At 44.0% G+C, this 576,716-nt stretch overlaps 10 protein-coding genes and 2 long non-coding RNA genes across 14 annotated transcripts; 8 read left to right on the forward strand and 4 right to left on the reverse strand.

The window, feature by feature from the left end:
• Positions 1–1,812: 1,812 nt before the first annotated feature.
• LNP1 (leukemia NUP98 fusion partner 1) lies at positions 1,813–53,036 on the reverse strand. Its single transcript, XM_069945758.1, has 5 exons — positions 52,676–53,036; positions 37,650–37,910; positions 28,110–28,154; positions 9,083–9,175; positions 1,813–2,051 (listed from the first exon to the last, which is right to left on the reverse strand). The coding sequence occupies exons 1-5, from the start codon at positions 52,832–52,834 to the stop codon at positions 1,944–1,946; spliced, it is 666 nt and encodes a 221-aa protein (XP_069801859.1). The 5' UTR covers positions 52,835–53,036; the 3' UTR covers positions 1,813–1,943.
• A 38,366-nt stretch (positions 53,037–91,402) lies between these two features.
• TOMM70 (translocase of outer mitochondrial membrane 70) lies at positions 91,403–114,876 on the forward strand. Of its 2 annotated transcripts, XR_011358934.1 has the most exons (13): positions 91,403–91,704; positions 98,952–99,125; positions 100,254–100,380; positions 101,405–101,514; positions 103,923–104,071; positions 104,753–104,960; positions 105,795–105,929; positions 106,017–106,124; positions 106,694–106,810; positions 108,217–108,314; positions 110,406–110,528; positions 110,612–111,316; positions 112,272–114,876. XR_011358934.1 is itself a non-coding variant. In XM_069946170.1 (12 exons), exons 1-12 carry the CDS (start codon positions 91,477–91,479, stop codon positions 110,763–110,765), a joined length of 1,731 nt encoding a protein of 576 aa, XP_069802271.1. In that variant the 5' UTR covers positions 91,403–91,476; the 3' UTR covers positions 110,766–114,876. The 2 variants fall into 2 exon arrangements, 1 of the variants encoding a protein (XP_069802271.1); XM_069946170.1 differs by having other exon boundaries at positions 110,612–114,876.
• A 1,886-nt stretch (positions 114,877–116,762) lies between these two features.
• NIT2 (nitrilase family member 2) lies at positions 116,763–135,512 on the reverse strand. The gene is made up of 10 exons (XM_069946171.1): positions 135,423–135,512; positions 130,751–130,869; positions 129,275–129,395; positions 128,888–128,976; positions 127,264–127,357; positions 125,911–125,985; positions 123,804–123,882; positions 122,078–122,176; positions 120,309–120,364; positions 116,763–117,458 (listed from the first exon to the last, which is right to left on the reverse strand). The coding sequence occupies exons 1-10, from the start codon at positions 135,445–135,447 to the stop codon at positions 117,370–117,372; spliced, it is 846 nt and encodes a 281-aa protein (XP_069802272.1). The 5' UTR covers positions 135,448–135,512; the 3' UTR covers positions 116,763–117,369.
• A 3,679-nt stretch (positions 135,513–139,191) lies between these two features.
• On the reverse strand, positions 139,192–175,608 carry TBC1D23 (TBC1 domain family member 23). 2 transcript variants are annotated; one of them, XM_069944743.1, is made up of 19 exons: positions 175,452–175,608; positions 162,634–162,745; positions 161,473–161,578; positions 158,858–159,062; positions 158,471–158,594; positions 157,159–157,283; positions 157,020–157,066; positions 155,927–156,030; positions 155,699–155,815; positions 154,496–154,588; positions 154,240–154,410; positions 153,640–153,682; positions 152,298–152,407; positions 149,808–149,950; positions 147,480–147,524; positions 144,255–144,343; positions 142,829–142,964; positions 142,207–142,401; positions 139,192–140,134 (listed from the first exon to the last, which is right to left on the reverse strand). In XM_069944743.1, the coding sequence occupies exons 1-19, from the start codon at positions 175,541–175,543 to the stop codon at positions 140,053–140,055; spliced, it is 2,139 nt and encodes a 712-aa protein (XP_069800844.1). In that variant the 5' UTR covers positions 175,544–175,608; the 3' UTR covers positions 139,192–140,052. The 2 variants fall into 2 exon arrangements, with proteins under 2 accessions (XP_069800844.1, XP_069800845.1); XM_069944744.1 differs by lacking the exon at positions 147,480–147,524.
• Positions 175,609–189,230: 13,622 nt separating this feature from the next.
• On the forward strand, positions 189,231–470,667 carry CMSS1 (cms1 ribosomal small subunit homolog). The gene is made up of 10 exons (XM_069946127.1): positions 189,231–189,376; positions 442,001–442,101; positions 446,382–446,453; positions 451,924–452,053; positions 466,274–466,333; positions 466,490–466,592; positions 467,853–467,913; positions 468,988–469,075; positions 469,469–469,557; positions 470,459–470,667. The coding sequence occupies exons 1-10, from the start codon at positions 189,316–189,318 to the stop codon at positions 470,540–470,542; spliced, it is 849 nt and encodes a 282-aa protein (XP_069802228.1). The 5' UTR covers positions 189,231–189,315; the 3' UTR covers positions 470,543–470,667.
• FILIP1L (filamin A interacting protein 1 like) lies at positions 215,525–318,181 on the reverse strand. The gene is made up of 5 exons (XM_069946126.1): positions 318,158–318,181; positions 316,720–316,993; positions 314,721–314,894; positions 302,306–302,484; positions 215,525–218,600 (listed from the first exon to the last, which is right to left on the reverse strand). Exons 1-5 carry the CDS (start codon positions 318,172–318,174, stop codon positions 215,834–215,836), a joined length of 3,411 nt encoding a protein of 1,136 aa, XP_069802227.1. The 5' UTR covers positions 318,175–318,181; the 3' UTR covers positions 215,525–215,833.
• On the forward strand, positions 413,853–418,621 carry LOC138768089 (uncharacterized). The gene is made up of 4 exons (XR_011358931.1): positions 413,853–413,997; positions 415,087–415,320; positions 415,758–415,876; positions 418,109–418,621. It is a non-coding gene; the product is annotated as an uncharacterized lncRNA (long non-coding RNA).
• Positions 470,668–488,837: 18,170 nt separating the features above from the next.
• LOC138767594 (cell cycle control protein 50C-like) lies at positions 488,838–504,338 on the forward strand. Its single transcript, XM_069945197.1, has 7 exons — positions 488,838–489,154; positions 490,413–490,529; positions 494,409–494,519; positions 500,834–500,930; positions 502,167–502,310; positions 502,395–502,616; positions 503,817–504,338. Exons 1-7 carry the CDS (start codon positions 488,948–488,950, stop codon positions 504,005–504,007), a joined length of 1,089 nt encoding a protein of 362 aa, XP_069801298.1. The 5' UTR covers positions 488,838–488,947; the 3' UTR covers positions 504,008–504,338.
• A 5,017-nt stretch (positions 504,339–509,355) lies between these two features.
• On the forward strand, positions 509,356–514,994 carry LOC138767792 (zona pellucida sperm-binding protein 4-like). Its single transcript, XM_069945567.1, has 9 exons — positions 509,356–509,851; positions 512,576–512,697; positions 513,037–513,133; positions 513,212–513,367; positions 513,435–513,622; positions 513,773–513,870; positions 514,182–514,309; positions 514,400–514,589; positions 514,785–514,994. The coding sequence occupies exons 1-9, from the start codon at positions 509,680–509,682 to the stop codon at positions 514,978–514,980; spliced, it is 1,347 nt and encodes a 448-aa protein (XP_069801668.1). The 5' UTR covers positions 509,356–509,679; the 3' UTR covers positions 514,981–514,994.
• Positions 514,995–514,997: 3 nt separating this feature from the next.
• LOC138767793 (uncharacterized) lies at positions 514,998–517,540 on the forward strand. Its single transcript, XR_011358852.1, has 3 exons — positions 514,998–515,074; positions 515,154–515,249; positions 517,443–517,540. It is a non-coding gene; the product is annotated as an uncharacterized lncRNA (long non-coding RNA).
• An 11,771-nt stretch (positions 517,541–529,311) lies between these two features.
• On the forward strand, positions 529,312–543,685 carry LOC138767429 (uncharacterized). Its single transcript, XM_069944932.1, has 8 exons — positions 529,312–529,315; positions 530,904–531,025; positions 531,742–531,841; positions 534,354–534,458; positions 534,714–534,817; positions 540,436–541,023; positions 542,449–543,030; positions 543,647–543,685. Exons 1-8 carry the CDS (start codon positions 529,312–529,314, stop codon positions 543,683–543,685), a joined length of 1,644 nt encoding a protein of 547 aa, XP_069801033.1.
• A 1,508-nt stretch (positions 543,686–545,193) lies between these two features.
• LOC138767901 (tropomyosin Tod p 1.0102-like) lies at positions 545,194–557,180 on the forward strand. Its single transcript, XM_069945768.1, has 7 exons — positions 545,194–545,268; positions 545,575–545,693; positions 549,972–550,061; positions 550,158–550,384; positions 551,268–551,340; positions 554,195–554,257; positions 556,722–557,180. Exons 1-7 carry the CDS (start codon positions 545,256–545,258, stop codon positions 556,902–556,904), a joined length of 768 nt encoding a protein of 255 aa, XP_069801869.1. The 5' UTR covers positions 545,194–545,255; the 3' UTR covers positions 556,905–557,180.
• Positions 557,181–576,716: the final 19,536 nt, after the last annotated feature.

The raw sequence follows: 576,716 nt of genomic DNA on the forward strand, positions 1-576,716 counted from the left end.
TTTTTGCAAAAAATGGATGAAAAAAACGGATTGCAAAAATGCAGTGTGAACCTAGCCTTATCTGAGCATGCTTAGCGTCGTCCCTGTATCCTTATATTTCTTTATTACTATATCCGGTTTATCTGATCTCTGACCCCTGACTTCTCTTTGGATTGTGATTTCGTACCCGTACGACTATTACTTGTGGTTTGTCTAGTCCTTGTTTTTTGTTTCACCTTTGACACAGGTTAGGGATCGTCGCCCAGTTGTCCACAACCTCCTAGGGCTATCTTGTGGCCAGTAGACAGGGACAGCTAACCCTATCCAAGCACAGTCTATATTTTCATAAAATAGTTATAGGTGCTGAGCTTGGGCACCTTCACTGGTCAAAAGTCTTTATGCATGAGATGGTTGTCACTATCTCACACATATTAGGGCCACCATGGAGCTAACACTACCCAGCACAATACCAACCAGGCACTCAAGTGTCCCCAATCCAACACATTAACCCACAGTGTCTATTTGACCTTATGGTCCTTCCACATTAATATGACACTACGTACAGAAATCTGAAGGTGATATGATGAATATTCTATATTTCCTCCTCAGGCATATAAACTTATTTTACACAGACTACACAGAAGTCAATACCTTCAGTAGGTATAGGTGTGCCACAACACATCAGTCCTGACAATCTCTTAAAAACTACAAGAGGTACAAGGGGAACGCCAAAGGGGTATTGTAATTTGGGCCCTATTTCGACCCCCAATCTTTAAAATGGGCACTGTTATGAAAACAAACTTTTAACGCGTCAGAAAGACTCAGTACCTCATGTTTACTTACTTGTTTATTTGCTACTGCTCTGGATAGTACCTGACATGGACAGAGGTGGCAGCAGAGAGCAGAGCATAGAGTAACTGCAAACAGCCTTGGCGGACTCAACATGGCTGTGTAATACATAGTTCCCTGTGGAGAGAATGAGCAACTAATCACAATTTGTCCAGATGGGAAAACTCCTTTAAGCCTTTCACATTCTTCTTTGTCTACTCTGATTTTCATTAAGGAAAAATGGCAAGTCTTTCAATCAACTATGTTTCAGATGGTTTTCACAGAGACTCTTGGAACAACTCTTTTCTGCACCATTGGCTACAAGTTCCTAACTTTCCCTTTATTGTAAAAACTTTGAAATTGACAAAATTTGCCAAACTGGAAAGAATATCCCTTCCTTACAGTATAAGCTGATAAGTACTGGAAGACTTGAGATTTTTTTTAAATAAAAGTAAATTACAAATCTGTGGCACCAGTTGATTTGAAAGATTTTTTTTTTTTTTTGCTGAACTACCCCTTTAAATAGTTTCTGTTGTTGTTTTGTGCTTGCAAGAACATACGCATCATGTTGTTATTTACACTATGTCTATGTGCATCCAAAATTAAAAATGAAATAAGTTATTAGATTCATATTCTCTATGCCTACAGCTTCACCGCAGGGCTGTGTGTTTCCATAGTTAAATGATTCATATTTTGCTAGAAAGAAGTAGAAGACAGATTGAAAGTAATAGGTGGCAGCATCAGACTACACAGGGTTGTTTGTAGTCTGTTACCATGGAGACAAGAGCTGCAGACACAAAGCGATAAAAACATTTCAACTAGAACTGTTTAAAAATTTTCTCTATGTTCCATTTTAGACACTTTTGGGAGTAAACACCATGAAAGCCCTTACTTTTAAAGTCTCTTTTGAATGATTATTCTTACTGATTATATATTACAGATAAACAACACAGTCTATACCGCGTATACCAAATAAGTACCTTTATTTACAATGCAGCCGTATAATAAAAACTAAAGCAAAAAAATAGGTTTCTATCTTAAAAAAAGTCAGTGTGCTGTACATCTGTCGGGGGTTCTGCCACTTCTGGTATTGTCAGGATCCTTCCACCTGTAGGGGAGAGAGTTACAACTGTTCTTCATGGAACTTTCATCCGGGAAGAAGATAAGAAAAAAGACTTGGATGTGATGACCTGCACTCGACACGTGGGGCACGTCTGCTTCTTGCACAGCCATTTTTCTATACACTGCAGAAGGAAACAGGACGATGTTAATCCCAATGTAACTGAGACACTCAGGGCCGTATTACACAGCCAGATGACTTAGTGTAAGCAAGCGCCAATCTGTTAGATCCGAGCCCATATACGGCCCAATAATTGTGCAGCAAGGGCTGTATCTATCTATCGATCGATCTATCTATTTATCTATCTATCTGTCTATCTCGTTAGCGATGTCTGTGCAGCCCTTCTAAAATAGTAAACTAAAAATACCTCTCTGTGCTCCCTGATGTTACGCTAGCTTTGGCCCACTCCCGGCAGTGTCTGAGATGACAGGCTGCTCAGCCAATCACTGGCCGCAGCACTGTCCTGGTGAATGGCTTAGCGGCTGTCACTTCAGACACGGCAGGGAGCGGGCCTAAGCTACATCAGGGAGCACAGAGAGGTATTTATAGTTTATTTTTTTACACAGTCATTGGCCGTTGGCCGTACATCACTATTACACATAGTGATGAGCGGTCGGCAGCCGATGATTTTAGGTCAGGACCAGCAGAAGATCGTTCTCTTTATTACAGTAAGGCTGGGTTCACACTGTGTTTTTTTCATCTGTTTTTTTCATCCGTTTTTTGAAAAAAAAAACGGATGAAAAACAGATTGCAAAAATGGATGCAATTGTGTGCATCCGTTTTGATCCGTTTTTCCATTGACTTCCATTATAAAAAAAAAACGTTTTGACGGACACAAAAACGTTGCTGACACTAGTTTTTTGTCCGTTAAAAAAAAACGGATCCGTTAAACATATGCTAAAAACGCAGTGTGAACTCAGCCTAAGCTATGATCTGCCTAATCGGGCTATTGCTCCATGTAATAGGGCCTTTACCCAGCCTGTGCCATTTACAATACTGGGGTCTTGAGAGAGCCCAGTGAACTATCTCAGGCTCCAATAATAGCATATCAACATCTATGGCAGTCTAATGACCAGTACAAGTTATGGGGGAATCCCATCCTGCAATGGAACAACAGAATCAGGATGTTTTCACACAGTATTTTTGCTCAGTATTTCGGTCAGTATTTTGCAACCAAAACCAGGAGTGGATTAAAAACACAGAAAGGCTTTGTTCACGCACTGCTAAAATTGAGTGGATGGATGTTACTTCAAAACAATGGCCATTGTTTTAAAATAACCAAGGTTCCCTAACCTGATATAAGGCATGAACTGGAATGTCAATTGAGAGCCAGAGCTTCTCGCCCATCACCAACTTCTAACCCAGTGGATACAGGATCCCATGAAGGCTGTTACGGATGCAAAAAGGGATCAACTCCATATTGACTCCTTATTTTGTATGTATGTATCAATATGTACCTGTGATGCTGCATTGTATTTGGAAAACAATAGAAAGTCTTAGCACAGATATGGGGAACCTTCGGCCCTCCAGATGTTGCAAAACTACAATTCCCATCATGCCTGGACAGCCGATGGCTGATGGATCTGGAGAGGTGACGGTTCCCCATCCCTGTGTTAGCATAATCTTTGATAAGCAATTAATTCTGCTGCAGTCAGTACCTGTGAGCAGACTTTGTTGGGGTTCTAGACCTAGGCCATGTTCACACGGTGTATTACACCAGCTGTTCTGTGACCCCGCCATGTCACAGAACGGCCAGTGTCAGTGAAGATCAGCGATGATCTACATTTGTGCTGAATTGGGATGCGGGCGTATCCGTACGCACCCTCATCCTAATTCACCATAGCCGACAATGGAGAGTGCGGCCAGAGACACGCTCTCCATTGTGTGACCTGTCAGACTTGTGCGGCCACTATTCAATGAATAGCGACCGTACAAAACTGACATGTCAGTATTCCGTGTAGCCACTAGGGATCCGGGCCAAAGTGTATACAATGGGGGAGCTTTATCAAACATGGTGTAAAGTGAAACTGGCTCAGTTGCCCCTAGCAACCAATCAGATTCCACCTTTCATTCCTCACAGACTCTTTGGAAAATTAAAGATGGTGGCTGATTGGTTGCTAGGGGCAACTGAGCCACTTTCACTTTACACCATGTCCAAAAAAAGTTTTACTCATCTGAGGTACGATGCGTGGAGTCCCTGGAAGCCTGGCGCAGAGCGAATCAGCCACGGATAGTAGTCCGATAGATGATGGGAGTCGTGGTGTTAGATTGTTAGACACTTTTAATAATATGACGTAAAAACCATACGTTTCGAGGGTGGCCCTCTTCATCAGATTATTACAAACATAGATCCTTCTCAGGGCTTTATAATCAGGACCCACAGGTGCTTCAAAGTTCCCTGGGTCAAGCAGTCATTGGATACATTGTTAACACTGCCTATTACCTCTAAACCTCCTCAAACTAACATAAAACACATGCATAGAAAAGCTAAAATAGAATTATATCAAAATTACAACAATATAATAAAAATACAATAAACTCTTTAAAAGCATCTTTTTTTATTTTTTATTTGTTTATAAGAAGTGGGATTTAATTCTCCCCTGTTTGAGCAGCATCTACCTGTGGTGCAGCGGTAAGTGTTGGGTTTGCTGTGCTCTCAGACCTGGGTTCAAGTCGTAGCAGAGAGGGATAGATTTTTAGATAATGCTTAAAATGAAGATAATAAGATAAATTAAAATGACAATCCAGTGTGACCTTATAGTATCTACCTAAAACATATATGTCTATATATATATAATTTTTTTTTTTTTACATAATGACTTTGCTAAATGTACACTATAGAGATAAGATATTATAAGATGTGGGAAAGAAAAATGAGATGTGGGAAAGAAAAGTAGCAAGAAAGCAAGTGGACCCTAGGAGGTGAGAATATAAAGGATTACTAGATGTTTGTTCTCAAGGATAGTAGAACTTTTCATACATTCTGCATGTAGGTGTGGCTTCTCTCCTGTGTGAATTCACAAATGCATGGTGAAATGCATGGTTTTTGCTGAAATAAAGGTATCTTCCAATATTCTTATCACATAGAGATGGTCTAGTATGGAATACAATATTGTGTTTTCTACTAATCTATCATTTCAGTAACTTCGTTAAGGCCATTCGTTGCAGCGTGTTTAAGCGGTAAATCCAATACATTTCTTTCCTTACCAGATTACTAAATCTGTTGTTCATATATTCTGGTACATGGTCAATCGGGTAGATCTTCAATTGACTAAAATCACACTCATGTTCCTCAAGGAAATGCTTGAATACCCCGTGTTTTAAAAAAACCCTCTTTACATTTAATCTATGACCATTTAGTCTTAAATGTAACGGTTGTGTCGTACGCCCTACATATTGATATGTGCAAGGGCATTCGATCACTTAAATTACGTGACTGGAGGTACATGTAAAATGATTTTTAATGGGAAACTTTTTTCCATCTCTGCTGTTGAATTCGGTGATTCCAACTTTTAACGATTGGCAGCATAGACATCTCTTTTTGCCACATTTGTAAATCCCTTTAGGTAGGGGGATTGATTCCGATGCTCCTTTAGTATGTTTCCTCAAACGACTGGGGGCCAATAACCCTTTGAGATTCGGTGCTCTCCGATAGATGATCCTGGGCTGTTCAGGTATGCTATCCTTAAGGGTCTAATTTCAAAATGTGCCAATGTTTTTTTAGAACTTTGCTTAATTTATTATGGTCCGTACTATAGGTCGTGATAAAGCTCGTAGATGGCCTTATTTCGCCATCCCGCACCATTCTTTTTTCTTCTAGGCAGTCTTCCTGGGTGAGAGCTGCGGCTCTTTCTTGAGCATCTTCAATCAGTTTGTTAGGAAAGCCTTTAGATTGGAATCTCTTTGAAATTATAGCCGCTTGTTCCTGATACTTATTGTCAAGGGTGCAGTTCTTTCTTATTCTCCGGAATTGCCCAAACGGAATGTTAACTTTCCACTTCTTGGAGTGACTACTGTTAAAAGGGAGATAGCTTTTCGAATCAACCGGCTTGAAATATGTCGCTGTAAGAAATTGTTGTTGGTCATGATAAATTAATAGATCCAAGAATTCAATTTGTACTTGTGAGTGGTGTGGTACCAATTTTATTCCCTATTCATTCTTATTTATGTCTTCTACAAATTCCTCAATTTCTTCCTTGTTGCCCCTCCACAGAAGGAACAAATCGTCAATATAACGTTTATATAATTTAACGTTTTTCTGATATAGCGCATGAGTTCTAATGAATTTTTCTTCAAAGATTCCCATAAAAAGGTTCGCATATGCGGGCGCCACTCTGGTCCCCATTGCTGTCCCACATATTTGATGGTACGTTGTCCCATTGTACTCGAAAAAATTGTTTTCCAAAATGTATTGTAAGCAACACATCAGGAAATTCCTTTGTTCTTCAGGTATCTTAGTGTCTCGTTGTAAAAAAGTTTCTGTACATTCTAGTCCTATGTTGTGTTTAATATTTGTATACAATGCGGACACATCCATGGTTAGCATTGTGGTGTCAGAGGACCAAGTTTCTGCTTTTAGCAGGTTGATTAGAGAATCTGAATTTTTGAGGTATGAATCCAAGTTTGACACATATTCTTGTAAAAATAAATCAAGATAGTGTGATATATTACATAAGGCGCCATTTATGCCCGAAATGATTGGCCTCCCCGGTGGTTTCTCCTCATTCTTGTGAATTTTCGGTAGATGATAGTAAAAAGGTTTGGATGGATTTCTTACTAATAAGAATTTTTTCTCCTCTTTGGTGATTATTCTTTGGGCACATGCGTCCTCCAGGAGCTTTTTTACTTTGAACTGGAGATCAGAAAATGGGTCAGATGATATGACTTTGTAATATTTCTCATCTTGTAAATTCCTGAGTGCTTCCATATTGTGATCTTTATAATTTTGCAATACAACCCCCCCCCCCCCCCTTTATCTGCAGGTCTTATAATAAGATCATCATTAGAGCGTAGATTTTTAAGGGCGCGGTGTTCTTCTCTACTTAGTCTACCTTCTTTTTGGGTGCATTTCTCCGGCATCATACGATGCAGATCCTCGGAGACAGCATCATAGAATGTTTTTATGGATGGTCCTTGGCTGTCCACAGGATAGAATTTGGATTTTGTTTTTAAAGTAGGATGTTTGCCGATTGGTACATTGTCCTGTTCTTGAATGTTCACTTTAGTTTTATACTGATTGGAAGGGAGAGCAAAGTGCCTCTGTAAAGTCAAATTTCTTGTAAATTTGTGTAAGTCCAAATGTATGAAAAGTTCTACTATCCTTGAGAACAAACATCTAGTAATCCTTTATATTCTCACCTCCTAGGGTCCACTTGCTTTCTTGTTACTTTTCTTTCCCACATCTCATTTTTCTTTCCCACATCTTATAATATCTTATCTCTATAGTGAACATTTAGCAAAGTCATTATGTAAAATAAAAAAATAAAAAAATATATACATATATATAGACATATATGTTTTAGGTAGATACTGTAAGGTCACACTGGATTGTCATTTTAATTTATCTTATTAACTTCATTTTAAGCATTATCTAAAAATCTATCCCTCTCTGCTACGACTTGAACCCAGGTCTGAGAGCACAGCAAACCCAACACTTACCGCTGCACCACAGGTAGATGCTGCTCAAACAGGGGAGAATTAAATCCCACTTCTTATAAACAAATAAAAAAGATGCTTTTAAAGAGTTTATTATATTTTTATTATATTGTTGTAATTTTGATATAATTCTATTTTAGCTTTTCTATGCATGTGTTTTATGTTAGTTTGAGGAGATTTAGAGGTAATAGGCAGTGTTAACAATGTATTCAATGACTGCTTGCCCCAGGGAACTTTGAAGCACCTGTGGGTCCTGATCAGGGCCGATTCTGGGGTTTCTGCCGCCTGAGGCAAACCTCAGGCGGCCGCCCCGAGTGATGGCCGGCATCCCCCCCGCAACCCCCCCCCCCGCAGCCAGCCGCTCACCTGTCCCACGCCGCAGCCCGCCCGCGCTCTCCACATCCCGTCAGGTCCCGCGACGTCACCCTGCAGCTGTCACGGACCTCCAGGCTGTGGTGAGTGAGTGGGGTGATCGGGTCGCGCAGGGCGGCCCCGTGCGACCCGATCACCCCAGCGCGTCGCCCACCCCGGGCACTCACCACAGCCTGGAGGTCCGTGACAGCTGCAGGGTGACATCGCGGGACCTGACGGGATGTGGAGCGCGGGCGACGGGACAGGTGAGCGGCCGCTGTCATTTTTGTTAAGTGATACTTAACAAAAATGACAGCAGGGGGGACATAATGCCGCCCCTTTGCCGGACCGCAAAATCTGCCGCCTGAGGGGGAAGGCTCATTCCGCCTCATGGCAGAAGCGGGCCTGGTCCTGATTATAAAGCCCTGAGAAGGATCTATGTTTGTAATAATCTGATGAAGAGGGCCACCCTCGAAACGTATGGTTTTTACGTCATATTATTAAAGGTGTCTAATAATCTAATACCACGACTCCCATCATCTATCGGACTACTATCCGTGGCTGATTCGCTCTGTGCCAGGCTTCCAGGGACTCCACGCATCGTACCTCAGATGAGTGAAACTTTCTTGGACCTTCTCACCGAATTTACGGACCCTCGGATGGGCAGCGGGCATTAAGTTGGTTCAGCTAAAGCTTCAGGTGGTGTCGGGCTCGTAGCGTGACCGCCAAAGGTGAGCAACACCATATCTGAATTAATTGGACACAATATGCTACAGTAATACACTATGGGCGCCGGGCGCTGTTTTCTTCTATTTCCAGTACTTTACACCATGTTTGATATATCTCCCTCTTTGTGTATACACTCCGGCCAGGATTCCCTCTGAAGGCCGTGCATGCAAGTTTTGTATTAATCACGGCCATTATTGCATGTCGGCAACAACAGCTTTGATTAATACAAAACTTACGTTATGTGAATAGGGCCTTACAGCACATCTCATTTCCTTACCCCTGCAACATTGGTATAGTAGGCAGATATAAATATATCACTAGTGTTACCAATGTGTGCCGATCCTAGATCTATATGGAAGAATGATTCCGTAGAGTACAATGATTAGGGAATTGATAATTATACGTTGACCATCTCAGTACCTCCTTATGGAATCTATGGGAGCAGTGCAGCTCCCAGATGCTGTCAGTGTGAAGGTCGTCATGGCAGATAACACATGGGTCCTCATCTTCATCCTTCAGAGGAAAACAAATCATTACGGTTATAATTACCATACACAATCTGCTTCTGCTCCACAAGGTCATGGACAAACAAAACAGGGATGACACAGGACAGCCTGAGGTTACAATGGTCTACTGCTGGATGGCCGCCAAGTCTGAAATTAGTGCTGCCCAGTGTGAAAGCATTAACCCTTTCATTAAGGTGTTGTGCTTAGTGGACGCTCAGACCCATTTATACGCCTCAGGTTTCAATGGAGTTTTAATTTATTTTTTATTTTTTTACTATTTTATGTGGTTATGCTTAGCTATCCTTATATTGGCCTTCTTTGCATTGAGTAAGGCCTAATTCACACGTCCCGCAAAGTTGAAGATCCGCAACTAAGGATCAGCATATTGTCCATTGTTTCTATTGGGCTATTCACACAGTCCGTTCTATTGCGGATTCGTAATCCGTACTGCAAAAGAAAATGGGACATGTCCTTGTGCGGATTATGATTGCGATACGGATTACCAATAGAAGTCTATGGGATCCGTGTTTTTTACATAGATTTTTACAGAGATTTGTCAAACTGGTGTAAAGTAGAATTGTCTTAGTTGCCCCTAGCAACCAGTCAGATTCCACCTTTCATTTCTTACAGACTCTTTGGAAAATGAAAGGTGGAATCTGATTGGTTGCTAGGGGCAGCTGAGCCAGTTCTACTTTACACCAGTTTGGTAAATCTCCCCCAGTGAGTAAAACGGTATTCGGTCTTTAGATGCACCAGATTTACCGATCCGCACTGATTATTTGAAGTCTGTCCATCTAAGTTTGCACTGTCTAAGAATTAGGCAGTTTTAGTAAATCTGAGCCACCGCGATTAAAGGAGAAGTCCGACCAAAATTATTTTTAAAGTATTGTATTGTCCCCCCAAAAGTTATATAAATCCCCAATATACATTTATTACGGGAAATGCTTATAAAGTGCTTTTTTCCCTGCACTTACTACTGCATCAAGGCTTCACTTCCTGGATAACATGTTGATGTCACTTCCTGGATAACATGGTGATGTCACTTCCTGGATAACATGATGATGTCACGACCCGACTCCCAGAGCTGTGTGGGCTGTGGCTGCTGGAGAAGATGATAGCAGGGGGACACTGAGGGACACAGGGCACTGGAGGGACACTGAGCATCCTCCTGCCATCATCCTCTCCAGCAGCCACAGCCCGCACAGCTCTGGAAGTCGGGACGTGAAATGACCATGTTATCCAGGAAGTGACATCACCATGTTATCCAGGAAGTGACATCAACATGTTATCCAGGAAGTGACATTACCATGTTATCCAGGAAGTGACATCACCATGTTATCCAGGAGGTGAAGCCTTGATGCAGTAGTAAGTGCAGGGAAAAAAACACTTTATAAGCGATTCCCGTAATAACTGTATATTGGTGATTTTTATAACTTTAGGGAGCCAATGTAATACTTGAATAAAAATTTTCACCAGACTTCTCTTTTAAGACCGTTTCTGTTAAGTTGTGACTTAACAGAATGTGGGTGTGGCTTAAAAGGAGACATAAGCTTTATTAGGACCAAATGTGCCAAATTATTTGCATAAAAGCCAACTAAAAGTGACAATGACGGCTGCAAATAATATTCGTGAACATTATTTGCATCAGTCTTTTGGCTATAAAATGATGGTCGTTCAGAAAGACAGTCATCATTTTCCCATTCATCAAGATGAAGCGGCTTTTCAAATAGTTCTAATTATACCGGCTGCAAAGATGTATAAAGTAAAGTGAATTTTTTCCGGACATTTTATAAAAAGTCAGTTTAAGGCTATGTTCCCGCAATGTACATTTTTAAATTGTGGGAACATAGCCTCAAAAGCCCTGATTTGTATAAACTATTGACAAAACCCTCAAAAATCCACCAAAGCACTACAAAAAATTAACATACAATATAATTGCATAAAAAGAACAAAAAAAGCTTAAAACTGTGAGGCTGATTTAGCTTGTAAACCAAGCATTACTGTGAACCTTGCTATATGTGAGCAACCGGTGCATAACGGTGAATGTGACTGTTAGACGATGGCAAACAAAAGCATGCAAACATAAAACTGTTAGCTGCAGGTATACATAGAAAACAGCAGGACATAATGGAGGATTCACACGGCGTCAAGGATTCCAAACATGGTAGTCACTGTATTGGTCATTGCCTGTGGTGGTTTGCAAGGAGTCACCTGAAATACAGCACAAAAATCCTGGGGCTACCCTAGCATATAATGACATGAGGAATCACATTTTTTCAGCTAATATATTGTTAATCTAAAGGGGAGCTATCAGCCGGTTAGGCGATGGATGGAATTATAATGGAGCCCTATGCAACGTCCGGTACAAAGATTACCATAACCACCATAGGAGCCCATTATATTTCTGTTGACTGCTACTTTAGCAGTGAGACGGAGATGAAGTGGCAGAGTGCCCGCTGCTGCACACGTCTGCCCCTTCATTCTATTGATTGGATTATCCAGTAGAATACAGCTGGTTGCAATGCTGCACTCTTCAGCCTACTGTAAAGGGACCCTACTAATATAAAAAAAGACTGTCTTGAATATACCATGGCATACACTCATGGAGAAGACAGTCATATGATTGACGGACACATTGAGCCGTGACTCTCTGTACTGGCTGGGACTTCATGTGTTTAGTCTCTTTTTTTCAACTAGCAAAAGACTTAAAAACTTTAGGAGACTGGACCTGGATTTCTGGTAAGCATAGCTGTTATATAGCAGCCTTCATGAGACTGGACCTGGATACAGGTAAGTATAGCTGATATATATAGCAGCCTTCATGAGACTGGACCTGGATACAGGTAAGTATAGCTGATATATAGCAGCCTTTAGGAGACTGGACCTGGATACAGTAAATATAGCGGTAATATAGCTGCCTTCAGGAGACTGGACCTGGATTACTGGTAAGTATAGCTGTTATATAGCAGCCTTGGACCTTAATACAGTAAGAGTAGCTGTTATATAGCTTCCTTCAGAAGACTGGACCTGGATTTCTGGTAAGTGCAGCTGTTATATAGCTGTCATTAGGAGACTGGACCTGGATTTCTGGTAAGTATAGCTGTTATATAGCTGCCTTCAGGAAACTGTACATGGATACAGTAAGTATAGCTGTTATATGGCTCCCTTCAGGAGACTGGACTTGGATACAGACAGTATAGATGTTATATAGCTGCCTTCAGGAGACTGGACCTGGATACAGTAAGTATAGCTGTTATATAGCAGCCTTCAGGAGATTAGACCTGGATTTCTGGTAAGTATAGCTTTGTTTTACAGCATGATAATAATAATAATGATGATGAATGTATATTGCAAACATGCTTTATATAACATCTACTGTTGACTTAGACTTTGCAAGTTATAACCACATGTGCACTTTAAGTCCTGGAAACAATCACAGTTCCATACTGTAAACATAATTATCACCCTAGACTATATATATATAGTAGGGACATACAGTGCCTATATAATAAAACCTGAATAATATTACCCCCAGGGCCTTAAAAGGTCACTATACAAACAATCAATGTTTCAGTCCCTACAAGAGACTTCCCAGAGCAATTGCCTCTTTTCCCACGACATGATCTGGGCCTGACTGTCCTCTTTACATTACACAGTGTACTCAGGTTCTGACAGTATAAATACAGCAGTACTACCACTGTATAATTCCTCCTAGCTGTGTGAGCACATGGAAATGAATTGTTCACATGAGTAAACAGCTCTCTCCGCTGACCGAATAATGAGAACCCCAGCGACATTATGTGTACAATCAATAGACCTTAACCCTTTACGCTTCCCTAGTCAGAAAGGTTGGCAGTAGACTTAAAGTAATAGCGGATATAGCATTATATCATTTATTTATGTTCTGTTTCAAGCTAGACAATGTTTGGAAGAATTCTGGTGCATTACTAGGTCCAAACTACATTATTCAGAAAAAACTCCAATGTGTCTGCCTTGTCTTACAATCGGGAAATATGGATATGAGCAAAAAATGTTGGGAATAGGAAAAATAAGATGCTTGGGCCCTGTTTACACTGAGGATGATGGACCCATTACTAGATAGTAGTCCAGGGAAGTTATAAGAACGTATAATCACCGTATAACAAGGTTTTTGCGACCAGCGCTCCACAGCAATAGTAGGATTAAAGTTATACTTAAGACTTAAGATATATCAGTGATCCTCTTAAAACCCACAAAATAAAGAGTTGTGAGAACACTAAGCTCTCCCGGATTTATATAGCTTATTCTACTTTAAGGTGATCATATAATGTTAACATCTCTGATAGGCCCAAATGCTTAGAATCTGTGAGACGTCTATAAGCTATAACATGCACTGTGAGACGTCTATAAGCTATAACATGCACTGCGAGACGTCTATAAGCTATAACACACACTGCGAGACCTCTATAAGCTATAACATGCACTGTGAGACGTCTATAAGCTATAACACGCACTGCGAGACGTCTATAAGCTATAACACACACTGCGAGACCTCTATAAGCTATAACATGCACTGTGAGACGTCTATAAGCTATAACACGCACTGCGAGACCTCTATAAGCTATAACACGCACTGTGAGACGTCTATAAGCTATAACACACACTGCGAGACCTCTATAAGCTATAACATGCACTGTGAGACGTCTATAAGCTATAACACGCACTGCGAGACGTCTATAAGCTATAACACGCACTGCGAGACGTCTATAAGCTATAACACACACTGCGAGACGTCTATAAGCTATAACATGCACTGTGAGACGTCTATAAGCTATAACACGCACTGCGAGACGTCTATAAGCTATAACATGCACTGTGAGACCTCTATAAGCTATAACACACACTGCGAGACCTCTATAAGCTATAACATGCACTGTGAGACGTCTATAAGCTATAACATGCACTGTGAGACCTCTATAAGCTATAACACACACTGCGAGACCTCTATAAGCTATAACATGCACTGTGAGACGTCTATAAGCTATAACACGCACTGCGAGACGTCTAAGCTATAACACGCACTGCGAGACGTCTATAAGCTATAACACGCACTGCGAGACGTCTATAAGCTATAACATGCACTGCGAGACCTCTATAAGCTATAACATGCACTGTGAGACCTCTATAAGCTATAACATGCACTGTGAGACGTTTATAAGCTATAACATGCACTGTGAGACCTCTATAAGCTATAACATGCACTGCGAGACCTCTATAAGCTATAACATGCACTGTGAGACGTTTATAAGCTATAACATGCACTGTGAGACCTCTATAAGCTATAACATGCACTGCGAGACGTCTATAAGCTATAACATGCACTGTGAGACCTCTATAAGCTATAACACGCACTGCCAGACCTCTATAAGCTATAACACGCACTGCGAGACGTCTATAAGCTATAACACGCACTGCGAGACGTCTATAAGCTATAACACGCACTGCGAGACGTCTATAAGCTATAACACGCACTGCGAGACCTCTATAAGCTATAACATGCACTGCGAGACGTCTATAAGCTATAACATGCACTGTGAGACGTCTATAAGCTATAACATGCACTGCGAGACCTCTATAAGCTATAACATGCACTGTGAGACGTTTATAAGCTATAACACGCACTGCGAGACGTCTATAAGCTATAACACGCACTGCGAGACCTCTATAAGCTATAACATGCACTGTGAGACGTCTATAAGCTATAACATGCACTGCGAGACGTCTATAAGCTATAACATGCACTGCGAGACGTCTATAAGCTATAACATGCACTGTGAGACCTCTATAAGCTATAACACGCACTGCCAGACGTCTATAAGCTATAACACGCACTGCGAGACGTCTATAAGCTATAACACGCACTGCGAGACGTCTATAAGCTATAACACGCACTGCGAGACGTCTATAAGCTATAACACGCACTGCCAGACGTCTATAAGCTATAACACGCACTGCGAGACGTCTATAAGCTATAACATGCACTGTGAGACGTCTATAAGCTATAACATGCACTGCGAGACGTCTAAGCTATAACACGCACTGCGAGACGTCTATAAGCTATAACACGCACTGCGAGACGTCTATAAGCTATAACACGCACTGCAAGACCTCTATAAGCTATAACACGCACTGCGAGACGTCTATAAGCTATAACATGCACTGCGAGACGTCTAAGCTATAACATGCACTGTGAGACGTCTATAAGCTATAACACGCACTGCGAGACGTCTATAAGCTATAACACGCACTGCAAGACCTCTATAAGCTATAACATGCACTGTGAGACGTCTATAAGCTATAACATGCACTGTGAGACGTCTATAAGCTATAACATGCACTGTGAGACTTCTATAAGCTATAACATGCACTGCGAGACGTCTATAAGCTATAACATGCACTGTGAGACGTCTATAAGCTATAACATGCACTGCGAGACGTCTATAAGATATAACATGCACTGTGAGGCTTCTATTGTTATACTTTTGTGACACTGAATGATTATTTATCATTAAAGGGGCATTCCAATGTAAGGTAAAACAAGAAGGTGGTTGCTCAGTACTACAGTTCCCAGAATGCATTGCTTTCCTTAGCTGGTCACCACAGGCCTCCCACAATATTCTTCTAGTTCTCTGCCCAGAGCTGATGCTGAACATTGTTCTACACAAGACTCTCTCACCATACAGCAAGTCTGCAAAAGCTGCTGCATTCACTACCTGCTCTTCTGCTTGTGGCATTGATCAGCAAAAGGCAAACTGATATCAAAGAGAGTGTTTTATACAATTTTCCTGCATTACCCCCACAGGAGAAATGAAAGGAGTTATCCAGTGCTTCAAAAACATGTCCACTTTCTTCCAGAGACAGCACCGCTATTGTCTCCAAGTCAGGTGGGGTTTGCACTTAAAGGGGTACTCTGGGCTGGGTTTATTTTTATTGTATAGCCGGGGAAGGGGTGCATATAGAGGCCGCCGGTCACTTACCTCCCCGGTTCCAGCGCCGGTTCCCGGATTGGGCTGTTCTGAGCTGCGGCTGGAGACGGGACGTCTCAAGGCAGCTCAGCCATTCTGTGGCCGAGGCGGGACCCCGCTACGACCGCTGAATAGCTGAGATGTCACGTCTTAAGCCGCAGCCCATACCAGGAAGCGGCAGCAGCACAAGAGAATGGGGCACCGCGATCCGGGACCCAGCGCTGGAACCAAGGATGTAAGTAACCAGCAGCCTGTATATACACCCCTTCCCCGGCCATACAATAAAAAAATAACCCCAGCCCGGAGTACCTCTTTAAGCTCCATTCACTTCAATGGAACTGAGTTATGGTGCGTTTACGCAGAGAGATTTATCTGACAGATTTGTGAAGTCAAAGCCAGGAACTTTAAACAAGGAACAGGTTATAAAGGAAAGACTGAGATTTCTTCTCTTTTCAAATCCATTCCTGGGTTTGGCATCCAAAATCTGACAGATAAATCTGTCTGTGTAAACGCACCAATAGGGTCCATTTACAGGGAAAGATTATCTGACAGATTATCTGCCAAAGATTTGAAGCCAAAGCCAGGAACAGCCTATAAACAGAGATCAGGTCATAAAGGAAAGCCTGAGATTTCTCCTCTTTTCAAATCTATTCCCGGCTTTGGCTTCAAATCTTTGGCAGATAATCTTTCTGTGTAAATGGACCCTTACAAAACCTGCACCCAAACTGGAAACAAGAGCGCTGCTGTCTCCGGAAGAAAGTGGCCATGTTTTTCTAACCCTGGATAACCCCTTTAACCACAGTATCCATTCAAATTGATGGGTTTCACACTCTTTGCCAGAATCCAGCATATGCCCCATTTAGTAACAGCGGACGTGTACAATTGTGTATACACTGTGAGGTGACAAAGCAAAAAAACAATACACAGTAACACGCAACTGATAGTATAACAATAATACATACAAACATAGAAACAAACATAGTGGATAATAACATAGGGTAAAGATAATCCTGCCCATAGGGAGCTCACAATCTGGACATATACACTGAAGGATAAGACGTAATATTATCATCTGAAAGTTAGGTAGAAGTCCAGAAACCTGAGGCTGGAGGTGTATCAGGTGCAGATCCGTGTGATCAGGATTCTCCAGGGAGCCATGAAGACAACAGGATGAGAGAGGAGTGCAGAGTCATTAGAATTAGAGTGCTTGTTAGTCAGGAGGACAGACAGGACTGCACAATATAGCAGGTAACATCTAACAGCTGACTGGCAGATTTACTCTCTTCAAGCTCTGTACATGAGAAAGTACTTCTCAGCCTGAGATCTACAGGTCAGTGTGGTATAAAGCCTGGGAGATGTGGAGAACCAAGCTCTGCAGCCAAAGGAGCTGTCACACGATAGATAGATAGATAGATAGATAGATAGATAGATAGATAGATAGATAGATAGATAGATAGATAGATAGATAGATTAATAGATAGATTAATAGATACAAAGGTACTTCCACGGCACTCCAATTGTGTTAAAAAAATAAACTAATTTATTTCATGCACCAAAGTGGTGCAGCACAGCAAACACAATTTGCTGTGCTGCACCACTTTGTTGCCATATTAAAGGCAACTAGACTATATGTACGAGAAGTTAGCAAAAGTAAAAGGAAGAAGAATCCATTGTGGTTTACTAGAGAGGTTAAGGCCATTGTAAAGGGAAAAAGGGCAGCGTATAGGAAGTATAAGGAGACTGGGAATGAAGCTGACAGAGAGATGTATAAAAGTATACAGAAGGAGGCAAAGCAGATTATAAATGCTGCTAAAGCCTCAAAAGAAGAAGAAATGGCAAAATCTGTTACTGCGGGGAATAAAACCTTCTTCAGATATATAAGTGACAGGAAGAAGAAGAATGGCTGCAGCATTACTAAAATAAGGAATGGGGAGAATACGTCTATTGATGGAGATAAGGCGGTCGCTGACTATTTGAATAGTTACTTCTGCTCAGTGTTTTCAGAAGGAGGCCTTCACAATCACAGGATGGCTGGACACAGCATTGCCTCCAGCTATATGGGTTCGGCTCCAGTATTTTCAGAGGCTGAAGTTGCAGAGGAACTTTCCCATTTAAAGTTAAATAAGGCAATGGGTCCAGATGGCGTCCATCCCAGGGTTCTTAAAGAACTCGGATCTGTGATTGCTGCCCGCCTGACAGATCTGAATAACCAATCCCTGCTAACAGGAGATGTCCCCGATGATTGGAGAACGGCCAATGTTATACCAATCCACAAGAAGGGGAGTAGAGAAGAGCCCAGTAACTACAGGCCAGTGAGCCTGACATCTGTAGTAGTGAAAATGATGGAAACTCTTCTAAAAAAGAAGATAATGGATCACCTAAGAATCAACAATTTGATGGATCCAAACCAGCATGGCTTTACTGAGGGCCGATCATGTCAGACTAATCTCATTGATTTCTTTGATTATGCCACAAAAGTGCTGGATGAAGGTGGTGCCGTGGATATCGCCTATCTGGACTTCAGCAAAGCTTTTGATACAGTTCCCCATAAAGAGCTGATAGAGAAGTTGGAGAAAATTGGACTTAACCCCTGGATATTTCAGTGGATTTGTGGTTGGCTGAAGGATAGATATCAGAGGGTTGTTGTTAATGATGAATATTCCGAGCAGAGATTGGTTACAAGTGGTGTGCCACAAGGGTCTGTTCTGGGTCCTATTCTTTTTAATATGTTTGTAAGTGACATAGGAGAAGGGTTGGTAGGTAAAGTTTGTCTGTTTGCTGACGACACAAAAGTGTCCAATAGGGTTGATATTCCTGGAGGTGTCAGTAATCTGGAAAACGATTTAGCTTTGCTAGATAAGTGGTCCAAACAGTGGAAATTGAAGTTCAACGTTTCCAAATGTAAAATAATGCACTTGGGGAGGAGGAATCCTCTATCCGAGTATCACATCGGCAGTACTGTGTTGGAAAAGACTTCAGAAGAGAAAGATTTAGGGGTAGTGATTTCTGACAACCTTAGGGTCCTATTCCACAGGCCGAGGAGGGCCCGATCAACGATGTAAACAAGCGGCGATCTGCTAGATCGCCGCTCGTTTACTGGGCCTATTCCACGGCCTGATGATCGTTGAGCGAGGGCTGCAAGGACATCGTTACTGATGTCCTTGCAGCATCATACATTACCTGTCCAGGCTTCTTCTCTGCGCTGACTTCATCCCCGGGTCCCGCGCTCTATCTTCAAAATGGCCAGTCAGCTGACAGGCCACACTCAGCCAATCACAGGCTGCGGCGGTCCCGGCCTGTGATTGGCTGAACGCTCCGTCAGCTGACCGGCCATTCTGAAGATAGAGCGCGCGGGACCCGGGGATGAAGACAACGCGGAGAAGAAGCCTGGACAGGTAATGAATACTGCTGCTTGTCAAATCGTCGGTCGCCCGCCGCGCACCGCTATTCAACCGTAGTGATGCGCAGTGGGGGAACAATGATTTTAGGTCTGGCCCTAAATGAACGATCAGCCGATGACACGATCATAGGCTGATCGTTCTCTCTATTTCACCGAACGATAATCGGCCGAATCGGGCTAAATGGGGCCGATCCGGACGATTATCGTTACTGTGGAATAGGGCCCTTAAAATGAGTCACCAGTGCAACCAGGCAGTGGGGAAAGCAAATCGTATGCTGGGCTGTATAGCTAGAGGTATAACCAGTAGGAAGAAGGAGATTGTGATCCCGCTGTATAGAACTCTGGTGAGGCCACATCTGGAATACTGTGTCCAGTTCTGGAGACCTCACCTAAAAAAGGACATTGATAAAATAGAACGGGTCCAAAGACGGCTACAAAAATGGTGGAGGGTGTGAGGCATAAACCATATCAGGAAAGACTTAAAGATTTGAATCTGTATAGTCTGGAGGAAAGAAGGGAAAGGGGGGACATGATTGAAACCTTTAGGTATGTTAAAGGAATAAATAAGGTTCAAGAGGGGAGTGTTTTTAGGAAAAACTAAAACTAGTAAAACTAAGCTCAAGAACAAGAGGACACAGTGAGAGGTTAGTTGGGGGAAAGATCAGAAGCAATGTGAGAAAATATTATTTTACTGAAAGAGTAGTAGATACCTGGAACAAACTTCCAGCAGAGGGGGTTGGTAAATCTACAATAACAGATTTAAACACGCCTGGGATAAACATATATCTATCCTAAGGTAATAAGAAAGAAAATACTAAAAGGGCAGACTAGATGGACCCAGTGGTCTTTTTCTGCTGACAATCCTCTATGCTTCTATGCATCAAATAAAATAGTTTCTTTTTTAACACAATTGGAGTGCCATGGAAGTACCTTCGCATCTACATAGAGCCTGTGGTCACGGCGATCTGCTGGCACCCCCTGCATTATCGTGCTGCTGACAAGATAGATAGATAGATAGATAGATAGATAGGAGATAGATAGATAGATAGATAGATAGATAGATAGATAGATAGATAGATAGATAAATAGATAGATAGGAGATAGATGCTGGGTGCATGGATGATAGATACAAAAGTCTACAATAGAATAAAATTTAAAAATATATAAAAAATAAAGTTGGGGTGGCAACGATATGAAGACTTAGGGCCATATTACACCGAGCGATAATCAGCTAATACATAGCTTTAATAAAGTTATATTACTTTGTAATATATAAATGGGCTCACGCGGAGTAAAACTTTCGGACGCAGAATCCTGCCAGCCTTCGGGTCATACTGGAAGTCTATGGGAGCCTCGTGCGCCTCCTCTCTCTACGTGGAAGAATGATCTGCAGAATTCGACCAGTTTTACTCTGTGTGACCGGAGCCTTAGGGTTATTATAGAATGTTATTATTAAAAACGAAAATATTTCCAGTTATGGCCAAACAGCTATGAAAAGAACCAATTCTGGTTGTATAATGAAATGTAGAGAAGGAAGTGGGAGAGGTGAAGTTATGTATTGTATGTATGTAATGTATACACCAGATAACATAGGTTGGCTATAAACCAGAATCTCTATAGATCCGGCAACCTTTGTCCTCTGTAGTCAGGAGTGAAGCGGTCAATAAACAGCGACACCAGGTTTCCTTGGAAAGGTTTATTGTTGGTTTATTTAGAATACAGAGACATAGATGTGAGGCACAGCGTCAATGTGGACAGCATATAGTAATATATGACACAAAGCATTGATCTCCATACTGTGAAGGCTACTGGAAAACAGTACAAGTTCTCTGCTAGACACATATATACTGTATGGCAACTGTGGTGTGAACCATCACCAATATTACATTTATGGGAAGAATTTACAAAGACAGGCATTTCTTTATATATACAAATTATATATATATATATATATATATATATATATATATATATATATATATATATGCTAAATGGTCATACAGAAGTATATAAAACTACAATATACTGGATACTGGATCCCTTAGTTGTCACGAAATGAATAATTATAATACAATGAATGTGTTGGGAACTCACCCCAGATTACCAGGATTACCAATGCTTCCATTAAAATGATTTTCACCGATTTCATAAACGATACAACCCAGGACCCTTATCTTCTGACCTACTATACTTTCTTATATTTACAGTCTTTGAATTCTTCAGTCTCCTATTTCCAATACTGCACATTCTCCATATAACAAGTCTCATAATCAACAAATGTAGAACAGGGTTAGGCAACCTCCCATCATGCCTGCACAGTAGTAGCTTTAGCTTTGGCTGTCCAGGCATGATGGGAGTTGTAGTTTTGCAACAGCTGGAGAGCCAAGGTTCCCTACCTCTGATGTAGCAGCTCCGACCACCCACAGGACAAGTTACTGTATTATTTTAACAAACTGAATGCTGACAATTTTTTTTTTACTTTTTACTCAATGGCTCAGAAAGTTTGTTGTAGGATCAATCTTCACGCCACACTGACAGGGGCACATGCAGGATTTTTAAGTGGCTCGTCCAAGTGCCGAAATTCTTTGTAAGTCTATCAGGTGCCAACATGTTGAAAGTTGTGATGGGCTGTAACAGATCCTAATACAGAGTTCTGTCTGATAAAATTCAGTGCACAAACTGCTAGGGACTCTGTATTCCCTGTATAAGGACGGTTTCACACATAATGGAATCGCAGGGGATGTCATGTTGCGAGTTCACAGCGACATTTGCGGTGATTCCTGTACTTTCAATAAGATTACATACTCGCTGCGAAATTTTCATTTTGCTGCAAGTATGTAAACGCCGTCCTCCTTAAGGGTATGTCCACACTATGGAATCCCAGCGGATCACCCGCCGTGGATACCACTGCTCGCCCCTGCTTGTAGCCACGCACAGCTCCCGCTATGTTCATACACAGTATTTTTGCTCAGTATTTTGGACCTCATATTGGAACCAAAACAAGGAGTGGATTGAAAACACAGAAAGGATCTGTTCACACACTGTTGAAATTTAGTGGATGGCCGTCATTTAATGGCAAATAATTGGCTTTATTTTAAAACAACGGCCCTTGTTATGAAATAACGGCCATTTTTTGTCATAAAATGACGGCCATCCACTAAATTTCAACAGTGTGTGAAGATAGCCTGTCTGTATTTTCAATCCACTCCTGGTTTTGTTTGCAATATGAGGATTAAAATACTAAGCAAAAATACTGTGTGTGAACCCAGCCATAGGCTTCATTCTATGGTTTGGCAGATCCCGCTGTCCGTCTGAAGATTGACAGGTTTCATTCTTCGGGCAGACAGCGGAATCTTCCAGACCATAGAATGAAGCCTATGGGACCAGCGGAGATGCGCAAAGCTACGAGCGGGAGCGAGCTACGGAATCCGCGACAGATGATCATCCCAGATTCCGTATTGTGGACCAGTACCTCTCTAGTGGCTCCCGGCATCCTGACATCCCGCTTAGCCAATTAGTACACTGTCCTGTCGCAGCCACTGATTGGCTTAGAGGGACTCCAGGATGCCGGGAGTCACAAGAGAAGGGGGGTGGCATTTACATACTCGCAGCGGGCAAACATGGCAACTTTCTTCCAGAGACAGCACCGCTCTTGTCTCCAGTTTGGGTGCAGATTTTGAAACTCAGTTCCGCTGAAGTGAATGGAGATTAATTGCAAACCACACCTGACCCAAGAGCAGTGCTGTCTCTGGGAGAAAGTGGCCATGTTTTTCCAAAGCTAAATAACCCTTTTAGGGTGCTTTCACACACACCGTATCCACGGCGGATCCGCAGCGGATTTTACAGTACGGATTTAATGCTGTGTTCATTCCTTTAGTCAAATCCGCTGTGGATCCGGTAGGTGTGAAGACACCCTTAAGGAGGTCATCCAGAATTAAAAATAAAGAAGCAGAACCACACCTGCGCCCCGGTTGTGTGGGGTGTTACAAGTCTGGTCTATTCACTTGAAGGGAACTAAGCTACAATGCTACAAACTGAGGACAAGAGTGGTGCTGTTTCTGGAAGAAACCAGATATGCTGATCTATTCCTGGATATTCCCTTTGGGCTATGTTCACACACCGACTTTTGTTGGTCGCTTGACAGCCATCTTTTAGGAGAGCCATCCCTTTGAGTCCCAGTAAGGCCAGGTTCACACTGGGTTCTTGCAGTCCATTTAGCAGATCTTTTTTTAAATGGTTACTTATAAACGGTCAACCATGTTTTTGTGTACGCTAAAAAACCTGATCCGTTTCTCTTTCTTTTTTATATAATGGAAGTTAATAATAATACGCATCCAAATGGATGCACACAATTGCATCCATTTTTGCATCTGTTTCTTTGCCATATTAGCTGCTGTATGTCCTGCAGGAAATGTTGTTTAATTTTCAGTCTGACACAGTGCTCTCTGCTGACATCTCTGGCCGACACAGGAACTGCCCAGGGCAGGAGAGGTTTTCTATGGGGATTCATATACTGTATAACCGAGGCAGAACTCCTGTCTCGGCCAGAGGTGGCAGCAGAGAGCAGACTGCAAATAAAACAACATTTCCTGCAGGACATACAGCAGCTTATAAGTATGGGAAGACTTGAGATTTTTTTGTAGAAGTAAATTACAAATCTATATAACTTTCTGATATCAGTTGATTTGAAAGAAAAAGAGTTTTGCTGGACAACCCCTTAAGTGTATCCACAATATTCTTTAGTTTTACTACCATCGTGAAAATAACAATTCTTTTCTACCCACAACATGCTTTGATGTCACATTGCACATACATTGTTCTATTATAACCTTACATATAATACACAGTACAATCCTGTAGACTGAACCTGTATCCATTGGAATTCTACTTAACAAACCAGTTACTACCGAAAGATCCAGCGATTGTTAAAGGGGTACTCAAGCCAAGCTTACTTTGTACGCAGCTCTGTAACCAGAAGTGTGAGGTCACGGCACAGCTGTGTTCCAGCGCTGTCATTCTGTGCCGTGACGTCAGAGGGTGTCTGTTGTTCCAGACTATGCCGCCCTCCTCTTCAGACACAGCGATGTGCCGTACTCTTGTGATAAGCGAGAGTATGGCTCTACTGTATCGGCTGTACTCTCGCTTGTCGCAGGAGTATGGCACAGCACTGTCTGAAGAGGAGGGCGGCACAGCCTGGAACCACAGACACCCTCTGCAGCTGATGTCACTGCACAGAATGGCGGTGCTGGAATCCAGCTGTACCCTGACCTTACACTTCTGGTGACAGAACTGCGTACAAAGTAAGCTTGGCTGGAGTACCCCTTTAATGCCTGATGTCTGCTGGATAATCAGGCCATGTTATAGACTCCTTAAACGAGCACCTATCTACTTGATTGGTGCTCAAATAAGACACATCTCTGATCTTAAAGGAGGAGTCTGAACAGGGAGATTTTTTTCAAAAATGTCGGGGAGGGGGAAAAAAAAAAATAACATACGCTACATGGCTCCATCGCTGGTGTCCGCTTACCGCAGCTCGAGTCCCCCAGTCCTAGCCACTCCCAGGTCTGGGAGAAGGGATGTGACGGTCCAGGCCCACTCGCCAGTCAGTGGAAGAGGCAGGACCCCGTTACAGCCACTGACTGGCTGAGCAGGTCCCCTCTCAAACCAGGGTGCAGCCAGGGACTGGGAAACCAGAGTGGCAGTATGTGAGCACCAGCGCTGGAGTCGGGGAGGTAAGTATGTATGTTTTTTTTTTTTTTAATTCTGCCCCTTCCCCGACACTTTTGAAAATAATGTCCATGCTCAGACTTCTCCTTTAAATGACTACCCATAGCGTTATAAACATCAAGGTTATAAAGTCAATACTGTACGACTACAGCGATTCTACAGGGGACGGCCCATAAAACGCAGAATTAGCTGTATACAGACATAAAACAGACATTCACAGAAAATCTAAACATAAAGCAAATTTCTGACATAAATTACATTTTTACAGTCAATTTTGATACATTTTGCGTATGAAAAAGTAATAATAGGATTTGGCACGGAGAGATTATCATTGAGAGTCCCTTGTACAGGGCTATACATGGTATAAGACATTATATAATAGTAGGATAAGGAAGATGTCCTTTACTATTATAGTACATCATAAATCTTGCACATTTAGCTAATGTAGACAGACACAATAGTATACAGAGACACGCCAGGGGTGATTGTTATAGCCAATGACCATCTATGAGAATTGCTGGAAAGAGATTACTGCTGAAAAGACATTGGTGGCATATCCAGTGACAATGAAGAGAAACCTCCTATACTACCATTGTTACTATGCCAGTGATTCTCAGTAATTGAAATGTTTAAAGGGGTCGTTCACTAAAAATATTTTTCTTTCAAATCAACTGGTGCCAGAAAGTGCCAGAGATTTGTAATTTACTTCTATTTAAAAAATCTTCAGTTTTTCAGCACTTATCAGCTGCTTTATGTCCTGCAGGAAGTGGTGTATTTTTTCCAGTCTGGAGAGCAGGAGAGGTTTTCTATGGGGATTTGCTACTGCTCTGGACAGTTCCTGACATGGACAGAGGTGGCGGCAGAGAGCATTGTGTCAGACTGGAAAGAATACACCACTTCCTGCAGGACATACAGCAGCTGATAAATACTGGAAGACAAGATTTTTTTTATTTTAAAGAAGTAAATTACAAATCTCTGGCACCAGTCGATTTGAAAGATTTGTTGGGTTAAACTACCCCTTTAAACAATGAAAAGGACATTTCAACAAAATACAAAAATGTGAGTTGAGTCTACTGGGATTATTTCCATATTCTAAATTACATTCAAAGAATAAAATGTGGGAACCAAAAGAAAACTGTATATATGTACAACTACTTACATAAACTGAGTCACTGTACCTTTATGCTGAAATGTCGAGAACTCTCTACACAGCCCTCTAATACCCCATTCTGTGAGTAGATGGTAGAACTCAAAGACCTTATTCACACTATGGCAGACTAAGATCTGCCACTACTCTGGTAGAACAAAAATAATAATTTTCTCATAACGAAAAAAGTATGATTGAGGTCTAAAAGTTCCATCTGAAGATGCAATAACACCTTAAAGGGGTATTCCCATCTCAGCTTGTCATCCCCTATCCATAGGATAAGAAGCTGTTTGCTGGCGGTCCAACGACTGGGACCCCCACTGATCCCGATCCCGAGAGCCACACGATAATATTGTCGTTGTTAGGAGTTGCCAGTAGGAGCTTGCTTCATACTGTTTTACTGTTGAGTTTAAATAGGCATTAACACTTTCAACAAAGATGCCTCTATCTCTCCTTTTCTGATTCCCCCCCCCCCCACACACACACTCCCTCACACTCCTACAGCTGCTCATAGAAGTCTATGACAAGGAGAGAGGCTAGAGAGAGACAGCCTATTGCTAATAATATACTGCTCTCCAGTTTTGGATTCATAGCTTACACTGCTCAGTATTGCTCTATAATGTCCTCCATGCTGCTGCTGCTTCTGAGGGTGTATTATAGAAATAGAGGAAAGCAGGGTCCTCTTCTGTGTGTGCAGTGTATGTGGCACATCATAGAGGCTAGGCCCCAACAACTTGGAGATGAAAAACTAGTGAAAAAAAACATATAAAAGTCATATAATGGCTAGAAATAGTGCTGCTTCCCACGTACACACACAGCAGCTTATCCTAAAAAGTCACCTGAAAATGCAATAATATTTTAAGGTATATTTCACAGCCAGTATGTTTTAAGTTTATTATGTCTATGCATGGGAAAACTAAGTTTAAAGGGCGATTTTTTTTTCTTTCAAATCAACTGGTTTTAGAAAGTTATACAGATTTGTAATTTACTTCTATTTACAATTCTCCAGTCTTCCAGTCTGTATCAGCTGCTGTATGTCCTGTAGGAAGAGGTGTATTTTTTCCAGTCTGACACAGTGCTCTCTGCTGCCACCTCTGTCCATGTCAGGAACTGTCCAGAGCTGTAGCAAATCCCCGTAGAAAACCTCTCCTGCTCTGGACAGTTCCTGACATGGACAGAGGTGGCAGCAGAGAGCACTGTGTCAGACTGGAAAGAATACGCCACTTTCTGCAGGGTATACAGCATAAGTACTGGACGACTGGAGATTTTTTAATAGAAGTAAATTACAAATCTGTATAACTTTCTGAAACCAACTGATTTGAAAATATATATATATATTTTTTTTTTTTGCTTAAGTATCCCTTTAAATCAATATGAATATAGAAATTAAAGAGCAAAAACAATTAGAATATAAGAAAAAAATTGTGTTCATGGGTGTGCATTCATGCTGTTCTGTGTGACACAATACATTACAGTAATAGTACAATCTGTCTATTAGATCCATTGTGGTAACGTTTCATCCCATTGACAATCACTGTATAATATCCCAATGTGCTGGACTCTAAGAAGCACTGTCACTTTTTTTTTCTTTGAAATGAAAGTATGTTTTTTCTTTACGGGATTGGTGGGGAACTCGGAATGGATGGACGGCATCATCCCCTACCTTCTCTATGCAGGATAAATTCCTCCTGGGTATTGAATGCTCTCCCTAGAAAGAAACATATGATGAGTAAAAAAAAACCTGAAATAGTGAATACATAATATAAGCAAATAATAAAAGCTTTCACAAAACGTAAAGGAGAAGTCCGGTGAAAACTTTTATTAAAGTATTGTATTGCCCCCCCAAAAGTTATACAAATCCCCAATATAGACTTATTACAGGAAATGCTTATAAAGTGCTTTTTCCCTGCACTTACTACTGCATCAAGGCTTAACTTCCTGGATAAACATGGTGATGTCACTTCCTGGATAACATGGTGATGTCACTTCCTGGATAACATGGTGATGTCACTTCCTGGATAACATGGTGATGTCACTTCTTGGATAACATGGTGATGTCACTTCCTGGATAACATGGTGATGTCACTACCCGACTCCTAGAGCTGCGCAGGCTGTGGCTGATGGAGACGATGATGTCAGAGGGATACTCAGTGTCCCTCAGTGCCCTGTGTCCATCCGTGTCCCCCTGCCATCATCCTCTCCAGCAGCCACAGCCCGCACAGCTCCAGGAAGTGACATCACCATGTTATCCAGGAAGTAACATCACCGTGTTATCCAGGAAGTGACATCACCATGTTATCCAGGAAGTGACATCACCATGTTATCCAGGAAGTGACATCAGCATGTTATCCAGAAAGTGACATCACCATGTTTATCCAGGAAGTGACATCACCATGTTATCCAGGAAGTGACATCACCATGTTATCCAGGAAGTGACATCACCATGTTATCCAGGAAGTGACATCAGCATGTTATCCAGGAAGTGACATCACCATGTTTATCCAGGAAGTGACATCACCATGTTATCAAGGAAGTGACATCACCATGTTATCCAGGAAGTGACATCACCATGTTATCCAGGAAGTGACATCACCATGTTATCCAGGAAGTGACATCACCATGTTATCCAGGAAGTGACATCAGCATGTTATCCAGGAAGTGACATCACCATGTTATCCAGGAAGTGACATCACCATGTTATCCAGGAAGTGACATCACCATGTTATCCAGGAAGTGACATCAGCATGTTATCCAGGAAGTGACATCACCATGTTTATCCAGGAAGTGACATCACCATGTTATCAAGGAAGTGACATCACCATGTTATCCAGGAAGTGACATCACCATGTTATCCAGGAAGTGACATCACCATGTTATCCAGGAAGTGACATCACCATGTTATCCAGGAAGTGAAGCCTTGATGCAGTAGTAAGTGCAGGGAAAAAAGCACTTTATAAGCATATCCTGTAATAAGTGTATATTGGGGATTTGTATAACTTTTGGGAGGCAATACAATACTTAAATAGAAATTTTCACCGGACTTTTAAATCCCTCCCTTTAGGTGATATCTTATTTTTAACCATCCCTTAGATATGCCTGATATTTAGGGAAAAGCAAAGGTCCAGTACGACACAATAATTGTAAAATACTTAAAGAATTCCAGCGATTTGAAAAATTACACAACCGGCAGGGGGGAACATAATAAACAACCTCTACTAACCTCTCCCTAAGCCCACGTCACAGGCTCCAGGATCCCTGCTGGAAGGCATTTCCCCCACAGTTCCAATGACGTCATGACTCGGGGTGGAAAATGCCTGATTGGCTGTGGGATTGCCCGCTCAGCCAATCAGTGACTGCAGTGGTGTCCCGCCCCAGTCACTGACTGGCTGAGCAGGCTGCCCATCAACTGTGTCACGATGTTGGCTGTGCAGGAGATCCCAGAACCTGGCGGAGGTCCCAGAGCGGCAATCCAGTGCTGCAACAACACGGAGAGAGGTGAGTTGTGATTGTTTATCATGTTCCCCCCGTCCCTGCCAGATAAAATGTCGCTGGATTTCTCCTTTAATGTTTCTTCACCTGACACGTTCCACTCCCCATCCCCAATACCCATCAACACTCAGGCATGCAACATGTGTTATAAATGGAGAGAGGGGGGTATGATGCAGCTAGAATCCTCTGGTGTAGAGAAAAGTTGCTGAAAGTTTGGGTTTGCAGAAACCGGAACAATCAACATTTACATCCTGCTGTCTGGAAAAGGTGTAGGAAGCCCAAGGACGGCTTAGAAAACAAGGATACAGCCTATGGTGGATAAAGTCCTCAGCCTCCATCCCCCTTCTCCAGTTAGCGGGATTCAACTTTCTGCAAGTTCACTTACCTCTAATGTGGTGGCAGCTTATCTCCACAAGAACAAAAAGATGGGGCAGTTAAAATCCAAAATGCCAAACACTTTTCTACCCCATCACCTTAATCATGGCAAATTGCCATGACTAAGGGACTATGTCTCGAAACGTGTCGGCGTTGTTTTTTATGTACACTGTACAACGTTTAAGGATGTGAAATAACGAGATAAGTCTTAAAGATTCCAGGAGCTGTGGATTTCCTTCATTAGATGATTACCTTTACCAGTACCAATACAATTATATTAGGAAATGATGGTATAGGTTATTTCCTAACATTCATGGAAAAGTACATGACATACAATGTAGGAAATGTTATAAATTAATGTTTGCAATTCTGAAACACTGAAATTTCTAAACGAGTTACGACAGCGCCCACTTGTGTCCACTATATGAATAGCAGCTTAGGTACGGCAGTATATACACTAATGCAGTAGGCACAGTTACCTATTAATTCGGATTGATTGGTGGTTTCTCTCCTGCAATAATTTTAATGTTAATCTATTGTATTAGCATCTCTAATATAGAGCATACAGTTTGCCTTTTTAATCTCGCTGCCACAGATTTGTAGCCAGGAAGGAATTATCCCCCTGGAATTTGCCTCATAAGGGTCTTCTTCTGGATGAACACACTTGAGTTTTAGGTCCTGCAGCTCTGCCAGCTGCAATGTCATTCCCCCAGATGAGTGACTGTCCTCTCAGCCAATCAGTGACTGGGGCGGTACACTGCCTTAGTCAATGATTGGCTGAGCGGGCAATCACTCAGCCGAGCTGTGATGTTGCTGTAGAAAGAGCTCAGTACGTGACGTACCTGGTTTCCAGCAGAAGATGACAGCCGGCTGGTGTGAACGGGACCCAGAAGCGGCACAACGGAGGCACGGGGACAGGTAAGTTCACTTGTTAATAATTTTCTCACACCCCTCCTACTTGCCTGCTGATTTTAGGGTGCATGGGACTTCCTCTTTAAACCTGATGAACTCTTGTCTTTTTTCAGGCTTATCAATTAGGAAAGGCTGCATTCTCACGTTCTGTGTTCCGCACGGAAAACGGACGTGGAATGCCTCTTTTCAAACCCATTCCTGGCTTTGGCTGAAAAGATCTATAAGATTATCTGTCAGACATCTTATAGTGTAATAGGGCCCTAAGCCTCCCAGCATTACAAAGTTGCAGATAAAGCTTGCCAGGGACTTGTTTACATCTCAGAAGGGAGGCGGAAGGAGGGGGAGACAGAGAGAGAGGCTCACACACAGATTTTTGTGGTTTCAGCAGAAAGCAGCAGCTGAGAACTGGGGGAAGGAGACTGAATAGATAATAACAAGTATGGTAGGAATTGTTAGTCTCACCATGGGCAGCAACATATCAAAAGTTATGTTTGACTGGATACCCCTTTAAGCATTTGTAAAGATGCTTGTTAAGATATTCTTGAAAAATTTAATAAAATAAGAGTAACCCTAAAAAGAGGCAAGTCCAGCGTATTCATACTAAACACAAAAATGGTAAGTGAGGCTCCCCTCTATCCAGTGACTTTTAAATCTAGATCCAAGCCATCACAGTGATGAATCTATGACCACTATACAAGCCGTTTCCAAACACGGACAGGAAACTTTAAAAAGTGACACTGTCACCCCCTTTGTGCATTCTGACATCTCTAGATAGGTTTAAAGGGTAAATTTAGCATTTTTCATACCATATTTTATATCATATGTCATGGTGTTTGTTCAAGTAAAAAGTGTCCTTTTATCAACGGCAGATTGTATCAAGTGGGCGTGGCCTCATGGCACTTGCACAAATTAGCCCCACCCACAACAGCACAGTTGGCCCCGCCTCCTTGACACCCATTGGTTGGCCGTCGTAAAGGGGGTGTGGTCTAGACCTTTCGGCCAGCCTGGTCCAATGGCCGGCGAGGGGGCGGGGCCAACTGTGTCGTTGTATGCGGGGCTAAGTGGCGCTAATGCCACAAGGCCACGCCCACTTAATACAATCTGCTGTTGATAAAAGGTCACTTTTTACTTGAACAAACACCATGACGTATGATATAAAATAAGGTATGAAAAACGCTAAATTTACCCTTTACACCTGTGTAGAGATGTCAGAATACACAAAGGGGGTGACAGTGTCACTTTAAGGACAGAGCCTGAAATGGCCTTAAGGACAGAGACAAATTTTATGAATATGACCAGTGTCACTTTAGTCTTTAATAACCTCGGAGTGCTTTTACCTATCCGGCTGATTCTGAGATTGTTTTCTTGTGACATATTGTATTTTACATTATAGTGTAAAAAATTTAATATTTAATTTTCACGCCACATTGTTCCACATTTGTGCCCGTCACCAGTGGGGTCCATATGCTCACTACACCCCTTGATACATTCCCTGAGGGGTGTAGTTTCCATAATGGGGTCACTTGTGGGGGGGGGGGGTTTAACTGTCTTGGCAACACAGAGGCCTTTTAAATTCAACATGGCCCTCAAAATCCATTCCAGCCAAATCCAGCCTCAAAAACCAAATGGCGCTCCTTCCCTGCGGAGGCTTACCCTGCACCCGCATGGCGCTTTATGTCCACATGTGGGGTATTTCCGTACTCAGGGGAAATTGCTCTACACATTTTGTGTTTTTTTAAAATCTTTTAACCCCTTGTGAAAATGAAAAAATCAAGACAAGATCAATAATTTAGTGTAAAAATTAAAATTTTTTTACACTAAATGTTGGTCTAGCCTTGATTTTTTCCGTTTCCACAAGGGGTTAATAAAGAAAATGAATGCAAAACCTGTAGGGTAATTTCCCCTGAGTACGAAAATACCCCACATCTGGACATAATGTGCCATATGGGCACAGGGCAAGCCACCAAAGGGACAGAGTGCCATTTAGAGGCTGGAATGGAGGATGGAGGCCATGTCGCAATTACAAAGCTCCTGTGCTGCCAGGACAGTAGAAACCCCCGACAAGTGACCCCATTCTGGAAACTACACCCCATAAGGAATCTAACGAGGGGTCCAGTGAGCATATGGACCCCACTGGTGAAGGGCACATATGTAGAACATGGGCCGTTAAAATAAAAAATACAATTTTTTTCATTTTTACGGAACAAATGTGTCCATCACCAGGGGGCCATATCCCCGCTGCCCCCCTTGTTAGATTCCTTATGGGGTGTAGTTTCCAGAATGGGTCACTTGTGGGGGGTTTCTACTGTCCTGGCCGCGCAGAGGCTTTGTAAATGCATCATGGAATCCTCTAATGGGAATGGCGACCATATCTATTTAGCTGGGGAAAAGGGACAATTCTAATTTATTTGGGGGTATTAGGCCAATTATTAGTTTATAAGGTTGAAAATGACAGGTGTCCATCAAATTCAACCTGTGTTGATCCAGAGGAAGGCAAAAAACCCTCGTAAGGCAGACAACAGTAGCCTCATCACAGGGGAAAAATTCCTTCCCGACTCCATATTGGCGATCAGAATAATCCCCGGATCAACGTGACCCCTGAAATAGGAATAAGGGACAGAATTTAGATAATGTAGAACCCCAATGACGTGTGGTGCGCCTTGAAGCGATCCTGTATGCAGAGGCCGGGGCGATCAGGACAGGTGTCACACTGGAAAATGGTGTCCTTCCTGATCCCCCTGTTACGCCACACTCTGCACTTCTTCTGGGGTCTCCTGTTCTCCAGTGTGGGGGACGTCACCTGGAAAATGTTTCCCTGGTGCGATACGGGGTCCTTCATATCCAGAAGCGCTGGGTCCGCTCGATGGCTGCTAAATATTAGGGCCCTATTACTGCTTCTGATATGTTCGGATCGTGCCGCAATCTACAGTAGCTCAGGCAGCGAGGGACCGGAAGAGGGGGTGCTGGTATAAACGTTATTCCCGTACAGGTGGTAACCTTTATCCAGCAGTGGGAAGATCAGTTCCCGAACGATCTTCCCACTAACTCGGAGGATGGGGGGGCATCTGGGGTCTGGATTCGGGTGTGCCTTCCCTCATACACTGTAAGGGTACGTGCACACTGCGGAATGGCGAAGGATAACCCTTTGTGCATTCCGCAGCTGGCACGTGTCTCCGCTCATGTCACACTCCATTCTATGTACAGGCTGATTCCGCCCTCTGTCCAAAGAATAAACGTGTTCATTCTTTGGACGGATGATGGAATCCGCACATGCATAGAATGGAGTCTATGACATGGGCGGAGACACGCGCCCGCATCAGTCCGCCGGCAGGTGCCAGCTGCGGAATGCACAAAGGGTTATCCTTCACCATTCCGCAGTGTGCATGTACCCCAAGTCTGTAAGTGTACCCTGAGGTACTCTCACAGAGTTTGTAGAATTTCACGCCATACCGTCATCTGTTATTGGGACTGTACTGGCGGAAAAGACGTGTCTGGGGGGCAGTGTACGCTACGCTACCCCCAGACACGTCACTGGATGATGAGGATGAATGGAGGAAAGAAGGATCCCCCCAATCATCCCCACTGGGGGCCATCTTTATACGGGGACTAGTATATGGGGTATGTAAATGTGTAGTGGTGTAGTGTAAAACTTTATTTCGTGTAGTGTGGTGTAATGTAGTGTTTTTTTATTTATTTATTTTTTTACAGTAAGAAAAAATATGCACAAGCCAAAAAGACAGAAATGGCTGCACATCTCACCCATGGCTGACACGAAAGCTTATTCAGCTACATTTAAAACCAACATAAGAAGGTCCGGAGGGCCCTTTGGGGTCTGGTCCTGTGACAATGGGGTTGCAGGGCCATTCCATGGCCCCCCTTCTCTGCTTGCACATGTTTTGCGGGGATTGTGGTCGCTGACCGGCACAGTGATGTTTTTTGGTTAGGGACTCATGTGTATCAGAAGACCTGCACGTGGTCTTTCGTGTCAGCCATGGGTGCGATGTGCAGCCATTTCTGTCTTTTTGGCTTGTGAGTAAGAAAAAAATATACCTACGCCAAGAAAGGAGCTGCTGATAAATGCCGCACTTATGTGCGGCACTTATCAGCAGACAGTGGCGGTAGGATATAGGGGGGAAAAATGCCCCTATTCCAAAAAGGAGGAGTTGCTGATCAGCTCTCAGCAGCGATAGGGCACATAAAAAGAAAAAAAAAATGTAATTCACTGATTAGCCGCTAGGGGGCAGTAGAGCGACGCTGCCGAAGACTTCCGAAGCCCGAAGAGCCGAACATTTCCGAAGATTTCCGAAGTTAGACTATGCTGGACCCGACTGAACCCGGAAGCGACGCGACCAAGACGCGAGGACGCCGCGGACCGCCGAACGCTGCTCCGGACGCCCAGATCTGGTGAGTATAGTGCACCTACACTATACACACCTGTTCTGAACCCCTCAGCTACCTAGCCCCCGGGGACGGCAATCGTGGGGGTGGCATCGGCGCCATCTTTTCCCCGGACACTTATGGCGAATAGTGCTGTCTCGGACAGCACCAATCGCCATTGCTTTCCGGGTCACCGATGAACCGGAAAGCTGCATTTAGCTGCTATATGCTGATCTGTGTTGATCAGCATATAGCAGCGAACGTCGGCACGGGGGGGGGGGGGGGGGTGTTAATCACGCCCCGTGCCGACAAGCAGGGATGGCCATCTTCCCCGATCGCTGTGTGTGAACATCGGGGAAACATCGGGCGTAAATGTACGTCCATTTGCATTAAAGCCCACCCTGCGGGGGCGTACATTTACGCCTGATGTCGTTAAGGGGTTAAAGGATGCTATAATACATTAGTCTCTACTCACATCATCAGCAAAAAGTCACCCAATTCCAAGATTAGGCAATACTCCCTTCAAAGGGTACCCCAAAGAGTAATTTTTTATTACATTGCTTTAATAAAATTATATTACTTCATAATATAATTAAAGTGACTCCGTACCCACAATCTGTCCCCCCCAAACCACTTGTATCTTCGGATAGCTGCTTTTAATCCAAGATCTGTCCTGCGGTCCGTTCGACAGGTGATGCAGTTATTGTCCTAAAAAACAACTTTTAAACTTGCAGCCCTGTGCCAAACTGGTGTGGCCTAGATTGTGTATGCATTAGGCTGGCACAGCCCCTCCATCCCTCCACCCCCCCCCCCCTCCTTATCACTAGGAATGCTCCAGGCAGATTGTCTCCTATTCATCGCCTGTGAGAACACTGCACATGTGTTGGATCGTTAAGGCACCTGTGCAGTTTTCACCGCAGAGGAATAGGAAAAATCCTGCCAGTGGCATTCCTAATGATGAGGAGGACACAGATATTGTTGGCCACAGCTGTTTGGCACAGGGCTTCAAGTTTAAAAGTAGATTTTTAGGACAATAACTGCATCATCTGCCGAACGGATTCCAGGACAGATCTTGGATTTAAAGCAGCTATCCGAAGGTACAAGTAGTTTGGAGGGGACAGATTATGGGTACAGAGTCGCTTTAATATCCAGGCATGATGGGAAATGTAGTTTGGAAAAACTGGAGAGCCACTGGTTCCCCATCCCTATACTGGTGCATATAAAGATAGAAACATAGAAGATTGTTGGCAGAAAAAGACCTAGACTAGGCCTTATCTAGTCTGCCCTTATATTACTAAGGTGTATGCTGGACTTTTGTAACATTTGGATTACCTGGGAACTCTGCCTCTGTTTGGATGGTTGTTCCACTTTAACTTGGAGTCCATTGTAAGACCTAGAGACCCATTATGGCGGACTTTGCCTGGAAAGGTCACGACTAGTCAGACACTGTGTAATGAAAGGTTATGGTAGTGACTATTTTTCTTAACACTACACTGCATAGCTGGTTATTGTATGCTGCTATGTGGGTACTCTAAGATCCAAAAAGTATTGTATGCTGCTATGTGGGTCCTCGAAGATCCAAGAAGTATTGTATGCTGCTATGTGGGTGCTTGAAGATCCCAGAAGTTGAGTCCTACATGGGACATGGTGAAGGAATTAGACAAGGGACTCACTGAAAGCCATCACCAAAAGCAACCATAGATACAATCTAAGGCTATGTTCACACATCATATGGACAATGGCCATTGTTTGGTGCTCCAAAACAACGGCCATTGTAATAAGTGTAAAACAACTGTGTCGTTGCATTGAAATCAATGTACAACGTCCGGAAATACTTGGCATGTTAATTACTGCATGGGCCGTATCAAACAACAGCCGTTGTTCACTACACTGTGTGAACAATGACTGTCGTTTGGATGGACTTCAATGCAACACATTTCATCATGAAAAGAATGGCCTTCATTTTAATTGAAAACAACTGCCTTTCTTTTCGTAAAATGTACGTTGTGTGAACATGGCCTAATTCTTTCATAAAGTCATACGTACTTACCAGAGAAGTGGAGCGCTTGGTCCGGAAGCGTAGCTGCTTATCGAACGATTCGGAGAATTCTTGTATAGAATTTGAGCGTTTTTTCTGTCCCTTGCTCTCAGGCACTGAGGCTTCTACTGAGAATATTTTGCTTAACTTGGAGTGGTTGTTGCTTTTGGTGTCTTTATCCCCATGAGGTTCTTTGCATCCCTTCAAATATACAGGAGATGGTGCCTTGGGAGCCGAATGGAACCTGGCCACATGCATGGCAGAGAGCTGGGCCTGGAAAAAGAGAATGGAAATTCAGCAACCATAAAGAGGAAATGGTATCACCTGTACATGGTATTACCTATATAGGAGGATTACCTATGGTGAAAGCCCCCAGTCTGTTAGGTGCCACTAGCTGGGATGGGGAACCTTCAGCCCTCTAGGTGTTGCAAAACTACAATACCCATCATGTCTGGACAGCCTTCGGCCCTTGACCTAACAACTGTCTCACAGATAGAAACATGAATTGAGACTGACAGATTCACTTTAACCTCAACCACTGATACACCTTTTTATGGTGGTCCGGCAGAGCTGAGCCTGCGCTATTAACAGTGCATACACCTGAATGCAATTACTGGGAGCAGACTTCAGTATTTTCAGTATTGATCATGCACACACAGCCCTGACAGGTACTGGACCTGTCAGGGCTCTGATCTGCACCTCCGTAGCAAAGAGCAGGCCAATCGGTTGCTAGGGCTGCCAAAGGGTAATACTTACTTCTGTGGCAACCTCTGCAGATTAAGTTTGCCTCAAACTTAGGCTGCTTTCACACATTCCGTGTTCTGCACAAAACACGGACGTGGAATGCCTGTAACAGACTTCTCCCCCCACAGAACGTGTGAATGGAGCCTTAATCAGCAGAGCACCAATCTGACTGATCATTGCTATGCAAAAGCATAGCATTGATCAGTATGCGCAATTCAAAAATTTCATATAATAGTCCGCTAGGGGGGCTTAAAAAGTGTAAATAAAATAGCTATAGATGAAAAAATGACGAGGTTATAGAAGTCAGAATCAGAGATGAGTGAATGTGCCGAGGTTCGGGTTCGTATGAACCTGAACTCTCGGATTCTGATTCCTGCTGTCTGCCCGCTGCGTGAAGAGGGTGGATAAAGCCGGAGGACCGCCTGGAAAACTGAAATACAGCCATAGCCATAGGCTGTATCCCAGTTTTCCAGGCGGTCCTCTGGCTTTATCCACCCTCTTCACGCAGCGGGCAGACAGCAGGAATCAGAATCCGAGAGTTCAGGTTCATACGAACCCAAACCTCAGCAGGTTCGCTCATCTCTAGTCAGAATATGGCGATTCAAAACCATCTTATTTTCTAAAATGTTTTATTCATTTTTAGTAAAGTTAGTAAAAAAAAACACAAAAAGTATATAAACCACTGTCGCTGTAATCGTACTGACCTACAGAATCGTACTGACCAACAATGTGGGAGCAAAATTCCTTAATAGGTGCAGAATTACAGGTATTTTTCAGAGCGTCTTATGATAAAATAAAGATCATTAAAAAGGTCTATTTGCCCTCAAAAAGTATGGCTCATTACATTGGAAAATGGTTCTTTGAATATGAGGAGCTACAAATGTGCAAAACATTTTATACCAGGGAAAGGGTTAACAATCCAAACTGACAGCATTAGAAATCTGTGTCCAGGTATAGAACCCAGAGACAGGACAGCACTGCGGCCAGTGATTGGCTGAGCGAGCTGTCCATCTCGGAAGTTGAGGTGGGATCATTCAGCCAGGGAACAAAGATGATGTAAGACAACACTTGGGGAACGCGGACAGGTAAGAGTAACCTTATGTTTGTTATGTTCTGCATCTGGGCAGCAACATATTAAAAGTAAGGCATCAGAGAACTCCTTAAAATGGAACCTATCACCGTGAAAATTCAGTTCAGTGCACGGGAATCATGTTATAGAGCAAAGGATTAAAGATGCCAGAAAGTGTAATTTACTTCTGTTAAAAAAAAATCTCCAGTCTTCTAATACTTATCAGCTGCTGTATGTCCTGCAGTGTTTTCTTTCCAGTCTAAAGAGCAGGAGGTTTATTTATGGGGATTTCAACTGCTCAGGGCAGTTCCTGTTTAGGACAGAGGAGGCATCAGAGAGCAAAGAATACACAACTTTCTGCATGGCATACAGCAGTTGATGAGTACTGGACTACTGGAGATTGTTTTAATAGAAGTAAATTACAAATCTCTGGCACTTTCTGCCACCTGTTTGTGGTGCACTACCGGTCACTTGCCAGATGGTGAAGTGTGACGCCACTACTGTGGTGGTTGGTCGGGATATGGCTCAGCCAGATGTTATGCTGTTGTGACGCCAGTGCCGGTTAAGCACACAGGTATGGTGGCACATCTGCTTTTATTATAGGGAGGCTGGCTATATCCTTTTCCCTGTGGTTGGTGACCTGCCGGGCTGTGAGAGGGTCCCTTGGGCGCTTATCTCGGTGGTCCGGAGTGGAGTTGTGACCCACCTGGACTATTGGTACCGCCACCCACAGAAAAGGGAGATGGCCCAAGGAGAATACCATAAATAAACTCTTCTTTACTGCAGGAATACTTGGTACAGTGGTATACAATAGACTTCTGACTTGATAATATACTTTTGACTTAACTGACAAGACTTGTGCTGAGAGCGTGAGAGGTAGAATAGCCGTGCTGGCTTAGTTGCGTGCTGAGAAGTAAAGAAAGTTCAGAGAAGTAGAGAGGAGGATGTAGGGAGTCCCAACCCAATGTAGTACTGTGCTCTGCCGAAACGTTAGAAATAGAATAAGAATACTTGAGAGTAGAGAGAATACTTGTACCCAGGGCCGGCGTCAGCACCCGGCTGACTAGGGCAAGTGCCGGGGCTCACAGCTCCTCTGGGGGCCCACTCCCGTCTGTTACTACATTTTTTTTCTGTTAGTAAAACAAAAAAGTGTAGTAACAGAGGGGACTGGGCCCCTAGAGGCCGCATGTGACAGTTAGGGGCCCGCCGATACATACTGGGGTCCCCATGGCACATCACGTCTTCCTTCCAGGGCCGGCTGGAGGTGTAAAGTACCTTTGATGAGGTCATGCCCATGTGACCAGTCTCTTGTTTGAGATAGGCTATCTTCCTCTGCTGGGATTTCTATGGGGCAAGGAGAAAGACCTGTGATGATGTCACAGGTCATGTGATCGGACACCTGATAGAGGTTAGAAAGGTAGGCTGTGTAACCTAATAGTGTTCTAGTTGTTTTGGGTATACAGGTCCTGCAGTGAGATGTCTATCTATCTATCTATCTATCTATCTATCTATCTATCTATCTATCTATCCATTATATATATATATATATATATATATATATATATATATATATATACACAGTATATATATATATATATATATATATATATATATATATATATATATCACTGCAGGACCTGTATTAAGGAGAACTAGAGGTCTCAGTTGTTCATGTGTTATATATGTATATAATATGAACAGCTGGGGCTTGTAGTTCCAGGGCCATTTTAAGCATTGTGCAAGCTGGACCTTAGGGTAAATTCACAAGGGTGGATCCGCAGCGGACTAATGGTGCGTTTACACAGGCAGATTTATCTGACAGATTTTGGAAGCCAAAGCCAGGAATGGATTTGAAAAGAGCAGAAATCTCAGTCTTTCCTTTTTGACCTGTTCCCTGTTTATAGTCTGTTCCTGGTTTTGGCTTCAAAGATCTGTCAGATAAATCTGCCTGTGTAAATGCACCATTAAAGCTGCAAATTCGCCACTAAAACCGCTGCAGATCCTTCCCCTGTGAATTCCAATGTGATAACATACTCGCAGCAGGATTGTAATCCCGCTGCCAGTATATAAGTCCCAGCCCCATTAACCCCCACCACCCCGGGTTTTACATTACCTGCACCGCTATCCGGCCGCATCTGAAGCTCCCAGAGGTCCCCCACAGCCAATCAGTGGCTGCGGCTGGGCAACACACTGATTGGCTGGGCGGCAGAGCAGGACCCCGTGCAGCCAAAGCCAGGTATTGTATGGAGACAGCGGTGCGGGAGCCAAAGGGGTTAAGGGAGCGGCTGCATTACATACACACAGCCGTCTTTCAGACCACTGCGAGTATGTAGTGATAGGGGCCTTCCAGGACCTCGCATCGTAGCAGAAACTCGCAGCAAGTTTTCTGCTGCGAGTCGGTATGTGTGAAGGTACCCTTACTCAGCAGTGATAGTTACCCCCATCCTGTCACTGGGTCTGACTCCTCCAGAGTCCTGACTACCGCAGAGATCAGGAGAAACAGGAGGAGAAAGATATGCAGCAGCCGCATGTTTCTTCTGCTGCAAATCTTTCCTCGCCTGTATCTCCATGATTTGCTCCTCCAAGGGGCCCGCCGAGGCTCTGTCGCCCAAGGGCCCACAAAAACCTGGAGCCGGCTCTGCTTGTACCCGTGTTTTGACTTCCTTGTCTTTGCACCACCTGTTGCCCCCCAGTCCTATGAGGGTGACACAAGCCCCAGATCTTGTTACCTGAGTTGAGCAGAGTGGTCAGAGTTTTCTGGTTACACCCGCGCTGCGAGATAGAGTATGTGGGCTCTAGCAACTTTGCTTTAGGGTGCCTTCACACCTACCGGATTCCCCCATCAGCCCACCCCCAGCCCGTCGCCGAGAGCATACAGTACCTGCTCGGCGGCGCGGCTGCAGTGAGGCTGCCGGCTCCGGTCCCGCTCAGATCAGCTGAGCGGGACCGGAGCCAGGAGCATCACTGCAGCCGCGCCGCCGAGCAGGTAATGTATGCTCGCGGTGGCGGGCCGGAGATGGGCTGATGGGGGGATGTGGCCGGGATGTAGGGGCTGCGGGCACCAGGGAGTTAAAGCACATACTCACAGCGGGATGTCAATCCCGCTGCGAATATGTGCTATCATTAGGGTGAATTGATACCGGATCCGCAGCGGTTCTCGCTTCGAATCTGCAGAAGTGAGATCCGCTGTGGATCCGGTAGGTGTGAAGGCACCCTTATTCAGATCAGTCCCTCTTTCTTCAGGATACTGTCCTGCACCTTTAGACTTGTTCACGGTGTGGGCTGGGATGATGCCTGACTTTGTACTCTCTGATAGTGTGAAGACGTGCTGTTTTCAAGAAAAGAGTGTCCGTATGTAATACCTGCTGTGAGTGGGTGAGAAGAGAGTGCAAGAGAAGAAGGAGAAAAGAGATAGGTAGAGCAGAGGAAAGAGCTCTCATTGGTGCACAAATCACAAACAATAACCCCTTGAGTACTACAGCTGTGCAATACTTAAACATGCAATATACACATAGCAACATCTAGTGGCAAAACTTAGGTGTTACTTCATCACCACTTTTACTTAGAGTACAGGCTTTTGCAAGGGGTGTATACACCAACTTGTGGGACACCACAAGTTGATTTGAAAGATAAAAAGCTTTTGCTGACCTACCCCTTTAATGTGCTACAACTGACTGCTAAATCTGTATTCTTGATCCCATATGATTATTCACCGCTATAACCAGTGATTGGCTGAGCAAATATTTCCAGCATGTCAAAGAGAGAAAAAGAGGTGCCGTTTAGCCAGTGTTGGGAACACCTGGAATGGTGGCGACGGCAGATCAGCCAGGTTGAGCCTATACCGTAATATTTTTTGAGGGTGGACAGCATTTTTTTATTCTCATACAGCTCATTCCAGCTGATCTCTGCCAGTAGGATGGGAGCTACAAATCCGTCTCTACTTCATGAGCTTCGGCAGTAAATGTGTTTTCTCAATGTTATTTGGATTATTCTGTACAATCTATGCGGCAATACCTGCCCTCTGACTTGTAAATCCAAAACTGCCCATTGTCTGTACAATAAATGAAAAGTTTTCTAAAACTAGACCTGAGCAAACCTGCTTGGCAGAGTGACAGAATGAAACATAGAGCGGACATGAAAACATAGGCCTGGTATAAAACTGTACGGATCAATGAATAATTAGATGAGTGGATAAATCAATGAGCAGAAACATCATAACACAGCAAATTTAATTAAAGGGGTACTCTGGCGGAAATCTTTTTCTTTCAAACCAGCCTCTCCTACTCTGGACAGTTCCTGACATGGACAGAGGTGGCAGCAGAGAGCAATGTGTCACACTGGAAAGAAAATACAATTTCCTGCAGGACATACAGCAGCTAATAAGACTGGAGATTTTTAAATAGAAGTGAATTACAAATCTGTAAAACATTCTGAAACCAGATGATTTAAAAGAAAAAGATTTTTGCCGGAGTACCCCTTTAACTACTGTGTCAGTGGTGATATAAAGACTACTAGAACATACTGGTGCTTTAACTAGTTAAGGAACTTGCACTACTAAAGATTGATCACAATTTTGAGGTGTGTTGCTTTAAAATCCCTGTTTTTTCCATAAGTATAAAGGGTCAGACTAATGCTACGTTTACACGAAACGATTATCGGGCGAATTTTCGCAATAACGATCGAATTCAAACGATAATCGTACGTGTAAAAGCGGCGAACGATCGAAAAATCGTTCATTTTGATCTTATAACATGTTCATAAATCGTCGTTCGCCGATCGCAAAAAATTCGCCGATCGTTCCGTGTAAACAGTTGTCGCACGATAGTCCGGCCGCTCGCAGCCCCGCCCGCCGCCCGGCTTCCTGCTCATCTGCAGCCCGGCCCCACGGTCAACCGCAGCCCCCTGCGCCACTCCGGTCGCCACCCCCGCTCTGATCGCCCCCCGCCGCTCCGATCGCCACCCCCGCCGCCCCGATCGCCACCCCCGCCGCTCCGATCGCCACCCCCACCTGCCGCGGCTCCGATCGCCTCCCCCCCCTGGCTCATCTCTTCAGCCAATCAATGCAAGGCAGCACTGATTGGCTGAAGGGGAGCCAAGGCAAGGCAAGGCTGAAGATGGGACCCGGGGATGTCGGAAGACCTGCTGCGCGGAACAAGTAACGTATGCTCTTTGCCGCGGCGGTGGGGGCGATCGGAGCGGCGGGGGGGGGGGGGGGGCCATCGGAGTGGCGGCCTGGGGGCAATCGGAGCGGCGGCCGGGGGGGCGATCGGAGCGGCGGGGGTGGCGATCGGGGCGGCGCAGCGGGCTGCAGGTTGAGCGGGCGGGCCGGGCTGCGGGCGTGCGATCGCAAAACGATTTTTCCGTACGATATATCGTACCGTCTAAACGCTGATCGTTATAAAAAAAAAAACGTTACTTCGAAATCGTTAATCGTACGATTGGGCCAATAATCGCCTCGTGTAAACTTAGCATAATGGTGCGTTTACACAGACAGATTTATCTGACAGATTTTTTAAGCCAAAACCAGGAACAGACTATGAACAGGCCATATAGGAAAGATTGTGATTTCTCCTCTTTTCAAATCCATTCCTGGCTTTGGCTTCCATTTGGCTTCCCATTTACACAGAAAGATTATCTGACAGATTATCTGCCAAAGATTTGGGTTGCTAGAAGTTTGTACTTGCACCCTGTTGCTGCTAAAAGAACAAGAGGCGCCCTTCATATAATTTTTTGTTGATGTTTTCAGTTCTTTATCAGATCTCAGTGCCAAACTGATTGACCTGGAAGAAATTGCTGACAAAACTGATGCAAGGAAGCAGTTTGAGCTTTAGCTTTGGCTGTCCAGGGATGATGGGAGTTGTAGTTTTGCAACAGCTGGAATAATCAATGTTCCCTACCCCTGCTATATTTATTTTTGCTGCTGCCTCTGTCCGTAAAAGGAACTGTGCAGAGCAATAGCAAATCCCTATAAAAACTGAAATAAAACATCACTTTCTGCAGGACATACAGCAGCTGGTAAGTACCGGAAGACAAGATTTTTTTAATAGAAGTAAATTACAAATCTCTGGCACCAGTAAATATGAAAGAAAACATTTATTGATGGACTAACCCTTTAATGTGGAGCATGACCTATGTAAATCTGGAAGGTTTATCACAGGACAAAACCTGTCAAAAAAACAAGGGTTTGCTTAGCAAATCTGTCGGTTGTCGGTTATAAAGGGCACAAACATGACGTTTTGGAACAAAAATGATGGGTTTGTCAGGTTTTGGGACAATTGCACAATTTGCTGCTGGGAATACCTTAGTAAATCAGCCCCATTGTCTTGGATCTGAAGGTTATACTCCAGGATCCCAGGAGATAACAATTGAGGATATGTTCGTGTGGTGACCTCCCGCGGTGGTGTGGAGGAGGTACGGCCGGTCACTTGCTAGGTGGTAAAGTGTGACGAAATGTCGTGATTCCAGTGCCAGTTGGGCACACAGGTATGGGGGCATACCCGTTTTTGGTTGAAAGGGCCAGTTACACCTTTTTCCCCTGTGGACAGTGTCCTGCCTGGTTGATAGGGGGTCCCTTGGGCTATTGTCACGGTGGTCCGGAAAGTAATGGTGACCCACCCGGACTATTGGCACTGCCACCCACAGAAAAAGGGATTGACCCAAGGAGTGTGTGTGTCCTGTGTTGGTTCTTGACAAGGAACCACAGAGTCTCTTTATTATAAATAATATCTTTTCTCCAAAGTTACTTGTATGCAGAAGCTCATACAGCTTTGCATTGACACAAGATTTCACACTTAATAAGACACTTGAGAATGTAGGATGTAGTACAGACATGAATACTTGAAGAGAGAGAATACTTGTGCCCGTGTTTTGAGTCCTTGGTCTTCGCAACCACCTATTGCCCTTTCAGTGTCGGGGGACCCGTTATAGTGCGTGACACAAGCCCCAGACCTTGTTACCTGGGATGAACGGAATGATGTGGGTTCCCTGCTGACACCCACACTGCGAGATAGAGTTCATAGGCTTCTAGCAACATACAAACACACAATAACCCTTACAGTACTACAGCTGTGCAGCAACTAAGTACATATACTTATAATAGCGACATCTTGTGGCGAAACTTTAACACTACTACATCACCACTTACTTACAAAAAGTACAGGCTTTTGCGAAGGGTGTAACTAGTAGCAACACCCGTAGACACCACACCACCTGTGGACACCACATTCGGCCTATGAATCCTTCAAAGTGGGCAGCACTGGTTGTCAGCTCTTATACCAATACATAAGTCACATGTAAACGCATTCAATCCAGCTATATAACTCCCTATATACCTTCAGCCTTGTAACTTTGTATTCCGTACATTCTCTGCAGGGTTATTTTACCCATAAAACAATAGCCTGATATTAATCTGATAAATTGCATTCTCTTACTTTTAAACCCCAAGTACAATGAATAGAAAGCAAGAAGCGAAGTATGAACGGAGATCCTATTGGTGCTGTAAGTGGAGCACCACAAGATTTACAGATTATCCTCTTTACAGATGACACTAAACTCGAGACGAGCGATAGAAATGCAGGATGTAATATTTGTTCCGATGGATTTAGAACACTGGGACATGGCGTCCAGTCATAATATCTCAGTGATATAGAAGCTTAATAGCACGCACAGGCAGAATGCTTTAGATTAGGGAAGTGCTGCCTGATAATAGTGTCACGTCTTACCGGAATGTAACAAATGCAAATTTTGGATTGTGTATTGTGTATCTGGGTAATTATTACAGTATCATGGACACTAATCCCTTAAACTTCTCCGCTTAATCAAAGCAACGTGAAACCGACTGATCACTTGGACACCATTATGTCTATTGTAAATGATATTCACATGAAAGAGAACGCTCTTATATATATATATATATATATATATATATATGTATATATATATATATATATATATATATATATATATAGTACATATACACACACTGCGGTTAGCTTAGGCTGGGTTCACACTAGGTTTATTTCATCCATTTTTGCAAAAAATTACATTGCATTTTTGTGCATCCATTTTGATCCCTTATTTTCATTTACCATAATAGTCGACCACATTTTTGTGTACGTTAAAAAAAGGAATGTGTTTTTAACCTTTTTTTTTTTCTAATAATGGAAGCCAATGGAAAAACAGATCAAAACGGATGAACACAAATGCAGCTGTTTTTCCATCTGTTTTATCTACCTTTTTTTTTGCAGAAACTGATGAAAAAAAATGTAGTGTGAGCGCAGCCTTAGGCTATGTTCACACATTTTATCTTTTGTATTAATCACGGCCGTTGTTGCAAACTGCAACAACGGTCATCTCGTGATTAATGCAAAAGATAGATTGCCATAGAAGTCGGAGGGAATCCTGGCCAGAGTGTATACACATGGGGGGGACTTATAAAGACCGGCATACAAGTACGCCAGTCTTATATTAGGCCCCGCCCCTTTTCCCCAGCAGGCGCACGTCTCTTAGTAAATCCGGCTGGACCCACTAACTTGCGCCCAGCAGGTGTAGATTTGGATCATGATTAAAGGAGGCGCTGGAGGAGGCCACACCTCCTTCCCGCCTTTTCACGCCCCCCCCCCAGCTCCCCCAGCCCCAGCCCGCCGGGAAGAAGGGGCGAATCTGCACCTTCTCCCTGGCGTACGCTTAGGGCATACGTTTCATAAATGTCCTCCATAGTACACACTCCGCCTGGGATTCCAACTGGCCGCACGGAAAACTGACATGTCAGTTCACACAATGGGGAGTGCAGCTCCAGCCACACACTCCATTGTGTGCTATAGTGAATTGGGATGTGGGCGAACAAGAATGCACCTGCATCCAAATTCAGCACAGATGAACTTCATCTGGCCGATACGGTAGTACTGGTCGGGATGATCTTCACTGACACCGGTCGTTCTTTGACACGGCTGGGTCACAGAACGGCCGGTGTCATACCATGGTAAAGCTAAGTAAATAAAGTTAAATCTAGTCTAGACAATGCTTTGTGAGCTAAATACATAAAGACTCCAGGTTGTTTAGCTCAGAGTATTGCCTATGGCTTCTGTAGTCATTATGCCATTCTCTTCACTATCTACCAGTTGGATACCTATCAATGTGAATACAAAAGTGACATCTTGTTACGTATACGCTATTCCCAATACAATCAATACGTGTGATCACAGCTATTTTGGCCGCCCAGAGCTCCTCCGGTTGGCCCAGACACTGGACCCAATAGGGGGCATCAATAGTCCAGAACGTCCAAATCCTATCAGGATCTCATTGTGGAGCCACTCGCTTACTACCAGGGCCTACATTTTATTAGTTGTTCCAAAAATATTTTATATCATTAATATATTGTCAATAATAATTATATCAATATATTGTTATTATTAATTATATTTTCTATATAAATAGAATCATTTCTATTTATCATTTCTTCTGGTGTATCCCAGCCAAACACTGGCAGATATGTATACAGTATACAGATAGGGGCGGGATATATCACACAGAGACAGAGGAGCAGTTACCCATAGCAACCAGATATCAGCTTTCATTGTAATAAAGGCCTATGAATAATGAAAGTAAGAATCTGATTGGTTGCTATGATGCCCCCTCCTTCTTGTTTGACAAACTTCACGCATAGTGTGGATATTGATGGAGAAAGTCATTAAAGGGGTGGTCCAATTTTTCCTACTAGATATTTCCTCCCTTGATGTCCACTGTCCACAGCAATGTAGTCACCCATTTATTGGGGAATCAAGTGACCGGTGACATCATGACTCTTCATAAATTTCCATATATCAGTATAGGGATGCCAATGGAGGCAGTGATGCAGCAGGCCCAGTCACTTTAATGGCGTAAATGTAGTTGGCTAGTTTCCATATTTAGGCCACTTCCTTAAAGGGGAAATCTTTTTCTTTCAAATCAATTAGTTTCCGAAAGTTATACAGATTTGTAATTTTCTTCTGTTTAAAAATTTCCAGTCTTTTTAGTACTTATCAGCTGCTGTATGTCCTGCAGGAAGTGATGGTATGAACATGTCAGGCTACTGAATAGTACATAGGCGAACAAGAAATTAAACAAAAGCCTGCAAAATTTCAGGAGTAGAAAAACTGGCCTTTTACAGTTTTCTATGTTAAAGAAACTCTGTCAGTAGTTTTCTGCTGTCCTATCTCAGGGTAGCATAAACTAGTGACAGGGAAGCTGAACAGAATGATGTATCACTTACATTGTTCCGTGCAGCTGATCCAGAGAGATCCTCCTGAATAACCTGGACAATAAGTAGTCCTCTCCATTATGTGCATGAGCCCAGTAGTCCTGGATATTCATGTGAAGCAGAGAACTCCGCCCACCAGCTGCTGATTGGCAGCTATCTATCCATGCTATGTATAGGCAGTGAACTGTCAATCAGCAGCTGGAGGATGGGGGAGGGGTGTGGCAAGAATCCTATTCTCCTGCATATTAGGAGAACGGCTGAACAGAAAGATGTAAATGATACACTGATCTGTTCAGCATTTCTGCTTATGCTGCCCTCATTGAAGGCGACATAAACCTAGTGGCAGATTGCCTTTAAAGTTGAATAGACCATGTCACCTCCAAAACTACCCCTAAACTAAAGTATAGTAAATGACATAGAAGATATTGATTCTTTTAAAAAATGTTTCCCTCTTTCTACTCACTTGCATGTCCCCACGGCAAACAAGGCCTGCTGATGCATACAGAGGACTACTTTAACTTGGGAAATAATGAACTCCCTAAACTGAGGGCTTATAGCAGGGGAACAGGGTAGAAAGATTTTAAAAAATGCTGATTTTTAAGGGTAGCTTCACACACAACGTATCCACAGATTTCGCTGCAATGCCCATTTACTCCAATGGTCTGACATACTCACAGCGGGGTGATGAGTATGTCAAACACATCGCCATTAACCACCACGGCGCAGGAAGATACTTTACCAGGTCCCTGCTCCTGCCTGCATCAGGGCCTCCCGGCGTCTCTCCCAGCGGTCAGCCAATCAGAGTTCTGCGGCAGGGCAGCGCACTAATTGGCAGCCCATTGAAGTGAATGGGCAAGTATCCGCAACAGATTTCACAGCGAATTTGCAGCAAGAAATCTGCTGCAGATACGTTGTGTGTGAAGCTACACTTAGAATAAACATCTGTCAAGCTATTTGCTAGTTACTAGTTTAGAGGGGTTCAGAAGTGACAGTCACTTTAAACAAAAGATTCAGTTTTTGCGAAAATTATTGGGTGACTGTGCCAATAATATGACCAATAAAACCAAAAACGAAATCTCTTAATTTCCGGCATCAACAAAATATATCAGTAACCTCATAAATACTGCAGGACAAAAAATGTTATAACTGACTTTTTTATGTTACAGGTTTATTTGGCATCCTAAGAAATGTATGATCTTTACATGTAGATTGGACTTCTTTTGCAATAGAAAAAAAAAAAAAAATATATATATATATATATATATATAGATACTTTCTCAACTAACACAGTTGTACAAGTTGTATATTTTTATTAATAGTAATTTAGCAAGTTTGCCTTCTTTTCCTTATATGCCGCTCTTTCCTCCCATTGTTGACAGCTCATTGTCTAGGTTATCGACCACCAGTCTACTCTAAAACAGTGGTCTGGCCAGGGCCGTATTTACCACTAGGCACCCGTGGTCCGGTGCCTAGGGCAGCACCTTGCAGGGGGGCAGCACCAGGGAGCAGGGGAAGGAAAAAAACATTTTTATTTTTTTTTTATTTTTTTAGTCTACAACCTCTGGTTCAGACTTGCCAGTAAATCTGGTGTCTTTTCCAGGGGGGTGGGGGGTATGGTGGTATTGGTCAGGTCTGGTAAGGCCAATCGGTGTGTGAAGATGGGGCGTCTTCAGGTTTAGTGCCTAGGGCAGCAGCAGTTGTTAATACGGCCCTGGGTCTGGCTGGTGAATATATAGCTATAATGTAGATGTATAGTGATGCAGTGGACACACTATATAATATGTATACTATATCTATTTATACACCCACCAGACCACTGCTTTTAGAGCAGAGTGGTGATCTGTAACTTAGAAAACGATCTGTCAACAATAGGAGATAAAGAGCAGCATATCAGGAGGAAAGTTAGATAAATGAATGTATATGCAAAAATATTTAGCTTGGCAAGTCCTATAAGTATAATTATATTAGTTGAGATGAGAAAAACCCTTTATTGTGCGTTCACACCTACAGGATCTGCAGCTGATTTTCTGCAGCAGATTTCATTTAAATAACTGAACACAGCATTAAATCTGCTGCAGATCCTGTAGGTGTGAACGCACCCTTAAGGTATATTGTTGATACAGTGGTACCTCGGTTCTCGAACTTAATTGGTTCCGGAAGGCAGTTTGAGAACCAAGCAGTTTGAGCAGTGTCTTCCCATAGGAAATAATGTAAATGTGATTAATTAGTTCCAGCAGCCACCAATAATTACCTACAATACTCATTTATTACACTGATAAGTGCTCAGTATAATTACTACAGTACATTACAGAGCAGCACTATATACTGTACAGGACATTAAACATAAGAAATGTTCATCAGAACCAGCAATTATAGTACAGTAGTCACCAACTCCTCACCCATCCTTTACTGTATAGCGTCCCCCCCATCCAAGCACTGTAATGTATGGGAGATGGTGGTGCACTGCCTGTACTACTACTGCACTGTATATGCACTCCAGCAGTCTTATACAGCACTGTACTGTATGTGAAGCCTCACCACTGCTTAACTCGCCAGGTACAACCCACCATCCACGCTCGCAAAAACGCTCGAAAAATGTTCGAAAACCGAGCAAAGTTTGGATTCCAAACACTACTTCAGGGTAAATTTTAGTTCGAATACCAAGCAGTTCGAGTTCCAAAGCGTTCGAAAACCGAGGTATTACTGTATATATCAAGATCAGCTTCATGGCTTATAAAAAAAAATAATATTATAAGGTGAATGTTAAAGCTTATACAAACCTTTGATGGCATGGTGCCACCTTTTCTCGTTATAGTTATTTATTCTTAAAAATTAATGTTCTATATTTTCCCCTGAATTTGATTATTTTGTCTATTTTCAAATATAATATCAATCCAAAAAAAATAAAAAATTTACAAATATTGTATGAATGTGACCCTCTTCTCACTACTCGTTCTGATTTCCTTATGGCTGATAAAAGTTACATACCGGGCAAGGAAGAGATGCTCTCCTCTCGGACAGTGCACGGGATTGCCTTTTCCTATGGCTCCTGAGGTCCTTCTCACTCTCTTCGACCCCACTATGCCCCCAGAAACTGCTCATCCATTTGGCAAAGTGAATGTCATCATCGTCTTCCTCGTATTCCATGGAAGAAAGGCCCAGGTCTGGGATTCTCCCACCGGTGTAGTGAAAAGCCAGGACAAGTTGTTGAGTGTTCCTGTCAACTACTGAGCGGCTATAGCTAGTGAAAGGTTTAGATCACTCCAAGCCGCCCCCCTCTTAAGCTGACTTTAAGGAAGGGAGGGAAAGAAAAAACAACAAAGCAGCAGTTCAAGCCACGGTTTTTATATAAGCCAATCCCTTGTAATCTATTTATCAGAGGGGAAGGGAGAGGTCTTTTAATCTTTCCATTACATTGATTCCAAACTCACACAGCCTAAAGGGTGCTAAATGCAAGTAGCACTGGGTCTGTCCAGCTCCCCTGCTGCCCATTGCATCTAGCTGTCAATAGCTGTCAGGTCTGGCAGACAAGAACATGCCTTCTAGGTACAGTATGTGCTATGATTTCAATAAGGCAGCAGCTATGAAAATTGGAATGGACATATCGACAATTGCCAGAAACTGGCAGAGTTGTTATGGAGGTTTAACAGGCGCTGATGATGTCTCGATCAGGGGGGCGGCTATTACGGGAGCTGAATGTAACACAGGCTGCAGAGAGACTCACAGAGGCCTTTACCCTGCTCAATAATAATAATAATAATCCCTGAATGCAAAAATGTAAAGAAGAACATATTACATGGCTTCCTGAGGGCAATCTTACAACAGACGAGCATAGTACAATTAACAGAGGTGGCTGTATTATTATTGAATAGGCTGTGAAAATTAAATTAGACAAGAAGTAAAAGCTACAACTTTTTATATGTTTTTAAAGTGTCACTGTTGTTACAAAAAACTTTGGACATGTGATAAAGATATGCCAAAAGTTCTGATCGGTCCAGGTCTGAGTGTTCATATCTGTACCGATCAGGAGAAGACCGCGCTGCAGCACATCCTTTTCCCCCAGTTAGAAAAACAAAACAGGGCTCCATAGAGCTCCATTATAGGTCTCTTTTTTTACTCTTTTTTTTTTTTTTTTTTGGGAGAGTGGACGTGCTGTAGTGCGTCCTCTCCTGGCTTGTTCTCCTGATTAGTACAGGTGTGAACACTCAGACCTGGCCCAATCAAAACTTTTGACATATCTCTATGACATGTTAAAAGTTTTTTGTAACAACAGTGACACTTAAAATGTGTCTTTGCATTGTTGCACTTTTTCCATTTACTTAAAAGCCCTAGTACACATAGCGAACGTGAAAACTGTAGTAGCTGTAGTTATATGGGCGCCAAACGTTCTTCGGGACCCACTCAGCATGTTATATCTGCAAACAGAAATGCAAAAAATCAGCGAACTACCACACGTTGAAAGAGAACGATTAACATCTTTTTGTTCGTCGTTTGATCACTGGGTATAATTACACGGGCAGATAATCGCTCATTTTTGGTCGTTATAGCCACTTTTTAAACGATAATTGCTCCATGCAATAGGATCTTTAGTCTATGGGTTTCAGCCATAATAGGTGCAAGTGATGTTTAGCTTAATAAGGCAGCATTTAGTCCTGGACCTCTGAGCTATCATAAAAATCTCAATTGACATTTCTTTAACGCTGGAAGCTAACTGGCGTAAATTTCATCACCTCATGTATCCTACACATTTTAGGAAGTAACTAAGAGGGAAATTTATCAAACATGGTGTAAAGTGAAACTGGCTCAGTTGCCCCTAGCAACCAATCAGATTCCACCTTTCATTCCTCACAGACTCTTTGGAAAATGAAAGGTGGAATCTGATTGGTTGCTAGGGGCAACTGAGCCAGTTTCACTTTACACCATGTTTGATAAGTCTCCCCCTAAAAAACTCTTAGGTTAACTCTGCACCAACCACATCAGATCTTAGGGTCCTGTTAGACTAAGTGAATTTTAACGATTACCAATTAACGATAAATGGTCACATACAATCGCTTTTTGGAACGACCTGAAATCATTCGCCATAAACCAAAAAACAATAGTCGTTAGTTTTGACTGTTATCACGATCGCTTACTCCTACTGATCCCAGCAAAAAAACAAACAATGAGTACATTAACAGGACTATTAGCGAACGATTAGCAGTGATTTTATGGACAACTTAAAAAAATGACACTTGAGTGTTTTCAATCGTTGCCTGTATACACATGGAATGAATATTGTTTAAATTCGAACAATATAACGATTTTTCGCATGATAATCGTCCCGTGTAATAGGGCCCATAGGGTACTATTACACGGAACTATATTCGGCCGAATCGGCCTTGTTCAGCCGATTATCGTTCCGTGTCAGCAGCACAAAGATCAGCTGATGATCGTTGATATAGGTTCTGACCTATAATTGTCGCCCCCAAAAACCGCGCACTGCTACGTGTAATAGCCGATCTAGCAGATCCACAGTTTGTTCACAGTTCTGCCCAAAAAGAGCAAGATCTACAGAAAAGGAGGTTATTGGCAGGTTTATTGGTGCACACAGTAGTACACAAGAGATGTGTTAGGAGTATGATCTGTATTCATAACTATATTTCATGCTAGAAGTTTACACCCATAGTAAAGAATCACAGAGAGACCTAGTAGCTCATTAATCCTATGAAGGACTGCAGCCCGCTTTCTAACATTCATTCTTATTGTTATTATAACTATAAAAATGACAAAGATTACATGACTGGAGCGGAATTAACAAGGAAGCGTGATCACAGGAATATTAAACATCTGGTCTGAAGCCTGACGCTCTAGAACTGCTGCCTGTGAACTATACTCAGGAAAACCTTCTGAAGTATACGCTGAATGTAAGGCCTGGCATACAATTACATAACTTCAGCATAGACTGAAATTCTAGCAAAAATGCATAATAGGAAGAAATTGTATTGAGGACATATCATGCTTTCCAATACAGTAAGGGCCCTATTCCACGGGACGATTATGGTTCCGATTAAGTAAGTCTTTCGAATCTAAACAATAATCGTTTATTTGAATAGCAGTTAACGATTAACGACCGAACGAGAAATTGTTGATCGTTTAATAAGACCTGGACCTATTTTTATCGTTGCTCGTTCGCAAATTGTTCACATTGAATAACATGTTGTTCGGTTGTTAGCAGTAGTGACGAACGCAATAGCGACGACAAGACAACCGCAAGAACGATCATAAGTAACAATTATCGTTCCATGTAAATGGGTGAATGATTTCAGGTCTTTCGCAATAGCGGTCATTTGGATCGTTTATCGTTAACGATTATGCCAATGATAAATTAGGCGGAATTATGCGGGAAGATCCTGCTTTTCTCAGTGTGTCATTGCCCGTCTATGGGAGAGTGCGTGCTTCTCCGCTGCGTGCTTCTTCACTGTCACTTCCTAGAGCGGAGAGCGGCAGCAGCGGGCGCTCTCCCAAGGACAGGATATGACACACTGACAGGCGGTGTAACTTTCCTCTTAATTTACTCAGTGTGAACATACTCTTAAAGGAGAAGTCTGGGGATTTTAAAAATCCGACAGGGGTAGGGGGGGAATTTGATAACATATAGGCACTTACCTATCCCTGTACCCATGGTGAGCAGCAGGAATGGGAGCCACACCAGAAGTCTTTCCTCCCATTTGCGATGACGTCACGACTCTGGGGGAAAATGCCTGTCCCAGCTGAAGGACTGGCTGCCCAATCAGTGACTGGAACTGCGTCCCATCCCAGTCTTTGATTGGCTGAGTGAACACTCGAGATCCTGGAGCCCAGCGGGGGTCCCGAGGCCGGTCCGCCACTCACTGCGGACATGTAGAGAGGTAAGTTTATACTTCCCCCCCCCCTGCCAGATTTTCAAAATCCCCGGACTTCTTCTTTAACAAAAAGTATACTAATGGAAAACCCTCCCAAATATAATATTAAGACCTGCCCTATATTGTATAGGTCCCCTTCATGTCAACAAAACAGCTGTGACCTGGCAAGACATGGACTCCACAATGCCTCAGAAGCTGCCCTTCAAGTAGTTAGCGGACGATCCTTCAAGTCCTGTTAATTGTGAATTGGACGTTCCATTGTTTTTATCCAGCACATCCTACAGGTTTGCATAACCAACCCTGCCGGGTTTTTTTTTGTTGAATTTGGCTGGAGTTCACCTTCAGTTCCTACATTTCCAAGCGGAACATTGCCTAAAGCATTGTACTGTCTCCACTAGCTTGTCTTCCTTCCACAGTACATCCTGGTGCCATTTCCCAGCTGAGCAATGCACACACCAGGTGACCACTTCACACCAGGCCACTTTCCATGGTCCAGTTCTGATGCTCACATGCCCATTGTAGACGTATTTACCAGTTTCCAAGGGTCAACATCTGAGTTTCTAGTGCTCCTAATGGTGCTCCAGACTGAGGATTACACTGCTAACAGTACAGGAAGGTGCTGAGGAGGACATAAAGAGACATACCTTCCTTCTCGATGCCCCATACGCAATGATGACATATACGCAGGTTAGATTTGTCTAACCTGCTGATAGTTTCCCTTTAAGAATAAGTGATGGGGCAAAATGAAGTTTTAAAATGTACTAAAACTATTAAAGAAATGTACATTTATGCAAAATGTTGTTGTAACGTATCCCAGCCATGAAGCATAAAAAAAGGTAAGGGTGATATTCTGTTACTTTTTGTAAAATGATTCACCTACAGGCAATGATGATACATGTCACTTATAAGGCAAATTGTGCTATACAATAATGGTAACAGGAACATATAAGAAACATAGTACAAAAAAAGTCGAAAGGCCACATGCTATAACACCATATACACATATACTGAGATCAGTCGGGTTTGAGCTGTAGGTTACATGTGACTCAGGGTCACCATTCTGCCTTTGTACAGCCTGACAACCAGCTGGAATTCTATCACATAGAGAGTGCCGCATAAACTGGGAGAGATAAGCTTGTTGGCACTTCTAATGTCTCACTGGAATGCAAGGGCCAATATCAGTGTGTGTGACTGCCTGTGTGAATACAACACAAGGCAAGCTTAAAATAAAACTGTATATGATCATGGAGAAACCTTTATAACACTGCATGAGCTAAAAAGACAATGCACGGTACTGTACATAATGGAGGGGTCTAGATAGTTTTCTAGCTGTATGTCCTGCAGGAAGTATTGTATTCTTTACAGTCTGGACAGCAGGAGAGGTTTTCTATGAGCATTTGCTACTGCTCTGGACAGTTCCTGACATGGACAAAGGGGGCAGCAGAGAGCACTGTGTCAGACTGGAGAAAAGACACCACTTTCTGCAGGACATACAGCAGCTGATAAATAACGGATAGCTGGAGATTTAAAAAAAATAAATAAACTACAAATCTCTGGCACTTCCTACACCAGTTGATTTGACTTTTTTTTTCGCAGAACAACCCCTTTAAGTCATGCTGGTCTTTAGTTTACAGATGTGGTAACATTCAGGTCATGTACCTTGTAGTTGTTCCTGAATACGCCGATGCTGTTTGATTCCTGTGACACTGGAGTTTGGGCTTCAGACATGTTCTGCTTATTCTGTCTGACAGGCTATTTCGGTATGATACTTTCTAACCCAAGTCTAAGAAGCATTTTATAAATGGGGAAAGTACATACAATGTAGCAGCTTATCTTTTTTTGTAACATGTCAATCTGAAAATACAAAATACTTCATTGTAAATTTTAATAATTGTACATGTAAAATTCATAACAATGTTTTGGTGATTCGATAACCTAGAGGAGTGTAGTACATGTGAAGTGAATAAACCTAAAGGGAACCAATCAGCCGTAAACTATTCATCTGGGCGGTGTCTGAGCTGTGACTAGTCATGGCTTTCTGCCTGTCAGCGCACTCTTCGGGGGTGATGCACCGGCAAAGAGGCCCGTTAGAGGCATTCAATCCTGTAGAGCCTGCTGACAGGCAGGGAGCCATAACTAGTCACAGCTCAGACACTGCCCAGATGACTAGTTCACTGCTTTCCCCTTGCCTTATGTACAGGAATAAGCAGCGTTTTACCAGGACATAAAACTACGGTGCCAGCAACCCCTGACATGATAGGAGACCCTTCAACAAGGGCTGTGCAGTGTCCCTGGGGGCCAAATCGGCACAAATGTACTGATTGGTTCCCTTTAAAGTTAATCTGTTAGGCTAGGTTCACACTATGTTTTTGAAAAAACGGATGCGTTTGTGTGCATCCGTTTTTCCATTGACTTCCATTTTTAAAAAAAAACAAAAAAAAAAACGGATCCATTATTTTTAACGTACGTAAAAACATAGCTGACCTTATTTTTGTGTATTTTTTTTTTTAAAAAAGGGTGCGTTTTGAAAAAATGGATTGCAAAAACATAGTGTGAATCTAGCCTAACCAGGCAATCTCCTCTGTGACAATTGCATCTAAACATGCACTGTATGCAAATTAAGAAGCTTCTCCTCCTGATTCGGTGAGATGTACGGCACAGTCACAGCCATTGCCAATCAGGAGAGTTACTATCACTTGCACTTAAAGACAGGGGCGTAACTAGAAATGTCCTTACAGAAAACTTTTGATAGCCCCCCCCCCCCCCCCCGACTAGTCACTAAACCGTCAAGTGTAGTCATAACTACATAACCGCAAATGGTGGTCAGAAGTCCTTGCAGTAAAAGGGACATTTGCAAAACCCGGGAGGTCAGCTCGGGCACCGGGTGCTGCAAATGATGACGGCTCAGGGGGCCCAGTGTATTGCAGGAGCAGGCCATGGGGCCCCCTGATGCGGCGGGCCCCATAGCAGTCGCTGTGGCTGCTATAGTGGTAGTTACACCACTGCTTAAAGATTAAGTCATTGAAAATACCTTTTGACATGTCATCATTGATCACAGTGGTCTCACTGCTCTGGTTATAGCAGAGACCTGCATAATGATGGGTCAGGAGAATATCCTACAACTACAGAGCTATAATGGATGTCCCAGTGGCCAACCCCATTAATCATTTTCAGATCAGGTATTTTAGATAGGAACTGTATGAGTAAATATTAAAAACTTTGTAATATATCTTATCAGACAAAAATGCTTCCTTCTCCTGTTATCAAGTACCTTTTATTTGAATCCTTTCTACTCTAAAAACAAAATCAGGTTAGTACTGTTTTGTGGCTAGCTCAGGGATTGTGTTACAAGCAAAGCAAGGTGGGGGAGTGCTTGAAAAACATTGAGACAGCTAAAAGACAGCTATGTACATAAGAGATCTTATCCCAAGGCTTTATACATAGTGCAAACTGCTCAATACTGTGTTATCAGGGCTTCCATGCCGCTACTTTTTAGACTGTGCAGTATCTCCGCTTCTTGGTTTCTGGAAGATTTGGGAACTGAATCACAACCACCTGATCTGAACTCTGTAGAAGAAGATCTTTAGTTGGGATTAAAGGACGGCAGCTACAGCATACAAGTGCGAGAATGTAGGTGGACTGGAGGCCACTGCCTATAAAGGATCGACTAATTCCTCAGGAAAGCGGCCAGAAAGCGGTGCCTGTTCATATATAACATTTGTAGCAGGTGACAACTACTAAATATTACAGTACATATACATTTCATGAAGGGGTGAGAAATCCTGAGGATGCAACAGTCAATAAAGGATGCATTGAGATTTGTAAATTGTTCTTGTGTGTTTTTTTTTGTTTGTTTGTTTGTTTGTTGTAAACTTTACAAATAAACCTAATTTTCAGGGGTTTAATAATCCTAAATGCACCGGTATGTGAAAACACCAAAGTAGGAGGAATTGTATATAAACCAAAAGTCAGCTAATACCCGTCATACAGTCAGCTTATACCCATCATACAGTCAGCTAATACCCGTCATACAGTCAGCTTATACCCGTCATACAGTCAGCTAATACCCGTCATACAGTCAGCTAATACCCGTCATACAGTCAGCTTATACCTGCCATACAGTCAGCTAATACCCGTCATACAGTCAGCTTATACCCGTCATACAGTCAGCTAATACCCGTCATACAGTCAGCTAATACCCGTCATACAGTCAGCTAATACCCGTCATACAGTCAGCTAATACCCGTCATACAGTCAGCTTATACCCGTCATACAGTCAGCTAATACCCGTCATACAGTCAGCTAATACCCGTCATACAGTCAGCTTATACCCGCCATACAGTCAGCTAATACCCGTCATACAGTCAGCTAATACCCGTCATACAGTCAGCTAATACCCGTCATACAGTCAGCTTATACCTGCCATACAGTCAGCTAATACTAGTCATACAGTCAGCTAATACTAGTCATACAGTCAGCTAATACCAGTCATACAGTCAGCTTATACCCGTCATACAGTCAGCTTATACCCGTCATACAGTCAGCTTATACCCGTCATACAGTCAGCTTATACCTGCCATACAGTCAGCTAATACCAGTCATACAGTCAGCTTATACCCGCCATACAGTCAGCTAATACCCGTCATACAGTCAGCTTATACCCGTCATACAGTCAGTTTATACCCATCATACAGTCAGCTTATACCCATCATACAGTCAGCTTATACCCGTCATACAGTCAGTTTATACCCGTCATACAGTCAGCTTATACCCGTCATACAGTCGGCTTATACCCGTCATACAGTCGGCTTATACCTGCCATATAGTCGGCTTATACCTGTCATACAGTCGGCTTATACCTGTCATACAGTCAGCTGATACCTGTCATACAGTCAGCTTATACCTGTCATACAGTCAGCTGATACCTGTCATACAGTCAGCTTATACCTGTCATACAGTCGGCTAAGACCCGTCATACAGTCGGCTTATACCTGTCATACAGTCGGCTTATACCTGTCATACAGTCGGCTGATACCTGTCATACAGTCAAATACATAGAACAAGTAAAGTGCAAATGCAGCCAACTACAATGAAAAGACTCGCCATATGGTCAAATACATAACACAAAAAATGCGAATGTAAGTGTCACAAATTGCTCCGGACGTAGGTAGGGAACAGAACGAGACAGTGAGCCCTAACCACTAGAACCCACCTTCTGACCCTACCTACTTGCCTCAACGGCCCTAAACGGCCGTGGACAACCACGGTGTCAGTCCCTGTCCTACACCAGGTGATACACAAAACAAGACAGACGAAACAAACACAATATTGCAAAGTCTACGGTCCGGGTCAGCAACGGCGGTCAGCGAGGTACAAAAACGTAAGGCAGAAGAAGAGTCAGAGACAGGCAAGGAGGTCAGGGCAGGCAGAAGACAAAGCAGGTTGGGAGATCAAGCAATAGGTCAGGCAACAGAAGTAACAGAACCAGGAGAGATGAAGCGCTTAGCTGAGTAACACTCAATAGCCAGCAGGGAAATGAAGAGCCTGCTGCTTTTTATCTGGAATCAGGGACTGGGTCCAGCACTTGATTGGATCAGCCCTGATCCCAGCACCCAGCTCAGCTGGACAGGTCTTTAGAAGGAGTAACCCCCGCACTGCCAGAGTGTAACAGGCAATGCGGGTGTGGCTGGGAAACTAAGACAGCATTCAGACAGAACTGCAAACAAAAAACAACCAGAGGCTCAGCGCTTCCTCGGTCGCCCAGCACGGACCGAGGAGCACAAAGTCACATTCCTGACAGTACCCCTCCTCTTGTGCACAGTTTAGAATAAATACCTTCGGCCGAAGGGTTTACGGACTCTGACGCATGTACAGAAGAATATCTGGGATTAAAGCCATAATTACAATAAAATGGCGACATCTTGAGTGACTGATTTTCACGATTATTTAGAGCAAATTCCGCTAAGGATAGAAACTCTCTCCATTATTTTGGCTCCCTGCAACAAAACACCTCAAAAATTGTTCCAGAGATTGGTTCACCCTTTCTGTCTGCCCATTAGATTGTGGGTGAAAAGCCGACGAAAAGGATAATGAGATGCCCAGCCAACCACAAAATTCTCTCCAAAATCTGGAGACAAATTGTACCTTCCTGTCAAAACTACATTTTCTGGAACACCATGCAAACGTAAGATATGGTTTATGAACAATGTAGCCAAGGTACGAGCATTAGGGAGCTTATGCAGGGGAATAAGGTGACACATCTTAGAAAATCTGTCAACAACCACCCAAATGACTGTTTTACCCTTAGAGGGTGGCAAATCGGTAATAAAATCCATAGAAATATGAGTCCAAGGTCTGGTAGGCACCGGAAGGGGATGGAGGAGACCTTCAGGTAGTCTACGCAGAACCTTGGATCTGGCGCAAGTTTCACAGGCGTCGACAAATGATTTGACATCTCTTGCCCATGAAGGCCACCAATAATTGCCGTGAGAGTAAGTACTTAGTACCTGCAATTCCCGGGTGACCAGCCAACACAGAATTATGAATCTCCTCCAAAACCTTAAGGCGAAGGTTTGGAGGAACAAACAGTTTAGACTCAGGAGTGTTCCGGGGAGCCAGAGACTGAGATTCCGCAATCCGAGCTGCCAGATCGGGTTGCAAAGTGGCCACCACCACCCCGGGTGACAGGATGGTCTCTGGTTGCTCCCTGGCAACCGTGTCGATGTCAAAGCTGCGCGATAAGGCGTCAGCTTTAACATTTTTAGACCCAGGTCGAAAAAAAATTTCAAAATTAAATCGTGTAAAGAACAAAGCCCATCTGGCCTGACGAGGAGTGAGACGTTTTGGCTTTATCCAGATATATCAGATTCTTATGATCTGTTAACACCTTAATTCTATGTTTAGCCCCTTTCAGAAAATGTCTCCATTCATCAAAGGCTAATTTAATGGCCAGAAGTTCCCTGTTACCTATGTCATAGTTGCTTTCGGCTTTGGAAAACTTCCTAGAAAAGTAGGCTATGGGTCTGAGGTTGGTGAGGGTCTCTGAATCTTGTGAGAGAACTGCTCCTACCCCAACCTCAGATGCGTCAACTTCAATGACAAAGGGTTGTTCAAAGTCAGGCTGAGTTAACACAGGAGCTTCCGCAAAACACCTCTTAAGCTTGTCAAATGCCAGGATAGCCTCAGGACTCCAATTAACCAGGTCTGCCCCCTTTTTGGTTAGATTAGTTAATGGTTTAGCAATAACAGAAAAACCCTTGATGAACTTTCTATAGTAATTGTCGAATCCCAGGAACCTTTGTAGGGCCTTAAGGCTACTGGGTCGCTCCCAATTTTCAATGGCTGTCACTTTAAGGGGATCCATACAAAATGAGTTGGAGGTGATCTTATACCCTAAGAATGAGACCTCTTGGCGCAGAGGTGATTTTGCCTAAGCAATTCTAACACAGTACGAACATGCTGAACATGAGAGCACCAATCAGGAGAAAATATCAAAATATCATCTAGATATACCACCAAAAAGGGCCACCAAAGGGCATAACGAGGTATTCGAAATGTCCCTCAGGAGTATTAAAGGCAGTCTTCCACTCGTCTCCCTCCTTTACTCTTAGTAGGTTGTATGCTCCCCGCAAATCAATCTTAGAGAACCATTTGGCTCCCACAATTTGGTTAAACAAGTCTGGAATGAGAGGCAGAGGGTGTTGATTTTTCACGGTGATCTTATTCAATTCTCGATAATCAATACAGGGGCGTAGACCACCATCTTTTTTACCCACAAAAAAGAATCCCGCCCCATGGGAGAAGAGGAGGGACGGATGTGACCTTTACGCAAGCTATCCTTGATATAATCTCGCATAGCCTCTCTTTCCGGACAGGACAAATTAAATATTCTACCCTTAGGGTACTTAGACCCTGGTATCAAGTCAATAGTGCAATCATAGGGACGATGGGATCCATCCACCGATCTCTCATCAAACACATCAGCATAATCAAGCAGAAACTCCGGAATCTCCCCATCATCAGAAGAACATTCAGCAAGCGACAAAGAAATACAATGAGGAGCACACTCTGGTCCCCATCAAACCAGTTCCCTGTTGGGCCAGTCAAACACGGGGTTATGCTGGTCCAACCAGGGTAACCCCAGAATAATATCAGCAGACAAATTTTCCCTAAGCAAAAAGTCAAGCTTTTCAAAATGTCCTGTCCCCCTTAAATTTCTCAGGGAGCTGCACTGGGGGTTCAGGAGCCTGCGGGGGGGGGTCAGACACATCTGCCTGGGCAAGGACTCTTGTTCCTCCACACGCTCAGCAAGGGTCTGAACCAATGTATTCAGACCCTGCATCTGGGTCACCAGGGTGTTCATAGGGTCCATGATGCAGGTGACCCAAAAATCTTCTTTTTGGGCTGGCTATTCTGTCACAAATTGCGCCGGACGTAGGTAGGGAACAGAACGAGACAGTGAGCCCTAACCACTAGAACCCACCTTCTGACCCTACCTACTTGCCTCAACGGCCCTAAACGGCCGTGGACAACCACGGTGTCAGTCCCTGTCCTACACCAGGTGATACACAAAACAAGACAGACGAAACAAACACAATAATGCAAAGTCTACGGTCCGGGTCAGCAACGGCGGTCAGCGAGGTACAAATACGTAAGGCAGAAGAAGAGACAGGCAAGGAGGTCAGGGCAGGCAGCAGACAAAGCAGGTTGGAAGATCAAGCAATAGGTCACAATAGGTCAGGCAACAGAAGTAACAGAACCAGGAGAGCTGAAGCGCTTAGCTGAGTAACACTCAATAGCCAGCAGGGAAATGAAGAGCCTGCGGCTTTTTTATCTGGAATCAGGGACTGGGTCCAGCACTTGATTGGATCAGCCCTGATCCCAGCACCCAGATCAGCTGGACAGGTCTTATAAGGAGTAACCCCTGCACTGCCAGAGTGTAACAGGCAATGCGGGTGTGGCTGGGAAACTAAGACAGCATTCAGACAGAACTGCAAACAAAAAACAACCAGAGGCTCAGCGCTTGACCCGGGTATTGCAGATTACGGGTAGGGAATAATATCTTAACCACACCTCCCCTCCTCCCCCTTCTAGCCCCTTTAAATAAAACACCAAACACCATGTAGAATTGGAATAATGGCCACAGCAGCCTATTTATTAAATAACAGGGATATCAAATATATATATACCAACTCTGTAATAAACATATTACCTATAAACTTCAATAACAACCCATTATCATAACCATAACACTGATATCCCGAGGAGGTCACAGATGGCCCATAAATGGCAGTACAGTTAGAATAATGATCCCCAGTCGCTACGCACCGACTCAGGGTTGACAAATCTGTCACGTACTGCCCATCACCCTATCATCCCACCCAAGTAGTAACCACATTCCGTACTCCCACTAGCTGCCAGCTAGACACGTGGATTCCCCATTCCTCCACAGGGCCTCCTGATAACCCCCTCAGTCCGAGCCATCGATGACCCCCCCCTCCGCCAGCTGCCGCGACGAGTGCTACATCGCGAACCCCAGGCCAACCACCCACCGGCCAAGTATCAATAAGGGCGGGCGGGCGGGCGTCTCAGGTCCTGTAGCTTCAGAAGACTGGTAAGTTTCTTTCTCCTCACTTCCAACTCCTACCTAGCCCCCTCCTTCCCCACGCTATTCCCACCCCCCCCCATTGGCTCTCACCTAGCAACCCCCTTATTTCACTATACCCTGAACTCAAGGTAACCTCTCTCCTGCTCTCCCCCCCACCCTTGGCACTGTTAACCCCTTACTGCCCACCCAGTCATGTACGGGCTGCCACTATGCTACGCTGTTTCGCCCTCCCTTTCTCGGTCGCCCAGCACGGACCGAGGAGCGCAAAGTCACATTCCTGACAGTAAGAGCTTATTTGTGTGGCCCTCATCCCCCATAATGCATGTACTCAGCTCTCACACTCCTTCCAGAATACTTATTTTTCTTCTGATTTTTGCACCATTTTGCTTTTTTTTAATCTATTGTCCTCAATTGGCCTTAATTTTAATCTTTGATGAATTACTAAAGATGACATTAGTCAGTATTAGTGTTGACATGTCCAGCACAATGTTCTAAATGTCTAGATATATTTCTAAATATCGGCTTCAGCGTAGTTAGTACCATTTAGTAGTCTAATGTGGAATATATATATATATATATATATATATATATATATATATATATTGGATAAGCTGCCGATTTTCCACATTTTCCCACCTACAAAGAATGGAGAGATGTGTAATTTTTATGGTAGGCACACTTCGCCTGTGAAAGACAGAAACTATAAAAATCCAGAAAATAACATTGTATGATTTCTAAATAATTATTTTGCATGTTATTACATGAAACGCAGTGGTTTGCATTAACCCCTTAACGACATCGGGCGTAAACTTACGCCCTCGCGCCCTGGTACTTGGCGCATCAGGGCGTAAGTTTACGCCCGATGTTTCCCCGATCGCTGCGTGTTCACACACAGCGGTCGGGGAAGATGGCCTGCTATAAATCATAGCAGGCCATCTTAGCTTCACGGCACGGGGGGTGGTTAACACCCCCCGTGCTTACGATCGCCGCTATAGGCTGATCAATTCAGATCAGCCAATAGCGGCGATCGGAACCTTTCCGGGTCATCGGCGACCCGATGACCCGGAAAAAAAATGGCGGTCGGTGCTGTCCGAGGACGGCACCGACCGCCATTACTGTAAAAAGTAATGGTGATCGCCGTGCCACCGGCCCGATCGCCGTGAACGGCCGGCCGGCCGTTCACGGCGATCGGGCCGGTGGCACGGCGATCAGAGTCCCACAAAATAGTAAATACCTGCCCTGGACCCCTCAGCTAGGTAGCCGAGGGGTCCAGAGCAGGTATTTGTACATTACTCACCTGTCCCGGGCTCCTGATCGGCGTCTTCCGGGTTCGCGGCGTTCTCGTCTTCGTTCGGGTCTTCGGCTTCTTCCGTGACGTCACGTTCGGCTTCTCTCGGCTATTTTCGGCTCCAGCGTCGGCTCTTTCCGTATTTTGCGCTCTGCTGCCCTCTAGCGGCTGATATGTGTAATACACTTATCAGCAGCTACAGGGATGTTCAGAATATAGAATTTTTTTTTTTTTTTTTTTTCAAATTTTTTTTTTCCTATTTTCCGCACCCTATCGCCGCTGAGTGTTGATCAGCATCGCACGAAAGTGCGCTGCTAATCAGCAACTCCTCCTTTTTGGCGTAGGGTGTTTTTTTTCTATATCCTACTGCCACGGTCTGCTTATAAGTGCCGGACATAAGTGCGGCATTTATCAGCAACTCCTTTGTTGGCGTAGGTTTTTTTTTTATACTTACTGTAAAAAAACACGTAAAAAACACTACATTACACCACACTACATTGAATAAAGTTTGACACTACACCACTATATACCCCATATACCAATCCCCGTATAAAGACGGCCCCCAGGGTGTTTTCGGCGTCAGAGGGATACGTTATTATTGCCTCCGACACCGAAACAGCCAGTAAGGATGAATGGGGGGATCCTTCTTTCCTCCATTCATCCTCATCATCCAGTGACGTGTCTGGGGGTAGCGTAGCGTACGCTGCCCCCCAGACACGTCTTTTCCGCCAGTACCGTCCCAATAAGAGATGACGGTATGGAGTGAAATTCTACAAACTCTGTGAGCGTACCTCAGGGTGCACTTACAGATCCAGGGTACGTGCACACTGCGGATTGGCGAAGGATAACCCTTTGTGCATTCCGCAGCTTGCACCCGCCGGCGGACTGATGGAGGCGCATGTCTCTACCCATGTCATAGACTCCATTCTATGCACGGGCGGAATCCGTCGTCCATCCAAAGAATGAACACATTGGACGGAGAGCGGAATCCGCCCGTGCATAGAATGGAGTCTATGACACGTGTGGAGACGTGCGCCTGCATCAGTCCGCCGGTGGGTGCCAGCTGTGGAATGCACGAAGGGTTATCTGTTGCGATTCCGCAGTGTGCACGTACCCTTAGAGTGTATGTAGGAAGGGACACCCGAATCTAGCCCCCAGATGCCCCCTCCCCTCCCCCCCCATCCTCGGAGTTAGTGGGAAGATCGTCCGGGAACTGATCCTCCCACTGCTGGATAAAGGTTACCACCTGTACGGGGATAACTTTTATACCAGCACCCCCTCTTCCGGTCCCTCGCTGCCCGAGCTAATGTAGCTTGCGGCACGATCCGAACATATCAGAAGTAGTAATAGTGCCCTAATATTTAGCAGCCATGGAGCGGACCCAGCGCTTCTGGATATGAAGGACCCCCGATCGCACCAGGACAACATTTTCCAGGTGACGTCCCCCACACTGGAGAAAGGGAGACCCCAGAAGAAGTGCAGAGTGTGGGGTAACAGGGGGATCAGGAAGGACACCATTTTCCAGTGTGACACCTGTCCTGATCACCCCGGCCTCTGCATACTGGATCTCTCCAAGGCGCACCACACGTCACTGGGGTTCTACATTATTTAAATTCTGTCCCTTATTCCTATTTCAGGGGTCACGTTGGTCCAGGGATTATTCTGATCGCCATTATGGAGTCGGGAAGGAATTTTTTCCCTGTGATGAGGCTACTGTCGTCTGCCTTACGAGGGTTTTTTTTTGCCTTCCTCTGGATCAACACAGGTTGAATTTGATGGACACCTGTCATTTCCAACCTTATAAACTAATAATTGGCCTAATACCCCCAAATAAATTAGAATTGTCCCTTTTCCCCAGCTAAATAGGTATGGCCGCCATTCCCATTAGAGGCGTGCCATGATGCAATTACAAAGCCTCTGTGCGGCCAGGACAGTAGAAACCCCCCACAAGTGACCCCATTCTGGAAACTACACCCCATAAGGAATCTAAGAAGGGGGGCATGGGGATATGGCCCCCTGGTGACGGCCACATTTGGGACGTGAAAATGAAAAAAATTGTATTTTTTATTTTCTCGGCACATGTTCTACGTAAGTGCCCGTCACCAGTGGGGTCCATATGCTCACTGCACCCCTTGTTAGATTCCTTATGGGGTGTAGTTTCCAGAATGGGGTCACTTGTCGGGGGTTTCTACTGTCCTGGCAGCACAGGAGCTTTGTAATTGCGACATGGCCTCCATCCTCCATTCCAGCCTCTAAATGGCGCTCTGTCCCTTTGGTGACTTGCCCTGTGCCCATATGGCACATTATGCCCACATGTGGGGTATTTTCGTACTCAGGGGACACTACCCTACACGTTTTGTGTTCATTTTCTTTTTTAACCCCTTGTGGAAATGGAAAAAAATCAAGGCTAGACCAACATTTAGTGTAATTTTTGTAAAATTTTTACTCTAAATCATTAATCTTGTCATGTTTTTTCATTTTCACAAGGGGCTAAAAGATAAAAAAAAACATTTAATGTGTAGAGCAATTTCCCCTGAGTACGGAAATACCCCACATGTGGACATAAAGCGCCATGCGGGTGCAGGGTAAGCCTCCAAAGGGAAGGAGCGCCATTTGGCTTTTGAAGGCTGGATTTGGATGGAATGGATTTCGAGGGGGCCATGTTGCATTTAAAAGGCCCCTGTGTTGCCAAGACAGTTGAAACCCCCCACAAGTGACCCCATTATGGAAACTGCACCCCTCAAGGAATGTAACAAGGGGTGTAGTGAGCATATGGACCCCACTGGTGACGGACACAAATGTGGAACAATGTGGCGTGAAAATGAAATATTACATTTTTTACACTATAATGTTGGTTTAGCCTTGAATATATCATTTTCACAAGGGGTTAAAAGAGGAGAAAAAAAACAGAATGTGTAGCGCAATTTCCCCCGAGTCCGTAAATACCCCACATGTGGACATAAAGCACCATGCGGGTGCAGGGTAAGCCTCCGAAGGGAAGGAGCACCATTTCGTTTTTGAAGGCTGGATTTGGATGGAATGGATTTTGAGGGGCCATGTTGCATTCAAAAGGCCTCTGTGTTGCCAAGACAGTTGAAACCCCCCACAAGTGACCCCATTATGGAAACTACACCCCTCAAGGAATGTAACAAGGGGTGTAGTGAGCATATGGACCCCACTGGTGACGGGCACAAATGTGGAACAATGTGGCGTGAAAATGAAATATTACATTTTTTACACTATAATGTTGGTTTAGCCTTGAATTTATCATTTTCACAAGGGGTTAAAAGAGAAAAAAACACACAATATGTGTAGAGCAATTTCCCCCGAGTCCGTAAATACCCCACATGTGGACATAAAGCGCCATGTGGGCGCAGGGCAAGCCTCCGAAGGGAAGGAGCGCCATTTGGATTTTGGAGGTTGGATTTGGCTAGAATGGATGATGAACGCCATGTCGCATTTACAGAGCCCTCGTGCTGCCAAAACACTGGAAACCCCCCACAAGTGACCCCATTCTGGAAACTACACCCCTCAAGGAATCTAACAAGGGGTGCAGTGAGGATATGGACCCCTTGATGACGGGCACATTTGTGCCATGAAAGTGAAAAAATGAAATTTTTCCCTTTCACGTCACATTGTTCCACATTTGTGCCCGTCACCAGTGGGGTCCATATGCTCACTGCACCCCTTGTTAGATTCCTTGAGGGGTGTAGTTTCCAGAATGGAATCACTTGTGGGGGGTTTCCAGTGTCTTGGCAGCACGAGGGCTCTGTAAATGCGACATGGCCCTTGAAATCCTTTTCAGTGAAATTCAGCTTCCAAAAGCCAATTGGCGCTCCTTCCCTTTGGAGGCTCGTCCTGCGCCCCCTTGGCACTCTATCGCCACATGTGGGGTATTTCTGTACTCGGGAGAAACTGCGCTACACATTTTTTGTCTTTTTTTGCCTCTTATCCCTTTAAGAAAATGAAAAATTGAAGGCTAGAACAACGTTTTAGTGTAAAAAATAAATTTTTCTTTTTTCACGCCATATTGTTCGGAAAATCTGTGAAGCACCTGTGGGGTCCAGATGCTCACCGCACCCCTTGTTACATTCCTTGAGGGGTGTAGTTTTCTAAATGGTGTCCCTTTAGGGGTGTTTTTTAGGTTTTGGCACCCCAGAGCCTCTGCCAACCTGAAGTGGTACAGTCAAAAATGACCAAATATAACGGAGGCGTTGAAATTCACTAGGCGCTCCCTTATATCTGAGGCTTGTGGTTGCGTCAAATAGCGCAATAGGGCCACATATGGGGTATTTCTATAAACTGCAGAAACGGGGCAATAATTATTTGGGTGCATTTCTCTGGTAATAGGTTTATAATTATGAAAAATATTGGATTACAATAAAATCTCTGCACAGAAAATTAAAATTTTCAAATTCCTTACACACTTAGCTTTTATTTCTGTGACTCCCCTAAAGGGTTAAAACACTTTCTGGATGTGCTTTTGCAGAGTTTGGGGGGTGCAGTTTCTGAAATGGGGTGCTTTGTGGGGCTTTCTAACATACAGGCCCCTCAAATACACTTTAAACCTGAACAGGTCCCTAAAAATATCTGATTTTGAAATTTTACTGAAAATTTGGAAATTTGCTGCTAATGTTTTAAGCTTCCTATCGTCTAAAAAAAATGAAAGATAGTTTAATAAATGCCGCCAACATAAAGTAGACATGTTGCTAATGCTATTTAATATATAATTTATGTGGTATAACCACTTTCTGTATACGCAAAAAAGTTTCAAAGTTGGAAAAATGCATTTTTTCACATTTTTTCACATTATTTGGGTTTTTTTCATAAAGATTTGTTATGAGTATCGACTCCAATTTACCAGAAATGTAAAGTACAATATGTCACGAGAAAACAATCTCAGAATCAGCCGGATAGGTAAAAGCATCCCGAAGTTATTAATGACTAAAGTGACACTGGTCATATTCATAAAATTTGTCTCTGTCATTAAGGCCATTTCAGGCTCTGTCCTTAAGGGGTTAAATTAGAATATCAACAAAAAGGTTTTGTTTTTTTCAGTACTTCAATTCAAAAAGTGACCTCATATATTCTATAGAGTCATTACATACAGAGTGAACTTTTTCAAGCGTTTATTTCTGTTAAAGTTGATGATTATGGATTACAGCCAAGAAAAACCCAAAAGTCAGTATTTCATAAAATTAGAATAATTAACCCAAAACACCTGCAGTGGCTTCCTAAGTGTTATAAAAGGTCTCTTAGTCTGGTTCAGTATGCAACACAATCATGGGGAAGACTGCTGACAGATGTCCAGAAGGCAGTCATTCACACACTCCACAAGGAGGGTAAGCCACAAAAGTTCATTGCTAAAGAAGCTGGCTGTTCTCAGAGTGCTGTATCAAAGCATATTAATGGAAAGTTGAGTAGAAGGAAAAAGTGTGGTAGAAAAAAGTGCACAAGCAACCGGGAGAACCGCAGTCTTAACAGGATTGTAACCAAAATGCCATTCAAAAATTTGGGAGAGAATCACAAAGAGTGGACTGCTGCTGGAGTCAGTGCTTCAAAAGCCACCACATACAGACGTCTGCAGGACATGGGCTGTATTTCATTTGGAAATCTCGGTCCCAGAGTCTGGAGGAAGAGTGGAGAGGCACAATCCAAGCTGCTGAAGGTCTAGTGTGAAGTTTCCACAATCAGTGATGGTTTGGGGAGCCATGTCATCTGCTGGTGTAGGTTCACTGGGTTTCATCAACACCAAAGTCAACACTGCCGTCTACCAGGAAATTTTCGAGCACTTCATGCTTCCCTGTGCTGAAAAGATTTTTGGAGAGAGAATTGTCATCTTCCAGCAGGATTTGGCACCTGTCCACACGGCCAAAAGTACCAATCCCTGGTTTACTAACCACAGCATCACTGGGCTTGATTGGCCAGCAAACTCGCCAGACCTTAACCCCATAGAGAATATATGGGGTATTGTCAAGAGGAAGACACCAGTGCCAACAATGCAGACGAGCTGAAGGCCGCTATCAAAGCAACCTGGGCTTCACTAACCCCTCTGCAGTGCCATCAGCTGATCGCCTCCATGCCGCATTGATGCCGTCATTCATGCATAAGGTGCCCCGACCAAGTATTGAGGGCATTTACTGTACAGACTTTTCATTTGGTCGACATTTCTGTGTTAAAAACATTTTTTTTTAGTTGGTTTTATACAATATTCTAATTTTCTGAAATACTGACTTTTGGGTTTTTCTTGGCTGTAATCCATAATCATTAACTTTAACAGAAATAAACATTTGAAAAAGTTCACTCTGTATGTAATGACTAGACTATATGAGGTCACTTTTTGAATTGAATTACTAAAAAAAAATAACTTTTTCTTGATATTCTAATTTATTGCAAACCACTGTAAGTATTTGATACAGAAAAACTGAATATTTGGTGCAGAAACCTTTGTTTGCAGTTACATGGGGTTCTTGACCAGGTTTGCAGACACTGCAGCAGGGATTGTGTCCCACTCCTCCATACACGTCCTCTCCAGATCATTCAGGTTTTCAGGTTGTCACACTGTCACTGACTGCTCCCTCCAAATTCTCTTGGGTTCAGGTGTGGAGGCTGAGACTCCAGGACCATGGAATGCTTCTTATGGTCACTGTCATAGTAGAAGACCCAGCCACAACCCATCTTCAATGCTCTTAGGCTGGGTTCACCTTGCGTTGTTGCAATCCTCCCCCCCCCCCACCCCCACCACCTTGTTATGCAAAAAATCAGATGAAAAAACATATGCATTTCTATGCAACTATTTTTCTATTGACTTTCATTATAAAAAAAAAGGATCAAAACGCATCCTTTTTTATTGCACACATAAACGTGATTAATCATGTTTTTGTGTACGCTAAAAAAAGTGTATCTGGTTTTTTTTTTTACAATGAAAGCCAATGGAAAAAGGGATCAAAACAAATGCACACAAAGGCATCTGTTTTTTGCATGAAATGGATAAAAAAAATGATTGCAAAAACGCAGTGTGAACCCAGCCTAACTGAGGGAGAGAGATTGTTAGCCAAAATCTTGCGATACATGGTCCTATTCATCCTCCCTTCAACTCAGTGCAGTTGTCCTTTCCCCTTTGCAAAAAAGCACCCCCAAAGTATGATGTTTTTACCCCCATGCCTGATGGTTGCGACTTTGTTCTTGGAATTATACTTATCTTTCTTTTTCCTCCAAACACGGCGAGTGGAGTTAATGTCACTGGTAAACTTCACACTAGCCTGGACATGTGTTGGTCCTGGCCAAAGTGGGGAGATTTGGGTGACATTGATTGAGTGTTTGGACAGGTGTTTTTATACAGGTAATAAGTTCAAACAATAAAATGAATGCACATAATGCGTGCGGAGTAGGAGGAGCTTTTTAAAGGAAAACTAAAAGGTCTGTGAGAGCCAGAATTCTTGCTGATTGGTAGATGATCAGATACTTATTTTATGAAATAAAATGCAAATTAATTATTCAAAAATCATACAATGTGATTTTCTGGATTTTTTTTAAATAGATTCACACCTCTCCGTTCTTTGTAGGTGGGAAAATGTACCAAATCTGCAGTGTATCTAACACTTATTTTCCCCACTATAGGTGACTATTCGGGGTTTTGCCTAATGTTCTTGGGGCTCTATCTCTATTCATCACAGCAGACTGTTGTCTCGGTGTATGTTTCCCTCCAGTGATATTTCTGGAGCTAATAGACTTGGAGCAGCTGATCATCATGATGTGATCGCCCGGGCAGCCTTTATGTAAGGAAGGGTTGTTCGGCTATGACCTTCATGCCACAACAATGCTTTAATACCAAAGAGATGAATTTTCATTTCCTTCATCCTGCGATGCATGTATGGCAGATGGAACAAGACATAACAATAGCCAGAGATTTCATAAGAAGATGTAATCCCATCAATACACAAAGTCCTCGGTTTATATCCTGAACAGAAGCTAATCTCACATCTCATCAGAACTGGAACACCGATAATACAGCAAAGCACAATAAAACTCATCCTGACTGAAATGAGGCAGACGGGATTATGTATAAAGTAATAGGTGATACATAGGAAGCTTCCATCAATATATGTAATTCCATGCACCATATTATCATAGGGAGAAACTCACATAAGGAAGAGGTTTAGCGTTACATTACTATTCCAGGTTATTAGTCAGTTATAGTTGCCACTAATAATCCACATATAGAGATGAGCCTGGAAAACTGAATGCAGTCCTGGGGAATTGCTCCCAGGACTACATCAATCTTTTCCAGTGTAACTGTCATGTAAATGTCACTTTTCAGAAATCAGTAAATATCAATAGTACAAGCGATTTGAAGAAACTCTGTAATAGGTTTTACTAAGCAAAAGAGCCTCTTTCTGTACTCAAGAAGCTGTTTTCCTACCCCCCCCCCCCCCCTCACTTCAGGAGAAGCAGGATTTCTGTGTCTATTATGCTCTATGAAGGGGTGAGGGGGATGAGTGAGCACGGAGAGGAGAAAAGGCAGCCCTGCACAGCACATCATCCTCTCTTACCAAACTCCCAGAGAAGCACTGACCTTTCTGAGCTATGAATCCAGCATTTTATGTGCCCAGACAGTCTCTAAACTGTACAGCTGCTTATCTGCTCTTCCTGCTCACTCATCCCCCTCCCCCCATAGCTTATAATGGACATAGAATAACCCGTCGTCACGTTGCTTCTCTGTAATGTAGACGATTAACTCATCTCCACCCACATGGATGCTGTTTGGTTTAAAGGATAAATGTGCTTTTCTGTAGCTACATACATTCCAATTCTTATTTCAATTCATTCATTACATTCCAATACTTATCTGGACTAGATTTCAGTTGCTCACAGATTTATATTGAGACGAACACTTCATAAATTCCGCAATGCAGGATGGTGGATTATTTAAAACCAGCCTTTGAGGCACCGGTCTTAATAAATCCCCACCTTGCATTATCCTTATTATTTCAAATCAACTGATGCCAAAAAGTGCCAGAGATTTGTATTTTACTTCTATAAAAAAAAATCTCAAGTCTTTCAGTACTTATCAGCTACTGCTCTGGACAGTTCCTGACATGGACAGAAGTGGCAGCAGAGAGCACTGTGTCAGAAAGAATACACCACTTCCTGCAGGACATGCAGCAGCTGATAAGTACTGGAAGAATTGAGATTTTTTTTTTTTTTTAATAGAAGTAAATTACAAATCTCTGGCACTCCCAGACAATAGTTAATTTAAAAAATTTGTTTTATTCATTTATTTATTTATTTATTTAACATGTTTAAGAATAAACCATAAGATGTACAATGAATCACAGAAGTATTTGTAATTAGAGATGAGCGAACCTCCGGCTGTATCCACCCTCTTCACAGAGCGGGCAGACAGCGGGAACCAGACGCCGAGAGTTTAGGTTCATACGAACTCGAACCTCGGCAGGTTCGCTCATCTCTATTTGTAATGCACACAGATTTAAAAAGAAAGAAACATGACATAATACATTGGTACATGTGATCAAAAGAGACATGACGTGATGGGCAGACACATTAAGGGAACCCTAATACTCGTGGAGCACCCATTATCTAGATTAAAGCGACTCTGTACCCACAATCTGACCCCCCAAAACCACTTGTACCTTCGGATAGCTGCATTTAATCCATGATCTGTCCTGGGGTCCATTCGGCAGGTGATGCAGTTATTGTTTTAAAAAAAACTACTTTTAAATTTGCAGCCCTGTGTCAAATTGGCGTGGCCTAGAGTGTCTATGCCCTAGGCTTGCACTGCCTCTCTGTCCCTCTCTGTGAAGAGGGTGTGGATGAGGGACGGAGGGGTGTCACAATCCTAGGGTACAGACACTTTAGGCAATGACAATTTGACACAGGACTGCAAGTTCAGAAGTTGTTTTTTAGAACAATAACTGCATCACCTGCCGAACGGACCCCAAGACAGATCTTGGATTAAAAGCAGCTATCCGAAGGTACAAGCGGGGGGGGGGGGAGGAGGAATTGTGGGTACAGAGTGGCTTTAAACTCTAATACACCAATATCACAATCCACATGCACTCATGCATCCATATGGGAGCTCCCCCTCATCCCATTTAGGAACTCACAGGTCTGGAAGGTACCTGACGGGATATGGAGAGTGCACACTGACTGCACATACATCCTCCTCTGTTCCCTCCTAAAACCTGAGTGTTAGAGGCTGCCAGGAAAGGGTTAAAAGTTTCTGCGAGGCTGTAACTCCTGCCCACACCCCTCTCCCCTTACAGGCCCAACTCCTGGGTGTTTCTATGAGATCTGTGAGATTTTCATTTTAGTTACTGGTCACATACAACATTATCCATTGTATCCCTATTTCACGGGGCGATGCTGTCAGCGCTCATTTGCTCCTTGTTCCCCGTTCGCTGCCGCCGCTATTGTGTCGGCAGTGAGCGGGTCAGTGCGTGAGGGGCCGGGCCAGTGGCGGATTAAATGTACCCTGGGCCCTGGGCTGTCCACCCAACCTGGGCCCCCCCCCCCAGTCAATCTGCCCACATTATGATCCGCTACTGCCCCACCCCCCACGCTGTCCCCAAAAACACTGCCTGCCTCCCCTCCCTGCTGACCCCAATAAACATAATGTTTGGTCCCTTGCTGCTACCCCCAGTAAGCATTGCCCACCCCACTTCCGCTGCCCCCAATAAACATATTGCCAACTCACCCTGATGTTGCGCCCCCCCCCCCCCCCCCCCCAAGGTGACAGCAGCACAGAGGATGTCAGGAGAGGAGGGGGCTGATCTTATAGGGGAGGTCACAGCAGCACAGAGGATGTCAGGAGAGGAGGGTGCTGATCTTATAGGGGAGGTCAAAGCAGCACAGAGGAGTTCAGGAGAGGAGGGTGCTGATCTTATAGGGGAGGTCACAGCAGCACAAAGGATGTCAGGAGAGGAGGGTGCTGATCTTATAGGGGAGGTCACAGAAGCACAGAGGATGTCAGGAGAGGAGGGTGCTGATCTTATAGGGGAGGTCACAGCAGCACAGCAGCACAGAGGATGTCAGGAGAGGAGGGTGCTGATCTATAGGGGAGTTCCCAGCAGCACAGAGGATGTCAGGAGAGGAGGCTGCTGGTCTTATAGGGGAGGTCCCAGCAGCACAGAGGGTGTCAGGAGAGGAGGGTGATGATCTATAGGGGAGGTCACAGCAGCACAGAGGATGTCAGGAGAGGAGGGTGCTGGTCTATAGGGGAGGTCACAGCACCACAGAGGATGTCAGGAGAGGAGGGTGCTGATCTTATAGGGGAGGTCACAGCAGCACAGAGGATGTCAGGAGAGGAGGGTGCTGATCTTATAGGGGAGGTCACAGAAGCACAGAGGATGTCAGGAGAGGAGGGTGCTGATCTTATAGGGGAGGTCACAGCAGCACAGCAGCACAGAGGATGTCAGGAGAGGAGGGTGCTGATCTATAGGGGAGTTCCCAGCAGCACAGAGGATGTCAGGAGAGGAGGCTGCTGGTCTTATAGGGGAGGTCCCAGCAGCACAGAGGGTGTCAGGAGAGGAGGGTGATGATCTATAGGGGAGGTCACAGCAGCACAGAGGATGTCAGGAGAGGAGGCTGCTGGTCTTATAGGGGAGGTCCCAGCAGCACAGAGGGTGTCAGGAGAGGAGGGTGATGATCTATAGGGGAGGTCACAGCAGCACAGAGGATGTCAGGAGAGGAGGGTGCTGGTCTATAGGGGAGGTCACAGCACCACAGAGGATGTCAGGAGAGGAGGGTGCTGGTCTATAGGGGAGGTCACAGCACCACAGAGGATGTCAGGAGAGGAGGGGGCTGATCTTATAGGAGAGGTCACAGCAGCACAGAGGATGTCAGGAGAGGAGGGGGCTGATCTTATAGGGGAGGACACAGCAGCACATAGGATGTCAGGAGAGGAGGGTGCTAATCCTATAGGAGATGGTCCCCCTTTCCCCCCCTTATAGATGACCCCCCTCTTCCCCCCTTATAGATGGTCCCCCTCTTTCCCCCTTATAGATGGTCCCCCTCTTTCCCCTTTTATAGATGGTCCCCCTCTTTCCCCTTTTATAAATGGTCCCCCTCTTTCCCCCCTTATAGATGGTCCCCCTCTCCCCCCTTATAGATGGTCCCCCTCTTTTCCCCTTTATAGATGGTCCCCCTCTTTCCCCCCTTTATAGATGGTCCCCCTCTTTCCCCCCTTTATAGATGGTCCCCCTCTTTCCCCCCTTATAGATGGTCCCCCTCTTTCCCCCCTTTATAGATGGTCCCCCTCTTTCCCTCTCTATAGATGGCCCTCTTTTCCCCTTTATAGATGGTCCACTTCTTTTCCCCTTTATAGATGGTCCCCCTCTTTCCCCCCTTATAGATGGTCCCCCTCTTTCCCCCCTTTATAGATGGTCCCCCTCTTTCCCTCTCTATAGATGGTCCCCCTCTTTTCCCCTTTATAGATGGTCCCCCTCTTTCCCCCCTTTATAGATGGTCCCCCTCTTTTTCCCTTTATAGATGGTCCCCCTCTTTTTCCCTTTATAGATGGTCCCCCTCTTTATAGATGGTCCCCCTCTTTTTTCCCCTTTATAGATGGTCCCCCTCTTTTTTCCCCTTTATAGATGGTCCCCCTCTGCTCCCCCCCTTATAGATGGTCCCCCTCTGCTCCCCCCCCCTTATAGATGGTCCCCCTCTGCTCCCCCCCCCCTTATAGATGGTCCCCCTCTGCTCCCCCCCCCTTATAGATGGTCCCCCTCTGCTCCCCCCCCCCCCCTTATAGATGGTCCCCCTCTGCTTCCCCCCCCCCCCTTATAGATGCCCCCCCCCCTTGCACAGCAGTCAGTAAATAAAAAAAAAAAACACAACTCACCTGCCATCCGTTCCCCCGTCGATCCTCTCGGCTCCTGGTCTGTCCCCGGCTGCCTCCGGCTGATGATGCGGCTGCCGGGGGTGTCTCGTCCTCTCCCCGGCAGCGCGCGCATCACACAGCTCACTGAGCCGCCTGGGCCCTGACTTCCGGTACAGAGCGTCTCTAACGTGCGCTCTTAATACCGGAAGTCAGGGCTTAGGTGGCACAGTGAGCTGTGTGATGCGCGCGCTGCCGGGGAGAGGACAAAACACCCCCGGCAGCCGCACATCAGCCGGAGGCAGCTGGGGACTCCTGTGACCGCAAGCGAAATAATGCTTGCGGTCACAAGAGTGCAGTGGCGGGCCAGGCCGCAGCGGCGTGGGCGGATTATAATGTGGGCGGCGCGGCATGGGCCCCCCCCCGGAGGCACGAGCCCCGGGCGGCCGCCCAAACCGCCCACATTATAATCCGCCACTGCTCCGGGTACTGTATATACAATGGGGGAGATTTATCAAACATGGTGTAAAGTAAAGTTGGCTCAGTTGCCCCTAGCAACCAATCAGATTCCACCTTTCATTTTCCAAAATGTCTGTGAGGAATGAAAGGTGTAATCTGATTGGTTGCTAGGGGCAACTGAGCCAGTTTCACTTTACACTATGTTTGATAAATCTCCCCCAGGCTATGTTCACACTGCGTATGAGTCCGGCCGCATTTCATACACCGCCGTACATGTGCGGCTGAAAGTACGGGCGTGGGAAAAATAGACATGCGGCCGGATGCGTACGAACCGCGAACATACGCCCGTAGTAGAGTTATGCTTCCCTAGCTTGTTTCGAAGCGATCTGAGGCAGGTCATTTACTTGGAAATCTTCGCCCAGCCAAATAAAACTCACAGAACCTTTTGGATTAAAAAATCAAGTTCAATTTGGCTGAAATAAGTACTTCGTACGGGACCACATGGAAATCCACGGCCATGAGTTTCAACATTTCCGTCCTCAAACAATGGTCTTGTTCATACGATCTGGCCGTAAGCTCATACGTAGTGTGCATTGTGCGGGCGTATATCGTATACTTTCAAGCGAACGCATCAACCTCAAAACTACGTGCGTATATTCGCGGTTCGCACTACGGCCGGAAACATACGCAGTGTGAACATAGCCCCAATATGTATACACATAAATATGGGACCCCGTTCTTTATAAATAGTGCTGTGTCTGTGTAGCATTGCTGGATCAGGGCAGGGAACAGGGAACTGCAGGGTCGATAACTTACAAGAAGCATTGTTAGAAACGCTCCTTTACCTGAAAATCGGTAAAATCGTGTAAAAGCGGCAGCGATAAGCTGAGGAGCAGGAAAACGCCCATTCGTTGGCTGATATCATATTTTATGCAGACAGTAAAACTTATTGCTATTGGCCGGACATCTCCCTGTGGCCGATATCAATACACTTATATGGCCGCATGAACAATGCAGCGATCATTTTTTTTTTTTTTGGGGGGGGGGGCATTTTTGGGTCTGGTCCTGTGGCATGGGGGTTGCAGGGCCATTCCATGGCCCCCCTTCCCTGCTCATGCACGCCTGGGGGGGTGGGGGGGTGGCCACTGACCGACACAGTGTGGACTTAGTGTAGGGACCCATGTGTATCAGATACCTGCACGTTGGTACATGGGGCAGTGTGGCTTGATCAATTAATACACAAAATTCTGATGTTTTTTATGCAGCCGAGAGGCACTAGGGTCAGCCATAGGTGTGAGGTGCAGCGCTCTTTTTCTTCCCTGAACCGTATTTTGTTTCTCTCTTTTCTCAGTGTTTTTGCACTCCTCCTGGAAGACCCACATGACCGCAATTAGCAGGAGACACTTGAGTACACATGCTTTTATCCCTCCTGTTTGTCCCATTCTATCTGCAGTAGCAATGGTGAGCGCAATACCTTATCCAGACTTGTGCTGTTTGGGGGCGGCTTCCTCCGCCGGCAGTGCTGGCTGGGAGTTTTTTGGGGGGGCATTTTTGTGTCTGGTCCTGTGGCATGGGGGTTGCAGGGCCGTTCCATAGCCCCCCTTCCCTGCTCATGCACGCCTGCGGGGGTGGTGGCCACTGACCGACACAGTGTGGACTTAGTGTAGGGACCCATGTGTATCAGACACCTGCACGTTGGTACATGGGGCAGTGTGGCTTGATTAATTCATACACAAAATTCTGATGTTTTTTATGCAGCCGAGAGGCACTAGTGTCAGCCATAGGTGTGAGGTGCAGCGCTCTTTTTCTTCCCTGAACCGGCCACGTGATTCATCCTGCATTGCAAATGAGTGCAGATCTCGCTGCACCGCCCCATATTGTGATTTTACTCTACTTTATATATAAACCAAGCCTTCCAGAACACCTTAAGTTCCTATTATGTGAAGTCACTGACTATATCAGATGTCTTCCTGCGGCTTGTATATTACTTCTATCCAGCCAGTCAGCGGGGGGCAGAATGGGCGCCATCTGCATATGCTTTGTGGCAGGACATGTGTGTGTGAGTGGCTTATATTAAGTGGATTGTAAATGTCGCAACTAGTGTAAGAAGCAGAGCAGATACCTTCAAAACAATGTTACGTAACTGGACAGCTCCATAAATCTACTTAGCCTTAGCTTCAACAGGATTACATATGGCAAGGATCTCTGAAAGTGTGCATGTCACTTACACAGCATTTACTATTATGCAATGCTAATCAGCCGCCATTGCAGAACTGCAACAAATCCCAGTAGAAACCACATTGTTATGGGGGGTTTTGGCCACAGAAAAACCACAAATCGGCAATGGCTGCAACGCGTGGCTTATACAGTACAGATACCTGTCAGCTAAATACTCAATCGCCATCGGCTATCTCCCCTAAGAACATAATGTTGAGCCAGGAGACTCCCATTAGGTCAGGGGTAGGGAACCTTGGCTCTCCAGCTGTTGCAAAACTACAACTCACATCATGCCTGGACAGCCAAAGCTTTAGCTTTGGCTGTCCAGGCATGATGGGAGTTGTAGTTTTGCAACAGCTGGAGAGCCAAGGTTCCCTACCCCTGCATTAGGTGGTTAACCTAAGGTGGTTAAGAGGGTGAGCAGAGGTACATAGGCCAGGGCTGCAGGTGACTCTAGTTATGTTGTCCTTATGGATACATCAGTCGCACGCGTCTCACCCCAGGATGCAAACTGCTTTACAGATTTAAGTGGTTAAGAAAGGAAAGCACATGCAGAAAAACCTGCAACCTGTCTGGGACACTATCTGTCTGGAACACTAATACAAAGATTACATATTTTTTCTATAGGTTCTAAAATGCTAAAAATTTATGGGTAACCCTAGTTAGAAGGGTAGTTTACAAAATAACAAAAAAAATATTTTAAATTAACTGGTGCCAGAAATTGCCAGAGATTTGTAATTTACTTCTATAAAAAAAACCTTAAATATTCCAGTACTTATCAGCTGCTGTATGTCCTGCAGGAAGTGGCATTCTTTCCAGTCTGGAAAGCAGGAAAGGTTTTCTATGGGGATTGTCGTGTCCCACCACAGGTGTTTTGTAAGTCACACCTGTCACAAAAGCCTTTTTACTCAAAGCTAAGTGGTGATGAAGGTAGTTGGTTTTTTCAACACTAGATGTCAGTGCTTTCTATGTATACTTTTTTCTATTGCACAGCTGAAGTAAGGGGTTACTGCTTCCTATATGTTATGTACTTTTATTGACCAATATAGATACTGTTCTTTTCTGACCGATCCTTTCTCTTCTTTCCTTTGCGCACATTCCTTTCCACCATTCACAGGTTTTCTTACACACCCCTGTAGGAAGTAGTCACTTGGTGGGAGGGTGTGTAGTGTCAGTTTTACTCAGATTCTCGTGGGAAGAGGACACACAGAGCAGACGTCCCTGCTGCAGCCAAGTAAGGGCCTGGCTTTGCCAGAACCCCTGTCCCGGACAGACTAGTGTGTTAGTGAGTCTGAGACACACATATATGAATCAACCAGAGACACTCAGTTTCCTTAGTCTATCTATATCTACTATGCAGTGCTAGACACTACAAGGAGGACAAGTCGGGGAGAAACTCAGGCCACGCCAAGAACCTCTCCACAAAGTGCAGGGCAGTATCCTACAACACAAAGGAACTAACCTGTATAGGACAAAGCTACCGGAGGGTCTACGTATCCTATCTCACAGTGCAGGTGATACCAGGAAGGCTTGGACACTTAGCTTCACCCAGGTAACCACGGCTGGGGCTTGTGTCACCCTATTTGGATGGGTAACCCAACTTTGTAGGGCAAAAGATGGTTAGACACAGTCTAAACACAGGCACAAGTAAACTTCTCACTCTCAAGTATCGCTCAAGTATTCTCCTAAAAGTTCCGGCAAAGCACAGCACTACATTGGGTTGGGACTCCCTTGCTCCCCCCATACGTTGCTACTCTCTGCTCTCGACTATACAAGCAGTGCTACAACTACTTCTATGGTACTCTACTCTTTCAAGTATCTCTGCAGCACAAACCCAATTAAGCACCAAAGTCTGTACCAAGATATGCAATCTACTGCCAAAGTGTTTATAGTGTTTAGAGACTGTACAGTAAAGCTGTTCTATTTATTTCACAGGGACTTAGTCTTCCTCGCATCAACATCAGGACCAGCACCTATACACCTCCGCTACACACCTTGGGTAATCTTCCCCTTTCTGTGGGTGGCAGTACCGATAGTCTGAGGGGGTCATTTGCCACTCATAACTAACATAACAAGAGCCCAAGGGACCCATCACAGCAGGTCACCAACTATTTTGGGGATACAAACCGGCCATACATAAAGCGGGTGCCAACATCTCACCTGTGTGCTGGACTAGCACTGGCGTCATGACAATCACCATCACTGGCTGAGTAGCACAAATTTTCTACTGCTCTAGACAGTTCCTGGCATGGACAGAGGTGGCAACAGAGAGCACTGTGTCAGACTGGAAAGAATACACCACTTCCTGCAGGACATACAGAAGCTGATAAGTACTGGAAGAGCGGAGATTTTTAATAGAAGTATACCTAGTGCCCTCTGAGAATGAAGGCCAGTAAACACCACCACTGTAGCGCTCCTGGCCACCCAGCTGTACAGGAAACTACAGCCAGTCATATTCACCTGAATTTCTACTGGTTATGCCATAAATGTGTGGAATGTGTGGATGTGGCTTCCAGAATTTGGACCGGTATGTGTATAGAGAATTGGGATCTATAGGGCTCAGCTTCTACTGATATATATGGAGAAACTTGTACACATTTATAAGTAAAGTGCCATAAAGCCTGATAACATCCTTCCTAACAACATCAGACACATCCAAATCCCTGATCAGCAAAGATATTCAAAGGAAATAATAAGGATGCATTCACACCATGATTTTGCCTTCGGATGCACAAATATGTCGGCACCCTCTCATCGGGTGTTAGAGTATCTGTGCACAGACTGGGACAGAACTAGGGATGGTCCGAACCGAGTTCGTACGGGGTTCGTACGAACCCGAACCATCCGCAATGATTACCGCTGTCTGCCCGCTCCGTGCAGCGGGCGGATCATGCGGGAGGAACGCCTGGAAAACTGGGATACAGCCATAGCCATAGGCTGTATCCCAGTTTTCCAGGCGGTCCTCCCGCTGTATCCGCCTGCTGCACGGAGCGGCCAGACAGCGGTAATCCGATGCCGAGCTTTCGGGTTCAGCCGAACCTGAACCTCGGCGGGTTCGGACCATCCCTAGACACAACCCATTTACTTCTATGGCTGGCCAATGTAGCCAGCTAGTGACTATGTTCAAGTCATTTCCCACATCAAAAGTGGTTTGCTATGCTTTGGGGACCAAGTAAAAATCTGGCTACAAGTGGCACTATATCTGTCTACATAGGGCACTATATCTGGATACAGAGGGCACTATATCTGGCTACAGAGGGCACTATATCTGTCTACATAGGGCACTATATCTGGCTACAGAGGGCACTATATCTGGCTACAGATGGCACTATATCTGGCTATAGAGGGCACTATATCTGGCTACAGGTGGCACTATATCTGGCTACAGAGGGCACTATATCTGGCTACAGGTGGCACTATATCTGGCTACAGAGGGCACTATATCTGGCTACAGGTGGCACTATATCTGGCTACAGAGGGCATTATATCTGGCTACAGGTGGCACTATATCTGGCTACAGAGGGCATTAAATCTGGCTACAGGTGGCACTATATCTGGCTACAGAGGGCATTATATCTGGCTACAGGTGGCACTATATCTGACTACAGAGGGCACTATATCTGACTACAGATGGCACTATATCTGGCTAGAGAGGGCTCTATATCTGGCTACAGAGGGCACTATATCTGGCTACAGAGGGCACTATATCTGGCTACAGGTGGCATTATATCTGGCTACAGGTGGCACTATATCTGGCTACAGAGGGCATTATATCTGGGTACAGGTGGCAATATATCTGGCTACAGAGGGCACTATATCTGGCTACAGAGGGCACTATATCTGGCTGTGGGTGGCCCTATATTTGACTACAGATGGCACTATATCTGGATACAGATGGCACTATATCTGGATACAGAGGGCACTATATCTGGCTACAGGTGACACTATATCTGGCTAGAGGGCACTATATCTGGCTACAGGTGGCACTACATCTGGCTATAGAGGGCACTATATCTGGCTACATAGGGCACTATATCTGGCTACAGGTGACACTGTATCTGGCTACAGAGGGCACTATATCTGGCTAGAGAGGGGTCTATATCTGGCTACAGAGGGCACTATATATGTCTACAGAGGGCATTATATCTTATTACAGAGGGCACTATATCTGGCTACAGGTGGCACTATGTCTGGCTACAGGGGGCACTATATCTGGCTACAGGTGGCAATATATCTGCCTACAGGGGGCACTATATCTGGCTACAGATGGCACTATATCTGGATACAGAGGGCAGTATATCTGGCTACAGGTGACACTATATCTGGCTAGAGGGCACTATATCTGGCTACAGGTGGCACTACATCTGGCTATAGAGGGCACTATATCTGGCTACAGAGGGCACTATATCTGGCTACAGGTGACACTATATCTGGCTAGAGGGCACTATATCTGGCTACAGAGGGCACTATATCTGGCTACAGAGGGCACTATATCTGGATACAGAGGGCACTATATCTGGATACAGAGGGCACTATATCTGGATACAGGTGACACTATATCTGGCTAGAGGGCACTATATCTGGCTACAGGTGGCACTACATCTGGCTATAGAGGGCACTATATCTGGCTACAGAGGGCACTATATCTGGCTACAGGTGACACTATATCTGGCTACAGAGGGCACTATATCTGGCTACAGAGGGCACTATATCTGGATACAGAGGGCACTATATCTGGATACAGAGGGCACTATATCTGGATACAGAGGGCACTATATCTGCCTACAGAGGGCACTATATCTGGATACAGAGGGCACTATATCTGGATACAGAGGGCACTATATCTGGATACAGAGGGCACTATATCTGGATACAGAGGGCACTATATCTGGATACAGAGGGCACTATATCTGGATACAGAGGGCACTATATCTGCCTACAGAGGGCACTATATCTGTCTACAGGTGACACTATATCTGGATACAGAGGGCACTATATCTGCCTACAGAGGGCACTATATCTGTCTACAGGTGACACTATATCTGGATACAGAGGGCAGTATATCTGGCTACAGGTGACACTTGCTTGCTGACCACCTCCCACTGGCTCTTAGGACAAACTGCTACCCACACCGGGAACACACTTGTGGAGCGACCTGGTGTCTTCTAGCTGCAGAAGTCCAGCTTCCACATCCTGGAGCGGGATAAATGGTGAAGACCCAGAGGGGACTTCGTTACCTGGCAAAGTCAAACCGGTTTTGGAACTTCAAATAAACCCTGTAAAACATTATAATAAATGCTAAATTATTTCTTTCTATGATGTTTGTTCAATTCTGCAAATCTTATCGATAAAAGTTGTGATATTGTATTGGGCAAAAACCACCAGAGGAGAAGGGGGAGCACAGCCATTTGTTGGATCTAATACCTAAAAATTAAATGGAGTGGACTAAGTGGTCTGGCTATATACAGTATATGGCATCTGCAGCCAGGGTTATGGCTAGGGGTAATTGTTGGGGTGAGCAGACCGCTGCCAGACCTTTATAGCCCAGACAACGACTTCTGCATTTTTTTTATGGTTTTTGTTCTGATCTTAAAAAGGGGTTATCTGGGATAAAAAAGAGAAGGCATGGAAAAAATTGGAAAGGGGGTTCGGGAAAATAATAAAGTAAACTTACCCGTCCTCGTGCCTCCACAGCACCGCTACCAGGTCTGGTCTCCAGACTTCATCCTAGCCTGGAATCTAGTTACGCAACGTCCCCGGCTCTTCCAACTGCAACGTCACTGCCCGGTTTAGCAGTTGCCCACTCAGCCGGTCAGTGACTGAGGCCGTGTCATGCTGCAGTCACTGATTGGCTGACCTGGGAGTGGCGATAGGTAAGTATACTTTGTTTACTATTTTCCTGCACTCCCTGCTTTTCTGATTCTTTTTCATTTCACGGGATTACTCCTTTAATTAGCCATGCTACTGGGGCTGAGGGGGATATGACAGTAATGTATTCCCAAGCCGTCCATTCTGCGACCCTGTCAGTGCTTTAAGAACAGCTGACATGCTGCTCTTTAGTACTTTCGGTACTTTAGTACTTCCAAACACTAATAATGCAGGACTGGCCTGGAAGGGCCTGGCAGAGATGAGTTAAATTTGTTGTGGGAGCATTTGCTTAAATGGGTCATCAGTTCTGAAGGCGGATTCAGATTTGCACAGAAGTAGGGACTCCTGTCAAAAAGGTAGGAGTCCCTGTACACTGAGCAGCAGGGTACACACTGTATGCCTGACTGCTCAAATGACTGACTGACTCTGCTCAGGATAGGTCATTAATTGCTGAAATCCTGGCCATGCAGTGAATACTCAGCCAGTGAATGTAGGTGGTGATACATAAAGCATTACCTCTTTCCGCCAGCAGACACAAACCTTTGCTGGGCATTCTGAAAGGCACTTTAACATGTGTCCCTGCTCCAGTACCTCATTCACCCAAAATGGGTGAAAAAATTCAGATAAATCCAAAATTTTCAGATGGTGATGGAGTATCCAGCTATGTACAGCTATGTACTGTTAAATAGGTGTTTTTTAAGGGGTTATCCAGCGTTAGAAAAACATGGCCACTTTCTTTCAGAGACAGCACTACTCTTGTCTCCAGTTTGGGTGCAGGCTTTGTAACTCAGTTCTATTGAAGTAAATGGAGTTTAACCCTTTGAGGACCAGGCCCAAAATGACCCAGTGGACCGTGCAAATTTTGATCTTAGTGTTTCCGTTTTTCCCTCCTCCCCTTCTAAGAGCTCTAGCACTCTCAGTTTTCTATCTACAAGCCATGTAAGTGCTTGTTTGTTACAGGAATAGTTGTACTGTGTAATGGTGTCTTTCATTTTACCATAACATGTATGATGGAATCCCAAATATATTATTTATGAAGATATAAATTGGTGAAATCGCAAAAAAGAGCAATATGGTAACGTTTGGGGGGTTCCTGTGTCTACGTAATGCACTATATGGTAACAGCGACATGACACTATTATTCTATAGGTCAGTCCGAACACAACCATATGCAGGTTACACAGATTCTCTAATGTTATATATTTTTTTTAAATGAAATCCTTTTTTTTGGCAATTAATTATAAATAAAATGGGACTATTGTGACGCTTATAACGGTTTTATTTTTTCACCTACGGGGCTGTATGGGGTGTCATTTTTTCCGCCATGATCTCTAGTTTTTATTAATACCATATTTGTGAAGATCGGACGTTATGATCACTTTTTATTATTTTTTTTTTATATATAATGCAACATAAAATTGGTAATCCGCGCACTTTTTTCCCTCTTTTCGTGTACGCCGTTTACCATTCGCAATGACGCTTGTTATATTTTAATAGATCGGACTATTACGCACGCTACGGTATATTATATGTTTATTTGTTTATTTATTTTTATATGTTTTATTTATATAATGGGAAAGGGGGGTGATTTCAACTTTTATTGGGGGAGGGGCTTTGGGGTAGTGTGTTAGTGTTTTTAACGGGTTTTTTTTTTTTACACATTTGAAGTCCCTTTGGGGGACTTTTACATAGATTAGTTTGATTTCTACACTGATGATTGCTATGCCATAGGCACAGCATTGATCAGTGTTATCGGCGATCTGCTCATTGAGCCTGCCTGTGCAGGCTCAGTGCAGCAGATCGCCGATCGGACCGGACGGAGGCAGGTAAGAGACCTCCGGCGGTCCGTTTTACCGATCGGGACCCCCGCAGTCACACTGCAGGGGTCCCGATCGGTAAGTGACAGGGGACAGGCGGCGTTTAAGGAGTTAATGACACGCGGCAGCGCGATCGCTGCAGCGTGTCATTACCGGTGAGGTCCCGGCTGCTGATTGCAGCCGGCCCCCACCTGCTATGAAGCGCGCTCCGCTCCGGAGCACGCTTCATAGCGGGAGAAACACCCAGGGCGTACAGTTACGCCCTAGGTCGTCTGGGGACAGACTTCCATGGCGTAACTATACGCCCTGGGTCGTCTAAGGGTTAATTGCAATCTGCACCTGACCTGGAGACAACAGTAGGGGGAAAGTGGCCATGTTTTTGTAGTGCTGGATAACCCCTTTAAATGCAAACCACACCTGAACTGAAGACAAGAGCGGTGCTGTCTCTGGAAGAAAGTGGCCATGTTTTTCTGACACTGGATAATCCCTTTAATGCCAAATGCCCCTGTGCAACACCCATATTACCACCCTCAGTGCCAACCAGATATTTCCATGCAGTGCAGCACAGTATAACTCCTTCCCCATGTAGAGAAGTCAGGAAATATGGGACTTGTGCTGCCTATTCTGGGACACTGCATTCACACTGAGCCGGTAGGTGCAATACCACCTCACAACAGCAGGTGTCGCTGCAGGCCGATCTCCTGCGCTCCCGGAAGTAATCCCCCCACCTGCCGGCTCCCAGGCTGCACCGCGTTTCCTGCTTTCCGCCTCCCTGTCTTCTCCCCGTGTCCGCAGCTCCAGGGACGGATTAATCATGGCCGCCTCCAAGCCCGTGGAGCCGCAAGGCGGACCCGGGATCCCGCACTGGAAGCTGGCCCTGGCCGTGGGGGCCCCGCTGCTGCTGGGAGCCGGAGCCGTGTATCTATGGAGCAGGAGCAGGTCGGGCAAGAGGGACAACCAGAGGAGGACGCCGGAGGGGAGGGCGAGCCCGGTGCCCAGTGCTGCCAGTGCCAGCCAGGAGGCGGCTCCTCAGCAGGAGATGGTAAGGACGGGGAATAGCATGGCACTAGCATGGCTGCCCATAGGAAGCAGGGAGACGTGAGCCTGGCAATGTCACCCATGTGCTGGAGGTGACTGGGCCACCCCAGAGGCCTGCCCTGTGCTGCCTGGCATCTAGGGGGAGAGAACCCTGTGCTGCCTGGCATCTAGGGGGAGAGAACCCTGTGCTGCCTGGCATCTAGGCGGAGAGAACCCTGCTGCCCTGTGCTGGCTGCCTGGCATCTAGGGGGAGAGAACCCTGTGCTGGCTGCCTGGCATCTAGGGGGAGAGAACCCTGCTGCCCCTGTGCTGGCTGGCATCTAGGGGAAGGGAACCCTGTGCTGCCTGGTATCTAGGAGAAGGGAACCCTGTGCTGGCTGCCTGGCATCTAGGGGAAGGGAACCCTGTGCTGGCTGCCTGGCATCTAGGGGGAGATAACCCTGTGCTGGCTGCCTGACATCTAGGGGGAGAGAACCCTGTGCTGGCTGCCTGGCATCTAGGGGGAGATAACCCTGTGCTGGCTGCCTGACATCTAGGGGGAGAGAACCCTGTGCTGGCTGCCTGGCAATGTCACCCATGTGCTGGACTGGGCCACCCAAGAGGCCTGCCCTGTGCTGCCTGGCATCTAGGGGGAGAGAACTGTGCTGCCTACCTGGCATCTAGGGGGAGAGAACCCTGCTGCCCTGTGCTGCCTGGCATCTAGGGGGAGAGAACCCTGCTGCCCTGTGCTGCCTGGCATCTAGGGGGAGAGAACCCTGCTGCCCTGTGCTGCCTACCTGGCATCTAGGGGGAGAGAACCCTGCTGCCCTGTGCTGCCTACCTGGCATCTAGGGGGAGAGAACCCTGCTGCCCTGTGCTGCCTACCTGGCATCTAGGGGGAGAGAACCCTGCTGCCCTGTGCTGCCTACCTGGCATCTAGGGGGAGAGAACCCTGCTGCCCTGTGCTGCCTACCTGGCATCTAGGGGGAGAGAACCCTGCTGCCCTGTGCTGCCTACCTGGCATCTAGGGGGAGAGAACCCTGCTGCCCTGTGCTGCCTACCTGGCATCTAGGGGGAGAGAACCCTGCTGCCCTGTGCTGCCTACCTGGCATCTAGGGGGAGAGAACCCTGCTGCCCTGTGCTGCCTACCTGGCATCTAGGGGGAGAGAACCCTGCTGCCCTGTGCTGCCTACCTGGCATCTAGGGGGAGAGAACCCTGCTGCCCTGTGCTGCCTACCTGGCATCTAGGGGGAGAGAACCCTGCTGCCCTGTGCTGCCTACCTGGCATCTAGGGGGAGAGAACCCTGTGCTGGCTGCCTGGCATCTAGGGGGGGAGAGAACCCTGTGCTGGCTGCCTGGCATCTAGGGGGGGAGAGAACCCTGTGCTGGCTGCCTGGCATCTAGGGGGGGAGAGAACCCTGTGCTGGCTGCCTGGCATCTAGGAGAAGGGAACCCTGTGCTGGCTGCCTGGCATCTAGGGGGGGAGAGAACCCTGCTGCCCTGTGCTGGCTGCCTGGCATCTAGGGGGAGGGAACCCTGCTGCCCCTGTGCTGGCTGCCTGGCATCTAGGGGGAGGGAACCCTGCTGCCCCTGTGCCCCGGCATACACCTGTCAGCTATGCAGATGTATGAGCCCAACCAGCTCTGCTGATCACAGTGATACCTGCTGCCCCTGTGCCGACCACATACACCTGTCAGCTGTGCTAGTGCAGACTATACAGATGGATGAGCCCAACCAGCTCTGCTGAGCACAGTCACATGATAGCTGCTGCCTGCATCTGATTAACAGCCAATTTGCGTATTTGCGTCTGATTGGACGATAGGATTCATCCGCTAAAAACTACAACTCCCAGTATGCATGCTGGGTAGCGTTGAACGACCTTACAGCAACTGAGCCCCCGTTAAGATGATTGCAGTAAACTAGACTGACCACTACACAGTGTATGGCGCTAACTGCTTCCTGCTCTGTTTTGAGTATATGTGGGTACCTCAGCTCTTAAAGGGGTTATCCAGCACTACAAAAACACGGCCACTTTCTCTCAGAGACAGCACAGCTCTTGTCTCCAGGTCAGGTGTGGTTTGCATTTAAGCTCCTTAAAACCTGCACCCAAACTGGAGACAAGAGAGGTGCTGTCTCTGGAAGAAAGTGGCCATGTTTTTGTAGCACTGGATAAACCCTTTAAAAACAGCTCATCGATAGGGCACTGGGTGTTGGCACCTACTGAGGATAGGCAGTGGGAAAAAAGGTCCTGGGGAATCCCCTTTGAGGGTATGTTCATACCTGCTGTATACGCCGCAGAATTTATGATGTGTAAAGCTTGGGTGTCCGGCCGTGATGGGAGCTGTGGCCGTGCATCAGCTGGAGTGCTGCAGGTTGTAGGGGCCGCGAGTCTGCAGTGTATACAGTATGTGTGAACATATCCTAAGACTACATGTAGAGATGAGCGCAACTGGAGCATGTTCACGTCCGAACGTTCAAATTTGAGTACCAGTGGCTGCTGTAGTTGGATTCCGCCCTAGGGAGTCCGCTGCGGATTTCTTCACTGTCACTTTCAATGTGATTACATAGTCACAGTGGTATTGTCATCTTTGTGCAAGTGTGTAAAAGGCAGCCCCCTTAACCCCCCGCGGCCCGGTACTGATAGGCTGAGCGGGACGCCCGGATGCTGGGAACCCCCGAAGCAAGCTGAAGCGTATGCACCAGGCCGCAGGGGGGTTAAGGGGGCTGCTGCTTACATACTTGCAGTGGGATGACAATTCAGCTGCGACTATGTAATCTCATTGAAAGTGACAGTGTAGAAATCCGCTCCGAATACGTTATGTGTGAACCCACCCTAAGGGTACAAACACACACACCGTATACGCAGCAGATCTGCAGCAGATTTGATGGTGTAGGTTTGATGCTGTGTTCAGTTATTTAGATCTAATCTGCTGCGTATTTGTTGCGTTTTTGCTGCGTATCGCAGCAGTAAATACGCTGCGTATACGGTGTGTGTGTTTATACCCTAAAGGTGATTTAGTGCCCAAAAAAATTATGTTGAAAAATGCCTTGTATATTTTGTGGGGAAAGTGCGGTCTACCTAAAGTGACATTTTTTGTGGCATTATCGTCTCCCTTGCATTGCGTTTTGTAAGGTCAGTTGACATTTTTTTTCCCATCCCGTTTTTCTCCCCTAGACCGACAAAAAAATAAATAAAATGTAAGGCCATATTCACACACAGGAAAAAAAAACAAAATACAGACACAATTCTGAGTGCAAATAATGTGTGCACGGGTGGGAAAAAAAAGTCTGTATTTTGCAAAAGCAGGCGGTAACTAATAATAATGTTCACTATTTGGACGGTCCTAATGAATTACAGGCGTTATTCCATGCGGTGTCCGTGCTGCCGGCCAATTTCCCATTCATTTCAATAGAGGGCATTATAACATTGATAATTACTGCTGTATTTTACGATGTGTGAACTACAACTCCCACCATGCCTGGACAGCCAAAGCTTTGGCTGTCCAGGCATGATGGGTGTTGTAGTTTTGCAACAGCTGGAGGGCCGAGGTTCCCTACCCCTGCTTTATATGATCCATGATGGATCCTCAGTGATCAGCCCCGTATACTGACTGTATATGGCTCTCTCTGTTTGCCCCGACACTGACCCTCAAATGACTAATAGCTGTGTATCACTGACCCCCGCTCCCAGCACCATTCTATATAGCTAGCTCTGATATGGCGCAGGATACGCCGCCTACATGGGACTAGAAGAGTGGCCTCCAATCTGTAGCTCACCAGAAGTTACTAAACTACAACTCCCAGCATGCCTGGAGTCTGGACAGCAGTTGTAGTATTGCAGGCGCTGGAGAGTCACAGTGGACTATAAAATGGTCCCTAACAATAGGGATTGCTCCCTACTCTTCATGCATTTGGCACCCAAAAGCTTCCATCCAGTGTGGACACTGTCCTCAAGCTGTAGCCTAGACCGATCATACACTACCCCCTCCATCCCTCCATCATGGTGCCTGTTGTCAGTACACTGTGAGTAATGGGCAGCGCTGGGCTGACCTGTCCCGATTGTTAATCTTTACTCACTATAATTTATAGGGAGTCTGTCAGCAAGTCTGGGCCATGGAAACTGCTGACAGACTCCATTCAGGCTACACGGCAACTTTGGCTATGGTCAGGAACACGCAAACAAAGACCAATGTCGCAGTGCAGGGATCATGTGACAGCTAATATATGTGAGTGGGCTCGCATTGCTGCTACCCTCAAGGGACCCGAAAGATGGACAAATCAATCTCCAAGGGATTTTTTGTGCAATTGTCGGGTCACTTCACTTAATTAACCTCTATGGTAGTGCGACCCCTCCAGTGTCCGCTGCATATGGCCGACCACAACACAACCACCGCGTCTTGTGCTTTGTCTCTATGTGGCCGTATCCTGATCCATCCAGCACCTAATGCACACGGATGGGTGGGGAGGATGCGTCGGCCTCCAGTACTCCCAGCAGAAGTAGTCACAGCTGTCATGCAATTTTTTTTTTTTAATGCGATTTTTAGCTTTTGCAGTTTGTTTGCCAAAAAGTAACGTCTGTCAAGTCTTTCTGATTTAGCAAAGAGAATGAAATGTTCATCACTACTGTCAACCGTTGTTTATAGTGACAGGAATGGAAGAGCGGTTTATATTCTATTTTTTTTTTCTTTTTACAGTTCCTTAAAGGGGCTGTCAGCACTCAGGCCCTAACCGAGGTGCTGACAGTGTGCTGTAGCTGGCAGTCTCCTAGTGAGCATGGTACCTTTAGGTAATTTGTCAGTACAGTAGATTATGCACAATCTCCGGTCTCCTACTGTAATGAAGAGTCAAAGAGGAGCTGTGGCACTCTGGCCACCTCAACACTTCTTCCTCCTCCCTCTCCTTCATGAATAATCAATGCTGCCTGGCCTCCTGCTCGCTCAGCTGTCAGCCAGTGTCTCTGATTGGAGATCGGTCCTCTGTTGGCAGGTAATGTCTGAAAGAAACACTCAGATATAGTTGAATATCTGAGCCCAAATGTGTTGGGGCTATGGTCTAGCGGTAAATCATCTGTCTAGAGACCATCTTTTTCTCATCATTGTATCATTTTTAAAAGTGCAAAGAATTCCCAATCAGGTTGAAATTGGTTTTTAACACATTAATGCAAAAAATTTAAACTGTAGTTCCCCCCCCCCCCTTTGTATACAAAAAAACATAAGTAATTTGGACCTGATCGGGATTTCTTTACACTGTTAAAAATGATACAATAATGAAAAAAAAAGAAAAAGTAAAGACCTATAATTCATTTCCATAAAGGGATTCAAACCAAAGAATGACCTGCTGGTAAACTCTAGACAGGTGATTTACCCCTAGACCACGGCTCCAACACAGGCTAGGACATTCAACTATATCTGATTGCAGATCAGTCCTCTGTTGGCAGATACTGACTGACAGCTGAGCGAGCAGGAGGTGGGGCAGCAGGGATTATTCATGAAGAGGAGGAAGGAGTGGTGAACGGGCCAGAGTGCAGCACAAACAACTCCGGTTTGACACTTCATTACAGTAGGAGACCTGAGATTGTGCATAATCTGCTCAAATTACTAAAAAATGTCATGCTCACTAGGAGACTGCCAACTACAGTACACTGTCAGCACCTCTGGTAGGGCCACAAACTCCACAAATTGGTTGCAGACCCCTTAAGGGTTAAAGGGGTTGATCACCAGAAAAGGCCATAGATTTGTAATTTACTTCTATTAAATAATCTCCAGTCTTCCAGTACTTATCAGCTGCTGTATGTCCTGCAGGAAGTGGTGTATTTTCTGCAGTCTGACACAGTGCTCTCTGCTGCCACCTCTGTCCATGTCAGGAACTGTCCAGAGCAGGAGCAAATCCCCATAGAAAACCTCTTCCGCTCTCCACACTGGAGAGAATACACAACTTCCTGCAGGACATACAGCAGCTGATAGGTACTGGAACACTGTCAATTTTTTTAATAGAAGTAAATTACAAATCTCTGGTATTTTTTGGCAACAGTTGGTTTGAAAGAAAAAATTTTTGAGGTGAGCTACCCCTTTAAATTAACCAAACCATAGTCACCTTATCAGTCCATGGGCACTTCAGGGATGATTGATCCAGCGATGTCAGCACCAATCCGTGAGATCAGTGCTTGTCTAGGGGGCAGAGGGCCATGTAATAGGGAGCTCAGCAGTTGTGGAAGGAAATCTCCATTTCTCTGGCTCAGGGTTATAGCGGTGTGAGCACTAGATATTTCACTACAGAGCAGCGCTTGGGTCTCTGGTCTTTGCTGGTTTTATATAGAGCAGATCCTTAGGTCAGGGCAAACTCCACAGGGCACAGGAAAGCTGAGCCCTCCCTCCGTCGCCTGTACAAACAATGCTGTGTTATACAGTGGGGCCCTCTGAGAGATTGGCCGCCTGGTGACATCATATCTGATATGCTTGACTAATGGCTGTGTTCACACACTGCTTTGTCTTATATTAGTGTCACTGTCTGTTTTTTTTTTTTTTTTGCAGAAATCAATAGTACAGGTGATTTTAAGAAACTTTGTAATTGGGTTTATTAGGCCATAAATCTTTCATTATCTGCATTCACAAAGACTTTCCCCAGGCCCCCCCCCCCCCCCCCCTTCCTCTCTATCATTCACTGCACATTATCAGGAAATCTCGACTTTTACATCAGTTGAGCCCTGTTTGTTCTATGGAGGGGGAGGAGGGAGATTAGTCACCAGCAGAGAACAAAGGATTACACAGTGGGACCAGTGTGAAATCCGGTATTAAGAGGTCAGTGCTGACTTCAGAGGAGATAGCCCACTGATGTAGCTGTAAATTAACTATTTATTGTCCTGTTTTGCTGCCTCATCTCCCTCCCCCCCTTCCATAAGAAAACCATGAAGACAGGGGGGAGAGCTTCAAACTGCTTTTTCATGATAAAAATGCATTTTTCGGCTAATAAACCCAATTACAAAGTTTCTTAAAATTGCCTGTACTATTGATTTCTGCACAGAAAAATTTAAATGACAGAGACACTTTAAGACTAAAATGTCCAGTTAATAAGTGGGAGCATAGCTGCAGTACCCGGAACGGCCACTATGCAGTGAATGGAGCCACCTGCTTCCGGCCCTGTGTAGTGTGTGTGTCTGTACAGAACAGCTATAAGTGCCTGGGGAGACCTTCTCATCCTTTTTTGATCCGTGATCTTATGTTGGTTAAGGGACTATAATACGAAGCTCACACATCTCGTGCTTTTCTCTTGCAGAGTCCGCTAGAAAAAGCACAAGCCGCAAAGAACAAAGGTAACAAGTACTTTAAAGCTGGGAAATACGATCAAGCCATTCAGTGTTACACTGAAGCCATCAGCCTGTGTCCTGCCGAGAAGAAGGTGGATCTGTCCACGTTCTACCAGAACAGAGCTGCCGCCTATGAGCAGCTGGTGAGTACATGACCCCCTCTGGCTTCATTATTTGTGTCCAGCTGTAGATGTGTAGTTTCTCTTTGTGCATTGTTATCGATGTAGAGTAGTAAGGGTGCAAGAGATGCACGGGAAGGAAATAGCCTTGGAGATAGCGTTGGCGTTCCTCCTGGATGAAGTTTAACATTAGGGTCGTAGGTGAGCACAGTACCACATCTAGTTTATAAACTACTGTCCACTGGTTAAACTGGTCTTGTCAGAGCAACCTATCACAGTGACCCCCCCCACTTTACTGTCATTTAATAGGAATGTGTCATCAGAAAAATGAACTATTGTATAAATAATGTTTTTATGATAAACCATATTTTTTTAAGAATTTTTTTTTCCTCTCTCTAATTTTCCATTTTTCTATCTATATTATAAAATAATCCTGATATCTTGCAGTTCTCATTCTTACCACTGGGGCTAAGGGCTAAATCTAAGCTGAGACTTCCTGTTGTGTCTGTGGTGAGAAGAGGAGGCTGCTGTAAAGTGATCTGTACAGCATTGCAGCGTCATGTGACACCAGTTGAAAGAGGAGACAATAGCAGCTCCCTGTGGAATGACCTTTTTAAAGGTCATCTCAAGGGTACAGTGTCTGTCTATTGTCATCTATGTCCATGAGTCTTGCTGTAAAGCATCTAAATGCTGTTTAAAACAGCTCAGGCTATATGGCAGCCCCCATAACAATGTACAAAAAGGGAAACAAATGAAAAATACAATCAGAAAATAGAAACAGCCTAGAATAAAAGAACAAGTTTTAGTATCTGACTCTAATCAGTAAAAGAAAATGTAGGTGACACATTCCCTTTAAAGTGAACTTGTCACCTGGAAATGTAGTATCAAAGTGCTGACAATGTTACATAGTTCTACCATGTACTTACTGTGCATGTATAATACACATCAGTTATACAGTCCTATTCTCAGACAACATTGAGTCCTATGGGGGGGGGGGGTACATGAATTTGGATAGCTCCCATGAATAACATTTGTTCTATGTTTCAGACCTTTTAAATACAGAATAGTAATTAGGAAATACTACTTTACAGACTATACGATAAATCTGTATAGTTTCTAGATTTTATTTATTTTTTTAATTTTCTATTTAAGCAAACATGGAAAGAAGTGGTCCAGGACTGCACCAAAGCAGTGGAGCTAAATCCCAAGTATGTGAAAGCCCTGTTCCGGAGGGCAAAAGCACACGAAAGGCTGGACAACAAGAAAGAGTGCTTGGAGGGTAGGTTCATCTCTACAGCGAGTAGTTTCTTCAGCCCTGGAAACATCTTATTTGGGTTTAGTTGCTGACAGTTAGGGCCCTATTACACGGGACGATTATCGTGTGAAAAATCGGTATATCGTTCGAATTTAAACGATAATCGTTCTGTGTAATTGCAGGCGACGATCGAAAAATCGTTCATATGCCGTTGATCGTTGATTTAGATCTGAACCTAAAATTATCGTTAATCGTTCGCTATAATTCCACGTTAGTTTGCTCAAGTTCCGCATTTTTTCACTAATCGTTCAGTGTAATAGCATCGTTTATCATTAGTCGTTAATCGTTAAAAATCGCTCCGTGTAAGCCAAAGCCAGGAACAGACTGTAAACAGGGAACAGGTCATAAAGGAATGACTGAGATTTCTCCTCTTTTCAAATCCCTTCCTGGCTATGGCTTAAAAAAATCTGTCAGATAATCTGTTGGTGTAATAGGACCTTAAGGGTATGTGCACACTACGGAATCCTGACGGAACACCCATCGCAGATTCTGCAGCTCGCACACGCTCACTGACTCTGGCGGCCGTCCGCATCTCCACTGCTGCCATAGGCTTCATTCTATGGTTTGCCAGATTCCGCCATCCGCCTGAACAATGAGCGGATTCTTTCTTTAGGCAGACGGCGGAATGTGGCAAACCATAGCATGGAGTCTATTGGAGCTGCGGAAATGTTGTGTAGGGCACCTCCACTCTTTGCTAAAAGAATTGACATGTAAATTCATTCATAAGAGAACCGCGGGGAGCTTCTAGTGATCATTGCATAGCATGGTGGTCTGTCACTGTTTTTTTTTTTCCGTTGTTCGAATCGGGATATTTTGTCCTAAAGTAGTAGTGCATTTAGTTTCCTATGGCTTTGGATATCCCTTTGTATTATTATGAAGCCCATGGGAAGTCAACAGGTTGCTGTGTGCTCGAATAAGTAAAAAGAGAAAATGAAAGTAAATAAATGCGGAGTTATGTAATGTCTGTCTCGTATCTTGTTGTTTTTAGATGTCACTGCAGTTTGTATTTTGGAAGGTTTCCAGAACCAGAACAGCATGCTCCTTGCAGATAAAGTACTTAAGCTGCTCGGGAAAGAAAAAGCCAAAGACAAATACAAGGTATAGCTGTGTAATCCAAGGATATCTTAAAGGGGTAGTTCTTCATTTTTTTTATTTTTTTTTTTATTTATAATTTACTTCTATAAAAAAAAAAATCTCAAGTCTTCCAGTACTTATCAGCTGCTGTATGTGCTGAAGCAAGCAGTATATTCTTTTGAGTCTGGAGAGCAGGAGATGTTTTTTATGGGGATTTGCTGCTGCTCTGGACAGTTCCTGACATGGACAGAGATGGCAGCAGAGAGCACTGTGAATACACCACTTCCTGCAGGACATGCAGCAGCTGGTAAGTACTGGAAGACTTGAGATTTTTTTTAAATAAAAGTAAATTTAAAATCTCTTGCACTTTCTGGCACCAGTTGATTTGAAAGAAAACTATTTTTAATGAATTATCCCTTTTAAAGGGGTATTCCAATCCTATAAGTTACTGGTATATTGTTTGGACAACTTGTCACTTTATGATCACTGGGGAACGCCATTGATTCAGAAAAAGAAGCTGCAGTTCTATTTTAGCTGTGTCTCCTAAGCTTTGCCCTGTGTACTACCACCACCCCAACCCCCTACCGAGCTGGACCCATCCACTTGAATAGAGCTGTGTTGTGTGCAAAAGAAAACTGTTAATGGGAACCAGCACTAAACCTGCTCTGTGGCCGCTTTTTTCATAGGATCATAGAGGTCAGACCATAGTCTTAAAGTGATGGCAAACCCTTCCGAAATGCTGTTACTTTACAGAACGGGAATACCCTTTTTTACATTTAAAGGGAACCTGTCGACCCTGCACCCGGGGCAGAACCCATCCGAACCCCAGATAGAGCCCCCCATATTTGCAGGTCCCTAAACCACTCCCACCGTGGAGAAATCGGCCAGTATGCAAATTAGAGATTAGCCCGATGTCCATAGGAAATCACTGGACATCAGTCTATGGACATTACACTCCTCTCTTCTCATTTGCATATTGGGCGCGCAACCAAGCGGATGGCAATTTTTCTGTAGTGGGGACTGGATTGGGAGGAGGAGGGGCTAAGTATGGGGTTCGGGTGGGTTCCACTTGGGGGGGAGATTGTTAAAGGGAACCTATCTAGTCATCCTTAAAAAAAGACAGGCTCCTGGGCCTGTACACCATGTAACAAGACTTCATGGTTTTACTTGCTCTACTTTAGCCCCTGGGGCTTTCTTTCTGATACATTATTAACTCTTATTGCTCTTCTGGCGTTGTAGATAATATAGATCCAGGCTTCTCTGTGGTGCCAGACACTCTGCTTTGCTGAAGTCCCCTGAGCCTCACATATTGACTTGTAATTTCTAATGCTGCGTCCTAAAGCTTCAGCCTGTTATCTCTATGTACTCTGCAGCTGCATGTTGTATATCAGATTCTGGGAACAGGGTGATCAGGGTCATTGTGGACTGAGATGCGGCTGAGCAGAGTGATACGTAATGGGATTAGGGCTAATTGCCTTATAATCCCTGCTTTATTTTCCATATACCAAGTTCTGGGAACATCCAGAAATATTGCCCCATATATGTAAACCATCTTAGCAGCTATTATTACACATACTCAAGTGAACTCTATTGTTTCCTAGGGCCTAGATCCGCTTTAGTCTTGTTTACATAGAGTATGTTCACACTGAGGAATAGGCGAGGAATTTCAGGCGGAATCCATGCTTAATTTTTACACGTTTTACGCCTGTAAAATATGTACAGAGCAGTGTCCTATTGTGTTCAATGGGATGTCCGCTCTGTTGTTCACACGGCAGAATCTGCTTTCCTCCTTTGGGCAGATTCCGCTAGAGACATCCCATAGAAGTCATTGGGGATTCAAACTTATACTTAAATTCCACCAGAGCTGAAGAAGAGGAAATTTCAAGCAGAAAACTTTCCTCTTCAATTCCTCGCCTATTCCTCATTGTGAACATACCCAAAGGCTACGGTTACATGGAGTAAAACTGGTGGAATTCCGCCAGCCTCCGTGTCATACTGGGGTTCTATGGGAGGCTTGCGTGCCTCCTCTCTCTGCGCTGAAGAATGGACATGTCTAATCTTCAGCCCCAGGAGAGGAGGCGTGCAAGCCTCCCATAGACTCTCAGTATGACACGGAGGCTGGCAGAATTCTGCGGCGGAGAATTCCACCAGTTTTACTCTGTGTGAATGGAGCCTTAGTGTTGCTGTCATTTTGCAGACATAATGGATTTGATTGGTAAGGGTCTCAGTCCTAAGATCTCCAGTTTATAGCTTCACCTTTCAGTCCCTGACTCCCCTCTCTGTTCATCTCATTGCGGGAGGCGGACTCCATACACTTGTAATGCAGCCCATTTCCTACAATCGGGAGGACTGATCACTGAGTTGAGGAATGACGCACACTCAATAGATTGCTATTAAAATATTAACACAGGTTTTTTTTATCCTGCTTCCAGAACAGGGAGCCACTGATGCCTTCACCACAGTTCATCAAATCCTATTTTAGCTCTTTCACCGATGATATCATCTCCCAGCCCCTGCACAAAGAAGAGAAGTCAGATGAAGATAAGGATAAAGAAGGAGAGGCAGCTGTATTCAAGGAAAAGTAAGGGACTCTCTGCTTTCCTTTAAAGGGTTAGAAAAAATACAGCTTACTTTCTTGCCAAAACAGCACCACCCCTGTACTTAGGTTGTGTGGGGTATTACAATTCACCTCCATTCACTTCAATGGAATTGGTACTGTCTCTGAAAGAAAGCGGCCATGTTTTTTTTTTTTAAAAAAAAGCCTTGCTAATCCCTTTAAAGCTTGCCATACGCATACAATAGCCATAACCCCAATCATTGAATGTTTATTCAGTAGAGGAGATGAATTTCAGAATGACTATTCCTGGTTTTGTTCCACATCCATATTATAGTGTAAATCCTGCTGACATTTATGGTCAGTTCTAGAATGGTCGTCCAGTTTAGAACCCATTTTCCTACACCCAGATAACCCCTTAACAACATAGAACAGCTTGTGAAGTCATGGCCACCTAGTCCTTAGCGCACCATGACTTTCTAGTTTGCCATAGTGCAGCAAATAGCCCAAGAAAGGAACTCAGGAGCTGAGCTTGCCTCTTAGACAGTGACTACTGGCGGCTATTAACAAGCCGGTACAACAACGATCATGGGCTCATATTATAAGCAATGCAAAAAATTTCCTCTGCTATGTAATGTAAGAAATATGAGGTTTCCTTACTACAGGAAGTACAATTTATATCTTACCTCTTTATATTTTTCTCCTTAGATCCGGTTATTTAAAAGCAAAACAATACATGGATGAAGAGAACTACGACAAAATAATCAGTGAATGCACGAAGGAAGTGGAGGCCAAAGGCAAATACATGGCTGAAGCCTTACTACTGAGAGCCACGTTCTACCTGCTCATCGGAAACTCTGCTGCTGCTAAGCCTGATCTGGATCAGGTTATTAGCATGGAAAACGCCAATGTTAAGGTAACAGACACACTAAGTCACTATGATATTTGTGAACATTTTGGAGAGGAAAGGGAAAAAGAATATTTATAAGACTGTGGAGAAGATTATCAAATCTGGTGCAAAGGCCGAAAGTAGAGAATTTTCCCGCTGCACCTAAACTTAAAGGGGTATTCCAGGAAAAGTCAACTTTTCCCCTATCCACAAGATAGAGGTAAATTAGGAGATCAAGTAGGCCCCCTCCTCTGTACCCGGCGATCTCCGTGTCGGCCCTGGCTTCTGTTTATTGAATAAAGCCGCGGGTACAGCACATGACCAACAGCTGTATTCATTCATATGGAGCAATGGAAAGAGCCAAGTACCGTGGAAGATCAAGGTACTCTGCTCTTTCCGTCAGCTCCATAGGAATGAATGGAGCCGTAGGTCACGTACCATGTCCACGGCTCTATTCATAATACAGAAGCTGGGGGCATGGATTCCACTGCATTCGGAACACACATACGTAAAATTAGTCTGTGTACTAGCAGCCTGTTAAAGCGTGCTTGAATGTGTGTATACTAGGTGTATGCCAAATTACAACAGCCACAGTATTCATGGCATGCTGTACTACAAGCTGTGCTACAGTCATGTGATTTCAAAGTATTACAGCTATGCGCGTTTCATTATTCTGCAGGGTTTATCTTCTTTCCTACATCGTTGGACATTCCAGTTACTAGAAATCCTGTTCCCCTTTGAACCTTGTTGTCCAGTTTGCCCAAAGATTATATCTGCATAAAATCAGAATAATCGTGCATTACTTAGGCAGTAATACAGTTGAAAAAAATTAAAATACGTACTTCCTTTTTGTTTTCCTAGTTACGAGCAAATGCCCTCATCAAGCGGGGCAGTATGTATATGCAGCAACAGCAGCCCATGATGTCTACTCAAGATTTTAACATGGCTGCTGACATAGACCCTCAGAATGCAGATGTCTACCATCACAGAGGGCAGGTAGGTGTCCGTGTTTTATGTTATGAATGAGTGAGTTCACCTTTTACCTACTTTTCGAGATTGTAAAATTGTCTTTTTCACTTACAGCTAAAAATCTTACTAGACCAAGTGGATGAAGCGGTTGCGGACTTTGATGAATGTATTAGATTGCGACCAGATTCTGCTCTGGCTCAAGCACAGAAATGCTTTGCATTAGTAAGTATTGAAGTATATATGGCTCGCCAGTGTTTAGAGTCAATGGGAACTTGCTCCTGTTATAAAGTATGTCACATGACAAATTTAAAGGGAATCCGCCTTAAATGAGGGCAGCATAAACTAGTGGGAGAAATACTGAACAGATCAGTGTATTACTTCCATCATTCTGTTAAGCTGTTCTCCTAATATGCAGGAGAATAGGATTCTTGCCACACCCCTCCCCCGCCCTCCAGCGGCTGATTGACAGGAGACTGCCTATACACAGCATGGATAGATAACTGCCAATCAGCAGCTGGAGGGCCAAGGTTCCCTACCCCTGTCCTACATGGTCTTGCCTAAGGAAGAAAGTCGCCAAACTGCTAAAAGCTTAGTGTTGGGTGCAGTTTGCAGCAACTACCGTTCGGCAAGTATTAGCTTATTGATGTGTAGACCTTTGTACATGATGGAAACTGTTCTGTAAGACCCCTGCCCCGGCCCCACAGAGAGATCTAAAGGAAGGGAGGATAGCCATTGCAATTTTCCATGTTTCCTACCAATGTGATTAATCTCTTTGTTTTCCTCCTTTCCAGTATCGTAAAGCCTATACTGGTAGCAATCCACTGCAGATCAAAGCCGCAATGAAGGGGTTTGAAGATGTTATTAAGAAATTTCCAAAATGTGCAGAAGGCTATGCCCTTTATGCCCAGGTAAAGCATCCAGTGTACTCCTTACTTATATGGTGATATGAGCTATTGTTTCTCACATTTAGTGCTGTTTGCTTTGGTTTTCAGGACCTAGGCCAATGTTCCCCAACCTGTGGTTCTCCAGCTGTTGCAAAACTTTAACCCCCTGCATGCCCTAAATGCCAGGGACTGTCCAGGCATGCTGGGGGTTGTAGTTTTGCCACATATTAGGGAACATTTACACAGGCTGTATTGCAAAGACTAGAGTCTATAGTGGGGTAGGTCACCGTGTGTCTCCAGCTGTTGCAAAACTACAACTCCCATCATGCCTGGACAGCCAAAGTTTTAAAGTGTCACTGTCATTATATATATATATATATATATATATATATATATATAAAAAAAAATTTTAATTTTTTTTTGCAGAAATCAATAGTACAGGAGTTTTTAAAATTTTGTAATTGGGTTTATTAGGCAAATATGCTGTTATCTACATTCAAAAAGACTTTCCCCAACCCCCCCCCCCCCCTCCTCTCTCTCATCCACTGCTCATTATCAGGAAATCTCGCCTCTTTTACATCAGTCGGGCCCTGTGAGAACCTATGGTGGAGGGAGATTAGTCAGCAGCAGAGAGCAGAGAACAAAGGATTACACAGCAGGAGCTGCATGAAAGACGCTATTCAGAGTTCAGAGAGGTCAGAGGTGGTAGCTGTAAATTAACTCTTTGTTGTCCTGTTTTGGTGCCTCATCTCCCCTCTCTCCATAGAAAATCATGAAGACAGGGGGGGAGAGCTTCAGACTGCTTTTTCATGCTAAAAATGCATTTTTGGGCTTATAAACCCAATTACAAAGTTTCTTAAAATTGCCTGTACTATTGATTTCTGCAAAAAAAAAAATGTAAACGACAGTGACACTTTAACTTACCTGTCTTTCCCAGTTTACAGGAGCTTGCATTCAGCACTAAATGCTTATAGCTAGACTCTGACATTCTGTGCATACAGTAACATATTTACAGATAGTCTCTAGCAGTCATCCCTGTAACTTCTGTGCCTGCATAGTGATGGGCATAAAACATTTCTGTAGAATCTGTCACTATCCGATGATCACCATGGAATAAGCCACAATGACGCCCGCTGTTCTGTTCTGCACAGCTGTCAGTACGCCAGGTGTAGGCTGTCATATTAGATGTCAGTATGTCTGTGATTTTGGTTATATGAGGAGTTCCGTCTCCTTGGATACACACATTCTTAGCTGCCTGATTTTAGAAGGAGATTTTTTTTTTAATTTTTTCATCTATTTTGCTGTAGGAGTGTATTCGCTCTGTTTGCAGGGTACATTCAGACAATACCTTTCAAACTACAATGATGGACTATTGGAATTGATTGCTTGTTCTTAGTATATGATCGATAGAACCTCTGGTGTTTCTATAGGCACTAACAGATCAGCAGCAGTTTGGGAAAGCCGATGAGATGTACGACCAATGCATAGATCTGGAACCAGACAATGCCACAACATATGTTCATAAAGGGTAAGTGGCTTTGGGGCCATTGGTTACAGTAACCCAAATAAAACCCAGCTGTAATATGTCATGGAAAAAGGGGAAATGGACACTTTGAAATTATGATTTACCCTAGAGTGGGGGTAGAGAACCTTGGCTCTCCAGCTGTTGCAAAACTATAACTCCCATCATGTCTGGACAGCCAAAGCTTTAGCTTTTGCTGTCCAGGCATCATGTGAGTTGTAGTTTTGCAACAGCTCGAGAGCCAATGTTCCCTACCCTTGCATTATAGGATCTACTCCTTTAAAGGGGTAGTTCACCATTTTTTTGGTAGAGTATTATTTCCAGTCTGGAGAGCAGTACATGTTTTCTATGGGGATTTGCTGCTGCTCTGGACAGTTCCTGACATGGACAGAGGTGGCAGCAGAGAGCACTGTGTCAGACTGGAAAGAATACACCACTTCCTGCAAGACATACAGCAGCTGATAAGTACTGGAAGACTGCTGTTTTTTTTTAAGAAGTAAATTACAAATATGTGGCACTTTCTGCCACCAGTTGGTTTGAAAGAAAAAAACATGGTGAACAACCCCTTTAAAGGGGTCATTCCATCTGAACCATTACTTCTATAACCAGGTCTTTGCATATGCAACACATCCGGTTCCAAGGAAATGGCTTGCATGCAGTCTAGGACTTTGCTGCAACTTTACCATGGAACACACATCGCGTTGCATGACTATCATATGATTCAATTATGCCGCTGCCTTTTCTTTTCCTTAGGATATAAGCTAGACACTGGGGATCGGCCACATCACACATTGCACAGGCAAAGCTTTCAGTATCACAATGACTGCATTACAGCTAAGACAATTGGATGTGGTTGCATTGCAGTAATAGCACACAACTGCAGTCTTTTCTGTATGGGCAACACAGAGATATATATGGGGGGAGGGGGAGAAAGAGACAGCCCTTCAATGTGCCGGACTGTGGATGTTAGGGATAGGGCTCTTCCTAGATATGAGTTGCACTCACCTTGGTGTTATACTAGGAGCACAACACCTGTCTCAGCTTTTGGATAATATTAGGCTCTACAGCCTCTGCTCAATGATGGCAGCTACATGAGATGTCGGAAGGAGTGTTGAAACATGTTATCTAAGGTGCCCCATAGGGCTTTTAATATGCTACATGTTTTTCTTCCTAATAAAACTTTAGTTTCTATATATGTTCCTGTGTCTGAAAATTTTAAGTGTAGCTGTCATTTAAAATATTTTTGCAGAAATCAATAGTACACGCGATTTTAAGAAACTCTGTAATAGGTTTTATTAGGCAAAAAAAGCTTCTTTCTGTACTCAAAAAGCTGTTTTGCAGCGCCCCCCTCACTTATCTGTGCTTTATCAGGCAAAGCCGTCTTCATTACAGAGAAGCAAATTAAAGACTGGTTCTGCTGAGTCCATTATAACCTATGGAGGGGGGAGGGGCCGAGGGGGATGAGTGATCAGGAAGAGGAGACAAACAGCCCTGCAGTTTGGAGACAGTCTGGGCACATAAAACACTGGATTCAGAGGTTAGAAAGTCAGTGCTAGTCTGGGAACTTGGTGAGAGAAGATTGCAGGATGTTGTATTGTGCAGGGCTGCCTTTTCTCATCTCTGTGCTCACTCATCCCCTCGGCCCCTCCCCTTTCCATAGAGCATAATGGACACAGAAACCCTGCTTCTTCTGAAGTGAGAGGGGAGGTAGGAAGACAGCTTTTTGAATACAGAAGGAAATTCTTTTGCTTAATAAAACCTATTATAGAGTTTCTTAAAATCGCTTGTACAATTGATAGTTATTGATTTCTGATCAGTGACATTTAAATGATAGTTACACTTTAAAGCCAGGGCTACTTGTGCTAGGTATTTTCTTTCTTCCATACTGTATGTTGGAGACAGCTCATCGATCAAATATATAGGCAGTATGACACTACAATAAATGGCCATTCAGCCTATTTCCTAGCCAGATCCCCTTGTAGCACTGGCCTTAATCTCATAGGGAGGAATAGTAGGTTCCCAGTTGAAGTCATATAATGCGTGGTTTATGTGGTATTTTTGGTGACATTCTTTTATGTATTTATTTTACTTTTATAGCTTACTTCAGCTGCAATGGAAACAAGATCTAGATAAAGGCTTAGACCTAATCAGCAAAGCCATTGAAATTGATAACAAATGTGACTTTGCCTACGAGACCATGGGGACAATAGAAGTTCAGAGGTAAGGCCCTGGTAGCTTTAGTCGTGCAAGTCTTTTAAATATTCTCTTCTGTTGGCGACAACCATACCACGTTTCTGTTCCAGGGGCAATCTGGACAAAGCCATTGACATGTTCAATAAAGCCATCAACCTGGCGAAGTCTGAAATGGAAATGGCCCACCTGTACTCACTATGTGACGCCGCTTACGCCCAAACAGAAGTCGCCAGAAAATACGGCTTGAAGCCTCCAACACTGTAAATGGACTCCCAGCGATGAGCAGACGTGAGGATAGCTACATTATATTGACGAGTAATTTTCTCCGAGGAGAGTTTTGCATCCAAAACAAACAAACAAAAAAAGTGGAATGGCGGACCCTTGTTTTTCTGCTTGTGGTGTTGTCATTCATCCCTTCTGTTAGATGTTCTTGGTATTGTGGGATGAGGGCGTCTGGGATGTCAAAGGGGGAGAGGCACCGCTGCATGAGAACAAGAGGACATAGTTTGCCATGCAAATAAAACTGCTGAGTTGAGTTAATTTCTGTTGTGTCAGGGAACGGGTGGATATTGTGTGAGCAAATTTTTTCTTAAATTTAATTTTTTTAAAATATCTCTGGTACTTTTTACTGTTTTTTCCCCCTCCCCCCTCTTGATTGTATTACTGTTGTGTCCTGTTCCTCTTGTACATAACCGATCAGACAAGACTTGATTTCTTCCTTTTTATTAGTGAAAACAAACTATTCTTTTTTTGTTTTTTTTATGTTTGAGAAGTAAACGAATCCTTCGCATGCACGAACTTTACGCCACCCTCGGGTAAGAAGTCAGGGTTTTTTTTGTTCTAGGGTTTTGAATTGGCCAATCCCTTCTTGTTGGAAGTAACCATGAGAAATCCCCAAGCGGCAAAACATGAAATGCTATTGAAAATCAGGCCACAAATAAACGGAATGATTGTCTATTAGTGAACCGGTTTTGTGTCGTTGCCATTCGAGAAAATGTATTTTCAGCTGTTCATGGAATTGTCAATAAATTGGTGACTGTTGCCCTACAATGAATGTAGCCCTCAACACTGCCTGCACCCCATTCTTTAAGCCTGCAGAATGATTCAGGGCTGGACAGCGTTCGGCGGTGCTTCTCAAGCTGGGAGGCGCCCCCTAGTTGCTAGTTGCAGTGACTCTAAGCTCCCCAATCCTTTCCCAGACTGCAAAACACTCTGGTTTAGGAACATTATTGACTCATTTTATACTTGAAGGGTAGACTGACCACTAATTTATATTTTTGCATGGACTTCCACCACAAATGGTGAGGCCCCAGCACCACCTCTTGGCCTGTCTGGGGGGCCCCAGCATCACTTTACTCTGTTAGGTGAGGCCCTAGTATAAAAAGTTTTAGAAGCACTGCCATAGAGACTGAATGGAGCAGTGGCCACACAGTCATAGTGAGGTCTCCATTCATTGCATGGTGACTCCACCCTGTTCTTGGGATCGGTGGGTGTCCCAATGGTTCCTATCCTTTGAGTATAGAACTGGGGTAGGGAACCTTCAGTCCTCAAACTACAACTCCCATAATGCCTGGACAGCCAAAGCTTTAGCTGTCCAGGGCATGATGAGTTGTAGTTTTGCAAAAGCTGGAGGGCCAAGGTTCCCCATCCCTCATATAGGATAATAAGATAGGAATATACTTTTAAAATAATATTGGGTTCCATTGATATTTCACTACTGTTACTGGATTCAGTTTTTTGTTTTTTTAACTTGGATTTATATATTTCTAGAATAACCTTCTGGATCTTCTCCTTTAATGAAGTGAATGCAGCTTAATTTAAAAACAACACCCAAATTGGAGACGAGAGTTGCTGTTTTTGGAAGAAAGCGGCCATGTTCTATGCCTGGATAACCCCTTTACCAGCACTGGAACTATTTTGTTATGAATACTGAGCAGCTTTATGCTATTGTGGAGCCTAAGAGTATGTTCACACTGAGTAAAATCGGCAGAATCCGGGCCTGCCTTAGTCTCTCGCAGTGTGTCTATGGGAGGGTTCGTGCATGTCAATTCTTTGAGCGGCGCAAGTCCTTCCATAGAGATACCGTAGGCAGGTTGATGTTTGAGTCTGGCATCTCAGCCCTTTTAGTAAACTGGGTAAAGAGCTGCCATACCCAGGACTGTACATGGCGCTTGTTTCCATGGGGGATAAGGCCTTTATTGTAGTTCTCCTTTAATTCACAGGTGTGTTTTAGTTTTGTTGTAAAATTTATTTTAATTTTTTAATATTGTAACACGCATTTAGGCCTTATAGGGAAAAACGCACGTTTTGCAAAAGACACAGAAGCAAAAGAAGAAATATTGTTTGTAGGTTATTTAGCACTTAACTGTGGACGTTCATGTGACAACTGGCTAAAACGGCCACTCTTAAAAGGGGGAGTTATCCAGGTTTGCAAAAAACCTGGCTACTTTTTTTTCTGTCTTCAGTTTGGGTGTGGATTTTGCAGCTCGGTTCCATTGAAGTGAATTGAGCTGAGTTGTCCTCCGAGGACAAGGGGTGGCGGTGTTTTTTTCTCCAGTTTCCCCTGTTAGTCTATGTAAAAAGGGTATTAAAGTTAGCCATATATTTCAGGTGCTCTCCCCACTTATCCATGCATGCCAATCCAAGTGAAGAGTAGAGGCCCCCTCCATACAGCAAAGGTCTCATGAACGCACCGATTTTAGTGGGGCCAACTGAACTGTCTAATATGTAGAGTTCTCCCAACTGTGCTCTAATCTCTCATTGATGTCAGTAGAGAAGGAATAGGCTTTCAGTTGCCCAATCTTTTTGTTTTTGAAGAGAGATACCACCGCTAGAGGAGCCATCTGTCTCCATTAAGAACACATGAAAGCTGAGCTAGGCCGAATGTTTTTGTGTATGTTGGGGTTAAGAAAGGTAGCCGTTGCCCAATCACTGTGACATGTATATGGGTATGTTAAGACTCTTCTAGATTCTGGAAGCAGTTTACCTACCCGAGATCAAAACGACTAGACATGTTAAAAATCCAATGTGCCTGATTGCCCCCCCCCCCCCCCAACATCTACTGTTTGATTCAGGAAGCCCCCATATCCAATCAGTGGTTAGGGATTTGGGTGTTATTATTAACGGTGTAACTAGAGATGAATGTACGAACCAAAACTGTTGGCATTTGAGTTCCGCTGTCTGCCTGCTCCGTGGGAAAGGTGGTGACAGCCCTAGTCCCACTTGGGAAACAGGGATACAGCCTAGGTCATAGACATACAGCCCATGGATCAGGAACACAGTGGGATTCAAATGCCGATGGTTCGTATGAACCCGAACCTTGGCCCAGGTCACTCATCTCTAGTGGTAACCCTTTCTAAGGCACGGTTTCACAGTATAGGTAACCCTTCTCCCCAACCACATCAATGTTTTTTTATACATTAAAACATGGTAAAGAGGGTGTTTGGGGTCCATCAATGTACTTTACTGAACCTAGCTCATTACATACAGTAAGGTCAGCCACCTATGTTTCCAACCAAGAGAAAAAGATAATGGCTGCCAGAAAACAACAGATCCTTAGCATTCTCCCCCCCCTTAAATGTTATACGTTAGGCTAGCTGCCAGGTGGGGGGACGATTTGTCACAGTTTTCAGGAGACTTATGAGGTCTGGTGCTATTTGCCATTTGTAGCATTTTGAGTTTTTTTACAAAGACCAGTTTGGGTAATGGTATGAACAATGCAGTAATCTCATCCATGGGATTTACCGATAAGGTTTCCCATATACCGATACCAGCTTGTAAGGACAGTGCAGGATCTTGGTCATGGTAGATCTCAATGGGCTTCTTTCTCATGATCTTGGGTTCTGTCCTGAGTATGGCTGCCTAGCATGTGACAGGAGACTATCTTTTTATATTCCTTTAACGTAACCAGTAGAACATCTCGGGTCTCCTCTATAAGAACCGTCTGAGAAAAGTTGCCTGTAGTGGTCCTCCTATTCTTCCACCTTTTCTCTCAGATGGTGTCCTGCCTGGGGCCTATAGTCTTACCTCGTCTATATAAAGGGCTTATGACAAATGTTCTGCATTGTTTACTATAGAACATTCACAGCTTCAGATGAGATCTAGAGCTTGTATGGTTTTTTTTTTTTTTTTTTATAAATACAATGTTTTATTTGCATGGCTTCTTAGATGTTTGTGCCATTGGGTTCTCCCATACGTAGACACAGCATGAGCTGAATCCAGCGTGCATTCCAGGTCTCAGACTCTTTGCCTGCTAATTGAAAGTGCACTAAAGCAGATTTGTCTGTATTTTTCTTTTTGTAAATGATTCTTCCCACTCCTCCCAGTTACAAAAAACAAAACAAAAACATCCATACCAATAAATATTACAATATAAGTGCTTGCCTTGACGTGTGTTCTTTTGCTTGGATACCTGCTGTAGCTCTAATGTGGAAGGTACATGGGCTGATCTATTATGCATTATGTGCAATTGCCTAATAAGGCTGGGTTCACACTGCGTTTTTGCAATCCGTTTTTGCAAAAAACGATTGCATTTGTGTCCATCTGTTTTGATCCGTTTTTCCATTGACTTCCATTGTAAAAAAAAAAAACTGATCAAAATTGATCCATGTTTTTTTTACGGAGGCAAAAACGTAGCTGACACTACTTTTGTGTCCTTTAAAAAAACAGATCCTTTTTTTACAGTGGAAGTCAATGGAAAAACGGATCAAAACTGATGCACACTAATGCATCCGTTTTTTGCAAAACATTAAAAAAACGGAATGCAAAAAGCAGTGTGAACTCAGCCTCACAGCTGTTTCCTGCTGCTCACACTTCATCAGTTAGCGCAGGGGTGTCACACTCAGGCCCTTTAACTGTTGCAAAACTACAAGTCCCATTATGCCTGGACAGCCAAACCTTTAGCTTTGGCTGTCCAGGCATGAAGGGAATTGTAGTTTTAAAACAGCTGGAGGGCCTGAGTTTAGAGAATCAAATCCTGACAGCTTTTAGCGTATAGGGGAAAATTTATTAAGGACTGAATAATTAATTTTTTGAGCCTTTTTTTTTTTTTATTTGTAGTAAAAAAAAAAAAAAAACGCATAGGGTTCCCCCTATTTCCATAACCAGACAGGTTTAAAAAGCAAACAGCAGCAGCCTAGTAGTACCAGTGTGGAAAGGTCCATTTTTTTGGCCCTACCCAGCCTAATACCAGTCTGCTGCCGCCCAGTCCAGAAGCGCCAAATTTGATGCTCCAGGACTACTGGTACCTGGCTCTTTCCAGTACACCTGGTGGCATTGGGTACTGGGGTAAGCCGTCTGATGGAATCCATTACTAAGTCTGATAGTAAAGATAGTAAAAAATAAAACACCCGACCCAATAAAGAAAAGTTTTATTAAAAAAAAAAATAAATACCCCCACACCCCTCAATGACCATTTTATAACAAAAAAAATACTGGTCATCGACGTAGTCCAACGAATCCGACATAATCCACAGGATACTGGTATCTGAAAAACTAAAGTGGTAAAAAAAAAAAAAAGGCCAGGAGAAGAACATCCATCATTGTGACAGGTGTTCTGCATCTTACAGTAGGCAGCATCTTAGCAGATGCTGCTTACAGTATTCATTTAACCCTGTGTGGATCAGACTGTCACTGTCAGTTAATCCCCTGAGGACCAGACAATAGCGTTTTTCTCCTTTGAAAAGCGCCACTAAAAAAAACGACCTATGCCTAAACACTTAAATACAAAGACCATCAAACAATTGGTGTCAGGTATATTTAATTTATTAAAAATGATTTAGCATTTGATTTCCTTGGGCAATAAAATATTGTAACAGACAGGAATACAGACTGTATGCAGGATGGACTAAAACTAGTGCACATGGCTGGTACCAACAGCGGACAATGGGATCGGTGATGGCAAAATACGTGAGTAAATCAGAAGTGAGTCTGAAAATCAGGGGCGTTCAGAATGCAGATCAATGTATAAGACAACTTATATTACTTCCCTGTACTTCATGTTTATATCACTTGCCATACATTAAAGGGATACTCTGGCAAAAATCTTTTTCTTTTAAATCAATTGGTTTCAGAAAATTATATAGATTTGTAATTAACCACTAGTTAATCTCAAGCATTCCAGTACTTATCAGCTGCTGTATGTCCTTCAGGAAGTGGTGTATTCTTTCCAGTCTGACGTAGTGCTCTCTGTTGCCACCTCTGTCCATGTCAGGAACTGTCCAGAGCAGGAGAAAATTTCAAAGGGGATTTGCTACTGCTCTGGACAGTTCCTGACATGGACAGAGGTGGCAGCAGAGAGCACTGTGTCAGACTGGAAAGAATACACCACTTCCTGCAGAGCGTACACAAGCCGATAAGTATGGGAAGACTTGAGATTTTTAAATAGAAGTAAATTACAAATCTATATAACTTTCTAAAATCGGTTGATTTGAAAGAAAAAGATGCTTGCCCTTTGAATCAGTGTTTCCCAATCTGTGAGGCTCTAGAATTTGCAAAACCACAACATGGCTGTCACGGCATGATGGAAGTTGTAGTCCCTGATTGGGAAACACTGTCTTAAAACATATTCACCCAGAATCTCTTCAGCATTTAACACCTAGCAAAAATACCACCATATAAAAATACAGCAGTAACCTCATAGGATATAATAACATGAGGATGGTACAGATCATTAACACCTCTCCCCCGTACATCAGCCTTTGTGACAAGCATAACAAGGAAAATGTCACCATGTGAATCTGCCCCTAATTTCCACAATGATCAGTATAATCTGCTTTTTAATCAAAAACAAATGATTCGACCCTTTCTGTGACTCTCCTTACAACTGTGAACGTCTGTCGTGGATGAGGTGTACTGGCTGACACCGGGTTCACTTCTTCTCTTCCACACTGTAGAGATCATGGCGGCGCTGCGTGTGAATAGGAATCTGCTGACGGATCTCTGCTACATACTGCAAATCTGAAAAATAGGCTTGTTATTATGACACGTCAGAATGTAATATCATATACTATATAGCTATGTAGCGGAGAAGTTCTTCTTTTCTTGTCTGGAAAAATTTAAAGAGACCCTGTCAGTAGGTTTATGGTGTCCTATCTCAGGGTAGCATAAACTAGTGACAGAGAAGCTGAACAGAATGATGTATCACTTACATTGCTCTGTGCAGCTGATCCAGAGATCTCCTCCTGAATAACATGGACAATAAGTAGTCCTCTCCATTATGTGCATGAGCCCAATAGTCCTGAATATTCATGAGCAGCAGAAAACTCCGCCCACCATCTGCTGATTTGCAGTTATCTATCCATGCTGTGTATAGGCAGTCACCTGTCAATCAACAGCTGGGGGGGGGGGGGGGGGTGCAGAAAAAAAAAATCCTATTCTCCTGCATATTAGGAGAACGGCTGAACAAAATGATGTAAGTAATACACTGACCTATTCAACATTTCTGTAACTAGTTTATGCTGCCCTAATTTAAAGGGAACCAATCAGCCCAATTTTGGCTGATATGGTTTAATTGAGCACTGTAGAAAGATGCTGTGCAGCTCGCGGCACATACCAGCCACAGCTACAGCAGCAGCTTTATATGGGAGAAAATTAAAGTGATACAATCTGCAGTTGATAAAAGATCATTTTTTACTTGAACAAGCACCATGATGTATGATATGAAATAAGGTATGAAAAACGCTAAATTTACCCTTCACACCTGTGTAGAGATGTCAGAATGCACAAAGGGGGTGACAGTGTCATTTTAAGTTTTACTTCCCAGGTGCGTGGCAGGTAGTCATCTGGGTGACTCCCCGTCCATTTGTAGTAAGCCGTTCTGTCAGCACGTTCGGAAGGGATTAGTGACTGGCAGAGAGGCCTATAACTGGCCCCTCTGCCTGTGAATCATTCCCTCCTAGCAGTGACTATACAGGGGCGCCCAGATGACTACCTGCCCGCCTCTGCCTACCACGTGCCCGGGAAATAAAAACTTAATTTTCTCCCGTATAAAGCTGCTGCTGCAGCCAGTATGTGTTTGGATCCCTTTAAGGCAGCATAAACTTAGTGACAGATTCCCTTTAAATTGATTCTGTACCCACAATCTGACCCCTCCCAAACTGCTTGTACCTTCGGATAGCTGCTTTTAATCCAAGATCTGTCCTGGGGTCTGTTCGGCAGGTGATGCAGTTATTGTCCTAAAAAACAACTTTTAATCTTGCAGCCCTGTGTCAAATTGGCGTGGCCTAGAGTGTGTGTGTGCAAAAGGATTGTGACACCCCTCCGTCCCTCCTCACCATTAGGAACACCCCTGGAACATTTTCTCCTATTCCTCACCTGTGTGAACACTGCACATGTACTGGATCGTTAAGGCACCTGTGCAGTGTTCAGACAGATGATGAATAGCAGAAAATGTTCTAGGGGCATTCCTAATGATGAAGAGGGTGGGGAGGAGGAATGGAGGGGTGTTGCAATCCTATTGCACACACACTCTAGGCCACGCCAATTTGACACAGGGCTGCAAGATTAAAAGTTATTAAGGACAATAACTGCATCACCTGCCGAACGGATTCCAGGACAGATCTTGGATTAAAAGAAGCCATCCGAAGGTACAAGTGGTTTGTGGGTACAGAGTCACTTTAAGCCCTGCCCACCAAAGGATGTGTCACATTCTTCCTATTGCAGAATGCCATAATGCGGGGATGTGAATCATTATATGGGCCGGGCCAAACTCTGCTCTCGCCATTTACAATCTTGCTGCACCAAATCATCAAAGCAAATTTTGTTCTCATTTTGTGCAGATAATTTCCGGGTGTAATTTCGCCAGTGGGCATTTACCCTTAGGTCCCGTGCACACAGAGCAAGAGCGGCGGAATGCCGCCAGCCTCCGTGTTATAATAATAATAATAATATTTATTTGTATAGCGCCAACAGATTCCGCAGCGCTTATTTAAATATATAAATACATTACAGGTTATATATTAAATTATACAATGAATAAATTACAATAACAAATTAGTGACCTGTTCTCAAGAGCTTACAGGCTAGGATGACTGGGAGTAACACGAGAGGCAACAAGGGCTTTATTTGTCAATGTTCCAGTCATTGTACATGGAATCTCTAAGTGCCTATAGGTGACTGGGCGAGCCAGTCACATTCCATTTTCTAAGCTCAGATAACAAGGACAGTGTACCTAGCACCAAAGAAGTTATAGAGAGGGGATAGCAGAGGGAGACGAGATTACGAAATGTTATAAGCACGCCTGAAGAGATGGGTCTTCAGGGCACGTTTGAAACTGGGGATGTTGGAAATAAGTCTGAGGTCTTTGGGTAAAGAGTTCCAGAGAACTGGTGCAGCACGAGAGAAGTCTTGGAGGCGGGAATGAGAAGTTCTGATTAAAGCCTATATGAGAGGCTTGTGCGCTGCATCTCTCTACGCTGAAGAATAAACATGTTCATTCTTCAGCGCGTAAAGAGGAGGACAATTTTGCCGCTCTTGCCCTGTGTGCACGGGGCCAAACAATTTAAATGTTATATATATATATATATATATATATATATATATATATATATATATATATATATATATATACACATACACATAGCAAAGGATCAAAACTGACTGTCCTTCCCAACCCCATCTCCCTCATCCAAGAAGTTCCTGGTGCTTGTTGATTTTTTTGTCCTCTACATGTCTGCCCCTCCCTAACCCCTCTTCTTTTGCTATCTTGGAGGAGCCTGCAGATATAGGAAACCCTCAGCTATACACCTCCCACATGATAGGAAACAGCCATCAGACTTCTGTCATAGGGAAGGAGCCATATGCATTTACCAATATCTGCAGAAATGATGGTCTCCTCTGATCCGGCCTTTGCAACCAATTCTCCCCTGCAAAAATAAATAATAGTAGGAGTAAGATTTCATAATCTGTCAGGCCAGCGCTCGATTCCCCCTCATTCCCCCCTAGCTCTATGCGCTATTACATTTACAGACAGAAGCATGTTTGGGAAGCGTGCTGGGTGCTGCTACAGCACATTCCCATAGCGTATCATTTATTCACCAGCTGCTCAGCCGCGGCATAGGGGGGCCGGCATGATGGACGGATGGAGCGGTTCGGCCGGCCTCCCGAAGACAAAGTGATTGTCCCAAGATGATGGACGGGGGTCGACACGAATGCGGTAAGTATAATGCACCAACACTTCTGGGTCTGGCGTGGGTGGGGGGGAACACGGGAAAGGGGGCCATTCACATACATAACACACATTACAAAGTTGTATAACTTTGTAATGTGTGTTATTTTGTGACTAAATGATTAGCGCCGCACTACCCCTTTAAATTGGTTTTCTTTAAGTCACTCTTGCTGTGCAGGGTGACACGCAGCAGAACATCACTGACATGATTGGGATGTTGAAAGATTACAATCAGCCAACACTGTACATGTCGGCTGACCATGGTCTTGTGGTCTTTTAACATGTCCTAATACACCAAACAATTATCGTCCGGAACGGCAGTCAAGTATGGCCGATAATCGCTTTGTATAATGGGGGACTTTTAGTCTCCTCTTCTTATATGCAATATCAAATAGTGGACGTAGGTCCCCTGCTTAGGGCCTCTGTATATTACCCTAGGCAGAGAGCTGTGTCAACCATGGCAGATGTCAACAATAAACATGGCCACTTTACTCCCGAAACAGCACCTCTCCTGTCCTCAGGTTGGGATGTTGCAGCTCAGTTCCATTGAAATGAAAGGAGCTGAGTAGTAATACCACACACAACCTGAGGACAGGGGTGGCGCTGTTTTTGCAAGTAAGTAGCTGTGTTTTGTCTAATCCCAGGCAACCTTTTTAAATAGACAGACATAACACCATTTACCACAAAGTTAAAAAAAATAGTAAATATAGTTTTTTTTTTACCCCCACCAAAAATTTTTACCATAAAACCTTTATTTAAACAAAAACTAATTTTGGTTTAAGTGACATATTAATTTTCTCAAAAAGTTAAAGTGGCCCTTCCACCATAAGGGTCTATTTACACAGAAAGATTATCGGACAGATTATCTGCCAAAGATTTTAAGCCAAAGCCAGGAATGGATTTGAAAAGAGGAGAAATCACAGGCTTTCCTTTATGACCTGTTCTCTTTTTATAGTCTGTTTCTGGCTTTGCCTTCAAATCTTTGGCAGATAATCTGTCAGATAATCGTTCTGTGTAAATGGGCCTTAAGAAGCTGATTAGGACATGTTATATTAGAAGCCCCAGCCTTCCCCTATAATCAGTGGGAGAACAGTGAGGGGGAGAGTTATCAAACATGGTGTATAGCAAAACTGGCTCAGTTGCCCCTAGCAACCAATCAGATTCCATCTTTCATTTTCCAAAGAGGTGGAATCTGATTGGTTGCTAGTGGCAACTGAGCCAGTTTCGCTATACACCATGTTTGATAAATCTCCCCCATGGTGTTTAATTATCCAGCAGCGCCACCACAGGAGAAACAAAGCATTACATGTCATCCCTTAAAACTTCTACCAATAAATAAAACTACATGCACCTCCATGTGAAACAAAAACATATGATGTATTTCTAATGTCAAACACACAGAGGCGCTTACCACGGGCTGACCACCGTGCTGTGTCCCCAGGCTACATAGGAAGCTTTATCATCTCTGGCAGGAGACGCTGTAGCTACATAGACTTGGTTATCTAAAGCCCTAGAAAGATAGAAGAAAGCATTCAGACAAGATAAACCAGACCTATACATCATCCTAGGATTCTTTGATGTTCATAAATGGGAGAATAAAACACAACCCTGTTGTTCATGTTTGAGGGCATTACTGCAGGATGGGGGCTATTCTGGGCCCATATACACTGTAATATCTTGGGGTATAGTATCAGAGTTTATTGGAGAATGTGACACATTCACTTTGAGTATGTCACTAAAGGTGGTGGCGGGGACCTAGCCCTTCGGCTGCTTAAAGACAGGACCGGTGAAGCATTACGGTCATTTAAGTTAATGTTTGACATGTTGCACAGACGTCAAACGTTAAAGGGCTACTCCAGCAAAAATCTTTTTTGTTCAAATCAACTGGTTTCAGAAAGTTATATAGATTTGTAATTTACTTCTATTTACAAATCTCCAGTCTTCTAGTACTTATCAGCAGCTGTATGTCCAGCAGGAAGTGGTGTATTATTTACAGTCTGACAGGAACTGTCCAGAGCAGCAGCAAATCCCCATCGAAAACCTCTCCTGCTCTGGACAGTTCCTGACATGGACAGAGGTGGCAGCAGAGAGCACTGTGTCAGACTGAAAAGAATACACCACTTCATGCAGGGCATATAGCAGCTGATAGGTATGGGAAAACTGGAGATTTTTAAATAGAAGTAAGTTACAAAACTATATAACTTTCTGAAACCAATTGATTTGAAACATTGGTTGGGGTTTCAGCGCTTAGTATAGCTGGGTGAAGCAAATGGTGGAAAGTCTTACTGATTACAGGTGACAGGTTAGATAGACTTTAAAAGGGGTTATTCAGGATTAGGAAAACAGGGCCACTTTCTTCCAGAGACAGCACCGCTCTTGTCTCCAGTTTGGGTGCAGGTTTTGCAACTAAGTTCAGTTGAAGTGAATGGAGCTTAATTGCAAACCACACCTGACCAGGAGACAAGAGTTGTGCTGTCTCTGGAAGAAAGTGGCCATGTTTTGTAGCATTGGATAACCCCTTTAATAAAGCTCATCTTCTGCAATGAGCCGATGAGGGCGGCTATCCAGGCAGAAAAGCACGCTGCTGTGTGTTTCATCGGCTATACCTAGCAATCAGGAGGGTCTCAGCACTAAGACCATAACTAACCTTAAAGGGATTATTCACCAATTTTTTTCTTTCAAATTAAGTGGTGCCAGAAAATGCCAGAGATTTGTAATGTACATCTATTAAAAATCTTAAGTCCTTAAAGTACTTATCAGCTGCTGTATGTCCTGAATGAAGTGGTTTTCTTTCCAGTCTGGAGAGCAGGAGAGGTTTTCTATGGGGATTTGCTGCTGCTCTGGACAGTTCCTGACATGGACAGAAGTGGCAGCAGAGAGCCCTGTGTCAGACTGGAAAGAAAACACCACTTCCTGCAGGACATACAGCAGCTGATAAGTACTGTAAGACTTGAGATTTTTTTAATGGAAGTAAATTACAATGGTAAACATCCCCTTTAAATCTTAGTTAATTTAAGTCCCTTGCATGTTAAACAGAACCAAATACAAACCCTGCAAATACATGGGATTACTATAGAAAATTATACTCTGCTCAGCGTAATATAGTTACAGCATAAGTTCATTTCTTTTATACCTACCGAGCTCTTTGTAGTAATTCCCAATGTGCTGGTCCAGTTGTCATATTAAATGCCCCTGGGTACACCAACAGCTGACAACCTAGGTTTAGGGGGAAAAAAACAAATATAGCAATTATTAAGTCATCCAGCTGAAATAACATTTTATACAATATTAAAAAATTCTGAACTAATAGAGGCCAGTATTCAGACTGGAGATCAGCTACAAAGAGCGTCTCTCAGTCTGGAGGACCCCTCCTGTCCTGCATTACATGGATATTCTTAGATTTTAACAGGCACTGTGTAATGCCTAATTTCCCCTGTGGTGGCGCTGCAGGGAAACTGAACACTTAGATCCGTCTTAAAGTGCTCGACATTTTCCAGTAAGGGAGCGACGATTTGTAAGTGATTTATACTTAACTATGGGCAGCCTTTTGCCCATGTTCCCCAGACACTGCTGACACTTCTGGCCCTGTCTCCTCAATGGCAGGCTGTTCAGCCAATCACTGTTCAAGATGGGACACACCACTGCCAGTGATTGTCACTAAATAGATGAGGCCACAAGTGCCAGCAATGAGCAGGGAACACAGGCAAAGGCTGCAGAATACTCGGGGAGAACAGGCAAGTATAAACTTTTTTATTTTTGCACTGTTATCAGCGTTGCACGGCCCACAGCCAATGATTTTTAAACGCATTTAAAAGACAGTGATCAGCTGATGATCAGTTATTCGGCTGATCGTTGTCTTTATTACACAGTGTGTACACAAAAAGCTGTTTTGTAATCACTTCAAAAGAAGCAGGATTTCTGTGTCCATTATGGTCTATGGAGGGGGAAGGGGCTTAGGGGGATGAGTGAGCAAAGGGAGGGGAAAAGGCAGCCCTGCACAACATCTTTCCATCTTTTCTCACTAAGTTCCCAGATAAAGACAGTCTCCAAACTGTACAGCTGCTTCTCTTCTCTCTGCTCACTCATCCTCCTCGGCCCCACCCCCCTCCACAGGTAATAATGGACTCAGCAAACCCGTCTTCACTTTGCTCATCTGTAATGTAGACGGCTTTGCCTGATAATGCACAGATAAGAAGTGAGCTGCCAAACAGCTTTGTGAGTACAGAAACAGTCTTTTTTAGCCTAATAAAACCTATTACAGAGTTTTTAAAGTCGCTTGTACTTTTGGTTTCTGCAAAACAACAACAACAAAAAAAAGTAAATGACAGTTACACTTTAATGTTAAGTAGGGATTGTCTGAAGAAGAAAAGTGACACATTAAAGGGGTATTCTGCCTACAGCAAATAAATTACATTCTTTGTGTATAAGAAAAAGCTCTATGATTTTCCAAAATACTTTATATAAGAATTTCCCTTGATCTGTGTTTGTGTCCTGATCATGTGATAGACACATAGGAGCCAGCTTGTTACAGAACACAGGAACATAAGCCGAGCACATGTGCATCACATGGACAGGGCAATGTGATAGGGCACAAGCAATGGGCCTCAGCCAGCACACAGCTCAGAACAGTGCCGGAATTGCTGTACTTCCGATCACTGCTCCGTGCACAGTAGTATTACACTGACTTGCTGAAGACACTGGATTTTACAGATAAGGATAAATCGGATATACTGTAGTCACTAACATATGTTATAATTAGAGATGAGCGAACCTGGAGCATGCTCGAGTCCACCCGAACCCGAATTTTCGGCATTTGATTAGCGGTGGCTGCTGAACTTGGATAAAGCCCTAAGGCTATGTGGAAATCATGGATATAGTCATTGGCTGCATCCATGTTTTCCAGACAACCTTAGAGCTTTATCCAAGTTCAGCAGCCCCAGCTAATCAAATGCCGAACGTTCGGGTTCGGATCAACTCGAACCCAAACCCGGTTCGCTCATCTCTGGTTATTACACTTCCCAGGGTTGCAGGGCTGGCTGCCTGCAATGGTATGTGCAATTGATAAAAATCTGGTAAATGAGTAACCTTGGAATGACCCCCACCCGGTGTGCCAGTGTGATTATTCATGTTTTATAGTAAAGTGATGACTTCCTGGAGATGAAAACACGGGGTGGGTTTGCTAATATTACCAAATAAAAAGGATTGTAATAGTTATTTTACTATGAAACTAAAATGACTTCTCACCTTTCTTGGTGTATATCTGGGCGAGTTCTGCAAACCTGATGTCATAGCAGATGCCGACTCCAATTTTGCAAAAGGCTGGTAAAAATATTAAGGATCAATGTTAGTTCATGCGTCATAAGCTCAGCTTGTATATACATTTTTATTAACTTGTCCGGGCTGTGCATGATCTATAAACAAAACATATCACTGAGCTCAGGGAGATCAGCGACACAAAATCCAATGGAGTACTCACTCAAGTCTCCACTGATGCATTGCCCCCTATAAATTTAAATATGCAAAAAAAGGGTCCGTGGAGCCTTAGTTACTCAAAACACAGGAATAGCCAGATATCCCTCCAGGGGAGGAAAGCCTGTTGCCAAGGGGGTGCCTCCCAGTGGGGAGATCACCAAACCACCCTGATAGGTAGCCCCTTAAGTCCCACTTGGTTGCAAGTATTGGAACATAAATAGGGAAACAACAGGGTGGTCCCTTTTGCACCAAAGTCTAACTCTGTGGCAAGTATGGCGACATGACAAGGGATTACCAAAGCCAGGCATTCATCCACAGACTGCAGTTTTGGGGTATTTGCCCCTCATCAGTGTGGAGGCAGCAGGATTCAGGCTAATGGGGGCAATGAAAAATAGACCAACAAAACACAGCAATCACTGAGCTCAGGGAGATCAGCGACAAAAAATCCAATGGAGTACTCACTCAAGACTCTCCACTGATACATTGCCCCCTATAAATTTAGATATGTCCATGATCTATAGGTTTACAGCTTTTACTACATACACGGTGGGATGTAATGAGTACATATCTGACGGGAAATATTCCCATAAAACCAATGGAGCCCAATGTCAATGGAAAGGATTCCCCCAGCATGTAGGCAGCTATAACAAATCCCCTTCTTTCTTCCCTTCCCAACTTACCCTTTTACTGCTAAAGACGTTTGTATTAAAGGTTGTTCTATGGCTAGACTATAGGGGCTATAGCCTAGATTTTTGTAATATTACAACTTTTTCCCTATCCACAGGATAGAGGAAAAGTAAAAGATCGCAGGGAGTCTGACCTCTGCCCCCCCCCCCTGCTGATGTCCATTTCTGCCCCGGCTTCTGTGTTATGAATACAGCCACAGGTAGGGTACGTGACCCACGACTCTATTCATTCCTATGAAGCCGCGGGAAAGAGGCGAGTATTCCATAGGAATGAATAGAGCTGCAGGTCACGTATTCATAACACAGAATCCGGGGCCCAATATGGAGATCAGAGGGGGGCACAGAAGTCAGACCCCCTGCAACCTCTTACTTTTCCCCTATCCTGTAGATAGGGGAAAAATTGATTTTGCCCATTCACTCGATTCAGCATATAACATACGTGTATCAAATACAGAGAGACTGTCTCCAGGACTCAGTGTTTCTGACTCTTGAAAACGGATTTTCCCCGGTACATCAATGTTAAATAAGTGGATCTGGGAAGGTTAAAAGAGTAAAATAAAGACTAAAAGTTGGATATGTTATGGTCTATCTGCATATAAAAGCAAGCAAGGGTGACTAGAATAATCCAAAAAAAAGAGAAGAATCCAAATAAAAGAGAATAATACAAATAAAAGAGAAGAATCCTGCCCTTTTACACCCAACCACCCAAGTCATAAAGTTCTTAATGCCTGCTGCCTCCAGTAGGGGGAGCTCACTGTATACAGATTTATTCAGCAACTATTGAACTCCACTATCAATCTTTAAGCTTCTTTGCCAGCCGTGAAGTTGACGACTGCCATCTGTCTATGTAATGTAGAGCAATGGAATAAGGACCACGACTAGGTTCACAGGAAGAACAACCTCATGTGCGGGAAAGCTCAACAGATCGTCAGACACCGCTCCATTATCGTAAATGGTAGACAAGATATCCAGACGGGTATTGGACAAGAGAATTTATTAAAAACTTACAACGCGTTTCGCCTCTTGTTATCATCTGTTGCGCTTTTCCACACATAAGATTGTTCTTCCTGTGAACCTAGTCCGGGTTCCTTACTCTATTGTCCGTATACACCTTCTGGCTTTGTCCCGCTGCTGCTGGCTTTGTCCTCTGTGAGCTGCATGGATCTTACCTGCAAAAGCAACTTGTAGTGTTGTGTTCTACTCTTGGACAATGTCCAAAGGTGAGTGGCTCACTATTCCCATATATAAATTTGTGTGTGTGTGTGTGTGTAACCACCTCACTTTTGACACTATTTATACTACACCAGAAAGTGCCCTTTTTCTTCTTTTTATAGTTTTCAAAGGCAAGCGCCGTCATCCTGGAAATAGTTTTAGAAAAAATAGTACAAGCGATTTTAAGAAACTCTGTAATAGTTTTTTAATGCAAAAAAGTCTTTTTCTGTACTCAAAAAGTTGTTTTTTTTCCAGCCTTCCCCTCCCCCTTCTTATCTGTGCATTATCAGACAAAGCCGTCTACATTACAGAGAAGCAAAGTGAAGACTGGTTTGCTGTGTCCATTATAACCAATGGAGGGGGGAGGGGCGAGGGGAATGAGTGAGGAAGAAGAGGAGAAAAGCAGCTGTACAATTTGGAGACTGTCCGGGCACATAAAACGTTGGATTCACAGGTCAGAAAGCTCAGTGCTTATCTGGGAGCTTGGTGAAGGAAGATTGCAGGATGTTGTATTGTGCAGGGCTGCCTTTTCCTCTCTCAGTGCTCCCTCATCCCCCTTTGCCCCTCCCCCTCCATAGAGTATAATTGACACAGAAATCCTCGCTTTTTCTGAAGTGAGGGGGAGGTAAGAAAACAGCTTTCTGAGTACAGAAGGAAACTCTTTTGCTTAATAAAAGCAAATCGCTTAAAATCGCTTGTACTATTGATAGTTATTGATTTCTGAAAGTGACATTTACATGACAGTTACACTTTAAGCATATTACAGTGTTAAGCTTTCTACTTTTCCCCATGTTTTAGAAGTCCCCCTACTGTCTGTAGGGATCATTGCTCCTATATAGACGTTCTTTTACCTTTCTGTGCTTGATCAGCAATGTACCATCTGGACCAAAGACTGTACAAGTGTTGTATAATTTCCCAGAATCCTCTTCTGGAATGGAGCCTTAAAGAAGAACGATATTATTATATGTAACATTATCAATGACAAGTACAAACAGCCTGGCGCCTACTGCTTTGAAATCTTTATGTTCCTGGGGCACGAGAACATGAGATTCTATAGCCGGCGATGGTAGTAAGGATGGGGGGTCCATAACAAGGATCATAATAACCCCCCCCCCCCCAATGGAGCTGGGATGTGACTCTCGGGTACGAGGACTTGGGGCCATAGTTTAGTTGTTGAGCGTTCCTTCCATTTACTAGGTCTATGATCTATTACTAATAGATCTAACATGGAGGCCAACCTCCGATAAGGTAGATCCCACATTCTTTGGCCACTTCGGACAACATCTGTGTGGACTGTCCAGGAATCTTCTCCGCATACTCCGGAAAGAACTTGGTGCCGTACGGAGAATTGAAGCATTCCTGGTAACAAAGAAAGACATGAATGCAAGCTTAGTATTCAGTGATTCGCAAGGGTTGGAGAAACACTAATCCAACTCAAGGCCTCCCGCGTGCAGCCATGTTTGGCTCTATAGGGCATCTGTAGGACGCCTGCAATCGTGGACCGTAAACTCATGAAGGAGGCAAAAGCCTATGGAGCCTCTGGGCAAATGCACAGACCGGAGCCCATCGCCAAGCCCTAAATGATGGCCGTGTGCAAGGGGTCTAAGAAAACCTGGAGCGTCCTTGCTGCATAAAGAGATTGTCAGGCATGAAAGAAGGTCCCCGAAAAGTGGGTCTCTTGGTTGGGAACCGAGGTAAAGTTTCCTGGAACACTAAAACCTACAGATAGGGGATAATAAGCTGAAACGGGAAAACCCCTTTAAGGCAAATCTGTAATGCAACCCAATCCCCCCAAACCTCTTATAATGTCCTGTAGCTTGCATCAATTCATGGCTGGTCCCAGGGTCTGCTTTTCGTCTTTAATTATGGTAGCGCGGGATCAAAGAAGCAGGACCTATAGCATCTTACACCTCACTCTTCTTCTGCAGGGGAGAAGCTACGAAGAAGAAAGGCAAAGAAGGAGAGAGAGGCGCTGCTATGATAGGACACTATCATGCCTTAGGCTCCACCTCTTTGACCCACCAGAATAAAATATGTTGGGTTTTTTTCACCAGGAGAGAACACCGGGAACAGGCAGGGAATCAAGACAAACTACAGAACAGTACCCACAGTGGCGGTGGTGGGGGTGCAGTAGGTTGGGTTACATATTTGCTTTAAAGGGGTTGATCACCCACATTTTTTTTCTTTTAAATCAACTGGTGCCATCAATTTGTAGTTTACTTGTATTAAAAATTTCAAGTCTTCTAGTAGGTGTATTCTCTCCAGTCTGACACAGTGCTCTCTGCTACCACCTCTGTCCATGTCAGGAACTGTCCAGAGCAGAAGCAAACCCCGATAGAAAACCTCTTCTGCTCTCCAGACTGGAAAGAATGCACCATTTCCTGCGGGACATACAGAAGCTGATAAGTACTGGAAGACAAGATTTTTTTTAATAGAAGTAAATTAAAAATCTCTGGCACCAGAAAGCTCTAGCTCTTCACTATGAGAAAAAAAAAAAACCCATAAGGGCAGTGTCCATCTGTCAAGCAGCCAAAGAACAGGCAGAGATGGTACCGCCTACAGTGAGGTGATGGACTCTGTTTGTCCACTGTCTGGTTTACGTATTCCGAATAGAACAGGTGTAAGAGATAAGAGATGAAGAAGCTGGGTTACACAATGGATTCTAAATTCCTATTATTTTTTTTTTAAATAACAGTGTCCACAGAGCTACTCACCGGCAGTGCCACGATCTGCGCTCCCTGCTGGGCCGCCTGCTTTATCAGCTCAGACGCTTTTTTCAGGTTGTCAGACTTCACCGGGGACACCAGGAGCTGCACTAAGGCCAGCTTAAACTCTGCAGAAAGATCGGGAACATGTGAAGGGATATAGGACTGCGCCGCCATGTTACCTCATTATCAAGTGGTGCCATCCAGCGTGCCCCTAGACTCCTGTAACTGGCACAGGGCCCAGGCTCGCTCCAGTGCATATGATACATACTACTGACAGATACATGTAATAACCTTCTATACATATCATGTCCCTAATATATTGTTCTTAATGGAAAAAAAATAGAACCGTGCAATAGTTAATCTTTAGCCGACGTCATGCCAACTATTGCTGGTAATATGTCATTAATAAATGGACTGTCTGGCCAGAGGTCTAGATCAAAGTCTGCCAAGGACATTATGTGAACATAACCTACAAATGTCTCAGCAGGTGACTATGTGTTTTTTATTATTATTTTCTGTTTGGCTCCAGCAGAATATAAAAAAAGCTGCCTGGTTGCACTACCCCTTTAGTAAGTGCACAGAACTTGCTGCGCATCGTATAGCGGCCTCAACCTGATGCTAAATCTCTCCGAGCTGAACTCTGCAGAATGTGAGGGAGAAAACAGTAACACGACTGGATCTGCCGGCTGTGGCTGTCCAGGTGCTGGGAAACTACAACTCCCAGCATGGCATTCTGGAAGTTTTACTTTTACAACACACAGGATGAAGACCCCCTGCTATATATTATTGTTTATTGTAAAGGGAGACTATCAGCAGGTTAGATGAATCTAACCTGCTGCTATGTCCCTATTACACAGGAGGCGCTAAAGAGGAAGAGATGTCTCTTACCTTCCTCCTCAATGCCGTTCCGGGGTAGTCAGTCATGTGCTCCACAGCCCAGTAAGACCATTAGGAGCACTGGGGCACCTGTTAGGAGCACTGCCCACCCCCATAGTGCCGATCCACCCCGGACGGCCCGCTCCTTTCTAATGGATCAGCGCTATGGGGGCGGACAGTGCTCCTTACAGGTGCCCCAGTGCTCCCAACTATCTTACCGGACCATGGAGCAAACTACTAACAGCATGGGAATCGCATCGAGGATGAAAAGAACGGACATAGCTTCCTCCTTGGCATCTCCTGAGCAATAGGGACATATCAGCAGGTTAGATTTATCGAACCCGCTGATAGTTCCCCTTTAAGGGAGAAGTATGGCCATTTTTATCTTTTGGCAGCTAGCAGGGGGGAAGCTATTAGAGAACGCTAACTTACCTCTTCTTGTGCCCGCGCAGCTACACCAGCAAATCATACAAAACCATAACACATTACATAAAGGTAAATGGCAGACTCATACATAGGGGGGGGCGAGGACCCTGCCCACGAGGGCTTACAATCTATAAGGTACGGGGAGAGAGACAGGAGGTTAAGTGCAGCCAGTCACAGTGTGATGCAGAGTTATTATAGGTTGTAGCCTAGTCTGAAGAGATGGGTTTTCAGGTTACTTTTGAAGGAGTTGATGGTGGATGAGAGACGGATGTGTCGGGGTAGAGAGTTCCAGAGTATGGGGGAGGCTGTGTGGGGTACAAACAAGGTGGAAGGACAAAAAGTTTTTGGAGGTTGTATGAGGGACGATAACGGGATATCAGGTCAGAGATGTACGGAGGGGACAGGTTGTGATGACCTTGTACTTCAGGGTCAACAATTTAAAGTGAATATGTTGGGCAGTGGGGAGCCAGTGAAGGGATTGGCAGAGGGGAGAGGCAAAGCGAGGGGAGAGGTGGATTAGTCAGGCAGCAGAGTTAAGGATAGACTGAAGGGGAGAGATGGAGTTAGATGGAGGCCAGAGAGGAGGATGTTACAGTAGTCCAAGCGGGAGATAATGAGAGCATGGACCAGCAGTTTTGTGGAGTCAGGGGTGAGAAAAGAGCGGATTCTGGAAATGTTTTTGAGGTGAAGGCGGCAGGAGGTGGTCAGGGCCTGAATATGTGGTTTAAAGCACAGGGCAGAGTCACAGGTGACCCCGAGGCAGCGGACTTGGGGGACAGGGGATAGAGTGCAGCCATTGATAGTGATTGACAGATTAGACGGCAGGGTGGAGTGAGGTGGGGGAAAGATGGTTAGTTCTGTTTTGTCCATGTTGAGTTTTAAAAAGTGGGAAGAGAAGAAGGAAGATATGGCCGATAGACACTCTGGAATTCTAGATAGCAGAGAGGTGACATCCTGACCAGAGAGGTAGATGTGAGTGTCATCAGCGTAGAGGTGGTAACTGAGGCCGTGGGATTCTCTGATATGTCCCAGGCCAGAGGTGTAGATGGAGAAGAGGAGAGGCCGAGTACAGAGCCTTGGGGAACACCAACAGTAAGGGGACGAGGAGAGGACAGAGCCTTGGGGAACACCAACAGTGAGGGGACGAGGAGAGGACAGAGCCTTGGGGAACACCAACAGTGAGGGGACGAGGAGAGGACAGAGCCTTGGGGAACACCAACAGTAAGGGGACGAGGAGAGGACAGAGCCTTGGGGAACACCAACAGTGAGGGGACGAGGAGAGGACAGAGCCTTGGGGAACACCAACAGTAAGGGGACGAGGAGAGAAGGTGGTGTGGGAAACACTAAAAGTGCGGCTGGAGAGGTAAGAGGAGATCCAGGAGAGGGCTGAGCAAGTGACACCACGGGATGAGAGGATTTGTAGGAGGAGAGAATGGTCAACTGTGTGGAAGGCAGAAGAGAAGGAGCACAGAATATTGGCAGCAGGTCATTGGCCACTTTGGTGAGGGCAGTTTCTGTGGAGTGGTGGGGGCGGAAGTCGGATTGTAGGGGGTCAAAGAGCAAGTTGGATGAGAAATGAGAGGATAGTTCATGGTAGACATGTTGTTTGAGGAGTATTAGGGCAAAGGGGAGAAGTGAGATGGGGCGGTAGCTGGGCAAGGGAAAGGGATGGCTTTATAAGGATGGGTAAGGTGGTAGCATGTTTGTATGGAGATGGGAAGATATAGTATCATATAAACTTCAAATTTGTACCCTAACATAACATTCTACCAGAAAAAATTATATAAGTGATCTCCAACCTGTGGCTCTGGATATGATGGGAGTTGTAGTTCTGTAACAGCAGGAGACGCCCAGGTAGGGGATCTCTCACATATAACTGCAGGGGGCATGATGGGAGTTTTAGTGCTAAAACAGCAGGAGAGGCCAAGGGTGGAGATCACTCATATCATACGTTGCTGTGGGGTATGATGGGAGTCGTAGTGCTATAACAGGGGGATCCCCAGGTTGGAGATCTCTTATATATAACTGCAGTGTAGCATGATGGGAGTTGTAGTTCTATAACAGCAGGAGAGACATATGTTGAAGATCTCTTATATATAACTGCTGTGGATATGATGGGCGTTGTAGTTCTATAACAGCAGGGGAGCACCAGGTATGGGATCTCTCATATATAATTGCTGTATGATGGGAGTTGTAGTTCTATAACAGCAGGAGAGCCCCAGGTATGGGATCTCTCATATATAATTGCTGTGGGTATGATGATGGGAGTTGTAGTGCCATACTAGCAGGAGAGCCCCAGTTGGAAATAACTCATATGATATAACTGCTGTGGGTATGATGATGGGAGTTGCAGTGCCATACTAGCAGGAGAGCCCCAGTTGGAAATAACTCATATGATATAACTGCTGTGGGTATGATGATGGGAGTTGTAGTTCCATACTAGCAGGAGCCCCAGTCGGAGATCACTCATATGATATAACTGCTGTGGGTATGATGGGAGTTGTAGTGCCATACTAGCAGGAGAGCCCCAGGTATGGGATCTCTCATATATAATTGCTGTGGGTATGATGGAAGTTGTAGTTCTATAACAGCAGGAGAACCCCAGTTGGAGATAACTCATATGATATAACTGCTGTGGGTATGATAATGGGCGTTGTAGTGCCATACTAGCAGGAGAGCCCCATATGGAGATCACTCATATGATATAACTGCTGTGGGTATGATGATGGGAGTTGTAGTGCCATACTAGCAGGAGAGCCCCATATGGAGATCACTCATATCATATAACTGCTTTGGGTATGATGGGAGTTGTAGTGCCATACTAGCAGGAGCCCCAGGTATGGGATCTCTCATATATAACTGCTGTGGGTATGATGATGGGAGTTGTAGTGCCATACTAGCAGGAGAGCCCCATATGGAGATCACTCATATGATATAACTGCTGTGGGTATGATGATGGGAGTTGTAGTGCCATACTAGCAGGAGAGCCCCAGTTGGAGATCACTCATATGATATAACTGCTGTGGGTATGATGGGAGTTGTAGTGCCATACTAGCAGGAGAGCCCCATATGGAGATCACTCATATGATATAACTGCTGTGGGTATGATGGGAGTTGTAGTGCCATACTAGCAGGAGCCCCAGTTGGAGATCACTCATATGATATAACTGCTGTGGGTATGATGATGGGAGTTGTAGTGCCATACTAGCAGGAGCCCCATTATCTCATGCTGCTGCATTTAGAAATAAAAGAAAGAAACAGAAAAGTAAAGTGAGCTGTGTAGTTTCCTTCCCTTTGCTCCAGCTCCCTATAAGACGCTGCGGTAAGAGGAGGGCTCTATGCACTGTACACACTGACACTGATCCGCGGTACTTACTGGCCATGGCTCTAGCTGTCTGCATACTGCGACCCGCAGCAGCAGGGACACACACAGCTGTCACTCAGCCCCCAGCACCGGAAGTGGGCGGGGACCTCCGGCCGCGCTCGGTGCAGGGATTGTGGGAAATGTAGTTCTCCCGCACGTGTTGGAAGGGGAGGCTGCTGTATACAACATGTGAATAAAGATCACATCAGAATACAGCCATAAATTACCTGTGAATTGCACTAGTGCGATAGGATGGGATATGTTCTGATTTGTCAGGATATGCAATTGGCAAATAAGGTGTGGAGCTTCAGGCTGTGTTCACATGTTGCGTTTTTGCTGCTGCCTCCCACTTTTTTTTAATGTGATCATATAAAAACAATGCTTTAGTATGCGATCATAGTATTTTGGCACCCAACACATGCGAAAACGAACGCTGAGCAATTTATTTCGCTCACTTTCTCAATACGTTAGAGATGAGCGCAGCTCCGGCACGCTCCAGTCCAATTGTTCAGCATTTGATTACTGTGGCTGAAGTTGCTGGCTGCAGCCCTGGGGAGTCCAGGAAAACATGGATACAGCCTAGGCCATATTTTCCAGGACTAGAGCATGCGAGAAATCAATCGTTGGAGCGTTCCGGTTCACATAGCATTGCCGAACCAAACATTTTGACAGGTCCGCTCAACTCCAGGAAAAATAAATACCCCAAGGGCTGCATCCAACTTCTTCAGCCACTGGAATATAAAGGAGAAGTCCGGCCAAAAGTATTTTTTGATATGTTATTACTTATGGAAAGTTAGAGAAATTCATAATGTACATTAATTATGGGAAATGCACCTATAGGGCTATTTCCCTTAATTTAGTAGATTGTTTAAAATCCCTCAAAAACGGTGACGTCACAAATCAGGTGTAATTCCTATGGAGTGTCCACCAGGGGGCCCACTACATGTAGAAGTCTTTGGACTGTATCTAAGTATATAGAAGAGTATGTAATGTAAAAACTACACTTTATTAATGGACTATGTGTATGGAATAATTTGGGGAGCAAGGACACTTGCTCCCCAAATGGAGGGCACCGAGCATGGATGGAGAGAGGTGCCAGTGTATCTAACTACCTCCTCCCTCCCTGCTTGGTGCAGTGGAACAGATAGACACTATTCCTCCTCCCATCATCTGCTCAAAGTATGAGTAGATGATGGGAGGACGAGTAACAAGAAGATCCCCAGCACCAAGCCCCCCTCAGCTGACATAACCCCCACACGGTAACATCCCAGATCTGGCCTCCCCCACCGCCGCACGTCCACTCACTTGCCTGCCATCCCGGACTGCCACCCCTGCGTCCTGCCGATTCGGCCCTGGATGTCACCCCCAGCAGCTCTCATCACCTGAGTCAGCAGGACATGGGGCTGGAGTGAGCTGGCAGTCCGGTACTGGCATGGAAGTGAGTGGACATGTGGCGGTGGGGGAGGCTGGGGGGGCCAGATCTGGGATGTTACCGTGTGGGGGTTATGTCAGCTGAGGGGGGCTTGGTGCTGGGGATCTTCTTGTTACTACTCCTCCCATCATCTACTCATACTATGAGCAGATGATGGGAGGAGGAGTAGTGTCTATCTGTCCCAGTGCACCAATCAGGGAGGGAGGAGGTAGTTAGATGCACCGGCACCTCTCTCCCTCTCTGCTTGGTGTCCTCCATTTGGGTGTCCTTGCTCCCCAAATTATTCCATACACATAGTCCATTAATAAAGTGTAGTTTTTACATTACATTACATACTCTTCTATACATTTCAATACAGTCCATAGACTTCTACATGTAGTGGGCCCCCTGCTGGACACTCCATAGGAATTGCACCTGATTCGTGATGTCACGGTTTTTGAGAGAATTTAAAAACTCCATGATCAACTAAATTAAGGGAAACATATGTGTATTTCCCATAATAAATGTACATTAGTAATTTGTCTAACTTTCCATAAGTAATAACATATTAAAAATATACTTTTGGCCAGAGTTATCCTTTAAATGCCAAAACCATCGGCCTGAAGCATACTCAGGTTACCCTCATCTCTAGTCCCCCATCATGGCACCCCAAAACTCCAGTAGATGGATCAGTAATGGGGGAAATAGTCAAGAAAGCCATCACGGAGACCAGAAAAAAAAAAAAGATAAACCAGCAGCATTGGCTGTTTAGACATGATGGAAGTTGTAGTTTTGCAACAGCTGGAGAGCCAAGGTTCCTTACCACTGGTAGAATACTTCTTGTTGTGCTGTATGCTTCGGGTGTCCCCATTGCACACTCACTGCATCTGTGATAGGACATACTCATAGAATGGGCAGCACAGTGGCTCAGTGGTTAGCACTGGAGTCCTAGGTTCAAATCCCACCAACGGCAACACCTGCAAAGACTTTGTATGTTCTGTGTGTTTGCGTGGGTTTCCTCCCACACCCAAAAACATACAGATAGGTGAAGCGCTGCAGAATCTGTGTGCGCTATACAAATAATAAGAAATAAATAAATAGAATCTCAGAGGGAACTTCGAGCACTTGTGCTGCATTTGATTACCGGTGGCTGAAGAAGTTGGATGCGGCCCTAGGCTGTATCCGTGTTTTCCAGGACTCCCTAAGGCTGCATGCAACTTCTTCATTCTCTAGTAATCAAATGCCGCATCTCAAGTCCCTGAGATTCGCTCATCTCTAGTAGTTAGCACAGAGACTACGTTCACACAACGCTTGACTTTTCAGTTGTTTTTCAACAGCATTTATTTTATGGCCGGAATGATCAGAATACAGTCGTATTTTTGCCTCAATATGACAACTGTCAAAAACAAAGTTGTGTGAATACAGTAAAAGTGTTTTATTGTCCAGTATATCATTGGTCATTTTATGCAGAAGGCTATGTACACACACAGTATTTTAAGACTTACTTGGCGCCTTAAAGGAATACTCCGGCAAAAAATCTTTTTCTTTCCTTTAAATTAACTGGTTTCAGAAAATTATATAGATTTGTAATTTACTTCTATTTAAAAAAAAATCTCCAGTCATCCAGAACTTATCAGCTGCTGTGTGTCCTGCCACCTCTGTCTCTGTGAGGAACTGTCCAGAGCAGGGATTTGCTGCTGCTCTGGACAGTTCCTGACATGGACAGAGGTGGCAGCACAGAGCACTGTGTCAAACTGGAAAGAATTCCCCACTTCCTGCAGGGTATACAGCAGCTGATAAGTACTAGAAGACTGGAGATTTTTAAATAGAAGTAAATTACAAACCTATACCAGCCACCAGTTGATTTGAAAGAAAAAGATTTTCATCAGAGTACCCCTTTAAAAAACAAACATTTTAAGCCCCAAAAAGTTCCAAATTATATAATCTTCATATCAGTCATACATAATAACATACATACATTTTCCCACTTAACTTGTATATATTGACAGATAAACCAAATGTTTATTTTGGTCTCAAAACTAGTGTGTGTGAACAAAGCCAGTCCAGTTGGTAGTCCTACTCAGTGACTAACAATCTTCTCCATATCAGTGTGTGTGCAAAGACAGCTGCCAATCATCACGTTGGACCGCCCATTGGACTCCTGGGCAGCGTGATCACAAATGTACTGACTACTACCATATATCCCTTATTCCGCTGACAGATCAGACACCATGTTCAATACAAAAGCGTTAATATATGTCGATGACAGGTAGTCATGTGACCAATCTGCGGCACAGGATTGCAGCCATCAACAACTTCCTCACCACCATGCACGTGAAACAGACGCATTATAAGAATCCATACAGGGAGAAGTATATAAACATTTATTAAAAGCTGCGGACAGTACGAGGCGGAGGGGGACCTTAGATGGTTTTCCTTTAAACATTTTATTATTCGTTCACTGATTTTTATTTTTTTTTTTTTAAAAAGCAAATGGTACATAGACAAGATCTGCCATCATTCCGTATGAGGACTCTATAGGGTAGGTCCCGATGCAACCTTAAAGTAGACGTTTGGATCACGTGATTAATAAAAGGAAGAAAAAAAAACTACAAAGTTCTTTAACCAGTTCTCCAGGGCTCCGATGCTTGAGCATGCTGGCGGCTCCGGCTTCTTCCCTCCAGGATGGATGGGTCACTACACCCCCACATTGCACATGTTTCCCACATAGAACGACTATAATAAACTGAACATAGTTATACAGCGATAACCCTGCGTAACTTAGAAACAGTCTGATCTGTGTAGAAAATCCTCAGAACACATTGTTAGTGCATTGTGGTCAGAAGGAATTTGGTTTAGATGAGGATCGGCCTCGGGTGTGTGACACAGTCCTCTCTGTACACCCTCGGCTCGGAATACTGATGCATACAGGGCTCTCTGTGCTTACCAGGGCGGCTATGCCGACCTGAGGGTTATCCCCGCTGTGCGGACACCAGTGCCTCCTGTATGTTCACCTACCGCTCACACCGTCTCCGGATCGGCTTCTCTCCTCTGCAGAACAGTCGTTCAGTACGGTCATGTTCATTTGTCAAAATTAAAATTTTATACAAATTATTAATGCAAAAGGAGTGTTATGAAATAGAATTAAATAAACTATTTTATTATCTCGCCAACAAATAGAAAACGTCTTCTCTTCTCCAAACATCGGGTATCTGCCATGTCGGGAAGGTGTTAGCTCTCCAGGGCGTCTAGGACTTTGATGATCTGTTGCTTAATGGCTTTGGTGGCGTCTCCTGCGTTTGGAATTAAATACCTGGGAGGGGAGAAGATGTGTGAGAGCGAGCAGGGTAAGGATGGAGCCATGGCAGGTTTGTAGCACATGTTTTATACAGTGAATCTGGCGGTTTTGGCAGCAGGCACATATACATTTTCACTATAACAAAAAAATAGTAATGCGTGGCCGACGGCTGATAACAGTGCAAAGAAAATACTCAAGTATATATGTTACCTCTCCACACTCCCCAGTGTCTTCCTGGCTTCTTCTCCCAGCCCCCAGTAAAACTTTAGAGTTCCACCGACATGCCGCAGCAAATCACTGGCTGGCAAAGAACTGCAGCAGCCAGTGATTGGCTAAGCAGCCTGTCACTTGAAAGACCTCTTTGAAGTTCCACCGGTGGGCTGCGGGGAGAAGCCAGGAAGACACCGTGGAGCGGTAATATATATACTTTATTATACTTTATTATTGAACTTTTAAAGATTATGATTTTTTTTTTTTTTTTTTTTTTTAACATGACAGTGTCACTTTACGGCGTCCCCGCCGACTCAGCTCTGCTACACCGGCGTCCCCGCCGACTCAGCTCTGCTACACTGTCATCATCTCCTTCATTGTCTCAGCTCTGCTACTTCACCATCATCAGGCAGAAGCATTGCATGATGGGAAATGTAGTTTCCTATCTTGGATATAGACCATGTTTTAGAAAAAGTTGTAACTCAGGAACGGCAGCAGCTAGAAAGATGGGAGACGTCTCAAAATACTCAGGGGGGACTTGGTGAGTAAGGCCAGCTAGGTTTGGGAGCATTTAATTTTTTTAGCTCTTGGGGGGGAATACCCCTTTAATTGCAAACCCGACCTAAACTGGAGACAAGAGTGGGGCAAATGTGGCCATGTTTTTGTAACACTGGATAACCCCTTTAAGGAGTCTGTAAACCTTCTATAACTGTTATCCCCAGGCTGTCCATACACACGAACCATTGGCTCACCTGAATGTTTATGTGTTGGTGAGATGAGGGGTAGGCCACAGCCATACTGCTCTGACAATGGTTTATCCCTCCCAGAACAAAAAGGTCGGACAGTAAAAATCCATTACGGCTAATCTTTTTTTTCACCAACATCATCTGTCAGTAGTGAGTCAGGAGGCCCCCAAAAACCTTACAATGGCAGGTTTGGCTGACTTTAGTATACAGTGTATGGGGCCTTTACATCTGGTAGGTTAGTAAGGAGCAGGGGAGGGATGGCAGAGTACCATGACAATGGATTCATACTAAATCCCAGTTAATCTATAAGGTGACTATTTTTGTCCAATGGATTATCTGATTTCTTTACCTACAGGAGATTAAAGGATTTTTACAATACCTATGCTGCTCTGCAGGTTGTCTACGACTGAAACGTGACCAACGTTTATGCTATATAGCTCACAATTCAATGCATTGGGGAGAACGCAAGGAGTGATGGGAATTGGCTGAGTGAACTAGGGTGAGTGGACACCTTTCAAGTCAACTGGTTTCAAAAAGTTATATAGATTTTTAAATTACTTCTATATAAAAATCTCCAGTCTTCCAGTACTTCAGCTGCAATATGTCCTGCAGGAAGTGACCTCTGTCCATGTCAGGAACTGTCCAGATCAGTAGCAAATCCCCATAGAAAACCTCTCCTGCTCTGGACAGTTCCTGACATGGACAGAGGTGGCAGCAGAGAGCACTGTGTCAGACTGGAAAGAATACACCACTTTCAGCAGGACATACAGCAGCTGATAAGTATGGGATTTTTAAATAGTAGTAAATTACAAATCTATATAACTTTCTGAAACCAGTTGATATGAGAGAAAAAGATTTTCGCTGGTGTACCCCTTTAAAGGATACCGGTCATCATTTACGTGAACCACACTTCATTGGGGCAGTCCCCAGTGGTTTCTGCCTGGCCTTGACTAATAGATCTCTCCCCATCCCTAAGAGATCTATCAATCAAGGCTGGCGGGACAAATAGAAGTCATCGAGACCGCCCCAATGACTTGTGTTTCAGGCAGCATGGAAATTATGACCGGGTCCCTTTAATAAAAAGGTACCTGGTAAAGTGAACAGCTGCTAGTGAAAGGCTTAAAGACTTACCTCTCCACTGCGAGTATTTCCACACCTGAGGCACTGCTATTTCCATACTTAAACGTGATCAGCTCAGGATGTTTCTTCTTTGACGTAATCTTGACCACGGAGCTAAGCGCCTGTCTCGACTGTATGTAAGCAAATCCCTTTCTGGACTGGATCTCCCGCAAACAATACATATGGGTAGCCGTTACCAGAAGGTGGCTTTAAAAAGAAGGGGGAGGGGGTCAGTCAGTAAGGAGCCATAAGAACAATTTATTCTCACATTACAGATACTTTTCTTATGATAGGGACTGACACACTTATTAGAAGTGACAAGGAACTACAACTTGCTCTGGAGCTGGGGACAAACCATTAAAAACAGTGTCTGTCCCTATGTTATGCATAACCTTAAAAAAGGGGGGTTGTCTAGGCCTAGAAAACATGACTGCTTTCTTCCAGAAACAGCGCCTCTCCTGTTCTCAGTGTGGGTTTTGCAGCTTAGTTCCATTAAAGTGAATGGAGCCGAGTGGTAATACCACACACAACCTGAGGACAGGGTGGCGCTGTTTTTGAAAGAAAGTATGTGTGTGCGAAAAGATTTAAAAAAAAAATACAAAGAGACACATATACATAAGAGTTAATCACAGACCTTTGAAACATGTGGCCGTTTTCTTTAACTTCATGACAGGGAAAGTGATGTTTGATGTCGGGCTTGTTTATCCAGGTCTGAATATTAACAATTTCTTTGCGGTCATCATCAGACATGGAGGAGCTGTCAATCTCATCTGTAGAAATATTATGGCGATTAGGAGAAAGTCTTCAAAATTATTCAAAAATCTGATTAAGGTTACAAACCCACTTGCCGGATCTGCAGCGAGTCTCCTTGCTGTGTTTTTGCAGCGAGACTCGCTGCAGATCCCGGCCCTATACTTTCAATAGCAGAGAAACTCGCAGCAGGGATGTACATCCCTGCTGCGATTTTGTCTGCAGCCCGCCCCATTAACCCCCCGGCCGCCGGACATTATACATTACCGGGTCCCCGTCCTGCTTGCTTCGGGGCTCCCGATGTCTTCACGGCCCGCCCGGCCAATCAGTGCGCTGCGGCGGGGCAGCGCACTGATTGGCCGGGCGGAACGTGCCAGGAGCCGCTGAAGCAAGCAGGAGCCGGGATCAGGTAATGTATATCGCCCCCAGCCCCCGGCCGCACGATCGCCACCAGCCCCGCAGCCCCCGACCGCACCATCGCCCGCAGCCCCCGGCCGCACCATCGCCCCCAGCCCTGCAGCCCCCGACCTCACGATCGCCCCCAGCGGGGCTGGGGGCTGCGGGCGATCATGCGGCCGGGGGCTGCGGAGCTGCGGGCGATCGTGCGGCCGGGGGCTGGGGGGCTGCAGGCGATCGTGCGGCCGGGGGCTGGGGGCGATCGTGCGGCCGGGGGCTGCGGGGCGATCGGGGCTGCAGGGGGGCGGGCAGGATATACATTACCAGGTCCCCACTCCTGCTTGCTTCGGCGGCTCCCGGCACGTTCCGCCCGGCCAATCAGTGCGCTGCCCCGCCGCAGCGCACTGATTGGCCGGGCGGGCCGTGAAGACACCGGGAGCCCCGAAGCAAGCAGGAACGGGGACCCGGTAATGTATAATGTCCGGCGGCCGGGGGGTTAATGGGGCGGGCTGCAGACAAAATCGCAGCAGGGATGTACATCCCTGCTGCGAGTTTCTCTGCTATTGAAAGTATAGGGCCAGGATCTGCAGCGAGTCTCGCTGCAAAAACGCAGCAAGGAGACTCGCTGCAGATCCGGCAAGTGGGTTTGTAACCTAAAAGTTTTCATCACTAAGATCTCATAACCTTTAAGGAATGCAGATCCACGGCGGAACTTTCGGCTGTGTGACCTACAGAGTGGAAAGCCCATTAAACACAATGGGACATTGCTCTATTTTATGGACAGAATTTTAAGCTGAATATGCAAAAAGTTCAGTGCGGATTCTGAACATGGCCTTAGAGGTTACCCCTGCACTGTGCCACCTCTAGCGACATGCCAACGCAATTAATCAGAACGGACCTCAAACCTGTCATACCTGTGTCATATTCTTCTTCATCCCCAATACTGAACACTGGTTTTACACCTCGATATGGCTTCCCCACTCGGTCACTGCTACTGACATGTCTACAGGATTCATAGAGGGAAACAATAAGGAGTTATTTCAGACAAAGAGGCGGACATCTGTCATGCAGGAGACGGAAGCGTTCCTTGTCTTTAGTAAGGCGGCATGGAAAACAGCTCTGTTAGGATAAGTGGAGTCGTAAGCATTAAAACAGCGGTTAGGTCTCTAGAAAAACTCCATGCAAGCACGGTTGCATGCCTCACCATTACAAGCAAAAGCAGAACATCTCAGATGTTACCTGTTGTAGATCTGGAGGATTGCCCATTGGCAGGGCCATGTATGTATGTATGTATGTATGTATGTGTGCAGAGCCCAGAGCACCTGGGATGGAGCAGCAGATTTTTCAGAAATGTGTCTTCAATAGAGATGAGCACGCTCGAGTCCGATCATCCGGCGCTTGATTACCAGTAGCTGAAGAAGTTGGATGCGGCCATAAGGGAATCCAGGAAAACATGGAGACAGCCTATGGCCTATGGCTGTATTCACATTTTATTAGTACTCCCTACTGCCGCATCCAACTGCTTCAGCCATCGGTAATGGAGTGCCGAATGATCAGACTCAAGCGTGCCTATATAATACAAGTCAGATATGGTCCAGAAACCACTGACAGGTCAGATTTAAGTCCGGCCAAAAGTATTTTTTAATATGTTATTACTTATGGAAAGTTATACAAATTCCTAATGTACATTAATTATGGGAAATGCACATATAGGGCTATTTCCCTTGATTTAGTAGATCATGAAGTGTTGAAATTCTCTCAGAGTTCATGACGTCACGAACCAGGGTGCAATTCCTATGTAGCATCCAGCAGAGGGCGCACTATATATAGAAGTCTATGGACTGTATTGTGTCAATGGGGCTGTATGTAATGTAATGGAGTTGTATGTTACTGTACAGTACACTGTGCTTTATTGATTACGTTTATGGAATACTTTGGGGAGCAAGTGTCCTTGCTCCGTAAAGTATTCCAAAAACGTGGACGGCACTGAGCAGGGGGGGAAAGAAGTGCCCATGCATGTAACTACCTCCCCCCTCCCTCCCTGCTCGGTGCTGCTGCCACATATACACTGTACTACTCCTCCCATCATCTGCTCATAGATAGGGGGGGCTGGTTGGAGGGAATGTTCGCTGGCAGGAGGGGGGGGCTGGTTGGAGGGGAGTAGTACAGTGTATATGTGGCAGCAGCAGCACCGAGCAGGGAGGGAGGGGGGAGGTAGTTAGATGCACGGGAATCTCTCTCCCTCACTGCTTAAGGCTGTCCACGTTTTTGGAATAATCAATAAAGCACAGTGTACTGTACAGTAACATACAACTCCATTACATTACATACGGCCCCATTGACACAATACAGTCCATAGACTTCTATATATAGTGCGCCCCCTGCTGGACGCTACATAGGAATTACACTCTGGTACGTGAGGTCACTGTTTCTGAGAGAATTTCAACACTTCATGATCTACTAAATCAAGGGAAATAGCCCTATAGGTGCATTTCCCATAATTAATGTACATTAGGAATTTGTATAACTTTCCATAAGTAAGAACATATTAAAAAATACTTTTGGCCGGTCCTTTAAAGCAATAATACCCTTTAAAAAAACATTTGACATGTCTAAGAGATCTGTTGGGATCTGGGTGTTCAGGTGCACACCAATCACTGCTGGGAGAAGCATGTGGCAGAGCACTTCTCTCCCCGACTCACTGCTTTTCCCAGGAGTAGTAAATCTGTGGAGCCCATCTCCTGCAGTGGGGCGGGGAGAGAAGAACTTAGCTGTGCACTTCTTCCAGCAGATCGAGTGGTGGGTGGAGGGGGGTCTAAACACCCAGACCTCTGTTTTTGTAATTGGAGAAGGTCTTAGCAGTCAGTCCTCGACTGATCAGCTAGATATAACCCCCTTTAAAGGGATATTCCACTCAAACATAACTTTTGATATGTTACTGTCCGTGGTGAGACTAACAAATCCTTCCATACTTGTTATCTATTATCTATTCAGTCTCCTTCCCCCAGTTCTCAGCTGCTGCTTTCTGCTAAAGACACAAGCTTTTCTCTCCGTCTCCCCCTCCTCCCCCCTACCTTCTGAGACGGCTGATGTAAACAAGTCCTTGGCAGGCTCTATCTGCAACATTTTAGCCTCTTTGTAATGTCCAGAGGGATAATAACAGCAAGTTCATTAGCAACTCGACCTCAGAATAACCCCTCCAGCATTACAAAGAAGCTACAATGTTGCAGATAAAGCCAGCCAGGGATTTGTTTACATCAGCTGTCTCAGAAAGGAGAAGGGAGGAGGGGAGACAGAGAGAAAGGTTTACACACAGATTTTTGTGTCTTTAGCAGAAAGCAGCAGCTCAGAACTGGGGGAAGGAGACCGGATAGATAATAACAAGTATAGAAGGAATTGTTAGTCTCACCTTGGACAGCAACATATCAAAAGTTATGTTTGAGTGGAATACCTCTCTAATGACAAAACAATCCTGCTAGCATTGCTCTGTAGGAGAAAATTGTAGAGTAAATGGACGACATGTACATCAGCAAACAACATGGCCACCGGCCCACAGATTTATCATAAATGAATAAACTACTGCAAGCAAAACAAAACAAAAAAAAAAATTCTACAAAATATTTATAGACAGCAGGAAAGTCAAATATTTTGTAGCTCTAAATGGGCACTAATGGGGGGAAAACCAGTAATGTGTCCCTAATGTCAATGCCTGCTGGAGAAGAGTGGGAGGAAATGGTTTGCATTACCGCATCTATAATTTACTATTGTAGAGTGAAATGTTATGAACAGAGAGCGGATTAGCTTCAGATGGAGCAGAACGTTAGTGCTTCGGTGCGGTTAGGAGGAAAGTGGCGAGGAAGTCCTTCTATACTCTTCAGTGATGGAGAGAGAAGCATCAGTGACACTGACAGGCCACCAGCAGGACGGGGGCGCCTTTCAGGCCGGTCACAATAGGACACAGAGTGGATCTGTGTGTGCAAATCTATCCACAGTTATCATAGACTGATATTGGAATAAAGATGGCGGCAGGGGAGGTTGCGGCTTGTGGCACATGTTAACGTGACTGATGCTTCCATAGAGTGAGACACTGTGCTTAGAGTACAGAAGAGGTGGTGGAATCACAGCTCACTACGGCTTACCGCTCCAAACTCGCCCTCTCTGGCCAGGGAAGATTGAAAGTCATTCTACAGTGAATTGAGGCACAGGACACAAACCGAAAAGGATTACATCAACGAGAGTCATGTTAGCCGACAGTACAGTATGCAACTAGTGTTGCAGCTGGCGGCCTGCACTGCCAGAGTCAGCACTGGTCTTAAAGCGAATGGACCATCAGTGCACATGGAAAGAACGGCACCGGGGCGGGGAAGTTGGTGGCACAGTTCTATTTCCAGGCACCAGGTGGAGATAAGGGGACTGGCGGTGGGGCGACCTGCCCTTAGTGGAAGGAAACGTCGCCCCTCTATGACGCATTTCCATTAGAATCAATTGAACTGTGTCAAATGGTGGGGGTCCACCCAGTGGGGGCAGACCGTCCCGACTTCAGCACAGGCCGATGTCTAGCAATAGACCGGTGCCGTACGCGGGAACCAGACCGCGGTTCAAAAAAAATGACAGTGGCATTGGCTTCCCCGTGTCGGCGCCGTTCTATCCAGGACTTAAAGAGAATGCACTGATGGTACATACACTATAAGCTTACTTTTGGTAAATAAATTTCTATCCCCTATTGTGCATAGGGAGAAACGTGTCAATCATCAGTTGTTGGGTGGGGGGCAGAGACTCATCTCTGGCAGTGCAGGCTGTGAGCTGCAAGCTTTGACATGTATTAATGGGGTCTGAACACCCCTGTGAATCACATGACTGTAGGAGCCGCAGCTCCATACAAATTAGTAGTGGCTGCGTCTGGTATTACAGCTCGCTATAGATTAGTTTAATCGAGTAAATTAATGCAAGCTGCAATACCAGACACAGCCACTACTTAATGTACAGTGCTGTGCCTGTACAGACGATCAGCAGTACTGAGAGTTGGACCTCCACCTAGAAGATATTTATTAAAGACAGTTAATATTTTTAACTTTATCTTCATAGAAGAGGAGTCTACTAACCTAATCCAAGTATTTTGCAATACAAAAAATCTTTTAAATAAACAGGTGCCACAGATTTGTAATTTACTTCTTTAAAAAAAAATCTCAAGTCTTCCAGTACTTATCAACTGCTGTATGTCCTGCAGGAAGTGGTATTTTCTTTGCAAAGCAGGAGAGGTTTTGTATGGGGATTTGCTACTGCTCTGGACAGTTCCTGTCTTGGACAGAGGAGGCAGCAGAGAGCACTGACTGGAAAAAAATACACCACTTCCTGAAGGACATACAGCAGCTGATAAGCACTGGAAGACTTGAGATTTTATAATAGAAGTACTGTAATTTACAAAACTCTGGCACGAGTTGATTTGAAATGAAACATTTTTTTTTTTTTACTTTTTTATGAACTACCCCTTTAAATTGCATGTTAGACTGAATGTATATATTGCAGTGTATTTCACTAAGGGAGAAAACCTATATCATACATAATACATATGGAAACAGGAGCCAACTAAAATAAAAACTAATGTGTAAGAGGTAAAAAAAAAGGAAAAAAAAAAAAAAGAACAAACCACTATTTTCATTACATTTAGAATAAGCGGTACATAGTGAAGAGTGTTCTTTTTAAAGTGTACCTGTCATTATAACTTTTAAACTCTAAATCAGCATTAGATGTGATATAAAGCAAGTTAGCAATTTACATTATTTTTTAGTTATCATGGAAAACACGGCACTTCCTGTGTTCTGACTTTTTTTTTCTCAAAAAACAGGAAACAGTCAGAAAACAGGAAGTCCTGTGTATCCCAGGTCACCTGAGCGCTCACAGAGAGAAGGCAGTCATGTGATTGTCGGACACATTGAGCCGTGATTTTCTTCGTGAATTTCTGTGTTCCGTCTGTTTTTTGCAACCAGCACAAGTCAAACAATCTGCCTTCAGGAGACTGGACCTGGATACAGTACATATTGCTGTAATATAGCTGCCTTCAGGAGACTGGACCTGGATTTCTGGTAAGTATAGCGGTTATATAGCTGCCTTCAAGAGACTGGACCTGGATACAGTAAGTATAGCTGTTCTATAGCAGCCTTCAGGAGACTGGACCTGGATACAGTAAGTATAGCTGTTATATAGCTGCGTTCAGGAGACTAGACCTGGATTTCTGGTAAGTTCAGCTTTACTTTAAAGCATGATAACAACAACAAAAAAAAAAAAAAAAGAATGTATATTGCAAACTTGCTTTATTTCACATCTACTGTTAATTTAGATTTTGAAAGTTATAACGACAGCCTTTTTTTAAATTCTAATCAAATTTATCTGAGAGAAGACCCGTGTCATAACACATTGTCGGAACCATAGAATGTAATGTAGACAATATAAAGCAGACGAGCACTCACCTATCTACTGGGGTGGAAGTATTCTCAATGAAGCTGATAACTTTATCCTTCACGTTCACCAGCTTGGTTTTCGAAGCCACGGTCATTTTATTAACAAAAGACTTTACTCCTTTTCCATCAGCATATCCATTGGAAGCATCGCCCTGCAAAATCCATCGATCTGGGTGTTAAGAGTTTTCCGTCTCAAAGTCTATCACTAGGATTAAGGTTTAGGACCCCATTTATTCTGAAACTGAAGGCTCAGTACTGGTGTATTGTTTTGGCTCCTTTTACCATGCAAACTTGTGGCCCCATCCTGCTATATCGTATGCATACACCCAAATCCTTGATGCACAGATTGAGGGAACTAATTTGGGGATTAGGGAGAAATGGTCAGAAGATGTTGGGACGCTGGAGCATCTGTACTCCTCTGCTATCCATGTGTGAGTCTCCGCATCTGTCACTCTTATATTTAATACATAGAATATACAGGACACCATATTGGCTCCTTGAAGAGTTGAATCTGGACGATAATACTGAGCTTGGTATTCAACATCTAATGTACCAGGCCCGCAAAACCAGCGATTACCACTGGACCCATCAACTCCCCTCACCCCGACTATGGCAGAAATCATTACCAGCTTAAAAGTCATTATTAGACATGAGGATGGGGAGTATAACAACAGAAAATGCCCCCGAAAGTATGAACTAAGGCCTTATTTACACGTCCCGTAAAGTTGTCTGTAACTGCGGATCCGTAATCATGGTTCAACTTAGAGCCCATTAATTTCTATTGGGCTATTCACACAGTCCGGGTTGATCTTTATCCGTAATCCGTTCGGTAAAAATCAGTTTGGTGTGGATTGTGATTGCGGTACGGATTACCAATAGAAGTCTATGGGATGCGTATTTTTCGTGACATCCACAAACAACACAGAACAAATCTATGCAAACTAGTACTATTCACATTTTACGGAAACTGATGCAATTCTACGGATCACAGAGAAAAATACAGCGGGAGGTTTTGCGGCCCAGAAAAGTCAATGAACGTGTGAATAAGGCCTAATTTAGGGAAGGTGGGAGGACATACCGGGCCTACCAAGTGCCATTCTATTACAAGTATGCAGAAACCCCATGCAGAGGTTTATAAACAGTATGAGGAGACTCAACCCCTGTTGTATAATGTGGTAAGTGGGAATTCTTATATTGGCAGTCTATAGAATAAGGACATGGGGGGAGATTTATCAAACTTGTGTAAAGTAGAATTGGCCCAGTTGCCCCTAGCAACCAATCAAATTCCACTTTTCATTCCTCACAGACTCTTTGGAAAATGAAAGGTGAAATCTGATTGGTTGCTAGGGGCAACTGGGCCAATTCTACTTTACACCAGTTTGATAAATCTTGCCCCTGTACTGGAAGAGCAGGTAAGATTTAAAGTCACACTGTCACCCCCTATTTGCATTCTGACTGCTCTGCACAGGTGTAAGGGGTAAATGTTACAGCTTTCATTACTTATTTTATATCACACCTCATAGTGCTGGTTCTGATAAAAAGTCGTTTTTAATCACCTGTGGATTGGTATATGTGGGCAGGGCCTCGCGGCCTTTGTGCCACATCGCTCCGCCCCTAGTGCCACTTAGCCCCACCCCCATCTGTGACACCATCACCGCATAGGCCCCGCCCCCTCAGCAGCCATTGGAAGGGCCAGCCTAAAGCTCTAGGCCCCACCCCCTAGATTGTCCCACACCAATGGCCACTGAGGGGGCGGGGCTAAGTGGCGCTGGGGGCAGAGTGATGTGACACAAAGGCCGCGAGGCCCTGCCCACATATACCAATCCACAGGTGATAAAAATGACTTTTTATCAGAACAAGCACCATGAGGTGCAATATAAAATAAGTAATGAAAGTTGTAATAGTTACCCTTCACACCTGTCAAAATGCAAATAGGGGGTGACAGTGCCACTTTAAACTTAGGGAGGGAGATTTATCAAAGGGTGTAAAATATAGACTGGTGTAAACTGCCCCCAGCAACCAATCACAGCTCAGCTTTCAGCTCAGGTAAAATGAAAGAGGAGCTGTGATTGAATGCTGCGGGCAGTTTACACCAGTCTATATTTTACACTCTTTAATAAATCTGGGCCAAGGTTCAGATTGACAGATAATTAATGTCGGAGCAGATATGACCACACGAAGAGCATTACCACATTTGAATGGTTTTATGATGGTTCAATGTTTGCTTCTTCTTAACATTGTTACATTGTTAACTTTTATTTCCTTTTTTTTAATGCCGTCAGTAGGACACCTCGTGTTACTTATTATCCTGTACCATGATAACCGTGTACAAAGAACTATACACCCTGCAAAGGTGTCAAGTTGTAAGGTTCTATTCTTTGTTTATGCACAAAAAAAATAATATCTAATTAAAAAAAAAAAAAAAAAATGACAACATTTAGTTACAATAATATACTAATCAAGATTCGGTAAGGAATGGACGGTCCTTGAACTACTTACATCTGTATAGGAACTCACACTGCTCCGTGACCCAGATGTACTAACTATCCAATGCCCGTAGCCATTATCTGGTCCTTCCACATTGATGTCTGCCAAGTGCTGCTGTAACACTGCATAAGGCGCAAAGGAACAAAGTAATTACTATAGATTTGATGATATAGTCAAAATTAGTAACAAGAAAAAGTAAAAAAAAAAAAAAGTGTAATCTAGCTATATATTACTTTTGCACATATGAAAAGATAAAGAACCGTCTCAAAGACTGGCTACAAAAATGGTGGATGGTCTGAAGCATAAAACTTATTAGGAAATAAGGGGATGTGACACAAAGTATGTTTGCAATTTACTTTTTTTTTCATAGTTCTTATACTTTTAAAAAAAAGCTATACTTACTTGTATCCAGGTCCAGTCTCCAGAAGGCAACCTTTTAGTCTTGTGCTGGTAGAGGGGGGGGGGGGAGAGACTAAATATGGGACATCCCAGTCATCTGTGTGCTGATAGAGTCATTTGATTGAAGGATGCAATAAGCTGTTACTCTCTGTACTGGCCAGGACTTCCTGCATTTAGTCTCTTTTTTTTTAACCAGCACAAGACTAAAAAGCTTCAGGAGACTGGACCTGGATACAGGTAAGTATAGCTGTTATATAGCTGCCTTCAAGAGACTGGACCTGGATACAGTAAGTATAGCTGTTATATAGCTGCCTTCAGGAGACTGGACCTGGATACAGTAAGTATAGTTTTTATATAGCAGTCTTCAGGAGACTGGACCTGGATACAAGTATAGCTGCCTTCAGGAGACTGGATCTGGATACAGTAAGTACAGCTGTTAAATAGCAGACTCCAGGAGATTGGACCTGGATTTCTGGTATAATTTTGCTTTAAAGCGTGATAACTAAAAAAATGAATGCAAATTGCAAACTTGCCTTATATCCCATATACTGTTTATTTAGATTTTGAAAGTTATAACATTATATAATTTATAAAAGGGAAACTTAAGAGATCTAACTATCTTTGTATAATCTAGGGTTAAAAATGGAAATGTTTTATTAAAAAAAAAATAATAATAATTGAACACAAGAACAAGGGAACACAATCTGAGAATAGTTGGGGGAAAGATCAGAAACAAGAAAAAATATAACTTTTACTTAAAGAGTAGTAGATGCTTGGAACTTCCAGCAGATGTGGTTGGTAAATCAACAATTACAGAATGTAGACCTGCCTGTTATATACATATATCTATCCTAAGATAATAAGAAGGGAAATAATATAAGGACAGAATAGATTGACCAAGTGGTCTTTTTCTGCCGGCAATCTTCTAAGACGATTACAGAAGCACTTAACTTACCCATAAACCCTCCTTTGGCAATACTTGTATATTCCTTGTTTTTCTATAAAAGAAAAAAATAAAATAAAATTAAAAAAAAAAAAAAATTATATTATATATATTAAAAAATATATTATCGTAACAGCAAAAAGCAATACAAAATCTACTCGTATCACAAAAATAAAGTATATTTCTGGTTCGTTTGTACATTGAAAAATCATGCAAATAAATGTCTAATTTTTACAGACTGGTGCATGGATAGGTTTGTACCCTTAAAAGAGCCTGTCCCAATCTACATCATTTAATATCAGAATATACATATCCCTAAACAGGTGTAAAAACTCAAAGAAATAGGCAGTGTTGTGTGAGTGGATGCTACGAGCCTACAGATGCCGACTACGACTTATCGATTGACTATGCGCTATAATCAGCTGCACTGCATATTGTCTAACTCACAGGTGTTAAACTCAGGGACTTCAGCTGTTACAAAACTATAATTCCCATCATGCCTTGACAGCCAAAGCTTTGGCTGTCCAGGCATGATGGGAATTGTAGTTTTTCAACAGCTGGAGGGCCAGAGTTTGACACCGCTGGTCTAACTGAAGAAGATGGAGATCAAACCTGTAAGAAGTGGGCAAGAACCATATTCATATACATGTCTTCTTCTTCCCTGCCACTGCCCATGAAGCACAAGTGTTCTCCTCCAGCCACTGAGCCAGACTCTATGGACTGCTTCTGTGCCTCTAGAAGAGACTTCACCGACAGTGCAAACTCTGATGGATTCTGCAACATCTGTAGGACAGACAACAGGTCACAATACACTATGAGGGATTACACTCTAAGAATGATAGCGCTGGTAATCCATCTTCGTACATACCAAGTCAGAGTCTAAATGAAATGCTGTGGCAAGATGGCCAGAGTTGTACTGCTCTGCGGGTCGGCAGTCTACCACAAAGAACCGCACTCCATCCTGCAAGAACAAGAGCACACAAGTGATCAAGTGTGAGGAACCATAAAGACACCACAAGGCTGCAAGCCACAGCGCTTGTGTTCTTCAAGAAGTAAAGACAAAACATACATGAAAGCATTGATTATTATTACGCCACCATTAAGACGTAAGGAAAATCTATCTGGATTTCTTATCAGGAAATCCACATACCTTTCCTGATTCATAGGGTTCTGTTTTACTGAAGGGTGACCATGCTGGAAAATCGGTCCAGACATTATAGGACATGTCCTATTTTTGTCTGGAATTTCAGCATAAAACCCTATTGGAGCATCCGGAATTCCAGAAAGCTTCAGATGCTCACCCGGAATCTGGATGGAATTCTGGATGTGCAGCTTGCCGGGCGCTGCTCCTGGCCCTTTAACTGTAGGAGCTGCTAATTAGAAGCCCATACAGTTAAATGTGGCGCTGTGTTTGACATGGTGATGAGCCATTGGCCGCCCGCTCTGTCAATCACTCTTCCGATTGGAGGAAGCATTATGCCTCTGACCACAAGAGGTCGCTCTCTCCCTAGTGTCCCAGGACAAGGAGTGTCCCAGGAAAAGGGAGAAGATGAGCTGGAGAGCACCGCTGCTGCTGTGAACCAGGTAAGTATGTGTGTTATTATTTTATTATTATTTTTTCTTTATGTTTTTACGTTCAGAAAATACCGACTATTTCCTGAAGCCTCCTGAAAGGCTTCCTGATCGATATTACCTGACCGTAAAAACGTCCACAAATGTGTGCACGGGGCCTGAAGGGTATGTCTGATCACCCCTACCTGCTTTACATAAATCTCTTCTTTTAAACACATATCTGATGCGTCATGTACTTAGCCTATTAATTCATCAGGAACTGATAAAGGCTAATAATACTGGTAAAGCCTTGTACTTTGTACCTTTTGCTTGTCACTAGTTCATAATGAATATAAAGGCTGGAACCTTCGCCAAGTGACACTTCTACGCAAGTCAGGCCCCCTCTTACAACATGTATAGACAGAGAGAGTAAAGATCACTGTACTTTTCCTCTGCTCTCGGCCGTCACTGCGGACGTACTCTCCAGCTGCAGAATCAATAGCACTTACTCATTACTCACCTCTTGCTGATTTGCTTGAAGAATTTCTGATACAGAAATCGCCAAACAGAGAGCCTGACTGAGATCAGAGTCGTCTTTAAGAGCGATCAGACTGCTGCCAAACAAATTCTGGTTGTCCTACAATAAAGGTAACATAGGTAAAGAGGATACAAGACACAGGAATCTTATAAAAGTAGTCCATGTCATGAAATATTTTTTTTTTTTTAAGTTATTGGGATACAGATTTACCTTGCGAAAAGAAGCCGGAGTCTTGCTATAGTAATGATGAGCTAAACTGAACAGATCTTCTATGTCCCCGACCTCAAGATTTGTAGGTGGACTTTCAAGGAACTCTGGGAAAGAATAAAATGCATTTATATAATACCCCTGGTTCTTGTTCTAAGTCATAATAAGCATGTCTTGGACGCACATATTCTCTGCCCCTCTTTCATTATCATAAACAACCTTAAAGGTAAAGTCCGGCTATTTATCAAACCCAGCATCCTGCAGCGGCAGGAGGGAGATAGATTACAAGTACTAACTTACCTCTCCCAATGGCTGCAGTGAGCGTCGGGACTGGCGCCTCCACACACCCCCCCCCCCCCACCCCGGACTCTGGGATCTCCGGAGTGTCCACGTCACAACGAACTGGCCACTCAGCCAATCAGTGACTGGGGCGGGATGCTGGACAGGACGCCCAATGGGCAGAGTTTTCTGCTTCTCATGAATATCCAGGATTACTGGGCTCATGCACATAATGGAGAGGACTACTTATTGTTCATGTTATTCAGGAGATCTCTGGATGAGCTGCACAGAACAGTATAAGTGATACATCATTCTGATCAGCTTCTCTGTCACTAGTTTATGCTACCCTGAGATAGGACACCACAAAGCTACTGACAGAGTCTCTGTAACATTTTGTTAGGCTACAGAGAGGTAAGAAGTAATGCTGTATGCATGGCCTCTTATTCTCTTCCACTTACATTTGTTGGCCCAATAAAATCTGAAATTGAAATTGAGTCCAAATAGAATTTGATAGCAGATTTGAGTGAATCCTACCAAAGCAATTTTTGGGAGGTACATAATAATAATGACAATTTCTCTGAACTATTGTAATTATTCTAATAAAAACCAAAATACTAAATGAGACTGCTGAAAACACACATTGGACCTATGTTCTGGGCATGACTTTATATATATATATATATATATATATATATATATATATATATATATATATATATATATATATATATATATATATATATATACACATACACATATATACATATACACACACACACACACACAGAAAACCATCAAACCAGGCTCACAATCTTACTTAAAAGTTCTTCTTTAGACTCCATTTCTTCTGCCAGAACAGCCTCCCTGAAAATAAAGGATAATAGAAGCCATTAGTGAGAGATCAATACTAATACAGAGCTCCAGCAGTTGGGCTCACACCTCCCCAATGTACTTACTTTACATTGACAAGCATGATCAGCATCAGGAAGTACATGAAGAACGGATCTGCCAGCTGTAAGTAACTATCCCAGATCGCCTGCGTCACCTCCACCGAGCAGTGATATGCAAAGAGGCTTCCAAACTGGGAAATCAAAAAGGAAGACGCTATTAACCAAGGAGCAGATATGGGAGGATAGGATGGCCATTCCTGGACATGTTACAATGGGCTAGCCTAAGCAGTTTCACCTAAGCAAGAATCTTACTTGTGGTCTAGTATTCCTCCATATAAAGTCTGTAAGAGTCCTTCATTTATAAAACAGTATGGAAGAAAAGGAAGACGCAGTCTCTTTGGCTTATTTAAATTTAGCTTTGGCCCAGATTTAGGCAAGCGTCAATTACATGTTTCGCCCGGCTTATAAGAAGCCCCTCCGCAGCTTGCCATGTAGCAGTCACCATAACCCAAGCAGGAACCTGTATAGGAAATGACTACCCATACATACAGAAAGTTTCTCCCTATGAAAGGTTTCAGGGAGAGTCGTAAGAAGCGCTGACAGACTGAAAGAGATGCAAGGATCTCCCAGCTAATTGGGGAAAGATGGATTATCAGTAAAAGATAGTGGTGGTGGGCCCCATTACACAAAGCGATAATTGGCCGAATCAGGTGTGTAATGAAGACAACGGTCAGTTGATGAAACGATTATCAGCTGATAGTTTTTTTTAGATCCAGACCCAACATCATTGGGCATGCATTGCTACGTGTTATAGCATTGCACAGCCGACATAAAATAGTATAAAATAATAGTATAAAATAAAGTATTAACTTACTTTACCACGTTCCCCGGAGTCCACGGGCTTTCCCTGGTCTCTACAGCTCTGCCTTCTGGTCCGTTCTCTGCACTGACAGGCTACTCAGCCAATCACTGGCCAAGGCCTGTCATGGTCAGTGATTGGCTGAGTGGCTTGTCAGTGCAGAGACCGGACCAGAAGGCAACAGAAGGCAGAGCTCAGGGAAGACCCATGGGCACCCGGGAACAAGGTAAGGTAAATAAATACGTTACTATTATTTTATACTAAAGGCAAGAGGTGCACAATAGTCGTCCTGTGTAATTACCCAGTAAACAAGTGCCGATCTAGCAGATCATTCGCTCGTTTACACTGCATGGTCGGGCCATTTAACAGGACTCTTAGTCTTCTCCCCTCTACCCAGTTCACAATATGTGCACATTCAGAACATCCAAGTGTATGAGAGGTTGGGAGTACAAGTGATCAGCCGCTGGCTAGGTGTATGGTCAGGTTCCCTAAATTCAACAGTAATACAGTAAGTGTTACCCAATTTAGTGCATAATGGTCTGGGGTGATTTTCTTTGTGTCTAGGAAGGAACACAGTTCAGGCTCATGGTACTGCAGGAGAAGCCGGAATAAATGGAAAGGTTTCCCTTTATTGTAACAATCCCTGAAAACAAAAGAAAAAATATAAAATATAAAGATTGTTGTACGACACAAATGTGCTCAGTCTACAGGTAGTAACCAGATATAGGCTAATATAGAAAAACCACCAGCTGCATGTCCTTGGATCCAGAGACGGGTGGGGACATATCGGACATCCAATCATTTACAGGACAATAACGTCCTATGCCGCACATCATAGCATCTATAAGTGTGTGAATATATATATTTTATTTACTTTTTTAAATTATACATAACATATGAAAATACCTTGGAATATACTTATTCATGATAGCATAAAAGCAATTATAGAAGTCGCTCCGGGACAGGTTGAGGTCCACCAGTGGTTTCAGAAGGTAAAGCCAGCTGACATTTTCATGATATCTGACATTACGGGATTTACAATAGAAGGTGACTACAGACTCAATGTCCTGGAGAACGGCCGGCTTCCTTTCTTCGGGTACAGCCAGCTGCTCTGAATCAACACAAAAGATAGTAAAATGTTAATGAATCAAATACAACAACTCCACTTAAAGGGATATTCTTACCTCAACCTGTTCTCCCTTATTCTGTGCTAAACTTGGAAATATTCAGCAGCCGCACAGACAATGACTGGAGCAGTGACCACACACAGGCGGTATGCTCTATTCATCCTGTTCTTGGGAACGTCGAGGGTTCTAGTGGTCACAACCCACCAATCAGCTTGTCACATCCTATTCTATAGATATGGGATGAGCCAATAGGTGAAAACCTTTTTATAGGAGTATTTCCAGCCTAGACAATAATGACATATCCTACTTGGGTAATTCTGGCCACTGGTCCCACCTGGTAAGCTGGCTATTGAACACGTGTCTCAGAGGTGGGCTCTGCTCTATCATTTATAGTACATTCTGTGGATATGCCATAAATCATAACATAAAATGGTAAAGGTCTGCTACACCTAACCCCTACGAATGGAGTCCACCCCCTTCGAGTGCACCACTATTCCGAGTGCACCACTATTCCCAGCGCTCACAGGATATAAATGAATAAATGAGTGTGTACCAATGTAGAGGGCTCTCTAGAAGCGGGTGATGTGTTGCAAACACTGTGAAGACATATGATTTGTACACCTATATAAATTGTACGTCAACATTTATTGCTTAAATTCATATATCATAATTGATAGTTGGTCATCGCTATAAAAAACCTTGTAAAGGTAAAACTAATAGTAGAAAGCAGTCTAAATGCATAGGAAATACATAAAAATTACATATAAATGCCTAACTAGTATAAAGATAAAAAATAGGTAAAATCTATGTGATAAAATAGAAATTTATGTGTATGTGGAGCCTAGTGAGGTTGCCTGCGCCGGGCCCAGCGCAGGCGGCTCACCTAGATGTATTTAGCAGTAGTCCCGAATCAAGAGGTCTGGCATGAGCTCGTATCGCTGGATGGCCGTTGGAATAATTATATTAGTGTCCTAGTGAGACAGCTTACTTTTCAGGTCATACACTTTGGGTGAAATAAGGTGATGTTTAAATGACAAATGGTGGAATGTCCACCTCTCACCCTGCCGGCGGTAGCTCCCACGGTCCAATATAGTATTGTAGCGGCAGTCCGTGTCTCAGTCAGTTCGGCTTCTTTGCAATCCGTGCAGTTAAGATCTAATTCAGCACAGTGAGTTATCTCATGCTGTTTGCGGCGTCCGCATGCATGTGAGCGCGCGCTCTTGCTAACTGCCGCTTGGTTTGAATGTCCAGGCAGATACGGCTTGAGTTCGGGATATACTTCAAAATCGGTAAATGATAAAAAGGCTCTGTTATCCTTGGTTCTTGAACGTGTTTCAGGAGATCTACTTGCTCCTTTCCTCAGCAGAGAACTTGGATAACTCTGGGCCCGGCGCAGGCAACCTCACTAGGCTCCACATACACATAAATTTCTATTTTATCACATAGATTTTACCTATTTTTTATCTTTATACTAGTTAGGCATTTATATGTAATTTTTATGTATTTCCTATGCATTTAGATTGCTTTCTACTACTAGTTTTACCTTTACAAGGTTTTTTATAGCGATGACCAACTATCAATTATGATATATGAATTTAAGCAATAAATGTTGACGTACAATTTATATAGGTGTACAAATCATATGTCTTCACAGTGTTTGCAACACATCACCCGCTTCTAGAGAGCCCTCTACATTGGTACATAAATCATAACATACAATCACCCCTTTAAGGGTAAAAAGCCATGATTAGGGCACCAGGGCTTCCTTCATTTCACTATGTTTGACCCATGTACTTAATACCTAATACATTCCGAAAGTAAATTCTTAAAGGGGAACTATCAGCAGGTTAGAAAAATCTATAGTGCACGGGGCGCAAAGGATGATGGTATATCTTCCTCCTTGGTGTTGTTCCCATTCAGTTAGTAGTTAAATCCATGGCCCAGAGCACTGCTAAGAAAACTGCCCCGCCCCCATCGCACAGAGCCAGCCTCTCCTTCTAATGATAATCAGTGGAGCAGGGGGCCGGATTGGCGCTATGGGGGCGGGGCAGTGCTCCTAACGGTGCTCCAGACCAAGAATTACACTACTAACAGCACAGGAACGGCTCAGAGGAGGAAGGTAAGAGTAATACCACCCTCCTCTGCACCCTGTGCACATTACAGGGCTATGAGCAGGTTAGATTTGTCTATATATTGATATATATATCTTTATATATGATATTTGATCTTGCCAGAGGACTCATCTCGTATATTGTACGTTGCACTTCTGTCCCAACCAGTTTAACCAGCTCACCTTTATTTTTTCCCTAGTCAATATATTTGGTGCCAGTTACGCATCTGCAATGGCGTCCGTGAATGTTCATTGTATCTACTAACTGATAAAGAGATTGTTACCTATCAGATTTTGACAATCCTGATGGATGACAGCCTGCTCTGGAAGATCCAAGGAGCCGTCCCACGCTGCCAAGCTGTCCCCTTTTCCTGCCACGTTTAATGCAATCTACAAAAGGGAAAAGAGATGACATCATGACTGTGCTCCATTGGTGACGCTTCACCTCTTTGCCCTGTACACTACTATACACATCACATTTGGAAATATATTTGGTTTATGACGAATGTAAGGGTCCTCCTATGGAAGCCTCAAATGTAATGCATACAGAACCTCCCCCTCCAAAAGAATCGCAACACAGCAATGTTTTGAATTGTGGCTGTCTAGTTGCTGAGACCCCTATTAGATGCTAAAGCTACTGGGACAGTACTCTGCTACCCATTTATTTTTGGTGATGGTCTCCCCCATTATTCAAAACTACTGATACATTGTGATGACATGTCAATATTATATTATTAAAGGGATATTCCTATCTGAGCCTGTTATGCCCCCTCCTCCATTCATTCTCTAGGGAGCTGTGCAGAAGTGTGGCTCTATAGAGAATGAACAAATTACAGGAAATGCTTATAAAGTGCTTTTTTTTCCTTCACTTACCACTGCATCAAGGCGTCACTTCCTGGATAACATGGTGATGTCACTTCCTGGATAACATGGTGATGTCACTTCCTGGATAACATGGTGATGTCACTTCCTGGATAACATGGTGATGTCACGACCTGACTCCCAGAGCTGTGCGGGCTGTGGCTGCTGGAGAGGATGATGGCAGAGGGATGCTCAGTGTCCCTCCAGTGCCCCTCAGTGTCCCCCTGCCATCATCCTCTCCAGCAGCCACAGCCCGCACAGCTCTGGGAGTTAGGTCGTGACATCACCATGTTATCCAGGAAGTGACATCACCATGTTATCCAGGAATTGACATCACCATGTTATCCAGGAAGTGACATCACCATGTTATCCAGGAAGTGACATCACCATGTTACCCAGGAAGTGACGCCTTGATGCAGTAGTAAGTGCAGGGGAAAAAAGCACTTTATAAGCATTTCCCATAATAAGTGTATATTGGGGATTTGTATAACATTTGGGGGGGCAATACACTACTTTAATACATTTTTTCGCTGGACTTCTCCTTTAAATGAAACAGACAAGAGAACTTGTCTTCTTACTCTTACCTTCCATACTTTTGCCCTGAGGTCTGAAGGCACGGGCCGTCCTTGTATAATATTTCTTACAGTCTCCAAGTCACAACCTCCTGCCTCAAGGGCCTCGGCCAGATCGGCTTCCCTATGAATGAAGAAAAACAGAATCAGATATGGATTATATTGTGTATAGACGCAGAGCTAACCTGTATAAGACATGAGACGTCAGACTAAATAAGCCGAGCGCTCAAACTAGAATAAAACCCCTAACGCAGGGTTGGGGAACCTCGGCTCTCCAGCTGTTGCAAAACTACAACTCCGATCATGCCTGAATAACAAAAGCTTTAGCTTAGATGGGAATTGTAGTTCTGTAGCAGCTGGAGAGTCAGAGGTTTCTTATGGCTACTTTAAAGGCTCAATTCAGTTACAAAAGGATGTGGCTTTGCTAATTTGTCTCAAAAGGGGCCTTTCAGGGTAATTTTGGGGTGTTCTTGGTCTAATAGGGGTAGGGCTTAGTGGGGTATTATATAAAGATTCTGCTTTGTTAACAGTCTAAAGAACAAACTATGACATAATGGAATAGATCACAGGGATCTGACCCCCGAGACCCCCACCCACCACCTCTGGTCTACCTTCCTGTAAGGTAAGTGACTTCACTACATAGGTTATAAACAGAATGAAAGATACAAGTAACTGCACTCCATGGCGAGAGGATACCTCCTATTCCTTTCAAAACTGCTGTGAAAAATACTCCCAGAAAACCAAAGAAAATACTACTAAAAACTACAGGAAAAACTGTGCAACAAATCATCCTGTACATATATGTGTGTAGGAAACGCCAGCTCCTCCGACTCCAGCAATGACACATGAGACTGGTGCGGCGGCAGTCATGTGCCATCTAGACGCATCAACACTGGAGGATGGGTGAACAGGGCCTGGCAGGGGACCAGATCAGGGATTGCTTTGAAACAGTTTTTCATCCTAATCTGCACCAATTGCATGAATTTTAATGATTTCTTATGGGAAAATTTGCTTTGGTTTAAGAGTGGATTTTGATTACAAGCGCGGTCCCGGAACGAATTATGCTCGTAATCCAAGGCACCACTGAATATATATATATATATATATATATATATATATATATATATATATATATATATATAATGATAAGATGAGAAATACTTATAGTTACATAGAAAGAGCGCATGCTCCAGAGTGATTGGTTACAGTCAATCGGGGGGGATGGGGAGATATCAATAGCAGCTTCAGGTTTCATCCTTGTTGTGATCCCATGAATTATAGTAATACAGACATCATCTCCTAATATACACGACCAGCAGAGCGGGATGGAGTCAGCTAATACAGTGCAGTATATCAGTGCTGTGTAACATATCAGACTAGGCCATAGCCATAGGCTGTATCCCAGTTTTCCAGGCGGTCCTCCCGCTGTATCCGACCGCTGCAAGGAGCGGGCAGACAGTGGTAATCCGATGCCGAGCGTTAGGGTTCAGCCGAACCCGAACCTCGGTGGGTTCGGACCATCCCTACTTATAAGGATATGTCCACACATGGCGGATTCATTGTGGGAAAACCTCCATCATATATTTGGAAACATTTGCACAAAATTTTGACTTTGATAAGGAAGTTAAAGGGGTAGTTTGCAAAAAAAAAAAAAAATCTTTCAAATTGACTGGTGACAGAAAGTGGCAGAGATTTGTAATTTACTTCTATTAAAAAAAAAATCTTCAGTCTTCCAGTACTTATCAGCTGCTGTATGTGATGTATTCTTTCCATTTTTTTTTTATAGAAGTAAATTACAAATCTCTGGCGCCAGTAGATTCGAAAGAAAAAAAATTTGGTGAGCTACCCACATGGTGTAGATGTAGAGGCTATGGAGGTCAACTGGAAAAACCTGAATTGTTTTCTGGATTCTTTCCAAAACCTGTTTTTACCTCTTACAATCCCATATGCATTCTGTTCTGTGTATGGGTCACATGTGGCCGTGCCCCAGTCTTGGGCTACACAGAGCAAGTTTATAGTGCGGTGGATTGACTTTAAAGGGGTTATCCAGTGCTACAAAAACATGGCCACTTTTGCCCCGCTATTGTCTCCAGTTCAGGTGCTATTTACAATTAAAGGGGTAGTGCGGCGCTCAGAAATTATTCACAGAATAACATACATTACAAAGTTATACAACTTTGTAATGTATGTTATGTCTGTGAATCGCCCCGTTCCATGCCCCACCACCCCCACCCGGTGGTGCATTATTATCCGTGTCGAGGGCCGTCCGCCATCTTGTGCCAAACGTCATCTTCGGACGGACCCCCCCCCCCCTCCGCCGCGTCACAACTGTGCTCAGCCGCGATTGGCTGAGCACAGTTATGGTCAGTCCATCGCGGCTGAGCATCGGATGACGTTGCAGAGGGCGGCCGGCATTCGGGACAGTCGGAGCTGTTCGCTGTCTGCCCGATGAAGACGTCACTCGCTGAAGATCGGAGATGGGTGTCGGCACGTGACAGGTGAGTATGGCGCACCACACTTCCGGGTACACGGGTGGGGGTGGTGGGACACAGGGAAGGGGGCCATTCACATACATAACACACATTACAAAGTTGTATAACTTTGTAATGTGTGTTAGTCTGTGAATAATTCTTTACTCCCACACTACCCCTTTAAGCTCCATTTACTTCAATGGAACTGAGTTTCAAACCCCAACCAATCGAGACAAGAGTGGTGCAAAAGTGGGCATGTTTTTGTAGCACCGGATAACCCCTTTAACAAGTAGGATCGTCCAAGGCAGAGAACCCCTTTAGAGTCTTTTTGTCATTGGCCAAACAGGACAATATCGCTCTGTGTAATAGGTCCAGAGATCTGTCTAGAAATAAGCAAACGCTCATTCATCTACTGATCACGTTGTTTTTGCAGGTTATAAAACCCTTGTTGGTTGGTGACACATCACCTGAGTAATATGTGACTGATAAATAATGAAGGTGGAGATGTGTAATAGGCTCCATAAAAGAACTCCCACCTACTTGGCTGCATCAGTCGCTGTAAACTCACTCATGGTCACACAAGGGCTAAGGCTGGGATCACACCGCATTTATGTGCAGTTAGTTTTTTTAACAGTTTTTTTGCAAAACTTAAGCATGTGTGTGCTTCCATTTTTCCACTGACTTCTATTACAAAAAAAAAAAAGGATCAAAAACGGATCCGTTTTTCTTTTTTACATACACAAAAATGTCGTTGACCACGTTTTTGCGTATGTTAAAAAAAAAACAGATGTTTTTTTCTTTTAGCCTGTTAGGCTGAGTTCACACTGCGTTTATTTGCAGTACAATTTTTCTTATCAGTTTTTTTGCAGAAAAGAAAAGAAAGATATAAAAACGCATGTATTTGTCTGCTTTGATCCATTTTTCCATTGGAAAAAAAAAATGGATCAAAGCAGGCAAATACATCCGTTTTTAAATCCTTTTTTTTTTTGCAAAAAACTGAAAAAAAAAAAAAAATGTACTGCAAATAAACGCAGGGTGAACTCAGCCTAACAGGCTAAAAGAAAAACTGTGGACACTTATACCGGAAAAAAAAAGAATGTACAGTGGTACCTTGGATTAAGAGTAACTTGGTTTAAGAGTGTTTTGGTTTAAGAGCTCACAGTTTTTAAAAATTGTGACTTGGTTTAAGAGCATTGCTTTGGTTTAAGAGCTCCCTGAACTAAGTGGGAACGTGAGTGGAGGAGGGGCATGGTCTGCATAGCGGGGTCTACATCTCTGTACTCTGACCCAGGTAGCCTCCCTCACATTCCAAATCATAGCAGATCCACTTCAGGCTGGGGCTTACATCAGGGGACAAGACTGTGGAGGTAATCTCCCCATAGCTGTAACCCCTCTCTCCCCGGACAGAGAGTGCTGCATGTATATGCCCACATCTGCCCTGCTCATTCCTTCATGCCCCCTGCAGTCTCTGTCCGCCCTTGTGTTTCCCATCCTCTCCATTCCTGTACAGTAACCTATAATATCACATTCTGCTGTTTCTGAATGTTTGTTTCATTAGTTTTACATGTTATTCAGAGTAATAAATTATTATTTTTGGGGTGGGGAACCAATTGTCTGCATTTCTATGATTTCTTATGGCAAAATTTGCTTTGGTTTAAGAGTGGATTTGGATTACAAGCGCGGTCCCGGAACGGATTATGCTCGTAATCCAAGGCACCACTGTATAGAGAATATAAGGATAATAGTGGAAGTCAGCGGCATATAAGGACGGTCTGTACAGTCCTGGCTGCTGGGTTACTAGGAGATGATCAGTCGCCTCCTACATCACTAAGGAGCTAATGCTGATCCTAATCCCATAAACAGATCCTACAATAAGATGAAGGAGACATGAGCCCAGAGGATAAGTCCCATCTCCCTACAGCCGGGGATTGAGGATCTCACGTCGTCCTTCCTTTATGGGATCAATGGAAGAACGAAGGGACTTTCTTTGCTCCAATCTAAACATTTTCTTCTTTTACCAGGATCTCACATGTCATCATCTTTATTGTCCACGTGGGAAACAACTGATTGATCATCAATTACCTGCTGCAATATCAATGAGAATGACGCTCTAATGGTGCGTTTACACATACAGATTTATCAGACAGATTTTGGAGCCAAAGCCAGGAATGGATTTGAAAAGAGGATAGATCCTGGTCTTTCCTTTATGACCTGTTTCCTGTTTATAGTCTGTTCCTGGTTTTGGCTTCAAAGATCTGTCAGATAAATCTGTCTGTGTAAACGCACCATAAGGAGTGAGAATAATGTGAGAAATGTTTAGTATTAGGCTACATTCACACCGCATTTTTGCAATCCGTTTTATGCAAAACCAAGTTTTTGTGTACACTTAAAAAAAAGGGATGTGTTTGGATCAATTTTTGATTTTTTCTATAATTATAGTTAATGGAGAAATGGATACACACCAATGCATCCGTTTTTGCAACAGAAATGGATTGCAAAAACGCAGCGTGAACCCAACCTAATACACCTTGTGATCACGTAATAGTAGCCTTCTATAATGTGGCCTCTGCAATCTGACTGTGTGGGCTCACCCATGTGATCAGCGTTACCAGGCTTCATCGCTAATGTTTTTTTCATCATAACAAACGTGATTAAGCCTGGTAATTAGTGATGAGTGAACCTGCCGAACGCTCAGCATTTGATTGCTGCTTCCTGAAGAAGTTGGATGCAGCCCTAGGGAGTCCTGGAAATATGGATACAACCATAGGCTATGTTTACACAACCTACACCAAAATCAATAAAGGAGAATATAACAATAAAAATATATCACTCATAATTTATCAAATTTAATCACGTTTATTGGATCATCACAGAAAAAACAACACGCATTAAAAACAAGACCTGGGAGGTGGGGGGACCACGTTACTGGGACAAGGTATCTTAAAGTGCTTGTGCATCCATATAGAGAATTATGTAAAGGAACATATTATAGTTCATGTAGCATAAAGTGCATTGATATAAGCTGCAAGTGCCATGAGCTACAGTACGCTGATCAGAACCGCATAGTGCAAACAATGCATACATGGATGCAAAAATACTACTACCAGTATGTAGATCAGGTCCCAGTCCACTGGCCACCCACCCACCTCACACTCCCAACGCCATTTCGCAGCGCTTCATCCCTAGGGAGTCCTGGAAAATGTGGATACAACCATAGGCTATGTTCACATAACGTATATTTTCGTATAACTGCGGCCGTTGTTGCTCATTGCAACAACGGCCGTGATTAATACGAAAATATACGTGCCGTTGCCGCCTATGGAATCACGGCCAGAGTGTTTACACATAGTATACACTCCGGCCGGGATCGACAGCGGCCACTCCAAAAACTGACATGTCAGTTTCCTGCGGCCGCTATTCAGTGAATAGCGGCTGCAGAAATCCCTGTCAGTGCACATTGTGGAGCGAGCGGCTCCGGCCGCACGCTCCATAGTGTGCAGTGGAGATTCATGATGAGAGCGAATAGACGCGCCCTCATCAGAACTCTGCGGCCCTAAAGATCATCAGGGATGATCTTTTCAGACACCGCCGGGGTCACAGAACAGCTGATCTCATACATTGTGTGAACATAGCCATAAGCTGTAATTCCAGCAGCCCAATGGCTGCTTCCAACTTCTCCAGGCAGGAGTAGTTAAATGCAGAGTGTTCGTCAGGTTCACTTATCACTACTGGTAAGAGACTGAACGGTTAAAAGGCTGGAGCTACTGCTACAGTCCGCTAGATTGGAACAAATAAGATCCGTCTACATTTGTGAGTGTGCAGGTCACGCTGTGCATCATGCAAATTGCATTTAGGAAATAAATTGGCCGCACACTGTACTGAAAGTCTGATCTATCAGTTACTTGCAATTTCAAGCCATGCGTCAGGATTTAGCAAAAATGTGCACACAATCATTACTGGGTGCCAGGAACCCCAACAATCAATGGAATGAGCCAGGAGAAGTGCTTAAAGGGGTAGTTCACGTAAAAAAAAAAAATACTTCAACTCAACTGGGAGAGATTTGTAATTTACTTCTATGAATGAATCTCCAGTCTTCTAGAATTTATCAGCTTCTGCATGTCCTGCAAAAAGTGGTGTATTCTTTCCAGTCTTCCAGTACTTATTAGCTGCTGTATGTCCTGCAGAAAGTGGTGTATTCTTTCCAGTCTGACACAGTGCTCTCTGCTGCCACCTCTGTGCATGTTAGGAACTGACATAAAAAAAACCTCTCCTGCTCCCCAGACTGGAGAGAATACACCACTTCCTGCAGGGCATACAACAGCTGATAAATACTGGAATATTTTTAATAGAAGTAAATTAAAAATCTTTGGCATAAGTTGATTTGAAAGATTTTTTATTTTGTACACTAGCCCTCTAAGGGGTTGTCCAGGCTACTTTCCTCCAGTAACAGCACTTCTCCTGTCTTCAGTTTGGGTGTAGGTTTTTCAGCTTAGTAACATTGAAGTGAATAAAGCTGAATTGCAATACCGCACACAAGGGTGGTGTCAAGTAGCTGTTTTTTCCTAACCCTGCATAAATCCTTTAAGTATCAGAACGTGACCACAAAGCATTGGAAGATGGCACCGGGAAGCACTATAAGAAGATGATCTATAGCTCCAGCAGTCACTCCCATTGATGTCAGTGCACACAGTATTGGCTTAGTGCAGTTTACTGTTCTCTAATATGATATCAGATGGTAAACACTGCAGCTGTACTAGACATGTACACAATGCTATAGAAGGTGTTTACTTAGTATATTAAAAGCATTAAAGGGCAGAAAGGAAGGGGCGACCAGTCACCAGCGGCACCTTGGCACACGCTCACCGCTTACCGAGCGGGCATACTTTGCATCTAAGGTTACAGGTGACATATTACATGGAGTGACGGCGCTGGCTCATAACGTCTCCTGGACGGGATGTGGTTTCCCTTTGTAATAAACAGCAGTTTCCTTTTATCAAAAATAAATCCCATGACGTCTCTGTGTCATTTCATCCACTTCTCGGTTTCCATCTGTATAATGGATGAACCATAATGCAGACAATGGTGGTGGCCCCGTGTGCTATGTGACGCTATATAACAGATGTGAACAGTGATACAGTATATATATATATATATATATATATATATATATATATATATATATATATGTATAATCAGCTATAGACTTAATATATATGTATATATATATGTGTGTGTATATGTGTCTATGTATGTATATATATATATATATATATATATATATATATACACATAGACACATATACACACACATATATATATACATATATATTAAGTCTATAGCTGATTATACATATATATATATATATATATATATATATATATATATATATATATATATATATAATATTCCTCAGTTATAGACACACAAATGTATATAACTGAGTAATTATACAATTATAGACATATATACTGTCATTTTAAGTATATAAAATATAACTCAATTACAGATATATATCTCAGCAACAGACTTTATATATGCATTATATTACTTTATAGACTATATATTAGCTATAGAGCAGGGGGTAGGGAACCTTGGCTCTCCAGCTGTTGCAAAACTACAACTCCCATCATGCCTGGACAGTAGTAGCTTTAGCTTTGGCTGTCCAGGCATGATGGGAGTTGTAGTTTTGCAACAGCTGGAGAGCCAAGGTTCCCTACCCCTGATATAGATGGTTCCTCACACCTAGGTAGTGTAGGTGCCAACCTGCCAGCTGCCCATAGAGTCCGCACCACCCGCAAACGCTGACTGGGCGGAAAGTTCACGGCCAAGAAAGATTACGGTGGCAACTGAGAATTTAGGGAATTTTCTGGCTGCCAGATACTGTTAATCCTTCGGCTTTATGGCCGGCAGAAATAGTGCCAGGAGCTAAAGTACAAGTACAATACTGACACATGTAGAGCCAGACTCTATGACTGGGATTAAAGGGTTTGTCTAAGACTTTGACAAACTCTTTAAGACTTTAAAAGCCTTTGGCTGTCAGGACATGGCGGCAGTTGTAGTTGGGCCACAGGCTGGTTTAGGATAATTCAGAGGCTGTGGATCATATCTGATATATATGATACTATTATAGCCATATAATAGTGCTGCCGTCATCACCCAATGACATTGTATACAAAGCTATGTGTCAGCATTCCTACCGTATGACCGGACCTTTTAAGACTGTGTCACTTGAAGAAGCCGCCCTCCTAAGTCACTCTATACGGCTTACATAGCCCAGATATCATCTACGTCAGTAGTCACACAGACATAATACTGTCTCATATCTGCTTCCTTATTGCGGTCACAGCCTGATTGGGCTGATATAATCCTTCTGATAGCAATAAGATGTGGCCGGACCTTGCGGCAGTATATGGATGCAGAAATGTCACTATACTACGGCCATGTGAAAGCAGCCTAATGGTGTTATTATCTGCTAGATCGGCGCTCGTTTACTGGGCCTATTACACGGCCCGATAATCATTTAACAAGGGCTGCAGGAACATCGTTACCGATGTCCTTGCAGCCCTTGTTTAAACTGTATACATTACCGATCCATGCTGCAGGGCTCCTCTTCCTCTGAGCTTTGCACGCTCCAGCTTCAGAGCGGCTTGTCTCAGCTGACAGGCCGCTCAGCCAATCACTGGCCGTGGTGGTCCTGGCCTGTGATTGGCTGAGTGGCCTGTTAGCTGAGCGGCCTGTTAGCTGAGACAGGCCGTTCTGAAGCTGCAGCGCGCAGGACCCGGTGAGAAGCTCAGAAGAAGAGGAGCCCTGCAGCCTGGATAGGTAATAATATTCTTTGCATATTGTCAGCGTCGGCCGCGCACCGCTATTACAGGTAGCAGTGCTCGGTCGGCGCCCAACGATTATAGGTCAGAACCGTTATCAACAATCAGCCAATGACAACGATCATCGGCTGATCGTTGTCTTTATTACATGGAACGATAATCGTCCGGATAGGGCCAATTATCGTTCCGTGTAATAGTACCCTAAGGCTATGTCCTCACTAGGGCAGCAACGGACGTATTGTGGCCATATTTTTACCTAGTGGGAATATAGCCTAAAACTAGGGGTACCCATAACACAGCCCCGACTTCCTTATTGCTCTGCCAAATAGGAAAACTACAGGATCAGACTGGACTCCGACCTATCAGATTCCTTCCTGCCAATATGGGAGCGCTGAGTATTCACTATCAACAACAGATCTCCCCAAAAAATCGATAGAACCATCATCTATGACAGGGATAGGGAACCTCCAGCACTCCAGCTGTTGCAAAACTACAGTTCCCACCTAAGCTAAAGCTTTGGCTGACCAGGCATGATGAGAATTGTAGTTTTGCAACAGCTGGCGGGCCGAAGGTTCCCCATCACTAATCTATGATCATGTATGTGGCGGAGCAGGGACCATACGCAGCTGTACATTAAGTCTCCACAGGTCCGAATCCATAAGGTGCTTCATTCTGCCATAAACCAAGGCTTTTTCATAAGTATACCACCATAATATCATATACAACAGAGTGTGACAGATTGTAAAAATATATATGTTTATAGTTTCCACTCACAGGTGTATTACAACCACATCTTTGCATCTCTACTGCAACATCGAGTCTCGGACTAAGGGTATGTTCACACTGAGGAATTAAAGAGGAAGGTTTTCTGCTTGAAATTTCTTCTTCTTCTTCAGCCCTGGCGGAATAGGTGCAGAAATTCAGAGCCTCATTGACTTCTATGGGATTGCTCTAGCGGAATCCGCCCCAAAGACATGTCAATTCTTTGGGTGGAAAGTGGATCCGTGGCGGGAACATTCCGTGTGTAAATTCAGCAGAGAGAACCACAGAGCAGAAATCCCATTAAACACAATAGGACATTGCTCTGTACATATTTTACAGGAGGAATTTCAAGCAGAATACATGTAAAAGAGCAGATTCCGCTTGAAATTCCTCAGCTATTCCTTAGTGTGAACATACCCTAAGGCTATATTCACACACCCGTAGTGCAGTCTGCGACTGCGGCCCGCACTACACATGTGCCTCCGTAGTTCACACTTCATTGCCCCAGCGATCCGTGCCGCAAAAAACGTCCGCATTACATGTCCTTTTTTTTGCGGTACGGATCACGGCCCCGTATACACGTACTGACGTGTGAACGGGGTCATTGAATAACACTGGTTTTATGTTCTGCCTGCAATTGCGGACAGAACAACGGACTTTTGAATACATAAGTAACGTTCTGAAAACCTGAACAGACGTAAGAACGTGTCTAAAGGATTTGTCATCAACTGTTTGTTATTTTTTTTACTCCACATACAAAAGGATATAAATACTATATATAAATTGCACATAAAGCACAGCGCCCTCATACGCACATATATACACCCAAGCCCAGTGCTAGGATTCTGGTTCGGGAAGTTTTGATGAATATAGTCTGGGGACCCTGAAAAATGTTTTAAAAAATTGACACGTCACAATCTCCATCATAAGCTTATAGGGCTGCTGGACGGCAGAGACAGACAGTGCACGCTACCATGCAGGACTCTCCGCTCACTCTCCAGATCAGTGAGACAGACCATTGGACATGTCCCTGTTACATGGTAGGTACAGACACGGGCATGCAGGCACTTTATGTATTCTCTCCTCCCTGATGTATATTTGGTATAAAGTCCCACCTCTTATTAACCCAATACACAAAGTGGATATCAGCTGATCACTTTAAAGGGGTATTCCACTCAAAAATATCTTTTGAAAGGATTCTGCCCATGGTGAGACTAACAATTCCTTCCATACTTGTTATTATCTATTCAGTCTCCTTTCCCCAATTCTATTCTGCTGAAGAGACAGAAATCTGTGTGTGAGCTGTTCCCTCTGCCTACTCCCCCCCCCCTTCTGAGACAGCTGATGTAAACAACTCCATGGCAGGCTTTAGCTGCAACTTTGTAATGCTGGGAGGGTTATTCACACTGAGTTCATCAGCAACTTGACCTCTGAATAACCCTCCCAGCATTATAAAGAAGCTACAAAGTTGCAGATGAAGCCTGCCAGGAATTTGTTTACATCAGCTGTCTCAGAAGGGAGGGGGAGACAGAGAGAAAAGCTCACACACAGATTTTTATGTCTTCAGCAGAAAGCAGCACCTCAGAACTGGGGGAAGGAGACTGAGTAGATAATAACAAGTATGCAATGAATTAGTCTCACCATGGGCCAAAGTAATGCGTGTGTGGAATACCCCGTTAATTTACACCTTAAAGGGATCGTGTGGAGAAAATGTTTGTCTTTCAAATTAACTGGTATCAGAAAGTTATATAGATTTTTAATTTGTTTCTGTTTAAAAATCTCCTGTCTTCCAGGACTTATCAGCTGCTGAATGTCCTGCAGGAAGTGGTGGATTCGTTCCCGTCTGGAGAGGAGAGGTTTTCTATGGGGATTCGCTGCTGCTCTGGACAGTTCCTGACATGGACAGAGGCGGCAACAGAGAGCACTGTGTCAGACTGGAAAGACCACACCACTTCCTGCAGGACATACAGCAGCTGATAAGTACCGGAAGACTTGAGATTTTTTTTATTTTTTTTTATAGAAATACATTCCAGTATATTTGAAAGAAGTTTTTTTGGGGGGTTAACAATCCCTTTAAAGGTACAATCTCCAAAGAAGAAACGTGTGCAGCAGCCATAGGCGTTGACTGGTACGAGGCAGCACTCCCACGGTGTTATAATAAGCTCCTGGTGTGGTACTGTAATAAGACGCCATTGCTGCAACCAGAGACTCTGCTACAGAGTAGAGACCAAGTAACGGGATCACTGAGTATACAGCATAGAAGTCATGATGCTTAATAACCTCATCTGACATTAGATTCAGCAGGAGGATTCGCGGCTGAGCAGCTGCATGCATGCCTTGTAAGTCTCAGCACTATGGCAGGTGTCCCTGACCTCATCCCTGTACAACACTATGAACTAGAATGGAGATTGTAAGCCAGACCGACTCATTCTACAACCTGTGGCCCTCCAGGTGCTGCAAAACTACAACTCCCAGCATGCCCTGACAGCCGAAGGCTGTCAGGGCATGCTGGGAGTTGTAGTTTTGCAACACCTGGAGAGCCACAGGTTGGGGAATACCGTAAAGCACTATGCTCTCACACCCAGTGCCCTTCTAGGTGCCAGTATGTGGGCAGCAGGGGGCACATGACCGGAGGGCAGGGCACCCGCCTCCCCCCAGCCGCAGCTCTCCACGTCCGGGTCCTATGATCAGCGCTCAGCTGTCCCCTCCTCCTCCTCCTACCCCGGAGCCATTCACCCCCACCAGTGCTCCCCAGCCCCTTCCCTCTCTTACCAGGTGTCGGTCTCCTCTTCATCTCCAACACCCGGGGAAGACAGCGGCGGAGAAGGAGAAGACAACGGAGACGATTCCCCGGGATCAGCCATGTTTCACTGTTGACGTTCCACGTCACACAGCCGTAAAGCGGCGAAACGAGCAGAGCTGATGCCGCGGGCGCGAGCTGGTATTAGGTGAAATACGGCAGACGCTAGCGTATGTAATCGTGCACGCGCGCAGTCGTGCACTGTACGGATCCTCGGATGGTTCTTTTAGCTAATTAATTACTGTACACTATTTTGCTTTGGGGGGGGGGGGGGAATGTATGTGTATATATATATATATATATATATATATATATATATATATATATATATATATATATATATATATATATATTTAAGCAAAGTAATTATGTAAACAGGTGATATGCACAGTATTTCCCATAGAAACCAGAATTCAGTCGTAATATGATGAATTGCTGTTGGAAATTCAGGTCAGATCTGTGATTACACTACAGTTGTAATACCACACATTACCTAAGGACTGGTGTGGCGCTGTATTTAAAAGAAAGCAGCTGTGTTTAATTCTAACCCACCTAAATGATTCTCCAGGGAGTAACAATTATATATATATATATATATATATATATATATATATATACAGGTAGTCCTCGACTTACGTCAGTGATCCGTTCTTACGCAGCGTTGTAAACCGAATTTCGATGTAAGTCGGATCATATGTTCATACAGGATTTTACCATAACAACAGTACTGTCCTGTAAACACTTAGCCTATCCTAATATAGTACCCTACATAATTATCAATATCCTCAGTCTAGAACTGCATAACTGAGTACTGTACCAGTATAGTATCGTACTGTATTCTTCTGCCGCTGCATGTATTCGAGTTACGTCGATACCGTGTAAGTCGGAATAAGGCATCGAATAAAGCGTTGTAACCACGAAACGATGTAACTCGAGACCGTTGTAACCCGAGGACCACCTGTATTTATATATATATATATATATATATATATATATATATATATATATATATATGATAAGTCTGTAGTGCAATGAATGAATAGCGGGTGCCAGCTGTCAGCTGACCTGGGTCCACCGGTGTAATGTAGATAGTTCACAAAAGCGATACGACTGCAGCACTCCAAAATTAGTGAAAATCAGTGATTTATTGGTTCATGGATACACACAGCAACCTTTCAGATCCATCCATAGGATCCTATCTCAAGCAATCCTTACTTGAGAAAGGATCCTATTGATGGATCTGAAACGTTGCTGTGTGTATCCATGAACCTGAACTCTCGGCTTCTAACTGCTGCTTTCTGCCCGCTCCGTGGAGAGGGTGGATATAGCCAGAAGACTGCCTGGAAAACTGGGATACAGCCTATGGCTATGGCTGAATCCCAGTTTTCCAGGCGGTCCTCAGGCTGTATCCACCCTCTCCACAGAGCGGGCAGACAGCGGGAATCAGAAGCAGAGAATTCAGGTTCATACGAACCCGAACCTCGGCACGTTCACTCATCCCTATTCCTGACATGGACAGAGGTGGCAGCAGATAGCACTGTGTCAGACTGGAGAGAATACACCACTTCCTTCAGGACATACAGCAGCTGATAAGTAGTGGAAGACTTGAGATTTTTTAATAGAAGTAAATTACAAATCTCTGCTGCTTATTGACACCAGTTGATTTGAAAGAATTTTTTCCCGCTGAACTACCCCTTTAACCTTTAAAAAAAAAGGTTCAGAATACCCCTTTAAAGCTAGGTTCACACATGTAGGAGCTCTATCTTAGTTTCTTTATAAATAACAGGGCAAAAAAACTCTGCTTGATATATATTCAGGCACTGAATGGAGTAAAGGTATGTCCACACTATGGAATCCCAGCGGATTACCTGCCACGGATTCCGCTGATCGCCATCGCATGCATCTCCACTGGTCCCATAGGCTTCTCTCTATGGTTTGGCAGATTCCCCCGTCTGCTAAACCATAGATTCCATAGTGTGGACATACCCTTACTGCAAAAGTGTAAACACACCCATTCTACAGATTTGGACTAAGGGTATATTCACACGGGATTCTCGCAGCGAGCCCGGCAGGTCCTGGCAGTTCCCATACACTACATACTTGCTGCAGTCTAAACGACCGCAGCGAGTATGTAATTATACCGCCCTTAACCCCTTCTGCTCCCGCTCGGCTCCCCCGCTGTAAGCATACATTACCTGTCCTTGCTGCACGGGTCCGGCGTCCTGCTCTCCCGCCCGGCCAATCAGTGGCTGCGGCTGGGCAACACACTGATTGGCCGGACAGGAGAGCAGGACGCCGGGACCCGTGCAGCAAGGACAGGTAAAGTATGCTTACAGCGGGGGAGCCGGGCGGGAGCAGAAGGGGTTAAGGGCGGTATAATTACATACTCGCTGTGGTTGTTTAGACCGCAGCAAGTATGTAGTGTATGGGAACTGCCAGGACCTGCCGGGCTCGCAGCGAGAATCTCGCTGCGAGCCCGTCCGTGTGAATATACCCTAAAGAGGAGATTTATCAAACTGGTGAAAAGTAGAACTGGCTCAGTTGCCCCTAGTAACCAATCAGATCCCACCTTTCATTCCTCACAGACTCTTTGAAAAATGAAAGGTGGAATCTGATTGGTTGCTAGGGGCAGCTGAGCCAGCTTCACTTTACACCATGTTTGATAAATCTCCCCCCTATGTTCACACACAGTATTTTTGCTCAGTATTTTGTAACCAAAACCAGGAGTGGATAAAACACAGGAAGGCTATGTTCACACACTGTTGAAATTTAGAAACTGTTAGAAACTCAGTTTCTTCAGTGTGTAAACATAGCCTTTCTGTGTTTTCAATCCACTCCTGCTTTTGGTTGAAAATTACTGAGCAGAAGTACAGTGTGGGAACATAGCCTCAGCATGGATAGATGCAGTCCACACTGGGGTAAAGTACAGGTGGTCATATTAAAGGAGAAGTCTGGCGAAAATTTTTGTTAAAGTATTGTATCGGCCCCCAAAAGTTATACAAACCACCAATATACAATTATTACAGGAAATGCTTATAAAGTGCTTTTTTCCCTGCACTTACTACTGCATCAAGGCTTCATTTCCTGGATAACATGGTGATGTCACTTCCTGGATAACATGGTGATGTCACTTCCTGGATAACATGGTGATGTCACTTCCTGGATAACATGGTGATGTCACTTCCTGGATAACATGGTGATGTCACTTCCTGGATAACATGGTGATGTCACGACCCAACTCCCAGAGCTGTGCGGGCTGTGGCTGCTGGAGAAGATGATGGAAGGGGGGAGGCTCAGTGTCCCTCCAGTGCCCTGTGTCCCCCAGTGTCCCCCTGCCATCATCCTCTCCAGCAGCCACAGCCCGCACAGCTCTGGGAGTCAGGTCAACATCAACAATTTATCCAGGAAGTGACATCACCATGTTATCCAGGAAGTGACATCACCATGTTATCCAGGAAGTGAAGCCTTGATGCACTAGAAAAAAAGCACTTTGGGGGGCATTTATTAAGTCCGGCGTTTTTTACGGACTGCCTCTACATAAATCCCGTGCGCGCCGGTGCGCACCGCCGAAAACCTACGCCAGCTGAGGACTGGAGTAGGTTTTCGGCGTATATTTGGGCGGAACGGATGGTAAATCGCGCGGACTCTGAGTCCGCTCCCTCCGTTCCGCCCACTACACGCCCCCTTTCCGCCCCCCTGGCGTACTCGGCGGAAAGTGCCGATTTGCGAATATTTTATTCGCAAATCGGCCATTTGCGTATAAAAAAAATACGCAAATCGGCACTTTCCGCCGAAAATCATCCGTTCGCAGGATGATACATGTGGCCCTTTATGTGTATATTCCATAATAAGTCTATATTGGGGATTTTTATAACTTTTAGGGGGCAATTCAATACTTTAATAAAGATTTTCACCGGACTTCTCCTTTAACCCCTTAACGACATTGGGCGTAAACTTACGCCCTGGCGCCATGGTACTTAGCGCATCAGGGCGTAAATTTACGCCCGATGTTTCCCCGATCGCTGCGTGTTCACACACAGCGGTCGGGGAAGATGGCCTGCTATAAATCATAGCAGGCCATCATAGCTTCTCGGCACGGGGGGTGGTTAACACCCCCCGTGCTTACGATCGCTGCTATAGGCTGATCAATTCAGATCAGCCAATAGCGGCGATCGGAACCTTTCCGGGTCATCGGCGACCCGATGACCCGGAAAAAAATGGCGGTCGGTGCTGTCCGAGGACGGCACCGACCACCATTACTGTAAAAAGTAATGTTGATCGCCGTGCCACCGGCCTGATCGGGCCGGTGGCACGGCGATCAGAGTCCCACAAAATAGTAAATACCTGCCCTGGACCCCTCAGCTAGGTAGCCGAGGGGTCCAGAGCAGGTATTTGTACATTACTCACCTGTCCCGGGCTCCTGATCGGCGTCTTCCGGGTTCGCGGCGTCCTCCGTCATTCCGTTCGGTCTTCGGGTCTTTCCGGCGGTCCTCGTCGTCTTCTTTCGGCTATTTTCGGCTCCAGCCTCGTCATTTTCCGGATTTTGCGCTCTGCTGCCCCCTAGCGGCTGATATGTGTAATACACTTATCAGCAGCTACAGGGATATTCAGAATATAAAAAAAAAATATTTTTTTTTCCCAAATTTTTTTTTTTCTATTTTCCGCACCCTATCGCCGCTGAGTGTTGATCAGCATCGCACGAAAGTGCGCTGCTAATCAGCAACTCCTCCTTTTTGGCGTAGGGTGTTTTTTTTTCTATATTCTACTGCCACGGTCTGCTTATAAGTGCCGCACATTGCGGCATTTATCAGCAACTCCTTTGTTGGCGTAGGTTTTTTTTTTATACTTACTGTAAAAAAACACGTAAAAAACACTACATTACACCACACTACATTGAATAAAGTTTGACACTACACCACTACATACCCCATATACTAGTCCCCGTATAAAGATGGCCCCCAGGGTGTTTTCGGCGTCAGAGGGATACGTTATTGCCTCCGACACCAAAACAGCCAGTGAGGATGAATTCTTTCCTCCATTCATCCTCATCATCCAGTGACGTGTCTGGGAGTAGCGTAGCGTACGCTGCCCCCCAGACTCGTCTTTTCCGCCAGTACCGTCCCAATAAGAGATGACGGTATGAAATTCTACACCCTCTGTGAGAGTACCTCAGGGTACACTTACAGATTTAGGGTACATGCACACTGCGGAATGGGGAAGGATAACCCTTTGTGCATTCCGCAGCTGGCACCCACCGGCGGACTGATGCGGGCGCATGTCTCCACCCGTGTCATAGACTCCATTCTATGCACGGGCGGAATCCGTCGTCCATCCAAAGAATGAACACGTTGGACGGAGAGCGGAATCCGCCCGTGCATAGAATGGAGTCTATGACACGGATGGAGACGTGCGCCTGCATCAGTCCGCCGGTGGGTGCCAGCTGTGGAATGCACGAAGGGTTATCTGTCGCGATTCCGCAGTGTGCACGTACCCTTACAGTGTATGTAGGAAGGGACACCCGAATCCAGCCCCCAGATGCCCCCTTCCCCCCCATCCTTGGAGTTAGTGGGGAGATCGTCCGGGAACTGATCTTCCCACTGCTGGGTAAAGGTTACCACCTGTACGGGGATAACTTTTATACCAGCACCCCCTCTTCTGGTCCCTCGCTGCCCTGTAGCTTGCGGCACGATCCGAACATATCAGAAGTAGTAATAGCGCCCTAATATTTAGCAGCCATGGAGCGGACCCAGCGCTTCTGGATATGAGGGACCCCGTATCGCACCAGGACAACATTTTCCAGGTGACGTCCCGCACACAGGAGAAAGGGAGACCCCAGAAGAAGTGCAGAGTGTGGCGTAACAGGGGGATCAGGAAGGACACCATTTTCCAGTGTGACACCTGTCCTGATCCCCCCGGCCTCTGCATACTGGATCGCTCCAAGGCGCACCACACGTCATTGGGGTTCTACATTATCTAAATTCTCTCCCTTATTCCTATTTCAGGGGTCACGTTGGTCCGGGGATTATTCTGATCGCCATTATGGAGTCAGGAAGGAATTTTTCCCCTGTGATGAGGCTACTGTCGTCTGCCTCACGAGGGTTTTTTGCCTTCCTCTGGATCAACACAGGTTGAGTTTGATGGACACCTGTCATTTCCAACCTTATAAACTAATAATTGGCCTAATACCCCAAAATAAATTAGAATTGTCCCTTTTCCCAGCTAAATAGGTATGGCCGCCATTCCCATTAGAGGATGCCATGATGCAATTACAAAGCCTCTGTGCGGCCAGGACAGTAGAAACCCCCCACAAGTGACCCCATTCTGGAAACTACACCCCATAAGGAATCTAAGAAGGGGGGCAGCGGGGATATGGCCCCCTGGTGACGGCCACATTTGGGACGTGAAAATGAAAAAAAATTGTATTTTTTATTTTCTCGGCACATGTTCTACGTAAGTGCCCGTCACCAGTGGGGTCCATATGCTCACTGCACCCCTTGTTAGATTCCTTATGGGGTGTAGTTTCCAGAATAGGGTCACTTGTCGGGGGTTTCTACTGTCCTGGCAGCACAGGAGCTTTGTAATTGCGACATGGCCTCCATCCTCCATTCCAGCCTCTAAATGGCGCTCTGTCCCTTTGGTGACTTGCCCTGTGCCCATATGGCACATTATGCCCACATGTGGGGTATTTTCGTACTCAGGGGACACTACCCTACACGTTTTGTGTTCATTTTCTTTTTTAACCCCTTGTGGAAATGGAAAAAAATCAAGGCTAGACCAACATTTAGTGTAATTTTTGTAAAATTTTTACTCTAAATTATTAATCTTGTCATGTTTTTTCATTTTCACAAGGGGTTAAAAGATAAAAAAAAACATTTAATGTGTAGAGCAATTTCCCCTGAGTACGGAAATACCCCACATGTGGACATAAAGCGCCATGCGGGTGCAGGGTAAGCCTCCGAAGGGAAGAAGCGCCATTTGGTTTTTGAAGGCTGGATTTGGATGGAATGGATTTCGAGGGGCCATGTTGCATTCAAAAGGCCCCTGTGTTGCCAAGACAGTTGAAACCCCCCACAAATGACCCCATTATGGAAACTGCACCCCTCAAGGAATGTAACAAGGGGTGTAGTGAGCATATGGACCCCACTGGTGACGGACACAAATGTGGAACAATGCGGCGTGAAAATGAAATATTACATTTTTTACACTATAATGTTGGTTTAGCCTTGAATATATCATTTTCACAAGGGGTTAAAAGAGGAGAAAAAAAACAAAATGTGTAGCGCAATTTCCCCCGAGTCCGTAAATACCCCACATGTGGACATAAAGCGCCATGTGGGCGCAGGGCAAGCCTCCGAAGGGAAGGAGCGCCATTTCGTTTTTGAAGGCTGGATTTGGATGGAATGGATTTTGAGGGGCCATGTTGCATTCAAAAGGCCTCTGTGTTGCCAAGACAGTTGAAACCCCCCACAAGTGACCCCATTATGGAAACTACACCCCTCAAGGAATGTAACAAGGGGTGTAGTGAGCATATGGACCCCACTGGTGACGGGCACAAATGTGGAACAATGTGGCGTGAAAATGAAATATTACATTTTTTACACTATAATGTTGGTTTAGCCTTGAATTTATCATTTTCACAAGGGGTTAAAAGAGAAAAAAACACACAATATATGTAGAGCAATTTCCCCCGAGTCCGTAAATACCCCACATGTAGACATAAAGCGTCATGTGGGCGCAGGGCAAGCCTCCGAAGGGAAGGAGCGCCATTTGGATTTTGGAGGTTGGATTTGGCTAGAATGGATGATGAACGCCATGTCGCATTTACAGAGCCCTCGTGCTGCCAGGACAGTGGAAACCCCCCACAAGTGACCCCATTCTGGAAACTGCACCCCTCAAGGAATCTAACAAGGGGTGCAGTGAGGATATGAACCCCTTGATGACGGGCACATTTGTGCCATGAAAGTGAAAAAATTAAATTTTTCCGTTTCACGTCACGTTGTTCCACATTTGTGCCCGTCACCAGTGGGGTCCATATGCTCACTGCACCCCTTGTTAGATTCCTTGAGGGGTGTAGTTTCCAGAATGGAATCACTTGTGGGGGGTTTCCAGTGTCTTGGCAGCACGAGGGCTCTGTAAATGCGACATGGCCCTTGAAATCCTTTTCAGTGAAATTCAGCTTCCAAAAGCCAATTGGCGCTCCTTCCCTTTGGAGGCTCGTCCTGCGCCCCCTTGGCACTCTATCGCCACATGTGGGGTATTTCTGTACTCGGGAGAAACTGCGCTACACATTTTTTGTCTTTTTTTGCCTCTTATCCCTTTAAGAAAATGAAAAATTGAAGGCTAGAACAACGTTTTAGTGTAAAAAATAAATTTTTCTTTTTTCACGCCATATTGTTCGGAAAATCTGTGAAGCACCTGTGGGGTCCAGATGCTCACCGCACCCCTTGTTACATTCCTTGAGGGGTGTAGTTTTCTAAATGGTGTCCCTTTAGGGGTGTTTTTTAGGTTTTGACACCCCAGAGCCTCTGCCAACCTGAAGTGGTACAGTCAAAAATGACCAAATATAACGGAGGCGTTGAAATTCACTAGGCGCTCCCTTATATCTGAGGCTTGTGGTTGCGTCAAATAGCGCAATAGGGTCACATATGGGGTATTTCTATAAACTGCAGAAACGGGGCAATAATTATTGGGGTGCATTTCTCTGGTAATAGGTTTATAATTATGAAAAATATTGGATTACAATAAAATCTCTGCACAGAAAATTAAAATTTTCAAATTCCTTACACACTTCGCTTTTATTTCTGTGACTCCCCTAAAGGGTTAAAACACTTTCTGGATGTGCTTTTGCAGAGTTTGGGGGGTGCAGTTTCTGAAATGGGGTGCTTTGTGGGGCTTTCTAACATACAGGCCCCTCAAATACACTTTTATAAACCTGAACAGGTCCCTAAAAATATCTGATTTTGAAATTTTACTGAAAATTTGGAAATTTGCTGCTAATGTTTTAAGCTTCCTATCGTCTAAAAAAAATGAAAGATAGTTTAATAAATGCCGCCAACATAAAGTAGACATGTTGCTAATGCTATTTAATATATAATTTATGTGGTATAACCACTTTCTGTATACGCAAAAAAGTTTCAAAGTTGGAAAAATGCATTTTTTCACATTTTTTCACATTATTTGGTTTTTTTTCATAAAGATTTGTCATGAGTATCGACTCAATTTACCAGAAATGTAAAGTACAATATGTCACGAGAAAAAATCTCAGAATCAGCCGGATAGGTAAAAGCATCCCGAAGGTATTAATGACTAAAGTGACACTGGTCATATTCATAAAATTTGTCTCTGTCATTAAGGCCATTTCAGGCTCTGTCCTTAAGGGGTTAATTAGAAATGGATTTGTACACGGAATTATCAGGGTGTTTATATAGATGAGCAAATTTACAGTGATAATGAAGTGAAGCGCTTTGTTCGCTGTTACTCTAAATTCGCTCATCTCTAGTTGCCTCAGCATGGGCCAGATTCACACCTCCTCTTTTCTTGCCCGTTCGACGTCCGTCTTTTTGAGGCCAAATAATGTCCGTTATTTTGCGTTGCCATCCGTGTTTTCAAAATAATGGACATTATTTGGCTTTAAAATGATGGATTCCAAAAAGACAGCCGTCGAAGGGGCAAAAAAAGTGTGTGAGCCTAGCCCTGTTTCTGTGCGAGAAACTATGTTTTTATCTACGGCTCGAAATGTTGCTGTATGTTGGATATGCAATAAATTTCAAATGCTGTCGGATCTTACCTATTTTTGAATGTTCTATTGTCCCAAATTGGGGTTGTGTGCTTACCAGTGTACATAGGCTTACATCATACCTAGTAACATGAAAAGTTTTTATCAGTCTGGGTCTCAGAGGGAGAGTTATCAAACTGGTGTAAAGTAGAATTGTCTTAGTTGCCCCTAGCAACCAATCAGATTCCACCTTTCATTTTTCAAAGAATCTGTGAGGAATGAAAAGTGGAATCTGATTGGTTGCTAGGGGCAACTAAGACAATTCTACTTTACACCATTTTAATAAATCTCCCCCTAAGCGTTCAAGACTGCGACCGATTGCTGGAATGAGCATCGGCCTACGGTTCTCTCCCCACACTGTGTCTATGGCAACATTATCTTAGTCTGTAATATAGAGTTGGAAGAGAACACACATAGGGGGACATTTAGCAAGACTGGCGTCCTCGTTTGCCAGTTATAAATAAAGCCGTGCACCCATTTTCCCGGATTAATTTGAAGAGGAGCACATCTCTTAGGGTGCCTTTACACAGACAGATTTATCTGACAGATTTTTGAAGCCAAAGCCAGGAATGGAATTGAAAAAAGGTGAAATCTCAGTCTTTCCTTTATGACTAGAGATGAGCGAACCGGGTTCGGGTTCGAGACGATCCGAACCCGAACGATCGGCATTTGATTAGCGGCGGTTGCTAAACTTGGATAAAGCTCTTAGGTAGTCTGGAAAACATGGATACAGCCAATGACTATATCCATGATTTCCACATAGCCTTAGGGCTTTATCCAAATTCAGCAGCCACCGCTAATCAAATGCCGAAAGTCCAGGTTCTGATGGACTCGAGCATGCTCCAGGTTCGCTCATCTCTATTTATGACCTGTTCTCGGTTTTTAGTCTGTTCCTGGCTTTGGCTTTAAAAATCTGTAAGATAAATCTCTCTGTGTCAAGGCACCCTTAGGGCCCTATTCCACAGGCCGAGCAACGATGTAAACGAGTGCCGATCTGCTAGATCGGCGCTCGTTTACTGGGCCTATTCCACGGCCCTGATGATTGTTAAGCGAGGGCTGCAGGGACATCGTTACCAATGTCCTTCTAGCCCTTGCAGCATCATACATTACCTCCTGCGCTCCGTCTTCCTCCCCGGGTCCCGCTCGCAGAATCAGCTCCGGAGCGGCCTGACTGAGCTGTCAGACTGCTCAACCAATCACTGGCTGCGACGTTCCCGGCCAGTGGTTGGCTGAGTGTCTGACAGCTCAGTCAGGCTGCTCCGGAGCTGCTGCTGCACGCGGGACTCAGGAAGGAAGACGGAGGAGAAGCCCTGCAGGTAATGTATTGCTGCTCTGCTTGAATCGGCGGTCGCCCCCGCGCACCGCTATTCCACCGTAGTGATGCGCAGGTGGCAAACAATGATTTTAGGTTTAGGGTACAAACCCACACACCGTATACGCAGCAAATACGCAACAAATACGCAACAAATACGCAGCAGTTTGATGGTGAAGATTTAATGCTGAGTTCAGTTATTTAGATCTAATCTGCTGCGTTTTTGTTGCGTATTTGTTGCGTTTTTGCTGCGTATTCGCTGCGTATCGCAGCAGTAAATACGCTGTGTATACGGTGTGTGGGTTTATACCCTTAAACCTAAATGAACGATCAGCCGATGACTCGATCATCGGCTGATCGCTCTCTCTATTCCACCGAGTGATAATTGGACGAATCAGGCCGAATGGGGCCGAATCGGCCGATTATCGCTCCCGATAGGCCCCTTAGTAAAGCTGTCCAGCCCTGCCTCTGGCACAGGCATTGCGCAAAAAAATCTACACCTGCTTGGGAGCAAGTATAGGTTTGTATCATGATTTACACCTGCGACGAGCAGGTGTAAATCATGATAAATCAGGCGCAGGAGAAGGCCTCACTTCCTCCCCACCTTCCCGCACCCTTCTCCCCATGTGGTGAGCGGGGGATAAGGCTGCACACACCAGAGAAAAGGGGCAAATCTGACCCTTTTCAGTGGCGTACGCCTGGGCAGCATCTTGATAAATCTCCCACATAGTGCACACTTCTCCCGCCTCCTAGTGATCGGTCGGGGTTAGAACACTTGATACGTCTCTATGACGTCATAAATGTTTTTAGGAATGGCAGTATTTTTTATTGCATTATATTATACATTATGTCGGCACTAGTAATGAGCAAACTTACCGAAAGTTATGGTTCAGCAACGTTCACCCCAACATTCTGCATCTGACTCCCGGCATCTGGAGAAGTTGGATGCAGTCCTATGGCTGCCAGGAAAACATGGATATGTAAAGCACCAACATATTCTGCAGCGCTGTACAGATTGTCGTTGCTCCCTGTCCTCAATATCTAATTTCCCGTTAATCTAGCGATATTTATGTGACATATCAGAGGAAACCATAGACATGGGGAGAACATATAAACTCCATGCAGATGTTGTCCTGAGTTTTGAACCCAGGTCCTCAGCTGCAAGGCTAGCCACAGGGTATAATATTAGCAGGGGCGGTCTTGGCATTTCTGGGGCCCCAAGCGAAGTTATGTCTGGGGCCCCCCCCTCGACACGCGTTCCAAAACAATAGACCGCTGTGTGTTGCCCCCAGTAGTATATACCCCTTGTGCGCTACCGCCAGTAATATATACTCCTTGTGTGCTGCCCCCAATAGTATATACCCCTTGTGTCCTGCCCCAGTAGTATATACCCCTTGTTTGCTTCCCCCAGTAGTATAAAAACCCCTGTGTGTTCCCCCAGTTATATATAGCCCCCCGTGTGCTCCCCCAGAAGTATATAGACCTCCTGTGTGCTGCCCCAGTTGTATATAGACCCCCTGTGTGCTGCCCCCAGTTGTATATACCCCCTGTTTGCTCCCCCACTAGTATATAGGCCCCCTGTGTGCTCCCTCAGGGGTATTTAGCCCCCCTGTGTTCTCCCCCACTTGGATATAGACCTCCTGTGTGCTCCCCCACTTGGATATAGACCCCTGTGTGCTCCTCCAGTAGTATATAAACCCCCTGTGTGGTTCCCCCACTTGGATATAGACCTCCTGTGTGCTCTCCAAGTTGTATATAGACCGCATTCTGCTGCCCCAAGTAGTATATAGACCCCCTGTGTGCTGCCCCCAGTAGTATATAGACCCCTCTGTGAAGCCCCAGTAGTCTATAGCCCCCCTGTGTGCTCCCCCTGTTATATAGCCCCCCTGTGTGCTCCCTCATTTATATTGACCCCCAATGTGCGCTCCCCCAGTTAAACAGACCCCTGTGTGCTCCCCCTCCCATGTATTATATAACACAATAAAACAAACACTTATACTCACCTGGGTCCGGGCGTCTCCTCTTCTCTTCACTCTTGTGGTTGCAGGAAGGGTTTTCCCTGCGATCACAAGAGACTGCACTCCCCTTGTCCTGGCGCCGATGCTCCAGTGATGTCACTGGAGCGCCGGCACCACAAGGACAAAGCTGCCACTTGTGATCGCAGGGAAAAACCTTCCTGCGGCCACAAGAGTGACTGACAGGAAGGGGGCCAATGTCTCCCGCCCTGTCAGTGCTGCTGCATGTAACTATGAGCGCTCATTAGGAGTGCTCATAGTTACAGTTCAGATGGCAGCAGCGAGCGGGGCAGCGGCCCTGTCCAGTAGTCTTGAGTACAAGAGCGGGGCATGGGGGCCCCCCTGGATGTTGGGGGCCCCAAGCGATCGCTTGGGGTGCTTGGTGCCAAAGACCGCCACTGAATATTAGTATTACATATTCATGATAATTTAATTGCATTAATTCATGTGTTTTTTTCCTTATCACACATGTTATGAATAGAGCATAAATAATATTCATCTTCAAGTAACTAATAAATTCCTTTAAATTCCAATGTCTGTCTATTTGTGGTGTCAATAAAGACCATTGTGAAAAAAAAAAAAAAAAAAAAAAAATATGACCAATCAATAGAGGCAAGAGGCGTGGTTAACTTCAGGATTGAGGCTTGGAGCGCTAGCCACGCCCACCCATGTGGTACTGAGTGGAACGTGAAGTGTTGTTATTACCCAAAGTTGTCAACGGAGTTTGGGATAACATGGCTGATGATCTGGGAGACGAGTGGTGGGAGGAGACAAGCGGGGACGCAGCCGGTGAAGGTAAGGGTGCTGCTGTGTATGTGTGATTGCTGCTGGACGTTATGGGGCTTATAGTACTATATATGGTGGCAGACCCGTCAGGTCACGTGTACAGCTACCGACTGCTGTAGGCTGCTGTGTGCCTAGTGTGGTGACAAGAGAGACATAGGTACAGAGAAGCGAGCCAATGAGGGATTACTCAGAAGACACGCCCCCTAAATACATAAAACACGCCCACTAGCCGGCTAATTAATATGCAGAAGTCAGATGAGGTGCCGAGGTCACGTGACAGACTGAGAGCAGAAACCTCAAGACCCTTTATAGGGCAACGTGCCTCACTGTGTGTACTCCAGCTGTGCAAGAACTACAACTGCCATCATTGCCTGACCACCAGAGACAGCCCCAGTGTGCCCAGCCCTATACCACACCAGCCCCAGTGTGCCCAGCCCTGTACTGCACCAGCCCCAGTGTGCCCAGCCCTATACCACACCAGCCCCAGTGTGCCCAGCCCTGTACCACACCAGCCCCAGTGTGCCCAGCCCTATACCACACCAGCCCCAGTGTGCCCAGCCCTATACCACACCAGCCCCAGTGTGCCCTGCCCTGTACTGCACCAGCCCCAGTGTGCCCAGCCCTATACCACACCAGCCTCAGTGTGCCCAGCCCTATACCACACCAGCCCCAGTGTGCCCAGCCCTATACCACACCAGCCCCAGTGTGCCCTGCCCTATACCACACCAGCCTCAGTGTGCCCAGCCCTATACCACACCAGCCTCAGTGTGCCCAGCCCTATACCACACCAGCCCCAGTGTGCCCAGCCCTATACCACACCAGCCCCAGTGTGCCCAGCCCTATACCACACCAGCCCCAGTGTGCCCAGTTCTATACCACACCAGTGTGCCCAGCCCTGTACTGCACCAGTCTCAGTGTGCCCAGTTCTATACCACACAAGCCCCAGTGTGCCCAGTTCTATACCACACCAGCCCCAGTGTGCCCAGCCCTATACCACACCAGCCCCAGTGTGCCCAGCCCTATACCACACCAGCCCCAGTGTGCCCAGTTCTATACCACACCAGCCCCAGTGTGCCCAGCCCTATACCACACCAGCCCCAGTGTGCCCAGCCCTATACCACACCAGCCCCAGTGTGCCCAGTTCTATACCACACCAGCCCCAGTGTGCCCAGTTCTATACCACACCAGCCCCAGTGTGCCCAGTTCTATACCACACCAGCCCCAGTGTGCCCAGCCCTATACCACACCAGCCCCAGTGTGCCCAGTTCTATACCACACCAGCCCCAGTGTGCCCAGTTCTATACCACACCAGCCTCAGTGTGCCCAGCCCTATACCACACCAGCCTCAGTGTGCCCAGCCCTATACCGCACCAGCCTCAGTGTGCCCAGCCCTGTACCGCACCAGCCTCAGTGTGCCCAGCCCTGTACTGCACCAGCCTCAGTGTGCCCTGCCCTGTACTGCACCATCCCAGTGTGCCCAGCCCTGTACTGCACCAGCCTGTGTGCCCAGCCATGTACCGCACCAGACTCAGTGTGCCCTGCCCTGTACTGCACCAGCCTCAGTGTGCCCAGCCATGTACCGCACCAGACTCAGTGTGCCCAGCCCTGTACCACACCAGCCCTATACAACACCCGCCTCAGTGTGCCCAGCCATGAACCACACCAGCCTCAGTGTGCCCAGCCATGTACCGCACCAGCCCTATACCACACCAGCCCCAGTGTACCACATCGGCCCCAGTGTGCCCAGTTCTATACCACACCAGCCCCAGTGTGCCCAGCCCTGTACCACTCCAGCCCCAGTGTGCCCAGCCCTATACCACACCAGCCCCAGTGTGCCCAGTTCTATACCACACCAGCCCCAGTGTGCCCAGTTCTATACCACACTTGGTAGCTGTAGGATTGTTGATGGGTATTAGAGTTGAGCGAAGGTCACGCCCACTCAGGTTTATCTGATCCCCCGCGTGCGGCATTTAAAGGGGTTATCCAGCGCTACAAAAACATGGCCACTTTCCCCCTACTGTTGTCTCCAGTTTGAGTGGGGTTTTTAAACTCAGTTCCATTGAAGTAAATGGAGCTTAAAGGGGTACTCCAGCGGGGGGGCACTTTTTCGCTGGGAGGAGGTGACTGAGGGAAAAGACGTCCACTCACCTCCCCGGTTCCAGCGGCGGGTCCCGCATCGCGACGCTCCAGTACCTGGTTCTCAGGTCCGCTCAGCCACTCAGTGACAGAGGCGGGATCTGAGCGGACATGAAACGGATCCCGCCTCCGTCACTGAGTGGCTGAGCGGACCTGAGACGCCATGTCTCGGGCCCACGTCAGACACCCGGAAGCAGCCAGGAACTGGCAACGGAGCGCCGCGATGCGGGACCCGCCGCTGGAACCAGGGAGGTGAGTGAATGTCTTTTCCCTCAGCCACCTCCTCCCTGGTCCCAGCAAAAAAGTGCCCCCCTGCTGGAGTACCCCTTTAATTGCAAACCACACCTGAACTGGAGACAATAGTAGAGGGAAAAGTTTTGTAGCGCTGGATAACCCTTTTAATAAGCGGTGGCTACTGAAGTTGGATGAAGCACTAAGGCTGCCTGGAGAACATGGATATGGCCTATGGCACAGGGCTGTATTCCAAGACTCTGTAGGGCGGCATCCAACTTCTTCAGCCACCGCTAATCAAATGCCACTCGTGGTGGTTCAGATAAATCTGAGTGTGCGTGACCTTCGCTCAACTCTAGTGGGTATGCTTTAGGCCAGAGTCTCATATGTGTACACATTAGAGCACAGTCTGGTTCTGCCTGTAATGTAACCTTATGGGGTGTATGTCGTTGTGTGCACATGCCTCACATTTCTTATAGTTCAAAAATCAATGTATGATGTCACATTGCATTGTGAGCGACGTTCAGTTGTCAACTATTTTTCATCGTGTTCTGTGCTGAATATTAGAGGGGCAGTTACAAAAAAATTAAGTCTTTGAAATCAGCTGGTGCCAGAGATTTGTATTCTTCTATAAAAAAAATCTCAAGTCTTCCAATACCTATCAGCTGCTGCATGTCCTACAGGAAGTGGTGCATTCTTTCCAGTCTGGAGAGCAGGAGCTGTTTTCTATGGGGATACACCACTTCCTGCAGGACATACAGCAGCTGATAAGTACTGGAAGACTTGAGATTTTTTTAATAGAAGTAAATTACAAATCTCTGGCACCAGCTGATTTGAAAGACTTATTTTTTTGTTTGTTACTGAACTACCCCTTCCTTCATCCTAAGGAGTTTTGATCAACTCAAGTGATTTAGGCGCAAATTAACAAAAAATTTAGCAATTTTTTAACAAATCTTAATTGGCTCAAAAATTTGTAACTCATTTGTTAACTTGTAGCAGCGGGGAGTCCTCCTTAAAGCGGCACTATCAGCAGGTTCGGGCCAGTGACACTTTTTGATAACTTCGGATATGCTTATCTACAGGTTTGGAGCATTCTGGGCATTGCCCGTCCGCCCGGAGCATCCCCTTGTATTCATATATGCCTAGTTAGGCCGCTTGTTACCGCACATGTGCAGGAAGCAGCCCGTAACAAGCGGCCTAACTAGGCATATATGCATAGTAGGTCAGCTGTCTGTAATTTCCTCACCATTGGCAATGATTTACGAAAAGTTATGTTTGAGCGGAGTACCCCTTTAACCCTTACACCACACTGCTACTTATATTCCCCTACCTTGAAGTATCCATTATAATGGTTGAGCTTCTTCTAATCTGATTCCCATGTCCAGAGTAACATAATGTTCTATACCCACAGCTGCCACCAGAGGGCGCCTACGGCATAAGGATTTAGATGGCATTCAGTAAACTTGTTGAGAACTTTGTGTGCATTGAGCGCCCCTTAGTGGCCTGAAAGGTAATAAAACACAGAACATACCTGTCCAACCTCCTCCAGCTACATTGTTTTGGTTGTCTTCTATGCGCCTTTGTATATATTTTATACATACGGCACGTGACCACTGCAATTTACAGGCCTCTTTTATGTTTCTATTTGATAAATATTCTCACATGACTCCATTTTGTATCATGTACAACGAGTAATGTTTAATGTTTGAGCAAGGGCGTAACTAGAAATGGCTGGGCCCCATAGCAAACTTTTGATTGGGGCCCCCCCCCCCCCCCGCCCGCCTCCTCTCGATCGACCACTACGCCATCAACACACTCAGCTCTACACAGGTCCTGTACACCATATAAATTACAGTACAGTTATATCAGGTGACTTACAGGGGACGTCTTCTCTGATCGGAGTTCTTCCCTTTTCATTTTCTTCTCCATCTCCTTCTCCGAGCCACAAATCCACAGAATCTGCCAGAAAAACATATTAGTCTCCTCACACTGGCCCCATCCTCATCTCTCTATACTGCACATCTGCATTGGCCCCTTTACACCCTCATTTAGTGGGCAGGCTGACTCTATGTGATCCCATTTTATTATATGGCCCTCCTCTCTGTCGCCCCTCCTTATAAATAGCCCCCTTATCTTGCCCCCCTTATAGAAGCCCCCCATGCTGTCCCCCTTATAGATGCCCCCCCATGTTGTCCCCTAATAGATGGTCCCCTATTTTGCCCCCCCTATAGATGGCCCCTCCTATGTTGTCCTCTTATAGATGGCCCCTTCTCCCCCTATATTGTCCCTTTATAGATGTTCCCCTCTCCCCCAATGTTGTCCCTTTATAATATCCCTCTCCCCTATGTTGTGCTCCTCTCCCCTATGTTTTCCCCTTATAGATGTCCCCCTCTCCCCCCCTTCCTTATAGATGTCCCCCTCTCCCCCCTTTCTTATAGATGTCCCCCTCTCCCCCCTTCCTTATAGATGTCTCCCTCTCCCCCCCTTCCTTATAGATGTCTCCCTCCCCCCCCCCCTCCTTATAGATGCCCTCTTCTCCCCATCCCCCTTATAGATGTCCCCCTCTCCCCCCTTCCTTATAGATGTCCCCCTCTCCCCCCTTCCTTATAGATGTCCCCCTCTCCCCCCTTCCTTATAGATGTCCCCCTCTCCCCCCTTCTTTATAGATGTCCCCCACTCCCCCCTTCCTTATAGATGTCCCCCTCTCCCCCCTTCCTTATAGATGTCCCCCTCTCCCCCCTTCCTTATAGATGTCCCCCACTCCCCCCTTCCTTATAGATGCCCTCTCCCCCCTTCCTTATAGATGTCTCCCTCTCCCCCCCCTTCCTTATAGATGCCCTCTTCTCCCCATCCCCCTTATAGATGTCCCCCTCTCCCCCCTTCCTTATAGATGTACCCCTCTCCGCCCTTCCTTATAGATGTCCCCCTCTCCCCCCTTCCTTATAGATGCCCTCCTCTCCCCCCTTCCTTATAGATGTCTCCCTCTCCCCCCCTTCCTTATAGATGTCTCCCTCTCCCCCCCTTCCTTATAGATGTCTCCCTCTCCGCCCTTCCTTATAGATGTCCCCCTCTCCCCCCTTCCTTATAGATGTCCCCCTCTCCCCCCTTCCTTATAGATGTCCCCCTCTCCCCCCTTCCTTATAGATGTCCCCCTCCCCCCCTTCCTTATAGATGCCCCCTTCTCCCTCCCTTATAGATGTCTCCCTCTCCCCCCCCTTCCTTATAGATGCCCTCCTCTCCCCCCCTTCCTTATAGATGCCCTCCTCTCCCCCCCTTCCTTATAGATGCCCTCCTCTCCCCCCCTTCCTTATAGATGCCCTCCTCTCCCCCCCTTCCTTATAGATGTCCTCCTATCCCCCCTTCCTTATAGATGTCCTCTTCTCCCCATCCCCCTTATAGATGCCCTCCTCTCCCCCCCCTTCCTTATAGATGTCCCCCTCTCCCCCCCCCCTTCCTTATAGATGTCCCCCTCTCCCCCCCTTCCTTATAGATGCCCTCCTATCCCCCCCTTCCTTATAGATGCCCCCTTCTCTCTCCTCCCCCCCCTCCCCGGAAAGCAGGTTTAAAAAAAAAAAAAAAAAAAAACCTCACCTTACAACGCGCTCCCCCGTCAAGCCTTTTTCCTGTCAGTCCCCCGTCTGATGCGCGGCTGCCGGAGGTGTCGCGTCCTATCCCCGGCAGCGCGCGTATCATAGAGCTCTCTGTAGGCTTGTGCTGCGGCCGCGACTTCCGGCACACAGAGAGCTCTATGATACGCGCGCTGCCGGGGATAGGACGCGACACCTCCGGCAGCCGCGCATCAGACGGGGGACTGACAGGAGCGCTGTCAGTCGGTCCCGTGCTCCTCCTGGCCCAGTGTTTCCTTTTCCCTATGGTTGGGGAAAGGAGTCGCCGGGTCAGGAGGAGCACGGGACCCGCGTCACGGGCCCCCTGATGCGGTAGGGCCCCGTAGCAGCCGCTATGGCTGCTACGGCGGTAGTTCCGCCAGTGTGTTTGAGCTTGAGTGCATATGTAACCTGTAAATAACCATTAAATGGGTAGTTCAGCCGAAAAAAAAAAACTTTCATATTAACTGTGTCAAATCTCAGGTTTTCCAGTACTTTTTGGCTGCTATATGTCCTGCAGGAAGTTGTGTATTCTTTCCAGTATGGAGAGCAGGAGAGGTTTTCTATGGGGATTTGCTGCTGCTCTGGACAGTTCCTGACATGGACAGAGGTGGCAGCAGAGAGCACTGTGTCAGACTGAAAAGAATACATCACTTCCTGCAGGACATACAGCAGCTAATAAGTACTGGAAGACTTTTTTTTTTTAATATAAGTAAATAAGTACAGTTCCACTTCCTGGTACCGATTCCGTAGTGTGAACAGAGCTAAAAGCTGTTTTTTTTTTTTTTTGCTGCCACTCTTAATGGTTTGTTGTTACCAGCAGGTGGCAGTAATGTTCTGTATTGCCATATATATTTGCCCTCACTTTTCTAATGTTGTCACCGGAGGACCCCCCCACCTAAGGTCAGACATCATCTACAAGGCTGTGAGGAAATATAAAACGCACTATAAGATATATTTGTTTATATCTTCACTCTAGGTGTTTTTTGTTTGTGTGTGTGTTTATTTTTTTTTTACTTTCCAAATGTATAAGGAGATTGTGATCCTGCTGTATGGGGCTCTAGTGACATCACATCTGGAATACTGTGTCCAGCATACACCGCCCCCCCCCCCCCCGGACCAATGCAATCGCCGTCGGCACCCCCACTCTTCTACCCCCCCAGCGTCCGATCCTCTGCTGCCAGGAGCCCGGCGCCCCCCCCCCCGCCCCCCCCCCCGGACCTCAGCGCTCCCGGTCCACCCAACCAGGAGCCCGGCCGCCCCCCACACCTCGGGGACCATGAGAAGAAGAGGACTACGGAGGCCAGAGCAGGATCCAGGACAGGTGAGATTTTCCCCTAAAACTACCACTCCCATCACGTTCTGCTGATAGTCCATGATGGGAGTTGTAGTTTTACAGCATGTGGCCATTCAGGTTGCAGAACTACTACTCCCATCATGTCCTGCTCACAGTCCATGATGGGAGTTGTAGTTTTACAACATGTGGCCATTCGGGTTGCAGAACTACTACTCCCATCATGTTCTGCTCATAGTCCATGATGGGAGTTGTAGTTCTGCAACAGATTAGAGGATGACACATGGCATGAGGGGGAGAAGGTGGCAGGGTAGACGAGGGGGACGCAGTGGCAGGGTAGACGAGGGGGACGCAGTGGCAGGGTAGACGAGGGGGACGCAGTGGCAGGGTAGACGAGGGGGACGCAGTGGCAGGGTAGACGAGGGGGACGCAGTGGCAGGGTAGACGAGGAGCGATGTAGGTACTTGTGATGTATGTTGGCATACTAACTACACCATATTGAAATCACTTTCCTCATCAGGAAATCCTGATACTTTCCTGATGGCTTTTGAGGCCTAGTGATCAGGATTTCCTGACAGTAAAAACTGACACTGATTGAATGGGGCCTTAAAGGGGTAGTGCAGTGTAAAGCATTTTTTCACTAAATCACATACATTACAAAGTTATACAACATTGTAATGTGTGTTATCTATGTGAATGGCCCCCTTCCCCATGTTTCCCCCAGACCATGGACCCGGAAGTGTGATGCAGTATACTCACGGAATCACTGTCGACCCCGGCCCCTCATCTTGGAACGATCACGTAATCTTCAGGAGGCCAGCCAGACCACTCCAGCCCTTCCTCATGCCGGCCCCCTCCAGCGCGCCATCAGCTGCTCAGCCGCCATTGGCTGAGCATAACAGAAGACATCTGGGGCTCCGCAGCAGACATGTCACTTCTTCGAGCGGAAAGTGGCGGCAGCGGGGGAGTGTGCACTCTCCCATAGACGGGCAATGACACACTGAGACAGGCGGGATTCTGCGGCGGAAAGTTCTGCCGGGGAATTCTGCCTGTTTTACTCAGTGTGAACATATCCTAACTTGTCATTTATTCATGTAGATCTCTGCTCATTCTGGTCTAAATAGTCATGTGGGCGGTCCTAGTCAGCGACCATTATCTGTGTATAGGCTCGCCATGATTTGATTCCTCATACTCCCCACAGTTTGGTGTAGAGAGATGGCTTATGCCGGATGGGGGACTGGCTGCTATAAATCAGCATGGACCACCATGTAATAAGTACAAGAAGCGTGCTAGCACAAAATGGTATACACAGTGGGGGACATTAATGAAGCGTCTGCCAGGGAGAAGGTTCAGATTCGCCCCTTCTCCCTGGCGTCCGCCTCCTGTCCGCCCTGCTCGCCTGATGGGTGGGCTGGGGGAGCTTTGGGGTGTGTGTGACATGGTGGGAAGGAGGCGTGGCCTTCTCACGTGCCTCATTTACCATGATTTACGCCTGATTGTAAATCATGATCTAAAGCTACACCTGCTGGGAGCAGGTGTAGATTTAGTATGCTGGGTGCAGGTTCGGGTGCCTGGCCGCCCGGATTCACTAAGTAGCGTGCGCCTCCTAGTGAATCCTGCTGGGAAAAAGGGGGCGGGGCCTTCTATAAAACGACGTACTTGTACGCCGGTCTTCGTAAATCCCCACCCCCCCAGTGTGTTAGTGCTGTATATACAATGTAGTGTGCCTTTAGACTAGTGTCATGTTTTCCACCTCCTGTCACAATCTGGATTCCTTTCATAAGACCATATATTTTTATTAAAAAATAAAATCCATAGAAATCACACACATACACATATGTCGTAGCCTCTACATGGCAATATACAGAATGAGAGGGAAGCCTCCTCGCCGCCAGTCTCTGTGCCCTGCTCCCAGGGATCATCTCTTGGATGCAGGCTGGGAAGTAGGCCCGGGCCTCAGTGAGTGGAATTTGTCTTTGTTCACCTGTTCACCATTTATCCCATTTCCTACTGGCTTTTTAATGGGTAGCTTGGATGTGGTCCAGACTTTCGGTTTAGGAATCCGAGTTGGAGCTCCGCCATTACAGGCCTCTTCTGACACCTGTAACCGAGGAGAGAACACGTTATTTATCAAGAAGCTTATGTCTTGGTGATGTCTTGGAGCGGTTTACTAGATAAAAAGTAAAAATTTTTTTATATAATATGCTCTGTAAACAAGCTCTGACGTACAAGATTGGTGCTTGTTTACATTGCACACTGACGCATGTAATGCGCACTTATTGTATACACTACATTACACTGCTGTACATATAGGGGGGGATTTATTAAACATGGTGTAAAGTGAAACTGGCTCAGTTGCCCCTAGCAACCAATCAGATTCCACTTTTCTCCAAAAAGTCTGTGAGAAATTTAAAGTGGAATCTGATTGGTTGCCAGGGGCAACTGAGCCAATTTAACTTTACACCTTGTTTGATCAATCTCCCCCGTAGTCTCCATGCTGTACACAGTGGGTTCCCTAAGTGTCCAGAAGTCCTATAGAGAATGGAGCGGTGGTCGAGCGTGTGCACTGCTGCTCCATCCACTCTGTTCAATTGACCTGTGTGTGGAGCTGATCACCCACTTATCACCAGTACTGTGTAATAGCGAATAATGTTCAGACCCTGACCTATTGTGAGTCCTCTCCTGGCTCTGTGTCATGAGATGAGCGGAGCTTATAATGGAAGTCTATGACACAGAGCGGGCAGCAGACTGCAGCAGCGCGGCCCTCTCCCAGCTCGTTCTTACAATCACAAAAGGTCTGAACACTGAGACCCGGACAGATCAAACTTTTGACATGTCAAATTTTTTTTTTTTTTTATAATGACATGTATAATGATATGTAAAGTGTAACTATCATGTGAAATATAGGTTTTATTAGGCAAAAAAGACTCTTTCTGTACTCAAAAAGCTGTTTTCCAGCCTCCTCCCTCACTTCTTATCTGTGTATTATCGCGCAAAGTCATCTTCATTACAAAGGAGCTAAGTGAAGATGGGTTCTGCTGTGTCCATTTTAACCTATGGAGGGGGGAGGGGTGAGGGGGATTGAGCAGGAGGAGGAGACAAGCAGCTGTACAGTTTGAAGGCTTTCTGGGCAGATAAACACTGGATTCACAGGTCTGAAAGGTCAGTGAAGGTCTGGGACATAAGATTGCAGGATGTAGTGCTGTGCAGGGCTGCCTTTTTTCTCCTCTCTGTGATCACTCATCCCCCTTGGCCCCTCCCCCCTCCATAGACTATAATGGACACAGAAACCCTGCTTCTTCTGATGTAAAGGGGGAGGTAGGAAAACAGCTTTTTGAGTACAGAAGGAAATTCTTGCGCTTAATAAAACCTAGTACAGTTTTTTAAAATCGCTTGTACTGTTGATATTCATTAATTTCTGAAAATTGACATCTAAGGCTGGGTTCACACTACGTATATTTCAGTCAGTATTGTGGTCCTCATATTGCAACCAAAACCAGGAGTGGATTAAAAACACAGAAAGGCTTTGTTCACACAATGTTGAAATTGAGTGGATGGCCGCCATTTAATGGCAAATATTTGCTGTTATTTTAAAACAACAGCTGTTATATTGAAATAATGGCCGTTATTTACTGTTATATGACGGCCATCCACTCAATTTCAACATTGTGTGAACAGATCCTTTCTGTGTTTTTAATCCACTCCTGGTTTTGGTTGCAATATGAGGACCACAATACTGACTGAAATATACGTAGTGTGAACCCAGCCTCAATGAGAGTTACTTTAATGACCATAACAGTAAATATTTCTATGTAACACAACTGATGGTAAGTGCACGGTCCATAAAGACTGGAAACAATCTATAAAGCATTTTCATTATTTTCATTACTTTCATAATTTTAGATCTGACCTTGTGTAAGATGTCAGTGATATATAAGACATTTATAGTTATGATGGCTTAGGAAATGTTCTGGAGTCGGACTGTAGAGACGTTATGCCGGTTTTCTACCTCTAGGTGGCAGCATATCCTTCTCTCCTGCTCCTCTATTATAAATCTCCCTTTATCTGACAGGGGGTTATTATATATTAAATTTAGACAAGTGTCCTGTAATTACTTTACAGATGGAATCTTAGAATAATCTACGGCTTTACTTGCACGTCTGCCGTCTTTTAGGCGCTCTCACTTATTATTGTCTGTTTATGCCCTTTATATTAACTTTGCATTGCTATAGAGTGAATGAGAAGCATTGTATACTGTATATCAGGTGGTGTCCCATAGGAGCCTTCAATACTTTACCCACCACAGGCACATATGTATTTTACGGTTAGTTTCACAAGCGGATAATTCATCTGATACGTCGTTTTACTATGGGAGGAAATCCACCAGAACAAACCTATCACTTGTAAACGCCATGCTGACAGTGTAGAACAGCAATAATAATCCCTGCTGTAGGTTCTGTAAATCTGTGTCATCCTCATATGGATATTGTCTCCATTCCTTTGTATGGTACATACCATATTACAGGGGGCTTTGTTTTTTTTTTAATCCCAATTCTCAGGATAGGACTTCTGATTGATGGGGGTCTTACACCCCGCAAATATCCATCACACCTGCATATACAGTAATAAGAGGCAGACAGCCCCATCCAATGCTTAGTGGCCATACTGGGTTACTGCAGCTCCTATTGGAAGTATAAGGGAGCTGAGCTGTAGTAACCCAGTATAACCACTACACAATGTATGGCGCTGTTTCCATCTAGCTCTGTTCTTTGTATATGCAGGCGCTGCAATATTACATCAAGTGAATATTACACGAAATGTATAAAAACAGAAAAACGCAAAACAATACAAAGTTTTCGTGTACTCGTGTTTTTTTTTTTTCCCCTGTTTTTCTGAACTTTGTGTAATAGTCACTTAACGTAATTTGCTCTGTTCAGCCATGATTAAGCACAAGGGATTTTTTTCAAAATGCGTCGGTGGTCGATAAGAGCTTTTTAATAGGATTTAATAAAGATATGAATTTTATATTGAAGCTGCAGACATCCTGTGGATAGACTCTAAAAAAAAAACCTTTAAGAAAGGCATCCTACAGGCATGACATTATATCCTTGACAGCTAAGCAGGGAAGGTGTTATAGGCAATGGAAGACCATATGGAGGTCTTCAGGGTCATATACACAGCAGTTACAGTAACCTACTCTTCATATACTTAGAGTATTACTTCCTTAAAACGAATGTACCATCAGGCACGGGGACGTCAAAGGCGCAGTCTTTTTTTTTAATTTTTTTAAGTTGCCTCACAATTCCTGTGCTCTGCGTGGGTCTTTTAGGGCGCATTGGGCCGCCCCGGAGCACTGAGGTCATTTATTATTTTTTATGTTGCTTGAAGTAGGAAAACATGACAAAAACTATACAAATTGGGTATTAGGCTATGTTCACACACCCTATATCTTCGTAAAACCACATCCATTTCTGCCTAGGAATCCTGGCCAGATCTCTCACGGCGCCGCAAACAACTGACATGTCAGTTTTCTGCGGCCGCTATTCATTGAATAGCGGCCGCAGAAAACCATGTCAGTGCACACTATGGAGCGAGTGGTTTCGGCTGCTCGCTCCATCGTGTGCTGTAGGGAGTTCTGATGCAGGCACACACAGATGCGCCCACATCAGAACACTGCGGCCGAAAAGGATGATCTTTTCAGAGACCGGCCATTCCGTGACCCAACCGGATCATGGAACGGCCAGTCTCCTACACCATGGCCTTAAACAGTAAACTTAGAGGTCCTCAGACTAAATAATAATAAAAAAATTAAAAATAGTGTAAAGTGAAACTGGCCCAGTTGCCCCTAGCAACCAATCAGATTCCACCTTTCATTTCTCACAGACTCTTTGGAAAATGAAAGGTGGAATCTTATTGGTTGCTAGGGGCAACTGGGACAGTTTCCCTTTACCCTATTACACATACTGTCCACCCACTTTTGGACCACCGTGAATGTGTGTATATATAATATATATATATATGTATATTATTATTATTTTTTTTTTTTTTTATTTCTTTGATCACTTTAAAGTAAAATAAAGAGTGTTGTTAGAAAATACACCTGGTCTTATAAAAACTTTTAGAGGCTGAGAAATTCAAACCGAAACTGCATAAATGGAAATTGTCGCGGTCATTAAGGGGTTAACAAGTGGATGACGGAAGAGCTACCTGCAGCATCTTCTGTATAATACAAATCTATCACGTATCTGTATGCCCATTGGATTTTTTTTCCTTCCCAGCCCTCACTCGGCCCACAATATGGCGGCGTCTGCCGTGTGTGTGTAGGCGACGGGTGCAATTTAAAAATTAAACAAATGTTCTAAGGGGTAAAAGCAGATCCAGCTGTTGCGGAATTATTTCTGGTTTCTGTCACATTAGCATGCTGTAACATTTTCCAGTACAGTAAAGATGGATTTCGGTCACAGACTGTAATGTATCTCTCTGTGGTTACTCACACATTACAGCTAGAGATTGGCATCACATGGAAAGTGCGGCGTGATGAGCAGAGCTGTACCATCTCCAAGCCGGCAGATGTGTCCCAGGCCCGCCATAAAGCAGTAGCCCGTCATAATCATAAGTGCTGCAAGGAAATGAGCAAAGAAAAAAAAAACTCTTCCCCTCTTCAGTTTGTTTTGCAGCGTTGCCATGGCGATGTAGATTTCCCATGCTTTCCGGTCACTAGGGACTACAGGCCGGTGACCATGGCGCATTCTATCGCCAACTGCACTGATCGGCTCTGAAGGGCGCATCTGCGTGGACGGAAGTCTTATTTCACGCTGGAAAATGAGGGAATGCAGTGGAAATTGCATGCAGACACCGGAGACAGGAAAGGCACGCTACTTGTTTCTCTGATCCAAGGGATCTGCATCACACATCATTCTGCATCATTTTTTCCCATTTTAAAAAAACTATGTGGATTTAACAGTAAATATTTATTGTTTTGTGAAATGTTCCTCAGGACAAACAGAAATCTCCCAATTAAAAGGAAAGGACGAGAAAATAATAAAGGACATGAATTCTTAAGAATTAAAGGGGCTATCCAGTACAACAAAAAATGGCCACTTTCTTCCAGAGACAGCACCACTTTTGTCTCCAGTTTGGGTGCAGGTTTTGTAACTCAGTTCTGTTGAAGTGAATGAAGTGCAAACCATACCTGACCTGGAGACGAGCAGTGCTGTCACTGGAAGAAAGCGGCCATGTTTTTCTAAAGCTGCATAACCCCTTTAAAGGGAACCAATTATGAGGAAAAATGCTGTTGCAACTAAATTTGTTCCTATATTTAAATATGTTCCTATATGCCCCCAACAAGTCTCAAAAATGTACTTTTTAAAACCCACCGATGTAGGTCTGCAGCTCCTGCCTTGGAACGTTGCGTTCCCAGGGAGGTGTGATTGTTGGCCAAACTTCCTCCCACCTGTGACTAGTTAGACGCTCTGGACCGCCCTCATGACTACATCGGTAGGTTTTAGGGTAGATTCACACACACCGTATCCCAGCGGATTTTCTGCTGCAGATCCGCAGCTGATTTGATCTAAATAACTGTGCACAGCATCAAATCTGCTGCAGATCCGGTGTGTGTGAAGGCACCCTTAAATAAGTAATGCTCATAGCGTTTACTTATTTGCCCGGAAACAGTGCTGGGGGGGTCATGTAGTAACATATTTATAGCTGTAACAGAGTTTTTCTCGCGATTCGTTGACGTCCTCAATAGTCACAAATAGAGATTAGCAAATTTACAGTAGGAACAAAGCAATTCGTTCCTCTCTGTATTCCTCTCATGGGGCTGCGGGGCTTTGTAGTGTGTTCTTTCCAAGGTGCTGGGAAAAGATGGATCCCGTCCTGGGAAACTTTTCCCAGTTTGCCAGGACTGGATCCATCTTTTTTTTCAGCACCTAGAAGGAGCGTCATGAAGTGGAACACACTTCAAATCCTGCAGCCCGATGAGCGGAATACAGATAGGAACAAAGCGCTTTAATTCATTCCTACTGTAAATTCGCTCATCCCTAGTCGCAAGGTGTTGCTGACCAGTTTCCAGAACATCACTCTTTTGGTGTGATTGGTGGGAGCGCGGTTTTGGTTGCATGCAGTGCAGTGACTGCAATGGGTGACCATGGCCTAAGTCTTTGTGTTATACCTAGTGCAGAGTTGGAAGAAATAAAATAAGGAAATAATAGCATTTCCCTTATTACAGAGAGAAATACAATGGGGCTCTTCCTCATGCATGTAGGAGGATCGGCAACATGCAGTTTTTTTATTGAACGAAGAGTAGCATTGTCCACAGCATTTTTGCTCATCCACTATCTTTTAATCCCCTGCACACTAAGGGGCCACACAATCTGCCCTCCCCAAACCGCTTGTACCTTTGGATAGCTGCTTTCATTCCAAGATCTCTCCTGGAGTCCGTTCGGCAGGTGATGTAGTTATTGTCCTAAAAAACAACTTTTAAACTTGCAGCCCTGTGTCAAACTGGCATGGCCTAGAGTATCTGTGCATTAGGCTTGCACCACCTCTCCGTCCCTCCTTCCCACCCTCTTCATCATTAGGAATGCTCCAGGCAGGTTTTCTCCTATTCATCAGCTGTGTGAACACTGCACATAGGCTGGATCGTTAAGGCACCTGTGCAGTGTTCACTGCAGAGGAATAGGAAAAATCCTGCCAGTGGCATTCCTAATGATGAGGATGGGGAGGAGGGACGGAGGGGTGGTGCAAGGTTAGGGCACAAACACTCTAGGCCACGGCATTTTGACACAGGGCTACAGGTTTAAAAGTTGTTTTTTAGGACAATAACTGCATCACCTGCCGAACGAACCCCAGGACAGATCTTGGATTAAAAGCAGCTATCCGAAGGTACAAGTGGTTTGGGGTGTCAGATTGTGGGTACAGAGTCACTTAAAGATGGTAAAAGCCCTGAAACTGTTTAAATATGTCCGCCACTGTTCTGATGTCAACATATAAATTTGTCATACAGATTACTATGTATTCGAGTCCACCAATTGGCCTGTTTGCAATATTGTTTGGCCATCTACATTGTTCCCCTGACCTTGCACTGCCGAGCCAAGGCTAAAATATTGGGCAGACGATATGTAATGGAGACCCAAGTGCCAGATTTTTAATTTTTTATACATTTTCCTTGTGCATGTTCTCTACTGTGCATATTAGTTGGGACTGGAAGCTACATGGCGTTGGAGGTTTCTATGCTTTCACTATAACTATAAAACATGATAAAGCGTTTGCAGCACGTGTATATGCGTATGCATGGCGGAGCTGCAGGAAAACTGTTTCTGGGGTGTGCGCCCTTGGCTGATCATTGCCAGACGGCCTCCGCTCCAGCTTCCTTGTAGACTATGATCAAGTTAGTGGAAACAGTGACGGCCTGAACAATACTTGTGTCTAATTATCATACATTCTTGTTAGGCTTCATTCCTCGGCTTCCAAGTAATGTGCTGGAAGATGTAAAATGAACGTCTGGCATGCTATGGTAATGCTATGGCTTGGCAGAGAATCAATGTAATGTGCAGCGCTTCTTCCGCACATGGATTTTACACCCTCACAATGAGGGGGAACTGACCAAAAGTTAATTTAAAGTTTTCTTATTTAGGTTCCAATATTTCACATATAGGCTGGGTTTCAGTTATTTAGTTATGTGTCGCCATGACACATGAAAAAAACAAACAAAATATTACATTTGAAGGAAAAACCCCAAAACAACAAGTTTTCTGTTTGTTTGTGTGTGTCTGTCTGTCTATCTATCTATCTATCTATCTATCTATCTATCCATTTCTATCTTTTATTTATTTATTTTTTTAATATTTAGGCACTCTTCACCTGTAGTACAGTGTCATCTGTCTCATCCCAGCTCAGTGGCATCCATATATTTCATTCTATGCCTGGGTCATGTGATCGCCAGTCTGACAACCAATAGTTTACTTGCTCTTATGTGTAGGCAGGATTTCACTTTCTCCTCTGGACTACTTTATTACATCATCACCTTATGGTTGGTGTTTGCACCTTTAGATCTTTAATTTAAATTAATGAAAACAAAGGTGAAATCTCAGTCCTTTTTTTTTTTTTTTTATAACCTGTCCTCCATTTATAATCTTTTCCTGTCTTTGGCTTAAAGAGTAGCTATCATTGTGATATTACAGGCAGCCTAGTGACAAGGTGAGTTATTAAGGGCCCTATTACACGTGATGATCATCTTGCAAATTATTGTTACATTATTCAAATTTAAACGATAATCGTTTTGTGTTAATGCGGACAACAGTCAAACGGCCAACGAGAAATTGTTCAATTGGTGCTGACACAGAAATCTTTATTAAACGTTCGCTGTAATTACACATTCGTTCACTAATCGTTAAGTGTAATTCCACATCGTTCCTTTATTTGCTGGGATCAGAGGGAGCAAACGATTGTAGTAACGACTATCATTCTGTGTAATATGGTGAATGATCTCAAGTTAAACAATCTCGTTTGCGATTGACTGCACAGTGTGAACAAGTGTTAGTGGAGTGCTGGCTGTTTTTTTTTTATTTTTTTTGCCCTTTGTGTTATATATGTGTGTGTGTGTCGGTGGGGGGTAGGAACTACCTCTTTTTAGCCTTGCACTCCACCCATCTTCTGTGGGTGTTTTAAACAGAGTTTAGTTGATCCTGTATACCCCAGTTTTGTAGACTTAAAGCCCTATTACACGAAGCGATTGTCGGCCGATATCGGGCGTTACGGATGATAATAGTCCTGTGTAATAGAGGGTAACGATCAGCCGACATGCACGATGTTGGCTGATCGTTGTCTTTCAACGTGTTGAAAGCTCAATGACCTAGATAGCAGTGATATGCTGCAGTCGCACAGTGCAGTAGGAGCAGCGGCAGCAGACCACCGCTATCTTTTATGGGTTGCCCGGATGATCTAGCGGCTCTTACACGCTTCGGCAGCGAGCAGGTAACAAGGAGCAATCGATCGCTGACCTGACAGGTAGGCGCTCATTTGCTCCTCTGAATCGCCCAGTGTAATAGGGGCTTTATAGTCTGAGGGAGGCCATTAGCTAGTATAGGGACCATCTCTCTAGGGATCACCTTAATGTAGTGAGATGGTACTTTCTATTTGATCAAATGGTTTGCTAAGAACCTCATTTAAAAAAAATAAAAAAATAAAAATTTAGAACAGGTTTTTATCGTGTGTACGACGGAGGGAGAATATGCAGTGAGTCCTGACACTTGCAGGGTGCTGCAGCATTTTTTCTGTATATGTCACAGAGACATGTCAGAAATTTTGATTGGTCGGCTTCTGGGTGTTCAGACCGTGACCGATCAAGAAAACGAGACGGGAGAAGTCTGTGTGCAGCACGATTAGAGATGAGCGAACCTGCCGAGGTTCGGGTTCGTATGAACCTGAACTCTCGGCTTCTGACTGCCGCTGTCTGCCCGCTCCATGGAGAGTGTGGATACAGTCGGAGGACCGCCTGGAAAACTGGGATACAGCACCCTCTCCACGGAGCGGGCAGACAGCGGCAGTCAGAAGTCGAGAGTTCAGGTTCATAAGAACCCGAACCTCGGCCGGTTCGCTCATCTCTAAGCACGATATCTCCGCTCTATGTCCGTCTGTCCTAGACTGCCTTATAGACTTACATTGTATGGCTGTCCAGTTCACATAACAGAGCCGGGAGAGAACGTGCTGCCCGACACACACTGCATTTTTCTAGCTTTTGGATACTGTTTCAACTATTGTTCATACATTTTTGGATTCGGGACAATGGTAAAAGCCTTGCATAAGGACTGTGAAGCTAAAGATAATTGATATATGATAGAGGGAATATTTCAGTGATCTACCACAACGCCTCTAAGGATAAGATTGTAGCCTGGATACAAGGCGAGTATTGCAGGTCATCTTCCAGTTGAGTTGATGCTCTGTACTATTTCTTTCTTTTATTAGATATTTCTTAAGAAATCTATACTCCGTGCCAAATCACTTACCAGAACTGGGAAAGGACTCCTTTTTATTTTGGTATATGGGCTGTGAGTTTATCAGCTATACCCAGAGGTCTCCTATCCCGTCCTACATACAAATATTTACAGCTTCTAAGGATTTGCTAATATGGAACATTAGCAGAAAACATGTTGCTAAGGAATAAATGGAATAATAATGCTACATAGGAAACAAAAAGGTCACTGCAGTTCCTTCCTTCTTGCGTCACGTTGTCTGATCTTCTCTCCGAAGGGGAATGAGTAAAATGAATGAGATCGCTTATGAGCGGCCCTGCGTTCTCATCATATGATATTGCGTTCTCTTCCAGTTTTCTTATCACCCCAGATAATTGTGTGATCTGATCAGTCGGAATAGTGTGAGTTATAAGAAGTCTGAAACGAGACCTCCCTACTCTCGTCTGACAAGCGATTCAGAGGCTAGAAGGGTCGGGGGTGATGGATATCAACTGCCTGACCTTTTTTTTTTTTATTCAGGGAGAGAAGTTGTTGCTAGAGTTGTCTGGCTATTGAAGGTGTACGGCCAGCTTAAAGGTGAAGTTCGGCCATTTTTATCTTTTGGCAGCCATCATGGGGGAAAGTTATTAGAGAACGCTAACTTACCTCTCCACATGCCTGTGCCGATACACCAGCTCCAGAACCCTTCCCGGCTGATGGATTGCCTGTTCAGCCAATCTTTGACTGTAGCGGTGGCTTGCCCTAGTCACTGATTGGGTGAGTGGGCTGTCAATCAACCAGGTTGTGACGTTTGCTGGGAAAAGATCTGAGCCCAGTGGGAGTCCCGGAGCAGTGATCTGTTGCTGGAGAGGCACGGGGAGAGGTGAGTTATGCTTTTTTTTTTTTTGTGTTCCCCCCCCCCTCCACTGCCCGCTCCTGCCTTCTTAAAAAAGTCCCCTTACCAGACTTCTCCTTTAAGCTTAATATGTTTATGCTAGAATTAGCAAAAAAGCCGTCAGCTAACCACTATCTGACATAACCTACACTACAGATTGGCTGGCAGCAGCTTTTAAACTAGACTGTGGGCTGTCTGGCAGTAGCAAGTAAACAAGACTATGGACTGCTTGGCGGTAGCATGTTACTAGACTGTGGACTGCTTGGTGGTAGCATATAAACTAGACTCTGGAATGGCTGGCAGTAAAGTCAACTAGACTGTGGACTGCTTGGTGGTAGCATGTTACTAGACTGTGGACTGGCTGGCAGTAGCATATAAACTAGACTGTGGACTGGCTGGCAGTAAAGTAAACTAGACTGTGGACTGCTTGGTGGTAGCATGTTACTAGACTGTGGACTAGCTGGCAGTAGCATATAAACTAGACTCTGGAATGGCTGGCAGTAAAGTAAACTAGACTATGGACTGCTTGGCGGTAGCATGTTGCTAGACTGGACTTCTTGGTGGTAGCATGTAACCTAGACTATGGACTGCTTGGCGGTAGCATGTTGCTAGACTGGACTTCTTGGCGGCAGCATGTAAACTAGACTATGGACTGCTTGGCGGTAGCCTGTTGCTAGACTGGACTTCTTGGTGGTAGCATGTAACCTAGACTCTAGAATGGCTGGCAGTAACATAAACTAGACTGGACTGGTTGGCGGCAGTGCTTATGATGGACTGTGAACGGATAGTAGTGTTTCCTCTGTACTGTGGACTGATGGGTGGCAGCGTTCAGACAGATCAGCACTTGCTTGCACTTTACAGGACATCATCATTAATCGTGTGGCCGAGCTGCACGAACAGTCGCTGTATTATTCGTACAACCATTAATGTATCGTACATTATCAGCCACGCATCCCCCTGTTTAGACAGAAAGATGTGCGGTCAATTACGATATTACCGGATGCACAAAAGATTTATTCTGCTGACGGCGAGCCGGTCCTTTTACACAGGCTGATTATCGGGTGAATGAGCTAGGGGCCTTTGGATCCATTTATGCATATTCACCTATGTATAAGTAGGTACATCTCTCTCCCCTCACAAGATATTGTGCATGCGCAGTAACAGCAGCACGGAGCTATGCAGGGAAGGGGACGAATAAACCGGCGACCTAACTGACTATTTTTTCAGAACAAATTCCTCCTAAACGCGCAGAGTTCTGTGGCAACAGGTACATATCGGCAGATTCATATGTAGGAAACTGCCGAAAGTTTCCCTTTAAACATGAGAATACTCCTTTAAATACTCCTTATGAATACTCCACAGGGGAATCTTGGATACGTGAATTTTTTTTTTCTTGTAATTTTCCCTTTATTTCTGCTTAGTCCATAAGAACAAATCGTAGCCCGTTTTTTAACTTTAGCAGAAAAGTGGGAATCCTTACAAAAAGCTCCCGAGTTATAGTTACAGTGAACCCCCACGCGTTTCCTGTCCTGTCTTAGTCAGTAGCTGCTAATAGAGGATGGCTGTTATGTCTGGGCTGCTGACACTAAGGAGAGCGGCAATGAGGAAGGCGATCTCGGCACGTCTCTCAGTAGCTGCTCCGTCATTCCGGCTATGCCGCATGGAAAGTGGGAGGCAGCTTCATTCCTAGTTAGAAAGATAAATAATCCTTTAATAGGAGTACCGCGCTAATATATTTGCTATAGCACAGATGTGGACATGATGAAGTTATTCCACTTAGGCACCTATTCGCCTGCATCATCCGCTTCACTTACATAAATAATTCCCAGCTTCCCCTCGGGAGTCGTCTTAATTGAGGCAAATTGGAGGGGCCCATAGCGATACATTGCCGGCCGTTTTCCATAATATTTGCTGCAAAGAAATGTTTGAAATTTGCCGTAATGACTCACGGTCTTTTTAGTTTTGCTTTTCCATACGAAAAAAAACCATAATAGTGTCCCCTTACACTTGGCTTTTGACACGTGAAAGTGTTTCTGTGTTCTATCTATCTATCTATATAGAGAGAGAGATTACAAAGAACAATAGATAGGAGAGTTGTATAGATAGAAAGTACCTATGATTATTATTAGAGTTTAGCCGTGGGACCATCTAAGTCTGGGGAAATCCCTTATTTCTATAGTTGATTTGTAGACCCATTAAAGGGGGTTTCAATAGTCCATCAATATGAGATTGTGGGGGTTCAGCTCCTGCCAACCCCATCAATCAGCTGATTGAGTGCGGGGTTATAGTCTCTTCATTGTTTTCCAAGGACAGTGCCGTACATTTGGTAGTGGCTGTGCCTGGTATTGCAGCTCACATGAACAAGATTGAGCTGAAGTAGTTAATGTGAAGAGACCACAGCTGATCAGTAAGGTTGCCAGGAGTCGGACCCGCAATGGTTTAAAGGGGTACTCTGGGTGGAAGGGATTTTTTCACTATGGTCAGGGAGGGGGTGGATGAAAGCAACAACATCCACTTACCTCTCGGGTTCCAGCGCTGGGTCCCGCATTGTGCTGGTCTTGATTTTGGGCCCTGTCCGCTTCCTGGTCTATGATGTGTCTTGAGACGGGACATTTCAAGCCCACTCAGCTATTCAGAGGCTGTAGCGGGGTCCCGCCTCTGTCGCTGAATGGTCATGTCTCAACACCGGGGACCAGAGCAGCACAATGCAGGACCCAGCGATGGTATCGGGGAAGTAAGTGGACGTCGTTGCTTTCATCCACCCCCTCACGGCCATAGTGAAAAAATCCCTCTCGCCCAGAGTACCCATTTAATATTTGTGACCTAGGCCATTAATACTAAAGTCCTGCAAAACCTCTTTAAGGGTATGTTCATACTTAGAATATCTAATACTGATTTTATACAGTGTTTATTTATATTAATTTATACAGCACAAAGGTTGCAGCATAAAATCTGCACCATATACTCTACATGTGAACATATCCTTCCGGTAGTTAAGACAACAAGAATAGCACAGATGCAATCGCTGTTCTTGACGTAAAAAATAAAGGTATTATGATATACTCCAGAACAAGTCAAAGGGATTTGATGCTGTTTGCTTGCTTTTTTGCAGTATACAATATGTAAAAGCCATGACTTAAAGTGGGGTTGAGAATCTTAGATAATCCAACAGTTTTCTGTATTGTAATAACTTACCTTGTAATAAGACCCAAGAAAATAGGATAGTATAGTTACTCCATAGTCCTTGGTTACTGTTGGCAGAAAATGATATATGCTGCATGGCTAGCTATACGGGATGGAGAACATGTGCATGTCCAGCTGTTACAGAGCTACAATTCTCATTAGGCTTGGACAGCCAAAGCCTTTTTTTACGGCATGATAAGAATTGTAGTTTTGCAACATCTGTAGGGCCGGAGGTTCCCAGTCCCTGGTCTAACCTAAGGATTGTGTTCAGGATGCACCGTGAACCGTAGGTAGATGATGGTCACCTCCAACTGCAATAAGCATCAGTCATCTTACATGGTGTTCAGTGTGTGCATCCCTGGTCTGTGGTGACACGTGTGTTAGCCTATAGGTACCCTGAGGGGTATGCCTCAATGGGGCCATGAAATGTTTTCAAGTTGAGCACCTAGAAATGTTCAGTGGCCCCCGGAGATGATTGCATCTCCATTCTCAGGATCGGTGGGGGTCTCAGCTTTCGGACCCGCAACAATAGGGCAGTACCCCTTTAAAAACATTTTCTAATACCATGTTAGGGCATTTTTAGTTAACAGAGTGGACTAACATCAGTTAGCCAAAGTAGAGAGAATCTACGAAGAGTATTACTCTTCGTAGTGGATTGAGCGCCCCCCTGATATCAATAGGCATGTTGTAATTCTTCACTTTTCCTGTGGAGGCACTGCAAAGAAACTGAACGATTGCCACAACAAATTGCAATAGATCCCTGTGGGATTTAGCATTGGGACATCATGAGATCACCATATAGACACCTGGCAGTGTGTACCCAAAGAATGGACAATGTACCTATAGCAATAAATATTAAAGTATCGGTTGTGTAAACCGGTAAGTGTATAGAAAGTCTAAGAGATGCGCTACATGAGCCTGAAATGATCTCTCAACATGGCTGAAGAGAGACATGCCTGTGATCCATTGGGGACTAATACAGAGTTACAGTATAAGATTACACCAAAAAAATTCTCTTTTTTTCGATCTCAGTATATAAAGGAAAAATAGCATCTTTACATAAATAATATAAATTCTCTGGGCCCTGGATTGCCCGATTCTTCCTGCACAGGTATGTTCAGATGCAAAGTTTTTACATAATAGACCATTTATTGCCATTTAAGCTTCTTTTTACAGTTTTTATTTTATATTGTATTAATCGCAGCCATCAGCAACATTTCTATAACTGCTTGTTCAAAAGAATTGGAGCAAGAATATTCATATTTAAAGGGGAACTATCAGCAGGTCAGAGGAATCTAACCTGCTCATATGTCCCTATTGCACAGGGGACGCCAAGGATGTCTCTTACCCTCATCCTCGGCATTGTTCTGGTGCAGTTAGTCGTGTGCTCCATGGTCTGGTAAGACCTTTAGGAGCATTGGGGTGTCTGTTAGGAGCACTGCTCGTCCCAATACCACTCATCCGGCTTGCTCACGGCCAGCACACTCCATTCTTTATGATTAGAAAGGGGTGAGCCGGCCAGAGGCAGATCAACGCTATGGTTGTGGGCAGTGCTCCTAAGGGGTGCCCCAGTGTTTATAATGGAACGTGGAGCACATGACCAACTGCATCGGAACGGCACCAAAGAGGAAGGTATGTCTCTTGACATCTCCTGTGTAATAGGGACATATCAGCAGGTTAGATTTGTCTAACCCTCAGATCGTCCCCCTTTTAATAGTGAGTGTTTCAACGAACCTCTTCCCATGTGATAGCCTGTGTGATTCCTAACATGTTTGTAAATAACTTCATTTACCAAAAATGTCTGGAGAAAAGTGGTAAAATCTTAGCCACTAGGTTTCTCACTTCTTTGTAACCTTTTACCCACTGTCTGTTGATAGACTTAGTCTGTCTCTATGGACAGAGACACCAAGACAGAACACAGGAAGTGGTGGCACATCTAAGCTAGTGCTATGTGTTTAGAGCACCTGGGCTGTGTACCTACAATCTGTGTGCCTGTGTACCTCCTTCACAGGATCCACCTTGTGGTCAAAAGGTAAATCAATGCTTGTCTATCTACTCTGCCATAAAGTTCTGGGCAGCTGTCCCTTGCGAGGCACTGGTTAGACCAGGGCTGCTTTAGTGTTGTATCCCCTTCCTTACTATTATCCCTTTTATTCTGTCCTCCTCAGTAGTAGTTCACCAGAACTGCAGATATGATGTAACCCCTTCATTGCTGTGATGCTGTTGCTCATATAGCAATTTGCAAAGTCCTACATGTAATCTCTAGTAGTGCACTGTAAATCATTCCCCAGCACAGTGCCAGTCGGTTCAGTCCAGTGCTCTCCAGCCGCATGCCATGGCATAGCAGAGAGGAGTAGTTCTGTCCTGTGACTGTCCAGAGAAATAAGGGGGAGGAAGTACTTGTGTAAGTACTGCTGGCAAACAGTGTTCTCTGTCCCACATGTCATCTCTAGTAGTAAACTATATATCATTCCCAAGCACAGTGCCAGTCTGTTCAGTCCAGTGCACTTTCTGGGGCACTGTGCCATGGCAGAGCAGAGATTAGTAATGCTGCCCTGTGATTAGCCAGACAAGTAAGGAGAAGGAAGTACCTGTGTGAGTACTGATGGCAAACAGTGCAGCTCTGGTCCTGCCCTCTGAAGTGGAGAGAATTGAGAAATAGCTGTGCAGCATGGAGGGGGCTCTTATGGGATCAATAACCGCAGTAGGAGTATGAAAAACACCTTGTTACCTCATTAAATCGGGTTAATGTAACAAAACCCTGCAGGTTTTTAAAATTCATAACATAACATGTTTTTTTCTGCACCTGAACATAACCTGGGGAACTTAGAACATAAATCATAATAATGAAAATTAAAAGAGAGAAAATTATATATATATATTTTTCAATTCAGTTTTCTGAGACTTTACTCACAAAATGTGTGGAGAATATTACATGAAATGCATTCAATACAAGTGCACACTTTTAATATGTACTCCATACAGATATTGTAAATGTAAAAATAGAATAACAGTGTATGCACACCCTGGTAAACTAAATGTATATAAAAACAATAGTTAACATGAACACAGCTCTCCAGAAATAAAAAGTTAAAAAAAAAAAATCTTTGTGATTCGTGCAAAAATTGTGTAGATTGTGGGGAATGGGATTTGGGTGGAGGGGTGGGATCAATTTTTCATATTACTTACTGTAATTTGTGATTGCCGTGATAGTGGGGTAGCTGTTGGTGTGATAGTAATACTGCTGGTGATTTTATTTGTGGGTTTATTTGGATTCCCATTAGTCAGTGAATGTCTTTTCTCTTGCACTGGCGTGAAGGGACTGGTGGGCGTTCCTAGGTGGATGTGTATTTTATTGTCCTCAGTAGTTATTACACTCGACGTTGAACTAGAACTGTTTGACCTCTGAAATTGCCAGCCAGTCTGTTTGTCAGGGGAAACTCGAAAGACTGCATGTGTTCCACCAATTTCCATAGGTTCAGGGGAAAGCACCCGGTCTGGGGAAGTAGATGAACTTGTTAAAGCCAGTACCTGGATCGGGGATATTGTTCTTTCGGGGGTTATAGAACCACATGAGTCTGGGCTCCTAGGTCGTACAAAAGAAGTCATTGTAAGGGGTGGCATAACTTGCTCTGGTGTAACATATCCATCAATTACTCTCGATTTCACAGGCGTCATAGAACCATTTTGAATAATTGTTATTCTCTGTTTTGGAGTCCCACTACTTGGTATAACTGCAGTGCTGGTAAAGGAGTGAGGGTTTTCTGTAGTAGGGCTTGTGATTTCAAGTGTGGCGGTGTTTTGTCCATGATCCGGTGTGACCTTGATGTGTAAAGGTTGCCCAGGTGTATGCGTAAGGACCATGTCTCCTGGATGGATGTAGTTTCCGTTCTGTTTCATATGAACTTTCCCGTTTTGGGCCTGCTGTTGACCCGGTTTTGTCCATGGAGATCTTTGTTTTCTGTTGTTGTTAATAGTATTTCCATTTGTGGAGTTGCACTTATAAGTTATAGCGGGATCGTCATCATTTGTGTCGCTGTCTTCATTATCACTTTCTTGGTAAAGTTGTCCATTTATAACAGCTCTCTCTAAAGGAACAAGACTTTTGTAGTCAGGTGGCTCATTGTAGATTGGATCTGTCTGCACCTCCTTTGAAAACACTTGAAAGTCTGATATTCTCCGACCATTGAGGCTAGGTCTGAGGCTCTTGCTAAACCGACGATACCTTTCAAGTTCTTTCGAGAGATTCTCCATTTCCTTTGACAGCTCTTTGTTTCTGTTTTCTTGTTGGTTGAGCTTCCTCTGGAGGACAGAGTGATCTCCTTTGAGACGACAAATGTTATCTTCTGTCTTCATGTAGTCGTGGATCTTCTCCTTCAGTGCGGTCACTTCTCTAGAAAGGTGGCCCGACTTTGCCTCTTCCTCCTTCAGCTTTGCGAGTAACACTTTTTCCTGGTACAGTCCAGATTTCTCCGCCAGTTTGTAGTTTGCTAGCTCCATTTTTATGACTTCAAGTTCTTCAGAAAACATTTTGGCTTTCTGCTGCTCATTGTAATACTTTTTCTCCAGAGATTCAAACTCATCCTCTGTTTTCATGAGATCATCTTCCATTGCTTTCATTTGTTTAAGGGTGTGTTTTAACCTTTCAACCTCTTGCGTGAGCTCTCTAATTTTGTTGTTTTCTTGATAGAATGCTTCTGATTGCTTACCGTCTTGTTTCATTTTGTTCTTCAGGAACTCTTTTTCGATAGATTCAAGTGACTGAAGCTTCTTCTTGAGGACAGTAACTTTGGACATTAGATCATTCCCCTTCTCCTCCTCAGCTCTTAGTTTGCACTTTAGATCTTCATTCTCCTTCGTGATCGTGTGCATCTTCTCTTGTAATTCCGCCTTAGACTTAAGGGACTTCTTACTTTCTTCTATCAGTTTCTCAGTGATATTTGTCACTTTGTTTTGTTCTTGCTGGAGTTGTGTATTGGCCGACTTCAGTTTTTCCTCGGTTTGCCTAATTTTGTCTGTTAGTGATTTCCTTTCCTCCACAAGCATCACGGTCAAAGTTTTTAGCTTGGTTAGATCTTCCTTTAGTATATTTTCCGTCTTTTCCAGCTTCTCTTCGATCACTTCCAGCTCTCGTATACGAACTTTTAAACTTTCTAGCTCATTGCACAGTTGTTTGGTGGCAGCGCGTTCTTTTTCCATGGTGCATTTAATAGATTGGCATTCTTGTTTACTTTTATTAAACGCGTCTTCCAGTTTTTCCAACTCATTAATTCTTTTGCTTAACTTGTCTACCTCGACTTTAAGGCTTTTACTTTGCGATGCCTCCTTTTCTAGTTTTTTGTTCAGATCTTTGCATTGTTCTTCCATTTTTATGAGCTCCTCATCTTTGCCTTCCATCTCCAGCAGACGTTTCCTCAGCTCCTCCACTTCTGCCATGAGGCTGGAGTTTCCACATTCTCCTTTATTCATCTTCTCTCTTAGGTCATGGAGTTCATCCTCTGCTTTACGCAGTGTCTTGTTTGTTTCCTCGAGCTCATCTATTTGTCTGCTAAGAGCTGCCAGCTTCAATCTGAGTTGGCGATTCTGAGTTTCCTCACTGGTTAGCTTGGCCATCATGGATTCGTGCTCTTGAAAGAACTTACTTTCCTGAGTTTGAAGTTCAGTTTCAAGCCTGTTTGCTTTTTGCTCCTCTTCTTCTGCTTTTATTTCTATGATGACAAGTTTATCCTGTGCTTTTTGGGCAGTTAATGTTAGCTCTTGGATCTTGGCACTTTGCTCTTGTAAGTGTTCAGTCAACCTCTGTTGCTCATCGACCACAATTAACGCAAATGACTTCAACTTTGTGAGCTCATCACGGAGTTTGGTTATTTTTTTGTGGTTCTCTTTTTCTTTTTTAGCTTGGTAGGTTGTTTCTTGTTCAATCAGCTTTTTTAGCCTAGGAAATAAGAGAAAATGAGGCATGAAAACTAAGGTTCACAATTGCAAAAACATGTTAAAATAATAATAAAAAAAACTTTAAAACAATTGCATTTGGATATTTTACCCTAAGCGTTATCCATATTTTTTGAATATTATTAAAGTCCACAAAGTGGCTGCCTCCCCTATTTTAGAGCTGACAGATTTAGCAGATTTAATAGGATTTTGGAGACAGAAAGTCGACTTTGTGGTTATTATGGATAAACCTATTAAATCTATGTAAGTATCACGATACTGGAAGTGGCTGGCGCATTATAGACAGCTGTCGTTCCAAAAAAAGGATCATGAGGTAACAAGGCGTCCCTAATGGCTATTGTATTCTAATAATTCTCTGTTGAAAGAATTAGAGAGCGGAGCGATGGATGGTGATGGATTCCTGCATGGCATGATCTCATACAGAATTATACCCTCACTCTTTACTGATGTTCTGGATTCACGGCTGGCACAAATGCACATCTGGTCCCAGGCCAGAAGTATATTACTAAAGTGGATGTTCCAGCAAGTGTTCAATGAGAAACACAACAGGCTAGGAGTTTACTGCATATGTAATCTATGTAATGGTCTAGTAACACGAGGCGTTAAAACCTAACCTCTGGAAAATGGTAAATCTCATACACCCCATCCATTGTGCAATCCTTGGTGTACTAACAGGATTCAGAGGGTAAATAAGTTTTTGACCGAACACCACATATATGTTGTGCCCACCTCTCACAGTAATGTCTCAGTCCATTCACATGCCATAGGACTTCCATTGACAGCCAAGCACTGCAATCCTTTCATTTACTCAGGGGACGAGGTTGTGGTCAATGGACGTCACAGTAAGCAGACCCCTAACAATAAGATACTTATCCTGTTGATAGTTGATATGTTTAAAGGGAATAACCCTTGTAAACACAGTAAATATTGGATGGTTATTGTATAGATCTGCTAATATTCATAGCGCCGTTACATAGTTATGCCAGCTTCACATTTGCATAGCTGAACGGGGTCAGTGGAGAAGGTTATTTTCGGCACTCAAGTTAGTTTTATAACTATGTGGCCATAGACTTGACATAACTGTTAGTCTAATGGTGCGTTTACACAGGCAGATTTATTGACAGATTTTTTAAGCCAAAGCCAGGAATGGATTTGAAAACAGGAGAAATCTCAGTCTTTCCTTTATGACCTGTTCTCTGTTTATAGTCTGTTCCTGGTTTTGGCTTAAAAAATCTGACAGCTAAATCTGTCTGTGTAAACGTACCCTAAGACATGTCCTGCCAGTAGCCGTGCTGCCTTATTCCTTTATAAACCGTCCCGGCCTGACCTTCGGTCTGATGACGTGAACTCACAGCTGTCCATTGAGGTCATCGGACCTGTGGTCAGGCCGGGACGTGCATCCGTAATATGGACGGAAAAATGCATGTATGTTACATTAATATGAAATGGGCCTAAACGCAACATACACATTGGGGGAGACTTATCAAACATGGTGTAAAGTGAAACTGACTTAGTTGCCCCTAGCAACCAATCAGATTCCACCTTTCATTCCTCACAGACTCTTTGGAAACTGAAAGGTGGAATCTGATTGGTTGCTAGGGGCAACTGAGCCAGTTTCACTTTACACCATGTTTGATAAATCTCCCCCCATTAGATTGGCTTGCAGAACTTTTATGCTGTAGAAACGTTCCCAAATCTTCCCTGTGTTAATGTACCTTTATAGCCTTCGTAGAGCATACACGTGTTGAGTACTATTTTATTTTTACATCCAACTATTCATCTATGTACTATGGTTATGCACATGTCTTATTAGCTCATCGGTGAATACGTAATGCTAAATTGTGAAGTGATGTCAGTTCCACAAACTCAAACAGGCGCACGCACACGCACAATACACGTATATATGTAAATTTATTGAATCATTCTCCGTAATTGTAAAAATTATTTGTGTCTGAGACGCTCCCCGGAGGTAGAAGTGCTGACCAGATGATGGTTTTCTGGCGAAGTGGATTTTGTTAGCGGGCCAGATAATCTAATCACGCTTGGATGGTGTCATGCTGATCCTGTTGTGGTGAAGTCATTCCATTATGATCCACATGTGGTATGCAGCTATACGTACGCCAGCAGACCACCTGCATTTCATCAGCAGTTCTCACATAGTGTGTGTCCTCGTATTTATTTAATCTGGAAATACCCGGCCTTGTAACAGATAACCCTGCAGAGCCGCGAGCTTATTCCTTCAGCACGGAGCAGAACTGTCAGTCATTGGACGGAAGGCGCCAAACTGGTGTCCGCATACTTCCCTCTGCTCATACATAGACTACAGTATATGCCTCCGATGCTTAGTATGTGTATATAGTTATCTAGATGTGTTGTGAGTTATTAAAATATATAGATATATAAAAGTTTGAACTGTACACTGAAATATTAATTGCTGCGTTACCAAGGGTAGACGTTGAGAGAAACAAGGCTGAAGTTGAAACCTTAGACTGGTTTTCCAAGAATAAATATTGTAGGGCCTGTTCTGTACTTCAGTGTGTGATCGATGAGGACCTTACAACCAGCGTTCACACCCATGACGCTCAGTAGAAGGAGCTTGGTTCACTCCCAGCTCTGTGTCTGACCTAGACCGACCCCATAGACTTAGGGCCATATTACACGGGCCGATTATCGTTCGAAAAATCATTAGATCACTCGGATTTAAACGATAATCGTTTCGTGTCATAACAGGAAACGATTAAATGATCGTTTCAATCTGGACCTATTTTCATTGTTGATCACTCACAAATCGATCCAACATCGTTCGGTGTAATAACTCGTCTTTTGGTCGTTCCCTGGTCTATCAGCCAGGAAAGGACAAGCGACCGTAAGTAACAGTCTTCGTCCTGTGTAATAGTGTGAACGATTTAAGATCGCTTGTCATAGCGGTCGTTTGGGATTGTTAATCGCCGAAAAATCGTCCCATGTCATTCCACCCTGACGTTGGAAGTCTGTCTGTCTGGAACCAGGAATGAACGGACTTCTCGTGGTTCGCTCTTCTGATCATTCTGATCGTGGTCCAAACTTTGAACGGATCATGTTTCTCTGACTTAATAAAAACAACAGTCCAACAGCACCGAGGGTTCTTGACAATGACTCAAAACTTACAGATGGTGAATGCCCGCTGAGATACCTGCTATCCCAATATAGGTCAGGAAAGTCTTAAAGAGAAGTGGAGACCAACAGCATCCGTAGTGAGTCAAATGGTGAAGTTCATTCAAATGTCCTGGTACAGAAAAGGCAACGTTTCGACCCTAAGACCTTATGGGTTTTCATAAAGACCCTTAGGGTGGAAACGTTACATTCTCTGTATCAGGACATATGAATAAACTTCACCATTTGACTCACTACGGATGCTGTTGGCCTCTGGTCTCCACTTCTCTTCAAGATGTTTCTCTGACAAGTCAAAAGTTTTTTTTTATTTTTTATTAATGACGGTTCCCATTTAATTTCTTAAATTTCTTATGCTGCGTTTGCACAAAACGATAATTGGCCCGATCGTACGATTAACAATGTTGGAGTAACAATTTTTTTTTCATAACAATCAGTGTTTAGACGGTACGATATATCGTACGGAAAATTCGTTTTGCGATTGCTTAAGCCTATCTTAACCCATTGGTTAAATCGGCGAACGACTGTTCACACGGAACAATCTGCAAATCTTTTGCGAACGATCAACGACGATTTGAGAACATGTTCAAAGATCAAAAAGAACGATTTCTCGCTCGTCGTTTGATCGTTCGCTGCATTTACACGTGCGATTGTCGTTCGACTTCGAACGTTTTCGCGCAAATTCGCACGATAATCGTTATGTGTAAATGCAGTATTAGACATCCTCTTTAAATGAAATTGTCAAAAATAGTTTTCCTCTGTTAAAGGGGTTGTCCGGCGATAAAAAATTATTCACAGAATAACACACATTACAAAGTTATACAACTTTGCAATGTATGTTATGTCTGTGAATGGCCCCCTTCCCCGTGTTTCCCCCCACCCACGCTAGACCCGGAAGTGTGGTGCATTATACTCACCGCATGTCGTGTCGTCCACGGTCTCCGATCGTCAGCAGTGACGTCTTCTTCGGGAGCTTGGCGGATCTTCCCGAGTGCCGGCCACCCTCTGCAGCGTCATCCGAAGCTCAGCCGCGATTGGCTGAGCATAACTGTGCTCAGCCAATCGCGGCTGAGCGGCTGATGACGCGGCCACGTCATCAGCTGCTCAGCCGCGATTGGCTGAGCACAGTTATGCTCAGCCAATCGCGGCTGAGCTTCGGATGACGCTGCAGAGGGCGGCCGGCACTCGGGAAGATCCGCCAAGCTCCCGAAGAAGACGTCACTGCTGACGATCGGAGACCGTGGTCGGCACGCGACAGGTAATGTATAGCGCACCACACTTCCGGGTACACGGGTGGGGGTGGTGGGACACGGGGAAGGGGGCCATTCACAGACATAACATACATTACAAAGTTGTATAACTTTGTAATGTGTGTTATTCTGTGAATAATTTTTTATCGCCGGACAACCCCTTTAAGTACTCGCTGCCCTGACTTAGGGTACTATTACACGGAACGATAATCGGACAAATTGGCCCGATTCGGCCGATTATCGCTCCGTGTAATAAATGCAACGATCAGCCGATGACAACGATCATCGGCTGATCGTTGGTATAGGTTAGACCCTATTTTCGTCGGGCGCCGACCGCGCACCACTGCGTGTAATAGCGGTGCGTGGCCGGCGACTAACGATATACATTACCCATCCACGTTCCAGGGCTGTCCCGGCCTGTGATTGGCTGAGCGGCCTACCAGCTGACAGGCCGCTGTGAAGCTAGAGCGCGCACGGGACCCCGGGAGAAGCGGACGGCAGGAGCAGCCCTGGAACGTGGATGGGTAATGTATGCCAGTTTAGCAAGGACCTGCAAGGACATCGGTAACGATGTCCTTGCAGCTCTTGTTAAGCGATTATCGGGCTGTGTAATAGGCCCAGTAAACGAGCAACGATCTAGCAGATCGCTGCTCGTTTACAGGTATTATCGGGCCCTGCTTGGCCCGTGTAATACCACCCTTAGGTTGCCCAGGCCTGGACGTTACAAGAAGTAACTCACCTTTTTTATGATATTGATCACTACTTTATCTGTCCACGTGAGCATTATAAAAAGAATCCTCCTCTCACAGGTTGTCGGTCATGCCTATAGAATACATACAGCTTCTTTTTAACTAGTGAACTACAGTCCGAAGCTAAGTGACATGTAATCTTGTGGACTGCAGTTGTCAATTCATTATTGCAAGGCTACTAAAAGTCGCAGTGTAGCCCTGGCGTAAAAAAACCTTACATCTAGATCCCAGCTGCTGTATGTCCTGCAGAAAATTGTGTTTTCTTTCCAGTGTGACATGGGGCTCTCTGCTGCCACCTCTGTCCATGTCAGGAACTGTCCAGAGCAGGAGAGGTTTTCTATGGGGATTTGCTCCTGCTCTGGACATTTCCTGACACGGTCAGAGAGAACTGTGTCAGAAAAGAATACACCACTTTTTGCAGGACATACAGCAGCTGATAAGTATGGGAAGACTTGACAGATTTTTAAATAGAAGTAAATTACAAATCTATATAACTTTCTTACACCAGTTGATTTGAAAGAAAAGGTTTTTTGCCGGAGTACCCCTTTAACCGTGGGCTCCAAAGTCACATGGTGTGGGAAAGACTTGATTATTGATCAGGTTGTTGATTCTGAATAATGTATTGACCGGGCAGGGGATAAATGTTAGATCACTGGAATGGCCCTTTAAGCTTTTTTCCTCCTTTTATATGGCGGTTCTCACAGAAGTCTTCCTTTGATTGTGTGGCTGAACTAATATCGATGAGCAGGAGCTTCGTGTCATCACTTGTACGTAGTGAGGCATTTGGCTTTCCTCTCTGCTGGCACGGCCACCGGCTGTTTGTACTGTGAGCGGAGACTTTGGTACATTGTATGTGTGACATCTTGGCAGGACATTATGAACACTTATCAAATACTAAGAAGTTTGGATTTGTGGTAAGACACCTTTTACAGGCAGGTGTACAGACACGTATCGATTGACGTCTCTTCTGTACAAAATACTCTGGTTAAAAGTGCAGTCTCCATTGTGACTATTCCTAGCCAGCCATTCCACATCCTAGTGCCTGGTTATCAGACGATAGGGCTAGCATAGCAGCAGGCTGAATAGAGGGACAATGGGGACATCCCTGTTACTTACATTCACTATAAGGGATATTCTTATTTTAGACACACACACACACACACACACACACCGTATACGCAGCAGATCTGCAGCAGATTTGATGCTGTGTTCAGTTATTTAAATCTAATCTGCTGCGTATCGCAGCAGAAAATACGCTGCATATACGGTGTGTGTGTTTGTACCCTTAGGGTGCGTTCACACGTACAGGATCTGCAGCAGATTTGATGGTGCAGATTAGAATCTGCAGCAGATTTAATGGCCCAGATTTGATTTGCTTTGAATCTGCGCCATCAAATCTGCTGCAGATCCTGTACATGTAGACGCATCCTTATGCTGGGTTTACACGGAGCAATAATTCACCCGATCGTACGATTAACGATTTTGAAGTAACAATTTTTTTTTTTTTATAACGATCAGCGTTTAGACTGTACGATATATCGTACAGAAAATTCGTTTTGCGATCGCTTAAGCCTATCTCACACATAGGGAAAATCAGTGAACGACTGTTTACACGGAACGATCAGCAAATTTTTTGCAAACGACGATTTAAGAACCTGTTAAAAGATCAAAATGAATGATTTTTCGATCGTTCGCCGCCTTTACACGTACGATTATCGTTCGAATTTGATCATTATCGCGAAAATTCTTCCGATAATCGCTCCGTGTAAACCCAGCATTACTCAGTAAAGCTCTGTTCACATTTGCATTCTAATTTCCAGTGTTCTGTGTGATGGAACCTGATTTATACAGGGGTTCTATGTGGTGTCTGTTGTTTTGATGGGAGGAGTAGTGCAGTTGAGTATGGCGGAATCTGCAATGGAGGCCCCAGATGTAGCCTCCAGACCAGATTTGCACTCACACTAGGGCCAGGCCTTGATGCATCCATACCTGGGTCCCATGTTTAGAAGCTAGAACCACGCTTTAAAGAGCCGTTAGAAAAAACTTTTGACGTGTCACAGAGACAACTCAGGTTTTGATTTGAGTGTTCAGACCACGACTGATCCGGAGAACCAGTGGTGAGATGACTGTGACGACGCGCGCTCCTCTCCACGCTCTGTGGCTGTGTGAATAAGACAGCTCTATAGACTTTCATTAAGCGTCCATCCAGGTCATGTTTTAATTTACATGGGCTGTATATCAGCTGAATGAGCATTCCTAGCAATGCTTGTTTTTGGTAATCTGCCTGTGTAAAAGGGCCAGTGGCCATTATAATTGTTGTTATTGTTGTTAAGTTAGGAACCACATGATTTCTGGGGCATTGTGAAGGCTTAGTAAGTAAGATTTGATCACCAAGATTTGCACTTGTTATCAGGAGCCGGTGAATCCTGAGATCACTTTTCAGCAGTATTCTCATTATCACTTTTGCTGGTAAGACAGGATCCACCATTCACAAAAGGTGATGGACACAGCTCACCTCCTTCCCGTTCCTGCACAATAATTTCTATACAGGTCACAGGCCATGCCTAGAAAAGTCTCCTGTAGATGTCAGTGATAGAGATGAGCGAACCTGGAGCATGCTCGAGTCCACCCGAACCCAAACGTTTGGCATTTGATTAGCGGTGGCTGCTGAACTTGGATAAAGCCCTAAGACTATGTGGAAATCATGGATATAGTCATTAGCTGTATCCATGTTTCCCAGACAACCTTAGAGCTTTATCCAAGTTCAGCAGCCCCGCTAATCAAATGCCGAACGTTCGGGTTCGGATGGACTCGAACCCGGTTCGCTCATCTCTAGTCAGTGATCATCGACTTTTCCTGTTGTACATGTGGCTGCAGTAAAACATATCTCTAAATAAGAGTTACTTATTTTATGCAGTCATAAAGGCCTTATCTCTAAATGTTTTTCCTGGGGCAAGATGGCTGCCCCCATAATCGTGGATATAAAATAAATTCTACGTTTGCCATTTTTGCGACCTCTCAATAGGTCAGTTTGTTAATTTTTTGAGAAATAGTGCTCCAAAGCTGCAGTCACAATTCTGCTGACTTCAGAGCTGAAATCTCTCTGCATTCCTCAGTGACTCAATTGCTCTGGAGATTTACATTCTGGGAAGTGTGGTCATACCAGGCACTGGAATTTGGAAAATCTAAGTCTCCCATTGCATTTCACTAAGCTGTTAAAGATGTGGTTGACTGGAAGCTTGTTGACTGTTTCCAGAGATAACAAGCAGAACTGTGAATTCAGCTCTGGACATTAATGTAGGCCAATAGCCATGATCAATGGAATATAGGAAACAACAAGGTTCCTCCGTTTTGTTTTTATGTAGAAGCAGTAAAATGATGCTTTTATGTAGATGCCTCCTTTAAGCAGATGATGATGGGAGTAGTGCTGGCGGCTGTTGTAATGTGTATATCCCATGTGGACTTTTAATGCCGCGTGTTATTGCTGTGACTCAGCCGCCATCTTCCCATTACATGTTATTGATTCCAAAAGGCCTTATATGGATGAAACATTTCCAGGAATTTTCCTGAGACATGCATTCCGCTACTAACTTTATTTATTCGTCTATTTTTTTGTGTGTTTTTAAGCCATTTCTGGATAAGTTCTGCTCAGCCTAAACCGACTGTACATGGGAATTGTGGAAGTACAAATTAGAAAGTGTTTTCCTTTGTAAAGTGCTTGCCAGACCATCTGAAGTGCAGCTGGTAGGGCTTTGAGGGATGTTCTGATACTCTGCCGGCTGGCTGACTCTAGTTTCTGGTACACATTATCTCTAGGGAATGGAAGCAACAAATTTTTTTTTCATCTTTTTAACTTTGCTTTAATCTTCTTTATAGATTTTTTTTTTTTTACCTTTTTAGTAACCTTATATATTTAAAGGATAGATAGAAGTTGTGGAGTTCTTCTTCTGTATCTTCTATCTATACTCTACAACCCCCAGTCATTGGCTACTACCAAGACCAACACATATAGCGTATTTTGTCATTGTTACCTATAAATATATGCAAGCCAATGTAAAGGGAATCTGTCACTAGGTTAATAGTGCCTTTAAATGAGGACAGTATAAAGTAGTGACAGAAATGCTGAACATATCTGTATATTACTTGTATAATCCTGGTCAGCCGTTCTCCTAATATGCAGGAGAATATGATTCTTGCCACACCCCTCCCCCCGCCCTCCAGCTGCTGATTAACTGCCTATACACAGCATGGATAGATAACTGCCAATCAGCAGCTGGTGGGCGGAGTGTTCTGCTTCTTATGAATATCCCGGACTAGTGGGCTCATGCACATAATGGAGAGGACTACTTATTGTCCATGTTATTCAGGAGGAGATCTCTGGATCAGCTGCACAGAACAGAGTAAGTGATAAATCATTCTGTTCAGCTTCTCTGTTACTAGTTTATAGGACATAAATCTACCAACAGAGTCTCTTTAGAGGGATCTTAATGCTATCCATTATATCAGTGTCATCTTATAAAGCAGGAGGTGCTGAACAGATGGATATATGGCTTTGTGGGTAAACATTTAGTAGAAGTAATAATTTTATTGATAGAAATGTTGGCTCTTTGTGTGCTAAGGAGTTTAGTGGGCGGTCTCAGTCAGCGAATGGCAGGCATCTCTACATAAATACAGAGATAGCTGTCAATTACTGATTAGCACCACCCACTGGACTCCTAAACTCATATTGAGCAGGGATTTCAATCAATATTTACCAAGTACTACAGGTTTCCGCCCCCCCCCCCCCCCACACACACACACACCAATATAAATCAATCCAATGAGCTTATCCTGCTCTATAATATGCTCTTGAATTATGGTGCGTTTACACAGACAGATTTATCTGGCAGATTTTGGAAGCCAAAGCCAGGAATGGATTTGAAAAGAGGAAGAATCTGTCTTTCCTTTATGACCTGTTCCCTGTTTATAGTCTGTTCCTGGTTTTGGCTTCAAAAATCTGTCAGATAAATCTGTCTGTGTAAACGCACCATAAGAATGATTCATTATGACAAGTTCCCTTTAAGTTAGGTCCCTATGCACCCTCCAACCCTACAGGTGAGTAAGGCTTTGAGGGTAGGAGACATAAATGCATATAAACTAGATGGGAATTATTTGCCTGTAGCTACATTCTAAGCATAGCATTACTGATGATGTCATAACGATTACATCATGTCATTGTATTGCTGGGCACTCCCTTTTATGTAACCTTATTATTATAATCACTTCTGTTTGTAGAGAAGATTCAGTAAGTGAGGAACCTCCGACAACCCCGCGCTCTGTCAGTTCAGAGCTGGCCCTGGCAGTCACCATGCCTGTTACCCCCTTCCCTCCTATAGACTACTATGGACAATCTATAGTATATTCCATTGCATAGACCTTGGCCTATGTACAGGGGGAAGCGTGTAGCCTCCAGAAAGGAAATTTAATTGTAAGCTTCACCGGCGCAGGAAATGACGCGTGGGAGGAAATTCTAAAATGTAGTTGCTGTATAAACAAAGAATTGCTATGAACCATCCCTGCATTATAGAGCACCATTAAGCCTTGTTACTTGCAGACAGCAGCAGTATTCTGTGCTGACACCGAAGCGTCCATGGCTCATACACTGCTTACACAGCTCCTCACTCTCCTGCAAGATGAAGCATGTCTTGTCAGTGATGGTAACATAGGGCGTGCTACCCTGCATGCTGATGCTTGTAGTCCTACAACTGGAGAGCTAATGCTTCTGTATCATACTACACAAATAATAGCATGTGGCCTTAGTACATAGTGCCGTCAGATAGCGCTCATACAAATGTATGACCGATTTTATTTTATTGTTTTCTGACAGACTCCATAACTGTCACTGTTTAATTTATTTATTTTTTTGCAGAAATCAATACTAAAGAAACTTTGTAATTGGGTTTATTAGCCAAAAAATGCATTTGTGTCATGAAAAAGCAGTTTGAAGCTCTCTCCCCTGTCTTCGTGGTTCTCTTATGAAGAGGGAGATGAGGCACCAAAACAGCACAACAAGGAGTTAATTTACAGCTACATCACCGGGCTATCTTCTCTGAAGTCAGCACTGACCTCTCTGACCTCTGAATACCGGCTTTCATACAGCTCCCACTGTGTAATCCTTTGTTCTCTGCTCTCTGCTGCCGAGTAATCTCCCTCCCCCTCCCCCCTCTCCATAGGTTACACAGGGCCCAACTGATGTAAAAGGGTCAAGATTTCCTGATAATGAGCAGTGAATGAGAGAGAGGGAGGGGAGGGAGGGCTGGGGAAAGTCTTTGTGAATGCAGATAATGCCATATTTGCCTAATAAACCCAATTACAAAGTTTCTTAAATCGCCTGGACTATTGATTTCTGTAAAACGAAACAAAACACAACAGTGACACTTTAAAGAAATTCTTCCCTAGATGCATTGCTTCAAGTGGAGAATACATGGCTCTGTACACACAGCATGCACGGTATGGGGGTCATCTAGTGTTGCGCTAGTGAACCATACAACTTCCATGTTTCCTTGTATAGGCTCTGTGTACGTGAGGCCAAAGGTAGTGTTTATGCAATTTTTTTTTTATTCAGCTCCAAAATCTGCATGAAATCCAACAATATTCTGCACCCCATACATGCAAAGGGTGTTTCTGCGATTCCACTCAATAAAAAACAAGATGTCTGCCATGCAAAAAAGCGTCACGTCAAAAATCCTCTTTGGAATTAAGCGTTATGTCATTCACTTTTTTGAATGAAGCTAAGCCTTGTGCGGATCTGCTGCAGATTCACATGCCTGGAGCAGAAATCTCGCATTTCTTCTCATTGACTCCTAATACGTCATATGCATTCATGCTATCCCCCACCCCCCATGATGTCCACTAGTGAAACTCGTGACGTACCGTCACCCCAGCTTGCTGAGACATGCCTCTTTACAACCGCTGTAATCTGCAGGGTTCTACCTGTATCCAAATGAACCTGTCACTTTTGAGACTTTGAATCCTATAGCAGCTACAGACTGAATACCATTAGGGCCCCATTACACGGGAAGATTATTGTGCGAAAAATCGTTATATCGTTCAAATTTGAACGATAATCGTTCTGTGTAATTGCAGGCAACGATCGAAAAATAGTTCGTATGTCGTTAATCGTTGATTTAGATCTGAATCTAAAATAATCGTTAATCGTTCGCTGTAATTCCACATTCGTTCGCTGAAGTTCCGCATTTGTTCACTAATCGTTCAGTGTAATTGCACATTGTTCATTGTTTTGCTGGGATCAGAAGGAATAAACGATCATAGTAACAATCGCAATAAGGATCGTAATAACGACCATCGTTCTGTGTAATATGGTGAACAATTTCAGGTTAACGTTAAAAAAATCGCATTTGCAATCGTTTATCGTCAGTCGTTAAAAATCGCTCCATGTAATAGGACCCTTATGCTGCATTTACACGGAACGATTATCGTGCGAATTTGCACGATAATCGTACGTGTAAACACGGTGAACGATCAAGCGACGAGCGAGAAATCGTTCATTTTGATCTTTGAACGTTCTCAAATCGTCGTTGGTCGTTCGCACAAAAATCGCAGATCGTTCTGTGTAAGGGTAGCTTCACACGTACTGTATCGCTGCAATTTTAACGGTGCGTCTTTAACCCTGTGTTTTTGCTGCGTTTTTTACATGCGTGTTTTGATTTTCACATGATTTTCATATGAAAATCAAAACCCGCATGTAAAAATCGCACCAAAAACGCAGAGTTAAAGACGCACCGTTAAAAACGCAGCGATACGGTACGTGTGAAGCTACCCTTAACAGTCATTCACTGATTTAACCTATGTGCGAGATAGGCTTAAGCGATCGCGAAGGATTCGCAAAACGATTTTTCCGTACGATATATCGTTCTGTCTAAACGCTGATCATTATAAAAGAAAATCGTTACTTTGAAATTGTTAATCGTACGATCGGGCGAATTATCGCTTCGTGTAAATGCAGCATTACTCCGCGTCATCTATAGTAACGTAGATCAACTGCTGAAAGTGCTCAGTGAGTCTGCACCAAAACAAATCATTCTATGAGTGCAGAAAATCTGCATATGTGAATATACCCTTTGGCTATGTTCACACAAAGTATGAACAACGGCCATTGTTTGGCAGTCAAAAACAACGGCCATTGTCAAACAGCTGTCGTTGCACTGAAAGTTGCATTAATTTGAATGCACAATGGCTGGAAATAATTGGCATATAGAATATTTCCACGGCCGTACCAAACAATGGCCGTTGTTGTGAACAGTGGCTATTTTTTTTTTGCATTAACTTCAATGCAACACATTGTTTTAATTTGCAAAAAAACGGCCATTGTTGACATAAATACGTTGTGTAAACATAACAGCCTAAGGGTACAAACACACACAGCGTATACGCAGCAGATACGCAGCAGATTTGATGCTGTGTTCAGTTATTTAGATCTAATCTGCTGCGTATCTGCTGCGTATCGCAGCAGTAAATACGCAGCGTATATGCCGTGTGTGTTTGTACCCTGAGGGTACAAACCCACACACCGTATACACAGCAGATACGCAACAAATACGCAGCAGATTTGTTGGTACAGATTTGATGCTGTGTTCAGTTATTTAGATCTAATCTGCTGCGTATTTGCTGCGTGTTTGCTGCGTATTTGCTGCGTATCGCAGCAGTAAATACGCTGTGTATACGGTGTGTGGGTTTATACCCTAAGGGTATAAACCCACACACCGTATACGCAGCAAATACGCAGCAGATTTCATGGTGAAGATTTGATGCTGTGTTCAGTTATTTAGATCTAATCTGCTGTGTATTTGCTGCGTATTTGCTGCGTATTGCAGTAGTAAATACGCTGCATATACGGTGTGTGGGTTTATACCCTCAGGGTATAAACCCACACACCGTATAAGCAGCGTATTTACTGCTGCGATACGCAGCAAATACGCAGCAAACACGCAGCAAATACGCAGCAAAAACGCAGCAGATTATATCTAAATAACTGAACACAGCATCAAATCTGTACCAACAAATCTGCTGTGTATTTGCTGCGTATTTGTTGCGTATCTGCTGTGTATACGGTGTGTGGGTTTGTACCCTCAGGGTACAAACACACACACTGTATACGCAGCGTATTTACTGCTGCGATACGCAGCAAATACGCAGCAGATTAGATCTAAATAACTGAACACAGCATCAAATCTGCTGCGTATTTGCTGCGTATCTGCTGCATATACGGTGTGTGTGTGTTTGTACCCTAAGGGTACAAACACACACAGCAGATACGCAGCAGATTTGATACTGTGTTCAGTTATTTAGATCTAATCTGCTGCGTATCTGCTGCGTATCGCAGCAGTAAATACGCAGCATATAAGCCGTCTGTGTTTGTACCCTAGCTGGGTTCACACACAGTATATTTCAGGCTGTATTTGGTCCTCATGTCAGGTCCTGATAGCAACCAAAACCAGAAGTGGATTGAAAACACAGAAAGGCTCTGTTCACACAATGTTGAAATTGAGTGGATGGCCGTCATATAACAGTAAATAACGGCCATTATTTCAATATAACAGCCGTTGTTTTAAAATAACAGCAAATATTTGCCATTAAATGACGGCCATCCACTCAATTACAACATTATGTAAACATAGCCTTTCTGTGTTTTCAATCCACTCCTTGTTTTGGTTGCTATACAGCCTCACAAATACAGCCTCAAATATACATAGTGTGAACCCAGCCTAAGTGTGTATTCACACGCTGCAGATCTGCTGTACAGTGTTTCTGCACCCAAACTAATCAAAGATCGATGGCAGAAAATCTGCAGCGTGTGAATGTAGACTAATACACTCATGACGGCCACTACATGGATTTTACCCATTAAGGGTGCGTTCACACCTACAGGATCTGCAGCAAATTTGATGCTGTGTTCAGTTATTTAAATGAAATCTGCTGCAGAAAATCAGCTGCAGATCCTGTAGGTGTGAACGCACCATAAAGCTATGTTCCCACAGGGACTATTTTAGACTGTTTTACAGCCATCATTTATAGACGACAATACAGCTGTATTATGCAAATTATTATTATTATTTTTTTGCATAATACGTCTGTATTTTGGTTTTTAAAAAGACAGTCGCAAAATGGACAGGAAAAAAAAAAAAGAACCTAGCCTTAGCCTGTTTATGTCTTGTAGTAGTTTTATATGAACTGTAAAGTTTTACTCAATGTTTTTGGCTCTGCAATGTAAGGAAATTCCCAGTATACTTCAATGCTTGGGATCTCTCTTTTACGAGTGTGGGGGGCGATAACAGAGAGGGATACGAGCCAGGACTACAGTTTCCCACCGTAACCCTGCGAACCCATTAACAGAATGCAGGCTGCCACTTATTCTAATAGCGCAGGGGTAGGGAACTTTGGCTCTCCAGATGTTGCAAAACTACAACTCCCATCAGCTAAAGCTTTGGCTGTCCGGGCATGATGGGAGTTGTAGTTTTGCAACAGCCAGAGAGCCTAATATATAAGCTGAGTTTCTCCATGGCCATATAGGACTGAATACTATTTAGGGGGAGATTTATCAAACATGGTGTAAAGTGACGCTGGCTCAGTTGCCCCTAGCAACCAATCAGATTCCACCTTTCATTTTCCAAAGAGTCTGTGAGGAATGAAAGGTGGAATCTGATTGGTTGCTAGGGGCAACTGGGCCAGTTTCACTTTACACCATGTTTGATAAATCTCCCTATATAACTATCCATAGTACTACACTGTAGAGCAGTGACCTCCAACCATTGCAAAACTACAATTCCCAGCATGCCTGGACAGCCAACGGCTGTCCAGGCATGCTGGGGGTTGTAGTTTTGCAACAGCTTTAGGGCCACAGACAAAAATCTTCCCGTTACATGCCGTTCTTTGGCCGTTCCAATTTTTTTCTCTTTGCATCTCACCGGGCATAGATCTCTCTTGCTTTTGTTCCATCCCAGCGTTAATTTGTAGTCCATCCAGTGTTTGTTTAGTCTGGTAAAGAACAATAGCCCCGGAGAAGCGGCGTCCCATTACGTCTGGCAGTCCGCTCATCCCTCTCTCTCTCTCTCCGAATGCGCAATTTCCAGTATTATCCCCGGCGTTACCAGAAACACATTTTTTATTTGTTTTCCTAATTCACTGCACATGGTACAGGAAGGAATCTGAACTTTTGGAGAAGTTCTGACCTCCTTTACCGACATGGCGAGACCTTCACTAGTGACATGGCTTCAAAATTATAATTTTTTTTTTCAATTTAAAGGGGTACTTCAGCAAAAAAAAAAAAAAAAAAAAAGTTTCTTTCAGAGATTTGTAATTTTACTTCTATTAAAATAAAAATCTTCCAGTACTTATCAGCTGCTGTATGTCCTGCATGAAGTGGGAGATTCGTTCCAGTCTGGGGAACAGGAGAGGGTTTTTTTTTTTTTTATGGGACAGTTCCTGACATGGACAGAGGTGGCAGCAGAGAGCACTGTGTCAGACTGGTGAGAAAACACCACTTCCTGCAGGACATACAGCAGCTGATAAGTACTGGAAGACTTGCAAATTTTTTTTTTCATAGAAGTAAATTACAAATTTATATAAATTTCTGGTACCAGTTGATTTGAAAGAAAAACAACAACAACAACTTTAAGGGTACAAACACACACACCGTATACGCAGCGTATTTACTGCTGCGATACGCAGCAGATACGCAGCAGATTAGATCTAAATAACTGAACACAGCATCAAATCTGCACCATCAAATCTGCTGCAGATCTGCTGCGTATTTGCTGCGTATCTGGTGTGTGTGTTTGTACCCTAAGAAATGTTTCGCTTGAAAACATGTGACTGAAGAATGCTGAAGAATCCCCACCGGAGCGTCACGTCTATCATGTCCAACAGTGTAACCTCTGTAGACGCAGGGCAGGCTACATGCTGATTCCCAATATACAGCTCTGTTCACATCATCTTCAGAGGCTACATATGGCGTATATGCCAAGTGCATCCATAGGGCTGCCTTTAACCAATGGAGCGTTCTTTTGGCCTCCATTAAGACGGTATATGTCAGTGTCATACAGTCGAAAGATGTATACTGTGCAATGGGTTGGAAGCATCACAGCCTTGTATACTATATTGATATATACCTCTGATATAGGCTCTGAATGCAATAGATCATCTATATACCACAATAATAGGATATAGCATATAACAGGGGTAGGGAATCTTGGCTCTCCAGCTGTTGCAAAACTACAACTCCCAGCATGCCTGGACAGCCGTTGGCTGTCCAGGCATGATGGAAGTTGTAGTTTTGCAACAACTGGAGAGCCAAGACTCCCTACCCCAGGCATATAAGATAGTTTATATGCCAGTATACGCTTTTTGTTATATGGAATAGTGGAGAAGACTATGTCATGTTGTACAGTCGAAAAGCGTATACTGTGCGGTGGGTTGGAAACATCACAGCTTTGTCCAGTATATTGATATAAACCTCAGATATAGGATCTAAATGCAATAACCTCAGGTCTGATCATCTATATACCATTATAAAAGGATATAGCATAAAAGAGATATAGCTATAGATAGATATAGATTATCAAAAAGAAATCCTCCGTATAGAACAACTTGGGTTCATTTACTAGCTGCCTGACTTGTTTCAGCAAATCTATATAGTAAAACATGCCCATACTCTCCTAACCCCCCCCAAATCCCATATTACCACCACTAATAATCAGCCCGTATACCTGAGCTTCTCATATAGCACACAATCGAGGGAAACTCTGCTCTATGTATCTGAATGCAGCTTCAAAGAGTTGGAGAACAGCGTTGCTCTTTCTATCCATGGCTGACGCGCAGATGTAGCAGAGCTGAGTTTGTAATAAGACAATGAGCAGTGGCAGATGACTGGTACTGTCTAAAGTCTTGTTTGGATATACTGTAACTCCACGTAAGTTAAATAAGCAGTTCGCCTCTGCTACATCTCTACCAAAGGCTCCTGCAGTAAAAAGCTCCGTTCGCTGTGCCGGCTCTTCTTCAGTCCGATCCAGGTGATGCCTCGGAGTGCTTAAACTTTTTGGAAGTTTTTATTTTTTAGGGTAGCTTCACACAAACCGTATCACAGCAGATTTTATGCTGCGGATCCGTAGCAGATTTGATCTAAATAAGTGAACACCGCATCAAATCAAATCTGCTGCGGATCCTGTACGTGTGAATGCACCCATAAAGGCACGCTAACTCCGCATAGTTAGATGACAAGGAGTAAAAATCTCCTTTTCCCTGTGCATGCCCTATAGCCGTACACATCTCATTCCAGGTGCTGCCTTACTTTGTCCGCTCGCAGAAACAATACAATGATTTAGTAGGAAGAGCTGCAGAATACAGGTGAAGCAGAGCTGAAGTTGTCATGTCGCAGTTATAGAAGCATAGAAGATTAACGACAAGTCGTTTCGTAACTACTGTAAAAGCTTAGATGAACACAGACGACATGACAAACTCAGCTCTGCTACCAGTAGGTTAAAACTTTCCGCCAGTTTGTGCAGGATGTGTTGTAGTATGCTGGGCTGCAGTAGGAAGCTGGACAGGCAGATGTCTAGGCTTACCTGGGCTGCTAGAGCTGCAGAGTATGGCCACAGCTGCTGCTGTCCCATAGAGGGACGGACTTCTCGGAGACGCAGTTCTCTCCCAGGCATGAGATGTGAGCATTCCAATGGAAAAGGCAAACAATGAAAGATAGGCTGTGAGCTTGTCCCAAGCCTATAGAGCATGACGTCATGGGCCAGCCTTATAAGGAGCCCTGTTGTACAGCACACCGCCGCTGCTGCCGTCTGACTGGTGCTCTCCAATGCTCGCCAGAACTTTGAAAGTTTATTAATGTTTTCTGGCTCCGGCTGAGGTTCAAGCTTGTGTGAAATATTTCATTTGTCTCCGCATTTCAGGGCTGAACAAGAATGTGCGGAAGGCTTGGGTTACTGCAATCCCCGTCTGCTCTCGCCGATCATAATAAAGTTAGGGGATCGAGTAATAATCGGGGCTGCAACTACTTTTAGTCCTTAAAGGGGAACTCCAGCAAAAAAAAAATTCTTTCAAATCAACCGGTGTCAGAGATTTATAATTTACTTCTGTTTAAAAAAAAAAAAAATCTTGTCTTCCAGTACTTATCAGCAGCTGTTTGTCCTGCATGTCTATGTCTATGACATACAGCAGCTGATAAGTACCGGAAGACGTGAAAAAATTTTTAATTGTAAATTACAAATCTCTGGCACTTTCTAATTTTAAAATATATATATATTTTTTTTGCTGGAGTTTCCCTTTAAGGACTAAAAGAAAAATTCACCGGAGTTGCCCTTTAAAGGCGAATCTGTGCTTCTCTGCCAGTTGCAAAACTACAACCCTCCCCAAATGTGAAGAACTGCAGCTGGGGTAACATGAGGGATGGGGGGGGGGGGGTGCTCTGCCCCTTAGTGATGTGCCCTGGTACAGATACTCACATCATGTGTTCCTGACATTATGGTATATTGAAGTGTAACCCAGGGTAAGGAACCTTCACTGTCAAGCTGTTGCAAAACTACAACTCCCATCATGCCTGGACAGCCAAAGGCTGTCCAGGCATGATGGGAATTGTAGTTTTGAAACAGCTGGAGAGCCAAGGCTCCCTACCCCTAGTGTAACCTGCGGCTTTCCAGCTGTTGCAAAACTACAACTCCCATCATGCCTGGACAGCCACACTCCTTTCAAGGCTTTTCTCTTATAGGAAAAAGTTTAAGCGGCTCCTCAGTAAAGGATGTGGATTTAAGCGCAGCGACTTTGTGTTTCTGTGGAGGGGGCTCCCGGGGGGATAGTATTTTATTTCCTGATGATGTAACTACACAACAATTCTTCAAGTGATGATGGGAAGGCCAGATGAAGTCCATTGCTCTTTTGTTAAACAATTTCAGCTTTCTTGTTTTCTCGCCGATATAATGCACAATTTCGCTTCGCTGGTAAATTTCTTATTTTTACATTTCTTCTGCGGTGTGTGTGTGTGTATGTCTATATATATATATATATATATATATATATATATATGTATATATATATATATATATTTATATATATATAATATATATATATATAAACACATGACTAATAATTCTTTTTCCCAGCTGTAGCAAAGGTATATTTATATAGAATTTGACAAATTTACTGCAGTTGGCAGATGGGCATATCCTGCTGTAATTGGCAGACACACCTAGTGGTCGGTATCCATGCCTCGGCGGCTATCTGTGTGCCGTAGACGGAAATCTATACATATCCTGCCATAATAGGCAGACACTCCTAGGGGCAGGTATCCATGCCTCGGCGGCTATCTGTGTGCCGAGACCGAAATCTACACCAGCAAGGAGCTGGACTACAGCTGATATAGTAAATTTGCTGGACAAGAGAAGGTTCCGCCTCTTTATGCTAAGCCCCTCCCACTTTCTAAAATGTGGTGGGAATGGGTAAAATGGAAAGAATCTGCAAATCTTTGGCCAAAACGTCCACACAAAAAAACTTCCACTTGGCCAAAACTTCTACAAAATTTGCAACTTTTTTAAGCAAAAATAATTAAATAGCCACAGAGCATTAATAATCCCTCCCCCCTTCTGTGATGTATTTTTTTTTTTCCAACCATACAGTTATTTTTGAAAAAACAATACAGTTTATTAGCCCATACCCTCGGTTGATGCCCACATACACAGTTTTCCCCTCAACCTCCTCCCCATCTTTCTGCAGGCCCATTCCACAACCTGCCCAGCAATGTTCAGCCTAAACAGGGTGAGGAATTAATATGGAGGCATAGTAGTGTTTGTTAAAAGAGAAGGGTCTAAACACCCCACCTATCATTGACTAATTGGGAAGCTACCTCCCGTAGGTGGCACTAGAGAGCAAGCTCTTTCTTCATTGTAGATCATTTGCATATTTGTTTCTCCCAGTGAAGCATTGCATGGCCTATAGGTCTTAATTTTTACAGTCTGGAGAGCAGGAGAGGTTTTCTATGGGGATTTGCTGCTGCACTGGGCAGTTCCTGACATAGATATAGGTGGCAGCAAAGAGCACTGTGTCAGACTGGAAAGGATACACCACTTCCTGCAGAGCATACAGCAGCTGATAAATACTGGAAGACTTGAGATTTTTTAATAGAAGTAAATTACAAATCTCTTGCACTTTCTGGCACCAGTTGATTTGAAAGAAAAATATTTTTGATAAATTATCCCTTTAACACTACTACATCCACATACATATCTTAAATAAATCTTTGCATACCTCTTTTTTCTGCAGGGCGTTATGTAAAAAGAATAATACAAAGTTAATAGTTAACAGTCGTGTGTGGTATTCCGCTGGGAGGTCTACATAGAGACGTATTGGTTCAGCTCTGAAGGACAGTGACGCCAAGAGCCAGAGGTCAGATGGTGAAAATATGCCCTAGACCGCCACTTAGTAACACTATTGTACAATGCTATTTCTTTATAGGGCACCCTTTCATTGCTAGCACTTCTTTTTGAGTCCAGAAAGGCGCTGTTCTTTCCTGTAAATCCAGGAACACCTATAAATGTCTGTCCTTAGCGTGCACCATGATGTCTTGGAGCGCTGACGGTGCTGGGAATATCACCCATCTGTCCATCTGTATATCAGAGACTATGGATCTGGTCTTGTGTTCAAGGGGTATTTCAATCTGTAATAATTATACAATATCCACGGGATAGAAGATTGGCAACCAAGGACAGAGGGCCCAACTGCTGGGACCACCCCTGATCTTGAAAACAGGGACTTGAGTCTCCCAATGGACTAGAGAAGCAGGTCTCGCATTTACATTGCCACTCTCTCCATTGTCTTATCAGAGCCGTCAGAGAAGCCTCAGCGCCTTACTCTTTGTTCTCAAGACTGCATAGGTCCCAGCGGTCAGACTTGCCATAGTTAGACACCTATCCTCTATCCTGTGCATAGGAGATGTGGTATAGGCTGGGGTACTCCCTTAGGCCATGTTCACATTCTGTATGAACAACGGCCGGTGTTTGACGTGTACAGCCTGTCTTGTACGGTCGCTGTTCACTAAATAACGGGTGCACAGAATAGACCTGTGAATTATTTTGAGCTGCCGCGGAGAACCACCACCATATTGTATACAGAGTGTATACACTAGGGCCTAAAATGAACCCTCCCGTTGAAAACCTCCTTCCATTGCTTATAATGGGAGTCTGTAAAGTGTGTAAACAAAGTGGACCCTGTTGATCTTACAGGAGTCCGTCTGGATGTCTTAGTGTCGTGCCCCAACCCCCCCCCCATTTTTACCCCGACCTGCTTTTGAAGAATCAGAGTGGAGCCCGACAGAAGTGTGAATCTAGCCTTAGGGCCCTATTCCACCGGACGATTATCGTTGGCATAATGACGATCTCAAACGACCGCTATTGCGAAAGGCCTGAAAACGTTCACTCATTTCCATGGAACGATAATCGTTACTTATGATCGTAATTGCGATAGTTTTTTCTTCGCTATTTTTTCGCTATTGCGTTCGTATCTATTGCGAACGACCGAACGATGTCTTATTCAATGCGAAATAGGTCCAGGTCTTTTAAAGCGATCAACGATTTCTCGTTCGTTCGTTAATCGTTAACTGCATTTCAACCGAACGATTATTGTTTAGATTTGAACGATTTAATGATAATCTGAACGATAATCGTCCGGTGGAATAGGGCCCTTACATTCTAGCTGTGAGATGGGGGTACAGTACTTCTGCAAGGGGCTGGTGACATCCATCACCTGGAGGTAATGCAGTCCAGCACTGTCACCCACTAAACAAGAAGCGCTCATTCCTATAAGCCAGGGATGGGAAATCTTTGGCAGGCCATGCTTGGACAGCCAAAGCATTTTGTCCTTTGAGGGAGCGTTCACACTACGGAATCCATGTGGATAACCTCTGACTGATTCCATGCGCTCGCCCTCCCCCGTGCTTCCGATCTTGACGATCTGCCCTTCCCATAGGCTCCATTCTATTCAGGCAGATTCCGCCATCCAGTCAAAAAAGAATTGACATGTCAATTCTTATGATGGATGGTGTAACCCACCTGACCATAGAATGTGACGGACAGATGTTCAAGCGGGAGCGTGGGGGGGAGGGGGCGAGCGCATGGAATCCACCGGAGGTTATCTGCGGAGATTCTGTAGTGTGACCGGGCCCTTATAGTTGTGTTTTTTACTCTGGAAACAAGAAGTTTGCTATAACTTGTTGCTTTCCAAATTTCCCGCAGCACATAGGCGCTGGTTATGGCACAGGTAACAGCTACAGAAATGCTGACCAGGAGTCCATACATATTATGGGTTTTATCATTTGCAACTGAGCCCAGAACTGTTTCTTTCAGCAGGTCATACGTGGCCGTGTTAAATACGAGTCGTTAAGGTTATTTGTCATCGGCAAGCACTGACCTTGAACATATCTCTTCCTGCTGTGTGATCCCTGAGAACCCACAGCGACAGGTATGGAGACGTAGGATCCCACAGGTGTACCTGCTGCATTGCATCAGAACGAGTTCTTCCAGTTCACTGGGAAATGTTCCCGGCGTTGGTTATCAGCCCTGATGACATCAGACTCGTGTTCCCACTTCCCCTTCAGCTAATCTAATCGGCGACCATTTACACGCGGCTGCTTTATAAAATGCTTCTCCAATTACAGCGGATGGAAACAAACACTTCATAATATTTCATATCTTATATTTGCTGATGGTTACTATGAACTATGCAAATACTTTTACTCTGGCGTCCATCAAACCATTTGTACTGGCCCCCAAGGAATAAGGGTCATGGGCTCTTTTATTTTATTTAAAGGGAACCAAGCGTGATTGTGCTGATATGTTTCCCAGCAGCACAGTATGGTCGCGGGGGACACCAGCCACAGCAGTAGGAGAAAAAAAAATGTTTTATTTCACCAAGCGAGGGGTGGCAACTAGTCATCTGGGGGGGGGGAGCCTAGTCTAGTCACAGCTCTCTCTGTCAGCATGCAGTGCGGCGATGATTGACTATATTAGATAGGCCTGGGGGGGGGGAGATCTTTTTTACATTGGACTGTATGGTTGAGTGGGCTGAGGGGACTGATGTAATTTACATGGGACTGCAATTTGTGAGCCTAATGGTGCATTTACACGGAACGATTATCGTTCAAATTTTTGCAATAAAGATCGCATTTGAGTGATAATCGGCTCGTGTAAACACAGCGAACGATCTAGCGACGAGCGAGAAATCGTTCATTTTGATCCTTCAACATGTTCTCAAATTGTCGTTGGTCGTTCGCTAAAAATTCGCGAATCGCTTCCTGTAAACAGTCTTTAACCGATTCACCCTATATGTGGGATAGGCTTAAGTGATCTTAAAACGATCCCAATAACGATTTTTCCAAACGATATATCATTTCGGTTAAACGCTGATTGTTACACATCGTTATTTCGAAATAGTTAATCGTTCGATTAGGCGAATTATCGCTCTGTGTAAACGCAGCATTACCATAAATGATGCATTTTATTGCCCGCTTTGCAACACCAGGAGCTGTTTTGTGAAGCCAGGGGTGGGAGTGGGGAAAAAAACTGAGTTTTGGCCCCAGGTACACTGGGTCCAGCTATGTCTCTGCCAACAGCGATGGATGGTTTGTGTTCAGGTATCTTCCTGCACTAACAGTTGAGCCATGTAAGTAATACAAAATACCAGAAATACAAAATGGTGTTTGCTTAAAGTGGTTGTCTGAGTAAATATTTTAATATGCAAAAGTGCTTGTGGTGGTTGACAAAAAAAAAAACACATCCACACCTGCTGCCAACCCCCTGCCAGTGCTGTTTTGGCTGTGCCATCCCCTCTGCTTGGAACTTCCTGGCAGGTCCCTGCTGCAGCTAGGGATTCTCCCAAGTGGGCAGGGATTGGCCGAGTGGGCACTTCCTTTTTTTCCTTTTTTAAAGTTTTTTTTTAGCCTAATTTGTCAGCTTTTAAAACAATTGTACCACTTCATAAGTGAACTTTTTTTTTTTTTTTAACTACCTTGCCAGCTTGGAGATCCTGGTAACGCAATCCATTCTTTGAAATTCCACCCGGTTCCCCCAGTGTTATGATGTCCGCTCCCCTCTTTGACACGCCGCCATTAGAATGAAACCTGGGCGTGTCACAGAGGGGAGGGGAAATAGTTACACTGTGTGTGCTGGGCCTGTCACCAGTGCATAGAGTGGGGCGGTGCATGTGAAGGAACCGGTGTCGAAGTCAAGAAATGGGCAGCGTTGGAAATAATAGACCACCCCGACAAGGTAGTTAAAAAAAAGAATCACTTATGAAGTGGTACATTTGCTTTAAAAGTTAGAAAAAATTTGCAGACAACTCTTTATCATGCTCAAATGTCAAGAAGGCTGTGCTGAGCCGGAGCATGCACGCCTCCTCCCTTTTCTTCCCCTCCCTGTCCTGCATGATTGAGCTGTAGGTTGCTACTTCCAGTAGTGAGATCTGTGTGTTCCTTAGTCAAGGCAGGGAATAAGTGGGAAAGGAGGAGGAGGCAGGTGGTGGCTCCGCCCCGCCTCCTTGACACTTGAGTTCTGAACATGATATAGAGCTGACAGATTCCCTTATATGTTAGTGTCCATATTCTAGAGACAAGCATTAATTATTATTATTATTATTATTATTGTTTGTAGTATTTTACCAATGTGTAGCGCTAGAGTATGTAATGTTGGGATGCTTCATGTTCTGCATGCAAAGTCGGAAGAGTTGTTTTTTTTTTTTTAATTGGAATGAAGTCTTTATGATTATAGTCTGGTGCGTAATGTTCGTCATTCCTCGAAATAACAGTAAAAATATGGCCACAAGTGCAGAAAACACAAGGCAAACACCGCCACAATGCCTCCTACACTACTAAACAAAGCTCTGTCTCCCGGGCAACTAATAATAGGTTTGCTTTGTTGTTCCAGTGAAAAAACAGAAGTGTACAGTGATTTTGGTGAATGGGGAACTTCAGCGTTTTCTAATTAAAGAGAGCGGACGGGCACATTTATAGCCAAATTAACTTACCACCAGAAGTATATGTGCAGAAAAGACTTCCTTTGTAACTTACTTTGTTAAATTATTTAATTATGTTAAATGTACCTATGCCATATGTTCCTACTGTTAAAGGGAAACTGTCAGCTAGAAAACATGTCCTGTACTGCTTACATGGCTACATAGCTATATGAGACCATCTGTACCTTTTTATTGTAGTTTCCAAGGTGGCAATCTCAGAATTTTTTTTTATTTCCACTCTAAAGTGTCATAGAGGTGTGGCCAGGGGACCTCAGTGTCTTGGCCATGCCTATATGACACTTAAAATAATACTTTAGGTGATTGCAGCCTATGACACCTACAGGCTTTGTAAGACGTGCAGGAACTCTTTACTAGCTGATAGTTTTCCTCTTAAAGGGCCACTTTACAGAGACAAAAAAAAAAGTTTTTAAACCAACAGGTATTAGAAACTTATCCTGATTTGTAATTTATTTCTGTTAAAAAAGCTGAAGCCTTCTAGTATTTATCAGCTGCTGTATGTCCGGCAGGAAGTGGTGTATTCTCTCCAGTCTGACACAATGCTCTCCGCTGCCACTTCTGTCCATGTCAGGAACTGTCCAGAGCAGTAGAGGTTTTCTATGGGGATTTGCTGCTGCTCTGGACAGTTCCTGACATGGACAGAGGTGGCAGCAGAAAACACTGTGTCAGACTGGAAAGAATACACCACTCCCTGCAGGACATACAGCAGCTGATAAGTACTAGAAGTATAAAGTTATTTAAAAATCTGTACAACTTTCTGCTGACGGTTCATTTGAAAACAATGGGGGAGATTTATCAAACATGGTGTAAAGTGAAACCGGCTCAGTTGCCCCCTGGATGACAATTCAGCTGCAAGTATGTAATCCTATTGAAATTTACAGTAGGGGAATCGCAGCGGATTTCATTGCGATCTCACATTGTGAAATCTGCTGCGATTCTGTTACATGTGAAGCTACCCTAACAATGATTTTGGTGTCAGAATGAACTTAATGACACATGAATGATTTCTCATTGGCTGTTTGTGCCTGCAATTACATAAAACTATTACCGTTTAAATTTGCATGATATAACGATTTTTCGCACGATAATCTTCCCGTGTAATAAGGCCCTAAGGGCAAACTATCAAGCGACGAGCGAGAAATCGTTCAGTGTGATCTTTCAAGATGTTTTCAAATCGTCGTTGGTCTTTCGCTAAAAATTCGCAGATCGCTTCGTGTAAACAGTCTTTCACCGATTCACCCTATGTGTGAGATGGGCTTAAGCGATCTTAAAACGATCGCAATAACAATTTTTTCAAACAATATATCGTTCCGTCTAAACGCTGATCAGTATAAAAAAAACACATCGATAGTTCGAAATCAATAATCGTTCGTGTAAACGTAGCATTAGTTACAATAGTTACTACGATCATTTACGCCATCTGATCCCAGCGAATAAAGGAACGATGTGGAAATACCCTGAACGATTAGTTATCGAATGTGGAATTACAGCGAACAATTAACAACGATTTTAGGTTCAGCTTAACGGATCGACGACACATGAACGATTTTTCGATCATTGCCTGCATACACATGAAACTAATATCGTTTACATTTGAACATCATAACGATTTTTCGCACAATATTCATCCCGTGTAACAGGGCCCTTACTTATGATGGACTTCATGGTAACTTCTGATCCCATTACCCATTGTGTCCACTAGGTGACCAGAACACAGCCCTCTCTGCGGAGTCGGAGGGAGATTGGATAGGAGGCACGTATTGCTGACATTACAGTAGGAGATATCAGGTTCTGCATTCCTGCATTTTGCCTTTTTTTTTTTAAACGTTTCCAAACAAATCTCTCATGTTTCCTAGTAAATAATCTGCTCCAGATGTAAGTACCTGCTCCACAGATCAGATACAAGCATGGAGGAGGAGTATTATAGCGTGACACATGGAGCCTTCATCCCGAGCACAGAGCATGCCTCATGCCCACAGAGAACTATAATCCTATAATTGCCCTTTTCATTAATCTACAGAATTTTCACTCTGGTTTAAAACCTAGATTTATAACGTTAAACCGAGAATGTATTTTGCTCCTTTTTTTTTTAATTTCCATTACAAATCGAGGTGACGTATGCCTGTTCTGGCTTTTGTACAAGCTCTGACTTTTTTTCCGCTGCAGCAACCCATCTTCTCTCTTTTTACTTCATACAGTATGCTTTAGAATCCAGGAATATAGTGGCACATTGGGGGCGATTTATCAAACATGGTGTAAAGCAACAGCTCTGTTGCCCCTAGCAACCAATCAGATTCCACCTTTCATTCCTCACAGACTCTTTGGATAATGAAAGGTGGAATCTGATTGGTTGCTAGGGGCAACTGGGCCAGTTTCACTTTACACCATGTTTAATAAATCTCCCCCATTGACTTTCATAGAATCTGTATTCTGTGTGCTTGGCTTCAATAGGAGAACCGAGCTGAAATAAAAGGGCACAGTACTGAGCCGAGTGCTTTTTCCCCCTCTATTCTATCGATCTGTGGGGTTCTCGGCACCAGGCCCGCGACCAAGCACATCTTCTGATTTTTTTGTCCGTTTGTAATACCCTTTGTGCAGTCCTGAGGGGGCGGCGTATAACTTAACACAGCATTAAAGGGAACCTGTCACCCCCCGTGTCGGGGTGACAGGCTCCCGACCCCCCGTTAGAGCCCCCTATACTCACCTAATCCCGCCGGGTCCCGCTTCTGGAGGTGGTCGGGTGATGAAGATCTCAGCCGCTGCAGCCCCGCGCTGAGAGATGAGTCCAACACCCATAGAGAATGACAGGAGAGTCCAGCACTCCGTCATTCTCTATGAGCGTTGGACTCATCTCTCAGCGCGCGCCGGGCTGCAGCGGCTGAGATCTTCATCACCCGACCACCTCCAGAAGCGGGACCCGGTGGGATTAGGTGAGTATAGGGGGCTCTAACGGGGGGTCGGGATCCTGTCACCCCGGCACGGGGGGTGACAGGTTCCCTTTAAGAACACAAAAGGTTTTATTGCTCTCGGCTCCACCATAAAGCCATGTTCACACAACATATCTTTTACATAAATCACGGGCGTTGTTGTAATTTGCGGCTCCGGCCGCACTGTGTATTGTGTTCAGCGGTGAATTGGGATGCGGGCGCACATCGGTGCGTCCGCATCCGAATTCAACAGAAATGAAGATCATCAGGGATGATTTTCACTGACACCGGCCGTTCTGTGACACAGATATCGCCCTTAGGCCTTATTCTTTTAATGCTCCGTAATCCACAAAGGTTATGGAGCGTGAAGCTGTGCAGTGGACCCACAGCTCTCCCGGCATCATATTGATGCGCGACGCGGGGAGAGCTGCAGTCCACTGCTTAGCTTCACATGGACTATGGAGCGTGAGAATAAGGCCTGGTTCACACCAAGTTTTTGCAGTCCTTTTAACAGATCCGTTTGTAAAAGGTCACTTAACATGTTCAGCCACATTTTTGTCTACACTAAAATAAAAAAAGACCTGTTTTGATTTTTTTTTTGTTATAAAAGGACTTTGTTGCATCCGCTCCCCCCCCCCCCCCCGCAAAAAAAATGGACATGTTAAATAGACATCAAAAGAGGATCAAAGATCTACTTTCAGCTACCCATCTTTGATCACCTGTCGGTGTGGCCGACGGACAATTAAATCTTGGTCATCCCTGTTGTTTTGGGATATCTTATATGACCTAATCCCTGTGTTCCACTTTTTGTCTTGCTTACGTAGCTTACAGAATTCTATTGTCATACATCGCCCCATCAAGCCCTATCCTAAGCACAAGGTTTTTTTTAACATGGTGTCCTATGGAGGAGCCTGTGACCTTTCATCACTGAGCTTTCTTCATTGGAAAGTAGCACAAGCATAATGGAGGTGGCAGTGGTCACATGCTCCTTTATAGGATGCCATTTCATGGACAGATCTCCATCTGCCAGGAAAAGAAGGGATAGAGGATCAAGGAGAGCTTCTCGTTGCATATAACCGGGACATAGACGAAGATTAGTACCAATAATAAGTGACTTATAAGGGCCATACCACCTATGGTAACATGGCGGCTTGTAAGGATAAGAGAAGACCTATGTCCATCTCTGCAGCCTGTAATATCATAGATACATTAGGAGCATCTCTATGTATGTAGATTTGTATTCCGTATGGGTTTCAGGTAGCAGTTCAGGATTTGGCTCTACCCCTCCTGCGTCAGGATCTGTGGCACCAGGCGTCCCAGTAAACCCTGGCTGCCTCCCATTCCATATCCACGGTTGTTTTGTTTTCATAAATAAACCAATTTGTACATTATTTTTAATTCCTCGACTTTCCTCAGTGGCGCTAATAGAGCCAAGCCATGAATACTTCTAAGCGGTCTCCCCCCCCCAATGAAAGACTTTTCTTGTCTTGTAGGAACGCATAGCTGAAATTGTATCAACTGTTTGTAGTGAAGGGACCACCTGCTCTCATGAACGCCTGTTCCCCGTTCTGGGGAGCGCCTAGTGGTTGGTTGTTTTGGCAATTGTTGCACAATAAATATGAGCTCATTTATTGTGAGAGAGCCCTTGTTTCATATTGCAGGCATGTTGCTGTATGAGCTGATGTGTTCTCACCAGGGACCGCAGGTGTATGACTTCATATCTGAAGCTTTCAATCCTAATATCTGTGGATGGGGTTAACAATACACATATACATGAGTGTGCAGTGCACATCTACTCAGAACCTGCAAAATAAGTAGAGTACCTCACAAATATCTCCTATTGTTACATTTGAATTTCAGTCTTCCTATCACCCCCTGCTTATTCAGTGTCTGTACAGGACCCGAGCTCTAGAGTAGTTAAAGAGACTCTGTCTCTGTCTATCTCAGGGTAGCATAAACAAGCAACAGAGAAGCTGAACAGAATGTTCCCCCTAAATAACATGGACAAAAAAATCCTCTCCATTATGTGTGTGAGCCCAGTAGTCCTCAATATTCATGAGAAGCAGAAAATGCTGCTGATTGGCAGTTATCTACTATATATATATATATATATATATATATATATATATATATATATATATATATAGTTCATGGTGTCCGTGCAGCCCTTGCCTTAAAGGGGTAGTGCGGCGCTAATCATTTATTCACAAAATAGCACACATTACAAAGTTATACAACTTTGTAATGTATGTTATGTATGTGAATGGCCCCTTCCCCATGTTTCCCCCCACCCACACTAGACCCGGAAGTGTTGGTGCATTATACTTACCGCGTTCGTGTCGACCCCCGTCCGCCATCTTGGGACAATGACGTAGTCTTCAGGAGGCCGGCCGAATCACTTCATCCCCCATGCCGCAATTGGGGGGGCGGCATGAGGGACAGCTGGAGCGGCCTGGCCGGCCTCCCGAAGACTACGTCATTGTCCCAAGATGGCGGACGGGGGTGGACACGAATGCGGGAAGTATAATGCACCAACACTTCCGGGTCTAGCATGGGTGGGGGGGAACATGGGAAAGGGGGCCATTCACATACATAACATACATTACAAAGTTGTATAACTTTGTAATGTGTGTTATTTTGTGAATAAATGTTTAGCGCCGCACTACCCCTTTAAGTTTAAAATAAAAACAGTGGCGACTTCAGGGACCGGGCAGGACTTGCATGTATAAAGTTTTTTTTATTTTTTAAATTCAATCGGCCTGATTGGGCAGATTAATGCGCGGTGTGATAGAGCCCTAACCGGTTGGCCAGTCTTACCCTCGGCAGGTTTGGCTAGCATTATTGTACATATGCCTGTCTCTGATCTTTGAGTCTGCATGCATCATGTATGAAATCTATAAAATGGCTTTTGAATAACATTTTTACCCAATTGTAGATAGCAGCCCCCAGTATCACATTATATGGTATGTAGCTCCTCATGGGTGGGATCTGCCAACATAGGGGCTTTAGGCCATGTGCATTCGGTGGCGCAGCTTCAGTTCTCCCTCGATAGCCACCAATATGGCCGCCCTTCCTGTTCTCACTTTACTGCAACAAAAGTTTACCAGTTCTCCAGAAATAAAAGAAACTTTACTGCTGAACTTTGGCCATTTATAACTTCTCATTTGGCCGATGTTACCTGGTATGTGCTAATAAACCTCTCACAGTAAAGAGGTCTGCTGGTCGCGTGCTCACGGCCATGTTGCATGCGTTGTTGTTTTTTCGCTGTGTACGCGCTCAGGATACACTCGCATACTTCGGCCTCTTGTCGCCATGGAGACGCTCTGTGGTGGGGACTTTGTTTAAGCTGGTCCAGCTTCCTATATCTTTATTATTGTATGTTGGCAGCCAAGTGTCTAGTCAGAGAACGCTGTCCAGCTGCATTAGATCATTTCCTTTGTTGCGAGCGCAGTTAATAGCTGAGTAGCGTTTTTTTTTTTGCCTCCCTTCCCTCCTCATACAACATGTTTCAGGAAAGCAGCCGGAGGGACGATCTCTTGTGTTATTACAGCGTTGTCTGTGTTAGGAAGATGTATTCATCCTTATGTTAATGACAAACCCTTTGTAAGCCGTGCATGCTCCCTCAGCCTGCAAAGAATACACCACTTCCTGCAGGACATACAGCAGCTGATAAGTACTGAAAATCTTGAGGTTTTTTTAATAGAAGAAAATTACAAATATCTGGCACTTGCTGTTACCAGTTGATTTGAAAGATTCTTTTTGTGAACTACTCCTTTAACGTCAGCTGACCATACACATGCATTCTCAGTTTGGCCGAGCATACATCTCTTCTCAATAGGAATAGGTGAATAAGTTGCAGCCTAACCGCCTGACTTGCTGTGGTAGGCTGACAATGTCCATTAAGGCTATCTTCACACAACGTCTTTTTATGCAAAATGACGGCCATTGTTTTACAATGATGGTCGTTAATAATGTTCATGAATGTTTTTTTACGGCTGTTATTTTGCCTAAAAAAGACATTGTGTGAACATAGCCTAAGGGTGCATTCACACGTACAGGATCTGCCGCAGATTTGATGCCCAAATTAGATTCAAAGCAAGCCTCCAACTCATATCTGCTGCAGATCCTATACGTGTGAATGCACCCTAAGGCTATGTTCACACCTTGTAAGAGACCGGCCGTTCCGTGGCCCGGCTGGGTCACAGAACGGACGGTCTCAAAAAAGATCATCCCGGCTGGTACTGCAGCACCGGCTGGATGATCCATGCGTGCCCGCATCAGAACTCTCCACTGCACACAATGGAGCGTGCGGCCGGAGCTGCTTGCTCCACTGTGTGCACTGACAGGGTTTTCTGCGGCTGCAGAAAACTGACATGTCAGTTTCTCACGCCGCCGCTAGGGATCCCGGCTAAAGTGTATACTATACACTCTGGCCGGGATTCCCTCAGCCTGCAGAACAACGTGGAACTTACGTTGTGTGAACATAGCCTAAAGGAGTTTTCCTCAATAGCTAGCAGAACCAGTGTGCTGTGAATGGGCCTGGAAACAGATGGCTCCATTCACAGTGTAGTGGCCGTTTCTGGTTACTGCATCTTTGGTCTTGTTTATTTTGAAGGGAGCTGAGCTGCAGTAACCAGGCACGGCCACCATGCAGTACATAGAGACAACTGCTTCAAGCTTGTTCACAAAGCTGACTGACCCTTTTGAGGGTCAATCCTAAAGATAAGCCATCAATTAGGTTTTGCTTGGAATTCCTTTAATGGACAGCCTAGATACAGCACAGAAAACCATGCTGTCTGACAGCAGCTTATTCCCCTTTTCACGTTGTGAATACATGTATACTCGGCCAAACTGAGCATGTATGTGCCTAGGGCAACTATTGATATCCTATGAAACAGTCCATCAATCTGGAAAACCCCTTTAGACAAATGGTCGTCAATGTAACCAAGTAAGCCACGTAAGAAGTGTAACCGTACCTTACATGTTTTAATGTTCCAGACATTACAGAAGTGCCCAGGAGCCGGGCCTTTTGTGTTAAGTGCCAATGGGTTGTTGCCAGTACTCCCTACTGCTCTGAAGGTTCTAGCATTTAAAGGGAATGTATCATCAGTAAATTGTGTAAATAACATTTTTATGTTTAAACTTTTTGTTTTTTAAATGTTGGTGCCATTTTTTCTAAATTTCCATTTTTCTTTTAATATTGTAAAATAATCCTGATATATTCCTGTTGTATCTGTGGTGATAAGAGAAGGCTGCTGTAAAGGGATCTGTACAGCATTGCAACGTCATGTGAAACCAGTAAAGGAGACAATAGCCGCTCCCTAAGGAATTACCTTTTCACAGGTCACAGAGCGCGCTCAGTAATGTTTCCCATTCATCGCAAGCGGACGGTCTGTCTATTGTCCTCTATGTCTATGAGTCTTGCTGTAAAGCATGTCGCTAAATGCTGTTAAGAACAGCCTAGGCCCCCATAACAATGTATAAATTGTGAAATAAGAAATACAGTCAGAAAATAAATACAGATTAGAATAAAAGATTTTTTTCTAATCTCCTTTAATGAAGAGACCCTTAGAGCTGCTGGGGTAGGCATTCACTCCAGAGGGCAATGGGCACTTTACACAATGGGTCCGCCTCCCAGGCACTTGCTGTTGTTGCCATGTGACCATGTCATTTTCTATCATGCAGATACGAGTACACTCCCTTTCCCGTCTGTATTATCAGCTTTGTGAGCTGAAAACTACTGACAAACTTTCTTTATGATTAGTAACCATATAGAACCCAGCTATACGCTTAACTGGATTTTATTACATGTGACGACCGGCAGGATGATAGCATTGTGAGTACTTTGCGGTAAGTTCTGATTTTCCAAGGAAAAAGCACTGCGGCTTTGTCTATATTGTACGAAGGAAACAGGAAATGTTTCTGAATCAGAAGAAATCCCATAGTTAATTGTTTAGAGAAGCCGTTCCAAAAAAACACGCGTCCCGAGCAATGAGTCCATAAAAACACAGTAAATAATTTAACAGTCTGATTGGTTCCTCTGAGCCGGCAACATTTACAATGGTTATCCTGCCATTACGGCGCTAGTTAACATGCTCCAACATACCGCAGGTATAATCCCGACACGCTTCAAGAGATCTCAATAAAACATAGAGTCCATATTGTGATGTCACTTGACATAGTGAACTGCAATTGAAGTTGTAGTTGAGCACAAAACGTGATGTATTTTTGCTTTTCCTGCCAATACGGTTAATGCTACTTTAACTTCCAGTAAGCTATCTGTGAGATCCTGTAAATATTCATTCTCCACAATGGACTACTCTGTAGTAAAATGTCTTCTCACTGGCTGCGGTATTTATTGCACTGTAACACTCACTGGATGATAATGCACACCTGGGTCTAGATAGGAGAAAGTCTTCTGACTCATTTGGAACTTGTGACGCTTGGGTCGTGTTCACACCTGACACATGTGTTGCAGATATTTTTTTTTTTATGGTTTTATCATATTTTTGTTGCAGGTTTCACGCATTGTAAAAAAATAAACATCTGAATAATAAAAAGTTTGTAAAGTTAGGTGGAGCATATAATGATAAAATGCCAATATTCACATCAGGTTTTTACTGGTCTCTAGTCAAAGCTGCTGTATAGACTGGGGCAGAGTCTGCAGAGTCATTCAAGATATTCGTACATCACATTTGGTTGGATGACGCATACAGTATCGCTTTCAATCCTTCAATACAGATAATTGTACTGCTTGGCCAACCAATCATTCACATGTTCTGAATGTAGTGCTAATAGGTAAGCCACTGCCAGACTCCTCTGGCAACCGCTTTTCTCTTTATGAACAGGAGATATCTGATAGACTCGATCCTTCATTCCATTTATGTGTTTTAAATGGAGAGAGTAAGCTGCTGCCAGACTTCCCTAGCTACGGCTTATCTCTCTGTGAGCAAAAGGATCGGGCAGTTAAAATCCCATCATGGCCAGTCTTTCTCTTCCCCAACATTATCTATCAGAGGAGAGACGGTAGACCCTCATAGACATACTTTGCCAGATCTACCAAAATCGGTGGGTTTGGATGACCTTATCCTAATGTGTATGGGGGATTTTATTGTGTTTTAGAGAATTTTATGTTCAATTAAAAACTCTTCTACTACTTAGATAAGGCTTTGTATGCAACTCCCCTGCCACTCCCTGGTGTGTAGAGAAGCTGTACTCCATTGCTTCCTCATGACTATTTTAGCCGACAGACACTAGAGCCATTTCTTTCCATTGCCCCCTATTTATTTAAACTGCCATAAAGCACCCTGCCGCACTTTTTGACACAGCATGTCCATGTACAACTATTTCTCTCATCAACCCCCTGTAATAATTATTACACCTGTTTTAAAGTCAACCATTGTCACAAATGATTGACAATGCTTGGCATGTTTCTAAAGTCCCCATACACCTTTGCCTTTGAACAACTGTACCTGCTGCCCGCGGGAGCCTGCCATCAGTCTGAGGCCTGCTGTCCACCGACAGATGATGTTGGTGGAGATAGGGGTCAGCCATGATGGAAAATTACGGCCAACCCCTTTGTTTCTGGAGAGATAAGCCACAGCAAGAATGTTCCTAACCCCTTCCCATAGAGAATACAGGAACACTTGGTGATGACGAATGTTCCTGTATATGGAGAGGACAGACGTCAGATGGGAGATATAACTGACAGCTGAACATTCGGCCGTCATTTATTGAAGATGTATGGGGACCTCTAGTGTAATTCCAGATGAAGAAAACCGCCTTCTGATGGTTGCCGCCTAATGTGAATGACACCACAAGCCATTGGCTATCGATCCTCAGCCCTGCATCCTATGCTGCTTATTGATTGGCCCCTTTAATTTTGCGTTGGCATTTGGAACATCATGTGCGCCTTTAAAAATACATTAGTTTTTTCTCCAGACACTGGAAAATTCCTTCTTTAGCAACAGTTGAATGCCCTGTTGTACAAAAATATATTTTCTTTGAGATTCATCATTTTTGTTAGCTCAAACTTTAGTCTTAACCACTGAAAAGAATGAGTCATTTTCTTGCAGCGTTAAGGAATTATTTATTGCCTTCTGCTTACAGGCTGCATTTGTCTTACACTACGCTGAGATCTTAAAGGGGTAGTTCACCCCAAAAAATTTTGTTTGAAATTAAAGAAGTCTGGGGATTTTTTTTTTTAAGTATTGTATTGCCCCCCCAAAAAAGTTATGCAAATTACCAATATACAATTATTACAAGAAATGCTTATAAAGAGCTTTTTTCCCCTGCACTTACTACTGCATCAAGGCTTCATTTCCTGGATAACATGTTGATGTCACTTCCTGGGTAACATGGTGATGTCACTTCCTGGATAACATGGTGATGTTACTTCCTGGATAACATAATGATGATGCTTCCTGGATAAAATAGTGAGGTCACTTCCTGGATAACATGGTGATGTCACTTCCTAGATAAAATAGTGATGCCACGACCTGACTCCCAGAGCTGTGCGGGCTGTGGCTGCTAGAGAGGATGATGGTAGGGGAACACAGGGCACTGGAGGGACACTGAGCATCCCTCTGCCATCATCCTCTCCAGCCCGCACAGCTCTGGGAGTCGGGTCGTGACATCACCATTTTATCCAGGAAGTGACATCACCATGTTATCCAGGAAGTGACATCACCATGTTATTCAGGAAGTGACATCACCGTGTTATCCAGGAAGTGACATCACCATGTTATCCAGGAAGTGTCATCACCGTGTTATCCAGGAAGTGACATCACCATGTTATAAAGGAAGTGACATCACCATGTTATCCAGGAAGTAAAGCCTTAATGCAGTAGTAAGTGCAGGGAAAAAGCACTTTATAAGCATTTCCTGTTATAAGTTTATATTCTTTCCAGTCTGGAAAACAAGAGAGGTTTTCTAAGGGGATTTGCTACTGCTCTGGACAGTTCCTGACATGGACAGAGGTGGCAGCAGAAAGCACTGTGTCCAGACTGGAGAGAATACACCACTTCCTGCAGGACATACAGCAGCTGATAAGTACTGATAGACTGGGGACTTTTTAATAGAAGTAAATTGCAAATCTCTAGCACTTTCTGGCACCAGTTGGTTTGAATGAAAACATTTTTTTTTAGAGAATTACTCCTTTATGTAGACCTGGTATTTGTCTTACTCAGTATATTTCATATTAGAGACGCTGTACATAGAGATTTAGAGATTTTATAGTGGCCAAGATGGTTTTAAATCTTTTCCATTATATACAACATAGTGTTTCACTATAAGCCAGTTTGGGGGAAATCACCATAACCTAATTCTTATTGTCCCTTATCTTATTATTAGGGTTCCTATAATCTGCACTTCTGCCTAACTAGCTTTTTTTTGCATAATGTCAAACATGGCTGCTGTTGTATCAGTAGAGCGCCCATTGATGTACATGGGGCTTTACTGCACCTCCATACGAATCTGACGCTGAAATATATTTTCTTCTGTCCGATGGCTTATCAATAATTGCATGCTCTGTAACATGCAGTATTGTCACCTCCAGTAGGTGGCAATGTAGAGCATCAATTTTGCATGCTTTTTTTCATGAAGCACTGCATGAAAGTGCCCAGAAGTGCCACCCATGTGCAAGTTTGGCCTTCTCCTCAGAGAGACACATTAGCCTCCACATTTCAGAGAAAAGGCTCGCTAACTAAGGGTACTCCATCCAGTGGAGCCCTTTATGGCCGGCTCTGCTGCATTGCAGTATGGAGCCACTATGGCAGTGTGAACTGCTCACCACCTGTCTGCCGTCTGCTGGGAGCCCAAGGCTGGGTCCATACATGCTTTCATTTAGGAATGCGGGAGATATTGGATCATTCTTATCGCTACAAGATGAATTTCCTCTTTTAAACATTAGTGTCACTTATAAAAACTTTCAACATCATGCAGGCATCACAAAGGTTGTGATCAACCTGTACAGGGCAGGGATCTGCAGCGGCTGTCGCTGCGGATTTGCCCGGTGAGTTTGTACCCTTAGTTTGGATGTGGTCTTGCAACCCAGTTCTTCTGTTTTTGCTAGAAAGTAGCTGTGTTTTTTCTAATCCTTGATAACCTCTTTAAGTCCTGACGTTACATAAACATTGTAGCTTTTGGGCTACGCCTTTTTGTGCATTTTCTATTTGCACCCTCCAGCAGCCACGGACAGGGCAGAGTCGACTGGGGAGCCCTTGATCCAATGATAGGTGCTGGTCTCAGAAATGGGGACCCACTTCTAGGGGACACTTATTGTACATCATGTGGATATGCCATAAGTGTCCCAGATGGGTATACCCCTATATATATATATATATATATATATATATATATATATATATATATAAAAACACAGACAAAGAAGAGACGGGCGATAAACCCGTCTTCTTGGGCGATTGCGTTCTTTGAGAAGTAGAATTGCTTCTTGAGAAGTGATCTTGGCATTCTACCTTTGCACATGATCTTCTCTTCCTGTGTATCTACAATCTGTAGTGTTACAGAGTTTTAGCACTACATAAAACTTTTTTATCATCCATATTTATTGTGGCGGAGAGCCTCACAGATAGCCCAGTATTGTATACGCAGATATTCTAACTACCCACAGGCTTGCTGTAAATCACAGCTCACATGAAGCTATCTGCAGTGGGGACCAGAAGATCAGACTGGTCAGAAGTGAAGTATCGTCCATGTGTTTTTCCAATTAAAGCTAATTTTTCTCTAAAATAGAAAAAAAGGCCTGGAAATGTAAGACGCCTGGATCGTCCTCTTCTGTGGAGGGTTTGAGTTCTCTTTAGCTGCTACTGATGGCGACCATTATGGCGTGTCAGCCAGCTTTCTATAGACCATGCATGCTGTATACTTCTGCATTAAAGGAGAAGTCCGTAGATTTATAAAAATCCGGCAGCGGGGAAATTGATTACAAGTACGCACTTACCACTCCCCGTGCCCGCGGTGGGAGCCGGAACCCCCTGCATTCTAGAGGGCCACATCCCCTTGTTAGCTGAGTCTCCCTAACAGCACCACCATTCTTGTCCCAGAAGTGCCACTAATGAAGCATCATTATATGACGACACACGTTCATCCATAACTAGAGATGAGCCAACTTTCAGCATACTCGAGTTCGTCTGAATCCAAACATTCTCCAGTTGATTCCCAATGACTGAAGAATTTGGATTCAGCCCTAAGGCTGCCTGGAAATATGGACATAGGCTGTATCCATTTTTTACAGGTCTCCCTTGGGCTTCATCCAACTTCTTCAACCACAGGGGATCAAATGCAGAGGGTTCAGGTTCGGACAAACTCGAGTGTGCTCAAGGGTGGCTCATCTCTAGTGACCACCTTAGGTATACACTGCTAACAGGAGCAGAATTACAACCGTGCCAGATCCACTGCATGCCAATTACAACCGTGCCTGACTGACCCCCCTGACTTCTGTTGGTCTGGTTCCCGTTGTGATGCCCAGTACCTTAACAGGCAAAATAGCGCTTATTTTTTTCCTTTGTCTTGCTTAGGGTATGTATCACATTTTTTCAGCATTAAGGACCTGAGTAGCTACTACTTCCATAATGAATTACCGATGCTTATGTTAGAATGTGCCTCCCCTCAAGCGGTTTTAGGCCACATTCACACATCCGTAAAATCTGTCCACAATTCATTTGGATGGGTTTCAATGGCCCAGTTCACACATCCGTGCGTGTTATGGGGCCATGATTCCTGCCGCAAGAAATACTAGGTCATAGTACTGACCCGCGATTGCTGCACACTATTCTTCTATGAACAGGTGCATGCACTTCGGAGAACTCCGGATGCACATCCCTAGTGCTGATGCCAGCCTGCAATTGCGGACAGCACTACAGATGTGTGAATGAGGCTTACAGTCGTAGCCATAAAATACTTTAACAAATCTATTTTTTTGCTGCATCTGACACATAAACCAAACTAAAATTCCAAATAAGTAAAAAAAAAAAAAGTATTAAAAATAATCTATAGTATGGTTTCATCAAAAGGTAATTTTTTTTCTTTCTTGACAATACAATTGAGTTGTGTGGTTTTGCCGCTGTTTAGTTCAGCCAGATAGAAAGTCATTACATTGGAATGCATGTACTGACTTAGTTCATTCTCTGACAATGCTCCCTCTTAGGTTACACACAGCATATACAGACCTCATAAAATGTCTGTGCGCTGCTTCCATATGTAGGTAGCTTTGTTGAGACGGTACCTACAAGATTTTTGTTTCTTCTAAAAACAGCAGAGATATACCGTTACCCCTTAAATAAGACATCCCCTAAAAATAAGACCTAGTAGAGGTTTTGCTGAATTGCTAAATAAAAGACCTCCCCTGAAAGTAAGATCAAGCAAATTTTTTGTTTGGAAGCATGCCCACCGAAGAGAACACCAGGGCGTGCAGCTGTGATTCTTTTAAGCCTGTTGTCCCCTACATTCTGTCGCAGAGCAGCTGTATGCAGGACATGAAGACCATCACCTGCCACCAACCCTGATGTTCACCTGTGCAGGCGAGGCATAAAGAGGCCCGTAGCCTGCCACCATACTGTAAGCTGTTCTTGCTGTGCTGTACAAGTGTGCTGTGGTGAGCTCTCCCTGTTGACCGGAAGCTGCCATACTGTACGCTGTCCCTGCTGTGCTGTACGAGTATGCTGTGGTGAGCTCCCACTTTTGGCTGGAATCCGCCATACTGTACGCTGTCCCTGCTGTGCTGTACCATTATGCTGTGTGAGCTCCCACTTTTGGCTGGAAGCCACCATACTGTACGCTGTCCCTGCTGTGCTGTACGAGTGTTCTGTGGTGAGCTTCCCATGGTGGCCGGAAACTGCCATACTTTCCCTGCTGTGCATGTGACATGTGAATTCTTCTTCATGGAAAAATATGACATGCCCTGATAATAAGACCTAGTGCATCTTTGGGAGCAACAGTTAATATAAGACACTGTCTTATTTTCGGGAAAACAAAGTAGTTATCATTTTTTGTCTCTTGTCTTTTGTCTGTTAATCTTCTAATATTGGGATTTCGAGTTGCAACCTTAAGCGGTGAGGACAAGTCGCAGCATAGGTTTTAAGTAAACAGAAGATGCTCCGTCTTCCAAGCTGACAAATACTTAATCCCCCAGGAATCCTGATGATGATCCCCTAGATGGTACCACAGTTTTCTCTTAATCTGACATCACCAGCCTTTGACTTTGTATTGGTTCCGGTTATGTAACCATGGACACTAATACATTGTTTTATAGTTTATAAAATTATGATGGTTCTTATGTAAATTTACACCAAACGTACCTTCTCCCCCTTGCCCCCAAACACAGTAATTACTTAAACCGCTGCAACTAAACAGAAAATTGATGATACCTCCATAGTTTCCATTGGACAAAGTACATTGGTCGTATTTCATGTGAAAAACAAAAGCCTAATTTAAAAACCATAAGATGATTACTTTATAGTTTATTGCCGAGATGCACACGGATGGCTTGCCATCATTTCTGGAGTAGCCCCAGGATCTGTAATTTTTTTTTAATTTTTTTTTTTTTGCTTACTGAGTCTGGAAAGTTAATTATCCACTATCATGGCCTCAGTTCTTGGCTTTGGACAATCAACAAATGTTAGGAATTACTATTCATGTAGAATTCTCTGTACAGGTTTACAAGGACGTTTAAGGCCTTACTGCTGATTGGTCATTTGTATTTGTCGATTTTCTTTTTTTTTAACTTTTTTTTTGGTCATCCAAAGATGACTGATCATTAGTGTTTCCCATAAACACTAGCTAAGAGTACAACTTTAGAAAAAAAAAAAAAACGTGCCAATTGTGTCCATAGCTGCGTCAAGTACCATAGCTCTGATCTATTTATTTAAATTAGCCTGTATGGCCCCCTATTACATAGAACAATTATTGGCTGAATAAGACGATATCACCTTGAATAATAATGATAGGGATCAGCCTACCAACTTGCAAATGTACATTCACTAGCTGATCAATTTTGAGATCCCAAAAAATCGTGTCTCTGGGGTTAATAGCCCGCTTAGCCAATTACTGGCCGCAGTCATATCTCAGTGTGTGATGAGCAGGCGGTTACCCCCAAGACAAGTCCTGCTCGGAAGTGAAGGTTGGATCATTCATTTGGGACCTGAAGATGACGGAGGAGAGAACATCAAGGGAATGCGGAAGGGTAAGAATAGGCTGTTTGTTGTTTTCTCCCCACGGTCAGCAGCATATTAAAAACTTAATTTGAGCGTAATACGCCTTTAAGCAATTGATTTGCATCTGTAAACATTTGAACAGACATTATCAAAAGGTAAAGCTACCTATACTAGACTTATTACACGGGACGATTATCGTGCGAAAAATCGTTAAATCGTTCAAATTTAAACAATAATCGCTCTGTGTAATTGCAGGCAACGATCGAAAAATCGTTCATATGTCGTTGATTGTTTATTAAGATCTAAACCTATAATTACTATTAATCGTTCGCTGTAATTCCACGTTCGTTCACTCAAATTCCGCGTTTTTTCACTAATCGTTCAGTGTAATTGCACATTGTCCATTGTATTTCTGGGATAAGAAGGAGTAAACGATCATAGTAACGATCATAGTAACGATCGCAATAACAATTTCCCGTTAATGATAAACAATCTTGTTTGCGATCGTTTATCGTTAGTCGTTAATCGGAAAAAAAAGTTTAATAGGACCCTACCAAGTTAAGGCCAATACTAAGTAGTAGCAGTAGATTAGGTCATTATTAGTCATGTCTTAAACAACGTTATATATTTTTTTCTTTATTGATTTGCAGTTTCCCTTAATTGGGAACAGTTCTGCAGAATTTCCCAATGACTTTGGTCTCATGGAGACCTTTGAAATGTTTCTACCCTCCTAATGTCTTTCTCAATTAATTTTATTTCCAAGACGTTTTCTAAAATATTCTGTCTGCAAGAAGTAGGTTATGACGGCAAAGCTGGAGCCTGGAAAGCATCAGTCCCCTTGAAAAGCAGTACTATGCATCATAATGCAGAGGTTTTAGAAGGCATTGTTTTACCATACCAAGCTGCTTAATACCACTGTATAACATTCCTGGCATAGATAATCTGGAGAATATCACTGGATTGTGCTGTCACCCTCATCAGGATAAATTTATCTTGTATTCATAGTTTTACCGTTCACTCTTTATCCCTATGTTTCCCTATACAGTCTGACAATGTCAATACCGGATAGTGCCAGGATGTGTAAGGTTACACTCAAAGGTAACACTTAAAGGAGAAATCCCACCAAATTTAAAAAAGGGAGGAAATCAGGCAGGTGCAGGAAAAGAATAAGCAACGTAAACTCACCTTTCCTCGTGCCTCCATTGCGTTGCTCCCAAGTCTTGATAGCCGCCGGATGTCATTTTTAGCTGGGTATATCACACATACCCGGCTCTTCCAGCTGCATCATCATGGTCCGAATGAGCAATCACTCGCTCAGCCAGTCAGTGACTGGGGCAGTGTCCCGCCCCAATCACTGAGCGGGCAATCACTCAGGCGGGTATGTGATGTTGCAGCTGGAAGAGCTGCAGGTGGACGGTGGCTGTCAATGGGACCCGGGTACAGCGATTCAGGGCATGAGGATAGGCGAGTTTACTTTGTTTATTATTTTCCTACACCCCCTGGCTTCCTGACTTTTTTTTTTAATCTGGTGGGATTTGTCCTTTTACTTTTCAAAAGCGGAATAAACGGAAAGGCACAATGCAACGTTCTAAGAAAAAGTTACCCAGAATTATCTAATAGGGAATACAGTATTTAGGAAAACAATTATGTCACCTGATGCTGGGTACTGTTTAAAGGGGTTGTCCAGAAATGTATTTGTACAGTTGTGGTTAAGGGAGAAGTCCGGCGAAAAGTTTTATTAAAGTAGTGTATTTCCCCCCAAAAGTTATACAAATCACCAATATACAGGTATTACAGGAAATGCTTATAAAGTGTTTTTTTCCTTACACTTACTGCTGCATCAAGGCTTCACTTCCTGGATAACATGGTGATGTCACTTCCTGGATAACAGGGTGATGTCACTTCCTGGATAACAGGGTGATGTCACTTCCTGGATAACAGGGTGATGTCACTTCCTGGATAACAGGGTGATGTCACTTCCTGGATAACATGCTGATGTCACTTCCTGGATAACAGGATGATGTCACTTCCTGGATAACAGGGTGATGTCACTTCCTGGATAACAGGGTGATGTCACTTCCTGGATAACATGGTCATGTCACTTCCGGGATAACATGTTCCTGGATAACAGTAACTTTTATGGTGCAATACAATACTTTAACAAAAATTTTCACCGGACTTCTCCTTAAAAAAAAAAAATAAAATTGAAAATAAATAAAATAATGTATATTGTTTTGATCTGCCCCCTTGACTGCTGTTATGACTGCCTGGTCCTGTGGCTGAGCAATTTTTAGTCATGGAAAGGGCCTGCTAAGCCAATCGCTGGCCACAGCAGTAACCGCTCTGTAAGTGATTGGTTGACTTGACACCTCCTCTGGTCCAAATCCCAACAGAAACCAGGAAGTGCTGAGCAGCAAGACCAGGCCCTATCAAAATGGAAGGATCCTGATAGATCCCTGATAAACCCAAAACCCAACATAACTTACCAGACAACCCCTTAAAGATAAACTTATTGATTTTATTAGTTCTATCTGATTATCTCATATGCTTTCTTCAAAGGAACTTCATAAACCATGGGCTATTGGGGTTCCTTTAGTAGAGGTCAGAAATACTGCATTAGGTTGTAATTTTACTGTATGGTTGGATAAATGAAGAGAACCAGAGAACAGGACATTCGAGTTGTTTGTATTGACCTTGCATGAGTTTGGCTGACCCGGCGTGATCTATAGAGAGGAATGACATGATGGAAAAGTGCGCTCATGAAGGAAAGTGATGTCACCCCGCGTTTCCTACTTGATTTCAGCTGCAGGTGAGACCCCTGATGTTATCTGACAATAGCATTGGGAAAAATCTTGTTCTCTCGTGCTCCCGTCTCCCACCCCAAGGGAATAATCTATTAAATAGTAGAGACACTGGAAAAGTGAGGTCTGTATTTACCATATGTAGCCGTTCCATGATAAATGTCCTGTGCCGTACACTGCGGAGATTATGGCAAGGCTCTTAATTTGGCTTTCCTGTTACCATAAGTCTGTCACCCACTCCCGCCCCCCTACACTTTCCATTCACCCTCTCCAACATGTGTTGCCACTTAGATGCCAGGAAAGGAATCTCTGCTCTGCCCTCCTTCTTTATGATGAAATGGCAGACTGTTTGGAGCCATGGAGAACACCATTAGAATATATTCACACTTCTGTTTTCTCTTAAGTCCATTGCTGCACTTTTTTTTCTTGTGTAACCAGAAAAATATCCAGTCCTGATGAACGCCAATGCTCAGGGGGATTCGATGGCTAAAAGGGGTATCTTTCCAGAAAGTTCTCTACTTTAAATAAACCCTCTTTTTTTATTTTAAAGAGTTTTGTGAAGTGCATTGGGTAATACATCGCATTACAGTGCACTTCCTATGAGGCTTAGTATCATTTTACCCAATCATAGCATGAATTATTGCTTCGTATTGATCTCACCAAATGTATGACATAAGCTTGCCAATGTTGTTCCCTTACAGCTGTCCAAAACAAAACCCAAACTTTTAACTTTATTACATCATGGGTGTCCTGGGGACAGAAAGTTATATAGAGACTTGATATAAAAAATATCAAGTCTTCCACTACTTGTCAGCTGCTACATGTCCTGCAGGAAGTAGTGTATTCTTTCCCATTTTAGGTGGTGCTTTCTGCTGCCACCTCTGTATATGTCAGGAACTGTCCAGATTAGGAGAGGTTTTCTATGGGGATTTGTTGCTGTTCTGGACAGTTCCTGACATGCACAGAGGTGGCAGCAGAGAGCACTGTGTCAGACTGGAAAGAATATAACCACTTCTTGCAGTTCATACAGCAGCTGATAAGTACCGAAAAACTTCGGATTTTTAGTAGAAATAATTTACATTGTTATTATTATGGAGGAAGCCCTATTGCTTAAGCGGCTGCCCTGTTGTGTTAGTAGTATTTAAAGTGATGCTTTACAGCAGTTACATAGACAGGCATAAGAAATGTAAGACTGGAAGGGACTCCAGTTGACTCCATTGACTTGCATGGCAGGATGTTCTAGACATGCTTTACAGCATCTTGTCTTATCCGCATATCAATGTCACCTATCACTGTAATTCTGCCTGTGATGACAATTAGATGACTGTCGAATACAGAACAGGAAGTTCGGGAAGTGTCAGCTTATTATAAGGCTTAGTATAAGGGATGAGAGGGAAAACTGCAAACTAAGGATATAATTAGGTGATTTATACAATGGGTCATTTTCTGATGACACCTTCTCTTTAAATAGACTCTGTCAGTAGTTTTCTGCTGTCCTATCTCAGGGTAGCATAAACTAGTGACATCATTCTGTTCAGCTTCTCTGTATCACTTACATTGTTCTGTTCAGCTGATCCAGAGATCTCCTCCTGAATAACATGGACAATAAGTAGTCCTCTCCATTATGTGCATGAGCCCAGTAGTCCTGGATATTCATGAGAAGCAGAAACTCCACCTACCAGCTGCTGATTGGTAGTTATCTATCCATGCTGTGTATAGGCAGTCACCTGTCAATCAGCAGCTGTGGGGAGGGGAGCGGCAAGAATCCTATTCTCCTGCATATTAGGAGAATGGCTGAACAGAATGATGTAAGTAATACACCGATCTTTACAGTACTTCTGTCACTAGTTACACTCTCTTCATTTAAGGTGGAATAAACCTAGTGACAGATTCCCTTTAAGGAGCTACCAACCAATGTTCTACTTCTATCCTCATAAGTCTAGCATGGTCCGGTAATATTAGATAACATAATGTGTACTTTATTAAACAACAGAAGGAATTCCTTTTGTTTATAGCTCTGCTTCCTCACTTATGGGTTTTACATTCCGGATTTGTTCACCCCAAAGTTGAGTAATTCACGCACTAAATTTCCTGGGTTTTTTAGTTCCTGCCTAAAGTTGAATCTGCCTACAGATGTAGAAGTGTCTCTCCACAAATCCATGGTTAAAGTGTGTATTCGAAAGCAGTTATTGTTTACCATTAGGAGGAAATCTTTTAGGCTCATTAATGCGTATCCTGAGGAATAGTCCAGTGTTTTTCTAAACTCGTAACTGAGGCTCCGTGGACCTTTTTGCATATTAATGTTTCCCAGGGGGCAATGTACCTAGGATTTCACTGTATTGAGCCATTTACCAGCAGTCAACAGTGTCTTCTTTGGCTGGTCTCCCTGAGATCAATGATCTGTTTGCCATATTGGTCTACTAGGCATTGCTTCCACCTAGCCAGAATCCTGCTCCACACTGATGAGGGGTAACACCCCGAAACAGCTGTCTGTGGATGGATGCCTGGCTTTAGTATTTCCCTGGTAGTATCATCAGACTCTTAATTGAGTTGGATATTGACTGAAATGACCACTTAAATGCTGGTTTTGGTGGTCTATGCACAGGAGCCATCCCTTTGCTAGGTCCTTCCCTGGAGGGATATCTGTCTAGTCTCATATTTTGAGACACCTAACTAAGGCTTTGTGGCCCTTTTTGCATACTAATGTCTCCCTAACGTAAAGGTATTCATACAAGCAGATAGCTCCTTTTGTTAGATGATCCTGAAAAACCATGAAGAGGACATGGAATCCCGCTTTTTTTTAAGTATGTATCTTGTTGGGAAATGGGAAGATTCCACATCTGAAAATACAAATGCATGCTTGTGAGATGAGTTACTCTGTTCATCCAGCCATCCATTCATCCATCTTGGTTTGGTCAGACTACCAGTGAAATACTGCGTTAGTCGTCCTGGCATTTGAGTTCTGGTTTTCCTGGAATAATATTAAAGGCTTTTAAAATATCCTAGCTAAATGAAGTCTTGTATTGTGATACAGCGATGGGCATTGAATATGGCAGGTTATATTCCAGGTAAATATTGGGCACTAAGTCTCTGTAACGGATTCTTTCAACAAGACTTCAACAGATGTTCTTTTGTTTCTTTCCATCCAACGGTGCAAGACAAACCCGACAAAGTCTTCATTTTGCCATCATCCTCATCATGAAAGCTTTGGAAAGGCCATCAATAATGTGGTTGAGCCAGTTACTTGTGACAGCAGTTGTGTGGATTTTGGAGAAGTAGTCTTGTGTAAGTGAAGTCAGACATGACCGGAGCGAAGACTGGGAATGACATGGCGAGGCAGGAGTTCTGCTTAAGGAAATATATCTGGAGTGTTTTACTTGTGACACAATAAAGATATATTACCCGTTAAATATAGGGCTGTAGAAACATAAATTAAATGACTAAGACGTCGGAGATGAGCTCTTGAGGGTTTCCAATGAGGATTAAAGCCAAGCCGTCTTTGATTTTGTAATTGCAGAATGTAATTTGTCTTCTGGGTACTACTTTGGGAAATTTATGACACCTAGCTTTATTGTGTTGGAAAAAAAAGTTGCCATAGCCTCCATCCCAAGTCAAAAAGTATATTACGTAAGCATCCCATCAAACGTCTCTTCACTCCAGGGAGCTGTGCTTAGGAGGCCATACATATGATGATGATAATAGTCAGTCAAACCTAATAATGTTATATATTGGGGTCTCTGAACTTTTCCCTTACAGCAGATGTTGGTGGAAGAAAGAAGGATGTGTTGGATTTTAAGCATGATCATTCCAGTGAGGCCATCTATTCCCCATAAGAATACATGCAAGCTTAGCCAAGTAAGGAGGAATGCGGGCCAAATGAGAAGAATAGAGCTGTCACCTTTTTGTAGGTATAATGGGGGACATTTATCAAGACTGGCGTACGCCAGTCTATAATACAGCCCCATTCCCTTCTGGATGGAGTTACTAAGAGGCAATTGCGCTAAAATCTGGAAGAAGTTTCCCAGGACTGGATCCAGCTTTTCCTGGCACCCGGGGGGAGGGGGGAGGAGCGGCGTGCAGTTCAAAGGCAGCCGGGTGATAAGCCGACTGCCGAGGAGCTACCGTAGCGCTTCCTTTATTCTGTAAATTTTGCTCATCGCTATAACTGATAGATTTTACTCTTCATTGGTTGTCCACAACTCCACCATCCACTGATGTTCTCTTAGTCACTACGGGCTGAGGTTTTTTTTCTTGTAAAGAAAAATGTGAAAAGACTTTGCTGATTCCCACCGATTCTAAGCATGTACGTTCCATATCAAAGATACATTTACAAGGCCTCCCCTGCATCTGTTTAGGAACAATTTATAGAAACTTTTTGGTAAATGTTTATAGTTTATTGTCTAAAACATTATTGCCAAATCCTAAAAAAGTTTTCGTGACGAGAGATGACTCATTCAATCTCATGTCACAACAACGTGGTTTTGAACGCTCTTCTTCCCCCGAGAAGCTATTAAAAAACTAAACCTAGTGCCGGAGAGTGAAACTGATCAAGTGTTTTAAATTATGTTCTCAGGTTGGGCTATTTGCCAGTTCCTCATTGGAAATGGGCTCCGGCACTATAAAACCTATAATTTACACTGACAATGCTAATGCACAGTTTACATTTCAAGCGCCCCAACGTTAACTATACAACCAAACAAAATCCTAACTCTTTGCAAACTGTTTGTGTAACACGAAACCGCTGAGTGTATTTTTAGGCAGAATGTGTACACTGATGAGATATGCTTCACTGGCGCTGATGATGTATGTCTGCGGGGATCAACACTGGCTGCGCATGTGTTTGTCAGTCTCACAATGCAGTGATATTAGCAAATGGTTTATTTGGCATTTGGGGGTCTGTAGAAGGTAATGGTTGGTTTGTGTCAGTGTAGACACAGTCTCATATTTATATACCCAGACCCTGTTCTCCAAATTAAAAGGGGAATTTTAATATAAAAAAGGTTTTCTTATTATATTGGAGTTTTTGCTTTTACTTTACTTACAGGCTGCTTTTTAACATGTGGTAGAGAATAGAAGACTGGAGTTAGGGCCGTATTAGATGGGCCAATCACTATAGTAAATGATTCCCAATCTACTAGATAGGCGCTCACTTACTGAGCCTATTATACAGCTCGATAATTGTGCAGCAAGGGCTACGCGCGCGCACGCGTGTGTGTGTATATGTATGTATGTATGTATGTATGTACACTATCGTTCAAAAGTTTGGGGTCACCCAAACAATTTTGTGTTTTCCATGAAAAGTCACACTTCTTCACCACCATACGTTGTGAAATGAATAGAAAGTAGAGTCAAGACATTGACAAGGTTAAAAATAATGATTTGTATTTGAAATAACATTGTTCTTACATCACACTTTGCTTTCGTCAAAGAATCCTCCTTTTGCAGCAATTCCAGCATTGCACACCTTTGGCATTCTAGCTATTAATCTGTTGAGGTAAGCTGGAGAAATTGCCCCCCACGCTTCTAGAAGCAGCTCCCACAAGTTGGATTGGTTGGATGGGCACTTCTGGCGTACCATACGGTCAAGCTGCTCCCACAACAGCTCAATGGGGTTCAGATCTGGTGACTGCGCTGGCCACTCCATTACCTATGATAGAATACCAGCTGCTGCTTCTGCTGTAAATAGTTCTTGCACAATTTGGAGGTGTGTTTAGGGTCATTGTCCTGTTGTAGGATGAAATTGGCTCCAATCAAGCGCTGTCCACGGGGTATGGCATGGCGGTGCAGAGTGATAGCCTTCCTTATTCAGAATCCCTTTTACCCTGTACAAATCTCCCACCTTACCAGCACCAAAGCAACCGCAGACCATCACATTACCCCCACCATGCTTAACAGATGGCGTCAGGCATTCTTCCAGCATCTTTTCATTTTTTTCTGCGTCTCACAAACGTTCTTCTTTGTGATCCAAACACCTCAAACTTGGATTCATCCGTCCACAACACTTTTTTCCAGTCTTCCTCTGTCCAATGTCTGTGTTCTTTTGCCCATCTTAATCTTTTTCTTTTATTGGCCAGTCTCAGATATGGCTTTTTCTTTGCCACTCTGCCCTGAAGCCCAAAATCCCGCAGCCGCCTCTTCACTGTAGATGTTGACACTGGTGTTTTGCGGGAACTATTTAATGAAGATGCCAGTTGGGGACCTGTGAGGCGTCTGTTTCTCAAACTAGAGACTCTAATGTGCTTATCTTCTTGCTTAGTTGTGCATCGCCGCCTTCCACTTCTTTTTCTACTCTGGTTAGAGCCTGTTTGTGCTGTCCTCCGAAGGGAGTAGTACACACCGTTGTAGGAAATCTTCCATTTCTTAGCAATTTCTCACATGGAATAGCCTTCATTTCTAAGAACAAGAATAGACTGTCGAGTTTCAGATGAAAGTTCTCTTTTTCTGGCCATTTCGAGCGTTTAATTGACCCCACAAATGTGATGCTCCAGAAACACAATCTGCTCAAAGGAAGGTCAGTTTTGTAGCTTCTGTAACGAGCTAGACTGTTTTCAGATGTGTGAACATGATTGCACAAGGGTTTTCTAATCATCAATTAGCCATCTGAGCCAATAAGCAAGCACATTGTACCATTAGAACACTGGAGTGATAGTTGCTGGAAATGGGCCTCTATACACCTATGTAGATATTGCACCAAAAACCAGACATTTGAAGCTAGAATAGTCATTTACCACATTAGCAATGGATAGAGTGTATTTGTTTAAAGTTAGGACTAGTTTAAAGTTATCTTCATTGAAAAGTACAGTGCTTTTCCTTCAAAAATAAGGACATTTCAATGTGACCTCAAACTTTTGAATGGTAGTGTATGTATGTATATATATCATTAGCAATGTAGCAATGTCTGTGCAGCCCTTGCTTCATAGGTGTTGGCCACTTTATAGAAAATAGTTCAGTGTACAGTATTAGTAAGTGTACTCACTGTATATACTGACAGCAGCTCCCCGTGTACCTTATAGAGCTAAACTCTCTGTGGTGAGTCTGTCCTTAAGATGGCCGACATAGAGAAGCATGTGGCCATGCCCCGCCCCCCTGTGTCCACCACTGAGCCTGTATATGTCTATGATTGACACAGGGGCGGGGCATGGTCACATGCTCCTCCATGTCAGACATCTTATGGACAGAAACTCCACAGAGCAGGACAGCACAGCCTGGAGGAGGGGAGTCTGATTTTTAGCTCTATGAGGTACACAGGGAGCTGCTGTCAGTATATTCAGTGAGTACACTTACTAATACTGTACACTGAACTGTTTTACTATAAGGTGGTCAACCCCTTTAAAAGTCTAAAATAATACATGCCGAGAGGTAATGGATAACCTTTATTATTTTCTTTACACAGTCATCAGCCGTCGGCCACACACGACTATATTACACAGAGCGGTTGGCGGCCAATGATTTTAAATCAGGACCAAAAGACACGATTAGCCATTGATTGTTGTCTTTGTTACTCAGAGTAATAATCTGCTAAATCGGTTTGATTTGGCTGATAATGGTACGTGTAATAGGACCCTTACTATAGCTCTTTACTTCCTGCCCTCTGGGAGAGATGGCTTGATAGTTAAAGATCGTGAGAGATACTAAAGTAACCAGAATTTTTACAAACTAGGAATTACAAGCTGGATATCTGTAAAGGGAGCTAGTAAGTCCTGTTATTACAGCAGCATCAGCATTTATTTAAAACTGTGTTTCCATCAACCTGACCAGTAGGATTACTGATGATTGTCTGGGCGATCGGAGTCTGACTACTGGGGTCCCCCACCGGTCAGGGGTCTTTTGTTCTTTTTGCTTAAAGAGGATGTACCTGGTGGTACATCCTCTTTGATCTGAACCGACGGATCGACCGGCGCCGTCACGGCGAAGCCAGCTTCGCGGCATCGGCTTCCCGTGACGGCGCCGTTCAATCCATCGGTTCAAATTAAAGAGGATGTACCTGGTGGTACATCTTCTTTAATTAGCCAGCAGTCAGGTGCACTCAGATCTATGCAGCTCTATTGGTCTTTTGTAGCCAGGTACTGCACTTAGGGTACTATTACAAGGAACGATAATCAGCTGAATCGGCCCTATCCAGCCGATTATCATTCCGTGTAATAAAGGCAACGATCAGCCGATGATCGTTGTCATCGGCTGATCGTTGATATAGGTTTGGACCTATTATTGTCGACCGCAGACTGCGCACCGCTACGTGTAATATCTGTGCGCAGCCGCTGGCTGACGATATGCAAACAGAATACTTTACCTATCCACGCTCCAGTGTTCTTCCTGCGCTCTGCTTCTCCTGTGTCCCACACACTCCAGCTTCAGAGCGGCCTCTCTCAGCTGACAGCCTGTCAGCTGAGACAGGGCGCTCTCAAGCGGCAGCGTGGGACTCTGTAGTGGCAGACCACAGGAGCAGCCCTGGAGCATGGATAGGTAAAGTATACAGTTTAAGCAAGGGCTGCAAGGACATCGGTAACGATCTCTATGCAGCTCTTGTTAAACGATTATCGGGCCGTGTAATAGCCCCAGTAAACAAACGCCGATCTAGCAAATCGGCACTCGTTTACTGTTATTATCGGGCCCCTATCGGCCCTTCTAATAGTACTCTTAGTCTTTGTTAGGTCCATAGGGATAATGGGTGTGATGGCATATACATCCAACTACTACTTTATTCAGCTGGGGCGCCCAAGATCTTGTGATCTCATGATCAATGGTATCCCAGTGGTCGGTATCCCAGGTCCCCTCAACACCACTTCTAAATACAGAGCTTCTCCTTTGCGGCCGCCATTGCCGTATCACATTAGAAAAGCACACTGAAGCAACACTGAGGCACAGTATATGTAATGTGTAATGTCCTCAATTAGAACCAGATCGTTAGAATACCCTTTTAAATGGAACCTGTCAGGTTAATAATGCAGTCCTATCTGCAGGCATCATGTTATAGAGTTTGTTGTAAAATAGTCAGTATAACTAAGAGTCTAGTGGGTGGTCCTACACTGTGTTGCACATTCATGTCAATCAAACCCAGCTGTCAGTCACTAAGTAGGACCGCCCACTGGACTTTTAATGGTGCGTTTACACAGACAGATTTATCTGACAGATCTTTGAAGCCCAAACCAGGAACAGACTATAAACAGGGAAAAGGTCATAAAGGAAAGACTGGGATCTATCCTCAAATCCATTCGTGGCTTTGGCTTCCAAAATCTGTCCGATAAATCTGTCAGTGTAAACGCAGCATTAGGTTTAGCAGAGGTTTATATAAATGAGGTACTAGTGTCATGGTTGCAGTTTAGGTGTAATAATAAGTAATTGTTGCTTTGTCTGGAAGGGATTTTGTTTACTAGTGAACTCCATAAGCCTCTGCTCATATATCAGGAGCTCTATAATTCAATAATACAGTGTCACTCCCAGATGAAAAGGTATTTTCCTGACAATGAGTTCACATCGGCGAATTAAACTCATAATCTTCATTTAGTATCCGCCTTTTCATTTAGCAGCTTATTACATTGTATCTCTGTGGTTTGAACCAGGTCCCTGATACGTCTAGTTTTCCCTGACCCCATGATGTATCCGAGGCTTAGGCGTGTCATTGTTAGGCTACGTTCACACAGAGCAAAAGGAGCGGATTACGCAAGGAAATATTTCCGCCTGAAATCAACTGACGCTGAATTCCGAGCAGAATATAAGCAGAATGCAAGCAGAATCCCTGCGTATTCTGCTAGGAAAGTGTTCAGCTCGTAATCAGCTCTTGACAAATTCAGCGCGGAATACTCGAGGAATCTGCGCTGAATCTGCATGCATTCAGCGCTGAAATTCAGCGAGTATTTGGTGAGTAAACTAGACTATACCAGAACATATACTAGAATCCTCCTCCCCCCCCCCTTTTCCCCATTTCCGCGCTGATTCAGCGAGTAATTTCCGCTTGTATTACGCTTGTATTCCGCGCTGAATCCGCGCTGAATCCGCGCTGAATCCGCGCTGAAACAGAAAAATCAGAGCCCCATTGATTTGTATAGGCTTCCGCTAGCGGAAGAATGAACATGTTCATTCTTCTGGCGGAAAGCGGATTAGTTCAGTGCGGAAATTCCACTGTGTGAACTGCAGAGCAGAATTTCCATTCAACACAATGGAAATTAGCTCTGCACCTATTTTAACGGCTGAAATTTCAGCGCTGATTCAGCGCAGAAATTCAGCTGCTTTTGCTCAGTGGGAACGAGCCCTTAGCGTGACTGAGCACAAGGCTTTCCCCCTCAAATGTAATGACTAACTCCTGTGGTAACTTGCAGATATTTGGCATCATACTTTTTATAACCTTCAACTATCATATCTGACGTATTTATTCCAGAAGATTTTTAGAGATTCACGCACTGCACTCCTGGTTTGATACTATAATATGAGATCCTATTTAAAAGTAAAATATACTAGGAACAGGTTCACTATACCAGTGTTTCTCAACTCCAGTACCATGAACAGGTCTTGATTTGAAGATTTTCCATATAAAATAGTGCCTGATGCCACTGACTATAATTATGTTACCTGTAAAATATCAAGGAGACGCACAAATCATGACCTTCTGGGGGGTACATGAGGACTAGAGTGAAGAAACAATGCACTATACTTTAAACCAAAAGGACCAAACTCTTGCACCATTCTCTCAATAAACCCAAACACAGAATACTGCTAATTCATAGTCCATTCATTTCTAAGGCAGGGCGTAATAGGAGACTTATTACATAGCCCGATCACCAATGCAAACAAGCGCTGATCTTCTGCCCGGATGATCGCTAGATCGTCCGGGCAGCACATTACATATATCAGCGGTCTTTTGCCATCGCTCCTATTTCACGGAGCAACGGCAGCAGATCGTTGCTGTATGTATCGTTTGTCTTTCAATAATGTTGAAAGACAAACGACTGCAACGATCAGCCAACATCGTTTATGTCGGCTGATCGTTGCCTTTTATTACACGGAATACGGCCGATAATCGCTCCATATAATAGGGTCTTTACTGAGCATATTACGTGGCTCCACTATTGTGCAGCAAGGGCTGTGTATATATATTGTTAGTGATGTCTGTGCTGCCAACTCCCCAGTATCTTCCTGGCTTCTGCCTGCTGACCATAGCGGTGCGAGAACTACAGAGCCAGTCTCTGAAGTGACGGCCGGCTCAGCCAATCACTGGGCGCTGTCCCATCTTGGCCAGTGATTGGCTCAGCGGCCTGTAACCTAACAGACTGGCTCTGAAGCAGTGGCTGCGGGCAAAAGCCAGGAAGACACTGTGGAGCAGGCTGATGCCCCATGGAGCGTGGACAGGTATGTATGAACGTTATTATTTTCTTTACACATTCACAAGCCTTTGATCACGCATCACTATTACACGTAGTGATGTGCAGTTGGCGGCAGATGATTCTTCACCAGGTTGAAAGACAACGACAATGTCTTTATTGCACCGTATCATAATCTGCTGAATCGGCCTGATTCTGCAGATTATTGTTCTATGTAATAGGGCCTTTACTGGTGGCAACCCTGTGGCCTCCTCGTCATACAAATCCACCACTTATCCCCAATTGTGTCATTGATGGGAGGATGAAGTGAGCTCATTCCTTTTGTTAATTTTTTAAGGTGCCGTGGTCAGTTTTAACCACACTTGATCTAATGAGTCAAGTGTTTGGGACAGGAATTAAAGGTCTTGTCCGATGTCCACTGTGTCTGGCTGTAGGTGTTGTAATAAGATAACGTCGCCAACTTTTGACTTGAGATTTTAATGTGCTATATATGTCTCCATTCGCCCCCTATCCCAGTGACTTTGCTCCCCATACACATGATATAATCGGGTTGAGGTGGCCCATTTTGGCTGACCAATATTTGAAAATGATCGCAGTGATCTCCAGATTGAGCCTGACATGTTGCAGATGGGATTGGTAGGGCCCACCAATGATTGATCGGTCACGTTCTTACCTATGTGTCCTATGTATAAGGAAAGCTTGTGTCAAGATTCATAAAATGTGAAATTTTGGCAAACTGCATCAATGCATGGACAGAAGCTGTGCTCTTTCTAGGGGAAAAAAGGAAAAAGCTGATATTTTTTTCTCCCTAATCCTGGAGAGCCGATTTAATCATCTGCATTTGCCATTGCCTGAACTTTTAGGCACAGCTATGTATAGTCTTCCTCTGCGGTAGGCACCATCAAACCTTGGCCAGGTTTAGTCAGACTCGTAGGTTTGGTATTATAAACTACTTGTGAAGGGCAGACATATAATGCATCTAGCAGACATTCAGATCTAGATCATGGCCAATATGTGCAAAATAGACCGGTTGAATCCCGTTTCTACATTTAACCCCTAAAAAGGTGGACCTTTCCTGTTAACAAGTGGCTTGGGGCTTTGGTGGGTTCCTAGCTGTAAAACATTCGGAATGAGTTATGACAAGCCTGCAGAGCTCTATTAGTGTAATGTCAACCTGGGCTTACAAGTTTTCTTTTTTTCTTCCTTTACACACTTAGATTTCATATGTCGAAACCGTTCCAAAACAAATTCCGAAGTGGATGTCTTTTCGTTGGATACTCTCATTTTATATGTTTGCTTAAAACACTTTATACACTCTGGTGTAACTTATAAAACACAAGCAGATGTCTCCAGAGTCCTGCAGCTTGTTAAATAAAGGATTAAGTCTGTTCATGAAAATATTTAAGGTTCGAAAAATTTTTCACTAAACGTTCTATACAATTAGTAAATTAGGTTGGTAGGTGCGGAGGAGACCCTTGGACAATACGGCCTGTGTTTCTTTATGTATTTCTTCTCATTCTAGTCGTTCGGTAATGTGATATTACCATTTTATGGCATCATGTTATTACCTATGGACTCTCTGTGTGACACTGCCCCCCGTCACAGTTACACGTTACAGTGTAATGAATGACCCTCTTTGTCCCCAAATCCTTAGATTGAACTTGTGCCCCAGACTGTCAGGAGAGAGCTGTGATATACTTGATGTTCCTGTGTCGGTGTGTGGAGAGAAGCTGGTCACTTTATGGAGCAGAAAGTAATATATAGCATTACCTGAACTAAAAATAGTCCTGAAATAATAAACTGATGCCTGCCACATAACGAATGTCCTGTAATAAGATATCGGCAATATATTCTTATAGTCTGTGGCCAGGATCACTAATTTTCTTCGTCTTTCTATTTAAAAAAAAATAAAAATAAGTTTTATAGCACTGTTTGTAAAACTTTTGACGTATAATAGAAACATATAAAAGTTTTGACCGGTCAGGGTCAATCTGTAGAATGAGCCGGGAGAAGGGCTTAGCTCTAAATAAATTTTTCATTGTGAAATTTAACACTAGTATCATCCATGTTGGCACAGTTTGGTGGTTAGGAGACTGTATGTTTGCAATAATGTTAGCTTCCAGGATGGTCATAACTCTATTGGCAAGCCAAACAGGAGGGGATCATGAGCCACATGTGGCTTCTGAGTCATTGGCTAGAAACCACTACTCAAGGGTATGTTCACATTGAGCAAAACAGGTGGCATCTCGCCTGCCTTAATGTCACACAGTGTCTCTATAGGATGGCTCCCGCACCTCTGCTCCCGCCACTCTCCGCTCAAAAAATATATGATATATCTCCCCTCTTAGTTGCATCAAAACTTTTGGACGTGTCTCTAGGACACGTCAAAAGTTTTTCATTGCAGCAATGCGCATTTAACATTCTTTTTATAAAATAGGTATATTTTAATGTTCAGGAACAAATAGTTCAAAGTGCTATATAATACATACTGCAGCTGCTGAAGAACCTCTTTGTCAAGAAAGGAGCAGGAGCAGAGGCCAACTGTAACGTTTTCATTTACTTTACTATGAGAGGCCCAGTAGCACCAGTTACATCTGATCATGTAATCCTGACATTGGAGATTTTTTCCATTCACACCTTCTTCTGGATGGCTATTTATGGATACTGTGAGGAGCATTTAAGAACCTAAAATGGGAAATTACAGACCACATAGCTAGTGCATGATGTCAGATTTGAAATGCATTGCTTTCTGCCAGGATGTAGACCTTGTAAATATAGACGATCTTCGTATTGTTCCCTGATTGCTGGACCTGCAGGGTTTAAGTCTCTAGAAAGTCCTGGGGACATGTTAAAAGTTTTCATCTGCCGCATCCAGAATAATCACTTGAATGAGCAATTGTGCGCTCCCCCCCTCCTCCCTGCCATGTGTCTATGTGAGCGAGGCTATCCCAGATGTCCTGGTCACATGACACAATGCCAGAAGAGAACACGCTAAGAGCACACTTCTCCCAGCTCGTTCTACCAATCAGTCAAAACCTTTGGCATGTCTCTATAACAAAAGGATTTTATAATGACACTTCCCCTTTTGAATCTGACTCCTGCACTGATGAGGGGCAAATACCCCGAAACAGCTGTCTGTGGATGGATACCTTGCTTGGGTGGTTTGCTTGACTGGAGACATTCCTTGGCTTGGTTGTTCCTTCCCGGAGGAAGGTCTGGCTAGCTCACTGATGTTGAGACATGTGATAATGTCTCTGCAGTGTTTTTTTTTTTTGCATTTTCCCATTTGAATCTGACTTCTGAACAATCTAATATCTGCTGTCATATCCAGTAAGAATTGTTATGTAATAATATCTTAGAGCTCTTGTTGGTGCATGTTGGGCACTGTTCTCAGTGTGCCTGTGATTGACTCTTTAGATATGTTGCACAGGTTTTCCAATGCAGTGCCATACCTGACCATGGGTTGTGCGTGGTATTGCAGCAAGGCTGCCCCAGAGACGTTTTTTTTGTTATTTTGGCCATTTACTGTATTCCGATAAACAGTTCAAAATACGACCCAAAATAAAATAAATTTTTTTTGCCTTTAGTTTTCTCTATAGCCACAAAAAATGGCCACAGAAAGGTGAAAAACTGACAAAAAGCAAGAAAGTCTTAGCTAGTTGGACTCCACACTCATTATAGTCACAGCTCCTACAATAAGGGACCTATTACACGGAACAATAATCTGGCAATTGCTCCGTGTAATGAAGACAACGATTAGCTCATTGTCTGATCGTGTCTTTTGGTTCTGACTAAAAATAATTGGCCGGTAACTGCGCATCATTACGTGAACTAGTGATGGCTGATGAATCGGTAAAGAAAATAATAAAGTTTATACATACCTGTTCACACTCCCCGATGCTTATGCCTGCCGCCACCGCTGGCACTTCAGAGCCGGTCTCCCGGCAGAGCCTACCTGACGATGTCCGTGCAGCCCTTTCTGAACTTCAGATTACCTGAGTAATAGGCTTAGTTTACAATGGAGATTGGGCCATTCATTATAACCCTAACAGAAGCTAGGCAGGGCCGTATTTACCACTAGGCACCCGTGGTCCGGTGCCTAGGGCAGCACCTTGCAGGGGGGCAGCAGCAGGGGGACAGAAAAAACTATTTTTTTAGTTTTTATTTTTTTAGTTTCCCTCCTCCCGTTCAGACTTGCCAGTAAATCTGGTGTCTTTTCCAGGGGGGTGGGGGGTATGGGGGTATTGGTCAGGTCTGGTATCGCCAATCGGTGCGTGTAGATGGGGCGTCTTCAGGTTTAGTGCCCAGGGCAGCAGCAGCTGTTAATACAGCCTTGAAGCTAGGATTCCAATGTGTTCTTAAAAAAAACTTATTTTAACTAGTGCCTAAATGCGCTGTGACCCAGTCCTGAAACCAAGACCCCCACCTTGGTATCCAATACAACATATTAATATAAAGCAGGACAGACAACTCTCAGTTGCAAAAATTTTTTTCTTGATTTGTATTTAGAAAAATTATTCACAAGAATATAGTAAACACGATAAGTATAAAGCAAGTCACCACAGTGGACAGGACATCGGGTATCCAATCTTTGTACCACGGCCGCAATGCTGGTCGGTCTCCTCTGTCCTTAGAGACTCTCACTCTTTAGATCAGGGATGGGGAACCTTTGGCCCTCCAGCTGTTGCAAAACTACAATTCCCATCATGCCTGGACAGCCAAAGCCTTCGGCTTTGGCCGTCCAGGCATGATGGGAATAATAGTTTTGCAACAGCTGGAGGGCCGAAGGTTCCCAATCCCTGCTCTAGATGGATGAATGACGTCAGTACGCTACGTCCGTTTTGGGGACAGCCCCCTTTGTCAAGCTCTTGCAAACATTTTTTTGCAACTGAGATTTGTTTATCCTGCTTTGTATTAATAAGTTGTATAGGATTCCAATGTGAACAGAGGCTTACTGATGTAATTACAGGGTCTTGATTGGGTACAGGTATAGCAAGGAACAGGTATGGGTACTCACGAAAGATCTTGAGAAAGGTAGTAAGTAAAACACAAGGGGGAAGATTTATCCAAAATGGTGTAAAGTGAAACTGGCCCAGTTGCCCCTAGCAACCAATCAGATTCCACCTTTCATCCCTCACAGACTCTTTGGAAAATGAAAGATGGAATCTGATTGGTTGCTAGGGGCAACTGAGCCAGTTTCACTTTACACCATGTTTGATAAATCTCCACCAAGGTTTCTTTTCCCTATTTATGGCTTGGTTATTGCACACCGCTACCTGTAGCATACAAACGTATAAAATATAATATAACAATAAATAAAATATTAAAATATAATAACCATAAATAAAATGGCAATTATAAGATCTGTCCACAGCTATTACCACTAACAGCCATTGCAATCAGTGTATTTTTTGCTCTTCCTATATGCATGTCATACACAGATGATACCCGGGCATAGGCCGGACACCACTATGCAGACTGTGAGAACATTGTGTGACCAGACGAACAGACCTCAGAATGTTAGATAAGGGTTTCATTACTTGTCATGTACCGGCTGGTATCTTACCCAGCTCCAAGTGCTGACATGGGCTTTAACCTCCATGTTCCTGCAATGGATGTGAATGGAGGTGAGATTATTTCCTTTATATCCTGAGAACCTCTCCTCCTCACAATAGGAAGTCGAGGTTTCGCAGTGATAAGTAGTCTTTTGGCCTGGGCTTCTCATACTGTGGCAGATTTGATAAAATTGGAGAATAATTGCAGCACTTAAGGCCAGTTGAATTTCCCTGTCACCAGCTTACACTATTAATGCTTAACTTGTTTTTCTAACTTAGGGAAATATGCTCGATAATTGTATCTCAATCAAGAAAATTGATAGTTTCCTACTGGACGGACAACGTTTAAGTCTTATCCACCCTTGATTTAATATGTTTGTTTAACCTTTCGACCATCTAAGCAATTTTCCTTACATAGTCCAGCGCTAATAAAAAAAATGTCTCCATGCTACGTGTCCGATTCATGCATATCCTGTATTTGTTAGATTCCTGATTGTAAGGCTGGGGTTTGCAGATTAGTGACTTTCAGGAGCCACCTTTCAACAATAATTGAGGTATCACCATTGTGATGGGCTACAGGCATTGGGCAAGGAAGGGAGGGGGCTGTTATTTTCATACAATGACTTCTCTTTAGGTGAACCTACACTTACACCATCATCCATCAAAAAAAATTTTTATGGAGGTTCCTCTCATGCTGCCAAAACAGCTCTAAACTATCAAGGCATGGACCTTACAAGACCTCTATAAGACTTTGTGAGACTCAGTGTGATCCCAAGATACAGCTAGGGGGAAGTGCACAGTAGATCGCCCCACTCCCCAACTGGCAGGGACATCAAATTTGTGCCATAGACTCCAGTCGTTCCATAGAGTCAGATTTGATTGACAGCTAGGGAGTGAAGTGCTCCCACCTGGCTATATTGAGCCCATTGAGGATGTGTCAAAAGTTCCTGCAAATGGCAGTGACTCTTTTAAGTCCTGCGGGGTGCACAGTAGGACATCATCGTCACGTGTTCATTGATTTAACAACTTGTTGAGCTTAAAGGGGTTATCCAGCGCTACAAAAACATGGCCACTTTCCCCCTACTGTTGTCTCCAGTTTGGGTGGGGTTTTTAACCCCTTAAGGACAGAGCCTGAAATGGCCTTAATGACAGAGACAAATTTTATGAATATGACCAGTGTCACTTTAGTCATTAATAACTTCGGGATGCTTTTACCTATCCGGCTGATTCTGAGATTGTTTTCTCGTGACATATTGTACTTTACATTTCTGGTAAATTGGAGTCGATACTCATAACAAATCTTTATGAAAAAAACCCAAATAAGGTGAAAAAATGTGAAAAAATGCATTTTTCCAACTTTGAAACTTCTTTGCGTATACAGAAAGTGGTTATACCACATAAATTATATATTAAATAGCATTAGCAACATGTCTACTTTATGTTGGCGGCATTTATTAAACTATCTTTCATTTTTTTTAGACGATAGGAAGCTTAAAACATTAGCAGCAAATTTCCAAATTTTCAGTAAAATTTCAAAATCAGATATTTTTAGGGACCTGTTCAGGTTTAAAGTGTATTTGAGGGGCCTGTATGTTAGAAAGCCCCACAAAGCACCCCATTTCAGAAACTGCACCCCCCAAACTCTGCAAAAGCACATCCAGAAAGTGTTTAAACCCTTTAGGGGAGTCACAGAAATAAAAGCCAAGTGTGTAAGGAATTTGAAAATTTTAATTTTCTGTGCAGAGATTTTATTGTAATCCAATATTTTTCATAATTATAAACCTATTACCAGAGAAATGCACCCCAATAATTATTGCCCCGTTTCTGCAGTTTATAGAAATACCCCATATGTGGCCCTATTGCGCTATTTGACGCAACCACAAGCCTCAGATATAAGGGAGCGCCTAGTGAATTTCAACGCCTCCGTTATATTTGGTCATTTTTGACTGTACCACTTCAGGTTGGCAGAGGCTCTGGGGTGTCAAAACCTAAAAAACACCCCTAAAGGGACACCATTTAGAAAACTACACCCCTCAAGGAATGTAACAAGGGGTGCGGTGAGCATCTGGACCCCACAGGTGCTTCACAGATTTTCCGAACAATATGGCGTGAAAAAAGAAAAATTTATTTTTTACACTAAAACGTTGTTCTAGCCTTCAATTTTTCATTTTCTTAAAGGGATAAGAGGCAAAAAAAGACAAAAAATGTGTAGCGCAGTTTCTCCCGAGTACAGAAATACCCCACATGTGGCGATAGAGTGCCAAGGGGGCGCAGGACGAGCCTCCAAAGGGAAGGAGCGCCAATTGGCTTTTGGAAGCTGAATTTCACTGAAAAGGATTTCAAGGGCCATGTCGCATTTACAGAGCCCTCGTGCTGCCAAAACACTGGAAACCCCCCACAAGTGATTCCATTCTGGAAACTACACCCCTCAAGGAATCTAACAAGGGGTGCAGTGAGCATATGGACCCCACTGGTGACGGGCACAAATGTGGAACAATGTGACGTGAAAGGGAAAAATTTCATTTTTTCACTTTCATGGCACAAATGTGCCCGTCATCAATGGGTCCATATCCTCACTGCACCCCTTGTTAGATTCCTTGAGGGGTGCAGTTTCCAGAATGGGGTCACTTGTGGGGGGTTTCCAGTGTTTTGGCAGCAGGAGGGCTCTGTAAATGTGACATGGCGTTCATCATCCATTCTAGCCAAATCCAACCTCCAAAATCCAAATGGCGCTCCTTCCCTTCGGAGGCTTGCCCTGCGCCCACATGGCGCTTTATGTCCACATGTGGGGTATTTACGGACTCGGGGGAAATTGCTCTACACATATTGTGTGTTTTTTTCTCTTTTAACCCCTTGTGAAAATGATAAATTCAAGGCTAAACCAACATTATAGTGTAAAAAATGTAATATTTCATTTTCACGCCACATTGTTCCACATTTGTGCCCGTCACCAGTGGGGTCAATATGCTCACTACACCCCTTGTTACATTCCCTGAGGGGTGTAGTTTCCATAATGGGGTCACTTGTGGGGGGTTTCAACTGTCTTGGCAACACAGAGGCCTTTTGAATGCAACATGGCCCCTCAAAATCCATTCCATCCAAATCCAGCCTTCAAAAACGAAATGGTGCTCCTTCCCTTCGGAGGCTTGCCCTGCACCCGCATGGCGCTTTATGTCCACATGTGGGGTATTTACGGACTCGGGGGAAATTGCGCTACACATTTAGTTTTTTTTCTCCTCTTTTAACCCCTTGTGAAAATGATATATTCAAGGCTAAACCAACATTATAGTGTAAAAAATGTAATACTTCATTTTCACGCCACATTGTTCCACATTTGTGTCCGTCACCCGTGGGGTCCATATGCTCACTACACCCCTTGTTACATTCCTTGAGGGGTGCAGTTTCCATAATGGGGTCACTTGTGGGGGGTTTCAACTGTCTTGGCAACACAGGGGCCTTTTGAATGCAACATGGCCCCTCGAAATCCATTCCATCCAAATCCAGCCTTCAAAAACCAAATGGCGCTTCTTCCCTTCGGAGGCTTACCCTGCACCCGCATGGCGCTTTATGTCCACATGTGGGGTATTTCCAAACTCAGGGGAAATTGCTCTACACATTAAATGTTTTTTTTATCTTTTAACCCCTTGTGAAAATGAAAAAACATGACAAGATTAATGATTTAGAGTAAAAATTTTACAAAAATTACACTAAATGTTGGTCTAGCCTTGATTTTTTTCCATTTCCACAAGGGGTTAAAAAAGAAAATGAACACAAAACGTGTAGGGTAGTTTCCCCTGAGTACGAAAATACCCCACATGTGGACATAATGTGCCATATGGGCACAGGGCAAGTCACCAAAGGGACAGAGCGCCATTTAGAGGCTGGAATGGAGGATGGAGGCCATGTCGCAATTACAAAGCTCCTGTGCTGCCAGGACAGTAGAAACCCCCGACAAGTGACCCCATTCTGGAAACTACACCCCATAAGGAATCCAACAAGGGGTGCAGTGAGCATATGGACCCCACTGGTGACGGGCACTTACGTAGAACATGTGCCGAGAAAATAAAAAATACAATTTTTTTCATTTTCACGTCCCAAATGTGGCCGTCACCAGGGGGCCATATCCCCGCTGCCCCCCTTCTTAGATTCCTTATGGGGTGTAGTTTCCAGAATGGGGTCACTTGTGGGGGGTTTCTACTGTCCTGGCCGCACAGAGGCTTTGTAATTGCATCATGGCATCCTCTAATGGGAATGGCGGCCATACCTATTTAGCTGGGGAAAAGGGACAATTCTAATTTATTTGGGGGTATTAGGCCAATTATTAGTTTATAAGGTTGAAAATGACAGGTGTCCATCAAATTCAACCTGTGTTGATCCAGAGGAAGGCAAAAAAAAACCCTCGTAAGGCAGACGACAGTAGCCTCATCACAGGGGAAAAATTCCTTCCCGACTCCATAATGGCGATCAGAATAATCCCTGGATCAACGTGACCCCTGAAATAGGAATAAGGGACAGAATTTAGATAATGTAGAACCCCAATGACGTGTGGTGCACCTTGAAGCGATCCAGTATGCAGAGGCCGGGGTGATCAGGACAGGCGTCACACTGGAAAATGTTGTCCTTCCTGATCCCCCTGTTACACCACACTCTGCACTTCTTCTGGGGTCTCCTGTTCTCCAGTGTGGGGGACGTCACCTGGAAAATGTTGCCCTGGTGCGATACGGGGTCCTTCATATCCAGAAGCGCTGGGTCCGCTCCATGGCTGCTAAATATTAGGGCGCTATTACTACTTCTGATATGTTCGGATCGTGCCGCAAGCTACAGGGCAGCGAGAGACCAGAGGAGGGGGGTGCTGGTATAAAAGTTATCCCCGTACAGATGGTGACCTTTATCCAGCAGTGGGAAGATCAGTTCCCGGACGATCTTCCCACTAACTCCGAGGATGGGGGGGCATCTGGGGGCTGGATTCGGGTGTCCCTTCCTACATACACTCTAAGGGTACGTGCACACTGCGGAATCGCGACAGATAACCCTTCGTGCATTCCACAGCTGGCACCCACCGGCGGACTGATGCAGGCGCGCGTCTCCACACGTGTCATAGACTCCATTCTATGCACGGGCGGATTCCGCTCTCCGTCCAACGTGTTCATTCTTTGGATGGACGATGGAATCCGCCCGTGCATAGAATGGATTCTATGACACGGGTGGAGACACATGCCTGCATCAGTCCGCCGGCGGGTGCCAGCTGTGGAATGCACGAAGGGTTATCCTTCGCCATTCCGCAGTGTGCACGTACCCGAAATCTGTAAGTGTACCCTAAGGTACGCTCACAGAGTTTGTAGAATTTCACGCCATACCGTCATCTCTTATTGGGACGGTACTGGCGGAAAAGACGTGTCTGGGGGGCAGCGTACGCTACACTACCCCCAGACACGTCACTGGAGGATGAGGATGATGAGGATGAATGGAGGAACGAAGGACCCCCCATTCATCCTCACTGGCTGTTTCGGTGTCGGAGGTAATAATAACGTATCCCTCTGACGCCGAAAACACCCAGGGGGCCATCTTTATACGGGGATTAGTATATGGGGTATGTAGTGGTGTAGTGTCAAACTTTATTCAATGTAGTGTGGTGTAATGTAGTGTTTTTTACGTGTTTTTTTACAGTAAGTATAAAAAAAAAACCTACGCCAACAAAGGAGTTGCTGATAAATGCCGCACTTATGTGCGGCACTTATAAGCAGACCGTGGCAGTAGAATATAGAAAAAAAACACCCTACGCCAAAAAGGAGGAGTTGCTGATTAGCAGCGCACTTTCGTGCGATGCTGATCAACACTCAGCGGCGATAGGGTGCGGAAAATAGAAAAAAAAAAATTTGAAAAAAAAAAAAAAAAAAATTCTGAACATCCCTGTAGCTGCTGATAAGTGTATTACACATATCAGCCGCTAGAGGGCAGCAGAGCGCAAAATACGGAAAGAGCCGACGCTGGAGCCGAAAATAGCCGAGAGAAGCCGAACGTGACGTCACGGAAGAAGCCGAAGACCCGAACGAAGACGAGGATGCCGCGAACCCGGAAGACGCCGATCAGGAGCCCGGGACAGGTGAGTAATGTACAAATACCTGCTCTGGACCCCTCGGCTGCCTAGCTGAGGGGTCCAGGGCAGGTATTTACTATATTGTGGGACTCTGATCGCCGTGCCACCGGCCCGATCGCCGTGAATGGCCGGCCGGTACCGGCTGGCCGTTCACGGCGATCGGGCCGGTGGCACGGCGATCACCATTACTTTTTACAGTAATGGCGGTCGGTGCCGTCCTCGGACAGCACCGACCGCCATTTTTTTCCGGGTCATCGGGTCGCCGATGACCCGGAAAGGTTCCGATCGCCGCTATTGGCTGATCTGAATTGATCAGCCTATAGCGGCGATCGTAAGCACGGGGGGTGTTAACCACCCCCCGTGCCGTGAAGCTAAGATGGCCTGCTATGATTTATAGCAGGCCATCTTCCCCGACCGCTGTGTGTGAACACGCAGCGATCGGGGAAACATCGGGCGTAAATTTACGCCCTGATGCGCCAAGTACCAGGGCGCGAGGGCGTAAGTTTACGCCCGATGTCGTTAAGGGGTTAAACTCAGTTCCATTGAAGTAAATGGAGCTTAATTGCAAACCACACCTGAACTGGAGACAACAGTAGGGGGAAAAGTAGCCATGCTTTTGTAGCGCTGGATAACCCCTTTAAATGGGCACTGCCACTTACAAAAAAACTTTTAACATGTCTGATCAGTTTGGGCTGGGTATTCAAACCCCAGCCCAAACTCGCTGCCTGTGCTATTACACGCATAGACAGCGAGCAGGAAGGAGCGGGATGGGCTGCCCGAACGATCCTTAGATCAGTCCTTTGCGCTGCCTGTTAAAGATCGCTGCAGGCTGCTGTCACCGCTCCTTTTACATGGCAGCAGATCGTCGCTGGCATAATCGTAATCTTTCTGCACGTTGAAAGACCACGATCAGCCTAGATTGTGCATGTTGGCTGATCTTTACATTTCAACATGCTAATACACCAAACGATTGTCGGCCCGAACGTCCGATAATCGGCCAAGTAAGGGCGATAATCATTTAGTATAATAGGTCCTTTAGGGTACTATTACACGGAACGATAATCAGCCGAATTGGCCCGATTCGGCCGATTATCGCTCCGTGTAATAAATGCAACGATCAGCCAATAGAACCTATTTTTGTTGGGCGTGTAATAGCGTGCATGGCCGGCACCTAACGATATACATTACCCATCCACGTTCCAGGGCTGCTCCTGCCGTCCGCTTCTCCCGGAGTCCCGCACGCTCTAGCTTCACAGCGGCCTGTCAGCTGATAGGCCGCTCAGCCAATCACAGGCCATGGTGGTCCCGGCCTGTGATTGGCTGAGCGGCCTATCAGCTGACAGGCCGCTGTGAAGCTAGAGCGCGCGCGGGACCCGGGGAGAAGCGGACGGCGGGAGCAGCCCTGGAACGTGGATGGGTAATGTATGCCAGTTTAGCAAGGGCTGCAAGGACATCGGTAGCTATATCCTTGCAGCTCTTGTTGAACGATTATCGGGCTGTGTAATGGGCCCAGTAAACAAGCGACGATTTAGCAGATCGGCGCTTGTTTACAGGTATTATCGGGCCCTGCTCGGCCGGTGTAATACCAACCTAAGTCTATAGAATCTGTTTTCTCCAGTTAGGCAGAGATCGGACGTGATACGGGAAGTGAAACGCTCACCTGAGCTTTTCTTCTGGCACTAATAATCCATGGGGTCATACCCATACCCTGACCAAAACTTCTCACAAGTAACCAATGCACTCAGCCATCCAGATTATGTAAAAGTGTGAGTCATCAGACCAGAAGACCTTCCTCCATTGTTGCATGGTCCATTTCTGACACTCATTGTAGGTTATATACTGTGGACAGGGGTCAGCATGGCCATTCTCTCTGGTCACCAGGTTCAGCATGACTCCATTTTAGCAAGCATTAAGCTTTCAGCAACGAGTTCAACTATAAAATATGGTGGGTTTGGAGTGAACTGTGTAGACTTTGGGCACACATAACCCTCTTTGCATTTTCACCAATTATCCTCCGATAGACTTTTAGTAGGTACCAGCCACTAGATACCATTTTGGAGTCATGGCTCTACCATCCAACCAGGGTACTGTAGGACTGTAGGGGGACTCAAGAACAAAGGGCGGGGTTTAATGCAGAGAACCCAGGACACTTCACGGTTAGGAAATGCCCAGTGGACACTCTGAATTAAAACATCTTTTTATTCGCATAGGTATCCTGGTCACCAACCAGCGCTGTCAGTATAAGTGAATAGGTTATCTGCACTGTACAAACTGATCAATCGATATTCGATCAGTGGGGGTCTGACTCCTGCCCCCTTCTTTTTAGCTATCTGAAGGGGTCTTAGCTCTTGTGCAAGTGCCTTACCCCATTTAGAAGTGTACTTCAGTCATCATACTGTTAGTAGTGATCCAGTTGTCCTGTTCGCTTCAATGTGACATCATTGTACTATACCTAGTTATTAGTTTTTTTTAAGCCCTGATATCAAAATTTATTATAAACTTTTATGCAAAAGTAAAATTTTGAGGCATTTCACTTATATTCCCATATATTTTTTTTAAGAAAATGTCATTTTTAGTCATTTTGATGTTTCCTTGTCTGATTTGCTGACTGTGAAAAAGAAACCTGGACCGCAGATTATGGGAAAATAGTGAATTTATACATCATCTACCAGTGCAGCAATGTTATCTATGCAGCTGCACAGATTTCAGGCCAATACTTGTATCCAGCTACTATGACTATTGGTGTAAACATTTATTTCCAGGCAACTTTAATATCAGTGATGAGTGCTGCCAGCGAGAAACTGAACACCAACACAATAATTATATTACAGGTAAAAGCAATTGTCTTACATAACAGGGGAACAAACGAGCTGTCATTAGGGATTAATCATTGTTCCATGGCTAGGACCCGTGGTTATGTCTTCATGTTGGTACTGATCTTAAATAATGTAGGAGGTAGTGCCCAAGGCAAGTAATGCATTGAAGAGTTTCTTTTGGGATGAAGAAAATATATCAGCATATTTTTACTAAAACAGTACCAGTCTTGTGCATTGGCTGGTAGTGCAGCAGGCCCCCTTCTCCTCCCACCTGCAGTCTATAGTAGTGTTCTATGTAATTCATCCCCTAGCACAGTCCATCTTGTTCAGTGTACTTTCACCAGCATATGACTTTTAAAAATAAAATTAAAGGGGTATTTCAGTCAAATATAATGTGTTGCTGCCCATGGTGAGACTAACAATTCTTTTCATACTTGTTATTATCTATTCTGTCTCCTTCCCTCAGTTATCAGCTGCTGCTTTCTGCTAAAGACACAAAAATCTGCATGTGAGCTTTTCTTTCTTTTTCAACCTCCCCCCCCCCTCCATTCCCTTACACAGATGATGTAAACAAGTCTCTAGCAGGATGTATTTGCAACATTGTAGCTTCTTTGTAGTGCTGGAAGGGTTAATCACAGTGAGTTAATTAGCAACTTAACCTCCAAATAACCCTCCCAGCATTACAAAGAAGCTACAATGTTGCAGATCAGGAACTTGTTTACATCAGCTGTCTCAGAAGGGAGGGGGGAGTAGGGGGAGACAGATAAAAAGGCTCACACAGACTTTTGAGTCTTCAGCTGAAAACAGCAGCTCAGAACTGGGGGAAGGAGACTGAATAGATAGTAAGTATGGAAAGAATTGTTAGTCTCACCATGGGCAGCAACATATCAAAAGTTATGTTTGAGTGGAATACCCCTTTAAACCCCTTTAAAATTGAGTTAAGATAATTGAATATTCTTTAGTATTTGGACAGTATCCACCTAAGGGGTCGCCACCAGGGATGGCTTCTGTAATTAGTTTCTTTTATAGTCACTACCCACTACTGTTGGGTGCTTCCAAGACAGCACTTTCTTTTCTTCTTCCCAGAAGTGGTAGCTAGATGGGAAGCTGGCAGCGCACATGTTCAGGGAAAGATGGGAGAGCATCCGCAAGCCACTTATTATAATTATTTAGATAAGTATTTAAAGCAGTTACAAATCTTTATCTAAATAACCATAACCCAAAATTATGCTGGCCATACACTTTCCATAACTGTTGGTCAACATTTACCTCTCCTGAATTTCCCATAATCATCAATGTTCGGTGTGGCCAAACCTTCATGTGTTCTTTGTGGGGAGGGATTAGCTTTGGTGCTGGATTATCCCTTCCAGAGCAAAATGGTTGGGCGGCTAATAACATGCCTGGCCATTCTCACCACCAACACCATCTGTCCATGGAGAATCTGGAGGTCGCTATCACGTTTAGGGAATGAGCCAAACCTTCCGATCTTTGTTCTAGGGTATATGGCTATCCTAAAGGGAATCTGTCACTAAATTTATTCTGCCTTAAATGAGGGCAGCATTTACTTGTGACAGTAATGCTGAAGAAATGCTGTATTACTGCCGTTCTCCTAATATGCAGGAGAATAGAATTGTTGCCACACCCCTCCCCCGCCCTCCAGCTGCTGATTGACAGTTGACTCTGTATGCACAGCATGGATAGATAACTGCCAACCAGCAGCTGGTGGGCGGAGTTTTCTGCCTCATGAATATCCAAGGCTACTGAGCTCATGCACATAATGAAGAGGACTACTTATTGTCCATGTTATTCAGGAGAATATCTCTGGATCAGCTGCACAGAACAATGTAAGTGATACATCATTCTGTTCAGCTTGTCTGTCACTAGTTTATGCTATCCTAATGGCCCTATTCCACGGGTCGTTTAGAGGAGCAATATCGTTCGTATTCGGCCGATATCGGCCGCTACGAACGATATTCGTCCCGTGGAATAGAGTGCAACGATCAGCTGACATCGTTCATGTCGGCTGATCGTTGCAGTCGCTTGTTTTTCAACATGTTGAAAAACAAGCGACTGATATAGCAGCGATCTGCTGCCGTCACTCCGTTGAATAGGAGCATCGGCAGCAGATGCTGCTATATCCTATGGGCTGCCCGGACGATCAGCGATCACCCGGGCAGCCCCTCCCGCACTCACCCGCTTGCTGCCGCCGCGCGGAATAGCGGCGGCAGCGAGCGGGGAACGAGGAGCAAACGAGCGCTAATAGCGCTCGTTTGCTCCTCCAAACGACTCGTGGAATAGGGCCATGAGATGGGACAGCAGAAACCTACTGACAGAGTCTCTTTAAATGAAAATTTAAATCCTCCTCAACCTGTCTCAGACCTGTTTGGTCACAGATGCTCCGTATACACATGCATAGCTTTGATATGCACTCACATGAATTGCATTGAAAGTAGTTTAGTATCTGGATTAGCTTGGTTTGCAGGAAGAGGTCCTGTCGTATGACAAGATCTATTATAATCACTGAGCCAGAATACGTCATATGTTGTATTGATCTATATGTTACAGCTGTAAAGGAAGACACAGTCATACACATTTAGCCTGACTATAGGTCATTACTCTAGACAATACACATCGCAGCCTGCCTTGTCTCTTCCACGTTACTGTGAGTAATATGTGTTGTAATCCGTCTTACAGGGGATTTAATTGGAGCAGTTTTCTCACGTTACTCATAAGTGTTTCAGTTTTGTCACTGATATTTTTGTGCTTTCCAAAAAGTTTAGTTTCTCATGTTGCAACCACACATTGTTCCAATTTGCCGTATTGGCATCGACAAGGAATTATAAAGCAGATAATACAACTGAGTTCTCATTGCCAAAGTTATTTTCACACCCGTTCACTGCAAGTGTCTTATGACAAACCCTGGGTTCCCCACTGGATTCCTCGCACAGCTTTCGGAGAATTCAATCTCCAGCCTGTGTTTCACATTCCCATAGACAGGCATGGTTGTGGACATTTGCATGTCTCTGAAAGATGTCACTGAATAAGGGGGAGAGAACTTTGCTCTCAAGCTCTAAGCACCATGACGTTATTTCTGATGTCCCCTAGAGCTTTAATTCTTCATACCCGGAGATCACATCATGTGCACATGTACATGAGACATTAATGTTTAAGATTATCACAGTTTTAGTAATGGTTTCCTATAGAGATGAACGAATCTCAAGCATGCTTGGGTTCGTCCAAACTCGAGAGCGCAAGAAGTCTGAAGCCCTAAGGCTGGTGGAAAGGATGGACCAGCCATGAGGAGGTGGATCCCCTGGATCACCAAGAAGAGCTAATGTACCTTCTTCAAGGAGCGAAGTCCAAGGTGCCCCCAGTTTTCAACAGGGCCCGCCATAAGGCAGGATCGGCTTTACTGCAGGAAATTCTCAGGTCTCAGGTAACCACTGACTGATGGTAGTAAAGAAATACAGGAGCCCGGAACTAGAAGGTCCTCTTCTGCGGTCACACTTCAAAATATGAGAAGGAGCTGTTCAGACTGGAGCTAAGATGAGAATGGAACTAGGTCCAACGTCTAGAAGGACGCTAGGAAACGAGGAAGTGCCAGATAGTTAGGGAGCACAGACCTGGTTTGCTGACTGGAACACACCAACAACTAAGCACAGAGGTGTGGAGGTGGTGGCTATATTTAGGGCCCTATTCCACCGGACGATTATCGTTTGCATAATCGTTAATGATTAACAATCTCAAACGACCGCTATTGCGAAAGACCTGAAAACGTTCACTCATTTCCATGGAACGATAATCATTACTTATGATTGTAATTGCGATAGTTTTTTCTTTGCTATTTATTCGCTATTGCGTTTGTATCTATTGCGAACGACCGAACGATGTCTTATTCAATGCGAACGATTTGCGAACGAGCAACGATAAAAATAGGTCCAGGTCTTATAAAGCGATCAACGATTTCTCGTTCGGTCATTAATCGTTAAATGCATTTCAACCGAACGATTATAGTTTGGATTCAAACGATTTAACGATAATCTGAACGATAATCGTCCGGTGGAATAGGGCCCTTACCCTTAGGTTAACAGCATGGAATTCTCCAGAACCTGTGGGCTGAGCTATAAATACAGGTGAATGAGTGCATGCCTGCCACTAGAGGGAGCCCAATCCTCCAGGAGGATAGCTTGAACAGGGAAAGCTGCCGGAAGAAGCATACAAATAAAAAGCAGAAGACCACAGTGACAAGTGACAAAGTGACCTGCAAGTAGTAGGGGATAACTGCCTGAAAAACATAGATACAACCATAGGTCATTGGCTGTATCCATGTTTTCCAGGACTCACCTGATAATCAAATGCCACACATGCAGGTCCGGACGAACCTGAGCGCGTTCGAGGTTTGCTCATCTCAAGCTCGAACCATCTTATGTACATGGAGGCCTCCTTACTCTCCCCCCTGCAGAGTACTGTATGTTTGTGGAGAGAAGAATCATGAATATTGGATTTCAGCTACCCAACCCTTTTGTATTTGGGGAGATAAGCCGCCATCAGAGTTGTCTGCCAGTGGCTTTTTTTCCACCCTCTTTCCATTTAGAAGACAATATTCAGCCAACCGCTATTGAAGGTGTATTTGCACCTTTTAGTGTATAGTTTCTCTCTCCATGCTTTGACAGTGGAAGGCTCATCCTAGCAGGATGTAGAGGTGCCCATACAATGTAGACTAAGAGTCCTATTACACAAAGTGATTTTTAACGATAAACGATCGCAAACGAGATTGTTTATTACTAACCTGAAATTGTTCACCATATTACACAGAACAATGGTCGTTAGTTGCGATAGTCGTTATTATGATCGTTTACTCTTTCTGATCCCAGCAAAACATTGGGCAATGTGCAATTACACTGAACGATTAGTGAACAAATGGGGAACTTGAGCGAACGAATTTGGAATTACAGCGAACAATTAACGATAATTTTAGGTTCAGATATAAATCGACGATCACCGACTTACGAACAATTTTTTGATCGTTGCCTGCAATTACACAGAACGTTTATCATTTAAGTTTGAATTTTATAATGATTTTTTGAACGATAATCATCCCGTGTAATAGGGCCCTTAGATTGTGTAAGATGGGTGGCAACCTCATAACTCTTAATTGTAAGATGATGTCCAGGGACTAAAGGGTCTAAAGATCTCCCTCCTTACTACCTTCTCATAGGTTGTTTTTTTTTTTTTTTTTTTTTTTTTTACTTTTTCTTGCATTATTTTTATATAATACCAGTGGGTGTAGGGGCTTTTGGGTTATGCATGCTAATTCTTAATGGACAGTATATAAGACCATATAATTTTGATGTAAATCGACATTCATGAAATTGTGTTCACCTTTAGCTATTTAAGGGGTCTTCCTATCATAAGGTTATGCCGCATCTCTAGGATCACATTAATGGGTTATTGGAAATCCTATCCATAGAATAGGACATAATAAGCTGGTTGGGGACTGATTCCAAGAATGGACACCCAAGTCTCCCGTGAGAGTGGTGCAGATGTACATGAATATCATTGCTCCATCCATTCCTTTCATCCATCCAAGGGAGCTGCCAAGATATCCGAGTGCAGAGTTTGGCTATTCCTGTGGCTCCCATTGAGAATGAATAGAGTGGGAAGACGTATGCATGGTATCTGTGAGGATCATTGATGAATGCAGCCGATCCAATTCACTAGAGTATAGCCGTGCTGCAGTTCCTTGGGATCTGTGGGGGCCCCAGAGGTTGGGCCCCTAGTAAGCAATAACTGATGGAATATAATAAGGATCATGGGAATACTTCTTTAAGGATTTTACCTTTTTTTTTTCCGTATATATTAAGTGTCTATTAAGGAACGCAGTTTTCTCACCGGAGGTTTATTTTTTTGTATTTGTGTAATTTTATGTAATGGAACAAGTGGTTTTACACCAGAGCAAAGCCATGAACTTGAAATGCATTGACAGTGAGATCTGTTATGTTAAAGCTCACCAGGACTCTGCTATGATTACTGTATGACATCACTAAACAAATGTCTAGTGACATCACTTGGCAAGCAACTGAGAGAGGGGTCAACATGTGAGGTCACAGTCCTGCAGGATTTTCTATAAGTCTGAATATCCTTGTTGCCAAACTGTTAGTCACTTCCTTAGATACAATATTTATATAGAGCTGGAAATGATAATATTTCATGTTTATGGTTTCTGAGGTTATTACACTCGTATAGATTATCTCGCGCATTCGATGTTCCTGAGAATTTGGCTGAAACGAAACGTTCCTTCTATTTCTTCTCAAGAATAATCGGAAAACAGCAAAAAAATATATATATTTTTACTCTTTATATATCAAATTTTAAAAGGTATTCCTACCTGGCATGATAGGGGGTAACAAACTACCCAGAAAACTGTCCTTTGTTGTGTTTTTTCATCCATTTTATGCAAAAAACGGATGAAGAAAAAAATGGCGAATTCTTGTGCGTGTGTTTTGATCAGCTTTTCCATTGACTTCTCTTATTAAAAATTGGATCAAAATGCACCTGTTTTTATTTAGTGTACACAAAGACGTGGTCAACCACTTTTTTGTGTATGCTAAAAAAAATGTTTTTGTTTTTTTTTTAGCCGCTGACATTACATTCCTGCAGTTTTGGGGGCAGTCAGAGTTTCTGTGCACAGACGATGTGCTAAGGACCAGACTTCAGGACTCACTGCATCACCATTCACTATGATGCCATGAGATCCATAACTGTTTAAAGGTTGGTTCACACATACCGGAATCGCAGCCGAATCTGAAAAATCCTTTGCGAGTATGTAAACCCATACACACCAACAGTACCAGGAATCGCAGCGGATTTTGCTGCGAACTTGCAGCTTGAGATCTGTTACGATTCCGATACGTGTGAACCCACCCTAAAACTTTGCGCTACTGTACTGACACATCTGCGTCAGTACAGAAGTGTAAAGATGTAAACAATTCTGGAGCTCACAGCATCCTTGTGAATGATGATGCAGGGAGTTCTAAAGTGCGGTCTGTACCAGCCCATGGAGCGTGGGACTGCCCCTTACAGGCACACTGACACTTCAGCACACAGTGCCAGGCAGTGACACATTTGAGTCTTGCAAAATAAAGGTATTGAAAAGTATTGTCACCAATAGAACTCTGCATAGGTACACAACAACATACATCAGCATACTGTTCTGCCGAATCCCCAAACATAGGGTCCTGTACTAAATGTTAATGTAGCCTTGATTCAAAGGCTTGCTTTTGTTTATTTTAAGACACGGATCACAGCCCCAACACAGTTCCCTAAAATTGATGTGTGTATGGGGCCATAGAAATAAATGGGTCCTCATTTGCAGACAGAATAGACTGATGCGTGAAAAGGGCCTAAGTATTCTCTTACCCCAGTGCCTGATTCTCAGCTATGACTGCTCAGCACTGCTCTATAATGTTCTCCATACTGCTGCTGCTTCCAGATAGAGATATAAGGATCTGCTTTTCTTTGTATGCAGTGTATAGGAGACACCATAGCCGCTGGTCTCCACCCACTAGTCTGCAAGAGGGGAAAACTGGTGAAAAATGTAATACATAAGTCATGTAATAGCCAAAAATAGTGCTATACCACTTAAGTATATTAGAGGATATTCCCTCATTCCACCACCGGGACCTGATACTTTGTGACAAATAACTAGTTGAGAAGACATGGAGACCTGCCATATCTACTGCATTTCCGTCTAGTTAACAATACGTTCCAGATGGGAAAGTTTGGGTGTGAGAACACACATTTAATGATGCATAGATAATGTTTTACAAGCTCTGTACAGCTTCAACATTTTTTGTTGTACAGTAGCAGCTATCATACAGCACTGACATTATCTTACCGTTTTAGAGTAGTTAGAGCTTAATAGACTTTACTTTTGATCTATAAATGTTAACATTTCCTTATAGAGAAGATACCCGGGGTTGCTTATTATGAAACCAAGTGCCCATTTTAAATCACGGACCTTGGTTTTTATGTCAGGGTTCACTATGCTATGTTTTCTTACTACTGCATTCCATCTTTATTAAAAGGGAACTATCGGCAGGTTAGACGAATCTAACCTGCTGATATTCCACTTTTGCGCACAGGAGATGCTGGGGAGGAAGGTATGTCTTTTACCTTCCTCCTCAGCACCGTTCCTGTGCACCGCTAGGCGCACTGCCCCGCACCCAGAGTGCAGAGTCAGCCGCTTCTTCTAATGATAATCAATGGAGTGGGCAGGCCTTGCGCTTTGGAGGTGGGGCAGTGCTCCTAACGGTGCTACGGACAGAGGATTACACTGCTAACAGCACAGGAACGGCGCAGCAAAGTGCTCTCTGCTGCCACCGCTGTCCATGTCAGGAACTGTCCAGAGAAGTAGCAAATTCCTATAATCCTGCTCTCCAGAGTGGAAATAATACACCACATCCAGCAGGACATACTGCAGCTGATAAGTACTGAAAGATTTAAGACTTTTTTAATAGAAGCAAATTACCAATCTCTGGCACTTTCTGGCACCAGTTGATTTGAAAGAATTTTTTTTTTTTTTTTGCTGAACTACCCCTTTCAAAAACAATTCTCATTATTATTATTATTATTATTATTATTATTATTATTATTATTATTGTATGATCGCTCTGAATCCTATTATGGCTATAGTATTTTACCATGCCACTAAACAGTTCCGTGACGGCCCAACAATTGGGTTTCTTGGAGTTTCCATCACCCATTGGAGCTGTATGGAGTTAGAGATCTGGATTGCAGTCGGTATACGGAATAGTGCATGACGTTAGAGAGTTTTCCTGTACAGACTCACTCCTTCAGACTAAGCATTGGAAATGACTGTTCTAAAGTGTTTCCCATTTGTTAATAATTGTGATAGTTGATTGCTCAGCACTATTGCCCTGTGTAATTTCCTATAAGAGCCTTGGCCTGTAGACTACCTGTCTGAGAAGCACTTGGGGTTACTCATTCCCAAGCTGTGAAGGGAAATTAGGTTGCTTACAGTAATTCTGTTTGTGCAGTCATGCAGGTTGAGTTATGGGTCATCGGCCATTTTTATGTTTTGTGCTGATTTGCATTCTTTTTCACAAAATTGGAAAGGAATTTGGCAGAAGTTTTATTTCTCTAGAGCTTTTTTTCTGTTGCATTAGGGGATCCTCGTGAGCCAAATGATACTTTATTTCTCGTTCAGGTTCTTAGCATTGTTAACATAGGAAGTAGTGTTCATTGAAGGCCACTTCAAGTCATGGGCAGTAAAAATGTGTGAGATATTGGTTACAGTGAACTGGCGAAATAAAAAGGTTCCAAGTAGTAGTGGGCGAAGAATGAATCTAAAAAGACAGTGGAAGAATTTAACGTTTGAAGGGGTATTCCAACCAATGAAAAGCTCCCATACCCAGATGGTCTTACTAAACAAGTCCCACTGAGTATTTTGAGCCATATCCCATCTTTCTAGCTGCCGGCACCAAGTTGCAGGTTTTTCTAAAAGCCACTCTATACCCAAGATGGCGCCAACCAGGGAACTACATTTCCCAGCATGCATTGCACTTCAGAGCCAACTGCCAAGTATCCGCCTCATCTTGTAGTATTTGCTGCTGGCTCAATCTGCTTCAGCTGTCCCTAAAGGGGTCCAAGCTGTTCTGCTCCCCAACACTCCATTACCCTCTCTTGGGTTGTCTCTGAGACGAGAGGTGGCCGGGGACTTGTTGCATGCAATGTCCAACAGCTGCATAATGTGACTGCGACATTGTTACCAGCAGGAAGAAATTAAACATGCAACTTCACTGATTGGCTGAGCGGGCCTTTCCCCCCCCCCGAGTCGTGACGTTATCACTACTCAGGAGCGGGGAATAATGCGTTCCAGCCTATAGACTATACCCATGTTTTCTCAGGACTCCTTAGGGCTGCATCCAATGTCTTCAGCCACCAGTATTCAAATGTCCAATGATTGGACTTGAGCATGCGTGAGTTGCGCTCATCAAGACTTTTTAGACAGAAACAATTTACGCCCATAAAATTAAGCTACCAGTGAACGGACAGATGTTTTCTCATTGAATTCAATAGGAAAAAAAATTCAAGACTAAACATTGAGGAAACGAGGTCCAAGATACTGTGTGCAACTAGGATAAGAGAGAACATATGTGCTAACCCTTAAGTAGACAGCTAAGAGGTCTTCATAAATGAGGTCGCTATCAGTGGATCTTTTATCGCTGCCAAGGTGGCATGTTAAAGTGGTTTTAGCTTTTATTCCGTGTGAGATCTTTATAAGTCTTCAGGGTCTGTGTATAAGAAAGGCCAAGGACATTCTCTTAAGAATGTAAATGCAGATTTTCCATTCTACGCTATACGTTATAGTAAGATCAACTACTGCCACAGAAACCTGATGAATACTGTTAACATGTTGTTTTTTTTATGCAATTCAGTAGCTCCAGCTCATATAATCTCTCTATTGATTGTCTATCGGAAGTAGCTAAAATGTCTGTGTAGTTGTCATTTTAAAAAATTCATGCATTTTTTTTTTTCAGAAATCAGTAGTGCAAGAGCTTTTAAGAAATTCTTTAATAGGTTTTATTAGGCAAAAAGCCTCTTTCTGTACTCAAAAAGCTGTTTTACAGCGCCCCCCCCCCCTCCTCCACACACACAGACACACACACTCTCTTCTTATCTGTGCTTTATTAGGCAAAGCTGTTTTTATTACAGAGGAGCAAAGTGAAGACAGGTTTGCTGAGTCTATTAAAACCTATGGAGGGGGATGAGTGAGCAGGGAGAGCAGAGAAGCAGCTGTACAGTTTGGAGACTGTCTGGGCACATAAAACGCTGGATTCACAATTCAGAGAGGTCAGTGCCTATCTGGGAGCTTGGTGAGAGAATATTGCAGGATGTTGTGCTGTGCAGGGCTGCCTTTTCTCCTCTCCGTGCTCCCTCATCCCTCTTGGGCCCTCCCCCCCTCCATAGACCATAATGGACACAGAAATTCTGCCTCTTCCTAAGGGAGGGGGGAGTAGGAAAACCGCTTTTTGAGTACAGAAGAAAACTCTTTTGCTTAATAAAACCTATTGCAGAGTTTCTTAAAATCGATTATATATTTTTTGATTCCTAAAAAGTGACATTTAAATGACGTTATGATTACAGGGGTACTTATGATGAGACACTCATCACATATCTTATGGCTAGTGGTTAGGTGTCTTTGGTAGGGAACCCACTTTTAAGTTCTCATCGTGAAGATAGGGTCTGGATAGGGTCGGACTTTGCTGAAATCAAACAGTTCAGTATCTTTGCTCAACACTAGATAAAAGCATCATTATTATTATTATTATTATTATTATTATTATTATTATTATTATTATTACAAACACACACATATCTATATATGTGACTTCTAATATGATTCCATTCTGTTCTTCCAGTAAATTATGTTTTGTCCTATAGACAGACATACACCCTCACTCCTCACAGATGTCAGTAGAATTAGTGCATTCTCTTTCCTTATATGTTAGTTTTTTTGCTGCCTAGTTAAGTTTTCTTTTGTTTCTCTGGTTGCTGGGTAACCATCCTGCTGACAGCTCCCGGCATAGAGGTCTCCGCAAGATCAGGAAATGACGTTCAGCACTTTTACTCAGATGGAAATAGCATACGCACATACTATCTTTTTGCTGCGTCTACGTGGGGCTGTATCCTGTTGGGGGAGGGGTCCCTCTTTTTTTTTTTTTTTTTCTTTTTTAGATTTGGGGGAAAAAACAATTACCTTTCTCGTTCTTGCTCCAGTAGGTTGGTAAATTCGTCACTTTTTTCCATATACTCGGTGTGTTTTCTCTTTTCCTCCTCTAAGTCATACAGAGTTTGTCTTTGGGTTTTCTCCACCATTAGAAGTTGCTCCAGCATTCTCTTGTGAGTTTCCTTGTGCTTCTCCACAACCTTATCCAGCTGTATAATACAAGAAAGGTTCATTACCGATGGTATATGCATTAAGGCTCGTGTAGATTTTGGCACCACCTAAATTGAGCGTTATCGAGGGAGCAGTTTGGACAATTATGGACGTTATTTTTCTGAATACTTCTCTATGGAGGTGGCGTATTATTGAAACTATGTATGAAGAATTCCTGAACTTTCTGTCTTATAGCTCATCACTACAGTGTTTATTTTTTCATTTTTATGAACAAAGAAAAACTTTAAAGAGTAGGCTTATGCTGCATAAACTAGTGACAGAGAAGCTGAACAGAATGATGTATCAATTACATTGTTCTGTGCAGCTGATCCAGAGATCTCCTCCTGATTAACAGGCACTGCACACTAGTCCTCTAGATTATGTGCACATGCTCAGTATTCCTCAGTATTCATGAACACCAGCTCTCTCTGCCCACCGACTGCTGATTGTCAGTTGTCTATGTATACTATTTTTGTTTACTGTTTATAGGCAGTGAGCTGTCAATCAGTAGCTGGAGAGAGGACGGTGGGAGTGGGGCTGCTCAAAGCCCATTCCCCTGCATATCAGGAGAACTGTTGAACAACATGATGTAAGTAATAGACCATTTTGTTCACCATTCCTGTCACTGGTTTATGCTGCCCTCATTTAGGGCATTCACAGGATAGGGGACAAGTAAGAGATCACGGTGAGTCCGACCTACAAACGCCCAGCGATCTCCATATCGGCCCCTGGCTTTTGTGTTATGAATTGAGCCATGGGTATGGCACAAGGCCCCCGGCTCTATTCATGCCTATGGAGGTGCCGGAGAGAGCCGAGTAAGCACTCTTCCGACTTACTTGGGTTTAACTGGCGTCTTTATTAATTCCTATGGAGCCGCCAGAGATAGCAGAGCACATAGCTCTTTCGCCTTACTTGGCTCTCTCCATCACCTCCATAGAAATGAATGGAGCCATGGGTCTCGTGCCGTACCCCTGGCTCTATTCATAACACAGAAACCAGGGGCCCATACGGATATTGCTGGCGGGTTTTGGAGGTTGGACTTCCCGTGATCTTTTACTTGTCCCCTATCTTGCTGATAGGGGACAAGTTAACATTTTTGCACAAAAAAAATGAAAAATCCATTATCTGGTTTCTTAGTCCTTTGTTTCAGCAGTTTGTAAACAGAACCTGTGGGTTCTTTAACTCCTTAAGGCTATGTTCACACTATGTAAGAGACTGTCCGTTCTGTAACCCGTCTGGGTCACTGAACGGACGGTCTCTGCTAAGATCATCCCGGCCGGTACTGCAGTACCGGCTGGATGATCTTTATGGCCTTAGTGTTCTGATGCGGGCTCGTCAGTGCGCGCCTGCATCAGAACTCCCCATAGGACACAATGAAGCAAGTGGCCGGAGCCACTCGCTTCATTGTGTGAACTGACAGGGTTTCCTATGGCCGCAATTCACTGAATTGCGGCCACAGAAAACTGACATCTCAGTTCTTTGCGGCGCCGCATGGGATCCCGGCCGGAGCGTGTACGATGTGTCTATGCTCCGTCCGGGTTCCCATAGAACAATAGGTATTGTTCCACAACTTGCAAAGTACAGCCATTGTTGCCGATGGCAACAATGGCCGTACTTTTACTTAGTGTGAACATAGCCTAATAATGTAACTGATTTTACTTTTTGCGTTTTTATCTTTTACCTCTCACCATCTAGAAGCCACAACTCTTTTAACACAACTATAGACCCATACAAGGGCTTATTCTGCTCTTGACCTATTTTGGTGACGTGACACTTTTTATTTTACCACAAAATTCATGACAAAGCCAGAAAAAAAGATTCTTTTTGCCCCTTTTGGAGGCTTTTGTTCTTATATCTTTACGGTTAGAAATGATAAAACAATACAATTACAACAATGCCCCAATTTATATACATTTTGGTTTTTTTTTTACTAGTTCCCCCCCATCCTATTTGCCATATACTGGCTGGTGACAGTGAAAATTTTATTGGCCTTTGCATCCGAATATATTTGGGGAAGTGACCTTGAACTTCTATTTGTCTATTTTTTTTTTTTTGCTTTTCATTAAATGAACTTTTCATTAAATAGACTTAGGCTGGGTTCACACTACGTTTTTTTTCATCCATTTTTTGCAAAAAAAACGGATGCATGTGTATGCATCCGTTTTGATCAGTTTTTCTATAGAATTGCATTATAAGAAAAATGGATCAAAACAGATCAGTTTTTTTAATGTATACAAAAACGTAGTCAACCTCATTTTTGTGTCTGTTAAAAAAAACAAAAAAAAAACAACAGATCGTTTTGATACGTGTTTTTTTTTTTTTTCAGAATGGGATTCAATGGAAAATCGGATCAAAACAGATGCACACACATGCATCTGTTTCTTTGCAAAAACGTAGTGTGAACCCAGCCTTAGCGAGTAGCGAAAAGGCAACAACTTACACTATGAAAGAATTTTGCTGCTGTGTTTAGAAAGTGATCCAAAAAGAGTTAAGAATAAGTCTTGGTGAGTTTGTTCTTTCTCAGGCATAGTCAGGTTTAATCACAGAACTTTCGACAGGATTTCTGCCGGAATGCTGAGTATCAGCTCTTTTTAATTTACTTAAACATTAGAAGCTAATGAGATATTGGATCTCACGGTGAAAGGACACTGGGACATGACATTGGTCCTGAGTAATAGTGACCTGTATTCATTGTTAGGACAATAGTACCATCGATTAGGGAAGTGTTGAAAAGCTATAAAAGAACATTTTACAGATAAAATCTACTTATAAAGTTGAATAACTGAATGCATGGCCCGATGGGCTGCTTAGCGTTATACATTTCTACAGTTACCTGACCATAAAGGTGCCTATTGTTATCTCGTCCCCTCACCCCATACACATGAACATTTGGTGTAAATGAGGGCTGTTCCTAACATACACATAAAGGAGAAATATGGTATTATAGCACATGCTGCCCACCGAGATGATCAGGTAACTGTAATAGGTAAACTTCAAAAACTGCAGATGGTGGACTACTTTTTGTCCTTGGGCCTTTGACTACAGACATTAATAGGAAATATTGTGGTAGCAACCATGTGAATAAAGTGCGGGTTTATGGCGGGTCGTATGGTGAAGCAAAATATAAGAAGATTGTATGAGAATATGCAGTTGGTGTCGGAGCCGGTGTCCCACTCCATCCTGTCATTGGACGCGGTGAAGGCGTTGGACAGGGTGGAGTGGGAGTACCTTTGGGAGACTCTAAAGCAATTTGGTATTGGTCCGGGCTTTATTCAAATGTTGAAACTGCTATATACAGAGGCTAGGGCAGTGGTGTCAATAGAAGGAAGGTCCTCTGTCCCATTTACTTTAAGTAGAGGCACTCGTCAGGGTTGTCCCCTCTCCCCCTTGCTCTTCACCCTAAGTATTGAACCATTAGCAATTAAGATTAGAGCGGATGTGGATGTGGTTGGATTTGGGGCGGGGGGCAAGGGGGACAGGGTATCGCTTTATGCAGACGATCTCCTGTTGTTTTTGGAGAATCCGAAGGTATCGGTGCCCAGGGTTATGGAGATTGTGGAGGAAATTGGTAACCTGTCAGGCCTAGCAATAAATTGGGCTAAATCTGTGTTTATGCCCCTGGATGAGAATTTGTTGTTGGAGTTTCCCCCTTTGAGAGCCCTCGAAAAAGGAGGGTCGTTTAGATATTTAGGGGTAAGGGTATCTAGGAGGTTGAAGGAATTCAACATTTTAAATACCAAACCCATTATAAAGGATTTATCTTAAAAAGTGATAATATGGAATAAGCTTCCGCTGTCAAAAATGGATAGAATCACGTTCATTAGATCAGTATGTCTCCCGAAGTTACTGTTTTTGTTTGCTGCATCCCCTATACATATAGATGAGAAATACTTTAGAAAGATAAGAGCCTTGTTTAATGCATTAATTTGGGGGCGGAGGAGGGTCCAAATGAAGTTAGAACTCCTTAGTGTTTCAAGAGGTCAAGGAGGTTTAGGCCTCCCAGATAATAAAAGGTACTGGTTGTCCTCGCAAATCTATTGGTTGATATATCATAAAGAAAGGAAATTTTTTGATTTAGTGGGGGAGGTTTCAGAGAAATGGGGGTGGGATATATTTCAGAAACTTGAAGCTGGAGTACTAGAGAGGGGAAGTTGTAAAGACTGGAGTATGGTTAAGAATTTAGTGAAAGTATGGAGGGACTTGAAGAAAAGGAGAGATATCAGAGGTGTCTGCGACTTTACTCCCTTGTGGGGAAATCAACGGTTAGCGGAAATGACTAAGATAGAGGTCTCAGAAGTGTTATGGAGAGCCGGGATCCAGACAATCGGAGATATATGGGGGGGCAGGGAGGTTGCTAGTTGGGAGTCAATAAGGGGTAGATTCAATATTAACAACAAAGCCTGGCTGCATTATGAGATGGTGAGATCAGCTTTGAAGAGAGATATAAGAGAGAACTCGTTGCAATTGGCAGGACAGGATTGGTTAGTTGGGAAGATCATAGGACAACAAATAAGGAAAAAAGAGATTTCCTATGTATATAACCATCTGGGGCTGAGCGGTAGTGTGGGGTTTTCAAGCCAGAAAAAATGGCAGGAAGAGTTGGAAAAAAAAGAACAGTTGTGACTGGCCAACCATTTATAAGAATATTAAAAAGGTGTCAAGGTCGGGAGACCACCAGCTTGTGCAATTTAATATAGTTCACCGCCTATACTATACACCGGTGTTTCTGTATAGGATAGGTGGGAGAACGAATAATGACTGCCCCAGATGTGGGGAAAAAGAGGCGGGATTTGTTCATCTGTTATGGGCATGTGTAAAGATCTTTTCGTTCTGGTCTCATGTTCTTCAAGGAATAGAGCCAAACTGTTGCTAGTAAAAAAATGGATAGCAAGGGAGGCTCCTGAAGTAGGGGAATGGGAGAGATGTGTGACCCTTTATGAAAGATTCTATTATAGGTAGATTGGGAGGGGGAGGAAATTTAAATTTAAATTCTATTTAATTTTTGCTTCCGGGTTGTTGTTTTTTTTTTTTTTTTTGTGTTTCTTCCAGCGGACAGGGGTGGGGGAGGGTAGGAGGGGTTAAGATAATGTATTTTTTTCGGAAAGGGGGGAAATTGAGGGTTTGTGTATTATATGTTTCTATAAGATGTTGTTCTTTTTAATTTATGTGTGGAGATATACAAAAAATCTAAATAAAGTTTAATTAAAAAAAAAAACATATGAATAAAGTGAACCATAAACCTGTCACTTTAGTCAGATAAACGGGGAAAAAACTAAAACATTGGCTTCAGTCTGGTAAAAACACTATTGTGTGAGCCAAGTTCTTTGGGTTAAAGGAGAAGTCCAGTAAAATTTTTTATTAAAGTATTGTATTGCCCCCCAAAAGTTATACAAATCACCAATATACACTTATTACAGGAAATGCTTATAAAGTGCTTTTTTTCCCCTGCACTTACTACTGCACTTCCTGGATAACATGGGGATGTCACTGTCTGGATAACATGGGGATGTCACTTCCTGGATAAAATGGTGATGTCACGACCCGACTCCCAGAGCTGTGCAGGCTGTGGCTGCTGGAGAGGGTGATGGCTCAGGGGAGGGATGCTCAATGTCCCTCCAGTGCCCTGTGTCCCTCAGTGTCCCCCTGCCATCATCCTCTCCAGCAGCCACAGCCCGCACAGCTCTGGGAGTCGGGTTGTGACATCACCATGTTATCCAGGAAGTGACATCACCATGTTATCCAGGAAGTGACATCACCATGTTATCCAGGAAGTGACATCACCATGTTATCCAGGAAGTGACATCACCATGTTATCCAGGAAGTGACATCACCATGTTATCCAGGAAGTGAAGCCTTGATGCAGCAGTAAGTTTAGGGGAAAAAAACACTTTATAAGCATTTCCCATAATAAGTGTATATTGGTAATTTGTAGGGATGGTTCGAACCTTTATCCACTCTCTCCACAGAGATTTAAGACAGCGGGAATCATTGCCAAGAGTCCAGGTTCGTACGAACCCGAACCTCGGCAGGTTCGGACCATCCCTAGTGATTTTTATAACTTTTGGGAGGCAATACAATACTTTAATAAAAATTTCACTGGACTTCTTTAATTGAAAGCAATACTGGTCATGTCCATATTGCCCAAAAGTTGCACTCATACATAAAGTAACCATTATAAAGGTCCTGAAGGGACCGAAATGTGTAGGTGTCTCCACTCTAATAAGGACTCGCCACTCAACTATTGTGCAGCAAGGGCTGTGTATGTACATGTATATATTGTTAATGATCTCCATGCAGCCCTTTTAGGGTGCGTTCACACGTACAGGATCCGCAGCAGATTTGATGCAGTGTTAAGTTATTTAGATAAAATCTGCTTTAATGCAGTACGTTTAAAGCCACCCTAAAAGTGTAAAACAATAAAGTATACACTACCGTTCAAAAGTTTGGGGTCACCCAAACAATTTTGTGTTTTCCATGAAAAGTCACACTTATTCACCACCATACGTTGTGAAATGAATAGAAAATAGAGTCAAGACATTGACAAGGTTAGAAATAATGATTTGTATTTGAAATAACATTGTTCTTACATCACACTTTGCTTTCGTCAAAGAATCCACCTTTTGCAGCAATTACAGCATTGCACACCTTTGGCATTCTAGCTATTAATCTGTTGAGGTAAGCTGGAGAAATTGCCCCCCACGCTTCTAGAAGCAGCTCCCACAAGTTGGATTGGTTGGATGGGCACTTCTGGCGTACCATACGGTCCAGCTGCTCCCACAACAGCTCAATGGGGTGGTGATCTGGTGACTGCGCTGGCCACTCCATTACCTATGATAGAATACCAGCTGCTGCTTCTGCTGTAAATAGTTCTTGCACAATTTGGAGGTGTGTTTAGGGTCATTGTCCTGTTGTAGGATGAAATTGGCTCCAATCAAGCGCTGTCCACTGGGTATGGCATGGCGGTGCAGAGTGATAGCCTTCCTTATTCAGAATCCCTTTTACCCTGTACAAATCTCCCACCTTACCAGCACCAACCCCAGACCATCACATTACCTCCACCATGCTTAACAGATGGCGTCAGGCATTCTTGCAGCATCTTTTTATTTCTTCTGCGTCTCACAAACGTTCTTCTTTGTGATCCAAACACCTCAAACTTGGATTCATCCGTCCACAACACTTTTTTCCAGTCTTCCTCTGTCCAATGTCTGTGTTCTTTTGCCCATCTTAATCTTTTTCTTTTATTGGCCAGTCTCAGATATGGCTTTTTCTTTGCCACTCTGCCCTGAATCCCAAAATCCCGCAGCCGCCTCTTCACTGTAGATGTTGACACTGGTGTTTTGCGGGTACTATTTAATGAAGATGCCAGTTGGGGACCTGTGAGGCGTCTGTTTCTCAAACTAGAGACTCTAATGTGCTTATCTTCTTGCTTAGTTGTGCAACGCGGCCTCCCACTTATTTTTCTACTCTGGTTAGAGCCTGTTTGTGCTGTCCTCTGAAGGGAGTAGTACACACCGTTGTAGGAAATCTTCAATTTCTTAGCAATTTCTCGCATGGAATAGCCTTCATTTCTAAGAACAAGAATAGACTGTCGAGTTTCAGATGAAAGTTCTCTTTTTCTGGCCATTTCGAGCGTTTAATTGACCCCACAAATGTGATGCTCCAGAAACACAATCTGCTCAAAGGAAGGTCAGTTTTGTAGCTTCTGTAACGAGCTAGACTGTTTTCAGATGTGTGAACATGATTGCACAAGGGTTTTCTAATCATCAATTAGCCATCTGAGCCAATGAGCAAACACATTGTACCATTAGAACACTGGAGTGATAGTTGCTGGAAATGGGCCTCTATACACCTATGTAGATATTGCACCAAAAACCAGACATTTGCCGCTAGAATAGTCATTTACCACATTAGCAATGTATAGAGTGTATTTCTTTAAAGTTAGGACTAGTTTAAAGTTATCTTCATTGAAAAGTACAGTGCTTTTCCTTCAAAAATAAGGACATTTCAATGTGACCCCAAACTTTTGAACGGTAGTGTATACATTACCTCTCCATGCTTCCTGGCTTCTCCCCGCAGCTGCCGGTGCGACTTCAGAGTCGGCCTCTTAAGTGACAGGCTGCTCAGCCAATCACTGGTCACTTTGGTCCCATCCCGGCCAGTGATTGGCTAAGCAGCTTCACATACCGGCTCTGAAGTTGTACTGGCAGCTATGGGGAGAAGCCAGAAAAACACTGGGTAGTATAGAGAGGTAACATAAATACTTTTTTTTTTCTTTACGGATTCATAAGCCATTCGCTATTACAAGTAGTGATGCACGGTTAGCGGTCGATGATTTTTGGTCAGGACCAAAAGACACATTCAGCCAATGATCCCGATCTTCAGCTGATCTTTGTCTTTACTACACGGGGCGATATTTTCTGATTTATCAGACTATCACTCCATGTAATGGGGCCCTCACCTTCAGCGCTGGATGTTCATTGCTTTGTGACACTTGTATGGTATTATTACAGTAGTTGCTGCTCATTACCTCCTCCCACAGTATTCCATGCAACCTGGTTCTAGATTAATAACTGTTTAGTTAACCAAGAAGGGCACCATTTACGTAATACCGCTTGGATTTTAGTGCGCTTATTTATAGGACAGCTATCATTGTAAAAACATCTCAGTCCAGCTATATCTATTATTTAAAGAGCAGTATATATTGTTTATCTGTTGGAGGACTTTTTCTCTGCCTTTTAGGCTTGTGTGTGTTCTTTGGCTAATTTCCACTGTAGCAAAGAGAGAAAAAAACAAGTGATTTATTCTCCTTTGTCCGCTTACACTGCATGCAGCTTAGTGCCGGGAATGACGGACAACATCTACCCTGTGGATCGTCTTCCATTAGTAGCGGCTTTTATACAGATACTGACAGGGTGTAATGGTTATGTAATTGCTGTCTTTCTTGTTGTTTTTTTTTTCCTTGTCTTTGTTTGGGGTCTATTATGTATATTTTCACTCGGTGTTCTTGGCCAAGTACATGCCCAAAACAGAATAAAAAAAATAAAATTCAAATCTGCACAATCAAATTTGCGGCTGATCTTGTATGCGTCAACGCACCCTAAGGCCAGGTTCACACAACGTATGACACTGTCCGTTCTCTGACCCTGCCGAGTCACAGAACGGCCGGTGTCAGTGAAGTTTATCCCATCTTCATTTCATTCGAATTGGGATAAGGGCGCATCTGTGTGCGCCCGCATTCAAATTCACCATTGCACACAATGGAAAGTACGGCTCCAGCCGCACTCTCCATTGTGTGCACTGTCAGGCTTGTGCTGCTATTATTCAATAAATAAATAGCCGACGTACAAAACTGACATGTCAGTTTTCGTTGCCGCCACTAGGGATCCCGGCCTGAGTGTATACTATGGGTGGCATTTATTAAGTCCGGCGTTTTTTACGCCGGACTTATAAATGCCCCCGCAGCTCCGGCGCTACGGAGATTTATGTAGAGGCGGACTGCCTCTACATAAATCCCGTGCGCGCTGGTGCGCACCGCCGAAAACCTACGCCAGCTGAGGACTGGAGTAGGTTTTCGGCGTACATTTGGGCGGAACGGATGGTAAATCGCGCTGACTCTGAGTCCGCGCCCTCCGTTCCGCCCACTACACGCCCCCTTTCCGCCCCCCTGGCGTACTCGGCGTAAAGTTCCGATTTGCGAATATTTTATTTGCAAATCGGCCATTTGCGAATAAAAAAATAAACAAATCGTCACTTTCCGCCGAAAATCATCCGTTCGCCGGATAATACATGTGGCCCTATGTGTATATGCTCCAGACGGGATTCCTTAGACTGCAGCACAATGTAAATTTTCTATTAATCACGACCGTTGTTGCAAATTGGCAACAACGGCCATGATTAATTGAAAATTTACGTTGTGTGAACGTAGCCTAAAGGAGAGCTTCGGGCTGGTGTAATTTTTGGCAGAGTGCTGGGGAGGATGAAAGAAGTAACATGCTCTCACCTTCCCCGTTCTATCGCTAGTGCTGGTATCCCGCAGCTCCAGTCTCCCAGTCCTGGAGTGGGGACCTGGTATGTGACGTGTTAGGCCCGCTCAGCCAGTGAGCAACCAAGGCAGGACCCCAGTACAGCTGCTGACTGGTTGAGCAGGCCTAACTTGTCACGTTCCCAGGTTCCCACTCAGACCCAGAAATGACCCGGATCGGAGCTGTAGGATACCGGCACCAGCAATGGAGCGGGGGAGGTGAGAGCATGTTACTTCTTTCATCCTCCAAAAAACTCTGCCAAGAATTACCCCAGCCCAGAGTTCTCCTTTAACATTCATCTATAGTTTATGATAGGACAGCGTCAGTCTGGATACGCTGGATCTCCCATGTGTATGTGGGCAGTCACAGTAAACAGGTCAAGTGACTCGTCAGGCTTACGGCCTACTCGCCTTTCGGTATCATGGTCATACAGGGATATGAAGTCAATGGACAGAAATTCCTAATCAGTAAATGAGCCACAATGCTTGTTATTTAGAATCCAACGTAATGAAAATCAGGACAATATCCTGCTCCGCGTACAGCCAAGTGCTGACATCATGTCCACATGTCAGAATGGATTTCTACCACTTCGGGCCTACAGAGAGACATCTTTGTAAATGGCTAAAATATTAGTCTTTCCAAGTTAACATTTCAAGTTTTAATTGAAAGCAGATAGAGTTCAACGGGAAAGGTTACGCTGTAACAAAAGTGCTATGTCTGAAATGGGAGCGAGAGCCGCAGCTTGACTGGCAGCTATTGAAGCGCCATTTCAAAGAAATATATTATCTGCTATTTTTCGTTACTTCAAATATTATTTTTGCTCTAAAAGCTTAATAACGCCCTGATTTATGCCAAGGCTGATGAATTAAAGCAATGATAGAATGAGATTTTATATTAAAGTTTTCTTCATATTGGTTCGTATAGAACAGCAGCAAGAAATTTATCCTTATTACCTTTACGGGATTGGGTGTCCCTGGCCATGGTAAAATAAATAGATATGGTTTACATTAGGAAACGTATTCCTAGGGCAGCGGTTACTAACATGTTGGGATATGTGACTCCGCACCCTTGTGCGCAGCCTTACACTATATCACTGCCATGGCAAACATACAGGGATTTTCACTTCTGTCTTTAAGCTATTGATCTTAATTTTTTTGTCTGCATATCTCTATTATGGTTTGTCTTATTTTCTTAAAAGAAAACTGTCATCATTTTCATGCTGCTGAGTCAGGGGGCGGTCCCTGGCAGCTTCTCCCTGCCCCACCAATAAGGGAGAGCCATATTAATAAAGTGTCACTGTCGTTTAAATTTTTTTTGCAGAAATCAATAGTACAGGCGATTTTAAGAAATGTTGTCATTGGGTTTATTAGTCGAAAAATGCATTTTTATTATGCAAAAGCAGTTTGAAGCTCTCCCCCTCCGGCTTCATGGTTCTCTTATGGAAAGGGGAGAGGTTGAGGGAGATGAGGCACCAAAACAGGACAACAGAGAGTTAATTTACAGCTACATCAACGGGCTATCTCCTCTTAAGTTAGCACTGACCTCTCTGACCCCTGAATATGGCTTTCACACAGCTCCCACTGTGTAATCCTTTGTTCTCTACTCTCTTCTAGCGACTAATCTCCCTCCTCCCCCCCTCCCCTCTCCATAGGTTACACAAAACTCAACTGATGTAAACTAGTCAAGATTTCCTGATAATGAGCAGTGAATGAGAGAGAGAAGGGGGGGGGGGACCTGGGAAAAGTCTTTTAACTCTAAAACTTCTATTAAAGGAGAACACCAGGCAAATGTAAAAAAAAATAACCTGGCTGAGCAATGAGCGGTGGGAACATTATAATGAACTGATTCTTACCCGTCCCTTTGCCATCTTGAATAACCCCAAATGTTTTTAAATTGTTCCTGTCATTTTGATGAACAACTTTTGACATAGCAGAGATATGATTGGTTGTCTGGGTTCAGACCCCCACTGATCGAATGATCCAGGGGAGACACACAGCTCAACACCCAAACCGTGAATGATCAAAATTTTTGATATACCTCTGACTTCTCAAAAGTTTTTTCAAGTGACAGGGACACTTAAGGTGTTTTCCCATACACACATGTTTTGCTCTTGTGGACAGGGTCTTAAAGAGGTGGTAAAAGTCCTGATGCTATACTGTAACTCTAAAGATTACCCAACCTTTCCATATGCTCTTTAATGTAACTGTACCTACCTCACACATTGGCTTATCGTAGACATCTTCTTGCCATTGTGTAGCGTTTGCTTTGATGGCATCCCTCTGAAGGGCCTCCATGACCCGTTTTGGAGTCACAAACCCATATTGGGCTTCTAGTAAGGCCAAATCAATTTTTTCTGCCTTCAGTACAGATATGACTTCATCTCGAGCCTAGAGGAGAAAAAAGAAGTGAGGCAGTCCGTCTGAATTAAAGTGATCTCTGTATGTTATGGCATTCCTAGGTGACAACATTCTCGGTGGCCTCTGAGTGTACATAGCAGGTACTGACCATGATGGCCCCCCAACCAGACTTTTAAGTCATAATCTCCAAAGAATTAGTAAGAAGTTCTAGACCTATCTCACTCCCATGGGATAGTTGTGTACTGATTATTAGAATATTTTAAGGCCCCATTCACACTACAGAATTGGCGCCGAGATTCCCTGCAGAACTCCTCAACGTGGAATCGGCGCTGAATCCAGCCTTCTATCACTTACAATGGGAGAGCACAGCGGAGGGGCGCGCGCTCTCCCATTGTAAGTGATAGAAGGCAGGGAGTTCCACCCGGAACTCCCTTAAACAGGGCCTTAAAGTGTAAAATGATGTCTGTCATTATCCATATTATTCGTTCACTAGCTTCGATACCTGATCTTTCAAGGAGAGCTTAAGCCTGTCAGTGAGGTGGTCACCACCACCCAGTCCACGTCTGAGAGAGAGCGAAGCTTCATGCCCCATTGATGGCATCAATGACTGTTCCCTTGACAGTCCACAAACCTCAAAGATGCCCATAGGTTGTCAAGTATCCACAGTCAAAATGCAGTACTTTCTTTCAACAGTGGCATCTTTTTGTTTTGCTTAGGTTCATGACAATGCCACCTACCTACAGCAGCCATCCACTGGGTTAGCAGCAGCCTTACACTAATACTTACAACTGTAGCTTACTGTACTCTAGGGCCCTATTCCATCGGACGATTATCGTTCAGATTATCGTTAAACCTTTCGAATCCAAACTATAATCGTTCATTTGAATAGCAGTTAACAACTAACAACCGAACGAGAAATCGTTGACCGTTCAATAAGACCTGGACCTATTTTTATCGTTGCTCGTTCGCAAATCGTTCGGTCGTTCGCAGTAGTGACGAACGCAATAGCGACGACAAGACGACCGCAAGAACGATCATAAGTAACGATTATCTTTCCATGTAAATGGGCGAACGATTTCAGGACTTTCATAATAGCTGTCGTTTGGATTGTTTATCGTTAACGATTATGCAAACGATAATCGTCCCGTGGAATAGGCCCCTTACTGTCCTCACCCTATGGTACTCTGTGTTTATATATGTCTACATTGGCAGTATAGGGGTAGTCATTACTGCACAGTTGTCAACGGTGCATGAATATAAGCTGACATTTTTGAAAGAGCCCACAGGTGCCCTTTAAATGACCCAACATGCAACTCGCTAATATGTTATCAGCCAACTCTACCTGTGTTGCCTAATAAAAGGTTTACATACGATAGGTCCCATACTATAGGTCCCATAGGTCATTTGACAGGTCTGACTCTAGACGGACTCTCATACTATATAGGTTGTTTTTAAATCTTTTACAAGCGCAGGAAATTTGCTTTGCTCCTTGTGCACATGCAGTTACACTATGTTACATGGTGAGTAGCTGCTCTGGTTAGGTTGCTCATATCACTTGGCAGTATAAAGCTATAAATTAAGCAATTATGAAAAAAGTTGAACTGGAAATGATGGTCACACAGTATAATAAAATAAGAACTTTACTTCCCACAGGGTAAAAAAAAAATCCTTGAACTGAACGTAATATTGTCCTCCCTGTCTGTGATGGGGAGAGGATATGCATACCATTACCATGTAATAATGACAGCCCTTTTAGTTATGATTTATAAGATCAGCAGATGCTGGCAAGACAAACCCATATTTATAATCCAAATATATAGTCTGTTTATTGCGTGAAGTATGATCTACGACTTACTTGTAGCTCTCCCTCCAGCACGCTAAGAAGGAACAGCAGGTCATCCCGAGAGAGGTCATCTGCCTTTCTGTTAGAGGCCTTTTGTTTGCGATCGTGTTTCTTGCTCCTTAGGACTGTACCCGACTCAGAAATATAGTCTTGTTCCTTCTTTCCCCTGTTCCTTTTGATGTGATCGGAATCCTCCTGTATACGCTGGTAGATGCTGGCTTCTCTACTGCTCATCGTCTTGTCTGGACACTCAATACTGTTACTTTGTGGTCGCATTTTGGGAAAGCTGAAAAACATAAATTAATGGGGAAATTAGTTTAGGTTTTTTTTTTTTTTTTTTTTTATAAGTACACACCATTGGATGTTCATTTTATATGTTGCTACAGGAGAAATGTAGTATTAGAAGTGGCAGAGGGGAAATTGATTACAAGTAGGAAGTTACCTCTCCCTGTGGCGGCGGTGAGTGGCGGGACCAGCCTCGGGACCCCACGCTGGAAGGCACTTTCCAGTTGTGATGACGTCACGGCTCGGGGGGGGGGAAAGTCCTGTCCTGGCTGATGGACTGGCTGCTCAGACAATCAGTGACTAGAGCAGTGTCCCGTCCCAGTCACTAACTGGCTAAGTGGCCAATCCATCAGCCGAGTTGTGATGTGCCAGCTCGGGGATTCCTACTTGTCCTCCTACTTGTAAATTGCCGCATTTTAGAATTTGCTGGACTTATACAGATTTGTAAATAACGTCTATTTAAAAAAAAAAAAAAACTCCAAAAAGTCTTACTTATCAGCTGCTGTATGTCCTGCAGGAAGTGGTGTATTCTTTCCAGTCTGACACAGTGCTCTATGCTGCCACCTCTGTCCATGTCAGGAACTGTCCAGAGCAGCAGCAAATCCCCATAGAAAACCTCTCCTGCTCTGGACAGTTCCTGACATGGACAGAGGTGGCAGCAGAAAGCACTGTGTCTGACTGGAGAGAATACAACACTTCCTGCAGGACATACAGCAGCTAATAAGTATGGGAAGACTTGAGAAGTAGTAGTAATTTACAAAGTTAATTTAAAAACTACCTTTTTTTTTCTCCGGTGTACCCCGTTAACATTCAAATGGCGTTTGATCTTTCTTGACTATCCTTACTGGACTCTCTCTCTCTATACATATATAATATATATTTATTTATATTATTATTTAGATTTTTTTTTTCACATTCATCGACTTAATCTATTAACATTGACCAGTCTATATACAAATAAAATTTTGAAGTCTTTTTTTATGTAGAGATCATACAGTAGACACCTAATGTTGTATGCCGCTCTATGAAACATCCCATTGTGTAATGCATGAGATCATACAAAGGTCTAAATCCAGTATTATCTACAGATCACTTTTTGTATTATTTTTACAACCTCGTCTAGAATAACATAATCTTTGCTGTGATGTCATTATATATGGCTCACCTCGGGACCACTGTCATTGGGTTGTCCTCCACTCCCATGCTCAGACAGCAATCTAACAACAGAGCATTTATATAGGAATATTTTATGTATGAATTAACAGTCGACCACAGAGCGGCATGTCCTTAAAGTGGTTTGTTAAGGCGGAGATCAAAACAATCCACTTCTGTGTGATGATGTGGAAGCGTGTCTTCGCAATGAACTAATGTCTGCCAAGTTCACCAAGGACTATCCATGGCTGTGTTTCTGGAGTTTATAACGTGATGGATTTGACTTGTGGCTAATAGTCACCCAGCCAATTGTTTTAAGGATGTCTGTATGATTTTTTTTCTCTCTTCTCGATAGTCTGCTGATATAAACTTGCCAACAATTTAAATCACTTTCGAGGCCATTTTGCTGCTGAGTTGGTGGATTTACACAATACTGTCTGGGGAAAATTTATCTCTGTAAATAATTATGTCATAGTTAGTGAATTTCAGTATTAAAAAGAAAAAAAAAAAAGTTTGGCCTTGCCTGTTTGAAACCCTTCAGCGCATAGTCTTAGGTCCTTAATTCGTTTCCAAGATAATGGCTTAATGCTAATCCTCTTCTGCCAAACTAAAAATCAGTGAATTCCTTTAAGACCTTCTACAGTTCATCATGGTCCTTGTCATAGATGCCCGTTATCCCATTCTCATTACCGAGCACTTCTTTGCCATTAGTTCTGTGCCGATTAGGACTCATGATAGGCGACCATCTATAAATGCAGATACTTATATTCCCGGTATAGTCTCCGGTTTGGTTTGGGCTGGTTTGGCAAATGGTCCAACTTAAAGTTTTAGATTTAGGTCTAAATATTCCATCTGACCACCATCAAATCTTTTACCTTAAATTTGCCCCTTTTGCTTTCCCAATTGGTTTTCTCCAATTTTGAGTTTAGTAGGACCTTTCTACCCAGTTTATTATACCCCCCACAGACCATCCCTATCTGTAATCCATCCTCCATTTTACTCTAATTCAGCTTTGCTGTGGCTCTTTTATTTTGCCATTCTTGATCTGCAGAACGTTGGGGTATCGAGTCCCTGCAGTTCGCAGCGGTTGATATGGATTAAACCTTGACAGGCGCTGACCGATAGTAGATATAGGACAAAGTCCAAAGCAGGCACTACTAAAAACACAGTTATTGGTCTCAAGGGACAACACATTTCAGGGTACAGGGGAGTCCTTTTTCAAGTCAGGGAGAAATCTGGACCATCTGCGGATTTGGTCACGATACATCAGCCATTTTTTTTTACTGTGCCGGACATACTCTCATACCGCTGGGACCAAACATTTTCTTATTGATTCCTAATAAAAGATAACCCTATCTCCCCTTTCTTCTTATCAAACTTCTGTGTGGGCATCCCTTGCAATTTACCCACGTCTTGTTAGACGAGAACTTCTCTTTTTTGCTTTCTCCCAGACCAAGTATTAACAATACCATGCAGTAGTAGAGAGCCGAGACTGGGGCACTCACCGATGGTTCCAAGCTAAAAGGCCTGTATTTCATCCGACTTCAATCCATAGGTGAGGGAGGACAGATGGACTAGCGGGCGCTTACACACCCGGAACGACGTTTCACGCCCACTCTGCGCTTCTTCCTTCCGGGAAGTCACCTGACCAGTAACAAAAACATAAATAAAAAACACACTATCACAGGCAGTTTTGATAGTGTTTTTTTTACTTATGTTTTTGTTACCGGTGTACCTTGTATTTGGACAATACTGGACACCTGCTGACACTGTGGCACGGACAGCAGAAGCCATGCCATATAGTTAGGATTCATTCTACCCAAGAGACCTATGACACCCTAACTTGAATCGTTCATGGAGCTACAGGAGCCATGAACCCCAACACCTCTGCGTCTTTTCTTCGCCTTCTGATTTGCATTGCCTGATGTACCCCACACCCAAGCCTTAATGGAAGGGTGCCAAAATATAGTCAACATATGAAGAAGTCAGCCTAGGCAACAATACCTGATTTCCACTGTTAGGCCAGGTTCACACGCTGTATGACACCGGCCATTCTGTGACCCGGCCGGTAAACTTAATTTCTGTTGAATTGAGATGCGTGCGCATCTGTTTGCTCCGCATCCCAATTCACCATAGCACACAATGGAAAGTGTGGACGGAGCTGCACTTTCCATTGTGTGAGCTGTCAGTGTTGTGGGGCCGCTATTCAATGAATAGCAGCCGCACAAAACTGACATGTATACACTCAGGCTGGGATTCTCTCTGACCTGAATGCAATGTATCGTCTCTATTAATCACGGTCGTTGTTGCAATTTGCAACAGCTGTCGGAATTAATAGAAAAGATACGTTGTGTGAACTTAGCCTAAATCCTTTCCCACCTTCCATACTTTTATGACATCTTAATCAACGTCTTCATGGCTGATGTCCTCACACCCTGACCTATTGTTATCATAATTTTAGGAGACCCTCCCCCCAAAAATCTCAGAGACCCCCCCCCCTGAAAATGTCGTCTTTTGCATAGTACATTTTAAGTTGTTTTTTTTTTATCTTCACATCAGTTTAAAAGCGCAGAGCTACCATTGTCCTTTATTAGGTTATTTTTAAGAGATTATCTGCAGAGGGGATAATGTTCCTAGCGTCAGCCTCCAATGTTCCTCAGCTACCATATAAGGTTACATTTGCTTTTTGAGCAGTATCGTTCCTTTTTTTTTATTTTTTTTTACGGACTGCCTTGTTTATAATTATTTGTTGCTAAAGCCTGGCTTACAATAATTGTATTCTTCTGCCGGTGCATAACGTAGCCGTGACATCACCAACCAAAATAGCCGCCTGCCTCTAATGAGGAGCTCTTCGAGTTTACAATCCGAGGGGTTTGTTTTTTATGTGACGGTGAATGGTTACAAAAGGTAGCTTGTGTCTGCTCTTATTTCATCATTGTTCACGTTACAGGGTGTTGTTGTCCTCTGCACGAATATTCCTATAAGCAGTCATTGTGGGACCGTAACAGACTCCTTGTAGAACTAACAAGATCTCCAGTAAAGTCACAATACGGACCAGAGCCTTAGGATTCTTATTTAGCATCTGGTACCGAACTTTACTTTCCTATGTGAAGTATAGGGTTAAATGATGTGATCATGACACCATCTATATATAATGTTGTAAACATCCCTTTATAGGCGTGCATCCTCATGTCCTCCGGCATGATTCAATGCAATTGTCTTGACAACGAGAAATACAAAGAATACATAGTGTGTATGTGTGTATATATATATATATAAATATATATAGCACTTTTCTATGTGAAAAAAACGCCCAGTCCACCTTTGCTCATAGGTGGCCCCTAAAATAGAATAATTGCTTATAAACAGATGTAATTTGAAGCAAATACATTAAGCGTTACAGAGTGTGGAACGCAATCCCAAACCTGTTGACGGATTGTATACAGTGGTATTGGGAAAGAGAGACACCAATACCAAGGGTGTATTAGATTGTTTGATCCAGGGTATTGCCCAACATCACCATTTACCTCCTGTTAAAGGTAACTTACTATGCAATCAGTGTTCTTCCCCATTTAGAAGCCTTAAGACATGTTTGGGGATTAAAGAAGTCCAGCCTTGGTGGCTGTTTTGTTAAAGGCAGGGGAAGAACTTAAACTATGGTCCCTATTCCACCGGACGATTATCGTTCAGAGTATTGTTAAATCGTTTGAATAGCAGTTAACGACTAGCAACCGAACGAGAAATCGTTGATCGTTTAATAAGACCTGCACCTATTTTTATTGTTGCTCGTTCGCAAATCGTTCGCATTGAATAAGAAGTCGTTCGCAGTAGTGAAGAATGCAATAGCGACGACAAGACGACCATAAGATCATACGATCATAAGTAACGATTATCTTTCCATGTAAATGGGTGAACAATTTCAGGTCTTTCGTATTAGCGGTCGTTTGGATTGTTTATCGTTAACGATTATGCAAACTATAATCGTCCCGTGGAATAGGGCCCTATCATTCCTCACCTGTCCCCCTGCCTCTTCAGTGCTGGGTCACCACTTCGGGACCCACCAGGATCTCTTCTGAGCCCATGTCACAATCCAGTTGATGGACTGGCTGCTCAGCAGGTCAGTGACTGGGGCGAACACCACTCCAGTCACCGATTTTTTGAGCAGGGTCGGCATTTTATCCTGAGTTGTTACATCAAGAGGACAAAAATCCCTTCCCGCGGGGGTTCTGGGATCTTCTGTGTGGTGATTCATGGGCACGTGGAGAGGTAAGCAGTGGTTTGTTATTATGGCCCCCCCGCCGGCTGCCAGTTTTTTAAAAGTGTCCGGACTTTTCTTTTAAGTCTGCATTCAAAGGTGGTGTCAGAGGGCTGCTTTACATATCCTTTTTCCCCCAGAATTCCTAGAGGAGCATGAATGGCCTATTAGCCTCCACACTTTAGGGTTCTCTTATCTAGGGGAAACTTGCCCCTTTCCCCATCAATACACAATAGGCATTATGATTAAAAACCAATACTTATGAAGGTCACACTGATATTTGGTAAAGATTAGAATACCTACAAAGTTAAAGGGGTATTCCGGCGAAATTCTTTTTCTTTTAAATCAACTGGTTTCAGAAAGTTATACAGATTTGTAATTTACTTCTATTTTAAAATCTCAAGTCTTCCCATACTTATCAGCTGCTGTGTGTCCTGCAGGAAGTGGTGCATTATTTCCATTCTGACATAGTGCTCTCTGCTGCCACCTCTGTCCAAGACATGAAGTGTCTAAAGCAGGAGAGGTTTTCTATGGGGATTTGCTACTGCTCTGGACAGTTCCTGACACGGACAGAGGTGGCAGCAGAGAGCACTGTGTCAGACTGAAAAGAAAACACCACTTCTTGCAAGACTTACAGCAGCTGATAAGTACTGGAAGACATTAGATTTTTAAATAGAAGTAAATTACAAATCTGTATAACTTTCTGACACCAGTTGATTTGAAAGAAAAAGATTTTTGCCGGAGTACCCCTTTAAGGCTTTGTTGTAGGATTCTTCCAATTTTATCGCATTTCAGGAGAGACCAGATGTCACCGTCCAGGCCCAACCTTCTATTTATAAGCAGTAAAACAGTCTATATACGATTTTGGCCTCTCCACTCGTAATTTCGTGTACAAAGGCCATTTGTACATGACATAATTTAAGATGCGCTCAGTTATTAAAATAAAATAAATCCTTATTTAGTCAGAGGTTATGTAATATACGCGACTCATAAACGGCCTTGATTTACGCTTGATATATTGCGATGCATTAACATTATTTAGGCTTCCCCTAAGACCAGATCTTCTAGCGTTTGCCTCATGTGAAACGTCAATAGATTTTCCCTTTAATTCAGGACTCGTATATCATCCTGCACAATATTCATGTCGGTAAAGTGAGTCCTCATTATTGCTCAATGCTCCAACCAGTGTGGAATCTCTCAAAGACCCAACAGATTTCTTTATCATACCGAGTTTTATGATCTGCAAGGTAAAAACTGGAGGACAGATCTATATACTTTGTTCTAATGAATTCCTAATGTACGGCTGTTTATATGGGGAATGTTCCTTTTATAGGCAGGATCAGTCTGATAATGGAGCAGGGAATAAGAGCCATGCTGTTTTATGGTAGCATGTGTCTCCTGCCCCGTGGGCAAAACACAAGTTCCTATTGTCAGATGTCATATTAGATCATTCCCATAATAATCTAGCAGTGGTAATGGTATATGTGATATGTCAATGTAATTGTGCAACTATAGTTTTGTTTTGTTTTTATCTTTTTTTTCTTATTCTGAATCGCAGCAGTGGTTATTCTTGCCAAAGCGATTTTGCTTTTCAGCAAATACCAAAACCCCATTAGACTCAAAACAAGGTATTATAATAGCGGGACATGATTTAATAACAATGAACGATTTGAATAAAATTTGCTTAAAGAGTCACTGTCGTATTTTTTTTTTTTGCAGAAATCAATAGTCCAGGCGATTTTAAGAAACTTTGTAATTGGGTTTATTAGCCAAATCTGCCATTATCTGCATGTAAAAAGCCTTTTCCCAGGTCCCCCCCTCCTTCCTCTTTTTCATCCACTCTGAAAAATCTGAAAATTGTGACTTGTTGCAGGAGACGTCCCCTGTCTGCTCTAGGGAGAGGGGAGGGGGGAGGAGGAAGGAGGGAGTTAGCCGGCAGCAGAAAGCAGATAACAGAGGATTACAGGCACGGAGCTGGGTGACAGCTGTAATCTGAGCTCAGACAGGTCAGTGGTGACTGTCCAAGAAGATAACATGTGAGATATTTGTAGATTAACTCTTTGTTGTCCTGTTTTGGTCTTTTGTTTAGCTCTCTCCATAGGAGAACAATGAAGACAGGGGGGAGAGCTTCAAACAGCTTTTTCATGATAAAAATGCATTTTTCGGATAATAAACCCAATTACAAAGTTTCTTAAAATCGCCTGGACTATTGATTTCTGCAAAAAAAAATTTCACGACAGTGACACTTTAAAGCCTTAATGGAACAAGTGAATGTAATATATCTTATCAGAAAAAAAATGCTGCTCTTTCTCTTATTATTATTGGGCTCTTTTCCTGCCTACCCCCCAGAAAGAAAATTTTTATTCGCTCTTTAAAAAAAAATACAGCTTAATTTTGTCTTGTGTTAGCAGACTGCTATTCCATCTTGAAAAGGGATCAGGTTACATGCTGCCCATATAAATCTACAGAGAGTTTAGGAGCAGGGATAGACAAGAGGGGAGTCATTGGAGGGAGCCAGAAGCAAACAGAAACTGCAGAGAGACTACACGTGTACTGTATTAGATGTCAGCCTAGTCGCAGTTTAGAATTATTACTGCACTATAGCTCTCCATGCTGCTGCTTAAAGTGATAGTGTCACCCCAGTTTTCCTGTGTAATGTTATTGGCACCATCGTTCATAGTGTCACTGTGCTTAGCGCCCGTTGAGCCCCCTCTACCTGCCTTGATCCACTGCTGTTGTCTATGCCCTCTTTGTGAGGAGGCAGGGAGAAGGGGATCAGAAAACTGGGGTAACAGAATCACTTTAAGGTGTGCTATAGGGAGATAGAAGATACTCTTCTCCCTGCATGTACATGTTATAAAATTGCCAGAAAATATGGAAATCCTCATGTATGTACATGACGTCTTATTGTAATAAAAGTTACCCGAAATGACCACTACGCTTCAGTGTTGAGAAAGAAAGAAAATGGAATAGTCATTAAAAAAAAACAAAAAAAAAACAATCACAATTATTACTTTATTGCTCCTCTTTGAGCTTTTAGGCTCATTCTAAAGTATTTATAACGGGTATGTTTTATAGTAAGAGAGATAAAAGTTATTGGCTGTAAGACCAGCCATAACCCATAGACAAGTGTTATACTGTATCTGAAAGGAAGCAGTCATGTTCTTAGTATCTTGCGCTCCCCGATTATGTCCCACAGTGACCCCTCTGTTACACCGCCATCCACAGTGCTAGCCACAGTCAAGACAACATCCTCTATTAATCTGCATAGAACAGCGGGATTGTTGTACTGAATCCAGAACTCATCAAAAACTCATTAGAAATTTGCTAAATATCCTATTGGCAGAAAGCAGTTTGGGAAGCTCAGATGAACTCTACAGAGTTAGATTTAAAGGGATATATCCATCTAGGACACTTATGGCCAGGGCCAGCTCCAGGTCTTTGTGGGCCCTTGGGCAGCAGAACCTCAGCAAGCCCCTCTATAGAGCAAATCATGTGGTGACAGTAAAATAGCAGGTCCCCTGATATATGCCCCCCATTTAGTCCACTTTATAGATGGCCCCCCTCTTTATAGCCCCCTTTTAGATCGCCCCCTTTTTTTAATCCCCCTTATAGATTGCCCCCTTCTGCGTAGTTTGGCTTTAAGATGGTTCCCCTCTGTTAGGTCCGCCTTATAGATGGACCCCTCTTGGTAGCATCCTTATAGATGCCCCCCCCCCCCTCGGTTTGGTCCTTCTTTATAGATGCCCCTCCCTCTGTTTAGTTCCCCTTATAGAAGGCGCTGTCGGCCCCAGCACTTGCCCAAGTAGGCCAGGTGCTGGCTCTGGACTGCTTATGGCATATCATAAATGTCCCCTACATTCAGGTCCCACCTTTGGAACCACCACTGCGCACAATACCCAAATAACACAAGGTCACAAGGTGCCCAAAAACACTGAAAGTTGTCCAAATAATACTACACAATATAACTATATCCTAGGTAGCTTCCTTTCTTTAGATCTGGGATCAAGGGTATGCCAAGATCATGGATACCCCCTTGTTTGTTTGTTGTGAGGTAATCTATGTGATAGCCATGGTCGTACACCCCAAAGACCACTCCTGGGTCCTCCACCTTCAAGCACACAATACTTTCTCTGTTCTTTCACGGTAACATGTACGCTTCATGATCTCTAGGTAAACAGGCCCATTCTGCCATGAGGTTGTCTGTCTTCACACTTTGCTGTATGCTACTAGAACTGGCACGTGGGTGCTAGCAGTGAGGTATTCTAGAGCCGATATCTATGAGCTAACCATGCTTAAAGACAGAACGGCCATTGTCTGTGAAGCTTCTGTTAACATCATTTGGGACTTGTGACCATCAGACGTGTTCATTATATTCTGTCATGCCAGGAATAAACAACTAGAAAGAGTTATGCAAGAATAACATTGCCGCAGTTCGCAACTCCTCAAGGGAGCAATAAAACTGTTTTTGTTACCTTAACGTGTGTTTAGTTTGCTAAACATGTTGGAGAACTGGCTTGTTGGGTTATCAGAAGTCAGACTGGTGGTGGTCCTTAGGCGGAGACTTGTTCTTTCTCTGCATCATTTCACTCCATCCATCAAACAACATGGTAGCTTGTTATAGATCTGTCTTATATAGTGTCAAAGTAAAACAGGAATCGGCAAAATAATACAGGAGGTAGGCCACGCCAACAAATGTGGTGACGTGAGAAGAAGCAAATTCATACGTGTAGATATGGTGCATGGTCCTGCCGCCAGAACAACCTTTCCGAAGAATTGAGTGGATTTTCAGGTGCAAACATTTCTTTAAACAATCTTCTAAATCTGGATATACCCCATAAAGGCTGGTATAATACTTTTTTTTTCTTACTGTTTGCATAACTGACAGAGTCAATAGGAGGAATGGAAACTCTGCAGTTTTCAGCTTCCCAATTACCTCCGTCAGGCACCAACAGGCTGGAGGGTGCTGGGAAACTCTCAATTTAAAGATAGGTGCAGTTCCCAAAAATGGGACATGCATCTAGGGGATACTTAAGTTGGGACACATTATCCCAGGTGGGACACATTATCCTAGTTTTTGTGGTTTTCCTGAAAATAAGACAGTTTCTTAGATGCGCTAGGTGTTATTTTCAGGAGATGTCTTATTTTTCCATAAGGAAGAATTCACATGTCACAGGCACAGCAGGTACAGAGCGTGCGGTATGGTGGCTTCCAGCCACTAGGGGGAGCTCATCACAGCACACTCGTACAGCACAGCAGGGACAGCGTACTGTATGGCGGCAGGTGACGGGATAATGGCAGTTTGTGTGCAGCTCTACATCTGACTGGGTCAACAGGGATGGCGGCAGGCAATGGGCCTCCTCATGCCTTGCCTGCACATTTACAAGTGACGGCTGTGGAAGGGAACATCAGGGATAGCGGCAGGGGACGGTCTTCATGTCCTAGATGCAGCTGCTCTGCAACGGTCGGTGAAGGTAGGGGACAATGGCGGCGGGGGAAAAAAAAATCACAGCTGCATGCTCTGATATTCTGTTTGGTGGGCATACTTCCAAACAAAAACTTTGCTAGGTCTTACTTTTGAGGGGGGGCCTTATATTTAGCAATTCAGCAAAACCTCTACTAGGTCTTTCAGGGGATGTCTTATTTGGGGGGAAAAAGGGTACAATTAAAGTAATGACATATATGCTAGAATTCTATTTTGTCCTACTCTGTCCTATGACAAACATCATTGCTTTTTTAGTGTTTTTACCTATTAAAGCGAAAGAATTCTCGCTTGCGTGCAAAGCCAGCATACGTTTCCCATGTCCTCAGGGCTCGCTCACTGTATCCCATTGATAACCTCACACTACAGCTAGAAGCCAATCAAATAATACAATGTGCAACACATTTGATATTGATCGAAGTTTCATGGCACATAGTAGACCTTGATCCTAATCACCTGTTACAATAGCTGCCGTAATCCTTACCTTAAGCACCAAAGACCAAAAAGTCACTTTGCAGAATGTAAAATCCTCGCAGAAAATATAACATTCCTGCTGAGATTATATTTAATGACATAACTCATTGTAGCTCAGTCAATGCATGTAATGCTGCTTTAATGCTTGTAAAAACTCCAGGAAATAATAGTCTTCTATTGCTCCCAGAAATAACAGAGCTTTTCATTCTGCCCATGACTGTGGAGCCTTTGATAAAGGTGCTTGTTGCGTATCCCCCCCTATCCTCAGGGATCTCACAATTCTGGGATATGGATCCCACTAAATTGGAACTTACTGAATTTTCCAGCCTGCTGACTCCAATGTTCAACAACCCACATTCACTATGGGCTTACGGAGATCAAACATTTTTGGCTTTACAGAATTAGAAGGCTTGGTATAATATTCATGGAAAGTCTGCCTGACTACTTTTCAACTCCCTTAGGAGAAGGTCCATGGGGGGCCTTGTTACAGTAGGCCCCAATCCTTGGTTTTCTTTCTTTCCTAGGGCCCCAGGCTTAGTTAACTAGATATATTGCGCTATTTATGTTCCTATTTTCCATGTACACTCCCCCTTCAGTCTTGTTTTACTTCTCTATGTACTGTTCCTTGTGGTGGAACGGATCTTTGCCTTCTTTATCTTTTGTGATTGAATTTGAAAAGGAGTTCTTTCTCTAAAAGGTCTAAAAAGATCTTCTATGGGCTTATATTGAATGGAGGATTTATTTGCAGAAAATGTGGCGTCTGTCATTAAAAAAACTTTTAACATATCACTCCAAAGCCCCTGTGCAGACATAGATGAAGATCTCCAAAGCCCCTACATACACATAAATGAAGATCCCAAAGCCCCTGCATAGACATAAATTGAGATCTCCAAAGCCCCTGCATAAATATAAATGGAGATCTCCAAAACCTCTGTGTAGACATAGATGGAGATCTCCAAAGCCTCTGTATAGACATAGATGGAGATCCCAAAGCCCCTGCTTAGACATAGCTCTCCAAAGCCCTTGCATGAATAGAAATGAAGATCTTCAAAGCCCCTGCGTAGACATAGATGGAGATCTCCAAAGACCCTGCAGAGACATAAATGTAGATCCCAAAGCCCCTGCATGGAGATCTCCAAAGCCTCTGTATAGACATAGATAGAGATCTCTAAAGCCTCTGTATAGACATAGATGGAGATCCCAAAGCCCCTGCTTAGACATAGATCCTAAAGCCCCTGCGTAGACATAGATGGAGATCTCCAAAGACCTTGCAAAGACATAAATGTAGATCCCAAAGCCCCTGCATGGAGATCTCCAAAGCCTCTGTGTAGACATAGATGCACTTCTCCAAAGCCTCTGTATAGACATAGATGGAGATCCCAAAGCCCCTGCTTAGACATAGATCTCCAAAGCCCTTGCATAAATTTAGATGGAGATCTTCAAAGCCCCTGCGTAGACAAAGATGGAGATCTCCAAAGCCTCTGTGTAGACATAGATGGAGAACTCCAAATCCCCTGTGTAGACCTAGATGGAGATCTAAGCTCTCCAAAGCCCCTCTGTAGACATAGATGAAGATCTCCAAAGCCCCTTCACAGAAATGAATTAAGATCCCAAAGCCCCTGCGTAGACATAGATGGAGATCTCCAAAGGCCCTGCGTAGTCATAAATGGAGATCTCAAAAGCCCCTGCGTAGACATAGATGGAGATCTCCAAAGGCCCTGCTTAGACTAAGATGGAGATCTCCAAAGGCCCTGCGTAGTCATAAATGAAGATCTCAAATGCCCCTGTGTAGACATAAATTGAAGATCTCCATCTGTCTACACAGGGGCTTTGGAGATCTCCAAGCTTCTGCATAGACATACTGTAGATGGAGATCTCCAAAGCCCCTGCGTAGACATAGTGGAAGATCTCTAAAGCCCCTGAATAAATGTAGAGGAATATTTACAAAGTCCCTGCATAGACATAGAATTAAACATAACATTCTGGTTGCTGGAGCCACCAGAGGGCAGTTATTTGCTTACTGCATACAGTTCTTGGTTCTATTCAACCCATCATGTTTGCCTATAGACTAGAAACCATGATGGTAGTTGTGTGCCTGTGCAATGATAGACATTAGAAATGGCCACAGGCTGTATCCATGTGTTCCCGGACTCCCTAGAGTGGCTTCAGTCACTGGTATTCAAATGCCGAGCGATCAGACCCAAGCATGCACTCATCTCTAATTTACACCAGTGATGCCGGATAGACCCCATTCGCTTATAATTGCGTCTGCCAGAATGGGCTACAAAATAAACAACAAAGAAGAAAACCAGCTCAAAATTTTCTTCCAATGAATTCTGATAGAACTAGCACCGGAGGCCTGGAAACCATGAAAATTTTCTGCGCAACACAGTACAAAAGCTATAAACCATGTAAGCAAAAAAAAAAAAAAAAATGACGTCACTTCCGTGACGTTTACTTTTCATAGTGCTCGGTTCTCCGCTATCCTTTTTATTACGCCACAGCCTTGACATTATTTTTTTTTTGGCGCAGATTAAAATGTTTTGTTTTTTTTTCACATTTTTCTTCTTTCGTACCGACGTTAATGCCAACAGTTAAAACCATATATTTTTCAGATTAAACCATCTATTACTGATAGATAATGACAGAGCAGGAGCAGAAGGCACCAGTTAGTCTGCATTAGCTCATGGATTCTGGATAACTTTGTAGTTGACTAGAAGATTTGTGAAATTCTAGCTTTGTATGCTGACTTTTCATCGCTCCGTGCCTGATGAATGGTCCACTTTACTAACTTTCTGACAGGTCACTCGCAAGCTGCCTGAGAGCTCCCTCCGCAGCGGCTTATTTAAAGAGCCCCGCCGTTTTATCCTATTTTGGAATCTTGGATTAGTGCTATATTATCTGGTATGATGTCATTTCTGTTAGCCAAATACGTCTGGATTTCATACAAACCTTTCTGACATTTACCAGGTGATAACCATTTTCTCCAAATTATCCTCATATTTTCAGCTGTCTGTTTTACATTACGCCTCCTGTAGCTACAGCTCACGTTTGTGTGATATATGTGCTGCACCATGCATTTTCTTCTGCTTGGGTGTGTTTTGCATTTGTTATAGTTCAATGAATGGGTCCTGAATATAATATTTCATAAAAGAGGTTTTTATATGACTTTAAACCCACAATGGAGGTCATGGAAGATGGACTGCTACTCAAATACTGTCCTGGCTTAAGGATAAGGTTCACACAAGGTATGACAGCGGCTGGTCTGTGACATGGCCGTGTCACTGAACACCCACTGTCTGTGAAGTTCACGCAGGCCAGTATGCCAATATCAGCCGGATGAACTTCACTTCTTTTGATGTGGAATGCATTCTAAATCACCATAGCAGATAATGTAAAGTACGGTCAGAGCCGCACTTTACATTGTCTGCACTGTCAGTTATTCTGCTATTCAATGAATAGTGGTCTCACAAAACTGACATCACAAACTAGAATCACGGACAGAGTGTATACAGAGTGTATATATTTTAATTTTCAATATATAGCGGCCGGTGTTGCAACGGCTTAAATCTGTATATAAATACCCGGCTGCAGTTACCCGGCTGCTTTATGGAATTACATGGATAAAATTTTATTTTTTATTTTTTAGCTACAGTCAACTTAGTGAGCGCACTGACAAATGTATATGATTAGAGTGGTAATAACTACAGGCTGACCAGAGGGCAAACATGTCCATGTAAGGATGGAGGATTTGCTCAATGTCTAATATACAACACATGCAAAGAAGTGAGGACCCTGGAGACTTTCTTCTGCTCTGATTAGCCGGCACTCAGTGATGTCACTAGAGTCATGTCAGGAATTCTTCCTATCGTGCCAGTCTTATATTTGTTAGGTATACAACATTAACAACAAAGGAAAAGTTGTTTTTTTTCCCCTTTTTTTTTTTTTTCTCCTTGCGTGTTGCATGGGTAGATGGGTAGGCTCCACTGGTGTGATCTAAGAGCCCCGCTGTCTGCTTTAAAGTTTTTCCACCATTACATAGTTAGACTTAAAGGGCTCCTTAAGGTAAATATTTTTGTAAATACATTTATTCAGGAAACTTGTCTCCTCCTCCTGATATGCTGTTCTGTTTATCTTTGCATACAGTGGCGTAGCTACCAGGGTCACAGCGGTCGCCGCTGCAACCCGGCCCGCCATGAGGGGGTGCCCGCGAGGCCCCCCTCACCACTGCACTCTCTTGTGACCGCAAGCATAGTTTTGCTTGCGGTCAGAAGAGCTCTGCTACTGGCCTCGGCTGATGCAGGGGTCTCCCGTCCTATCCCCGGCAGCGTGCGCATCAGTGAACTCCCTGTGCTGCCTGGGGCCCTGACTTCCGGCACAGGAAGCGCACGTCAGAGCCGCTCCTGTGCCGGAAGTCCCAGCCCCGACGCACGGGGAGCTCTTTGATGCGCGCACTGCCAGGGATAGGACGGGACACCCCCGGCAGCCGCACATTAGTTGGGGACAGACCAGGATGCGAAAGGTTCGACCAGGGAGCGTATGGCAGGTGAGTTGTTTTGGTTTTTTTTGTTATCTGCTATGCACTGCAGAGGGGAGGAGGGGGCCAATCTATAGGAAGTGGGGAAAGGGGGGCCATCTATAAGGGTGGGGGGGGGGAGAGGGTACCAATCTATAAGAAGGGGGGAGAGGGGATCCATCTATAATGGGGGGGGAGAGGGAAACCATCTATAAGGGAGGGGGAGAGGGAAGCCATCTATAAGCAGGGGGGAAAGGGAGCCATCTATAAGGGAGGGGGAGAGGGGGTCCATCTATAAGGGAGGCGAAGAGGGGGCCATTTATAAGGGAGGGGGGTGAGGGAAGCCATCTATAAGGTAGAGGGGGGAAAGGGAGCCATCTATAAGGGAAAGGGGCCATCTATAAGGGAGGGGGGAGAGGGAGCCATCTATAAGGGAGGGGGAGAAGGGGCCATCTATAAGGGAGGGGGAGAAGGGGCCATCTATAAGGGAGGGGAGAGAGGGGGCCATCTATAAGGGAGGGGGGAGAGGGGGCCATCTATAAGGGAGGGGGGAGAGGAGGCCATCTATAAGGGAGGGGGGAAAGGGGGCCATCTATAAGGGAAGGGGGAGAGGGGGCCATCTATAAGGGGGTATAAGTAAGGGGGGAGAGGGCCTATAAGGAGGCTACATAGAGGGGGGCATATACTATAAGGGGATCACATAGAGTCAGCCTACCCAAATGAGGGCATAAAGGGGCCAATACAGATGTGCAGTTTGTAGAGAAATGAGGATGGTGCCAGAGTGAGGAGCCTAATATGTCTGTCTGGCAGATTCTGTGGATTCGTGGCTCAGAGAAGTTCTCATAACTGCCCAGGGCAGATGGAGAAGAAAATGAAAACGAGACTGGTCAGAGAAGACGTCCCCTGTGAGTCACCTGATATAACTGCACTGTAGTGTATATGGTGTACAGAGCCTGTGTAGGACTGGGTCAGCCTCTATATGACTGGATGAGGTGATAGTGATCTGTGTACAGTGGATTATGCAGTAGCAGCGGTGGGGTTAGTTAGTATGTGGTGGTATTAGTTGGTAGCAGCGATGGTGTTAGTCAGTATGTGGTGGTATTAGTCAGTAGCAGCGGTGGTGATAGTCAGTATGTGGTGGTAATAATTGTTACTTTTATCTGGTACTGTGTTTTATTGGTCTCAGTATGGATTTGGTCAGTAACAATATGGTGGTGATGGTAGTGGTTGTGGTGTGGTGGTAATATTTCCTTCCTATATACTGGTAATATTGGTCTCAGTGTACAGGATTTGGTCAGTTACAGTATGGTGGTAATATGCATGGTGATAAAATTTTCTCTTCCTATAGGCTGTTGTTATTAGTAATATCTGTCTTGGAGTGTATATATATATATATATATATATATATATATATATATATATATATATATATATATATATACTCCAAGACAGATATTACCAATAACACCAGCCTATAGGAAGAGAAAATTTTGTGTGTATATATATATATATATATATATATATATATATATATATATATATATATATAAAATTACCAATAGCATCACTTGGGCGTGAAAGGAGGGGGGGGGCCAAGTTGACCTCTGGCACCAGGGCCCAGGAGACATTAGCTACCCCCCTGTTTGCATATTAAGTGATATGAATACCCCTTTAAGCCAATAAGTTTGGCTCCACCGTCCTTCCCTCTTCAAACAGCTGAAATACAGAAGAGAAACTGCAGCTGCATTGCCCTCCTCCCTGACTTTTTATGGTTTTTAAACACAGATTTTTTTTTATCATTATGAGTAGAGATTGTTTGGCTGGTCTCCCTGAGTTCAGCGATCTGTTTCTCTTATGGCTCTACTAGGCATTGCTCCAACCTAGCCAGAATCCTGCTCCACACTGATGAGGGGCAACACCCCGAAACGGCTATATGTGGATGGTTACCTAGCCTTGGTTTTTCCCTTGTCATTACATTGACTTAGAGGGTCACTTAATATGGTGGTTTTGGTGGTTTCCTTACAGGAGCCCCCCCTTGGCTGGGTCCTTCCCGGAGGGATATCTGGCTAGTCCTGTGTTTTGAGACTCTTCAATGAGGCTCCACGGGTTCTTCTTTTGCATATTCATGTTTCCCAGGGGGCAATGCACCTAGCATTTCACTGCATTGAGCGCTTTCACTAGCAGCCGGCAGTGTTATTGTTTGGCTGGTCTCCCTGAGATCAGGGATCTGTTTCTCTTATGAGTAGAGATGCGTGAAGCGGGCTATGTATCGGCTTTTAAATCCTGATGTCTGTGGGGAAGGTGGATACATCCTGAGAGCCGCCTGGAAGACATGAATACAGGCGGGCAGACAGCAGGATTCAAAAGCTTATTGTTCGGCTTTTAAACAAACCTTAAAAGGGTAGTTCAGCAAAAAAACTCTTTCTGGCAACAGTTGAATTGAAATTAAGTGCCTGAGATTTGTAATTTACGTCTATTAAAAAAATCTCCAGTCTTCCAGTACTTAACAGCTGTTGTATGTCCTGCAGGAAGTGGTATATTCTTTCCAGTCTGACACAGTGCTCTCTGCTGCCACCTCTGTCCGTGTCAGAGGAGCATGCAAAACAAGAGTCTGTGGAGCCTCGTTTGCGAGTCTCAAAACACAGGATAGCCAGATATCTCTAGCCTGTTGCCACGGGGTGCCTCCATGATGGGGAGAGCACCACACCACCCTGATAGATAGCCCCTTAAAGGGGTTTTCCAGCGCTACAAAAACTGTTGTCTCCAGTTTGGGTGGGTTTTGAAACTCAGTTCCATTGAAGTAAATGGTGCTTAATTGCAAACCTCACCTGAACTGGAGACAACAGTAGTGGGGAAAGTGGCCATGTTTTTGTAGCGCTGGATAACCCCTTTAAGTCCCACTCGGTTGCGAGTATTGGAACATAAATAGGGAAACAACAGGGTGGCCCCTTTTTGTCAACATCTAACTCAAGGTGCGAGTATTGCGATCATGTCAAGAGCTCACCAAGGCAGGCATCCAATCCACAGCCGTTTCGGGGTATTTGCCCCTCATCAGTGTGGAGCAGGATTCTGTCTAGTTGGGGCAGTGACAAATCAACCAACAAAACACAGTAATCACTGAACTCAAGGAGATCAGTGAAAAAATTCCAATGAAGTACTCAATCAAGAGTCTCCACTGATGCCCCCTGATGTTTCCCTATTTATGTTCCAATACTTGCAACCGAGTGTGACTTAAGGGGCTATTTATCAGGGTGGTGTGGTGCTCTGCCCATCATGGAGGCACCCCGTGGCAACAGGCTAGAGATATCTGGCTATACCGTGTTTTGAGACTCACCACCGAGGCTCCACGGACTCTTGTTTTGCATATTTAAATTTTTGGGGGCATCAGTGCAGACTCTTGATTGAGTACTTCATTGGAATTTTGGGATTACTGTGTTTTGTTGCGTGTCAGAGGAGCAGAAAATCCCCATAGAAAACCTCTCCTGCTCTGGACAGTTCCTGACATGGACAGAGGTGGCAGCAGAGAGCACTGTGTAAGACTGGGAAGAATACACCACTTCCTGCAGGACATACAGCAGCTAATAAGTACAGGAAGACTTGAGACTTTTTTAATAGAAGTAAATTACAAATCTCTGGCGCTTTCTAGCATCAGTTGATTTAAAAGAAAATTGCTGTTTGCTGAACTACCCCATCTCTAATTATGTGTCCTGCACCTGTAATCCCTGGTGATCAGCTGATATCGCAAGGTGTAGCTGTCTACAACTATATTTAAGGATGGCCATTAAAATAATAAAAAAAATCTGCCTAATGGGGGGGCTCTGAGGAGAAACCCCACAACTATACTACATCTATATATATATATATATATATATATATATATATATATATATATATATATATATATATATATAAATTATGTATATAAAAAGATAAATAAAAATTATATATATATGTGTGTATATATATATATATATATATATATATAATTTTTATTTATCTTTTTATATACATAATTTGTATTTATTTTTAAACTATAGTTGCTATATATTATCTGTAGTGTTATAGTATAGCGTTATAAATCTGTACTTTATGCCCTTTTTTTTTTTTTTAATTATCCTGGTAATATCAAAAGCCGTCAGTGATAAACAGCTGGGGTGGATCCCACCACGTTCCATAAACTTAACATGTAATATTTGCTTATATTTTACCGTCACTGTTTACGGCTTGCCTACAGCTTTTACGTTCTCGCCTTTCATATTCACTTTCCTAATGGAAACATTCTGCTATTTCTTTACATAGCGATATTTGCTATGTAAATAGATGGCGTTTCCGTTATTGCTGCGGCCTTCCACGACGATGTTTTTGCCTGCGCACCACTTCTGAACGTGACTTCGCTGGGACTGAACAATAATGTTTATTTTGCTCCCTGCAGAGCAAGTGGCGGCCCCTTTCAGAACTCCCGTGTTGACGCTGCCCAGAAACATGTATAGATTTTTATTATTTATGACCCTACTGCCAATGTCACAGATTAACTTCTATGGCTTCTATGGAAGTGGATCTGGGCTTCGCATCAAAGCACATGGGGCTTATTGCAAAGAAAAACATATTTTTTTTCTCCATAAAGAAAGGGCGCATGTGCCTACATATCTCGTGACAAACAACATTTGCAAAGCACAATTTTTATTTTTTTTAGGGCATGATTTCTCATATATCTTCCAATGTCATAACAAATATGCAAATCGGGTCTTTACTTGCAATTGTCAAGTGTTTTGAAATGTTTACACACCAGAAATGCATCATAAAAGCATTAAAATATGCGAAAAATTCTCATAAAATAAAATTACATTTCAGCTTGGTTAAATTTAATGGGTACATGTCGTCTTTTTTTTTTTTTTTTTTTTTTTTTTTCCAACTGTGCTAACTATTTAAATGTCAAGTGTTTTCCCATAAAGTTCAATGTAATTCAGTGGGGGAAAAAAAACACTTGAAATAGATGTGGATTGAGGTGTAAAATGGCTGTTTTACAGCTCAAAAAGTTTGGGTGGACATAGCTGTGGAGAAAACATATATATTGTCTATTAAGAAATCCAAGAGTTTGCTTAAGGGTGGGTTCACATGTAATGGATCCTCTGCGGATTTTAGTTCTCAGCAAAATCCACTGTGGATCTCTTAGAGGGGTTATCCAATGAAAAATTTCTTTCAAATGAACTGGTGTCAGAAAGTTATATAGATTTGTAATTTGCTTCTATTTAAAAATCTTAAGTCTTCCCATACTTATCAGCTGCTTTATGTCCTGCAGGTAGTGGTGTTTTATTTACATTCAGAAACAGTGCTCTCTGCTGACATCTCTGGCCGAGCCAGGAACTGTCCAGAGCAGCAGCAAATCCCCATAGAAAAACTCTTCTGCTCTGGACAGTTCCTGACATGGACAGAGGTGGCAGCAGAGAGCACTGTTTTTAGATGTAAATAAACAACATTTCCTGCATGACATACAGCAGCTTATAAGTATGGGAAGACTTGAGATTTTCAAATAGAAGTAAATTACAAATCTATATAACTTTCTGACACCAGTTGATTTGAAAGAATCACAGCAAATTTTGCTGCAAAATCTACTGCAATTCGGTTATGTGTCAAGTCACCCTCTAGGAGAACTATCAGCAGGTTACACGAATCTAACATGCTGATAGCCCTCTATTTCGCATGGGGCCTAGAGGAGGAAGAGATGTCTCCTTACCTTACTCCTTGTCCTCGTTCCCGGGCTGTAGGCAGTGTAAGGGCCCTATTCCACCTGACGATTATCGTTTGCATAATTGTTAACGAGAAACGATCTCAACGACCGCTATTGCGAAAGACCTGAAAACGTTCACTCATTTCCATGGAATGATAATCGTTACTTATGGCCGTAATTGCGATAGTTTTTCTTCGCTATTTATTCGCTATTGCGTTCGTATCTATTGCGAACAACCGAACGATGTCTTATTCAATGCGAACGTTTTGCGAACCAGCAACGATAAAAATAAGTCCAGGTCTTATAAAGCGATCAACGATTTCTCGTTCGGTCGTTAATCGTTAACTGCATTTCAACCGTACGATTATTGTTTAGATTCGAACGATTTAACGATAATCTGAACGATAATCGTCCAGTGGAATAGGGCCCTATTCCTCGGTCTGGAGCACTGCCCGGCAACCATAGCACCGATCTGGTCCACCTGCTCCATTCATTAACATTAGGAGTGGGCGGGAGAGGCAGTATGGGAGCGGGGCAGCACTCCTAACGGTGCTCCAGACCGAGGATTACACTGTTAACACCATGGAAACAGTGCCAAGGTGGAAGGTTAGAGGCATATCATCCTCCTTGGTGCCCTGTGCCCACTATGGAGCTATCAGCAGGGAAGATTCGTCTAACCTGCTGATAGTTCCCCTTTAACATCTTAAACTTTGAGGGAAGAGAGGCTACAAAGAGTGTCTCACTCTGGAGGACCTGCCCCGTCATATCTTGAGTTGAATAGACAATGTGTAATGTTAAATTTCTTCTGTGCTGGCACTGTAAGGTAACACTGACTGTGCCCATAGGGAGAACGGGTGAGGGGCAGGAGAGGTAACTGACGGTTAGGACCGCATTACATGGGACAATTATTGTGTGAAAAATCGTTATAATAATTATCATTCAAATCTCAACGTTAGTCGTTCTGCATGTATGCAGGCAATGATCATGTCATTGATCCCATCTTTTAAGCTGACCACTAAAATGTTCCTTAATCGTTCACTAAATGTTCACTAAATATTCGATAATCTTCTGAATGGAAAGCATCAGAAGGAGTCGCCAATCTCAACTAACGACTATTGTTCCATGGGTTTTGGTGAATGATTTCAGCTCGTTTTCAAAAACATTGTTTATCGTTAATGGACAAAAATGAAAAATTGTCTTGTCTTGTAAAAAGCCTTCCTGAAAGTGTATGGGGGGTGTACTGTGTGGTAGAAGTCCCAGAAGTGCTGGGGAAGTCCCAGATCAGGACACTTTGTGATAAGCCTATTGTCAAGGATCCTTTTAAGTCAGGGTTGGCCAGTTTGGAGGACCCCTTTTAAAGATAAATTATGAAACACCCTTCAAAAAAAGATGATGTATTTTGCAGGTAGCACGCCCCTGCTTTTGCTAGTTTCATAGCGGATATAATACCAGCCTAGTAGGTAAAGGATAGGACAAGTACTTGGCCTCCCCTAACTTCACACCTCCTCCTGCCCCATCCCATCCCTTACATGTGCAGTAATATGTGCTGGTGCAATCGCTTTACCAAATCAGTTTAAACACCCATAAAGTGTCATAAAGTTAAAAAAAAAGAATTGAAAGTGTTTCTGTAAAAAGCAACCTGAACTACGGCTGCTGAAAAATAAAGAGGCTGTCCCTGCTCAAGTCCCACAAACACTAAAATCAGCGGGGAAGAGGCAAGAAAATAATAAACAAGTAAACTCACCCCTTCTCGTGCCTTGTAGTGCCGCTCCGGGGTCCTGCAGCTCTGCTACCAGCAACGTCACGTCCCCGGCTGAGTGAGTGCCCGCTCAACCAATTAGATACTGAGGCAGGACTCTGCCCCTAGTCACTGACTGGCTGAGCAGGCAATCGCTCAACCAGTTCCCGTTGACAGCTGGCTGCTGTCAAGGGGATCCGGGATCGGCACAACAGAGGCACGAGGAGGGGTGGGTTCTTTTGTTTATTATTTTCTCTCACAACTTTTCGTGGGACTTCCTCTTTAGGTTACAAACCCACTTGCCGGATGTGCAGCGAGTCTCCTTGCTGCGTTTTTGCAGCGAGACTCACTGCAGATCCCAGCCCTATACTTTCAATAGCAGAGAAACTCGCAGCAGGAATGTACATCCCTGCTGCGATTTTGTCTGCAGCCCGCCCCATTAACCCCCCGGCCGCCGGACATTATACATTACCGGGTCCCCGTTCCTGCTTGCTTCGGGGCTCCCGGTGTCTTCACGGCCCGCCCGGCCAATCAGTGCGCTGCGGCGGGGCAGCGCACTGATTGGCCGGGCGGAACGTGCCGGGAGCCGCCGAAGCAAGCAGGAGCGGGGACCTGGTAATGTATATCCTGCCCGCCCCCCTGCAGCCCCGATCGCCCCGCAGCCCCCGGCCGCACGATCGACCCCAGCCCCGCAGCCCCCGGCCGCACGATCGCCTGCAGCCCCCCAGCCCCCAGCCGCATGATCGCCCGCAGCCCCCAGCCCCGCAGCCCCCGGCTGCATGATCGCCCGCTGGGGGCGATCGTGCGGCCGGGGGCTGCGATGCTGGGGGCGATCGTGAGGTCGGGGGCTGCAGGGCTGGGGGCGATCGTGCGGCCGGGGGCTGCGGGCGATCATGCAGTCGGGGGCTGCAGGGCTGGGGGCGATCGTGCGGCCGGGGGCTGGGGGCGATATACATTACCTGATCCCGGCTCCTGCTTGCTTCAGCGGCTCCCGGCACGTTCCGCCCGGCCAATCAGTGCGCTGCCCCGCTGCAGCGCACGGATTGGCCGGGCGGGCCGTGAAGACACCGGGAGCCCCGAAGCAAGCAGGAACGGGGACCCGGTAATGTATAATGTCCGGCGGCCGGGGGGTTAATGGGGCGGGCTGCAGACAAAATCGCAGCAGGGATGTACATCCCTGCTGCGAGTTTCTCTGCTATTGAAAGTATAGGGCCGGGATCTGCAGCGAGTCTCCCTGCAAAAACGCAGCAAGGAGACTCGCTGCAGATCCGGCAAGTGGGTTTGTAACCTTAGAGTTTAACAAACAAAACAGATTGATGGTTTATCCAGAGGATAGAATCACCCCTGCCGATCAGCTGTTGTCCATGATCTATCTTATGGGTGGCCTATCAATCTGTTATACCCAGAAAACCCCTTTAAGTATATGAATTAGTGTTACACCTACGTGCCCATTCCTCCCAGTATTTCTTCAGTTTTACATTGGGTTATACAGATGACACCAATTAGATGCATGATGAGAATGAAATAGAAGCGTGATTTAACTCTTTAGAATTTATAACACGGACTCCTAATCCCTCGAAGCCTATGTAAGCACGTCCCTGCTCTACACCTCGTGCACCGATTAGCACAGCTGCCATGTTACCGTAAATGAACACATTTCTTCTATTATGTTATTGGAGGTTTATTTTTAGGAGAGATCTTGGACAGTTTGCACATTCTTCTATGAGATGTCAATGACTGTTTCATATTATCGTACAATATTTATTGATTCCAACTGGATTATGTCACCAAAGCCTGGGACGTATTATCTGGAAGAATTTCCGATGTTAAGAGTTGATCTTTGACATCACAGAGTATCCCCTCAGCCCGACAAGCAGGAAATTAGCCGCTTTATTCAGATTTATTAGTAGCACATGTGGTGTGTATTACATCCTGCCTGCTGAAGCTCTTCTTCTATCACTGTGATAGTCCTTATCTGCATGAAGGAGATGCTATTAAAGGAGTACTCTGGGGAAAATCTATTTCTTACAAATCAACTGGATTCAGAAAGTTATATAGATTCGCAATTTACGTCTATTTTAAAATCTCAGGTCTTCCTGTACTTATCAGCTGCTGTATGTCCTGCAGGAAGTGGTGTATTCTATTCAGTCTGACACAGTGCTCTCCTCTGCCACCTCTGTCCGTGACAGGAACTGTCCTGAGCAGTAGCAAATCCCCACAGAAAACCACTCCTGCCCTGCACAGTTCCTGACATGGACAGAGGTGGCAGCAGAGAGCACTGTGTCAGACTGGAAAGAATACACCACTTTCTGCAGGACATACAGCAGCCTGATTGGGCAGATAATCACCCCATGTATTAGGACCCATAGCTGTTGGCCAATCAAACAATTGACTGACAGCTGTTGATGGTGCACGGCCACCTTTATATTGGGGATCATAGTTGAGTTGGAATAGTCTTTCAATTCAAAAGGGGTCCCATCCATGGGAATACATAGGAAAAATCCCACTTGATGGATTCGATTTCTGTCAATGTAGACATAGTAAGTACGAGCCCCCATTCTTCTTAGGTCCCTCACTTATAGAGCTGATATTTTATAAGCTACGTTTTCTTATCTGCTCACCAGTAACACGACCGCCTTATCAGACCCCCATCTGTTCTTGATTGAAACCGTGCACACTGAAGGAATACAAAAAAAACGTCACGGTATTCTTAAATTAAAGTGTTTTGGCTCCAACAGGAGTATGGCGATAACCATGTCGGCTTTACCACTGGTTGTATAAAGTCTACGAGAATGAAATCCCCATGGCATAATTAATTTCAGTGCAGTCTCCGGGAATACAGAAACCAGGGGTTTACTTGATGACATCATTACATGCCATGTCCTGGAATTGATGTAAGAACAGGTGGCAGCTCTATTGGAGTAAGGGGGTGTAGGATAGAATATGATACCCTGAAAATTACAGTATTTCACATTAACAACTTTGCACGTTGCATTACGTCATCATCACTCGGGACTCATTAATGAGGACAAATAGTGTACTTGTTTACAGTGTTATTAAGTTTATATATTGACTGGGACAAGCACTGGGCTAGGATTTTACTTAGTTGTGTGCCTTAAAAGCAACTCCATGGAAGTTTATGAGGAGGCTAGTCCTACCTCAGACTTCCTAAATGATGGTGCATAAGCTTGCAGTACTTCTTCTTGGAATGGGAACAGGCCAACGTTTCACGTGACCATTCTTTTCGAGAAGAGATAGGAGAAATGAGAACTAGGCCCTCTTGTCCTAGGATTGGAGAAGCCCAGGATAAAGAGGTTTTATTGCTCATTGATCCATCCCATGTAGGACATAATGGTGGTATAGTCATCTGGCCTGGGGTTGCATGAGGAGCTTGACTAGAGTGGTGGTTGCCCATTCCAAGTCAAAGTCCGATACAGTATATCTTCTAAATGTATTGAAGAGTATAGTAGACTGTAACGGTATTTTGACCATATAAGTTACATATATACACTAGGAGCATCACTAAATGTTGAGCCCAAACTTGCATTAAGCACTGTATTCTTGGCCATAGACATGATGCCTAAGGGTACTAATACACAACGCGATTTTTCAACGATTAACAATAAAGGATCTCAAACGACCGCTATGGCGAACGACCTGAAATAGTTTGCCCAATTACACGGAACGATGATCATTCTTGCGGTCGAACAACGTCTTATTCCATGCAAACAATTTGTGAACGATCAATGATAAAAATAGGTGCAAACTCTATCAAACGACTAACGATTTCTCATTGGTTGTTTAATTGTTGTCTTCAATTACACTAAACAATTATCGTTCAAATCCAAACGATCTAACGATTTTTCAAACGATAATCGTCCATTGTAATGAGGCCCTAAGTGGCTTGTCCATAAGGATGTACACATACTATCTTCTCCATCACTATTCACACCATTGCCTTTGAGATAAACAGGTAAGTTACATATAAATGTAATTGAAGAACACCTTTAACCTTTTTTCTAATTGGTGACAGTGATCTATATCCCTTGCAACCTGTTCACGGCTGACTGCGAATAGTTTATCTTTCCCGACTGAGTGGAATAAGACTTTGCTTCACGCAAGCCACTTTGGAAACATAAAGGTTGCTTGTCGGGATAGGAACGTATCAAGCAAGTGAAAGGTTTTGCACACTTGAGTAAAAACGAATGCGAGTTGGAGTGTGTGACAATGGGATGTGGTTTCTTAGCTGCCTATAAATCAGACATTCTTGCTGGGTTACATCAGAGGAGCAGAGGCATGATTAATGCAAGCTGGTCGGAGAAGGATGACGTACAGGCTCAAGCAAAGTTTACCTGAGAATTATCTCCTGTACGGTTTAATGTCTGTATGAGTCATGTGCTGAGACTTTGCTCTGTTCTTAAACATGGCTCTATCACGCTTACCTCATCCAAGACATTCTTCTCTTTAACTCTCTCTCAGCTAGACGCAGAAGCTTTTCCTAACCAATCTTATAGTTACATATGTCATTGACTATTACGCTCCCTGTGTAGTCTTCTAGACCAGATATGAGATATTTCTTTTAAAGGAATACTTTAATTTGCACAGTCCCGGCCCCTAGATGGACGTTAAAACAAGTGATGTACTTGCTTGTATGTATAGATTGTGTATACAGTTAACACTGCAAAAATATAGCCCCTTTTTATGCGTGACTTTGTATTTGTCTCTAAAATAGTATAATTTGTAGGGCAACCAAAGTAAAGGCCCATATTAAACAAAACGATTATCGGCCGTCTTTTGTCCTTCAATGTGTTGAAAGACAAATGACTAAGATAGCAATGATCTGTCTGCGGCAGACCACTGCTATCTTCTAAGGGCTGCCCGGATGATCTAGCGATCACCCGGGCAGCCCCCACCACGGCCCCTCCTTCACTTACCCGCTCACTGCCGCCGCATGTAATAGCACTGGCAGTGAGTGGGAAACAAGGAGCAAGCGAGCGCTCACAGCGCTCGTTTGCTCCTCTCCATTGCCTCATGTAATAGGGACTTAAGACTAAGCGATTTTTTTTTTGTGATTAACAAACCTGAAATCGTTCACTATATTACACAGAACAATAGTTGTTAGTTACGATTATTGCTATGATTGTTCACTCCATCTTTTCCCAGCAAAGGAACAATATGGAATTAAGGTACTGTTTCACAAAGCAATTATCAGCCGTAGTTGGCTGATTACTGAGAATCGCGTTGTGTCATGTTTTAAGTCAACGATCAGCCGACATTCACAATGTTGGCTAATAGTTGATTTAAAACATGACCTAAAATCCTGATAACAATAGCGACAGTCTGCTGGCCGTTGCTCCATGCTATAGGAGCGGTAGCAGCAGACTGCTGCTCTCTTCTATGGGCCACCCAGGTAGCTCCCCGCTTCTCCCCGATCAATGTCGGTTTGTGTAATAACACAGACACCGAGCGAGGAACGAGGAGCAAGCGAACGCTTTCCTGTAAGATCAACACGTGCATGCTCATACGGCCCTTTTTTGAGGCAGTGCGACAAGGCGGTCTCATACGGCCCTTATACTGAATGGTTAGAAACTATTATCGTTTCAATTTGCACAAAATAACGAATAATCGTCCTGTGTAATGGGGCCCTAAACCAGACCAATAAACTCTGTGTAAGGGTACAAACACACACACACCGGATACGCAGCAGATCTGCAGCAGATTTGATGGTGCAGATTTGATGCTGTGTTCAGTTATTTAGATCTAATCTGCTGCGTATCGCGGCATAAAATACGCTGCGATGCGGTGTGTGAAGCTACCCCAAAGAAACGTAAAGCATGTGTAAATAACTTATTATAACACTAAGCATCAGAATTGAATATTGAATGTCTAAGTTATACATGAACAGCAAGTATCTAGCCAGTATGATCCTCACCCTCATAGTTTTTATAATTCGCATTTTCGAGCAATGGCGATCTTCTAACAGTTCAACAGAGGACGATATAATTTTCTATGAACTTTTTTTTTCTTCCATGACAAAAGCAGACAAAATCAATTTTTGGAGTGCTGGCCCTATTCGTGTCTCTCATATTTCGGCAACCTTTACCTCTGTGTGTATAACTTTATTTCAATCCAAAATTTTTGATCTAGTATTTTTGAGGCAGGACACAATTGTTGATACAAAATAAAGGAGTACTGGCTAAGCTGAAAACTGCAATGATTATGTATGGGAATCCAGACCTTCATATAGTACAAACAGCAAATAAAACACATCAGAGCTCCAACAGCTAGTTTTTGTGATGATGCCAAGAATGGGATCAGTGTGTCAATTTCTAATATTCTATTAATATTACGATCTGATGAGTGGCGGCCTGACCACTGGGATCCCCCCAGAAGCTCCTTGTCCCCCTGAGTGAATGCCGTGCTAAGTGTGTTAAGCCACCTTGTCGCACTGCCTCAAAAAAACCATTCTGGTTGGTAGCAGCAGCTTGTGGGTCAATGTGTCAACCAAGTCTTATTGGCCTTTCCGAAGATAGTTTAGTTCAGCACTCAACAATGTTTCGTTGTCTCGTAAAGAGTAAAGGGAGCAGTGGCCAATGATACGTGTGGAGCAAACAGAGGACTACTGTTATGTATCAGGTTATAAAGCCCAAAGGGCTTTCTTGTTGTAGAGAAATGTGTTGCATTGAAGTCAATGCAGTTAACAGCCAATGTTCACAAGAATGGCCGTTGTTTACTACGGCAGTGGAAATAATTGACATGTCAATTATTTCCTACCATTGTGCATTGATTTTAATGCAGTTTTCCATGCAAAAACGGCCATTGTTTGACACTCGCTTAGCATGGTCTTCTCCCCGCACAGGTCTAAACACTCAGACCCGGACCGATCAAACCTTTTTAACATGTCTCTATAACGTCAAATTTTTTTTACGATGATTAGGGATGGTCCGAACCTGCAAAGGTTCGGGTTCGTACGAACCCGAACTCTTGGCAATGATTCCCGCTGTCTGCCCGCTCCGTGGAGAGGGTGGATACAGCGGGAGGACCGTCTGGAAAACTGGGATACAGGCGGTCCTTCCGCTGTATCCACCTGCTGCTCGGAGCGGCCGGACAGCGGGAATCTGATGCCGAGCGTTCGGGTTCATACGAACCCAAACCTCAGCAGGTTCGGACCATCCTTAACGATGACCGATACACTTTAAGGGCCGGTTGAAGGAGATATAGGACTTGATATTACTGCATAAAAAGTAGGATGACCGCCTTGTTGTCTTGTTTAGTACATGGCCACCAATGTATTTGATGATGGAAAAGTAACATAAAGAAATAAACTACGAGCATGCCGTTTCTAATCAGTGAGCTTATTACTTGATATGATTACTCGAAGGAAAAGTCCGTTTTTGTTCTCCCAGTTCTCACCAAAGCAAAGGATTAATGCCGAGATTCCGAGGTCTCCTTCGCCATGCGCAATAAATTCCCATGTATTTTACTATCCAATTAAGGGATAATAAACTTCGCTTGTAAATAGAGTAAATTTGACTTTTAATGAATATCCCCCACTGGGTTTATAGAGTAAACCAGGAACATGCAAAAACGATGTAAGCGGCTCTCTGTTCCATCGAAGGAAGTTCCCATCCCAGCTTCCATTTCATTGTCTTCATTATAATTCATTAATTAAAGTCATAATTTATGGAAATCATATAACGCTTTACATATTCTGTTATTACTTGTATAGCAGGTCATGTGGTCCCTGGGATATTTCCCTCTTCCCACCCATTGTAGTACAATGATGGCCTATAGTTGTGTTTTCCAGGCTGGATTAATCACCATTGGGACCAACAATTTAAGTTGAGTGTTTTGTTTTGAATTGGTTTTTATTCTAAACATTAATTTTTTTTGGAAAAAAAAACATACGTACATTTGGTGCATGTTTTGTTGTTTATGTGGCTATTCATATAAATAAAGCATTTTGAGATACTGGCTGCATCTAATGCAAATGTACTATCAGACCTAGGTAGAAAAAAAAATAATAATTCCAGCACGGGGATCCTGTTGGCACAGTCCTTTTTTCATAACGCCGCCCCAGTTCAGGTGCTCAGTGCCATTTTGTTCTTGTGCAACTCCAAGAACCAAACGGTGGTGAGCAGGGGAATCGGATGGCGTATTAAAAAAAGGATTGCGCCACCGGGATCCCCCTGCCTGTGCTGATAAGGTACTGCAATTTTTTTTTTTTATTTGGGTCTGATGATACATTTGCTTAAACCCTCCCTTCCCCAGAGAGAACACACAAATGCTCTGCCTTGCTGAATGTTCTTGTGTATGGGGAGTACAGGGGCCTGGACAGGAGGGATAACTGATGGCTAAACAACTGATGGCTGTCGGCCATCAGTTTTTGTAGGTGTATGGTCACCTTTAGAGCAGACACAGGACACTTCCTGCAGTTCTCTTGTCAGCTTTGCTGTATAGATTGGGACAGAATGAGTTTGTCTCTTCTTGGACTATTTTGCATTCATTTCAGCTGCCATAAAGCAAACAACAGCCACTGTTAAAGCTTTAGTACATGACCTGAGCTGCACTGTAAACGGGGGCTGAACTGCTAGATCGGCTCTCACTGACAGATCCTATTACACGGCCTAATGATCAAGTGGCCAGGGTTGCACAAACCATCCTTGATAATATGTGCAGCCCTTTGCTTTTATCCTCTGTCAGCTGCGGGTCTCCCAGGACACAAAGAGATCTGCAGCCAATAGCAGATTATAGTTTGACAGGTTTAAAGTTAGTGAACAGCATTAGACGGAGTCCCATAATGGTGCGTTTACACGGAACGATTAAAATTTTCGAAATAACGATGGCATTTGAGCGATAATCGGCTTCTGTACACACAGCGAACGATCAAGCGACGAGCGAGAAATCGTTCATTGTGATCTTTCAACATGTTCTCAAATCGTCGTTGGTCGTTCACTAAATTTTCGCAGATCGCTTCGTGTAAACAGTCTTTCAAAGATTCACCCTATGTGTGAGATGGGCTTAAGCGATCTTAAAAACGATCGCACTAACGATTTTTCTCAAGATTTTTTTCATCTCAATGCTGATCGTTATAAAAACCAAATTGTTGCGTTAAACGATCGATTAGGAGAATTATCGCTTCGTGCAAATGTAGCATTAGACGGAGTGATATCTGCCTAGATCAGCAAATAAACATTCTCTGTGACAAGGCCTTTGCTGTATGGACCGTCAGTCCGACAAGGGAAGGTTTGCTTGCTCCAGTGAAAGCTGGTAGTTGTTTACTCCTCATTCCGGTAAGACCCTATAGAGCACTGCCCCTACAGAACCAATTCGGCCTGCCTGGGCTGGATCGGCGTTATGGGGACGGGCAGTGCTCCAAACAGTCTTATCGGACAGTGGAGTAAACAACTGAAACAGCATGGAAACTGAGGATGAAGGTAAGAGACTGCATTCTCAGTGTCTCCTGCTCATTAGGGACATATGAGCAGGTGAGGGAAAAAAAAAAACATTAAAAAAAAATCTTTTACAAACTAATTAAAGGGATAGTTCACAAAAAAAATGTTGTTCTTTTAAAACAACTGGTGTCAGAAAGGGCCAAAGGTTTGTAATTCACTATTTAAAAATCGTAAGTCTTCCACTACTTATCAGCTGCTGTATGTCCTTCAGGAATTGGTGGATTCTTTCCAGTCTGGACAGCAGGAGAGGTTTTCTATGGGGATTTGCTACTGATCTAGACAGTTCCTGACATGGACAGAGGTGGCAGCAGAGAGCACTGTGTCACACTGGAGAGAATACACCACTTTCTGTAGGACATAAAGCAGCTGAAAAGTACTGGAAGACTAGAAATAAATTACAGATATCTGGCACTTGCTGGGACCAGTTGATCTGAAAGAATTTTTTGGGGGGTGAACTACCCCTTTAATTCAATTAAAATTAAATATCACTCTTACTATTTATACATTTATAACCTATAGACAGGATATACCATAACTGTGAGTAGGGTAGGTGGTATACTATACTGTGTGTATAAAACAATGCATCACATACAGTAGCTGTATGTATATTAAGATCATTGGTGTTCGGCTACTAAGCAGTCTGATCAGGCCGGCTGTCATCTAGATAACTAATCAGGATCACATTGTGTCTTGTAAACCAGAGTCTAAATATACCACAGTGTGACCGCGGAAAATATGTCAAAATAATAATGTTTTCTGCTTGCCGAGTGTTAGGAATGAGCAGTGACATGAGGCTATCATATGACTGCCAGGCCGTGCGTTAGACGCTCGGGACGTAATCCTCTCAAAAGGAAGCTTGTATCCCCTTTAAACCGCAGTATAATGCTGGCCTATGAGAAGCTAATGGATGAGAAGTGACTGCACTATATCACCGCTTCCCTTATGCCATCATTGATTATAGAGGTTTGACTTGAAGCCGCTGTGTTAGGTTCGCACTGCCGCTCCTCACCTGCCTAGCTGTATGGATGGACAAACCCTTAGAAATAAGTCCTAACCAGTATAGGTAGCCACATTCTTGCATTATTCTAGCCACTGCAATTTTTTATTTTTTTTTATTGTGCAACCAGGGTAGTTCAGCAAGAAAAAAATAAATAAATAAAAAAAATCTTCCAAATGAACTGGTGCAAGAGATTTATAATTTACTTCTATAAAACAAATCTCAAGTCTTCCAGGACTTATCAGCTGCTGCATGTCCCGCAGGAAATGGTGTATTGTTTCCAGTCTGGAGAGCAGGAGAGATTTTCTATGGGGATTTTCTACTGCTCTGGACAGTTCCTGACATGGACAGAGGTGGCAGCAGGGAGAATACACCACTTCCTGAAGGACATACAGCAGCTGATAAGTACTGGAAGTCTTAAGATTGAGACCACGATCAGCTGACATTGTGCCTGTTGGTCCTTTAACATTCACTATTACACTAAACAGCCAGGAGTACGGCCGATAATGGTTTCGTTTAATACGTCCATAACACTCGTGCGGATCCAGTCATTGTTTTGTACAGCTTTCTGTATTGTGCTGTAACAAGGAGGGTGTACCAGTATTATGTAATATTTTATATATATTATACTAAGTCTTAACATGTCCTCCTCTTCTTTTTTTAGGTAAGCTATGGGACTGGTGTGCAGCTGCATTGTGGTAATGTAAAATACACTTGATTTTCTTCTTTAACGCTTCTGTACATGAAGGCAGCAGAATTATAACGCTGCGGAGAACAGCGGCACTGTTGCTGATAGATTGTTCCCAGAACACTTTGCAGTAATGGAGCCGTCCACCTGGTGTAATAACATGGGGTAATATACTGTCATTTTCAGCCCATACACTACAGGGAGATTTATCAAACATGCTGTAAAGTGAAACTGGCTCCGTTGCCCCTAGCAACCAATCAGATTCCACCTTTCATTCCTCACAGACTCTTTGGAAAATGAAAGGTGGAATCTGATTGGTTGCTAGGGGCAACGGAGCCAGTTTCACTTTACACCATGTTTGATAAATCTCCCCCGTATAGTTCAATGTCGGAATTATTTTTTTTGTCTCCCCTATGTCCTTGGTTTCCATAGTTAGTAGATGTTCTTTCTGTAGATGCACTAAATACCAAATCCAAAGTGACACCCCAGGAGCCGTGAAGCATATGTCCACCTATGAACACCATCTTACAGCTCACATATGGAACTCATCTACATATACATTACAGTAACCTTACTTGTCCTGCATTACAGCCTGTAATACAGTTAGAGCTGTATTAACAATTCTGCAGGCTTCAGTGGTGAGATCTCCCAGCATTCTCAGATGGCCATATGCCTACACAGGTTTTGAAGGTTTTTATTTCTTTCAAATAAACTGGTGCTAGAGATTTGTTATTTACTTCTATTAAAAATCTCCACTCTACCCATACTTATCAGCTGCTGCATGTCCTGCAGGAAGTGGTGTATTCCTTCCAATCTGGAGAGCATATAAGGTTTCTATGGGGATTTGCTTCTGCTCTGGACAGTTCCTGACATGGACAGAGGTGGCAGCAGAGAGCACAGTGTCAGACTGGAAAAAATATAGTACATCAATTCCTGCAGGACATACAGCAGCTGATAAGTACTGGAAGACTGGAGATTTTTTTAATAGAAGTAAATTACAAATTTCTGGCAGGAGCTGATTTGCAAAAAATGAACAACCCATTTAAGCTAGCCACACACCTTCAATAATTGACGGTTGCACAATCATTGGTTATCTCTACCGACCATTCTTCCCATAGGAGCACTCCTGTGTTCTCTGTGGGGAAGGGGTAAATCGCAGCCGGAGAGCTCTGGTGTTGACTTATCTCCACCAGAACAAAGGGGTCAGGTGGTGATTCTCCATCACACCTGACCCATATCCAGAAGACTGGAGCAACTATTGAGAGCAAATCTCATGTGATGTTTAAATCTAAATTTGTCATTGAACCCGGTCCTAACTTACTGCAGCCGTGTACAACTACAGATAGTACATCCATCATCCAAGCGAGAAGAGCTTGTTATGTAGAGCAGGGAGGCCAGCATGTGGTAACAATGAATATATCTTATATAAGAATATGTCACTAGACAAAAATGTGCACGCTCCATGGCATGAAAGAAGTTGTACCACCCTAATGACTGTCAGTCTGCACCCACTAATCAGGGCCGGTTTTAGACTAAATGTGGCCCTGGGCAAAGTTGAAGGTGGGGCCCCAAATGCTAAAATATTGTAGCAGCAATTTAAGGTCCCCATACATTTTACACTTTTGTTAGTGGTATCTGCTGCTCGTGGTGGGTTCGGCCATCAGTGTAAGCAGTGTGAGGCTCTCTGGAAAGTCCTCTGACAGATGATATCAGTGGACATAGGGGGCTAGGCTTGATGAAAAATCAATGCCCAACCTCTTTGTTCTCAGAGAGACAAGCCGCCATCAGATCTCTATCTCATTAGTGATGTGTGTGCAGCCCTTGCTGTATATAGTAAACAATAAAGATATATACTACCTGATCACGTTCCCCGGTGTCCTTGTCTGTGCGATCCCCTAGTCCCAGCTCTCACTTCTGGTCCTCTCTCTCTGAAGTGATCGGCGGTTCAGCCGATCACTGGCCGTAACAAACAGACAAGGCCTGAGGACACCGGGGAACGTGATCAGGTAAGTAACAGCTTTATTATGTTATACGCACAATCATCAGCCAATGAGACAATGATCATTTGATTTCTGTTGTCTCTATATACACAGAGCGATATCGGCCGGATTCGGACAATTTTCGCTCTGTGTATTATGGCCCTTAGTCACATTGAGTCAATTCAGAAGGTTACATGCTGGGACTGCCGCTACATGCTGGGACTGCCGCTACATGCCGGGACTGCTGCTACATGCTGGGACTGCCGCTACATGCCAGGACTGTCACTAGTGGTGTAAACACAAAAACTATTTATATGCATTGTTTTAACCCTTAGGCGACCCTGGACGTAACCTTACGTCCAGAGCCGCCTCCCCGCACTCAGAGCGGGGCCGCGCGGCGGCCGCGCTCTGAACCGCCGCAATCCCGGGCGCCTCATGCAGCCCGGGATCGCGGCTATTAGCGGGCACGGTCCGATCGCCGTGCCCGCTAATCAGGTAATCGGAGGCAGCTGTAAAAGATGACAGCTGCCTCCGATTACCGGCTGCAGATGATCCGTGGTGGTATAGTGGGGAGATCGCTCCTCCGGGACCTTGTCCCGGAGGAGCGATCTCCGATACTGAAGCCGGCCGGGGACCGCTCCAAGATGGCGCCGTCCCCGGCTCGGCACTCGTTTACTTCCGGCTGCAGCAGCCGAAAGTAAACGAGTGCCTATCTCATGGATCTCTGCAGCATATCTATGCTGCAGAGATCTCTATGAGAGATCAAAGCACTTATACTAGAAGTCCCCCAGGGGGAATAACCCTAACCCCAGGGGGGAATAACCCTAACCCCAGGGAGGCTTCTAGTATAAGAGTAAAAGTTAAAAAAAAAATGTTGTTAATAGTAAAAAGCCCCCTCCCCTAATAAAAGTCTGAATCATCCCCCTTTTCCCAGGTTATAAATAAAAGTAAATAAACAAATAAATAAATAAACATGTTTGCTATCGCCGCGAGCGTAATCGCCCGAACTATTAATTAATCACATTCCTGATCTCGTACGGTAAACGGCGTCAGCGCAAGAAAATCCCAAAGTGCAAAATTGCGCATTTTTGGTCGCATCAAATCCAGAAAAATTGTAATAAAGAGCGATCAAAAAGTCGCATATGCGCAATCAAGGTACCGATAGAAAGAACACATCATGGCGCAAAAAATGACACCTCCCACAGCCCCATAGATTAAAGGATAAAAGCGCTATAAGGCTGGGAATGGAGCGATTTTAAGGAACGTATATTTGTTAACAACCGTTTGAATTTTTTACAGGCCATCAGATACAATATAAGTTATACATGTTATATATCGTTTTAATCGTAACAACTTGAGGAACATATATAACAAGTCAGTTTTACCCCAGGGCGAACGGCGTAAAAACACATTTCCCCCAAATAAAAGAAATGCGTTTTTTTTTTCAATTTCACCACACTTTGAATTTTTTTCTGACTTCGCAGTGTACTTTATGCAAAAATTCAGCCTGTCATTGCAAAGTACAATTAGTGACGCAAAAAATAAGGGTTCATGTGGGTTTTTAGGTGGAAAAATGCAAGTGCTATGGCCTTTTAAACACAAGGAGGAAAAAACGAAAATGCAAAAATTGAAATTGGCCGGGTCCTCTAAGGGTTAAATAATAAAATAAAAAAATCACTATATCGGGACCAAATATTACCTCCATACCATAACTGAAGGAAACTTTACTATATATAGGCCAATATTACCACCATAGAGTGACCACCACATACTGACACTATATACACGACAATATTAGCACCACACCATGACCGCCACATAACGATTCTATATACACTATATACAGACCAATATTACTGCCATAGAGTGACTGCCACAAAATGACTCTATATATACACTATTTACAGACCAATAGTACTGCCATAGAGTGACCGCCACTTAATGACTCTATATACACTATATACAGACCAATATTACCGCTATAGAGTGACCGCCACATAATGACTCTATATATACACTATATACAGACCAGCACACACCATGACCACCACATAATGGGGGAGATTTATCAAACATGGTGTAAAGTGAAACTGGCTCAGTTGCCCCTAGTAACCAATCAGATTCCACCTTTCATTTTCCAATGAGTCTGTGAGGAATGAAAGGTGGAATCTGATTGGTTGCTAGGGGCAACTGAGCCAGTTTCACTTTACACCATGTTTGAAAAATCTCCCCCAATGACTCTATATATACACTATATACAAACCAATATTACTGCCATAGAGTGACTGCCACATAATGACTATATACAGACCAATATTATGTGGCGGTTATAATGGTTTGTATATAGTGTATATATAGAGTCATTATGCATTATGTGGCGGTCAGTCTATGGCGGTAATATTGGTCTGTATATAGTGTATATGGAGTCATTATGTGGCGGTCACTCTATGGCAGTAATATTGGTCTGTATATATAGAGTCATTATGTGGCGGTCACTCTATGGCGGTAATATTGGTCTGTATATAGTGTATATATAGAGTCATTATGTGGCGGTCACTCTATGGTGGTAATAACTCTATATACACACTACATACAGACCAATATTACCACCATAGACTGACCACTGCATAATACATGGTTGAAGAACCACAACCCACTGAGCACCAGCCAACGAGAGGTGTGCAACACTGATCTATCCTACATGACCACTGCATAATGACACTATACACACTATATACAGACCAATATTACTGCCAAAGATTGATCACTGCATAATGAGTCTATATACGGACCAATATTACCACCATACAGTGACCACCACCTTTTTTTCTCAATAAAATACACTGTGTTGCCTTAGTGACATCATCATACACTATACATAGGAGCTGCAGCCAATCACCGATCACCTGCAGCAATTACATAGGAAGGATGAGGCCAGAGAATGGCTGCAGCTCCTATATACAGTGTATTTACCTCAACACTTCTAATGGACAGTGGAGTCAGCAGGGGTGATACACACACTAATTATTTATATATATATATATATATATATATATATATATACACACACACACACACACACACTATATATATATATATATATATATATATATATATATATATATATCCACATATATACATACACACACACACATCCATGAAAACATTATACAAATCCAAACCATCCAGTCCATCCACCATACACATGACATGTAACACACTACATTCATCCATTATACACATAGCATTCATACACACACTACATATACAGTATACTTACCCCCTCTAACAGCATGCCTGGTGTAGTTGTCCTTGTCCATGGCAGCAGCAGCAGCAGAAGGCTGTGATCCTCACCCTGCAGACCTCTCCTCTATCGTCCCGACTGCCACACCAGCCTCACCAGGAAGACGGAGGAAATAACATGGTGCAGAAGGGAGGGGGAAGCTACACACTCCGGAGCAGAGCGTCCTGTAGCCTCTGTGTGACCCCTGATAGCAGCCATAAGCTGCAGCCAGGGATCACTGACAGAGCCTGCAGGACGCTGTCTGTGCGGTCCTGCACCTAACGCTCACTGTAACTCGGGCAGGGGGCCCCTGGGGGATGGGGGCCCTGGGCAATTGCCCTTTTTGCCCACACCTAACACCGGCCCTGCCACTAATGCCGCCATATACAATACACAAACTCCAGCAGCGTTATATATGGGAGGTTAGTATTAGAGGAGAAGTCCGGGGTTGGACTTTTTTTTTTTTTATCAAAAGAGCCGGGGGGGAGGTGGCAGAACTTAACAACATGCACCTACCTCCCTGGCTCCACCACTGGGGACCGTTGTCCTCCCATCCGTTTTTGGTTTCCCGGCTGCTTCAGGTTGTGAGTGGGGCTGAAACGTCACGACCCTGGTCCCAGCCATAAAAATCCTTGTAAATGTAGCAGGACTAAATTAATCATATAGAATTCAGCGGGTGCACGCCTTACCGGACTGGACCGCCATCTGCTACAGCGGCTGAGTGGGTCTGACACATCCCAACCAGAGAGCGGTCAGGAACCAGAATGGAGGACAGAGAACCCCAGAGCTAGAGCAGGGGAGGTAGGTGCTTGTTGTTATGTTCAGCCACCACCTCCTCAACTCTTTTATGGAAAAAGAAATTAGACACCGGACTTCCCCTTTAAAGAAGAAGTCCAGCGAGAATTTTTATTAAAGTATTGTCCCCCAAAAGTTATAGAAATTACCAATATACACTTATTACGGGAAATGCTTATAAAGTGCTTTTTTCCCTGCGCTTACTACTGCATCAATGCTTCACTTCCTGGATAAAACGGTGATGTCACTTCCTGGATAACATGGTGATGTCACTTCCTGGATAAAACGGTGACGTCACGACCCGACTTCCAGAGCTGTGCGGGCTGTGGCTGCTGGAGAGGATGATGGCAGGAGGATGCTCAGTGTCCCTCGAGTTCCCTGTGTCCCTCAGTGTCCCCCTGCCATCATCCTCTCCAGTGTCGGATCAGGCGGAAGAAAGGTGCTGTCAGCCCGATTAAGGACATGTAGATAGTATCTAAAGACCATGTTACATGGCACATAATATGGTCTATAGTATCCTAAAGGGATTGTCCAGCGAAAATCTTTTTCTTTCAAATACACCGGTGTCAGAGAGTTATATAGATTTATAATTTACTTCTAATAAAAAAATCTCTTCTAGTACTTATTAGCTCCTGTATGTCCTGCAGGAAGTGCTGTATTCTCTCCAGTCTACACTGCTTCCAGCAGAACATACAGAAGCTGATAAGTACTGGAAGACTGGAGATTTTGTAACTAGAAGTAAATACAAATCTGTATAACATTCTGACACCAGTTGATTAAAAAATAAAATAAATAATTATATATATAGTTTTTCACTGTTCTCCCTGAGTTCAGTGATTGTTGTGTTTTGTTGGTCTATTTATCATTGCCCCAGTAGCCAGAATCCTGCTCCACACTGACGAGGGGCAAATACCCCGAAACTGCAGTCTGTGGATGGATGCCTAGCCTTGGTAACCCTTGTCTTATGTCGTTATACTCGCCACAGAGTTAGACTTTGACTCACAGGGGCCACCCTGGTGTTTCCCTATTTAGGTCCCAAAGCTCGCTACAGAGTGAGGACCTGAGGGACTACGTATCAGGGTGGTTTGGTGCTCTCCCCACTAGGAGGCACCCCTTGGCAATGGGCTTCCTTCTCTGGAGAGAGGGATATCTGGCTATTCCCATGTTTTGAGACTCGTAACTGAGGCTCCACGGACCCCTTTTTTGCATATTCAAATTTTGTATGGGACAATCAATGGAGACTCGTAAATGAGTACTCCATTGGAGTTTTTCGCTGTTCTCCCTGAGTTCAGTGATTGTTGTGTTTTGTTGGTCTATATATATATATATATATATATATATATATATATATATATATATATATATCCTACGGAATACTCCTTTTAGCATTTTTTTTTTATATATGTTTCTATATGTCTAATTTATCAATAATTATAAAAATTAACTAGAACAGCAAACAGTCAAAGAGATAATAAATTCATGATTTTATACGGTATTTCGTCTTAAAATACCAGTGTCTGAAGACGTCATGGTCACTGCTATAGTATGTCTCCCCATTACCTTTTAGAACCTTCCTACATGATTCCCGTATTAGTGATGCTCAGTGATTATAGTCCTTATGCTGTCAGACAAGCTGGAGTAACACAGGTAATTACTAACAGACTGTGCATACCTCAGACCCCAGAGCTGAAATCACACATCTGGCCCCACTAAGGTAAATGGGACGTAAAGCGTCTTTCAATTTGGACATGGTTTCATGGTGTGTCAGCTTTTACTAAATACGGGTCAAACCTGTTGACACATGTGGCCGACTGTTTTACTACATAGAGTCCTGAAGAATTCACAGACAATTACTCTCCGTAACGTGTCTTGTATCCCTCTATGATCTATAGAATAAAACCATTATAGCTTTTCAGAATGGGATAATAATATGCATCTCACAGCTGAGGGTTTGCTACAGTTGTTTCATGTCTAGACAGTACTATGTGAACTAAACACAACAGCAATACGGGACTCTATTGTCTAGGGTCGCTAGTATGTATCCAGGTAGGCAAGAGCTATTCATTTTAAAAGATACGGTATTAAAGATAGATGATAGTTTATAGATTAAACATAGATGCTTTCTTTCAGAAGCAGCGCCACACTGGTCCTCAGGTTGTTTGTGGTATTACAACTCACTGAAACATAGAAACTGAGGACATGAGTGGCACTGTTTCTGAAAGAGATCAGCTATGTTTTTTAATCCTGGATAAACACTTTAAAGGAGCACTCCGGCAAAAATCATTTTCTATCAAATCAACTGGTTTCAAAAAGTTATATAGATTTGTAATGTACATCTCAAGTCGTCCACTACTTATCAGCTGCTGGATGTCCTGTAGGAAGTGGTGTATTCTTTCCAGTCTGACACAGTGCTCTCTGACGCCACCTCTGTCCATGTCAGGAACTGTCCAAAGCAGGAGCAAATCCCCATAGAAAACCTCTCCTGCTCTGGACAGTTCCTGTTTCAGACAGAGGTGGCAGCAGAGAGCACTGTGTCACTGAAAATAAAACACCATTTCCTGTAGGACATACAGCAGCTGATAAGTATGCGAAGACTGAAGATTTTTGAATAAAGGTAAATTACAAATCCATATAACTTTCTGAAACCAGTTGATTTGAAAGAAAAAGCTTAGCCCTTTAGGTTTGCAAGCATTGACTTGACTTGTTCTGTTGTACCAATAAGGAGACAATAATAATATCATTTCAGAAATTATGAGTATAGTAGTGAGAAGCCAGTGCGGAGATGCCAAAATAAAAAGCAGTAATTTACCATGTACAGTAGATGAACTCTTGCTCCTTCTTCTTTCCTAGTGGGGAACCCATACAAGGATCTTATGCCTAGTGTAAAAAAAGTTACCGTTCTCCCGGGAGCTCATAACCTTATTCTAAGGAACACATGCTTTTCATCGTTCCCTGGAAGGGAAACACTGGTATAAAGAAATGCTTGTCACAAGTAGAGATTAGATAGTTATTAAAGGGGATTTTTACCCAGAAATGAAACTTAATGACTACCCTTAAAGAGAACGTGTCACCATGAAAATCTATTCTATCTAAACTATCACCACGTCATAGAGCAGGAGGAGCTGAGCAGAGTGATATATAACTTCATGGGAAAAGATTCAGTATACCTTGTAATTTATTGATTGGAATCTCTGATGTTTCCATGCTAAAGAGTCCAGACTATTGAGTGACTCCGCCCACTGGACTCCTTATCACAGAATAATCAGGGATTTCAATCAGCAAGTTACAAGTTATACTGAATCTATTACCACAAAGATATACTGTATATCAATCTGCTCTGCTTTTCCTGCTCTATAACCTGATGGTGACAGATCATATAGCATTGTCTTGGTGACAGATTCCCTTTAACAAGGGTAGGTGATAGTTCTGTGTCCCCTGTAATGGTAGTGTGGATACCAGACTACTATTCAGTTCAATTCTAGACTATGGGGCAGATTTATCAAACATGGTGTAAAGTGAAACTGGCTCAGTTGCCCCTAGCAACCAATCAGATTCCACCTTTCATTTTCCAAAGAGTCTGTGAGGAATGAAAGGTGGAATCTGATTGGTTGCTAGGGGCAACTGGGCCAGTTTCACTTTACACCATGTTTGATAAATCTCCCCCTATTGCTATATTAAAAGGGGGGTTATGCAAAGCCCAGCAGGCCTTCTGTAGTCTGTGGTACATGTGTTTGGGATTACATCCACCATAGAGACAAATAGACTGATGCTTGTCTTTATGGAGGCGGTTATAACAACGTAAATATAAGGTGTAAGTGCAATATATTTACATATACATGCATATGAGCATGACATCACAGCATGACAAAAACATGTAAAAGTACCTAATAAATAATCTTATAGCATGAGCCCATATTCTGGCAACTAAGAATTAATATTGTAACCAAGAACAACAATTATATATATTACAGTGGTTACAGTACTTGTGCTGCTTGGGGGCGACCTTCTCCGCCGGCGGTGCTGGCCGGGTTCTGGTGTGGTGTTTTTGGGTCTGGTCCTGTGGCATGGGGGTCGCAGGGCCGTCCCATGGCCCCCGTTCCCTGGCTGTGCACGCCTGCGGGGTTGGCGGCCACTGACTGGCACGGTGTGGACTTAGTGTAGGGACCCATGTGTATCAGATACCGGCACGAGGTACATGGGGCAGTATGGCTTGATCAATTCATACACAAAATTCTGATGTGTTTTTTATTTAGCCAAGCGGCACTAGTATCAGCCATAGGTGTGATGTGCAGCACTCTGTTTCTTCCCTGAGCCACATTTTGTTTCTCTCTTTTCTCCGTGTTTTGCACTCCTCCTGGTGAGACCCACATGACCGCAATTAGCAGGAGACACCTGAGTGCACATGGTTTTAATCCCTCCTGTTTTTTTCCCATTCTGTTTGCTGCAGCTATGGTGAGCGCAATACCTTATCCAGACTTGTGCTGCTTGGGGGCGACCTTCTCCGCCGGCGGTGCTGGCCGGGTTCTGGTGTGGTGTTTTTGGGTCTGGTCCTGTGGCATGGGGGTCGCAGGGCCGTCCCATGGCCCCCGTTCCCTGGCTGTGCACGCCTGCGGGGTTGGCGGCCACTGACTGGCACGGTGTGGACTTAGTGTAGGGACCCATGTGTATCAGATACCGGCACGAGGTACATGGGGCAGTATGGCTTGATCAATTCATACACAAAATTCTCATGTGTTTTTTATTTAGCCAAGCGGCACTAGTATCAGCCATAGGTGTGAGGTGCAGCACTCTGTTTCTTCCCTGAGCCACATTTTGTTTCTCTCTTTTCTCCGTGTTTTGCACTCCTCCTGGTGAGACCCACATGACCGCAATTAGCAGGAGACACCTGAGTGCACATGGTTTTAATCCCTCCTGTTTTTTTCCCATTCTGTTTGCTGCAGCTATGGTGAGCGCAATACCTTATCCAGACTTGTGCTGCTTGGGGGCGACCTTCTCCGCCGGCGGTGCTGGCCGGGTTCTGGTGTGGTGTTTTTGGGTCTGGTCCTGTGGCATGGGGGTCGCAGGGCCGTCCCATGGCCCCCGTTCCCTGGCTGTGCACGCCTGCGGGGTTGGCGGCCACTGACTGGCACGGTGTGGACTTAGTGTAGGGACCCATGTGTATCAGATACCGGCACGAGGTACATGGGGCAGTATGGCTTGATCAATTCATACACAAAATTCTGATGTGTTTTTTATTTAGCCAAGCGGCACTAGTATCAGCCATAGGTGTGATGTGCAGCACTCTGTTTCTTCCCTGAGCCATATTACAGTGGTTAGTTACAGGATAGTGAGGCAGGTATCAGAACACCAGCATAGAAGAGACCGAATCACATAAAGTCATGGCTTATTGCTGAAACAGGATCTGTACAGTTCCTACCAAGTATAAATGTACAGTGGTTCCTTGGGTTACAAGCATAATTCGTTCCGGGGCCGCACTTGTATGTCGTTAATTGTTGATTTAGATCCAACCTAAAATTATCGTTAATTGTTCGCTGTATTTCCACATTCGTTCCGCATTTGTTCACTAATCGTTCAGTGTAATTGCACATTGTTCATTGTTTTGCTGGGATCAGATGGAGTAACCGATCATAGTAACGATCGTAACTAATGACTATCGTTCTGTGTAATATGGTGAACAATTTCAGGTTAACGATAAGTAATCTCGTTTGCGATCGTTTATCGTTAGTTGGTAATCATTAAAAATCGTTAGGTGGAATAGGACTAGAGATGAGTGAACCTGGAGCATGCTCAAGTCCATCCGAACCCGATCGTTCGGCATTTGATTAGCGGTGGCTGCTGAAGTTGGATAAAGCTCTAAGGCTATGTGGAAATCATGGATATAGTCATTGGCTGTATCCATGTTTTCCAGACAACCTTAGAGCTTTATCCAAGTTCAGCAGCCCCAGCTAATCAAATACCGAACGATCGGGTTCGGATCGACTCGAGCATGCCCGAGGTTCGCTCATCTCTAAATAGGACCCTTAGAATGTAAAGCCCCTTCCCACTTAACCCACTGCTGCTGGGCTAATACATTACCTGCCTGCGCTTCTGTGCTTCTCAGGCTGCCGGCTTCCTAGCCAAATAGTGTGCTGTCCCACTGATTTAAAAAAAAAATTGACAGCAGGCAGGGGGAAGATGATGAACAATCATTACTCCCATCTCCCTTGACGCTCCAGGACCCCTTGCTGCTCAAACGTCATGAAGCGTCTAATGGACTGCCCTCTCAGCCAGTCAGTGACCAGGGTGGGCCTCCGCTGCAGTCACTGATTGGCTGAGCATGTAATCCATCAGTCAGGTTGGGTATTTCCCCCCGAGTTGTGACGTCATAGGAACTCGCCTTCCGGGGAAAACGCCTTCTGCTGGGAGTCCTGGAGCCTGTGACTTTGCATTTTCGGGGGCACGGGGGGAAGGTAAGTAGTGGTTATTTATTATGTTCCCTGTTGCTGTGAATTTTTTCAAATCGACGGATTTCTCCTTTAAACTCCAACTAACACCTTAATTTAACATTGACCTTTATGACAAGTCTATAGCGGTGCTATCAATTCTGTACGTGTGGTATTAGGTTTGACAGCCATTATATTAGCACCCATCCCTATATCGGTTTCTATGCCATCGGCAATGCTATATTCACGACTTCTAGGCTCTGAGGTAGCATTTACAGCTTTCATGTTGAATCAAGAAGCAATTTGTTTCAGTAAACTATCTATTTTACTAGATATAGGCAGCCTGGTTTACATTAAAGCCATATGACCCGACGCATTAGTAGTCTGAACTGACACAATTCTGACTTCTAGTTGTACAGCTCTGAGCTCACATAAAACATAATAATCTATCATCCCCGTCCGCCGCTCCATTTGTCTTATATTTTACTGGAGACAGGAACATTATTTACAGCTGTTGTAACTGGCGTTTCATTGCCTACCAGTATAGTGTCCTCCAGTACGCTACACGGATATACAACTTTACACAGAGAACCAAAGTTAGTGCGTGGAGATCACTTCTTGTTTCTTAATACCTATTCTGGTCACTGGATTTCAGTATTAATAGGATGATGGCGTCTTTTGAGCCCCGCTGTGTGTCACTACAGTAGCTGGTAGATTTAAAGGGTCACTGTCACTTCAGAAAACTTTCGACATGTCAAAAGTTTTGATTGGTCCAGGGCCAGTTCACACCTGTACTGATTGGGAGATAGAGACGGGAGAAGACGCACTACAGTGCATTCCCCCCCCGCTTTGAGTCACGTGATTAGTCGGGCTCCATAGAGCTCCATTGTAAGCGACTGATCACATGGCTCAGAGCTGGGAAAGGATGCGCTGCAGCACGTCTTCTCCCTGGTCTATCTCCCGATCGGTAAAGGAGTGAACACTCAGACCCTGACCAATCAAACCTTTTCACATGTCTCTATGACATGTCAAAAGTTTTCTGAAGTGACAGTGGCACTTTAAATACGTTTGGAGCACCCGGTGTCATAATGATACATGACGCCAGGAGTTCCCGATGCCGCCCCGCAGCTTCACGCTCCGTAGCATCCATGATCTCCAGAGCATGTGCATGTGGCCTAAATATAGTGCTGCTGTTATATATATATATAGAAAACAAAAATTAGCCTATACTTACCTCTCTTTGCTTCCCCGATTTCTTCCACTGATCGCAGCCGCCTCCACTTCTGAGACAAACTCATTTTGGGAGTGACAGCCCTCTCACCCAATCATTGGCCGCGCCACTGTCCTGTCTCATGATTGGCTAAGCAGGCTGTCACTCCGGAGACAAGTTCATCTGCGATCAGCGGGGGACATCTGATAACCATAGGAGGACAGCGGGGGAGCGAGGAGAGTTAAGCTTAAGCACTTTTTTGTTGTCTCTATAGCAGCAGCAAAATATATAGAAAGTTATCCAATGCCGGATAACCCCTTTAAGGGGGTCCATGAGCGAAAGTGGAGAGCCAATAACAGGCAGCAGCTTTTGTGGACTCATACTGCTCTTGTATGACATGGATAACTATTCTGGTTGCTGCAGAAATATGATGCAACATCACTTAAGCTTGGATCATCATGTTCAGTTTTGACAATTGTTGTTTATTTTTCCTTTTTTTTTTTTTTTTTTTTTACCTTTAAGTAAATTTAGGACTAAAGAACCCAACCCTATAAGAAGAGCGAATCTAATAAATTTTTGATTTTGATTGAATTTGAATTTGCCAAAATCACATTTACATATTCATTTCAATTTCCATGAATCTTGACATAAATGTAATCGTTTAATTTGACAAAATTCTTGCCAGAGAACTTATGCGTTTCCCCCTGGGAGAAGCTTAGACCATTATGTTTTATAAGCAAGTAAATGTTAAGTAAGAGCAGCGCGGCGGTGACTACGTCGTACTTTGTAAATCTGATCTGTAGATAATTTTTCCGTTGTCTGTATAGTAAATGATGTGTAATTCGTACCAGACAGTGTTTGCTGTAGCCCATAGCAGACTGATGCTGGGTTGTGCTGTAGATCAGAGCACACTCAGGCCAGTGCTTACAATAGCTTGATGTATTATCATGCAGTATAAATGTATTCCATATTCCTGTGTATGAGGAACTGGTAGGTTGGGACATAAGATATGGTGTAGTTATATGGATGCCTTACCTGGACAATACAGACATATAGGAGTATAGCAATGCATGCTTACAGAATTTTAAATGAACCCTATGTTTTATTTAAAGGGGTATTCCACTCAAACATAACTTTTGATATGCTGCTGTCCATGGTGAGACTAACTAACAAACATACTTATTATCTATTCATGTCTCCTTCCCCCAGTTCTGAGCTGCTGCTTTCTGCTGAAAACACAAAAATCTGTGTGTGAGCTTTTCTCTCCGTCTCCCCCTCCCTTTTGAGACAGCTGGTGAAAACAAGTCCCTGTCTGGTTCTATCTGCAACATTTTAGTTTCTTTGTAATGCTGATGTCAACTTGCTGATGGAGGGGACAGAGAGAAAAGCTCATACACAGATTTTTGCGTTTACAGCAGAAAGCAGCAGCTCAGAACTGGGAGAAGGAGAATGAATAGATAATAACAAGTGTGGAATGAATGTTTAGTCTCGCCATGTGTAGCAACATATCAAAAGTTATGTTTGAGTGGAATACACCTTTAAGAACAGTCCCTTAAAATTTTTATTATACAAATACATGCTGAGAGATCATTAGACTGTGACCCTAATTATGGACAGAGATTGAAATAGATAGTGAAACTCATCTGAATCTGTTGGTGCTATATAAGCACGATAAAACGCATTGCATTCTTGCTAGTTTCCCAGCAGCGCCACCACAGGGCTAAATAAGCGTTACACAGTGCTTGTTCAAATCAATTTACTGTCCGTATAATGCAGGACAAGTAAACAGATGCGCTTTTTAACCATTCTCCACTAAGACTAAGATGGGAGGACCGTGAACCATTATATTTCCACTATTAACACCTTTTCAATATTTGACGTTTCGAACATCTTGGCATAATAGTATTAGCCCTCGCCATACATGGGGGTCCTGGCAACGTATGACAGCTGACAGTAGCAGCCGGGATTGGAGGTAACTTTGACTCCGGGCATTAAACCCCCTAGATATTATAGTCAATGGTGACCATGGCATCTAGGTAGCTTAAAATGGATGGCAGCCTCCTTTAGCTGCCTCACAATGCCAATAGGAGGGCAGTTTTGTTTCACCCCACAAGCATATATATATTTTTTTAAATACTTTATATTGCTAAATCAAGGGTTCGTTTAGAAAGTACAAATTGAATTGAAACTAAAAAGATCCCATTTATGTCTCTCACCTGTTGATGTAAAGTAAAATGAAATAAGTTATGGCTCTTAGAAGGCGAGGATAAAAAAAAAACATTGGGAAGGGTTTAAGGCCTCCTTTGTGCCGTTTTGGTGCAGTTAGTCATGTGCTTTAAGGACCGGTGAGACCGTTAAAAGCTTTGCCCACCCCCCATAGCACCAATCTGCCCCCGGCTGGCCCACTTATTTTTTTTACTGGGTCTCCTAACAGGCTCCCCAGTGCTCCTAATGGTCTTACTGGACCGTGGAGCACACGGCCAACTGCACCGGAACGGCACTGATGAGGTAGGTAAGACACATACCTTCCTCCTGTGCAATAGGGACATATCAGCAGGTTAGATTAGTCCAACCTGCTGATAGTTCCCCTTTAACTAGAGGACTACCAGCCAGTCATTTTAGCTCCCACCCTCCCTTGTTCTGTAACTCTTCTTCCTAATTCTCCGGTTACGTGAGATCTCTACTGGCACCCTGTTCCTAGTAATCTAGTTGGACTGGGCAGACGTAAGCCAGCTAGCCGGAGCACTTTATTCCTTGACATTCTGATCTGTGACACTGTTTACGTTTCCATTACCCGGCCGCACAATTAAGGTTGTGTCAAGAAGCCATTGTAGTTTCAGGAAGCACATTTAACATGGGACTCGGGGTAATTATATACGCTTAATATAATTGATTCAATTTCGTCTACTAAATTTCCTTTTTGGCATGTATAAACATGTCTTTAGTATCAATTATCACATGCAACGTTTCTGAAAGTTCACTCTCTGCCCTGAGATTCTGTTATTTGTCCCAGGACTTAGTCCACTAGATGCTTTCGATAGCGATAGGAACGAACAGGAAATCTCGTTTTCCCCGTGAATGTTTGCTTTTAATGTTATGGAGCATATAACGTGGAGCCTAATCTTTACCTTCTTTACCACTTGGCTGAAGAATGCACAGCTGACCTTTAAAGTAAGCCTGTACGTTTCAGCCTCCGAGCGAGTTGTTTCCTTTTCGGTAATTTGCTGCTTTTATGGTGCACTTACTCATCGGTTACTTTACAGGCATTTCAAGGTTTTAAAAAAGAGCATTAAAAGTTTTACAGAGATTTGTGGACTTGCAGTTTATTTTAGTTTGAGTTATATTAATATATTGGAGCAGTTTAGGATCCCATAGTATAACATGAAGCAGAAATATACGCATTACCTCTGCAGGGTAATCGGACAAATTGCTAACTCTTTATAGAATATATTTTTTTAAAGAGAAATTATCAGCAGGTTAGAAGAATCTAAGTTGCTGAAATGTCCCTATAGCGGAAGGGGCGCTGAGGCTGCAGGTACATTTTTTTACCTTCACCCCCTGTGCCATTTTTGTGATATTAGCTGATTATTTCCTATGGTAATGAGATGGTTTGGTAAACTGGGGGTAGGATTGCCGCTCTGCCGTTATTCATTAGAAGATGGCCGGCGCGGATTGGTGCACTGAAGAAAATCTCACACTAAATGTCTCTGTATGTGTTGGGGACAATAGACCCCAACATTCACGTGCAGCAGAGGGATTGTAAGCATTCAGCAATAGGGGATCCTGTGGATGTAAGTGCAGCTGAAAACTCCGGATGGTCCAACTGATTTGTCAACTAATATACAACACATGACTTTTTGATTGGTGGGGGTTTTAGGCTGGGTTCACACTATGTATGATAACGGCCGTTCGGTGACACAGCCCTGTCAAGGAACGATTAGTGTCAGTGAAGTTCATCCCGGATGGTACTGCAGTACGGGCTGGATGAACTTAATTTCTTTTGAATTAGAATGTGGGCACATACGCTTGTGCCCACGTTTTAATGCACCATAGCTGGAGCCGCACTTTACATTGGCTGCTCTGTCAGTCTTATGTGACAGCTATTTAATGAATAGCAGCCACAGAAAACTGACATGTCAGTTTTTTGTGCAGCCACAAGGAATAACAGCCGGAGTGTATATGGAGTGTATGGCCTGGATTCCATTACAATCAACGCAATGTATTTTTTCCCTTAATAATGGCCGGTGTTCCAATCTCTGCAATGTCTGCAACAACGGCCTTTATTAAATGAAAAAATATGTTGTCTGAACTTAGCCTTAAGGTCATGACAGCCCGCTGCCAGATCAGAGGCAAGTTCATTTGTTAATTTAAAGATTCCTGTCCTCCATGGATACAGACATGCAATGAGACCATAATGCAGGTGACCCCCATTGGATCCAATAGGGGTCTCATGCATTGCAGTCTCATTGTGCGTTCATATCCATGGAGACCTGTCCTCCGCTTTAAATGTCACTGAACAGCAGTGAACTGCAGTACCAGACCCAGCCACTTCCATATGTACAGTGCCATGCCTGGCAAACAATAAAGTGTATGTGATTGTAGGGGCCATGAGTCTGCAATGAAATTGACAGCCTATTCTCAGTCAAGGTCTAGAGGGACCTAGAAGCCTCTTGATCTTATCTGGTATGTTCTACATGGCAGCCAAGAGCATGAAACAGAGTGTAAAGCAGTTTTTTTTTTTTTAACGTTGATGCAGAGGTATCGTAAACTTAATTGAAGAATTCCTTGAAGGTGAGGTCAGCATAAGGGGGATGCTGAAGACTATGATTTTCCTAAGTAGAAAGGTCTGCGTGCTTTAGGGTATATGATAGAATGTAATGCGTATATTTCTGTAAACATATCTGGCTTATATTACAAGTCCAGGGATTTAAGGGAGCGCTGCAGTACAGAATACAGTTGTCAGAGCTTGTACGAGGGATCACACAGGGGACTGGCTGCTATGTAAACAGCGGTGTCACAGGAAAGCCTCATTACACTGCTCAGCAGACCCTAAGGTGTTCAGATATATCCCTACATGTGTGGGAGACTATCGCCACTTCCTACTACCGTTTACTCAAAGTAATGCGGTTACTTATTCTGCTCAATTGTGATCAATTCTGTGTGTGCGTGTAATGGAACATGCACTAAGGAGGGTACTAGACACAGGCAGAAATAAGGGCCTTGCTCCCGTTTTATATGCAGATTGATGCCATCACACTGGTTTTATGTATTCTGTAGTACAAGTTTTACTTTTTGGTTTCCTAACCCTTGTATACACAGTTTCTAGGGGCTCCAGCGGCTGCACCGAATGCCCAAGGTGTTTATTTATTTGAGCCCTTAAATGTGTCCTTATTACACCAGCAAATAAAAGCAATTTTTTTTAATACAGTTATATAACCTTGTAATATAACTTTATTTAAGAAAACGTAAAGGAAAAGGCCCACCAAAGTTAAAAATGACTGGCAGGCGGGGAAACAGGAAAATAAGAAAGCATACTTACCCATCCCTGTACTCCCCACTAAAGATGAGCGAATCAGCGGGATTTCTGGTTCATATGAATCAGAAATCTCAGCGGCTGACTCCCGCTCCGTGCAGCGGGTTGATACATCGTAAAGAACACCTGGAAAACTGGGATACAGCCATTGGCATTGGCTGTAATCCTAGTTTTCCAGGTGTTCTTAAGGGTACAAACACACACAGCAGATACGCAGCAGATACGCAGCAGATTTGATACTGTGTTCAATTATTTAGATCTAATCTGCTGCGTATCTGCTGCGTATGGCAGCAGTAAATACGAAGCGTATATGCCGTGTGTGTTTGTACCCTTACGATGTATCCACCCGCTGCACGGAGGAAGCAGGCAGCGGGAGTCAGCCGCTGAGATTTCTGATTCATATGAACCAGAAATCCGGCTGGTTCGCTTATCTCTACTCCCCACTACAACGCCACATACCCTGCTGTTAGACTGCCCGCTCAGCCAATCAGTGATTTGGGAGGAACACCACTGCAGTGACTGACAGGCTGTGTGGGCAATCCCTCAGCCACGCCATGACATTGTAGCTGGAAGACAGCTACAGTGCCTCTTTAAGAAAAAACTTATTATAGTCACGAGAGTCTTTGGTGACTGGAAGTCATGGTGCCAGTGGGGTCAAAGACTTATGGTAGAGTTAGTTAGTGCCGTGGGCCCTGGTACTAGATAAGCAGGCAAAGGGCATTTGAGATGATTTTAAGTTAAGATTTAGCTTATTTTGTTTGTGTTCTTAGCTCCATTCCTGAAGTGCACTATAATCCCTGGACTCATTTACTGGTGACGTACGAGCAGCCATATCCAACCAATTGTTTATGCAGAATGGAGGAGGCTGATGACAAGATGGCGAGTTTCACAGGCCTGATTTCCTTGCATGTCTAGTTACATAAACTCTCTCTATCCACTGGAACATAGGAATCAATTAAGGAAGGCAGTCTTACAGAAATCCTTCTCATGACCCGTATGCCATGTAAACACGCCATTTATAGCTGGAATTTAATATGAATTTGTTTAGTGAGCATAATATATGTATGGAATCTAAATAGCTGTGTTCTCGGAAAATGTACTCAGTGTCTAAGAAATTCTGCTTGTTTATTCCTCCCCCCCCAAAAAAAAAGAAAGAAAGAAAGAAAAAGAGTTATTTGATGTATAGAACATAATATTGTTTTGAAGGGAAACTAATCTGTTTTCAGCTGAAGTCCAAAGGAGAAAAAGTAGTCTTTAGTGCACATTGCAGATTTTCTGCAGTACTGGTACCAGAAAGTGGCAGAGACTAATAATTTACTTCTATTAAAAAATCTCAACTCTTCCAGACTTATCAGCTGCTGTATGTCCACAGGAAGTAATATTTATTTCCATTCTGAAAAGCAGGAGGGGTTTTCTATGGGGATTTGCTGCTGCTCTGGACAGTTTCTAACATGGACAGAGGTGGCAGCAGAGAGCACTGTGTCAGACTGGAAAGGAATACACAACTTCCTGCAGGGCATACAACAGCTGATACGTGCTGGAAGAGTTGAGATTTTTTAATAGAAGTAAGTTAGAAATGTCTGGCACTTTTTGCCACCCGTTGATTTGAAAGAAAAAAATGTTTGGTTAACGAACCCCCTTTTAATGCATTTACGTTTTTTTATGTGTTACTAGATTTATTGTTCCTTTATGGGGATTAGCAAAATCAGTCATGCTCTTCCAATCAACTTGTTCAGTTGATTGGAAATTATTAATTTTTCCAATGTTATAATCTATAAGTGCCTATATTTTGGCTCTGTATAGAAAGTTATTTTAGCGCTGCGTAGGTGGCATTTTCTGTCCGGTTTATTACTGCACGGTATTGTGTCAGCACAGCATGTAACCGTACAGTGGTTTTATTCCAACCTTGTATCACTTTGTATGATGTTTAAAGCTTTTGACACATCAATCAGTTAGCAGTTCTCTTAGACCTTGTTCATACTGTGTTGGTTTATGTTTATCATATTCATCGGGAAATCTGCACGTACATTGTGTGATGGAGGCCAAAAAGAATGTCATATTGGCCTCCATTTGGGGATTGAATATTAAGGTTTCATTTAGTTGCTGTATTATTTAGATGTTCTGTTTCATACAGAGGCATCCAGTAAAAACATGTCTGTCCTGCAGTTTCTTTTTTATTATTGGTGGCATTTATTAGCCCCTTGGAAGGGAGATATGGAGCAGGCTCAGGAGCTTATGGTCTGTTTACATGGAGCGATAACTCGCCTAATCGATCGTTTATCGATTTTGCAGCAACGATTTGATTTTTATAATGATCAGCCTTTAGATGAAGAGATAAATCGTTTGGAAAAATTTTTTTGAAAACGTTTTAGGTTGGTTAAGCCCATCTAACGCATTAGGACGAATATTACACAAAGCGATCTGCAAATTTTTAGCAAACGACCAATGATAATTTGAGAACATGTTGAAAGATCACGATGAATGATTTCTCACTTGTTGCTTGATCATTCACAGTGTTTACACTAGCCGATTATCACTGAAATGAGATCGTTATCACGAAAATTTAAACGATACTCACTCCATGTAAATGATCTTATTTAACCCCTTAGATGCTGCAGTCAATAATGACCTCGGCATCTCGTGGGTATTTGACCATTGTTGATGCTGTCAGGGTCCCGGTCACACCCAATGACCAATCATTGCACAATGTTTGGCATATACAGCCACCCCTTCCAGTCTAATGCTGTGTTTACACAGAACAATTATCGTTCCAATTTTCGCAAAATGATCGCATTTGAGCAATAATCGGCTCGTGTAAACACAACACACGATCAAGCGACAAGTGAGAAATCGTTCATTTTGATCTTTGAACATGTTCTCAAATCGTCGTTGGTTATTCTCTAAAAATTTGCAGATCGCTTCGTGTAAACAGTCTTTCACCGATTTATCCTATGTGTGAGATGGGCTTAAGCGATCTTAAAACGATCGCATTAACGATTTTTCTTACAAATTTTCCAACGATTTTTCTAACGATTTATTTGTCTAAAGGCTGATCAAACTAAATTGTTGCTTCAAAACCATTAAACGATCGATTGGGCGAATTATCACTTTGTGTAAACGCAGCATTAGGGTCCTATTACACGGAGCGATTTTTAATGATTACCGACTAACAATAAACGATCCCAAACTAGATTGTTTATCGTTAAACCTGAAATCGTTCATCATATTACACAGAACGATGGTTGTTAGTTACTATCGGTACTATGATAATTATTGCGATCGTTACTGTGATCGTTTGCTCCATCTGATCCCAGCAAAACAATGAACAATGTGCATTTACACTGAACGATTAGTAAATAAATGCGGAACGTGAGCAAATGAATTTAGAATTACAGCGAACGATTAACAATAATTTTAGGTTCAGATCTAAATCAACGATCAATGACATACAAATGATTTTGCGATCGTTGCCTGCAACCACACAGAACGATTATCGTTTAAATTCGAACGATATAACGATAACCGTCCCGTGTAATAGGGCCCTAAGGGCCAGTTCACACAGAGTAAAATCGGCCTGCCTTCTGTTTCAATGGGGCAGCTCGTGTGCCTCCGCTTCTGCCGCTCTCCGCTGACATGTCAATTCCTTGGAAGCGGAGGCGTGTTAGCCATCCCATTGAAACAGATGGCAGGCAGGATTCCGTGGTGGTGAGGTCTGTCACGCTGGCTTTACTCTATGTGAACTAGCCCTTAGAAGGAATCAAAAAGTCTCATTCTTACATAAAGGGTCTTCATTTTTGGGGAGGGTTTGAATGCACCCACTATCTTACATAGATTTCGGTTTTGTAGCATTCTCTTCGTATTTACTGTTGACTTAGCTCACTATGTTGCTCCTTAGGACCCATTTAGGTTATTCATTTGTATATATCCATCTAGTTCTCTACCAGATTTAGCTGCCTGAGAATTTCACCTTTGGGCGATGTCGAGAACAATTTTCAAGCGTATTTAATCCAATCCACTTAGACACCCGATCCACTCCACCTCCATTCTCGCCCTATAATAGGATTATATAGTAAGTAATGCTCATAATTGGCTATTTTAATACTTTCTATAAGCGTAGAAAATGAGGACTGCCTTTTAATTTGTAAAGAAGGGAGCCTGTTAACCTCATGCGGTTTCCTTTGTGTTGTTATGATGTTTTTAGCAGAGCGCTAGAGTTCATTCTGGTATTCTTAACATTTCTTATTAGTATTGGGAGAGCATACTACTGGAGGCAGCAGCACTGGAAGGCCTGGTCCGTCTCATGGCCAGAGCTGTAGCCAGTGTCTGCATGAAGCTTGGAACTAGGATTTTGGCTGAAGGAATTACTTGTTTTATACTTTATTGTTCTTGGCTTTTCTTTTTGGTGTGAGGGATTTGTATAGTATGTGGTTACTTCCAGGCCCTGCTTTTTACATTCTGTGTTGTGTCCATGTCCATTCACACATTTATTGGCTTTTTTTACCTCATGGAGTGGCTGGTCGAGTAGTCTGGTTAGTAGTAATATTCACTTTAAGGCTGGGTTCACACTACGTATATTTCAGTCAGTATTGTGGTCCTCATATTGCAACCAAAACCAGGAGTGGATTAAAAACACAGAAAGGCTCTGTCCACACAATGGTGAAATTGAGTGGATGGCCGCCATATAACAGTAAATAACGGCCATTATTTCAATATAACAGCCTTTGTTTTAAAATAACAGCAAATATTTGCCATTAAATGGCGGCCATCCACTCAATTTCAACATTGTGTGAACAGAGCCTTTCTGTGTTTTTAATCCACTCCTGGTTTTGGTTGCAATATGAGGACCACAATACTGACTGAAATATACGTAGTGTGAACCCAGCCTTAGTATCTACGTGACTTTATAACCATAACTATTCTATAAGTTGAATATAGGTCAAATCCATAGTGTAGAAACCCTTATGTTGCTAGATCTAATATGATTATAATAAATGATATGATAAATTACAGAAACACATAAAAGAGAATATAACTCTTTGTGTACTTATGTCTTTGATAGATATGTAAATTATTATGGGTGTTTTGTAATAAGACACTGTGGGGGAAATTTATCAAGCACGGTGTAAAGTGAAACTGGCTCAGTCCCCCCCCACTCTTTGGAAAATGAAAGGTGGAATCTGATTGGTTGCTAGGGGCAACTGAGCCAGTTTCACTTTACACCATGTTTGATAAATCTCCCCCTACCTTTTGCCACAAGAGGGCATAAAAGTGCCTCCCCCACTGCCCTACAAAGAGCTCTTAGAGGCTAATTTGGGGTAGTGTACCGCCTGGTGAGAGACCGTTGACATGTCTCTATGCCACACTTTTGCCCAGTTGACAAGCCTTGAGACGGGATGTATCATTGGGCTAAGAGAAACAAGATTGTTGTTTCTGTGAATTTCCCGTCATCTATGTCTTCCACACTAAGCAGTTTAGAGGTGTTGGGAGTAGTGGTTTCATGAGGGCTCACGTACATTTTGAGCAGGGTCCAATCGGCCCAGAAAGATCACCAGTAGACAAGACCATTGGATCTGCTGACAATCATGAGCAGTTCTTACAGTGTCCTTGTCCACCATCCATACACAAATGGCACCATCATTATACCCCTGTCTTTGCCAGGCCCATCTCCAGGAACCTAGAACAAACTTTGTGTCATGGCGTCCATTACATTTCCTGTTGGCTTTATCGACAGTGGTGTCCTGGGTGAGAAACCTGGGCTGCTACGGACTGAAACCATATAATTTTTAGCTGTGAATTCAACTGCTGGTGTGATGATCTGAGGAGCCATCACATACAACAGTAGTCATATGAGGGACACTAACAGGTCAGTTATATGTATAGGACATCCTATGGCCACATGTGTTGCCTCTTCTGGCTTCTTACTCACATTTTTCAGTAGGATTGTGCTCACCCACACTTCAAGGGATTGTACTAGGTTAGAAAAACATGGCTGTTTTCTTTCAAAACAGTGTCACATCTCTCCGCAGGTGGAGGGATTGCAGCCTAGGCCTCTTTTTCTTTATTGGAATTAAGCTGTAGTACCAGCCACAAACTACATCTAAAAATGGCGCAGTTTTTGGAAGAAAGCTGGCATATTTCCTAATCCTGCGGAACCCTTTTAAATCTTTAAAGAAATCTTCAAAAATATTTCCATTAATTTTGGTTTAGAATTGACTTTTCTAAGCTCAAACTCTTGAGATTTATGACTTTTGGGTCATTCAAGGCACTTGAATGCGTTGGTTTCAACTTTCATTCATTGCAACCTGGCCGATATGTAACTCATTTTGTGAGAACGTGTTCCTGTGAAGCCGAAAATCCCACCGAGTGAGGGTGAGGAACATTGTCGCCCGAGTGATCATCGGCAACCTGCTTGGTACAATGGGATTCTAGAATTCCACATCCAGACCATTGATGACTGTTTGAGCTGTTGGGGCTGGAAGATTAATGTGCGCACAGTTATATGTGGTAATGCGATTACATTTAATCTGGAGGGTGATCGTATTGGAAGTCATTTGTAAGTGTGTCCTTCAGCGTGTAGTTTATAACGCACTGACAGACATAGAACAATAGACACAGCTGGACATACCATACCTCCGCAAACACACATGGTGTTATTATTATAGAGCAAAGTATTTGGTTGTAGTTGCTCAACGTTATGATGGATCGTTGTACATTTATAACCTCATATCGCAGGCTGTGCACATTGGATAGTTCTCTATCTGATAGGTAACCAGAATTAAATTGTTCAATGTATAGTATTTGTCCATTCACATAGGTAACCACAGTCCAAAGGCACTCAATGTCATCAGAAATGGGTTATAATTGTAGAATAGAGCCATGCGGTAAGAGGGGTGGCATGGCGGTTCTTTAGCCTTAGCCTGCAAGGGCCTTTTATGAAATTACATTTATGACTAGAGTGTCGCTTAAAGCAGCAGTTCACAAAAAATTTTTATTAGCCCCCCTGCTAGGTGCTGGTGCATATACTCACCACAGGTGATCGGTGTCCCCCGGCACAGCTTTGCTCCAGTCCCGCGCTGCGCCGTTCAAATCCAGCTCACGTCATCCGTCTGTCTCCTGTGTTGAACGCGGTAAGTCACACTTTCCCATAGAGAATGCATTGTAAAGCGTGACTTTGGCTTTCATGGCAGGACACAAAAGAGGGGGCAGCAGTGGATGATGTGAGTGCACGGTGCTGAAATGAAGCTGCGCCACGGGACACCAATCACCTGTGGTGAGTATACGCGCCAGCGCCTATCGGGGGAGGAGTCGGTCAAAATGAACTACAGGGCAGGTGGGGGGACTTTATTTGCCAGTCCTTGTGCCCACACAGCACTGCGTCAACACTCTCAAACCCCTACCGGATGTCATTTCCGGACCCCGCCTCCCCAGGGACAGGAACCTGAAGAGATAAAAGAGCAGGCCCTCGTCTTCCTCCTCAGTGGTTTCCTGTCCCTGCGGGAAGCCTGAAGAAAAGTATGAGACTGGGGCTCCCTCTATTCCCTGGGGCTGTTTGCTGAGGGGGATGCTCTAGAGGCCATAGTTCGGCCTAAGTCCTACTCACCCCGGAGACTGAGGAGGCACCGGGATCTGTTCCCAGTCGGTGGCCGGACGGAGTATCGGAACTTCCGGGGACGCGCAGTGCCGCACCGGAGGGTCCGGAGGATTGCAGCCTAGAACCGGAACTTCCGGAAGTGACGCGCGCTGACGCGTCTGGGAGTTCCGGAAGCCACGTCACACGCCGGAAGAAATCCAGGGTGGGACCATCCCCCAAAGATAGACGTGGCCATTGCCAAAGTCTCAAAAAAGGGAACTCTCCCGTTTGAGGATCTGGGCACCTTAAAGGACCCAATGGATAAAAAACCTGAGGGGTTCTTAAAGAGAGCTTGGGAAGCCACAACAGAGTCTTTTAGGCCGAGTGTAGCAGGCACTTGTGTAGCTAGGGCTATGTTATTATGGTTGGCACAGATAGAGGAAGGGCTGCAGTCTGGAGAATCTAGAGAAAATCTGTTAGCATCTTTGCCCAGGCTGAAAAAATCGGCATCCTTTTTAGCGGATGCTTCTGCGGATGCTTCTGGTCTGTTCATCCCCTATTTAGACGATTTTCTGTTAGTGGCGGAATCAGCAGAGTCATTACAGTCACTAGTGGATAGAACTTTAGCCATCCTAGGTAAGCTGGGCTGGATTGTAAATTATGAAAAATCTTTTTTGTCTCCAGCGCAAAGGAAAAAATTTCTGGGGATCGTTTTAGATTCTTCTGTTCAAAAGTCTTTTCTGCCAGAAGAAAAGATCCAGAAAATAAAATCCGCAGTGTCGCTGGCAGTAAGAAATCCCAGGCTCACAATCAGAAGGGGTATGTCCTTGTTGGGGTTGTTTACGGCAGCTATTCCAGCAGTCCCATGGGTGCAGACACACTCCAGACCCCTTCAGACATACCTCCTAGATCTTTGGGACGGATCCCCGGGAGGGCTAGACAGGTCCATAGTGTTGTCCAAGGGGGTTGTAGAAAGTTTATCCTGGTGGTTAGAGACAGATCATCTTTCGGTGGGGTTATCCTGGGTCAGGAAATGTCCGTTGGTCATCACTACAGATGCCAGCCCCTCAGGTTGGGGAGCCCACTTAGGTAGTTTGGATTTCCAGGGATCATGGGATACTTCCTTTGAGGAAAAATCATCTAATTTCAGGGAGTTGGCGGCAATCAGTGAGGCTCTTAAGATGTCAGAGGGTTATATTAGGAACTCAAATATTAATGTGCTAACAGACAACTCCACAGCGGTAGCCATAATAAACAGGCAGGGTACCACAAGGAGTAAGAGTTTATTGAATCTGTCTTATGAAATCTTTGCCTTTGCAGAACTAAATCTCCTAAGCCTCTCTGCTGTCCATCTAAAGCAGGCATGTCCAAAGTCCGTCCGGAGGGCCATTTGCGGCCCGCGTTCCGAACTTTTACGGCCCCCCAGGTATCCAGCTTGCTATTATCTGCCTGTGTTATAAAGCATATAGCATGTAGCATGTAAAATGGTCGGCCCTCGCACATGTTCACTTCATCAAATTTGGCACTCTTCGAAAAAAGTTTGGACATGCCTGATCTAAAGGGATCGCAAAACATAAGGGCGGACTACTTAAGCAGAAATCGATTAAAACAGGGAGAATGGAAGTTGAGCCGAGAAATCTTCCAAAAGATTGTGCGTCTGTGGGGAAGTCCGGAGGTGGATTTATTTGCAACCAGGGAGAATCCACAGATAGATCGGTTCTACTCACTGTCCCCCAAGGACAAGCCGCTGGCGGTGGACGCCTTGTCACAGACGTGGGGGTGGGATCTAGCATATGCCTTCCCGCCAATAGCCATTCTCCCAAGGGTGTTAAGAAAAATCAGGCAGGATCAAGCGAGAGTCATTCTGATTGCCCCGTTTTGGCCTCGCAGGGCCTGGTTCTCACCCCTCAGAGAAATGTCAATTGCGGAACCGTGGGTGCTACCAGAACTACCAGACCTACTATCTCAGGGCCCGATTCTGCATCCACAAGCACAACATCTACACTTGACGGCTTGGCTCTTGAGAGGATGATTCTTAAGAGCAAGGGGTTATCAGATTCAGTAATTTCTACCCTGCAGCTGAGCAGAAAGCCGATTACCTGCAAAATTTATTTCAGAATCTGGCAGGCTTTCTTTAATTTTGTGGGAACAGGACAGTTAGATTTTAGTAGTCCAAATATAGCAAAGATTCTTGATTTTTTTACAGAAGGGGTTGGAGAAGGGGTTAAAACCAGCAACCCTAAAGGTACAGGTGTCTGCGCTAGGGGCATTGTATGATCAACAGCTAGCCAGACATCCTTGGATTATGCGTTTCTTTAGAGCTTTAGTAAAAATATGTCCCAGGGTAGTGAACAAAACTCCTCCATGGGACCTAAATGTGGTCCTAAATGCCTTAATTAAAGGGCCCTTTGAGCCATTGACGGAAGCTTCCCTTAAAGTTTTAACGTGGAAAACAGCCTTGCTGGTGGCAATTACTTCGGCCAGAAGGGTTTGTGAGATAGTCCACTTATCTAGTACAGAACCTTACACAAGAATACTTTCAGATAGAATTATCTTTAAACCAGACCCCTCTTTTTTACCGAAGGTAGTCTCTAATTTCCACCAGACACAAGAAATAGTCCTCCCATCCTTCTGTGATAATCCCAGGAATGATAGGGAAAAAGAATTTCACTTGCTGGATGTGAGGAGGACAGTGATTAAGTATTTAGAAATGACAAAACAGTTTAGAAAGACAAATTCCCTGTTCATACAGTTTGCGGGTCCTAATAGAGGTGATAAGGTATCTAGGGGGACCCTAGCTAGGTGGATTAGGCAAGCTATATGTATGTGTTACTCGTCTTCTGGTCTGTCTCCTCCTCTCTCTGTAAAAGCCCACTCTACTCGGGCAGTGGCCACCTCCTGGGCCGAAAGGGGGGATGCCTCGCTAGATCAGATCTGCAAGGCTGCAGTATGGTCTTCACCACACACTTTTTTTCGTCACTATCGTTTGGATCTTTCTTCTGCCTCTGAGCTTGCTTTTGGGAGAAAGGTGTTACAAGCGGTGGTCCCTCCCTAAAATTCCATCTCTGGTATTTTCTCTGGTTGGTGCTGTCATGTCGAGGGGGAAAACGGAAATTACTTACGGTAATGATGTTTCCCGGAGTACATGACAGCACCATGGTATAACCCACCCTTTTCTTTTCTTTCTTACGTTGGCACTAGGGTGTTCACGCGGTGTTAATGTCGGAATTGGATAATAGGTGTATGGTTATAGAGTTGTTGTAACTAATAATTCAGGCTCTCTTTGGTCTCGGAAATTCACTGAGGAGGAAGAGAAGGGCCTGCTCTTTTATCTCTTCAGGTTCCTGTGCCTGGGGAGGCGGGGTCCCTCTCTCTGGTTGGTGCTGTCATGTACTCCGGGAAACATCATTACCGTAAGTAATTTCCGTTTTTTTTATTCTATGGGGAGGAAAAACAGACATGTCAGTACATCCATAACCTTGGTCCAGCACTCCTTTTCCACCAAGGTAGTTTTAATTAGTGCAGTATATAGGGTCAGAGCCTAGCGTCCGTCAGTCCCTTGGCTGAAAGCTCAGAGTGATTTTTTTTATTTTTTTTTAACCCTGCTTCTCGATGTGTTGTGGTTCCATGTGGTGGCCATTGTTGTGTCGGCACAGTATCTGTGGGTGGTGTGGCCCAGAGCCCGGGGGACTATGTCTGACAGCATTGGGGCTACATCCCCATCTCCTCTCCTCACACCAGAAAACCCACATAAGAAAGTTGCAAATTGGACAACCAACAACCTTATGCATTTGTAGAAACAACTTGAGACCCCCTCTATGTGTCAAAGCAAAGAGCCACTCTGGTGGACCAGCACGCCAGATTATTACATGAGCAGAGTAACCAGTCACAGTTCCCCCGGGGAGTAACATCAGATCACTTAGGGTAAGAGAGTCCAGACAACACCTTTCAGAATGCCCCCCGGTGAAATCACCTGATGACCCCAGGTCTAATGGCCTAAAGCCACATCCAGCTGAGCATTTCCATTGCAGGGAAAATATATTACATGGCAGAGGTTCAGATGAATGGTCATCCTTGTGATGTTATACAGAGACAGCTTGTGTCTACCAGAATTGGAGGTACTTGTACAGAGCATTTTTCCATTCTGGCTCTGGGAGGTGCCAGGAGTGCGGGTCCTTTATGTCCCTTTAGGTCCCAGGAGTGCGGGTCCTCTCTTTATGATGTCTGTATGTTGGAATAGGGCCCATGACATGGATTGTCTTTGGGAGACAACCCCTCTAGGTAATAGTCTGACGGGATATGAATAATAACAATGATAACACTTGTGATTGGTTAGATCCAATATCCAAAAATATCATTAATCATAACAGCACGGCGGGAGGTCAAGCTTTCCTACACGTAGATGAATTGGAATTTCTAAGGGAAAAATGCCAAAATTATTTAAAATCACTGGAAACTTGATTCATTCCCTCACCCGCAGCAAGAACTGGCAAAATACTGTGCATTCCCTGTTACAATTGCAGCAAACAACACAGCCATAGATGGTGTTACATCCACGGGAGAAGGACCTAATGCCTTCCTCTTTAGTTACCAATTCATTTACTTACTTTTGAATTGTCTGTTTTTACTTTATTAGCTACAACTATACTTGTGTTAGTCAGTGTCTCTAATGTATCATATTTTGTCAGCTATACATCTGTAGTATTGCCTAAAGGGGTATTCTGGGCATTTATTATATATATGTGTATATGTATATATTGGGATGAGGCTAATGTTGCGTGGACCTGCCGATCTGTCCAAACCCACACGCTCTGCATTGGACTCCCAGTGGCTGAACTCTTTGGCGTTCCTAGACAAACTTGGGCGACATCCAACTCCTGCAGTTGCTGGGAGTCAAATGCCGATGCACGTTGAAGGACGTTGCCGAACCCAAGTCCGCTCCCAGGGTCCACTTGTCATCTTTGGTTACCCCACTGAATACTCTGGTCACTACTTGTGAGACAGACTCATCTTCGCAGTAACAGCCCTGGCCGCGTTATGTGGAAGACAGACTGTTCAGCAGCACCCCTATAAATGGTCAACAAACTTAAGGTTAAATCAACTTTTCAAGTGACTATAAGAAACCTATACAATATGTAATATATGCTTTTTTTAAGAAAAAAAAGTTTCTCTCTTGCTTTTGCTTATCCTTTTTTTCTTTTCCCTGGTAACATTTTATTCACCCAGGAAAAAGAGATGATTGGTGAGAGATGGGTGGGGGAATGAGTTTAGTTTAGCAATAGACCCCACCCCAGGTGAGTACACTGCTTACTCATAATATATATTGTCTTCCATAATGCTGTCACTTCTAATGATATGTATAGAGACATAGAACAGCAGGATTCTGGCTATAATCGTTGTTATTGCACGTAGAACCTCATTGCAAATGCTGTTAACCCATCATACTCCCATCAAGCCAAAAGCTGTCCCATCCTAGATGGTGCTAAAGCACATACATGCCACTCACCGGTCTCCCCGACAAACAGCCATTCAGGATACACGAAAAGAAGAATGTCCAGCTCCGATAGCCATTCCCTTGTCGTACTTTATTGAGGTTAAAACCGACACTCCATAATCCAAAGACCGACATGTACTACAAGGGAATGGCTATCGGAGCTGGACATTCTTCTTTTTGTGGATCCTAGATGGTGATGGTTAAAGAGGAAGTTCCAGTGGGAGGGGGATGTAAAAAAACACTATGTGCAGGGGGTGGGGGGGAAATTGAAATAGACACTATGCTTAGTGGTCCCCGTGCCCACTCTGCGCTGCAACACAGAGCTCCCAGACTGCCGGCTGTGGTCTTCTCCCCAGTTCCAGTACATCATGACCCGGGATTCACGTCACATACTGGTGGGATTTAGCCCGCTAAGCCAATCAATGACTGCAGCGCCCCAGTCACTGACAGGCAGAGCACTGGAAGTGTGAATACAGCCTTAGGGTACTATTCCACAAAGCAATTTTTCAACGATTAACAATAACTGATCTCAAACGACCGCTATGGCGAATGACCTGAAACCATTCACCCAATTACACGCAGCGATGACCATTACTTATCTTCGTTCTTGCGGTCATCCTGTCATTGCTACTGCGTTCGTAGCTACTGCCAATGACCAAACCACGTCTTATTACATGTGAACAATTTGCAAAGGATCAACGATAAAAATAGGTCTAAATTCTATCGAACGATCCACGATTTCTCGTTGGTCATTTAATCGTTGTTTGCTATTACAGTAAACGTCCCGTTTAATACCACCCTTACACTGTCAGTGTGTTACTTACCAAGCTTGTTCAGAGATTCTCACTTTTCTGCTGGCGGTGGCATTGGATGAATATGAAGGGTATTATTCAATACTGCACAAAGCAAAGTGTCATTGAGTTTTGACGATCAACAAAAGTACCTAAGACTGCCAGAGAGTATGACCTCACGGCTTAAAAATCCTGACCCTGAATGTCTCATTGTCATCATAATCTGTGTTCTACTAAATAAATAAAGCGAGAGAGAGGTCTTTCAGGATCGTGTGTGGGGTAATGAAGGCTATGAGATCATACTTGAGACTATATAAACTGCTTTAAGACGGGAAAGACTAGCCAAATATTACTAAGGAGTGTACTGTGGGGCCTGAGCATTCAGATTGTTTGTTATGCTGATTTCTAGATAATTATAGAGCACTTTACCTTAAGGTTTCTCAACAGTCCTCAAGTGCCCTGAAGACGCAGTGAATAGCTGCCCATTCACCGAACGCTGCCCATTCCCGAACGCTGCCCATACACAACAAATGTAAGGGGTTTTGCCAGCATTACAACTCCAGTATCTACAGGACAGGGCATACGTCCTTCTGTGAATAAGGGGTTAAAGAGGAACTCCAGAGAATTTTTTTTTTTTAAATTAACCGTTATCAGAAAGTTATAGATTTGTAAATCACTCCTATTTAAAGGGAACCAATCCCTTTAAATCTAAGCCAAAATGCACATGAAGTTATATGTACAGCGTAGTGAAGCCCCCTTCCCTGCATTGTTTCCAAATGTGTAACTGACACTGATGAGCTTTGCGTATAGCCCCCTAAAATGAAGTTTGTAAATGTCCTGCACCACATTTACTTCCAACTTAACTAGTCATGTTGGCGTTCCCCGGCACCAAACTGGTCACGAATGTCACTATTTAGGTGGCTCTTTAGGAGCAACGGCGCTCAGGGACGGCCCCTCTGTGCGTGATTCTCAATGCAGGAGCCTGCTGCACATGACAAATGGGCCGTCCCTGAGAAACGCCCACATGACTAGCCGACTGTCAGTCGGCCAGTGTCAGGGATGCAAGGAAGCTTTCCAGATTGTAGCATCTGAGGGACTAGGAAAAGCCTCTTTGACAGTTTTGTTTTCCTGTGCACAGTATTTCTCTGCATTATGGAAGCTCATACGAATAAACAAAAGGTACCATGTGTCTCCTGTCTCACAGCTGAATTATAGTGAATTATACAATACTTTAGCATCATTCTGACAGGCATCCTATTAGGTGCTGTTTCGGTAGAACCTAATAGGTGTACTAAGATGGTGAACCTGGGGGGCTATTGTTATTCTCCAGCTGCCACAACCACTACTGACATTTTGTGATTGTGTTCCTGGGAAGGACACATGGAGGGTCCTCCCTCTGTCGGTTACTTAGAGGCAGCATGGACATTACATCCTGGATATTACAGTAGGAGTGGCAATTGTGCAGCAATTTTCAGGAACTGCCTGAAAGGGGTCAGAAAGGGGTTAAACAGCCTTAGGGTGGTATTATGTGGGATTTTTTGGCGATTAAAGATAAACAATCTCAAACGACCGCTATGACAAACAATCTTAAACTGTCAGTTTTTTTTTGTTTTTTTGTTTTTTTTTTTGCAGAAATTAATAGTCCAGGCGATTTTAAGAAACTTTGTAATTGGGTTTATTAGCCAAATATGCCATCTGCATTTAAAAAACCTTTTCCCAGCCCCCCCCCCTCTTCTTTTCCATCCACTGCAAAAAATCAGGAAATTGTGACTTGTTGCATCAGACATACCCAGAGGGAGTTAGCCACAGCAGAAAGCATATAACAGAGGATTACAGGCACAGAGCTGGGTGACAGCTGTAATCAGAGCTCAGAGTGGTCAGTGGTGACTGTCAGTGGAGATAAAGGTTGAGGTATTTGTAGATTAACTCTTTGTTGTCCTGTTTTGGTCTTTTATTTAGCTCTCTCCATAGGAGAACAGTGAAGACAGGGGGAGAGTTTCAAACTGCTTTTTCATGATAAAAATGCATTTTTCAGCTAATAAACCCAATGACAAAGTTTCTTAAAATCGCCTGGATTATTGATTTCTGCAAAAAAAAATTCACGACAGTGACTCTTTAAATCGTTTACTTTATTACACAGGACGATGATCGTTACTTACGGTCGTCCTTGCGCTCGTCCTTTCCTGGCTGGTAGACCAGGGAATGACCGAATGACGCATTATTACACCAAACAATGTTTGAACAATTTGTGAATGATCAGCGATGAAAATAGGTCCAGATTCTATCAAACGATCAACGATTTCTCGTTGGTCGTTTAATTGTTGCCTGCTATTACACAAAACAACTATCGTTTAAATCCAAACGATTTTTGGAATGATATTCGTCCCGTGTAATATGGCCCTAAGGTGCCACCTTCATGGACTGTCTTTTGCAGCATGTCCTTTGTAGCAAACAGCCACCATCTTACCCATCATGTTGGACCTTGATATGAGGCATACTCCTCCTTATTATGTGCACAGGTAACTACCTTTTTCGCCAAAGCATGTGTGTATGTTTGTGTGTGTATATATATATATATATATATATATATATATATATATATATATGCAAAAAAAGGGGTCCGTGGAGCCTCAGTTACGAGTTTCAAAACACGGGAATAGCCAGATATCCCTCTGCAGGGGCCACCCTGGTGTTTCCCTATTTAGGTCCCAAAGCTCGCAACAGAGTGAGGACCTGAGGGTCTACGTATCAGGGTGCTTGGGTGCTCTCCCCACTAGGAGGCACTCCTGGGCAATGGGCTTCCTTCAGTGGAGAGAGGGATATCTGGCTATTCCCGTGTTTTGAGACTCGTAACTGAGGCTCCACGGACCCCTTTTTTTGCATATTCAAATTTTGTATGGGACAATCAATGGAGACTTGTAAATGAGTACTCCATTGGAATTTTTCACTGTTCTCCCTGAGTTCAGTGATTGTTGTGTTTTGTTGGTCTATTTATCATTGCCCCAGTAGCCAGAATCCTGCTCCACACTGACGAGGGGCAAATACCCCGAAACAGCTGTCTGTGGATGGATGCCTAGCCTTGGTAACCCTTGTCTTATGTCGTTATACTCGCCACAGAGTTAGACTTTGACTTGCAGGGGCCACCCTGGTGTTTCCCTATTTAGGTCCCAAAGCTCGCAACAGAGTGAGGACCTGAAGGACTACGTATCAGGGTGGTTTGGTGCTCTCCCCACTAGGAGGCACCCCTTGGCAATAGGCTTCCTTCTCTGGAGAGAGGGATATCTGGCTATTCCCGTGTTTTGAGACTCGTAACTGAGGCTCCTCGGACCCCTTTTTTTGCACATTCAAATTTTGTATGGGACAATCAGTGGAGACTCGTAAATGAGTACTCCATTGGAATTTTTCACTGTTCTCCCTGAGTTCAGTGATTGTTGTGTTTTGTTGGTATATATATATATATATATATATATATATATATATATATATATATATATTTCCTTCTCCAACAACCTGGTTTGGCAGAGTTATCAGCGGCACATTAGCGTTGTCTCTTTGGAGCGGTGTAAATGTGCCTTTGTGTAAATGTTAATGTGTTTGTTGAAGGGATGTTTGAAGATAAAATCCAAGTTGTTCATTTACTTATAAAATATGTAAATGTTAAGACTGCTGGTAGAATAACAGGAGACAGGTCCGAGGCGGTGCTGGCTACAAGGAATCATTCTTTCCATATGTCCATTTATAGAAGTGTACCAAGATATTGTTGGCGATGGTATGAGAAATGTCCCACCGCTCGTCCATCTGCTAAAATTAACATGTCCCCTATTACTAATGCCTTAATACTGAAATAACTACCTAAAGGGGTATTCTGACCATAGACATCCATAGCATATCTGTATGAGCTGAGGTGTAGAAGGAACTTGTACACACTGTATATTCTATTAGTTTATGGGAGTTATGAAATGACCCATAACTCTTATACAATAACGTGAAGAAAGCTATGGACATACTCCTTTTGCAGTTTCTTCCCTCTCATCTTTTTCTCCATTAATGGCTACTTTATAATAAAGTCAACAAGCTATATGGATATTTGTATTTTACTTCTATTTTAAAAACCTCAAGTCTTCCAGTATTTATCAGCTGCTGTATGTCCTGCAGGAAGTGGTGTATTCTCTCCAGTCTTACACAGTGCTCTCTGCTGCCACCTCTGTCCATGTCAGGAACTGTCAGAGTAGTAGGAAATCCCCATAGCATGCCTGTCCTGCTCTGGACAGTTCCTGACATGGACAGAGGTGGCAACAGAGAGCACTGTGTCACACTGGAAAGAAAACACCACTTCCTGCAGGACATGCAGCAGCTGATAATCAGATTTTTGCCGGAGTACCCCTTTAAATAGGAGTCATTGGGTCCCATGTTATCTCCATAGATGGGGTCCCAGAGACTCTCAATGAGACAGCTTTTACCTGTCATCACCACAAGAAGAGGATTGCTAAAAAATAAAAATAAAAAGTTTTTTTGCTCTACAATACCTTCAATGCTGTAAGTGGTAGCGATCACTAGTATTGCTCCAGTGTCCCCAATGTTCATCCACCTTCTCAATGAGGCAGCGGTGGACACACACATGCAGCTGGTATTCTACTTAGAGCCCTTTTAGACACACAGATATCTCAGTCGTTGGGGCCAAAACAGGTGCTGATCAGTGAGATTGGCCTCTCGTTTTTGGTGCCTATACACGGCAGAAGAAATCTATCAGATGGGCTGCATGACCGATCTTTGTATCGCTCATGCAGCTCTACGGCCTGGGATATGTGTATATCGTGCTGTCAGTTTCAAGATCACAAGCTGCAGTCTATACTTACCAGCCATGCTGCTTATGGTCCAGTATCTGGCTCTCCAGTCCTCATGCCTCGCCTCCTCTGGCTGTCAATCATTCCAGGGGCAGGGCCTGAAGTTATAGCTCTGACTGGGGGACTGGAGAACCGGCTGACAAGCAGCGTGGCTGGTAAGTATAGAGTGCAGCTTGTTATCTGAAAATTGACAGCCCGGTCTTTGACTGATTGCTGTCCCTTTTACATGGCACGATTATTGGCTGCAGGAACGTTTCTAGATTACTTTCATAGTTAAGTATCATAGATTAGTTTCATTGATTACTTCTATGGCTTGGTGCTGCACATTGATCATTTCTTGTGATTTGGATTATTGATTATACCTGTTTCCGAATTAGAGCTGATGCTACGTTTACACGGAACGATAATTCGCCCGATCGTACAATTAACGATTTCAAAGTAACGATTTTCTTTTTTTCATAAACGTACCACTTTTCAGTTCTGTGTCACTCCGTCCACTTACTCATGAAGTAGGCCGGGTTTAGGTGGAGGGAGTATATACGGCACAACATGTTTAGTATCGTTTCCATGAGAACATGGTGTAGATTGTAGCTGAAATGTACACCAGCATATGGGATGGGGGGTGGTAGACTTTATTTTATACGCACAGGCAGCCAAAGAAAGCCATGTGCCTCTTAATATATATATGGCATATCTAAGTCCAAAAAGTTTTAATTAAAATGTGTGAACCAGTCCCTTTACAAGCCCACACAGTAACATAGAGGGCACTATTACATTGTGGATAGGGAGGCTATGTTTTTTTTTATGCAGTTTGAGAAAGAGAGATGAGAATAAAGCTGGGTTCGGAGTTACAGTGCAAAGACTGGCGAGTGCCAGGATTTTTTTCTATATATTTAGGTCCAGTTCACACTGAGGAAACACTGAGTAATTCCGCAGCGGAGCACTCCGCTGCAGGATCCCACCGCGCTCAGTGTCCTGCTTTGAGCAAATAGGAGAGCGCGTGCTCGTCCGCTTCTTCTCCTCTCCGCTCAAAGAATGAACATGTTAGTTCTTGGAGCGGAGTGTGGTGGCAGCGGACCGGTGCGCACCCTCTCCATTCACTTACAGCAGCACACTGAGCACGGCTGGATTCCGCAGCGGAAATTTTCGCCACGTAATTCCGACAATCTTGCTCTTTGTGAACTGGCCCTTTTACTGGACTATCCATGAGCACCATGCTGCAGTGTCCCAACATCCTGGTACATACGGTGTGTAAGTGCACTTGTGGAGTTGTTGTTACAGTGCACTCCAGTGGTTGAGGTTACAGTGCACTCTTGGGGTTGAGCTCACAGTGCACTCTTGGGATTGAGCTTACAGTGCACTCTTGGGATTGAGCTTACAGTGCACTCTTGGGGTTGAGCTTACAGTGCACTCCAGGGGGTGGCGTTACAGTGCACTCCTGGGGTTGAGCTTACAGTGCACTCTTGGAGTTGGCGTTACAGTGCACTCCTGGGGTCGGAAATACAGTGCACTCCTGGGGTTCGAGTTAGAGTGCACTCCTGGGGTGGCGTTACAGTGCACTCCTGGGGTTGAGCTTACAGTGCACTCCTGGGGTGGCGTTACAGTGCACTCCTGGGGTTGAGCTTACAGTGCACTCCTGGGGTGGCGTTACAGTGCACTCCTGGGGTTGAGCTTACAGTGCACTCCTGGGGTTGGCGTTACAGTGCACTCCTGGGGTGGCGTTACAGTGCACTCCTGGGGTTGAGCTTACAGTGCACTCCTGGGGTGGCGTTACAGTGCACTCCTGGGGTTGAGCTTACAGTGCACTCCTGGGGTTGGCGTTACAGTGCACTCCTGGGGTGGCGTTACAGTGCACTCCTGGGGTTGAGCTTACAGTGCACTCCTGGGGTTAGCGTTACAGTGCACTCCTGGGGTGGCGTTACAGTGCACTCCTGGGGTTGAGCTTACAGTGCACTCCTGGGGTTAGCGTTACAGTGCACTCCTGGGGTTGAGCTTACAGTGCACTCCTGGGGTGGCGTTACAGTGCACTCCTGGGGTGGCGTTACAGTGCACTCCTGGGGTTGAGCTTACAGTGCACTCCTGGGGTTGGCGTTACAGTGCACTCCTGGGGTGGCGTTACAGTGCACTCCTGGGGTTGAGCTTACAGTGCACTCCTGGGGTTAGCGTTACAGTGCACTCCAGGGGTTGAGCTTACAGTGCACTCCTGAGGTTGAGATTACAGTGCACTCCTGGGAGGTTGAGCAGCTAGGTGGTCCTGTAATGAAGGGACTCTGTTTGTCCACAGGAGGCCTGAAAAAGAAGAGGGGGGTGTGTGTGTGTGTCAGAATTAGTGTCCTATTAGATGAAGTGATTTTTTCCAATAAACCAATCAAAAACTATCGCTTTTGGGAACGACCCGAAATCATTCACTATAACACACAACCATAGTTGTTCGTTATGATTGTTACTATGATCGTTAACGAATGATGTGCATATTTAACGAACGATTAACATTGATTTTATGGTCGACTTCAGACATACGCTCAATGACACATGAACGATTTTTCGACCATTTGATATATAACAATGTTCCACATGATAATTGTTAAACGTGTAATAGCGCCCTTGCTGGAAAGAAAGTAGGAAATGTATGTATGTATATATGTATACACTATGCATCAGTACCGTTCGTATTAAAAGGAATCTGTCAGCTTGATATGACGCTCAGAGCTGCAGACGTGAAAAGATAGGTGATAGAGGGATAAAACCAATGATAGCGGTCTCTTACTCTTACCTGACTGTTTGCAAAGTTATAAAATCATGTTTTTCTTCTAAGTTAAAAAGTCATAAAGGCGGGGCTGAGCTGTTGTATGCCACCCCCCCTTCTTCCACACAAGGTGGATGTACAGTTCTCAGTGGTAGATGCCAAATCCATTTGGTTGTTGGGATAACCCATTTAGTAGTAGTGATCATTTAAACAGTGATATACTAGAGATGAGCAACCCTCGAGTATGCTCGGATTTGTCTGAACCAGAGCATGCGGCATTCGAATATCAGTCACTAAAGAAACTGGATGCAGGCCTAGTCCTGGAAAACATGGCTACAGCCTATGGTCTATGGCTGTATCCATGTTCTCCAGTCAGCCTTGGGGCTGCATCCAACTTCTTCTTCCCCCGGTAATGAAAGGCCGCACACCCTGGTTTGGACGAATCCAAGCATGTTTAAGGTTCGCTTATCTCTAATAAGCAGAGTATACGTAAAGCTGCTACTGTGTATTGCTGATGCCAAGTCCTTGCCATTCTTCTACAACATGTATTATACTGTATCATTTGATCTTGTCCAACGATATGTTACTGTTAACTACTTCACCACCCTAGACCACCAGAAATATTCAGTATAAGCATTTTTAACCCTCTAGATCTCTAAGAATACTATTAAAGGAGAAGTCCGGTGAAAATTTTTATTAAAGTATACTGTTGCCCCCCAAAAGTTATACAAATCCCCAATATATACTTATTACGGGAAATGCTTATAAAGTGCTTTTTTCCCTGCACTTACTACTGCATCAAGGCTTCACTTCCTGGATAACATGGTGATGTCACTTCCTGGATAACATAGTGAAGTCACTTTCTGGATAACATGGTGATGTCACTTCCTGGATAACATGGTGATGTCACTTCCTGGATAACATGGTGATGTCACTACCCGACTCCCAGATCTGTGCGGGCTGGGGCTGCTGGAGAGGATGATGGCAGGCGGACACTGAGGGACACAGGGCACTGGAAGAACACTGAGCATCCCTCTGCCATCATCCTCTCCAGCAGCCACAGCCTGCACAGCTCTGGGAGTCGGGTTGTGACATCACCATGTTATCCAGGAAGTGACATCACCATGTTATCCAGTAAGTGACATAACTATGTTATCCAGGAAGTGACATCCCCATGTTATCCAGGAAGTGACATCCCCATGTTATCCAGGAAGTGACATCCCCATGTTATCCAGGAAGTGACATCCCCATGTTATCCAGGAAGTGACATCACCATGTTATCCAGGAAGTGACATCACTATGTTATCCAGGAAGTGACATCCCCATGTTATCCAGGAAGTGACATCCCCATGTTATCCAGGAAGTGACATCCCCATGTTATCCAGGAAGTGACATCCCCATGTTATCCAGGAAGTGACATCACTATGTTATCCAGGACGTGACATCACTATGTTGTCCAGGAAGTGACATCCCCATGTTATCCAGGAAGTGACATCCCCATGTTATCCAGGAAGTGACATCCCCATGTTATCCAGGAAGTGAAGCTTTGATGCAGTAGTAAGTTCAGAGAAAAATAATTTTCCGTAATAAGTGTATATTGGGGATTTGTATAACTTTTGGGGTACAATACACTACTTTAATAAAAAATTTTGGCAGACTTCTCCTTTAATGATGACTACTGCACCTTACACTAAAAGCATTGATGGGCTACATGTAGATTGCCTTTATAAGGGATTATAATGGGAGGAAATTTTGCCGATTTCCCTTTTAGTGATAATAGCAACAAAAATCTTCTTAACTGAATCACATTAGTCTGGTTTAGGAATCGGTGGCCATAAACATTATTTATTTCATTTATGGTGGAATGTAATTTTTGCAGCTGGACCCATCTTACGATTGACATTTTCTTTCCATGACGGCGGTAGTACATTGTTTTCATTGGATTCATTCCCTTTTATTAAGGGAACATTCTGATAATATCCTGCGGGACTTTGCTATGAGAATCTGTAGTCCAGAGCCCATGTACAGACAATTGACTGATGTGAACGCTATCCCATCATCCGCTGAGCGAAATTCTCATCAGGGAAAGAGGGCAGGGATTGATCCCTGTGACTACATACTAGATTTCTTTATGCCGGTGTATAAAGTGCTGAAAAAAAGTATTTGCTTCTTAAGTTCTTCAGTTTTTGCATATTTTTCACTCTACAGTGAAACTTCTTAGATCCAATGTTACTTAATGATAGCAAAATGCTGATTATAACTGCAGAATCTGTTGGCACTATACAAATACGTATTATAATTATTATTATTATTATTATTATTATTATTATTTCATTTATTAAAGGTAAAATAGTGTTTGGCCTTACATGACCCTAGGTGGTAATGTTATTGCCTGCTTAGGTCCTTCATCACCTAGTTAGGCCTCATTCACACGTTCAGTGATTTTTCTGGGCCCCAAAACCTCCTGCTATTTTTTTCTCCATGATCCATGGAAAATCATCCGTATTTGCATCCGTAATTGCATCCGTTTCCGTAAAATGTGAATAGTACTAGTTTGCATAGATTTAATCCATATTTTTTTACGGACATCACGGAAAAATACGGATCCCATAGACTTCTATTGGTAATCCGTACTGCAATCACAATCCGCACTAGGACATGTCCTTTTTTTAACGGAACAGATTAGGGATCAAAATTAACACGGACTGTGTGAATAGCCCACCACACATCAATGTGCTCTAGGTTGGACCGTGATTACTGACATATTTACGGGATGTGTGAGCCAGGAACACACTATAAACAAAGAACAGGTCATAAAGAGAAGACTGAGATCTCCATTCTTGGCTTTGGCTTCAACAATCTGCCAGATAAATATGTGTAAACACGCCATAAGTCTGTGGGAATTGATAAAACTCGGAATAGTAGTGAAACCTTTTAAGGAGTAGTTGGCTTACCAAAACTTTACCAAGAACACATTGAAGACTCTCTGAAAAGATCTAAGATGAACATTTAATGACCGTGATTAAAGGGGTTGTCCAGAAAAACATGGCCGCTTTCCTCCAGAAACGGCACCACTCTTGTCCTCACTTTAGGTGCAGCATTTTTAGCAGACAGAAACAAGTTATCAGCTCACCAAAAGAAAGTTCACTTGGTACATTGAAGGCTCTCCGAATTAGAAGCACGTGAGATCTTTACTGCGGGCCGTTTCCCATTAGTCCATGATATAGAAACGAGTTGTCGATCTCCAACTTCGTAAAACATAACTTCTTTTATTTAAGGCATCAACAGACAAAACAAACACTTTTTTAAGTGTTTGTTTTCTATGTTGATGCCGTAAATAAAAGACGTTACGTTTTATGAAGCTGGAGATCGACAACTTGTTTCTATATCGCGACATTTTTAGCTCAATTCTATTGATGTGAATGGAGCTGAATTGTAATACCACACACAACCTGAGGACAGGGGTGATACTGTTTTTGCAAGAAAGTAACTGTGTTTTTCTAATTTTGCAGAGTCTATGACCCAGCTACAATATCTTGGAAAGTGTGCCACCGGTTGCTATATTGAACCTGTACACCTATATACCCAACCATATCTTATCTTGTGTCCAGGCTAAAGGTTGGCCCAACACGGTACTAGAGCCTCCTGCCGGTTGTAAAGTTTTCCCCAATAAACTTATATTGTAATTACAAATACTTTTTTCGCATCGCTGTGTATAGTTGTTAGTGGCTCCTAATGCAGATCTTTACTGTAATATAGGATTTAAGGGCATGATGACAACGATCCCTTACGGCCCCCATTCTCCCAAATCTGAGGAGTGTAAGGTTCGTTTTTTATTCAGACCATGAAGAAGAGAACAATGTCCATGCAGAGATGAAATGATGAGACTAATGTGAGCACAGCTGTTCAGTTTACGCTAGAAACCCAGCCAGCCCTGGCATTGCACGCGACCGAGAGGACGAGACCAGAGTAACTCTACCTCCACTGGATGTCAGCTGGGAGCTTACGTAGCGTATCCCGATGTAACGTTGAATGATTCAATTAGATTTGTTTAGTCTATTAAACTGTAATTTTATGTTACATGCTCCAGAGTCAACCAGCGCATGTGGGAACATTGATTTGTGCGGGATTATTAACGGTGGTTTTAATTTGTTGACTTCCTGTGGTTGACCTCAGAAATGTCTTAATACTTCCGATTCCATTACTCTGATTAATTATAAGGACAATGCAAAAAAAGTAAGAAAAGCATTAGTATGGGGCTATTTACTGCGCCCAGATATACGCGGTGCTCTGGATACAAGTGATTGCTAAGTAACAGTGACTCATGCACACGGTCATGTTACAGATTGCTGGAGGACGCCTGTAGGGTCTTATGGTCTTGGTTTCTTATGGAGGAAATGATCTCTTATGTCTGCTGCATTACAAGAAGGCCTAGGGCATAATACACTGCCTTATGGAGTGTTTGTCTGTCTGTGTGCTGTCATACTAGGCCGTGTACATTAGCTCTCATATAGCTTGTTGAAAAAAAACTTTTTGGGTGCACTAAGTACTTGTCGTAAAGAGTGCAGTGTGGATGACCACCGAAGATGGTTTCCTTCAATGAGTGTTTATCGGACTACGTGGACTGTAGTTTGGTGCAGTCTGGTGAGACCATATCTGACTAGACATGATTGTAGTAAAAGGACCACTGTTCCATTGGACAGTGAGGCTGGATAATCCTATGTGTAAGGCATTTCAATAGTTCCAATGACTTTAAATGTATATACAGGGCTCCGTTTATTCATCCTTTCCTACGACACCAACTTGACATATTTGTAGTACAATAAAGTACTGTATTGGAAAAGACCCCTTTAAGCATCAATCATGAGTAGCAGTGAGCGGATTTGCCAAACTGTTGGGGTCCGACAACATTCTCCGAACCCGAATACTTAGCATTTTAGGGTATGTTCACACTGAGTAAAACAGGTGGAATTCCGCCTGTCTCAATGTGTCATTGCTCGTCTATGGGAAAGCGCGCGCTCCCCCGCTGATGCCGCTCTCTGCTCGCTGGAAAACATAAATACAGCCATATACTGGGTTTACACACAGTATTTTTGCTCAGTTTTTTGGTACTCATATTGCAACCAAAACCAGGAGTGGGTTGAAAACACAGAAAGGCTATGTGCACACACTGTTGAAATTTAGTTGATGGACATCATTTTATGACAAATAATGACCATTATTTCATAACAACGTTTTAAAATAACGCCAATTATTTGCTATTAAATTACGGCTATACACTAAATTTCAACAGTGTGTGAACAGAGCCTTTATGTGTTTTCAATCCACTCCTGGTTTTGGTTGCAATATGAGGACCAAAATACTGAGCAAAAATACTGTGTGAACATAGACATAAACTGTATCCATGTTCTTCTGGCAGCCCTAGGGTGGCATCCAATTTCTCCAGCCTTCGAGTCAAATGCCAACCGTCCGGGTTTGGAGATCGTTGCTGAACCAGAACAGTTTGGCTAGTCCGCTTAACACTACTCACAAGCAGCATGCCTGGGGGTTACAGGGGGATTTGCCCTAGGTCCCTTGAGAGCAACAACAAGCCATTCTACCTTAGGCAGGGCAACTGAGTACCAGGATATTGCAGGAATAAAAATGTTTTGCCTCAGTTGAAGAAAAGCCTAGTTACTAGAGATGAGCGAACCTCGAGCATGCTTGAGTCCATCCGAACCCGATCGTTCAGCATTTGATTAGCGGTGGCTGCTGAAGTTGGATAAAGATGCAAGGTTGTCTGGAAAACATGGATACAGCCAATGACTATATCCATGTTTTTTAAGCCTTAGAGCTTTATCCAACTTCAGCAGGCCCTGCTAATCAAATGCCGAACGATCGGGTTAGGATGGACTCAAGCATGCTCGAGGTTCGCACATCTCTACTAGTTACATATTTGGTGCTTACTATTTAAAGGGGTAGTGCGGCGGTAAGAAATTATTCACAGAATAACACACATTACAAAGTTATACAACTTTGTAATGTATGTTATGTCTGTGAATCGCCCCCTTCCCGTGTCCCACCACCCCCGCACGTGTACACGGAAGTGTGGTGCATTATACATACCTGATCCGTGTCGCGCATGTCCGCCAACTTGTGCCAAGACGTCATCTTTGGACGGACGGACGAACCGCTCCGACCGTCTCTAGTGTCGGCGGCCTTTTGCAGCGTCATCAGATGCTCAGCCGCGATTGGCTGAGCATAACTGTGCTCAGCCAATCGCGGCTGAGCACAGTTATGACGCGGCAGAGGGGGGCCGGCATCAGGGACGGCGGCAGCGATTTGGCTGGCCTCCCGAAGATGATGTCTTGGCACAAGATGGCGGACAGGCGCTACACGGATCAGGTATGTATAATGCACCACACCTCCGGGTACACGTGCGGGGGTGGTGGGACATGGGACCTCAAGGCCTCCATGTCTATGTAAAGTGCTGAGGATGATGCTGATTAATTTGTATGACAGAACATGTGACCTGGAAATAAACATCCCCGTGTTTGCCTATGAAAACACCCTAAGACTTGAGAAGCAGTAATAAATCTGAGCGTGTTCCCAGACAAGCTATAAACCTCCATAATCCAAAAAACAACAACCCTGGAAGCATCACACAAGCACTTAGCTTCCATTTACTGCAAAAGCCGGAAGGAAATATCAGAGAAATTCAACTTTATGGCACTTTCCGAGCAAAAACCTCTTCTGAAGTGGTCAGAACTGGCGACACGAACATGCAGATGGTGACCGGTGAGCCACCAGTGCTTTACTCCTCCATTACTCACCTCTCAACCACAGAAGTAGGAAATATTGGCGGATCTCAAAAGGTATGAGCAAAGCATATTTGCTGCCATGTTTATTATGGCAAAGGAATAACTTACATAGAGATGCCTGCCTCCTTCTGACATTAAAACAACCCTGGTGGTATCACGGACAGGCTTCAGCTTAGAAGATACCACCATGACAACTCCTGGATGGCAACCAAGCTGCCAGCAAGCACAGTATCCTCACTTAGAATCTTCAAATCTGATCTGTTTAGTTTTCCGCAACTTTTGTAGATATTTGTATATACATATCAGTCTTACAGTAGCCCATAGCAACCAATCACAGCTCCACTTTCATTTTACCAGACCTCATAAAAACTTGAAAGCTGAGCTGTGATTGGTTGCTATGGGCAGCCATTGCTACTGTGAGACTGTTTGAGTGACCCCCAAGGCTATGATCATACACTATTTTGCACTAAAAGTAGAACAGGAGGGCAGTGAGAGTGCCCCCTAGTGACGTGGCATGTACAAATAGCAAGCACAGTTACCAGCTTGTCCCCTCCAGTCCAGGAGTGTGCATAGAAATGCGGTTTGGCACCAGTATTTTAACAACAAAAAGAGAAAACTCCAGTGTTTCATTGTTAGGGGCGACCCTAGCAACACCCCTGATTGGCTGAGCATAACTGTGCTCAGCCAATCGTGGCTGAGCACAGTTATGACGTGGCAGAGGGGGGCCGGCATGAGGGACGGATGGAGCGGTTTGGCCGGCCTCCCGAAGACTACGTCATTGTCCCAAGATGGCGGACGGGTCGACACGAGATGCGGTGAGTATAATGCACCACACTTCCGGGTCTAGTTTGGGTGGGGGGGAAACACGGGGAAGGGGGCCATTCACATACATAACATACATTACAAGGCTGCGTTCACACTACGTATATTTCAGTCAGTATATTTCAGTCAGTATTGCAACCAAAACCAGGAGTGGATTAAAAACACAGAAAGGATCTGTTCACACAATGTTGAAATTGAGTGGATGGCCGCCATATAACAGTAAATAACGGCCATTATTTCAATACAACAGCCGTTGTTTTAAAATAACAGCAAATATTTGCCATTAAATGACGGCCATCCACTCAATTTCAACATTATGTGAACAGATCCTTTCTGTGTTTTCAATCCACTCCTGGTTTTGGTTGCAATACTGACTGAAATATACTGACTGAAATATACGTAGTTTGAACGCAGCCCAAAATTGTATAACTTTGTAATGTGTGTTATTTTGTGAATAATTGTTTAGCGCCGCACTACCCCTTTAACCCTTAGACAACCCAGGGCGTATAGTTACGCCATGGAAGTCTGTCCCCAGACGACCTAGGGCGTAACTATACGTCCTGGGTGGTTCTCCCGCTATAAAGCGTGCTCCGGAGCGGAGCGCGCTTCACAGCAGGTGGGGGCCGGCTGCAATCAGCAGCCGGGACCTCACCGGTAATGACACGCTGAAGCGATCGCGCTGCCGCGTGTCATTAACTCCTTAAACGCCGCGATCGACCTCAGCATTTAAGTGTAAGTGACAGGGGGAGTCCCCTGTCACTTACCGATCGGGACCCCGCAGTGTGACTACGGGGGTCCCGATCGTTAAAACGGACTGCCGGAGGTCTCTCACCTGCTTCCGTGCGGTCCGATTGGCAATCTGCTGCACTAAGGCTGCACAGGCAGGCTCAATGAGCAGAGCGCGATAACACTGATCAATGCTATGCCTATGGCATAGCAATGGTCAGAGTAGAAATCAAAGTAGTGAATGTAAAAGTCCCTCAAAGGGACTTCAAATGTGTAAAAAAAAAAAAAAAATTTAAAAACACTAACACACTACCCCAAAACCCCTCCCCCAATAAAAGTTGAAATCACCCCCCTTTCCCATTATATAAATAAAACATATAAAAATAAATAAACAAATAAACATATAATATACCGTAGCGTGCGTAATTGTCCAATCTATTAAAATATAACAAGCGTCATTGCGAACGGAGAACAGCGTACACGAAAATAGGGGAAAAAGTGCGCGGATTACCGATTTAATGCTACATTATATATATAAAAAAATTAATAAAAAGTGATCAAAACGTCCGATCTTCACAAATATGGTATAAATAAAAACTAGAGATCATGGCGGAAAAAATGACACCCCATACAGCCCCGTAGGTGAAAAAATAAAACCGTTATAAGCGTCACAATAGACCCATTTTATTTATAATTAATAGCCAAAAAAAAGGATTTCATTTAAAAAAAATATATATAACATTAGAGAATCTGTACATGCAAAGAAAAAAACACACAAACGGCGCTGCATGTGCAGGTCAAAACACACTTTGGAGAAACATGCATATGTGTGCAAATGCACGCTCACCTGAGTGGGTCGTACACAATTAGGCACGACTCTAATAAGCGCTCTGGATCAACGGGGGATGCTGCCTTCCACCTTCCGATTCTCCAAAGTGGATCCTCGGTGTCAGTCACAATAGTGGTAAACAGAAGAGGTTGGTGGGATTTGTCTGGCGCAACCACCCCTATTGGAACACCGGCCACGTTCCCCTGTAACTTCTCTGAATGAGGAGAACTCCTGGCACTGGTGTGAAGTCAAATTCAGGCTTTTATTTGATGCAACGCGTTTCGAGGGTGCAATCCCCTCTTCATCAGGCATAATACAGGTAACAAACAACAATCTTTTATAGTAAAACAGTAATGGATGACCCGGAAGTGCTTTCTGCTCTCTAGTGACCTCTGACATCATCATCCCACATTACACTGATACTAACAAACATTTGGCTAAAAACACATATCTTTCAACCGGAGATTGAATAAAATAAAATAAAAATACACATCCTCATAAAAAGCGTTCTTTACATTTAGTGGAAATGCTTCTCTGCTGTTTTCCAGACTTATAAGATCACTATCTCTATCCCATATGGCTTTATAGTGCTGAACATAGATCATTACCAATATCAGCTGCAGGAGGCAGAATGTCTAAATGGTCTAGTGGTAAGTGTCTGGCCTATGACCAATGAGCCTAGCTGAAGTCATGGGTTCAAGCCCCTTGGGAGGTTAATAAATAGAATAAGAGTATAATAAATTTCATTTTACATATATCTATATTGATACTACATAGTACAAGGTAAATCCACCCTACAGTGAGTGATTATGAATTTATATTGTGTGATTGATTATAACCTTAAAACATACATCAGATCTCTGCTACTTGGAAATCATTATAATATAGAATATAATATAAAAAGATATATAAAAAAATTGTATAAAAACGGCATTTGCTAAATACCTCTATAATATGTACTATTTGTGATCGTCGAACACTACCCATAGGTATAAGTATATGTGAATCTTCACTTGATAGACCTCAGAGTCTGTGGCTCACCTTCCAGCACAATATAAACATAGTTCTGTACTCCTGGGTTCAAATCCTCCATCCATCCAAAGTTTTCCATTATTGTGATCACTCGGTGTAAATCTAGGTCTAATAACATACAGACAATTGCCGCTGGCCAATAGTGCCCATATTACTTCCAATTAAAACTAGGAATACAGCTGTATAACCTATCTTGCATACAGGCCAACATTAATTTATGGTAAACTTCATGTACTCATATACACTAGTCTACAATGCACAAAAAAAAAAAAAAAATCAGACCAGCTGACAAGGGGGGAGGAGTGGTCATTCAAGATTATGGTGATTACCATCTAGAAGCCTTGAGGAATTTAAGTGATGTGAATTATTACCGTGTGGTCATTGATGATCCCTTCCCCATCATTAACAGACACTATCAGGATTTGATCAATAAAGCTAATGAAGAGGGCATTATCACAAAAGAAGAAAGGAGGTTCCTTAATATAACCAATCCATCCATACCCTACTATTACCACCTTCCAAAAATACATAAGGCCACAATCAATCCTCCGGGAAGACCAATAATCTCAGGAGTGGGGAGCCTGACAAGTAACCTGTCAAAATATCTAGATCTGATCCTTCAGCCATATGTTAGGGACCTGGAGAGCTTTCTAATGAATTCCGATGACTTAATATCCATCCTAAGAGAAATAACATGGGAATCAGGGATGTCATTTGTCACCATGGACGTCTCGGCCCTATACACCAATATTCATCATGACATTGGTATCCAATGTGTCAGGGAATTCTTGGTCCAAGATGAACACATTCCAGTGGGACAAACAGAGTTTCTCATTGAAGCCCTAGGATTTATATTGAAGAATAATTTTTTCATGTACGACGGTGCCACCTACCACCAAACCCGTGGGACAGCCATGGGGACGCGGGTGGCGCCGTCGTATGCTAATCTCTTTATGGGGGTCTTTGAAAACACACACATCAGGTCCTGCCCTCTGTTTAAAGATCATGTCCTTATTTACAAACGTTATATAGACGATCTTTTTTTCCTGTGGAAAGGTGACGCAAATACCATCAGTGAATTTGTACAGTACATCAATGAGAATACATGGGGGATTAAACTAACTCCCAACCATTCTGAAGTCCAGATTGAATTTTTGGACCTTTTAATTAGTCACAAAGGAAGTGAAATCATTACAGAAACCTTCTTCAAGGAGGTTGACTCTAACAGTTATTTATCCTTCAAGAGTGGCCATTTGAAAAAATGGAAGACCAATGTCCCCTATAGTCAATACAAAAGAATTAGAAAGAACTGTACAGAAGACACTACTTTCAAGAAACAAGCAGCGATCTTGAAAAGACGTTTCAAAGCAAAGGGATATCCCAAACAATTGCTACATAATGCCTACCAGAGAACATGTCAACTGACACAGGGGTCATGTCTAACTAGCAACACTAAAGATCTTGTACAACAAGAGCCCAGCAGGATTAATTTCATCACTCGGTATAGCAGATCACACAAAGACATACAAAAAGTATTGCAGAAACACTGGCACCTGTTGAAACTAGACCCCTTTTTAGGCCCCTTACTTCCTAAAAAACCGTTGGTAACATACAGGAGAGCACCCACTTTAAAGAACCTAATAGCTCCCAGTTGCCTACGCAGACACAGGAAGGGTACAACAAATAATAAATCATGTGTAGGAGTGGCGAAATGCAACCATCCGAGATGTATGTGTTGTACTTCCATCAGGGACGGTTTTACCACCATCACAAGCAGGGCAACAGGGCAGAACTATACCATCAAGCAAAGCTTAAATTGTAAATCTTGCTATGTAATCTACGTGTTGGAGTGCCCGTGTGGACTCCAATACGTGGGTCGGACCACACAACCTTTGCACTGTCGTCTCAATGGACATAGACTCAATGTAAAAAAGGGTTTTTTAAAACATGGGGTCTCTAGGCATTTCTATGAAATGCATGATTCTGACCCCAAAGGTTTGACCGTTTGCCCTATTGATCAGATTAATTCCAGTGCCAGTAACCGGTTTGACCAGTTGGTCAAACGAGAAATGTACTGGATCTACCGTTTGCAAACACTACAGCCCTTAGGGTTGAATGAAGTAACAGAACTAATTGTCTGAATCAACTGGTTCAACCATGCGATCCAATCGAGTAAAGGAACATACAGTAGAACAACATGGTCCCAGATCCCTATTAAGAATGTCAGATGGGAGGGGTTCGACATCACTTCCAAATGTATTTCATGTCATATTGAGACCTATGGGACTACACTACTGTATTGATTTTGGCTTTTGTGCACACCAGACGCATTTATTTGGTCGCCATATCAAAGATGATAGTCACTCTTTACTGCTGAGGGTTGTAGGAAGTGTTTTTTTTTTTTTTTTTTTGTGCATTGTAGACTAGTGTATATGAGTACATGAAGTTTACCATAAATTAATGTTGGCCTGTATGCAAGATAGGTTATACAGCTGTATTCCTAGTTTTAATTGGAAGTAATATGGGCACTATTGGCCAGCGGCAATTGTCTGTATGTTATTAGACCTAGATTTACACCGAGTGATCACAATAATGGAAAACTTTGGATGGATGGAGGATTTGAACCCAGGAGTACAGAACTATGTTTATATTGTGCTGGAAGGTGAGCCACAGACTCTGAGGTCTATCAAGTGAAGATTCACATATACTTATACCTATGGGTAGTGTTCGACGATCACAAATAGTACATATTATAGAGGTATTTAGCAAATGCCGTTTTTATACAATTTTTTTATATATCTTTTTATATTATATTCTATATTATAATGATTTCCAAGTAGCAGAGATCTGATGTATGTTTTAAGGTTATAATCAATCACACAATATAAATTCATAATCACTCACTGTAGGGTGGATTTACCTTGTACTATGTAGTATCAATATAGATATATGTAAAATGAAATTTATTATACTCTTATTCTATTTATTAACCTCCCAAGGGGCTTGAACCCATGACTTCAGCTAGGCTCATTGGTCATAGGCCAGACACTTACCACTAGACCATTTAGACATTCTGCCTCCTGCAGCTGATATTGGTAATGATCTATGTTCAGCACTATAAAGCCATATGGGATAGAGATAGTGATCTTATAAGTCTGGAAAACAGCAGAGAAGCATTTCCACTAAATGTAAAGAACGCTTTTTATGAGGATGTGTATTTTTATTTTATTTTATTCAATCTCCGGTTGAAAGATATGTGTTTTTAGCCAAATGTTTGTTAGTATCAGTGTAATGTGGGATGATGATGTCAGAGGTCACTAGAGAGCAGAAAGCACTTCCGGGTCATCCATTACTGTTTTACTATAAAAGATTGTTGTTTGTTACCTGTATTATGCCTGATGAAGAGGGGATTGCACCCTCGAAACGCGTTGCATCAAATAAAAGCCTGAATTTGACTTCACACCAGTGCCAGGAGTTCTCCTCATTCAGAGAAGTTACAGGGGAACGTGGCCGGTGTTCCAATAGGGGTGGTTGCGCCAGACAAATCCCACCAACCTCTTCTGTTTACCACTATTAGAGAATCTGTGTAACCTGCATATGGTTGTGTTCAGACTGACCTATAGAATAATAGTGTCATGTCGCTTTTACCATATAGTGCATTACGTAGACACAGGAACCCCCCAAACGTTACCATATTGCATTTTTTTTTACGATTTCACCAATTTATATCTTCATAAATAATATATTTGGGATTCCATCATACATGTTATGGTAAAATGAAAGACGCCATTACAAAGTACAACTATTCCTGTAACAAACAAGCACTTACATGGCTTGTAGATAGAAAACTGAGAGTGCTGGAGCTCTTAGAAGGGGAGGAGGGAAAAACGGAAACACTAAGATCAAAATTTGCGCGGTCCACTGGGTCATTTTGGGCTTGGTCCTCAAAGGGTTAAGGTTCACACAACGTAAAATATGGCTGTATTTGCAATATAATAATGAGCTCTATTGAAGTCAATGGGAATTTGGCCGGCAATGCACACTCCGTATATAATAACGACCGTAATTGATTAAGACCGTCCAAATAATGAACACGCTTGTTATTTATTACCTGTTTCTGCAAAGTACAGCCTTTTTTATCTGTTCACATGATTATTTTTATTACTCCATATCCCATCTGAATTTAGCTTTTTACTGTGTGTGAACCTAGCCAAGAGGTAATGGAGTGATTGTATATTTCTCAGTTTACAATGATTCTTGTCATAGAGTTTTCTGTTTTTTTTTTTTGCATAGATTTATCCATAAGGCACTGGAGAAAGCAGGTATATTTATATATTCATATAGCATTTAAAGGGGTTTTCCGGGACTTTGTCATTAATGGTCTGTCCACCCCCGCATGTACAGTGAATGGAACTGAAAGGCAAGTGGAAAAGGATGGGAAACTATGGAGAATCTTCTTAGTAGTTTCCCCAGTTTTCCCAAACATGTAATTAAATTTAAAAGGATTTTTCAGGACTTTTTTTTTCAGGACTTTTTGAGTGATGACCTTTTTGAGTGATTTTCAAGATAGGGCCATTCATATTGGTGAGGGTCTGACACCTGGTACCCCCATCAGCCTTAAACACACATCTGAGAATTGTGCACAACCCAGAGTAAGTATACAGTACTTCTGTAAGGGCCACAAAGCAGGGTCAGTACAAGTAGAACTATTGTGATTGTTCTACGCTTTGTCCAACAGATGGCGCCATCAATCTAAGTAATTACAGCACTACTGTACTATTAATGTAAATGCTTCCTGTGTTTTATGAGCTGTGAAACTCAACAAACCACTAATAATATATATTGTCTGAATTTCACAGCGTTTCGTTTCTAGGTCACAAACTCCTGTTACTTTATTATAGATTCATCACCGGGGACTTTTCTCTAGTGGCACTGGTGCATGTTAGTAATAGCTCCCCCTTTTATTGTCTTTAACTGCGTAGTCATCATATGTAAAATCTGGAAGAGTGATGCTGTTTTCTAGCTGTGGCACAACTACAACTCCCAGCTTGCCCTGCCAGCCTGTGGCTATCAAGTCAGGCTGGGATTTGTAGTTATGCAACAACTTGAGAACCATACGGTAGGTTGAGGAACACTGATCTATTAAATATCACCAGGTAGAAACTGTAAATCTGTATTCTGCTGTTTTATATTTATATATATATATATATATATATATATATATATATATATATATATTATTATTATATGTTCCAATAAAATGTGTATTAAAAGGAAACTGACAGCACAGATATGCATATATCCATGCTGATAGTTTACCTCTATTAATCACACACGCAGTGCGTACTTACCTTCCACAATGCTCTGTGATCCGGTCTGTATCTAAAAAAATTATCTTTATCCCTGGGCTGCCAGAGGTGTGTCTGTGATACTGTCTGTGCCCGCCGAGATCAGCCATTGCCCGCCCCCTCTCTACAGCCAATGCTGTATTTTAAGGCCGCCACCTGACTCCTCCCAATATCAGTCATTCTGCAGGAGGCACAGCGGCAGAGGCTGTTACAGGGTGGGTGTAGACAGCCTCACAGACACATCTCTGTGGCACTGTCATCGAGGGGATAAAGATTGTTTTCTCGGAGCAGGTCGGATCACAGAGTAGAGCGGAAGGTAAGTATGCACTGCTTGTGTAATGGGCAATGGCAAACTGGTAGGACAGATATACAGTATACATATCCATGCTGTCATTTTCCCTTTAGGCTAGGGCTATACAGTGATCTGTGACAGTTAATATCATCAAAAAATTTTTGCTGCACCAAATGAGGAAATTACAAGGAATCGGGAAAAGAAGCGCATAAGCAGAAGCTTCTCCCTGCTGTATCTAGAGATTGGTGCAGTTCTTAACACTGGAACCCTGAGCATTAACATTCCTCTGCAAACATCACACAGTAGACATATATAATGCATAATGGAAATAACAGCGCTAACAGCAACATAAATATCATGAAATATTTTACATTGGCTGACATATATAGTCAGCCAGGCTTTAATAAATATATTAGAGCATTACTGAAGTCTCCTAATATACATTTTTAACCCTTTACAGGTAGAAGGTGTTTCATAAGAGTAGCAGCAGGGAATTGGAAATCTCCATGTTCAATCAGTGACAGAACAAAGGAGCCGGGCCGTCACAGTGTGTTTGTAGCTATAATAACAGCCTATCTACTCCAAACAAAACAGGCGCAGCCGACAATACCAGATATACCCTGCGGGGGAGCTGTGGTGAGAATGTGACATCACCCCAGCTGTTCTCTTGTATTTCGTGCAGGTGTGTCAGCAGAATCTTGGCAATATTTGCAGCAATCTAATTGCCTATTGTCAGCATTAGAACAAGTATTTAAGTGTGGCAAATGGTGATCAAAACGTATACGCAATAGGAAACCAGCGTATCCCCCTCATTGATGTTATAGTAATCATGTTTACATTGTGAGGCATTCATACATTCTGAGAGTTATTGCTTAATTATACATATATATATGTGTGTAATATTTCCCCGACTCTGCCAAAAAAGACAATGTCTAGTGAGAGAACCGCATTACGTATGTGTGAGTGACCATAGAGTTTATTTAATAAGGTAATGGAAAGCAAAGAGCAACCATGAGTATAGCTCAGCGAGCATGGGTTTAGAGGCTGCATAATTCAGCATACACGGACTGTGCTGGATACACAATGACATAGTCAGCGCTTCCATTTCAGTGTCATGGGGTTTTATTTACAGTCCTTTTTGTCATTAAAAACATTGTAGAGTTTGAGTTTAGGACATGTTGCCTCCATTCATGCCATTGGTAGGCTGCTACTGCTACTTAACCTATGGTCAACTTGCAATTGTGGCTAAGGGGAATTAAAGCAAATGTACCAGTAGTACATCACTTTTTTTTATAGAATAGACCGGCGCCAGTGCCGCAGTCCTTTTTTTTTGAACAATGGCCCGGTTTCCTCCCGAGCCACGTCACAGAGGGCAGATCATCACACTGGGGGCCAACGGTGTTTCATGCCGGGCCGGTGCATGGAAATGAACCCGGATGCGGTTCAAAAAAAGGAGCGCGCCAGCATCATCACTTCACCGTTGCTGGTCTATTCATATATATATATAAAAAAAAAACACACAAAGAGGTGTACTAGTTGCTCCCTTCTTCCTACATTGGAATATGGAGTATATATCCGCTATATCTGTTTTTGCTGTAAGAGAATAGTGCCACCTGCAGCAAAGTTTGGCATCATACTTTCAAAAAAGATGTTGCCAAATGCCCAAAAATCATGCATTTGCATGACTTTATATATAAATCGCAATATAGACTGCAATCAGAAGGAGGCACCTGTGCACACATGACTTATACCTCCTATTTTTCCCATTGTACCTGCAGGAGCAATGGTGAGTAGTAAGATCATGTTCACACTTGTGTTGCTTGGTGATCTCTTTCTCTGCCGACGGTGCCTGCTGAGTTTTTTTTTTCGTTTTTTTTGGGGGGGGGGGGGCCTTGGGGTTTGGTCCTGTGACATTAGGGTTGCAGGGCCGTTCTATGGCCTCCCTTGCCTGTTTGTGCACGCTTTGCGGGGTTAGTGGTAGCTGACTGACACAGTGGTGAGTTAGTGTTGGGACTCATGTGAACCAGGGGACCTGCACACGGGGCAATATGGTTTGATCAAATTATATACCAACATCCTGGCGTTGGTTTTTAAAAGTAGCCGAGAGGCATTAGTGTCAGCCATAGGTGTGAGGTGCAGCGCTCCTTACTCTACTTGTCCGTACTTCATTTATAAAGTATGTGTGTGTGTATATGTGTTATATACAGTATATACATATATATATATATATCTCCTAGGGTCATCATTCCCCCATTTCTCATTTATGATATAACATACTATGTGCTGACAAACTGAAATCTTATAAAGCCCTCCCAATAGCCGGCTGTATATCTTCCCTCTCCCTGCATGTTCTCTGTTTACTCTGGTCGCCATGGGGAGACTGAAATAGACGTCCACTTCCATAATACCATTACCTTTAACGCATTATTAATAGAGGCTCGCTCTCGCTCTCTCTTCTGTCCTTGATGACTGGTTCTGGAAAGTCATTGGCGCAGAAATACTTTTGAAGAAACGTCTACAGATGTCTCATTTTGCAGAGCACTCAGAATCTCATCCTTGAAGGCGAGCCAGGGCCGGGAATATATGATAATGTAAGCCGGTATAAAATATGTCAGCGTTCCGGTTATGGCAGGGTCTGCGGTTTATAGATTACTGAATCTGATGCTCTTTGTCCTCTTCATATCCATTCGGCATCCAGTTTCATATCGATGACGCATACCAAGAGATATGCCGGAAAGAAGACTCTGTCCATTGCTGACTTCATCTAGATCAAGTTTAAGGTGAAATCCATTGAATAAGCTTTGAAGCTGAGAAGAGGGGGTCGCAGAGTTTCTCTTTAAGGCTGGATTATTAGGAATCCTCTACTAAAGGTTCAGATTAAAGGATATACAGAGGCTACTACTTCAAAGAAGAGCTGAGGTACGCGGTAAGCGTGCCCACGCCAATGGCGTGCCAAGCTGACCAGGACCTTTCCACTTACTTTTCAGGGTGGATTTGTTCCAGCTGGCTTGTTGTGTTATATAAGAGGTGAATGTACAGATAGGCCATGGTCATGAGGCTTCTTTATAGCGAGTCCATGGAGGAACATAGACAGAAATTATAAGACCCAATGTAGACCATGCCTATAGACCTCACTACCAGACTATAGTCCACAATATCAGAAAAAGTTTTTATAGAAGAACTCTGTTAATACTAATGCATCCTAAAGCAGGTCCTGGATTTATCGGTAGGGGGCACACGCTGATGGTTCAGCTGACTTTTTTGGCACTTTCCTAAGTAGAAAAGTGGTGGAATTTTTGAATAAATAAGTAACGTCCTGCATGATTGCCACCTTCTCCAACTTAAAGGGGTTGTCCACTGCTACAAAAACATGGCCACTTTCTTCCAGAGACAGCACCGCTCTTGTCTCCAGTTTGGGTGCAGGTTTTGCAGCTCAGTTCCATTGAAGTGAATGTAGGTCAATTGCAAACCACACCTGACCTGGAGACAAGAGTGGTGCTGTCTCTGGAAGAAAGTGGCAGAAAGTGGAAGAAAGTTTTTCTAACACTGGGTTATTCCCTTTAAAGGAGTTATCCGGGTTTAGAAAAAGCACAGCTACTTTCTTGCTATTTTTAGAAGAAAGCAGATATGTTTTTCTAATCCTGAAAAAAAACCTTTAACCCAACTCATAACTTTGATATTTTGGATAATTTCAAGCATGCTCAGGTTCGCCCAAGCATGCAACATGTGATTACTGGTGGCCGATTCCTGGTCCCTGACCATCTCCAATTCATGGCCCCAATATTTACACAAGGAGATGTCTACTTGGTCAATCACTGGCTGAGGTGAGTCAGGGCAGACAACATGCTGAAACCTTGTAATATGTCTACCGTTCCATGCCCTGTCACTATGTATACACATGACCAATGAGATGATATTGCCAATTTTATACAGAAACGGTCTTTGTTTTGTAAGAGGTAACAAAAAAAACATACTAGGAAATGTAAAGTAATTGTAATTCCCCATAGCATGTGCTTAACTGGTATGCATGAGATCATTGGTGTAATATAAGCATGCATTACACACAGCTGGAAATGCCAACATTATTACGTTCTTCTACAGTTCTGGCCCGCTATGACTCTTTGTCACCTTCTCTTTAATACGGAGCTGTGGTCAGACGTGATCACATCGTACCTTGACCTTTACCTCTTAAAAGTTATTTCCGTATTACCACACTCGATGGTGGAATTTTATGGGTTCTGCCTTGAGAAACATGTCCTATAGAGGGTCGTATCTCTTTCTGTGTTCCCTAGTAGGGAGGCTTCCAAAGACATTGTTGGCCTCAGTGCTTGGTTCTGAAAGTAGCCATTTGTCTCTGGAGAAAACAGTCCTGCTATTGGGCTGGCTGCCCGGTGACTTTAGTAAATTTAGACCGAAATTTTATAATTTGCCAAAATGATTTTCTAATTTTAAAAGTTTTATAAAATAAGAGGAGAAAATGAAATACAAGACTGGAGTTTCTCTTCTCCTTTATTGGTTATCGAGTCCTTCAGGCTTTTTTCAATATCATTATCAGCCATATCTTTTTGGGTAGTTAATTAAAGCGAATGTACCATTAGGTACATCGCTGCACTTTTTTCACCCTAATTGATTGGCGCCGGCAGAAGGATCCTGGTGGCGTGGCTTTTTTTTTCTTTTTTTTACTTTTTTTAATTGCCTCTTGATTCCCGGGCACAATGACAGTCTATTCCCAAGCATCAGTCCACCCTGGAGCACTGGGGGCAGGCTTGAGTGCTCCGAGGCGTACTGGTGCTCGGGAATAGACCTTCACTGTGCGTGGGGATTGGGAGCCAATTAAAAAAAAAGGGTCGAGCCACTGGCATCCCTGCGCCAGTGTCAATCAAGTAAGGTGAAAAAAAGCACAGCGATGTACCTGATGGTACATTTGCTTTAACATTAGATCCTTAAGGTAATCTGTTATATATTTTGGTAGATGCAGATGCTGCTACACCATTTACCATTTATAAGATGCCCGCTTGTTATTTATCTTTTTTTTTTTTTACAAATTCTTGGGGGGGTCCTGGACTGGGCACCACAGTTATTGGGATTAGTGGAGGCCAATTAGTCAGACCACTACAGTTCTGACTTTTATGACATATCTGGTCCATGCAATAAAAAATGGTGGCAAAAAAAGTTGAAGCTTGTGGCTGTATCCGTATGCAAAACATCTGCTGTTGTTTTCCGCCGAATGTGGAATCTGATTGGTTGCTAGGGGCAACTAAGACAATTCTACTTTACACCAGTTTGATAAATCTCCCCCCTGGTGTAAAGTGAAACTGGCCCAGTTGCCCCTAGCAACCAATCAGATTCCACTTTTCGTTCCTCACAGACTCTTTGGAAAATGAAAGGTGGAATCTGATTGGTTGCTAGGGGCAACTGAGCCAGTTTCGCTTTACACCATGTTTGATAAATCTCCCCCATAGAGTTGATATTTTAGGCTTTCAAAATTCTTACCCTGGAATATGTTGCTGTTATACGTTTCTTTACACCATTATCATGCAAATGAAAACAGTATTCTGTTATAACGGAAGGTGCAGCTCTCGATTGGTACAGTCTGGTACCTTAGATATTTTAAGACCATTGAGCAAACCTATAAATAAGACCTAATTACTTCCTGTCACTAGCTCAGCACCAGGGAAGCATGTGTATTGCGTCCTATTCCAGAATTGACTTTAATGAGTATTCGCAGAAACCATCTTTTTACTATGTTATTTAGCTATCGTGATGAAACAGAAAAGCTGTGATTTGTACTATTTTTATCAGGCAATTCCAGGCAAGTATCTCAAGTCATTATCACTTTCTTCATTTCTATAGTGCTAACTTATTCTGCGGTGCTCTTTATAAATTATCATCATCAATTCATGTCCCTATTGAGTTTCACAGGCTACGTTCCAAATTAACTAGTATGTTTCTGATTGTGGGAGGACCCTGGAGCAACTGATGCCCATGATGTAGCTGGTTTTCAGTAAGTTATTAGGTGGCAGTTCTGTTTTAAATGATGGTCAGTTCCCTTTAAATGGATGTGGTCATACTAGAAATGCTGTCCAAAGTGCATGCACCATGTTCTAGGACCAAAATTAAAAACTTGGCAAAGTCACAGTCCAACCTTGATATTTACATTCCTGGCACAGTCACAGTGATGTGCCTCACCTAGCAGTTTGAACTACAATAAATGGTGTGGTAAATCCCTACAATAGTGCCCCGTATAGTAGCGAGTCCCCACAATAGAGTCCCATATAGCAGCCAGCCCCCACAATAGTGCCTCGAATAATAGCTATCCCCCACAATAGAGTCTCATATAGTAGCGAGTCCCATATAGTGGCGAGCCGGCACAATAGTGCCCCAAATATTAGCCGGCCCACACAATAGTGCCCCATATAGTAGCGAGCCCCCACAATACAGTGCCATATAATAGCCAGCCTGCACAATAGTGCCCCAAATAGTAGCCAGCCCCCACAGAAGTGCCCCATATAGTAGTCAGCCCCCACAATAGTGCCCCAAATAGTAGCTAGCCCCCACAATAGTGCCCCATACAGTAATCAGCCCCCACAATAGTGGCCCATATAGTAGCAAGTCCCCACATTAGTGATTAGTTACCCCATATAGTAGCCAGTCCCCACAATAGTGCCCCATATAGTAATCAGCCCCCACTTGTAGTGGCCCATATAGTAGCCATTCCCCACATTAGTGATTAGTGCCCCATATATTAGCCAACCTCCTACCCAAAGAGTGGGCTAGCTTTACCTTTCTCTTTATCTACCTTACCCCTGTGGCTAATCTGCAAGACTGCTCATATTGTAATCTGTTGTGATATCCTATTAGCGGGCCAGCTTATGGGTCATTACATTGCCAAAACATTTCTTGCCAAAGAGTAAGAAATGTTTTTTTTGGGGGAAAAATATGTCCTAGTGATGGGGTCAAATAATGTTTTTCTAAGAAATTATTCAGGGGTTCTGTGTGAGCAGCAAAAAGCTGGGAAATGTCATTGGAATGCCTATCTAAGTTGACTTTGTGATACTGGTTTCATCTGTCATGTTGCTTTTATACCTGTAAGGACTGAAGTCACACATGGAGTACCGCTGTGGAAGGTATGGGTGTTTGGCGGTGATACAAAAAGCAAGATACAGCGAAAAGGGAAAGTCAGTCTGGTCACTATCGCACTAGCTCACTGCTCCCACCTATAGCACCTGTGGCTCTCAGCAACTGAGACCCTGTAGTAGAGGAGACCCTTGTCAATGGCAACATCTCAGTAGTCAGCACAGTGCCTGATTCACCATGTGTTATAAAGGTCAGTTTCAGAGTATACATCCATATTGGTTGGCTTTAAAGGGGCAGCAAAAATGTTCTGCAGGAAGTGGTGTATTCCTTCCAGTCTGGAGAGCAGAAGAGGTTTTCTATGGGGATTTTCTACTGCTCTAAACAGTTCCTGACATGGACAGAGGTGGCAGCAGAGAGCAATGTGTCACACTGGAAAAAATACACCACTTCCTGCAGGACATACAACAGCTGATATCTTATTCCTATAATATCCCTATTCCTATAATAGCCAAGAAACAATTAGCCATAATGAACTCCATATCCGCCCTGTGCAATGTTTTTTCACAATAGCAACACAAACAGCCTTGTTATCCGCGGCATGCAGGTTACTCCAACGCCTGGCGATATTGGCGCTGATGATAATAATACATGTCTCTGGAGATCTGATTACCCTGTTGTTCTCCTCAGATATGCCGTCTGGATCCCCCTCCTCCAAGATTAAAAAGAAAAAGCTATTTGCTTCTAAAATAAGCCACAGAATTGTGCAAGTTCCTGGAAATGTTTGTTGTTTGACAAGTTTATAAGCGGTAGGTTTCCTTCATGCTCGGCGCGGTGCTTGGTAGTCAGGTCCTGGCTCAGGGACAGTCACGTTGTTTTGTTTTGTTCTTTGTAAATAGCTGGCGAGCGCGGGGCCGTCCGAGGCCAGAATATCTGATTAATAACAGGTTCCTTTTTCCTCATGGAAACCTCTTATCTACTTTTCTTACATTCCAGAAGTCGGCTGCATTTGTATTATTAATGTCTCCTTTGAGGACAAGGCCAGGCACGTTCTGGCATCAACTGGGCGCAAGCGCTGGAATGCTTTGTGCTTAGTAGGGTGCCTGGTACCCGGTGTGCAGAACACTGTGCCACCATACATGTATTGATTGGTTAGTGAAGTTCAGGATTAGAAATGGGCATCTCCCCAGGTGCTTGGTAAAGCTGTATCCGGTCCTGGGAAACTTCTCCCAGTTTGCCAGGACTGGATCCAGCTTTTTTCCGACACTAGGGGTGGAGCGGCAGACCTCAGCTCAACTGTTCTTGTTCTGCTCCCGGGTCCCATTGGCAGTAGAGATGAGCAAACCTGCCGAGGTTCGGGTTCGTATGAACCTGAACTCTCGGCGTCTGATTCCCCCTGTCTGCCCGCTCCGTGGGTGGATACAGCGGGAGGACAGCCTGGAAAACTGGGATACAGGCTATGGCTATTGCTGTATCCCAGTTTTCCAGGCAGTCTTCAGGCTGTATCCACCCTCTCCATGGAGCGGTCAGACAGGGGGAATCAGACGCAGAGAGTTCAGGTTCATACGAACCCGAACCCCGGCAGGTTCGCTCATCTCTAATTGGTAGCAGCCGTCTGTCAACTTCAGTTGTAAGCTGGGTACGTCACGTACCCAGCTTTACCAACTGAAATGTCATGGCCCAGCTAAGCAATCGTCTCTCAGCCAGTCAGTGACTGGGCGGTGTCCCACCCCAGTCACTGATTGGGTAAGTGGGCAATCACACAGCCGGGGTCATGACATTGTAGCTAGCAGAGCTGCAAGTCACCGGCTGATGTGAATGGGACTCGGGACCAGCCCATCGGAGGCACAAGGAGTGGAGAGTTCAGTTCTTTATTATTTTCCTGCCCCCACCAGCCTGCCTGCAGTTTTGGGACTTCTCCTTTAGGGCTAGTTCACACAGAGTAAAATTGGTGGAATTTCGTGGCGGAGCTCTCTTCTGCAGAATCCTGCCTGCCGCCTGTTTCAATGGGCATGTCAATTCTTTGAGCAGAGAGTGGCAGAAGCGGAGGCGAGCAATCTATCCCATTGAAACAGACAGCAGGTGGGGTTCTGCCACAGAAATCCGTCGACTTTACTCTGTGTGAACTGGCCCTAAATCTGTCCATGTAGCAGATACCACACAATCCACGTTTTCTCACTTTAATCAAGATTCAGAAAGGAGTTGGGGCCCTGCGTATTGCTATGCTCTGTCACGCCTAATCCCTGGTTCCTACTCCCTCTTCTATTTAAAGGGGTTATCCAGCGCTACAAAAACATGGCCACTTTCCCCCTACTGTTGTCTCCAGTTTGGGTGGGGTTTTGAAACTCCGTTCCATTGAAGTAAATGGAGCTTAATTGCAAACTGCACCTGAACTGGAGACAACAGTAGGGGGAAAAGTGGCCATGTTTTTGAAGCACTGCATAACCCCTTTAAATAATAGGTTTGTCTCGGCCCCCAGGGCACACGTCAATGATGTAAAGGGCCACATGCATCCCGAATCCTAAACCTGTGCAGGTGCCGTAGCCAGGAAGAGTAGTGCATGTGAAATTAGCTTCAGCAGGTCATCCAGACACCAAAGCTTATATTTGGCTGGGGGCGGCTTACTCACCTACCTTGGTCCCCTGCAGCTTCTGATGTAACATCATCTGGTCCCCTGCTCATCATGCTGCTTCCTACTTCTGATGAGTCTCAGCAGTGACTGACAAGGGACACTGCTGTAGTCAGTGATTGGCTAAGCAGGCTTTAACAGCAGAGATGAATCTGGTACAGAAGTGGGGGACTTCATGACATAACACCAGGAACTGCAGGGAACCGTGGTAGGTGAGTATGTCAAACATAGACTTTTTTTGTTGCCTGGATAATCCCTTGAATTCCACAATTTTTACTTTGTACGTTGTTGGAAAAGAAACTATTGCCTCCTAGAAACAACTATCATGCACTAACATAGTACATAGCAGTCACCAGCAGCTTGTTGTCTTTTCAAGATATTTTAAATAGAGCTAATTTTCTTTCTTTTGCAGTTAATGTCTAAGTTCTGGCTGCTGATAGAATCCTTTGCTGGACCCCAGGGGGGAGGTTTTGACAAGATAATAATAGCTTTTATTCCATGTGGCACCATGCCACATACAGGAACATCAGTTTCGATGACCGGCTTAGGTCGGTATTATTATTCACTGCAGAACGGCGCTTTTCCTGGTAATAACCTTCTGAAAGGGCAGAGTGGCTAACACATTCTAATCTCCACGTATCCTGCAGCAGGACAGGCATGCAGCGGGACAGGGGCCAACGCTACACATGCCGGTTCTGAATCCATGTCAAAATAAATATAGATCTAAATTTCAGATGCTGGCAAGCTTTAGGCAGCAAATGGATGTGATCTGAGGTCTGAGAGCTGGTTGTGGCTTTAACTCCCTGTGCAACCGAATGGGACCAGAGATCGTCTAAATCTCCAGTCTGGAGGGTGACTTATCACATAGTGTTAGCTTGTGGTTAAGCAGTATAATAATCTAATAAAACCTTCTATTCTATAGACATCTGGGGACATCAGTGTTTCGGAATAAAAGCCGTTACTTGAATTCTATCTGTGTACACACCCTGTATATGGCAGTCAGACATCCAAGTTCATGTTATTTCACGGCCCTTTTAGGGTACGTCCAGACAAAGCATTTTTCCAGCTTTGACGTGTTTTGCAGATTTTGTCCAAGATTATACTGTATGCATTGCACAGTGTATTAGCCACTGTGAGAGTCTGTAACAGAATGGGTATACGGTGACCTGACTTAGTCACAGTTCACATGGACGGTCTTAGGGATACAACCGTAAAGTAACAAAGAAATTCAAATGTATTTTTTATTTTATTTGTCAGATGGCAGCACATTTCGGCATAGGACTGGCTATAGGCATATATTATTAATATTGGATTATACTGCACTAGGTATGATGATTGCTCCAGGCAGATTACTTCCTATTCCCCACCTGTGTGTATAATGAACATGGGCTGGATCGTTAATACACCTGTGCAAAGCTCAAACAGCAGTAAATGTTCCTGGATCATTTCTTATGATTAGGAGGGCGGGGAGGAAGGACTGAGAGGTGGTGCCAGCCTAATGCATATACAAATGTAAGCCCCGGCCGTTAGACACAGCGCTGTAGGATTAAAAGTTGTTTTTATGACAATAACTGCATCACCTGCCGAATGGACCCCAGGACAGATCTTGGATTAAAAGCAGCTATCCGAAGGTACAAGTGGTTTGGGGGGGGGGGGGGGGGGGGGGGACAGATTGTGGGTACAGAGTCGCTTTAAAGGGAAACTATAAGCAGGTTAGAAAACTCTTATCTGCTTAAATCTCCCTATAATGTACAGGGCGCTGAGGATGAGGGTAAGTGTCTTACCTTCATCCTTTGTGCTGTTTTGGGCTGTAGATACTTACCTTCATCCTCAGCACCCTGTGCTCAATAGGCAGATGTCTAGGAAGAATCTAACCTGTTGATAGAATCCCATAGCCAGGATGTGTTGCATAGATCCATCATATTCCGAAATTGTTCTATAAGCTGATGTAAAGCCGACATGGCATGTACATAAGATTTCAAATCTGCCACAGCAGCACAGAGCATTGTAATTGCACTACACTGGCTGTTTTTAAATGACCATGTCATAATTAAGCAGTATCCTAATATGTTCTTATGGGTGGATTCACACCTGGTGGATTTGTTGCAGATGTATGCTGTGATTCTGCAGTGTAAATACACCACAACGTCATCCACATGTAGCGGTAATATTCCACAGGGTTGGTATTTTTAGGTAAGTCCAAGAGTCGAACTGACATCAGAAACCTTCTGGATTTGGCTAAAAACACTGACCAAAATACTATGTGTGATCATAGCCTTGAAGGGGTACTCTAGTGAAACTGGTGTCAGAAAGTTATATATATTTGTAATTAACTTCTATTTAAAAATCTTTTCTTCCTATACTTACCAGCTGCTGTATGTTTTGCAGGAAGTGGTGTTTTCTTTCTGGTCTGACACAGTGCTCCCTGCTGCCACCTCTGTCTATGTCAGGAACTGTCCAGAGCAGGGGAGGTTTTCTATGGGGATTTTCTACTGCTCTGGACAGTTCCTGACATGGACAGAAGTGGCAGCAGAGAGCACTGTGTCAGACTGGAAAGAATACACCACTTCCTGCAGGGCATACAGCAGCTAATAAGTACAGGAAGACTTGAGATTTTTAAAATAAAAGTAAATTACAAATCTATATAACTTTCTGAAACCAGTTTATTCGAAAGGAAAAGCTTTTCGCTGGATAAGCCCCTTCAAAGTGGATACCAGAGTAAAGCTTCGTATAAAAACTTTTTGACAGTTTTATATCTTGAACCATGTATGACATACAGTATCTCGGCCTCAAAGTCTAAGCGTCCTTTATTCCTTCTTTTTCGCTCCACGTTTTATCTGGACGTTGCTCAAGAAGGAAATAGCGGTGGCATGTCTGCAGTGAAACCTCACACCGGCTTGTGGTGTATCATGTTCTGGAGTCTGCAGCTCCACTCAGCACCTCTCTACCAGGAATCCCATAACCCTGCTGCTTACTTGCGAGCGCTTGCATCAGGATGACTTTTTGACCACCGCTCTGGTGGAAACTCCTATACATATTTCTGCAGACGGAAAAGCGATCACAGATGCTAAACATATACCTGCCCGCTTCTTACATCCGAGCTGGAGGGGATTCAGCCAAATTACATTGTAAGCCCAAAGGTCGATCATTGTATATCTCCGGTTATGGTTTTATTATAGTAATTCTGTATGTCCCTTATCATCAGGATGACCAGCTACAACGTCTCTCCTGCTATAGAATTATTATCAGAGTTAGGCTATGTTCACACTGAGGAATAGGTAATGAATTCAAGCAGAATCTGCGCTTATTTTTACATGTATTCCGCTTGAAATTCCGCCCGAAACATATGTACAAAGCAATGTACCTTTGTGTTCAATTTACACGCAGAATGTTCAGTTGCGGATCTGCTTGACATGGACGGATTCCGCTAGAGAAATTCCATAGAAGTCATTGAGGCTTTGAGTTTCCGCTAAAATTCTGCAAAAATTCTGCTACAATTCAACAACTATTCTGCCAGAGCCGAAGAAGAGGAAAATCCTCTTTAGTTCCTCGCCTATTCCTCAATGTGAACATATCCTTAGAATTTTATTATCTACCAACATTCCCCTATGGAAGATTTTTTTCCCCCGAAAAGTTTGCAGAAATTTAGAAATAAACATTGTGCCCTATCCTATAGGTGGCGCTGTGTTTCCAATAAGACCCAGTCCCCAAACATAAAAACAAATCAAAATTTGGAGAAATTGTAAAATTTTAAGATTTTTTTTTTAGATATATACAAAAAACTTGGAGACATGTTTAAATATTAATACAAGTAAACGTTATATCCAGTTGGACAACTGAGCAGTGAGGACGTGAAGCAGCAGACAATATGCCAGCGGCCGGTAATCAGCAGGTGGGCTCCGCTCCCCGCCACAGCTGTGTGGATGATGGACAGCTCCCGCCATGTACTGTTCTTGGAAAGGCAGCTAGAGGAAAGTGCTGCTCTCGGCTTTCTTGCAGCTTTATTTAGTGAACTGTATAAACTTAGCCAAGAGCCCCGACAAACCGGGACACTCTGAACTAATGCCAAGAGGCCAAAGAAACACTGGGGATTGAGGTCATTGTAGCACAAGCCCCAGTTGTCTGACTGGCCTATAACCTACATGTAGATCTTATATATTCACCTTTGTAATCCAATAGATGAGCTAATTTCTCAAAACTTATTTTGGGTAAGATTCCATAGAATCGTGAGTCAGATTTCATTTGTTCTGTGTGACATTCTGTGATCTTCTAGGTTTTATCCTGTGCAGGGTAGGGTTCCCAGCAACAGCAGCACTGTATGGGACATGATGGACAAGGCAGGAGATGTGCGGCTGTGTAGGGGTAGTAGTAGTACAGAACATAATGGACAGGGAAGGAGATGTGCAGTGTGTAGTAGTAGTAGTAGTAGTAGTACAGTACATGATGGATAAGGCAGGAGATGTGCGGCTGTGTAGTAGTAGTAGTACAGCACAGAACATGATGGACAGGGCAGGAGATGTGCGGTGTGTAGGGATGATAGTGGTAGTAGTAGTACATGATGGATAAGGCAGGAGATGTGTGGTGTGTAGTAGTAGTAGTACAGTATGGGACATGATAGACAAGGCAGGAGATGTGCGGTGTAGGGATAGTAGTAGTAACAGTGCCGTATAAAACATGGACAAGGCAGGAGATGTGCGGCTGTGTAGGGGTAGTAGTACAGTATGTGACATGATGGATAAGGCAGTAGATGTGCGGCTGTGTAGTTGTAGTACAGTATCTGACATGATGGATAAGGCAGGAGATGTGCGGCTGTGTAGTAGTAGTAGTACAGTACAGAGCATGATGGACAAGGCAGGAGATGTGCGGTGTGTAGGGGTAGTAGTAGTAGTACAGTACAGAGCATGATGGACAAGGCAGGAGATGTGTGGTGTGTAGGGGTAGTAGTAGTTGTACAGTGTGGAACATAAAGGATAAGGCAGTAGATGTGCGGTGTGTAGGGGTAGTAGTAGTAGTACAGTACAGAACATGATGGACAAGGCAGGAGATGTGCGGCTGTGTAGGGGTAGTAGTAATAGTAGTACAGTATGGAACATGAAGGATAAGGCAGGAGATGTGCGGTGTGTAGGGGTGGTAGTAGTAGTAGTACAGTACAGAACATGATGGACAAGGCAGGAGATGTGTGGTGTGTAGGGGTAGTAGTAGTACGGTACATTATAGAACATGGATGGCACAGGTTGTGTAGGGGTAGTAGAGGTCCCTATTTTGAGAGATTCATCCAAAACAAATCTCTGGGTTCACACTACGTATATTTCAGTCAGTATTGTGGTCCTTATATTGCAACCAAAACCAGGAGTGGATTAAAAAAAAAAAAACACACAAAGGCTCTGTCCACACAATGTTGAAATTGAGTGGATGGCCGCCATATAACAGTAAATAACGGCCATTATTTCAATATAACAGCCGTTGTTTTAAAATAACAGCAAATATTTGCCATTAAATGGCGGCCATCCACTCAATTTCAACATTGTGTGAACAGAGCCTTTCTGTGTTTTTAATCCACTCCTGGTTTTGGTTGCAATATGAGGACCACAATACTGACTGAAATATACGTAGTGTGAACCCAGCCTCAAACTGTGAATTCTATTGACAATTCTGAATGAGTTCTCCACTGACTGCTTTGGAGGTAAGCTTCATGTCTGCCGGGCCTAGCACAGTGTTTCCCAATCTATGGTTCTCCAGCTGTTGCAGCTGTCAGGGCATTCTGGGAGTTGTAGTTTTGAACAGTTGGAGAGCCACATGTTGGGGATAGCTGGTCTATGTACTGTATGTGATGTACCACGTACAGGTATTACATTGGTCTACGCAGCCACAACAGGCGTAATGTACGGCCAGTCTTCTGTGGTCAGCCATCTCCAGGGATGAGGAACCAGCAGCCCTCCAGCTGACACAAAACTACAATTTCCATCATGTCTGCTCTAAGCATGATGGGAGTTGTGGTTCTTCATCCCTAGAAAGAGTTACCTAGATAAAATGAGCCCCTTCTAAAAATCCAGCTGCCTTGTGCACATGGATGATGGATTTTCCAGCCTTGTTGCTTTAGTGGCCTTTGCAGTCCGATCACAATTCGGACATACCGTAAGTGAAGACATTTCAGGAGTGTACCGCAAAGGCTCAGATATCTCTTTAAATGAATCGTCCTTCATGGAATGTATATATACGCTTACAGGCAGTGGTCGCTTTATCCGGGTGATTGACATAACAAAGTATCAGCTTGCATTTCTAGTTAATGGCGCAGTCATCTGTGACCAGGTAAACATGTAACCGGGCAGTGTTTATTCCCGAGTTGTACCCCATTATATACTGTCCATCATGGGCTGCATGTATTATATAATGTATTTACTACTATTAGCTACAACTTGATAAAAATGAATAAAGGAGAGCAAAAATTACATAGAAAACTACACTTTAAAAGCAGCATGGAATGTGCAGATTTTCAGCTTGGCTTTTATTGAATATTCCATTGATTTTGATGATGTATCCCATTAAAATCAATAGGAGATGGTTCGAAAAGGGGGTATTCTGATCTGGAACATACATTGCAGATCAGCAGGAACCATTACAGGGACTCAAACCGACCTCTAGAGCAGGGGTAGGGAACCTTGGCTCTCCAGCTGTTGCAAAACTACAACTCCTATCATACCTGGTATAGAGCTTTAGCTTTGGCTGTCCAGGCACGATGGGAGTTATAGTTTTGCAACAGCTGGAGAGCCAAGGTTCCCTACCCCTGCTCTAGAATAAGAGCCCCTTGGCCCTCTTGTGATCAGCAGGAGCAGTTGGGAAGTGGAAAACGGTTGAGCTGGCTGTTTATGCAATTTGTTTAATTTTTATTGACCTATGTGAACTAGCCCTTATAGTATTCATATGTATGCTTTTTGTATACAAATAGAGATGAGTGAACTTGCCAAATGTTTGTCGTCTTAAGAACCGAAACAATCAGCATTTGAATCCCTGAAGAAGGTGGATGCAGCCCGAGGACTGCCTTGAAAATATGGGTACGGCCGTATTCATGGTTTCAGGGGGGATTCAAATGCCAATTGTTTCTGGTTCGTCCAACCACAAACTTTCGACAAGTTCACTCATCTCTATATACAAACATATATATCAGATGTATGGCCCAATGTAATGTAACTATGCCCCATTACAGTGCTGACTAGAGATGAGCAAATTGCCCTCTTAACGAAGTGAAATGCTTGGTTTGATCAGCGCTCCGCTCATAAAGCCCACTGGCTTTCAGCACTGCTCCACCCCGTGTGCCGGGGAAAAGCTTGATCCAATCCTGGAAAACTGGGAGAAGTTTCCCAGGATTGGATCCAGCTTTTCCCAGCATCCTGGGTGGAGCAACAGGGAGGAGAGCAGCGCTGAAAGCCGGCGGACTTGATGACCTCAGCACTGATCAAACCAAGCATTACACCTCGCTTAGATGAATCGCTCATCTCTAGTGATGACCAATCTCAACGCCACATGGCTGCCATATTGTAGACATCATACACGCACAGATTCTGTATGTGGAAATAGAGCACCTCAGTGGGGGCATAAGAATAATAAAAAGTTACAGCATGTTCTTTTACATGCCTACTACCCTAAGGCTATGTTCACACTACGTACATTTCAGGCAGTATTTGGTCCTCAAGTCAGGTCCTCATAGCAACCAAAACCAGGAGTGGATTGAAAACACGGAAAGGCTCTGTTCACACAATGTTGAAATTGAGTGGATGGCCGCCATATAACAGTAAATAACGGCCATTATTTCAATATAACAGCCGTTGTTTTAAAATAACAGCAAATATTTGCCATTAAATGGCGGCCATCCACTCAATTACAACATTATGTGAACAGAGCCTTTCTGTGTTTTCAATCCATTCCTGGTTTTGGTTGCTATACAGCCTCAAAAATACCGCCTCAAATATACGTAGTGTGAACCCAGCCTAAAGGAGTATTCCCATGGCTAGAATATGCCACCACTTTATGGCCAGTGGAGGTCCAACTTTTGGAACCCCCCACCCTTCCTTTCATAACTGCAATCATCCCCTTTCAAGGGAACCTGTCATCACTTTCATGCTGCCTGAGCCACAAGTCATCGGGGTGAGAAGCCTCAAGGGACCATCTCAATGACTCGGGCAGTATGAAAGTGATGGCAAGTTCCCTCCTGAAGCTGATCTCCTTGGGTCCCTGGATCAGCTATGTGGCCTCTTCCTGCTCGCACTGAGGCCACACACACTCCCTGATCATAAAGTGATGGCATATCCTAGCAGTTTGCTATCACTTAGTTATGGAAGTATCCCTTTAAATGAAGCCTGATCCACTTTTTTTATTGGAATGGTTCTTGGGTTCAGCTGTATTTTTTTGCTTTACCCTCCTGATTACTTGTCAGGTTTTGAACACATGAGCAATATGGCCTCCATGCACTGCCATACGGGTTGCATCCACATGACTGCCGTGTACCTGAGCCTCTACATCTCACTTCTCCTCTGTGCCGCAGGCCATTGTATTGCAAGTCAGTGGGAAATGGGAGGTGGAATACTGAGCTTCTATATACAAGATTGGCACCGTTTCTAAGGAAAAAAGCAGACTTTTTTTTTATACCAGACAAGCTTCTAATTCACGCAGCATAGTCATAGCTACAATAGTAGAGGTGTTAGTACGGGGTGTTATACGTGAATGCGTCATACATGGAAGATGGGAGGAAAACAGATGGAATGTGAAATGTAACCATAAAATATCAAAAAGAAAGAAATCTGGTTCCAATGACGGACATCTTGGAGTTCTTACTTGCCATTACATACAGAACAGTCCACAGTTTCTGCATTTCTTGCTTTTTTATAGCCCTGTTCATATTGGTTTCACATCTACATTAGTTTTTCCAGTTTTCTTTTTCACCATAAAAACCTGAAATAACAGCAGTGCCAGATCTATCACACGATGTTTGTCATCAAAGTCCAACAGACCCCATTGACGTTAATGGAGTCCGTCAAGTTTCTGTCATGATGTCTGTCATTTCACTGCTACTTGAGCGATTTTACAGAATGTATGACTGATCTTAGGCAAGTAAGGTATCTTATAGCTTGCTGTGCAGTATGAGGGCGCCCGGACAGCAGTCACAGCGAGTCTCTTGTCAATCTAACCCACAACTTGACAAGTGTCGAGAGAAATTATCGGGATGATCATGGAATATCCTAAACCCAGTCCTGATATTAGACTAAATGTATAAATAGTCACTTAGAGAGTGATTGTCACTGACAGCTGGTGCAGTTCTTGGCATCTCTCGTGTTGCATGATGCTAATATTGCATCTTTATAAGAAAATGGTTGCAACCTTAGGGTATGTTCACACTGAGCAAAAGCAGTGGAATTCTTTGAGCGGAGAGCGACGGAAGCAGAGGCGCACAAGCCCTCCCATAGACACACTGTGGGACACGGAGGCAGGAGGATTTCCATCGCTTTTACTCAGTGTGAACTGGCCCTTATGGGTTGTCAATGGTCTGTTACCACCAGCTGGTCCCTTAGGCTGTGTTCACACTGCGTTAAGCTCAGTCCAGGACTAGAGATGAGCGCAACGCAAGTATGCTAGTGTCCAACTGTTCAGACTTTGAATACTGGCGGCTAAAGAAGTTTGATGCAGGCCTAGGGAGTCTGGGTAAAAATGGATACAGCCTATGGCATGCTTTGTACTTATCTCTGATCAGGACACAGATGTCTCTTTCAGTGAGCTGGATCTTATATACAGTACCATGTGGTAAGTCCTTTTTACTGTGGGACCCTATGTATAATATAATTATGCATCTGATGTACATGTCGGACACTCCCCTTATACCCTAATTCTGCCATAATACCTATATGACCCAAATACAGTAATTCTCACGTCTTAATAACTTAACCAACCTTAAAACATTAGATGTATAGGAGATAACAAAAACATGATTTATTCTTAAAGGGGTTGTACACCTAATTTTTATTCTTTCAAATCAACTGGTGCCAGAAAGTGCCAGAGATTTGTAATTTACTTCTATTAAAAAATCTCCAGTCTTCCAGTACTTATCAGTAGAGATGAGCGAACCGGCCGAGGTTCGGGTTCGTATGAACCTGAACTCTCGGCTTCTGGTTCCCGCTGTCTGCCCGCTCCGTGGAGAGGGTGGATACAACCTTGACGACCGCCTGGAAAACTGGGATATAGCCATAGGCTGTATCCCGGAGCGGACAGACAGCGGGAACCAGAAGCCGAGAGTTCAGGTTCATACGAACCCGAACCTCGGCCGGTTCGCTCATCTCTACTTATCAGCTGCTGTATGTCTTGCAGGAAGTGGTGCATTCTTTCCAGTCTGGAGAGGAGGAGAGTTTTTCTATGGGGATTTGCTGCTGCTCTGGACAGTTCCTGACATGGACAGAGGTGGCAGCAGAGAGCACTGTGTCAGACTGGAGAGAATACTTCCTGCAGGACATACAGCAGCTGATACGTACTCGAAGACAGGAAACTTTTTATTAGTAGTAAATTACAAATATATATTACTTTCTGGCACCAGTTGATTTGAAAGAAAAAAAATGTGGGTGAACAATCCCTTGAAATGTTAATAAAAGTCATAAGACATAACAACATACATTGCATAAAAAATGTGAGTAGGTGACATGTAGAAATCCTACATGTAGTATTCTCCATTTCCCACCAGCAGGACTTCTCCTGTGCTGCAGCCACATGCTGGAATGGGATACTTCAGCCAATCAGAGTCTCGCTATAGCAGACCATAGTGCAACCGGCCCAAGGATGATCAGTCCACAGTAAGTACCAGTGCTAGAGTGCCGCAATGCCAAGAATTGCAGTTCACCATATGTGGATTTTGGCTGCACAGTTTGCACAGTACGCTTTCTATAGAAAAAACAATAGAATCCCATGAATCCCTGAGCTTACTTGGGATTTACCCGTTAGCTGCACCACCATAACAGAAAGAAATACATTGCATGTCACTGGTAATTTATGGTGAAGCCGCCTGCAGTTCTTGGCACCTGCCACCCTTACCCTAATGCAGCATTACAATCATTCTTCCCCCTGTAAGTGATGCAGACCTGCTGCAGTGCTCCTATCTGTCCTCATACGCTGTGGATTACACACATCTACTTGGTACATTTAAGCCCATTATGAACATATGTCACACCTCATCCACCCCATACAGTGGATGGTAACCTAGATATGTGCATAGAAAATCAATGTACCCTGCGTCTGTGCGGCTCGTCTCACATTTCACACTCCTCTCCGGGCTAAGCTGCTGCGCTGATAGCGGTGAGTCCCTGCAGCATGTATACATTTCACTGCCAGAGCCTGCTGAAGGGCATTGCTTTTATTCAGATTATATTACCCTGTAATACATTGCTCCAGAAATAAATATTAGATATATAATATATATATATATATATATATATATATATATTATGATTATTATTTTTTAATATATATAAAACTTTTTTTAATATATGTGTATGTATATATATATATATATATATACACAAACATTACTCCTATACATGCTAACTATTAGCATTAGGCAATGCACAGAGCTCATATAATGTGGTCAGCTTGTAACCCTCCGAGCTTTCAATCTAAGCACAGTAACCTGTCCATATGTATAGTCCAAAAATGTTGCATTTCAGTACCATAATATGTGAGGTGTCTGGGAGTTGTAGTTCACCTGCAGGTGCTGCATCATTAACCCCGCAGCTCCGTACACAGCACATAGTATAATACTCATCCCGTATCATGCTCTGGCACAGAGGTAGCAGAGGTGTGTTTGACATTTGGCACCCGCCATCTTCATATTACCATGCGTTTTGCCTGTGACTGCAGGTAAACTCGGCGATTTATCAGCAATAAAGTTAAACGAATAAACCACACATACAGCTTTGCTATGTCTGCATAGTGTATGATATAAAGAGTGAACTTACCTCTATAGGAAGAGATGCCAGCTAACTTCAGATCTTGTACCAGGTGAAGAGAAAGACAAATCCATGTATACAAGTATTCAGAAGCGAGTTTTTTGCAATAATCCGTTTAACTCTTTTTTATCCCCCAGTATTGCTCTCTTATTCCCCCTATGCACTTATGGCATCAAAGTGTGGCAGCCAGCGTGTGGGTGAGAGCTGCATTGGAAAGTCACTAGGGCCCTTAGCTCTTCATTGGACCAGGCTCTAAATATAACCCACCCACTTATAGTTCCCTCTGTAGGCAGATGGCCCTGTCAAAAAGCTGACCTCGGTGCTTGGCCGTATCCACAGAGACATCCAGCCAGGAAGAGCTGCACTGTAATGGGATAAAATACAGTTAGCCATCTGTTTCTAAACAACAAACATTTCACGTCAGACCTCCATTGTTCTTCCCCGGCGTGAAGAATAAAACCGTATGACGGGTAATTATAGCATGCAGAACCTCCGCACTATTAACATGCAGCGATACCTGAGCCGCCCATGAATCACTTACAATGTGTTAATTTCCTTATCTTCCAGTATCTCTGCCAAGAATCTTCGTCTCTCGCCCGCCGGTAATGGAGGTTTTTTTTTTTTTTTTTGCGATAAATTGACCGGGACATAATGATATCAAGTAAAATTTACTGTGATTTTTCTTTTTTTGCATGTCTTTAAAATTGGATTATTATTGAATTATAGAAGGAATTAGGGACATTTAAAGGGGTACTCTGGAAAAGATGTTTTTCTTTCAAATCAACTGGTTTCAGAAAGATGTGTAGATTTGTAATTTACTTCTGTTAAAATATCTCCAGTCTTTCAGTACTTATCAGCTGCTGTATGTCCTTCAGGAAGTGGTGTATTCTTTTCAGTCTGACACACTGCTCTCTGCTGCCACCTCTGTCCAAGGCAGGAACAAGTGAGTATCTAAATTGGAGAGCCACTCTTGTTGATGGTGGTGCGATGATTGGCAGGGCAAAGAGCATACTTACCGAGCCCTGTGGACCATTCTCCCAGACAACTGAGGTCACTTGTGCACCGGGGATCTGGGAGAACGATCGCCAGGTCAAGTGAGTATATACATCGGTGGGGCCCCTCTTGTGGATGGAGGTACAGTGCTGCCTCCCACCACAAGAGAGATTGGCAGGGCAGAGAGCCCTGCCAGTAGTAGCGGATGTGAGTACTGACCGCCACAGTGGGCTGTAGTTAGGACCATTGAGGCAGGGGACGGGGCGGCGCAGGCCCCGTAACAGTCTGCTTCCTTGGTAGCTACCCCACTGTCCATGAGTGAGGGCCACAAGCTTTATTTTCCTGAATATTGATATTGTTGGGACTATTTCATAGCTGTACATTTTACTGTTTTGGATTTGTAGAGCACCCAGTTGCCGCATGGTGCATTATATTTATGGAGAATGTAGCGCAGTTGTTTTCTGCTCCACTTAATAATAATAATAATAATAATAATAATAACGTATATGTCGGCAAGTATGTGAGATGATATACCGTGTTTCCCCAAAAATAAGACATCCCCTTGTGGAGGTTTTGCTGGATTGCTAAATATAAGGCCTCCTCCCGAAAGTAAGACCTAGCAAAGTTTTTGTTTGGAAGCATGGTCGCCGAAGAGAACACTAGGGCTGGGATTCTTTTTAGCCCTCCGCCGTTGTCCCCTACCTTCACTGTCCTTTGGCAAGCAGCTGCATGCAGGACATAAAGACTGTCACCTGCCACCAACCCCAATGTTCTTTTCAATGGCCGTCACTTGTAAATGTGCAGGCAAGGCATCAAGAGGACTGACGCCTGCCACCATTCCCGTTATCCCCTACCGCCAGTTATAGAGCTGCACACGGTCTGCCCTTATTGCGTTGCCTGCTGCCACACCGTACGCTGTCCCTGCTGTGCTGTACGAGTGTGCTGTGGTGAGCTCCCCCTGGTGGCCCTAAGCCGCCATACTGTACACTGTCCCTGCTGTGCATGTGATATGTAAATTATTCTTTATGGAAAAATAAGACGTCCCCTGAAAATAAGACCTATCACATCTTTGGGAGCAACAATTAATATAAGACACGGTCTTATTTTTGGGGAAACACAGTATCAGGAGTATCAACTGATGTTTGTGCCGAACACAGAACTCAGATGTGGTGCTGAGGACAGCAACAGGTAGAAATACAACCCATGGGGCACTATTAGGGTGCCTTTACATGATGTTAGTGATGTGGCTTTAGCATGTTTGAAAATCCATAGCTTGTTTGACCTCTCTCCAGTGGATCAATGTACCGTATTTTCCAGCGTATAAGACGACTCTTTAACCCCGAAAAATCTTTTTCGAAGTCGGGGGTCGTCTTTTATGCCGGGTATGGTCGCCCCCTACGGTGGGGGAGCTCAAAAATGGCGGCACCCCCACTGTATGGTGCAACCACTACAAAAAAAAACCAGTTAACTCACCTGGGGCCCGTTCCCGGCATCCGCTTCTTTCCATACTGTTCCCTGCGCAGGCAGTGTGACGTACACTACCTGCACCAGAGATCCCCGAACCTCTCCCGGGCAGCCGAGCGTCTCATCGGAGAAGCTTGGCTGCCGGGAGAACTTTGGGAGAATGACAGAGGCTCCGGAAGTACCCAATACCTCTGTCATTCTCCCGAAGCTTTCCTGGCAGCCGAGCGTCTCCGAGCTTATCTGATGAGACGCTCGGCTGCCCGGGAGAAGGTCGGCGATCTCAGGTGCAGGCAGTGTACATCACACTGCCTGCGCCGGGAACGGGACAGGAAACGCGCTGATGCCGGGAACGGGCCCAGGTGAGTTAACTGTTTTTTTTATTTTTTTATTGAGCTGCAGTTAACCCCTGCCTGACCACAGCAGGGCTGCGGTCAGGCAGGGGTTAACATTTTCCATCGTAGAATGCAAACCCCTGACAATCTTCTTAAAAGTCAGGGGTCGCCTTATACACCGGAAAATACGGTACTGCACTGTGGTATTCTGGGAAATAAGTACTTTATTTTCCTATGAGTGATGAACGCCAAAGCACGGTATCTGTCAACGGTATCCATGTATCACTCATGTCATGAGTAGAGATCAGCGGGTAAACTCGTTCAAGTAGCGGGGTGCTTGAAAGTACTCAAAGCCCTAACAAGTATCGTGTGAAACTTCTGTAAAATAGCAAGTCTCCTCCCCGCGTGGTTTGGGGGCTTAAATTAGCAATAAGCATGTTGGGAAGTGGCTGAGGCTGCTGGTTGTGGCTGCTGGTCTAGTAGTGATTGTCCGGCCATACCAGGTGACCTGGGTGTATATAGGCCCTGGTCACCTGATGCTCGAGTCACTTACTAGCAGAGGGAGGGATGCTGGAGCAGGGACAGAGTTAGGGTCCTATTCCACGGGCCGAGCAGGGCCCGATCAACGATGTATACGAGTGCCGATCTGCTAGATCGGAGCTAGTTTACTGGGCCTATTCCACGGCCCGACTATCATTACCGATGTTCTTGCAGCCCTTGTTTCATACATTACCTGTCCAGGCACAGGTCTTCTCCTTCTCCTGGTACCGTGCGGCAGCAGCAGCTTCGGAGCGGCCTGACTGAACTGACAGAGCGCTCAGCCAATCACTGGCCGTGGCGGTCCTGGCCAGTGATTGGCTGAGCGCTCTGTCAGCTCAGACAGGCCACTCCGAAGCTGACGCGCGGGATCGGGAGAAGGAGAAGACCTGCGCCTGGACAGGTAATGTATGATGTTTGTGAAATCGCCCTCCATGCCTGCTATTCCACATAGCCATGCGCAGGTGGCGACCAATGATTTTAGGTTTGAACCTAAATGAACGATCAGCCGTTGACTCGATCATCAGCTGATCATTCTCTCTATTCCACGGAGCGATAATCGGCCGAATCTGCCCTATTCAGCCGATTACCACTCTGTGGAATAGGCCCCTTAGTGTACGGCTTAGTTTTATTAGGTAGTTTGGTGACTAGCTAACAAACATCCAAAAGTTCTTTTCAGGTTTAGTTACCTCTAAGTGTGACACAAAAAAACAAACAAAAACAAAACGATATTGCATACAATTTACCAGTATTATAGGGTGTATTGTTTGTACAGTGTACTGGTACTGGTATATAGCTAGTATACGCAGTTGTATGCGGTACACAGTAGGAGTACTAGCTTTAATCCAAATCTACCCAAAAGTGCTTTTTAGGACTAGTAATATCCCTGTGTGACACAGAAAAATCTGAATCTGCCATACAGTATAGTATACTATAGTACTATAGGGTCTATTCAGTCTGATAGTGGTCCAGTATACGGCTAATACAGTGGCCTGGGAGTCTTAGATGCATCCATGCATGCGCTCTCTCCTGTTCCCTTTCTTTTTCTGTGGTTTCACTTTCTTCAGATGGACCAGACACCCTCCTCTCTGCCGAATATGAGGCCCCTGAAATAATACTCTAATCTCCCATTGACTTTAATAGGGTTCGTTACTTAATTGTATTGAAAACTTCTTGACACCAGTGACATGCATTTGAGTATTTTAATGCTCGCTTACCTCTAGTCATGAGCCTTCTATAGCTTTTCATGATGTATCCGGTAAATAGGTGTTACTATAGCCCATAGGATATAATAGTCGGCTATAGGATTAGGAATAACAATGGCGCGCTCCATGTCTCCATGACTGAGCTGTTCTTGCAGCAGACAGGTGAGCTACCGAATTTTTGGAGTTAAAGAACAGGGGTGATGCTGTTTTTGGAAGAAAGCGGCCATGTCTTTGTAATCCCGGCTAACCCCTTTAATCTTATGGTTGATTGATGTCACTTACATGTATGGTGGATATGAAGTTACAGGCGTTACATCAGGGAGCAGCTACAATAATTTACACCTCCATTTTTAATTCTTATGTGAAAATAGATTTACTAAACAATTAGCATTTCTTTTTATTTCATTTGCACAGATGGGTTACTATGCTTGTGCCAGGACCCAGTATGGCATCGCACGGACACCTCTGTAATATGAGGTCATCCTGCGTGTCACAATTTAGTTTTTCTCAATGATTTTCATGGTTATGGACCCCACAACTGAGATTAGTATGATACAGATTGAGCACGGCAATATGCATAAGTGCAGGAGCCAGCGGGAAGGCAGGCTGGCCCAGCAGCAGGGGGCACAAGTGTGGTATGTCTATGGGCAAGCAGTCCCACAGCTGGTGATGGTGTCTGTAGCTTATGTCACAAGAGCTTCATCGGGTAATCCTGTGCTCCTTAGGAGAGCGCGGGGAGGGGGGCTGCACAAGTAACTTGTAAATGGAGATAAACATATTTTATTGTTTTGTTAGTGTATTTTTATAGTCACGATGAAGAGTGTTAGCAACACCCTTGAAACACGTCGGTTTTACATGAAATATGAATAAAGATTGATTTTATGTAGAGTCTTCACTTTCTTGTACTTGGATATTATAGATGTCATTGCTCCAGGGCACACTGTGTTACATGTCCGGATGGATAGAATGCACGAGATGTCCTCGCTGTTATCTGTGCGGACAATGAACAAGATGGACCCAGATTTCGAGAAAATATAACAGTCTTTTACTTGCCAAACAGATCACTCAATAGAATAGAAGCTCAGTTTTGTGTATCACATTATTCCAAGAAATGGGTAAATCAGGGGTGGACGGAAGAACGTGTGTGCCTTCCAGGAAGTAGGGTAAGGGCCCTATTACACGGGACGATTATCGTGTGAAAAATTGTTATATCTTTCGTCTTTAAATGATCGTTTAATCGTTCTGTGTAATTGCAGGCAATGATCAAAAAATCGTTCGTATGTTGTTGATCATTGATTTAGCTCTGGACCTAAAATTATCGTTAATCGTTTGCTGTAATTCCACATTCGTTCGCTCAAGTTCTGCATTTTTTCACTAATCGTAATTGCACATTGTCCATTGTTTTGCTGGGATCAGAAGGAATAAACGATCATACAAACAATCGCAATAACGATCGCAATAACGATCGTAACTAACGACCATCGTTCTGTGTAATATGATGAACGATTTCAGGTTAATGATAAACAATCTCGTTTGTGATTGTTTATAGTTAGTCGTTAATCATTAAAAATCGCTCCATGTAATAGGACCTTACTGCCTTTAAGGGTAGCTTCACACGTACAGACTCGCAGCGTTAATAACGCTGCGAGTCGGCTAGGTCCTGGCAGATCACTGTCACTACATACTCGCAGCTGTCTGAACGACCGCTGCGTGTATGTAAATCTGCCGGCCGCTTAACCCCTTCTGATGCTGCCTGCCTCCCGCTCCGCTCTGTATACATACCTCCTCGCTGCACGGGGTCCCGGTGTACTGCTCTCCCGCCCGGCCAATCAGTGTGTTGCCCTGCCGCTGCCACTGATTGGCCGGGCGGGAGAGCAGGATGCTGGGACCCCGTGGAGCGAGGAGGTATGTATACAGAGCGGAGCGGGAGGCGGGCAGCATCAGAAGGGGTTAAGCGGCCGGCAGATTTACATACACGCAGCGGTCGTTCAGACAGCTGCGAGTATGTAGTGACAGTGATCTGCCAGGACCTAGCCGACTCGCAGCGTTATTAACGCTGCGAGTCTGTACGTGTGAAGCTACCCTTAAAGGCAGTAAGGTCCTATTACACGGAGCGATTTTTAATGATTAACGACTAACAATAAACAATCACAAACGAGATTGTTTATCATTAACCTGAAATCGTTCATCATATTACAGAGAACGATGGTCGTTAGTTACGATCATTATTGTGATCATTATTGCGATTGTTTGTATGATCGTTTATTCCTTCTGATCCCAGCAAAACAATGGACAATGTGCAATTACACTGAACGATTAGTGAAAAAAAGTGGAACTTGAACGAACGTGGAATTACAGCGAACGATTACAGAAAAATTAATGATAATTTTAGGTTCAGATTTAAATCAACGATCGACGACATACGAACGATTTTTTGATTGTTGCCTGCAATTACACAGAACGATTATTGTCTAAATTCGAACGATATAACGATATTTGGCATGATAATCGTCCCGTGTAATAGGGCCCGAAGTCATGGTGGCCTAAGGGGTTAAAGCCAGATGCACTCCCCCTTAGACAAAAATAATGATGGTGCACAGCAAGAGTTGGCATGACCCTGTCCCTGAGTACGTCTGATCTGATGAATGTGACATCCTGTGTTACTAGAAATCACTGTCCAACAAGGCAAGAATCCTTCTTCTCAGTGACCCCTGACCTCTGCCCTCAGTAGGATACTAGCTTTCTTCTGCTTAGAGGCCTCTGACCTCTGTCTTGGTTACTGGTATCTAGAAGGATGCAGTTAACCTGCTTGTATGAGGTAGTGGCGGATTAGAAAAACACGGCTGCTTTCTTCCATGAACAGTGCCACACTTGTTAGTTGGTTGTGTTCGGTACTGCAGCTCAACTATATTGAAGTGAATGGGGCAGATTTGCAATACCAGTTACAGCCTGTAGTGCTATGTAGGACATTGAACAAAGTGATTGTAAGCCATGGCTGAGAGCATGTATATAGACAGATGGCGATGCAATGCAATGTAAAATGTGGAGCCCCATATAGGATTATAATGTAGTATTTGGGATCTGTAATAAACCAATGTGGCTGCATTATGGGGGTCATATAGGGGCTGTACGTTAGTGACAGCAATGTGATTGGATCTTACTATGTTACTATGATAAAGGATAAGCTTTGTTTGTGGAAAGTTTTCTTACATTGTCTTACATTGACATCACCAAGAAATGTCCCTAAAATTGGGCCTGCCCCGTCCCTGATCTCATTAGTTTAATCCGGTCCTGAAATTAAAATCTTCTTCTTGTTTCCAGACAGGATTTAAGCTACACTGCGCCTAATCTATGGCAGACCGCGCCACCCTTTCTCTGCCTAAACTATACACCCTCATTGGCTTTTTAACCCGTTGGTTGCTGTTATTTTTTTTATTTTTTTATGTTTGGTGTTTTTATTTTTTTATGTTTTTACGTTTTCTCATCAAATTCAATGGGAAAACGGAATTCAGTCCAGTGATGTGCCTTTTCTGTAGGGTTTAATGATTGGGAGAGAGGAAACTATACATGTATAAATGTAATGGTGCTTGATATGTGAACGGACATATAAATGGCTGTGTAGACCTCCAGCATGGCTTATCTCCGGTTAAAGAAATCAGCCACCAAAAAACCTTGTCCAGTCTATTTATGAGTAAGCAAAATTGGGGCCAATTGTGTAAATATGTCACATGGCATCCGGGAAAATCTTTTTCTTTCAAATTAACTGGTTCCAGAAAATTATATAGATTTGTAATTTACTTATTTTTTTAAAAAAATCTTGGCTTCCAGTATTTATCAACTGCTGTATGTCCTGCAGGAAGTGATGTACTCTCTCCAGTCTGACGCAGTGCTCTCTGCTGCCACCTCTGTCCATGTCAGGAAGTGTCTAGAGCAGGAGAGGTTTTCTATGGGATTTGCTGCTGCTCTGGACAGTTCCTGACATGGACAGAGGTGGCAGCAGAGAGCACTGTGTCAGACTGGAGAGAATACACCACTTCCTGCAGGACGTACAGTAGCTGATAAGTACTGTGAGACTTGATATTTTTTAATAGAAGTAAATTACAAATTTCTGTCACTTTCTGGCATCAGTTAATTTAAAAGAAAACATTTTTTTTATAAACTACCCACTTAAAACCACAGTAGACCACACTTTTTAGTCTTGTTCAGAAGATGTGTTCATTTGGGAAGTAGACTGGATGGAGTCAGTAGCTGAGTGGATTCAGTCTGTTAAACCCAATGGGCCCACTGCAAGTGCATATTCCAGCTGACACCATGGATGAGAATGGGGCCTCACATGATGGGAATAGGGCCTTGTGATGTGAATGGAGCCTTGCAATGGGAACGGAGCCTCGTGTTGGGAATGGGGTTTAATGTGTTGGTAATGGGGCCTTGTGATGTGAATAGGGCCTCGTGATAGGAATTGCTCCTCAGGTGATCTGAATGGGGCCTCATGTGATGTGAATGGGGCCTCATGTGATGTGAATGGGGCCTCATGTGATGGGAATGGGGCCTCATGTGATGGGAATGGGGTCTCATGTGATGGGAATGGGGCCTTGTGATGTGAATAGGGCCTCGTGATAGGAATTGCTCCTCAGGTGATGTGAATGGGGCCTCATGTGATGTGAATGGGGCCTCATGTGATGTGAATGGGGCCTCATGTGATGTGAATGGGGCCTCATGTGATGGGAATGGGGTCTCATGTGATGGGAATGGGGCCTTGTGATGGGAATGGGGCCTTGTGATGGGAATGGGGCCTCATGATGTGAATGGCTCCTCATGTGATGGGAATAAGGCCTCATGTGATGTGAATGGGGCCTTGTGAGAGGAATGGGGCCTCGTGATGGGAATGGGGCCTCGTGATGGGAATGGGGGCTCATGCGATGGGAATGGAGCCCTGTGTAATGTGAATGGGGCCTCATGCGATGTGAATGGGGCCTCCCTTCCACCCAGTAAGAGGTGCTGACGTATACGGAATCCCTTCCTTAGAAAAGAAATAAAGGTCATCACTCCGCTAGTGCGGCCGTATGTTCCGTAGGCATCAGCTCCTTTTATTTCCTCTGTACACGATGTACATGGTTTCGGTGGCACTTTTCCGACCAGCACTTGACTATTTCTGATGAAGTCTTGCTGCGGGCCATAAAAAGCGCTGTCAGATGTGCTCAGATAGTCCCATATATCAGCCACTGACAGAGCAGCTATTTTACACCACTCAATAATGTCCCCAGGCCTGGACGGGGCTGGTCGTACGGGGCCGCATTCCTTTACAGGCCCGGCCTGGTGAAATGACTCTTTTAGATACAGCAGAGGACGCTTTTAGACTCTTCTCAGAAGCCCTCAGTGTATATTTGCATTGGTGACAGTCACTCAGCGACTTACAGTTAACTTGTAAAGTTTTATTTATTATGATGACCTTTCAGTAATAAAACCGAGAAGTGGAAATTTCTTGAATGAATAGACAAGGGTAAGGTTATTTATATAGCGCTCACATAGTCCATGGCGCTTTACAAGTGGGAGATTGCACAGAAGGAAATGATATAAAGTCATTCGAACAGATATACAGGGGCCTGCGCCTATGTGACACCTCTCTGACACGCTGTTACGCGACTTTTTGTTTTTTAAAAAATTGCTGAGAAATCACGAGCAGGTCACATTCGCATACACTGAGGTCTCTGGTCGCCATGTGCGACTTGTATTATTTGATTATTTTCGTAGTCATCTCACATTACTGAAACAGCTCGATAAGCAGTGCTGCCATGCTTCAGTCCGTATGCGGTAACTGTATCAGATTATTGCGTCATACCTATACTGAATATAGATTAAAGGGGTAATTCTATTCTTTTAAAAAAATCTCCAGTATTCCAGTACTTATCAGCTGCTGTGAGTCCTGCAGAAAGTAGTGTATTCTCTCCAGTCAGACACAGTGCTCTCTGCTGCCACCTCTGTCCATGTCAGGAACTGTTATTTTTATACCACTTCATACCTGGGTTCACACTGTGCTTTTGCAGTCTGTTTTTCTATCCTCTTTATGCACAAAAAATAAATAAAAATAATTAAAAAACATGTATTTGTGTGCATCGTTTTGATCTGTTTTTACAGACTGCCATTATAGAAAACATAAAAAAAAAAACTGATCAAAACGCATCCTTTTTTTTTTTTTTTTTTTAAGCATAAACAAAAATGTGATTGGCCATATTTTTGGGTATGCTAAAAACAGGATGCATTTTGATCTGTTTTTTTTTTTTTTCAAATGCAAGTCAATGGAAAAACAAATCAAAATTCATGCGTTTTTTTATTTTTATTTTTGCATAAAACGGACTGCAAAAACGCAGTGTGATCCCAGCCTTCCCCTGGTGTGACAATTTTGAGTGGCGTTTATTTAGATGATGCATAGATACAAATGCGCTGCATAGTTTTCTCACTTTCACGGGATGCGACCATCTTCTGTATCTGCACAATTTGCAGCTTGGCAAAAGCAGCAGAAAGTGAAATGCAAGTGACAATGTTATTGACCCGAGCTGCAAGGTTATAAGTTTCCCTCATTCATCACCATAGATTCCTTCCCGCTATCCTATCTCTCCTCCAGTCAAGGTGAACCTTGCTCTGTGCTGTCAGATGGCACGTAATGAAGACTGAATGTGTTCCATGACATTCCCTCCATTCCCGCACTCATTACACGTAACAATACTCTGCCTATTAACATGCCACACTGCAGCTGGTTGGTTGTTTTTCTGATAATATGTGAATATAGAATTTAATACATTTATTTTTCAAACATTGCCCTTGTTCTGTGCTGCATGTAGAAACCGCATGTACAGTACTGATGGGGGCATATTGCAGTTTTATGTTGTTCACTATTTGGGCCATCAGGAACCTTCATTGCTGACCGCTCTTCTGTCTCCATGTCTATTGAAGGCTGGAAGTCACGCTCTCCAATGCATCTTTATGACAGGTGACTTAGTGTCACTGTTGTGTTTTTTTTTTTTTTTTTTCTTCCAGAAATCAATAGTCCAGACGATTTTTAGAAACTTTGTAATTGGGTTTATTAGGCAAATATGCCATTATCTGCATTTAAAAAGACTTTCCCCAGGTCCCCCCTCCTCTCTCTCTCTCTCTCTCTCTCTCTCATCAACTGCTCATTATCAGGAAATCTTGACTAGTTTACATCATCGTCATGGAGGAGGGAGATTAGCCGCCAGCAGAGAGCAGAGAACAAAGGATTACACAGCAGGACCTGTGTGAAAGCCGGTATTCAGGGGTCAGAGAGGTCATTGCTGACTTCTGAGGAGATAGCCCAGTGATGTAGCTGTAAATTGACTCTTTGTTGTCCTGTTTTGGTGCCTCTTCTCCCTCCACCCCCTCCCCTCTCCGTAGAAAACCATGTAGACAGTGTGGAGAGCTTCAAACTGCTTTTTCATGATAAAAATGCATTTTTCAGCTAATAAACCCAGTTACAAAGTTTCTTAAAATCACCTGTACTATTGATTTCTGCAAAAAAAATTTAAACGACAATGACACTTTAATATTGCATTGATAGTGTGTTGAACTGTGTAATGGAATGAGGTTAGGGTAACATGGAGTACCTCCCATAAAAATATTCTGATGAATACCGTGACATAACCAAGCGTCTCCTTGTATGTTTGGTCGTTTCACATCTGTATGTATTTTGTTTGCAGAACACAAAAGCGTAGTAGACTAAGCAGTGCTCTATGGGTGTACTACCTTGCCTGAACTGTAGTTTGTGTTTTTTCCCCTCTAGAACCCGTGGAGGAAGTTAAAGAGCCAGAGGAGAGTGATGATGAGCCTAAGCCAAAGAAGACCAAGAAGGCAGATCAGCCTACAAAAAAGAAAAAGAAGCTGGTAATACATTGTGCAAAGGAACATAAAAAGCAGCAAAGGTGTCTGGTAGCATCTGTACAGTAGCCATATCAGCTCTACCAAATGGGTAGATGGCAAGTTATAGTCAGAATCCAGTTAGAATTTTTAAAGGAGCATAACTGCAGTGTAATTTACTTTTATAAAAAAAATCTTAAGTCTTCCCATACTTATCAGCTGCTGTATGTCCTGCAGGAAATGTTGTTTTATTTTAAGTCTGACACAGTGCTCTCTGCTGACATCTCTGGCCGAGACAGGAACTCTGCTTTGGTTTTCTATGACTCCCCATAGAAAACCTCTCCTGTTCTGGACAGTTCCTGTCTCGGCCAGAGGTGGCAGCAAAGAGCACTGTGTCAGACTGAAAATAAAACAATATTTCCTGCAGGACATACAGCAGCTAATAAGTACTGGAAGACTTGAGAATTTTAAATAGAAATAAATTACAAATCTATATAACTTTCTGACACCAGTTGATTTGAAAGAAAAAGATTTTCACTGGACAACTCCCTTAAGGGGTCTGTTCATCACTTACTGTTGTTTCCTTTAACTCCATCCACCATCTGCTATACATTTACAGTGCTGGAAGTAGGTAGTAGTAGTTACTTGCCTTGTAAATGTATAGAAGAGTGACAAGGGCATAGACCCTATCTCAAAACTACAGCCCTTAGTTAACAGAGACATTTTAGTACCCCCACACAGTAGTTAGGTCTTGACCTTTGTGCCCCCACCCAGTAATTAGGCCTCCTGATTATTATTTTTTTATCTCTTAAAGAGCTATGTTTTGATCTTAATTTTTTGTCTGTATTTGGTTTACATCTTTTGGCTATATATTGTGGACAGGGAGGAGAGCAGACTTGGAGAACAGCTCACAATGGTTGTAGATAGGGAGGAAAACAGGTACAAGGCATTTTGCAGGAGAAGATTGCACAGGCTGTGTACAAGTGTAGAGAAAGAAGGGCACCCACAGCAAACTGTACACTCCTGAACAGACAGACCTCACATCAAGCATGTATTACAGGGAGGACGCATCCATATGAGAAAAGTCTGAACCTGGAAGCGGGCTGCAAGCTGGAATCTGAAAACAAATGAAGGAATGGGGATTGCAGACGGAAACTTAAAGTGTCACTGTTGTTATAACTTTCAAAATCTAAATCAACAATAGATGTGATATAAAGCAAGTTTTCAATTTACATTTATTATTTAGTTATCATGGAAAACACGGCACTTCCTGTTTTCTGACTTTTTTTTCTCAAAAAAACTGGAAACAGTCAGAAAACAGGAAGTCCTGTGTATCCCAGGCCATCTGAGCGATCACAGAGAGAAGTCAGTCATGTGATTGATGGACACATTGAGCCATTACTCTCTGTACTGGCTGGAATTCCTGTGTTTAGTCTGTTTAGTCTGCACAAGTCAGGAAATCTGCCTTCAGGAGACTGGACCTGGATACAGGTAAGTATAGCTCTTATATAGCTGCCTTCAGGAGACTGGACCTGGATACAGTAAGTATAGCTGTTATATAGCTGCCTTCAGGAGACTGGACCTGGATACAGTAAGTATAGCTGTTATATAGCTGCCTTCAGGAGACTGGACCTGGATACAGTAAGTATAGCTGTTATATAGCTGCCTTCAGGAGACTGGACCTGGATACAGTAAGTATAGCTGTTATATAGCTGCCTTCAAAAGACTGGACCTGGATACAGGTAAGTATAGTTGTTATTTAGCTGCCTTCAGGAGACTGGACCTGGATTTCTGGTAAGTATAGCTGTTATATAGCTGCCTTCAGGAGACTAGACCTGGAGACAGGTAAGTATAGTTGTTATATAGCTGCCTTTAGGAGATTGGACCTGGAGACAGGTAAGTATAGCTGTTATATAGCTGCCTTCAGGAGACTGGACCTGGATTTCTGGTAAGTTCAGCTTTGTTTTATAGCATGATAACAACAACAACAAAACATTAATGTATATTGCAAACTTGCTTTATTTTACATCTACTGTTGATTAAGATTTAGATTTAGAGTTAAAAAGGCAGGTACACTTTAATGCTTTTTTTTTTTTTTTTTTTTTTTTAAACTCTCTAAGGCCCCCTTCACACCTCCGGAAAAACCACCCGGATTTCCAGACCCATAGAGTTGCATTAGTCACGGACACCCTTCCGGATTTTTCCGGAAGGGTGTCCGTTCCGGAAAATAGATCCGTAAAAAATAGGACATGTCCTACTTTTGTCCGGAATTCCGGCCCGGACGCCCCCATAGAAGTCTATGGGAGCGGCGCAATCACGGGCACTTTCCTGATGCACATCAGAAAAATTGCTGCCAACATCGCTTCTAAACCCCCTCCCCGCCGGACCTCACCGCATCAGACTCCTGCCAGCCCTGCCCCCGGACCGGAGCAGTGCCGCCGATCTCCAAATCAGGCCCGGACAGGTGAGATCCCCCCCCCAGAACTAAAACTCCCACCATGTCCTACAGGTCATGATGGGAGTTGTACTTCTGCAGTCTGTGGCCATCCAGGTTGCAGAAGTACAACTCCCATCATGACCTGCAACCTGGGTGACCACAGACTGCAGAAGTACAGAAGTACAACAGTTTTTCCTGATGGTTTCCTGAAAGTAAAAACAAATTACTGTCAGGAAATCCTGATACTTTCCTGATGACATTTGAGGCCTCCTGATCAGGATTTCCTGACAGTAAAAACTGACACGGACATGTGAATGGGGCCTAACTTATGTAAAAAATAAATTTTTTTCCTTGTGAAAGGTGTTCATAATACTGACCTTAAAAAAACAAACCTAAAAAAAACTGTGTAATCAACTGGTGCCGATATGTTATACAGATTTGTAATTTACTTCTATTAAAAAAATCTCAAGTCTTCCAGTGCTTATCAGCTGCTGTATGTCCTGCAGGAAGTGATGTATTCTTTTCAGTCTAGAGAGCAGGAGAAGTTATCTATAGGGATTTGCTACTGCTCTGGACACTTCCTGACATGGACAGAGGTGGCAGCAGAGAGCACTGTGTCAGACTGGAAAGAATACACCACTTCCTGCAGGATAACAGCAGCTGATAAGTACTGGAGATTTTTAAATGGAGGTAAATTACAAATATGTATAACTTTCTAACCCCAGTTGATTTGAAAGAACTTTTTTTTATTATTACTGGAGTACCCCTCTAAGGGGCTATAGTAAGATGCTGTAGAATCAGAGGTATTTGTTGTCACGGTGCAAGTAGCCGGCAATCAGGGCTTCTATCACGTCCACGTTCCCCAGCTCATTTTCCAGGAGGTTTATGTCTGACATCAGTCATGTGAATGGTTGGGAATGACCCCCGAACCTTGGAATGTAAACGCTGATGTAATTGTGTCCGTTTTCCATCTGGATCCCTCTAGGCCAAAACCTATAATATTTTCCTACACAGAACACGGCACAGGAAACTGTTATAACAATCTGAGCTTCAAACATACATGGAAGAAGTATTTCAGATGATGCGGCCGGGCCAGATCGGCACGCTTCCTATTACCGCTTATTAGGAAAATCTACTTACCGTATCACCAGATGTGACAGATTATAGGAAGGGAAGCCAGACTGATGTGAAGACATTGCTCTTTTAGCTTCCAGTATCTGAGTCCATGGGCTTGGATCTTATACAAAGCTTGTGGCTGGTTGTCAGCTGCTGCAGTGTCTCCATATAGCAGGATGTAGCGTCCTGAGTACAATGCTACCACTAAAGCCAGAGATTGGCTACATTTAAAGGAATTGTCTAGGATTACAAAATCATGGACGCCACTCCTGGCCGCAGTTTGGGTGCGGGTTTTGCAGCTCCGTACCATTTAAACTAAATAGGCCTTAATTGTAATACCACACATAACCTGAGGACAGGGGTGGCACTGTTTTTCTGCAAGAAAGTAGCTGTCCATTTGAAAATCTCCAGTCTTTCAATACTTATCAGGTGCTGTATGTCCTGCAGGAAGTGGTGTATTTTTTTTTACAGTCTGTAGAGCATAAGAGGTTTTCTATGGGGATTTGCTGCTGCTCTGGACAGTTCCTGAAATGGACAGAGGTGGCAGCAGAGAACACTGTGTCAAACTGAAAAAATACACCACTTCCTGCACGACATACAGCAGCTGATAAGTATGGGAAGACTGGAGCTTTTTAAATAGCAGAAAATTACAAATCTATAAAACTTTCTGAAACCAGTTTGATTTGCCAGAGTACCCCTTTAAGTAAACTTGCAGTAGACTCTTACATATAAGAGTTTCTATTTTATTTTGTAGCCGAAGGAATGCATCTTAAGCAAACCAGAAGAAAAGGAGGAGACGGCAAAGAAATCACGGAAGAGGAAGAAGGTACAAAAACTAATTTAAAACGAAGTTAAAGATAATTAAGAAGTAAAGATGATAATAATAATAATAATAATAATAAATCATTCATTTAGCAGTCTCCATCAGTATAATGGTGCATGCAGAGTTAGGCTGGGATCACACTGCATGTTTTCCAGTCTGTTTTTTTTTTTTTATCCCTTTTTTGCAAAAAATTTATGTATTTATGTGCATTTGATCCATTTTGTCATTGACTTACAATATATATACAGTGGTACCTTGGTTTAACAGTAACTTGGTTTAAGAGCGTTTTGCAAGAAGAGCTCAGTTTTTCAAAATTGTAACTTGGTTTAAGAGCATTGCTTTGGTTTAACCCCTTTGTGCTGCAGCTAGTTTGGGCCTTAATGACCAGGCTAATTTTTCAAAATCTGACCTGTCTCACTTTATGCTCTCATAGCTCAGTGATGCTTTAACGTATGCTAGCGATTCTGAGATTGTTTTTTCGTGACATATGGCACTTTATGTTAGTGGCAAAATTTGGTCACTACTTTGTGTGTTTTTTGTGAAAAACATCAAAATATCATGAAAAATTTAAAAAATTTGCATTTTATGAACTTTGAAATTCTCTGCTTCTAAAAAAAGAAAGTCGTAGCACATAAATTAGTTACTAAGTCACATTACCAATATGTCTTCTTTATTCTGGCATAATTTGGTAAACATATTTTACTTTTTTAGGGTGTTATGGGGCTTAGAAATTTATCAGCAAATTATCACATTTTCGTGAAACTGATTTTTTTAGGGACCAGTTCTTTTTTTAAATGGATTTAGAAGTCTGGTATCCTGAAAACCCCCATAAGTGACCCCATTTTGGAAACTACACACCTTAAAGAATTAATCTAGGGGTATAATGAGCATTTTAACCCTACAGGGGCTGGAGGAAAGTATTCACAATTAGGCAGTAAAAAAATTGAAAATTTAAATTTTCCAATAATATATACGTTTAGATTAAAGTTTCTCATTTTCAAAAGGAATATGAGACAAAAAGCACCCCAAAATTTGTAATGCAGGTTCTCTTGAGTACAACGGTACCCCATATGTGGGCGTAAACCACTGTATGGGCACACAGCAGGGCTCAGAAGGAAGGGAGCGCCAATTAGCTTTTCCAATGCAGATTTTGCTGAAGAAGTTTCTGAGCGCCAGGTGCGTTTGCAGAGCCCCTGTAGTGTCAGCAGAGAAAAAACCCCCCATAAGTCACCCCATTTTGGAAAGTACACCCCTCAAAGAATTCATCTTGGTGTGTGGTGACCATTTTGACCCCACAGGTATTACAGGAAAGTATTCAAAAGAAGACAGTAAAAATGAAAAACTTGAATTCTTCCAATAATATGTTCGTTTAGTTTGAAATTTCTCAATTTCACGAGGAACAAGAGGAAAAAATTACCCCAAAATTTGTAACGCAGGTTCTCCTGAGTACAATGGTACCCCATATGTGGGCATAAACCACTGCATGGGCACACAGGAGGGCTCAGAAGGGAAGGAGCGCCAATTAGCTTTTTCAATGCAGATTTTGCTGCAGAAGTTTCCGAGCGCCAGGTGCGTTTGCAGAGCCCCTGTAATGTCTGCAGAATAGAACCCCCCCAAAAGTCACTCCATTTTGGAAAGTGCACCCCTCAAAGTATTCATCTTGGTGTGTGGTGACCATTTTGACCCCACAGGTATTAGAGGAAAGTATTCAAAAGTAGACAGTAAAAATGAAAAACTCAAATTTTTCCAATATTATGTTCTTTTAGTTTGAAATTTCTCAATTTCACGAGGAACAAGAGGAAAAAAGTACCACAAAATTTGTAACGCAGGTTCTCCTGAGTACAATGGTACCTCATATGTGGGCATAAACCACTGCATGGGCACACAGGAGGGCTCAAAATGGAAGGAGCGCCAATTAGCTTTTTCAATGCAGATTTTGCTGAAGAAGTTTCTGAGCGCCAGGTGCGTTTGCAGCGCCCCTGTAGTGCTAGCGGAGTAAAATCTCGCCATAAGTCACTCCATTTTGGAAAGTGCACCCCTCATAGAATTTATTTTGGGGTGTGGTGAGCATTTTGACCCCACAGGTATTTGAGGAAAGTATTCAAAAGTAGACAGTAAAAATGAAAAACTCGAATTTTTCCAATAATATGTTCCTTTAGTTTGAAATTTCTCAATTTCACGAGGAACAGGAGAGAAATGTCACCCCAATATATGTAACACAGGTTCTCCTGAGTAGAACGGTACCCCATATGTGGGCATAAACCACTGCATGGGCACACAGCCGGGCTCAGAAGGGAAGGAGCGCCAATTAGCATTTTCAGTGCAGATTTTTCTGAAGAAGTTTCTGAGCGCCAGGTGCGTTTGCTGAGCCCCTGTAGTGTCAGCAGAATAGATTCCCCCCAAAAGTCACCACATCTTGGAAAGAGCACCCCTCAAAGAATTCATCTTGGGGTGTGGTGACCATTTTTACCCCACAGGTATTAGAGGAAAGTATTCAAAATTGGCCAGTAAAAATGAAAAACTCGAATTTTTCCAATAATATGTTGGTTTAGTTTGAAATTTCTCAATTTGACGAGGAACAGGAGAGAAAACGTACCCCAAAATCTGTAACGCAGGTTCTCCTGAGTACAACGGTACCCCATATGTGGGCATAAACCACTGTATGGGCACACAGCAGGGCTCAGAAGGGAAGGAGCGCCGATTTACAGGAGCAAAACCGCAGCTAGTAATGGTTATTAGAATAGCGCAGTTACTAAAATAAGATAAAAAAAATGAGATTACAGGTAATGTGGGGTGGTTACGGGCAACCAGGGGTGGTTATGGGCAACCTGAGGTGGTTACAGGTAATCTGGGGTGGTTACGGACAACATGGGGTGGTCACGGGCAACCTGCTGTGATTACGGCAACCTGGGGTGGTTACAGGCAACGTGGGGTGGTTACAGGCAACGCGGGGTGGTTACGGGCAATGTGTGGTGGTTATGGGCAACGTGTGGTGGTCACGGGCAACCTGCTGTGGTTACGGCAACGTGGGGTGGTTACAGGCAACGTGGGGTGGTTACAGGCAACGTGGGCTGGTTACAGGCAACGTGGGCTGGTTACAGGCAACGTGGGCTGGTAACGGGCAACGTGGGCTGGTTACGGGCAACCTGCTGTGCTTACAGACAATCTGGGGTGGATACGGGCAACGTGGGGTGGTTACGGGCAACCTGCAATGCTTACAGACAATCTGGGGTGGTTACAGGCAACGTTGGCTGGTTACGGGCAACCTGCAGTGCTTACAGACAATCTGAGGTGGATACGGGCAACGTGGGGTGGTTACGCGCAACCTGCAGTGCTTACTGACAATCTGGGGTGGTTACGGGCAACGTGGGGTAGTTACGGGCAATGTGGGGTGGTTACGGATAAACTGAAGTTCTTATAGGCAATCTGGGGTGGGTACCTGTAATCTGACATGGGCACCGCAATCTGGAGGGGGTCATTGGCAATTTGGGGTGGTCAGAGGCAAGGTGCGGTGGTCAGAGGCGACGTGCGGTGGTCAGAGGCGACGTGCGGTGGTCAGAGGCATTGTGGCGTGGTCAGAGGCATCGTGGCGTGGTCAGAGGCATTGTGGCGTGGTCAGAGGCAACGCGCAGTGGTTACGTGCAATCTGGGGGGGTTACATGTAATCTGGCATGATTACGGGGAACCTGGGGGGGTTATGTGCAACCTGGAAGGGTTACAGACAATCTGGGATTGTTACTGATAAACTGAAGTGCTTATAGGTAATCTGGGGTGGGTACATGTAATTTGGGGTGGTTACGGGCAACGTGCGGTGGTTACGGGCAACGTGCGGTGGTTACGGGCAACGTGCGGTGGTTACGGGCAACGTGCGGTGGTTACGGGCAACGTGCGGTGGTTACGGACAACGTGCGGTGGTTACGGGCAACGTGCGGTGGTTACGGACAACGTGCGGTGGTTACGGGCAACGTGCGGTGGTTACGGGTAATCTGGGGAGGGGTTAGGGGTAATTTGGGAGTAAACTGCAATTATTACTATAATAAAAAGTGTGTGTTTTATTTTTTTGTATGTTTGTCACTTTTTGTACTTTACATATTCATTTTCACTGTATTACTATGATTACTGTGATATTTTCTATCTCAGTAATCATAGTTCAGTGACAGAGACCAAATTGGTCTCTGTCACTTTAAATTTTCAGAGTTGGCTGGTTGTGAAGCGCATGCGCACTTCATAACCAGCCAGGACGTCGAGGAGGAAGGAGCTCCGTCGATCCGGTGAGTATATGGGGAAGGGGGGGGTGACTGGGGGACGGGGGTGACAGGGGGGGTGGGGGGCGACTTGGGGGGTGGGGGGACATCACTTTTTATCCCCTGTCACCAATCATTCATGGTGACAGGGGATAAAAAGTGCCGGGAGCACATGGCACAGGCGATCAGCGGTATATAGTATATACCGCTGATCGCTTGTACCGGGACCCCACAGGGGGGTCCCCGATGACTGCCCCATGTTCTCCGCTACCTCCGGTGGCGGAGAGCATGGGGCTTTCATTCATTTTAACCTTTTAATCGCTGTGAACCGACGTTAGTCGGTTCACAGCGATAGCGGCGGCCATCTTGGAAATGATGGCCGCCGGGGGAGGGGGGTTAGTTATCGGGGCACTAGGGGGGGCTGATCTGAGGTCTGGGGGATACTTATTTCATCTCCCCCCGCCGTAGATTCACGGCGGGGGGAGATGAAAGGTGGCGGCGGCACCGGTACTCTCATTTACCGACGGTCGCCGCTATAACGTTAATAGCGGCGATCGTCGGTAAGGGGGGGGGGCCGGGACGGACCTCACACACTGCCCCAACCCCTCAGCTACCTCCGGTAGCCGGGGGGATGGGGTGGGGGCCGTCCCGGCCCCGCAGCCTTATTCTCTGCCATCGCCGTAAAAAGCTGATGGCAGCAGAATAAGGCCCATTAGTGACCGCCGTAGAAAGCCGTATCGGCGGTCACTAAGGGGTTAAGAGCTGGGTGGGAGGGGGAGTGGAGGAGGGGCATGGTCTGCATAGCGGGGTCTACAGCCCTGTACTCTGACCCAGGAAGTCTCCCTCACCTTCCAAATCATAGCAGATCCACTTCAGGCTGGGGCTTACATCAGGGGACAGGACTGTGAAGGTAATCTCTCCATAGCTGTAACCCCTCTCTCCCCGGACAGAGAACGCTGCTATACTGTGCCCACATCTGCCCTGCTCATTCCTTCATGCTCCCTGCAGTCTGTCAGCCCTTGTGTTTCCCATCTCCATTCCATGTGCCAGCACAACAGACACCAGAACAGAACCTAGATAGGAACCGCCATACACTGGATCTTATACTGCTTTGTGGCTCCTGATGTGACCAAAGTGCAGTTTTTAGTCTTCGTACAATAGACAGTGCTAGAGATCGGCCTATATCAGGGTCCAGTACATTCACTTTCCTATTATAAATTTCTCTCTAGAAGACAATTACTGATGTCCTTGCCACATCTGCTCCAAAACCTGGAACTCCAGAAGATCTGCGACGTCTTATAGAGCAATTCTACAGCAAGACGCGGTCAGTGATCGAGATGGAGGAACTCAAGTTGCCAGGTATGACCCATCTCTCTTACCGAACTTCACTGCATTTATGTGTATTTTATTTTATTTATTTGTTCAAATCAACTGGTGCCAGAAAGTTATATAGATTTTTAATTTACTTCCTTTTTGTGCTGTTCTCCTCACTTATCTGTATGTTATTCAGATGTTTTATAACTGCATTGTTTACATTCATTCCTTGTTGTATTCATTACATGTATTCTTGTTGTGCTGCCATCTGCTGACCAAGAGTTTAGACTCCCCTCCATTTTCACATTTTTTGGTTTGTCCCTCAGTGGGTGTGTCTTATAGCCCAGTCTCCACGTCACTTCCTGTAGCAGGCATTCTTCATCCTGCTTCTGACTGGAGAAGTAGTGCTTGCTTGGGCTTATCAGAGTCATAATCTTCTGACCAGAAATTACAAGTGTCAGCAAGGTATCTTCTAGGAAAGCAGCAACAGCCCAATATAACTACTATACCGCATCTGTGACTAAGCTGTATGTGAAGTTATTAAACTACGTTCTGCTCAATTTCCTACTCTACCTGACGCTTATTCTGGTTCCTGTCTGCCTCATATGCTGGAATACAAGGTAGGAAATCTCCAGTCAGGCCCACTAGTCAGATAAACCTTCACTCGCCACATGTGGGGACAGAACAGTCAGAAGATTAACTTAAAAAGCCCAAAATCACAGCTAGAAATTGCCTGTAACCCAGACCAGTCAGAGGTCTCCATAGCAACAAGCACATGGTCAGCTAATCTGAGACAGCACGTCTGGTCAGGCCTCAGGACAAGCACAGTGTGTGTCTGCTGTATTCTACACCTGCATAGAAGTCTTCCACAAGCACCCCAAGCTGTTTCTCATATCTTACATGAACCTTTCACCACTGAGTAGAAGAACAGTTTTGTGTGTGAAGCTCCCTCAGACCATACCCCTCCTAAGAGACTTGCTGCATACCACCTCCCATTGGTCTGGCCACCCAGACTTGAAAACCCCACAAATCACTCAAATAACGCTGGGAATCATATCGGGGTGTCCTAAAGAAGCTGTGCTGCGATTTTCAGACCCCAATTCCAAAGTTAATTTTCTTAAAGAGACAGTACACTTAAAATCAAAATGGCCGAAAAGCATCCCGAGCAACTCCCCAGTGATAAAACACAGCAAGGACAAGTCGATAGTGATGATTTGGAACAGCAGGAAGCAGAACTCACACTTCCAACAGACCAAGTTGTCCGACCAAGACGCTCTCTCAAACCGACACTAAAGGTAATTGAAAATTATCATACTGCTAAAAATGAGCTCTGTGATGACCTGGAGGAGAGATGGAAACGAGTTACCTCCCTCGTGGCAAGTCTTCAATCCTTCAAGGGTGACGCCGAGAGTCAACAAGATGCTGTTGCATGGCTGAATACAGAGCATGAAAGATATAAGAGACTGTTTGCAAAGTATATCACCTTCTTAAAAGCCTCTAATATCGATGAAGCCTTAACAGAGCTGATCAAGGCAGAATCATCAGAAATAGAAAGAGACACCATGGTGCAGAATGCTAAAGATAAAGCGGAGCTCCGTATCTCTCATCTACAAGAGACTAGATCGCACCGATCAAATTCATCTAAACGTTCATCACGGTCATACAGATCCTCGTGCTCAAGAAGCTCAGTCCTGAGTGACAGAATACTAGAGGCCCGCATAGATGCAGAGCAATCCAAAATAAGACGTGCCTTCAGAGGAAAAGAAGTAATGGCAGAGGCTCAGATAAAGATTCTTCAAACAGAGATGGAAGAGGAAATTGCAATGGCCGAAGCTAAGGCTAAAAAAGAGAGTGCAGAAGCAGAGGCTCAGATAAAGATCCTTCAAACAGAGATGGAAGAGGAAATTGCATTGGCCAAAGTAAAGGTACTTGAGCAAGCAATGAGCCAAAGTCTCGATCCAGTTTGCTTGCCACAAGAAATAGACAATCCTGTCGATCGCACCAATGACTATGTGCTGAATCAGTTACCTGCGGCCCCCCCTATTTCTAGCACCATTCAAGCTGACAACACTGAAATCTCCAAGTCAGCTCTACCTGCAGCTACGGTGCCACCTATAGCACCCGCACAAACTGATGATCATCACCCAGATGTGCCTTCTCAAGGACAACTATCACAGGAAGATGGTTACCGAGTGTTTTCTGGCCTAGTCGCGCAGCACAAGCAGCGGTCGTCAGAACTTATAGAGGCTAAACCACAGCTCAACCCTGCAGCGACATCATTCTACCCTGGAACATCTCACCCTTTCACGCCAACCAACCCATACGCCCAAGGGGTACAACGAGTTGACACGGCAACAAGAAGTGAGAAAACAGATATATCTGAGTTCGCAAGGTACATGGTTAGCAGGGAGCTGATCAACACCAGTCTCTCCAAATTTGACGACCGCGCAGAGAGCTACAGAGCCTGGAAAGCAACCTTCAAAGCTGCCATCGCCAACCTCAACCTTACCGCAGAGCAGGAGCTTGATCTCATGGTCAAATGGCTGGGCCCTGGCTCTACAAATCGCATCAAGAGCTTAAGGACTGTCTATGTGGGACAAGCTGAAGCAGGTCTTGCCGCTGCCTGGCAGAGACTTGAACGTACCTTTGGCAGTGCCGAAGCAATAGAGAAAGCCCTATTCAAGAGACTGCAGAACATCCCAAAGATTAATCTGAAGGAAGTCCACAAGCTTCAGGACTTAAGTGATCTGCTCATGGAACTGGAACTTGCTAAAAGAGATCCTCGTCTATCTGGAATATGCTATCTGGATACCGCCCATGGGGTAAACCCAATCGTCACAAAGCTGCCATACAGTTTGCAGGAGAAGTGGGCAACATCAGTCTCAAGATATAAGAGAGCACATGATGTCACCTTTCCACCATTCATCCACTTCTGCAGGTTCATCGATGAACAGGCCCAGATGAGGAATGACCCCAGTCTTGACTTCCTGGAGCTCAACACTCCAGCTGCATCATCATCAAGGTATGAAGGTGTCACACAGAAACACAGAGACTTTAAGAGCTGTGCGAGTGTTAGAAAGACTAACCTGCCACCACCTGCAGCATCCACGGGTAAACACCAAACTAACTCATCAAGAGACAAGTCCTTTAATCGTGAATGTCCCATTCATAAAAAACCTCACTCACTAAATAAATGCAGAGGCTTCAGGTCCAAACCCATACAGGAACGCAAGAAAATCCTCACTGAGCTAGGAGTATGTTTCAGATGCTGCGCCTCATTGGAGCATATGGCTAAGGACTGTAAATCTGCCATTAAGTGTGAGGAGTGTCACAGCGACAGACATGTCACGGTTATGCACCTAACCCCACCCACCAGCGATTCATCGGCTGCAATTACCAGTATTCCCACTACAAGCCATGGCGGGGAGCCTCAGAATCGTGCTAACTCTACCACTGATGTTTCCTGTTCATGCTCGGAGGTATGTGGGGAGAGCCAAAGGGACAAATGTTGTGCCAGAATATGTCTGATCAAGGTTTACCCAGAAGGACAACCAAAAAAGGCTCTAAAAATGTATGCAATCATTGATGACCAGAGCAACCGGTCCCTAGCCGGACCTAAATTCTTTGAAGCCTTTGGGATCGAGGGACCCACAAAACCCTATACCTTAAACACCTGCTCAGGCAGCATAGAGACTTGTGGCAGAAGAGCACAGGGATTCATCGCTTCTCCCATCAATGGAGACACAGAGATACCCTTACCTGCACTGATTGAATGCGACCAAATACCTGATCACAGGGATGAGATTCCTACCCCAGAAGCTGCATTTCACCAACCACACCTAAGGCACCTGACCAGTGTTATCCCACCCTTTGATATGGACGCTGAAATTCTACTCCTGCTTGGCAGAGACAATCTAAGGGTACACAAAGTGCGTCAGCAGTGTAACGGTCCTGACTATGCCCCATACGCCCAGAGACTGGACTTAGGATGGGTAATCATTGGAAATGTATGCTTGGATCAATCAGGAATTGACTCCTTTAAGACGTACGTGCACAGGGACGGACGCACATCTTGCATCAAGCCGTGCCCTCATCACTATAAAGTCAAGGAGAAACCTCCAGACCTCATACAGCTGCCTGACGTCATTCCCTCCCCCTATGCTGACAACTTGGGGAGATCAGTGTTCCTCACAACGAAGGATGACGATAAAGTAGCCTTGTCAGTAGAGGACAGAGACTTTGTCAAGATTATGGACAGTGAATTCTCTAAGGAGGAAACCAATCACTGGGTTTCTCCACTACCGTTCAGAGCTTCCAGGGTAAGACTCCCAAACAACCGGGAACAAGCTTTGCAAAGATTTAACTCTCTTCAGCGTTCCCTAAACAGCAAGCCTGAAATGAGAGAACACGTTGTCACGTTTATGGAAAGAATATTCCGGAACAACCATGCAGAACCAGCTCCATCCTTGAAGAAGAACGAGGAGTGCTGGTACTTACCTTCATTCGGAGTATACCATCCCAGAAAACCTAATCAAATTAGGGTTGTATTTGACTCAAGCGCCAAACATCAAGGTGTGTCTCTTAATGACGTCCTTCTCACAGGTCCCAATCTGACAAATAACCTTGTCGGAGTCTTGATGAGGTTCAGAAAAGAGCCTATTGCCATCACCGCTGATATTGAACAGATGTTCCACTGCTTCATAGTCAGAGAGGACCACAGGAACTTCCTCAGATTTCTGTGGTACAAGGACAACGACACCACCGAGGAGATGATGGAGTACCGCATGAGAGTACATGTATTTGGGAACAGCCCTTCACCTGCTGTAGCGACTTATGGCCTTCGCAGAACCGCCAAAGAGGGAGAGTCCCAGTATGGAAAGGATGCCAGAGACTTTGTAGAAAAGGACTTCTACGTAGATGATGGACTCAAATCATTACCTACTGAAGAAGAGGCAATTGATTTACTTAAAAGGACTCAAAACATGCTGTACCAAGCCAAACTACGGCTACACAAAATCGCTTCAAACAGCCTGGCTGTCATGAGAGCCTTCGAGTCAGATGATCATGCTCCTGGATTCAAGGACATAAACCTGGGACAAGACGATCCACCAGTGCAAAGAAGCTTAGGCCTGAGGTGGGATCTGTCCGCTGACTCCTTTGGCTTTCAAGTAAGTCGTGCAGACAAACCCTTTACAAAACGTGGTGTCCTGTCAGTTGTGAACAGCCTATACGATCCACTGGGATTTGTAGCGCCCATTATCATACAAGGTAAATCCCTACTGAGACAGCTTTCTGAAACCATCAAGGATTGGGATGCCCCCCTTCCTTCTGATAAAGAGCAAAAGTGGGAAGCCTGGAAGCAATCTTTGTATGCCTTGGATCAGATCCACATCTCAAGATGCTATGTCAAAGCCTCACTTACTGCCAGCAAGGGGAAAGAACTGAATATTAGCACCAAGCCCATCCAAGATCAGCTGGCAGAGAAGGGTTGCACCTGGATTTTCAATCCTCCTCATAGTTCCCACATGGGAGGCGCCTGGGAAAGGATGATCGGGATCTCACGCAGCATCTTGAACTCTATGCTTATGGATGTGAATTCTTCAAGACTCACACATGAGACTCTGGTTACTCTTCTCGCTGAGGTTTCCGCCATCATCAACTCAAGACCCCTTGTTCCAGTATCAATGGATCCTGAAGCACCAGCTATACTGACTCCAGCTACTCTTCTCACCCAGAAAACTGGGAATCAACTGACGCCAAGTAGAGAGTACACTCATGGAAACATCTACCAAAAACAGTGGAAACGTGTACAACACTTAGCGGATTACTTCTGGAACAGATGGCGAAAGGAGTATCTTGTGATTCTTCAAGGAAGAAGAAAATGGCAACACCAGAAACCAAACTTGAAAAAAGGAGACCTCATATTGATGAAGGAACAACAAACCGAAAGGATGGACTGGCCTATGGGACTAGTTACAAAAGTTCTTCCCAGCAAGGATGGCAAGATCCGGAAGGTGGAGTTGAAGATCTCCAGGAAGGGTGAGACCAAAACGTTTGCAAGGCCTATCAACGAACTGATCCTGATATTGCCTGTTGAGGATGTTCCTGGCGGATGAACAGGACTGAACTTTCTTTAAAGAACTTTATTCCTCAGTTATGAAACAGGATTATCTCACTGTTTATATTGCATATTAACATGTTTTGTTTCAGGTTCTGCACTATATTTCATAGAAATTAGTTTATAGTGAAATCCCCCTAAGGGAATTTCAGACGGGGAGTGTGCTGTTCTCCTCACTTATCTGTATGTTATTCAGATGTTTTATAACTGCATTGTTTACATTCATTCCTTGTTGTATTCATTACATGTATTCTTGTTGTGCTGCCATCTGCTGACCAAGAGTTTAGACTCCCCTCCATTTTCGCATTTTTTGGTTTGTCCCTTAGTGGGTGTGTCTTATAGCCCAGTCTCCACGTCACTTCCTGTAGCAGGCATTCTTCATCCTGCTTCTGACTGGAGAAGTAGTGCTTGCTTGGGCTTATCAGAGTCATAATCTTCTGACCAGAAATTACAAGTGTCAGCAAGGTATCTTCTAGGAAAGCAGCAACAGCCCAATATAACTACTATACCGCATCCGTGACTAAGCTGTATGTGAAGTTATTAAACTACGTTCTGCTCAATTTCCTACTCTACCTGACGCTTATTCTGGTTCCTGTCTGCCTCATATGCTGGAATACAAGGTAGGAAATCTCCAGTCAGGCCCACTAGTCAGATAAACCTTCACTCGCCACATGTGGGGACAGAACACTTTTAGAAGTTTATGTCTTCCAGTATTTATCAGCTGCTGTATGTCCTGCAGTAAGTGGTGTATTCTCTCCAGTCTGACATAGTGCTCTCTGCTGCCACCTCTGTCCATGTCAGGAACTTTTCACAACAGAAAGTTTTATATGGGGATTTGCTGCTGCTCTGGACAGTTCCTGACATGGACAGAAGTGGCAGCAGAGAGCACTGTGTCAGACTGGAGAGAATACACCACTTACTGCAGGACATACAGCAGCTGATAAGTACTTGAAGGATTGAGATTTTTAGATAGATAATTTACAAATCCATATAACTTTCTGACACCAGAAAGATTACAATTTATTTTCCTCTGGAGTACCACTTTATTATTTTAATGTAATTAGTATGGAAGAATAGTGAATATCTGAAGGGACTATATTATGCCATATGAGGCACAATCCCTATAGTGATAAGAAGGCTCACAGGTAAGTGACAGGATGTAAGTAGCTTCTTGTAACCTGACAACTTCCTAGAAAGGGAAGCGTGTGTATATATATATATATATATATATATATATATATATACACAATAGGATGGAAGCATTAAATATGTAATGTGAAATATAAGGTAAGTTATAGCTCAAACTGTGGTACTAAAGGGATAATGTTTCTCATTGGGGAGAGCCCCATACGTGTGTGGAAAGATGTAAGCCGTTCACGTTTCACTATTAATTCTGTAAAGAAAGGCATGACAATAGCTCTCTGCTGCCCCCTTGTGGAGTTAGCTTTTCCTTCATGCCAATCATTGTACTCTTTTAAGAAGCCTCAGAACATGACAGGGATTTAAAGGGGTACTCCAACACGTGGTAAATTTTCGGTACCCTATTATTTCATTGTGGTCCTGTCCACACAGCACACTATTTTTTAAAATATAACTTGGTCAATGCGTCTTTTTCTCTTCTCATCTCCACATATGTACCGTATTTTCTGGCGTATAAGACAACTAGGCGTATAAGACGACCCCCAACTTTTCCAGTTAAAATATAGAGCCGTATAAGACTACCCCACTTCCAATGCACACCAAATAAAAATTTATAAAAAACAGCAGCGAGATCTGAGAGGTAGAGAAGGAGGTGCAGTAATACCATTAGGATACAAAGGCGGCCAGACTGGTGACAGAAATGTGTTTTCTGGGCACAACGTCACTCTAATGTATCTCTTTTTTTCCATACCCCGGATGCATACAGCTTGCTCTGCCCTTCATATGGTCGCCACATTCGGTGAGGATGTGGCCGTTTTTTAGCTCCCCCCACCGTATGCTTCAACCGCAGAAGTTTTTCTGCACCCGCCCTTTAAGACGACCCCTGACTTTTGAGAAGATTTTCCTGGGTTAAAAAGTAGTCTTATACGCAGGAAAATACTGTATTATGATTAGAGCGGCACAAAACTGATACGCCAAAAACTGATCTCCTTTGGGCTGCCGGCTCCATGCAGCGGGAGGATACCGCCCAGGGACCGCCTGTATCCATGTTTTCCAGGCATTTTCCAGGTGGTCCCCGGACCGTTTCCTCCCTCTGCACAGAGTCAGCAGCCTAAAGGAGATGAGCAGATCAGCTTTACTTCATATGGAGAAAAATTCATCTAATTCACTCCATCTCTATCTATGATCCAGCATATTTTGTCCCTGAACTTGAGCTTAACAATAAGGACTTTATCCGCTATTATCTTACACTGTATATACTGTGTATGCCTCGTTTTATGTGCGGGTGGGATTGGCAGCATCGGTTCTGATCCTCCATTTAGCCTCATTTCATTGCGTTACTGCATCATGTTTGTGACGACGCTGTAGTTAGGGATGAGTGAATTTACAGCACTAGCAAAGCTTTAAGGCCCTATTCCACGGAACGATTATCGGCCATGTTTGGCCGCTACGGACGATAATCGTCCCGTGGAATAGAGTGCAACGATAAGCCGACATCGTTCATGTCGGCTGATCGTTGCAGTTTCTTGTTTTTCAACATGTTGAAAAACAAGCGACTGATACAGCAACAATCTGCTGTTGTTGCTCCATTGAATAGGAGCATCGGCAGCAGACGCTGCGGAATCCTTTGGACTGGCCGGACGATCAGCGATCCCTCCGGCAGCTCCCCCCCCGCAGCTCCCCGCCGCCCCTCCCGCACTCACCCGCGCGCTGCCGCCACGTTGAATAGCAGCGGCAGCGAGTGGGGAACGAGGAGAAAACGAGCGATTAGAGCGCTCGTTTGCTCCACTAGACGGCCCGTGGAATAGGGCCATTAGGCTCTGTGGTCGGCTTGTCAGCCGGCTGCCTTTAAACTCTGAGCCGCTGGGTGCCTGGAAAAGCTGGATCCAGCTTTACCCAGAGCGGTGCGGCACAGAGTTCAAAGGCAACTGACTGACAAGCCGACCACAGAGCCTAACACTTTGCTAGCACTGTAAATTCACTCATCCCTATGGCAATACGGGAAGAAACTCCAGCATATGTGAACATAGCCCTAACTTCACTGGAGACTACTGCACAGTCAGTGAAGTTACAGCACCTGCTTCTTTCACTGCTTGTCTGCTCAGGTGTAGGCTGGAGGGACTGGTCAAAGAAATAGTTGTCCCGATTCTGAGGAGACAGCCTGGAAAACAATGTCCCGGGTTTGTCCCTAGAAGCTCCGCCCCCCCCCATAGCGGGAAGCCCCACCCACATCCAGCGCGAGTGCTGTCACTCATGTAGAGCAGGGAGAGGAGTCACTGGGGGGGCTAAAGGAACCATACTGGTGAGGTAAGTATATCTTCTTTTTGTTTTAAATATAAAGGGACAAGAGGATATTGAAGGGGGTACTGCTATGATGATGAAGGGGAAAGTAGTATGATGATGGAAGGGCAGGAGGATGAAGGGGGTAGTAGTATGATGATGGAGGGGAAAGGAGGATTAGAAGGGTAGTATTATGATGATTGAAGGGCAGGAGGATAAAGGGGGCAGTAGTATGATGATGGAGGGGCAGGAGGAAGAAGGGGGTAGTAGTATGATGATGGAGGAGCAGTAGGTTGAAGGCGTAGTAGTATGATGATGGAGGGGCAGGAGGATAAAGGGGGTAGTAGTATGATTATGGGCAGGAAGATGAATGGGGTAGTAGTATGATGATATGGGGTGCAGCTGCATCATATGGGTACAAACTACCAGTATATACAGTCAGTCAGTAGAATGCTATCTCTGAGTCTCAGCCTGCTCTGAGTGGGGTGTGTAATATACTGGGTACCTGAAACTGGATTGTGTAATATACTGGGGACCTAATACTGGGGTGTGTAATATACTGGGGACCTAATACTGGGGTGTGTAATATACTAGGGTGTGTAACGTACAGGGGACCTGGTACTAAGGTGTGTAATATACTGGGGACCTAATACTGGGGTGTGTAATATACTGGGGACCTAATACGGTGGTGTGTAATATACTGGGGTGTGTAACGTACAGGGGACCTGATACTGAGGTGTGTAATATACTGGGGACCTAATACTGGGGTGTGTAATGTTCCTTTTGTGTTGTTCTGACTGTAAATTCTAACTGGAAAATTTTGAACCCACACCCATGATAGGCCACACCCACAATAAGCCACACCCCCTTTTATTTAAAGGAAAATTTCAAATGTTGCCAACTATGGAGATGTGAATCACTCAGTGGGCTGGGAGACAAGTTCTAGCCACGCCTCCTGTGACATCAGAGGATGATGCGTTGTCATGGGAAGGAGGGTCAATACACATTTTGTAGTTCTTCTATTTTTCTGTCAATTTCTGGCCTTTCTTTTTGAAATATAATGAACTAATCTATCGGATACTTTTCTAGGAAAACATTTGAGGTTAATAATGCTTTTTATTCATTCTTGAGGCAAATAACACTCCAAGTCCCCAACCCAGGACCTTTGAACAGATACCAGTACCAGCCCTGGTGCCCTCATAACAGTGAAGGCCACAGTGCCCCCTAGTGACACCGTAATCATGTCAGCCACTGTGCCCCAATACCAGTGATAATAAACTCTATAGCAGACATGTCCAAAGTACGTCCGGAGGGCCATTTGCGGCCCGCGTTCCGAACTTTTACGGCCCCCCAGGTATCCAGCCTGTGTTATAAAGCATATAGCATGTAGCATGTAAAATGGTCGGCCCTCGCACATGTTCACTTCATCAAATTTGGCACTCTTTGAAAAAAGTTTGGACATGCCTGCTCTATAGTGTTTCCTTTTGTTTCAGGGTCTTTGTAGTTGGGTTAATACATAACAGTGTATAAGGAGTGTATATAGTGTGTATATAGCTGGAGATTTATCAAACATGGTGTAAAGTGAAGCTGGCTCAGTTGCCCCTAGCAACCAATCAGATTCCACCTTTCATTTTACAAAGAGTCTGTGAGGAATGAGAGGTGGAATCTGGTTGGTTGATAGGGGCAACTGAGCCACTGTCACTTTACACCATCATAGTGTATTTAAAAAATAAATAAAATTAAGTTTATTATTTAAATTTATATATATATATATATATATATATATATATATATATATATGCCCTTAAATAGTAATTTTCCTGACTGGTCTATAGTTCCTTCATCGCCATACCTCACTGTGTCTCCAAGGCCTACCCTGCTTACTTGCCAGTAACCTCAGCCATTACAGTCCTTCCTAATGAATTGATAGGGTGTACTCTCATGTATAAAGGCTCATTAGACATGGCCGCCTCCGTCGTGCACAGGTCATGGGTGCCCTTTAAGGGAATTTCCCAGTGATTGATGGCTTCTCGGGGCCTATACTTCACCCACAACATCAGAAACCACAGAAAAGGTTAAATAAAAATTGTTCACTTTTGGAAACCGCAGAGATTTCAGTGTGTGGTTGGGATATAAGTATAGGCTTCTCAAGTCCTCTGCTTGTTTGCTTGCACTCTGTGTGAACCATCAGGAGAAAGCGAAGGCCCGGGCGTTGGGACTTGTGATTGTTATAAATGGTGTAGGATATTTCCAGAATTAATCTCCCTCTGTTATATGATATTTCATGTATGGCCAGGATCTGTCTTCTCTTCTCAAGAAAATAAAACGTTTCTTATTCCAGACCTGAGGGATTGCTAATTTATATATAAGCGGGCCAATTGCCCATATGGTGACCTAGCCGGCCTGGCTGTGCCCTTGTGTGATGGGCCCAGAGGCCTCTGTCTTCTTCAGGGGTCACTATTCATTTACATAGAGAAGGACTGTAGGGACTGTGCCAGGTTCTTTTGGCTCTTGCCACATTACAAAAGGTGCAAGGTTTATAAATCTTCAAGTTTATTAAATTTGAGACAGAAAATGGTTAAAAACTTTAAAAAGCACCAATTCAATTCTTTTTTGTCGTAACGGTGGTTTTTATACCAACTGGTGTCAGAAAGTTATATAAATATACATATTACTTCTATTTAAAAAACCTAAGCCTTCCAGTACTTATCAGCGGCTGTATGTCCTGCAATAAGTGGTGTATTCTTTCTAGTTTGACACAGTGCTCTCTGCTGCCACCTCTGTCCATGTCAGGAACTGTCCAGAGCAGTAGCACATCCCCATAGAAAACCTCTCCTGCTTTCGACAGTTGCCAACATGGACAGAGGTGGCAGCAGAGAGCACTGTGTCAGACTGGAAAGAATACACCACTTGCTGCAGGACATACAGCAGCTGAGAAGTACTGGAAGGCTTTACATTTCTAAATAGAAGTAATTTGTATAGCTGTAAAACTTTTTGAAACCAGTTGGTTTGATTTTTTTCCCTCTGGAGTACCCCTTTAAGACAAAAAAAAAATTAATTAGCACTTTTTTGGGGGTGTGGGCGGGGAATGTGTCATGACAAAATGACCTATTATTTAAAGCGTAACTGTCATGTTTTTTTTATTGCAGAAATCAGTAGTATAAGCGATTTTAAGAAACTCTGTAATAGGTTTCATCAGCCAAAAAAGCCTCCTTCTGTACTCAAGAAGCAATTTCCCAGCCTCCCCCCCTGACTTCTTATCTGTGCATTATCAGGCAAACACATCTTCATTACAGAGAAGCCAGTGAAGACGGGTTCTGCTCTCTCCATTGTAAGCCTATGAAGGGGGGAGGGGCTGAGGGAGATGAGGGAGCAGGAAGAGGTGACATGAAGGTCAGCTGTCTGTAGACTCTCTGGGCACCTAAAACGCTAAATTCAGGTGTCAGAAAGGTCAGTGCTTATCTATGAACTTACTGAGAGAAGATTGCAGGGTGTTGTGCTTTACAGGACTGCTCCGTGCTCAGTCACTCCTAACAGCCCCTCCCCTCTCCATAGCCACATAATGGAGACAGAAATCCTGCTTCGATTGATGTGAGGGGGGAGGCTGGGAGATTGCTTTTTCACTACAGAAGGAAACTCTATTAGTACATAAAACCTATTACAGAGTTTCTTAAAATCGCTTGTACTGTTGATATTTAATGTTTTCAGAAAAATGGCCCTGAAATGACAGTTACGCTTTAAATCAAGTTTCTTGTTTAACAATTTTTGGTGTTTTTGTTTTTAATTTTCATTTTACAGTCTGTAATATAAAATAATCCTGAAATCTGGTACTTTCCTTTCATACTACGCTGCCAGAAAGTGATCTGTTTGGACTAACAGCAAAAGGTGACACCAGAAGCTAGCAAAGACCATAGGCTCTCAGCCTCCCCCTATCTGTGGAATTACCTTTGCACAAGTCACCGACACCGTTCATTGTGTCTATGTCCATGAGGCGTACTGTAAAGCATGTCACTAAATGCTGTTAAAGGGGTTGTCCGTGGAGAAGAAGACTGCTGAAGCCTTCTGCTCCTTGGACAACCCCTTTATCATGGAGTGGGTGTATATCCTGATTAGTGTGCAGGTGTGACTTGTCTCAGAAGGTTTTATTTCTGAGCTGTTGAATCACAGGAAGCGGGTACCGAAGTCCAGATGGCTTCAGTCGTCTTCTGACAACCCCTTTAAAATTGCTCAGGCATAGTGGTAGCCCCTAAAATAATGTACTGAAACTGTAAAAAAAAAATGCACTCAGGGAAAAAAAGTTAATAAGAAAATAACATGTTCCAGTATCTGATTGTAATCAGTAAAGACAAGTCTAGGTGATTCCCTTTGAATGCAGACCATGTAGCTGCTATAAGGCCCATGGAGAATGGGGGCCCAAAATTATTTTGCACTGTATGTGTGTGGTCCCCTTGAGAGGTAAAAGCCGAACTAAGGCTTCAGTAAGGACATTTGAAGCCAGAGGGGGGATAGGATTTAAGGGACAAGTTTACATTGGGCCTTTCTGTTTAGGTAGGTTAGTGCAGTAGTTTAAACTCAGGGGCTGCATTTTTTTTTCTCTGATGTCATCACCACTGTCTGCAGGCACGATCCGGGGCTGAACATGGATTGTAAGTGCATTTATGCTTGCTTATTGTTACTAGTTTTATCATGTAGATGCTTTAATTGAAGATATTTTTTTTAATCAATAGATAACTGTTTTGTAAAAGAAAATGACCTCAGCCACACCTTATCCTCCTACCTGAGGGAAAGTAAGTACTGATATTATAAACCATAAGGTGATTCCTGTCTCTCAACATTCATTGTACAATAATAAGATGTACCATAGGTTTGGTGTACTACTGCCATCTGGTGGTCATTAGCAATATTGCTGCCCTTTTCTGGATAATCATTTTTTGTTTTTTTAGTCTGCCCCAAATGGTCAAAAATATCAAAAAATCACAAGGAGAAGAAATCTGTCCTCTTGCTGGTGGTCTGCAGCTCTGCACACCGCACACTGGAGCTGATTAAGTAAGTGTTTGATGGAGATCAGTGTCTTTGTTCTTACTGTATGTCATCCACCTATATGTATGGGATACACCCTTAGGCTGGGTTCACACTATGTATATTTCAGGCAGTATTTGGTCCTCATGTCAGGTCCTCATAGCAACCAAAACCAGGAGTGGATTGAAAACACAGAAAGGATCTGTTCACACAATGTTGAAATTGAGTGGATGGCCGCCATATAACAGTAAATAACGGCCATTATTTCAATACCACAGCCGTTGTTTTAAAATAACAGCAAATATTTGCCATTAAATGATGGCCATCCACTCAATTACAACATTATGTGAACATAGCCTTTCTGTGTTTTCAATCCACTCCTGGTTTTGGTTGCTATACAGCCTCACAAATACAGCCTCAAATATACATAGTGTGAACCCAGCCTTAAGATTAGAATAAAATTCACAATAAGCTTGGGATACTCTTACATTGTTATATAATGCCATATAATAATTCATTACATTCTGGGGGCCTAAAATAGGCGGAAAGGTTCGTACTTGCTGTTTTTCAAGTATTCTACAATGAAACAATTGTGTCTTTGCAGTTATTCCATTGATAGACCATCAGTATTTGATTGGTGGGGGTCAGACATCTGTCACCAGATGTAGCCATAAGCAGACAGCCCGGTACGTTGTATAGTGGCTTTGTTGGGTTATTGCAGCCCAGCTCTCATTCACTTCAATAAGAGCAGAGCTGCAGTAACCCAGCTTGGCCACTACACCATGTATGGAGCTGTCTGCTTCTGGACGCATGCACCCAGTATGTGGGTGACTTATAGCTTATCTGAGGTGGTGCCAGGAATAGGACAAGAGTTGATCCAGGTTTTCTGTATATTTTACTGGACTCTAGAATAAAGGTTTAGTTTTATGCCCAATTGCAATACATACACCTAATGTTTGGATTGTAGCATGAAACTGACCACATACGTACTTGTCTGGTATAGGACCCCCACCAGTCACATATTGTTGGCCCAGTCTGTGGATAGGCCAACAGTCAAAAACCCCTTTTATTCTGTAAGGGTAAATTCACACGGGCGTCTCGCATAAAAAACCGCAGCTAATCCGCAATACATTTAATATTCTTATTATTATTAATACGTGTATTGCAGATTAGCTGCGGATTAGCTGCGGTTTTTTTATGCGAGACGCCTGTGTGAATTTACCCTAAAGCTATATAGTAGTTTGTATTATTAATCCTAATGTTTGTTTCTTTCCCCTACTCTTACAGATTAATAAATGCATTCAAAGGCGACACCAAGATTATGAAATTATTTGCAAAGCACATTAAGGTATATATATATGCTGAGGTGGTTGTTTTCTAATGTGTATTTTTCTGTTTAAATCATAAAGTTAAAAAAATTTTTTTTTATAGATCTAAAGGTTTATAGATCCTCTACACAATATTGGGAATATTCTTTTCCCATATTTATATATCACTCTATGGAGATCTGACAACATAAATGATACTAGAAGGAGTCCCGCTCTATTCACTATGTGCCGTGTTCCCACCGTCAGAGTTACCCTTTAAAGTGTTTAGATGGAAACTAAAAGAAAGGGATATAAGATTAACATGGCCGCTTTCACTACGCAAAACGTGGTTTCTGATGCAGTACCATACGCAACCCATAGACAGGCGCTGTTTCGGGAAGAAATTAGCCATGTTTTCTAATCACACAGCCCCTTTAAAGGGAATGTATAATTAGAAAATGACTTATTGTATAAATTATATTTTTATGTTACATTTATTATGTTTCTGTATTATGTTACGTTTATTATTTATTATATTACATTTTTAAAGAATTTTTGGTGACATTTTTTCTAATTTTTCTTTTTTTCTATCAATATTATAAAATAATCCTGAGATCTTGTCATTTTCATTCTCACCACTGGGGCTAAAGTTAAGCTGAGACTTCCTGTTGTGTCTGTGGTGATAAGAGGAGGCTGCTGTAAAGGGATCTATACAGCATTGCAACGCCAGTAGATAATAGCAGCTCTCTGTGGAAATACCTTTTCATAGGTCACAGAGCGTGTTCAGTAATGTTTCACATTTATCATAAGGGGACAGAGTATGTCTATTGTCGTCTATGTCCATGAGGCTGGCTGTAAAGCATGTCACTAAATGCTGTTAAGAACAGCCCAGGCAAGATAAAGGCAGGGAGCTGGGGAAAGAAGCACTTAGGGAAGCTCTTCTCCTGCTTATATTTAACATTCCAGCCCCTGGCTCATTACCCAGACCCCAAATGACCTATTCTGTGTTACATGGACACTTTAACAAGTTATAGTCTAGCGATACAGATTATGGCCATTAACCAGGACCATGTGACATGCAATATAACGTTTTGTGTTCTTCAACTTTATTGCAGATCAAAGATCAGATAAAGTTTCTGGAAAATTATGTCGTCCATCTGGGAGTAGGAACTCCGGGGAGGATAAAAGCGCTCATAGAGCAAGGTGAGACAGCTCCATAGGATTTACTAGTCTGTTACATAGGGACTCTAACAGTGTTACTGGTGTGTAGCAGGATATTCTCTTCTCTCTGTTATCAGCCATTTCCGGACAGACTGGCAGAGCAGCTGACTATAGTTTTCTTTACATTGATTGCTGACATTACACACATAGCTCACTACTTTGTCTGGAAGCCTATGGCTTCTATAATAGAGCAACAGAGACGGCTGGGTTCATCTTCCTAGGATAAACTGTGATTGTGAATGAAAACTATTGAACACTTGGAGTTGAATTCATTTTTCTGTCTCCTGTTCCCTGATTTATCAGGTATAATGTGGAATGTAAATCATAGACTCGTATTATTCATATAATGACGTTTGCTCCTTTCTATGCTGATAGATGGGCTCGGCTTGCAGTCCTTGAAATACCTTGTTTTAGATTGGAACTGGAGGGATCAGAAGTTGCGGAGGATGATGGATATACCAGAGGTATTTTTTATTTTTTCTTCTTTTATTTATTCTTCTTCTTCCTTTCCCCAGACATTCACTAGACAGCATAATTTATTATAAGAAGCAATCAGAGGCTACAGCCCCCCTATTACTAACCTTACAGAAGTGTACTGCTATTAAAAATTGAATCCAAAGCCTTCCCAACATGTTTCACTGTTGCGGCATCATCAGGGGGTAAAGATTGCAGGCTTTAATGAATTACGTTGTTATAGTCAAGGACTTTATATGGACAGGGTCCTTTTAAAGGGATTTTCTGATTTATTTAGTGCTGTACTTTGCTTTCTTCGGCGGCTCCATAGAGAATGAATGGAGCTGCAGGTCACGCGCCAACCCATGGCTCCATCCAAAACAAAGGAGATTGGGCACCGATCTAGAGGACAAGTAATAATAAATCTGAAAACCCCAATAATCATGCAGCATATTTATAACACGTTGCTTTATTTTTTCACATGGAGTGAGGGGATATATGGTGTGTGTGTGTGTGTGTGTGTATATATATATATATATATATATATATATATATATATATATATATATACATACATATTCATATTAATCATATCAATTGAAGCTAAGATTTAGAGGTGGAGTTTTACAATAAGGAGTTTTATACAGTACCTCAGGCTTTTGCCTAGAATTAGGGGTTATATAAATTATATTGTTACCTCTTATCCCATGTTTGTGGGGTTTGTGTGTTTTTGTGGATTATCCTGTACAACCACTTTGGATTTTTCACCTGAAGGCCCAAATAGAAAATCCTAAGTGTGTGGCGGCACTATAATACTGCCTAGTCTGTGCTGACTGTCCTGCCGGCTGTATGATATGTGTAGTATTCTGATTATATACATGGATGCCTATACCCTGTGCTCTGCTTTTGCAGGTGAAGAAGGAGACGATTGAACTTCTGGAGTCGGGTCTCATAGCCGCTTGTAGAGAGGGATCCCTGAAGATTGGTTTATTCTAACTCCAGTGTTATAAGCGGCTGCCCAGCCTTTTATCCTGCACATTTCTGTTTTAACCTGTGTTTTTTTGTATATCCTTTGTTTCCCCATGTGCATGACTAATAAAACCTGGCTGTTTTTCAGTGTTTCTTTAATTTCTGAAATGTATAAGAGGTATTGTATACCACTCAGTACTAATCATTTACCAAATAATCAGTTACCAAATAATATCTGAAGTATATCACCCTACTAAATAAAACCTAGTATTACAAGCTTAATATTACAATTATAATATACAACTGAAAAATAATATGGCCACATCATGTCCACATACCACCACTGTGTGATGACTGAATAATAGTACCTTAATAATACAGACCTTTATTGTATCATACAGCAATATACTAAAATCTTGTTTCCACCATACAGTGACCACAGTGCAGTTAAATCCAGTGACTAACAGGTGACAGTATCTGATCAGAATCATTCTCCCCTTCTTTTCTCATGTGATCATCATGCCCCTTTGATTCTGGTATAATGTAAAAAGGTAAAGGCCCCTATACACTGTAGTGAAAAAAAGGTGGATCCCGCTCTGCCACTTTTAACAGGAATGGTCTACTCACTGATGTGTATAAGGACCTACTGAATCTTCTCCAATGGTGTCTGAGGACAGAAGGGTCTGACATGTTGAGTCTTAACTGGCCAACCATTTTGTATTTGAGGAGATAAACCACCACTAGAGATGTCTGGCAGCGGCTTACCTCCCCTCTCCTCAATTACAGCACGTAATTGTTTGGCTGAGCAGGTTGATCATGTTAATGGGGAGGATGTGAAGATACTGAAGGTGTTTAGACATGTTAAGATTTTGGGCTTTAGTATCCAAGATTCACGCTCCAGCCCTAAATTTTAGTTGTGGTGAACGCTTAAAGGGGTTTTCTAAGAGTAGAAAAAACAGCAGCTTTCCTTCAGAAACTCTTTTTCTCAGTGTGTGTGGTGTTGCAGGTATGGCGCTTTTGTGTGTTTTTTTTTTTGTTTTTTTTAAAGCAATGCTTTTCTAGATCTTTAAAGTTAAAGTGACTCTGTACCCACAATCTGACCCCCCCCAAACCACTCGTACCTTCGGATAGCTGCTTTTAATCCAAGATCTGTCCTGGGGTATGTTTGGCAGGTGATGCAGTTATTGTCCTAAAAAACAACTTTTAAACTTACTCCTGTTTGGCACGGGCTGCATCTGTGCCCTAACTTTGCACCACCCCTCCGTCCATCCTCCCCATCCTCTTCCTCATTAGGAATGCCACTTAAACATTTTCTCCATGCTGAACATTGCACAGGTCCTTAACGATCCAGCCCATGTTCAGTGTTCACAGAGCTGAGGAATAGGAGACAATCTGCCTGGAGCATTCTTAATGATGGAGAGGGTGGGGAGGAGGGATACTCCCGTTTAGCACGGGCTGCAAGTTTAAAAGTTGTTTTTTAGGACAATAACTGCATCACCTGCCGAACAGACCGCAGGACAGATTTTGGATTAAAAGCAGCTATCTGAAGGTACAAGTGGTTTGGGGGGGGGGGGGGGGTTCAGATTTTGGGTACAGAGTCTCTTTAACATCTATAACCTACATCCTTGACATTGAAAGAGTATCCAACGAAAATCTTTCTTTCAAATCAACTGAATTCAGAAAGTTATAAAGATTTGTACTTTACTTCTATTTAAAAATATTAAGTCTTGCAGTACTTATCAGCTGCTGTATGTCCTGCAGGAAGTGGTGTATTCAGTCCAGTCTCTTACAGTGCTGCACCTCTGTCCATGTCAGGAACTGTCCAGAGCAGGAGAGGATTTCTATGGGGATTTGCTACTGCTCTGGACAGTTTTTGACATGGACAGAGGTGGCAGCAGAGAGCCCTGTGTCAGAAAGAAAACACCACTTCCTGCTGGGCATACAGCAGCTGATAAGTATGAGATTTTTAAATAGAATAAAATTACAAATCTATATAACTTTCAGAAACCAGTCGATTTGAAAGAAAAAGATTTTCTCCAGAGTACCCCTTTAAATCAGCGAAATGTAAGCTCCAGTTTACAAATGATAACCAGGGCTGGAGACATGAAGATCAAGGACTTCCGATAGTCTGGCACAACCTGATAATCTGGCCAAGATCATGACAGCTGCTTGGCATTGTGTTGTATAGAAATGTAAGATTTCAGCCTCTTTTAGTGTTAAGACTTTGGTGGTTTGTGCAGAAAGCCACAGAATTCCCAGGTCTTCGCTTGTGGAACGCTGCAAATCTGTAAAAATAAAGCAAGGTTTGGTACACTTCTGACTTAACCACCGTGAGAGAGAGCGATGGCGGAGAAGCCGAGAAACCGCGGATATCGACTTAATGATTTGGTGAAGAAGCTGTCAGAAAAGAATCTGCTGGCTGTGAGGCGGTGGCCAGCTATGACAGGCATCCGCAGGCAACAGCCAGAAGAATTTCCCTTCATCACCACAGAAGGAGAGCTGATCAGCAGCAAATGAGAGGCTGTAAAGCATGACTGAGTGTGCCCGGGGTGACACGCCGCGCTTTACTGTATGTTTTTATCTATGTAAAGTTAATAGAGACCACCCAGGGGTTGTTGACCTCAGTGTCGATGAATCACACATGAGTAATCCATCTAAAGATGAATGTGACGCTACATACATCATCTTTATGTCACTGTACCGAAATGCTTTACCGCCACATACTGTGTATTGTTCTTGTGGTCATTGCAATCAATGTATTATAAGCAGCAATCACCTATAGACGGACTCCACCACATGTGAAGTACAATTACAGTGCCGTGTTAGTGAATGGAGTTATGATGGGGGAGATTTATCAAACATGGTGTAAAGTGAAACTGGCTCAGTTGCCCCTAGCAACCAATCAGATTCCGCCTTTCATTCCTTACAGACTCTTTGGAAAATAAAAGGTGGAATCCATACCTCCCAACTTTTGCAAAGAGCAAAGAGGGACATGTGCGCCCCGGTCCCCATAGCCACACCCCCATAGCGACCCTCCATAGCCACGCCCCCATAGCGGCCCTCCATAGCCACGCCCCCATAGCGACCCTCCATAGCCACTCCCCTACAGTCACCACATGCTGCTGACTGAATAGTGCCCGATATAGTATCCAATCCCCCCAGAAATGCCCGATATAGTATCCAATCCCCCATATAGTGCCCCACATAGTATCCAATCCCCCATATAGTGCCCCACATAGTATCCAATCCCCCCATATAGTGCCCCACATAGTATCCAATCCCCCCATATAGTGCCCCACATAATAGCCAATCCCCCATATAGTGTCCCACATAGTATCCAATGCCCCCATACAGTGCCCCACATAGTAGCCAATGCCCCCATATAGTGCCCCACATAGTAGCCAATGCCCCCATATAGTGCCCCACATAGTAGCCAATGCCCCCATATAGTGCCCCACATAGTAGCCAGTGCCCCACATAGTAGCCAATGCCCCCATATAGTGCCCCACATAGTAGCCAATGCCCCCATATAGTGCCCCACATAGTAGCCAATCCCCATATAGTGCCGCACATAGTAGCCAATCCCCATATAGTGCCCCACATAGTAGCCAATCCCCATATAGTGCCCCACATAGTAGCCAATGCCCCATATAGTGCCCACATAGTAGCCAATGCCCCCATATATGCCCCACATAGCAGCCAATCCCCCATATAGTGCCCCACATAGTAGCCAATGCCCCCATATAGTGCCCCACATAGTAGCCAGTGCCCCACATAGTAGCCAATGCCCCCATATAGTGCCCCACATAGTAGCCAATGCCCCCATATAGTGCCCCACATAGTAGCCAATGCCCCCATATATGCCCCACATAGCAGCCAATCCCCCATATAGTGCCCCACATAGTAGCTAATCCCCCATATAGTGCCCCACATAGTATCCAATCCCCATATAGTGCCCCACATAGCAGCCAATCCCCCATATAGTGCCCCACATAGTAGCCAATCCCCCCAATTGTGTGGCCCGACCAGAAAAACAAACCAGTAACTCACCTGTCCGCTGGTCCCAGCAGCTCCTCTCCCGGCAGAGCGCGCACTCCCATCATCCTCCGGGGCGGGCAGCGGGGTACAGAGTCACTGACTGTGCCGGAAGTAATTCATGATAGAGGCTGCAGATCACTTCCGGCACAGTCAGTGTCTGTATACCCCGCTGCCTGCCCCGGAGGATGAAGGGAGTGCGCGCTCTGCCGGGAGAGGAGCTGCTGGGACCAGCGGACAGGTGAGTTACTGGTTTATTGTTTTTTTGGTCGGGCCACACATAATGCGGGACACTGGTTGCCGTTCCCGGACCGCGGGACAGCACCCCGAAAACGGGACTGTCCTGCGGAATCCGGGACGGTTGGGAGCTATGGTGAAATCTGATTGGTTACTAGGGGCGACTGAGCCAGTTTTACTTCACACCATGTTTGATAAATCTCCCTCATGGAGTTTTCACTATTTGCCTCTTCATGTATCTCATCACAGATTGTATCTGAGTCTTTCGTTTAGCATCCACCATATATATCTAACATATCCTTAGGGCCAGTTTCACACGGGTGTTTTGCACGTTCCTTTATTTTTTGCTGGTATTACGAGCGGATGTCATGGCCTGACTGATTGTTTGATGACCCAAACTGAATGCATGGGGGAAAAGTAAACCTGGAGGACAGCTCACACAGCCTGTAGATAGGGAGGTGAGCAAATACAAGGCAGACTGCTAGGGAGAAGCATACAGGCTGTGTGCAGGTACAGGCAGGGCTGTGGAGTTGGAAAAAAATTTACCGACTTTAGCTTTAAAAACAAACTTAGAACAATTTAAAATTGAGTTTTGATATGAATTTTTGTTCTTCAATATACTGTATATTATGAGCAACATTGTAATAGGACATTGTCCCTATTAGATAAGGTGGTCGAGGAAAAGTTGTCGGTCACTATTTGGCAGCTTCTTTCTGAGCTGGAAGAGTCCATTGTGTGGGGGGAGATCTGTGCTGTTCTCTTCCTGGATGCTGGATGACTGTATATGAGCAGCAGTGTAATATGAAGATATCCTGTGTAATATAGAGGAGGAGGAGGAGAAGACATAAGTAGTGTAGCAGTACCCTCTGTCCTCAATGTGGTGTCATATATGACTCTTGAAAAAGGAACTGGTACGGTTCCGAAACGCATTAGGTCTTTTTAATAAACTTTTATAGTTTTACATTATTCATCTGGTCACCATTAGTCGGACCTGCACCTGGATCCCCGTTGTTGGAGTTTGGTGGTATTTTCCTAATTACTCCCTTGGTGGGGTTCGGAAGTGGCTGCGGTTTGCAGGTTTATACTTTTCATGCTATTCCGAGAGTTGTGCCTCCTGGTCAGCACAACTTTATCAGGTGAGGGTTACCATAGTCTATCCCTTTACCACTTTTAGTCCAGCTGATCCGTGCCATGGAGTGCTGTCTCTTGTTTTTCTTTCATTCCTAAAGGGGAACTATCAGCAGATTAGACAAGTCTATCCTGCTGATAGCTCCTATAGTGCCAGGGACACTGAGGAGGAAAGTATGCGTGTTGCCTTCCTCCTCGGTGCTGGTCCCGCAATGTTAGTCGTGGTAAACTCTGCTTTGGACATCCGGCCCACCTCTTCTAATGATAATCAATGGAGGGGGAGGGACGGATGACGCAGCAGTGCTCCTAATGGTGCTTTGAAGCGGTGTTTACCCCAACTAACAGCATGGGACCGGTGCCGAGGAGGAAGGTAACACACATACCTTCATCCTCACCTCCTATAGTGCCAGGGATGAATCGGCAGGTTAGGTTAATCTAAACTGCTCATAGTTCCCTTTTAAAGAGTACTTGCCATTAAAAAAAAGTTATTGATCAGGAGATATAGCTTACTAGAGAGCATTAATTCCAACTATATAAGTCTATGAGGCTAAAGTGTCAGAAATAGCAAGCGACCAGGGAGTGGATGGCCAGGCTGCTCTCTCCCCAGCTTTATCTCCTGATCACAGAGGGTCTTAGCAGTGAGACCCACTGTGATCAATACTAGGGATGGTCCGGACCGAGTTCGGTTCGGGTTCGTACGAACCCGAATGCTCTGCATCAGATTCCCACTGTCTGCCCTCTCCGTGGAGAAGGTGGATACAGCGGGAGGACCGCCTGGAAAACTGGGATACAGCCATAGCCATAGGCTGTATCCCAGTTTTCCAGGCGGTCCTCCCGCTGTATCCACCCGCTGCACGGAGCGGCCAGACAGCGGGAATCTGCTGCCGAGCGTTCGGGTTCATACAAACCTGAACCTCTGCAGTTTCGGACCATCCGTAATCAATACGTTTTGACATGTCTGATGACATTTAAAAAAAATTTTTTAATGACAGTGACTCTGCATCTAAAAGAACATTAGTTTCTAAGTAGAATTATGCTGTTTGGAGCACCTAATATTTTATATGACTAGTTATGTGTCATGTACTGTCACAGCGTTCTATCCTGTCAGTTATGGGGCATGAGCAGAGATGGACGAGCCTTACAATATATTCATTTCATGGCAATTTGCTTTCACACTTAGCATCCTATGTGTTTGAGTGGTTGTTAAAATTATATTATTGGTGAATTTATTACTATATGTCAGAGCAGGAAAATAAATGTAGGGGAGAGAGGGACTGATAAAGTGTTAAGTACTTAGCAACGCTCACTCCATTCTCTCTACTCTGCACGTTAACAGCAATGTTATTCACGGGAAATGGATTATCAGGCTATTAACCAACAGTGGAGATAACAATTCTACTAGGTCCTACAGAGACATGGGAGAATTACTTGCCCCATGTCATTATTTGGCCTCGCTGACCCTTCTGCTTTCTATATTTCCTATTTAGCTATTTAGTCAGGTCACAAGATAATGCTCAGCCGAGGCATGGTAATGTCGGATGGTGTGAACTGGAGAGCATAGGAAGAAGTAGTAATTCTTTTAGGGAAAATGTGGTGGTGGTGGTGGGGTTGGGACAATGGGCATGGTAATCTCATATGGGTAATGTGAGGGTATGGTAATATTACAGGCAGGGCCCTATTACCAACTGCTGCCCCTGGCACTAAACCTGCAGATGCTCCATCTTTACTCACCAATTAGCTTCATGATTTTCTAGTTTCTGAATGTCAAATTGATATCTGATCAGTCTTAGGCTGGGTTCACACTATGTATATTTGAGGCTGTATTTGGTCCTCATGTCAGGTCCTCATAGCAACCAAAACCAGGAGTGGATTGAAAACACAGAAAGGCTCTGTTCACACAATGTTGAAATTGAGTGGATGGCCGCCATATAACAGTAAATAACGGCCATTATTTCAATACAACAGCCGTTGTTTTAAAATAACAGCACATATTTGCCATTAAATGACGGCCATCCACTCAATTACAACATTATGTGAACAGATCCTTTCTGTGTTTTCAATCCACTCCTTGTTTTGGTTGCTATACAGCCTCAAATATACAGCCTCAAATATACGTAGTGTGAACATAGCCTTAGGCCGCGTTCTCACATTTACTGTACGTCCCCACATGCAGCCAAAACCAGACCCTCATACGGTAACCAGTAGGCGTATGGCCAATAATCCTGGTATTGTGAATCGGAAATGTGTTTTTTATGGTTGTTAACTGCTAAAAACAAAAATTTCCACAATGAATCAATGATTAGAGCCGTCTGCATATTGTCTAAAGTGAATTCTCACGACAGGCTTGGTAGGTAAGAGCTCCAGGCGTCACATTTAACACCACACACCAGACCTGACCAATACTGCCATACTGTGACTGGATAACACCGCCACACCAGACCTGACCAAGACCACCACACTGTGACTGGATAACACCCCCATACCAGACCTGACCAATACCATCATACTGGGACTGGATAACACTGCCACATCAGACCTGACCAATACCCCCATACTGTGACTGTATAACACTGCCATACCAGACCTGACCAATACAACCATAACCCCCCCTTGAAAAGACACCAGATTTACTGGCAAGTCTGAACAGGTGGTGGGAGACTAAAAAAATAAAAACAAACAAGTTGTTTCCTTCCCCTGCTCCCTGGTCCTCCCCCCCTCCATAGTGCTGCCCTAGGCACCGGACCACAGGTGCCTAGTGGTACATATGGTCCTGTCATTGTCTGGCTACTAAATTTCGCTAACATCTTACAGACCCCCCTTCCACACCTGAGATCCAGTACACTAGGAACACTCTAGGAGTCCGAGACTTCCACCATTTGTGCAATACCCCTCAATCACAAAAGTGTGTACTCGAAACATGCCTGGTCAGAGAAGTCCCACTCCAATGACTTTGATCCAAGTTTACTATTGGGTGGAATTACGAGTCCCTGCCGGTCCTCATCATAAACCCTACACATTTCTGGCTGCCAATGTGGTATCCCACCCAATTGTTACTAGTTTAAACACTCCTAGCAAAAACCTTGTACTATAAGGAACAATGTGATAGTAAAGTGTATATTTTAGTTTTACCACAAGAGCTCACTGTCTATATATTAGTAACTGTTGCACAGCTGTAGTGAACTAAGGTTTATTGTTTTTGTTTGTGATATGCACACCAATGAGAGCTGTTCTTCTCTTCCACCTATCTCTATCCTTTTTTCCTGCACTCTCTTCTACATCACTCACAGGAGTTGTTACACACCCTGTAGGAAGTTGTCACATGGGAAGAGGAAGTGCAGACCCACACTTAGTAAGTCCAGAGTAGTCTAGTTTGGAGTGTGGTAGTAGACAGACGCTTATGGAAGACACAGAGACTTTCTTTCTTAAAGCAACACTTCTATCGTCAATGCAGTGCTAAACAACAAAAGAGAGGACAACTTAGAGATCACCCCAACCCACACCGTGAACAACTTAAAGGGGTTATCCAGTGCTACAAAAACATGGCCACTTTCTTTCAGAGACAACACAATACTTGTCTCCAGTTCAGGTGCGGTTTGCAATTAAGCTCTCTTCACTTCAAGGGAACTGAGCAGAAAAACCCAGCCCAAGTTGGGAACAAGAGTGTTGCTGTCTCTGGAAGAAAGTGGCCATGTTTTTGTAATGCTAGATAATTCTTTTAAACACAGTGCAGGACACTATCCTAAAAGCTAGAGTATCCAGATAGAGCAAAGCAGATAGGAGCCTACTTACTCTATCTCGCAACGCAGGTGACACCAGGAAACGCTCGGACACTTCGCTCAACTCAGGTAACTCAGACTGGGGCTTGTGTCACCCTGATAGGACGAATAACTCGACACAGCAGGGCAAAAGGTGGTTATAGCGACAATGGTCGAAACATGGGCACAAGTATTTTTCTTCTTTCAAGTATTCTTAAGGGTTCCAGCAGAGCTCAGTACTACATTGGGTTGGGACTCTCACGACCTACTCCTCTCCACTACTCTGAACTCTTCTTACTCTTCTCAGCATGCAACCAAGTCAGCACTGCTACTCTTCTCACTACCTCAACCAGCTCTCAGTGTAAACCTTACAAAGTCAAGTTTGTATTATATGATTCACTTGTGTCATGGAAGATCTACTAGTAAAGAACAAGTTTATTTATTCTACCGGGACTCAGTGATCATTGCACCACCACCTACACACTAGCTACACCGTCCTTGGGTCATCTCCCCTTTCTGTGGGTGGCGGTACCGACAGTCCGGGTGGGTCACAACTCCACTCTTGACCACGGTGATAAGCGCCCAAGGGACCCATCAAAACCCGGCAGGTCACCGACCATTGGGGATCTGTATAGCCAGCCACTACACAAAGCAGGTATACCATCACACCTGTGCGCTGAGTTATCACTGGCGTCACGACAACCTCATAACCGACTGAGCTATATTCCTCCAACCAACCACCATAGAAGTGGTTAAGGTGTTTTATAGGCATCCCCAACTATCTTTACTTAGTCATTCAACTTACTTGAATAGTCACATTAGGGGAATAATGTAATATTCAAGCTGTGGGGCGCAGGCTACTTTAGTGTGCCACCCTGATGACTAGGCTCAGCCTAAAATCCCATAGGTCCTAGAATGCAGTGAAGAACGTGTGCAACTTATAGATAGTGTGGTCCTCTTGGCCACTGGCACCCAGAACCTTGAAATCAGAACCCTTTGGACTAGAGAACTAGGTTCTCTCTAATACCCTCTTTCACTTTACTACCTCCTAGTTCCTACTAATATAGTAGGTATTTATAGGGATTAGAGACTTAGCACTGAACAGACATAACCCAGGGTTTTCCATGTCGGTGGGGTATCTTTCTGGTGTATCCATTTAGTCATTTAGTCCTTTATGCGTTTTTGCTGCAATTTAATGCAATTTTGCAGCGATTGCAGCAATTGTGCATAATTAACACAAATTAAACTCTGTGTGTGAACATAGCCTTAGAATCTGGTAGTTGCATTAACTAGGTGTGATTATTGCAACGTGAATATTGCTGCCACCTAGTGGCTATGCTGTCGTTGATCGTATCTTATAAGCTGACCATAAAATCATTGTTAGTCATTTACTAAATCTCCCCCATCGTTCCTTCTTTTGCTGGATCAGATAGAGTAAATGATTGTAGTAACTATAGTAACTACCGACTATCGGTCTGTGCGTTATATTAAAAATGATAGAACTCATTTTAAAGTATGTACATTTTTTCTTTAAAGGGGTTATCCAGCCTTGGAAAAATATGGCCACTTTCTTCCAGAGACAGCACCGCTCTTGTCTCCAGTTCAGGTCTGGATTGCAATAAAAGGGGAACTATCAGCAGGTTAGATAAATCTAATATCTCCCTATTGCACACGGGGCACTGGGGAGGAATGTATGTTTCTTACCACTGGCGTAGCTACCAAGGGGGCAGGGTATGCTGTCGCTAAGGGGTCAGCTGCCTGCAGGGAGGAGCTTGATAACCTCTGACCCCCAGCCCTCTCCTGCCGGCCCTCAGACGGTGACGGCTCCTTCCTCCTCCTGTAAGTATATGCTCCCAATATGGTCTGTCTGCTGTCTGTGCCCCCCACCCTCCTCAAACTCAATGGAGACACAGATTGCACAGACAGACCACGTGTATGTAAGTAACGTACCGGTGCACTATACTTGATTGCAGATACAACACTTCTATTTGATATTTTGTATAAGAAGAAATGGATTTGACTCACGTTTAGTCGTTGATTTTCTTACTTTATTTTCTTATTCATTCGCTTGCTGATATGCAATGGTAGCTCTGGGCTCTTTCAGGTGAGCATAGAACGTGGTGGGCGTTCCTTTCTGCCGTGAGGCGACGTTTCGGGGTCGCCCCCTTACTCATGCGTACTGGCTAGTAGGACGTGCTCCTCTTTATTCACTATAGCCCGGCCCCTTACGTGTCGTCATACTGAAGTAGATACATATTATTGACGAGCATTTAGCAAACTCAATCCAATAGCATTCTCTCTGTAACAGCGTTTTCCTAACCTCTGCCTATGTGCCAGTCTTGTTTATTTGTTCTAATACAACCCATTTTACCTCATATACATGATGTCCCATTTGTTTGAAATGTCGGGCCACTGTTGTTTCTCCATATGTTTTTTCCTCTTCTCTTATGTCCTTTTTTGCATATTTTCTTATTAATGCCCTATGTTCATTGAGCCTCACTTTAATTTGTCTGCTTGTTTGGCCTACATAACATTTACCACAAGGGCATCTCAACATGTATATGACATTATCACTGTTGCATGTATAATAACCTTTATGTGGTATCTCATACCCTTTCGTGGGATGCTGTAGGTTTTCCCCTTTCATGATTGCCGAACAGTTCTGATAATTTAGACATGCAAATGTACCTTTCTTCCTCGTCCGTAAAAACCTCTGTTTACTGGTTTGTCTCTTCCTATGTCTCCTCTCACTATGTAATTTGCTATGGATCTACCTTTCTTTAATGCAAATACGGGTAACTCTTTGAACAATATCCCAAATTTGGGATCCTTCTGCAATAGACCCCAATATTTAGTGACAGTTCTTTTGATGAGATTAACAATTACATACACTGGTTTGTGATAGACGTGAAATAAAGTGATCTAAAAATATGGGTTATAGTATCAACCTTCACCACCAGATAACAATCATTTGAAACTAGCCACATAAAAGTTGGATACAATAAACAGAAAAAATGGGCTTAATTCATGAAAATACAAATAATTTTTATTGTATATAGTAGGTACCAATACATAAAAAAGCTTTTTCCAATACTAAATGAAGTTAAAAAGTATGACCACAATAAAATCAAGTATAAAACAGGTGTCTGTAATGAAATATATTAACCACAACAGTTTTTCTATATGGGAATATATACATATATAAGGTGCTTTAAGTCTCGCAATGCTCTAACACTGCCTCAGTTCCAATAAACACATAGGCTGCAAAGACCAAATGGCCATTATAACATTTTAGAACATACTGCACCTACCCATAATGTCAGACACCGCACAAGCCGTTCCTATGTACGTTTCGCTATTGCACGCTTCCTCGGGGAACTGCTCACTTCTAATCTCACCCCCCTTATATATACCTCAATCCTAATTGACACCCCTGCATCTTCCGGGACCACTGGACCGGAAGCGGAGGCCGCGTCACATCCGGTCTGGCAACTCACCCCAAGTGCGCATGTCCGCAACGAAAACGTCACGGACATGTGCACATCAGGTATTGAGGCATCGCATCCGGTCTCAATACCTGATGTGCGCATGTCCGCACTCGGGGTGAGTCGCCAGACCGGATGTGACGAGGCCTCCGCTTCCAGTCCAGTGCGCTGTGGTCCCGGAAGATGCAGGGGTGTCAATTAGGATTGAGGTATATATAAGGGGGGTGAGATTAGAAGTGAGCAGTTCCCCGAGGAAGCGTGCAATAGCGAAACGTACGTAGGAACGGCTTGTGCGGTGTCTGACATTATGGGTAGGTGCAGTATGTTCTAAAATGTTATAATGGCCATTTGGTCTTTGCAGCCTATGTGTTTATTGGAACTGAGGCAGTATTAGAGCATTACGAGACTTAAAGCACCTTATATATGTATATATTCCCATATAGAAAAACTGTTGTGGTTAATATATTTCATTACAGACACCTGTTTTATACTTGATTTTATTGTGGTCATACTTTTTAACTTCATTTAGTATTGGAAAAAGCTTTTTTATGTATTGGTACCTACTATATACAATAAAAATTATTTGTATTTTCATGAATTAAGCCCATTTTTTCTGTTTATTGTATCCAACTTTTGATGAGATTAGTATGACAATCATATTTTGTGACAAATATAAGTTTTTCACCACTTTTCTGTCTTTCTTTACGTGGTTCCTGCTGTGTCTGTTGGATTTGTTTGTGACTGTATCCTCTTTGTGTGAATTTCTGTATCATCATATTCTTATTGTACTGTTTTTGCTTATTGTCACTTACTATTCTGTCTACCCTCTTTAACCCCTTAGCGACCCATGACGTATCTGATACGTCATGGTGCCGCTCGGGGTGTTCAGAGCGGGGTCCCGCCGGGACCCCGCTCTGAACGGCGCTGATCCTGGCTGACATGTGCAGCCGGGCAGTGCCTCTATTAGCCGGTGCGGGTCCCGTTGCCGCGCCGGCTAATTAAGCCTCTAAGTGCAGCTGTCAAACCTGACAGCTGCACTTAGAGGCTTCAGACCTCACGTCCCTGGTGTCTAGTGGGACGGATCTCCCCCCCCGCGATGCGATCGCGGGGGGGAGATCCGTTCTTCTGCCCGTGCCGGGCCTCAGCGTCGGAATGACGCTGATCCCGGCTCGGCAATAGATTGCTATGGCCTGCAGCAGGCCATAGTAATCTATGACCGATCTAATCGATCTTTGCTGTGTATATACACAGCATTGATCTCTATGAGAGATCAGTGCTATGTATATACAAGCCCCCCAGGGGGGCTTCTAGTTACAGTAAAAAAAAAAAGTAAAAAAGTGTTTTTATTAATAAAAAATCCCCTCCCCTAATAAAAGTCCAAATCACCCCCCTTTTCCCATTTTATAAATATAAATTAGTAAATAAATAAATAAATAAACATATTTAGTATCGCCGCGCGCGTAATTGCCCGAACTATTAATTAATCACATTCCTGATCTCGCACGGTAAACGGCGTCAGCGCAAAAAAATTCCAAAGTGCAAAATTGCGCAATTTTGGTCGCATCAAATCCAGAAAAAATGTAATAAAAAACTATCAAAAAGTCGTATATGCGCAATCAAGGTACCGATAGAAAGAACACATCATGGCGCAAAAACTGACACCTCACACAGCCCCATAGACCAAAGGATAAAAGCGCTATAAGCCTGGGAATGGAGCGATTTTAAGGAACGTATATTTGTTAACAATGGTTTGAATTTTTTACAGGCCATCAGATACAATATAAGTTATACATGTTATATATCATAGTAATCGTAACAACTTGAGGAACATGTATAACAAGTCCGTTTTACCATAGGACGGACGGCGTAAATGCAAAACTCCCCGAAATCAAAACAAATTTGTTTTTTTTTCAATTTGACAGCGCAAATCATTTTTGTCCGGTTTCGCAGCATATGTTATGGAAAAATAATGCCTGTCATGGCAAAGTACAATTGGTTTAGCAAAAAATAAGCGCTCATATACGTCTCTAGGTGAAAAAATGCAAGCGCTATGGACTTCTAAACATAAAGTGGAAAAAGCAAAAGCGCAAAAACGAAAATAGGCTTTGACCTTAAGGGGTTAATTGGCTTTTCACTACATTTTTGAACACTTGTGGAGGATGGTAAATCTGTTTGTGTAAGTAATTATTTCTATCTGTTGTTTTTTGTGTATAGTGTTGTATGTAGTGCTCCCTCTTGGATTGTTATTTGTACATCTAAATAATGTATAGTGTTAGGGTGATATTCCATGGTAAACTTAATGGTATTGTCAGGACCGGAAGGTACAAACACGACAAGACAGTGGGCCCTAGGTCTGTACCCACCCACTGTCCCTACCTGCTTGCGTCGATCGGCCCTAGGCGGCCGTGGACAACCATGTAGACGTTCCCTACGCTGATTACGTGCACACAGAACGAGGTTGGACAAACGTACATAAGAATAGTCTACAAGCCGGGTCAAAACCAAAACAGGCAGCAAAGTACAAAATCAGCAGGCAAAGGGATCGTCAAATAGTCAAGCAGAAGGTCAGATAACAAGTCGAGTCAAACAGAGGGATTTGGAAAGGGGTTTGCAGGAATAGACAGGGAAGCTGGAGCCAGGAGTTAACCTAATTAACCAGCACTGGAACTCTGCCTTAGCTTTGCTTTACACTGAGCAAGAGCCCGGTCCGGATCCTCATTGGACGGGCGCTCTGATGCTCCAGGCTGCAGACAGGCAAAGAAACCAGTCAATCACAGAGACCAGACAGGTGTAAAATCAAGTCCAGAAGCTTCTCAGCTTAACTCCTGCAAAGCCAGAAGCTGAGAAGCAATCGGGTGTGGCACACAAAAGCAAAACACCAGGCCCAGTTCAGACCAGGCTACTGCAGATTCCTGACAGGTATCATGACTCTGATTCAACTCATTTACAAACTGTAGCAATTTGTCTTCTGAATCATACCAGCGCATACCATCTGCACAGATAAACCACACTGGGAGTTGTAGTCACACACTGTCAATATACAAAGCTACCCTGTGGCTGCAGCTCCTGGAGGACTGATCCCCCCCCCATCCTTATGCATTATAGTCACCCTGCATACAATCATAGAATAACGCGAACAATCCCATTTTTCCTTGCAGTGCCAGGCTGGATATATATATATATATATATATATATATATATATATATATATATACACACACACACTACCGTTCAAAAGTTTGGGGTCACCCAAACAATTTTGTGTTTTCCATGAAAAGTCACACTTATTCACCACCATACGTTGTGAAATGAATAGAAAATAGAGTCAAGACATTGACAAGGTTAGAAATAATGATTTGTATTTGAAATAACATTGTTCTTACATCACACTTTGCTTTCGTCAAAGAATCCACCTTTTGCAGCAATTCCAGCATTGCACACCTTTGGCATTCTAGCTATTAATCTGTTGGGGTAATCTGGAGAAATTGCCCCCCACGCTTCTAGAAGCAGCTCCCACAAGTTGGATTGGTTGGATGGGCACTTCTGGCGTACCATACGGTCCAGCTGCTCCCACAACAGCTCAATGGGGTGGTGATCTGGTGACTGCGCTGGCCACTCCATTACCTATGATAGAATACCAGCTGCTGCTTCTGCTGTAAATAGTTCTTGCACAATTTGGAGGTGTGTTTAGGGTCATTGTCCTGTTGTAGGATGAAATTGGCTCCAATCAAGCGCTGCCCACTGGGTATGGCATGGCGGTGCAGAGTGATAGCCTTCCTTATTCAGAATCCCTTTTACCCTGTACAAATCTCCCACCTTACCAGCACCAAAGCAACCCCAGACCATCACATGACCTCCACCATGCTTAACAGATGGCGTCAGGCATTCTTCCAGCATCTTTTCACTTGTTCTGCTTCTCACAAACGTTCTTCTTTGTGATCCAAACACCTCAAACTTGGATTCATCCGTCCACAACACTTTTTTCCAGTCTTCCTCTGTCCAATGTCTGTGTTCTTTTGCCCATCTTAATCTTTTTCTTTTATTGGCCAGTCTCAGATATGGCTTTTTCTTTGCCACTCTGCCCTGAAGCCCAAAATCCGGCAGCCACCTCTTCACTGTAGATGTTGACACTGGTGTTTTGCGGGTACTATTTAATGAAGATGCCAGTTGGGGACCTGTGAGGCGTCTGTTTCTCAAACTAGAGACTCTAATGTGCTTATCTTCTTGCTTAGTTGTGCAACGCGGCCTCCCACTTCTTTTTCTACTCTGGTTAGAGCCTGTTTGTGCTATCCTCTGAAGGGAGTAGTATACACCGTTGTAGGAAATCTTCAATTTCTTAGCAATTTCTCGTATGGAATAGCCTTCATTTCTAAGAACAAGAATTGACTGTCGAGTTTCAGATGAAAGTTCTCTTTTTCTGGCCATTTTGAGCGTTTAATTGACCCCACAAATGTGATGCTCCAGAAACACAATCTGCTCAAAGGAAGGTCAGTTTTGTAGCTTCTGTAACGAGCTAGACTGTTTTCAGATGTGTGAACATGATTGCACAAGGGTTTTCTAATCATCAATTAGCCATCTGAGCCAATGAGCAAACACATTGTACCATTAGAACACTGGAGTGATAGTTGCTGGAAATGGGCCTCTATACACCTATGTAGATATTGCACCAAAAACCAGACATTTGCCGCTAGAATAGTCATTTACCACATTAGCAATGGATAGAGTGTATTTCTTTAAAGTTAGGACTAGTTTAAAGTTATCTTCATTGAAAAGTACAGTGCTTTTCCTTCAAAAATAAGGACATTTCAATGTGACCCCAAACTTTTGAACGGTAGTGTATATATATATATATATATATATATATATATATATATATATGCAGTACCAGGCTGGATATATATATATATATATATATATATATATATATGTGCAGTGCCAGGCCATGTTCACTTGGCGTATGAGACCAGCCGTTCCGGGACCTGACAGGTGTCTGAAAAGAGGGGGGGGGGGGGGGCTTCTTGCAAAGTTCGCTATGGGGCCCAGACATTTCTAGTTACGCCCCTGTCTCTTACCTTCATTCTCAGTGCCGTTCCTGTGCAGGAGCACTTCTGTAGCGCCAATCCCGCTTTGGGCCTGGCTTGCCCCTTCTAATGACAATCAATGGAGCAGGCCGGATTGGTGCTATGGGGTTGGGGCAGTGCTCCTAACGGCCTAACCAGACTGTGGAATAAATGACTGACTGCACAGGAACGGCACCGAGGATGAAGGTAGGAAACATACCTTCCTCTTCGGTGCCTCCTGTGCAATAAGGACATATCAGCAGGTTATCGTCTAACCTGCTGATAGTTCCCCTTTAAGCTCCATTCACTTCGATGAAACTAAGTTCCAAAACCTCACCCAAACTGGAGACAAGAGCGGTGCTTTCTCTGGGAGAAAGTGGCCATGTTTTTCTAATGCTGAATAACCCCTTTAAAAGCAGTAGTACTTTAAGGAGTGTAAGTTGAGGAGCGTCAATAGCCATATAGAAAAAAACATATATACCAGTATAGTATATTGCTTGCTTTATGGATGAGCAAAGTACACTGAGAAAGACTGACACAGGCTGACAGCGGGAGAGGCAATCAGAGCGCACCGCCAGCCTGCACTGGAGTTAATCAGTAATTTCAGGAAGTTCCCTAGAGGAAGACGCCTCAGGCTCCTCCACCTTTCCATAGACAATAGACAATGACAAATAAAGCATACCTGGGACTCTTCCTATAAGTCACAATCCTGCAGCTTCACACAGGAGTATCATGGGGAAGAAGAAAAAGGAAGAAAATAAAAACCTCCCAACTTCAAAATGTCCAGATAACACAGCTTTCAAACAGCAGAGAATCCCAGCATGGACGCCCACCCTAACCCCCGAGTCCGTCCTCAGCTCATTCTTCCTCATCGGCATCTTCTGTCTCGCCGTAGGAATCAGTTGGATTGTGGCAACAACTAATGTTAAAGAAGTATGGGTAAGTACACGGCTCTGAAGAAGATAACCATACCTGTCCGTTCTTTATTTTATACAGCCTAAGAATCTGTACTGTTTTTATATACCTTTTATATTGTTTATTCCTTTATTTTATGGCCTGTGGAATTTTTTTTATTTAATTTTGAATTGATTCTTTTAATTGTAGTGATAGTATTTGGTTTTATTATATATATCTTTGACCTGCCAAGGTATTGAGTAGCCAGTGGTACCCTAGAAGACTGATTGTATACTAAATGATTTCTTATTTCAGGTCCTCATTTTTATTCAATAAACTTCAATTAATACTACAAAAAAATAAAAATAAAAAAATTCATAAAATATATTTACTACATATTCCCAAGAATTCATCCAAGGACGAGGACAAAATGTTCTCCAAAATAAAAGTCACCATTAGTTCTCTATGAGGCCAACGAACATTGCCAAGTTCAGTGTTGGGTGGTGTTCACCGGTCCCACAGAGAAGTCATTTCCCTGTCCTCAGTGGGGGCGCCAGCAGTCGGACCCCCGCCCATCAGCTTATTATCCCTTATCCTTTGGGTAGGAGATAAAATCTTCAAATAGGAATACCCCTTTAAATGTGAACCATCTCCTTATTGATTAGTCACTATTATCTTTAGTCCCGATTACTCTAAACCTTTGGCCCAAGTACTTCTCAGTCATCAAGCTGCCATTTATGACCAGCACGGTTACCTGTATACGATCACTTTCCACAAGTATTTTTACGCAATGAAATAAGTTGCTGTAATGCAAAACACATCCAGGACCCAGACGCTTTCGATCTTAGGCTATGTTCACACATTGTAGTTTTTCATTAAAAAACGGCCGTTCTTTTAGTTTAAAACAACAGACATTATTTTCTGTCTTTGATCTTTTCTACTGAAGTGAATGCAAACAATGACCGTTTGTACACACAATGACCGTTGTTCAACAAGGCCATAAAAATAACCAGCATGTCAATTATTTCCGGCTGTTGTCCATAGACGTCAATGCAATTTTTTTTTATTTAAAACAACAGCCATTGTTTTATACATTGTGTGAATGTAGCCCTAGGTTGTAATTAAAATAAAGTACCATAAAATGGAGTTTCCAAAAAATAATCTACTAAATCCAATTGATAAACGTTAGTAGCAAAAATATAATGATGATTCCGGGGAAGACGGGAAGTCTTCAGGGCATATGTATGTCTATTGCTACTTTATGCTGCTTGTGATACTGTGCAATGTGTTGTATTTTTTATAGATAACTTATTCTGACAACCCAGATTGTTCAAATTGTACAAAACTACGGGAAAATTCTTCAAATTCAGAAAAGCCGTGTAGCTGCTTTGTCTCGTTTTCTTTGGGGGAAAAGATGCAGGTGAGCAGAATGTAGTGAGAGAATGGATGATGAACCTCTGCGTATTCGCACAGTACCCCGCACCTCAGCGGGGGACATCATTTTATTCTGTTTTGTGAGAAAATATAACTTTTCCAAGGGAAGCATAAAGGTGATCTATCGTGATTCCCTAAATATAAGCCAGGGTCTTATATTATTTTTTTTCTCTGAAAAAGGGGCTAGGGTTTATTTTCGGGAAAGGGCTTATTTTCGGAGAAACACAGTTGCCCCTACACTGTAGCCTCCCTCTATAGGGTAGTTTGCCACCATACTATATGTCTCACTGTAGTTAGGCTCCTATACGCTAAATTCCACTTTTGTTAAGACTTCATACTGTATACCTCCACCCCCCTGTAGTTGTTTCCCCCATACTGAATACCTTCACCCCCCTCTAGTGGTTCCCTCATACTGTATACCTCCCTCCCCCTCTTTGTAGTTGTCCCCCCCCCATACTGTATACATCCATCCCCCCTCTCTGTAGTTGTTCCCCCATACTGTATACCACCTCCCCCCTTTAGTTGTTCCCCCATACTGTATACCTCCCTCTCCCCTGTAGTTGCCATACTGTATACCACCTCCCCCCTTTAGTTGTTGCCCCATACTGTATACTTCCCTCTCCGCTGTAGTTGCCATACTGTATACCAACTTCCTCCTTTAGTTGTTCCCCCATTCTGTATACCTCCACCCCCCTGTAGTTGTTCCCCCATACTGTATACCTCCCTCCCCCTCTGTAGTAGTTCCCCCCCATACTGTATACCTCCCTCCGCCCTTTGTAGTTGTTCCCCCATACTGTACACTTCCCTCCCCCTCTCTAGTTGTTCCCCCCCTACTGTATATGCGGTGTCCTACTAGGGATGTTACTATTGTTTACACCCTTCACAAAAGGCTGTACTTTTTGTGGTGTTACTATGGTAAAGGTAGTATTAAGAAATGACCACTAGATGTCACTGTATTATGTATTAATATATGGAAGTTGCACAGCTGAAGGATTGCAAAGGGTTATTGTGTTTATGTGTACCAGAATCTGTGAACCAGTAGGATTTCTGCTTTCTTCTTTCCTATCACCTCTTCTCTCTTTTCTTCTATTGCACTCTTTTCACCCAATCACAGTGCACCCTACATGCTGTAGAGGAAGTTAGTCCCTTGAGTGAAGGAGGAGCAAGAGCTTTTCGTTCGGGACGGTGTGGAGGAAGGACGTAAGCTAGATAGCTCTCCACATCAGTCTTGTCTTTACCCTGGCCCTCTGCTAGGTCCCCCAAATGTCAGTCTTAGCTAGTACCCCGCATGGGTAGGACGCAAGACAGCACACTGTTACCAACCTTCTCACGAGTACCCACACAAAGCACTATGCAGTGTTAAACCTCTTAGGAGAGGACTAACCAACAGATAACCTCAACCCACGCCGTGGACAAGGAGAAGTCACAGTGCATGACAATATCCACTAATGAGCCACAGAGCTGGGAACTGATCCGGGTGGAGCAAAGTTGCAGTAAGCCTATGAACTCCATCTTGCAGCGCGGGTGTCAGCAGGGAACCCTCAGCATTCCACTCAACCCAGGTAACAAGGTCTGGGACCTTTGTCACCCATTAGTACGGTTTGGCCAACGCTAGTGAGCATAAGGTGGTGTGAAGACTTAAACAAGGGTCATTACACAGGCACAGGTGTTCTTCTTGTTCTTCTACAAGTATTCTACAGTATCCTCCAACATCCCGGCAGAGCACATTTCTAAATGGGTTGAGACTCTCACGGCATCCTCCTCTCTGCTACTCTACCTCAGCAAAACTTTATCAACACAACTATCTCCTACTCAACACTTATCTCACAGATCTGGTTGTCCTATGTTCAAGCCTGTGTTGGAACTTTGTCAAGTGTGTATCAGAGACCTTCTGTATTACCTGCTGCACATTTACAAGTAGTAAACCAACTCAACGTTATCTCAGAGTCTGTGATTATTCATCACCACCTACACAACATATACACAGCAACCTTGGGGCACTTTCCCTTTCTGTGGGTGGCGGGTCCTACTATCCGGGACGGTCATTAAACTGCTCTGGACACCCGTGACTACATCATCTGTGACATTATCCCAAGGGACCCGGTAGCAGCCCGGCAGGACACTGACCACAGGGGAAAAGGGTACAACCGGCCTTACACACTCAAAGCAGGCGTGCCATCACACCTGTGTGCCCACCTGGCACTGGCATCATGTGACAACATAATAAGGTCTGACTGTATCTTGGCCATCCACCACAGGAGTGGCGTCACACCACAACATCTAGCAAGTTACCGGCCATCCCTCCAATATAACACCTCCGGGGGTACACCACATATACCTCCCTCCACCTCTGTAGTTGTTCCCCCATACTGTATACCCCCCTGTAGTTGTTCCCCCATAATGTATACCTCCCTCCCCCCTCTGTAGTTGTTCCCCCATACTGTATACCTCCCACTCTCGTCTGTAGTTGTTCCCCCATACTGTATACCTCCCTTCCTCTTCTGTAGTTGTTCCCCCATACTGTATACCTCCCTCCCCCTCTGTAATTGTTCCCCCATACTGTATACCTCCCTCCCCCTCTGTAGTTGTTCCCCCATACTGTATACCTCCCTCCCTCTTCTGTAGTTGTTCCCCCATACTGTATACCTCCCTTCCCCTCTGTAGTTGTTCCCCCATACTGTATACCTCCCTCCCCCTCTGTAATTGTTCCCCCATACTGTATACCTCCCTCCCCCTCTGTAGTTGTTCCCCCATACTGTATACCTCCCCCCTCTGTAGTTGTTCCCCCCATACTGAATACCTCCTCCCCCCTCTGTAGTTGTTCCCCCATACTGTATACCTCCCTCTCCCCCTCTGTAGTTGTTCCCCCATACTGTATACCCCCTGTAGTTGTTCCCCCATACTGTATACCTCCTCCCCCCTGTAGTTGTTCCCCCATACTGTATACTTCCCTCCCCCTCTGTAATTGTTTCCCCATATTGAATACCTCCTTCCCCCTCTGTAGTTGTTCCCCTCATACTATATACATCCCCCTTCCTATTTGTTCCTCCATATTCAGTGTCCCCTTCTGTGCATCTTCTTACCCCTCCTCCCTCCCCTGCAGTTTGTGTTCAGCAGATGGGGGTGGAGCATAATAAGTCTGGCCCTGATTGGCTGATGCTCAGCCACCCAGTGTCAGGGATCTGGTCAACTGACTAGGGCTTATATTTCATGCCTGCTCCAAAAAGCCTGCAAAATGAAGCTAGGTCATATTTCCACGGTAGGTCTTGTTTTCTGAGAAACATGGTAGACATAAGACAGGACATACAGCAGCTGATAAGTACTGGAAGACTTGAGATTTAAAATGTCTGGCACTCTCTTGTACCAGTTGATTTGAAAGATTTTTTTTTTTTTTTTTTGGGGGGGGGGGGGGGGAACTACCCCTTTAAGTCAAGTTGTTATGTTAAACAGATTTAAAAAAATAATAGTTTTCTATGATACTATGGCTAAAATGAATCTGAGACTCCCCGTTATGTACAGATAATTTCCCAGCAGTGCCATCCTTATCATCACAGACAGGAGACACCAGTATATAGATGACAGAGGTGCACACAATAGCTGCTGCTCACGACTCTGGGCTCCCTCCCTGTAGAATGACCTCTATAAAGGTCACTGAGTATGCTCTGAAGCTTTTCTCATCCATCTGAACGAGATGGCTATGGCTACAGTCCTGGCTATTGTCTCCTATGGTCCATGGGGGGTGCTGTAAACTATATGCTGGTAAAATACATTAGGCAATTTGACAGCGTTCATAATACCTCTCAAAAAGTTAGATTAAAAAAAAAGTAATGCGCTGTAATTTTTTGTCTTTTTCTGTATACAACAGGGAGACGTCTTTTTATACTACGGGCTCAGCAATTTTTTTCAGAACCATCGGAGATATGTGACATCCAGATATGACGCCCAACTGCTTGGAAGAAATGTAACAACTAAACAGGTTGGTTTTATATTATATGGCTTCTAATTATATAACCCGAAGGATTTAACCTTATGTATTTTTATTTTAGTTTCTGGTCGCCATATGATTTAACCTAATTACTATTATTTATGTGTCTGGGGAGGCAGTGGTTCTCAAAGAGGAGATCCAACTGTGTATGGAGTCTTACAGGGAATGTACCATGGGGAAGTATGTAAATTAACTATCTGTCTCTTTCGTCAGTGCCAGCTATACGTAGCTCCCCTATAAGTCAATGTTTGACCTGTATATTAGCCTTAAAACATAAGGGACAAAAGGATAATAGGATGGTCTCTGAAGGTACTGCCCCCAACCCTTAACCTCTTAAGGACGGAGCCAATTTTTGTTTTTGCGTTTTCGTTTTTTCCTCCTTGTGTTTAAAAGGCCATAGCACTTGCATTTTTTCACCTAGAGACCCACATGAGCCCTTATTTTTTAAGTGACTAATTGTACTTTGCAATGGCAGACTTAATTTTTGCATAAAATATGCTGCGAAACTAGAAAAAAATTATATGCGCGGTAAAATTGAAAAAAAAAAACAACGCAATTCTTTTTCTTTGGGGTGGCTTTCCTATCGAAAAACTGATATACATGTTATACATGTTACTCAAGTCGGTACGATTAAAACGATGTACAACTTGCATAACTTTTATATTATTTGATAGCTTTTAAAAAAATAAAACCTTCTGCAGAAAAAAAGAGTTCCTTAAAATTGCTCCATTCCCAGGCTTATAACCCTTTTATCCTTTGGTCTATGGGGCTGTGTGAGGTGTAATTTTTTGCGCCATGATGTGTTCTTTCTATCGGTACCTTGATTGCACATATGCGACTTTTTGATTGCTTTTCAATACAATTTTTCGGGATTTGATGCGACCAAAAATGCACAATTTTTGCACTTTGGCCTACTCCTTAAAGGGGGTTATACAGGATTAAAAAAAGCACATCTACTTTCTAGCAAAAATAGCTCCAACCCTGTCCTCAGGTTGTGTGTGGTATTACAATTCAACATATACTTGAAATGGAACTGAGCTGCAAAACCCACCCGAACTGACGACAGGAGAAGTGCTGTTTCTGAAAGATAGCGACCATGTTTTACAAAGCCTGGATAGCACCTTCAATCAATATAACAAAGATATATATGGTACGCTACTGAGTCAATTCAATATGCATTTTAATATTATGCAATTTCAAATTAATTTAAACATTAAATTACGGTCCTATAAGTCTGAAACGTAATGCTTGATTTTTTTTTTTCTGTGCTATGGTGTGCTATTGATTGTAGGAACATTTGTGACAGCTTCTAGGAAAAGATATCTGAAAAATGAAATACAGTGGTGCCTTGGATTACGAGCATAACTCGTTCCGGGACCGTGCTTGTAAACCAAATCACTCGTGAACCAGCACAGATTTTCCCAAAAGTAATCACTGAAATGCAGACAAATGGTTTTACACCCCAAAAATAATGATTTTTTTATTCTGAATAACATGTAAAACAGGTGAAACAAACAACGAGAAAAAGCTGCAAATGTCACATAATAGGTTACTGTACAGTATAGCAATCAGCATGTGGTGTATAATGTATAGTAAGGGCATAACCCTGATAACACAGCAGCTGGATATGGGATATATAAGTTACTGTACAGTATAGCAGCATGTGGTGTATAATGTATAGTAACTGTATAACCCTGATAACACAGCAGCTGGATATATGATATATAAGTTACTGTACAGTATAGCAATCAGCATGTGGTGTATAATGTATAGTAACTGTATAACCCTGATAACACAGCAGCTGGATATGTGATATATAAGTTACTGTACAGTATAGCAATCAGCATGTGGTGTATAATGTATAGTAACTGTATAACCCTGATAACACAGCAGCTGGATATGTGATATATAAGTTACTGTACAGTATAGCAGCATGTGGTGTATAATGTATAGTAACTGTATAACCCTGATAACACAGCAGCTGGATATGTGATATATAAGTTACTGTACAGTATAGCAATCAGCATGTGGTGTATAATGTATAGTAACTGTATAACCCTGATAACACAGCAGCTGGATATGTGATATTATAAGTTACTGTACAGTATAGCAATCAGCATGTGGTGTATAATGTATAGTAACTGTATAACCCTGATAACACAGCAGCTGGATATATGATATATAGGTTACTGTACAGTATAGCAATCAGCATGTGGGGTATAATGTATAGTAAGGGCATAACCCTGATAACACAGCAGCAGTTTGTAGATACAGGATGGAGCTGCAGATCCCCATAATGCAGAAGCATAGTAGAACAGGCTAGAATAGGGAGGAAGGGCTGCTGTCAGAGGTCTGTGTGGTCACATGACAGCAATGGGGAAGGGGGGGAGGGTGTTAAGCATGGACCAATGAGGAAGTGAGAATCACAGAGCTGTGCAGGAGGACAGTGACAGAAACTTTTCTATACAGCCGTGTGTATAGCTGAGTGTAAGTGCAGGCAGATTATAGCAGCAGGGTGTATAGCTGAGTGTGAGTGTAGGCACATAGCAGCAGTGTGTATAGCTGAGAGTAATAGCAGTAATGGAGATGATGGGAAACACAAGGGCTGACAGAGACTGCAGGAAGGAATAAGCAGGGTATAGGGTGAGCACAGTATAGCAGCACTCTCTGTCCAGGGAGAGAGGGGTTACAGCTATGGAGAGATTACCTCCACAGTCCTGTCCCCTGATGTAAGCCCCAGCCTGAAGTGGATTTGCCATGATTTGGAAGGTGAGGGAGACTTCTTGGGTCACAGTACAGTGCTGTAGACCCCGCTATGCAGACCATGTCCCTCCCCCCCCCCCCCCCCCCTCCCACCCAGTACAGGGAGCTCTTAAACCAAGTTACAATTTCGATAAACTGTGAGCTCTTCTTGCAAAACACTCTCAATCCAAGTTACTCTTAAACCAAGGTACCACTGTAGGTAAATTATCCCATATAAAGAGTTAGTAGAACAGTTACAGTCAATGGAATTATGTTATTGTTACACAATAATCACGCTGTGCAATAAGACCCTTTACTCTGAGCACAGTATAACAACCAAGCCCTAAAGCAACACTGCATACAGCATCTAACATACAGGAGATAAGGAGTAAGCACAGTATAATGCTGTTTATCTACATTATGTAACATTATAACAGGGTAATAAACTCAGCCCGCCTAACCGCTTCCCGCTTCTGGGCCTAGGTTACTCACTGTGTACTGCACCTACACTCTATGTTTACTGGATATTGCGGATAAATGATCAGAAATATCATGAAATGTAAAGTTGTAGGAAATGTTCTTTTCAAATTCAAAAGATAGAAACTCCAGTTCAGCGACCAGTGTACAACGCAGCAGCCATATAAATGACAAGGTTACTATGTGCATAAGGCAGCGGTATTGAAAAGGGTTTTGCAATGAGCAATGAGCAGTAACCTGTGTAATGAATTCAACATATCCATAGATGTCACCTATGCCCTAGTTGGGAAATACAGGGAATGCATTGGGTGAAGAGAGTAAATATATAATGTAATGTATTTGTTTGCAGGTTAAGCATGCGGCAAGAAAAACACAAAACAAAAATCTATTTAAAACACAGGAACACCAAGTAATATTTGATAGGGTGAGAATGATGAGAAGAGGGTTAATAGGGAAACTATATAGGATAATTTAAGAACACTCACAGGTAGAGGTGAGGAACCGCTTCAGAGAAGGGAGGAGAGATATAGAAATTGATTGGGAAAAAATCTTCTCTGAAATGGATAAGGGGTGTACTAGACTTAGGGCCCTATTCCACCGGACGATTATCGTTTGCATAATCGTTAACGATTAACGATCTCAAACGACCGCTATTGCGAAAGACCTGAAAACGTTCACTCATTTCCATGGAACGATAATCGTTACTTATGATTCTAATTGCGATAGTTTTTTCTTCCCTATTTCTTTGCTATTGCGTTCGTATCTATTGCGAACGACCAAACGATGTCTTATTCAATGCGAACGATTTGCGAACGAGCAACGATAAAAATAGGTCCAGGTCTTATAAAGCGATCAACGATTTCTCGTTCGGTTGTTAATCGTTAACTGCATTTCAACCGAACGATTATTGTTTAGATTCAAACGATTTAACGATAATCTGAACGATAATCGTTCGGTGGAATAGGGCCCTAAATCACAAGGTGACACAACTCTTTATTACTTACAGAGTTCACTATACACCACGTAGGTTATACTTAATAAAAATTAAGGGATAATGATAGATGTGTAAGATGTAATCAAGAAGGAGGGGATTTAATTCATTTATTATGGAGATGCCCAAAATTACATAGGTATTGGGCAGATGTTGTGTCTAGATTGGAAAATAGATTAAACATCAAGATAGAGAAAGATCCAAAAATATGTATTTTGGGTGCGTGGAATGATCCACAAAGTTGTAATGAAGTAAAAAGGATAGCTCTCCAAGGAATGTTAGCAGCTAAGAACTGTATACTTAAAAAATGGATCTCAGTAGCTCCTCCGGTGATAGATGAGTGGGAGAAAGAAATGCAAAGAATAATAATAATGGAGTACTTTAAGGCCCGAAAGAGCAATAATACTGAAAAGTTTTGTAAGGTATGTCCGAAATGGCCAAAATGGCAAGAGATGATGTTGTAAAGGTGTGGGGGGGGGGGGGAGGTGGAGAGTGGGTGGAGAAGTGAGGTAGTGAGGATATATCTTTTTTGTCTTTCGTTTTTTTTTTTGTTTTGTTTTTTTGTTGTGGGGGGTTGGACAGAGAGGGAAGGGGAAAAGGAGTAGGTTGGAGGCTTGGGCTCTCTGCGGAGGGTAAAGAAAGAGTGTGTTATATATTAGGTCTACAGCTCTGTACTCTGACCCAGGAAGTCTCCCTCACCTTACAAATCATAGCAAATTCACCTCAGGCTGGGGCTTACATCAGGGGACAGGACCGTGGAGGTAATCTCTCCATAGCTGTAACCCCTCTCTCCCCGGACAGAGAGTGCTGCTATACTGTACCCACATATACCCTGCTCATTCCTTCCCGCAGTCTCTGTCAGCCCTTGTGTTTCCCATCCTCTCCATTACTGTACAGTAACTTATAATATCACATATTCTGCTGTTTCTGAATGTTTGGTTCAACTGTTTTACATGTTATTCAGAATAATAAATCATTATTTTTGGGGTGTGGAACCAATTGTCTGTGTATTTATGGCTTCTTATGGGAAAATTTGCTTTGGTTTAAGAGTGGATTTGGATTACAAGCACGGTCCCGGAACAAATTATGCTCGTAATCCAAGGCACCACTGTATATCTAAACAGTTATTTGTTACCTAGGGATGTACTAACCGAGCACTGAGATTTCCATCACAACATCTAGAGTCTAGAAATAGTCAGGTTTGGATTGGTTGGGGGTGACCCTGGAGAGCTGGGGGGGGGTCTCTGATCCTGATCCAAGCCCCTGGAGCGAGCTCGTGATCTGAGGGTCTGGTCTCACCTGAGAAGGATAACTAAAAGAGAGATTATTAGACGAATAAGAAGCAATTAGTAGTTTAACATGAGAAATACAAAAGACGACTGTTTGTCCTGGATGGATGGATGCTGGGGTAAGACAGTGAAAATATGGTATATGGATGCTGTAGTATATGGATGGTATGGTATATATGGTATATGGATGGTATGGTATATATGGTATATGGATGCTGTTGCATAATAAATGTGGCCCAGAGCATTAGAGTGAATGAGGAAGAATCTGCAAGAGGGAGGGAGGCCTGTAAATGGTCTGACTCGCTCAATGGATTCAGTATGCTAAAAATCTGCACAGCCTCTTTGAAACTTTATACATAATGTTATTGGTAATTGTAAGGGTGTAATGGTAAAGACTTCCCTTTCCAGGTGAGTACTGACTCTGGGTGATCATGAGTATTGGTCTGGGGACGGCGTGAATGGATCAGTGGGGCCGACACCGTGGGTCTACCAGGGCCCTCTATACCAATCCAATTGAAGGATGGTTATTAGGGTAAGAACAACAAATATAGAACAGGGGGTAAAAGATAGAAGTACTTGGTCTAGAGCTGGGTGGAGATACATCCTATGGATAGTAAAGTACTGTAAAATGCAATATTGATGGAAATAAGTGAATTAAGCTATACCTAATTTAAGTAACCTTGGAGGGGTTGGGTATCACAAGCCTCTATCTAATAATTTTATGTGGATTTTTGTATGTATACGCGATTTGTTAATAAATAAATAAAAAAAATAAAAAAATGTATTTGTTTTTTATCCCTCTACAGAATATAGAGAAAAATAGCTACTGTGCCCCTTTCTCTGCATATAATAATGGCACCCCAATGGCTCCTTGTGGGGCAATTGCCAACAGCTTATTTAACGGTAAGGCTGGTGTGTATAACACTATTACAAGCTTTGTACACCTCTACATATTTGTATTCTTGCTTTACTGGTACAAAAACAATGATTCCACAGGTCTTTATTTAAAAATGTCCTTACTTTTGCTCGCCCAGCCTATACAGTGTGCTATTTTCTTTCTACACTTGCCTGTATGATTCTCCATTGCAGACTGCCTTGCATCTACTCTCCTCCCTTTCTCTAGCCTATGTGAGCTGTCCTCCAAATTTTCTCTCCATCCTGTCTATTATCAAAGCTGTTGTGTAACCTTCTTCCTCTTGCCGTCTATAATGGTGGGTTTACACTACGGAATCAGTGCGGATAAGTACCGGCAGATTCCGTCGCTCGTACCCGTTCACGGCGGTGCACATCTCCCCCGTCTCATAGATACCATTCTATGGCCGGGCAGATTCAGCGGACAGCGGAATCAGCCCGGCCATAGAATGGTGTCTATGGAGCCGGCGGATATGCGTGCTGCCATGAACGGGTAAGAGCAACGAAATCCACTGGAACTTCTCCGCGCAGATTCCGTAGTGTGAACCCACCCTAACACAAAGAGCAGAGTTTGCCTGACGGCCATATATTTTCATTCTCTGATGCCATAACACTTCTGTATATACCTCCCATACAATTGGTGCTGCAATAAAACATACATTGCTTAAACGAAAAGTATGGCATTGATATTGATATTGATATTAGGCAGGGGGTGGGGTAACATAACAAAGAACATAGGCATACCGGACCTCGTGCCTGTGCTGTGCCGCATCACCGGGCTCCGGTACCCTGCTAGATGACATTTTCTCCCGGCTGTGAGGTACGTTGCGACCCGGCTGCCACGTCACTGACGGATGGAATTTAGTCCAGACTGCAGCGGAGTCCCGCGGGGTCATGAGATAGCAGGGGGAGACATGCAGGTTATTGGCAAGTCCAGGAGTGGGACGTGCGATGCACGGGCACCGGGACAGGTAAATATACCTACCTTATTGTTTCCCCCCCCACCCCCAGACCGACATTATTTTTTTGCCTTCCCCTCCCCCCTGCAGGACTTATACTTTAAAGTTTCAGGTGGTCTAGTATAGTGAAGCTGTACATGCTCCACGTAGATGCCCCGAGAGACCAGCCCTGGTCCTGCAGTTTTCTATTAAACTTTGTAGATCCTGAATATATGATTCTCGGAAGATGCAAATAAACACTCTAATCTCTTTCTTCCTTCTCTGATAGATACAATAATGTTAATCTATTATCCGGATTCCAGATCCATAATCCAAGTTCCACTGCTGAAAACTGGAAACACCTGGTGGTCTGATAAGAATGTGAGATTCGGTAACCCCAAACCTAAAGATGATATTGTGCAGGCATTTGCAGGTAATGTACTTTCCCCATATAACATCTGATACTGATGGTCACACAGATGCAATAAAGCGACTAACCATTGAATTGTCTTTGCAGGAAGTGCCAAGCCACCATATTGGCAGAAACCGGCTTACGCCCTTGATCCTTTAGATCCCAATAACAACGGCTATGTAAATGACGACTTAATCAACTGGATGAGGGTGGCCGCTTTACCGTCCTTCAGAAAACTTTATAGACGTGTCTCACGAGTTATGGTGGACTCTCAAGACTTCTCTGATGGTCTTCCAGCTGGAAATTACAGCTTCATCATTGCCTATAGTATCCTTAAATCTGATTTATACTATGAGGTCATAGAGGAGGGTCACCTGCCCAGAACCCCCCTCTCCCCAGTAGGGTAGCTCCTGCTCTAGGGGGACGCAAGCTGTCAAAGAAAAAAAAAAGTCATAGTAGCGATGCTAGGAGCAGAATCTGGTGTAGTCATCTAACCACTGTGGTTCAGAAGGGATGTACCTGATTTCCACACGTTTGTGCTATGAAGCTAGGCGTTCAACCTATTTTATTACTATTTATTATTTTAGGTTATTACTTCCCCTAGGAGATAGGATGCTGCAGGTTATTACTCGCCCTAGGAGATAGGAGGCTGCAGGTTATTACTCCCCCTAGGAGATAGGATGCTGCAGGTTATTACTCCCCCTAGGAGATAGGATGCTGCAGGTTATTACTTCCCCTCGGAGATAGGATGCTGCAGGTTATTACTTCCCCTAGGAGATAGGATGCTGCAGGTTATTCCTCTCCCTACGAGATAGGATGCTGCAGATTATTACTTCCCCTAGGACATATGATGCATGCAGGTTATTACTCCCCCTAGGACATATGATGCTGCAGGTTATTACTTCCCCTAGGACATATGATGCATGCAGGTTATTACTCCCCCTAGGACATATGATGCTGCAGGTTATTACTTCCCCTAGGACATATGATGCATGCAGGTTATTACTCTCCCTAGGACATATGATGCTGCAGGTTATTATTCCCCCTAGGACATATGATGCTGCAGTTTATTACTCCCTCTAGGACATATGATGCTGCAGGTTATTACTCCCCCTAGGACATATGATGCTGCAGGTTATTACTCCCCCTAGGACATATGATGCTGCAGGTTATTACTCCCCCTAGGACATATGATGCTGCAGGTTATTACTCCCCCTAGGACATATGATGCTGCAGGTTATTACTCCTCTTAGGACATATGATGCTGCAGGTTATTACTCCTTCTAGGATATAGGATGCATGTGGGTTATTACTCCCCCTACGACCAGGGCCGTATTTACCACTAGGCACCCGTGGTCCGGTGCCTCAAGTTCAAGTTCAAGTGGATCAAGTTCCCCCCTTCCGACTGCAAGATTTTAAAAATGTCCGGCCTTCTCCTTTAAGTGTCCAAAAGAAATGATTGATTGTAGTATTTATAGATACAGTATCTTTTCTTGCCATTATATGTATCTTAACTTGAGATCTCAGATTTTCCTGTATCCAAGTTTGGAGGAAAAAAACATGTGATCCTGTCCACTCTATCCTGGTGCGGAGGGAGTAACATATTTCTGGGAATTGCATACACCGTGACTGGGGCCGCCATTATAATCACAGCATTTATCATGCTTGCTGTGCACCTGAAGAAACGGAAGCCGAAGAAGACATTTTCTCTTAGATGAATCCTATGTTTTTCAGCAATTGTGTTTTTATCTATTTTTATTCCTGCATCTTTAAAATACAGTACATAAAACGTAAAGGTGTATTCCACTCAAACATATTTTTTCATATGTTGCTGCCCATGGCGAGACTAACAATTCCTTGCATACTTATTATTATTTATTCAGTCTGCTTCCCCTAGTTCTGATCTGTTGCTTACTGCTGAAGACACAAAAATCTGTCTGGGGGGATCCCCGTCCTCCCTCCCTTCTGAGACAGCTGATGTAAAGAAGTCCCTGTCTGGCTTTATCTGCAACTTTGTAGTTTCTTTGTAATGCTCGGAGGATTAATCTGAGGGTTAACCCCCCAGCATTACAAAGAAGCTACAATGTTGCAGATAAAGCCAGTTAGGGACTTGTTTACACCAGCTGTCTCAGAATGGAGGGGGAGGAGGGGGAGACAGAGAGAAAAGCTCACACACAGATTTTTGTATCTTCAGCAGAAAGCAACAGCTGAGATCTGGGGGAAGGAGACTGAATAGATAAAAACAAGTATGGAAAGAATTGTTAGGCAGCAACATATCAAAGGTCTGAGTGGAATACCCCTTTAACTTTAATAACTCACTCTAAAAGATAGTATCACAAAAAGTTTAAAAGTCCTAAACCTACTATTTTAATGAATAAAAAAAAACATGTCCGTACCAAACACAAAACCTAGTGAGAGGTTACCAAGCAGAGAGATCAATATTAGCAGCAAGGCTGCTTCTCAACATGTTTCTCCTGGCAGGTACCGGGTTCATCAGGAGACATAACTGGGACCAGGCAACCAATGAAAAGGCAATGAACTATTAGAAACCCAGGATTACTACAACCCCCCAAATGTGCACTGAAGGATTTATATGGACACTAAATCCCACCTTGGCAACCTAAAGAACTGAAAGGGCAGACGCCTGCCAATACAAATAATACTCATAGATCATAGCAGCAAAATACTAACTTAGGACTCTGCATATGTTGTATTATAGATCTGTATTGTGCGGACCTGTAATAAGGCACTTGTAACCTGGTTTGGGCCCACACTGCACCTCAATGGCACCTGTCTTCAACTAGAACATTACCATAGACAGTTACCATAAGGTGCCACTGGACTGAGATATGATAGCCAGGCCTACACAGCAACACTTAAAAATATCACTGGGAAAATATCACAAAAATATCACTGGGAAAATGTAGTAGTTGCTGTCCAACAGGGTTCTACCAAAGCAATGGATTGTCCAAGCACCCCAACCTTTTATTAAAGGGCTAGTTCACCACCCCCCAAAAAATTATTTCAAATCAACTGGTGCCAGAGATTTGTAATTTACTTCTATTAAAAAAAGCTTAGGTCTTTCAGTACTTGTCAGCTGCTATATGCCCTGTAGGAAGTGGTAGTGGAGAGCAGGAGAGGTTTTCTGTGGAGATTTGCTACTGCCCTGGACAGTTCCTGACATGGACAGAGGTGGCAGCAGAGAGCACTGTGTCAGACTGGAAAGAATTCACCACTTCCTGCAGGACATACAGCAGCTGATAAGTACTGGAAGACTTGAGATTTTTTTAAATTGAAGTAAAGTACAATTTTTTTTAATTTTTTTATGAACAACCCCTTTAGATACTGGCCCCATAATATGTCATGTCCATAATGTCTTAAGGAAAATATTACTGGGAAAAAGTAGTGTAAAAAGGAGACATTAAATGCACACAATAGGAGCTACAGGTCAGCATCAGGCCATGTTCACACAACGTATGTGTTGTATAAATCACAGCCCTTGTTGCAATTTGCAACAACGGCCGTGATTTATACAACACACACGATGTATGAGAATGAATGGAATCCCGGCCGGAGTGTATACACATAGGGAGAGATTTATGAAAGGGTGTCTAAATATACACCTGGTGTAAACTGCACACAGCAACCAATCACAGCTCAGCTTACAGCTCTGGTAAAATATAAGAGGAGCTGTGATTGGTTGCTGTGTGCAGTTTACACCAGGTGTATATTTAGACACCCTTTCATGAATGTCCCCCATAGTATACACTCCGGCCGGGGTCGCTAGCGGCAAACAACTGACTGTGCAGATGATATTCACTTTTGTTGAATTCGGATGTGGGCGCATCAGTGCGCACCCGCATGTGAATTCTCTGCTTCATTGAATAGCGGGCGTAGAGAACCTGTCAGTCCACACAATGGAGCGTGCGGCAGCGGGGAATCCAAATTCATCAGTAGTAAAGATCATCCAGCCAGTATTGCAGTACCGGCCGGGATGGTCTTCAGTAACACCGGCCGTTCTATAACCTGGGCAGGTCACAGAACAGCCGGTGTTACGTTGTGTGAACATGGCCTTATAACGGATACCGCCAGTGTCTGACAGACATAAGTGACGTGAGTGAACGGGGCTGAGCTGCAATATCAGACCCGGCCCAAATTTTAGGCTTTTTTACATACATAATACACAAATAGAAGCCTTATATTGGATGGTGCCCTTAGCTGGCATGTCCCTTCCTCCCTAATATTGTGTATACTATCATATAGTGTACTATTAACCATACTATACAACGGAAAGCACCGCTGTAATCTACTATACAATGGTAAGGGGGGAGATCCACCATGATGCTGGTTTCACACACATCAGTGGCAAAACCAAAATTGTATTTAAATAGGATGGAGAATATAAAGGGAGGACTGGTACTTCTCGTTCCTGTTGCATCCACTTCTGGTTTTGGCACAAATACTGCAGTGTGTGAAAGCAGCCTGAAGAAAGGGGTAGTGAGGCACTTTGTGGCACACATGTGAGGTTGTGCCCGCTGCTGCAGCTCACCCCATTCAGGTGAAGCTGCTAAAGATGTTTTATAGTCAGGATGGATGCAGACAGACAGTGCCCACCATAAAAATGTGATCTCCCATATCAGCAATCAAATTATATAATTATATGATGAAACAGGAGCTAAGGTGTAAGGCTGGGTTCACACTACGTATATTTCAGTCAGTATTGTGGTCCTCATATTGCAACCAAAACCAGGAGTGGATTAAAAACACAGAAAGGATCTGTTCACACAATGTTGAAATTGGATGGCCGCCATATAACGGTAAATAACGGTTATTATATCAATATAACAGCCGTTGTTCTAAAATAACAGCAAATATTTGTCATTAAATGGTGGCCATCCACTCAATTACAACATTATGTGAACAGATCCTTTCTGTGTTTTTAATCCACTCCTGGTTTTGGTTGCAATATGAGGACCACAATACTGACTGAAATATACGTAGTGTGAACCCAGCCATAAATGTATGAAACTTAAAGTGTCAATGCTCTGTAAAAAAAAAAAATAAATAAATAAATTGATGTATAACAATGCAGATGTGCAAGCAATTTCGCTGGATCTATAACGCGGTCTGCAGAAATTTAGCATCCGCGAAATAATTCATACAGAAATTTACAATATAAAACTCTATGGGAGATTTATCAAACATGGGGGGGGGGATTTGTTAAGGGCTTTGTACCTATTTGTTGGTGAATAATTGAATTTTTCAACCATTTTTGGTCTAAGTTCTATTTATGAACCAGTATTTGACTGGCAATATTTTTTTTTAATCTGCCTGTTTTAAACATTCACCCAAAAGTTTGCATAATCCGGGATTAGCGCCTAATTAATCATTCGCGACATAATATCATTTTAAAAAGTCGCACAAACAGGTGCAGGCCGAAGTCTGGTCAGTACCTGGTAAATGTGCTTGCGTAATTTTTTGCAATTTTGCAACTTTTTACTTAGATACATTCACTATGGCAGTGCCACATTTTTAGGAATCAGTCACAAGATATTGGAACAAAATACACACCAATCCTCATTAGAATAGTGGTATAAATTACAGTCCATTTACACAGAAAGATTATCTGACAGATTATCTGCCAAAGATTTGAAGCCAAAGCCAGGAATGGATTTGAAAAGAGGAAAAATCTCAGGTTTTCCTTTATGACCTGATCTCTGTTTATAGTCTGTTTCTGGATTTGGCTTCAAATCTTTGGCAGATAAATCTGTCAGATAATCTTTCTGTGTAAACGGACCCTTTAGGTGCATTTACACAGAGAGATTTATCTGGCAGATTTCGGAAGCCAAAGCCAGGAATGGATTTGGAAAGAGGAGAAATCACAGTCTTTCCTTTATGACCTGTTCTCTGTTTATACTCTGTTCCTAGTTTTGGCTTAAAAAATCTGACAGATAAATGTCTCTGTGTGAACGCACCATTATGCTGTGTTTACACGGAACGATTATCGCTAGAATTTTCACAATAACGATCGCATTTGAGCGATAATCGTTCAGTGTAAACAAAGCAAACGATCATGCGATGAGCGAAAAATCATTCATTTTTATCTTTCAACATGTTCTCAAATCGTCGTTCATCGTTCGCTAAAAATTCGCAGATCGCTCTGTGTAAACAGTCTTTCAAAGATTCATCCTATGTAAAAGATGGGCTTAAACGATCTTACGAATTTTCTATCGATTTTTCTAATGATTTATTCGTCTAAACGCTGATCGTTATAAAAACCAAGTTGTTGCTTCAAAATTGTTAAACGATCGATTGGGCGAATTATCGCTCTGTGTAAACGTAGCATTATGGTGCGTTTACACGTAACGATAATTGGCCCGATCGTACGATTAACGATGTCGGAGTAACGATTTTTTTTTCATAACGAGCAGCGTTTAGACGGTACGATATATCGTACGGAAAATTCGTTTTGCGATCGTTTTGCGAACGCTTAAGCCTATCTCACACATTGGTTAAATCGGCGAACGACTGTTCACACGGAACGATTTGCGAATTTTTTGCGAACGACGAACGACGATTTGATAACATGTTGAAAGATCAAAATGAGCGATGTATCGTTCGTCGTTTGATCGTTCGCTGCGTTTACACGTACGATTATCGTTCGAATTCGATCGTTATCACGCAAATTCGTACGATAATTGTTACGTGTAAACGCACCATTAGACTCCTTAGTAAATATCCCCCATGGTGTAAAGTAGAATTGTCTTAATTGCCCCTAGCAAACAATCAGATTCCACCTTTCAATTGTCAAAGAGTCTGTTAGAAATTAAGGCCCTGTTCACACAGAGCAAGAGGGGTGGAATTCCGCGTGGGAATTGTCTGCCGCAGAATGCCATTAGCCTCCGTGTTATAATGACACTCTATGGGAGGCGCACCCCTCTAGCGCTGTGTGAACGGGGCCTAAAGGTGGAATCCTATTGGTTACTAGGGGCAACTGAGCCAGTTTCACTTTACCCCATGTTTGATAAATCTCCTCCTATGTGTTAGGACTGGGTTCACACTGTAATTTTACCCCCATTTAACATATACAGGGAAAGGGAAAATAAAAATGTGCCCAAAAATAGATCCTACTGTTTACCATACATTGACTTGCATAAAAAAAAGATTGCAATGTAAAAAAAATTTTTTTACAAACACAAAATTGACCCTCTTTTCCATACATCAATACTGAGATGGAATTGGTAAAAAGGATAGAAAAACACAGTGTGAACCCAGAGGATTTCACAGCTGCACTATGACACCAGGAGCACCTGTGTTATCTCCCCCCTCAGGTGTGTCAGGAAATAAATAGAGGATCTGCCTGGTCCTGGGTGTAGTCTCAGTAAGCACCATGTCTGGGAGGTGGTCGGTGGTCTGGCTTGTGGCCCTGGTTGGGGGCTGCCTCGCTGCTCTGTCAGAGAATATGTTCTATGAGGATCCTTTGCTGATCTGTGGAGAGGAGAGCCTGGAATACACCCTGCAGCTTTTGGACACTAATATTTCTACTAGACTTTCAGTTTATGGTGAGTTTACAAGCTTTAACTCTTCCTGCACAGCCTCTAATATGCACAGGTAAGGCCCTGGTCACCTGACTGTAGCGGGTGCAGGTAAGGCCCTCGGTCATGTGTCTGTAGCGGGTGCAGGTAAGGCCCTGGTCACCTGTCTGTAGTGGGTGCAGGTAAGGCCCTCGGTCATGTGTCTGTAGCGGGTGCAGGTAAGGCCCTCGGTCATGTGTCTGTAGCGGGTGCAGGTAAGGCCCTCGGTCATGTGTCTGTAGCGGGTGCAGGTAAGGCCCTCGGTCATGTGTCTGTAGCGGGTGCAGGTAAGGCCCTCGGTCATGTGTCTGTAGTGGGTGCAGGTAAGGCCCTGGTCACCTGACTGTAGCGGGTGCAGGTAAGGCCCTCGGTCATGTGTCTGTAGTGGGTGCAGGTAAGGCCCTCGGTCACCTGACTGTAGTGGTTGCAGGTAAGGCCCTCGGTCACCTGACTGTAGTGGGTGCAGGTAAGGCCCTCGGTCACCTGACTGTAGTGGGTGCAGGTAAGGCCCTCGGTCACCTGACTGTAGTGGGTGCAGGTAAGGCCCTCGGTCATGTGTCTGTAGCGGGTGCAGGTAAGGCCCTCGGTCACGTGTCTGTAGCGGGTGCAGGTAAGGCCCTCGGTCACGTGTCTGTAGCGGGTGCAGGTAAGGCCCTCGGTCACGTGTCTGTAGCGGGTGCAGGTAAGGCCCTCGGTCACGTCTATCTATATTGTGCCCTGGTCATGTCTGTAGTGTGCCCAGGTAAGAGTACAGTGGGTACTTAGCTTCTTCATCCCTCCAAATTCTCTTATGCCCTGACACTCCTCACTAGGTGTACTAATATATTATTGGAATTTAAGGGTTAAACCAACATTTTTCTGTAAACTGTTGGATTCACAATCTTCTGAGGGTGGATGTATTTATGTCTTTGGGTCCATGGATGGTGAATGCACAGTGGCCTTGGGAGACCCTGGCCTGTTTGGGGCTGTATACACAAGTGTATATGGCCTTATACTCCTTTGCCAAGTACTCTAATCTTATAATCTCCCACCACCACCAAGGGGCCTTGAAACTACTACTACTAGTGTTTAGGGGTCAGTGCCAAAGTAATGTTAAAGGGTGGGTGACAGGCTCCCGACCCCCCCCCCCCCCCGTTAGAGCCCCCTATACTTGCCGGGTCCCGCTTCTGGATCCGGTCGGGTGACGGAGATCTCAGCCGCTGCAGCCCGGCGCGCGCGCTGAGAGATGAGTCCAACGCTCATAGAGAATGATGGGAGCGCTGGACTCTCCTGTCATTCTCTTTGGGTGTTGGACTCATCTCTCAGCGCGCGCGCCGGGCTGCAGCGGCTGAGATCTCCGTCACCCGACCGGATCCAGAAGCGGGATTAGGTAAGTATAGGGGGCTCTAACGGGGGTCGGGAGCCTGTCACCCTGGCACGGGGGGGTGACAGGTTCCCTTTAAGGGTACAAACACACACAGCAGATTTGATGCTGTGTTCAGTTATTTAGATCGTATCTGCTGCGTATCGCAGCAGTAAATACGCAGCGTATATGCCGTGTGTGTTTGTACCCTAAGGGTATAAACACACACACCGTATACGCAGCAGATCTGCAGCAGATTTGATGGTAAAGACTTGATGCTGTGTTCAGTTATTTAGATATAATCTGTTGCGTATTAGCTGCGTATCGCAGCAGTAAATATGCTGCGTATACAGTGTGTGTGTTTGTACCCTAAGAGTGTTATAAAGATGTATAGGCTGTTCAGCCTCCACTGAGATTTTTGGGAAGATGGATATGTGAAGTAGCTCTCTGATCATGTGACAAATATAATGGGGTCAGCCAGTGGTGGTGTCTGGCAGTGGGGCCAGCTCCAGGTGGGCCTATGGGTGACAGAGCCACAGTGGGCCCCTTTGTGGAGCAAATAGTTTGGTGGTGATAAAACAGCAGGTCCCCTTATAGATGGTGCCCCCTCTTATAGATGGTGTCCATGTACAACTATAGATTAAAGAGAAAACCCACACACCTGACAACTTGCAGTCCCCTCTCTTTCAGCACAGGTTGTGTGCTAGGGATGCTGCCTATGCTGCAAGTCCCAGCTGACTGGTGAGCTGACCCAGGAATCCGGGACAACTGTCTTGACTTCCCGGGATGACCCTGAATTGTGGCATCTGTTGGGGCCCACTGGACCCCACTTAGCAATAATTGATAATCTCTAGAAGTGCTGTGGGCCCTGGCACTTGCTGGGTTCTGAAGCCGACCCTGTCTGGCAGCTTCCAACATGCCAGAAGTTGTGATAGATGTGTGTACAAAGAGATATCAGAGAATGGGTCTTTTCAAATTCAGTTCCTCTTCAACATGTTTATTTTTATTACTTCCTATGTATTGGGGTGAAATTGAATCCATAACTTCCCCCTGGCATGTACAGAGTAATCCTGATGGGGTGTACTTAGTACAAGTTGTGCATAGTTTAGTGGAGATACTTTGCACTCTTGTATTTTTTTTTTAAGGGGTTATCCAGTGCTACAAAAACATGGCCACTTTCCCTCTACTGTTTCATGTTTGGGTGGGGTTTTGAAGCTCAGTTCCATTGAAGTAAATGGATCTCAATTGCAAACTGCACCTGAACTGCAGACAACAGTGGGGGATGTGGCCATGTTTTTGTAGCGCTGGATAACCCCTTTAATAAGATGCTGTATACCATGTGTTCTCACAGTGAATGTTGTGTGTCTTAGATGCTGATGGAAATGGGACCCCGCTTGTCACTGATGAACCCTGTGGTATAAGGATTACTCCTGCATCTGATGGCTATGTAGTCATCTATGCACAACATGATGGCTGTTATGTGCAGATGATGGTAAGCTTTAAATCATGAAATCCCTTGAAGGAACCTAGAGAAGCTAATAAAACCTGCTTCTCCTTTAAGGGTAGATTGAAAAGGATGGGGGGATAAAGAAATTACTTCCTGCTGGATTTACTTCTGGCTTTGACTGAAACTGCAATGTGTAGCCGCATGTACCAAGGCACGACTTGACTCTTGGGGCCCCAATAGAAAATGTATCATTAATAGTGTAGTTATCTTTTCGATGATGGGGGGCACTTCAGTTACCAGGCCTCAGCCTTTGCACTTCATTGTCATATTGCTGTATGAAGACTTGGCTTTCACTCCGTATAACTTGTGGTCTATTAACTGCAGGAGAATAACTATACAATGACAATCTTCCTTGAGGTCAACACTACTGGAGAATGGGAGGTGTACCAGAAAGAAGATCTAATGTGTCCAATTTCTGAAGGTTAGACCTCCTTAGTCTTGGAGGGCTGGTGCCCAGAACGCTTCATACCTGTACACTAACAAACTACTTCCTTCCTAGCAAATGATGCGCCAGCACCATTGGAGTGCTCGGCTGTCCCTGCTGGAAGCAGACTTGCATGTGCTAGCCCTCCAGTCTCCCAGGACACCTGTAACCTGAAGGGCTGCTGCTATGACCAAGCGGACACCAGGACTCCATGCTTCTATGGAAACAGAGGTACACACTTATTGCTATATTACTCTTGGCTTTAGTTTTCTGTATGCTTAAACTCTTCTCTCCATAGTCACTGCCCAGTGCACCACAGATGGCAATCTCTTGGTTGCCGTTTTCAGAGGAGTCACTCTGCCATCGCTGCTACTTTCTTCAGTCAAGTTCTCTGCTGCTAGCGGTACAGATTGCAGACCTGTTGCTCAAAATGATGACTTTCTACTCTTCAGTTTCCCTCTGTCGGCCTGCGGGACCACACGATCTGTAAGTACCTGCTTGTAGAGTCTTGTACATGTACTGCTGACTATACCACCTATCCATTACATGATCACTCTACTGCAAGCTATTCAGGGTTCCTCTGTTCTAATGTCAAGTGTATAGATCACTTAATGGAAGTATTTTTTTTCCAACAAGGTTATTGGCTCTAAAGTGGTCTATAAGAATAACCTGGTGGCTGACAAGAGTGTGGTAACTTGGGGAGGATCATCCATAACCAGGGACAGTACCTTTAGGTAAGACAATGTTGGTTTCTGTGGGGATTTTCTCCTCCTCCTGGACAGAGGTGGTGGCAGAGAGCACTGTCAGACTGGAGAGAATACACCACTTCCTTCAGGACAGGAGGTTTGTTTTTTGTTTTTTTTTAAAAAAAAATGGGCATAAAAGACAAATTTCTGGTACTAATTGATTTTAAAGAAACTCTTGGTGAACAACCCCTTTAATGCTGGATCAATGCTCATATTACTTTGGACAAAGCCTCATAGGGTGCATGACTCTTATCACTTGAGTATAATTCAGAAAAACTGAGAAGTAAAGTTTCTTCTAGATTGAACATCCGCTGCAGTTACATTGAGAGTGATTCTGTGCCATTGAGTGTAGAAGTCTTCACACTTCCTCCACCATCGCCTGCATCTAGTGTGGGACCACTGAACTTGGAAATGAGGATTGCCCTGGGTATGGACCTGACCTCTAGCTTGTTTGTGTTGTCTAACGTCTGTGTAAACCTTATAGATTCCTGCATTTATTTATTTTTTTATTTGACAGATGAGAATTACCAACAATACTATGCCGCTGGAGATTATCCTATAGTTAAAGTACTCAGGGATCCAGTCTTTGTGGAAGTTCGCATTTTAAACAGAGGGGACCCTGGAGTGGTGTTAACACTTGGACAATGCTGGGCAACCACCCCTGAAGACCCCCAACAATTACCACAGTGGCCAATCTTGATAGATGGGTAAGATGTGGATGAACTAAGTGACATGCTGACTTGGGCCTTAATGAAACCACTTCCATATACTCTAGTAAGGGTCATGGGGCTGTGCTGGGGGTCTTCTACTTGGAAGCCTTGGTTCTCTTGGGACCTGACGAGTCTAATAAGATTGTTTAAAAGGAGAAAAGTATTGTATGTAAAGTGAACCTCTCCCCTTAGGTGTCCTTTTGATGGTGACAACTACATGACCAAACCGGTTAATATACAACCATCTTCACTGGAGTTCCCTCTTCACTACAAGCGTTTTATTGTCAGCACATTTAAATTTGAGCCTGTGGGTCAAGCTTCATTATCGGGGCTGGTAAGTCACTTAGGTCTCTTGTGTAGCATTTGCCATCTTGCATCTTCTGAGTAACGCACAACTTTCTTCCAGGTGTACTTCCACTGTAGTGCTTCTGCATGTGTGCCGTCCTCACAGAACCAGTGTGTGCCAGCATGCCGCACAAGACGTAAGAACCAGTAACTCTAATGCAGCCAAACCTGAGGGACCAAACTGGTGGTAACCATAACCTGTCATTACGCCCCTAGGACGAAGATCTCTAAACAACTTGGAGCCAATCACTGTTGTCTCTGCACGTGGCCCTATTGAGTTCTACGTGGATGGAAGTGAGCAGTTATCTGAAGGTAATACATTACATACACTTAGCAAGCGGGTTCTATCAAGAGTATCTGAATGTATGAATACTGGGGTTATCTAAAGCTAATTATGGGTTGTGTAAGAAAATAACAATGTTAAGTCCAAGGGTAAGTTCACATGTGGTGGTGCCCCGCTGGGAGATGCGACCGGTCACTTGCCAGATGAAGTTTGACTCCACTACAGTAGTGGTTGGTCAGGAAATGGCTTAGCCAAGCCAGATGTTATGCTGTCGTGGTGTGAGTGCTGGTAGGGCACACGGGTATGATGGCACACCTGCTTTTTATTTTAGTGAGGCTGGCTATACAATCTCCCCTGTGGTCAGTAACCTGCCAGGCTATTTGTGGGTCCCTTAGGCGCTTATCATGGTGGTCCTGAGTGGAATTGTGACCCACCCGGACTATTGGTACTGCCACCCACAGAAAGGGGAGATGACCCAAGGAAAGTGCAATGGCTGTGCAGGTGCTTATGTAAGAATATGTAAATTCTTCTTTACTGCAGGAATACTTGATACAGTGATACACAATAGGCTTTTGGCTTGATAAGATACCTTGGACTTTAGTACCCAGATCAGTGGTGAGAGCATGAAAGTACAGCCGTGTTGACTGAGTTGTGTGCTGAGGGGTAGAAGAAGAAGTTCAGAGAAATAGGAGGATGTCAAGAGTCCCAACCCAAAGTAGTACTGTGCTCTGCCACAAATTGAGAAGTAGAATAGATAGAAATACTTGAAAGTAGAGAGAATACTTATGCCCGTGTTTTGACTCTTCTGGTCTTTGCACCACCTATTGCCCACCATCTGTCCTAGAGGGTGACGCAAGCCCCAGACCTTGTTACCTGGGATGAGCAGAGTGGTCAAGGTTTCCTGGTGACAACCACGCTGCGAGATGGGCTTCTAGCAACTTTACTCTACGTACTCTATCAGGATCGGTTCCTATTTCTTCAGGATACTGTCCTGCACTTTTATACTGGTTCTCGGCGTGGGCTGGGATGATCCCTAAGTGTGTGTTCACCACTTCAATAGTGTGTAGAACTGCTGCTTTGGAGAAGAGTGCTCTTCCCACTCACACCTCAGACTGGACTGGTTCTTCTGTCCCTACCAGGGGACCTGGCATAAGCCAGGGCTCAGCTTGACTACAGCAGGGACTGTCTTGCCTTATGCCCTCTCTGCACAGGAATCTGACTAGGACTGAGCTTCTTCCTCCACCAGTGTAAAACTCCTCCTACAGGGACCTAGGTGAACTTCCCTGGCGTGCGTGCGTGTGTGTGTTAGTGTTAAAAGAACAGCTCTAATTGGTGCACAGATCCATGTGGTACGAGATAAAAACGGTAACCCATTAGTAACTGCAGCTGTGCAATATTCAGACCTGTACAATACTGACATCTAGTGGTGGACAATAAAATAACTCTAAACACTCCAGCATCACTTAAAGGACACCTGTCACCCCCCCCCCTGTTAGATCCCCCTATACTTGCGTGAGCCGGTTGGGTCCTGGAGATATCAGCTCCCGAAGCCCGGTGCGCGCGCTGACAGCAGGGTCAGACGCCCATAGAGAATGAATGGGGAGTCCGATGCTCCGTCATTCTCTATGGGCATTGGACTGAGCGCGCGCCGGGCTTGGAGCTGATGTATCCGGGACCCGGCTGGCTCAGGAAGCGGGATCACGTAAGTATAGGGGGATCTAACAGGGGGTCGGGAGCCTGTCACCCCGGCACGGGGGGTGACAGGTCCTCTTTAAGCTGAAAGAACTTTTTGGACAGGTGTATGAAACAGAAAAAAAAAAGCAGTGGTGGGACACCACACACTACGGAATAGTCAAGGAATTTCAAGTGGATTGTGCTTGAAGTTCAGCCTGTCCCACTGATTCAGTGGGATTTCTCAAGTGCAATCTGCCCAAAGAATTGACATGTCAATGGGAAAGGCTGAACTCAAGTGGATTCCACTTAAAATTGATTCCACTTAAAATTCCTTGCCCTAACAGAGGACCTTGTCTAAGGGTGTGACAATTGTAAGATGGGCTGAACATCTGCATGGCCCATAAACTACCAAGCTACATAAAGAGTATGTAGTGGGGCAGTGACTAGTTGATGCACAACATTCTAATCCTGAAATTGCTATGTAATGTGTTGTGGTAAACTCTACTTTTACGTCCCTATAACCTGACTTATCCTCCTTCCTTTTCCAGAATATCAAGAAATGGAGTACCCTACAAGTCTGATCTGGATCATTGCTGCTGTGCTTGGAAGTGTATTTGGCATTGCTATACTGACTGTCTGGATGAAAAAAAGACATACTTATATCATTAAAGATGTTGCTATATAATGAACCTGTTGTAGAGTTTTTTGTTTTTGTTTTTCCCCCACTTGATCCAATTTTGATCAGTCACACTCAAAGTTTAGGCTCTAGATGTGTGAAGTCCTGCTGATCACTACTGTAGATGCCAGAAACCAGCCTTATGCTCTACTGCAGTGTTACCTGTAGTCATGGATTGCTCTGCCAATCTACAAACCTGTAGTAATGTGCATGGCAACTATGTTTCTGTTCTAGAAAATTAGCTGTAGCCATGCTTTCCAGGCTGCCCTAGGGCTGCATCCATCTTCAGGGAGTGTGTGTGGTGTGTGGGTTGTTTTTTTTTTTTTTTTTGGTATAGAACTTGCTGTAGTATTGCTGTTCTAATGGTGACCTAACTGACCTTGATTTAAAAAGGGAAAGAAAAAAAATTCCTGTGTTGCTATTACACTGGCTGATGGTTTAAAGCAATGCTTCTCAAACGGTGAGGCGCCCTCCTAGTTCTGCCTAAGGGTAGGTTCATATGTACCAGAATCTCAGCAGATTTCATGCTGCTGTAGTGACCAATTATGGGCCCCAGTAGTGAAATTTGGGGGGTGCAGGGGGGCAGACGCTCCTGGGCCCACTCAGGCAGGGGCCCACTGAAGTGCCAGCAGGTTAATGCTGTCTGCAAAAGCAATTGCACATTGCTTAACACATCTGTTGTGGACTGTAGACTGCTTCCGCACATGGCAAAGAGGTGGTGCTGGAGGAGGAGCACTGCTGGAGTCCAGGGAGGGGGCGGGGCACACGGCTGTGGAGCAGGAGAGAGCAGAGCGTGTGGTGAGTTCTGCAGGGGGGGCGGCTGTCAAGTTTTTCTCAGCAATACAGGACTCTTATCCCCTTCACTCAGTGTCCTTTTTTATGTTCATCTGAACCTGTTGCTGTAATGTACTGGGGGCACTGACAGGAGTATGGAGACATGGCAGCCTTTTCCCAGCACTGTCTTAGGCTCCCTTCCTCCTCAGAGTCCCAACTGCATCCTGTTACAGCAGAAGGTTCATATGAAGAATAGATAGGAGCCTGAATGCGGGGGAGGGGGATTAACCCATAAGTGCCTGGACTGCTGTGTGCATAGGTGGACGGAGACTACTTGTATTGTCTGTTCATACATTCACTCTACTATATGCAGTTAAGTCCCATTGCAATAGACCTGTACATGTGCTGTTTCTGTACATGTCCTATAAGTCACATGATTGTGATCACCATTTGTTCTGTTTTGTTGCTGATAGTTTATGTGCAGCAGTGCTGTGTAATGTACCAGTATACCACCTCTGATGGATGGATTAAGGCTAGAGTATACTGGTACATTGCACTGCAGGGTGGACATAGTTTACATGATATCAGCAAAAAAAAAAAAAACAGAACAAATGGAGATGCCAATCATGACCAATAAGACATTTACAGTAATATAACTAAATTACAAATGTAAAGGACATGCCTTGAAAAAAGTAGTCTCCTTCCACCTGTGTACTGCATCATATTATATGAGAACAATACCATGAGCTTATCCAGTCCACTACCCACGATGCCATCATCCTGTCCAGTCCACTACCCACGCTCCAGAAGTTTGACACCTCCATAATGACAAACAGCGGTCTCCACTCTTTCTCCCTCACTATCTCCTGGCCTCACCAGAATTTAGGTGAGATGCCATCATTTCTGTATGATCCTATGGGGGGAGATTATCAAACTTTGTGCAAAAAGTTTAGTTGCCCATAGCAACCAGTCAGGATCCAGTTGGAATCTGGTTGCATTGGGCAACTCCACCATTGTTCCATTGCACAAAGTTTGATAAATCTCTCTATGGGTAGCTTTATACATAGCGGATTTCACACAGCGAGTTTGCAGCAAAATCTGCTGCGAATCCAGTGTGTGTGAAGGCACCCTATATATGTTTATGCTAAATCTAGTGTATGATAAATGTGTGTAATAAAGGGGTATTTCCGATTCACCTTGTTATCTATAGGATAAGAGATACAAAGATGACCGGGTGCAGTTTGTGGCAGAATTCAAAGGGGCCAGTGTGTAGCAGTATTATATTGGACACTATAAGGAGCTTACCTGAAGGGGAAATGCTAGCTACTCCTGTCTTCTATCCTCCCTTCCCACTCTGTAAACTCTAGATAGATATGGTCCATTTACACAGAGATTATCTGACAGATTATCTGACAAAGATTTGAAGCCAAAGCCAGAAACAGACCATAAACACTGAACAGATAATAAAGGAAGAAATTTCTCTTTTCAAATCCATTCCTGGCTTTGGCTTCAATTTTTTTGTCAGATAATCTTTCTGTGTAAATGGACCCATAGATAGATAACTACCTATACCGCTATTATATGTAAGCAGAGTCTGGTTAAAGGGGTTCTCCAAGATTAAAAATAACCTAATTGGTTGGAGCCCACTCAGACTTGCTCACCCCCCCCCCCCCTAGGCTGAACCCCCTAGCTACACCCCTGATGGGCCCCTAAGTTCCGTTGCACCGTAGTAAGGTAACTTTCTCTCTGGCTCGCACTAGGGGATGAGGTGTCTGCTGTACTCAGTGGTTTTCTCACTAGGTGTCACTACGGTCTTTCTGTATAACCTAACCCCTGAAAAACTTCAGCTATTCTAAGGATAACTGTCATGTGTTGCTGCTTTGATCACTTGCAGGTGCTTTCCCTAATTTCTTTAGCTTTTTCTATCTTTCTCTTCTCCACATACCCCACCAATCATGGCCAGGATTAGATAAGTCCCTGAGGTTAGGACTTGATGGGAGTGATTAGTTCAGTCAAGTTGTAGTTTTTGCGTGAGCGAGCACAACAGACCAGTCTTGGCAGAAGCCAAGCCAGTGCCTCTAATGGGGACATACTGTAGCTAGCAAGTTGGTTTTCTTATGAACACTAGAACCGTTATGCAGTGCTAAGCCTTCACAAGGGGAGAGAAGCTTAACAGTAGAGATGAGCTAACTTCGAGCATGCTGGAGTCCATCCGAACCCGATCGTTCGGCATTTGATTAGCTGGGGCTGCTGAAGTTGGATAAAGCTCTAAGATTGTCTGGAAAACAGCCAATGACTATATCCATGTTTTCTACATAGCCTTAGGGCTTTATCCAACTTCAGCAGCCACCCAGGGGCGCCGCAATCATGAGGCGACCTGAGTCGTCTGCCTCAGGCGGCGCCACCAGCTGTCTTCATGGGGGCGGCATTTAGTGGCAGATTATAATATGAGCGGTTCGGGCGGCCGCCCACATTATAATCCGCCACTGATCGTACCATGTACCGGAGTCCCCCCGCGCCCGGACAGCATCTGTAATGAGATGCTGGGAGCAGGGGAGACTGTATTCATAAGTGCCGCGCTGTAATGAATCAGCCGCGCGGCGCTTATGAATACAGTCTCCCCCGCTCACAGCATCTCATTACAGATGCTGTCCGGGCGCGGGGGGACTCCGGTAAATGCATTCCACGTCCGTGATCCGTCAGGATCACGGAACGTGGGAATGCAGCCTTAGTCCCCCGGCTGATGTGCGGCTGCCGGAGGTGTCCCATCCTGTCCCCGGCAGCGCGCGCATCAGAGAGATCCCCGTGCGCCGGAAGTCACAGCCACAGGCGCACGGGGAGCTCTCTGATGCGCGCGCTGCCGGGGACAGGACGGGACACCCCGGGCAGCCGCACATCAGCCGGGACCAGACCAGAGAGGCTCGACGGGGGAACGGAGGGCAGGTGAGTTGTGTGCTGTTTTTTGTTTTTGTTTTATCTGCTGTGCAGGGGGGGGGGGGGGGAGAGGGGGACCATCTATAAGGTAGGGGGGGGAAGGGGACCATCTATAAGGGAGGGGGGGAAGGGGACCATCTATAAGGGAGGGGGGAAAGAGGGGGACGATCTATAAGGTAGGGGGAGAGGGAAGAGGGGGACCATCTATAGGGGGGGGGGAAGGGGACCATCTATAAGGGAGGGGGGAAAGAGGGGGACCATCTATAAGGGAGGGGGGAGAGGGGGACCATCTATAAGGGAGGGGGGAAAGAGGGGGACCATCTATAAGGGAGGGGGGAGAGGGGGACCATCTATAAGGGGGGGGAAGAGGGGGACCATCTATAAGGGAGGGGGAAAGAGGGGGACCATCTATAAGGGGGCATCTATAAGGGAGGGGGGAGAGGGGGACCATGTATAAGGGGGGGGAGGGGGACCATCTATAAGGGAGAGGGGACCATCTATAAGGGAGGGGGAGAGGGGGACCATCTATAAGGGGGGGGGGAAGAGGGGGACCATCTATAAGGGGGGAGAGAGGGAAGAGGGGGACCATCTATAAGGGGGGGAGAGAGGGAAGAGGGGGACCATCTATAAGGGGGGGGGGAAGAGGGGGACCATCTATAAGGGAGGGGAAAGAGGGGGACCATCTATAAGGGAGGGGGGAGAGGGGGACCATCTATAAGGTAGGGGGGGAAGAGGGGGACCATCTATAAGGGGGGACCATCTATAAGGGAGGGGGAGAGGGAAGAGGGGGACCATCTATAGGGGGGGGAAGGGGACCATCTATAAGGGAGGGGGGAAAGAGGGGGACCATCTATAAGGGGGGGCCATCTATAAGGGAGGGGGGAAAGAGGGCAACCATCTATAAGGGGGGGACCATCTATAAGGGAGGGGCGGGAGGGGGACTGTCTATAAGGGGGGGGGGGAAGAGGGGGACCATCTATAAGGGAGGGGGAAAGAGGGGGACCATCTATAAGGGGGGGCCATCTATAAGGGAGGGGGGAAAGAGGGCGACCATCTATAAGGGGGGGACCATCTATAAGGGAGGGGCGGGAGGGGGACTGTCTATAAGGGGGGGGGGAAGAGGGGGACCATCTATAAGGGGGGGGGAAGAGGGGGACCATCTATAAGGGAGGGGGAAAGAGGGGGACCATCTATAAGGGGGCATCTATAAGGGAGGGGGGAGAGGGGGACCATCTATAAGGGAGAGGGGACCATCTATAAGGGGGGGGGAAGAGGGGGACCATCTATAAGGGGGGGGGAGAGGGGGGACCATCTATAAGGGGGGGAGAGAGGGAAGAGGGGGACCATCTATAAGGGGGGGGAGAGGGGGACCATCTATAAGGGGGGGAGAGAGGGAAGAGGGGGACCATCTATAAGGGGGGGGGGAGAGGGGGACCATCTATAAGGGGGGGGGGAGAGGGGGACCATCTATAAGGGAGGGGAAAGAGGGGGACCATCTATAAGGGAGGGGGGAGAGGGGGACCATCTATAAGGGAGGGGGGAGAGGGGGACCATCTATAAGGGAGGGGGGAGAGGGGGACCATCTATAAGGGAGGGGGGAGAGGGGGACACTCTATAAGGGGGGGGGGGAGAGGGGGACCATCTATAAGGGGGGGGGAGAGGGGGACCATCTATAAGGGGGGGGACCATCGAGAAGGGGGGGAAGAGGGGGACCATCTATAAGGGGGGAAGAGGGGGACCATCTCCTAAAAGATCAGCACCCTCCTCTCCTGACATCCTCTGTGCTGCTGTGACCTCTCCTAAAAGATCAGCACCCTCCTCTCCTGACATCCTCTGTGCTGCTGGGACTTCTCCTATAGGATTAGCACCCTCCTCTCCTGACATCCTCTGTGCTGCTGGGACCTCTCCTATAGGATTAGCACCCTCATCTCCTGACATCCTCTGTGCTGCTGGGACCTCTCCTATAGGATTAGCCCCCTCCTCTCCTGACATCCTCTGTGCTGCTGGGACCTCTCCTATAGGATTAGCCCCCTCCTCTCCTGACATCCTCTGTGCTGCTGGGACCTCTCCTATAAAGTCAGCCCCCTCCTCTCCTGACATCCTCTGTGCAGAAAGGATTATGTTTATTGGGGACAGCAGTGGGGGGGGGGGGCAGTAGTGGATTATAATGTGGGCGGATTGACGGGGGGGGGGGGCGTCATTCTATAGTTCGCCTCGGGTAGCAGAGAGGCTAGAATCACCCCTGCAGCCACCGCTAATCAAATGCCGAACGGTAAGGTTCGGATGGACTTGAGCATGCTCGAGGTTTGCTCATCTCTACTTAACAGGGATCATCTTGCCCACGCCGTGAACCTCTCTAAACCGTGCAGGGCAGTTACTTTCAGAAGTAATAGGAACTTATGCCAGTGGAACAGAGGTACTAGGGAAAAGTCTAGTGCGCAGCACAGGAAGATTTGGGAGTCTGGTCAACCTAGATAACAAGGCCTGGGGCTCGTATTACCCACCTAGGATGGGTAGCTTGCAACTAAGGGGCATAAGGCAGTCAAGACTAGAAAGTAATCTGAGTATAAGTATCCTTTTTTTTTTTTTTACACACCTCTACTGTTCCAGCAGAGTACACATCTCCTCTACTCTCTCTATTGTAAAGCACCTGGTTTCTACCTCAACTGTAAGCATCGGACTGTAATGTTACCAGTATTCTGAAGCGCTGGACTCTTGCCTATCCTTGCTTGCACACAAATCTCTACACTTGGGTTAGCTCTTTTGTGCCGGTGAGGTGCCAAGACTGTCCAGAGTGAGTCCCATACCACTCCAGGCTACTCTGACAAGTGCCCAAGGGAGCCTAGACCCACTTGGCTATAATACCACTGTAACAGCTGACCCGGCAGGAGTTCCCAAACACTCCCTGCACTTCACCGCACTGCAAGATCCACTGAGATTTCTAGTACTGTCAGTTTGTATAGGATTACATACGTGCACCATTTTTTTTTTTTTTCTGCTGCAAGTATGTAAAGTACCACCGCAGCCTGGTGAATACTTAACCTGCCCATGCTCCGGCCTGCTTCCGTGGCTCTCTGCTCCCTGACATCTCGCTCAGCCAATCAGTTGCTGTGGTGGGACAGCGTGCTGATTGGCTGAGCAGGACACCAGGGAATCACTGAAGCAGGCTGGAGCATAGGCAGGTGAAGTATTCACTGGGCCGCGGTGTGCTAAGGGGATAAAGCTTTAAGTACTCGCAGCAGAATGAGAATTGTGTATGTACACCTATTCAAACTGACAGTACCAGGAATCGCAGCGTGAAATCCACTGCAATTCTGGTACATGTGAACCTACCCTAAGTGAATGTGTACCCCCTCATATCATTGGATAAGTGCTTTAAGGGCTGAAGTAGAGAATAGTTATTTAGAACCCTACTTAAAGGGGTTATCCAGTGCTACAAAAACATGGCCACTTTTCCCCCTACTGTTGTCTCCAGTTCAGATGCAGTTTGCAATTAAGCTCCATTTACTTCAATGGAACTGAGTTTCAAAACCCCACCCAAACTGGAGACAACAGTAGGGGGAAAGTGGCCACCATTAGTATCACTTGCAGTGCAGCCCCTTCCACTGCACCAGCCTAAAGACTGCGATTGCCCTTGTGTCAGACTATGATGCCACTGGTCTCAACCACACCACAGGTGTTTCTCTTGCTGCTCAGGGACACAAAATCTGCATGGTAATATAATATTGGATGGACATTGTGCTATTTACATAATAGAGTGGGAATATATATTATATTACAGTGGTACCTTGGATTATGAGTGTTTTGCAAGAAGAGCTCAGTTTTTCAAAATTGTGACTTGGTTTAAGAGCATTGCTTTGGTGTAAAAGCTCCCTGTACTGGGTGGGAGAGGGGCATGGTCTGCATAGCAGGGTCTACAGCCCTGTACTCTGACCCAGGAAGTCTCCCTCACCTTCCAAATCATGGCAGATCTACTTCAGGCTGGGGCTTACATCAGGGGACAAGACTGTGGGGGTAATCTCTTCATAGCTGTAACCCCTCTATGTGCCCACATATGTCCTGCTCATTCTTTCACGCTCCCTGCAGTCCCTGTCAGCCCTTGTGTTTCTCATCCTCTCCATTCCTACTATAATCTGCCTGCACTCACACTCAGCCATTTACACTGCTGCTATAATGTGCCTGCACTCACACTCAGCCATTAGCACTGCTGTCACTGTCCTCCTGCACAGCTCTGTGATTCTAACTTCCTGATTGGTCCATGCTGAACAGACCCCCTTCCCTATTGCGGTCATGTGACCACACAGACCTCTGACAGCAGCCCTGCTTCTCTATTCTAGCCTATTGTACTACGCTACTGCATTAAGGTGATCTGAGGCTCCATCCTGTATCTACAAACTGCTGCTTTTTTTCAGGTTTATGCCCTTACTATACATTATACACCACATGCTGATTGCTATAATGTACAGTAACTTATATATCACATATCCAGCTGCTGTGTTATCAGGGTTATACAGTTACTATACATTATACACCACATGCTGATTGCTGTACTGTACAGTAACTTATATATCACATATTCCAGCTGCTGTGTTATCAGGGTTATACAGTTACTATACATTATACACCACATGCTGATTGCTATACTCTACAGTAACTTATATATCACATATCCAGCTGCTGTGTTATCAGGGTTATACAGTTACTATACATTATACTCCACATGCTGATTGCTATACTGTACAGTAACTTATATATCACATATCCAGCTGCTGTGTTATCAGGGTTATACAGTTACTATACATTATACACCACATGCTGATACTATACTGTACAGTAACTTATATATCACATATCCAGCTGCTGTGTTATCAGGGTTATACAGTTACTATACATTATACACCACATGCTGATTGCTATACTGTACAGTAACTTATATATCACATATCCAGCTGCTGTGTTATCAGGGTTATACAGTTACTATACATTATACACCATATGCTGATTGCTATACTGTACAGTAACTTATAATAAAACATGTTCTGCTGTTTCGCATTGTTTGTTTCATTTGTTTTATTTTTTACATGTTATTCAGAATAAAAAAATAATTTCAATGATTTCTTATGGGAAGATTTCTTTTGGTTTAAGAGTGGATTTAGATTACAAGCACGGTCCCGGATTATGCTTTAAAGGGGTAGTGCGGCGCTAAACAATTATTCACAAAATAACACACATTACAAAGTTATACAACTTTGTAATGTGTGTTATGTATGTGAATGGCCCCTTCCCCGTGTTTCCCCCCCACCCATGCTAGACCCGGAAGTGTGGTGCATTATACTCACCGCATCTCGTGTCGACCCCTGTCCGCCATCTTGGGACAATGACGTAGTCTTCAGGAGGCCCGCCGAATCGCTCCATCCGTCCCCCCGCGATTGGCTGAGCACAGGTATGGTCAGCCAATCGCGGCTGAGCTGCTGATGACGCGGCAGAGGGGGGACCGGCATGAGGGACGGCTGGAACGGTTCGGCCGGCCTCCCAAAGACTACGTCATTGTCCCAAGATGGCGGCCGGGTGATGCGGTGAGTATGATGCACCACACTTCCGGGTCTAGCGTGGGTGGGGGGAAACACGGGGAAGGGGGCCATTCACATACATGACATACATTACAAAGTTGTATAACTAATGTGTGTTATTTTGTGAATAATTGTTTAATTGTTTAGCGCCGCGCTACCCCTTTAAGATATATACAGTATTTTTATATATATATATATATATATAATATTAGTACTAGAGCCCAATAGCTTTAGAGGCATTGCATAGCATCATAGAGCCAATACAGATGCAACGTTTTGATAACCAGCTTTTGCTTAATAGAGTACCCTGGCCAAATTTTTCTTTTTAAATCAATTGGTTTCCGAAGTTTATAGATTTGTAATTTAAAATTTGTAATCTAAAATTTTAAATTCTCCAGTCTTCCAGTACTTATCAGCTGCTGTATGTCCTGCAGGAAGTGGCGTATTCTCTAAAGTCTGACACAGCGCTCTTTGCTGCCACCTCTGTCCATGTCTGGATCTGTCCAGCGCAGAAGTTGTTTTCTATAGGGATTTGCTGCTGCTCTGGACAGTTCCTGACATGGACAGAGGTGGCAGCAGAGAGCACTGTGTCAGACTGGAGAGAATCCACCACTCCCTGCAAATATCCTGCAGAAACCCTGCACATATCAGAAAACATGCCCACAACAGCCTACAATAAAAGTCAATGACTCCTCTCCAGGCCTTATTATCCCTCGTTCATGTCTACAGTGTCCATATTAGGACATAGTCAGAAGTCAGAGTCAGGAATCATGTTACACCAGTGTAACACCTGACTCTGATACCTGAGTATTGACAACTGATCTCAGTAGATAAGTATCACAAGTTCCTATTCAGTTTCACTTTCACTTCAATTGCTAGGCAGCATCTAGTTAGCATTTTCTTATGTAACAAAATGCAGTGATATCCGATCTCTGACTTGTCAGAAGTCATAGCTCCTGTCTCACTTGTTCATTGCTCACAGAGATGAGTTTTCTAAGGCTACGTTCACATAAGTCCTTCCGGCACCATTCCGTCATCCTTTTCCATATTAGAAAAAGCGAAACGGAAATTGTCAGATCCGTTATAATCCCCATGGGTTTTATTGATATATTATTGTGCTCCGTTTGACCAAATAGTGCTCCGTTAGCATGCAATCCGTTCAAGTTCCGTTTTTCTGAACGGACGAAAAATTAGTGTTTGCAGTGTTTTTTTTTCTGTTTTCAAGAACGGAACTTAAACGGATTAATGCAATCAGTTTTTTTTATTATAATGATAGTCAATGGTGACGGATCAAAATGGAAGGTTAATCCGCTTGCGTCCGTTCTTCAAGTTTCCGTCCCATTTCGTTTTCTAGTTGGAGCATGCACAGAAGGGGAGAGAAAACAGGAAGTTCTTCTGGGAGGGAAGTGGAGGAGCTGAAAAAAATAAAAACAGTGAAAAACGGACACGAACGGAATTACAAACGGATGACAACGGAAGCAAACGGATGGCAATTTTACTAAATTAAACGGATACACTAACATTTTGGGCTATCCGTTTGCATCCAATGACAAATCCGTCTTTAGCTATCCGTTTTCAAAAAACGAACGGATTCGTACAAACTGCACAGAAATGGCGCCAAGGATGAAGCTAATAGACTAAGGTTCTATTACACAGGCCGGCTACGGCACAATCATTTTGGTGAACTGGACCTATTAGAGGGCCCCATAATCAGGCAGCAAGGGCTGCATGGACATCGCTAACGAAACACCTGACACCTTACCTCTTCCCGTTTCCGGTCTTCTCTCCTGTGCTCCGCAACCTCCTGGCGGCAGCGGCGTCTGAGCGGCCTGTCTAAACATAGGACGGGACCGCTGCGGCCTGTGATTGGCTGAGCGGCCTTACAGCTGACAGGACACTCAGACGCTGCTGCAGGGACCAAGGAGCTGCAGAGCACAGGACAGAGGACCAGGAGTGGGAAGAGGTGAGGTATCAGGTGTCAGCCGTCGGCCGCGCATCACTATTACACGTAGAGATGCAAAGTCGGAGCCCGACGACTTTAGGTCCAAACCATGATGCAAAATCAGTGAAAAAAACAGTCTTGTGTTACTGTGCAATAGTAATGACAGCAGTGAGCGGGAAAGAAAGCTAAGGGGGCGGGTATGCAAATAGACCAAACAGAGAAATGCATGATGGGAAATCTAGTTTTCTGGCCGGCGCCATCTTGGATATAGATCGGTTTTTAGAAAAACTTATAACTCAGGAATGGCAGCAGCTAGAAAGATGGGAGACGGCTTAAAATCCTCAGAGATTTGGTGAGTAAGAGCAACTAGTATTTAATTTTGAGCTCTTGGATAAATCCTTTAAGACATATACCTTCCTCCTTGGCGCCCCATGTTTACTAGGGAAGCATTTTATGGCTAAAAAAAATATCCAGCCTATGGCTAAAAGCAGCTTTGGCTATGTTCTGCCTGCGTTTACATTATGGGTAAGGTGCAGTAAGGAGTGTGTAATGTTTACTGCTATTGATTTATTGATCCTTGTGGGATAGGTGCCAGCGGCATGGATTGCTCTGCTAACTGTGACATGGTTCATGGATTCTTGTAGTTATTCTTCCCTGTAAAGGCTCTTGATAAATGTATTGGTATTATAAGATCTTCACACAGTACTACATATAGATGTATTCATTTTATTAATACATTTGCACATCCATTATGCAGGTTAGATTGTATGTTCACACACTGTGGAAATTTAGTGGATGTCCGCCATCGAATGGTAAATAATTAAAGTTATTTTAATACAATGGCCGTTGTTTTTAAATAAAGGTCATTTTTTGCCATTAAATGACGGCCTTCCACTAAATTTCAACAGTGTGTGAACAGAGCCTTTCTGTGTTTTATTCCCCTCCTGGTTTTGGTTGTAAAATACTGATCAAAAATACTGTGTGGGAACATAGCCTAAATGGCTCAAAACTGCTGACAGATTGTCTTTAAAGGGGTTGTCCAGCGAAAATCTTTTTCCTTCAAATCAACTGGTTTAATGCTGCGTTTACACGGAACGATTATCGTCCGAAATTGCACAATAACGATTGAATTCGAACGATAATCGTACGTTTAAACGCAGCGAAAGATGAAGCGCCGAGCGAGAAATTGTTCATTTTGATCTTTGAACACGTTCTAAAATCATTGTTCGCCGTTTGCAAAAAATTCGCAGATCGTTCCGTGTAAACAGTCGGTCATCGATTTAACCTATGTGCGATCGCAAAACAATTTTTCCATACGATATATCGTTCAGTCTAAACGCTGATCGTTATTAAAAAAAAAAAACGTTCTTTCGAAATTGTTAATCGTACGATCGGGCGAATTATCGCTCCGTGTAAACGCAGCATTCGAAAGTGATATAAATTTGTAATGTACTTCTATTTAAAAATCTGAAGTCCTCCCATACTTATCAGCTGCTGTATGTCCTGCAGGAAGTCTGGGTTAAAGTGTTTATCCAGCGCTACAAAAACATGGCCACTTTTTTCCAGAGACAGCTCTGCTCTTGTCTCCAGCTTGGGTGCAGGTTTTGCTGCTCAGTTCCATTAAAGTGAATGAAGCTTAATTGCAAACCGCACCTGACCTGGAGACAAGAGTTGTGCTGTCTCTGAAAGAAAGTGGCCATGTTTTTGTAGCACTGGATAACCCCTTTAATTCACTAGCAGCAAATTACCCCTCAATTACCTGATTTGGGCCTGATACCTACAAGTAGCAGCTCAGTGAGCCTGGCCAACATGAGGATGTGATAATATACTATGCTGGTATGAGGGGGCTAGCCTGGTGCACGCTGTGTCTATTATTCTCTTACTGCACAATATTATATAGTGCTGCTGATGGCTCATGGAGCACAAATCTCATCCACATCCCTGGGCTGATCTGTGATTCTCTTGGCTTCCATTTTGCAGTCTATCACAGGGGCAATAGGCAGCCTTATGTTACGCTGACCGCTTTAGGTAAACTACAAACTACTCCATTATGTGTCAGTAATTCCAAGTGTTCTATATGTAATGTTTATGCTATTTCTTTATTATATTATAGACAAGCAAGGAGGGGCTCATGTGTTATCCCAGCAAAGGGATTGTGGGATCTGGATTAGCAGACGTCATAGTGGGTCTGTGGCTTTACATGCGCTTTATAATGGATGTTACGTCTATGAGCAGGTAAGCCTTGGGCAGAGGCACAACTGTGAGTGTGCAGCATGGGATTCACCTTTAATTTTTCTTCTTTTCTAACAATACTTGTGCTAATAAAATAAAACAAAACAAACAAAAAAAGAATAATAAAATATATATATTTAAAAAATTTAATCTATTTCTGTGGCATTTTAGATCCACTTGCAATCCTGTTAGCTAGTTAAAGGGCTTTTTCTATGGGGATTTGCTGCTGCTCTGGACAGTTCCTGTTACAGACAGAGGTGGCAGCAGAGAGCACTGTTTCAGACTGGAGAGAATAAACCACTTCATGCAGGACATACAGCACCTGATAAGTACTGGAAAACTAAAGATTTTTAAATGGAAGTAAATTACAAATCTCTAGCACTAGTTGATTTGAGAGAAAATAATCTTTGGTGTGCAACCCCTCTTAGGGTAGCTTCACATGTACCATTTCACAGATGATTTTCTGCTGCGGATCCGCAGCAGATTTGACGAAATGAATGAACACAGCATTAAATCCGCAGTGTAAAATCAGCTGCGGATCCGCAGCAGAAAATCATCTGTGAAATGGTACATGTGAAGCTACCCTAAAGATAGTAGACTCACTGATGAGATAATGCTCTATTCTGAAGATAAGAAAACAGGAAAACTCCTATAAGCCTTCAGAACGGCCAGCTTCTACTCTGTCCCCCCTTATACTGTTTTTTGCCCTTCTGTTGTAGAATGATGAAAATGTGATGAGAATTATGGTAAAAATGAAATATAATCCTGGAAATTGGACAATTCCTCAAATGAAAGTTCTGAGATGCCCAAAAAGAAGAGGTAAGTTATGTGTGTATTCATATGCATGGGTGCCCCAGAGTAATCGCATTGGGACGACCTGCCTAATGTAAAGGTCCCCTTGTGCCACCCTCACCTGTGATCCATGTGCGGTTATCCAATGGTACTGTACCTTATTAGGGTACGTTCACACTTACTGGATCCGCAGCTGATTTTCTGCTGCAGATCCACAGCAGATTTCATTTAAATAACGGAACATAGCATCAAATCTGCTGCAGATCCTGTAGGTGTGAACGCACCCTTATGTTATCTTTTTAGAAAGCCTCACATGGATTACAACCCCCACCACTATACTGGCAGCCATTTAATAAGGGGGGGGGGGGGGGGGCTACACAGAAGACTATCTACTATAGGGGGAGGCAAGCACTCTAGGGACCTGCATCATTGTGTCTGTGCAGTGGGTTGGGGGGCCAAGGATACACTTAACCTGCCCCTGGTTAGGCCACATTATGAAAGTTATTTAGCCAATGTGACAATGTTGTCTCACAAGGCCTAAAATATTGCTATATCTTTGGCAACTAGCAGAGTCCTAATGCCTGTCTGAACACTGCCATTCAGGGTTATATTTCAGGCAGTGCTATTGTATAAGGAATACTCAGTAGCGGACTATAATAGGGGCGTTTCGGGCGGCAGCCCGGGGCCCTGAGCTCCTGGGGGGCCCATGACCACCCAAAAAGACTTATACCTTCATGACATTATCTGTCCTGTACTATGAACGCCAGGCTAGTGCCGCCATAGTTACAGTGGGGTGGAGGGGGCCCAGGCTTGGTGAACAGCCCGAGGCCTATGGTAAAGTTAATCTGCCCCTGGTAATACTGCATCAGGGTACAAACACACACACCGTATACGCTGCGTATTTACTGCTGCGATTCACAGCAGATACGCAGCAGATTAGATCTATATAACTGAACACAGCATCAGGGGCGGTCTTGGCATTTCTGGGGCCCCAAGCGAAGTTATGTCTGGGGCCCCCCCCCCCTCGACACGCATTCCAAAACAATAGACCACTGTGTGTTGCTCCCAGTAGTATATACCCCTTGTGCGCTACCGCCAGTAATATATACTCCTTGTGTGCTGCCCTCAATAGTATATACCCCTTGTGTCCTGCCCCCAGTAGTATATATACCCCTTGTGTCCTGCCCCCAGTAGTATATATACCCCTTGTGTCCTGCCCCCAGTAGTATATAGACCCCTGTGTGTTCCCCCAGTTATATATAGCCCCCCCGTGTGCTCCCCCAGAAGTATATAGACCTCCTGTGTGCTGCCCCAGTTGTATATACCCCCTGTGTGCTCCCCCACTAGTATATCGGCCCCCTGTGTGCTCACTCAGGGGTATTCAGCCCCCCTGTGTGCTCCCCCACTTGGATATAGACCTCCTGTGTGCTCCCCCACTTGGATATAGACCCCTGTGTGCTCCTCCAGTAGTATATAAACCCCCTGTGTGGTTCCCCCAGTAGTATATAGACCCCCTGTGTGCCCCACCAGTATTATATAGACCCCTTGTGTGCTGCCCCAGTAGTATACAGACCCCTGTGTGCTCCCCCAGTTATATATAGACCACCTGTGTGCCGCACAAGTAGTATATAGACCCCCTGTATGTTCCCCCAGTAGTATATAGACCCCCTGTGTGCCCCACCAGTAGTACATAGACCCCTGTGTGCTCCCCCAGTAGTATATAGCCCCCCTGTGTGCTTTCCCACTTGGATATAGACCTCCTGTGTGCTCTCCAAGTTGTATATAGACCTCATTCTGCTGCCCCAAGTAGTATATAGACCCCCTGTGTGCTGCCCCAGTAGTATATAGACCCCTCTGTGAAGCCCCAGTAGTCTATAGCCCCCCTGTGTGCTCCCCCTGTTATATAGCCCCCCTGTGTGCTTCCCCCATTTATATAGACCCCAGATGTGCGCTCCCCCAGTTACACAGACCCCTGTGTGCTCCCCTCCCATATAGTATATAACACAATAAAACAAACACTTATACTCACCTGGGGCCGGGCGTCTCCTCTTCTCTTCACTCTTGTGGCCGCAGGAAGGGTTTTCCCTGCGATCACAAGAGGCCGCACTCCCCTTGTCCTGGCGCCGATGCTCCAGTGATGTCACTGGAGCGCCGGCACCACAAGGACAAAGCTGCCACTTGTGGCCGCAGGGAAAACCCTTCCTGCGGCCACAAGAGTGACTGACAGGAAGGGGGCCAATGTCTCCCGCCCTGTCAGTGCTGCTGCATGTAACTATGAGCGCTCATTACGAGTGCTTATAGTTACAGTTCAGATGGCAGCAGCGAGCAGGGCAGCGGCCATGTCCAGCGGTCTTGAGCGGGGCGTGGGGGCCCCCCTGGATGTTGGGGGCCCCAAGCGATCGCTTGGTGCCAAAGACCGCCACTGCACAGCATCAAATCTGCTGCGTATCTGCCGCGTATACGGTGTGTGTGTTTGTACCCTAATAGTGACCATAAGCATGTATACACCTGTGTGCCTGACACATCTACCTCTCTACAGAGGAGAGGGCGGTAGAGGAAGCTGCTAGCAACGAGACCATCTCCGTGTTTCCCCAAGAGCCCCTATACTTTCCAAATGCAGAAGAGACTGGGGTTCCTGGACAAGGTTTGTTATATATAATGTCTATTATTTATTTATGTTGTCATTTTTATGCTGCCTGAACCAGGAGTCCTCAGGTTGGTCCCCGGTGACTTCTTCCCACCTGACCAGCCTTGATGGTCCTTTTCCTGTTTAGTTATAGGGAAAGATCTATCAATCACGTTCACCAGGGAAATCAGAAGCCGCCAGGGACCACCCTGATGATTTGTTTGGGCAGCATGATTTTCTTTAAACCATTTCACTATGTTTCCTCTCTTGCAGGGTCCCCCGGTCCTCTAGACAAAGAGTGGGCCAGGATCGTTGTTGTGCTCTGTATTCTTGCTGCTTTGTTAATCGGCATTTGTGTGATCAAGAGAAGATGTATGGTGACCAATAGCAAACAAATTACCCAGGCTTTATAAAAAAAATAATTAAAATAAAAACATTTTTTTTTCTCTCTTCTTATATCACTTTGTAGGTTTATTTTGAGGGTATTAAAGAACAGGAAAATAGTGCCATTATAAGATTTATATTAAAGAGGTTATCCAGCGCTACAAAAACATGGCCACTTTCTTTTAGAGACAACACGACTCTTGTCTCCAGGTCAGGTGCAGTTTGCAATTAAGCTCCATTCACTTCAATGGAACTGAGCAGCAAAACCCCGCCCAAGCTGGAGACAAGAGTGGAGCTGTCTCTGGAAGAAAGTGGCCATGTTTTTGTAGCGCTGGATAACCCCTTTAACTGGTTCTCAGTGAAGAGTGAATTATTTTGGCTATTATAGGATATGTAAAGACGCTATTGCCCCCTCATCGACAGGCCTCTATGAGCTTGTTAGACATCCCATTCCAGAACTATAGGTGGTATTATGGATTCTTTATTCAGGAGCTGAGCTTCCTCATACTAGCCTGACCCGGGGCTGTCCATCCAACCTGGAGAATCCTCCGGATAGCCCCAAGTGATATGCAGCTGCAGGTTAACATCAGATGTGGGCGGATTGGTCAGCTGTGAGCCCACCAGGAGCCTTAGGGCGGGTTCACACTACGGAATTCTTGCGGACAATGTCAGCGGAATTCCGTCAGCTGTCCGCCCGCACGGGCACGCGCTTTTCCGCCGGCTCCATAGACACCATTCTATGGGCCGGCGTATTCCGCGATCCGCTAAAAGAAGTGACATGATACTTCTTTCAGCGTATAGTGGAATACGCCGGCCCATAGAATGGTGTCTATGGGGCCGACGGAAAGGCGCCCAGATGTGCGGGCGGACAGCTGATGGAATTCCGCCGATATTGTCCGTGAGAATTCCGTAGTGTGAACCCGCCCTTATGGTGTTCTCTCTGGGCTCTGTGTCACCTGACAATGATGGCTGCATAATGTAAGTCAGTGCTTCTCAATTCCAGTCCTCAGGCCTCACCAACAGGTCATGTTTTGAAGATTTCCCATACAAAGAACAGCTGTGGTAATACCTGATGCACTGAGTATAATTATATCACCTGTGAAATTCTAAGGAAATCCTCAAAACATGACCTGTTGGTGAGGCCTGAGGACTGGAATTGAGAAGCTAAAATTATTATGTTAATTTGTTTTCCCTAAGACCCATTGGCATCACAACATATGGGGGTAAATTTGCCCCTGCGAGCCCCTGGGATGAAGGAATATTTAATGAAAAAATAACAATTAAATTTTAATCCCCTCCTCCATGAGGTATAAATAGGCTCCACCTCCCCCTAGACCTCAGTCTAATTATAAAGAAACATAAAACACAGGGAGGGAGTCTTGTGATGCCAATGGGTCTTAGGGAAAACAAATTAACATAAAAATTTTAGCTTCCCTTACGTCCCATTGGCATCACAACATATGGGGAATTAGCAAGCATTATCCCCAATGGGCGGGTTATTTATTACGTCCGCATTAAGAACAGATCTTGCAAAGGTTGTTCTTGACAAGAAAGAAGTATCCAGCCTGAAATATCTCACAAAGGTAGTCAAAGACGACCAGGTAGCTGCCTGGCATATGTCCTCAAGTGGCACAGCGGCACGCTCTGCCCAAGTGGAGGCCACAGCTCTAGTAGAGTGAGCCCTGGTAAATTCTGGTGGATCCAGATCAGCAACGAAGTAAAAAAAGACTGAGGTCTAGGGGGAGGTGGAGCCTATTTATACCTCATGGAGGAGGGGATTAAAATTTAATTGTTATTTTTTCATTAAATATTCCTTCGTCCCAGGGGCTCGCAGGGGCGAATTTACCCCCATATGTTGTGATGCCAATGGGACGTAAGGGAAGCACTGATGTAAGTCTATGGGGCTGTCTCCCTCACATAGACACAAAGCAGAGCAGATTTTAGACTGTGGCCAAAGTGCCAAGTATATTAGGAAGCCTGTGTACACCTTTTGCATGTGCACTTTCCCTATCTTCATATATTATATATATATATATATATATATATATATTTATTTATTTATTTTTTTATGTGTGAACAATGCCCGGAATGGCTTTCCTAAATGATCAATCACCACATTACAGGAGTATTCCTCAGCCTCTGCCTGTCAGGGAATGATAGAAGTTAGTCTTACAACAGCCAGAGTGGACGTGTTCATGGTAAAAATACACAACTGCTTTTCCCACTTCCGTCCAGCAGGTGGCATCGAAGTACAGTCACAAAACAGTTAACTAGCTTTCTGATTGGCTCTACCGGAAGAACCAATCGCTGCGCTAGTTTCTTATCCGCTATCCAATCCGATTGGATTCTGAGCGGAAGTAGCGCGACATTTAAAACTCAGTTTAGAGAACGGGAGCTGATGATCGGGGCGGCGGCGGCAGAAAGCGGGAGTCACGGTAATAATCCCAGCTCCTCCTTATTCCTCCTCACCAGCGTCTGGACACGGCCATGTACCGCATATAGCTGGCACAGCTCGGCTGTTACACCATGCTGGAACTTGTGGTTCTCCACGTAATCCGATCCAGATAATCTAGTATCAGGTTCCTATAGTATGGAGTGGATGGACGGAGCCCATAACTCTATGATGTTTGATGTGATCACGTGATGTTTCCGTACTTAGCTCGTTCAGTGTAGCAGAGCTGAAATTGTCAATTGGTTCTAACCAACCAGTGCACAACTACAACTCCCAGCATGACCAGTCCTGTATATTCCTGTATATTAGTGCAGCACAATGACCTCACACAGGGGATCCAGTCTAGTGAGCTGAGGGCTGTTACATTGTAGTGGATACACTGTGCCTGGTGTGCACCACAAGCTCTGCAGCCTATGGAAGTGATGTGTATAGCAGGGCTGCTCAACAGCTAGTGGGGGGCCACTTACCGGGGTCTATAGTCAGGTCACGGTCCGAGCTGAACATCGCTAGGAAACGGGTTTTGTTACTTTTCACAAAGGTTGTTGAACTATTTACATACAGAATTGCTGCTTATTAGCGGGAAAACTGGCATTTTCTTTCTCTCACCAGCCCTTTGAAATTGGGTACAAAGGGGGTGACTGCCCCCCGTAGTATATAGCCCCCCTGTGTGCTCGCCCCCTGTGTGCTTGCCCCCCAGTAGTATATAGCCCTCCGTGTGCTCTCCCCCCAGTAGTATATAGCCCTCCGTGTGCTCTCCCCCCAGTAGTATATAGCCCTCCGTGTGCTCTCCCCCCAGTAGTATATAGCCCTCCGTGTGCTCTCCCCCCAGTAGTATATAGCCCCCCGTGTGCTCTCCCCCCAGTAGTATATAGCCCCCTGTGTGCTCTCCCCCCCAGTAGTATATAGCCCCCTGTGTGCTCTCCCCCCCAGTAGTATATAGCCCCCTGTGTGCTCTCCCCCCCAGTAGTATATAGCCCCCCGTGTGCTCTCCCCCCCCAGTAGTATATAGCCCCCCGTGTGCTCTCCCCCCCAGTAGTATATAGCCCCCCGTGTGCTCTCCCCCCCAGTAGTATATAGCCCCCCGTGTGCTCTCCCCCCCAGTAGTATATAGCCCCCCGTGCGCTCTCCCCCCCAGTAGTATATAGCCCCCCGTGTGCTCTCCCCCCAGTAGTATATAGCCCTCCGTGTGCTCTCTCCCCCCCTGTGCGCTCAAACCCTTATACTCACCTGGGTCTGGGCGTCTCCTCTTCTCTTCCCCTCTTGTGGCCGCACATGTATCTCTATACAGGTATACTGAGCTGCAGCAGGAATCCAGCTGGTCTGCCAGTTGAGGACCCCTGACCTAGATTTTATTCACTGGCAACGAGTTTCCTAAAGTGTACCTGCCACTTTAAAAAAAACTTTTGAAAAGTCAAGTTTTGATTGATCAGGGTTTCCATGTTCAGACTGATGGAGAGGGAAGCGCACAGCAGAGTGCATCTCTCTGTGGATGTGATTTGTGTCCGTGAAACCTCTGACAGCTTCATAGACTTACATTGGGAGTTTGTTCCAGTCACAGAGCTGAAAGAGAACTTGCTTAGTGCACACTTCTCTAGGTTTATTCTAGCAAACTCTGTCTGATCTACAACAAGTCAAACGTCAAAGCAAGTTCCTGCAAACAGAAGGTTGTCTGCCGATATCTCCCTGCAGCTATGTACCCCATGTAACTGGGGCTGCTCTTCTTTTCTTTGTTGGTCCCGCCATTTTCAAGTACTTAACCCCTTAAGGACGGGGCCAATTTTCGTTTTTTTGCGTTTTCGTTTTTTCCTCCTTGTGCTTAAAAGGCCATAGCACTTGCATTTTTCCACCTAGAAACCCACATGACCCCTTATTTTTTTTGCGTCACTAATTGTACTTTGCAATGACAGGCTGAATTTTTGCATAAAGTACACTGCGAAACCAGAAAAAATTCAATGTGTTGTGAAATTGAAAAAAAAAAAACGCATTTCTTTTATTTGGGGGGATTGTGTTTTTACGCCGCTAGCCCTGGGGTAAAACTGACTTGTTATATATGTTCCTCAAGTCGTTACGATTACAACGATACAATAAAAGTTATACATGTTATATATCTGATGGCCTGTAAAAAAATCAAACCATTGTTAACAAATATACGTTCCTTAAAATCGCTCCATTCCCAGGCTTATAGCGCTTTTATCCTTTGGTCTATGGGGCTGTGTCAGGTGTCATTTTTTGCGCCATGATGTGTACTTTCTATCGGTACCTTGATTGCGCATATGCGACTTTTTGATCGCTTTTTATAAAAAATGTTTCTGGATTTGATGCGACCAAAAATGCGCAATTTTGCAGTTTGGGATTTTTTTGCGCTGACGCCGTTTACCGTGCGAGATCAGGAATGTGATTAATAGTTCGGGAGATTACGCACGCGGTGATAGCAAATATGTTTGTTTATTTTTTTTACTTTTATTTAAAACCTGGGAAAAGGGGGATTCAAACTTTATTAGGGGAGGGGGCTTTTTACTAATAAAATTTTTTTTTTTTTTTTTTTTTTTACACATTTACTAGAAGCCCCCCTGGGGGACGGGGTTATTTCCCACCTGGGGTACTTCTAGTATATACGTATACTTATAGTATATAGTTATACAGCAAAGATCAATGAGAGCGGCACTCGTTTGCTTTCCGTGAACCCACCCTAAGGGTGCATTGACACCTACAGGATCTGCAGCAGATTTTATGCTGTGTTCAGTTATTTAAATGAAATCTGCTGCAGAAAATCAGCTGCAGATCCTGTAGGTGTGAACGCACCATAAAACAGCAGAATCGACAAAAGACCTGCTCATAGATTCCTTTCAATCAAAGTGACAGTGCCTATTAATCTGTCGCTAGGTTTATTCTGCCGTAAATGAGGGCAGCTTAAACTAATGACAGAAATGCTGAACGGATCGGTGTATTACTTGCATCATTCTGTTCAGCCGTTCTCCTAATATGCAGGAAAATAGGATTCTAGCCACACCCCTCCCCCCCCCCCGCCCCCCATTGCAGAACTTTACATACTGCATTGTGTTTGATGATAGATGTGCTCGATCCTATATGGAGAGTAAACGTGGTAGAGGACTATGATGGTTTATATAATATCTACCATATGTATCTCTTTCCATGCAGAGGATGCAGGACGCAGTGAGAAGATTATCGCCCGGGAAGTTCTCTGAAACCGCACTAAATGAAGACGATGCCCTAAGGCCCCTCCAGGAATTCGCTGAGCAAAAGCGCATTGAACGGGAAAAGAACCCAGAAGTGAAACGTGTGAAGAACAAGTACAAGCTAAAAGCCCCAGCGTACCCTTCTCCAGGGAATATCCTCCATACCGGGAGGCAGCTGCCACGCTCACCCGCTCCTGGGGTTTTGCCCCTTCTGCCCTCTCAGCAGTTTGAACGCAGAACAGATGAGGATGAGGAGGGGTCCAGTTCATTTGCTGTTAAAGCCACAGACAACATGGTGCCGTGCGGCCGTCAATTGGAGCGCACCCTGATAAATGTGAACCACCTTACAGACGTTCAGCTCAGTGTTAAAGAGAAAACTTTTAGAAGTGCAACAAATAATGAAAGGGATGTGAACGGCTCAATAATATGCAAGGGGGAAAGGAGAAGGACCAGACGCAATGACAGAAGCTGTGCGGCATCTGAAGTGTCTGTAGTAATGGCTGATCTACACAATGTCTCCTCCAGGAGCGACGTTATGACCGTGCAGAAGGTGAGTACTGTTAGTGGATATGGGCGTATCTTGACTTTCTCCCATCAGTCATGCTGGATACTGTTGTCATCTGGCAGCGGCTTACTTCCCACAGTCCACTCGAACTCATGCACACTTGGCCTAACATACATGTGGATGGTGGGGGTAAGGAGGAATAGCTTCAACCTGAACTAGTTTGTCCAACATATAGCTATAGTAAGTGTTTCTCCAGACAAGTGCTCACTGAGGAATGTGGATTTAAAGGGGTTGTCTGGCCATGACCCCTTTTTTGCGGAATGACCAGGAAGAGAGAGGGGGGGGGGGGGAGTGAAAATATCCACTGATCTCCCTGGCTTCCACCCATACTCTGCTGCATAAGTGCCCAGCTGGTCAGTGGTAGAGGCAGGATGCCAAAATGTCCCCAGAATAAGTTGGGTACGGGTGGGAGCCACTTACCGCACCTTGGTCCTGGCCAGACAACCCCCTTAATGCCTCATATAGGTTAATGTCTCTAGATATATTTCTGATCATTACAAGGAGATCTTATCTTTGTATCTTCCTCCTTTTGTATAGAGATCCCAGATTTGTGGGGAGAAGGTGCGATGCCCTGAGCCGTGTGGGTCACTTTGCAGTGCAGGTGTTGTGAGCGGGCAGGAACCGCGGCAGCTGCAGGGTAGCGGATTGTCACAGTATAGGACCTGAGGATGGCACAGCTGAGGGACCGGTCTGCAGATACTGCGGTATACTTGCTACTGGGCATGCGATTCTTCGCTGTACCTAGTCAGGGCACCAGTAAACGGACACCAATGCCAGGGTTCAGTAACAGCGGTGGTTACACTTTTTTTATTGTAACTGAGGTAACTGGTAGCAACAGTCTCTTCGGATGCAACCGGGTATATAGCAGACTTATATAGACAGAGCTAAGGTGGTGCTGCATAGGCTGAGGTGAAACAAGCTGGATGATGGGAGTAGTAGTGAGAGAAGAATAGAGATGCTGGGTGGATTTAGAGTACTTGCAGTATGAATCTTGACTATGGCAGGTACTAGCGACGGAATCCGCTGGAAATGATCCGCGCGGATTCTGTAGTGTGAACCCACCCTAAAACAGCAGAATTGACAAAGAAAAGAAGACCTGCTCATAGATTCCTTTCAATCAAAGTGACAGTGCCTATTAATCTGTCGCTAGGTTTATTCTGCCATAAATGAAGGCAGCTTAAACTAGTGACAGAAATGCTGAACGGATCGGTGTATTACTTACATCATTCTGTTCAGCCGTTCTCCTAATATGCAGGAGAATAGGATTCTAGCCACCCCACCCCCCACTGCAGACCTTTACATACTGCATTGTGTTTGATGATAGATGTGCTCGATCCTATATGGAGAGTACACGTGGTAGAGGACTATGATGGTTTATATAATATCTACCATATGTATCTTTCCATGCAGAGGATGCAGGACGCAGTGAGAAGATTATCGCCCGGGAAGTTCTCTGAAACCGCACTAAATGAAGACGATGCCCTACGGCCCCTCCAGGAATTCGCTGAGCAAAAGCGCATTGTACGGAAAAAGAAACGTGTGAAGAACAAGAACAAGTACAAGCTAAAAGCCCCAGCGTACCCTTCTCCAGGGAATATCCTCCATACCGGGAGGCAGCTGCCACGCTCACCCGCTCCTGGGGTTTTGCCCCTTCTGCCCTCTCAGCAGTTTGAACGCAGAACAGATGAGGATGAGGAGGGGTCCAGTTCATTTGCTGTTAAAGCCACAGACAACATGGTGCCGTGCGGCCGTCAATTGGAGCGCACCCTGATAAATGTGAACCTTCTTACAGACATTCAGGTCAATGTTAAAGAGAAAACTTTTAGAAGTGCAAAAAATAATGAAAGGGATGTGAACGGCTCAATAATATGCAAGGGGGAAAGGAGAAGGACCAGACGCAATGACAGAAGCTGTGCGGCATCTGAAGTGTCTGTAGTAATGGCTGATCTACACAATGTCTCCTCCAGGAGCGACGTTATGACCGTGCAGAAGGTGAGTACTGTTAGTGGATACGGGCGTGTCTTGACTTTCTCCCATCAGTCATGCTGGATACTGTTGTCATCTGGCAGCGGCTTACTTCCCACAGTCCATTCAGAACTCATGCACACTTGGCCTAACATACATGTGGATGGTGGGGGTAAGGAGGAATAGCTGCAACCTGAACTAGTGTTTGTCCAACATATAGCTATAGTAAGTGTTTCTCCAGACAAGTGCTCACTGAGGAATGTGGATTTAAAGGGGTTGTCTGGCCATGACCCCTTTTTGCGGAATGATCAGGAAGAGGGGGGGGGGGGGGAGTGAAAATATCCACTGATCTCCCTGGCTTCCACCCATACTCTGCTGCATAAGTGCCCAGCTGGTCAGTGGTAGAGGCAGGATGCCAAAATGTCCCCAGAATAAGTTGGGCACTGGAGATGTGGAGTACAGGTGGGAGCCAGGGAGGTGAGTGTGTGTGGTTTTTTTTTTTTTTTTTTTTTTTCCCCCACTTACCGCACCTGGGTCCTGGCCAGACAACCCCCTTAATGTCTCGTATAGGTTAATGTCCCTAGATATATTTCTGATCATTACAAGGAGATCTGATCTTTGTATCTTCCTCCTTTTTGTATAGAGATCCCAGATTTGTGGGGAGAAGGGGACCTTTAAGTGAACCTGTCACCACTCCTGTCTGGTCTGTTTTATTAAATACGTGCAGTGCCCATAAAATACCAGTTCTGGATCAGTCTTGTGATACGCCACTCCTCTTATTCTTACTAGAAATACATGACTAATAACCAACTGGGTGTTACCAATAGGAGGAGTGTCCCCGCAGTGTCTGACACTATCCAATCAGAGCTGACTGTGCCAATTGGTTATGCCCAGTTGGTTATATAGTTATACATCTCTGGTAAGGGTGACAGGAACAATACAGAGCTATAAGAGATGTTCCACAATTATTTCATGGCGAATACAAGGAGTTACTAAAAGAATCCATTTAAAGGACATCTCCCACGAAAAATTTTTTTTAGCTTATTTAACATTACTAAGTTATATAACTTTGTAATGTGGTTAAATACCGGTCTGGCCCCTGACTGGCAGCGCACTGGCAGCCTTTTCCATCCCCAGGACCCGGAAGTCAGAGACATCGCTGGACGGCGGTGACGGTGAGGCGAATGGAGTGGCGATTGTCATCGGAGGGATGGTGAGTATGGTGTCTGTGTGTTTTTTTTTTTTTTTGGGGGGGGGGGGGGTCGTCCCACCGGAGTTGTCCTTTAGGGCTTTCCCTGACATTTTGCTTCTCTGCTGTGTGCACTCCCCAAACCAAAAGAATATTCTACTACCTGGAATGCATAAATTAAAGGAGAAGTCCAGTGAAAAGTTTTATTAAAGTATTGTATTGCCCCCCAAAAGTTATACAAATCCCTAATATACACTTATTACAGGATATGCTTATAAAGTGCTTTTTTTTCCCTGCACTTACTACATCACTGTTATCCAGGAAGGGACGTCGCCATGTTATCCAGGAAGGGACGCCTTGATGCAGTAGTAAGTGCAGGGAAAAAAGCACTTTATGAGAATTTTCCGTAATAAGTGTATATTGGGGATTTGTATAACGTTTGGGGGGCAATACAATACTTTAATAAAAATTCTCACCGGAGTTCTCCTTTAATGTATGCCAGTATAGAAGAATGAGGCAGAGTAGCTGACTACCATATTTCTATACAAGACAGGACAGTAACACTGAAAATTTGCTAAGTGCAAAAGTACTGCAGAGCGGCAAGGCACAGGCTCGCCCAACGGTATATATTTATCCCCAATTATGACTTGGGGATATATACGTATAACAAAATCTTATGGATTGGAGAACACAAAGTACCCCCCCCCTCCCTTGGCAGAGCCTCGCATACATACCTGTTCCTGCGCGTCCCGACACTGAAGCAGTGATTTCCTATGGCTATTGGACTCCTCTCCAATAATTTGCATATTGAGCGCGCAGATGCGGGATCGGGACACGTAGGAGTGGGTATGTATGGGGGGCCCTGTCCAGAAGTGGTGTGGGTTCGGGGGGCTGCCCGGGGTGACAGGTTCCCTTTAAACACCTCTTCTCTCATCTCCGTGTAGTGATGTTGACACAACTAGAAACAAGTATGTGATCTAGACGTTATATTTTGCAGGAACAAAGTAAAGATACAGTCGTTCGCCGCAGAACCCTGATCCAGAATAACAGGAGGATAAGTGAAATGCCGGTCCAAGGTAAGTGTGTGTGTGTGTGTGTGTGTGTGGCCGGAGTGGGGGCCAGTTCTACATGGTGTTAGTGTTCTCGCTGCCACTGACTGTGGGAAGCACATGAGAAGTCCCTGTTAGGCATGGGGGTTTTCAAAAGCATTAACCTTGATCAGAGGAAAATAATCCAAAGGACTTTTATTTTACTCCACAAAAAAAGTGTAGTTTTATGTACAAACCTGTAATATCGTTGGAAAAGATTTGTTGTGTTAATGTTTTCAGTGTTTGCAATATTTTTCCCCCAGTTTTCCTCAGCTTGTGATTTATGCATTACAGGAATGGATCAGATGCGTATATCAGGTGTGCTGAAAAAGATGGCCGGATACGAGTGTCGCACTGAAGACCTGGAGTTTCTCAAACATATGTTACACCAAGAGAAAATTAAAGTCTTAAAGGTACTAGTATATGAATACTCTAGGATCTCGCCCTGTAAGGGGTTCACACCATGTCCCTAGAGGGTCCTGGCACAGTCCCATACTGTAGTATGTGATCGTAGCCTTGGGGGTAACTTTGATGCTGTGTATGTGAGTATTGGAAAACATGGAGCAATATTGACCTGTAAGATGCATCTGGCTGCAGGTTCTTATGTGAACTCAGCCTAAATTTGGATATAGTTACCATCATAAGGGATGGGAGGGTCCACCACCTGACCAGGACGCCTTTTGACTTAATAGTACATACAGCCCCTGTGGCTTCTGATTGTTTTTAATGCAGTTCTCTGTCAGATTAAAGGGGTATTGCACTCAAACATAACTTTTCATATGTCACCAATGGTGAGACTAACAATTCCTTCCATATTTGGTATTATCCATTTAGTCTCCTTCCCCCAGTTCTCAGCTGCTGCTTTCTGCTGAAGGTACAAAAATCTGTGTTTGAGCTTTTCTCTCTATCTCCCCCTCCTCCCTTCTGAGATGGCTGATGTAAACAAGTCCCTGGCAGGCATTATCTGCAACATTGTAGCTTCTTTGAAATGCTGGTAGTATTAATCACAGCAAGTTCATCAGCAACTTGGCCTCAGAATAATCCTCCCAACATTACAAAGAAGCTACAATGTTGCAGATAAAGCCTGTCAGGGATGTGTTTACATGAGCAGTCTCAGAAGGGAGGAGGGGGAGACAGAAAAAAAGCTCACACACAGTTTTTTGTGTTTTTAGCAGAAAGAAGCAGCTGAAAACTGGGGGAAGGATACTGAATAGATAATAACAAGTATGTAAGGAATTTAGTCTCACCATGGGCAGCAACATATCAAAAGTCTCACCATGGGCAGCAACATATCAAAAGTTATGTTTCAGTGGAATAACCCTTTAATGCTATGTGAACTCAGTCTAATGCCTAAATTTGGATATAGTTACCATCATAACATTAAAGGGTTTTTCCACTGAAACATAACTTTTGATATGTTGCTGCCCATGGTGTGACTAACAATTCCTTCCATACTTGTTATCTATTCAGTATCCTTCCCCCAGTTCTCAGCTGCTGCTTTCTGCTAAAAACACAAAAAACTGTGTGAGCTTTTCTGTCTGTCTCCCTCTCCTCCCTTCTGAGACTGCTGATGTAAACACGTCCCTGACAGGCTTTATCTGCAACATTGTAGCTTCTTTGTAATGTTGGGAGGATTATTCTGAGGCCAAGTTGCTGACTAAGGCCCCATTCACACGTCCGTGTCAGTTTTTACTGTCAGGACCTCAAATGTCATCAGGATAGTATCAGGATTTCCTGACAGTAATCCGTTTTTACCATCAGGAAATCATCAGGAAAAACCTTCAGGATTTCCTGATGAGTAAAAAAAAAGTGTTTCCAACAGGGGCATGATGAGAGTTGTACTTCTGCAACCTAGATGGCCACAGGCTGCAGAAGTACAACTCCCATCATGGCCTGTTAGCAGGACATGGTGGGAGTTTTAGTATTTGGGGGGAGAGGGCTGTGTATCTCACCTGTCAGCGGCGGAAGAACAGCGGCGGCAGCTGGTGGGAGTCCCGGGCGGGCGGGTGCAAGCTGCTGCAGACTCGGAGAGGGAGGGGAACAGAGGTCGGGGTGGCGGCGGGGTGATGCGATGCGGCGCGGTCATCGGGCGGCGGCGGCGGGATGATGCGATGCGGCGGGGTCATCGGCGGGGTGATGTCATGCGGCGGCGGGGTCATCGGGCGGCAGCGGCGGGGTGATGCGATACGGCGGCGGGGCGATGCGGCGCGGCGGGGTAATGCGATGCGGGGTCAGCGGGCGGCGGGGTGATGCGATGCGGGGTCAGCGGGCGGCGGCGTGATGCGATACGGCGCGGGGTCATCGGGCGGCGGCGGCGGGGTGATGCGCTGCGGGGTCACCGGGCGGCGGCAGCTGATGTCCGGGTGCAGGGATCCCTTGGGTGGTGGCGGCGCGGCGTTCGGGCAGCGGGGGTGCCGGCGGGCTGTCAACCATCCGGAATCACGGGCACTTTCCTGATGTACATCAGGAAAGTGCCCGTGATTCCGGCGCCCCCATAGCCTTCTATGGGGGCGTCCGGAACGGAATTCCGGACAAAAATAGGACATGTCCTATTTTTTCCGGATATATTTTCCGGAACGGGACACCCTTCCGGAAAAATCCGGAAGGGTGTCCGTGACCAATTAAAGTCTATGGGTCCGGAAATCCGTCCGGATTTCCTGATAGGAAATCCGGATGGTTTTTCCAGACGTGTGAAGGGGGCCTAAGGCCCCATTCACACGTCCGTGTCAGTTTTTACTGTCAGGAAATCCTGATCAGGAGACCTCAAATGTCATCAGGATAGTATCAGGATTTCCTGACAGTAATCCGTTTTTACCATCAGGAAACCATCAGGAAAAACCTTCAGGATTTCCTGATGAGAAAAAAAAAATAGGACATGTCTTTCTGCAAACTGGATGGTCATAGCTTGCAGAATTACAACTCCCATCATGCTTGGCTGACAGGTCATGATGGAAGTTGTACTTCTGCAGTCTGTGGTCACCCAGGTTGCAGAAGTACAACTCCCATCATGACCTGTCAGCAAGGCATGGTGGGAGTTGTACTTCTGCCACCTGGATGGCCACAGGCTGCAGAACTACAACTCCCATCATGGCCTGTCAGCAGGGGCATGGTGGGAGTTGTACTTCTGCAACCTGGATGGCCACAGGCTGCAGAACTACAACTCCCATCATGGCCTGTCAGCAAGGCATGGTGGGAGTTGTACTTCTGCAACCTGGATGGCCACAGGCTGCAGAACTACAACTCCCATCATGGCCTGTCAGCAAGGCATGGTGGGAGTTGTACTTCTGCAACCTGGATGGCCACAGGCTGCAGAACTACAACTCCCATCATGGCCTGTCAGCAAGGCATGGTGGGAGTTGTACTTCTGCAACCTGGATGGCCACAGGCTGCAGAACTACAACTCCCATCATGGCCTGTCAGCAAGGCATGGTGGGAGTTGTACTTCTGCAACCTGGATGGCCACAGGCTGCAGAACTACAACTCCCATCATGACCTGTCAGCAAGGCATGGTGGGAGTTGTACTTCTGCCACCTGGATGGCCACAGGCTGCAGAAGTACAACTCCCATCATGGCCTGTCAGCAGGGCATGATGGGAGTTGTAATCTCACCTGTCCTGGCCGCCGGGGGGTGGGGGGATGGGGGGGGGGTGCGGGTGGCCGCGGGGTGCCGCGAGTGGCCGCGGGGGGGGGGGTGCGGGGGTGCCGCGAGTGGCCGCGGGGGGGGGGGGGGGGGTGCGGGGGTGCCGCGAGTGGCCGCGGGGGGGGGGGGGGGGGTGCGGGGGTGCCGCGGGGGGGTGCGGGGGTGCCGCAAGTGGCGCGAGTGGCTGCCGGGGGTACCTGCGGATGCAGCGAAGAGGCAGCAGGAGCAGAGGCGGAAGGTGAGTGGAACTCCGGACGCTTTCCTGATGTGCATCAGGAAAGCGTCCGGGGCCCGGGCGCTCCCATAGACTCCTATGGGGGCGTCCGGGCCGGATTTCCGGACGAAAATAGGACCGGTTCTAAAAAATCCGGTCCTATTTTCCGGAACGGACAGCCCTCCGGAAAATTCCGGAAGGGTGTCCGTGTCCAATGAAAGTCTATGCGTCCGGAAATCCGTCCTGATTTCCTGATAGGAAATCCGGGCGGTTTTTCCGGACGTGTGAAGGGGGCCTAACTCGCTGTGATTTAATACTCCCAGCGTTTCACCAAAGCTACAATGTTGCAGATATTGCCTGCCAGGGACTTGTTTACATCAGCCGTCTCAGAAAGGAGGAGGGGGGACAGAGAAAAGCTCAAACACAGATTTTTGTACCTTCAGCAGAAAGCAGCAGCTGAGAACTGGGGGAAGGAGACTAAATGGATAATACCAAATATGGAAGGAATTGTTAGTCTCACTATTGGTGACATATGAAAAGTTATGTTTGAGTGCAATACCCCTTTAACCTGACAGAACTGCATTAAAACAAACATCAGAAGCCACAGGGGCTGTATGTACTATAAGTCGAAAGGCGTCCTGGTCAGGTGGTGGACCCTCCCATCTGCGCTAGTATAGTACTTGTTGCTTTAAACACTTGTGTCATTTTCAGTGTTGGCTTCTAGTATACGTGTGTGTGTAAGGGGTAGGGACGGCGTTGTTCATCATTACCACCACTCCATTGCAAACACCCCTGGATACCACCCTTACAATTATTCATAATTTTCGCTTTGCTTTAGAAAGAATTTCTGTCTGTAAAAAAAGATCTCGCCGCCGCAAACCAAAATAAAGAATTGGTCTTGGCCAAGAAAGAAAACATTGAAGAGATGGTAACGTATTTGTTTTATATCGTGATGCTTTTTAGGATGTTCAGGTTACAGGAGGTGTATCTGTCAACGTATAATTTTTCTTCTTTGTTTTTGTAGAAACTGTCATATGAGAGGACTGTGAAGCTGGGGAGAGGGCTGCTGAGCAGGATGCAGGATCCGACCAGAGCTGCCGTTCTGTCACCTGATGATGTCATCAAGCAGCTAAATCCCATGACCATTCACACTGTGCACCAGCAGACGAGACTACAGCTGGCGGCAGCGGAGAAAGAACTTGCCAGAAGACGTCAGGAAGCTGCCGACAGGAGGAGTGAGACTGAAAATCGGTAAAGTAGCGTCATAATATTCCAAGCGTGTGTGGTGTGTCGGGTATAGCAGGGGTAGGGGTCCTTAGCTCTCCAGCTGTTGCAAAACTACAATTCCCATCATGCCTGGTATAGAGCTTTAGCTTTGGCTGTCCAGGCATGATGGGAGTTGTAGTTTTGCAACAGCTGTAGAGCCAAGGTTCCCTACCCCTGGTATAGACCTTTGCAAAAAGAACCAGTACCTTCCTAGAGCTGCTCTAGAGGTGTCCACCTTAATCTGTATAGGAGAGGAGCAAGAACTCTACAGATGGGAGGTCTGTGGCTTGGCTCCTATTCCTAAATTCCTAATCATATCTAAAGGCTAATGGTCCATTTACACAGATTATCTGCCAAAGATTTGAAGCCAAAGCCAGGAACAGACTATAAACAGAGATTAGGTTATAAAGGAAAGCCTGAGATTTTTCATCTTTTCAAATCCATTTCTGGCTTTGGCTTCAAATCTTTGGTAGATAATCTGTCAGATAATATTTCTGTGTAAATGGACCTTTATGGGGCCTCAGCCTGTTGCTTTCCAGCTGTAAAACTAGAAATATAGCACAGGTTGGGTAGCTGCCTATAGGTGGTGCCAGAGAGCCAGTTTTCTGGAGCATAGCTAATTTGCGTACTTGGGGTTTCCCAAGAAAGCATTGCCCATTGGATCTCTACAAGGAGATGCAGTATATTCAACAAGATGAATGGCATGTGGTAGGCTCGCTTATTTATATATAATACCTTGACTCTGAATAAGCCGTCATTCCTCACTCATATTTACCATGTATGCAAATAAGTGTTACGTTTCATGTACGTAAGTGCTGCCCGACATGGTTCAGTGGTAACTCTTTCTGCTTCTGTGTTCTTCTCTCAGGTCCTTGGCTTTGAAGTTGGAATCCTCTGAGCATCGTGTCAAGGAGGTGCAATGTAGGATCCAGCAGCTAAAGGTACGGTGTGTTGTAGGTGTACTCCCATAAATTACCATATTATGTACATCAACTAAGTTAAATTAAGTTTTGTGTTTCAAATTTTTTTTTTTTTTCTATAATGTAACATTCTTCAAGTGTTACTGTCAAATTAAAGGGGTTCTCCGATTAGAACATAGTTGCCTCCATCCACAGGATAGGGGACAAGTAAGAGATCATGGGGCATCTGACCTCCATACCCCAGCGATCTCCAGATTGGCCCCTGAATACAACCACTGCTCTATTTATTCACTGTGCAAGCGCTGTAATCGTCTCTTTTGTGTAAAGACTCCAAAGAAAGCAATTAACAGTCAACTAAATAACTGATGCAATATAAGGGGGGGGGGAAGGGTTCCAGGGTAGGGTGCATCATCAATTCTTCAAATATACACGAGTCCATAGAGCATAGGAAATGGAGAAGGCATTCCAGAAACGAGAGTCCATGCAGGAAGAGGAAGGGTGGCGGGTGTGGGTTTGGATTTGTATTGTTGCCAAGGTCTCAAATCCATGAGGAATCTGTCATGTTTATAACCAACCCAGCTGGTAAGCTCTTCCAGTCTGCAAATATGATTCGGTTTTTCATGCCATTGTTGAGCAGTAGAGGGAGAGTCACTAAGGGCCCTACTCCACCGGACGATTATCGTTAAATCGAATCTAAACAATCATTCATTTGAATGATGGACCTATTTTTATAATTTGTTCGCATTGAATAAGTCGTTCGCAGTAGTGATGAACGCAATAGCAACGACAAGACCGGTCTTTCGTAATAGCGATTGTTTATCGTTAACGATTATGCGACCAATAGTCATCCGGTGGAATAGGGCCCTAAGCCACAACAAAGGGAGGAAAAGTTTGACTGCCGCAATCATGAGTGGCAATGGAGAATTTGGAGGGGCGAAGAGAGGAAGAAGGTAAAGCCAATATAATTAGAGAAGGGGACAGGGGATATGTTAGATTTGCACACTGTTTATCGTACGCTTAACCTCTAGCCAGAAAGGTTTTATAAGGCTCCGTTCCCACTGAGCAAAGGTAGCGGAATTCCGCGACGGAATTGTCCGCCGCGGAATGCCGTTAGCCTCCCGCTCATAATGGGACTCTATGGGAGGCGCGCGCTCCTGCCCTGTCCGCGCTGAAGAATGAACATGTTCATTCTTCAGCGCGTACAGAGCAGCAGCGCGCGCCTCCCATAGACTCCCATTATGAGCGGGAGGCTAACGGCATTCCGCGGCGGACAATTCCGTCGCGGAATTCCGCTAGCTTTGCTCAGTGGGAATGGGGCCTAAGGTGGCAGAACCACTAAATATGTGATCAGGTTCCAGTGTCCCGGTGACAGCGCCAGCAGAGCTTACACATGGAAAGGCCTAAATGATACAAAAGCTCTGGAGTTCTGTACCAGCAAGTAAGTTATTTATAATTGTTTTCTTGGAGCTCAAAGTGTCACTGTTTCTTTTTTGCGGAAATCAATAGTACAGGCAATTTTTAGGAAACTTTGTAATTGGGTTTATTGGGCAAATCTGCCATTATCTGCATTCAAAAAGACTTCCCCCTAGGTTCTCTCGAGTCCTGTGTAACCTATGGAGAGGGGAGGAGAGAGATTAATCGCCAGCAGAGAACAAAGGATTACACAGGTGGACCTATGTGAAAGCCGGTATTCAGAAGTCCAAGAGATCAGTGCTGACTTCACAGAAGAGAACCTGGTAATGTCGCTGTAAATGAACTTTGTTGTCCTGTTTTGGTGCCTCATCTCCCTCCACCCCTCCCCTCTTCAAAAAGAACAATGAAGACAGGGGGGAGAGCTTCAGACTGCTTTTTCATGATAAAAATGCATTTTTCGGCTAATAAACCCAATTACAAAGTTTCTTAAAATTGCCTGTACTATTGATTTCTGCAAAAAGAAAAGATGTAAACAGTGGCACTTTTTAATGTATCTTGAGAACCCATAAGAGTTGTGTAGAATGTTTCTTCTCAATCAGTTAGGGAAAGTTGTAGTTCGGATTCCCAAGAGCAAAGAATGAGGGGGGTGGGGAGAAAATGATCTAGAAGAAGTTAAGAATAAAAGAAGGAAAGGCGAGGCTTTGTCTTAGCTCTGGGGAGGCAAAGCCTCTCTAGCCAAGTCAGATCTCTAGTCACTTTGTCTGTACACAAAAAAAAAACATTTGCCTGACTAGGTGGCCCTGTAGGAAGTTTAAGGATATAAGATCCAATCCGAGATTGTGGAGTGTTTCTAATGAAGGAGGCTTGTCATCTGTCATTAATGTGGATATGGCGCTGTACTCGTCTGTCTAGCAGCTCCAATGAGAATGAATAGAGCCGCAGGTCACCGGCCATACCCACAGCTGTATTCAAAACAAAGGAGTCGGGGGTTGTTCTGGAGACCCCCTGCAATCTCTTACTTGTCCCCTATCCTGTGGATGGGGAAAAGTAACTTCTAATTGGAGGACCCCTTTAATTTTTGACGTGTTATCAGACATATGAGTAGTTAAAGGGTCTCACTGCTGAGACCTGCTGTGATCACAAGATAGAGATGAGTGAACCTGGAGCATGCTCGAGTCCATCCGAACCCAAACGTTCGGCATTTGATTAGCGGCGGCTGCTGAAGTTGAATAAAGCCCTAAGGCTATGTGGAAAACATGGATATAGTCATGGGCTGTATCCTGTTTTCCAGACAACCTTAGAGCTTTATCTTAAGTTCAGAAGCCCCAGCTAATCAAATACCGAACAGTCGGGTTCGGATGGACTCTAACCCGAACCCGGTTCGCTCATCTCTAAATACTGTATATATTTTGTGTTGGTTTGCTGGCTGGCCTGCAGATTAACTTGCTGTATTGTTTAACAGGAAGAAGTGATGAGGCTGACAACACAGATCAGACAGGTGCAAGAAAATAAATTAGAGCTAGAGGTAAGTATCATATCATTCCTATATGCTTAATGCGCAAGTGCTTGATGCTTGACTCGCGTAACAGACCCCATTAAAGTCAATGGGAGATTTGAGCACCTAATACGGTGCGCACTGCTGGTTCACCTGAAATCCTCAGAAAGCGATGGAATGGTACTGACACAGCAGGGAGAACATACCAGGATGCATTAAAGGGATACTCCAGCAAAAGAAAAAAATAAATTAAAAAATGTACTTCTATTAAAAAAATCTTCAGTTTTCCAGTACTTATTAGCTGCTGTATGTCCTACAAGAATTGGTGGATTCTTTCCAGTCTGGAGAGCAGGAGAGGTTTTCTATAAGGATTTGCTGCTGCTCTGGACAGTTCCTGTCATGGACAGAGGTGGCAGCAGAGAGCACTGTGTCACACTGGAAAGAAGACACCACTTTTAGTACTTATCAGATGCGGTTAGTCTTTACTTTTATAAAAAAAAATTACAAATTTCTGGCACCAGTTTATTTGAATGCAATTTTTTTTTCTCTGGAGTACCCCTTTAAAGACTCATGGGTCACTGTATTACGCCACAATACTGACACCCATTTCCTAGATAAAGTGCAATTTAAATTGGTAAAAGTTCGTAAACCTTCTTTCCTGTACATTTATTTCCACACCCCTTAAAGTTGGCCCATCTTTGTTCCTGTCATAAATGTCGTAGACGAGGGGGAACACAGACTACACCCACCGGTGACTGTCATTGTGTTTGCGTGACACGGTCAGACCGATCCTAATTACATTTTAAAGGATGACCTTGTAGACCAGGGATGGGGAACCTTCGGCCCGCCAGCTGTTGCAAAACCAATGGGAAATGTAGTCTTGCAACAGCTGGATGGCCGAAGGTTCCCCATCCCTGTCATAGACTCATCAAACCAATACACCAATTGATTATTGGCCGATTACCGACTGTTTTAGATGGTAATCATTTAATGTAATATTGCCTATTAAAACACCACGATCAGCCGACATCGTGCAACGGGCAGAGTCAAAATGACAGCAACGGCCTGCTTTCCAACGCTTGGTTAAACAGGAGCAGTGGCAGTAGCCCGGCCTCTACAATAGGCCGCCAGGATTGTCCAGTCAGTTCCTCCTCCCTGCTAGCTGTCTGTCTGTGTAATAGTACAGCCAGCGAGCGGGGAACGAGGAGGAAGCGAATGCTGACCAGACAGTCCGGTGCTCACTTCCTCCTTTTTAATTAGAGATGATTGAACAGCGCTGATCAGGTTCGTACAAACCCGAACCATCGGCATTTGACTCCCGCAGTCTTTCCGTTCCGTGGGGAAGGTGGAGACAGCCCGAGTCCCGCCTGGAAAACAGGAATACAGCCTGGGCCATAGGTTGTATTCCAGGCGGGTCTTGGGCTGTCTCCACCTTCCCCACAGAACGGAAAGACTGCGGGAGCGCTGTTCAATAATCTCTACTTTTAATCACCAAGTGTAATACGGCCCTAAAGGAAATGGGGAATCCCATACACCCTTCATTACACATAAAGGAGGGCCTCATGCACACTCTGTAAAAATTATGGGCCAGGGCCTGGTAAAACCCTCTCTATAGTTGTGGGCGAGGGGCTGGTGGACACAACTGTGTACAATTGCTGTATATCAGTACCAGTATACTGCAGTACGGATGTAGTGTATGTCAGATGGCTATTTCTTTAGTAATAGTCTGTCCTGAAAAGGACTTTTGGGTGTTACTGACAGAGGCGGATTAACTTTATCATAGGCCCCGGGCTGTTCACCAGGCCTGGGCCCCTCACCCCACTGTAACTATGGCAGCACTACTGTGGTGTTCATAGTACAGGCTAGATAATATCATGATGCCCTGATTTGTGCAAAATTGGAGTAAAAAAAGCAGCTTTTTTCTTTTTTGCAAATCATGCCAAAACTGTAACCAGGAGACAATACACCACTAAAAGTATAAGTAAGGACCTATTATAATCCACTACTGGTTACTGGCCTACCTACCGTGCCTGCTAAATGCCGGCATCTGAGCCGAGCATCAGGTGACCTGGACCTATATAGACCCAGGTCACCTGATGCTCTCAGCCAATCACTGCTATGGTAGTAGCCAACATGGCTACGGCATAAGAAGTAGTGCCAGGCCTTCCCCGCGTGTTTGTGGCCTTTAACCAATAAACATTCAGTAAAGAGATTTGCACTTTGACATGAGGCGGTCAGATGAGCATCAAGCAGGGCCGAGCACCCTGACGCTCAACCGAGTACTATACCTGACAGAGCATGCTTGCTCAGCACTATTGGTGGAACTTCATGGGAGATCTATTGTCTTGTTCTTCTATTATGGATGTTTTGTTGCAGACAACTAAGTCTCATCATTTATACTATTACAGCCTTTAATTGTCAGGGCATGCTGGGAGTTGTAGTTTTCAGTCTAAGTTAACATGTATTTGTCTCTTTTTTTTTTTTTTTTTTTAAGGCGAGCCTGCAGAAGAAGAGAGAAGAGATCAGCTGCTGTCAGGAACAGGCGACGCCGAGCAGTGAGATGTCGGAGGAGGAGGAGGAGAGGTTGATCCGCACAATACAGAGGCTCCTCCATAGGAGGGACAATTATTTAGAGCGAGAGAGGATCATTCAGAAGCTGCGAAAAGAGCTCCAGTGATCTACTAATTATGTGCAGACTATCTAAGGGACAGTAGAGCTGTATATAGGAGATTACATTATGGATCCTACGCAGCGTGGAAGAGGCCCAGCAGCCAGCCTTACCATGTGTTACTAACTACATTTACTGCGTCTACTGGCGACTTGTCTCTCCGGCTTGGTCACACGTCTAACTTCCTGCTGTGCACGGGTGTATAACTACTCTAAATTATGAAGGTTGGGGTGTTTTTGTGTGTTTAATAAATCTGGAATTGCCTATTACTTTTCTGTTTACCATAATTCTTACCATAATTCTGAGATCTTGCAGTTTTCAGTCTGACCACAAAGCCATATAATAAGCTCACTCTTCCTGTTCTGTATAGAAATAGTCTCGTAGTCTCCTCCTAATCACAGGCATGATTACATCATAGCTGCTCTATACAGGGCTGTGGAGTCTGAGTCGGAGCTAGTTTTGGTTGGAGTCGGGGGGGGGGGGGGGGGGAAATGTACAGACTCCAACTTTAAAAAAATTCTTTAAACTATTTAGCATTGAGTTTTGATATGAACTTTATAAGTTTTGCTGTGTGTGTGTGTGTGCGCGCGTGCGCGTGCTATTGCTTGCCCCCACAGTGCCCCTCAATATCACTGTGTGACTCTATCAATATGACTGACCCCTCTGTATCACATGGATCTGGCATTGTTAGCAGTGTTTCTTTGTGTCTGGTGAATATTTAGTTAGAAACATCGAAGACTGTCAGCAGGAAAAGACCACCTGCTCCATCTAGTTTAGTTCTGAGTTGTTCAGGACATGAAAGCTGGAGACTGGCTGAATCCTCTGTACACACAGGAGAAGCTGCTTTATATACAGTATTCCTTATTCCCTCAGAAGTTGTAACAAGGATTATGTAGGACATTAGGGAGAAGCTGCTGAACCAGTGTGACAAATAACTCCCCTGGTATATGACCGGCCATTTATGAAGGAGTCTGAGTCGGTCCTGATAAATTCAGGAGTTGGAGTCAGAGCTGTGGCTTACCGACTCCACAGCCCTGGCTCTATACACAGGTCACAGAGCATGCCCAGAACAGTCTCCCATAGACATTGATTGTACTTGCTGAACTGTTCTGGTTTAGCAACATTCTCCAAACCCGAACGATTGGCATTTGATTTCCAGTGGCTGGAGAAGTAGGGAGTCCTTGAAAACATGGCTACAGCCTATAGCTTCCTATAACTATCCAAACAACTTACCCACCATCTCTAATGACATATATCGCCCCCCTGGTTCACAACTACGCTTTCTTGACCATTTTTCTACCTGGCTTCCTTACTTTCTATCTTCTGACATTCCCGCCCTCATCATGGGCGATTTTAATATCCCTATTGACAAACCACTTTCCCCATCGGCCTCTCAGTTTCTTTCCCTAACCTCCTCCCTTGGCCTCTCCCAGCATTCTGACTCTCCAACCCACAAGGGTGGGAATACCCTGGACCTTGTCTTCTTCAGACTTTGCCCAGTTTCTCGCCTTAATAACACTCATACCGGGCTCTCGGACCACAATCTTCTCTCCTTTTCAATCACTAATACTCATTCTCCTCCTGACACCCTAACCTTGGTCATGTACAGAAACTTACGTGCCATCAACACCCAACAACTTACAGACTCTGTACAGTCATCACTGCCTCCTATCTCTTCGCTCTCCTGTCCCAATCTGGCTGCCAAGTGCTATCACGACACCCTCAAAACAACCCTTGACAAAATGGCACCCTCACACCTCAATCAGCAAAACGCAGATGACCACAACCCTGGCACACACCTTCAACTCGTTTTCTTAGACTGTGTTCTAGGTGTGCTGAACGTTCGTGGAGGAAGTCTAAAACTGATGCAAACCTCCTACATTACAAATTTGTGCTTAGAAGCTACTACTCCGCTCTTCGTTCTGCTAAACAATCTTACTTTACCTCTCTCATTTCTTCTCTATCCCATAATCCAAAACGTCTCTTTGATACCCTCAACTCCCTCCTCAAACCCAAAGTTCAGACACCCGCAACTAACCTCTGTGCTGAAGACCTAGCATCCTACTTCAAGGAAAAGATAGATACCATCCGTCAGGAGATCACCTCCCAGTCCCAAAGAAGTGTTGATCCCATTCCCTCTTGTATTTCCTCCTCTTCCCTCTCAGTATTTGAACCTGTAACAGAGAAGGAAGTCTCCAGACTCCTCTCCTCCTCTCGTCCCACCACCTGCCCTAGTGACCCTATTCCCTCACACCTTGTCCAGTCTCTCTCTCCTGTTGTCACTACTTACCTTACTAAAATCTTCAACCTCTCCCTCTCCTCTGGCATCTTCCCCTCGGCTTTCAAACACTCCATTATCACTCCATTACTGAAAAAACCTTCTCTAGACCCCTCCTGTGCTGCCAACTATCGACCTGTCTCTAATCTTCCTTTTATCTCCAAACTGTTGGAACGTCTGGTCTATTCCCGCCTAACCTGCTACCTCTCTGACAACTCTCTCCTTGACCCCCTTCAGTCCGGTTTCCGTCCTCACCACTCTACAGAAACTGCCCTTACTAAAGTCTCTAACGATCTCCTCTCCGCCAAATCTAAAGGTGACCATTCACTTCTCATCCTCCTGGACCTATCTGCAGCTTTTGACACTGTAGACCACCAGCTCCTCTTCTCCACGCTCCGCTCTATCGGCCTCAAGGACTCTGCTCTTTCCTGGTTCTCCTCCTATCTCTCCGACTGCTCCTTTAGTGTATCACTTTCTGGCTCCACGTCATCTTCTCTCCCCCTTACAGTTGGGGTTCCTCAGGGATCAGTCCTGGGCCCTCTCCTTTTCTCACTTTACACTTTACCCATCGGACAAATCATCAGCAAGTTTGGTTTTCAGTACCATCTCTATGCTGATGATACCCAGCTATATACCATCTCTATGCTGATGATACCCAGCTATATACCTCCTCTCGTGACATCACCCAGCTATATACCATCTCTATGCTGATGATACCCAGCTGTATACCTCCTCCCCTGATATCACCCCCGCACTTCTACAGAACACCAGTAACTGTCTGTCTGCCGTCTCCAACGCTATGTCCTCCCTATTCCTAAAACTAAACCTAAGACTGAGCTTCTTGTCTTCCCTCCCTCTGCTAAACACCCTCCACCTGACATCTCCATCTCTGTCTGTGGTGCGACCATAGCCCCTACACAACAAGCCCGCTGCCTTGGGGTTATGTTTGACTCAGATCTTTCCTTCACTCCTCATATTAAATCTCTTTCACGTTCCTGTAATCTGCATCTAAAAAACATCTCTAAAATCCGTCCCTTCCTTCCTGTCGAATCTGCTAAAACTCTCATTGTCGCTCTGATTCATTCCCGTCTTGACTACTGCAATTCCTTACTAATCGGCCTTCCTTCCTCTAAACTCTCCTCTCTCCAGTCCATTCTCAATACAGCGGCCAGGCTCATCCCCATGTCCAGCCGCTATACTGATGCCTCCCCCCTGTGCCAGTCACTACATTGGCTCCCTATTAAACACAGGATACAATACAAAGTCTTCCTGCTCACCCATAAAGCTCTCCACAGTGCTGCACCTCCCTATATCTCCTCCCTCATCTCTGTCTACCGTCCTACCTGTGCCTTACACTCCTCTAACGACTTACGATTAACATCTACCTTGATCCGCACCTCTCACTCCCGTCTCCAGGACTTCACCCGAGCTGCACCAGTTCTATGGAATGCATTACCCAAGACTGTCAGACTCACCACCAATACACAAAGCTTCAAACGTGACCTCAAAACACATCTGTTCAAACAGGCTTACCAGGTTCCCTAATTTTGACTCAACCCTCAACCCCCCTCCACACACACATACACACACCTCCACCACGCACACAGACACAGACACATACATACATACACGCACACACACACACCAAGCATTTAAGCACTTAGACCTGTAGCATGCAGGCATTGGCTGGTGACAGGTTCACCCCCCCTTACCCGCACTGCCTTATTTATAAAGATGGCTGGACCATAAGAACAACGATGCACTTTGCCCCTCTGCCATTTTGTCTCGCACCCCCTCCTGAGTATGTAAGCTCATGCATGCGAGCAGGGACCTCACTCCTCATGTATGGATAATTATATGTATCTCTGTAATGTCAATTTTTTTTTTGTCTATGTATGTACCTCCAGAATTGTAAAGTGCTGCGGAATCTGTTGGCGCTATATAAATAAAAAATTATTATTATTATTATAATATTTACTCTCCTAAATAAAACTCAACTCATAACCAAAAAGAAAAATGAGAGAGGCATAAAAAAAATACCCACTGTAGTATGTACACTGAGACTAGCATGTTTTTGCCTAGTGGTAACAGCATCTTATAGATCAGATTTAGCCCTTTTCATTGCATTTTCTTGGCTGGTCTTATTCTTTTCTGGACTAGTTAAGCCAGTATTACATTTCTACCACCAGGGGTCACTGTTACACCATTTTATATTTTTTTTAGCATTTCATATGTTTGTGTGACAGAGAGCAAAGTCACTGACTAGAGATGTTTAAAGATTCACACATTGCATCTTTGCTGAAAAATCTGCATTGAACAACGGGCTATATAATCAAAACTGACTCACAATTTGTACCAAAAAACAAAAACACTGCACCACACTTCTATGTGTTTTTAACCCCTTAAGGACAGAGCCTGAAATGGCCTTAATGACAGAGACAAATTTTATGAATATGACCAGTGTCACTTTAGTCATTAATAACTTCGGGATGCTTTTACCTATCCGGCTGATTCTGAGATTGTTTTCTCGTGACATATTGTACTTTACATTTCTGGTAAATTGGAGTCGATACTCATAACAAATCTTTATGAAAAAAACCCAAATAATGTGAAAAAATGTGAAAAAATGCATTTTTCCAACTTTGAAACTTCTTTGCGTATACAGAAAGTGGTTATACCACATAAATTATATATTAAATAGCATTAGCAACATGTCTACTTTATGTTGGCGGTATTTATTAAACTATCTTTCATTTTTTTTAGACGATAGGAAGCTTAAAACATTAGCAGCAAATTTCCAAATTTTCAGTAAAATTTCAAAATCAGATATTTTTAGGGACCTGTTCAGGTTTAAAGTGTATTTGAGGGGCCTGTATGTTAGAAAGCGCCACAAAGCACCCCATTTCAGAAACTGCACCCCCCAAACTCTGCAAAAGCATATCCAGAAAGTGTTTTAACCCTTTAGGGGAGTCACAGAAATAAAAGCCAAGTGTGTAAGGAATTTGAAAATTTTAATTTTCTGTGCAGAGATTTTATTGTAATCCAATATTTTTCATAATTATAAACCTATTACCAGAGAAATGCACCCCAATAATTATTGCCCCGTTTCTGCAGTTTATAGAAATACCCCATATGTGGCCCTATTGCGCTATTTGACGCAACCACAAGCCTCAGATATAAGGGAGCGCCTAGTGAATTTCAACGCCTCCGTTATATTTGGTCATTTTTGACTGTACCACTTCAGGTTGGCAGAGGCTCTGGGGTGTCAAAACCTAAAAAACACCCCTAAAGGGACACCATTTAGAAAACTACACCCCTCAAGGAATGTAACAAGGGGTGCGGTGAGGATCTGGACCCCACAGGTGCTTCACAGATTTTCCCAACAATATGGCGTGAAAAAAGAAAAATTTATTTTTTACACTAAAACGTTGTTCTAGCCTTCAATTTTTCATTTTCTTAAAGGGATAAGAGGCAAAAAAAGACAAAAAATGTGTAGCGCAGTTTCTCCCGAGTACAGAAATACCCCACATGTGGCGATAGAGTGCCAAGGGGGCGCAGGACGAGCCTCCAAAGGGAAGGAGCGCCAATTGGCTTTTGGAAGCTGAATTTCACTGAAAAGGATTTCAAGGGCCATGTCGCATTTACAGAGCCCTCGTGCTGCCAAAAAACTGGAAACCCCCCACAAGTGATTCCATTCTGGAAACTACACCCCTCAAGGAATCTAACAAGGGGTGCAGTGAGCATATGGACCCCACTGGTGACGGGCACAAATGTGGAACAATGTGACGTGAAAGGGAAAAATTTCATTTTTTCACTTTCATGGCACAAATGTGCCCGTCATCAAGGGGTCCATATCCTCACTGCACCCCTTGTTAGATTCCTTGAGGGGTGCAGTTTCCAGAATGGGGTCACTTGTGGGGGGTTTCCAGTGTTTTGGCAGCAGGAGGGCTCTGTAAATGCGACATGGCGTTCATCATCCATTCTAGCCAAATCCAACCTCCAAAATCCAAATGGCGCTCCTTCCCTTCGGAGGCTTGCCCTGCGCCCACATGGCGCTTTATGTCCACATGTGGGGTATTTACGGACTCGGGGGAAATTGCTCTACACATATTGTGTGTTTTTTTCTCTTTTAACCCCTTGTGAAAATGATAAATTCAAGGCTAAACCAACATTATAGTGTAAAAAATGTAATATTTCATTTTCACGCCACATTGTTCCACATTTGTGCCCGTCACCAGTGGGGTCCATATGCTCACTACACCCCTTGTTACATTCCTTGAGGGGTGTAGTTTCCATAATGGGATCACTTGTGGGGGGTTTCAACTGTCTTGGCAACACAGAGGCCTTTTGAATGCAACATGGCCCCTCGAAATCCATTCCATCCAAATCCAGCCTTCAAAAACGAAATGGTGCTCCTTCCCTTCGGAGGCTTACCCTGCACCCGCATGGCGCTTTATGTCCACATGTGGGGTATTTACGGACTCGGGGGAAATTGCGCTACACATTTTGTTTTTTTTCTCCTCTTTTAACCGCTTGTGAAAATGATATATTCAAGGCTAAACCAACATTATAGTGTAAAAAATGTAATATTTCATTTTCACGCCACATTGTTCCACATTTGTGTCCGTCACCAGTGGGGTCCATATGCTCACTACACCCCTTGTTACATTCCTTGAGGGGTGCAGTTTCCATAATGGGGTCACTTGTGGGGGGTTTCAACTGTCTTGGCAACACAGGGGCCTTTTGAATGCAACATGGCCCCTCGAAATCCATTCCATCCAAATCCAGCCTTCAAAAACCAAATGGCGCTTCTTCCCTTCGGAGGCTTACCCTGCACCCGCATGGCGCTTTATGTCCACATGTGGGGTATTTCCGTACTCAGGGGAAATTGCTCTACACATTAAATGTTTTTTTTTATCTTTTAACCCCTTGTGAAAATGAAAAAACATGACAAGATTAATGATTTAGAGTAAAAATTTTACAAAAATTACACTAAATGTTGGTCTAGCCTTGATTCTTTTCCATTTCCACAAGGGGTTAAAAAAAGAAAATGAACACAAAACGTGTAGGGTAGTGTCCCCTGAGTACGAAAATACCCCACATGTGGACATAATGTGCCATATGGGCACAGGGCAAGTCACCAAAGGGACAGAGCGCCATTTAGAGGCTGGAATGGAGGATGGAGGCCATGTCGCAATTACAAAGCTCCTGTGCTGCCAGGACAGTAGAAACCCCCGACAAGTGACCCCATTCTGGAAACTACACCCCATAAGGAATCTAACAAGGGGTGCAGTGAGCATATGGACCCCACTGGTGACGGGCACTTACGTAGAACATGTGCCGAGAAAATAAAAAATACAATTTTTTTCATTTTCACGTCCCAAATGTGGCCGTCACCAGGGGGCCATATCCCCGCTGCCCCCCTTCTTAGATTCCTTATGGGGTGTAGTTTCCAGAATGGGGTCACTTGTGGGGGGTTTCTACTGTCCTGGCCGCACAGAGGCTTTGTAATTGCGACATGGCATCCTCTAATGGAAATGGCGGCCATACCTACTTAGCTGGGGAAAAGGGACAATTCTAATTTATTTGGGGGTATTAGGCCAATTATTAGTTTATAAGGTTGGAAATGACAGGTGTCCATCAAACTCAACCTGTGTTGATCCAGAGGAAGGCAAAAAACCCTCTTAAGGCAGACGACAGTAGCCTCATCACAGGGGAAAAATTCCTTCCCGACTCCATATTGGCGATCAGAATACTCCCCGGACCAACGTGACCCCTGAAATAGGAATAAGGGACAGAATTTAGATAATGTAGAACCCCAATGATGTGTAGTACGCCTTGGAGCGATCCAGTATGCAGAGGCCGGGGGGATCAGGACAGGCGTCACACTGGAAAATGTTGTCCTTCCTGATCCCCCTGTTACGCCACACTCTGCACTTCTTCTGGGGTCTCCCGTTCTCCAGTGTGGGGGACGTCACCTGGAAAATGTTGCCCTGGTGCGATACGGGGTCCTTCATATCCAGAAGTGCTGGGTCCGCTCCATGGCTGCTAAATATTAGGGCGCTATTACTGCTTCTGATATGTTCGGATCGTGCCGCAAGCTACAGGGCAGCGAGAGACCAGAGGAGGGGGTGCTGGTATAAGAGTTATCCCCGTACAGGTGGTGACCTTTATCCAGCAGTGGGAAGATCAGTTCCCGGACGATCTTCCCACTAACTCCGAGGATGGGGGGGAGGGGGGCATCTGGGGGCTGCATTCGGGTGTCCCTTCCTACATACACTCTAAGGGTACATGCACACTGCGGAATCGCGACAGATAACCCTTCGTGCATTCCACAGCTGGCACCCACCGGCGGACTGATGCAGGCGCGCGTCTCCACACGTGTCATAGACTCCATTCTATGCACGGGCGGATTCCGCTCTCCGTCCAACGTGTTCATTCTTTGGATGGACGATGGAATCCGCCCGTGCATAGAATGGATTCTATGACACGGGTGGAGACACATGCCTGCATCAGTCCGCCGGCGGGTGCCAGCTGCGGAATGCACAAAGGGTTATCCTTCGCCATTCCGCAGTGTGCACGTACCCGAAATCTGTAAGTGTACCCTAAGGCACGCTCACAGAGTTTGTAGAATTTCACACCATACCGTCATCTCTTATTGGGACGGTACTGGTGGAAAAGATGTGTCTGGGGGGCAGCGTACGCTACGCTACCCCCAGATACGTCATTGGAGGATGAGGATGATGAGGATGAATGGAGGAACGAAGGACCCCCCATTCATCCTCACTGGCTGTTTCGGTGTCGGAGGTAATAATAACGTATCCCTCTGACGCCGAAAACACCCTGGGGGCCATCTTTATATGGGGACTAGTATATGGGGTATGTAGTGGTGTAGTGTCAAACTTTATTCAATGTAGTGTGGTGTAATGTAGTGTTTTTTACGTGTTTTTTTACAGTAAGTATAAAAAAAAAACCTACGCCAACAAAGGAGTTGCTGATAAATGCCGCACTTATGTGCGGCACTTATAAGCAGACCGTGGCAGTAGAATATAGAAAAAAAACACCCTACGCCAAAAAGGAGGAGTTGCTGATTAGCAGCGCACTTTCGTGCGATGCTGATCAACACTCAGCGGCGATAGGGTGCGGAAAATAGAAAAAAAAATTTTGAAAAAAAATTTCTACATTTGAACATCCCTGTAGCTGCTGATAAGTGTATTACACATATCAGCCGCTAGAGGGCAGCAGAGCGCAAAATACAGAAAGAGCCGACGCTGGAGCCGAAAATAGCCGAGAGAAGCCGAACGTGACGTCACGGAAGAAGCCGAAGACCCGAACGAAGACGAGGATGCCGCGAACCCGGAAAACGCCGATCAGGAGCCCGGGACAGGTGAGTAATGTACAAATACCTGCTCTGGACCCCTCGGCTACCTAGCTGAGGGGTCCAGGGCAGGTATTTACTATATTGTGGGACTCTGATCGCCGTGCCACCGGCCCGATCGCCGTGAATGGCCGGCCGGTACCGGCCGGCCGTTCACGGCGATCGGGCCGGTGGCACAGCGATCACCATTACTTTTTACAGTAATGGCGGTCGGTGCCGTCCTCGGACAGCACCGACCGCCATTTTTTTCCGGGTCATCGGGTCGCCGATGACCCGGAAAGGTCCGATCGCCGCTATTGGCTGATCTGAATTGATCAGCCTATAGCGGCGATCGTAAGCACGGGGGGTGTTAACCACCCCCCGTGCCGTGAAGCTAAGATGGCCTGCTATGATTTATAGCAGGCCATCTTCCCCGACCGCTGTGTGTGAACACGCAGCGATCGGGGAAACATCGGGCGTAAATTTACGCCCTGATGCGCCAAGTACCAGGGCGCGAGGGCGTAAGTTTACGCCCGATGTCGTTAAGGGGTTAAAGGGAACCTGTCACTCCCCTTGCCGGGGTGACAGGCTCCCGACCCCCCGTTAGAGACCCCTATACTTACCTCATCCCGCCGGGTCCCGCTTCTGGATTCGGTCGGGTCCCGGAGATCTCAGCCGCTGCAGCCCGGCGCGCGCGCTGAGAGATGAGTCCAACGCTCATAGAGAATGACGGAGCGCTGGACTCTCCTGTCATTCTCTATGGGCGTTGGACTCATCTCTCAGCGCGCGCGCCGGGCTGCAGCGGCTGAGATCTCCGGGACCCGACCGAATCCAGAAGCGGGACCCGGCGGGATGAGGTAAGTATAGGGGTCTCTAACGGGGGGTCGGGAGCCTGTCACCCCGGTACGGGGGGTGACAGGTTCCCTTTAAGGTGGACATAAACCCTCAATAACTGGTGCGGCTGATGGTTCTCTCTCGTCCCCCCTATACATGTAAACATTTGGCACAGCAAAACGTTTGTTCTCTAAGGAAGGAAAGCCGCTCTGGCGGCCGCCTATTTCAGAACAAAAGAGCAATGAAATTCCCTCATATGTCAGCAGAGTCTGAGTCCCCCCCCCCCCCCCCCCCTCTACACTTTATACTGACAAATTATATGGGGACCCTTTCAATTCTGTTCACTTCTTTTTTTATTTTTTTATTTGCTCCTTATTTGTTATGGGTATAAGTTATGTTAACTCAAGATCAGTTATCCGTATTATCATTTGGTTTGACGTACTGTCCTCCTGCTAATTTTGATTTCTTTTCCACAATGAAGGATGTGTTTTTGTTTGCAAGAAAAATCTTGCTGAAAAAACATTTTTCAAAAAACTCTGCACCTTTGTGTTTTTACAGCAGAAACTGAGCTGGAAGCGCTTCGGGCGCTAGAGGAGCTACTTATGGAACAAGGAGGGGACCCTGGTGAGCTTCCAAAAGACATTAGAAAAAAGTTTACTACATTCCCACCACTGTCTCTAAATCCACAAATTGAGATGTTTGCAAAGTGTGTGTGGTTGACAAATTAGAAAGACTACCGACATAGGAAGTATGACATACAAGCAGAGGAAGGCCTTACAAGAGCTAAAAAAAGATGAGATAGTCTTTAAACCGGCTGATAAAGGCGATAATATTGTGGTGTGGCCTGTGGAAATGGACGAGGCAGAAGCCTTTAGACCATTGAAAGATGGTAATTGCTACAAACAACTACAAACTAATCCCAGGCAGAGTTTCCAACTACAATTAACACAGATACTGGATGCAGCCTTGGAGCGGGGCATTATCTCTTAACGGATTTATGAGGGTAAAGGGATTGAACCAGAACTTTTGGACTTACTGATGTATTTACTTGAATTTGTTTTACATCACAATTTCTTTTTGATCAAGGATAGGTACTTCCTCCAAACGAGGGGAGTTGCGATGGGGGGCCATGTGTGCCCCATCTTACACAAATCTATTTTTGGGAAAAGGAACAAGTGCTATCCTACGAGACATCAGGGGCTGGTCAAGTGATTTCCTGAATGCGCTTTATTGACGACATACTGTTCATTTGGCAAGGTACGGAGAAATGACAAAACAATTTCTTGCAGGAGTTTAACAATAACGATTTGAACATCAAATTAACGAAAGTAATTAGTAGGGAACAGAGTTTTTGGACCTGAAGATATATGCAGATAAGGAGGGAGGATTGCATACAACGGTATTCCGTAAACATACAAGTGTTAACTCTGCTACATGCAGGTTCGTCCCATCCTGGACATACAATCAAAGGGATTCCAATTGGACAATTCTTGAGGACCCGGAGAATATGTGATCGTGATGATGACTTTGAACAACAGGCGATTGACTTGCAACAGCGATTCTTGAGGAGGGGATACAAACCGTGTCATATTTCGAGAGGATATACAAGAGCTAAATCGAGCAGCAGACGAGACCTATTAAAGCCCAAGATGCAGACTAAACAAGATAATCAAGTAACTATCACACAAGATGGAGCGAAGTTACAGGGATTATGCACAAATATTGGCCACTATTGCAACAAGATCAGGAACTGAAGAAGATTCTACCTACAAGGCCACAGATTACAGCTAGAAGGAGTCCAACAATCAAGGACATGCTTGTCAAGAGTCACTATGTTGCACCTAGATTCTTATCGGATGGCCCAAGATGGGGATCAAAATCTTGTGGTCACTATTCGGTCTGCAACCAGATTACGAAGACTGAAGTGTTTCATAGTTTGGATGGACAGAAGGAATATCGTATTGTTCATCATATCAATTGTAGATCTACAGCAGTAATTTACTACGCAGTATGTCCATGTGGACTGATATACGTTGGACTAACTAGTCGGGAACTAAAAACCCGGATTATGGAACACAACAGGGACATCAAGGCGGCACAAAAAATAGAAATCTCGGATGTTGAAGGGATCAGGAAATTGAAACCGGTAGCGAGGCACTTCCGACTAATGCATCCAGGTCAACATCATCTGCTAAAATTCAGGGGAATCGATGCAATACATCTTGGTTCGAGAGGAGGCGACATCAGAAAAAGATTGGCCCAGGTAGAGTGCAAATGGATATGTACATTAAAGACTATGTCTCCCTACGGATTGAATGAACAATTGAGCTTCGCCAGCTTTTTATAAATAATATGGATAATGTAAAATGTTGTACAAAATAGTGGGGGTGGGGGTCTTTGGGGAGTGGTATTGTCTTAGGGGCCAAGGTGGGTGTGTATTGGTCAGTGTCGTGGTGGGGAGGGAGTATATGTATTTATATACTAATGATGTTGTTTTTTTCTCTCCTTTTATATATATTTTGCAGTTGTCACGTCATGCTTATGGAACGCAGTAGTTTACAGGTGGTGCAAGTGGTAGTGACCAATTGATGGCAGCGTACAATAACTAGATGGATGCAGTAGTCCCATGCCGAAACAGCGTGGTTGCATGGTGTCACATATGACTTTTTATTTAATAATTATGATCATTATCAGGATCATGTTTATCATTAATATTATGATTGTGTTTATAATTAACAATTTCATCATGATAACGATGATTATTATGATCACCAACATTTTATTATTAGTAATATTTTTACACACGTATTCTTTATTGGCCATTATTCTCATGTAATTATTTACACAAATTGGTTATTCATTTTATTTATCACACATCATACATGTATTATTTCATATATATAGTTTTAATTTCTTAATATCTGCATCACATCACACACACATACACTCAATAATTTATTACTTCATCTCTTCACTTTATTTGTTTAACAAATTTGGGTATTTGCAATAGAATTTATTAATTAAGTTTGAATATGTATTGTAGCACTTTTAATTTGGGTTGCATTTGCACTCATATGCTTGGCACTTGCACTTTTTATGTACGGACATGGATGTATGATAATCTTAAAAATCTCATCTAGGGTTCTGCTGAAGTATTCACCACACATGGGTACTCTGCTATAATAATTTTTAATTGACTAATCATGTACTCTGAAAATCCATGTACATAAGACCACTAACATGCACTGCCCTCACTTTTGCCAGCAACCATCATGGCGTCCAGATGTTGTGTGCCCTTCTGCGCATGCCCCGGAATCCCCCGTCATCCGCGTCATCATGACTTCCGGTGATGGTGCTTCGGCGCCGTGGCTGGGCGTCGGCGCGTGATGACATGGGACGTCCGGAGGTGTGACGCGGACGGACACACCGATAATCACATCCGGAGATTATTTTCGCACCAGGTGAGACTTGGCATATAAAAAGGGCCCTCCGCTCTCCCACTCCATCGCTCCTGGACAAAGCGGCAGCGAAACGCGTTGAAGTGTGGAGGAGTGGAGTCAGGACACATGGCCACTGGGTCGGTATAGGGTGAGAAGTGGGATGAGTTGGGAGGTGTTTGAGCCTGGTTGGGTCTGAAGCACAGATACCGGGACTCCATGCAATTTATTTATTGAGGGACTAGTGCAATGCTGCACATGTGATTTGTTGGTCGATAAGGGCTTGTGCCATATAGGTAATGTACTGATCTATGTGCAATATAATTAATACACAGGCTATGTGCAATCTGTTTTGTTCCCTTATTTCATGGTGTTAGTCCTCTGCTAACTATACCATAGATTTGGACTTGATTTTTAACTCCCATTAGAATCTATCAATTCCCATTGCCCACAAATGGACTGTATTTATTGTGTGTGAAATTTATTTCATTGTTTGATTTAATGTTCCTGACTCCCGATTGATATGGTTTTAAATGTCTTCAGTGTATGTGTTTTTATGGGGGGACTGGTTTTTTTGTTGAAATAAAATTCATGAATTTTCCAACTTATGATTGTAGACAATATAATTTTGGGGGGATATTTTGATGTAGGGGCTATATTTAATTGTATTTAAATCTCATATTGTAGTATTTGGTAAAGGTTTGATGTTCTTATGTGGGTGTAATTTATTTGTTATGGGTGCCTTGCTTTAATATACAATGGACATAGTTTATGTGCACCAAAAATGTACACCTAAACTAGACAGTCTAGAGCAGGGGTACTCAACAACTTTTAGTGAGGGGCCACTTACCGGGGTCTATTGTCAGGTAAAAGTCAGAGCCGAACATCAGTAGGAAACAACATTTGTGAAAAGTAACAAAACATGTTTAACTATTTACATACAGAATTGATGCTTATTGGTGAGAAAACTGGCTTTTTTTTCTCTGACCAGCCCTTTGAAATTAGGTACAAAGGGAGTGACCCCCTCTGTTTCTCCCCCAGTAGTATATAGCCCCCCTGTGCACTTTCCCCCAGTCCCCCGGCCTCTAGTGACTGCTGCGGCCAGTGAGGAGTGACTGACAGGGAGGGAGCCAATGGCTCCCTTTCGGTCAGTCCTGCAGCATAGTAACTATGAGCACTTGAATTACTGTGCAGAGCGCAGCTGCAGCAGGGGTCCGGACAGCTGGCCTCTGCGGTCCGGGTTCAGTTGCGCCAGTTGAGGATCCCTGGTCTAGAGATACACCAGAACGAAATATTCTTTGTGCAGAATCCATGATCATGTGTATTCTACTTCTTATGGACTTTCTCTGCTCTTTCCAATTAGCAAATTTTTGGTCATTAAGATTTGCAAAACAAACTTCCAGCTGCTTCGCTCATCGCTCATGTTTAATCTAAATCTACATTTGGCAGCAGAATCGTTCTCCCCCTGGCCTCAGCAGGGGGCGCTGTTGTATCAGAACAAGCAATCAGGATTTTAAAGCTTCTGAACTGCGTGTACACTTAAATCCCACCAGCGACCAACATCCTGCCCCTTTTTCTTTTCCTGCCCTAATTCTTTTTATATTTTTATACTGTTTTTTACATTGTCTAATAATAAAGATTAATTGCAATATACTATGGTCTGTGAGGTGTGTAGTATTTATTGGCTTTGTGTAAGTGTTGACACTTTTCTACCCAATTATGCAAGCTAATGCTGCGTTTACACGGAACGATCATTCAAATTTGCACGATAACTATTGAATTTGAACGGTAATCTTACGTGTAAACGCAGCGGACAATCAAACGACAAATCGTTCATTTTGATCTTACAACATGTCCCTCGTCCACCAAAAATTTGCAGATCGTTCAGTGTAAACAGTCGTTCACCGATGTAACCTATGTGCGAGATAGGCTTAAGTGATCGCAAAACAATTTTTCCATATAATATATCGTTCCGTTTAAATGCTGATCGTTATAAAAAAAAAAATTGTTACTTTGAAACCGTTAATCGTACGATCGGGCAAATTATCGCTCCGTGTAAACGCAGCATAAGGGGTCCATTTACACAGAAAGATTATCTGACAGATTAGTCTGTTCCTGGCTTTGGCTTCAAATCTTTGGCCGATAAACAGAGATCAGATCATAAAGTAAAGCCTGAGATTTCTGTTTTCAAATCCATTCCTGGCTTTGGCTTCAAATCTTTGGCAGATAATCTGTTAGATAATCTTTCTATGTAAACAGATCCTAAGCAGACTATTCAAAACTACAGAAGACAGTGGACACGGCTGGTTTCAGATTCCTAGCCTTCTCCAGCAGTTGCAAACAACCTGGTGATGACGGGGAAGCCATCATTTTTGTACATGGGTAACTTTTAAAGGGGTTATCCAGCACTACAAAAACATGGCCACTTTCCCCCCTACTGTTGTCTCCAGTTCAGGTGTGGTTTGCAATTAAGCTCCATTTACTTCAATGGAACTGAGTTTCAAAACCCACCCAATCTGGAGACAAGAGAGGGGGAAAGTGACAATGTTTTTGTAGTGCTGGATAACCCCTTTAAGGTCTCTGATGCCATTTTATCTAAGCTCCACACCACAGAATAGGTGGTACATGGCATCTCCACTTATACCCATTTTCCGCCTCACCACAGCCATGGTGTGCAGACCGAGACGTCCATTCACTCCTTTATATATACTTTCTTCTTGGGATTCTATGGAAAGCTGGCCACATTTATTATGGAGCCCTCTCTATTAAAAGGTCCGAAAAAAAGGTTTTTTAAGAGTACAAACCCACTTGGCGGGTCTGCAGCGAGTCTCCTTGCTGCGTTTTTGCAGCGAGACTCGCTGCAGATCCCAGCCCTATACTTTCATTAGCAGAGAAACTCGCAGCATGGATGTACATCCCTGCTGGGATTTTGTCTGCAGCCCTCCCCATTAACCCCCTAGCCGCCGGACATTATACATTACCGGGTCCCCGTTCCTGCTTGCTTCGGGGCTCCCGGTGTCTTCACGGCCCGCCCGGCCAATCAGTGCGCTGCGGCGGGGCAGCGCACTGATTGGCCGGACGGAACGTGCCGGGAGCCGCCGAAGCAAGCAGGAGCAGGGACCTGGTAATGTATATCCTGCCCGCCCCCCCCGCCGCGCGATCGCCCCCCGCACCCCCCGGCCGTACGATCGCCCCCTGCAGCCGGGGGGCGATCGTACGGCCGGGGGGCGATCGGGGCTGCAGGGGGGCGGGCAGGATATACATTACCAGGTCCCCGCTCCTGCTTGCTTCGGCGGCTCCCGACACGTTCCGCCCGGCCAATCAGTGCGCTGCCCCGCCGCAGCGCACTGATTGGCTGGGCGGGCCGTGAAGACACCGCGAGCCCCGAAGCAAGCAGGAACGGGGACCCGGTAATGTATAATATCCGGCGGCTAGGGGGTTAATGGGGCGGGCTGCAGACAAAATGAAATTATAGGGCCGGGATCTGCAGCGAGTCTCGCTTCAAAAACGCAGCAAGGAGACTCGCTGCAGACCCGCCAAGTGGGTTTGTAGCCTAAATCAGAAAGTTATATAGATTTTTAATTTATCCTATATTAAAAAATCTCAAGTCTTCCTGCAGGACATACAGTAGATAAGTGCTGGAAGTGGTGTTTTCTTTTCAGTCTGACACAGTGCTCTCTGCTGCCACCTCTGTCCATGTCAGGAACTGTCCAGAGCAGTAGCAAATCCCCATAGAAAACCTCTCCTGCTCTGGACAGTTCCTGACATGGACAGAGGTGGCAGCAGAGAGCACCAAGTCAGACTGGAAAGAATACACCACTTCCTGCAGGACATACAGCAGCTGATAAGTATGGGACAACTTGAGAATTTTAAGATAAAAAGATTACAAATCTATATAACTTTCTGAAACCAGTTGATTTGAAAGAAGATTTTTGCTGGAGTACCTCTTTAACATCTATAGGAATTACAGGAAGAGAAACCATAAAACGGGATCAATAGAAGACTATATATTTTTCCAATATAGATATTATATGGAGAACCTTTATTGAGAATAAGTTCTCAACAAAAAAAACACAAAGTCTCACAAAATTCTTTTATTTTATGTACAATTTTTTTTTTCTCCAAAAAAGACATAAAACTTTCTTCTTCTTTTATACAATCTACAGTCTAACAACATATACAGATACAATGTGCCTACAGTACATGCTGATTTCAAACAAATTACATTCAGAGCACTGTGGATTTATAGGAAAATATGAGAAGTTGTGTCCATTTTATGTGCCGAGTCAAAGCAGATAAATATATATTTAAAAAAAAAGTAAAACATTTTGTAGCCATAATAAACGTCATTACAGTGAATGCTTCTCTATCGACTCAGTACCTGAATAAGTAAACGCTATCTATTCTGTTCACATTCAACACCAGCAGTATCAGATACAGTTTAATACCACTTTGTGATTGACGATCCCCTGTGCAGGAATCCGGATCAACCACATTGGCTTAGTTTACGTTGCAGTACATTGGTCAGTGCTCATTGCCGGTCACTAGTGGACAGCCAACTACAACTCCCATCAGGAATGGACAGCCTAAGCTTTGGCTGTACATTCCTGATGGGAGTTGTAGTTTTGCAACAGCTGGAGAGCCAAGGCTCCCTAGCCCTGTCCTACAAAGTAGGATAGCAAACAGATCAAAGCACACATAAACACACATACAGTACAGGTACTTAAAGCATAACTGTCATTTCAGGGTCATTTTTCTGAAAACATTAAATATCAACAGTACAAGCGATTTTAAGAAACTCTGTAATAGGTTTTATGTACTAAAAGAGTTTCCTTCTGTACTGAAAAAGCAATCTCCCAGCCTCCTCCCTCACATCAAATGAAGCAGGATTTCTGTCTCCATTATGTGGCTATGGAGATGGGAGGGGCTGTTAGGAGTGAGTGAGCACAGAGCAGTCCTGCACAGCACAACACCCTGCAATCTTCTCTCAGTAAGTTCATAGATAAGCACTGACCTTTCTCACACCTGAATCCTGCGGTTAAGGTGCCCAGAGAGTCTACAAAACAGCTGACCTTCATGTCACCTCTTCCTGCTCCCTCATCTCCCTCAGCCCCTCCCCCCTTCATAGGCTTACAATGGAGAGAGCAGAACCCGTCTTCACTGGCTTCTCTGTAATGAAGATGTGTTTGCCTGATAATGCACAGATACTTCTTGAGTACAGAAAGAGGCTTTTTTGGCTGATGAAACCTATTACAGAGTTTCTTAAAATCGCTCATACTACTGATTTCTGCAATAAAAAAAAAACATGACAGTTACGCTTTAAGATTTACCAATTCTTGCAAGGTTTTGGAGCTTGATAGTAATCTATGTGTATACTCATCTCTATTCATGGTATATCTTCTTCCTATTTTATTCTGTGTGTGTGTTGGGGGTTTAGCATCACACACTAATTTGGATATTCATCATTGTGCCAAATTTTAAATCAATTTTATTGTTCAATGCCGACCCGCGTCCTCTCTGATAAATGGGGTCATTATAGGTTCATTGATGTAGTTGGGGGAAACATTATAAGACGGACTATCACTATATCAATGTCTGATTGGAGGTTGGACCAGTTACAGCTCCACGTCCGGAGTTAATAGGTTATCAATGCTGGTGGGGGTCTGACTCTTGTTACCACCATGGTGCTCATGCAAGCGCTGCAGTCTCTTCTATGTTTATCAACACTTATACCTGTGTACGGTTAACAGCGGCAGTACCAGGTACTACATTGCCCTATACACAGCATGGGGCAAAACTGCGGTACCTCCTCTACTAATAGTACACAATGAAGAGGCTGCGGCAAGCATAAATTAGTGACAGAGAAGCTGAACAGAATGATGCATCACTTACATTGTTCTGTGCAGCTGATCTAG

Source organism: Dendropsophus ebraccatus, chromosome 11, assembly GCF_027789765.1.
Source record: "Dendropsophus ebraccatus isolate aDenEbr1 chromosome 11, aDenEbr1.pat, whole genome shotgun sequence".
In the NCBI taxonomy this organism is placed as follows: domain Eukaryota; kingdom Metazoa; phylum Chordata; class Amphibia; order Anura; family Hylidae; genus Dendropsophus; species Dendropsophus ebraccatus.

What these genes read in the sequence shown, in the direction of transcription:
- LOC138767429 (XM_069944932.1), top strand. An exon ending in GATGTTACGTCTATGAGCAG is followed by an intron (nt 531,026 to 531,741) that starts GTAAGCCTTGGG and finishes CTTCTGTTGTAG; the next exon opens with AATGATGAAAATGTGATGAG. An exon ending in GAGATGCCCAAAAAGAAGAG is followed by an intron (nt 531,842 to 534,353) that starts GTAAGTTATGTG and finishes ACCTCTCTACAG; the next exon opens with AGGAGAGGGCGGTAGAGGAA.
- TOMM70 (XM_069946170.1), top strand. Translation starts at nt 91,477, where the DNA reads ATGGCCGCCTCCAAGCCCGTGGAGCCGCAAGGCGGACCCGGGATCCCG. An exon ending in GCAGCTGTATTCAAGGAAAA is followed by an intron (nt 104,072 to 104,752) that starts GTAAGGGACTCT and finishes TTTTCTCCTTAG; the next exon opens with ATCCGGTTATTTAAAAGCAA. An exon ending in ACAACATATGTTCATAAAGG is followed by an intron (nt 108,315 to 110,405) that starts GTAAGTGGCTTT and finishes TTACTTTTATAG; the next exon opens with CTTACTTCAGCTGCAATGGA.
- CMSS1 (XM_069946127.1), top strand. Translation starts at nt 189,316, where the DNA reads ATGGCTGATGATCTGGGAGACGAGTGGTGGGAGGAGACAAGCGGGGAC. An exon ending in CAAAAAAGAAAAAGAAGCTG is followed by an intron (nt 442,102 to 446,381) that starts GTAATACATTGT and finishes TTTATTTTGTAG; the next exon opens with CCGAAGGAATGCATCTTAAG. An exon ending in AAAAGCGCTCATAGAGCAAG is followed by an intron (nt 469,076 to 469,468) that starts GTGAGACAGCTC and finishes CTATGCTGATAG; the next exon opens with ATGGGCTCGGCTTGCAGTCC.
- LNP1 (XM_069945758.1), bottom strand. Translation starts at nt 52,834, where the DNA reads ATGGAATACGAGGAAGACGATGATGACATTCACTTTGCCAAATGGATG. An exon ending in GAGCATCTCTTCCTTGCCCG is followed by an intron (nt 37,911 to 52,675) that starts GTATGTAACTTT and finishes CTCTTTTTCCAG; the next exon opens with GCCCAGCTCTCTGCCATGCA. An exon ending in CCCATAGATTCCATAAGGAG is followed by an intron (nt 2,052 to 9,082) that starts GTACTGAGATGG and finishes TTCCTTCTGCAG; the next exon opens with TGTATAGAAAAATGGCTGTG.
- LOC138767792 (XM_069945567.1), top strand. Translation starts at nt 509,680, where the DNA reads ATGTCTGGGAGGTGGTCGGTGGTCTGGCTTGTGGCCCTGGTTGGGGGC. An exon ending in CCTGCGGGACCACACGATCT is followed by an intron (nt 513,623 to 513,772) that starts GTAAGTACCTGC and finishes TTTTCCAACAAG; the next exon opens with GTTATTGGCTCTAAAGTGGT. An exon ending in TGGCCAATCTTGATAGATGG is followed by an intron (nt 514,590 to 514,784) that starts GTAAGATGTGGA and finishes CTCTCCCCTTAG; the next exon opens with GTGTCCTTTTGATGGTGACA.
- FILIP1L (XM_069946126.1), bottom strand. An exon ending in ACGATAAGCCAATGTGTGAG is followed by an intron (nt 302,485 to 314,720) that starts GTAGGTACAGTT and finishes TGTATTATACAG; the next exon opens with CTGGATAAGGTTGTGGAGAA. An exon ending in CTGGAGCAAGAACGAGAAAG is followed by an intron (nt 218,601 to 302,305) that starts GTAATTGTTTTT and finishes CTTATTTCCTAG; the next exon opens with GCTAAAAAAGCTGATTGAAC.
- TBC1D23 (XM_069944743.1), bottom strand. Translation starts at nt 175,543, where the DNA reads ATGGCTGATCCCGGGGAATCGTCTCCGTTGTCTTCTCCTTCTCCGCCG. An exon ending in ATCATGCTTGTCAATGTAAA is followed by an intron (nt 157,067 to 157,158) that starts GTAAGTACATTG and finishes CTTTATTTTCAG; the next exon opens with GGAGGCTGTTCTGGCAGAAG. An exon ending in GTCTAAAGAAGAACTTTTAA is followed by an intron (nt 156,031 to 157,019) that starts GTAAGATTGTGA and finishes ATTCTTTCCCAG; the next exon opens with AGTTCCTTGAAAGTCCACCT.
- LOC138767594 (XM_069945197.1), top strand. Translation starts at nt 488,948, where the DNA reads ATGGGGAAGAAGAAAAAGGAAGAAAATAAAAACCTCCCAACTTCAAAA. An exon ending in CTAATGTTAAAGAAGTATGG is followed by an intron (nt 489,155 to 490,412) that starts GTAAGTACACGG and finishes TATTTTTTATAG; the next exon opens with ATAACTTATTCTGACAACCC. An exon ending in CAGCTTCATCATTGCCTATA is followed by an intron (nt 502,617 to 503,816) that starts GTATCCTTAAAT and finishes TTGAGATCTCAG; the next exon opens with ATTTTCCTGTATCCAAGTTT.
- LOC138767901 (XM_069945768.1), top strand. An exon ending in GTAGGATCCAGCAGCTAAAG is followed by an intron (nt 551,341 to 554,194) that starts GTACGGTGTGTT and finishes ATTGTTTAACAG; the next exon opens with GAAGAAGTGATGAGGCTGAC. An exon ending in AAAATAAATTAGAGCTAGAG is followed by an intron (nt 554,258 to 556,721) that starts GTAAGTATCATA and finishes TTTTTTTTTAAG; the next exon opens with GCGAGCCTGCAGAAGAAGAG.
- NIT2 (XM_069946171.1), bottom strand. Translation starts at nt 135,447, where the DNA reads ATGCAGACAGCTAGAGCCATGGCCA. An exon ending in TGGGATCTACCTTATCGGAG is followed by an intron (nt 128,977 to 129,274) that starts GTTGGCCTCCAT and finishes TTCTTCTTTAAG; the next exon opens with GCTCCATTCCAGAAGAGGAT. An exon ending in TCTCTCTGTATTTGATACAC is followed by an intron (nt 125,986 to 127,263) that starts GTATGTTATATG and finishes TATTTTTACCAG; the next exon opens with CCTTTTGCAAAATTGGAGTC.